Source organism: Coloeus monedula, assembly GCF_965178545.1.
Source record: "Coloeus monedula genome assembly, chromosome: 11".
In the NCBI taxonomy this organism is placed as follows: domain Eukaryota; kingdom Metazoa; phylum Chordata; class Aves; order Passeriformes; family Corvidae; genus Coloeus; species Coloeus monedula.
Window position 1 is genome coordinate 1,202,930 of NC_138791.1, and position 534,593 is coordinate 1,737,522.

Here is a 534,593-nt window from a genome sequence, read left to right on the forward strand (position 1 = left end):
GGGAGAGCCTGATGATGGTGAGATTGCCACAGGGCCAGAGAGGAGATTTCCTGGAAACAAGCCTGGCCACACAATTACGTTGCATAATGAGATGGACCAAGTAAGGGCTCATGGAAGGATTTACACAGTAGCTCAAGGCTTGTTAAACTGAGCACTTGTGGGTTGTTCATTGCAGAGCATTTAATCTGTTGTAAATGCAATAAAATTTTAAACCACTTCATTTTAGTACCCCATCTCTTACATTATTGTACCCGTTCAATAAACCTGCACTATCTGTGTTTTGAGGTGATGCTAACCCAGGACTGCACATTCCTGACAGGACCATCCTAGAAACTTCTGCCTGCCCCTGCCATAGCCCACAGAAAGACATTTCTGACTCTCACCACACAGATCACCCCATGGAGCTGAGGAACAAGAAACACTTTGGTGGGAGCAGGTTTTAAGTGCATCACTGGAAATTGTAAATCTGCTTCAACACGATGTCATTGAGTCTCCCTAATTCACAATCAAGCTGGGCTGAACCATCCCTTGCACAAACCATGAGGAAACCTGTCTGAAAGCAGTCCTGCTGGATTTCTGGCAGAGTCACTGTCAGCAGCGCTCGTCCCTGCGGGCTCCAGCCGTTGGCAGTGCTGCAGACAGCGATCCTGAGCAGAGCCCCAGGACTGCTCCGCAAGCACCTCACTGGCCACAAATTTCCCTTTGCACCCCCTTCAACACTTTTAACATGCCAAGCAGCACCCCAAGATCCTTTCTGCCTCAGGATTAGGAGATGTAGAGGCAGCAGTGATCATTACTGCTTTAGCTGTATTTATTCCAAGCCCTGACTGCACCCAGGCATGATTCTGCACTATTCTCCTTGACCTAACGAAGGCTCCTCCCAGTTATTTCCATGTTTAGTGCTACACAGAGAACTCAAGATGCATTTTATGGTAACAGAAGTACCAAAATGGCCTTTTCCTGCCACATTTCTGTACGAGGTGAGGTTGGGAAGATGTATTACATGCTGAACCTCGTACACTTCAAGGCCAGGTTGGACAGGGCTTGGAGCAACCGGGGATGGTGGAAGGTGCCTCTGCCCATGGCCGGGGTGGGGACTTTGAGGTCCTTCCAACCCAAACCAGTGTGGGATTGTGTGAGTTCAAAAACCATACAGTGTCAAACAGCTCAAAAGCAGAAACACTGATGACCTTGCCCCTCAATTCTCTGTTGAAGGAAAGTGTGGGTTTGCCCAAGACTGAGTCATATTTACAATTGGTCTGACAGTGCAGTGACCACAAACCCAATTCAGATTCTGGTAATTTTTAAAATAAATTTGACAAGCACTTCTCTTATTCTAAGCCTGTTTAAAAAGCCTTCATAAAGAGGAAAAGTGCAATCCTCTACTCAGTGACTAATGGAACCATGTCCTGTAGATAGCAGGTGGCTTTGAGACACCCAACTTAGCCCTCAGCTGCTTTGACAAAGGTTGAGAGGGAATTTATTTCCCTGATCATCATATGACTGGTTTTAAAAGAAATTTATCATTTGGTTCAAGCAGAACATTGCTATTTCCTCTATGGAAATGGAAACACTAAATCATACATTTTTCTCACATACCATATTTTGAAAGGTCTGCATTCTTTCACGTCTCAGGCTCAAACGTTCTCACAACTGAAGCTGAATATGAAAGGATTCAGTTCTTAAAGCACTCCCACCTCCAGCAACCCAAAAGACACCCCAGTTCTACTTGCAGCCTTGTTCATCCAATATAAATAACTTGGGTTGTTCACTGGAGATTTATTATCTTAATGTGCTCATTTCATTGTTGGCCTTGGCAGACACGTCCAGGTTTAGAGTGAAAGACAGCAAAATTTGACAAACCTTAAATCCCAGTGTTGCAGAACTGTATTAGGTAACAGATGGAAATGATAATTAGCTGACAACTCAACCATCACATGCTTCATTAGGAGACTCATTCCTATCAGACACATTCTCTCCCAGATTTTATCTTCAGGACAATGAAGGCTATTGTTTGCCTTGAACTGGCAAAAAGCAAGGCAAGCTCATGAAACCTGAAGAAGGAACTTGCCTGTGTTCCCTGAATTCAGTGCTCTGCTTACACATTAGGGACTTCCAGCTGTAACCTGGCCTGGGAGTGCTGGGTCCAAGGTTATTTGGTGGCAAAAAGCTCAAGAGTTTCCTTGCCAGCCTCTCTCTGCAAGGAGTTAATCCAGTCCTTGGTGGCAGGAGAAACCTGTTAAACCATCACCATGTAGTGCAGACTAAACAGATGTACACATACAGATACCAACAGCAATGGCTGTTTCTCCTTTAAGTCCCACAGAGTCAAACCCAGAGTTTCACTACTTCTGCTTATGTCTGTAAAGAAACACAGAGAATTGTGCATCTTGGTCATCTGCTGCACAGCTCTGCACTTCATAAGAACATACTCAAAGCAAATGTGAACAGACGAATGGCTTTTAACACTGAAATGGTTAGGTGAAATGTGTATCTTTTTATATAGGTCAAACCAATTTTCCTCTGGAAACCTCTGGCAAAAAAAGAAAAATATTATTTTCTAGGATTTGCAGCCTCCCTCTCCCTCCATGAGTTATTTATTGGTAGCTCAAACCCTCTCCAGCTGTCAGACTCCAAGTCCTCAGCTCCTGCCATGTCTCTCTTCTGTATAATTTTTATGACAGTCTACATGACCAGCCATACTTACAGTCCATTTATAAACAGCTCGTGATTAATAATTCCATCTTTTGGAAGCATTGTGCACTGATTTATTCATCTAACAGAGATTATTGCAGCAGAAGAACCCAATTAAAGCACAGGATACCATGTATCTGGTAAGATACAGGAGCTTTCAAAGATAGAATTCCACACAGTATTCTTCCATTTCTGTATTAAGGCACCAAGTTTTTGGAAATACGAAGGAGTGGTGTGTTTTCCAATTGTAACTTTACAATGAACACTGAAATGCAGTCAGTGCCGCTTATCAGAAATGTCACAGGTGAGTCTGAGAGCCAGCAGGCTCTGCTGCAGACATTCAGCTCTCTGAAAAGACACTGATTTATAAAAAGCCTCTAAAACTACTGCAGCCTTATCAGAAGCTCAGTTGCCAGTTTAACACCTGTAATACTAAAATACTTAGATTAGGACTTACAATGTAGGCAATGAAATAGAACTTGTAATTAGGAAGTGATTTTAACCCCTTATAACGACATCTTAAGAAGTATTCGGACACAAAAACTTGCAAGCTCTCTTTAAGGAGTCACCACTGAACTCTCAGAGAAGCTGCTGACAAACCTTGTACTACTCACCCTTGAGACTTGCTGTAGTTTCAGCCACATTTTAAGTATGAAAAATACATCTCCTTGTCTTTCAGTCAAACTTTTTGACAGCCAAGATCCATGTGAAGTGACAAGAAGTCAGTCAGCATTGTTCAATACCATTTTAATCTCCACTGAGGGGAAATTATAGAAACATGTTAACACAAACAGCAAACGTTTGGGGAAAGACCATATGGTGCTATGATGGGGGTTTAGTTCATAGAAATGTAATCTAGAATTTTATAAAAATTATATGAAAGAATAACAACATCTTTCAGTAACATCAGACAGCATAGAAAAAATAAATCTCAACATTAGTCGTACTCTAATGGTCCTTCTAGTAAGAAATTTAAAAGTGCTCTTTAATCCCAGTGTAGCAACTCAATCTTAGTGCAATAGGTCAGATCTGGTTTAAAGCAGGTATTTATAGCAATTGTGCAATTCCTACAACTGACAAACCCCATGATCTAAACATGAACACTAAATGAGGTAAGTATTATAATAAGAATTAAACATTCCTTAAGTATCTTACACAACAACTCTACTACAAGGAAAATCCTGGTGCTCCCTCACAGGACGGCTCCGACCTAAACACGATGTAAAACTTGTAGTACAAATCAGTGAATGCTTGGAAATTATAAAAGCTCTTGCAAAATACACAGTTTAGTACATTTACAACCCACTGCTACAAACAGTACCTAATGCAAAATATACCAACTTCAAGAAAGCCAAACTTCACAGGTAGTGCAACTGAATTTGCTTTGGATACACTATTGTATTCCCAAATCCTCCCAGAAGCTCCATATAAAGTTAGCACATTACTTTAATGTAGAAATGCCACTGTAATCCTCAATGAACAGTAATAATGAAGGGTTTGCTTACCAACCATGACTGCAACTGCAAAGTACCATTGCTCTCTGAGCAAGTGAAAACCACAGCACTAGTTGGGGAAAAAGAATTTAAATGTACTCCTCACTGTTTTATACATGGCAAGCTGGCAATAAGAAGACAGCCTGTATTTCTACATAATTTTTTCTGCAAGGTTGCTCAGAACTCTAAGATCAGCTTTCATTTGCCTGTAGTTTCTTTATCTGTCAGTTGCAGTGCATAGGAACTACTGCCTGTCACATGCAGAGCTCATCTGAAACACCAGACTGGTAATGGTGAGCCCTTATGGCTCACTTGCATATGGAGCCACAGGGCGTTCATATTCTTTTTCACAAGGTGCTTATGAGCAAGATTTAAGTCACTATCCACAACAGGAATAAACTGTGAGTTTACAAACATTCCTTCTAACTTTCTATGGCTTCAAAGCTGCAAACCTGCCCTGGCTTTCACAGTATTGCACTTCCCTTTAGTGTTAAGCTGACAGCTGAAGTCTGCACAGAACTCGTTTTATAACAGTATTTCAATTTAAAAAGCAATAAATAAAATGCAGTATTTAAAAAACCCCACGAAACAGTACCTTTAGTCCATATTTCTTCCACCTCACCCTGTGCTGCACCATCTGAAGCAGGGCTGGGACAGTCTTTGGATACCAACTGCATAGTTCTTCCAACATAACAGATCCCCCCATACCAATCAGAGAAGCAAATTAAGCTTTCTACAGCAATATTAGACACAAAGACAGTACCCTTGAGTGTATATCTCAATTAGCTTAAAAGGATGTGTTGCCTTAGCCCAAGATAAACTCAGGAGTTAGACACAGTTACTCTGTATTGTCTCTGGGTTATGTGACTAACATTTAGTGGCCTGTCACTGCAGTGCCAAGTTGCTGAAGTCCTTAGCAGAGTCTCTGATCATCTGATCCATGCTGGAACTGCCAACTCCGCAGGCTGCCCGCTCCTTGTCCAGAAGGCCCAGGCTGTGCAGGTTGAGGATGGAGTCGGCGATGATCCGCGCTGTCCTCTTCTGGTACCCGCCGGATGTCACCATCAGGATGGGGATCCTGCGGCTCCGGGCAGCCCTGAACACCACCTCGTCTCTCTTCACAATGCCCTGCAAGGTCACCACAGTTACACAGCAAAAGTAAGTGACAGCAGCATGATACTTCACTTCCAGCCTGTGCTTTATGGATTTAGACCACTGGATGCTTGGTAAGTGTTTAAGCGTTACAGTTTACAGTAGTAATTAAAAATTCATTTGGAAGTCCTGTTAGTTTTGGTTTCCATGCATAATCATTAAAAAAAAAAAAAAAAACAAAAAAACAACAAGCACACCACCCCTCAAAACCCCCAGAAAATCAAATATCCTTGACTTGTTTTGGAGGACAGAGCAGATAAAAGTCTTTAGTACAAATTCCTACAAGAATTCCTGCTCAAAGGCCATAAAATCTAAACTGACTGCAAATTTTACAAGTGTTCACCCTATATCCCAGGTGAGGAATTGCGACTAGGAAAGATTGTCTGAATTCCAAGTGCTTTAGTTTGTGCTCAACTTGCACAGCACCCTCTGTCAAAAGTTTAGCAACTTGATCAAAATTTCACAGTCCTACAGAAGAACCCAAAATTCAATCAAATTTTACACATTCACAATCACTAACTGAATCTTAAGTCCCAGTTTCTTTAATAAGAGCCCGTGGTTACTGTCAGAAGAATCTATGGCTGAAGGGGAAGTTGCAGAATGCAAGCAACGGTAAATCCATAAAAAGAAAATAAATTCTAAATAATTTCTTACTAGGAGAAAGGTATGAAACTAAAAAATAACGAAGACTGCTGCCCAGGAGGTGCTGTACTGCCATTGAACCCAGACAAGAGCAGAGTGTGAGTCTTCTGGGTTTGAAATAAGCACGAGGGTGAAAAATATTTCAGGAATGAGTGAGAACAGAATTAAAACCTACTTTTGTAAAAGAGAGTTCCAGATACATGTAACTCATCACAACTCCTCAAAAAAAACCCCCCAAACCCAAGAAACTAGCAACACAACTGACAACAGCTTACAATGGACAGCTCAAAGCTTAAGTAACTGCAAAGCTGGAGAAGGGAAAAGGCATCACAATGCAATCAAATACAAACAATTAAGGAAGCAGCAGCAAAAGTGCTTCAAAATGATCATGCACTGCTCTGCATGCACTGGCTAAAGGAAGAGTGGAAGCACATCAAGAAGTAACACCCTGCCATTAATCAGACCACAAACAGATGGTAAAGAATAAAATACAAATTCAGCAGAAAAAAAAGTATCTTGTAAAACCATACAAGAGTATTGTTCACTGCACAGTCTGACACAGCCCTGTGAAAGAACCAGGAATAACAAATGAACAGTAAGACAAAGGAAAATGAAGAATTCTATTAGAAACAGATCCTTAAAGGAAGCAACAGAATTACAGAAGGAGCTGTAGGGCCCTGGGGACCCATCAGGGGATGCATCACTATTATCCCACACCAGAACTGGAAGCAACCACTGCTCCCAGGAGCCTCACTGCTCCAGCAGCTCCAGGGGGAGCCTGGAGGAACTGAGGGGAAAACATGGGCTTATTCCCACATTTCTGTGGAAAACAACAGCCTGGCACAGTTCCCACTTCCAAACAAAGGGAAGAGGGACTCAGCTGATGCACCACAGGCTTTTCTGCAGCCTCAAGCACCAGGAAACCATCACTCAGAGCACTCTGAGGAGCCTAATTCTGAGCAGAACTAACACTGCAGCAGGAGCTTAAAACATAAATGACATCTACAGGAGTAGGACTGAAGACTGGACTACGGAGCTTTGAAGAGAGGGACCCTCCAGGCACGGTGCCTTTCCAGCACTGCGATTTCAAGCCTTCACAGCTCCACAGCACAGACAAGGGCCCTGCCCTCAGTGCAGACACCAAAGGCCTGAGCTCCCTCCAGCTGTGCAGAGAATGGCACCCTGTGCCTTTCACCTCTCCTCGTGGCCAGGGAAGCTCCTTCCCCTTTCTTCCTCCATCCTTACATTCTCTGTCTGCAGAGCACCCAGAAAGCTACAGCAACTCATTTGTCTTGGCAGTTAACACTGCTCCTTCTCCAAGTGCAGAAATTTGGATTCCTTTTAAAGGCAAATCTCAAAGTATCCCCCACCTATGACCAAGCTGCCACTTCCCTTGGTGGCCACTGCTCTGCAGAGGGCTCTGCTTCACCAAACCACACCTCAGGCCATCTCCTCCCCAAGGCCCCAACCAAGCAAGTCCAAGTCCCTCAGCTCTTCCTTCATGCAAGAGAACTGAACAGAATGAAAACTGAACAGATCAAGTGGTGGCTCAATGAGGGGAACCTGAGAGCTCACAGATCAAACAAGCCCTTTCCAGCATTGATCTGGGGGCCATGACAGAGACCTAAACGTGAAACAGGAGAGACACAGCACAGAGGAACTGACAGAGAAGGATTCACTAAAACCCATAAAAGAAATAAGAGGACTCTAAATTTTTGTTTATTTTAAGAAAAGCAGAAAGGTGAAGACTTCTATGAAGCTTTACATATTAAACCAAAATTTGAGTCTGGTACCAGACTGGGGAAAGTAAACAGCATCTGTAAAGGAAAGAATCAAGAAAAGGAAAATATTTGTTCATCTGCTAAGAACACACAGCCAGGCTGCACAAAATTGTTATAACTATGAGGGTAGTTTAAAACAGCTGGGAGTGCTACAGAGGAAATTAAATGTAAGAGACACACTGGGGCCAGGTGACAAAAGAAATACACTGCAAAATGGGTCATGTGAGGGGAAAAAAGAAACAAAGAAAGAATAAACCAAGCAGGGAAAATAGAAGTCAGGTGAAGTGTGAAAATATACGTATCTCTGGTTACTGTGTGGGTGTTGGAAATCAGTGGATTTTAGAGAGAAGATGAATGATATGGAACAGGCACCAGAAGAACAAAAATACTTAAGAGTCAGGGAGAAACAAGGAAAAGAAGGGTGAAAAAGCAAGGGAGATGGATCTGTGTGTGTGTCACAGGAACTGCTGTGCCTGGGGCAGTGTCCCTCCCTCCAGCCCCAGCCCACAAAAGGAGGCTGTGCTGCTCGGGGTCACACACACCTGGGGGGAAATGGCCAGGCCTCCCAAGGGATCCCCGTCCAGGATGTCAGTGCCAGCGTTATAAACAACAATGTCAGGCTTGAACTCGTTCAAGGCTCCTTCCACGTGGGTGTGCACCCTCTGCAGGTACTCAGCGTCCTCTGTGCCCCACTCCAGCTCCACTCTGCGTTTTATGGCACCTGAGGGAAAACAAACCAAGCACTGCTCAATAAACAAAGCATTGCTTTGGAAGAAAATGCACAATTTAGGTAAGCAAGCAAAAAAAGTTACATTTCTGGAAGCTCTCTCAAGACATTGCATTTTCACAGACACTTAAATTAAAGAAAATTATTCAAATACTTGTTTTCCCAGCAAATGTAAAGCACAATGACCTTGAAAAAATTCCATTGAAGAAAGAAAATCAGATGCAGGGCAAAAAAACCCAATCTGAGATGCAAATGAAAAATGTTATTGAAAAACAGCTGATCTACAAGTTCAGTTACCAATCAGGAGAGAAATCATAAAGAAAATTATTAAATTAAAAGTAACCTAAATAAAGTGTAAGGCAAAGAAAACACTGAACTGCTATTGCAGAGGAAACAGCTGGGGGGAAAAGATAACTATCACTGAGAAATTATGAAGATGTTTTATTTTTATCACAACACTCAAAACTTCACAGCAAGGGATCATGAATTTATGTGAACTGCTTTATGAATGTATAACAAGATTCAGCTTTGCCCCAAGCATTTCCAATTTAATGTTCTTACCCTGTAATCCTACCAGAAGAGAAAATATCAATTCTTAATTTAAATCAAATTACTTCTAATACTTCTAATAGAGCAATAGAAGTAGAAAATGAAGGCTGAGAAGGTAAAGAAACCCAAGGTTATGCAGCCGAGTTTTGGGTGCTTTTATGGAGGGATGTGACTCTACCCCTGAATTAACTGAACCCCTGCCAGAGCTGTTTCAAGGGATGACTTCTGCCTCCCCACACCCTCTGCCTCGAATTAAAGGATGTGCAGTCTCACACCTTAAACATGGATTCAGCCCCCACCAAGTGTGCAAGAATGCACTCAACACAGAATGACACTTAATTACTCCTGTGATTGCTGCCTTTTGCTCTGCTTTCCATCCTTGTTCAGCATCAGTGAAGCTCTTCTTTGTCATCCCATTATTTTACATTGCATCAACATTAGTTTGAAAGATTTTTGTTTCTTTACAGTATTTTCCTGAATTCTTTTCGTATTGTTACAGGAATGTTCCTGTAAGTCTGCACAGCTGTGCTGAACAGCACTGAAGCCTCCTGAGGGTAAGGAATCTGTTGGGTGGATGGAGCTGTAGAGGAGAGAACACAGTGGCTGGGGACAGACAAGGATTGCTGTGATGAAACCATGAGGAAGGTGAGAGATTGTGACTAGGATTCTGTGCCTTCACTGGCCTCTTGCCCTCACCACGCACAAGGAACTGCAGGCATCGGTCCTTACCCACAACTGGGAGCCCTGAGGGACAGAGGGATGGGGCTGGAGGGTGGAAGGAACACAGCCCTTGCACGTGCTCGTGGCCTTTGGACCCTCTCCTACTGAGCACTGACAGCACCTCTACAGCTCTGTAAAATGCCACTCAGACCAAGAGTGAGGCCTTTTAAGGCCTGAACTCAGAGTCTCAGCTTTTCCTGCTTACCCTTCAGTGAACTGGTCCTATTCCTCATCCATCCTTTCTCCTCCTAAGCTTGTGTAATTCCACACTGCTTCCCCCTAGGACTCAATATGCTTATGGTGAGCTGCTCCCTTTTTTCCCTTCCCTAATGAAGTGCATGGGGCAAAAAATGTGTAGAAAAGGCTCCTGCAATAAAATATGGAAAAAATGGGCAGGAAATCCAAGGAGACAGTGATCAGTTGGAGTTTACCCTAAGGCTTCAAACTCTAATGTTCAAGCCTCTGCCCCTCTTCAAAGGGATTCCCTCTGTGATCTCACCTCTCCCTGGTCACCTAGCAGGAAGGGTTTAAGGGATTTATCCACAAAAAGCCTTTTTAGACATTCTTATGCAAACTGCAAGAACTACACACTCACATGGCTCTGGCCCAGCCCTGTGCACCTCATCCTTCATCTGCAGAAAGGGAATGCTGGTGTTCAGGGTGGTACTGCAGCTCAGGGGTTCAGATTTGCTAGCAAGGACTGACTCTGTTTTGGTCTTAATCCATCTGTTCAAATGTTGCCATGTGAAAAATGAATAAAGGGATGCTCTTCTTGGGGGAAAAACCCCCCACATTTGCTTGCAATTTATCTGCCTCCAGACATGGTGTGCTTTAAATGGTCATTTTTTAGTTTAAAACCTTGAAACACTACAGTTGTTAGCATCTTTACTAGTCAGAAGACAGCAGTGTAATGCACTGCACCTGATTCTTGTCAAGAATCCAAATGAAGTAGGTTTTTCAGAAGGACAGCATCACTGAAGGAATCCAACAGCAGAACAACTCCCCCAGCAACCCCTGACTCAGTGAACAAATTAAGTCTGCAATAAGTGGCAGTGTAACAGAATCGAAGGCCAAATAAACTTGGGGCTTTTGCATTCCAATTTAACCATTATCAAAGCCTCACTAATTAACTGTGGCAGGTCACAACAGACAAGTCACAGGAGGAAAAACAAACCACAACCAAACCAAATCAAGCATGGGTATGACAGGGAAGGGGGAAGTCCCCATCCCTGCAGGGATTTAACAGTGTGGATTTGGGGACACTGGTCAGTGGTGGCAGTGCTGGAGGAATGGCTGGACACGACCTCAGAGGGCTTCTCCAACTTTACATTCTATGGTTCTATTCCAGGACTTCCTTTGCTTCCCACCTTGTGTCACATTCAGAGGCAGCTCGTTTCCTACAAGCTTATCAAACAAGTTCTACTGGGAAGGCAACACCCAAATATGTTATAACTTCACCGTCAAAAGAACATGAAATCTTTTTACACAGTGTCAGCTAATCCTCAGTGAGCTCTCTCATAAATGTAATGTAAGGGAAAGATGAAGTTCTAACAAGTCTCTTCAAATCACAGGATTACTCAACTCACTGCTCCAAGGCTGGCACAAGCTTTGGAATGGACTGCTAACAACATCCACTGAACACCTCCCCACCCCCTGCACTCCAGAAGGGCATTCCTGACATGAGGGACAACACTGCAGCATTAACACTGGTGTGACAGATCACAGTGAGCAGGGAAAATGATGTGACATTTAAAAATAAAAAAAAAAAAAAATAAAAAAAAAAAGAAATCTAGGTGATGTTGTTGCAAAAAAGCTTAGTAGTAAATGAAGAAGTTATGTAACAACACAGTAGGTCTGGTACATTTGGGAAGATGAATTTCAATTATACTCACGTTTAGCAAAACCATCCCCTGGATAAATATATCTATTGTATGCATCCATAATATAAACCCGAGGATCATCCATAAAGTCCCTCTCATGGCCATTTCCCTGAAGGAAATTTACAGTTAGCTATTCCTAGCATGCCAACACAGAATTAAATACACTGCAAATTCTAGAGTAATTAACACTACAAAAGTTCTAATATTCAGAACTCCTGTGTCATTCTCTTATTTAGTCCTGGAGGTTATTCTGAGGTGTGGAGTTTTGGGGGGTATGACAGTATGAGTCTGAGGACTACAGCTTTTACCACAAACAAAATCCTTGTCTCTCTGTGCAGGTAATTAGCCTAGATCTCAGTACACATGTAAGAAAATAAGGAAAAATCAGAAGCTAATTGTCCTCAAGAGCACCACCAAAGCAACTGTGACCACCAAAAAGATCTACCACCTTCCAGCTGTGCAAGAAAAAGTCACTTTCAACTGCTGCAGGGATACTGAGTATTCTTACTTAAGAATTAATGAATAAACACAGCAGACTACAGCTCTCCTGGTAACTCAAGCCTTGGTGAGATAAGTAATCCCTGGAAAAACTACAAACACTAACAATCCAACAGTTTAACACCAGAAATTCCCTACAAAAAATTGTACTGGCTGTAAAGAGGGATGCTCAAGAGTAAACTCAGATTTGGAATGGTTCCCCCTCCCCATTTCTGAACGTAAATACTATTCTTTTGGCACTCATTTAGACTTTTCTCACTAATATAAAAATCATTTTACCACAGCAATCACTAAGATAATATTGTGTCAATCAGTGTATCATACAGGACCACAGCCCCTATCCCCAGAATTTCACTAGAACTACAGAAACAGACATTTCCCTAGGTGTATCTCCTGTAATTCAGTTTTTATGCTAAAAAATGACAACTCTATTTATTTCTTCAGCATCTTTGGTCCACAAATGAACAGTTCATGCACACAAGCCTAGGAATATGAAAGCCTCTGGGGGAACCATATCCTTATGAATGGTGAAACTCACCACTGCACTAAGAATTGGAACAGTCATGAGATGAGAATATCTGCATTGTTAAACAGGATCTGCTGAGCTACTTCAGCACCTCTCATCCCCCAAAGAAAGGAAACAAGAGGTGATTTAATGTGCACACTGAGACTACCAACACATCTGAAAACCAAAATACATTCCAAGAATTTTTCAAAACCAAACCTATCCACACCCTGACAGAGAGGCTGAAGAGAACCATGAACACAAAACATCTTTCTACTGCATAATCTATGTCCTGCTATCATGGTAATTTTAGGACACAGATAAGAGAAACGAGAGAAGATGAAAAACTTGGGGCCATTAGGCTTCCTCAGTGCCATGGAGCTGTGTAAAAATGGTTTCTTTACACATTATAAATCACCTGAAAAATGCCTCAGGTTGGACATCACTTTGGTGCATTAACTGCTTTTCTAAAAATACCATTTCTGTCCTTCCAGGATTTATTTTGCAAATCCCACCAAAGCTGAGATTTGATCTCAGTACTACAGTAAATCACTTCACTAGGTTAAGAGGGATGGATCCTTTACTTCATTAGCCTGAAGCCAGGCTTAAAATTAAACCACTGAAGGTCACATCCCTCCCCTGCAGAGGCTGCTGCAGTGACCAGGCATTCTGAACTAGCTGGGATTGTCTGGAGAGATCCTTGTTTCTCATCCCTGGAGACCGCGAGTGCAACGCAGCAAGATTTTTACATGCAGCCACATGATGGAGCTGCAGCTCAGCTTAATTTTATTAAACTGGCTTAAGAGCCTTTTGGAGCATAAAATAATTGAAGAATCAACTCTTCACAGTTTTCATAATCTCTGATTAACTTTGTATTCTATGACTTGACACTTGTATTAAAAAAACATATTTATCACACACTTGAATTTCAAGCAAAACATCTGTAAGCACTGAATACAGGTAAACTACTCACCTGATGGGCATCCAGATCAATAATTGTGGCTCTAGACACTCCTGGTACTCTCTCAAATAAGAACTGGATGTATAAGCAAAGAAAAGCATGGAGAAGTTTGTGAAGTTAGGTGACAGACTGAACTGGAGGCTCGAAGATTGCACAGTACATGACTGCTATAATTTTAATGTAGGGCCCATCTATCTGTTTCAGTCACCAAATAAACTGAGACATGATTCTCATACATTTAATTACAACATCTCATTATTTGACATTAAAAGATAATTTTTGTTAAAATAAAAACCCTATGTATCCAGAGGCTGGAGTGGAACCAGTGACAGCATCCAACTGCAACAGCCTAAAATTCACTGGTTAGGAAAAGCTGCTGTAAGGACTGCATGCCTTAGAGCCACTTTTAGTGACAGAATTCATTTCCTATTCTGTCTGGGGAGAAAAAACAATGGTTTTTACTTCTTTGAGTCTTAGCTTTGCTAAGTTACTATCTTTAAAATAGATATGGTAAAACCCAAAGATTTTGTACAAACTGTCACCCACTATAATTTCTCAATCTGTATTTTAATGGTAGGTGAAAAAAGAACACTGTGGATTACTTTTCTGCAAATTACCACGTACAGAAATTAGGATGTTATGTCACATGGTGTGCTGCAGTCATTAGAGCTCTTTAATGTTTGATTATTACTGATACTTTATAAATATTCTAGTATACAAATATGCCACAGCTCATTTGATAAAAATAAGCCCTAATTGCAGAAGGCTCTTACTTCAGCCATTCAACAGCTAAATACCGAATGTATTCATTCCCATTTGGTGACTATTTTGGAGTCACTCACATTTTTATTCATGAATCTGAACCAGTCTGAGCCCTGTATGGTGCAGCTTGATTCAGAGAGGGGATTTTTGTCTCTGCATTTGTCTTGCCTGTAACCACTGAAACCAATGTGGAATTTCCAGGTTGACATGCAAGGCCAGGTGAATTATCACTGAGGATATCAGAAATCCATCTGGTTTGATTGGAGTGGTTTTTGCAAGACAACATTATCAATGCAATTATAGTGGTGCACATTTACATTGATAATTCTGACCCCTGCAGCTCTTCTCTTCTACTTTACAACACTGCATATTCCTATTCCAACCCATCTGGAGATTGCTTCATTTTCTCCAATTAGGATGTAAATTAGTTCTTAGGAATTTACGTGGATTTCTCCTCCTCCATTTGCACAAACAGCAGAAAACAGTGGTTTAAGAGTAGTTCTTACCTTGATAGCCAGTGTGATGTCAGCATAAGCACAAAATCCTCCCCCTTTGTCACTGGAGCAGTGATGAAAACCACCCCCTGAACAGGAAAATGGTGAAGGGATGAAAAGCCACATACTAAACAAAAGCCAGATACTAAAAACATTGATGGGCTTTGCAAAGAGATGTAAATGAAAATCAGATGCTTTCAACACACCATTTAAGGTATCACTGAATTTGTACTCACCCACGTTGATGGCCCAGCCTCTATCCACAGCAAGTTTTCCTGCCTTAAAAAAAAATTTACAGTTGGAATTCCATAAGTGAATGAGGCAACACTTAACAATATCTGCTTCCACTCCAAATCACTCCTGGCATTCCAACACGCCCCCAGAATTTCTGGATCTTTTGCCACTGGAGGTCATTCTGAACCAGATCCCTGAGTACAAGCCTTACAAAACTACCCTCAGCATAAGGAGCTGAAAGAATATTTGCTATGTCTTCTGTATTTCCTTGTCTGGCAGCTGGAAAAGGGAAAGTGCAGTGCTGGGAAGAGTAAAAAATGAGGAAGAAGCTCCTGATGCCTTTCCTGTTCATGTAGAAACAGAGGAATGTAAGCCCAAAATCCTGGAACACAGACACAAAAAAACCACGGTTCCAGCTGGGGAGGGAGCCAGACAAGTGCTCCACTATGAAGTGTCCTGAAACTTCTTTTATTTTTTAAATGACAGAGCATGCAGGGTATAGAATATTATTGATCTTTTCCCCTCCAGTACAGGAAAAATGTGCCTGTATCTCTCCTTGGAACTCAAATGACATTCAGGGAAGGGAAAGTATTGATGGAGAGGTGGTACACAAGGCTTAAATGATGGAATTTTAACTGAAAAACCTGATTACTTTGGCCAGGAAGAGTCAAACAACTGTTTCAGCGCAGCATTCTTTAACTGCTCTGTTAAAAATAATGAAGACATTACTAGTTAAAATTAAAAAAAAAAAAAAAAAAAAAAAAAAAAGAGAGAGAAAATATTTTAAAATTGATGGGTTTTTTGTCCATAGTCATGTAAAGAACAAATTACACATCACAGACAAAATGAAGTTTGGGCAGTTATGAAGTCTTCATAACCAATATTTACATTTGAACAGTTTTAATTCAGTACTAGGATAACTATTGGGATGGTAAACATGATCCTGCTATGATCATGCCAACTTACACAAATTAGATCTTGGGGAGAGATTGCAGTTTCTGAACTATAAAACCCATTAAGTCCCAGGGAGAACACATTATCTGCGATTTATCACATTTCCTAGGGACTCCTCACCAAAACCCAATCTTCCCACATTGCTAAAATATCATTAAAAAGTCGAGAAACTCAACAGGAATTTTTGTAATAAACAGGCCCATCAGGAATAGCAGAAAATTGCACTTCTGACTTGTACTGTACAAATTTTATTGTCTGATGAATCAAAATTGCTTTTAAAGCACATACTTATCTCCCCATGATGAAAAAGAAAAGGTACAAATAACAGCACATGGCCTCAAGAGGAATCCCAAAGTGCCCAGGAGTGGCATCCACGTTTCAGGAGCCATGAGACAAAACACACCATTTGTGGGTGCCTCCTCTACCTGACCACATTTCTAACTGGTGAATACATACCTGTGAGTTAAAGATAACACAAGCACAGTGAAAAACATCACCCAACTATAGAAAAGTATTGCCTGGCTGGAACCACGCTGGATGAAAGGTTTCACACACACTGAGCTCCTGTCAAGACATATCCAAGGTAGAGCATCAGGAAGCTCTAAACTCTTCCCAAGTACCTCTCTCTTAGACCATTCCCTTCATTCCCATGACAATCTCACAGTGACAGCATGGCTGTAATGAGAGGAAACTCTGCAGGTCCCTGCTCAGCCCGACTTGCTCTGAGTGACAACCAAATATTTTTAAGCACCTTGAACTATATGAAATTCTCCCATCTCTGCTTTTTCCAGTTCACACCTACTCAAGGAGGAAGCACTTTTGTTATCTGGCCTATCACCATAATCCAATGCATCTAAAGACTTAGCCAGAATCCAGCAGGTTCTTTCAGAATTCAAATCCTTAAACAGGCCTTAAAAAAAGTTGGTTTAACGTTTCTATTTCCCAGCCTAACTCACCTTTGATATCTAGGAGTCGCAATAAACCCTGTTCCTGTATCTGGCACGGCAGCACTGGCAAAGGCTTGCCAAGCCCCAGGACAGTGGGGCAGTAAGTGGCTTCAAAAAGGCAGAGAAAAAGCAGCACAGGCTGCAATCCCTTCCACTTGCACCCACTGTCACAGCCACCTTCAGGAAGAGGTGCTGAAAGGCAAAGATCTATTTGTGCCATAGGATTAATAATTTCAGATGAGATTATTTGTCTTCCATTTATGTAACTGTTTCAGCCCAGTGAGATGGGACTGGCCCCATCTCCTCCCAGCACCAAGCTGAAGGTTCTGAATGCCAGTAAGACAAGGATTGATAAAAACAGGGCACAAAGATCCCACTAGTTCCCAGTTTATGATTGCAAGGAAATCTTTCTCAATACATGGTTTAAACAACTCATTTTTGGCTCCAACTATTCACTGTTTTCTTTCCTCCTACTTCCTCAACATCTCTAATGGGAATGCCCAAGCAAAATTACATGTCTGGTGACCCTGACACAGCTCTTGCAAGCAGAGCCCTCCTTTTACTCAGTAGAACACAGTTCTGCTCAGATGAAAGAGGCTAAATCTCACTTGAGCTCAGCTGGGCTGCTTCTGCAGTATTTACGATAGAAAAAGTAGATCAACTAAAATCACTTAAAAGAGCAAGATGATACATTTTAAAATGTAAGCATTTACCTAGTCCCAAGAACAAGCAAACCATCCATCTCTTCCCCTACAGTTTCAAGGTCATTTGTTAATATATGCTTTTAAAAAGCTTCTAGAGTGACGATTATAAACCTCCCTGTCCTAGAATTTGCCTGTACTTCAATGTTGTTTAAAACTATCTCAGTTTCTGTATTTGCCCAAGGGCTGCCACATCTCTCCCTGCTTGCCCAGGCTCCCCCTCACCGTCTCTTCTGCAAAGTACAGACCATGAACCCAGTGATGTCCTTCCCTTGCAGCTGCCAACAGCAGCCAACTGTGCTCATGTTCAGGACTCTGCACTGCCCCACCTCCCTCTCCAGGCCTCCACAATCTGCGTTACATAAACAGTACAACTCCAGGTTTACAGTGTTTGATCAACAAATTTAAATATGACAAAAGTGGATCAAGGGCACCTTACCATTATTGTTCCTCCTGTCTGGGTTCGTAGAGGTTTCAGAACTTTTCTCTGAACAACAAAATTGGGAAGAAAGGCAACTGGTGGAATTTCTGTGATTGTAGCCACAACAAATGACCACTGTAACAGGGAAAGAGAGCTCCAATTAATGTAATCTGGCTTAATGGTGACAATTAGCTCCCTCATTAGTTGTTATTTCCTGAAAAGGTACCCACAGGTCCTTAGGAAGATTTTTAATATTTTTAAATGGAAGTGACCATACCAGTTCTTATTAGTGACCTCCAAATAGGTTCATCCTCAAGTTTTTAACTATGAGAATCATCACTTTCCAGATTTTAGTATCAAACAGTATTAAATCAGCAATTTTTCAGGAAGGTAGTATTTCAGAAAATGTAATATCCCTCAGATTAGAAGGAAGAATTGTGAAATGTCCTTCCAGCTACACTTGATATATTGTTCAAACCTAGAATATCTATTCCTGTGTGGAATCAAAAGGATATACCAAGGAGAAAACAAACACAAACAAACAGACAACTGAACTAAGAAGTTCAAACACTTAAGTGAACGCACAGCGTAAACTTTAGCATAGAGAACTGATTAAAATTTATTTAGCATATTAAACACTTCTGGAAAATGTTTCAAGGAAACATTTTGTTCAAAAGTCTTCAAGGTTAGAACACAAAATATTTGCAGTATGCAAATGCTTTTTTTGCAAACACATTGATTACTTCAAAGAACTTCCACTAACTGCTACCAGTGATAACACTGCTAAATATATTTCAAAGCCTAAGTCACAAGCAAGAATATACCTGTCCAACCAGTACTGAAACATTGGGGGACCAGGCATTACACCTTGGCACCCCGTACAAAGACTCTGAACAGATCCTGTTTTCTGCACATTAGGAACTGTAATGAGACTGAGGGCATTGGCTGCCCTATCACTGAGCTGTTCACAGCTGGCAGGATGTATGTGTGGGCAATTTGAACCACAGAATCACATCCCCATCTCAGAGTCCTTTGATGCTCAAAATAACTTCCCCATTATCAATATTTCCATTATCAGGTACTACTGGGTGGGGTGAAGGACTGGCATTGTTCATGAAGTGCCTAACTGTATTTTGCCAACAGTTCATTTCAAACTCTCACTACTTTTATGTTTGCAAGACATTATTCTGTTACAATATTATCAGCTGTCCATCACGAGGTGTTTTAATTATTTTTTAGTACAGTCAATCTCGATAAAGTCCCTTTGCAAGACATTTTAGCCTTTGAAAAAGCACATTATTAAAAACTATATTCAATGCTGTTGTTCTGAAATGGAAATGAAAAGGTCACATTTGGATAAAAACTAAATTTGACCTCAAATGTGAACGATAATCACACAGGAAATATTAATGAAATGTAAAGTAAAATTAATGTCAACAGGGAGAAGTGGGAGCAATAATGACTCAAACAAACAATTATGTAGCTGCAGGTTTTTACATGGAGTTGAGAAATCCAGGTGTGGTGGGAGTTTGGCTCTAGGGCTTGCTGGTCACAGCTGGGGCCATTCCCACTGCCACTCACTGCTCCACCCCTGGGCTGGCCTGGGGTTAGTAACTCCCAACAGATGGGGGAAGTCACCAACTGGGAGCAAAGTCTGGGGCTTCAAGAAGGCAGCTACAGATGAAGGAAAATGCTTCTCCACTTAGTAACTGAAAAATCTGTGGAATGTTTCATGCTTTTTTCTTCAGCATGGTGGTTTTGTTTTCCAGCATTTCCCACAATAAACTCCCAGACCAGCCTTATCCTCAGCATTTGCATTTCAGTGTTTGTTCACATGTGTTACCACAGAATTTCTCATAAATAAAAAGGGCCAAACACGCTCTTAAACTGGCTCTAACCTCACTGCCTACCTCCTTCCAAAAGTTCAGAATGCTGACATGCAGGAAATTCATTATTTTACATAACACTAGGAAAAGGCAGCAAGTGGAAAAGTACTGCAAGCAAAGTACCCACAGTCCAGTCATTACCTTAGAGACCTAAATTCTTCCAAGGAATAACTGAGGGGGAATCACCTCAATTCAAAGGCCAAACTTTGTTTTAAAGACTGAGCAGGGAAACGGGGAGACCCTTCCTTCCAACACAGAACTGATTTCCAGTAGCAGATGTACTTTGTGCACACCTTTTTGTTTCTCTTCACCCAATGCTCAGCTGGCCTCTTCAGCTGCAGCAAGACACAGACACCAAACACCACCTACTCTTGCAAGTGTAGGGAATTTTCCACCAAATTCATGCTCAGATTTTAAATGAACACTCAAGTGATCCATTATTTTAGGAGACCTGGGCATTCTGAGAAAGGCAAGCAGCTTTCTTGTCTTCAGGGATGATCTAATAAAACTATACCATTTATATATACTTGTCTGGATTTAAAAGAAAAATAGCACAGTAGCCTGTGGGTAAGGCAATAAAGAGTTTTCACAGGGCTTTTTCATGTCTACGACATTATTTTTCTTTTGCAACTAAGCACTTCTATCTTTGCTGCTTGGCAGCAATCTGCTGGCATGACCAATACAACATCTTCCAGTTTCTACACTTGCAGGAAATATTCTCTCAAGAAAAGGGGGAGAGGAGATATCCAGTTAATCACATCTGAATACACACAACAGTGCTAGTCTTGACCACCAAGACACAACTTATACCGACAACTCCCTGTCAAGCCATCCCATAGGTACTAAAAATATGATTATGGCATTCCAAACTGAGCTATGCACATTAAACCCTGCTTCAAAGAAGTGATTCAGGAAAAAGAGGTGGGTGGTTCTGTGGAATTAAAAGTTCAATATCAAGAATAGCTGCAATAATATCAAATCTAATGATGCATGAAATAGCATGTAACTTCATAGCACAGAATGAAGAAGGCACAAGAGAACTCAGAAAAGCAGTTAAGAATGAAAAAGTTCATGCAAATAACAGATTGCTGCTACAGAAAAATAAAACATTCCAGAAATAGCAATCCAAGGACTCTTCCACTGTGGAAGGGGATAAGTGACTCAAAATAACTTCTTTTGAATTATGAAATGGAAGATTTCTTTTCTCTTACAAATCCCTTCTCTGCCCTCCAAGCAGAGTGGCAAAGTAAAAGCAATGTCACCTGCACTCATCTACTATCCATTTCCACCCACAGATGACTGGATATATATGCAGAACCAGAGATCTCACATGTTTATGTTTTAGAGTCACACTGAAATTTAACAAATGGATGTTTCATTTCTAAATATACAAGGAATGCTCTTCATCCCCCTGCAGTCCTGTATGAGCTGGCTCTGCAAACCTTCACACACAGATAATGTGCTTGGTTATGCCCTTACACTGCTCTTTCAACTCTCTGCCTATTCCACTGATACAGGCAGTGTCTGAGTATGATGCCAGTCCTTCCTCCCCCAACAGACTGACCACAGAATCCCTGCATGGATGCTCTGTCAAGATTACATAACCACAAACCCCATAAAGCAATCCCTGAATTAGAAAACATCCAATAAAGCACCCCGTGTTAGTGGTTTCCATTGTATTTTTTATTTCAGAACTGCTTTTGCTGGAGTACATCAAAACTTACACGGCTCAACATTAAAACCCTGGCACTAACAAGAATATTACTGACATCTAAGACATTCCAATTTTCCCTATGTTTAACTTCCCTGAAATGTCGTTTCAGGACACCTATTTCACATAGTAGACCCTCTTTCCCCTCCATCTATGTTGTGAGCTGCCTAATATTAATATCTCTGTGGTTTGCTTTCAGTATTCTCAGTAACAACATTATCAGAGTATCAACAAACACCATTCTATATCTGTATAGCTGATTTATAACAACTCTACAAGATACCCACTGCCTTTGACATTTGCTCTGGACAGTTTGCTGGAAAAACACATGAAGGGGTACAGCACCTTTAATTTATTAAGGTAGCGCCTGGTGTGAACAACCAAGAGATCTTCATCAGTCGCCTCCCGTGCCTGCACAATCAAGTCATCTGCAATTAGTTTTTCTTCTGCAACAGGAGAGAAATAACAATTGGCATTGTACAGCACTGCTTAGCTCCCCCTGTCCCCCCTCCAAACACTCTGCTACGACCTCAGTGTGGTAACTTCCTCTGTCATGTTTACTTTAGGTTGCTCAGAGTTTGTAAGTTTTCCAAACACAGCCCCTCTTGTCAGACGTAAGCTGTTCAGGTAGTGGGTATTTGAGAAATACTGTGTACAGAAAGTTTTCAGAGTGTGCTAAGACCTTGAGAAGTTCTTGTCTAAACTGAAAGGGCAGACAGGTAATGACAGAGGATGAACACACACTGGAAGCACACAACTCCTCACAGTTTAGGGCTTGGTACACTGGGGAAATCTTGGTGCTTGTACCATCAAATATCCACCATTATTTTAACATTCTTTAAGCAATCCCACAGTTTGTACTAGGATTTAATCCCCTAAATCACAGAAGAATAAAGTAATAAATCAAAATTCAAAACAAAGTTAATAGCTTAGATGTTCATGGAAGCAAACAAGCTTAATTAGGATATTTCTATCACCTCCTACCTCAATGTAATTTCAAGAAAAAACAATGAGCAGCTATTAAGTCTTTCCCTTAGAGACCAAAAGATTATTTAAAAACTTAGTTTTATAAGAGCAAGTTACTCCAAGAATTCAGAAGGAGTGCATACGATCACTACAAACAATAATTATAAGGAATCCCGCTGATCTTCCCAGGCAAATTTTGATATTTAATTGCTACACAGCTGTAGCCTTCTAAGCCTGTATCTCTTCTTTAATTTTATACTTGGAGGAGAAAGAAAACAACTCGGAAACGTGAGAGATTTTGCTCTGAAGTGTTATACAAGAACAGCACCTGCAACAACATTTGTTTTGGCAAGCTTCTGTTTCTCCTGATTGAGGCTTGAGGAACATTTCATTCATGCACTCGTGTCAAACAGACCCAAACTGCTGCCAGCTCCCTTGTCCAGGAGGAAGGTGCTCTGGGAAAGATGTTCACTGCTGATTTGCTCAGTGATAAGGCACAGAGGAAGTCAGCTGTTGCCAGGAATTGCTACTGAGCCAGAGCAAACCAAGTGCTCTGGGGCATCCTGGGCCTTCTTCCTCCTTTCAAAGCAAGGACAGTAAAACAACTGGGAAAACTAATTTTCTGTGAAAGCCTGAGACACTTCAGAGTAGACACGTCACACAGAAAAAAGCTGCAGGAAAAGACTTTACATGGAAGTAAGAGAAAGGCAAAAGTTCTGATTAATTAAGAAAACTGCCAAGGAACCCAAGACTAAATTATTTAAGGTTGTTAGAAGAAAAAGCCAAAACTCAGCTACTAAGTGTGTTAGTGCTAGAATTCACCTGACCTCAGTTAAAAGAATGCAAGTCAGCCTGCAGTGGGAAGGGCAATCCTGAACTGCAAAGGATCATCAGCTGAAGGAGTCATAAGGACCACATAAAGGGAAGGGGCCTGGCTTTGGGACAACCAACAGCCTTTGGAAAGAGAAAAAGCTTTTTTTTTTTACTCTTGATGAGCAAGCTCATACTTTAAATGAAGAGATGCCAAGATCTCACAGGCCCTAATCCTGCCCCTAGTTCTTACACTTGTATCTCCTTAATGCATTTCTACCTGTATCCTCCAATTGGTTTAAACAGCAATAATTAGAAGCACCACAAAAAACTCTGCCTGTACCAGAGGGGCCTCAAAGCTCTTTCCAAACATCATCAGAGCAATAGGATGAGGCTGTTAAAGAACAGAGGAAAAGTGCTAAAGCTGCACTTCTCTCAAGCCTGAGAAGTCCTGTGTGCAGTCCAAGTTAAGTAACCAAGTTACACCTGCAGCAAACCATCATTAACACCTGGAATTTCACGAGCCACAAGAATGCCCCAGTTCCTGCTACACCAGGTGCAAAGTCAGGGAAGCACAAGGCTACAGAAAGCCACACCCTGCAATTCAGGTCTGGTAAGCCCAACATAAGTCTGCACTAACCACATAATTTTCTTTAGCTTTTGCGCAAATGTTGGTTTAAGAAGCACCTTCTGTTATTTTACCTTTCAAGAAATTGATGACTTTCCCCCATTTGCCTGCATCAAAGGGATGCAGTTTCTCAAGTCCCATGAAGGTGATGTTGTAGTCTGGGGAATACACGATGGGCCAACATCCCGACGGGAGGTCTTCGTACAGCTCCGTCCTGTGGGGCCTTGGCAAGCAAACACACACCAGTCACCACTTCAGCAACCACTTACCAGGGACAGGGTTATACACTCAAGGTCCAAACTACAACTTAAGTCCTTACTAACACTGATTTTATAATTCTTGAAGATGGTATTTCCAACAGAAAAATGGAAACATTTGGTTCTCTCCCCTTGTCTTTCCAAGTGCACCAATCAGCACCTCTACCTCCAAGGGTGCACTCAGTTTGCAGACAGCATAACCTTCAATACCTGCACGACTAGACTTCTATTTCAAACTCTGTATCAAAACACAAACCACAATGCTTCTAACAATAGAAGCTCCAAAAGATTTCTAGGATCCTTTCCTAGAAAGCAACAAACTATTCTGTGACCATCTGAGCAAACAAATGAGGCTTGGGTTTTATTTGCATAGCATAGAACAAGAGGACACACCCTTAACTCCAGGTGTCACACCTGCAACCCCTAAACAAAACTTTCCTTAGCCCCCCCTCCAAATTATTGTATTTTTCCACCACCGGGAGAGACAGCACAGCCTGCTCACAGCCCTCCTTCACAAGCCATTCACAAACCCGGTAATGCTGTGCTGTTTACAAACAAACACCAACTGTTTGTGGACACCTGTGTGCACACGTGGGTCAGCAGGCCAAGCCAAGGCTGAGAGGAGATTCTGTATCCACACTCAGCCTATTCCACCACCTGTGTGTTGCCTTCTGTGCCCCAAACTCCACGTCACTGAGTCATGCCGAGACCTCTCTTGCTCCTCGAAATTTAAAGTTTGGAAAAGGCTTTGCAACATACTGTGCAAGACACAAGAGTCTTTTGTCAGGTGAACAATACAAACAGAAAACCCCTTATTTCCAGTCTAAGCATGCTCAGAAAATACCCTTTTAAAACCCTGTTCGAAGCAAACCAAACGAAACACGAGGACAATGGAGGTTTTTCACCAGAGTCCGCAGCCAGGTGCCCACACACCACCCACAGAGCGAGCCAGGGCTCCCCGGCCCCTTCCCTCGGCGCTCCCCGAGATGCCAGGCGGGCTGTGGGGACGGTGCTGTGACACCCCCGGCCCCGGCAGAGCGGCCTGGGGCCTCGGCCCTGCGGAGGCTGCAAGACAGGGTCGTTTCTGCGGGGGCCGAGGTGCTCCCGGCGGGATACACCGCGTTCCCAGCGGGACACCCCATTCCCAGCGGGACTCCTCCCGCCGGGGCGGGGCCGGGCCGGGCCGCCGGTGTCAGGCCGGGCCCGCGGGGGCTCCGGGCGCTGCCGCAGCTCCAGCCCGGCCCTGCGGCTCCGCGGGCCCCGAGGCCGGACACTGCAGCCCGCGGCGTCCCGCCGCCCCCAGAGCCGCCGCCTGTCCCCGGTCCTGCTCCCCGTTCCCGCTCCCCGTTCCCGTCCCCGGCGCCCGTACTCACATCCCCGCCTCCGCCGGGTCGCGCAGGGAAGCGGCGGCCGCGGCTCCGCCCGGCGCGGGGCGGGCGCACGGCGGGCTCGGGCGGGGCCGGGAGCGGCACCGCGGGCACGGCGCTGCCCCACGGCCGTGCCGGAGTGTGCTAACACCAGCTTACACATGGGAATCGGCGGGACCCTCGCCACGGACGGCGTAATGCAGAAGCGTTTGTAACGCAGGCGGCGTTTGTAAAGGGAAATGAGAAGTCGCAGGACAAGCCGCTGGTGTAATGTTGGGGGAGTTAGGAAAACTCAACGTCAAGGGCCTCAAGGTGATGCCGCACTAACGGTATCTTTGGATAGGAAAATACGAGCCTCCCTCGTTATAAAAAAAAAATTAACAGTTGATACCAGTAGGTCCTAGCAGGTCTGCAGCAAAATGAGGAAAACAAAGGTGAGAGAGTGATCTTACCTAACAGCAGCAGAACTGTTGCTGACTTTGACAGGTCAGGATTCACCCCAGGGACAGCTTCACTGAATTCAAGCACACAAGAAAAATAAGCTAGTTTCAAATCAAAAGCCAATTTCTAAGCGTAGTTAACTAATCCTGCCTGAATATATACAAAAAGCGTTTCTTACACAGTTGTACAGCTAAATCAATAATACCATGAAAAACGGTCCATCAATAGGAGTAGTATCTATCAACGCTGGGTAAATGCCCAGAAGCACTATTTCTCTGGAGGAGTAATGTCTCTTTATGAGAGTCCCTGATAAATGTCTTTCTTCGTAAAATATGCTGGCTTTAGCTTGGCATTCAGTTTTGATGGATGCCTGGGCTTCACCTTGGTATTTATTTAGCAGCAGGAGACTTAGACCATGAAAAACATTCTATCCCTTTGACATTATCTTTTAATTAACATTTCTTTTGTTCTGGCCCTTTGTGTGCTCACCTCAGTATTCCTCCAGCACATCTACCTTTTCTTCCTTGTTCCTGACTAGTTAGTACTCGGAACTTGGGAGTTTGAGTGTTTGGTTAATGAGCTACAAACATAGCATGTTCTTATTTCATTTTCATTTAAATTAACTATTACTTAAATTAAAAATCAACTGCCAGACTAGTTTCTGTATTTCTTGGACGTCATAAATTGTTTTGGAATACTTCCAGGGATGGGGATTCCACCCCTGCCCTGGGCAGCCCAATGCTTGACGACTCCATTAAGAAATTCTTCCTAATATCCATCCTGGACTTTCCCCTGCACAGCCTGAGGCCGTTCCCTCTCCTCCTGTCCCTGTTCCCTGGGAGCAGAGCCCGACCCCCACCACTGTCTCCTCCTGTCAAGGACTTGTGCAGAGCCACAAGGTCCCCCCTGAGCCTCCTTTGCTCCAGCCTGAGCCCCTTTCCCAGCTCCCTCAGCCGCTCCTGGGGCTCCAGACCCTTCCACAGCTCCGTTCCCTGCCCTGGACATGCTCCAGCCCCTCAAGGTCTTGTCCTGAGGGCCCACTGTAAGAAGTTGTGAAGTTCTGTGATGGTGAAATTAGTTAAACATGATAAATGGTGAAACAGGATAAGGGATTTTCCCTATCAAGAAACAGTAAAATTATGACCTAAAGTCAGTGGTAGCAGATTCATGACACAAAGAAAGTTGGGACTGTGGATCACTGACATAACCTCTGGGTTCCCTGCCTACAGATGAAGCAGTGCGATACCAAATTAAGAGCTGATACAAACTCACAGTATTACTTTAACTTCTTTGAAAATTTCCACTTACTGCCTGGAGCTGGAATGGCACAGGAGTTGGGATAACCCCAGTAGATCTGACCAGGCCTGACATGTGCAGCTCTCCTCCACTGCACGGAGGCAGCTTAGCTCCCTCCAAAGTCTCCCTCCTCTCTTGTCATGACAGCCTGTCCTCTGTAGAGGAAAAAAGCAGTGTGTGAATCAGCTCCTTTTGGTTCGGCCATGAGATGCTAAATAGGCATCATTAAAGGGCAAGGCACCTTCAAGACTGACACAAAAGCCAGTCACTAATAGTTTGCCTTCAAACCTCTCTTAGTTGAGGCTTTTAAAACAGGTAACATCAGAAAATCTGTCGATAAAATCAGGAATTAAATACTTGTAAAGACCCATATAGAAAACAGATTTTTTTATTTACACTGGGATTTACTTTTCCTATAAAAAAATTGAATAGTAACTCATTACATGACTTTCTACAGTAGTATAATTGGTGTTTTTCAAACAGGAAATAATTTTTTGAGAGCCTGTGCTACTTTAATCTCTTTGATCCTGGGGCCTTTGATCTGCCATGAGGTGAGATGACTGAGATCAGGCATTTTCTTTGGTGATGTGTTGAAAATGTGAAATTACCGATTCCTGTAATCCATCAGAGCAGAAAAAGCTCTGTGCTTTTTATAGCTCAGAAACTGATACAGCTTTCTTCCCTTGCTCAGAGCCACTGGAAATGGAAGGCCTGAATATTCCTAAAATATAAGATTCTTTTCCTTACAGTGTTATCTTCACTCTAAGTAGCCAAAGGCTGTCTCCCTCTTGGAATTACACCTAACTGTAATCCTCACTTCTTAACAATTTGGCATGATCCACAAACCACTGCTCTATGCATTCAGTGCAGTTTTCAAGATGAGGATGTGGGCTATTGCAACAGAATTCAGATGATACAAACCCCAGCAAAGGTTTCTCCAAAACAGTCTTTAAATATCCATTTCAGATTCACTGGAGGGACTTGGCTCAGTGCCTTGAGCTGACGACCAGCGGAGGAAGCCATGAGACTCGATTTACTCTCATACACTGTAAACACCTGCAAGTCAGTATCAAACTGGAGAAAATCGTTTTTAATACAATGAGGTACTTTCTGAGGCAAAAAGGTTTTCAAACAAGTGATTCATTTGCAGTCCCTTCAGAGGTGCAGTCTGCTACTCTCTGGCTGAATATGAGCACAGGGGGGAAGCACAATTAAGTTAATTAATAACACATTGCTGCATCAGATTAATCTCCAAATTAATTTGTAACCATTCTCCCAGAGCATACTTATAAATGTAGGTATGATATATAATTTTTGCAATTTCATTACCAGTTACAGACACAACCTGAAGTCTGGTACTGTTATCTATCAAAATAAACAGGATTGTGCATAACACATACAGTTTTCAATCCTAAGAACAACCAGATTCACTGAAATTGTTTTCATCTAATAATCAGTGTGGTCAGCTGAGAACATTTAGTTGATACTTGAGCTATTCTGATTTTTAAGTGCTTTGATAATCTTAGTGATATTTAGTCTATTTATAATATGCAAGTGGTGAAGTGGGTTGGGGTCAAAGAGTTGAAGGCCTTCAGCTGAAATTCCTCACTGGTGCCATGAGGTGGTCACAGGTTTAGATAGGGATGTCTTGTGATAACCAGATGGGGCATTTTATTTCTTCTCAACTGTCACGCCACAATTTAGGCACAAATTATCAGATAACTGGCACTCAGACTGTATTAGGCATTTTGAATGAATATGAACGTTTGTTGTTGGTTTTAGCAAACAGGCAGCTGGTGCAATCCAGTTCCTTATGCCTGACATCCCTAACCCAATGCTTACTTTGCTGAAAGTGATGTGATGATGATGAGGAGACACCATGGTAAAGTGGAGTTGAATAAGGCCACACAGGGTCCCACATAATAATCCTACGCTGCATTGAGCCAAACTGTGGATATGGAAAGGAGGAATTGAACTCTTACATGAAGCATTTCAAAAGAGAAGCTGCACACCTGGAGGATGTTGGGGATATTCAGTGTTTATTTTTAAAGAGTGAAGAACAGTCCTCCCAGTCATGGTGATCAAATTCCCTAAAGAACTCCCCAACAGTATTTTTAAATCCATTTTTTAGTCACTTTAAACAACATTTTTATAATTTTGACTTTATTACTATTGATCCAGAACTGGATGTACTACTCATAGAAATTAGAAGAAAGAGACAGGATTCTGCCACAGTGCTTGCTCTGCTTTGTGCCCAGGAAACTCTTCAGGAAGCCAGGGATCTATGAAGCAAAGGTAATCCCCAGCAGCAAGAAAAGAAAGTGCCAGAGAAGAGCCTGCATTGGCTCTGAGTAGCTACAGCAGGACTCTGCTTGCAGCATAAGCAGCAGCCAAACCATTTTCTTCATAAGGGACCCCATCTCTTGATCAGTGAATTTTAAGTTTAGTTCTCTTTGCTGTGGCCAGGTGTGTGGTTTGCATGCTGGCATTACCTAAGCAGGCTGGTTTCTCTCTTTGCAGATGCCAGTTTATGTCATGGGCATCACCAGCAGTCAGACTCCTTTCTCCTTCGGCAGTGCCGTGCCGGGGTTAACGTTCCACTGGTCTGTCACCAAGAGGGACACTCTGGATGTCAGGACAAGGCACAGTGAGGTAAAGGGGGGGTGTGTGCAGTGCACTTGTGTGCGCACCTTGGGAGAAGGAAGCGGCCGCGTCAGGGCAATGCAGAGGACGTTGCTGCCTCCAGTGCCTCAAAATCCAGGCTCAGTTGTCAGCACAGGGTGTGGTACTTCCTCGGTGCCACTGTCTGGGCTTTCCGTGAGTCAAACTTTAATCCCTTTCTTCTGGCCAAGGCTGCTTTTCAGCTTCCTGCAAACTACAACTTTGCAGTGGATGTTTATGGCAGAGTAAAGGGAAGAACAGGCCTGAAAGTTGTAGTCAAGGTCCTTGATGCTGCAGCCAACCAGTTCTGCAACATGGCAAGGGAGCTGTCCGATGAAATCCAAATTCAGGTAGGATGATTTTCTTCACAGTTCATTTTTAAATATGCATTTCAAAACTGGACTAATGTCTCTATTTGAAGTCAGGAATCTGAAATGCAAAGGTGTAGCTCCAGCTTTGGTTTGTCTTTGAGCCCATACTGTTGTTTTTTTTATTCTATAGTGCTCCCCATTTGGGCTCATTCAGTTCATGGGCTCATGGGGGCAGGGTTCTTGGGGATATAACTTTTTTTGAGCATATTTCTGCCAATGTAAAGGTAATTTATTTTTAATTGATTGAGCTGAGATTTGGGGATTTTGCATTTGCTGCTGAATTTTCCCCCTGTTCACTTACTGCTTGTTCCTGAGTGTTTGCTCCCCTGAGAGGGAGAAGAGCTGCCAGGAATCTGTGTCTATTCCAAAGTCAGGTCTTATGCGAGTTGAAATGTCTTTCTGAGTTTCTCAGGTAACCAAACAGTGCCAGCTCAGACCCAAGCCCCAGTCCCTTCCCATCCAGCAGGCACTTTGGCTCCTTAGCAGGAGCAGGATCTGGTGTGTGCCAGCAACAGCAGGTTCATCACGTGCTGGTACAGGCACGAGAGGTTCTTGTTTCAAAAAATAAAACAAGCAAACCCAAGCAGCGAGTAGTGAAAGCAGCGAGCCGATGGCCTGAGGGCAGCCCGGGTTTGCTGTCCCTGAGCACCCGGGCCGGCGGCTCGGCGGCACATCCCGTGTTCCTGGAAGTGCCCGTGTTGGGCACTGCGGGATCGGCTCAGGGCAGAGGCTTCCCCTCCGGAGTTGCAGCGCTTGGGCAGGGAACGCCGTCGCCAGAAGTTTTTCCCTCGGGAATTCGAAGCGAACCCTGGCACTGAGGCGCCGGCTCGGCACGGCCGCTGCTGCTGCAGAGGGCGGGGGCTGAGCTGTCCCTCAGAGCTGCGCTGCTTCGCCTCAGCTCATGGAGCAGTCAGCGCTGCAGTTTCTAACACAGTCCGGGCTTTATCTCTGATGTGCTCCTGCACGGCTCTGTGCTCTGTCACGGAACTGTTGCGTGCTGTAAATCGCCCGTGTTCGGGCAGCGCCCTCAGAGCCGCTGAGGGGAGGCGGCCGCCAGGGCCGAGCAGTGCGGGCTGTCCAGAGCCTTCCCCCACCTCTTTCTGGCTTCTCATTTCTCATTAAAATGTCCTAGTACAGAACGGAGAAAGCCAAAAGTGTCTTACTGTGAACATTCGGGGTTTTTTTCAATCTATCAGACCCGGAGTGTGGCAAACGGGAATGAGGAGTCATTTAAAAAGTTCAGCTGTGATCAGCAATTAGTGTCCATGAGGGTTAAGAATAAAGAGGAAACTTCATATTAAAAGAAAATACTTGAAATTCTGGGCGAGTTGTGTTATTTATGTGGAGGGAGGGGATTGATCCCTGAGGGGGCAGGAGATCTCACCTCTCAAACAGGCACTGACAGGAAAAAAAACCCCAGAACCTGAGTATTATTAGGAGTTGGAGAGTGCTATTGCCATTTTTTCAGTGTCTCTCACTAACCACTAAAGTCAGCCTCAGGCCTGCTGTGTATTCTCTGAGGCAGAACTATGGAAGGACAATCTCTGCCCATCTCATGCTTTTTGGTCAAGTGGCTCAGATTTCTCTCCTGGTTCCTGTACCTGATCACAGTTACCAGGAGGACGCTCACCTGTGGCAGCAGACACAGAGTGCTGAGGAAAATGGGATCAGTTAGAACTGCACATTCCCTCATGCTTTCCCTGTGAGCTGATGCAGGGGATGAGGGGGAAAGTGCTGTCTTCCCTGAGCACCAGGAGCAGTTTTGTTGCCAGAGGCTGCAGGCAGAGCAGGGAGTGCGTCTGAGCCTCCACACACAGCGGCTGGTGCTGTGGCCAGATTTTTGAAAATTCGAGCCCTGCAGAGTTGATCTACCATTTTGGGGCAGGCCATGGGGTCACTCTGCTGTTTTGGGGCAGGCTGTGGGGTCACTCTGCCGTTTTGGGGCAGGTCCTTTGGTCAGTCTCCCAGTTTGGGGTAGGCCATGCAGTCACTCCACCATTTAGGGGCAGACCATGTGGTCACGCTCCTATTTTGGGGCAGGCAATGGGTCACTCCACCCTTTTCAGGGAGGCCATGGGTCCGTCCCCCATTTTGGCACAGGCCATGCGGTCACTTCACTGTTTTGGGGCAGGTCATGGGCTGGCCGCCACCTTTTCACTGAGGAGCAAGAGTCTGACTAAGGCTCGAGGGGTTGGAGGGTGGGGCAGTGGCCATCCCCCCTACACAGAGCTCACTCTTTCCTGCCCCACCACTTCCCACGGCGTTGTTTTGGGGCAATCAGTCGTTCCTCTGGTCCCCTACACATACACCCTTGAGTTATATGGCTACTGTGAGAGAGACAAAATCTGCCTCTTGGAATTTGGCATAGCTGCAGGAGTTTGTAACTTTACATCTATGTAAAAATTGTTCTAGTTGAGTGTGGTGAACCAAAATATGCAATCTCATTTACTCCTTCTGGACTCTCCCCATTTGAGAGTACTATCAACCTTGTCTCTTGAGAGTGAGCGTAATTAGGACCAAGGCTTTGCATCAAATTGCTCACTGATAATGTGCTGTTTAGGGGTTGCCTGAGGTTGGCACTCTGTGGTTGCCAATCCATAGGGGCTCATAGGTAAGATTAATGAAAGTAAAATTTAAGTGTTTGCATGTCAGACATCCTTGAGTGTGCCCTAAACCAGGGCACCTCGAATGAGCTGTTGTGAACTGTGCATCTCAGTTATGGTTAAACCATCCTCTCTTTTGTACAGTTGTTGTGTTTATTGTAATTTCTTCTGAAAATTGTTATTCCAATTTACAATCTTAGTATTTTTTCCTCCACTCTTGGAAGAGAGTGGCCTGAATGGCCTTACTTTCCCCACTGAGTTTTAAAATCGGCACAGGCTCCATTGTTCACTGGTGCATTTAGTTGTATTAACATCATTATTTCTACAACTATGATTACTACAATTTTTCTGGCTTTCAGAAATGTTGAGATCTGTTCACTAGTGGGGGGTCTTGGACGGGTGGATGCGACAGAAAAAGAAGTTAATTAGTCTTCAACAGACCATGGTTTGAATTACATGCAATAGATAATGTTTCAGGGCACACTCTTGAATAATGAGGAGAAAACAAACTGTCTGTGTGTTTTTTAACAGCCTGTCTTCTGGCAAGCTGTTATTGGTTTATTTGAATATTTGCACGACTGAACAGTGGCATTTGGTGAAAAAGAAAACTACCTAAATATCGTTCTGGTTTTTTTTTTTTCTTCTGAATGGATTTATAAGGAGATAAAATCCAGTATTTCCCTCTCCACAGTGCCAAATTAAGCCAAATTAGAAGCCACCTTCACTAATCCCATCTGAACACTTGCAGTATGCTTCATTCATTTAAATTGCCAAGACAACTAAGCCTTAGGGGAGGCATCTTCTTCACAGTTTCAATTGTGTTTCAGCTGAAAGCCAGAGGCATGACATCAGTCATCACTGATTACTTCTATTCCACTGTAAACGCTCCATTCATTTGGTGTGATGCCAGGGTCCTCCGGAGAGTTCCACAAAACCTCACTGCATGCTTTGGACTCGAGGTGAGCTAAGAGATACCTGAAGTTACAGATAGTGAAGAACAAACTCCCTAGCAAATACCTCACTCCAGAAATGGAGGATCGTGAGTTTTCCTGGCTGGGTTTGAAAGAAGCTGCAGGTGACATTTACAGAGATTGTTGCTGTCTCCTGGCAGTGCAATATGCTTTGGGTTTCACTGCCCTTCCTCTTTCCCTCTTCCTGGAGTGCTTGGACAGAGCTGACTGCCTGCCAGTGATGCAGTCAAGGATAGGGACTGTTTGGCCCTGGCAGCATACACTCTAATTTGACCTCTCCAGAGAATGTTCATCCTTCCTGGTGCCTGAGTAGTTCACCCTCTTGGTTAATTATTAGACAATCACATTTGTCTCCTCTTTCCATAAACCAGGACACAAGCTATAGCAGGGAGAAAGGGAAGGAGCAAAAGGGGTGAAGGACAGTTCTATGTAAACATAAGACTTCAGGAATCTCCTTGTTTTTCAGTATCAGATATATAAGCTGTTGGTTTATTGATCGAAAAGTAAAGCCTTACACTTTACAAAAAGCTACATTTCAGCAGTTTGCAAAAGTGTATCTGTTTATTTCAACTTCATCACTCCCTTTATGGAGCTTTCAGCATAATTTTTTTAGTGGAATAGAATTACAGTCCCTAAAGCTAAGCAGGTGCAACAACAGATCTGAAAGAGAACTCCAGAAAGGTCAAACAGAATGTGTTCTGTGCTCACAAAAAACTACTCCATCTTATTGCAAAGCTATAGAATGGATAGTGTAAAGTGGGGTTGGTTTTCCTTGTCTGTTTCCTTGTCTGTTTCCTTGTTTGTTTGTTTTTTAATTTGGGGTTTAAATTTAAAAAGCAGGGCTATTCATTATTTATACAGAAAAATCTCATTTGTCTTCTGCTTTTCACCAAGTGCTTTCCAATTTAGAAAGGATCATTTGATTGTAATTAAACCAAATGTTAGTGAATAATTCAGTATATTTTTTTCTTTTTCCCATCCTATTCATTAGTTAGAGCCAAAAGGCTCCAACTTTCAAATAATAACAAATCTTTAGTCAATAATTAGTAATAATTAAAGACTCAAAGCTGTTATAGCAGCTAGTTAGGAACAAAGAAGATTGTGTTTGTGAAATGAGAACTAATAAGGAAAAAATTAATTTCTCATCAACTTAAATATTTCTAAAAATGTAAGCGTTCATACAGTGTACTCCTGGGAATCTCTTTGTAATTTTATTTGATAAACACAGAGCTAAAATTGGCATGCTTGTGATTAATTTACACTATTACATAAAAATATGGGGAGAATAATTCACAGAGAGAAACTGCATGCTGCAGAGTTGCTTTAAACCTTTTTTCCTTTTTCTATGAATTATATCAGATACCTAGTTACATAAATCAGCATGGCACTTTGGCAGCTCTTACAGTCTGAAGTGCTTAAAGGATTTACAAATTTTAAGTAGAACTCAGTGATTGTAAAATTAGCCAATATTCGGCTATATGAAGAACCTTCTATTTTTATTCCTTCACAACTCTTCACAAACCTCTAACATGAGAAAAGTTAAGAAAAAAATTAACATTCTAAACTAAAAGTAATCTAAAATGAGAAAAAAAATTTACAAATTGCATGAAAACCTGTTGACAAACACTGTTCTGCAGTTTTGGGTCCGGTTTAGTACCAGAACTCTAAAGGACTGTTTGGCACTTGCGGTGGAGGAAAAGTTAAAATTGCAATTTTCTGCTGGAGCAGAGTTCATCTGACAAAAATCTTCAGTCCTGTAGGATTCCTGTGCCTCCAGGGTAACTGATCCTGGCTCCAGCCACAGCATGTGTGATGCCCTTGAAATTCCACAGGGATTCTCCTGTCTCTTATCACCTCCTTGGTAGTTCTGTGCAGAGAACTGATCTGACAGAGTGAGAACTTACTCAAAAGGACCCAAAACCAATGAGAAAGGCAGATGGGGGAGAAAGGAGAATACAAATATGTTCCCAGGATCGCCAGAGGAAACATTTCCAAATAACATAAAACCTGGTGTGGCCACGCTGTCAGCTCGTGAGGAGAAATAAAATGGCCGATGGATGCTGATGTGCTCAGGGCTATCAGACGTGAATGAAAGAAGACTGATGACATCTTGTGGGGAGCAGCTCTTCTCTGGGTGACAGGACAGAACAGTCACCCCAATATCACTGAATGCACTGAGCTCAAAAATGGAAAGCAAAGGGAGGCAAATGACCTTCACAGGTTCCACACAAGCCAGCATGAGTTCTGACAATGGGCTTCCAGCTTCCTGCCCCAGCAACAAAATACACCTGACAATCGATTCAGGAACTGCTAGAGACATCACCCTCTCCTGTGATAGGTTTCAGATGAGATGGAATGACCCTGGCTCATTGTAAAGTTCAAAGAAAAACAGGAACAAATGTTTTCCCACTGTATTTTGGGTCTTTTCTAGGCTGTTTCTTTCTGTATTCCACCACCTTATTTGTCTTTTGAGTGCTGCTGGGCATTGAGACGAGTCTATAATTGTGCTGGGTGTTCTTTTTCCCTCAGCAGTTAGTGAGAAGTTAGAATAGGGCTCTGAGTACAGGCAGTTCAGATTTGCCATTCTCCCGTGCTCTCCTCTGCATTTGTCAATGTCTGAGTTTCATCAACCATTATGCTGCCAGTTTGTCTAGGTCTGTTCCCATGAAGTTCATCACAGCCTTCTCTTAGGAAGATAAATAATTTTGTCATCTGCAAATCCTGCTGACCTCATTTTTCTGTTCTACACCTCATTTCTGCCTTACTGGATAATTAATGAGTGTATTAAATGCTAACTACAGTCCAGATCCTTGGGACATACTAATATTAACCTCCTACTGAATTGAAAGCTGACAGCCTAATGAATTAAACTGTTTGCATGAGAACAACAGTGTTGACAGTGAAAATCAGGATGACTTGTGATTTACTCCTAAACTGAAGAAGAAACCAAACCAAAACCCCTCCCAAAACTTTGCAAGTGCAAGTACCTGCAATTTTCACTGAATTTAATTATGGGTCTTATGAAAAAACAGACTACTTGAGGAAAAAGCATATCCAGTTTAAAAAGGGGGAAATGCCACTTCTGTATTCCTGTTTCCTTTGCTGTTTATGGAATCACTGAACTATAAAACAGTACCTTAAGCATTTTCCCCCCATGAAACTGCTAAAAGTGCCTTGGCTAGAATATCCTTGGAACATCAATGCTTGTTTAGGTATTTGATCCAGAGGGGACAAGGTAAGCATTTCTAGCTAATCAAGCCTGAAGTAAAAGATGAACAAGATGAACCAAACTGATGACTACTATAGCTATAATCATGCTGGCAGAACGTGCTGCCTTGTCAAAATCATTTAGATTTTTCTGGAATATCAGAAAAATTCCCATATTTCTCTGACACTTTGGTATCGTATCTGTAGTGGATATTTCTGAAAGCAAAAAATATATTTGGAACAAACATCACCAAGCCATATAAAAAAGGGCAGTCTCCTAGTGTTCTGCCACTGTTACAAAAACTAATATATTAAAACTTAGATGTGTTATAAACATCAGCAGAAAGTCTAGAGTTATTCCTGGAACTACAATACTAGAGCATCTAAAAAGTGTGTAATTTATACAGCAGCTTTAAAATACTCTAATTAGTGTCTTCCAAGTACAAATCATCTTGTTTGAACTTTGTCCCAAAGAAGAGGCAGAGGAATACAAAAAATTATAATGAATATTCACATGCTCTTGAAGTGAACCACCTTCATGCATGAACATTTTCAGAGACCAAATTTTCTTAGCACAAACCTTCACAGAAAGTGTACAGGTGTAATAATGCATTTAATTAAACATGTATTAAACTAAATCTGTGTTACTAAGCTAATAGGTGTTTCCATAGGAAAGCATAAAGTTCTTTGGGAAATCTGCCTTGTTTTACTAAGGTTTTCAATAGGTTCTATCAAAGCAGATTCCTTTATTTGAGTTAGAAGAGTTTACAAAATGCCTGACCTTTAAAATCACCATCCTGTGCCTCACTATCTGCAATGAATTTTTCTCAGTGACGTTGTATTTAACCTTTTTATTTGTTACAAATCTGCAAACTCACATCAAAGACAACTTTTTTGCTTCATAAATTAATATAATTTTTCAATATTGAATATTCCATTCCCCACAGTAACTTGATTGGTAGATGGCCTACTTGGAAAAGTGACCCTGAAAGGATTTTAGGAGACAAAATAGAAATCGGGTCACCTGAGTGCAATGTGTACACGATCTGTTATATTCTGTGGTGTATTGCAGCACCTCCTGCTTTCCCACTAACATTCTTCTGCAGGAGGTGATGCCTCCTTTGAAGGACTTACTGTAGACGTAACAGAATGTTAGGTTTCTTCAAGGTTCACAGGAGGAGTTGAATTTTTAGTACTTACATATATATTAGAATGGAAAAAAAAAATTTCTTTTGAGTGAAGAAATGTAATTTTACAGTTGAAATGCACACGTTCTAGTGTCAGTGTAGATGGAGAAGTCTTAGAACCTTGTTGTATAGGTACAGAACCCTCTAGATCACTGCCAGTGCCAAAATAAATGAGATCAGACAACTTCTACATGAAGAGAATGGGAAAAATAGAAAAGATGATGGGATTCTGTATGTTGTCCCATGTTGGTGTTTAATGCATAAAATATAGCAAACAGATTCAGAACTATTAATGTTTAAAACAGACTCAGAATTATTTTACTTGACTGCCCACTTAAGATTTGTGAGGTGTACATAGCATAATTTGCAACCAAGTAACCTTGAAAAGACCAAATTCACTTTTGTCAGTACTATTAACTAAGTCTTTGAACATATTCACATGCCTGCTCATAAATTGTATTCATTATTTTCAGGATTTAAGACTGCTGTGTTCTCCTAAATTTCCCTGATGTATTTAAAGCAGAAACAAAGGTTGGGATTTTTGTTTGTTACTTGTCTCATCTTCTGCATTCTCCTCACTCCTTCATTCATTGAGTTGTTGGGTGAATAGCTCATTAATGTGATTTCTATCTGTGTACAAAGGCACAGGGCAGAAGCACTGTTATGTAACAGCTTGAAAAGACACCTATAAATAACCTCCTTTAATAACCATAAATTTACATTAGAAAGGTAGATAAACTCTGAAGTGAAAACCATTTATTTTTATCTGATGCTGCTATTTCATAATCTGAATGTTATCAGACTCATCCTGCATAATTTAGTGGGGTCTTGGAGTTTTATACCATCTGGGAAAGTCTTGCATATCAAATGGATTTATCCAATAGGAACAGGGATCTGAAGAGCTGCATTTCTCTGTGGGGACTCAGTCGTACCTGGTACACATGGAAAACTCCCGGCAGCATTCCTGGCAGAGGAGGCTATGCAAAGAAAGGCAGGTTTGGCTCTTATTTTACCCATTTTCTAAACACAAGGGCTCTTGTTTCAGTAACCTGAAGGATATCAGCCTTGATCAATTTTAAATATTCCTTGACACCATTAACCGCCTGCCTTAATTTTGGACATTTTCTGAATTTATGCCTTCCTTTGGCCTAACACCTTGGAAGGAAAATCCTGGCAGGCATAACCAAAATGTTCATTTTTATAGTTGCTGTCAATCCATCATCACCCCTGTGGAAAGCAGTAGTAAGGCTGAGAGGATGTTCTCATAAAACCTTCAAGAGGTGTATGAAGATACAAAAGTCTAATACAGTAAATTGAACGTGATTACTGGTAGAGAAAGTGATAAAGAAATAACTGAAAAAGGACTGTTTATGTACTCTGTAAGTCTCCAATACCCATTGTGAAGTAATGCAGTGTAATACCTCCTCTTACAGTTCAATTTCTGTAAGCAGCAGGAGCAGCTGAGCAGAGACAAGAGACAAGCGGGCACAAGTGGAGCAGCAGCCTGACAGGGAGGAAGGAAGCTGACCACCTTTCCCAGTGATTTTTGCAGGACGCTGTTCTGCTCTGCAGCATAAACACAGACAGCATCAGTCAAAAAAAGAGGCCCATCAGTGTTATTCTGCTCTATAAAGTTACTATTCCCAGACCACCTTCTTTGTCAAGTCTATTGACCTGCCCTTTTCATCTCCTCCTCGGCGTGGTGTAGGCAACTCCCCATTCTTTTCCCAACCAGAGCTTCATCCCTACAGGAACAGGCTTTTCATTAAATGTGCTTGTCAGTCATTCTTTAGCCTTTAAATCAAATATTATTTTATTTGAGAAGTTCGAGAGTGTGATAATGGATAATATTTTTCATCATTCTACTGGGTAACCCCTGATTCTTTCAGCTTAATGAAACTGTTCTTACAAGTAAATTGTCCATAATGCATTCAGCTGCTGAAGCTTCACACAGCTGGCCCTGTGCTGTTAACACACAACTACAGAGATACCTGCAAGGGTCAGGATTGGAGCTTTAAGATAACCCTCTGCACCTCATTGCCTTAGCATTTTGCTGAAGTTTCACCTTCTAAGTTGCATTTATTCAGAGTTGGTTTTGTTTAGTGTTGGGGGGGTTCTTTTGTTTTGAATATGAGTGTTTTAAAATATTTTAAATTACTCAGACATTTAAAAATATGAAATGCCTGAAAATTAAGCCAGGTGTTTCTTGTTCAGATGGTCCATCACTGTGCCATTCAAATGTTTTCTTTCTTGAACAAGGATTTCAAAGTATTTCACTGCCAACAGATCACCTCATAATATATTGATACACGGTTTTTCTAGCTTTATGAAAAATGTATTTCCCCCATAAATTGATAGATTTTAAAGATTTGATCCAAGTACATGTCTCTTTGGTTCCTTGGTAGTGTTTTCAGATCTTCAGACCAGCCAAATGAGTTTGTAAAATCTTCCAGTAATTTTCTCCCTTTTATTTTCGTATTTCAGTAGAAACATTATCAGCACCTGGTGTTTTGTTATTTTACTGCATGTATTTTGATCGCCTCTAAAATCTCTTGAAATTCTTGCACAAAAGGCTCAGCTTCTTAGGGAACAACCACTTATTGTTTGCCTATCTCCCTCTTTAAACAGCTCATTAAAGTACTCCCTCTATCGCTCTGTAATCGCCTTCTTTGTGACCAAGACATTTCCATTTGTGTTCTTTATCAGACTTACTCGGGTGTACATTGATATGTCTGTCAAATTACCTCATATTTCTGGCCTGTCTATCCTGTTCCAATTCTCCAGCACACCAGGTAACCCAGAGAGGAGGTGTTTGCACTGTCGTGTCCTGTGGGGAGCGATGCGCTGACTCCACGTGGATCTCAAAGCAGCGTGGAAAAGCAAAGCAGAGCAGTGCACCAACGATGCTAAGGCAGCCCCTAATGTTTGTTAGTGACTCCTACCCCGATGTTAGGGGCACCTCACAGAGCACACAGTGCTGTCTGCCTCCCAGCTTACCCTCCTCTGGCCAAAATAAATGCTAACACGGCGCTGCAATGCATGACTGCCAATTGAAGTGAGCAGAAAATTCACTTCGTAATCTTACCATATAATGGAAACTGCAGATTTGCTCATCAGGGTCTCCTGCCTTACTCTGCTCTTAAAATTGCTCAGTATGCTTGAAAGATGTGTTGGATGTTTACTTGCATTACTTCACTGTCATGTTTCATCAATAAGCTTTAAGGTCCTAAGTGCACGTTGCTGGTCCCTTAAGAAAATAAGTCTAAGAAGCATTTGTTACTGGAAAATTATTGTTCTCACACTGAATACTCATCACCACCACTGCTGATGAGAGAAAGGAAATAAGTTCTGAGATTGCACACCCTGCTTTTAAAGCTAGGAAGAATTGGGATACAGACATTTGCTCACCTCATTCACAACACAGATGCAAGGTACTGACTGTCTACCTCAGTCCTCTTTGGTCATGGGCGATTTTATCACATTCCTCCCTAACAGCCCAGTCATCACGGAATGTATCTTCCCAACATCCCTACAAAGAAAGGTTTCAGCTTGATTGAGAGAAGACCTAAAGAATATAAACAACCCTCAGTATTTTGGGTAGCAATTCAAGGTTCGAGGGCTTGATCTGCCAGCACATTTAACACCATGCATCTTCCTAGGCCCAACTCCCACTGACTTAAATTACAGCTGCAAAGTTCAGCTCTTCTCTAAATCAGACCACACAATTTCAGGATGTGCAGTCAGAAAATGAGTAATACAGAGACAGAAGCTGCAGGGAGAAGTGAACTGTCCAGCAGCACACATTCCTCTGGGACAGAAAGTGGAATAGCATTGCTGAGGTACTGATAAATAAAACACTAACTGAATAAATAGTGCAAGAAGTGCTCCTGGGTAAAGAAAACATCCTGTATAAGTTTACTTGCTTAGAATAAATGAAAACTGGTTAACTTCTGTAATACCACCTAAATTAGATCTGGGTAAACTCTTACATGGTGTCCCTGGACAGCAGCTGATCTTCTGGGCAGGATTTAACTACCTTTACTCCAAGATGCTTGTGCTCTTCCTGAAAGCCATTCTCCTGATGCATATATGTACCATCCCTCTGTCATAGGTAAGGACAGGCAGATCCTCCACACATGGACCATCTCTCATACAAGGCTGGGACAATTGGGATTGTTCAGCCTGAAGAAGCTTTGGGGTGACCTAATTGTGGCCTTCCAGTACCTTAAGGGGCTGAGAAAAAAAGATGAGGAGAGACTATTTACAAGGTCCTGGGGTTACAGGAAAAGGGAGAATGTCTTCGAAAGTGAAAGAGAGGTGTTTGAGATTAGATGTTAAGAAGAAATTGTTCCCTGTGAGGGTGGGGAGGCCCTGGCACAGGTTCCCAGAGAAGCTGTGGCTGCCCCTGGATCCCTGGCAATGTTCAAGGCCAGGCTGGACTGGGCTTGGAGCACCCTGGGATAGTGGGAGGTGTCCCTGCCCATGGCAGGGGGTGGGAGTTGGTAATTTAAGGTCCCTTCCAATCCAAACCATTCTAAGACGCTATGATAACAAATGAACTCTGGCTTAGCATAGCTGTTAGCACCAGTGTACCCAGGAACATGAGCCCAGGTGTGCCCAGGTGGCCAGGAAGGCCAATGGCACCCGGCTTGTTCCAGCACTGATGTGGCAGCAGGACGAGGGCAGTGACCGTCCCCCTGCCCTGGGCTCGGGTGAAGCCACACTTCGAATCCTGTGTTCAGTTTTGGTACCGTCACGACAAGACAGCCACTGAGATGCTGGAGCCTGTCCGAGGAAGGGTCTGGAGCACGAGTCCTATGAGGTGCTCGGGGTTATGGCCCGGAGAAAACGTCTTTCTAAAAACCACCGCCTGGCTGTTGGCGCCACTGGAGTTCCCCCGAGGGAGGGCGGTGCGGCCCCGGGGGGCGGAGGGCGGGGGGAGGCGCGGCCTCCCGGGCCGCCCTGCCCGGCCCCGCGGCCCTGGGCGCGCAGCTCCCGCCGCCCTTTCGCGCCCCGCACGGTCCCGCCCGCGCAGCATGGCTCCCCCCGCTCCCCGGGCGCTGCCTCTCCTTCTCCTCCTCTTTCTCCTGCACTTCGCCGCCTCCTCCAAGCTCAACACCCCCAAGGTGCTGCTCCCCTTCACCCGCGGCACCCGCGTCAACTTCACGCTAGAAGCCAGCGAGGGTTGCTACCGATGGTGAGTGCAGGTGCCGCCGCCGCCCTTTGTCCCTTTCTCTCCCCTCGCCGGCACCTGCGGCGGCTCCTCGGCCCGCGGCGGGGCCTTAGGGCTCTTGAAGCAGCTGGGCCTTTCCGCATCGCTTTCACCTCCCTGCGGGTGGGTTTGGGCGGCCCAGCAGTGCGGGAGCCCAGCAGTGCGGGAGCAGACGTGGAGATAATCCCTACGGGGAAAGGTTGTTTATTTTGTGCAGTGGGGGTTAAACCCGCTGGAGGGAGGCAGTGTCTGCAGGCCGGGCCCAGAGGGGAAGGTCCCTGCTAGTGAAGGAAGCTTCCCGCCATGGCTCCGTGCCCAACATGTGCCTTACAGCCCGTGTGCACCCACCCACACACCCCACACGTCCACCTGCTTCTCCCTGTACCCCACATGCACACTCCACCTGCTCCTGCACACACACCCCATGTGCCCACCCTGCTGTCCCGCACACCCACAGTGCCACCCCACACACGCATTGCCACGGTCCCACGTGTGCGGGGACGGCACCCAGAACTCCTGCTTGTGCTGCTGGTGGGGAAATGCCCCTTCTGTTGCTGTAGTCAGTAATGAAGGTCCTGACAGCTTTGAGCTCGGGGTATGGACAGAAAGGAGTCGTAGCTAAGTCGGGAGCCTCTCACTGCTGCTGTAAGTGTAGGTAACAGCACCCTTAATACTTCACCTGGGGATAGTGAAGTCGAGTTTTAAAAGTGAAAGCTTTCCCGGTTTTCGTAGTGTTGTGCACGTGGGATGTACTCCAGGAATTTCTGGCTGGGAGCCCCCTTCCTGCCTCGCACAAGGGGGAGGACTGGGTAGTGTTGAGCACAGGGGCTGAAGGCAAATCCCACAGCGTGTGCAAATTTAGAAAGCTCACAGTAGTCTTCGTGTTAAACAAATGTTGCCAACTCCTTGTCCTTTCTGTAGCGCTCCAGAATGGTAACTTAATCAGTAACGAGCAGAAGGTACCCACCTGAAAAAGAAGTGGCAGTCGAGGTATGTTTAGGATGATACTTCAATATATGCCAGATGGATGCGTGTAGCAGTTTTCAATTGTTTTGTGTCTGGCAGTTACTGAAATACGTCTTAAAGGGCCATATTTTCATTCTCTGTCAGTTTATTTGCTTGGTTCTTACACATTTCTCATCTCTGGGCTGGGTACAAACCTTTGGTCTGTGACAATTTACATATTCTGCTTATGCAGAAGAGCAGTAATTAATTTTATCCAGAAGTTGACTGAATGAAAGTTACCAGATGAGCTGCTTGTGGTCATGTAATTTAATTCTTAATGGACTGCTTTAGTGAAAATCTCACAAGTATGGGTTTTTCCTCTTTTCTTACTCTAATTTTCGAAGGCTACTGAATCTTTAAAAGGATTTGGTTTGTGAGGTAAAATACACTGCATAAAGCTGAAACCCAAAACTCATCAAAGAACTAGTAAAATGTGGAAGTGTAGACTCTTTCCTGTTTGCCAGTGAGCTGTTAGGTGATGCCGGGCTGGCTGCAGCCATTCCTGCACATGCCAGGTGCTATCCAGCTGTCAGAAGTATGGAGATCTTTGCTAATTTCACTGAAGTGTACAGATGAAAAGATGTAGGATTGTACTCCAGAGAAATGCCAGACTTGATCCACATTCATATCTCTAATGGAGGTGATTTTTCTGCACTTCAGAGCATGTTCTGTTGGTGCTGTTTACCAGCAATGACTCATACCCTCATGCTGACGGGCTTCAACATCCTTTTCCATCCTCTCCCTCTGCCCTTCAGAGATGAATTTTGGTTGAGAATTAAGGAAACTATACCTAATTCACCTTCTCTGTGCCATCATTTTCTGTGGCAGGATTGTTAATGGGTGTTTATTCACTTCTGCTTTGCAAGGCCTGGCAGGATGTGGGTTGTAAAACTCAACGTGCGCGTAGCAAGCGCTCCGGAGGAAGCAGGAGTTCTGGGTGTGTGTGACTGAGCACAAGCAGCAGTGGCACTGGGGCTCTGTCCCTCTACATCCCCACAAGCCTGGAACTGTGGGTGGTTAGAAAGAAATGTACTGGAGGAGCAGCTCCACAGCCACTTGCTGGCAGGTTTCCTGTGCTTCCCATTGGAGCTGTCAGAAGGAGCTGCTACTGGAGAGGGGCTGTTGAACTCAACAAGTTAGGAAGTACCAAATGCAGTGACTTGAGAAGGAGTGACTCTTCCTCACATTTGCAAAATGATGGGTGTGTTTGCATGCGTGAAAGTAGGGGTTTGAATGGAACTGGTCAGATTCAGGCCCTCTGTGTCTGGAGAGGGGACTGAGGGTGTGTAATACAGGAGATTGCGAGGTTAGAGGTAACCTGTGAGAGCTGTTCGGGTTGTACAGCAGCATCTGATGCCAAATGACACCTTTTGAAGGCCTGCATTACTCATCTCAGACATTCAGAATTCATACACGAGTGTCCAATTTCCTGAAAATCAGTCTATAGCATGCTGTGACCTTATTTTCTCCCAGTTTCCCTTTGAGCCTTCAAGTTTACCTCTGAAAGTAGGAGATTTTCAAAGTGATGGTGTCTGAGAATTCCACTGATTCCGAGGGAGCAGGTCAAGTTCTGTCATCATCCCAGCAGACTGGGAGTGGTGGTAAGGTTATAAGCATGGCTGTAAAGTATTTGCTGATTTTCAAGATGCTCATGCCTTCTGGAGTTTGGGTTGCCTTTATGTTAAAATTATTTTTTGGGAAAAGCTTTGTTTTCAAAGCATACAGTGTTTCCATCTGTAAATACTATACATGATACTATCTTCAGGCATAACACACAGTCTGTGCAAATAAATTTAGCATTTATATTACATCTGTATTTATCTTTTAATTACCTTAATCTAGAAATTATGCTTGAAAGAATGAAAGCATTCCGAAGCAGAATTTTCTCCTTGAAACCTGCTGTAGCGTAATAACATTTTAAGGAGGAGGAGGGGAACACACACACACACACACAAAAAATTCTCCCCAGGATACACACCCTGGCTGGGTATTTATAGCAGAAATTATCTGCAGTGTACAAATATGTTTACGTATTTCATTATTTCATACAGTGTAGAATTAAGATACATGGTGAGAACTGATGGAAATGAAGAGGAGTTTATTGCCACCTTAATGAAAGGTTTGTGTGTGCTACTGAAGCCCTCACTGAGGAAGTTGTATCAAGGTAATTGCCATGGGAGAGGAGCTGGTAACAGAGCAGTAAAGGGAGAGATCCTGTGGCCAAGTGGTGTTGGAGGTGTGGGATGCACAGGTACTTCCAGAGAGCCCAAACCCACTGCACAATGCTGCTGTCACAGCAGTTGGCTGGCAAAGCTCATTTTCTAGCTCCTTATCTTGTCATGTTTTTGCTGTAAATTGATTTTACTGCTCCATGGGATATATGTGGTGGCTTATGTGTTTTTAAAAATGTCTATCAGTAGTGTTGTTCACTGAGATCTGTTGCTGTGCTCTAAGACCAACAGTCTCATCTCTGGTAATCTGGGAGTTGTGGTGTTTCCTGGATCACCTGTTTTACCACAGGTCTAAACAGTCCTGTCTGACTCTCACTGAAAAATGTTTCGTGTGAGATACTGTTAACTTCCACATTACAAAGTGACATCTTAAATAATGTTTGTTATCCCCTTCTCTGGTTCTCACCTGCTCTGCATTTCCCTCTTGTAAGGCATTGCAGCTGGTAACAGGATGTTCTCCCTCTCCCTGACTTGCCTGGCTGTACCTTCCCAGCAGGGCTTCAAGCTCTTTTAAGTGCCAGCACGAGCTCAGAATTGGGCTGAGGTGTCCTTGTTGGTAAAGTGAGAGGGGCTGTGCTGCTGTGGCTCAGGTGTGTGTGTGTGTTACCTGAGACTGCTGGCTCAGAACCAGAGCAGGGGGTGCGAGCCTGCCGCAGAGGTGTCCTGCCAGAGCCCAGGAGGCACAAGAAACAATGTTGTCTCTCTTAGCTCATGTCTCAACATCAGTGCAGGTTTACTCCTCAAAAAGCTTTTTCTCAGTCTGAGCATGCCCTGCCTGGAAAGGCAGACAGAAGGATTAGGGTCTTATTGATTTGGGGCAACTTTTCATTGCTGAACACCCGTAAAATAAACGTTTTAAGACTTTTGCTCATTTTTTAGTGCCAAAGAGTGACTTTATAAGGTCCCTGGTGTATTGGTCAGTCCAGTCTTCCCAAACTCTTGGAAACTTTCACTACCCAGTTTCCCTCTGACTACATATCTGCCCAAGAGCCTGATAAAATACTAAAAGATCAGATCAGCTGAGAGTCATGGTGCAGCTCCACAAAGGTGGGTTTTTGCTGACTCAGTCAGTTTAGTTTGAAGAGCTGGCAGAACAGTATAAAACACTGGAGCAATAAGAATCAACAGAGAATTGCTATTGAGAGAAAACAGTAATAGGTGCCTGATCTTTGAACCAACTGATAAATTAAGTATAATCTAGTGAGGTATTGACATGCAGTGTTTCAGAACAGTCGATTAAAGAACGCAGGCCTGGGTATGGGTAGATGTGTAGATACAATCTTGGCACATGGCTCTGTGTCTGGGGCCCTGGAGGGGGGATGGAAATCATGAATGAAACAGAAATCAGCAAGAGGACTGGCAGCCTCTTTGCCAGTGCCATTCATTCCTCAGCAAGTAGGACTTTATTCTGAGGGAAATAAGTACTGGGGACTTTGGTGAGCTGTTTTCCCCTCACCTCCTCACTACTCTTCCCAGTGCTTCCTCCCTGCCCTGCTGTTCCTTACAGGTGCTGGCATGGGATCCAGAGCTAGTGCCAGAAATGCTTCCCATTGCTGCCTTCTCAGGATCTAATTTTGCCCTCTGACAAGCCCAGCTCTCAATGTCACACGCTGCTGAAGAGCTGCTGTAGTTGGCAGAGGATATAAATTGCAGTTTCATCATTCTAAACCAAAGTTTCTTCTTGCCCATCTAGGACCCAGTAGTGATCCCAGAGTAGTACCTCTGTAATTTGCAGCCTGGTTGATTAATGCCTTCGCCTCTCTGTGCTTGGCCCTGCATCCAGGTAGCTCTAAACAGAATGTGCTTTTGATATTGCTGAATGATAGAGGGGTCATCAAATACTTCGTATGTTCTGCTGGAAAAAACACCAGTCATGCAGCTAGTTTTTAAATATAAATCCATAGGTAACCAAGCTTCAGAAAGGCCCACTTGAGTAAAATTTGTATTAAAAAAAGACGTTCAGCTGATACTCTACCTCTTAAACTACTGCTAGAAGCCGAATAGTGTATAATCTCAGGTTCTCTACTGCAGTGACAACTAAGAGTTAACTGGCTTTCAACTGTAAAAGCTTGAAAGTTCCTTTAAAATTGTGGAGTGTTTGTAAGTTTACAGTTAAAATTTAATTTTTGTTGATCTTTGTTCCTCCCTTTTTCTAGTCTGAAAAGTATCCTGTAATTAGACTCAGTTTTACAACACTATTAGTGCAAACTGCAGTGGTTTTGTATTACAATTCATGGCCAGATATTAAAAGAACAAATACAAACCCCAGTGAAACCCCTGTTGTGTTGTAAACACAATCAATTCCAGACTGCAAGAATGCAAAACCCTCAAATTAATAACAAAAAATCTAATGGCAGAGAATATTAAGCAGTGTAAAGAGCTAAATAAAAGTCAGTTTCATACATATAATACTTACTTTAAAATACCTGCATGCAGACTAACTCAAATCCACATGCTCAGCTTCAAAAGCCAACCAGCCAAGTACAGGAAAAACCTTACTGGTTGTGAATGCTAATGTTGTTTAAAGAAACGCTAAATGTTGGAAAACTGTTTCGTGGTTGCCTGAGAACAACAGAAAAATAACTAATTACTCTTAATGTCTAAAAAATATTTCAAGCTTTTAGAGTGCTAAGTGTGCTATTAATACAGAAAATCATATTATTTTATAAACAGTGTAAACCCTACTATGAAAAATGTGCACATATTTGTGTACATTGCTTAGGTTTATACAATAGATAAAACAAACAATTTTCAGGTTTAAGCTTCTAATTGCTGTTTAAATTCCCCATTGCATACTGCTGTGGGCTGTTTATTCCTTGATCAGATAAAATACTTTGAAATTCTGGGCCAGCAATTGGTAGTGTTGTTTCAAAATCCTCTAAAACTACTCCTTATGTAAGCAAAATCGTGTTGGGAGCTTAAGGTTAGGAACAGGATTTGCAATTTTATTGCAGTGGCTGCAAGCAGAGGTCTCTGCTCACCTGGGCTGCAGCTGGTAACTCTCAGATAATTGACTGTGGTGTGATGTGTTATTTTTTGAATAAATACAATTTTAGTTAAGGAGAAATTTAATTTTTCGCTCGTGTTTGTTGGATTTGTTGGTTGTGCCAGTAAGAGGAGGTAAAACGTGTAGGGGGGGATTCAGGCATATTGTTGATTCAAGACATTGTTTGTTTGGAAGTCCCGTCCCGCTCCTTGTTGGGTTAGAGAATTTTCCCTATACATCACAGGTAGGCATTTTTGTACATCCTCCAGTAAAAAAGGCTAAACCCATCCAGTTTCCCCATCTTTAGCAGGAAGGGGATCCAGTGCCCAGCTTAGATTGCATTTACCAGATAGCGCAGTGTTTTCATCAGAGCTGCTCTCACCATCCGGAGAAACAATTCCCGCACAGCTTTGTCACCCATCAGTGCTTGCTTTCATTGTTCTAATCCTTCAAAGGGCCCTTGTGCGCGGGCTGTGAGCCCGGGTCCCGAGCAGCCCGCGGGGCTGTTCCGGGCGCTGCATTCCCGAGCGGCTGCCGCTCCCCTGCCCGGCTCCGGGCTGTGCGCACGGCTGGGAGCAGCAGCTGCGGCCCGCGCCTCCGCCACGGCCCGGCCTCTGCCTGCTGGGTTATTTCGCTGCCTCTGCAGGTAGCCTTCCCATGTATATTGCTGCCACCTCAAATTTACTTTCAAGAGGCTTGGTTCTTAATAACTCTTCAACTTTTGTTGTTGTTTGACTTGACATTTTTGGCACGCTGGAAGGGAGAGCTGGACTCCACTCTTGTTATGCCCTGGCCTGTTCCGTGGGTTTAGGGCAAGGTTGTTCAATTCACTCTGGGCGCTGAGTGGGAGAAACAACAAAATTCTCAGGAGGCTGCAAACTTCTTGCAGACTTCAGAACATTAAGGTAGATTAAGGTATTTGGCAAATTTTAAAACAACATCCAGACAAAGCAAGGCACTTCCAAACTTTAATTTATCCAGACACCACACGGCATCGACTGGAATTTTTTAGTGTGGGTTACAATTTATTTTGAGAAGAAAAACGTAGGAGAAGAAAGAGAAAGGTGTGTAGCCTCCCTCCAGCGATGCAGCGTGGTCTCAGCTCCGTGCCAGCCCGGGCAGCGGGGCAGCCCCTGCGCACACGTGTCCCTGTCCTTCCCCGGCTCGGCTCCGCCGGGCCTCCCCGGGCACGGCTGTGCTTTGCTGTTCCCGGCCCCACGCGGTCACAGGCACCGATTCGGGGCTCCCAGCCCGCCACGGGTCACTCCGACATTTGCGGTCAGCCCCACTGTTGTGAGCGAGGCTGAGACTTTTGAAAGGAGAAGTCAACTCGTTTATTTATTAACTGCTGAGAGCAGGAACCCAGGGTAAGCCCAGGCTCCGTGCGACAAGCCAGAATAAAACAATACTCCAATAAGACACTGAGACCCACTGGGTGCTCCCTTGGAGCCCAAGGTCCGCAGGAGGACCCCTCCCCTGGGTGCAGGTGGCTTTTAGAGTCTCTGGTGCCACAAACTGGTGCATTTCTCAATCCTCGCGCTGATCGGTCCCTTCCCTGTCCGCTGGTCGGTCTGTACCTCCGTGCATTCCTTACCAATCATTTCCAAATAAGTCCGCTTCATTGGTTGGCTCGTTCTCCAATCCCAGTCCAGGGCATCGTCCTCATCCCTTGTACCCTACGAAGCAATGGACTAGAAAGTTCCTTCTGTTAAACCCATTGGGTCCTTGTTATATCCCCATCCAGGGTTACGTTCCAGCATTACACCCGTACAGTCTTGCAATTTCCCTTCAATTAACATGTCCATCTATTCCACCCTCAACTCCCCTCTTTTATATCTCATTTAAACAGTAATAACCAGCACCCTGAAACCAATTCATTTATTACAGCCCCACTGTGTCAGTGTGGAGCAGAGACTGAGCAAGGCTCGAGGGGCTGGGGGGCAGAGCAGTGACCGCCCCACCTATGCAGTGCTCGCCCTGTCCTCCTCCTTCCACCCGGCTGTTCCGAGCCAGTCACTCATTCCTGCAGTGTCCACCCACATCCATGGTGAGCTGCCCACAAGCCCATTCCTGGAGCAGTTGTCTGCAGAGAAGCCATGCAAGTCGGAGCAGGGAGTAACAGACTCACCAATTTTAGGTCAAAATTCCATGTAGGCTTACATTGCACCAAAGATGATTATACAACTTTGCATGTTTCACACAGTGTTGCGTATTTCAGCTAACCAGACTAAATATTTTTTTCCCCTTAAATTTCTTGATTAAGGAATGTTGTTTCTTGCTGTTCAGAGCCCCTGTCATAGCAAGTGTATATAATTGTGATGTTCTGCCATTGGGGAAGGTTCCAGTTTTTTCAGAACTGTGTTTCAAACTTGTTTTGAAAACACGGTTAACAAGTGGTGGATGGAACTTTAGTTAAACATGTTTCACCTTCATTTCAGTGTTCTGTATGTGTTTTCACTTGTTCCACACCTTAGAGGTAATCAGTAGTGAGGCCAAAGGCTTGCAGCTTTGAGGAGTAGCTGGGTACAGGGCTGGATTGCCTTCAGCAGTGACCTTGCCATGGTGGAGAGAAAGCCGTGCTTGTCTTTCCCCTTCCTCAGCCCACGCCGGAGTCCTGGGGAGCTGCTGACCATGCAGCACGTCCCAGGTGAATTGCTGGGGTGGCTTTAAGGCAGAGCTTTGATTTGTGTGCTGACACAGCCCAACCCCGCGCAGGTCGTCCACGCGGCCGGAGGTGGCGAGCATCGAGCCGCTGGGGCAGGACGGCTGCCGCTGCTCGCAGAGGGCGCTGGTCCAGGCGCGCTCCTCGCAGCCCACGCGCCTCACCACCATCATCTCTGCTGAGGACACACGTAAGTCTGAGCTTGGCTGAGCAAACCACTGCTTCTCATGGGCCTCCTGCTGTGCTCCGGAAATAGAGCAGAGATTGAGAAATGCACAGACAAATTTCTGTTCCTATGCACAGTCATTTTAGGCTTTCCGTGGGTGTGGGTTTTAACTTCTATTTGGAAACAGAGGGTGTGACTGAAATATAAAAAAACATTTAATAAAAGTTATTAATGCAAATTCATATACTTTGCATTTGAAAAAGCTGGAAGTTGCCTTTGTGTCTGTCATACAGTGTACTTGGTTAGTTTTTATAGTGACAGAGAGGCAAAACCAGATGGCCAGTTAAAGGCCTTGCAGTCACTAACTGAAGGAGTTTATGGGGGTTTATTTTCTGTGGGTAAAAGTCATTAATTTCTCTGGGACATGAGAGCACTGTAGCAACTCTGCAGAAGCAGTCAGAGACAGCCCCTGTAAGTGTCAGTGCAGATGGAAATCAGAGTTTGTACAGATCTGTTCTGCAGTTCAGTGAGGAAGGGAGCTGTTCTTGCTTTCTGAGCCACCCTTTGACCACGCGTTTCTTCATCGAGGTCATGACCAAGTTTGGGTTCTGTCAGTGTCAGTGTCTTGTGTCACTGGCTAAATTTGGGTTGCATCTTGACTTATCGTTGTTCTTGATGAGCACATGCAGTGTTGTGATTTGTTGTGCTCTTTCTGATGTCCCTTCAAGTGACTGGACAAGTGCTTCGCTGTGATGCCATCGTTGATTTAATTCATGGCATTCAAGTTGTGTCCACAACAAGAGAGCTCTACCTTGAGGATTCACCATTGGAGCTCAAAATTCATGCTTTGGATTCAGAAGGTAAGAGATTTGCTTGTAGGAGATCAAATATGTATTGAAAGTTCTAATTGTCTGATGCATGCACTAGCTTTATTTGGGACTCAGTTGATTGTTTGAAGCCAAGTGGAGAATTTTAAGGGAGTTCTCTGGACAATACATTGTGAAATTGTCTTTTTTCTTTTGAGCTGAGGTAGTCTAAAGAATTTTGCAAAAAGATGTTTTTGTGACCAGTCAGGTATCCAACAGCAAGTTCAGAGGTGATGTTTGAGACCAACCACCTATTGCTTAATCTGTTAATTACTACACAAACACTCACTTCTGGGAGGCACCATTTAGGCTCATATGAGTCAGTGCATTTGGGCTGAATGCATCATTATTTAGTAGGAGCAGAAAACTTCTGCTTTTTGTAGTCTGTAGCATCAGAAGAAGAACCATGATCTGATAAGAATTTCATGCTTTTGACAATCAAGTTTTGTGCACACATAACACACCAAGCAAGGGATTTTTAGGACAACTTCTGAAAGGAAATAATGTATCAAGCAGCTATAAAGGTTGAATTAATTGTTTTGGGTACTTTGGGAACCGAGCCATCATGTTTGTAAACCATGAATGCCCGGTGAAGTATGGTGATGTGTTAATAACGAAAAATAAATTTGTTTTTATCCTATGTGTAGTGCTGGGTTTGTGGCTTGGTGTTTGTGCAAACTCAAGGGGGCTCCATGGTTGTTCTTGTAGGGATAAACCAGAAATTTCCTTGGGAAATAAGTCATGGTTTATGTTCCAGGAAGACTCTATGCTTGTTCTCTATTTTTGCTCTAATCTGGTTGTTTGATTTGTAGGAAACACTTTTAGCACCTTGGCAGGGTTGGTGTTTGACTGGACAGTAGTGAAGGACCCAGAGGCCGATGGCTTCTCAGACTCCCACAATGCACTACGGTAAAGTCATTTCCTTTGGTCTCAAAAGCCTGTTCTGTTTGTGTAAAAACACTTCCCAACATCTAGGCAGTTCACTGAACTGATGCCTAAAATAACAATGCTTGAGGGTCAGTCGTTTCAGGTTGGGTTAAGTGTCTACCTACGTGACAGCCTGGCACTTCCACCTCTGTTCAGTTTAACTGATAGTGTTAGTGAGCAGCTCTGGGGTTGATCTTGCTGAAACATCTCTTGCAAAAGGAAGATTTATCAGTAAGATTGTTATCTCAGGATTTCAGCAGAGTTCTATTTTTAGCTTTCTTTTCGAGGAAAAAGTCCCTGTCCTTTTCAGAAAGGAGCTCTCCAAACCTGAAGAATTTCAGGTGTCAGTGGACACTTGGTTCTGGGGTTGAAATAGGATGATTGCTTGTGGTGAAACCAGTTCTCCTACAGAGCAGAACGGTTAACAGCCAACTTCCATCCTCAAACCAATATTCCAAATACACTGCAAGGGGAGTGGGGGGAGCAAGCAAGGCTTTGCTGCTGGATGAACACAGACTCTGATTTTGCAGCCCTAGAGAAGCAGCAGTAGCTGGGGAAAGCCTGTTAAGCCCATAATACACCTGAAGCTGCAGGTATGAGTGAGAGCCAGAATGAATGGCTTAGTGGGACTGGGTATCCCAAGTCCTAGTCCATGTGGAACTTCTTCTTTCAGTAAAGTATTTGCTGATGGGATTTTAACCAAACTAATATTGATATATGCTCTACTGTTAGCATAACTATGATAGCATAAAGATATTCTACAGCTGGTACAGCTTTGCAAAATAAATTATAAATTGTCATAAATACTTTAATATCCATAACTGTTCTCCATACGGCCCTACTGGTTTTGCTGTGCAAGTGCACGTGAAGCCAAGCAGATGATGTGCATACAGAAGGTGACACCCTGTAAAACACTCCCCTCTTTCCATTTCCTGTCATTTTCCCGTCCATGGCCAATTCCTTCCCTCTCTTTTGCCACTTTTCCTTGAAATTTTTAACAGTTACTGCAAGTGTTCAGCTTGTAGATGATTTTCATTGTTACTTGTTAAATACATCCTGGCTTTTTGAGAGAGGTCGAAGTTACATTCTGCGTTTGTTGAGCTGTTGCTTTTCTAAACTTAAGCTTTGGGTCTTGCACATCAGTTGCTCTACAATATAGAGAGTTTTTGCAGTCTCACCTACTGTACAAACTGGAGGGGTCACTGTAGACAACATGTGCAGTCTTCTGATAGCTCACAAGCAAGCTTCAAACAAACTTATCTGTCACAGAAATTAGCTGCAGATACCTCGAAGAATGAGTAAAATTTGGATATCTGGTTCCAGGCAAACATCTTAAATTGGCTTAAAAATGGAAATGGCTGGGAATAGATGCTGGTGGTTTCTCTGTGGGCTTACAAAGGTTGGTTAACAATTTTCTATTCACTTTTTGATTCACCTTTCAGTATACTGAAGTTCTTAGAATCCACTTACATTCCTCCTTCCTATATATTGGAGATGGAAAAAGTTGCCAAGCAAGGAGATACCATTCTGGTGTCTGGAATGAAAACAGGGAGTTCTAAATTAAAAGCAAAACTGCAGGAAAGCATCTATAAGGTAAGAAACTTGAGTTTATCCTTATCTTTTGAATATTTCATCTCGTAGCCCAGTGTTCCAGGGGTGCTGTGTGTTTGCATTGTGGATGTCAGTGCTGGGTTGACTCTGTAGCCCACATCACAAGAGATGACACCCTGGGAGGGCTGGAGCTCGGTGCAGTGACCCAGCCCAGGACAGGGCATGTGCCAGAGATAATTTCTAAACCTCTGACAGAAGGCCCTGTGGCAGAGGAATGCACTCCCAGTGCTTCCATACAGTTGAAGTTCTCCTGATATTCATACTGTACATACAACTAGAACCATTGCATTGGCCCTTTAGTCCCTTCAAAAAAGAACCAACTAGAGCAGTTCTTCTTTTCAGTCAATAGACATCTAGAAAAAGGTCTGCTCTGTTGGAAAGAACTTTATTTCCTGTTGTGCTTGAAATGAGTGTCATAGGAATAATTTCTTATATCCAGTTCTGCCTCATGAGGTTTTGGTGTCCAGGGAAGGGCTTTGTGATCTGAGTGTCAGAGCTACCAGTGTTCAGCTCCAGTGCTGGGTGGTCTTCCCAGCTGCTGTGGAGGTCTGGGATGATTCTGTCTTTGAAGCTTGGGCTCACTGAGATTTTCATTTCACTCTGCAAACAGCTGTTTCTTCTCTTAATAGAATTTACAAGCAGCCGTGAGAGTAGTATGTTTAATTTAATTTATCATTGTGCTGGTATCAGCTTAATACTGCACCTTAAAAAACTGCCTCCATAAAATTGGGGTTTTCTGAAGTTCATCTCATCTCTGCAGTCTGGTTTTGCAGATTTGTGTTACTATATTTTCTGCTTCATGTTTCTGCTCAAAGCAGAATGGCCGTGGGCTATCTGAACCTTGGCTGTAAAAAGTGTTCCACTGAAATATTATCTACATGTGTGTACTGGTACCACTGGTAAGGTGGCACAAGTAGTAGTGCATGCTGAGAATTGTATTTTTGTTACAAAATTTAGTTTAGTTCTGCCTAATTGTACTGAGTACATGGACATACTCTACATTTTATCAGTCTGACTTCTTTTGAATGCTTGTAGCTTGGTTAGCTTTCTGGTTTAATATTTATATTTCTCAATTAGTTTTGAGCTGATACTGTGAGAGAAATGGAAACAATATTGTTCTGCTTGCAATTTTTTATCTTTCTGATTAATAGTTCCTTTCAATCTTTCACTGCTGCCAGACTGCACATTTTCAGTGAACATCCCTCAAACAGCTGTAAGAGAGTTTATACAATTACCTGTTGTATTCCTGATTTAATAGACCAGTGAGTTGGATGCAGCTTTCTCAGTGAAGTTATAATGGAGATGCTGTCTGGAGGTGCCATGTTTTACAGGGGGAAGATGGATTTCTGAATGTCTGAGTGATCACTGAGCATCTGCTTCAAGTTTTTCTGTATTCTCCAAACTGATCTTCATACAGACATGATTTTTTTCTTAATTCTTGCACTGTGTGCACAGAGCAAATCTCTGTACCATTTACTGTCCCTTGCATTGCCCTGTTGTGACAAAATTCAAGATGAAAAGATAGAGCCAATTGCAGCTAGTAATGTTTTTCACTTCTAGATTCTAAGTTCCTGCTGCATGGTCTGTTTCAAACAAATGAGCTGCTTTAAATGTGGTTACTTTTTCTCTTTTTTCCCCCTACATCAACAGGATGTACACCCTGCAGAAGTCAGATTGCTTATTTTGGAAAACATCCTTTTAAATCCAATATATGACATCTATCTTCTGGTAGGAACATCAATTCAGTACAGAGTTCAGAAACTGAGGCAAGGGAAGATCACAGGTTTGTTCTGTTCTCTTTTATTTTTATTTTTTAATGCTTTGTGTGAATTTTTAACTGCTGAGAAATTTTTAATTGTGTTTAAACTACTTTGTTAATATTTAATACTGTTTTCCTAAGGCACACAATGATACAGCTATTTAGTTCTTTCAGTCAAAAAAAAAGTGACTGTTATGAATATACTCTTGTAGATTTGTCAAGGATGTAAAGACAAGGGTAACTTAGAACAGGAGCTAACACTGTCATTTTAGATGTTAACAGTCACTAAGGAGTGACTTTCTTACTTAAATCAAATTTAGATCAGTAACTTTTCTAACAGAAATTTTTTATTGGCAAATGGATTTGCTCCACCAAGTGAAGCCTTTGTAAAGGTTAGCTGGCTTTATGCCCACTTGAGAGTGCGGTGCCTTGAGTTTTCCCTCTTCTCTCGTTTTTCCCTTTTTTCCTTTTTGTCTTTTTTTTTTTTTCTTTTGAAGCTGGAAATCAGTTGGATGTTAGGTCTTAATAGTGAGATGGTATTAACTGGGAACTGCAGTTTCACAGACATTGTAGTTTGCCAAGAAGCTCATTTGTGTGTGTGTGTTGATATGACGACAGAAGTGCTATTTTTACAAGCCATTAAGAGTACTGATTTAATATGTGCACTAGGCATCAGTAAAAAATAATCAGCAATAATTAGCAGCAGCCAAACACTGCCACACCTGCTTTTACTGGTTTGTGTGTTGTGTTGTTTTGCCTGCAGAAATAGCGATGCCATCAGATCAGTACGAGCTGCAGCTCCAGAACAACATCCTCGATCCCAAGGGAGATCCCTCCTGGCCAGTTGCCAAGCTGGACCAGGCAACATCCACTGTGACTGCATTGCAGCAGGGGCAAACCAACCTCGTCCTGGTGCACAAGAGTATCCTTCCTTGGGAATGCTTTTCCAGCCACTACTCTGTGGCAGGGGACAAGCTTTCCACCCTTTGCAACACAAAAAGATCAAGTTATCCTCATTTGTACCAAGAGTGTGGAAATCAGGAGCACTGGTGGAGCCATGGAGAGCAGCACTGCTGTGAATTCAGTCTCAGCAGAGCTGTCTGATGCCTTGGAATGTTTTAACAAATTAGGTTGGCAAAAGATCACTTAAATCATGTGTATTCCCCTCAGTCACTGTAGAAATGTGATGGGGCTTTATTTAATTTTTATGTTTCAGTCATTATATTCTCCAGTGAAATCTCTCCAAAGTGCTCACTGTCTTGCACTGAAGCGGGAGTAATGTTTATTTGCAGTGTACAATTAGCTTTAAAATAGCCAAAGAGGCACAAGGAGTCCCAGGAAAATGCTGCCCTTGATTTGACTTGTGCTAAACTTGTGTGTTCCTTTACTGAGCCCTCAGGTATCCGCATGCAGGGCGTGTCCAGGCTGCCCAACAGCACTGTCTATGTGGTACCTCCTGCATATTTGGGTTGGTGTTGATGCAGTCTTCCTGATTGCTTAGTGCAATTTCTTGCCTTGTTTCTGTGATTTTCATGCTGTATCTCCACGCTTCCGTTTCTTGTGTTAGTTTTCACAAAAGAGTGATTTTATTCATAAAAGTAGCTCGATGTGAAATAGGTTTTATGTATTTTCCTGTGTCTCTGTAGTCAGCAGTTTAAAATAATGAATGTTCATCTGCAGAGTGTGGGCACCAGAAGCAAAATGCTTTTCTGCATTAGATAAAGAGGCTGTTGGTTTGTGCTGTTCAATATTTCCTGTTTTGCAGGATTTACAGTTCATCCAGGTGACAGATGGGTCCTGGAAACGGGCAGACTTTATGAAATTACGATTGACGTGTATGATAAATCAAGCAATAAGGTGTATTTATCTGATGTAAGTTGAAATGTTGGTATACTTTGCAGTGACTGTCTCCTAAATCCCTGCTTTGAAATTATTTGTGTGGTTTCTTACTTACACTGAGACAGGACAGTGCAAAGCGTGTTGTTTCTTGCCTTTTCATTTTTTCCATTTGTTTTGTTGTTACTTTTTAAAAATAAAGCACTCTGGGTGACTCATGTGAAATTATTGGAGTCTTAAGTGCTGTAGAAAAAAATGGAAGTTGGACAGTGTCCTTCAGGTTGGATGGGACTTGGAGCAACCTCAAATCATCCAGTGCCACCCCTGCCATGGCAGGGACACCTCCCACTGTGCCAGGCTGCTCCCAGCCCCAATGTCCAGCCTGGCCTTGGGCACTGCCAGGGATCCAGGGGCAGCCCCAGCTGCTCTGGGCACCCTGTGCCAGGCCCTGCCCACCCTCCCAGGGAAGAGCTTCTTCTTAAGTTCTATATACTAGGTACCAAATGTACACAGTTCTTAAAAAACTATAATGAAAAATAATTTTAAAAAGGTCATTTACAACAAGAAAAAAATGTATTAAGTTACTGCTTTTCAGAATATTGGAGGTATGGGAATGTTATTTTATTTGCCCATAATTGCTTTTTGGGATGCAGATCTGGGTTTGAGCTAGAGCTCAGCAGGGTGCTTTTAAGGCAGTTATATTCACATGTTCTTTTGTGTTTTAGAAGGAAAAAGTTAGAAAATTACTGTAAAATACGAATTATTTAGTGGTATAAATATAGGTACTTTCATGTTAAATTGCATGTTGCTGATAATTTAAAAAAAAACTTTGTGGAGTTAATGCTGTGTCTAAAGGTAAAATCTTACTGAAAGACTGAAACTTCCATAGGGAGAATTCTCATCAGTTTCAACAACGTGTCTTTGAACTATGCTATTAAACAATAGTTTGCTCATTGACTTGTTGTATGTTTGTGGCTTTCTGTCCTCTATTAATGTCAGTTACCTGTGGCAATTTCTATTTCATATTCTGGTTTCAGAACATCAGAATTACTACAGAGCTGTCCAAAGAATACTTTGAGGTGCTGCAGTCATCTCTGAATGGATCCTATCATTATGTGATGGCACTAAAGGCGGGTGTGACCGTGATTGATGCTGCCCTGACATCAGTAGTTGATCAGGTGTGTCTTTGTGAAAACTCTTCTGCTTCACTGGTAGGCCTAAAAATAATTGAGCTGTGCAGTAGTGATTTCATAGCAAAAGGCAGCCTAAGAATTACGTGGGTCTGAGCTGTCTTGCTTTGAACAGATTAAGAACCAAATTCTAAAATCCTTTCTTCATGAAAACTGTCAGTTGAGTCAACAGAGGATTTGCTTAAATAGACTGTGGGATTTTGCTCCCGAGCATGTGGCAAACTCCTGTTAAGGCAGTGGTGCACAGCACTGATTTCTTTTCTCGTGGCAGATCCTTGTCCTGAGCAAGGGGCCTCTCACAGGCTGAGGGAATTTTACACTTTATTGTGGTAGGATCATCACTCTCATACCCTGGCCTTGTTCTGCAGTCAGTTACATTGGGGAAGTTTGCTATCAATTGGTAAGTGACCTTAAACTCTGGAATGACAATCTGCCAAATGTATCAGCCTGCACATTTCTCCAGATTAATATTCATTAACTTTCTGCTGGTTGGGCAGGCTGCTGAATGTGTGGCTAACTAGGGCACGTGGTGTGGAAGTGAGTTGCTTTTGCTTGAGACTTCAACACTTCAACCCATTTGCTGTGAGATCATTTTAGTGATTCCTTGAGCAGGATTAAGTAGATCCTTGAATGTGATAAGCCATGGTCATTCTCTGTGTCAGAGATGTTCTCTTCAATGGAAAGGCATCCACTGAGAGCTGGTTTTCCTTCAGAACTGCAGTAGCAGTGTGTTGTGCCAGAGGGTTGTGGCACTGCAGTGACAGCAGAGCTGTGAAGGCCAGCATTTGCAGGGGTTGAGCAATGGGTCTTCCAGGCTGAATTTTGTACAGAGTGGGATGAGCAGAGAGTAAATGCAGGTGTCAGGCCTCCAGACTGGCTCTCCAGATGAGGTCTCAAGTAGGAGTAGTGAAAGGGTGTATTTCTTCATGGTGTTTGCCTTTTAAATGAGTGTGGGCACCTGGATCTCCATAACAGGAGCACTCATTGAGTGCCGTAGCACACCTTGCTGCCTGGAGCTGTTTGCTCACACGTAATTCTGTTTGTAAGTGATCCTAAATAGTTTTCCTTCCTCTCTGAGATGTTTTCAAGGACTTGTCATACGTAAGGACTAAACATGAACTCTGGGAAGCACTGTGGTGCCATTTATAACACTGTGCTCTTGCCCTTTGCAGGATGGAGGTGTTCATACCTTACCAGTTCCAGTGCGAAACCAGCAGGACGTGGAGGTCTATGTTCCAATATTTCTTTTACCCAGCATTCTGATGTTTCCTTGGCAGCCAAAAGCAGGAGTCTACCAGTACACCATCCAGGTATGCCAAAGAAGTACCCAGCTGCAGGGAGTGTTGCTCAGGCAGGCACAGTGAGGCCTGACACCACTGGAGTGGGGTTGACTTTGGATACTTCAGGCATGGTGGCATCCAAAATGTAATTTGGAGGAACTTCATGGGATGTTAGTTATAGGAATATAACAATAAATACATAGTTTTAAAAAAGCACCAAGAAACCAACAAACATAAAAACCCCACTGACTTTTATCTCTTGTCTTCCCTTCCTCTCTCCCTCACATGTGCACCAGGCACCTATGCATGGTTTGGAATTCTGGGAAGCATCCTTTATGCAAAGCTCCACAGCAGTCATTAGAGGCTGCCCTTTGCTGGCAAGGGTTGGAAATATGAATGGGAGTGTGAAGTGACTGCAAAAAGGGCATGACAAGATTAATTAGCAGCACTCTGCCAGCCTTGGACATCAGTATTCTTCACTCACCACAGACCTCGTGCTCCTAATATAAAGTTCCAGGGAGGCAAAGGCCACAGCTCATTTACAGAAGGGATGTTTTTCATGTTTCTTAGGTGTGTCTTTGCTCCCAAGCTGTCAGTTATTCCGTATGCTTCATGAAGCAAATGGTTTGTCTTCAGTATCCAGTATCTCCAGTCTAAGGAAAAGAAAGTTGTGCTTTCTCAGCCCAGGCTCCTACCCTAGGCCAGTGATACTGAGACCCTGCACTCGGGTGTTGGATGCACAGTTCCTACCTCTCCCTTTTAGCATAAAGTAGTGCTCAGTTTTGGATCTGTCCTAAGGAAACCGTATCCAAAGAGGCAGCAGGGCACTTGGTGGCAGGGTCTTCTCCCAGGTAACAAGGGACAGGATGAGAGGAAACAGCCTCACGTTTCGAGTGGATATTAGACAAAATTTATTCACAGAAAGGGTTGTCAAGCCCTGACACAGGCTGCCCAGGGCACTGGTGGAGTCACCATCCCTGGAAGTGCTCAAAAAACATGGGGGGTGTGGCACCTGAGGACGTGGTTCAGTGGTGGACTTGATAAACTCAGAAGTCTTTTGCAACCTTACTGGTGCAGTGATTCCATGAAGAGAATCAGTCTCATAGGAATTAAACTGCATTCTCCAGTGTAAATCTAAAGGCAACTCCATTGAGTTAACCACTGCATCTCTACTTGTCTGTTCTGTGGGATTAGTTTGGTTTACTTCATGCTATTCCTTACCACACCAGCAGTGTGGTAAAAATTCTTAGTACAAATCTGCATTTTCAGTGCTTCATCATAATTCTGCTGGAGTTTTCCCAGTAAGGGAAAGTAAATGTGGTTTTGTTTCCTACCTCTCTGGGTTCTATTCTTACCTCACCTTATCTTGCATATATAACGAAGTATCTCACCAGAGAACATTCCTTCATGATACTGCAATAATTGTGTTCGTATTCTTACTTTACTGTGATTTTTTCAATAAAAACATAGAAACTTTTTCTCCCAAGATTTAAATTTTGCTGAAACTGAGACCTTTCTTCCAGTGTCTCCATCCCACAGTACCAGTGGTTGTTGACAACACACACACAGCTCAACTGTTGTTCCTGCCTCTCCATCAGTGTTTACCTCCCACTCCATAGCTTCACTCAGCCTGTTTCAAATGGGTGAATAGACTTTTTCTGAAAATAAGTTGAAAGGGATTTTTGGATCTAGCCAAATTCTGTTTATAGCTAAAGTAACTCCCTCCAGATGGTATCAGGATGCCTGGCAGGATTTACTTTGTCAGCTGTCTGGTTTGTTGGGGGTTGCTTTGTTCATATTTGTGCTAATGAGATGGTTTCTGTTGCCTCCCTTCAGTCCATGCAGGAGAGGTGCAGTGCCAGCTGTGTGAAGTTGAGCACGTGGAGGCTCCTGGTTTCTGGGGAGGCATCACTCACAGGCAGCAGTGTGGAGCTCCCCTGACTGAACAGGCTGCAGGGGAAGCTGCTTTACCCTTCCTCTCCTCAGTGCAGACTGGCTGCTAGAGAGAGAAAATGTAGTGAGGTGTCTGGGGTTTATGGCAAGGAGATGAGACTTCATACAGTTATTAAGAATTGCGCATTTCTCTTTTATGTTTTCTGCTCATCTCCCTGTTTCAACTAAAATACCTTTACAAATGTGCTGAACTCCTGCATTCTTTAGCCTTTCTCACCACATCCCATGCATCTCCTGTCACACACCTCTACCTATTTATTTATTTGTGTCCTTCTGTAATCAGGTTGTGCATGTGCTCAGAGGAAGGAAGAAGGGAAATGACCCTCCTCTTGATTTTCTTTTCATTCTCTTTTCATGGTAAAAATTACTGGCTAAGATCCTGCATAATTTAGGTTTGTTTGTTTTCCACACTGTCCTTCTAGACAAGATTTATCACCTTGTTCGTTTTTAATTATGCAACAGGTTAAAGGAAATGCTGAGGAAGTTAAAGAAATTAAAACAATATACATTAAAAAATTGCTCCAGTGTTCACCCTTGTTTCACTCTGATGGAACTTTCGACATTTACTCTGAAGTGTGAAAGAAGCTGAAATTAAAATGAATGAAGGGTAGCAATCTTCTCATCTCTCTCCTATCTCACCTTGCTTATTTGAAAGTTCTGAGGTGTTATTTTGTTTGGATTTCCCATTCTCAGTGCATTCCTGGTTGTCATGCAAGATATCCAAAGGCAAGATATCCAAAGCTAAGAAATGTGAGAACCGTATACTTGATTAAATGTTTGAAAGATCTTCCCTCTGTATTCCAGGCTCAGGGTGGAAGTGGCAACTTCAGCTGGTCCTCTTCCAACCAGGCAGTAGCTACAGTGACAGTCAAGGGGGTAATGACAACTGGGAGTGATGCTGGGGTCAGTGTTATTCAGGCATTCGACGTTCGGAATCCGTTGCATTATGGAGAAATGAAGGTAAGAGATTTATTTTTCACTGATTGCTCTTGAATATGGCTTTTGGAAACAGTGAAGGAGCTGAGAATGCCATGGGCATTCCCCTTTCAAAACGTTCCCAGGAGGTTTCCCTGCCTGCCCTGTGGCAGGTTAAGTGATTGGTTTCAGTTTGTACTTTAGGGAATAAACTCTGTCCAGTGCATTAACTTTACTCCCATTTTTGCCCCTTCCTGATTTCTTTTTCCTTGTTGGAAGTTTTAAGTGCAAGAAGAAGATGGTAATTGACTCCTGGCTTGGCCATCTAAGCAGACAAGCCAAACTAAAAATTCATTCTGTAGGGCAATAGGTGGGTGTTCTCCCTTGATATCAAAGGGTGACAGTTGTTATCAGGATGTGCAAGGAAATTTCTGACTGGAGAAGTAACTGAAGTGAGCACAGTGCTGCAGACTGATTCCAGATACCTAAGCTGGCAAAGAAGAAGCAATGTTTTAGGAAAATCAGGAGAAAATAGCAATGAAAAACATAGCTCCCAAGAGGGATTTTGTGGTGTCTCTGCAGACCATCCCCTGTTCTTAGGTCATGGTGGTCAATGTGTGGTGTGGAGTGAGGAAAATGCAGGAACAATACATCTAGTGGCCCCAAAGGGAGGGGTGTGACATGAATTAAAATCTGTTCAGAATTTAGCTTACACACTTACTCTGCAGTAATTCTCTGAACAACCCAGGATGCTGCTTTTTAGCAGTGCAGCAGTTACCAGCAGGAGACACAGGAATGAGGATTTTTTTCAGCTAAAACTTCTTATCCTCAAACATAAGTCAAAGCCTGAAGACAGAAAGAAGCCTTCTGTCCATGTGAGCTTTCAGAGCAGTGTATTGCACAACCTGAATAGGTTATTTTTGAATGCCTTTGTTCTTGTGTTAGGAGCTGCTTTCTTTGTGGAATAGCTCTTCAGAGTTCTGTTTACTGACCTCAGTGAACAAGTTTTAGTAGCAGTAGTTTCAGGAGTAGTTAATCCACACAGATTACAGCTTTAACTCTGTACCATATGGTTTGGTATCCTGAAGCCAGTTGCAGAAGATTAAGTAGTTAAGATACTGCAAATAAAAGCTTTGATCATAGTGATTGTTACGAAGTCTGTGGTCAATCTGAGGTGGATTCCTTAATGGATGCTAAATCTGTCCCAGCTGGTGAAGGTACCTCTTGGAGATGCTACACAACTTAGTCCACACTTGGAAGTCTGCAGAGCAGAAGGAAGAATAATGGGAGTAGCAGTAAGAGGAGGGCTCCCCAAGCTGCTGTGGCCTTGGGCTGGCATGGGAGAAGAGCACTGAGACACGCCTGTCCCTGTTCCTTCCTCCATCAGGTGTACGTGAGCGAGCCCAGCGCCATGGAGTTCACTCCGTGCCAGGTGGAGGCACACGTTGGGCAGGTCCTGGAGCTGCCCCTGAGGATCAGCAGCCGGGCCAGCCTGGAGAGGGGCGAGCTGGTCCCACTGAGCGACTGCTCCCACCTGGAGCTCGTGGTGGAGGTGGAGAACCCCGGCGTGTTCAGCCCACTCGAAGGTGCTCTGACCCCCTCCCTGCTTTGGAAGTTAAAGAGGTGTTACCAAGTCACAGCTCTCCCTTAAATCACTGTTTCATGGCTCTGTCCAGCATCCCCACGGAAGTGCCAAACTTTGGGGGGGAGGGGATCCCGGTGGTTTTATTTTGAGGACGTATCTGCTTCCAGGGATGGGACAATCTGTGCCAGAGCCTCATCACCCTCACAGCCAAGAATTCCTCCCCAGTATCCCATCTAAACCTTTTCTCTTTCAGTTTGAAGCCATTCCCCCTTGCACTGTCCTTACATGTCCGTGTAAAAAGTTCTCTCCATCTTTCTGGCAGGCTCCCTTCAAACACCCATGTTGAATTTGATGAACATGCCTGAGCATTTCTTTCCAAATAAGCTCTTGTATATTTTTAATTTATCTGACAGGAAGACTTAAGCCAAGTGCTGATTTTTGCAGTGGAGTGAGAGTGAAGGCTGAAGCTCAGGGCTACACCAGGCTGGTGGTTGTGTACACCCACGGGCACGTGCGCCTCAGTGCCAGCATCACCATCGCCGCTTACCTCCCACTGAGAGTGAGTGTGTTTCCTCTGCTCCTGGAGCAATCCATCACGCAGACACCTTTACATGACAGAGAGCAGGTCATGTCAGGTCACGTAAGGTTTGAAAAACCCGGGTGGGTGGGTTTATGTTCCACCATTGGCTGACTCAGTGAAGAAAAGAAGAAAGAAGCTGAGTCCACGGTCAGTAGATGGGAATACAGAAGAGGCTGCGTTGTTTCCTTGTCTGCAGAGGCCTAGCACTGACTCTGCAGAGCTGAAGTCTGAGCGTAGCTGTCCCCCAATATGGAAAAAAATGTTAGTGCAAATCCTACAAATTTGTGGCTATAATGATAAAATATGATGTTGTGAAATGCAATCTACGAATGGTTTTTTGTGTTCTAAATGTCAGGTTAATTGCTGTGGTGATAAACAGCACAGGCTGTCCCAGGGATGCACATCAGTGCAGAATTTGTTAGAGAGGTTGGAAGTAAAACTTGTGTAGGAGAATAATTACGTACACAGAACTGTTCTGGAGAGAGCGCTGTCAAGTGAAAGTACAACTTGACATTATTTCATTCATTTAAAATACTTCCTTTAAAAGTGTAGCAGAATACTATCTCTCTGTGCTCAGAAGAATATATTAAGGGTCTCCCTTTTGCTGTAATTCTTCATGAGAGAGATGTGATTAGAATGCAGCTAAAACTTTTCTTTGGATCCATGGCTTCCTTTGAATATAATCCAGCTGGACAGAATCCTTGTGGATTTTGGTGCAGGTCTGTTTTTCACTAAATATGCTGACAAACCACTGCATGGGAGACACCACAGCCCAGTACAAGTAACCAATAGAGCTGTTCATTCATCAGGAAGTTTATTTTGCAGAGCACAACCAAACTGTGTAAAAAGATTATTAATTTTTAATTAATTGATTGATTGATTACAGGCTATCGATCCACTCTCCATCGCTTTAGTGACTTTGGGTTCCTCTAAGGATATGTTGTTTGAAGGAGGACCGAGGCCATGGGTCCAAGAACCTTCCAAGTTCTTCAGGAATGTCGCTGCTGAGGATGCAGAGAGCATTGTCCTGTCTTTAGTTGAGCCTCCCACACCTCGAAATAACAACCAGCACTGGGTTAGGGTGCTGTGCAGAAGCCTGGGAGAGCAGGTAAGTTCCAGGAGGGATCTGTGTTGCCCTGCATCAGGCACTGAGAACTGGCTCCACACAGATTCATGGTGCCATATACCTGTTATACAGCAGGATGTTTTTATAATAAGCCAGTAAAGAACTTGGGTAAGTACATTGTTTATGTGTTGTGATGCTGGTTTTAGAGCGAGCATTTCACAGCATTATGTTAAAAAGTGGTTTATGATGGGTTTATTGCAGTATAAACCCCAGCCGTGGAAACCTTATGTTGTGGGATGCATGGAACATCCTGTTGAGTGCAGGTTCAGTTTGCATGAGCAGGATCAGAGCAGAGGGTTCCTGCAGCAGCTGACTGCTGTGTCTGACCTGCTCCTCTTAACCACGTTACCTTCCAGTGTAATTCTGTTTATTCAAACAAATGGCAGCCACAGGAATTGACTGCTCTCCTGTCTATGCAGCCCTGGTGAGTGTGGCTGTGCTCATTCTCCACCTGGTTTTGTTCTTGCCAACATGCAGGAGTCATTTATCCTGCTCTATTCACCCTCCCCAGCCCATGAAGCTTTTAGCTTTGATTTAATGTTTTCCTCCTGCAATTCTGCAAGGCCTAAGCATTTTGGTGGGGCTGCTACTGATTTCCTCAGTGGACACTTTGCAAAGTGGAGCTGTTTCTGTAAGTGCAGACTCAAAAGGAGCAGGCCTTGGTGTTGATGTGCAGGTCTGTGCATGGCTGGCTGTCCCCAGCACATCACACCTGCGTGGCTGCCCAGCACCAGTGCCTGAGGGGATGAGGCAGCTGACCCAGAGCTGCCTCAGCCTTCTCTGGCTTTAGATCCACTTGGTTTTGCTGAAGGCTAAAAAAGGAATGTAAAATAAAAGATGAGATGTTTTTAAACACAGTGAAGTGACTGTAAATGTTGCCTTTGGGCTGTTCTATTCTCACTCTGCAAGAACACCTGCTGTTTCCTTTTTCAGTTACAAGAAATTTGTTGTTTGAATCAAGTTTGATAGTAATGAACATGAACACCAAGGAAGAGTTCCCAGGAACAGTACTTTCATAGTGATAAAGAATTGTTCTTGAAATATGTTCCCCCTTTTACATCTTCCTGTGTCTTAACAGTGCTGTAAATCCCCAAGAACTGTATTTTTGCTTTTTTCATTCTGATATCAGTGTAACTGAGACCTGTGGAAATACAGCATTCCTGAACTCAACTCTTTCCTCATTTGCTGTTTTCAGGTTGTTACCTTAACAGTTGGGAACAGCCCCACAGTGACCAACCCTTTCCCAGTGGTTGAACCTGCTGTGGTGAAGTTCATGTGTGCTGTCCCTTCCCGGCTGACTTTGATTCCTGTTTATGGCAGCCCTCAGCTTGATCTCTCCTGCCCTTTGCTCCAACAGAACAAGCAAGTGGTAAGCCTGGGAAGTGACAGAAAAGGAGGTGTTCTTACAGCTGAAAAATCAGTGTTGGGAGCTCCACGTGCAAAATCAAGTGTCTGAGCTGCTGCAAGAGGAGCAGGAACTGGAGCTGTGGCCATGCTGGTGCCCTTGGGAGCTCCTGCACAGGGCAGGCTTGGTCAGGGAGGGTCCTGCAGTAAATGGACAATGTATATGTGTAGATGATCAGGCAAAAAGAACTTCACTATTCTGTTTTTATTCCATATTTCATCTCTATCCTAATGAGGGCTGTCACATGTTGGCTGCTGAGTAAACCACGTTTTGTCGTGTTAATATTCCCAGGCAAATGTAAAAGTCATCCTCCTTCCCTAAAACTCTGGTGCCTGTTGAGCTGATGAATCATTTTAAATAGCTGCTATGTAATAGCAGGAGGAGGAGAAGGAGATTTTTGTGTATTATTAGCCACTTCAGAGCTCACCTGCTTCCTGGCTCCATGATGTGTCGGTTAAGCCTGCCTTGGTGCACAGCTGTTGCTAATGCACTTCACAAGAACAACACCAGAATTATGAGCTTTGACAAACAGCAGTGTTTGTCATTATTTGTTTGAATTCTAAAAACAATTTTGTTGAGCTGTGGTTCCATTTTGTTGTTGTTGGTTTGAGGGGGGAGGGGTTGGTTTGTTTGTTTGAAGATAGTTCACTGGCTAAAAAACAACCAAACCCATGCTCCAGGAAAACCCCCTTAGAGTTCACAGGTTTGCAGAATGTTCTGGGTTGGAAGGGACCCACAAGGATCATCAAGTCCCTCTCTGAATGGCCCATACAGGCATTGGACCCACTTGGTGTAACCAGCACCATGCTCTGGCCAGCTGAGAGAATCTCAGGGCTGTTGGAGTACAGCTTAATGACTTCATTTTAATGAACATTCCTTGTGTACTGATGTTATAACAAACCTCATGGAACTCAGCATATGTTTTCTTTAATGAGTAAAAAAATCCTCTTGTATCTGTTCAGTTCAAAATATTCCTTCTTTTTCAGGTTCCTGTTTCCAATTACCGCAATCCAGTGCTGGATTTGGCTGCCTATGACCAGCAAGGCAGGAAATTTGACAACTTCAGCTCTCTTAGTGTTGTGTGGGAATCAACAAAAAAGGCCATTGCTCGTATTGAGCCAGAGCTGCCGATGGAGCTGACTCTGAAGGAAGAGAGGAATGGTCAGAAGAAAATGCACGGTACGAGTGGGTTTAAATAAGCATTTCATTGTTTGAAGGTCTGTTTGGTAATGTCTGAGCCTGATTACTGTAATCTGCAGTCATACTTCAGCTTAACATCTGTGTGCATTTTTTTTTAGCGTGTGCTGTTGAAGGTAGGAGAAAAAAGGAACCAAGTCCCATGTGTAGAACCTGTCTTGAGAGAGAAAACTGTTGTCTGATGAGAATGATCCTAGAAGAGCTAAGCAGAGTATTTTTCATCTTTGTTGTATTCTAGGCTTACAAACTGTTGTAGTTGACCGTGAGTTTGGAACTGCTGCCATCTCTGCCACTGCCACTGGATTCCAGCAGCCCCACCTGAAGGCAGCCAGAGCCAAAGTACCGGTAACAGCACTCGGGGTTTCTGCCATTTCCCTGTGACTAACGCCCAGTGCTCTTGGGATGGGTTTATTTCCTCCACGCACAGCACTGTACAAGTAAGGCAGCTCCACAGTGGGATCTGGAGACAGCTTCATACAGCAGTGGTTTTGTACTGGTTCATGGCTTTTGCTGCTTTCCTCTGCACCAGGTGCTGCTATCCATATCAAATATATCCAAGTCTTTGGGAGATTTTTAACCATCTGGGCAAGGGCATTACAGAGAAGTGTTTCAGTTGTTTTGTTCCAATACAGGGTTTTTTAATGAATCGGTGAATCTCTGCTGCTTGTCCTTCACTAAAGCAGCCATGTGCTTCGTGCAGCTGTCACTGGGGAAAGCAAATGGATTATTGCCACTGCAAAGCTGGGTGGGAAAGTTCTGCATGAGCAGAGCAAAAGCTGACTGATTCCTCATATGGACCATATGTTAGTCTGGGCTCTGACTAATGCTCTCTTTTTTCCTGAGAGACTCCTCCACTGTACAGTGCCAGCCATAAGCCCAGGCTCTCGTTTTACAAGTCATTAGCCACTCTGAAATATTTAGTTTGTAGATACTCAGCCTAGGGAAGAAAAACAGCAAAAGGTAGTGATGATGAACAAAGAGGGCAGGTGGAAACAGATGGCAGTTTTCAGTTTATGTCACTTTTTTGAACTGAATATTAGGGCAGGTTTCAGCCTGTGGAATAACCTGGCATATGCAATAACTGACTCTTAAAAATTGAATTTCTGTTTAACTCTGCTAAGCAAGATTTAAGTGGGTTTGGGCTATGTGCAGTACCTTGAAAACAGAGTTGAGGCGGAGTAAAATATGCAGTGAGAGGTTACAGTATTTAACTCAAAGCAGTTACCAGATGGGCACCAGTAATGTGAAATACCCTGTGGGCCAGGTTCCTCTCAGCAGGGCCCAGGTTTGTCATCTGCTTAGTAAATTCTTTGAGTTGATCTCTTTTTCCACTTGGTTCTTGACTTTTCTGTGAGGTTTCTTAAAAAATTGAGTTGTAATATGGAGACTTGATGTTCTGCAATCATTTTGTAATTTACTGTGCTCTGCTTTGTTAGACCAATATTCAGTATTCTTTCTTTCTTTTAGAAATAATTAGAAAAGTGAATGCTCCAAACTTTGCCTTGAATTCAGAGGTGTTTATTGTTTTTCAGAGTGGGGTACATCTGTGTAAAATGGCACTGGAGTTCTCTTAAGTTCTATTCTCTGTGTTTAAGTTTGGGAGGACTCTTTGGTAGTTGTAGATGCCAATTCTGCTGCACTTTGGAGGCTCATGTGTTGTTTTTTTAAATGAGGTAACTTGGCTGCTTTTTTCAAGTACATCAGCAATGGGCTGCTCTGTTCTGCTCTCAGACCTGCCCATTCTCCTTTCTTGCAGCCAGAAATACAAACAGAAATCTAGTAGGTGGGATATTGTCTTGATCGTTGTTCCATGTTTAAGTGGAACACCCTGTTATGTCATTAGGGACATCCTTTCTACATCAAGGAAATAATTCTACTAATTAGGTGAAATGGGTACAGAGTAGTGACTTCCTCTAGAACCTTTTTCCTTTTCTGAGCTAATGTTGTTATGAGCGAGTGATTAAACCTGCATCTGGTCCAGTGTTCATGTACTTATATTTAAGGAAGAATTTCTCTTGGTGGCCTGCTAAGAAGAATCACAAAAAGATGAGTTAGAAGTAGAAGAAAACTTGGTGTGTTTGCCTTATCACTCTGTCTCAGAGTTAATACCCTGTCCGTGCTTGTCAGACATCATTCGCTGATCCTGCAGTGCCTGGGCCCTGTCCTCTGGCTTTACCAGGGTTGCAGAACAGCCCATGCCCTGAGGATGCCCTTCCCAGTGCAGGAGGTCTGAGTGAGCCATCTGGATCTTGTGGGCATCTCCTAACCTGCACTTGTGCCCTGGCTCTTTGGTCGCCTGCTTTAAGCGCCCTCCGGGCACACACGGGAGGCTTGCAGCGTTCTGCCTCTCTGCTCTGACTGCTGAAATTGTCCCTTGCAGCAGGAAGCTCTGCTCCCAGGGCCTGCCACCATTGAACTGATGCTCGTGGAAGATGTGAAAGTGAGCCCTGCTGGGCTCTCCATTTACAACCACCCTGACGTCCAGGTAAGCACTTACTCTGCTACTTTCCAGCTGCAGGGAGGAAAAGAGCACACATTATAGGAGATGTGTAAGGAGGGACCAGCTTTACTAGAAAGATACAGTCTTCATTTTGGATGCTTTTCTGGTATTGCAGGCGGATCTTCTCATCCAACAAGGTTCTGGATATTTTTTCATTAATACCAGTGTGCCAAATATTGTAAGAGTGACACATGAGGAGACTCAAGGCATTGCTTTGGTGAGTGCAGTATTCTGTGATTTTACACCTTTTTGGCAACCAGGTTATTGTTCTGCAGCTTCAGCTGCAGAAATATGAAACGAATGCAGATCTGAAATTCATTCTGCAGTGAACAACAATAAAGCTGTATGTTTGCATTGCTGCTTTCATCAGGCAACAATTGGAAATGAAACAAGTTGCTTTAAAGAGTGGTTTTTATAAATGTATAATTTACAGATTTGTCTTTTAAGAAGTAATGCTGATAAAGTTGTGAAATAATGATAATTAAGGTGGAAATTAGAATATCAAAAGAATTTGTGAAACATTTTGGTTGTCTCTAATTGTTGCAAGTGTGAGGTGGGAATATATTTTCCAACTAGGCACAGAGGTGAGGAAAAAGTAGAAGAGATGAGGGGTTTCTTTGTACATTGTACACTGTTTAAACTCTTAATAGTTTTTTAGTCAGGTTTCCCTGATGGGTTTAACTGATGTACATGAGATAAATTCAGCGCTCTCGTCTGGAACTCAGGAGTGGAGCAGTGACAGCAAGATAGGCTTTGTGAAGTGTAGAAGGAGATTTAACTGTCTGTCAGATTAAAGGAGAGAAAACTCCACTTTTCACATATTTTTAAAAAATGCAGCCCCCCCCCACAGACTTGGCGAGTTCATTAGCCCTGTGTGCTGTGTTTGGGGTAAATCCAGTGCCAGCCCTGGGTTTTCCCATGGCAGCAGCAGAGGGGCCTGGGAAGTCAGCAGGCCCCGTGTCAGGCTGCTGCCCTGGCAGGTACCAGTGCAGCCAAGGGGACAGAGATGAGTTGGCAGTGAACTCTTCTGAGAAACTAAATTCAAGTTACCTGGAGCAGTGATTCCCAGGCTTTTCCCTGGGGCTGCCAGGGATGAAATCTGTCCCTCTCCCTCTGGTTTTGACACAGCAACTTTTCTGGGTGTGGTGGTAGCAGGGGAGGAGCAAAGTGTGTTCACCAGTGCAATATCCCTGGATACTGGGAGCCACTGGACACCTGAGAGGAGGGAGAGGAGAACAGCAGAGGTGGCTGGGGCAGGGAGAGTTTTAAAAGTTGCAGTAGCCCTGCTTGCCCTTTTCCCTGTGTTCCTTTCCTTTCTCTGGGCTCCCAGCCCAGCTGAGCTCCATTCCAGCTCCCTCCCCTGGCCACATCCCCTACTCTGCTGCCCAGCCCCTGTATTAGCACCCCTGTCTGGGAACTGCTGCTGTTCTGGAAGCTGACCTTTGTTAAAACTTCACATCCCTTTCTATTTTGAGGCAGAAGTAAGAGTGGTGCCCTCAAAGAACAAAATGTCAGCTCTTCCCACTGCTCTGCTGCTGACTCCTGTAGTGCTGCCGAGCAGTGCTGAGAGTTCACTGAGCTCCTTTGCACTGGGGGGCCTGGCCAGCTCCCCTTGCTCAGAGCTGAGAGCACAGAGCAGCACACCCAGCTTCAGTGCTGTGAAGGGAAGAGAACAGCTGGGACTGTCCCTGAGCTCTGTGCCAAGGTCAGGCAGTTGCAGGAGAACTGCAGAGCTGGTTTGAGCAAGGTGTAGGTGCATGGCCTTGGGAGAGGGGACTCTGGGATGGGTGCTTAGTTCTGAGGGCTTGTGTTTGTGAGCAGAGCTCTCTTTCTTCATTGTTCTTTTTTCTGTCCCTTAAGAAGTGCTATGTCCATTAGGAAGTGTAACATTCTCTTTCTTAAAAGTTAATGGAATAATAGTTGTATTAAAGAAATACCTGATCTGTCAATTGTCCTCTTACTTGTCAGGATCTACCACCAGGTTTTGGCTGCTCATTCAGGTGAAAAGCAGTAACAGTAGAGTACAAATCTTGCAGGAAGCAATATCAATGCTTTATAGGCATAATCTTTGTTCTTGATTTTTTCTTTTTCCTTATCACTCTGTTTTTCACTGTACTAAGAAAAGTTTGGTTGCTCTAAATGATTTGTGTTTTTTCCCCTGATGGCAGGAGAGTAACAGGATGCCAGACTGTTCTGGATGAAGAGCTGTTAATTCACTTGGTGCCTGGGGGCTGTTTGCACTAGCTCAGTAGCATGATACTTTTTACATACATTTTACAGCTTGATTTTTATTCTGGTGGAAGAATTCTCTGTGTCTAAGCTTGGAGATTTCTGCATCCAACTTCTTCTGCCCTGAAAGTGATACAAATTTTACCCTGTGAACAACAGACAAAATAAGTGCTATAATGCAGTTTTCTTTTGATGTTGCAGGTGCAGCCTCAGCTCCCAGGATCAGTGACTGTAATGATTCATGACTTGTGTCTGGCTTTCCCTGCCCCAGCTGAAGCTGAAATTCATGTGTCTGATATCCAGGAACTGTATGTGCGAGTTGTTGACAAGGTCAGTGCCTTTGAAGCAGCATTAGGAGCTGATCCAGCCTGCCCTGGCTCCCTGTGCTGGTCCTGAACACAGAGGTGGGACATGGACAAGATGCTACAACAGAGAAACAGCCACGATCTCCCTGTGTCTCTGTCTCCCTCCCAAATTTACCCCTTTAGGTTATAAGTGTCCCAGAGTATCAGGTATCTGTTCATGTTCTGTGTGGCAGCAATCTCAACTTCTGCATTTACCCAGCAATGTTAATCCATAATTTATATGGACACACTCATTTACATTTCCTCCTGTTTAAAGTGCATGTGAGCAATTCTTGTAGGAGTGGGTTTTGCCCCAAGGTCATTTTCCATATGTCATATTTTAAAACTGAACAGAAAAAAGTCCAGCTCATTCCACTTGCCAGCTTGGGTGCGTCTTGAACAAAATAAGTGTTGATATTTCTGGATGTTTTAATTATGCCCTTGCCAGCTGAAGGACCTGAATTCATTCATTTCATTTGACACTAACTCTAGCTGGCAGGGATTAGTCTTTAAAATCAGTGCTAATCTAACCTTGGGGCTCTATCTCCACTTCCGTGTTACAAGTGTAATACAAAATAAAATGAAAACATTTATGCTAATAAGTAAGAGTGGTTTGAATGCAAAATGACTGGATGTGTCTGTTTCAGGTGGAGATTGGAAAAACAGTTAAGGCTTATGTCAGAGTTCTGGATGACTCAAAAAAACCTTTTCCGGCAAAATACTTCCCTGTCATGGACCTCAGTCTAAGAGCAGCATCTCAGATTGTCTCACTTGTGTAAGTGAATGGATTTTTAAATTAATCTGCGAATAAGAATTAGCAAAACATGAATAAAGGTATGAGGTTGGAGGCACGGTAGTATACAATGACTGAGGGTTTATTTATTTTATTTTTGTGAAGTCTTAATTACTTAGTGTTAAAGGTAAAAAATTATCATTTGTGAGGGAAATCAGCCTGACTGTTGCTGGCTGATGAATGAGACTGCACTCCTCCTGCATGATGTCTGGTGAAGCTTTCCTCATCTTGGAAGCAGTGACTTGGCAATAATGTCAGGTGAGGGGTGCTGTATGAAGGCACCTCTGATGTTATCAAACTCATGGTCTGTCACTTGTTTCATTTTCATTTCAGGTATTTAATGGCACAGCAAAGCACAGGTTGCAAAGAGCCATCATGTGTAGAAATGTGATGGTTCCCTTAGCTTTGCTTCACACACAGTCACTTAGCCTTGTGGTAAAGCTGCTGGGCACTAAAGTCCTTTGCTCTGTTATTTGTAATTTCCTCAGTGAATGTCTGTATTTAATGATTCCTTTGCTGCAGTCCCCTCAGGGAGGCTCTGGATGACCACACTGCTGCTTTCCTGGTGCGTGGGATGACCATTGGGCAGACGAGTCTTACGGCAACTGTGGCTGACAGAAGAGGACAGAGAATCAACTCGGCTCCACAGCAGATTGAAGTAAATAATTTCAGATAAAACGTGCATAAATAAAGTCTGTGCTACAGTGGAACAGGAATATATAAATTAAGGTTACAGTAATCAATTTGCCAGGACATTTATTCTGTCTGGAGGTTGACCTAATGCCAGTCTGTTCCAGATTTAACTGCAAATGATGAGTTAAATTTCTGCATGCTCAATTTACCATAATTAAGCACCTTAAGACTCAGTTTTATACTTGTACTGCTTTGTGACATAATGTATCTGGTTGAAGGATCCTGAACACAGGTATTCATATTTCTGTTTTAGGTCTTTCCCCCATTTAGACTATTGCCAAGGAAAGTGACCCTCATTATTGGGGCTATGATTCAGGTGAGGCATCTTCTTACATATTTTCTTTATTTTGTAATTTCTGTTGTAAAATGAATATTCATAACTGGATTTTCAGCAGTAGATACTCACCTTGACATTTAGCTGTATTCACACTGAATGGACTTGTGGGACGGGGACTCTGGGCAAGGGCCTGGAGGGACAGGACAAGCGGGAATGGCTTCCAACCTGACACAGGGCAGGGTTAGGTGGGATATTGGGAAGGAATTGTTCCCTCTCAGGGTGGGCAGGCCCTGGCACAGGCTGCCCAGAGCAGCTGGGGCTGCCCCTGGATCCCTGGCAGTGCCCAAGGCCAGGCTGGACATTGGGGCTGGGAGCAGCCTGGGACAGTGGGAGGTGTCCCTGCCCATGGAACAACATGAGCTTTAAGGTTCCTTCCAACCCAACCTATTGTGTGTTTCTGTGATGAACACTCCTCCAAACAAGAATAGTTTCATTTTTGAGCCAGCTTCCGTTTTGCTGTATTGCTGGATCAAAGGATTTGTATTTGTTTTTGTCAATGGAGTGTCAGCTTTTCGGGTGTTAAATACCAGCTCAGCATGAATAAATCTGTCAGCTCCATGAAATTAGGCGTGGTAGGCTTGTTGTACAAACCGAAACACAGAGCAGAGCTCCACACAGGCTGGTGAGGAGAAAGAGAGGTGAAGTTTTCTGAGACTTTCTGGAGTGCAGGTAGCACCAGCCTGTGACACCCTGGGAGGTGCAGGGTCCACTTCTGTGCTCAGCTCACACATCTCCCCAGCTGACATCCTGCAAGGACCAGTGTGCAGGGGGAATAGTCCTTGAGCTGCCCTGGGAAGGTGCAGGCAGTGCTGAAGTCGCTGTGGTGCTGAGCAGGGAGGGGCGTGCCCTGTAATGGTGACCAGAACTATCTGAAGGGTTCATTCATTGTTCTGTGCTGTTGTGACAGATCACTGCTGAAGGAGGCCCCCAGCCTCTCTCCAACATCATTTTCTCCATCAGCAACGAGCACATTGCATCAGTGAACAGCTCTGGGCTGGTCAGAGGAGTGGCCATTGGCAGCGGGGTGGTGACAGGAGTGCTGCAGGCTGTTGATGCAGAGACAGAGAAACTTGTGGCAGTGTCCCAGGTAATGTTTATGGTGCTCTTTGGGGCTGACAGGGGCTCTCTGCCTCATGGCTTTGGCTCTGAAAGGGGGCACATAGTCTTTCTGCATGAGCAGTGTTACCTCGTGCACTTCTCTGGTTTCCTGAAGATGAAAACTCAGTGTCCCTTCCTCCCTGGCCTGTGAACTTACACATGTGCTGGCACAGGTGGTACTTGGAACAGGCAGGTGAATCTTGCTGTGCCTTAAACCAGAGTTTCACAGATAACCAGGGAAGCTTTCATGACCAGTCTGGTATCTTCAGGATTGGTTAGTGCATCTAGAAAAGCCCATCTAAAGAAGCCTTTCTAGCACAGCAGAAGGTAGTCCTTGCCTGCATTCCCTCTTAGGTCAGCAGGGTGCAGAAGGCAGCTGTTGCCCAAAGAATCCACTTTGTCTCCTAAGCTGCAGCATTCTGTATAGAACACTGTCATCCCTCCTTGTGGTCTGAACCCACCTGGGAGGTGCAAGCAGTGAATCCCTGATACTCCATCAGAATCTGTGTTCTTAGGTTTTCCTGCAGCTGAGTGTGAGGGAGGTGAGCAGGCCTGCAAAGGAGCACAAATCCCTGGGACTTGCATGAGACTCAGAGCACCAGAACTTGGGCCAAATCTTATGACTTCTTCCTTTGAGCTCAGGGCAGCACAGCTGCTGTGAACCACAAAGCTCTGCTGCTTGAAAGGTGTCAGCACAGGCCAAGAGGACACAAAGTAATTTAAAAAAAAAAAAAATAGCAAAATCTGTGCTCTGTAATGCATGGGCAGCAGCCTGCCCTTAATGGTGTGACAGGAGGGAAAGTGAACTTGAAAGGTAAATCTGCTGCCCAGTGAGGTCCAGGTCTGACCTTTCCTCCCCAGTATATAGCAGGAATAAAATCTATCAGGAATGTCTGGCTATATGAAGAGGAGGTATCAGTGTCACACATCATCCTTTTATTCTCAGTTGTCCCATTTGGTGCTCTACAGTCCTCATTTCCTTCTAACTCTCTCCATGTCTTCCTTTACCTCCTGGGTTTCTTCATCCCTCTTCTGCTGGGGACCCTGGGATCATATCCACTCCTGTCTCTCACCTCTCAGCTCCATCGTTCATGTCATCAGTAATTTCAAGCAGAGATTTGTTTTTTCAATTTAGGGGGCATTTTTAAAGGCCTATCAATCAAAAGTTAATGCTTTTATAGTTTTTTACAGTCCTACCGAATTTGTCCATCTGTATTTTCTCTGACAAGTCATGCAAATCATGTGGCAACAGTGATAAGATAATGGCACAACAGTGTCTGGAGCCTGAAAGTGAAATCTAGTTTCTGCTTGACAAGTGCTTACAGTTTCTTCCCTTCCTCCTTGCCAGGACAAGGTGGAAGTTGAGGTGGTACAGCTGACAGCTGTCAGAATTCGAGCACCCATTACACGAATGAAAGCTGGTACTCAGGTGAGTTGGTTTGGGATTGGCTTCTGTTGCCTTTACGTGTTGGAGCTGCAGGTTGTGGCCATTCCTGTCACATCATCTGGTGACAGCACTGCAGCTCTGGGAGGAACCATTTTCTTCATAAGGGACCCCATCTCTTGATCAGTGAATTTTAAGTTTAGTTCTCTTTGCTGTGGCCAGGTGTGTGGTTTGCATGCTGGCATTACCTAAGCAGGCTGGTTTCTCTCTTTGCAGATGCCAGTTTATGTCATGGGCATCACCAGCAGTCAGACTCCTTTCTCCTTCGGCAGTGCCGTGCCGGGGTTAACGTTCCACTGGTCTGTCACCAAGAGGGACACTCTGGATGTCAGGACAAGGCACAGTGAGGTAAAGGGGGGGTGTGTGCAGTGCACTTGTGTGTGCACCTTGGGAGAAGGAAGCGGCCGCGTCAGGGCAATGCAGAGGACGTTGCTGCCTCCAGTGCCTCAAAATCCAGGCTCAGTTGTCAGCACAGGGTGTGGTACTTCCTCGGTGCCACTGTCTGGGCTTTCCGTGAGTCAAACTTTAATCCCTTTCTTCTGGCCAAGGCTGCTTTTCAGCTTCCTGCAAACTACAACTTTGCAGTGGATGTTTATGGCAGAGTAAAGGGAAGAACAGGCCTGAAAGTTGTAGTCAAGGTCCTTGATGCTGCAGCCAACCAGTTCTGCAACATGGCAAGGGAGCTGTCCGATGAAATCCAAATTCAGGTAGGATGATTTTCTTCACAGTTCATTTTTAAATATGCATTTCAAAACTGGACTAATGTCTCTATTTGAAGTCAGGAATTTGAGCCCTTACTGTTGTTTGCATAATGTTCCCCATTTGGGCTCATTCAGTTCATGGGCTCATGGGGGCAGGGGGAGTCTAAAGTAACTCAGGTGAATTTGGGGTTCCCAACACCTTTGCCCGTGAGAAATCTTCTGTTTTCATGCTGCTTCCAAGTTTAGCCACAGCCCTGGAAATAAATGCTCTTCAGAATAATTTGTAGAAGACACTGGCTCTCCCATTCTTAAATATTCAAGTTCAGTTATCTTTTTTACCATATATATTATACAAGGGAAAAAAGAAAGTTGCAGGTCTATTTGGTTTTGTTTGTTTTGAAGATTAAATAAATAGAAGTAAATTACTGTCTGCACACAACAGTAGGCCAAAATGCCTCTTATTTTCCAGGTGTTTGAAAAACTTCATCTAGTCACTCCCGAGGCAGAAGCAGAGCAGATCTTAATGTCACCAAATTCCTTTATTAAACTCCGGACCAACAGGTCAGTGCTCAGTTTTCATACTGGGATTTGTGTCACCTTTATCCAAACCGTGGGGCAGTTGTGTTTGAAGGGAGCTGTTTCAATCTTTCAGTATCACTGTACATCCATTTAATACACAACTTAATCTGCTGGTTCATAGTATCTTATCTGTTCTCTCGGGCTTTGTCAAATCTTGGATTAGATTGTAGTTGGAAAATTCATTCAATATTGGGAACTTTCAGATCCTTTTTTTAAAAGCTGCTGAGCCAGTTAAAGCAGTATCCTGCTGCCTGCTTCCTGTAGAGGTTTTGATGGGTGATTGAGGCTTTGTGCAATATACTTCTGTGTATTTCTTAAACAGAGGCTCTGGCTGGATTTTCAGATTAAAATGTCATTTCCAAATGAGAAATTCTTTTTACATAATCTGTTTTCAAAGACTGACATTTTTGACTCATATCAGGCTTGAAATGTAGTTTTCCCAGCATAATAATGGGCAGATAGAGACAGTAGGACACACACTGAGGGCAAAGCTTTAGAGGCATTTACATTTTAGGGGGAGAGAACGAAACCTTTAGTTTCAGAGAATCCCAGGATGGTTTGTGTTGGAAGACACCCTACACACAGTTTTACACATTTAAGGGGTTCCCTCCTTTCTGTTTTTCTTCAGGGACCGAGTGGCCTCCCTGAGTTACCGTGTCCTGGATGGACCAGATAAGGTCCCTGTTGTGAAAATCGATGAGAGAGGATTCCTTGTCTCCGGGTCTGTGATCGGATTGTCAACAATTGAAGTGGTTTCACAAGAGTTGTTTGGCATCAACCAGACCATTGTAGCTGCTGTTAAGGTACTGTCAGCTCTTTTCCTTTTCCTCAAGTACATCTTCACTACTGCAACGGGGATTGTTGGCTGCACTTCTTGAACTTCACTTCTGAAAAATGAGCACTGTAGGAATTAATAGTTTTGAGCTTTGAAACTTTGGACACCAGGGAATGTATGCCCATCATCTCTGTTCAAAAAATCCTTGAGCCAAGAACTTCCTGCATCTGGCAACATGAGCCTTGAGATACCCACTGCTCCCCTTCTTCCTATCCCTTTTTACTGTCAGCATCTTTCCTCTGTCCCAGCTGAAGGAGAAAGATGTACAATTGAGTGCTTTAAGTTATTTCTAAGTCTAACTCCTGTAATCACTGGGAAATGGCTTGGTGGATTTTTTAAATTTGAATTTTAGTATTTCCCATAATGTTCAGCTTTGCCTGTAGGACAGGGTGTAGGTCTGTCCTCCTGGGTGGGGGATGAAGCAAGAAATGGGGGCCCAGTGTCACTAAAGCCACTCCTGCTGCGAAGTGGTGGCAGTGAATTCTCCAGCTCTGTTACAGATGACCTTGTTTCTTCCCTTGGGCAAGGGAAAGACATCTGATGAGTTTGGGGGTGGCTCAAATGCCATTTAGTCAGCACACTGTGGGACTGGAGGCAGATCTCCCTGTGTGAGTTTGTCCTGTACACAGGATATGGCAGGATGGTGATACAAAGCTCTCTGTAGTAGGACCCATCTCAGTTCAGCATCTTGTACAGCTCATTTGTTTTCCTGTACTTATTACAGCTGTAGTGCCTTTATGGAAATTATATTTTTAACCTCATGAGGTAACACAGGGCTGCTGGTTCATTTTATGGCTGAAGAGCTGAGAGAGCTTGAGAGGTTTTGCCAAAGGTCATGTCAAAAAACTTGTGACAGAGCTGGAGATGAGGTTGAATCTATTGTGTCATTCTAAGGCAAAGCTCTCTCCTTCACACTGTCCTTCTTTCATAAGGGCTTGTGTTGTCTTTTTACAAGTGTACACAATTAAGAACCAAAGTGCTGCAGCAGCATCACTTAGCACTCAGACCTTCAACTTGGCTCAAAGAAGGACTCTTACATAAGCCAGGGAGGATGGGGGAAGGAGGAGAGGAGGAGTGACAGTGTGCTTAGTGTGGGACCAAGCTAAGCACTTGCCTGGACCAGCTGCACTCAGTACTGTGTTTTATTTTTTTTTAATTAAAAAAAATTCTTCAAAACCTGCGATGCTTTAACAGTAAATGGCTGCTTTCATCAATATTAAATTTAGCAGTTGTCCCTTGTGGGACAGTTGCTGAGATTTTAAAGTAAAACAAGCTTGATAATCTGTCAGGGAAATGGGGTTTTTGTTGGCTTGTAACCACAGCTGGCTGGGCAGAGATTTTAACTGATGGTACCAGCCCGTGGAGCAGACAGTGGGATATACTGATATTCTAGCCCCTTTTTTTTTTCTTTTTTTTGATTCACCGAAGATGTATTTTGCTTGAGGCCAAATTTGTCCTTTCCTTTTTAAGTTCTGACATGTACATTTTCAGATTGCAGAGTTTTACGTTTTAGCTGAGCCTCTTAGGTCAGAAAAAAAGGGATTTTCCTACAAGATAAGCTCGAGGCCTTCTTTTAAAATAGTTTTCTCAATATATTTGAGGAGTTTTGCTTCCTCTATCCTTCCATTATTTATTTTCCCACAGCTATAACAAAAAGAGCAGATGTAGTTATTTTTGTTGGGTAATTTTACTCGTTAACCTAGGTAAGTTAATCAAGAGTAGTAATATGCTAATTAAAAGCCAAAAGAAGAGGTTGTGAAGTCTTTGTCTTCAGAAAACCTTTCTTCATTGGAGTGTTAGTGCAGAAATGTGGGGGAGCGCACATATGGTTAATGGAGCAGACTCTCCTAAGGAATTTGGAGCAGTTCCCAACTTCTGTCTCGGCTGAGGAGAGGCACCAAGGGAACAAAGCACAGCCTGCTGACCCCTTAGGGTTTGTCAGCTGCCAGCTCTGCCTGGAACAGCTTGGCTTTCTCAACTGGTGCACAAATGGGCAACAGTGACCATTCCATCCCCTTACTCACACTTACATTGAGTTACTTTTCTAATAACTGGGCAATGAGTTGCACCTTTTATTTCAGGAATTATTAGGAGAGAGGTCTAGGGGCCACTTGTTCTCTTGCATATCCAGGGAATCTTAACAGTTTGAATTTATAGGATAGTAACATGTTTTCTGAAGTCTGTGTGTGATATATGTTTCTACACCATTATGGCTTGTTTCAGTTCCCAGTGGTACTAGGAGAAGAGGTTAAGAAATACCAGTGAGGGTACAAAGCAGACAGAGCCAGGCTTTTCTCAGCCAGGACAGGGCAAGGGGAGCACGCAGCAGTGGAACACAGGAAATGCTGTCTGACAGCAGCTTTTACTGGGGGGGCTGTTGAACACAGATTACAGGAGGTTGTGCAGTCTCCATCTGGGGAGATGCCCAAGAGCTGCTTGCACATGCTCCTGGCCAGCTGGCTCTGGGCAGCCCAGCTCGAGTGGGAGGCTGGACTGGACAGCATCCAGAGGCTCCTTTAAACCTGTGAGATGTAGATACTGATCATAACAGCTCCACGTGTTAGTCCTGGCATGTGGCTAAATGCAAATGGCTCATAAAGGAAGCTCTGGATACTTGCATAGTAAGAACCTTTTTAGATTATTTTTATAGAGGAATCATAAAAAGCAATTTAATTTTCCTTCTCACTGCTGATGTTTTTCCAGGTGTGCCCCATCTCCTACCTCAGGATCTCCATGAGGCCCGTTCTGCTCACTCAGAACAAAGAGGCACTGCTGGCTCTGCCGCTGGGTGTGACACTGACATTTACAGTCCATTTTCATGACAACTCTGGAGATACTTTCCATTCACATAATGCTGTGCTCGACTTTGCCACCAACAGGTGGGTATCTGTCACGGGTGGTTAATTACAGAGAACAAAAAAAGGCCAAACGCACATAGAACAAAGATTGTTCCAAAGATATCAAGTGAAGGTACAGCTTGGGCTGGGATTAGAAAAGCAAGGGTTTTGTTTCTGTGGCCTTCAGAGGCAGTAGCAGGAAGAAGAGTTCCAGTTAGCAATCGATATTCCCTAGCCATGGAAAGCTGCCCAGATAAGCACGATCCCAGTGGGGCCTGCAGGAGTTGTGCTGTGCTCTCAGTGACTCTGAATCATCCCCCTGCACGCAGCAGTGGCCCAGAGAAACAACTGATCCATCAGCATCTGCCTCTCCCAGTGCTGGGTTCCAGTGACTCACTGAGGGCTTATGTAAGGTGGCGAATGTTCTGGATCAGGGGCTGTCTCCTCAGATAGGCTTGTACAGCCTTCCCACAGCAGGAACAAGCCTCAAAAGGCTTTTTGGTCTCTGCCTCACAGAAGAAGTGTCGTAAACCAGCCTCCTGTGGTCTTCAGTAAAATATCACTGATGCTGTTACTGTAACATGGCTTGTTTTGTGCAGAGCACCTTGCACTTACAACACACTGATCACGATGAAAAAGGAAAAAGGGGTTGAATCCAAGATTTTCTCTTCTCTTACCTCAGTGAGGAAATTTCTGTGGCTTCCACGCACCCCTGAGCTAACCCTGCCCTGCCTTGCACTGCAAAGCTGCTCCAGCACAGAGCTCATTATGGCCCTAGAGAGGCACTGCTGGCAGCCTGGGCTGCAGCACTGTGGGGACCCAGCTGTGCTGCTGCCAGTGTCATGCAGTGTCCCTGCCTGGTGACAGTCCGTGCCGGCTGCTCCGTGTGTTGCTGTGTTTGGGAGTGCTGAATCTGGGTAAATACCAGAACTGGCAATCCAATGGCATTGTTATCTCTGGGAAGTTGCTTATTGGTGTTCCAATTTCTTGGCTTTCTAGCTCCCTTGAGACAAGGGAAAAGAGACAGATTATGTCATTCTAAAGCTCTAGAATTCTTACCGTTAAGAAGTAGTTTTCATGCATAATTATGATTTCAGTATTTCCTTGGCATAGTGGTGAACTGAGAACCGAAATTTGCCTCAGTGGCACCTAAATAATTTTTATAATTTCCTTACTTCGTTGGACTTTGTTAGATGACTGTTGCTGAAAACAAGCAGTCAGCTGTCTGAAAGGGGTGTGACACCTCTCCTGCTGGAGAGATAATGACATTACCAAGCCTGCCTTCACACAGCAGCACTTCTTTTTGCGTGCAGAGACGACTTCGTGCAGATCGCCAAGGGAGCCACCAACGACACCTTTGTGATCCGGACCGTGAACGTGGGGCTGACCCTGCTCAGGGTGTGGGATGCAGAGCACAGTGGCACTGCAGACTACATCCCACTGCCTGTCCAACATGCCATTTTCCCAGAGCTCCCAGGTGTGGTGGTGGGGGATGTCCTCTGCCTGAGGACCTCGCTGACAGCCCAGGAAGGTGAGTGGCCTCCAGCTGTGTGGGTTAGCAGCTATTCCCTGGGACAGCAGCATGACTCTGGCTCATTCTCAGCAAAACTAAATGCATAATTGATCATGTTTGTTCAGAACCAAATGTCACTGTTCTTGTTAATGATAAAAATAGGTTTGATCAACTCCTCTAATTTTAATTGCACCGTGCAATATGTCTCTTGTACTGAATTTCTGACTGCATACTTCAGACATTTCTATTCCATTAGCTGGAAAGGCTTGTTTCTGTGGGACTCCTGCAGAGTCAGGACTGCCTTCACTCACTGTGTTTCTTGGTATTAATGGGCTTTTGTCAGAATAACTGCAGGTCAGTTTGGTTTTGGGCTGCCAGCCTTCCACCACGAGCCCCTAGAGTGTGGTTTCTGTGCATCCCCTGTGCCACCTGGCAGTGGCACATGCAGACACCAGCATGATTCCTGGGCAGTGGCACTCAACAAACACCACTCTGGTGTCTGTGCACTGGGAGGTGTGTGCCCTGCCTGGCACTGGCACTCACAGGCACCACTCTGGTGTCTGTGCACTGGGAGGTGTGTGCCCTGCCTGGCACTGGCACTCACAGGCACCGGGGTGCCCAGGAAATGCTGCAGTTGGCAGCAGGGTGTTGAGCAGTGCCCCCATGCTGTCTTCCAGGCCTGCTGGGCGTGTGGAGCTCCTCCTCAAGTGCTCTTCTCATGGACTCCAAGACTGGCGTGGCCCTGGCAAGGGACTCTGGGATGGTCACTGTCTACTATGAGATCCCTGGGTTACTGAAAACCTACAGAGAGGTGAGGCACTGTTCAGTTGCTGCAGAGGTTGGTTTGTTTGGGGTGGACCCTCACCAAACTGTATTCTATGGGATTTTTCTTTTGGTACAAATACTTAGAAATGTTCTTTTAGGAATGCAAGTGGTTGGAAAGTATTTGGTATGTGTCCAAAAACATCACGGGTTTTTTTAAACATCTGGACTCAGGAGGAAAATGTAGCAAAACAGTTTTGATTTTTCACCTTTACTGTTCTTATATTGTACATTTTGATTCCTTTGTTGGCTAAGTTGTTCCCAGGTGCTAACCAATTTTTGATAATGGCTGCTTTTATGAATGAAGCTTCACTGCAGGTTGAGATGCCAGCAAGAACTTTCTGAAGTGTTGTGCCATGCATCACTGATCAGAAGTACTCCATTAAATTATTTTGTTTATCTGCAATGCAATCGTACTGTTGACACAATTCATTGCATCAGCCAGCATAAGCACTAGACATTCCTTTAAAATTAAATTTAGACATAGAGCTTTATGCATGTTAACTTCTGGGTGTTGGGTAGGAAGACAAAATGTTTTTGCTAGCTTAAATTGCTCGTAAAGGCAGTTTCTAATATTAGAGAAATGTGGGATTTCAGAGAAAAACATGACCTCGTGGAGTCTTTCACAACCAATCCAGTCTGGTTTTGCTGTAATTTTTGGTAACAGTGTGCTTCATCCTTTTTTTCAGATCATGATTAGTGCACCTCAGAGGACCACAGCAATGCATGCCAGTGGCATGCAAACAAGCTTGCAGGGAGCGGCAGCCTCCAAAGTCATAGTTTCAATTGGGGAAACAAATAAAAATTTGAAAGGTATGATAAAAAATATTTATGCTTATGGTTTATTGTGTGTTTATGGATTCACGATAGGTGGCTTTGGTTTGTGTTATGGGGTTTTTGTTGTTTAAAGGTTTGTGAAACTGGGATAACAAGATCCCCAGGAACCTCAAGCGGCTTTGCAGAGTCCCAGGAGCTCTAGAAGCCATGGGACAGAATTTGGAAGGTGTTCTGAGGCACTATTAATACTTCACAACTAATAAGATCAGTAGATTTCAATAGAAGTACCATTTTTGATCATATAAATAACAGTTAATGGGCAGTCAGCTAATTGCTTATATGTTTAATTGCAATGCCTTCTTGGAGTTGTTACATTTTCTTACTTAGTTACCATCCTTAAATCTTTCACAGAACTTATCAGTGATTAGAATCAATACAAAGATGAAGCATCATAATGTGTCCTCTATTTAATAAGCTGTATTTTGTGTGATTATAGATCATTTTAGCTTCTAGCTTAACAATTAGCACTTGTTCCAATAGTATTTTATTTTGCCATAAGTAAATTATTAGCCTACCAGAAAATCATCTTGCCAGATACTAAAATCTAAATCAAGGCTTCCAGCATCATATAAGTTATTCAAGAGACATCCGAGCTGAAAATTCTCTCCAGCTTATTCTTTCCTGTAAATAAATTATTCCTGTCAAGAAAACCCCACAACATATAAAATTTTCATTGCTGTCTCTTTGGGATTAGACCTGAGCAAGGACAGCTGTCTGTGATTTCCAATTATTTAAGATCTTCATAACCTTGTGAAACTATTTCAGAAGGTGGTAGAATAACCCAATAGTACAAGCCATGATTTTGCTTTTAATTAATTAAGATTAATTAGTTACAATTATGTTCTGTAATTAATTAGAGATTGGTTTTTTCCTTCCCCCTAGGGGAGTGTTCTCCTGCTCAGACCGAAGCCATTGCTGAGTTACAACCCCAGTCCATTATCAGTTGCCATCTCGATTTCAACAGCGATGTCTTTGACTTCCCAGCACAGGATATTTTTGTGGCAGAACCTGGATTTGATGCAGTTTCAGGTAAGATGTGACAAGCTGCCACACTGCAGACAAACACAGGCATCATAGGTTGGGTTGGAGGGACCTTCAAGCCCAGTCAGCAGGGACACCTTCCACTATCCCAGGCTGCTCCAAGCCCCTGGCCTTGGACACTTGCAGGGATCCAGGAGCAGCCACAGCTTCTCTGGGCACCCTGTGCCAGGGCCTGCCCACCCTCACAGGGAGGAATTTCTTCTTAACATCTAATCTAAACCTCCTCTTCCTTCTGAAGCCTCTGAGCCTGTGTAGGACCTCAGGCCTCAGTGAGTTGTTCACATGGGCACTTCTTGTTTCAGTAGGGTTTTCTGCCTGTGACAAAACCTTGTGTTGGTTTTCAGAGAAAGCCAGAAGTCAGTCGCAGCCCATTTCGTGTTTTTCAGAGTTTTTGTAGTAAGTCAAAGTAACAAAGGAGCACTCAGGTGACAAATATTCCAAAAGTGGGATGTACCCCCAAAACATCATGAATGGGGTCTTAAAAGGGGGGGAAATTGCCAGATACTGTGGAGGTGGAAATAAAATTGTGCAAGTCTACATAATGTGTTAATGCTTCAAAAGTATAATGTGGTTTAGAACAGAGCCAAACCACCACGGGCTGTACGTAAAGAACATTAATTATCTGTTAGATTCAACCCTGCACTCATTGTGTAAACCCTATTCTATCCTGCATGTGTGTCTGTTACTTAGGGGAAGAAAATAAGGGGAAAACATGCACATGGCAAGTTCTCCTTGTTACTGATGCTTTTTATCTTCTATTCTCAGGGAAGTTTTTACTACCTCTGCTGCTAATAACAGATTAATTGGTCCCATATGAGACTAGAAACATGGTGAATATATAACTTTTAAAGGAGCTTTTATAAATAAACTACCATCTTCACAGACTTGATGATGGTGATGGTAGCTAGCTAAAATTTTAACACTAGTTGAAAAGAATATGAAATAGGATGTTCAGTCTTGTTTTCAGTAAAGCCTTTCAATATTAGCATAAATGTTATGTTCAAAGTGGAACTGAGTGTCACTGGCATATTAAAATAAAATGTGACTGGAAGTTACCAGCTTAGTGTTTTTTTCATGATGTTCAGTTTGGGACAAGGAATAATTCTGTAGTTGTGGTGCTGGGATTGTGATGTTTGCCTATAGACTCACTGTCCCGATCATCCACCCTCTACACACTCCTCATCATGCTGCTGCTTGAGTTTTACCACTTTCTTAGCTTTTCTCTAAAGATGTCCCAGAGATCTCGCTGTGCATGGAAAAGAACCCTTAAAGGTGAGCAATTAATAGCCCAAGCTGTCTTGTTCCTGCAGGACACTACACGTGCTCCATCAGGATGCACAACCTCACTGACAAGCAGCTGAAGCACCTGAGCAGGAGCAAAGCCATGCTGAGGGTCACGGCCTCGGTGCGGGGCAGCGCCGTGCCCGGGGAGCAGCTGGGCACAGAGGTGCCCTTCAGCCGCTGGTTCTATGCTGACCAGGCTGAGATGCTGCTGAGCAACCAGGACGTGAGCTCTGTCCTGAAAATCTTTGGTGCCAGTGAAATCCTGGATAGCCTGGAGGTGAGTGCGTTGCCAGAAAGTGTCTCAGCACAGCTGAAAGCATTTTGAACTGTCACATGCAGCTTTCTAATGCAAGGCACTCCCTGCCATCTTTACCATGTCAAGATTTGTTCCTGAGATGATTTGGAAATACTCATCTTGGAATGTGTTCTTCCTCAGTGTCCACTTTTCACAGAATGGTTTGGGTTGGAAGGGACCCTAAAGCTCATCCTGTCCCAATGTGCTGCCATGGGCAGGGACGCCACTCACTCACTGGGTCAGGTTGCTCAGGGGCCCATCCAGCCTGGCCCTGGGGTTTTGGGGTAGTACAGGTGTGTCAGGCTCACCTGGGTGTGCAGCCTGGCATGTGTGAACCAGCTCATGGGTCAGGAAGCAGAAACTCACCTGACCCCTGTGGCAGGGGGAGGTTCTTGCCCAAATATGTGTGTGAGTGACTGCCCATGGTTCACACAGCTCTGTAAGGGCCCTTGGATTTTGGCTGTGTGGGGTTAGCCCAGACCTGTGGAAAGGGCAGGTAAGAGGGTTATTCACCCTTGGCAATAACCAGGGAGAAATGCTGCAGGTGGCACTGTAAAGGTACACCTGACTCCTCTTGAGGGGTGAATTGCTCGGTGTTTGTGTGAAATCACCCACTGCTGGCACCTGGCGTGGAAGGTGGAGATGTGCTGTGCTGTCCCAAGCAGTCTGGTTCAGGCTGCCTGTTCCCTCTGCAGGTGAAGTGTGAGTCTCCAGCAGTGAAGGTGTTGGAGAAGGAGAAGTCCCATGGGCTGCCCAGTTACGTGGTGTACACTGTGAGCCTGGCTGATCCCAGAGTTCCCAGCCAGGGCTCCCTGTCCACCACTCTGACTGTCTCCAGTCCCATGACGGACCAGTCCATCTCTATCCCAGTGACAGTGATCTACCTGAGTGACAGAACCACTGCACCAGTGAGATGTAAGTTTATCTCTGCACTCCATATGCCAGATGAAACCTTTAGCTTCTACTGGTGTTCACGAGGTTATAAACTTCAGTGTGGCAGCTGACATTACCAGTGACATACATGTGAGCAGCTCTCTCTGGCCAGAAGCCTGGAATACATTTACTCATTGTGACTGAAGTTGAACATATTTTTCTTGGGGTCAGCCTAAAATACTCCAAGTTGGCATAACTATACCAGTGCTGTAGTGTCTGAAAGGAATTTTTCTTGTTGTTTACTCCCAAGCATGCCGTGCTATTTTGAAAACAGGTTAGCATTTTGGGGCTGAGAAAGTAAAGAACTCACTTAAGTCATTGTAAATAGAATCACAGAATTCCAGAAGGGTCTAGGCTGAAGGAACCTTGAAGCTCATCTCTTAAACTGTGGGCAGGGACATTTGACTAGACCAGTTTGCTCCAAGCCCCATCCAGCCTGGCCTTGAAGACTTCCAGGGATGAACAGCCACAACCTCAATCAACATTTTAAGCTGTTACTGGCAAATTTTGAAGATTGCACTGGAAATAGTCCCTAGAATCAAAGTTGTGTTACCTAAGTTGATTACACTTATTTGCTATAAATTAAGGTTTTGGTTATTTCAGTTTAAGAACTGTTAACTCTTGAATCAGATTGCTTTTTTAACTCAATATTGCCTTCTCTTAATCAATTCTGCAGATGAAGCCACTCTCTTCCAGCAGTTTGTTGAGTCTTACCAGGTGATGATCTTCACACTTTTTGCACTCTTAGCAGGGACAGCTGTTATGATCATAGGTAAGAGAAGGAAAGATTGTGCAAGTATTTTTTTTCCATAGCTTCTTACAATGTGTTAGCTCTAAGTTAAAAGGGAGTAATTGCCATGTGAAATGATTTTGGTTTGGTGTTCAACTGTCTTGCAGCCTACCATGCATTTTTCTCGCCGAATGGACAGCACAATCAGCCAGTAATTCACTCAAGGACAAGTCTTCAGCACACCCCTAACAGTAAGCAGTTGTCACTGAGTTAGAAGCTAATTAATTGATTAATGTGGCCATTGCACTGGAATTGAATGTAGGAGGGTCTGTAATCAAGACTGGCAATGAAAAATAATTCACATTCTTACGGATGTGTTTAAGTTACGGTGAGCTACAGGCCTGGTTGTAAACACGTGCCTGATGCTTCAGATAAAAGAAGGCAAATCCAGGTGAATGTCACTTGCTGAGGGGAAATGTATTAAACAGTCCTGAACAGGAAGACCTACAAACTTGTAAGATACCTTTTCAAGAGGCAATAAGCTAAAGGGATGACTTCACTTTGAATGGGTCATTAGATTCACTGCCAGTGTTCCGCAGGTATCAACAGCAGTTACTCGTTTGTTTCTTCCTTCTCCCACCATTCCTGAGCCTGACTGTTGTTTTCTCCTTCCCACGTTTCAGGTTCCATTGTGTCACCTGCACATTCCTTCAGCTCCCAGTCCTCGAGCAGGCAGACGAGCCCCTCAGCCACGCTCTGGAGCACGGGTTATGCCTCTCGGTAGAGGCAGCAGGGACTGCTCATGCTGGCAAATAAAAATGAAACAACTCAGTGCCTTAGTAAATTCAACAACTTCAGCAGTTGTGATGTAATTCACGTTTGCTCTGGAATACAACTAGGTCCTTAATTTATTTATTTTTTTTAATATTTAGGGCTCTTTGAATTTATTTTTTTATGTCAGCGCTTCAGTTCTCAGAACCTTGTTTTATCTCTTGTTTTTTGCTGCCTGCACAAAAAGCAATGTTTATGCTAATTTGGCTTTCTTGCACTCTTCAAGCAACTAGAAGTTATATCTAAGTTAGAGTGATAACAGTTTTTTAATTTACTTTTTGTAAAACTTAGATTTCTTTTTAATGAACTTTTTGTAAAAGGGAAATTAGAAAAACAGGTGAAATATGAGCCAAAAATTTGAAGGATTGTATATTTCAAAGAACTAGTTTTTGTTTTGCGTTCCAAAATCTCAGGAATGTATTGCACTGATAAGTGTTCTTATGTTTAGCCTTACACTGGGATTCATCAGCACAATATGCTGGTTTAGCATGAGGAATGCTGGAACAACTGTGAATAATCTGGAGGTTTTTTACAACAACAATAATAAAAAAAAAAAAAGAAACCCAAAACTTAGTGTGGCTTCCTTTGGGTACAACTGCAGTATTCCTTGGTACTGTAAGCACTTTTTTGAACTGGTAATGTGAAAGCATGTGCCTTCTAAGTGGACCTTTCTTCTGGTAGGAATCCTTTTTTGTGAGGATACAATCCCATCCCAGTCACTTTTATTTGTGTGCAGGGTTTTGCAGCTATCTGATAAGGCTTTTGTTTACATATAACAAGGATCCCAGTTTTAACTGTGAATTCTATTCTGGCTCTCTGAACTCTCCTAAGGACCATAAGGAAAGTGAAATAACAAAATACTTCATGCAAAATACTTTGTGTGCAGAACTATGCAGGCAAATAGATGAATGGAATGCAGACCCAGTGCATGGCGTAGAGTTTTGGTTTCACACAGTGTTACAAAAAAAGGATTGTTACGTGTAATTGTATTGAGTCTTGTTGAACTTACTGCCTAGTTTTGGAGAAACTGTGCCTTAAGTGCTAGTACTATTTAAAATGGTCAGTTTGGATGTAGATAATCAGTTGAATCTGTATTAAAGCTTTTTAAGATTCCTTTATTTTGCCATTGATGAATTTTCTTGTGGTTTGGCTGTTCAGAATCTAGCACTGGACTGTATTATTTGAATCTGTATTATTTAATAAAGCTTTTTAAGATTATTTTGCTGTTGATGAATTTTCTTGTGGTTTGGCTGTTCAGAATTTAGCACTGGGCTTTTATTTGAACTTCACTTCCTACAGCCCCTCACTGTTTGCAATCATGATTTTCCAATCTTAATTTTCACTTTTGTTGACAATGTAATATTTTTAATTATTTTGACAGTTTTTCAACTAGTATTTGTTGTCAGCGATTTTTCCCAGTTTTCACTAAGCATTTTCAATTCCTGCTGAAATCAGTGATGGCTGTAGAAGCAGCTCTTAATTATCCAGGTTTGTTCAAACTTCCCATTTTGTTCATTTGGGTTTTAAAGGACAGATGTGATCGCTTTCCACTTCCATTCAGCAAGAAACCAAAGGGCTATGAATATCTCAGTGCTACTGTGATAAGCACTTCAGAAATGCTTGAAGGAGAGACTTTACTCTCCTGTTGCTTCTCTTTCCCATTCAGCAGTCTGGCACTGAATGTTCTGAAAAACAAACTGCTCCAAGTGGTGGGAGTACTTTGGCAAATGCTCGCTGTTTATTTCATTTCTTTAGGCAAGTAGTTGCAGTCTCCTGGCAAGGAAAAAAAAAAACATGAAGGAGGGAGCTGGTGTGACTCAAGAGCCAACCTCCTGCAAGCAACAACCAGGCTTTGCCTGGAGCTCGTCTGATGTGTGGGGTCATTCCTGGAGCCGGGGGGCTTTGGGGATATAAACTTTTCTGAGCAAATTGCTACCAGTGTAAATATTTTTATTTTCTTTTAATAGAATAAAGTGAGATTTGGAGATTTTGCACTTGCTGCTGAATTTTCCCCCTGTTCACTTACTGCTTGTTCCTGAGTGTTTGCTCCCCTGAGAGGGAGAAGAGCTGCCAGGAATCTGTGTCTATTCCAAAGTCAGGTCTTATGCGAGTTGAAATGTCTTTCTGAGTTTCTCAGGTAACCAAACAGTGCCAGCTCAGACCCAAGCCCCAGTCCCTTCCCATCCAGCAGGCACTTTGGCTCCTTAGCAGGAGCAGGATCTGGTGTGTGCCAGCAACAGCAGGTTCATCACGTGCTGGTACAGGCACGAGAGGTTCTTGTTTCAAAAATAAAACAAGCAAACCCAAGCAGCGAGTAGTGAAAGCAGCGAGCCGATGGCCTGAGGGCAGCCCGGGTTTGCTGTCCCTGAGCACCCGGGCCGGCGGCTCGGCGGCACATCCCGTGTTCCTGGAAGTGCCCGTGTTGGGCACTGCGGGATCGGCTCAGGGCAGAGGCTTCCCCTCCGGAGTTGCAGCGCTTGGGCAGAAAACGCCGTCGCCAGAAGTTTTTCCCTCGGGAATTCGAAGCGAACCCTGGCACTGAGGCGCCGGCTCGGCACGGCCGCTGCTGCTGCAGAGGGCGGGGGCTGAGCTGTCCCTCAGAGCTGCGCTGCTTCGCCTCAGCTCATGGAGCAGTCACCGCTGCAGTTTCTAACACAGTCCGGGCTTTATCTCTGATGTGCTCCTGCACGGCTCTGTGCTCTGTCACGGAACTGTTGCGTGCTGTAAATCGCCCGTGTTCGGGCAGCGCCCTCAGAGCCGCTGAGGGGAGGCGGCCGCCAGGGCCGAGCAGTGCGGGCTGTCCAGAGCCTTCCCCCACCTCTTTCTGGCTTCTCATTTCTTATTAAAATGTCCTAGTACAGAACGGAGAAACCCAAAAGTGTCTTACTGTGAACATTCGGGGTTTTTTTCAATCTATCAGACCCGGAGTGTGGCAAACGGGAATGAGGAGCCATTTGAAAGGCTCAGCTGTGATCAATAACGAGTGTCCCCCATGGCAGTGCCCCCGTTACAGGCACAGCTGCGGTTTGTGTTGCCTGCACCTGAGTTAGGCTGTGTCTCAGTGTCCCGGCAATGGCAGCAACGCTCCCTGATGTAGGAACTCTCCTTGGAGAAGCTCTGGAGACAGCGTTTGGTTAACAGGCAAGCTACGTGCCCAGGTACTGTGGTCACTTCTGCAGGTGGCCTACTCCAAAGCTTTGTGTATTAATGAACTATTCCCTGCAATTTATTCCTTCTTCACCCCTCAACACAGCCTCGAGTTGCTCTGCTCTGTGCACTGCCTCCCTTTCAGTGCTGGGCTCTGCTTTGCCATGATCACTAAACAGATTGGGAGCCGCAGTTGCTGTTTTCCACAGAGCAGACGTTGTGTACATGTTTTTAATTCACCCAGTCATTCATTTTTTCCCAGTTCTCACTTCTTACTTGCCATGTTATGTTTTAAAGTGCTGTTCCCATTCTGCTCAGTTCAAAGCTTTCTCCTAGGCCTTACTTTTGCATTTAGCATAAATAAATTCATTTCAAGCTGTTGTGCTTATGGGTATGTCAGGGTCTCTTTTGTGACCTTTTGTTTGTTTTTTAATTCCATTTCCCATAAGGGATTGGTTTCTTACAGAGCAAATATGAGGCCATGTGAAGCTGTAGTGACACACATTCACCTTTTGTGTCACAACTCTGCCACTTGCAGGAGTTGATCTTATTCCTGACAGCCATTTTCCAGTGCAGACAGGGAAAAAGTCCTCAAGCATGTTAACGTGACATAGTTTTATTTCTACATATAGACTGCACCAATGCAGATGTTGTAGTGGGTGTAGCAGTTGCAAGGTATCTGTATGAAACTATTAAGAACCCTTTGATAACAAAATTTGATATCAAATGAGAGAGAGGCTGGTTTACTTCTGATGGTTGTCTTTTCATGGCAAGCCTCAAGTAAGTGGCTGCTCCCTGTACACCAAATATCTTATCATCCCAAAGAAAGGCCTGGGAGTTCCGAGTTATTTCTGTTTCCATCAAGGCTGATTTTTGACCTAAGAATGGGAGAAAAAGAGAAGCTAAAAGCATTAAAACACACTGAGAGGAAATGTAATGAACAATCAAATTAAGACATTTATTCTCTATGAACATAAGAATAGGCCAGAAGGAATAAGTTAGATGGGATTAAAGAGGAAAAGGCTTTGAAACCTGGATTATGGTGGGTCTGGCAGGAAGAATAGTTCTCTGAATGTTGCTTTTGGCAGAGAGTCCATGTGAGAAAAAGCAGCGTGTGGCCTAGACCTAGAGCTCAGTGATTCATCCCTGAACTGCACCACTTCCAAAGGAATATCCCAGCATGGAAGATGCTTGGGCCAAGCAGCAGTGCATTTGCTTTCTAAAGCCCCTGATCCATGTCTGGAAGGCAGTGTAGGGTCAACTGCCAGTGCCTAAAACACACGGGCAAAGGGTCCTGCTAGAGCCCATTATTCCCCTGTACCCAGGAAGGAGCAGGATGGCTCTATCTGCATTTCTGAAGATCAGAGAGTAAAGGTGACACTGACCAGTGTTTTTTCTGCCCTCAGAAGAAATGTGTCTCCCCTAGGGAATGGTATTTGTAAGAAATATGGACAGAGGCAGAATCTAGGAACAGGAAATACCAACCTTAGTTATAAATGCTCTTTCCCAGTATTAGGGAGTCCATGTGTAGGCATCCTCTGGATCTTACCATCATGGATCTTACAGACAAGGACAAGGATGGATAAGAAACAGCTTCCAGAGAGGCTTTCTCTTGCAAATTTGACCAGTCCTAACAGCAAATAATTAACAAGGATGTCCTCCACTGACCTGCTAGGGAGGAGGGAAGGAGGCAAAGGGACACGGGCAGGGGGAAACAGTGTTTAATAAAAGGATGCTCCACTGATGATGCAGTTGGACAATAAAAGCCAGACAATACTGGGCCTCACCTGGGAGAGTAATTAGAGGAAATCATCAGGATGCAACAGCTTCTTCACACAAAGTGAGTCAGCTGGGCTTTCATGCCTGGCCCTTCAGGACTACTGCAATCACTGGGCAGAGCTGCAGTGGCAGAATGGGGAGGCACTACAGAATGGACAGGAGTACAGGAATTAGATGTTTTTCTGTGGAAGGTTCTGGTTTCATCATGGGAAAAAATTCAGGGCTAGACTGAGTCAGTGTGTGTGTGTGTGTGTGTAAAGAAGGTGGCTGGAGGGACTGTCAAAGCTCTCAGGGAACAAGCAGCTTCACAGTGTTCTCTGACCCAGGAAATATTCCCTTCCCAGCTGTGCAAGCTAATTCCCACCTCAGGACATCCTCTCACGCTTTGGATGGGAAAGCACCACATAACCTCACCAGAGTGTCAGAGCAGAAATCCCTGCAGTGGAGAACTTGAGGCTGCCTGTGCCAAGGGTATCCCTAGCAAATAATTTTAGGCCAGCATGTGCTAATGGCATACAGTGACCATCTTTAAATCAAACAAAAGAAGTATTGCTTTTTTATAAAATCTGGTGACTGAAATTCAATTTACTGATCAACAAGCTCGGAAGTTCTGGAACTAGTTTTAAACAATTGTTCTATTTCACATGTATTCATGTGTGAGAGAGACAAGAGGTGGGAGATGCTTTTGTCTTTTGTGGCATATGGTTTACTTAGAAAATAAAGTTCTGAGAATCTCTTAAGTAGTAAGAAGCTGCCCTTAGTAACAACATAGTGAAAATTGTCATATTTTACCCAAAAGGAAGGGGAAAAAATAATTTTCTAAAGCAATAGCTTGTAATTTGACAGCATGAGTCACTTGTGTTATTATGAGTGAGTCATAAATAGAAGAGGCACCAAAAGAGTTATTTTTCAAAATGTATTAAGATAACAAAGAAACTCTGTCTCCCAAAATGTTGCTAATAAGGCACCAGGCCATGGAACAGGCTAAGCTTATTTGAAATACTAACTCACTAGAAGTGCTTTTCTCGGGTGTTTTTTTTTTATTGTTGGTTTTTTTTTGTAGTTGTTGTTGGTTTTGGTTTTTTTTTTTTTTTTGGTAACAATAAAGGAAAAGACTGTTTTCAATTATCTTTTTCTATAAAAGCCAATTAGCCTGCCTTTAGTGGAAGCTGGGTCAAACCTCTCATTAGAAGAATATTAAGCCTGGAGTTTCAGTGTTATGATCCAGCCTTCACCAGCTCCTGAACTCTCCTGCCACACACAGTTTGGTCACGTCACCAAACACAGCCAAAAAAGCTGATTTGGCCTCAGTACTTTGTAATTGTTCCTATGCATGTTTATCTTTTCAAACTTTCTTTCCTCACACCTCACTAGTCCTCTTTGGATCTGAAGCTGTGGCCATGTCCTGGTGGATATTTGGGGGTTTGTTCATTTGTTAGATTAATATTTTGTTTCATGCTGGGTTAAGACTGGCCAATAGAAATAAATAGCCTTTGATTCTAGCGTAATTAAGTATCTCTTGTGAAGAAAAAAGATCTCTGTTGTCCTGAGCATCTGACCCCAGCTGGTGCATTCTCTCTGCCAGCTGGTTTTTGCATGGGAGGAAAATTAATAAAATTGACAAACAAAGAAGTATTTTCAGCAAGTACCCAAACATTGAAGGCTAAACATCCTCCTTGGAATGCCAGAAGTGGATTCCAAATAAGCAGCTGAACTGAAAGATTATTTTGATAGTGCTGTAGAAATATTGGTCTACTGAACATGTTTAAAGGTCAGCTGGAGTGTTTTGTGGGGGTTTTGTTGGTGTTACTGGGATTTTTTTGGTGCCTGACTACTTATTTCTGGGCATGCTGCTTTCGTAGACCATCACTGACACTGGGGCTCTAAGAATCTGTGTTACATAGATTATCATCACCATTGCTGTAGTTTCCATATTCCTTCCCTACTGCAAAAGATGTGACTTTTGTGTGATTCTTTTGCATCTCTGGTATGAGATTCCACCTCCCTCAGCAGGAAGGGATCGATGAATTGAGATAATTGAAGAAGTAGATAGCAGTTGCTATTAGTCTCAAATTATTTCATTAACTTATTAACAATTGGCTCAGCGCTGTCTTGGGGGTGCTGGGATAGCAGAATGTAGTTTAGGAATAAAACATGATAAGGCAATTTCATTTTAGTTGCAGCTTTACTGAATGTGCTTCTAAAAGCACAGATCACACTTCTGTCTGATTTTTAGATTTAGGGTTACAGTGACAGTGCAAAATGTCAGAATTATGAGTAAGTTAAAAAGCAGTGCTGAGTTGTAAGGCCACAGAACCCTGTTAGTGCTCACTCATGATCTTACTTAGCAAATCACAGCTTCATATTCTCAGCAGTGATGGCATAAATCACTCCCTCTGCTTCATAATATTCTCCCCTTTTATCCTGACTCTTTCAGCTGCTGTTTAGGAAAGGTCTGAAGTGCTTTGTGTCCTTGACCCAGGTGACTTACCCAGCCTGCAGGGTTGGGAGAGCTGGGTACAGGTGTAAATATACCTTCAATGCAGTGACTTATCAAGTAGTAGGATTGACATAAGAGAAACTATTGTTCCATGGAACACAGTAAAAGTAGGGTGGAAATACATCAGGTGTTTTCAAAGGAGTATTTCCCGAGGGGAATCCTGTGCTGGCAGTGAATCACAGAGGTAGGCGGTGTAGAAAGCGCTGGACAGTGAAGTTTCCCTCCTAAATGGAGGAGGGCAGGGAAAGGCAGCGTGTTTGTGCATTGGGAAATTACACTAAGCCACAGTTCTGAGTTTAACTGTGGAATGTTTTGTATTGGTGAGCTTTAGATACACGACGTAGATAAAAATGATATTCACAGAATCCCAGAATATCCTGAGTGGGAAGGGATCCACAAGGCTCTTCCATTCCAGCTCCTGGCCCTGCACAGACACCCCAGCAATCCCACCCTGGGCATCCCTGGCAGCGCTGTCCCAACGCTCCTGCAGCTCTGGCAGCCTCGGGGCCGTGCCCATTCCCTGGGGAGCCTGGGCAGTGCCCAGCACCCTCTGGGGGAAGAACCTTTCCCTGATACCCAAACTGACCCTGCCCTGGCACAGCTCCAGCCATTCCCTCAGGTCCTGTCTCTGGTCAGAGAGCAGAGATCAGTGCCTGCCCCAGTCTGTTATTTCAGAAAACCCTTAGAGTGAGCTATTTTCCTTCCAAACCGTGCAGGATTTTTGTACCTGTTATACCTGTGTCTGGCCTCCTGCCTGAACTCAGCATCTTTGTGTACACAAACACACATCCCCTGGGCATTGCTCCTAATGCACCTGCCAGCAGCACTCTTCCCTCTGCCTTAGCAGGTGAGCTGATCTAATGATATAGGAGCACCTGCTTCCCAACCCTGTAAATTCAGGGCTTTCTGGCAAATAGCACTTAATTTAGGTAATAACACTCTTACAGCCCAACAATGATGGCTTCACGTCCTTCAGACTTATTCAAATATCTCTGCAGCCTTATTCAACGACTACACCTTGTCATTCAGGCCCCAATAAAGGAGTTGAACATTTTGCCAAAGGAAGCTTTCCCTGTGCTATGGTTGATTTGTTCAGGAGGTGTAAGTGCAGCTATTTTGGTAGAGCTGGACTGTGTAGTGGGATGAACACATATTTTCATGAAATCTGTCAAATGTCATTTTAAAATGTGCTCTACAACAAAGCAGGCAGAATTACAGAGCAGAATGGCTTTTGTGAATGCTATTGTAAATGTGTCACAGCTCATTCTGGCTTTTGCATGTGGGCTTATCTTCAAATAGCATCCTGCTGTTATGATTAGTGATTGCTATCGTGAATAAAATCTCTTTGGTTTCAGCAACAAAATAAACCACTTTATATATAGAACCCACTGTTGAATAGGACCTTAAATATTTATTTTCCCATTCTTCTTGCCAAATAATCTTCAAGGTGAAGCCTTTCTTCTAATGAAACAATGTCAGCAGTAAAACCAGGTCTTGAGGCAGTCATGGTTTTAGAAAGGGGAGTCAGCAGCAGAAAGCAAGCAATTAATGTTACTTGTCTAAATGAAACATCCTTGGAATCCTGTGAGCTTGGAATCAGGCAACTGTGTCCTACTGTGACGAGCTTTGTGATGATCCCAGTGTCCACCAGCATCACCCCCTGTTCCAGGCAATTGGTGACCCCATAGGAAGTACCTTGACTCCATGTGTCACATGTGTCACCTGCTGTGTTTCCACAGAACTTTCACTACTGCCACTTTCAAAATTAGTAGTGTCAACTTTGAGATTTTTGAATCAGTAGAGCACTCACAAAAATGTTTCTTCATGTGATTTGGCAAGCCATTACGTGATACAAGCCATTATATTGTATTATATTATTATATATTATATGGCAGGGATTTGGATTAGATGACCTTTAAAGGTCCTTTCCAACCCAAACTCTTCTCTGGTTCTATGATTCTATAAAACATGAATATCTAGTTGTACAATTCACATTTTTCCAAATTAAATTCTGCAAGAGAAAGCAAAGCTTTTTGCCTCTTAGGCTCACTGTATGAAGACTTTTACGCTTGTGAAGGATTGGAATAGTTCCAGTTAAGACTAACAAGCCAAAATCTAGAAATAGTTGGAACTAACCTTTGATGAGAGAGGAAACAAAGAGTGTCCTAAAGCGAGTTTGTAGAGAACTCTAATTCAGGCAAAAGTTCATAAGAAGGCAAAAATCTCTGAAAGTAAAACAAATTCACAGCTGCTGAGAAGAAGCCCCAGAAGCACAGCACTGAAGGTGTTGGGCAATGCATAAAAACGAGATATGGAGAAGTAGAAGACAACTTTCACTACATCAGTAGGTTTGCATAACACAATGAGACTGGCAAAGGAAATAATGTCTTCATTTCCCAGTTTTATGAGAGCCTGCATGTGTGGAATAAAGCTCTGGGAGAAGACAGCACGGAGGGAGAGGAAGTTTCCTGTGAGTAATCTAACTGAAAAATTGGAAGTTGTCTTAAATTCTGCATCATCTCTCTCTCAGGTTAAATGGTGAATCTTGGTGTGAGCCAGTTTGTTTTGCTGCTGGAATCTGACCATAAAGTTCTTAGACACCAAGTCTCAAGTACTGAGTGTTCAGTTGTGCTTCAGGAGTTCTCTTATCATTATAAATGTCTCTCATTCCATCTGCGTGAACAGATAGGGCTGTGCTAAGTCTGTTATTAATTTTTTAGGTTGTTTCATTCCAGATAAATAAAATATTTAAAGTGAATATTTTTCCCAGCACCTGCAGCAGCTCAAAATCACAGCACATTATGCAGCTGAATTCAAGGAATAAAGACTAACTTAAAATATTTTCAATGCAGATGAGCTTTAGGAATGTTGTCCCTGAGAACAGGTAATTGCTAAGTCATTGTTCTTTGAATACTTCAGATACATTGGTGTACTTGCACCTCTTGTGAGTGACTAGATGATCTATTTATATGAATTTGTTTATCATCTTGATTAGCCTGTTATTCAGGCTTCTAATTGAGCAGACTATTGGTTTAATGTCTGCACTCTCAGATAAGCTGTTTGTTGTTCAGTCACTACTGTGGACAGGGCTTGGAGCAACCTGGTCTAGGGAAAGGTGGCCCTGTCCATAGAACAGAATGAGCTTTGAGGTCTCCTCCAACCCAAACCATTCTGGGATTCCAGGATTCTGTGATTCCACTTGCTAACTGAAAACTTTAGCAGCAGGAATTCAAGTGTTACACTCCCAAGCTAACACAGCCCGTGTAGAAACCTGTACTTGCTTTCCAGTGATGGGTTTATGGGAAGCTCCATCTCTAGAGCAGCTGTTGGACTTGTGGCTCCAAGAGGAGGAGAGTGCCCTCCCTCTGAGCCTGCATCCTGGAGTTTTGCGACTCTACGACTGCTCATATACAGATTCTCCTGAATAAAGATTCAGTCTTTTTTTTTATCAGCATATCTTGATTAGTGTGACTGCTCAAATCTGTGGGTACATTTGGTGACTCAGTGTCATTATATGGATTTACATGTGCAAGAAGACAAGTTTGCTGCTGGCATCGTAGTGCCTTGATTGCCTGCAGCTGTGGAATTTGTATGTGCCTTGGATCCTGGTCACTGGTAAAAATGCAGAAGCATTTATTCAAAGTTCATAAGTAGCTTCTAATTTTTACTTTAATGGAAATTTAAACATGAAACCATGAGAATTCATTTCACAAGTGTCCAAAGAGAGCTAACAGCCTTGTCTTAGGCATTAAAGCAGGTTTAGTTTGCTCCTGATAGCCTTTCACTTGGCTTACCAAGCTCGTAACACAGTTTATCTTGCAGTACTGCATTTGATTAGGTTTGCAGAAATGTATCCCCAAGAACAATTAGATTTAACTCATGATCCCTCCTGGGACTGGCTCTTTCTCCTTCCTTTTTCACTATGTTTTACTTTACAGATCATCTCCCAGCTGTTTTATACTATTATTTGCCCTCCCTATAAAGTAAACGTTAATATTTTCATATTCTATAAGTTACATGTTATGAAATATTAAAACCTATAAAACTTATCAACTGAGGACCTACTTGTTTGGATTTTTGTGTGGAGCAGAAAGTAGAAGAAAGGAGGGAAGGAGAGGTTGTTTTGGAGCCCACAGCACTATTTCAGTGCTTGATATAGAACAGTAAAGTATTTTGAACTCTATTGTTGAGAATCCACGTGTGATATAAATCAGAATTATTATCCTTATCTCATCTTTGGGAAGGTTGCAGCACACAGAGAGATGATTTGTCCAAGGCCTCTGTCAGAGCAGTGGCAGAGCTGAAAATAGAACGTGTGTTTGAGCAGGGTTCAGTGCCAGGTCTGTGACACGATCACACCGCGGAGAAGGAGTGCAAACGGAAAATGCTGCGGGAGGTGGGAGTCACACAGGGATACAGCTGGGATACAGCTCTTGTCAGCTCCCTGAGGTACACTGCCAGCTTTCCATGGAAAATAATTCACCTGCAGTGTTGAAAGGCTAAAGCCATTGAGGAAACTTGTTGCCAGTCACTGGTCAATAAACCACTTTTAAACTTTACTGTAATAACAACAATACTACTTCTGCTTTCTAGCCCATCTGAACACTTGAGTACACTTCCAGGAGTCAGGCAAAATTGCCCTTTCCTAATGATGAGTTGTGCAGGAGAAGAGCAATGCAGGGCTCAGGAAGAGGAGAAACCTGCTGAGTTGTGACCGTGTGCCCTGCCCGTGGCAGCACAGCCCTGCTGAGCCCTGGCAGATGCAGGGGTGTTTCATGCACTGCAGCTCAGCCAGGCACACCGAGCAGGGCAGCGCCAGAACTCCAATGCTGCTGCTCCTGAAAATGAACTTCTGGAGTTCCATGTGGAAGTTGGTGTTTTATCTGTTCTTATTTGTATTACAAGTGGTTTACTGTTAATACAATATAGCTCATTACCCATGGAAGTGGGAATCTGATTCCACTGGGTACACTGCAGCAGCAGCATTATGTATTTCAAGGGAATATATGTTTCTGAATCTGATGTTTGACAGCCTTTCACAATGATATTAAAGTACTGAGCCATTTAAGCATCAAAACTTGTTATCTGGGATAAACTGGTATATGTGTTTACTTTCTGCTGGCTTCTTCCCCATTTATTTGGATTTAGAAACCAAAAATGTTGTGCCTGATTCATCCAAGAACTTAAATATGTATCTAAATTTATGCCTAGTTAATTAGTTCCATTTAAAGTTTTTCTGCTCAAATGCATAAACTTTTCAGCATACTGTTGTTGCATACTAGCTCAGGGCTTTGGGAAGAGAAGGAGATCCATAAAAAATTATTTCATTGCCTAAAATTTTAGTCTGTAATTCAAAAGTCTCCTGCTATGTTTAAAGCCCAAACAACAAATCTTTTTTTTCTAATAATTAGTTGATGTGGACATATTCCTGAAGGATATTGAGATGTTTAATTCAGCAGAAAATTGCTATCTGATGGACTAGAGGGAAAAAGCAGGACAAAATTTTATTAGTACTATTATTTTTAAAAGTGTAGGCAATTATAATTAGCCAAGAATAAAGCAATATAGTTAATTAATGAGAGGAGCAGAGGTACATGAAGCTTAGTGTGTAGCTAATACTGAAGTTATCATTGAAAACAGAGTCTTTTTCCTGTTGCCAGTAAAATAATTTATTGAAATGGCAGATTTTATGAGATCTTTTATAAGGATTTATTCTTGCTGTAAGCAGTGAAAAGCGGCATTGCTTGGTTATGGGGTGGTGGGCAGGTCCTTCAGGTTGGCATTGACCTGCACAGCAGTCTGCAGGAAATTCCTGGGCAGTGGAGAAGGGATGGAACGAGATGAGCTTTAAGGCCTCTCCCAGCCCAAACCAGTGGGGATTCTGTGACTTGAGCAGTGTGAAGAACTCCCTGCCAAGGGCTGTTTCCCCAGTGGTCCTGCGGGATGGAATCCAAAAGGGGGATTGCAGTGCTGGTCCTTGGTGGGAGCGCTCCCTCCCAGGGTGCAGTTTCTGTTCACACCACTGCGCTCGGGTCTGTGAGCGCGCCTGTGCACAGGCACTGGGGCAGCAGGAGGTGCCTTCCAGATGGAGATCACTGCAGGCCACGGCACGGCCCAGAAAATCACAACAAGCACCACTTACATAACAGCTCTCTGACCTAGCATCAATTGCACTGCTGCAGTGAGGTGGGGAGGAGGAGGGGGTGGAGTTTGTGTTTTGGCTGCGCGTTTTTTTCCCCATTCGGATGAGAGGACAACACTAGAGCGGTAAAAAACCCCATAGATAAGTCCTGGAATGGTAACAGCGTACAGATTTCAGCAGCCTTGTCTGCAGAAACAAGTGTCTGCCCAGAGGGAAGAGAAAGAATTTAAAAGGATCCCCAGTGTGTGCTGGACTAGGGTTAATTATAGTAACAAATCTAATGATGATGTAGTTGGAGTGTTTTCCCCAGTTTGGTCTATCTTAAAAAGGAGATGCAGATGAACTCTCTACTGCTGGTTAGGATTTAGTGCCCAGGATTGCTGTATGTACAGCCTGTTTCACATGCTAAGGGCACAGGCTGGTGCTGGAGGTGCCCAGCTCTCCCAACAGAATGAGGATGACAGTGGCAAGGAGGAGGAGGAGGAGGAAGTTTGGCTCTGATTTTACTGCTGAGAATGACAGTGTTTCCTATCAGATAACAAACCCACATTAGCTATCCTTTGGTAAAATTCTTGTGGAGATTAATCTGACTGGGAATGCAGAGTGCTTTCCAGAACAGGGCAAACGTGTTTGCATTATTCAGGGTTGGTTACTGATGTCCCACATGAACTATCTGCCAAAAGGGAAGTGAGAGCTGCTGGCTTAGCTGTCCCTCTCAGAGACAGCAGTGTCACCGCACATCCTGCTCTCATGGATGTGATGCTGGGGTGATTCTGTGTTGGGCCATGTGAATTCCTCAGCTTGGATGCCACCTCTGGGACCTGGCTGTTGGTGGGACACCCGGATCTGACCCTATGTGACACAAAATTACATCCCTGGAACTCCTGCAATTCTTGCTGACAAATCCCCAGCAGAAATGTGTGTGTCTGATTGTGCAGACACTGTGTGGCACAGTGTGACACAGTGTGACCCAGCAGACTTCTTATCATCTTTACATATAAATCTGTGTCACACAGAGCAGTCTGCAGGCAGCAGGGGACATGGTGCAAACACATGAGCAAAACTGAGCTCTAAAGCCTGACTTTGCCCTGCAGACACTGCCAGCAGTTCGAGCCTGGGTTGTTTTTGTTAGATTGTGAGTTGTTATCTCTGCTAACCTTGGAAATAATTCCAGCAGTGGGGAGAGCTGCTGAAAAGGACCCTGACAGAAAATATTTGCTTCCCACATGGATGTTGTAAATACACATGCACAGATAAAGTAACCTTAAACGAAGGGTAAAAGTCTGGCTCATTGTAAGTTAGTGATAAAACCTCCAGGTTGTAATCTCACAAAATAAGTTTTAGAGCATTGCATAGAAATGATAATATGAAGAGAAAATAAATTTTTAAAAATGCATAAAGTTCTGGAGCAGTTGATGAAAATTGTTTCAAACTAAATGCTGTGACCTTGAGACATGAAATAGTTAAATATCCCGTTTCCAGTAATACTCTTAGAGGCCAGTGTTAGGCTGTAGGGATATAGGCCATGTCCTCTGTTCTACAAGGCATGGCATAATTGTATACTGAACTTGGCAAACTGGGAAGGTGCAAAACCAAAGAGCTGAATTCATGTGGATGTAGGAATTGCTACCCTGTCTCTGGCAGGGATGCCGAGGAAGCTGATGAGCCCATCCTGTTCCCCTCTGTGGAGAGAAGGCAGCTGGAAAGAGGGAAGAGCTGGTGTTACCCAGCTTTATTCACAGGCAGCACCTGAATGTCTGGAGAGAACTTTTGTTCAGCAGGCAGAGCCTTGTGTGATCTAGAGGAAGATGTTTCCTTGGGTGCCCCCCATCCAGTTGGGCTTAGCAGGACAGGACACAAGTGACTGCTTTGTAAACATCACCTGCAGGCTGTTGAACTCCAGTTTAACTTTGGGGGGTTTTTTTTGCTCTGCTGGCAAATGTACAAGCCCTTGGGAAAGACTTGCTTTAGCTTTCTGGTAGGAGATTTGCACTGAGGACTTCTCCCTGCGTGCCACTCAAGCCCACAGTGACAATCCCACTGTCAGGAACGTTCATTGCTGCTGTGGTGTGGCCTGTGCCAGTAAAACCTGGTGCTGTGTTAATCAGCCCTGGATATCACAGGGAAAGTATCCCCTGCCTCTTCCTGATCACTGCTCAGAGCTGCTCTGTGGCATGCAAAGAACAAGTAATCTTAATTACAAGGTATTTAGAAAGCTAGTAGGATGAATTGGTATTTGTTGTTCTTTGAACTTTAGAATTACTCTGCTAATAAGTGCATTGAATCTTTTTAAGGTTAGAGAAAGTTCAGACTGTGCAGATGCATATGGAGTGCCAATACCCAGCCCACAGAGTGCCAGCACCCTCAGTGAGACTTCATGTACTCTGCTGAATGCTTTCAGACCTGGGGAAGAGCACTGCAAAGGAACCAGGTGGTGTTTATTGCGTGAGGGCTCTATTTATATGAAAGCTTTTCATTACAGGGGAGGAAGGACTTGTGTCCTCTTCTGAATGTTAAAGCCAAAGGACGTGTCAGCACTCTCTGATCTCCACAGTGCTGCTACATCAAGTTCTTCTTTGAATGGACTTTTCTCTACTTATTTAGGATTAGTGTAATATAACCTTCATTAGTTTTCCTGTTTGATGTTTGATTTGCATTTGTCTTCCTTTTCATCCACCATGAATTTCTGCTAGGAGTTCCAGAATCATAATTTTGGTTAATCTAGGTTGGACTGTGTCTGGAGCTGGCAGTGCTGGGTTAATGGTTGGACTTGCTGATCTTAGAGAGCTCTTCCAACCTTAATGATTCTATGATTCTATAAAAATTAGGACTGTAGAGACCGCAAATGTTCATTTAGTTCTGCTTGCCATGCAGAGGAGGATAAGGTAAAGCTAGACTGCTCTTGACAGATGCTTTTATTCTTAAAAGCTGTGAACCAGGAGTGTCTTGGGTTACCCATTAGCTGGAGCACTCCCAGGCAGCAGCATGTGTGATGGAGGTCCCAGACCTCCTGGGACCTTGAAGTATCCCTGGCTCTGCTTATGCCATGGTTAGACAGGTGGAGAAGAGAGGTGGGTTTTCTGGCTTTGGAGGGGGCTGACCTAGAATCCTCCTTGCATTTTCTTCTACTATTTAAAACTGTCATGCAGAACAATCAATATTGTCTTTGCTGCAGTGCTTGGGAAACTTGACTTTCATGTTCTTTCCCCTTCTAGCATAACCCAAGCTCTTTCCTCTGGTTAAGATTCCAAGCAGTGCCTGTTTTCTGCCACAGCCAAACCCGAGATGTAGCACTCCAAGTGACGCCCTACCTCCACAGAGTAAACATGGAATAATTGCTTCCTATTTCATGTGTACAAATCTCCTCTTAACACAGTCTGCCATCAGATGCCTTACTCTGAGCTGCCAGAAACTCCAGATCTATTTTTCCCCACAGTGTTCTGTGAACACTTACTCATAATTTGGTATTTCCCATTTGCAATATTTTTTTTGTGGGGAGTTTTATTTTAGTAACATTAAAATATCTATAATGCATGAAATAAAATGTAGTTTTCTCATTAGTATCTCAGACAAAAGGGCTAGAAAGGAAAGTGATGAGGGTAGTTGACTAGAAATCAAGGTGTTTCTCAGACAGATCATATTTATTTTGGGAATCAGTGAGGGAATTCCTCAACAATGTGGAACTGCCAATCCACGAGCTTTGTTCCTCTGCTCCTGTCCTACCACTGTGCCCATACAGCTCAGGCAGAGCCTTAAAAGAGCTGGGTTTTGTTCAGTGGAGTACTCTCACTCATACAGTCACAGACTGGCTTGGGTTGGGAGGGACCTTACAGCCCATCCAGTGCCACCCCTGCCATGGGCAGGGACACCTCCCACTGTCCCAGGCTGCTCCAAGCCCTGTCCAGCCCAGCCTTGGACAGAAAACTCCCATTACATTTTAATTTCATTGTAGTTAATAGTACATCACTGACATTTCCATAAAAGCAATGTCTGGACTTGTCACATAAAAACCCAGTGGCTGTGAGAAGATCCTGGATGCCTCCTTCCTTCAGGTACAGTATGCATGAACACTGCTCATGCCCCGAAACACTTCCTATCAATTATTAACCTTTCATGGCTCTTACCTTTGTGCTCTTAGAGCAGAGTGTTTCTGAGCTTTGGAACCAAGAGCCTGGAATTTGTTTTTACAGTTGAGATTTGGAAAATGAAAGAGCCACACTCTCCTGCCCACTGTGAAGAAGTGAACAAAACAGAATAAACAGTTTTCCTGAGGTGGAAGTAGGTTTCATGTTCTCCTCTGCACCCTGATATTGATTATGTCATTCACATGCATATAATAATAATTATATATTTGTAACACATAATTCTACACGGGTCAGCACACAACATCAACCTCTTGGCCTCAGATAGCTGTAGTCCTGTTCAAAGCTGCTGGAATTCTAATTAATTTCTCACTGAAATCAATGGAAATGTTTTCATTGATTCAGATTGAACTGTTTCAAGTGAAAGCATCATCCTGTCCACGCTCATTTGCAGATGTTTATCCAGACATTTCCTTAACGTAGTTTTGTGGGGTCTTATATTTCCTATGTTTTGATTTTGGGTGTAAATGTTGTGTGCTTTGGTTTTGATTAATTTTTTGGTATGACAGAATTGTGGAGGTTTCTTCCTAACCTCACTTTCCTAATGATAAACATTGGAAGGAGATCAAACCAGCCCTGTATCTTTAGAAATGTGTGGCCTGCCTTGATAGCAGCCTATCAGAAAATGTCAAGAACATAAAAAATTACAGCACTGCTCCCCTGCACGTCAAGCAGCTTACTGGGAAATAAAGAGCCAAGAGGAATTTAAATACAATCCCTCACTGCAGCAGCTGAAACAGAGAGCGTTGGGAGGGAGGGGAATCCGTACTGACTGGGAGAATCCTCCTTAATGAAAATTGCTGATTCACATGCAGTGAGCAGACAGCTGCCAGGGTTTAAGGCACTAAATCTTCCCAGCTGTTAATCACTCCCCAGCTGGCACTTGCCTGTAGATTCACAGGAGCTGGAAAAATGCAGTGGATGCCTGGGCTGCAGATGCTCACTGCTGGCATTTCCCAGCACATCCACCACTGCTGCTGCTTGGGCTGAATATTCAGCACCCACATGAGTCTGCCTTCCAGTCTGCTGGGAGAAATCAGCACCAGCCAAAGAGCAGCAAAGAGCAGCAGGGCCTGGGAGAATCTGAAAGTTCTGCAGCAACACCAGTGAAAACCCATTTCTGGATTGTGGTCTTGTATTGGGTTTTTCAGGTATACACGGCTGCATCTAAACTGGGATGTCAGCGCCTGCAATCCAGAGACCAGTGGTGCTGTCCTGCCATCCCCATTTTAATATAGCTCTACAGCATGGGAGAGCAGAAGAGACACTTTCCAAAAACACCAACCAGGACCTTGAGGCAAAGGTCAGTTTTTTCAAATGATGGAGTCATACCAAAAGTATCCAATCCCAAAGGCATCAGTCAGTGTAGGGTCATGACAGTGACATCCAGGTGAAGCAGGATTCTTTCAAATGAAGTAGCAAAACAAAGAAAGGTGGGTCTGCCTTCAGATGGGAGTTTTGGTAGAAGTTTTAATAAGTTTACCATGAGACACTCAAGCTCTTCTTTAGGCATTGAGTCTAAAGGAGAAAATTGAAGAAAAGATTCCTGTTACAAAGGAGAATATCCAGAGGAGGCTGAATGACAGGGAAACAGGGCATACAGCCTTTCTGACCTGCTCTGCAGTCCTGTTAACATCAGAAGGGCCAGGGACACTTGGAAAAGGTGGTACAAGCTATAAATATTCCACCTGCTTCCCTGAGTCTTCTAAAATGGTAATTCCTGTCTTGGGCTGCTCATCTACTTCAGAAAATAGGAGTCAGTAGTAAACACCAGCCACTTGCCAAAATCATCTTGACTGTGGGAGGAACAAATGAGACTTAGATTTTAGCAGCTATTGTCCCTGGATTTCTGTGTCTGCCACTGTGACACTTGATTTGCAGTTTGGAAACTTTGCTGTGGTGACAAAAGTCTGCCTGTAATGAGGAGGAGTTGGGAGTTTTTAATCTGTTATTCTCTGCTGAGAGCTGGCAGCTGGTCATGCTGCTCCCTTGCTGCGCAGAGCCAAGGCAGAGCTGAAACAGTGCCAGTTCCTGGCTTTGTTTTGTGGTGCCTTTTTCCCTGCAGGTACTGTGCTGAGCTCATTTTAAGCTATCTTTTGTACTATATTAAAAATACACTGGAGTTGTGGAGATTCTTCCAAACATCACCTTCTGAGTGCCAGATTTCAATACAGTTGTGGTTTATGTAGAAAAGATCCGAAGCCAACTCAGAAGCAAACTGGGAAGTTGTTCCCAAATCCTCAATCCCATGAGCATTCAATGTGGAACTGGCTCTTCTCCCTTCCCTGGGATCCTCAGTGGGGCTGAAGTTTCTCTTTGTCCTGAATGAGAACAAACACATCTTCATGTAGGATGTGCCTGTGCCCTATGACAAAACGAATTTGTATTTAAAATGTGCCACCTTTGTGCTGCTTGGCTTGCCTCAAAGGGAGGTTTTCAGGCATGGAATGAGGCAGCACTTTCCAATTACTGTGGGCCAAGTAGAAAACTCTCAGTTTTGGAGGGTTTGCCCATGGATTTTTATTTTGCTTCTCCGAAAGTAACAGTGCTTTGCTTCCAAACAGCTGTGTGGGTGATACCAGATCAGAAGACTGAGAGGGGCCCTCAGCCCTGGGTGTCCCTGGCTGCAGGGAGGGCTCAGGGCAGGGCCTGGGCTCTGCTCCAGGGCCCGGCAGTGGCACCAGAGCCACGGGCAGGGCCTGAGCCCAGCAATTGCCCTGCACAGGAGGCAGAACTGCTGCCCTGGGCAGTGCCCAGCCCTGAGCAGAGCCCAGAGAGGGGTGGAGTGTCCTCCCTGGGGATATTCCAGAGCTGCCTGGACACACTCCTGTGCTCTGGGATGGCCCTGCTGGAGCAGGGAGGTGGCACCAGATGTCCACTGTGCTCCCTTCAGCCTGACCCAGCCTGTATTCTGTGATTTGAAGCAAATATTGATGTATTAGAGAGAAAAAGATACATTCTACAGATATAGTCTGTATTGGCCCTTTGTGGAGGTTGCGACAAGGCAGACAGAGACTTAATATTTTGAGGGTAAAACTGCAGGAATACTTTTTCAGAGTTTTATTGATGATAGAATCACAGACTGGTTTGGATTGGGAGGCACCTTAACGATCAGCTAGTTCCTATCCCCCTGCCATGGACTGGGATAATTGCTTCTCCAACAACTGCTGCCTTGAGATATTTTCAGAAGTGTTCATACTTTAGATAGAACACTCTATCAAGGGATTGGAGAAGTGGAAGGTATGAAACAGGGATTTCAAACAATGTCACCTTCTCTTCCCAGTCTGGTTTTTGCAGAGGTTACAATGCCTGTAACCTGTGTGCCTTGCACTGCTGTGATTGCTTGCTTTGATAGGGTGGTGTTAGGGGAGGATTGGTTTTTCTAAAAAAATACTGTGAATAACAACTGGAGCTAAAAATGGATCCAGGCACTGTGATACTGAGTGCTGCACTGTCAGAGTCCTCTTTGGCTCCACAAACCAAAATGCTGGCAGGTCAGTTCCTGCTGCAGGGACAGCTGTGCCTCCATCAATAGTAAGAGAAAGGCAAACAACAGGACATGGCAATGATGTCGAATCCTGCCTGTCACCAAGACTTAATGTGAGAATTTTAAGTGTCCATCAGGTTTCATAAACCTTCCCCTCAAAGAGAAAGAGGCCTGGTTATAACCCAAGAGGCAGCAGACAGACAGGGAATGGAGAGGAGAATTCCCTCTGGAGGGACCTCAGCAGGGTGACTGGTTTGGTGTTCCAGGAAGGTTCTGCTGTCCGTGCCTTGACAAGACGCCCTGACAGGGCCGATTGAACAGCTGGTGAATACCATGCAATGCTCCATTTTTACAGTCAAGTAGGCATTAGTGTTGTGCAGTACTGTCAAATTAGGATATTTCTGGGGCTGCACTGGAGGCAGAATTTTGAGCAAATGTTACTGTCAAAAGTTTGGGTGAGACCAAGTTTGAGGATATATTCCTGGAATGATGTATTTAAACTAAGCCTCAATTCTCCTTTTTTTGGTCCAGATCAAAGGCTTTTTGGTCTAGGACTAGAGTTAATTCCCAAAGCTGTGATCCCCTTGGACTTTCCCAAGGATGGGAAAAAGAGGAACCTTAAAAAGAAATTAGGGAGAGGCACCTGCATGTGCAGGAGCTGTGTAATTGCACAGACATGTGGAGCCCAAGGAAGGGAAAGATGTATAAAGAGAATACGGACAGAAACTCTGTTGTCCTTTGTTTTGACTTGTTATGGGAGAAGAAAAATGACAGGATGGAAATGAGAGACCACAAAAATCTTTATTTTAATGTGAGTATAAGAATCTGTGTTCAGGATGTATAAGCATAAATTCATTTGGTGCCAGTGATTATACAGGAAATGGAGGACCACTTAACTATTTTAAAGTTCAGGATGTTGTTAAAGAGAGGAAAAGGAAAGTTCTCTCTTCTCTTTGGAGTTTTTATTTTATGAGGTGGGAGGGCAACAGTGTAAATACAGATTTGATTGGAGACAGACTCTTTAGTCGAGTGCTTTATGTTAAACTGAATTGCATTTAGTAACTTCAGGTATATAAAGGAATATAAAATTTAATGAAACATTAATATAACAGGCTTTTGCCACCAGAGGCTTTGCACCATAAAAAGTGCGAAGGTTAATGGCATGAGAAACAAAGGGCTTCACATCCTGATTAAACCAAACCCTCTCCAGTCTGTTTCCTGTTCTCCATGGGGCACCATCACTTGTGCTGGGATCTGCCAAGGTTACGGCCTTTGTTCTTTATTACCCTTTGGGTTAAAAATATCCCACTGTTCTTGTGGATGCCATGCTCCTCGTGGAGGCTCTGGGGCTGTTGGGCACACAAGGAATGGAGAATTCAGGTTTTGGCCTTACTGCAGAGAGTGCCACTGGTATTTCTACTGGAGCAGTGGTCGCTGTGCTGCAGGATGGGTCACACGTGCTGACAGTGTCACCCATTGTCAGAGGTGTATTCAATCATTTTACATCTCAAAACATGAGGCCTTGCTCTGCTCTTCCCAGTCCCAGTGTGAGTGGGGGGATTTTTTTGCTCTGATCCAGTTTGGTGACAAACTGTAACCAGTGTAAAATAACAGCAGGTTCTGCATTACACTCTTCTCAATCCATTGCTACTCATTGATTCATCTACTTCTTCCACTCTTGCTTATTTTCAAGTCCTAATGTAGTTGTTTGCTCTATTATATTGGAATTAAAGTCCAAAATATCTGAAGCAGACTACAGAGGACTCCTAATAGAAATGGTCAAGAATCACAAATAAAAAAGAATACGATTGGTAACAGTGAACTGAGTACTCTGGGTGATTTGTTTTTAAAAATCAGGTTCTACTTGATTGCCAAAGCAGGAAGATTCACCTGTGTGGTACAACAAGGGTTTAGTTGACTACATGAATTTCTTTGGCATTTCTACATGAATAGCATTAGTCACTGGTGGTAAAAATATGTTCTGAGCCAACTTCTTTTTTGTTTTCTCCTATAATTCATTAAATAATGCTGTAGATCAGTGTGAAAAATCTGAAGGCATCTAATTTATGTTTAAAGAATGAAAAGTTTCCAAACTCTATTCAGAAAGTGGTGGAAACTAAGGGTACTTGTGTGAAGTAATAGTTAGCTTTTGTCAAGCACTTTCTGTCAAAAGATTTACAATTTCCCAGAAGAAATGGAGTCAGGGAAATGAAGTGTGCCAGATGTCTCAGCCATTGAGTGACAAAATCAAAGCCTCTCCTAGTGTGTAATACCCGAGAGTAGGGCTGCAGATGATTACAAATATATTGATATGTTGTCAAAATGATCTTTTAACTACTGCACTTGACTATTCAAGCATATTCTATTAATTCTCTATAAACCAGTAATTTAATTGATTCTTCCTTACTACTTCTTCAAGGTATTCCATGTCTTTAAAGCACCCTTGGCTTCCTGAAGTGCTTGTTGATAACCCTTTGATCTGCCCAGCAGAAATCTGAATGCTGATAAGCGTTCATGTTTTGGGAGATAGCTCCAGACACAGGGGTGTGGCTGTGCATTGAAAGCCTTTCCAGGTGAGTTTGTGTTGCAGTGAGGAATGAACATATTTGCAGTGCTCCTCTGCATGAAAACAATCAGTTGTCAGTTTTTCATGATCTTTTGTGTGAAGCACATAGAGACAGGTACAAAACACTGCATTTTGAGTCCTTCCACGAGGTGACAGTGAGGGTAAGAGAAAGGGGAGTTACTGGTGTGAAGCATCCTCAGTGTCTGCAGATACTTGGCCCCAAAAGAAGGGATTTGAGGTTACTTTCCTGCCCCCTTCCCCTCCGAGGTTTGCATACTCCTAAACTGTGGGGTTTTGATGCTTCAGTAATGTTCTCTGCCAGATTTCTTTCTGGAGGGCACCACTCTGTCTCTTCAGTTTTCTCTGAGCTTATTGCAGTTCTCCATGACAGGAGCTCTTCCTTCTGTACTGTCTGCACGCCGTGGCATCCGGTCTGCGAGGAAGATTCCCAGGCACGTGGCTCTATGGAGAGGGACAAATAACTGCAGCAAAGCTGTCTGGATTGAATAAAGATCCAGTCACTGCCCACTTGCTGGTACCTATCCCAGGGTGAGGGCTGTGGACTCCTGCTGAGCACAGAGGGGATGCGGGGCGGGAGGCACCACTCCGCAAAGGCAGGGCACGCAGCTGGGGAGGGGTCTGGGAAACGCTGCTCATAATTCAAACAGACCTTTGAAAGGTTCTTTCCAGGCTTCCAGAAGAGGAAGGAGATCCTCTGGGGGGACAGGTGGAACAGATGCTGGGTGCAGGTACAAACTGACCAGCTCCTGAAAGCTCCACCTGCACAAATCAGTTCCCACCCGACCTCTGTGTGCCTTCACCTTCTTTGCTCTGTTCCTTCACAAAAATATTATTGCATTGAAGGCAGGACAAGGCAGGGGACACAAGTACCTTGGCTCCAGCACGGAGAAGACAGATTTGCACTACAAGCTTTGTCACCTGGAGAAATTTGCAGTTTTCTTTGATAGCAAATAACACATGGAGCAACAGGAAATCTGCCAAGCGTGGCAGAGGCTGTAAGTCACCACTAACAGGGGCACTTTATCACTGACAAGGCATGAAGAGAAGGAAACACAACCACTGTGGCCCCACTGCACATGAACTCAAAGCTTGAGAGACATCTAGAACCCACACAATTCATAAAGATTGAAAGCAATGTGTTAAACCCAGCAACAACAGAAGTGATTAACTCCAGGCTTATTCTAATGCAGGGCACTGAGAGCCTGAACCAGAATGGGCCAGGTGCAAACCACTCAGGTATCGCTGCCCTGTTCTGGAGAAATACTTCCCAGTCTTCATCAAACCATTATTTTATGCCACCAGAGCTGGGCTTTCTTTGCAGAGAATGAAGAGTACTGGACAGCAGATAAAGTGTTAGTGGGAAGGAACCTTGTGAAAAGGAGGAGCAAAAGGCAATCCAGCACTGGCAAACTGTGAATTTTTTGACTCTGCCTTGCAGCCAGAAGAGTTGAGTGATTACTGGGGCTTAGACCAGCACTGAGATCAGAATGGAGTTGCTGCACTAGACCAATTTAGACAGAGTCACTAGACAGTTCTTTAAGTTGGAAAGAACTGGAAATTCATAATTACTTCGGCTTTATCCAGAAGTGTAATGTATTTAATTCTTTCCCAGTGCTGGAGCAGGCAGTCAGTAATTACATTAATAGTGTTATCTTCCTTATTAAAGAATGTCTTATCTAAGTAATAATGCTAATTTATATGCATCTGGTATAATTTGAGCTTTCAGGACTTTTTATGATCATATATATGGTTTTGTCTTTATTTTGATTCTTCCTGACTCCTTAGACATAATGTCTTTCTTGGTGGACAAAATACCATTTTAATCTCTAGGTTTAAATTGTTTTTTAGCAACAAGGGTAAGTTACAATCCTAGGCAAGAGTGTGAGTCTGACCCAAGAGTTCTGGCCCTCCCCTGATCTCTGCTAGCAAGGGTGAGGCTGCTCCAGTTGTGAAATATCCTCGTGCATCACATGGTGCTCCCAGTATTCCACTTCAGCCATGCACGCAAAGAGTGGTTTTCATAAAGGCTGTTCCAAGTTTGCTTGGAATCTCCATATTTCTAAGATTATTTTTTAAATAAAGGAACTGTTGTGACAGCTTGTACCAAGCTATTTACAAAAAGCTATTTCTCTTTCACTTGAGTTTGCACTTGAATTTTCTTGTTGTGCTGATTTGTGACACGTTTGGGTTTAATGATGATACTTACCATGAACTTGCCACCTTTTATCCAAGAGTTTTTCCTTTGTAGCTCTCCAAGCTTTTTGAGTGCATTTGCTGAACTGTGAGATTGAAATTTAAATTACTTCAATGCCTTTGATAACCCTTGTAAGTATTAATTATATTTCTTAATTATCTTTTTCAGCATTTAGGCATTTCACAGATTGGGAAATAGATTTTTCAAAAAGAAAGTCTTGCTTATACAATACAGCTTGTTGTTTCTTTCTCCATAGGAATTTAATTTTTATTGAAGTCATTAAAGCCATTAATTTTTGATTGAAAAAGCTACACTTGGACGTTTCAGAAGTGCAACCCCCCTGTCTCCCGGGAATCACAGATCACTCCTCTCATTTGCCTGTTTTCCCATGGGCACTGGCCTCCCTTTGGGTACCAGGGGACACTGGCACACCCTAATCCCAGCACCTTTTTTTTTAAGTTATTACTGTAAACAATGGTTGTATCCATTAATAATTCCTCTTAGTCTGCCTGATTCTCTACAGGAGTGAAGCTGTGTAGTCAAAATGCTGTAACACATCCCCATTCCCATGGCAGCCTGCTTGCTCTGGCTTGATTACTATTTACAGACAGCTTTTAGAGAAATGTGTTACTCCAGTGAGTATCTCCAGTTCTCAAGTGAGATCTGTCTTTTACTGTGAGAATTTAGATAAACATTCACTGTGTAATGAAATACCCACAATTTGCACTGGAGCAAAAGGACTACATTTAGTCAGAATTATGCTGTACTTTGGGCCACGTGCAAGATCCTGATTCAATTCAGAGTGCAAATTAGAGTGGAATCTTTCTGCTTTCAAAACAATTGACCCAAATTCCAGATCATTCCTTGGGAATGCCTCCATTCCCTCCCACCCCATTCACCATGAAAAATATGAAAATCAGAGCTTCATCCTGCTGAAGGGAAGAAGAAGAGAAATGTTTAGGATCAGGGGAAAAGTAATGGATTTGGAGCTCGAGTAGGGAGACATTTCCCATCAGCTCAACAGAAAATTCTGATAGAAATTGCTGAAGTAAAAAACATGAGGGACCTTTGGGACAAGCCAAGATCTGCAATCAGAGAAAGGGCAGCAAGTGCAGCACCACAGATCTGAGGGGTTTCCAGAACTTCTAATCCCGTCTTTGTCCAAGTAGTTTTAATGAAAAAGTTCCGTGTGGAGGCCCCAGGGACAGCTCTGCAGGAGCCTCATCCTTGTGCAGGAGGGAGCAGGACCCAGCCTGGCACCGCCACAGCCATGGGGACATCGTGGAGAGCTGCCCCTACCTGGGGTCTCTGCTTAGCTCCGACTTCCACGGCTCCAGTGCCCCGCTCCAGAAGGGAAATAACATTTGCTTCATTTACTCATCACTCAGGAAGCCCTGGGGATTTGACCCCAGGCACCCTGAGACTCAGAACATCCTTCCTCTGCAGATACCGTGGCTCAAACACGGTGCCAGAGATGGGGAAGAAAGCAAAATTCCATCTTCTTCTTTAAAAAACAGGAAAAGTGGGCTTCCCTGTGCAGTACCAAGTGTTTCTTGTCCTGAGGGGAGGAATTAGCTTTTCTGTGTCTGTTTAACTCTGCCTCTTCATACAGCTGGAAATCCTGGGAAGGCTGACTTACATCTACAGAGAAAGAACTCATAAAAATGTGGGTTTACTTCTAAGAGACAGCAGTAGTTTTGCTTTTCCTGGGATGCCGATAGCCTGTCAGTGGAAAATGTAGGCTTGGACAGTCTGGGTATGATTTATCTTCCTATGAAACCTGGCATGAATTTCCCAAACACTTCCAGTTCATGATAACACATCTTTTATTTCACTTCCTTCCATTGTTAGACAGAAAACATCACCTGATGAGTGGCCACAAAACGCAGCACGAAAAGTTCTCCAACCCAATTTTTACTATGCACAAGTGGAAACAACAAGAGTTTTATGAGTTGGCCCATGTTGGGAATATTCATTTTACATGTGTTCATCAAATAAATGGCTCTGAAGCCACCAACTTCAGCCATGAAATGTACCCTTCTTAGTGCTCTTCAGGATCAGCAATCACCAAATGTTTTTTCAGCTCTGACAGCTAAAAAGTTTTAAACGAGAGAATAATAAACATTGAAGAATTAATTATTCTGTTTTAATTAATTTATAACTATTTTATTTTAAAAAATACAAGAAAAACCCCAATCAAGTATCTGAATTTCCAGCATTTTAATTGCCACAGACATGATTATGATAACCCAGAAACTTTGAACTTTTGAGGTCAGAGCAGTAGGATATTCTCAAAAAGCAGTTCCTGTCTGCTGTGTGGTGGTAGTTGCTAGAGCCTGCACAAAGAAGTCCTCAAACACCAACTAACTAACCAACCAAAGAGTATAAATGAATCTGTACAAATGAAAAGAAATTCAGTGATGCCTTATCCATCCCACAGTTTTGGGTGTAACAAAAGTTTCCCCACATCTGCAGAGCTCAAACAATTTTTTCTGTTTATCTTACTGTCGTTCAGCCAAGCATAAAAGCTGGGGTGACACGAGAAAATGAAGTGTACAAGCAACATGGAAGGCAGGCACTCCCTGAACTAGCAGTGGGGAGATTCTGACTGAGGTGGGCTGCGGGACCAGGGTATTTCACTATCTTAGCAAAGGAAGGTGGTTTTGGCAGCAGCTGTTTGAGGAGGTTGATGATGATATTCTGCTCTTGAATAGAAAAAACGTACAGAACCAGCAGGTCAAATTAGCCTATTTCTGTTAAAAGGAAGGTTCTAGAAATATTCCTGTTACAGCATTTCCAGTGGCCACCTCTGCAGGGAGGGAGCAAAGCTGGTTTAGAGTGCATGGAAAGAGGAGCTGAGAAACCCAGAGCGGCTCCAGTGCCTGACTGGGATCCGTTAACAGCAATGCGAGTCCAGTCACTGAGCCCTGTCTCAGGCAAAGCTCTCCCTGCAGCCACAGACATTGGAACTTGGTAAAAATGGGGAATTGTAATGCCAGGTTTAATAGTGCTTGTTATATTATCTACTACATTAAATCCCTGACAAATATTTAATGGGATTAAATCTGTCTCCTGCTCTAGATTTATATAGCACTGCCCGGGCATAAACTTCATTAAAGCTCCCTGTAACAGATATTTGAATCCTAACTAGAAAGTCTCATTTTCCAACATCACATCAGTTTTACCTTCTCTGTTTTATCCCTATTAAATCATCCCTTCCCATTAATTTATATTTTCATTCACTTCCCTTAGCTTTAGCTACTTCTCGGGTACTTATTTCAGCAGCTCTGTACTCAGGTTCCAATCCCATGCTTTATGTACAGGACTCACTCTGTGCCTAGCAAGGAGCTGTATTTCCTCAGTAACTGTTAAAATCAATGAGACCTGACAGATTCAGTGCAAAAGGGAACTGTGTTTCTTACAGGATTGTGTTCACAGAACACAGAACTCTCTCTGTGTATGAATTTATGGGTAAGTGCAGACAGATTTTCCCGTGAAGATCAGAAATAAAAAGGAAAAGTTATCTCCACTTACTTTCTGCTTTAGTCAGCAACATCCAGCATTAATTTATGAAAAGACACGTATTTCCCTTCTCTCTATTTTGTTCTACTGAATTAATACATGCACCTATTGTGATTCTTGCCTAATTGCAGACAGACGAGGCATCTTCCCTCCCTTGGGCCACGCTGGAGCGCAGCATCCTCTGCAGGTACAGTGTGATTGTGTGGCCTTTTGCAAACAGCTGCTCCCTTCTCTGCCTGTGCCTCGAGCCAAAAAGGAACCACTGAGTTTGTGTTCAGGAGCTGGGTGTAAATATCCGACAGATGCTGCAGAGCTCCGGAGCCAAACGCGCAGTTGTGCACTATTGGAACAAACACGCCTGGTAAAATCAATGCATAATTAATTGATTTGCTCACTCAAAACTTCAGTGCTGATTGGATCAGCCCTCAGTTATGTAGACTTTTTTGCTACCAGCTGTGGCTTAAATGAAATTAATTTGGCCCATGTGAATAGATATTATTTACAGTCAGGTCAGGTGCTGTGCTGTGGATTCATCTGCAAACCACCCATTATCTGTGCATTGTTTGCACTCTGAACTGAAGGGCATGGGAATTTTTTCCTTCTTACAGTAAATTTTCCTCTTTCACTCAGCCTTCTCTCAGCTCTTTTTATCTTCCAGTTTCATCCTTACCTTTAGATAAATTTTTGCTGTTGCTGCTTCAGTGGCTGGCTCTTACCTGGAGATGTAGAAGCACGGTAGAAACTCAGTGATGACTTTGAGATGTGCCCATATAGGAACCCACTCTGTCACCACTATATAATCACTATAACTACATATATCAACATATGGCAACAGAAATATGACATTGCCATCTTTTTCCATGGTTCACAGCATCTTTTTTTTTTTTTTAATTTAAGTGCAGAGCATAAGCTTCAGACACACCAGGCTTTACAACATTTGTACTAATGCTGCCAAGCCACCCTCTAAAATATTTTATGAACCATGAGAACATCTTAATCTGTTGGCATTTCCTTAATTAAGACAGTTTTACTGCTGCCTGAAACAGAGGTGTTACATTAGCTGAGTATCTCTGCACGGTGTAAATTACGGCATCTGTCTTCTAAATAGAAGTTTGCATTATGCATTGAGGAATGAGCTGGTGTGCATTTAATTTAAATGGATGATCAGAGTTTTTTGAAAATTAATATCTACCTTTCTAGGAGATTTCCATTATGTTAAATTACATTTTTAAAAGCACATTACCTGAGTAATGTTAGTGCATATCGATTCATAACATTAGCATTTCCTGCCACAATGGAGCCCTTGAAAACAGCCACTGAAAAAACACGGATTGTTTAAGATTTACTGCTTTGTTGAAATTCTAAGAAATGCTGGTCAGGTAGAAATATTTTTTACCTTACTGTGTCAAACTACACAATACAACGAATTAATTTGCCATGATTGTATATACCAGTGGAGAGTTAGGTCAAATTATTCATACATATAAAATTTAATACTTTCAGAATCTTGCATTTTCTGCTAATAACACACACAAATATTACATATTCCCCCCCAAGACATTCACTGCTTACAGCAGATAGAGGAACTATTCTGCAGAAAGCCAAGGTGTCAAGCTTTTAAAAAGGTGTAAGAGCTCTTATATAGATGATTTTTAAAATAAGAGGTGATTTCCAATCCCTTGGAATTGCTACAGATTGCATCCCTACAGCAGATATTGTGGTGGAGGAAGGATCGGCTTTGGAACTATTTATAGCAGAACTGAGGTCTCTTAGCTGAAAGGCAGCTTATAGAGCCCAATAATTTCTAGTTTTGGCCCTGATAGAAGTGTGTGTGTGTCCTGACAGGATCAGCAGCTCTTCCCGGGATCAGCAGCTCTGGGGGCCGAAGGGCCAGGGCCCAAAACCAGCGGTTTCATCACAGCAAGGGTCAGCGTTGTTCTGTGAGGCCTTGGAGATCTTCAGATGCTGAGGACAAGCAGAGGCAGCAGAAGGGAAAGTCCCAAGCCTTTAATCAGCGCTCAGGAGGTACCAAACAGCTGGGGCTGTTAAACTCTGCATCAACAGTTCTGCTCCTGCTCAAAGTGCTCCCGGGGAGCTGCTTCAGAGGGAATTGGTGTGTCCCTTCCAGCAGCACAGAGAGCGGGGAAACAGCTGCACACGTGGGCTCTTCACTCAGTGCTGGAAGGAGAAGGGTGCTTGGCTCCCTGGTCCCAGGCATCAGGAACGGCAGATGAAGGTGGTGCAGCCAGGGAATTCTCTCTCCAGAGGACCAGTTTAATGTCTCAGTGATCTCATAGGATTGCTCCTGATTCTCACCTAGGGAAATCCTTCAAAGCCTCCAGGTTTTGGAGAAAGCCTCAGTGGTATATGCTGGAATTGCCTTGTGTTGTTCTAATCATTCTATCTTGTTCTTTTCTCTGGCATGGGGATTTCACCCCTTCCTGCTCTATCCCTCACTATTAGTGCTGGTGCTCGCTGTCCACAGGCATTCTCACCAGTGCTGTGCAAATCCTGTATTTCCTGCTTCCTGCAGCATTATGACTTTCTCTGCTTTCTCAGCTCAGAAAATCAGCACAAGATTGCACACAAATTATGGCTTTACCTCCCTATGGGAAAGGACCAAACCCATTGTATGGTTGGACTCGGTGATCCTTGTGGGTCCCTTCCAACTCAAGGTATTCTATGATTTTATGCTTCTGTGGTTATTACTAAACTAGAAAACCAAAATGTTGGAGGAATGGGAGAACTAAAAGAATTAAATGTTCGCTCCAAGTTTTAATTTTTTTTCTTTTACTCTGAATTTAATTTCATAATCTAAACTTGGGTTCATTTTGTAAAGTATTTCGCTGAATGCTCCTGATGTGGTTTTCTTTTGTTGGTATCCTCCATGGAAAACATATTAGTTACTCTGACATTTTTGCAGCTCTGCCATGAAAAGCCCTGTCAGCTTCCTGTTCCATGATGTTTTCCTCTCCCAGACTTTTCTGCTCAGGGCCATATCACAGAAATACAGATAGTGCTGGGAGCAGTGGCTCTTTCCTCATCCTACCAAAGTAATGAGTGTGTCAGTGCTTTTCCACCTTTTTAATGCTTCTCTTCCAAATCCTTGCCACTTCTCTGTGGAATCATTCTGTTCACTGGCCATCCTGGAGAGGCTCCGTGTGCCTGCTGGCTCCTGGATCCCACGTTCAGAGCTATGGCTGCACACAGCCAGTTGTACCAATCCTGCTTCCACACTCAGCCTCCAGCCCACGTGGGATCACACCTGGGAAAGTGCAGGGCTACGGGAATGATGGCATCAGGCTGGATATCAGGGAAAAACTTATTCACTGAAAGAGTGGTTAAACATCGGCACAAGCTGTGGTGGAGTCACAAACGAGTGGATATTGCACTTCATGTGTGATTTAGTGGCCTTGGAGAGACTCAGCCAAAGGCTGCACTTGATGATCTTGGAGGTCTTTTCCAACCTTACTGATTCTGTGATTCTGTGATTGGGATTTGAATGAGGGAAGCTGGAGCCAAGCACCAAGAGAGCCAAGGCTCTGTGGGTGCAGCAGCAGCAGGGCTGGGATGGATTCCAGTGCCACGTGTCACCTCCCCTCTCCCTCCCTGCCCCAGGCGTGTTTCCAGCAGCCCGATGGTGCCCTTGGAGCAGCCTGTTTGCAGCCTGGCTGTCCCCGAGGGTGTGCCCTGTTTGACTTGGTCAGGGATGGGACAGAGAGGGCTCAAGGATGTTTTCTGTACCAGGTACCCCACAAGAAGACCCTCCCCAAGCCCAGCCCCGCTGTGTGGTTGTTGACTCATGTTCTTTGCACTCAGCAGTACCTGTTGGCACTTACAGCTGTGAATGATTCAACGAAGTGTGCTCTCCTCCCTCTCACTTATCCCTGCATTGAAATTGGACATTCTGCATGTGGAAATTACAGGTTCCTGCGCTCTGAGGGTGATTCACAGAACAACACGACAGGCACTTGTTGAGGCATCGAGGGATGACTTCATCCCTTGCTGTTGTTTCAGCAACTGAAAGAGGCTTTATCTAGAATGGGTTTCTGATCCTTTTCACAGATTGTTTTTTATCCTTTACATCACACTTGTCCCTGATCATCCTTTTTTGGTTGTTTTGAATCCATAAAAGCATGAGACTAAGAAATAGTTTGTACCTTCAATTTTCCACCAAATGCTGGAGGTCACTTCTATTTCTTGGGCCAGACACGAGTGTTCTGAGCCACTTTCACTTTGCACCACGGTGCGGAAAGTTGGGAGTTAAAACCACCTAGGAATGGGGTCAGGCACACAGCTGACAGACTGGGGTACAACTGCACGTTGTCTCGAGCAGTCGGGAACAGAATCCCGGGATGGGCACGGCTGGAAGGGGTCCCGTGGTCCCCCCAGCCTGCCCAGGCAGAGGCACATGAGCAGCAGCAGTGAATTGGGGCGGGGTGGGTCTCTGTCGTGGCACTGTTGAGTCAGCACTGGGAACTCGGGTGGCTTCAGAGGACCAAGCCCGTGGCTGTCACCCCTGCGCGGGGCAGGGACAGGCACAGGGCAGGGGACACGGCTCGGTGTGACCACGGGCAGCCACTCTCCCTGAGGAAAAGCTGCTTGATGAAATATGCTGAATGGTCACTCTGCAGACCGAAATGGTTCTAGCTAGAATAGGACGTCTGCAGTTCAAAATGAGGCTATCTTCTTAATGGGGCGTTAATTAGTGACCCGAAGTGCTTTGCCGGGGTGATTTTAGGGGTGTTTGTGGATCAACGGAGCTTTTCACAGGCACTGAGGCAGCTCCTTTGGAGAGCTGTAACCCAACACCAAACACTGCTCCTTAGTCAGCAACTCTGCCTCAAGAACTGACATCCAGAGACACGGGGAGAAAGCAAATCCACCTTATTATTCAGTGCTCTCCTCCTGAAAGGATTTCGTAACAGATGAAAGGCTGCCACACAGGATCTGTCTGCCCCAGCCTGAGCAGCTCCTCCTGTGCTAAGAAAAGAACATGGAACTTGTGTCTGAGATCCATCTGAGAGGTACTGCCCCAAATTTACATCGCTGCAGGAAACTCTGTTGCCAGATATGCACAGACACAGGTCAAAATACCCCAGGAAAACATTCCCGGGAAAAAAAGTCTTAGATTTACCTTGAGAGGCTGAATCTCAAATAGTTCTCTGAGAGGATTTTTTCACCTTTTCATAAATGTAATAGTAATGATGATTCAAGCATGAAATTTATTAAAGTCTTGGCTCCAAAAGCTGAAGGTTTGGGGTATCTGTAATAAGTTGTGAGTACCAAATGAGCCTCTCCTCAGTACTGACCAGTGAAAAGCAGTCCTGGGTGTTTTCCCTTTAGTAAGGAAAAGATGTTCCTCCCTACAGAAGGCATTGAGGAGTCCATTAGCAAAAATCCCTGAACAGCTCAGGGACAGGGACAGGAAGGGAAACAATTTTAATTTTTAATATAAAATAGAAAATTATTACATTCTAATATCTGTACTGACATTTATCTTGGAATGACAGCCACGGAACAAGTTATATTTTCCCTCCAAGTTTGCAGGAATTTTTCAAGCCTAGATTGAGTTATAACAATATGTCCTTAAGAGAAGTTCAGGGTTAGATCCCTTTGCATTCTGCTGGAAATTTACCCCTGGATCATTCCCTAGCACGTTTTGTGCAGCTCCAATGTACTGCTGCCACCAGATGGCCCCTGTGGTGGCTTCTGTTGGGAAAATCAGCGCAGGAGCTCGCCAAGGCAAAGCATTAAAATCAATTTAAGGGCAGAACACTGTTTACAACGATTTTGCATAACAAGGGCCTGCTTTCTTTGCCGGCTGAATTCTGTGAGAGCTGATACGAAGCGTTTCACCAAGCAGCACATTCCCTGTCATCAGCTGAGAAGGATGCTGTGGATGTGCAGACCTTGTCAAGAATTCTTCCTAATTTTGCACCAAACAGAGCAAGATGAGGAGCAGAGTGTCTGAATTACAGTTTTGCTGACCTTGAGTTCACAAGATTCTGTAACTGCTCTGAAGTGCAATCTTGGTGAATAATGTCATCAGCACCTTTCTGATGCAAAATAAATAGGAAAATTAAAAATAAGAAAAGGGGAAGAGGAAAGGGGAGAAGGGAAAGAAGAAGAAAGGTAAGAGGGAGGGGGAGAGAGGGGAGAAGAGAAAGGAAAAAGAAAAAATAAAGGAGAAAAAAAATCTCTTGTCAGGTTACAGCTGTGGTTGCAGCAAGCAGAACAAGGGCTTTGTCTGCTTCACTTCTGAGTTTGAACATGACAGAGACACTTCCCTTTTTGTCAGGAGCTCTCTGAAATGGGAACGAACACCCAGGCAAAGGCCTGTGTGATGTCCTGAGCTCTGCTTTTGCTTTGGAGCCTGTTTGTTTTGGGTAAACACTTCATGCTTGCCCTTGTAGCAAGTGTGGCAAAGGCAGTGGCAGAAATTCTGGGAGTTTAAAGGGCAAAAAACCAACAGACAATAACAGAAGCCAAAAAGGAATGAGTTGAAACCTGCTCGCAGTCGTAGCTGCACCTTTTTGAAAGCTCTTTTTGTTCCCAAGGATGCATTTATTTCATTCTACATCAGAAATTCCTCAAGATCTATTTCAACTGTCAACTTATAGCCAGCATCAAACACAGAAATGGCACAGGGATGACTTTTTGACAGCCAGTTTTTGAGAAAATGTAGCTGCAAAGGGAATTTTTTTTGCAAAGTCAAAGAGTCTTTCCAGGCCACACATTAAAATAATGGCAGAACTAAGTTCCTCAACAGATCTGAGTAATACAAACACAATTACGAGATCTTTTCTTTACATTCCTTTTTTGGAAAATATCTTTTTTCAGGTGAAAGGCAGAGCCAAACATTAATAATGCATCTTTCCCCTGTGGTAACTCAGCAAGTAAATGCAGTGAGAGACTTTTAAATGCTGGATCACTGACAGGCAACACCAAGTTCCCCATTCCCAGCCCTGTCATAGTATTCTGAAAAGATAGGTTTCGAGATCATTCACCCCAAAGTATTTGATTAGTGCCGCTTGTGTGCTTCAGTAAAGAGCTACTCACATGAATTAATTCAAGATACAGAGGATACTTCTTGATTACATGGGGCAATGGAAGACAGAGCTCGGGACAATAAAAGGCTTTATACGGGGATCAGGATTAGCTTTTCTGTGTGGGAATGGATCAGATTTATCACATAATTTAAACTGCACCTTCTCTGCTAAGAAGGCATTTCTGAAGAGAGAAATTCACTTTGTTGTCAATACAGACAAAAGAAAATGTCCTGAACAGGTTGAGGATCAAAACTCTTATGAAGAAAACTGAGCTAATGCCCATTCCAGAAGAGTGGGGCAGAGGTTTTAAAAGCTAAGACACTTCTTCAGTCCAAGTCCTCCCTTTGGGGTTGAGCCCTGGAGTGTCACATACAGGGAGGGCCCCACACGTGAAGGGAGGGATCTACCACAGGTCAGATCCTGCAGATTTTGCTGGGTTTGGTCCTGACTAAAAGCACAGATTGATACCATTGCCTTCATTCCTGGTATCTGGGTCCTTATAAACCTTTGCTGCCCTGGATTTTGCAAACACGTTTTCATCGCTTTTGCCTGACACAGATGAAGGACAGCTCCGAGGATCCTCAGTAATACCCGGGCCCTGCATCTCTGTGCACTCCTCCCACCGTGTGTGGCCTCTCAGGGATCCTCTCCAAGGCTGCCAGAGCAGCACAAACCTCAGGGAACCCGGCAGTTCATCTTTGTGGGATTGCTGTTCCTTGGGGAAGCTCCTGGAGCGAGTTACCTCCGAGAGCTGCAGTTCAGAAGAACCCTCAGCAGTTTGTCACGAGCTGCCAGTTACCCCATTCTGTGTTTTAACAAGTCTAAAATCTCAGTTCCTGCCGAGGAACTGGGAATAAACTACATTTGTCATTTGTACTAAGGACTTGTTTGACACGGAGTTCCTCCTTGTGTTCTAAGAGCCTGCCCAAGGGGAAACCTCTGAACAGCTGATTAACACTTTGCTGCTCTCAGAGCTGGTTCAGATCATTACTCTCCTCTGGATAAACGACCCAGATTAATTTTGACAAAGTAACATGCACAAAGAGATGTAGGAAAAATGTAGCTGCTTCTTTTTGTATTACATTTCCAGAACTTACATCTCCATCTCTTCTTTGGAGCAACAGCTCTTTCCCTTTTTACTTTTCCTTTTGAGTAGAATTCTAATTCATTTTTTGCCTCCAGCTACTCATTGACAGGGTCAGTTCTGGAAGCTTCTTTGTCTTAGAAGAGCTGTTCCCTCTGCCAGTCTGTAATCTCCCCCACGTAAGTGTTCACTCAGCGCTTTGCTGCCACAGTGTTTTTGTCATTCCCTATGTAAATTTTCAGGCTGTGATAGAGCCTCCTCTTGAGAAAACCCCAAATCCTCCAAAAGCAAGTACATCTCTTTTTTTAATTTTTTTTTTTTAACACTTCAACTGGAAAAGCTTCCAGAAGTTACTGCATTTCTCTCAGGTCTCTGAAGAGAGTGGGATTAATGCTTTTAAGAGTCCTGATCCATGTGAAACCTTGACTCACCAGCACACCAAGAGCCCTGTTTGTCTGACCAGCCACCGAGAGACTGGGGCTGCACATGTTCCTGTGAGCATTTTAGTTGAGAGCTTTTAGCAGCAACAGGAAACGTGCAGTGAAAGCCACCGACTGCCTAAGGACAGCATCCCCTCGGGCTGGAGTCCCTAAGGATGGCATCCCCTCGGGCTGGAGTCCCTAAGGACGGCATCCCCTCGGGCTGGAGTCCCTAAGGAGGGCATCCCCTCAGACTGGAGTCCCTAAGGACAGCATCCCCTCGGGCTGGAGTCCCTAAGGAGGGCATCCCCTCGGGCTGGAGTCCCTAAGGACGGCATCCCCTCGTTTCGCAGCCCTTGCTCATGCAAGACCAGGAAAAGGCAATATTTGGCAATCATGAAGCAGCAAATACATTTTTTCACCTAAGCTTGGACAGAAATAAGTCTGTTACCTTTTAACCTTCCCAGAGGTGAACAGAGCTTAACTCCAGGGCTTCCCAAGGCAGCTGCAGCACGAGGGGAGGGAGGCTGGAGTTCCACACACCAGGTCAGCTGCTAAGGACTTGCTGTGGCTCCCAGGCTGAAACTGTAAATACAGACTGTTCCTAATGATGGAGCCCAGCAGCAGCAGCAGCTTTCATCCCCTCCGTGTGCTCCCCAGCAGCATGAAAGAGAAGGGATAACAAAAGGGATAAGAAAAGGTTGAGCCTGCCTGACCTCAGCATTTTCTTGTTCAGCTTTTCATTTCCTGATTTGGAATCTTTACCTAAGACACCTTGAGGTTTAGTGTGGTTTCTTTGGACAAGAAGCAATTGGAATTGATTTGTCCATGTTGTGATGTGCTTTTCTTTTTTGGAAAAGGATAGAAGAGTACCCAGTCTGAATTTGCAAATCTATTTTTAAGTCTTGCTGCAAATAAAATGAAAGAACTTAAATTTCCCTCAGCTGTTGCCAGTGATAAAGATGGGGGGTGATTCTTCCCCCTTTTGTACAAATGGAATGTTATTTCTCCTTCTCTTCACACGTGTATATTTATATTCAGTGATATATTACCAGTTTCTCTTAAGAAAAAAAGGATATGGTAGAAATCTGAACAACTGCAGACTAATGAGAGTGAACTACAGTGAGTCAGAGCAAACCTGGGCGCTTCTAATTGCACTGGTAAAAATGTACCTTAATGACCACGGCATCAGAAATATACCCCTTTAATCACAGCTGTTTGCTCATGCCCTGCTTTGGTTAATGACTGCCTGAATTAACATTGCCCTTTTCTGCCTGCTATATACATTAAAATGTGATATTTCTGCGTGCTGATCTTGTCAGTGGATAGTGCAGCTGTCCTGGGGGCTGCACAATTTGCAAAAGCAGGTGAACTGCTCCACATCACTATTAAAGCCATAGGAATATATCCATTAAAAGGTGGTCTGGATGCAGGACAGGTGGGGAACCCAAGCCTGCAGGATTTATAGGTTGCTGCAATTCATGTGAAATGAGTAAATGGGGTTTTTTCCTTCAAGTTTTGTGGATGACAAAGACATACAGGGTATGGTGTGCCCTGCTTTCAAATTGTGATTTTATCCACTGGATTCAGATGGCATGAACAGAATACATACTGGAAATATGATTAGGTACTGATTTTTCAGGAAGTTTCTCCCCCTGCCTCCCCTTTTTTTTTAAATTTAAATTTCTCTTGGAAGGCAGAATTATTTTCCTAATGTAAAAATACTACTGTGCCATCTAAGTGATTTTCTGTTCCTGGCATTCTTGGAGGCAACATGCCAGTTACAGATGTGAAAAGAGAACAAGAAATGAATGATAAAAATCCTTGGTTTTCATCAATGGAGGTGTCCAACCTGAAATGCCTGTGGCAGGGGAATTTGGACAACACTCTCAGGGATGCACAGGGTGGGATTGTTGGGGTGTCTGTGCAAAGCCAGGACTGGATGATCCTTTCCAACTCAGGATATTCTATGAAATATCCTATGATTCTATGAAAAGAAATCCGTATTTCTGAGGGCTTTGTACTTTATCACAGTTGCTTAGTCTGACCTTTCTCTAATTTCTGTTCCCATGGATGTTTAAAAAAGAACAGAATATGATCTGATTTTCATGTTTCCTCATAATCTTATTCTGAAAAGCAGCGTTTGCTGAAATTTGCCAAGATAATTCAGTCTAACCATGGATATGGTGAGCATGGAAAAACTGACTCTGACCAATTAGAGCACAGAAACATATCAGAATGGAAATGTATGGAATTAAAATGGAATAAAACGTCTTAAAATGGAAAATAGTGGGTGAATTTGACTCTGGAAGCATAGGTAATTATTCATTTAAGTGATGTTTAAAAAAAAAACCCAACAGAAGACACACAAAAACCTCCGACAGTTTTCCATGAAAGCAGGTTTGCTTGTTAAGTTTTCATCCAGAAATGACTTGATGAAAACTTTGGTTTGGGTTTTTATTTTCTACAGAAATGCTGGTATTTGGCATACTTCATTGCTTTATAAGCTCACAAAAGCAGCACATTGCAATGAAGTCATGGAATCACAAGGAATGACGATGAAACTTGGAATCAGCTCTTTTAGCATTGTTATTTCTCCTTGCTTTCAGGGAATTTCTGAAGCTCTACTTTTGTTGGTGGGGGGGGGGGTTTTGTTTACTTTCCTCTTCCAGTACCCAGCTTCCTGCCCTGATGCCAAGGTTGTGGTTTGTGTCCCTGTGTTTTTCATCTTTATGCGATGGGAACTGTTTCCTTGTGGCACTTTTCTCCTCTTGCCCCAGGTATTTGGCACTGCAGCATGAATTCTTCTTCAGTCACAGGTTATCCCACAACTTAAAATATGATGTGGTAATAAAAGGTCCTTGATTCTAACTCTGGTTTGGCTTCAATCGCAGCTTAAGCACCGAGAAAAGATTTTCTGCACCATTTATAAAATAACTTTTTAATTAAGGCCGTACTCCAAATTGCATTATATTTATTGCTAAATTAGAGTTATAAGTTCCATTTAGTCCCTCTTATAAAATTACTTCGCACTTTCACAGCAAAATTCTTTCTGTTCTTGTTTGATTTCTCTCTGGAGAGTATGAGCCATGTCCCCAGCGCCGTGTGAGCCCTGCCCTTGGTGTCACTGCCACCCTGCCACTTCCCACTCCCCAAGGACAGCTGGGAGCCAGCTCTGTGAACAGCACACTCCTTCCTTTATGACCCAGCACTGGATTTGCCTCTTTCCCCAAAGAAGCAAAGGATTCCTTGCTAATTTGTCCCTTTTGTATTAGGGATATATTGATATCGTTATTATTTATCCCTGTTAAATGATCACTTTTATGTTTGAGGTGCTTGATGCCTTCCATTAACAGTGCTTTTTATTTTACAGGACACAAGGACACAGTCCTTTCCCAAGGATTCTGCACAAGAGGACACATTTGTTTTTTGCCTGCTAACATTCCCTGATATCACTTACCAAAACAAGGGAAGCACAAATCACAGAAACCAACAAAAGCACAAAGGAAAGGTTTTATGAAAGGCTCATTAGACTGAAGGCTTGGTTAAAGTTGCATACTTAGATGGATTAGTTCTGGACCTCACTTTGCAGGCAAACCTCCAGATTCAGCTACAGAACCTGGAGGAGCCAATTTATCATTTCTCTCATAAATCAAAAGGCAATTCCTACAAACAGTAATGATTGGTCCACTCAGGATCAGAGTCAGAAAATTAAAATTGAACTTTCTGCTGCCTTGTGGAGATGCCTTAAAATACGGTCTGTACTTTTATCATGCTTAGCTTGGGGTATTTCAAATACTTCAGGAGCTGGCCAGCATAAGAACAGCCCAATTGTCCCAGTGCCATCAAATCCAGACAGGCACCATGGGGTGGAGAAAGCCAGGAGGCTCCAAGGTTGACCTGAGAGCAGGTCAGGTACTCTCCCTTTATAGAAGACGGGTAGGGCTTCAGAGATCAAGTCTAAAGACATTCCATTTAACTAAGAAAAAAGTGTAATATGATCACATTTTACAAGAGATTATCATGAAAAAGATTCGTGGTAGGAAAAGGCATGAGGAAGTTTCATGCCTTTAAGTAGAAATCAAATAAACTGTTAAGAGAAATAAGATGTCAGGTCTTAAAAGTGGGTTATGTTTAACCAGGAGAGGGAAAAAACTGAGCCAGAAACACCAGAGTTCCTAAAAGATTTCAGGTGCTTTCTCCTTTTTCTTATTTAATACCTTAGAGTCAGGTCTCATCTCACAGGCATTATTTGGCTTGTGGGGGCCATGGTCCTGGTCAGCAGTGGGATTCCTATTTCTTTCTTTCTCCCAGGAATCTCCAAAGAGTGCAGCAAATGGGCCCCCAAGGATGTTGTTCTCTGGTATTATTCAGCTGATCCTCTGGAGAGGACCAGGCACTGCTGGGTGTGTGGTGAGCACAAGGAATGAGATCAGGAACATTTGTCCTGCCTTAGGACACAAGGAGAGGGGACACACATGTTAAGTACAGAGTGGGAAAGGGACTCAGACCTAAAACTAAAAGAGGAGACATTTAGATGAGATATTAGGAAGGAATTCTTGGCTGTCAGGGTGGGCAGGCCCTGGCACAGGGTGCCCAGAGCAGCTGGGGCTGCCCCTGGATCCCTGGAGTGCCCAAGGCCAGGCTGGACATTGGGGCTGGAGCAGCCTGGGACAGTGGAAGGTGTCCCTGCCTGTGGCAGGGGATGGAATAGGATCTTTAATGTCCCTTCCAACCCAAACCATTCAGGGGTTCTGTGACCTACATATAAACTCTAGCAACAGGATAAACTCGAATAGCAGGATAAAATTCCTTAGTGTCTAAACACAGCAGCAGAACCAAGAAGTGAGGGAAAGAATTAAGGGGGCAGGAGGGAGACTAAGAGAGAAATGCAACCAAGAAAGATGTGGCTTCGAAGAGAATTTTAAAAGAGAGAGATGGAGGGCGGAGTTAAGATTGAGCACAAATCACTGCATGACTGCTGGATCCTTGTTTTTAATATTACACTGACCTAATTAATTTTACATAGAAAAATATGTATCAGAGGCTTTTTCCTGGTCTTATCTTCCTTTGAAAAAAATTATTTCAGCTGTTTGCTCACCCATGGCATTATTAGCCACACCAAACCATTTTTGAAACAGTGACATTTCATGCTCAGCTTCTGCACAGACTTATAAATTTAACTCCGACAAACCACCCAAGTTAGGCAGCAAGTGCAAGAGCCAGGTTCTCAGAACAGGACAGGCAAACACAGAACAGGAAGGGACCCTCAGGGATCATCCAGTCCAGCTCCTGGCCCTGCACAGACACCCCAACCATCCCACCCCGTGCCTCAGAGCATTGTCCAAATGCTCCTGGAGCTCTGGCAGGCACAAGGACCAGGATTGTGCCTGCTTTCTGGTGGGCATCAAACAGCACATGAGCCTGTGAGCACCAGGGATGTGTCTCTGAGTCTGGACCAGGCTCTGAACACTCAAAAAGGGTCCTCTGCAGGGTACTGATTTGCCAGAAAATACCAAAACTTGAGACTCTCTAAGGTTTTTCCAAAGGGTAATGGGGTGTCCTAGCAGGGAAGTTGGAGTAGATGACCTCCAGAGGTCCCTTCCAGCCCCAACTGCTCTGTGATTTATCTCTTGCCAATAATAAATGAGTAAGAGAATCCTACTTATGAGCAACATTCCCTTTCATATTTAAATCTTCCCTGGCACTTTCCCAGGCAAGAATTAACCATGTGCTGCGTAGCTTATGGAAAGGGACAGTCTGAGGTAGGATGTTAGCAAGTAATAAGAATGCTATTTTGATGATTTTCATATTTTAAAAGGTTAGGCTTGATGTCACTTAATTTTCTAACTGAGCAAATCTGAACAAGCTGGGTCTGCTTTTACAATCTGTTGTCTTCACAGATGCAGATTGAATATATTATTGATTCTATGAATATGCTTATCTTCTAAGTTTACCTCGCCTTGTTAATTCAAGGAGCGTGGTGGAGCATACAGGCTTTTGGAGGGGCAGAGACAATCCCTGAGACACAGAGTCCTCCTTCCTCTTTCAGTGCCGAGCAGCAGCAACACCCAGAACACACCAGGAACACGGTGCAGGCTCCAGGTGCCAACCCCAGGGCACTGCTGAGGGCTCAATGTATTTTTCAGGCTAATTCATGGTTTCCTGTGGAGAGGGTTCCCAGTAGGTTTGTTTTGCTCCATGTCCTTTGTGGGCAGGTCAGGTTCATGATCTCGTTACTGGGATCCTGTGAGAAAACCCTCCCAAATCAGGCCGAGAACCCGGAGCAGCGCGTCCCTCCTCGAGCCATCACTCCCTGGTTGCTCACCCACCGCGGCTGGAGCTGAACGAGATACAGCTTTCCCTGTGGGAATGGAGGCATTTTCCTGCAACCGGGAAAATTGTCACCCTTAACGCGCCTCCTGCCTCCCTCGGCAGTGCTCATGGGTCCCGTGAACTCGGGCATTTCTGCCTAAAAAGGGGTGTTCCAAACAGATCCTCGCTGTAGGAGCTGTGCTGCTCCACTTCCCCCCTCCTTGCTGTGAAATGCTTAATGAACTTTTATTGTCTGCACATACTTTAATGAGTTTTGAGTGTCTTACTTTGCATTTTATTTTGCATACAAGAAGCAAGTTCACTTGCTTTACTTATTGATTTAACCCCTGATAAGTACTCTGGCTGCCTACTGCCGTGCAGGTTCCCTCAGTGAGATACTGTGATAATAATTTCTTTCCACACAGAGCCGAGTCAACTGCGCTTTAGCAAATACGTTCTGAACCAATAGTTTTCGGGAAAAAAAATATTTTCAAGAATTCTAATGAAAAATACTAATCAAGTTACTGGGAAGGAGGCTTGGTCTCTTCAGAGAGCAGCTAAAGACGTGTCTGTGAAGTCAGCATCTCCACTAGGACTGGAAATTAGTCTTCCTTACCTCAGTCACCTCGACAGTCAGAGCAGCCCTTCTCTGAACTTGTGTCAGAGCAAAAGTAACAGTTTTGCCAATGACTTATTTCTACCTAAAGCCAGAATGCCCCTGGAAAGCGCCAGACGAGTCGGGCTGTGGCTGCACCCTCCCCTCACGCCCCTTTTTCTCCCTGACTGCGAGAGGCAGAGGGAGAAGGCTGGGACAGACACCTTGTGCTTGGGAGCAGCGTTCCCAAACCTGCGGGGCACAGATGGGGACAACCCGGAGCCTGCAGCCTCCCCAGGAACGGGTCCCCCTCGCCCTCGCCCTGCGGCATCGGCCGCGCTCCTGAAGCGGCGCATCCCGGCAAAGGTGAGAACGAGTTCACCACGAAGGGTCGGGGCTTCAGTGACAGCAGAACAACCCCTCAGAAAATTTTATTAGCTGTAAGCTTGAAAAGTGGAAAGGTGGAGAGAAGAGGTAGAAAAATTAGAAAAAAAAAAAATAAGGAGACATAGAGAGGAAGGGAGGAGAAAAGCACGTCCTCACCTTCCTATCTTCTTCCTGCAGTATCTCCCCGTTTCCCTTTCCTACTCCCGGTTCTCACAAGCATTCCCAACACACACTTGGGATGATACAGGACCCAAAACCTCAGCAACTTTTCTTGGCTTGATGCAGTCTTAGCGGGAAGCAGCGTTTCACCAACAGAGGTTTTAGCGCCAGGGATGCTGACGGGAGAGGCGGAGGGCTCTGCTACCTGACTTGGGGCGTGCTGCTGGGGCGCCCGGCTCGGGGGGCCACCCCCGCTGCCACCCCCGCGGTGGGATCCCGCTCCCCAGCCCTTGCAGGGACAGCTCTGGTCCCGCAGGCCGGGTCCCCGCCCGCCCCCGCGCACAGCGCGCTGCTCCCCGCGCCGCCCCGGGGCCCCGCTCCCGAGAGCGCTCCCCGCGCCTCTCCCGGGGCTCTCCCCGCCGGGAAAGGGGCCCGGAGCCGCGCGGGGATGGGGCGCGGGCATGGGATGCGGGGATGGGATGCGAAGATGGGATGCAGAGCCGGGGATGCGATGCGCAGATGGGGCGCGGGGATGGGGCGCTCGCAGAGCCCCCGCTGCCCCCCGGAGGAGCGGCCGCCGTTACTTAAGCGCATCCCGGCGGCGGCGGCCGCGGCGGGGGAGGCGGGGAGCGGCGGGCCCGGCGCAGGGACGGCCCGCGCCCCTGCCCATGCCCGGCTCCGAGCGCGGCGGGGGCGCGGGCGCTGCCAGGCGACGGGAGAGCCCGGCTGCGGCGCGGGCAGGGCGGGACGGGCGCGGGGACAGCGCCGTGCGCCAGCGCGGCGGGGCCCGGGCGGCTCCGGGCGGCTCCGGCGGCGGCTCCGGCTCCCCCGGCCGGCGGCCCTGCCCTCCTCGGCGGCGGGGGCCGAGCGGCAGCAATGGCGGCGCGGGGCCGCCGCCCGCCCGGGCAGCCGCGGCTCTAGGAGGGGACGCGCCGGGCCGCGGGGCGCCGCTTTCCGCCGGGGTATTTATTCCTCCCCTCTCGCTTAAGTTGCCAGCGGAGCGCGCTGGCCGGCGCCTGCCCCCCCCGCGCCGCGGAGGTGCGGGGCGGCCATGGAGAGCCCCGCCGAGAACCCCAGCAAGGCGGCCGAGTACCTGAAGGAGCTGAACAAGATTATCGAGACGCAGCAGGAGCTGCTGGAGAAGCAGAAGCGGAGGATAGACGAGCTGGAGCAGCAAGTGGCCAAGTTGTACCACGAAAATGCCTGCCTGCAGGACGAGCATCACCGGCACCTGGCCACATGCCGGCTCCAGCAGGGCGTCCCCCCCGCGCCCCCGGGGGTGCTGAGCGCCATCCAGGAGAACGCCAGGCACGAGAAGTAAGCGCTGCCCGCCTTTCTTTGCCCCTTTTTCGCGGACGGGGTTTCCCTAGCGGGGTTCCCCTTCCCTTTCCCCTCCTGCCTTCGGGTGCCCGAAGCCGCCCCGCGTAGCCGCGCTGGGAGCAGCGGGACTCCCTGCGGGGTGTGCCCCGGGGCGAGCCCCGGGCGGCTCGGGGGACAGCGATGGGGTGCGGAGGGGTGGCCCCAGCCTCCGTCCCCCAGCCCGTGCGGGTGCCCGTGTCTCACTCGTTCTCTGGCCGGGGTCCCGGGGGGTTTCGAGCCGCGGCGGCACACGGCTGTCCGGCGCACGGCTGTCCCTGCGGCCACCACTGCCCCGGGCCCCGCCGCCCGCGGCGCTCGGGGGATGCCCTGGGCAGAGCCGCGGTACCGGGGCGCTGGGAGCAGCGGGGCGAGCCCTGCCTTTCCGCCCGTAGCGTGTTCGCTGCCGCTGCGAGCGCCGTGGCGACCAGGGGTACCCAGCGCGGGGAGCTGCTCGCCCCCCGGGAGATGCCCCGCGGCGCTGCCGAGGAGCGGCCCTTGGCTCCGGCCGCTATCGAAAGTGACCCGGCCAGGGGTCAGTAAACATTGGCCGCTCGCCACCGGCGGGCTGGCCCGAGCCAAAGACAGCTCGCCCCGTTCGGGCCGCCTTCGCTCCCGGCCGCCGCATCTATTCCAGCCTCTCTAAGCTGTAATTAATCGTCTGCGTCTCTCCAGCGCTGGGAAAGCCGCTTAGTTGCACCGTTCCGAAGCGGTAGGGATTCGGGAATAGCAAGAGCTGAGGTCGGCGCTTTCCCGGCGTGTTTTTACTTCTGGAAAAGTATTTCAGGCTCGGCTTTCCCGGAGCGGAGTGGGAAAAGCATGCATGGGATTACGAGCCCACTCCGCTGCTTGACACAGCACAATGGGCTGTTTGTGATCCGCTGCGCTCGAATTCCTTCGGTTTATAAATACAGACGCGGAGGCTCCCGGCCGCCGCCAGCCCCCGGGATGCGGGATCGCCTGCTCCGGGCAGGCGAGGGATGCCCGGCAGGGAGGGCGAGCCCCGGGCCGTGCTCCGGCCGCGGGATGCCCGGGATGCCCGTCCCGCTGCGGGAGGCTCCGCTGGCTCGGTCCGGCCCTGCCGGGGCCCCGGGCAGCGGCTCGGGCAGCCCCCGCTGGGCTCGGCCGCATCTCCCTCCGGAGAGCGGTGTCGGGCAGGGATATCCCGGGGAGCTGTCCCGGATGCCGAGAGCTCCCGCCGGCAGGGTGGGAAGCGCTGCATCTGTGCTCGGAGTCGGGGGTGCTGGTGCTCCGAAGCAGCGTTTTCTCAGCGTGCTGCTGCTGTGGAGGGTCGCCGGTCACTCACTCAGTGTTCCCTGTGCCTGCTCCCGTTTCCAAGCCTTGCCCCTGGCCAGGGGAGCAGAGTGGGAAGGGACGGGGGCCTCTGCCTCCCCAGCGCCCTTCTTGCTGTCAATGTTAACAAGGCTGTGGCGCTGGGGTAATCACTTTAGGCTTTTTTATAAACAGAGCTGTCTCTCTGAAAGTGAATATCTCCTTTAATAATCTGGAGAGCATGCTGTCATTTATGAGTCAATCAATCCCTTACGGAGAAAGGGCTGTTTCCAGAAAACATGGATTATTTACACGAATCCTATCCTGTGTATCCATGTCCAGTACCCGAGGATTTTTGTGGCCGTGCTTGTAGTACAAGATGTCAACTCAGCTATCTTGTCCCATTTGTCTCTTGTAAATGACATTACCAAAAATTGTACAAATGGCTTGCCTTGTTTGATAATATTTCTCCTCTGCAGCCCAAGACTCCTTTGCAGAGCCCTCCTTGGGCAGGCAGCTCTGGGGACTCGGAGGCTTTTAAGTCTCTTAAGTGGATTTGATGCTGGGATCAGAATTAATCTGGGATATTTATGGCAGAGTTGTATTGCTTTGAGGCAGAGCCTGGAGGCTTAGTGGGGAAGCTGGGAGCCAGCCCTGTGCATCTGGCCAGGCCCTTGGCCCACGTGCATGCCTGGGGAGCCACAGCTTCAGGGCCACCTTCATCTGAGCAATGCTGTTGTCCCCTCTCCCCCTCTCCAAAATTGTCCTCCCTTGGGAGGGAACCCCTTCTTCTCTCCGGGTGGCCCTGCCTGGCTGGGTGGGTGGCTCACCCCCGTGGGCCTGGCACAGCAGCTGTGACAGTGGCTGCTGAGGTCCCACGCTGGCCAGGAGCAGGGACAGGAGCCACCCGTGGCAGTAGTTTATTCTCTGGCTGGATACAAAAGATGGAGGAAGTCTCCAACTTGGAAAATAGAGAAGGATACCCTTGTTTTAAAGACTTCTCCCAGTCCCACAGTTCCCTCAGCTTCCTGACAGCCCAGCCTGCAGGTTCCAGGGGTCTGTAGCTTGCCTTTCAGAAGCTCAGCCGCAGTTTCCTCAGACCTAAATGTCCCATTCACCTTGGGTATGTTTGGGTGGGGAATGGGGATCCGTTGTTTGTTGACGTTCTGTGTCAGGTGCCAGTGATGCTGAAATGGGGATCTCTGGTTTTGGGGGAGAAGGGATGTGTCCACCTTGTTCCCTCCTATCCCAGGGCACATCCTCCCCATCCTTCTCTCTCCAGAAGCAGCTTCGTGCCCTGCCACCATCAGTGACCACTGCTCCTCCTGACCCTTCAGTACTTCACAGCTAAAAAGAATGGAATCCTTTTTAAAGGAAACCAGGCTTCTCTTAGACGAATACACTGAGAAATCAGTGCTTTTAGAAGTTCTCTTGTACCTTGACTTGAACAGTCTTTCTAAACTGCTTAGACTGCAGTCCTGCAGCAGTTCCACCTGTGTGAAGTGGCTGTGGCTCCCTGGCAGGGGTTCCATATTGCCAGATGTGGTTACCTTGTATAAAAGGAAGTATGGAAATGCTATACAAGATAATATGGTTATGGTTAATAAAAGATAGTAAAAAAAACCCCCAAACCCAACAACCAAACAACAAAATCCCCACAAGTCCTAAAAGTTTTCAGTTCTTACAATGGAAAGAATATACAGGTGAAGACTGCTTAAATAATTTGGACAAGCTGGTGTAATTGTAGAAATTCTGTAGCTTGTGAGGAGGGGAACTGTTAATGAACCTTGAGACAGATTTCTGGAAGAAAAAAAACCCCAGTCCAGTAATGTATCTATATAAATATATGGTAATAATCTGGTTTATGCACTTCCAGAAAATCCCAGAGTGAAAAGAAAGTTTCTTTTGTGCCAGTTGCTGATGGAAGAAGGGAGGGAGGAGCAGAAGGCTGGATGGTTGGGTGCAGGTGTGCTTCTTATCCCGCAAGGACAGACCAAAAAAGGTTTGGGGGCGGTCCCATTAATTTTGCAATAACTAGCTGAGAGCAAATCAACGTTAAAATGCACAGATGGAATTGAGAATAGTTGGTTACAAGGCTTTGTTAGATGTGATGAATCAGCATAAGGAAGATAACAATAGGTGTTTAACTCATTAGGATAACAATAGGTGTTTAACTCATTAAGGTGTTTAACTCCGAGTTGTGTAAGGCTAATTTTCAGTGAATCCCTTTCATTTAACGTTTGAGAAGCAGCAAGAGCTTCTAGAGCACACCATTTGGTGTAATTCAGTAATGCCCTTTTTTTGGGGTGTAAAACCACATGCACTGTGTTTTCTCAACTCTATCTGAGGATAGTTTTTTGTGTCTGGGAATTCAGCACTGTCCCCTCGCAGCTTAGGGAGGGATGTTTGTGCTTATCCTAATCAAGTTAAAAACCGTGCTGCCTTTCCACGGAGAAAGTGCCTGGTGAGAGGCTGAGGAGGAGGGAGAGGAGAGTTGTCTGCTGAGACAGAACAATCTGAAGGGGCTGTTGTTCGCAGCTCGGTCTGAATTCTGCACCTGGCCTGGCTGATTTATTTTTAAATGAATCTAGGGCTGGTTTTGGTCTCTGGGCCAAGACAGCCCCGGTTTGGAGCTGTAAGACACCCTCGGTGTGTTTGGGTCTGGGTGAGGTGTGCTGGGAGCAGCGGAGTAGCTGAAGTTGTTGCTCTGGTGACAGTCACATGTGAAGGCTGCGTTGTGCCCTACATAAGCCGAGCTTGTGACTTTGCCTGTCGCTGCCGGCGCTGGGAGCTGCCCTGCACACAGCCTCAGCAGAAGCCAAAGATTGCATTAGTGTAGAGACCAGCAGGGCTTTTTCCTCCCTCCAGAGATGTCCTTTGCTAAGACAGGCTGTTCAAATGACGTAAATCCCATTTCCCTGCCTGCGCCGCGCTTGAGCAGCAGCTTATTTTTGTTTGCTGTGCTGAAGTGGAGGTACCCAGCATCTGCTAAAGTAGGCTCGTGCTTGGGCAAGCTTCTGCTTTCTCTGCCTGCTTGGCAGCAAGGATGGAGCTGAAGTGCTGCTGCTGGGTCCTGTTTCTCCATCAGCTGCGTGGGGAAGTGTGATGTGTGGCTGCGAGGCTGCAGTGCCAGTGCAGTTCTTAGCAGGAGATGCACCTCTGCTGGTTTATCTGGCCCAGCTCCCGAGGAATACATCCGTGTGGAAAGCACAGGCTGTGTCCAGGATGAACAGATTATTCCTGCAGGGCGCTGTGTGTTCTGTCAGCCCTGTAGCAGGTAGGGATGGTGCAATTCCAGCCTCGGGCAGAAACTTCTGTCTTCAAATAACTTAAAAGAACCCTGTTCCCTTCATTTTCAATGCATAACTGGAATGGTGTGACTGCTGAGCCCTGAGAGTGAGGGTTTCACACTGAAGGGAGTGCTTTTGCTTTTGCTTTTGAAGCCCTCATTTTGGAGTCATTAGTGTGATTTGGACAGCAGCACAGGGGTGAGCATCCTTTAGAACAGGCATTTGTGGTTCTGGCAGGCTGCAGGAAATCAATAGTGTGAGGATGTGTAATAACATGTGAACTTGCTAACTAAACTCAGCTAAATTATTCTGGATCTCTGAAATATTGGTAAATTCTTGTACTTAATATCTGCTAAATGTTAAGCTAAATGATAACACGTATAGACAAATTCATTTGAAAACTGATGTATACTGTATAATCAATAAAACAAGGCAGGGAGGGGGGTGCCAGGAGCAGTGATGACAGAGCAGAGTGCTGGTATCAATGAAGTTCCTGGGAAGTCAGAGGGGGGTAGGGAAAACATGGTCCAGAGAAAGGACAGCAGAAATCCATGTTGTTTTGGGAGAGGAAAACCAGTGTAGCAGAAAGTAACCCATCCTGTAACACGATAGCTTTAAAGATGGTTTCAGAACTTGAAGTAAATATGTCCCATTCAGAGCAGAGCAGTCCTGAAGGATTACCAGGACTCGCTGGATCTGGAACCCTCCTCTGATGAAGCCTTTTATTGTGCTAACACACAACACAGCTTTTGAGCTTCCCAACTTTGGAGCTTTAAGAACAAAGTACATTTTCGTGCTCCTTGGTGCTTTGATGGCCTTCCTTAGGAATTCACTGTTGAGGAAACTGAAAAGCTCTTCCAGAGATGTGTTTTTGGAAAAGATCTGGCAACGTGCGTGGATCTGGGTGAGCCAACGAGAGCTGCTGTGATTACTGTGAGCCAGGTGTGTGAATGAACATCCCCTTCCCTCTCTCCCAGCCCCTCACTCCAAGCCAGCCTGGATCTGCTGCTCTGTGCACACACACGTGGAGTTCACAGCAGGACACTGCTGAATCCCCTTCCCATCCAGGGTGGGTAAGGGAAGCCCTTACCTGGTCTGTACTGCCAGTCTTTGCTGGTTGTTGTCAGAAGCCACAGCAGCCAGAGGAACAGGATGGCCCCTGTGGAAGGAGGCTCTCCCTGCAGCAGCTCTGTCTGTCCTTGGCTTCTCAGAGGTGGGCAAGTTTGGGATGGTGCCTCAGGCAATGGCTTTGGGCTCAAGCCTAAAAGTCAGCATTGCTTCTTTAGAACTGAGCTTTCTGTGGAGAGAGGGATGCTGAGCTGTGTCCAGTGACAAACCTTTGGGAGAAGGTGGAGTACAGACATGCACACTTCTGAACCTTGCAGCCTTCTCGCCCTGGTTATTTGCTCAGGAGAACAAGGCTCCCTCAGTGCTTAGGGGAGGTGTCTTCTGGCACAAAAATAAATTGCAGCTTTTTTGAAAACCTGAAGCAAGATACAGCACACCCAAAGAAGTATCTTTAGGAAGAGCTGATTTGAGAGCAGATCACAGAAGCTCTGAAAGAAGAAGAGCAAGGCATTTCAAGGTGTTTTCCTCCAGCATACAGATGGGGGACTAAATTATTAACACTGAAATAGTAAATTCTTAAATCCTCCTTGCAAGTAGCATCTCAAAAAGCTTTGTTTTATTTTTTAGACCCAGCAGAAGCAGGTGGCTGTTCTTGTGCTGGCCAGTGGTGCTGTGCTGAGCGCAGTGTCTCGTGCCCAGAGTGTGGCCTTCAGACACAGAGTTTGTGCAGAGTGGCTGCAGACTCTGTGGGCTCCTCCAGGGCTCCCTTAAGGGCAGGAGGAGCAGCCCCTGTTTGACACTGCTCAGTTTGGTGGCCCCTGTGTGGTGCACACCCACAGAGCACTGAATTTCCCTGGAGTTCATGGCTCAGCTGGGGTTACAGTCCCCATTTGGGGAGAGCTGCCCCCAGAGCAGGCAGCCTGTACCAGGTGAGTCCAGCGTTGGTTATTTGGAGCTGTGCTCTGCCCGAGGCTCCTGCCTGCAGGTGCAGGGAGGTCATCCCGTGCCAGGCACCAAGGGGGTGTGTGGGAAGCTGCTTAGGTAAGTGGATTTTGCAGGTCAGAAGTAATTCCTGATGTGCAGCCCACATTTGCGTTATTCTAATTTGATCCCATCATTCCGACTCAGACCCTCTCTATTATGTTAATTAACCTTTTTTTTTTTTTGTGTTTTGCAGCCTGCAGATACTTTTAGGCTGTACTTGCCAGCGCTCCTGCCTTTCATCTTAGCTCAGCGAGCCCGTGAATGAGGTTGTCATAATTCCCTTCTGCCCATATCCTTGCCTAATTGCACTGTTTTTCTCAGCAGAATTGTTGAACTGGAAATGGAGACAGTGTGAGCAGGCTGTGGTACAGCAGAGCGGTGTGGCTTGAGGAGATGGATGTGGTGGTGCATTCTGCTGGCTGCTGGGTACCTGTCCCTGGGCTGCTTTTATTCCCACCTTCCTTGCTAGGGGGCTCCTCTCCAGATCCTTCTGGCATTTCCCTAAAATCCTGGAATTCTCAGCTGTTGTAGCTGCTGCACTACAGTGGGAGAGATGCTGGTTTTGCTGACCAGAAATGTGGATAGGAATTGTTGCTGTTAATGGTCGTGTCCCTGTGGCTGAGGACAGGGGCAGAAGCAGGAGCAGGAGGTGTTTCCTCAGTCCCTCCTGCTGACCTGTCCTCTGCCCTCGGAGCAGCTGAGCACTGGGACTGATGGCTGTTTTACAGCTGGGCAAGTCAGAGTTAATGATCTTGTCTTAATGGGCTGCTCAGACATTGAGGTGAGAAATGGTTGTGTTAAACAGCACACTTGAGACAAACAAGCCTTTAAATTCCTGGGTGCCTTCGTGGCTCTAAACCAACTTGTTTAATGATGTTTGTATGGTTGGTGGCAGGAAGAACTAATGTTAGGATCAGAGAATGAATCCCAGACTGGTTTGGGTTGGAAGGGACGATAAATCATCTCATTCCACTCCCTGCCATGGGCAGGGACACCTCCCACTATCCCAGGCTGTTCCAAGCCCCAATGTCCAGCCTGGCCTTGGGCACTGCCAGGGATCCAGGGGCAGCCCCAGCTGCTCTGGGCACCCTGTGCCAGGGCCTGCCCACCCTGCCAGGGAACAATTCCTTCCCAATATCCCACCCATCCCTGCCCTCTGGCAGTGGGAAGCCATTCCCTGGCTCCTGTCCCTCCATCCCTTGTCCCCAGTCCCTCTCCAGCTTTCCTGGAGCCCCTTCAGACTCTGCAAGGGGCTCTGAGCTCTCCCTGGAGCCTTTTCCAGGTGAACACCTTCAGGTCTCCCAGCCTGGCTCCAGAGCTGAGTCTGCTGCAAAGCGGCCCAAATATTTGTGGAGGGTGAAACGCTGCAGAACAGCGCAGTGCTCACACCAGCACCTGAAACCCTGACCCGCGCGTGTTTCTCGCCGCCGTCGTCCTGTCGGGGCGGAGCTGCGATCCCGGGGCAGCCCCATCCCTGCCCATCCCGGGCAGCCCCATCCCTGCCCGTCCCGGGGCAGCCCCATCCCTGCCCGTCCCGGGGCAGCCCCATCCCTGCCCATCCCTGCCCATCCCGGGGCAGCCCCATCCCTGCCCATCCCTGGCAGCCCCATCCCTGCCCATCCCTGCCCATCCCGGGCTCGGGCCGGGCTCCCTCTGCTGGCTCCGCTCTCCGCTGCTCCCGGCGCTCAGCCACAGAGCCGCATCTGGAGTGTGCAGCCTGTTCCTGATGGCAGCATCTCCGCTCCTTCTGCACCTCCTCAGACGTTAGAAAGGCTGCTGCGAATGCAGCCGAAGATTCCTCATGAGCTGAGTTTTGTCTTGAAGTGCAGAGGGAAACTTTCTTTTCAAGTGGTGCCATTTTAAAATATTCGCAGGAAAGAAATTATTCTGCTGCAAGGCATCTGTGCAGACGGAGTGAGTCTTACTGCTGTGCTAGATAAGAAAAATGCTGCTACTGAGCAGCTCTCTATAGCAACTGATTGAAATATAATATACATTATTTGCATGTTAATAAGATTTCTAGCCAGACTTCCCCGACAAACGCAAGTGGAGACAAAGACCTGTATGTAATACATCTCTAACTGCACCAGAGTAATTCAGATTTCCTAAGTGTGAATTCACTTCATTCTGTAACGAGGCAAAGAAAGCAGCAGGGGAAGGTGGGGGAGCAATCTCCTGGCCTTCTTCAGGGTTTGGGATGCAGCTGGGAGCTGATGTTTGTCAGGGTTTTCCATCTTCGCTGGATTTCTCCTGGCTGATAATGGCTGCAGGTGACTTGGGAGCTTTTAATTGCTCTTTTTGAGCACGGAACTTGGAGCTAGGGGGGAAATATAGGGAGACTGTCCTCAGCTAGGGATTATGCTGGGAAATCTGAAGCCCTGCTAGAGTTAAATCTGGCCAGAGACATCAAGGACAAGAAAAGCTTCTATAGAAACATCAGCAATAAAGGGAAGAGTTGGGAAAACGTGGGCCCTCTGCAGAAGGAAACAGACCTGGTTACCTGGGACAAGGAGGGGCTGAGGCCACAAAGCTCTTTGGTAACCAAAGGATGTCCCTGAAGTTCTGGCTGTGCCTCAATTAGCAGAGCAGCGGTTGATTATCAGGGAGTTAATAAGACACAGCTGTGGAGTGGTAACTTCTCTCAGGAGGTGTGAGTGGGACCCTGAGTGCCTGCAGGTGTTTGTCCCAGCAGGAGCTGCTGGAATCCCCGCCCATGGCCAGGTGGGACTCAGTGCTGGAGGGGAGCCCTGGGGCCCGGCAGAGTTGAGCAGCAGAGCTGGGTGAGCAGAGCTGGGTGAGCAGAGCTGGGTGAGCAGACCTCAGTGCCTCGTTGGGGCTGGTTACAGGTAAGAAAGGGGATGTTTTAACGTGAGTAAGCACTTTAATACGAGGTGGGCACAGCCTCTCTTTGCTTGAGTGGTCCAGGTTGCCTCAATTTCAGAGGTTTGCTCAGCAATGTTTTGTTTTTCATTGTTTTTCTGTGACTGTAATGGTTCTCTGCTCACGCGTGGGGATATAAAATCTTGTCTGGTTGTCTTCTGTGTGCTATTAATGGTCCTGGAAATACAGCAAAATGTCAAGGATGCATGTGAGTCATTCCAGACATATGATTGTCTTCCAGTTCAGGTCCCATCAACCTGTGGTGTTGATGTCTTGGTATGGTTTTCTGAATTTAGAAAGTTATATTTCACTAGAATTAAGAATTTTTTTTTGACAAACAAAAAAAGCAAGCAAACCCTCTTGTAATGGATTGTGGTAGACAACAATATTCTTTTAGCATGGTTTCTTGGTAGGACAGACACAGCACTGACCCTTTGGGTGCACCAGCCCTGTGGCAGTGGCTGAGTGCCAGGTCTGCTCTGGGGCTGCTCTCCTTGGCACCGTGTTGGTAACTCGTGCTGTGTGCAGGGAATTGAAGGGGAAGGTCCCTGTCCGTGCCCAGGGCAGGCTGCAGACTGGGATTCACTCCTGCAGGGCAGCTGGGATGTGCTGGGTCCGAGGGGCCTCGGGGGGTTCCGCTCACAGCATTGCAGAGCCCTGGGCCATCCTTCCTCTTCATCCTGGCTGCTCCCCTTGCTGCAGCCCCTTCGTTGTCCTTTCACCATGGAAGTCAGAGCAGGAGCTGCTTCAGAAACATTTTCTGCTTGATAGTCCTTTGTTCCCCTAATGGTTTCCTTTTCAGGCAGGCAGGTGTTCCTCTGGAAATTTAAGCATTGTTATTCAAATCCAAAGCACCTTGATATACCATTATTTTAAATTCTTGAGTTAGGTGCCAGCATCCAGTGGCACCATGGCCCCAGGGCGTGAGTGCTGTCTGTGCCCTGTGTTTTGGGCTGGCTCTCTCCAGGTTCTGCAGTGCTGTCCTCTGTGAGCACGTTGGGCTGGTTATGTGGAAGGTCCTTGTGGTGATGGTAAAGAAGGAATTCACAGCTGTAGGAATATCCTCTGGGGTTTTATTTGCTGTTGGGAGTTATGATTAATGGCTCTATGTTGTGGAGAACAGGTGTATTTTGACTTCTCCTTGCATTCCATCTTTCTATGTAGCCCCATGGCAGAAGCATTTGACCTTGGCTTCAAGCTGGAGCAGCTGTGTGCACTCCAAAGAACATCTGTGTTCTTTAGTGTGTTCACTCTGCTTGGCTTTCTGCTGGACCTAGGCAGGCCTGTGGGTGGGGATTCTTCAACCCTCAGTGTAACTCTTGGTAAAATTCACTGCTGAAACCAAACACTCTGTCCTGATCTTTTTTAGGCAAAACCAGCCTCTCTCATCTTGTGTCTTAATTCATGCACATAACTTGGGTGAGTGTACAGTGCCAGAGAGGTGAGCAGGCTCTAATTACAGGAAGGTAAAGTGGTGATGCCTGACCCTTCCTGTGGTTCCTTCCTGGAGGATTTTCCTCTCCATTTAGCACAGCCTTTCCTGGTGTTGATCTCCCTGATTGAGGCCCTGCTGTGCAGGGGGAGGGCTGGGACCTATTGCAAATGAAGCAGCTCGATTTGAATAAGGTAGAAAATCTATATTCAGCTTTCAGGCTTGGTTCTATTTTAAGCTTTCAATTGAGTCCACCACTTCTTGAGTGCTTGATGTTGTCAAGGGTTGAGAGAATGACTTTGTCTTTCAGGAAAGGAGAAAGCTGACTTTATTTCAGGTTTGCTGAGGTTGTGACACCAGTGCTAGTACAGTGTTAGTGCTGACATGGAACACTCCCCCTGCCTGGTGGGCTGTGTTTGTGCCTGTGCCAGTCAAGTGTGTGGAGATGAAAGTGCCAGGCGTGGAAGGGAGGAGAATCAGTAGTGAGGAACTTACCTGTGACCTTTTTTCCAAATGGCTTGGGAGGAAAACTTTGAAGGCAGTGATCTGAGACTGTGGATGTAATTCAATAGCTGCTCCTGGCTTGCATTGCAAGGGAATTCTGAAAGGGTGATAAAAACTGCCTCACATAAGGTAGGAGAGACCTCTTGAATCAAAGGTCAAGAGTTGCTGCTCATATTTATTTCCAGTGACATGAAGCTTGCCAGGCCCATGCCAGGCTCCTGTGACTGTGTCCTGCTGTAGAAGGAGCACACCTCAGTGCTGGTGCAATATTTAATCAGAGCCTGATGTGCAGGTGACTGGGAACTGAAGGAGGGGAGGCAGGGAAATTAATTTCTGCTCCTGCTTTCCCCAGTTGTGCCTTATAAATTACCTGGCCTTTGATGCTTAAAAAAGAGAATGGTTGGACTTGGATCTGGATTCTCTGTTGAGCAGCACAGGTTGCTTTTAATCCTAAAAAGGAGATTTGCTGAACTCTCTTCAGAGCAATGTGATTAAATGGGGTTTTGGTTGTGCACAAGTGTTCCAGCAGCGCAGTCCTGTGCAGCATTACCATGGCTGGTGGCTGCAGCCTCAGGCTGCCAGGACCCAGGGGAGCACTGCAAGCTGAGCTCTCCAGTGGAGCGTCCCTGTGTCCCCCCTTGGACCTGCACACGTTCCTGGGGCAGGGCTGTGGGAGCTGAGCCTTGGGCTGTGGAGGTGAGGGCAGGAGCAGCTCAGTGTGTGTGAGCACAAATCCCTCAGCGGGGTGTGCTGGAGCCTGGTCAGGGCTTGGGGCTGTCCAAGGGGATCAAGGACACTTCAGGATCTCCAACGGGGCTTCACGCCTTGGAGGAAGCCAACAATCCTTGGAAAAGCAGAAAAAACCTCATGGTTTGGGTGTTTTCTCCTACCCTCTCTACTCTTCTTCAGTATAGTGACAGCTTTAGGGTGGTAGAAATGTGCCTGTCTTGGAACTCATCACTGAGAACCTGGTGCTGCTGTTGGTGCTCCAGAATCGAGATCAGGCTCTCATCTCATCGGGTGATTTCCACCCATTTTTTTCACCCATCTGCCAACTTCCTACAGCGATCTTATCTCCATCCAAATGCTTCTGATCAGAGCAGCTCCTGCTCAGGGGACTGAGGGCTGTCCTCTGTCCTCTCACCTGCTCCCTCTGGAAGCAAGAAAGGAAAATTTTTTTAAACACATTGCAGAGTTATGTAACTTCTTGATGAAAGTGCTTTCCAGCACCGAGCTTTCCTTATTATGTAATGTGATACATCACCAGAACTTGCTGACATAAGCCGTGATCTTCACCTCCACTTGCTCATGAAAAACGTATTATTTCCTTGACCTCACTTGGCTCTGGGGGCTGTGGGCACTATCAGGAACTCATCTGAGTATTTTACTCTGGAGAAGGGAAAACTGCTGGTAAATCAGGTGCCAGTCTGTCCTGCCTGCTGAGGGAGTGGCGTGTGTGGTCTGAGTCTCGTGGCTTTACTCCTGTGTTGTTTTAAGTGAGTTGTTCTGTGTGAGCATCTTTAAAGAGGTGCTTCCCAGGCTTCTGAGAAAGGAGCAGCCGTGGATTGTGTGGCATGGCATGACCCCCTTTGGCTGTTTTATGAGTCATCTTGCTGCGAGTGAAGGGAATCGTGAAAGGTCTCAGAACAAGATAAGAGTCCTTTGCAGCTAACGTGATTTAATTGAGAATATACTTCCCTCATGCTAACAGTGCAGCGAACCTTGGCATCACCAGCACACCTAGCTAACTTTACAAAGGTACCTGGCAAAGGCCACCAGAGCTTTGCTTAATAATTCAGCATGTGCGGGTCTGTAACTTTGTCAGTCTTTGTGCATTATGTTGATTTATGCTCCGGTATTCTGTATGAATAGATTGTGTAGAGTGGCTGTTCAGCAGCCTGCTGTTGTAATAATAAAGGCCACGAAGCTGGTGTGATGTGCTCTGTGATTTTGGGGGTGATTCCAGCCCACAGAAGGCAGACCAATAATCACAACTGGTTCTGCTTTCCCCCAGGAACAGGGATGAACTGGAACAAGCTTAATACCCAAAGCCTTTTGAACCAAACCCTTCAAGCTTGCCTTTAAACCTCCTACAAAAGGACCTCAAAAGACCATTTAGAGACAAATAGCCAATTTGTAAGCCATCATGCTCCTTGGTAGCTGAAATGCCAACAAAATATCTCAAATCTATGTCACCTGCTCAACTGAGCACAGGATTTCCACTTTGCTGCTTGTGCTCAGCAGAGTGGTTGTTGGGACTGGTGGAGAGTTAACTGGGCAGGATTCCCACTCAGGCAGGAGCTACTGCTGGTGCTGTCAGGGAGTCTGCCTTAATAACCAATGTCCACTGTACAATATTACCTTCACCAATTAGAATATTTTCTTTAAGGCAGGGAAAGTAGCAGAAAAGACTCAAGTGTGCTGCTTGTGACTTTCTGCCAGCTGATCAGAGGGTGATTTTACTAGAATTCTTTGTCAGAATCAACAATATCTTCCTCTTCTTTAGCTTAAGAAGGATGCTTCTATTTCTGAAGAGCAATGTTGGTGTGGGGTGGCTTGATCTCCATGTGTTCGATGCCTGGGAGATGGAGAAGCTCAAATATCTAATTAGCCTTCTGTTTCAAAGAAGTCAGACTTCTAAGCTGCAATAAGTAGTGTTGTCTGGGATGTGGAAATAGCCAAAATAAACAGCAGTGCCTGGGGACTGGGAAGCTTGGGATGCTGTCAAAGCTGATAAATTCTCTTCTCTCTTGGCTAATTTTGTGTTTAATATAAAGTGTGGGGATGTGCTGGGTCTCTGCCCATGCACTTGAGAAGGTGTGAGTAAAGCAGGGTTGAATGCAGGAGCTGCTGCTCTGCAGCTCGAGACCTCCTGGGGGATAATTGTTCTTTGAATTGGAAGACTTCTTGTAAAGAATACAGGCTGGGAGAGCTGGGGGTGCTCACCTGGAGGAGAGAAGGCTCCAGGGAGAGCTCAGTGCCCCTTCCAGTGCCCAAAGGGGCTCCAGGAGAGCTGGAGAGGGACTGGGGACAAGGGATGGAGGGACAGGACACAGGGAATGGCTTCCACTGCCAGAGGGCAGGGCTGGATGGGAGATTGGGCAGGAATTGTTCCCTGGGAGGGTGGGCAGGCCCTGGCACAGGGTGCCCAGAGAACCAAGTTGTTCTGTTATTCCTCAGTGTTTGAAAAAATCCTGTCTCAAAATACCACGTCCCCAAACAGATCAGGTAGAAGACTAAATTATTTATCTGCTTAATTTATGACCTTCCCTGGCACTGCAGCATTTGGAGAGCAAGTGATTCTGTTCTTGTTGTGAATTTTTCTTTCTACTGACCCATCCCTTTCTCTGATGGAAAAGCCAAGGCTCTTGCTGCAAACCCTGGTGCCCCTGAGGCGTTTCCTCGTTTCAGAGCAGAGCCCCTTCTCCACGTTCAGTTGTAGCTGGAAGGCAGAGCTTTGGCAGCTTCCTGCCATCCTTGCTCTGCTTAGCTCCTTAAAAGCACTACAGATACCCCTCCCAAATTTAACTTAGTCTTTGCTTAGCTTTCCTAACCTCCCAGGAGTTTATATTTGGGGTCCATCTGTTAGCTTGGCCTCACATGACAGTTTTGTACGGGCTCTTCTTTTCACTTCCTTCATGGGGCTGGGAGTTCTTTACATTTATTTTCAAACTTATCACCAATGTCTAATTCTTTGGTGTCTCACTACCCACGGAGCTGCAGATATTTTTATTTATGTGTGACCAGTAATCCACTGTCGAGCATCAAAGTCCACGTTGAAGGCTTCCTGTTGGCAGGACAGGATTACAAACAGCAGAAGGCAGCTGCACAGCACCAACTCATTAATTATTAATTATGGTATTTCTGTGTAAAGTAGTTGCTTTAGGGTTTGCTGCTCTGGTAGCTCTGGGAAAAGGGCTCTTACTGAGGTGGCTGGGTTATGTTCTGCACCTCTGACAATGTGATTTTTCATGATGCAGCCTGAGCCGAAGGAATACATCACTACTGAAAAACCCTAGCCCTGCTCACTCACTTGCTTTGATAGCAAGAAAAAAAATCCTGTTTCCCTTCGTAAAAGTAGTGTGGACAAGAATTTATACTTGGGAAAATTTCCCTTCCCTTTATGTGCTGGTTTTTATTTAAAACCCCATAAACACATGAAAAAACCAACAAAACCAAACCAACCAACTAAAAGCCCCCAAGCCATAAAAAAAAAAAAAAACCAAACAATCCAAAAACCCAAATCCACCAAAAAAATCTCAGATTCTGGGGGCTTTCACAACCTGTGCTTTATTTTACCTCAATCGACCAAACATGGGAAAACAGCCACTGACATCCTTTTGTCCTTCCTCATCCAACAAAATACCCCATGGTGGTTGCACAGCTTGTGTGTGCTAAATATAGCGTGGATAGTGCTGAAGGAAGAAATAAGGTTTGTCTGCCTTGGACACCTCTCCCTGCTCCCAGTTTTCCAGGATCATTCCTTTTCCCATCTCCCCCTTGTGCAGTCACTGCTGGTGTCACCCTGTGCTGGCTGAGGAAGCTCATTGGGGCTGGGGTGGCCAACGTGAGGTTGAGAAATGAGTTTTAAGTGCTTTGGCTGCCTCTTAGCGTGAGCCTGGAAGCATCATCGCTGTAATTCTGGGTGTTTGTGTCTGTGCAGAAGGGAAAGGTGTCATTTCTCTCCTGCCTTTTCGTGCTGGGCCACGGAGCCTGCCTGGATCAGGGGCTGCAGGGGCCTGGATGCCCCAGCTGCTCTTTTTCCCCTCATGAAAATGGACTTGTAGAGCTTTGCAGACAAAAGGGATATGGCACAACTTCTGAGTGGAGGCGGTGAAAATGAGCTGCAGTGAGGTTTTTTGTTGGTATCCATGTTTTTGTTAAAAAAATACACTTTAACGTAGCATCTACAGTGTATTTGACTGAGCAGTCTGCCACACCTTGGGTTTTTCATGAAATATCCAAATACAGTTTTACCTTAGCCTTTAGCAGTGCTCCTGCACAGCGGCCACATTCTATTTATCAGCTGGATTTTCTTCTGCTTTTGGGTATTTCAGTACTTCAAGTTGAAGGTGTTTGGGTTTTTTTTCTTGGAGAACACTTTACAGCTGGTGTTAACAGTGATTTCAGGTACCCTGGCAGCTCTGTGTTCTTAGAATTGTGTTTTCTTGATGTTTCTTTTATTTTGGTAATTCATCCTTTGAAACCTGGTAAGATCCAGCAAGTGGACAGATTTCCTTGAGCTGGAGCTACCTGCAGTTGTGGGTAGCTGCTGTTCCAGTTCAGAAGTTTTTTGCTACGATATGACACTTAAAGCACACAGTGAAATTAAAGAGAATTCCCAGCTAGGTTATTCTGAGAAAAATCTTAGCCCTGCAGTAGAAAAGGGCATAATGAAAAGTTTGCTGTTGCTTGGACTTAATGGCTGAAATAAAAAACCTCCACCTCCCAACAAAGCAAAATGAATTGCTGTCTGATCTCTTGTTTATAATTAAGTAAATGGATCAACTTGAAGCACTGGGAAGTGTGGCAGGTTTACCCAGGACTCTCAGTAGCCAGTGCTGCTGACAAAGCATCAGTAGATTTATTAAATTGCTGAGTCTGTATTTCCTTTGTTGCTTGAGCTGCCAGTAGAATCCCCGAGTAGCCACGAGTGGCTTGTTTGACTTAGGGCTCTCTGTGCTGTGCATCCTCCCCACTGTTTACAGGAGTGTTGGAGCTGCAAGGACTCAGTCCTGATCCTGGGGGTGTGCCTGGGAGGGTCTGTACCACCCTTCTGAGGGAGCTCTGCCATTCACGTGTCGAGAGTGTTGCTGAAATTCGAGTTCCATGGAGTAGGCGTAGCAAACCTACTTATAGCACCAGTGCTTCTTGCTGGAACCATCTGGTGTTGGATCCGTGGCATTAATGAAAAGCTTGCTCTTTATGTAAGAAAGGGAAGAAAATCCTTCCAGAACAGTCAGCCTGGAAAACGTAGGACTTCCCTCTCTTTCCTCTCCTCCTCCCCAGAAAAGGGATTCAGAGAACCCAACTGTAAATGCCACGTGAAACACAATTAAAAGGTGTCTGTGACTAAATGTCTCATCTTGCTTAGAAAACATTCACTGGTATTTTTAATCCCAAGTCAGAAAGTGCTGCTGTGTTCCTGACATCCTGCTGGAAAGGCTGTTCCCAGGACAGGACCAGGAGCAGGCTCCGCACATTCCCAGGGTTGTGCATCTGGTTTCGTGCCCACCTCAGTGACAGATGAGGGTGTTGGAAAACGTGCTCAGTTTCTGAGAGGTGGAGTGCAGCTCTGCCTTCAGCTGAGGGCTGGCTCTGCATGTCAATAATTAACCAAGGTTGTTGCTCGTGTTTTCTTTGCCTTCCCTCAAACACTTGGAGCACACGAGCAGATGTTCTTGGTATTTCCACCTGTTAGGAAGGCATCCCCTTTCTGTGTTGAAATTTTGGGCTTGTTTTATAGACTCTCAGTTGCTGATACAAGTACTGGACCAAATAACATCTGTTTGTCCAAACAAATAAGTGAGGACACTTTTTTTTAATTCTTAATTTCTTCTGACTCTGTTAGACATGAGCTTGGCTTTCAGAGGTTTCCATCACATTCTTTGTGTCATCTTTGCTTGATCTTTGAGATTGTCATGCATTGATGCATCTTCTCAGGTTTGGCTGGGTTCTTACAGGTGTAACACATTATAAAAACCAGGGGTAGTAGATAGAGAGAGTAAATATGATATAAAATAAATAAAGTAGCTTTAATTTGTAGATGTTGACTTAGCTTTATTTGGAAGAGATTACAGTTCTCTTACCCCAGTAAATTTGAAATACAGTGTTGATATTGAACTAATGATTCTTTTCCTATCTTGTGTGTGTTCTGGTAGATTATGAGCTGCTTCTGTGTGCCTTTTTATAGACCCTCCTCCTGTTTCCAGATCATGTGTTTCAGGGCCACGAAGTGTAACCTGACGTGGTAAATCAGCTTAGCTGTGGTCTGGCTTGCACAACACGGGATGAGGATGGATTTCAAATTTAATAATGCTGAATGACATCAAGTCCTAGCAAGATCCTGACTGTCACTCCTTGCAAATGGCTTTATTGGGCTTGTAATTGATGTTTGAGGTAATTAGTGCACACTGCAGGGTGTTATCTGAATTCTCTGGGTTGATCAGCAGGCTGAGTGTCAGCAGTGTGGAAGCAGTTCTTGGTTTAGAAGCATGAAAAGGACATTATGGAGCCTGGCAATAATATGTTCTTCATACAAACCTGCATATTTTCACTTGGAATTTTAGGAGCAGTGTCATGATTTACTTTTCTGTCATAAGAGCTGCAGATGTGAAGTGGGGAGCTGTTTGTTAATAACAGAGCAGGGCTTTATCCTTGATGTAGGAGAATGTGTAGCTGTGCTGGAATCTCCCAATGGATGTTTGCAAATAACTCAACATTAACACTTACATAGGAAATGTGTTCAGGACCCCACTTTGTCTTTGAAATTGGGATGGTGTTTGAATAATTCAGTATGCTCTGAAATGGAAAGCTGAGGGCTGCTCTGCTGGAGAGGGTTTTCTGGGGAGTAAAATGCTCCAAAGATGGGGCTGACCTCACAACTCTTCTGTATTTCTTTTAAAGCTGTGAAGATAACTGCTTTGGGCTTTAAAGGAGCTGAGGCTTATGAATTGCAGGCTGTAAGTTCAAGTGTGGCTTGTCAGGAATAAATGCTCCCGTGCAGTTCCTTGAACAGTTTGATTCTAAGTGTTCAGCTTCTGTCTTGCCAAATTCACTTGAAGCTCGGCATCAGGCAGGGCTAAGCTTTGCTAATCCTTCAGAAACACTTAGACTGCACACAGGTAGTTAATGAAGTCAGTGGGACTACTGGGAGCCCTGCATTTAAGGGTTTTGCTGAATTAGGATGTGTATTTTCCGGGGATAACCAAGAAGTGCTGGTGCTGCCCCTGTTCATCTGCCTGAGGGCTCTGCACTGTTGTTTTCCTTCCCATGCAGAGCACTCAGCAGACAAGAAACATGCTGGTGCACTCTAGAACTGAAGGAGAAAAGATAATAAACCAATTGTAAAGAGCTTCAGATCTCTGCATTCTGTTCCAAATGCATCTCTCCAGCCTCTGGCTGAATCTTCTGTGGAGGGAAGCCAGGCTGTGGCCAGGAGGGAGCCAGGGCCAGCTGTCAGGAGGAGATGCTGGCAGCTGGGGAAGTGTTTTAAAATAATTGTTTGGGGAGCATGCAGGGAAAGCTCTCACGACTTCCCTATCCATAGCTGTCATTCCAGTACATCATGGAATTAATAAAGTAAGATGTACCTACAGTATAGGGATAGGAAGCTGGAGAGTTCAGCCACCTTCCAGAGCACAGGTTAAGGACTGGGAAAAAAAGAGGGAAAAGATTGTTACACAGAGGGGCTGGGAATGTTTGTCAAATCTCACAATATTTAATATTTGAACTCCCACCTACTGCAGTCACTGTTTAGAATCCCAGCTTTATTGAGAGACAATATTTTCAGGCTGTGTTTTTGGTATATTTTGCTGTGGCACACACTAGATTTTCATGCTTCTCTGGGGAAAAATGTTTGGCTTGCAGTGAAGTGCCAGAAGTGAGAGACTGGCCCGTGTTTTTATTTGTGAAGGAGAATATTTTGCTGAAGTCTTTGCCAAAACCCTGCCACGTTCAGGGCAGGAGTGTGGGGGCAGTTTAATTGATTGCTAGAGAAGCCACTGATTTCCTCACTGCAAAGCTCAGGTTTAACAGATAGGGCTCTTAAATTCCAGCACAACAGATCTGTTCTGCAGAAGCATTGGGGTTAGTGCAGTTTTTAAAAACCAGTAAATCCTCACCAGCAGCACGAGCCACAGCAGCGTTTACAGCTGAAATACAAATAACTCCTTAATGGGACAGCATTGAATTCCCGTTTTTTATTTGCTGAGATAGACTTTTATTAAGTAGTCAGCTTAATAAAGTGAGTTACTCTGTTCTGTATCAGATGGAAACGTTCAGCTTGTGGCCTCTTTTCCTCACCTCTCTTCCCTGCACACCCCTGTCCCCCACCCCAGGATATAAATCACAGGTTAGAGCTCAGCAGGCTTTGGAGCAGCCCTGGAATGCCCTGGCTCAGGTGATCTCCAAGCAGTTTATGACCTAAGCATTATCCAGGCTGTACCAGGGGATGTTTCTCAGGGCTCCCAGGGGCAGTGTCGTGATGAGCTCTCTTGTTATGTCACGGTGACCCATTTCTGTGCTCCCCCAGCTCACCAGCAATTCCCAGGGCGCCAGTGTAAAGTTATTTAAATACCGTCATTTTCAACCCATGCAAAGCTCTTAGGTGAATGCTCTGCATCAGGGGAGAATAATTAAATTGCTATAACTGTGATTCAAGTGGAACCAGGACGATTTAAATTGATTTGGTTGCTGTTAGTGAACTCTGTGTGATGCTTTGGGCGCTCCTGTTGTAATTACACTTTGAAGGGGATGTGTGTCCATCTCCAGCTGTTACTGGCCTCGTCACAGGGCTGTGTCCAAATGAGGTGTGACTGATCCCATTTGCCCAGGCTCAGTGTCTGGGGCAGCTTCCTTGGCTGCCCCAAAGAGCTCACCTGTGGCTGTACCGGTGCGTGTCCAACGTGAGGGCTGAGCCAGGGAAGGGCTTTGGATGTGCTTAAGCTGTGCCTGGATGAGCAGGAACGGAGCCTTGGAAGCGTGGGAGGGTAGGGTAGAAGCCTTCCCCGTAGCTGATCTACTGGATAACAAACTGACCTTCTTTTTCAAAAACTTAAGGGTTATATTTTATTTTAATTTTTTCTTTGGTGGTAGTGGGAGATCAAAGAAGCTGAAGAGAGGGAAACCTAAAAGCAGTCTTGGCAAACTGTCAGAAGCTTTCCTGCATTAAACCAGACTCTCATTTCTAAGCTTGTACAGGAACTTCTCAGCTGTCCTCAGGAAAACAACAGCTTTGAGTGTGTTTGTGGTTGTAGCGTGTCTGAAGTCAAAGCCGAGCTAAAGAGGATGTGGACTGTGTTCCTGGGACCTCTGCAGTGCTCTGGGGTACTCTGGATACTCCTTGCCTCTGGAGCAGAGCTGGGTGCTCAATTCCGAGAGCCAGGTGGGGCTCTGCTCGCAGGGAACAAGGGACAGGACAAGAGGAAACAGCCTCAAGCTGGGGGTTCAGGCTGGATATTGGGGAAATTGCTTCATGGAAGGGATTGTCAAGCACTGGCCCAGGCTGCCCAGGGCAGGGGTGGAGTCCCCAGCCCTGGGAGTGCTCAGAGTGTCAATGTGGTGCTGAGGGTCTTGGTTTTGTGCTGGCTTCATGGTTGGGCTCAATCATCTCAGAGGGCTTTCCCAATCTTAATGATTCTACAGTTCTTTTTCCCCCCCCCTCACATATTAAAATAAAAAAGAAAACATAACCTGAACAGTCTCTCAGCATAAAATTCTTTTTAATCTTTAAACCCATGCATAAATTGTTTTTCTTTGTAAGCAATCCCTACTAATACCAGATTAGCAGGGCTGTTTCCCTGCTTTGTTCCTCCACCTGTTCCATGGGACACACTGGTATTCCCAAGCAAAACTACTGCCCCAATACGGATCCTTAAGGTGATGCAGGGAAGAAGAAATCATTTTTGTGTTACAAGTGACTGTGTTTTTCCTGTATCCTTGTATAATTATAGCTAAAGTTATTGTATAAAGTGGGATTTGATTTTTTTAGCTGAAAATTGGATGTGTTGGGAAACAATTTAAATTTCCTTAATATAATCCAATTTTGCTAATACAGGTAGAGTTTAAATGGCGCTTGGAGTAACAGTAGGTGCAGTAACTCCTATGATTCTTTGCAGTAGGAAAAAATTACCTCACTGAGGATTTGTATATGAACAACTGGAAAAGATTTGGATCCAGAATGTGCTTTTCTATCCCTTGTTGTCGTCCTCTGTGGAGGTCCCTTAGGTCATAGGTAGGACCCCATCACCACAGGAGCAAAGTGCCTTTGGAGTATTCTTCTGGAAGGAATATTCTTCTGGAAGCAATTCTGTTTCTGCCTCAGCCTGTGGGAGAAACACTTCGACTTGTTTGTGTTTCGTTGCGTGTGAATAAATGCCTGGGAGGCAGGAGATGTGCGGAAGGGAATTGGGAAGGGTGTTTAGGATGAGAGATCAGGTCAGCTTAGAATCCACTGGTTCTGTGGCTCACTTTTATCCCTCTCCAGTGAGTTTGGTGCCTTGGCTCAGAGGGTTTGAGAACTGTCTGTGCTGGGTGAGGGCTCAGCTGCTCCGTGCAGCTCCTGCGTGGGAGCGTTTCCTGCAGAGCAGGCTGGGGATAACGGGCCTGCCACGAGGGATCCTTCCCAGGATCCTTCCCTAGCTCTGCCTCAGCAGGAAAACAGGAGTTTGACTGAACAAGTCCCACACTGGCCTGAGAGGAGGGACCACAGCTACACAAACCAAGTGGCACCAGAGTTTGGTTCACTCTCAGTAAAAGCAGGTGAAACCCTCTGCCCCATTTTGGTGCTGGGGGCTGAGGAAGCCCCAGGCTGCACCCTGAGTTGAGCTCTTGCACAGCATTTGAAGAGCATCAGCTGTTCAGAGCTGTCCCTGCTGTTCTGCATTCCGGTGCTGCTTTGAGCAGAGCTGTGGGAAGAGCAGCACTGGTGCCTCTTCAGCTGCTGGACCTGCATCTGCAGCTTCAGGTCGATTTTGAGTAATCCCTTGGATTCACAAGCAAAGACCCCAGTCGTGGATGTGTTTTGCACGCTTGAGAGTGCTCAGTTGTGCTGCCCCAGATGGGTAAGGACAGTACCCAGTGATGGAGAGTCTGGAATGAAGCAGAGTCCCACCCCTTCTCCTGCAGCAGCGTTCCATAGGCCTTTTTCTGAAGTAGGAAGTGCAATACCTGTAGGATTATGGTTATGAAACTCATGGGAAGTCATCTGTGTGTACTTGTTCAGCACACGAAAGGGGATGTAAGCACCCTGGTTAACTTTAGACATTGCTTTAGGGTTCACCTTCCCTGTCCCTCATGCCTTTCCTCTCGGGCTCCTGGGGTGAACAGAATGTAACACAGAATCATAAAATCATGGAATGGTTTGGGTTGGAAGGACCTAAAAGATGTCCAGGTACAACCCACCTTCCTCTATCCCAGGGTGCTCCCAGCCCTGTCCAGCCTGGCCTTGGGCACTGCCAGGGATCCAGGGGCAGCCACAGCTTCTCTGGGCACCCTGTGCCAGGGTCTCCCCACCCTCACAGGGAACAATTCCTTCCTAATAGCCAATCTAGACCTCCTTTTTCAGCTCAAAGCCATTCCCCTTATTCTAGCACTCCATGCCCTTGTAACACACCACTGGCCTGGCTATCTCAGACTAGCCTTTGGCTTTAAAAGCCCTTTCTGAGAATCCTGCCCTTTTACCTGGTACTTGGAGTACCTCTTGCAGTGTGTACTTTATATCTCCATTCTCCCTAAAACCAGAGGGAAAATTAACTGCTTTCACCCTGTCTTTGAGGAATCTTCACTTGCCAGCTGGTGCCAGCTTTGTGCTCTGCCGGGTCATTTAGCAATTCCCAGGGGATGAGGCATGGAACAATCCATTCCCTTCAGCAGAATCTGTTTTGCAAGGCTTGCCTGTATCTTTAGCAGTGTATGCTCTGTGCCTTGAGCTCTTCCTCACAGCTCTGCTTAGTGCTGGAATATCAGTGTCAAACTCCAGCTCAGAGCTCTTCATTGGGACAGGATTTAGGTGACAAAAATTGCCTCCCTGAACGGAAAACTCTTCCCTGGGGGAGAGCATTGCACTCCCTGCGACCAGGCACCTGTGCCTGTGAGTAGCTGGGCGGGAGCAGAGGCAATTAAGCAGAGTCACTCATTAGAAGTGTTGGTTTGGTTTCTCGTGCTGCCTGGAGAGAGTTTTCCCCGCGGCAGCGTCTGGAGTTCCTGTGTGGAGGCTGCTGGAGCAGCTCAGAGCTGGATTAACTTCAAACCTAAAAATAGCCCACAAGCCATCACAAGCAAAAATGCCTTTTCCTCCAGTGAATCATGGAGTGATGAAAATTCAGCTGTGCTGCCTCCTCGGGAGTCCTGGCAGAAAACAATGGAGCAGTGTCCAGAGCTGCTGGAGTAGGTGGGATTCCTGCAGCTGTCACTGCACAAGACACAGCAAATGGGCTTTTAATCTGATTGTACTGAAATTAAATACTACACAAAACTCTTCTGCTTCTAAATAGCTTTGTTTTTCCTCCTCGGCATTCTAAGGTTGCACTTGAGATGGTTACATTCTAATATTTTATCTTTTGGATGATTATGAATGACTTAACTTTTTGCCCCAATCCTTCTGTTCCATGTCAGCATTTGTAAAAATGCCTTTTGTGCAGCTGCTCTCTGGTATTGATCAGGTGATGTTCAGTAGCTGAGCAGGCTGTTCCAGGTCTGGTCCTACACGTAGTAGGAAGGACCTGCTCAAATGCAGCCTGTTGACTCCTTCTCTTTTTATTCTGAAGTGATAAAGCAAGACCAGCTTGGGTTTTTTTGACACTACAACAACTTTTGAGCAGTAATTCTGTTGATGAATGCCTGTGGAAATAAAAACTTGAGCTCTTTTTGAACAGTCTTACCCTTCTTGCTCTTGCCAGAGGAGCAGCAATGGTGTGTGAGTCGTTTGCACAGGTAGTCCTTACCCTAATGATGTTTGCAGTTCCTTATTAGGTTATACCATAATCCCTGAATGTGATTAACTGGCAATTTACACTTCAGAGCCCTGGCTTTTACTTATAAAAGCTACAGAGAAATGAACTAGAGAAGCAAATTGGGAGTTAACTGTGCAATCAAAGATATAAATGTGCCTCTGCAGTCTGAGTGCTGCTGCTTTGCTGGCTCGAAGGACAGAGTCTTACTCAGAGTAGAAGGGGAATTGCTGTCTAAGACAGCTTTTAGTAACATGATGAACAGCAGAGGTGCTTAAGAGCATGCAAAGCATGTTTAGCCTTTATGGGCAGCATTAGTTAATCCTGTGGGCAGAGTTAAACTGAATATTCCCATCTATGTGTAATTTATAACGTCCTGTTTTGTAAAAATGCAGTTTAGAACAGTTCATCCAGTGCCCTTCTCAGCAGTGGTGGGAAAGGCAGCCTTGGCTGCACGTTTGGAAATTAAACAAATGTTACTGGCAGTGGGCTGGAAAGTTGTGTCTGAGCTGGTTAAGAACCCAATTACTGCAGAGCAGATCCTTTTACAGCTGCTAGCAGCGAGCAAACGGGAATTGCCATCATGAAGAAGGATCTGCTCATAAACACGTTTTCAGTTCGTGGGGTTGGAGTAGGTGGTGGCTTGTAGGGAGAAGTGCTGTTGAAACACCTGGTGTCTGCTGGAAAAAAAAGGTTGCAAAAATTCTAAAAACAAAAGTCAATTTTAGGAATTGTTGCTGCAGCTTCTTTAGGCAGAGAACTCTAAGCCTTGATCAGAACTAGTGTGTGGTACCACCTCAATTTCAACTTAAAGCACTTCGAGTACTTCCACATCTCATCCTTAGCACCATTTGGTTGTCAGCACCAGTGAAATGATTCTCTCCTCTGTGCTGTCAAAAGTGATGGGATGGAAGAGGAATTCTCTTCTCTCTCAGCACAAATGGATAGATATGTTAACCCAGCAATCCTATTTTCATGGTGGATTTAATCCAATAAAACCTTCTGTTATAGTCATGGAGGTTTTCTGGTTTGTTTTTTCTAAGGGTTTACATTTCTGTCTGTTTTATGCACTTTTCCCTGCTCCCCTTTCATTTCCTTACACTGCAAACAGAAGTGGTTGCTGCTACATTTCCTGTCTGAAGCTGCAAAGCTTCATGACTTAAAGCAAAGTTCAAGGATACTTGGATTTTTCAGCCCGATTTGGTGGTTGAAATTCATCATATCAGTTTTTAATAAAAGAATGCACATCGTGCACTGGCAGTACTGTGAAGAGGCTTAAACTCTTCTTCACTTTCTCTTGGAGAGGGTATTTGACTTTCAGGAAGTGTGAGGGGGGACGGACCATCAGTTTTGAGTAAAACACAACTGATTTTAGAACCAAATATGCAACATTTGGGTACGTGTGGCTTTGAGACCTTCCTCGGAGAGGCTTTATCAGGACCACTCAGTGTTGTCTCCTTTAGGAGGATGCTGATCAGCTTGTGATGTTTTGCATCTTCCTCCTAGAGGCTTTCAAAGCCTCAGTGTTGACTATTTATAAACACAGAGAGCTCTCTCCTTTGCCTTTCAAAATTTAAACTTTGTGGAACTTAATTTGAAAGTAAATTTTTAAAAAGTAGTGAAGAAATTGCTTCTCAGAGGAAGCTGGGTATTATGTGCTTTTCTTTTGCTGATGAGCAGCAACTGTTGTTCAGTTCACCCTGCAAATCCAAACACTATTTCCTGAATAGCTGGTTTTTAACAAATGCTGTCAGCATAAGAGCAGTTGGTTTCTGCAGGAGGGACTGACTCCCTTGGAGCTGTTCTCATCCCACTCATCCATGGCCTTTTTATCCACCCTTTATCTGACCTTACACATCTTTGGGACGTGTGTCAGCAGGAGGGACATCAGTAAGTGGAGCTTGATGGCACTGCCATGTGAGGAGCAAGATAACAGCAATTAATTGTTAATATTGAACCATCTGTGGGCTCCTGGCCTGTTTGACTGCTCGGTGTGCACCTCGTGGCCAGGGTACAGTGAGAACTTGTGGGGTTTGGAGGGTTTATTCTGTCACACCTTTATGGAAGTTGCACTGTGTGCAAAATGGAGAGCACAAGAAGTTCACTCACTTGGGGCTCAGCTCTCACGTATTGCAAGTACCAGTTTTAGTTTATATGTTATAGTATTAGTTTATTTTGGATGTATAAGGGTGGGAAAAGTAATCGAGTTCTGTGGTTTACAGATCCCACACACATCTTCCACCACTGGGCTCTCAGCTGAGTGGCTGTTCCTGCTTCCTGCCCATCCCTTTCCTTGCTGGATGAGCAGAGGGGATGCAGGATATTAAAGGAGACACCCACAAGCTGTTTAGATGGTGCATCACTCCATTGAAACAGGGCAATTTTTCAGCACCTCCAGGTTTGGCACCACAGCAGAGCCGCTCCATCTTCGTGAGGAGAGCAAGGTGTGGGACTCAAGGCTTGCCAGCTTGGTTGAACTGGATAAGTTTCCATTTTGTGTCTGCTGAGCTGCTGGAATGTGCTCCCAGAGTGCCCTTCCTGGAGCATCTCTGCAGGGTGTGTCCTGTGTGTGTTTGTAGTCAATTAAAAAGTACCCAATGAAGACTGATGAACAACAGTTTGCTATAACAAAAGTGATTTTGGAGGAAGGGAAACAGGAAGGGAAGTGCAGAGCTCTTAATGGGATTATTAGAGAAGATGTGAAGTAGGAGGAAAATAGGTCAGTGTGAACCGTGATCACCAACTTTGAGCCTTCATTTAGCCCTTGGTAAAACTGGGAATGTTAAACAACAGCTTCCTGAATCACCTGTCTGGGGCAGCCACGTGGTGTCAGTGACAGGGGGATAAATACTGCTTTATAGGGTTGGTATTAATTTATACCACAGTAGAAATTATATAATTTATATCATTTTTATAATTAGTAGCAATTGGTGTAATTAATATTAATTTAATATGAAAGTAATTGGATGAAAATTAGATGCTTAATAACACAGTGATGAGAAACACTGTAAACATAATCCCACAGAATTGTCCTTTAGGATTTGGTAGAAGTTGTCTGAAGTCTGACTTTTTAAGTGCATCACAGCCATGCAAGAACTTGATATTTGAGTTTTTTTGGAAAGCCTTGTTCCTTTAGCCTCATTTGTTTATCTACCTAAGCTCCAACAGTTTGAGGTTTCTGTTTCAACTCTTGAATGAATTACTTGCTGTTGTTTTAATTGTGATGAGTAAAGAGATGTCAAATTAAAAATAAACAAACAAAAAGCCCCACTTCCACTTCAGAGGGCTGGTAAATTAATTCATGCATTTCTGTTACCAAGCTATGACAGGAGCTCTGTGCTAATTGAGCAAATATCTGTAAAATGTCTCAAACTCAGCAGAAGTTGTAGGTGTTTGATTGCAGCATCAAACTGCTAATTCTGGATGTCCTGTTTCATTTGCTCTGTGATTTGAGGCTCAATTAATAGTCTGACTGAAGAGTGTTTGTTTGAAAAGTGATTTGAGTAGCACCATGAAGAATCACAATTAAACTGTTTGTAAATTGGAGAGCAGTGGCTGTAATGGTCTTTGGCAGATTTGCAGGTGGGCAGAGTCAGGAATAGGAAAAACAAATGCAATGGTAATTCAAATTATTGTTAGACAATTTGTGAAAAAAATAAAAATAATGTAACAACAGTCTTCCCAAGATAATTTAAGAAGAACTTTGAGCTGAATGCTATATGCAAATCCTGGTTGGCACAGTAAAAGTTAAGTGAATGAATGCATCCAGAATATGTTCTTTCTTCATACCTTTTCAAAATACTTCAATAAAACAGCCTGAAGTGAGAGCTCCCTTTGTTAAGGAAAGCCAGGCTGTTCCATGAATAAATTGGGAGGGGAAGGGTCAAACAAATGGACTGGGGAATTGAGCCTTTGAAAATTACTCACAATGATGTTGATTAACAGAACCTCAGAACTATTAACATTCAATTCCCATTTCTAAATGTGAACAGCACTATCCCTTTTAAATGTGGGATTGTTTCTGTGGGAATCCCAGGATTTCCCCTGCCCCGAGGTACTGACCTCCTGCAGAAGAATGTTCCAGCAAGGAAAGTGCCCTTCTGGATTGCCAGTGAGTGAAAATACTTCAGAGAACCCCCCTGTGTGCTGTAGCAGATCAGGGATTTTGGTTTGTTCTGCCCTGATCCTTCTCCAGTTCGCAGCTAATCCTCGTGCCTGGTGCTTTCCAGGATTCCTGGCCTTTAATGGGACTGGGCTGTGCTGGCACAGGAGTTGTTCCTGGACTGGGATGGCTTTGAGGTTCCTTGGGTTCAGTGCTGGGGTGATCAGTATTTTGCTATGTAACAGTTCTGTCACTGGTATTTTTAGATGTTGAGATATTTAGTATATTTAGTAGCTGAGATCAATATTAAAGTCTGACTTGAGACCTCTGTGCCTCTTGGGGGTTTTAGGGAGCCCAGTGCTCTGCAGGAACAGCCAAATCCCAGTCTGTGTCCCAGGTTTTCAAACCAAGCCCTTGGGTGTTCAGTGCAGTCAGGCACTCCTACAACTCTGTCAAAGCACAGCTGGAATGTGCTTGAGAGACCCAAACTCTGTTTTCATAGCATGAAAACGGAGCTGTCAGAGCTTTTGGAGCTGGCTTGGGATCCTCAAAGGAGTTCACCTGATGTAGTTTGCTAGAAGGATGTGGTTTGGGGGGTTTAAGTACCAAATTACTCTGAAGCAGATTATTTGGGCTCTGTGGTGACTTCACTGGTGGCCAGATGAAGGGCCAGGTAAATCTCTTTTTAATTACACTCTGCTTTCTCATGGGACAGATTCCAGAGTGCTGACGGTGATTGTGCTGGTCGTGATCAGATTTTGTGCTGTAAATTCTACCTGGAAACATGCACTGGAGAGCTTCTGGCACTTTCATGTATGAATGTAATGCAATAGCTATAAATATATGATGCAGTGGAGTTGTAAGTGCAATAAAGATGAAAAAAAAGGGAAGAAAAAAAGGCCTGAGCAGTGTAAGAGATGAGGACATGGGAAAGTTTGTAGGTTTTGGTTTTCTGAGAAACTTCTTGTCAGAAATTCAGTGCCTGGGAGTGCTGGATAAATATAAATTTGTCTTTCAATTCAGCATTTTATGTGTAGAGTATGAGGAGTCTGTGCTGATCATCATCTTAAGTTAAACTTGGTCATGTTAACGATGAGTGCCACATGGAAATGTGGAGTGGGATTACCTGGGAAGGAAACAGCTTCTTGGCCCCACGGCTGAAATATCTCATCTTCAATACTGGGTGTGAAATGTTCTTAATCTATTCCATAACTTTTTGGTAGCAGTTGTTTTTCATCCATGTGCCATATTCTCCCAAAATAATTTCTCGACTGGGACAGATTGCTGTTAAATCCTTCCTGGAATACATTTCTCTGGCGTTTTTTCTGGGAGGAGGCGTCACATTTGGAACAGACAGATGTAAATTCAATCCCTCTCACACAGGACTCCGTCTCATGTCTGCCTTGGATGCAGCGATTTATGAGCAGCCGTTCTGGATGGTGAATTAAATCACAAAACGGCCATTCAGTGGCACTTCTGGGGTGGCAGGAGAGCAGTTTTTATTCTTGCTCTTGGTGTTAAATTGCCTCCTGGCACAGAAAGGGCCGTGTCCTTGGCCCAGGGGGATGAGGGGATTGTTCCTCCCCACATCAGACTCTGCTCTCTCCAGACAGACCCATCCAGCTCTGGTGCCCTGCTCTGCTTGCTCACAGGTCAGCTTTCCTCCTGTGTTAAAATGGAGATGAAATCATGGGCTGTGGGTTTTGAGATTCAATCTAATGGTTTTCACTGTCTGCTAGAAATTAATTTACTGCTCATTTGAAATAATATCTCTTTGTCATGTTAATTAACTGTACTGAAGGGGAAATAATAAGGGGATGTGTTTTTTTCCCTCCCTTCCTTGAGCAGTGAGGAGGACAGCTTTTTTTGTTTCCCAACCAAAACAGGTTTCTAATTAAATAACAGAATAAGTCCTTGAAACTCTGCTTTGGGAGAAATATTTGGCTTTTTCACTTGTTCCTTTTTTAAAATGGACAATAGAGACTTGCAGTAATTAAAATATATTTCTAAAAAAATCTGGGAATTCACCAGTAACTTTTGAAAGTTTTGTTTTGATGGGAAAGCAAAACACACATTATATCCAGAGACTCAATGTAAGATGCTGCTGCATCTTTCTTTCACCTCAGAAACAGAGGTTTATTCCCTTAATGACCAGCCAGCAGTCCTGCCTGACCCTGTGGGCTCCCCAGGCTGTTAAGCTGAAGGACTGGAAGCTGGATCAGCCCTTGTTCTGCACATTCTGAAAAGCCTGGGGTTATGTCTCATCTTTCATGGCATCAGGAGCTGCTCCTGTCCCTCTGATGGATCGTTGCTGTGATGTGCTGTGGGACTCTTCACTGTTTATGCCTGTTCCTGCTCAATCCAGTGTATCCCCAGCACACAGGAGGGCCCCCAGGTTTTCTGCTGGTGTGGTGATGGATTTTGCTCCTCATTAACTTTGCTGGCTCATTCTCTGCTTCTGGAGAGCTCCTGCAGCTCCAGGTGTCCCTCTGGGCTGGGCACCTGCTCCTGTTTGTCCTTCTAGTGCTGCTCCCCAAAGGCTGATGTTTGAAACCATCTCAGGATATTCTGAGCTGGAAGCAGCTCTGTATCTCTGCAGGACTCAGCAGAAGTGCTCAGCTTCAAGGATTGGAAAACTGTTTAGGGAAAAGTTGTTTCTGTTTGATTTTTCAGAGAAAAACTGCTGTGGTTTTGCTTGTGCTGTTGGGATTGTTTCACTTGTTTCTGGGGGATGCTGGATCAGAGCTGATGGATTTTTGGCAGTGTTGGGTTAACATTTGAAAGGCTTTTTCCCACCTAAATGATTCCATGATTCCCTTGCAGCCCAATCCAATATAATGAACCTCTGGTGGGACATAGGATCAGGATCTCTTTAGCAGACGAGTGAGAGAAGCTCCTGTGGGGTGCCAGCTCTGCCTCCCACTGACAGCACACCAGACCTGGCCTGGCTGAGGAGGAGACAGTTCAGATTCCCAGTTGCTTCCTTGCCTGCAGTGAATTCCCAGTGCCAGCAGACAGGGAGAGCTGCCCAAAGCCTCCCCTGGAAGATCGGGGTGGGGTGAGGCAGCTCCTGCACCTCAGGATCCTTCTCCTTCTGGGCTGTGGGGCTCTGGAGTCAGACCTGTGGTTAACTGAGAAGAAACTCGAATGCTAAATATTACAATATTTATTTATTCATTTACTTATTCCTCCTGACAATTCCTTGGGCAGGCAGCAGGTTGTTTCAAATGCCCGGGGTACCTGCCTGGTGCTTGAGTGAGGCTCCCTGAATTTGAAGCCAGTGCATCCCTTGAAGGAAGGCTCAGTCTTTCCTTTGTGCCCTGGGAATGTGCTAAAAGCCTGGCTAACAAGAGGACCAGAACTTGGGTGTCTTTCCTCTTCCTGTACAGATTTGAGGTACAATTTTTGGTGTTTCATAGAAAACATTCTGCAGCAGCAGTGTTTAGTGGTGACCCAGTCCAGCTGGGGTATAAATCAGAATATTCCTTTACAGCATCTGTACCAAGCCATACAAGGCTGTTTGCTGCCCATCAGTGTTCAATAGAAAGCTCATTTTCATAACAGGTCAGTGATTAATACCTGATCAGAGGGCAAGTGCTGCTCTTGACATCTGAATTGTGAAGACAAAATGAGAAGTCTTGATGGGGTCAATGGTTACCATAAGCCTGTGCCTTTTGTGTAATGATCATTTTCTGTGAGGGTAATTAATGAACTGTTTGAGTTATGGAGGACATTGATATTATTGACACTGATGTATGAGCTGGATTTTTAATGGAGTGGATGTGCTGACTGTGGGAATACTGTTGATAAATCAGACTTTATTTTATGCATTCAGCTTGTGCTTAGAACTATCCAGGTATTTTTAGAAACCTGGGATAATTTACATATTCATTGGAAAATGTCTTTGTCAGACTACCCCGTGGTGTTTGTGTTCACACCCTGCACTTCCAGCCCCTCCTGGCACTGCAGGTGCACAGACTGTCTGGCCCTCCAGTCACAGGGGTGTGGAATTCAGCTTGGAAAAGACCTTTAGGATCATCAAATCCAACCATGAACCCAGCACCACCACCCTGCTCACTACTAAACCGTGTCCCAGGTGCCACATCCATGTTTTTTGAACAGTCCCAGGGATGGAGACTCCACAAGTGCCCTGGGAAGGGAATGTTTAAGAGAATATGGGGGAGGTAAAAAGGCAGCCAAGCCTTGGGGATGCAGAGCTGAGAAATACCTTGGCAAAGGTGTTGAAATGTTCTCTTGTCCTTGAGCTTCTGTACAGAGCCTCTGTCAGGTGAGCAGGAGGGGCAGCATCTTTGGGTTTTTGCAGCTGTACTCTGCTGAGAAAACTTGTTTTACATTTCTCTACTGCAGCAAAAAACCCCCCAAACATGAAAAAGAGTAACAAAACCAAATTTGCTCTTCTGTCTCAAACAACAACAAAAAAAATTCCTTTTGCTATTTCAGATAAAAAAATTGTTTCAACTTTGAGTGTGAATGTAAACAGGTGTTTTATTTGAAGTGTTCCATGTGTGATAAATAACTTCTGTGCTTCTTTATTGCTGGCTTTAGTTATGGTGTTGAGATAAACCAGAACAGAAAATTAGTCTGCTGCAGACACTGAGAGAACATCACTCATCATTGTGGCAAAACTCTCCTAAGTACTTACCCAAAATAGCCACCAACCTTGAATTGTTTTGGATCTGAACCCCTGGAAGCTGAGCGAGTTATGCAGACAGGAGACACAGATTACAGGTGAAAAATCACATGCAGAGATGCTGCTGCCTTGGAAAGAATGACTCTGTGCATAGTGTTTTGGTGGGAAATGAATCAGCCTGGAGGTGCTCTATTTGATTTCCTAATTGTATCAAATGATGGAGGATTACAGGACAAAATGGCCAGTGAGACACTTTTGATATGTTACTGTTGCTTCAGTTGGCACCTTGGCTAAAGGGGGGTGAGGAGGGCATGGTGATTTTCCTGGTGCTGTCCTACACCCTGTCTGCTGGCTCTGGACAAATCCCAGCCCCTCCTTTTCCCAGGAAACCCAGCTGCAAGAGGGACAGGGGGTTAGGAAGCACTTTGAGTTAAACTTGATGAACTTTTGGTCGCATAGCTGACTAAAGATCTCCAGCAATATCATTATTGACTGGTCTGAGTATTAATTTGAGGTGGAGGATGTCTTTCAGCTGCAGTGCCTCTTGCCTTTAGCCCAGACACCAGCTCTGAGTGTGTTATAAAAGCCCAAGAGCCATTTCCAAATACAAATGGATTCAAATACCTGAAGCTATTAGCCCATCACAAAAACTAGTTCTAAGAAACACAAGTGCAATGGCATTTTCTATGAAACCACTCATAAATGCCCTCCAATAAAGCAGCTTTCCTGATGTAGAACTTACACAACACAAATGGAAAATTTGGCTCCTGTGTTTCAGTTCCTGACTCATCTTGGGGAACATCAAGACCTGTGATAAATCCTGCTGCCATAAATTGTCCTCATCAGTTTTCTCTGTGTTGGAATCACTTTAGTCTTGGCTGGGAGGTAAATTTCCATGGCTGATGGGAGGAAAACGGGTAGGATCTGATTCAGTAGTTGAGCATCTCTCTCTGCCCTCAGTCATGCAGGACATGGAGCTGGGAGGAGCCCTGGCTGGACCAGCACTGGGTCAGCTCCACGTGGAGCCCCAGAGGGGGAAATCACTCTTTGCCAAGACTGGAAGGGGGGATAACACCGTGCTCTGCTGCCCTGAGTATCAAACTGATGATTAAGGTACAGAATTACTGCGGGCAGTGAGTTTTGGTTTTTTATTTTCTGCAAGTTTGTAAAATCATGCCTTAATTCTTTCACTGAAGTGAATGTTTATGAGGAATAGAGAAATACTTGTGTGTTTGACATGCCCACGGCAAGAGGGTCAGAACTGGAGGATTTTTAAGATCCCTTCCAACCCAAACAGTCCTGGGATTCCATGAAGGGATGAAGTTCTGGCAGTGCTGTCACGTAAATTACTGCTTGAACTGTTGTGTACCCCTTTGCATCCCACAGAGCTAAGCAGAGCTCTCAGTAAGCTGTGTGAGTGTGGGGGGAGGCAGTTCTGAGGTTCAGAACCCCCCCTTTTTTTTTTGTAGGGGAGGCAATTTGTAGCAAACTTCAGTTCACCTCTCTCCTGTCTGTACCACAGTAGTGAAGCTGGATATGTGTGAGTGGGGCTGTCCTGGCCTTTGGGTGAGCACCTTCTCTGACATCTTAAGTGTGGCAAGTATTTATACAAATACTCAACACAAAACCATCTGTGCTTCTGTTGGTATTTATTGCATTTTACATCCCTGTACTTAGCAGCAGCACTGGCCTTTCCTGGCTCCAGAAGGAATGTGGGCTGGAGCAGTGGTACCTGGCATCACTTAGATATCCAGAGGTATTTCTTACTTCTTCTGGCTTCTTACTTTCCTGTGCTCTGGGCTGATGGCAGCAGTTGTTGCTCACCTGAGCCGGCGTTTTGAGCTCAGCCACCAGCACAGAGAATGTGCCACCTGGTAGCTGCTGTTAGATACCAGCTGGAAGTGCTGGATCCTGCCCTCAGCAGCCCTGGCACTGGCTGTGGTGGTGCCTTTGCCCATCAGCTCCCTGCTGTGGCACAGATGCTGCAGTGAGGGAAGACACCTGAACACGTTTCCTTGGGTTAAGCCAAGGAGACAGGAGCTGAGCACCTGAGCTTGTCCCCACGGCTTCCAAAGCTCCTCCTGCTGCAGGGGAGGACTCAGGGCTGGGGATGGAAGTGGTGCCTTGGCTCAGCACCTGCACTTGCCGTGTGTTTGGCCAGCTTTGCATAACTGATAAGCAAGGACTTATCACAGGGTGCAAGCATCCTGTGGTAGCATCTGTCATCCGTGGATCCTGCACCTGCCAACGCCAAGGTGTTCTGGCAGCTTGGACAGGAGTCTGAGAGCAGAGCCAGGGGCTGATGTGCTTTTGGGGGAGCTGTAATGACAGGAGCATAAAGGGATAGAGCTGCTTGATGGGGAAACTTCTCCATGTCCTGAATTTCTCTTGCAGCAGGGGAATGTCTAATCCTGCTCCTGCTGAGAACCAGGACTGGCTGCTCCAGGGAGCTGCTCACATGCATCCTTCGGATCAGCCTCGTAGATCAGTGGGTTCCATTAATTCCTGAGATCCCCTAATGGGGAAGCCCAAAGCCCACAGCAGGAATCCCAGTGTTGGCTGTTTGTGTCAGCTGGGGGGCACAGGACAAGGTGTTCCTCGGTGTCTCAGTGCTTTGGGCAGCAGCTGCAAAGGTAAAGGCCTGGGGCTTCCCTTTGCTGGGAGGAGGCTTTTCTGGTTTTCTCTTCAAGATCTGTTTGCCAATTCTGTTGAAGCTTCCTCTGCTGTGTTTGAGTTTTATTTTGGTGTTTTTGTTCTGAGGAATGCCCTGGTTTTTATATATATGTAAAACCTACCTTTTGCTCCAGTCCTGAACTAAATTGTCTAAAAGAGTCATAGAATATTCCTAACCCAAGTCCTAATTTTCCTTGTGTTTTCACAGGCATGCAGCCTGGTCAAAGTGCTTTTATTTCTTAATCTGATCTGCTTCTGTTGCATCTGCTCCATTAGTTCCACTGATGGAAATGAAATTAGTTACACTGCCCAGGCAGGGAGTGTTGTGGATCTCAGGTACTCTCTGTTCCACCAACAGTTTGGAAAGGACGTGGCTCAGGTTTTCTGATATTAGAATTATTTGACATGGGTAGATAATAAAAGATTGCCTTTGATGTGAATGCTCCTGAAAACCACAATAAACTCTGCCTTTTGCACCCCAATGGCCAGAACAATTATTGTTCCATTTCAGCTTAGGCTCTGCCCAAATGTCAGAGGCTGTAGAACATCCCTTTGCTGGGAATATTTGCTGTATAAATGTATAAGTGATGTATGGAACTGTTGAAGCAAAGGATACAAAAGCCCTCTTGTCACAGACAACATATAAATTTATATATCCCAGCTTGCTTGTAAGAGGATATAGGTTTGGATAGATATTAAAAATATTGTGCTGTACATTCTTTTTTCCCACTTCTTAATCTGCTTTTTGCACTGGGAATTCTTCAGTGAGAAAAATCCTTCACTGAAGGAAAATTTATCTTGCAGTTCAAGTTGCCTGAAGATTTGCTACATGAAGACTTGTTCTAGATTAGGTAATCTCCTTTACACACCTAACTTTGTACAAGTTAATTTTCTTAAAGCAACTGCCTTCTGAATATAGAGTATTTTGACTCTTACCTGCATTGTACAACTCCAGGTTATAAAGAATGATCTGTGCATCACCAGTCTCTTAAAAATTTAAGTACTGTGTGAAAAAAATGTCATGGACCTCTGGAAAATGGGATATTAATATTTGCCTTATTGTAAGTGTGGTGTGGTGGGTGATAAATGGTGTTTCTGTATATTCACTTCATATCAAGATCACTTTTATCCTTCAGTACCACCTCCTTTCCATTTAAAATTGTTTTCAAATAAGTGGTTTTAAATAATTAGAGCTTGGAGAATAACTGATGCTTTACCTTCTCATTATTTTACTGCTTCTGCTGCTTACCAAACTTTGTGTATTGGTTTGATGCCTTTGGCACTTGCCTGGGGGGGGATGAGCTGTGGGACAGAGAACATTCCTGGTCCCATGCAGTCAAGAGTAACCCACCAGCACCAGGAGTGTCCCCAGCAGTGCTGCACAAGGGCTGGGTGCTGTCCCCTTGGTGGAGCCAGCCCAGAGTGATTTGGTGGCATTGTACAAAGGTTCTTCTAAATCCTCTCAGTGCAGATTCCAGCTAGAGGTGGACTTGGAGCAAACCGAGGCTCTGACCTTTCCTGAATTTGAAAACGTGAGTTTGAGGGCTCGGTTTTGGTGCTCGTGTGGGAGTGACAGTCCAGGCTTCTCTCAGTGCAGTTACAACCAAGAATATTGCAGTATTGGAACCTTGACTGAAACCATCCCACATGAGCTGATGATCTGAGCTGTCCTCTCTGAAGCGAGCTCCTTCTCGAGGAAGCTCCTGGTAATATACTCAGATATATCCTGGGTTCTTTGTCAAGTGGTGGTTTTAGCTCCAGGTGCCCAAAAGAATAGGTTTCCTTTCCTCCTGAAGGAGCAGGCTTTCATCAGCTTCGTGCTGGCACAAGCAGTAGTCTCATGACACAGAAATCCCCTCACTGCTATTTCAGCTGGATGGTTTGCCCTGTAGAATACCTGATTAGAATCTAAAATTATTTTACTGCCATATTATTTCCTGAGCTGTTTCTGTCAAACCCTGCTGTCAGCCCAATCTAAAACCCCACTTGGGGCAGGGATGAGCAGGATGTGGTGTCTCCCAGAGCACCTCTGAAGCACACAAACACCCCGATGGTGTGCAGCACATCCAGGTGGGACTTCTTTGTGTACAGTGTTTCCACATCATAGTTCTTCACAGGATAGAAACCATGAGAGTTCCTGGCTGTGACACTTGCCATGTTTTCCTGGAGGCAGTTGCCTTGGGGCATATGTTGAGCAGGAATTTTTTGCAGCCTTTCTCAAACCTTTTGTGTCAGATTCCCAGTGAAGAGTTGGGATCGTTCCTGTCTGGTTTGCAGCCCTGGTCTGCTGCCATGTGAGCAGGTGTGGGAGCAGAAGTCCATAGGATGGAATGGCCAGGATGGTTTGGTGACAGCCAAAGATGAGCCACAGACCAGCATTTACAGAACGAGATGCAGCTGGCTGGGTTCCAAATGTGTTTCCAGGTTGCACAGAAAATTGTGGCTCCACAATGTCTGTGAGTGGGAAAAGGGAATGTGGGGAGAAAGGAGCAGAAGTGAGTTTAAAAGGTGATATTTGACACAGCGTTTGAGGCTGTCATTTCTGTAATTTGTAGAAAAATGCAGACTTTTGCTGTCCTTTGGCCTTATACACACAACTCAGCTGCTCTGTAGGTTATGTTGTACTACCTGAGAGAAAACTCTTTGCACTGAGGAATGGAGAAGAGCACTGTAACTTATGTAACTCCTGTGCATTAGATGTCGAAGGTCTTTCCCTTACTAAGTGGCAGATTTCTGTGGAAGTGTCTTTACTGATGCTTTTACCTAATGCCATCATTTGGGTTATCCCCAATATCTCAATATGCTTCAGTATCCAAGTACTGCAGTTTCTTCTTCAAGCTTTTCACTTCTGCAAATGTGCCTGCAGAAAAGCACAACTGACTGAGCTGGCTCTGGAAACATCTGGATCCAAACATCCTGGTTTTGGTACCTTTTGGAAGTGTCTCAGCTGAAAAAGTGTCCCTGAATCTTCCTGTGTTGTCCGTGCAATCTGATGGGATCCTGAGTTGGGATCCAGCTTGTCCTGGCTCTGTCCTGACAACATCCACCTTGCACGAAGTCCACAGAGAAAATACATTCAAGCTCAGTCAGTTGTTTTCAGAATAACAGAATTTGTGACTTTTTATTTAGAATTGGGAGATCAGAAAGGCAGAATTGTGACTTAACCCCTTCCATGCCCCCCTGAAGTTCTGGCAGGGCTTTGGATTTGTAGCCACAGGGAAACCTGCAGGCCCTGCTGCCTCTACAATGTTCTTTTTGTGATTTTTTCTTTTCCTCTGAACCCTCTGTAGTGGTTTTAGTGTGGCAGCTGAACAGCAGATAGCAGATAAATACCAGAAAGTGTTGACAGGGATGAAAACCACTGGCTAGGTGCTCATTTGTTCAGATTATTGTTTGCATAGATGCAAAAAATGAACCTTTAAACACTGTAAATTCAGGATCAACACTTAATAGCATATCTTGTCTCTTTCTTTAAAATGAGTTCTATAGTATTATTGACTACCTGACAAAGAGTGATGAATGCAGTCCCTTTGCTGCTTTCTCTTTGGGGAAAGGCAATTAAACACTATTATATGTTAGAATTGAGCATTGCTGCATGTGGGGATTCATTGCTGCACATTTAAATGGAAGCAGAAATGATCAACAAACATCAATGTAATGACGTGTTCTAACCTTGATAAGGAAATTATGCCTTGTCTCTAATGGTCTGTGGGAATTTCATGGAGTTATTTGCCTATGAATAATGTTACTCAGAGGATGTGAAAGCAGTGCCGTGCACTCCTCTCCTCACACATTCTCAGCCATCACCTGCAGCTCTGAATTAGCTTACGAGGCACAGACAAAAGCGTTTCAAGTCTTTTACAAGCTTAATTTTTAAGTTTAAATGTCAAGAATGAAATCATCCAACTTAATAATACTGTAGGTGTGTGTGACAAGGCATCTTTCGTAAAGAGCACGGAAAACAAGCTCTCAAACTGTTCCATTCCCATTCTGTGGAAATGACAAAAATTGTGCATCCTGCTCTTTCAGTTGTTTACAGGAACCTACCACAGCCTTTCCATTTGCTTGTAAATACTTGGAACAAGTGTTGGAAGCAGGTGAGGAAAGTCATGATGGAGATTCTTGTAACTGAGTTGGAGCTGGAATGACTTGGAATTGCTTTTGAAGTGCTAAAACTTTGTAAAGGGCGTATTAAGGGGTGGAATGTCTGTACTGAAGTCACTGGGACGTATCTGAAGATTCACCAGTGTTTTTTCATAAGCTTCTACTGAAATGCTCTAATGTTTGTACAGATCTGAAGTGGAGTCCCTAAACATAACCCAGGCTCAGTAACCACTTTCTCAAGGCTCCATCAGTCCATTTAAAAATCACAGTTTTAGTAAATACTCTTCTCCCAGAGCCTGAATTGTGGGTACCTGACCTGGAGAACAGGGCAGACTTTTCTGTAATGAGATCTTACCTTGATGTTTGTTCTGGTGAAGCTTTCTGTTGTTTTTCTTGGCTTTTCAAGTTGCTGTCATCATTTGAGGAGCAGGATAAAAATACTGCAGTGCTTCAGCACTTCTGTGATTTAATAGTGATGTTGGTGTAATGTTCCCAGCTTAGAGTTACATTTGGTGAAATAATAAAACCAACCTGTGTTAGAATGTTTGGCTGTGAGTGAAAAAGTGGAGACAAATTTTCCCACTTTGTGAACATTTTTATACCATATTACTTCATAAACTTTTCAGTGAAGTCTCCTCTTTGTCTTAGTCTGAATTATCTAAAACTGGGTATGGTTGGAGAAATGGAATGTATCTGTAATGGTGTCAGTTTATTCAATTTACAGCCGATCTTTATTCTCTTAGAACCTGAAACAGGGACTGATTACATCCAGTAACTGCCTTTTAACCTTCCACTGATTACCAAGACAGAAGATGAGCAGGGTCAGTGCTTCCACATGGAAATTTCCATGTACAATATCCCAGGCAGTAAACAACCTCTTGTAAATGATTCAAAAGGGTAGTGTCTGCCACCACTTTAAAAATGTGTGGGTTTAACTGTGTGAGTTGATTGTTGTGTGTTTTAATGGTGACATTCTTGCTCCTGATCCCTCTGTCCTGGTGAATTTGCTCTTTGTCCTAGACATGACTTAAATCTGCAGTGCTCTGTGAAAGGACAGGGCCAGTGGGCAGGGGAAACCAAACTGGCTGAGCTATTTTAGATAAATACAAGCTATGCCTGGCATGGAAAAAATAATTATGTCAAAATTAGTATCTGCCAACTAATTAAACTTCGTCAAACCTTAATTACACTTGTAAATAAAATTCATCATGTTTGAACTCTGTGTTCTTGTGGTTTAGAACATAAACACTGCTCAGCTCCTTCCTGGCTTTCTGTGTACAGTGAAATATTAAGTAATGACAGGAAAAATGTATTTGCTGTCCAAAGGTTTTGAGCTTGCTGATGTAAACTAGAACACTGATGTGAGTGGAAAGACTCCCATCTTGCTGGAAAAAACCTGCATTTACCGTGGTCTTTCCACATCAGGAAGAAAAAAGCTTGGCAAACTTCCTGTGTTGCAGTTCAGAGCTGTGGGAATTGAACTCGTTGGGGTTGGTAGGGGCTGTGCACTTGGAGGCACTAAAATAAAGCTTTTTATAGGAATTTACCTTCAGTGCTAGCTTTGGTGTTAGTGCCAAAGATTCAGCGTTCTCATTTTGAACTTTAAGCTTGATTAGAGCTCTTCTAGGAGTGTCTTTGAACAATGGTTAAAGTAAGTAGGACAGTGTTTTAGGGCCTGTCCTGTGCTGATTTCTGCATTCTGAAAACTTGCCTAGGATGGTAAAAAAGCCGAGAAATTGGTATTTCTTCCTAGAATGTGGTGGCTGAGCTAAATGGGTCTTAGAAAGCAAACAATTGGTCTGGTTCACTTAAAAATGCAATATGAAAGCACCTGTAGCAGTCCAGCTTCCCTAGAGATGTTTATTTAAGGGAAGGACTCCTAAACATTAATGCTCTACCAGTGCCCAGAGGAGTGGCATTGAGAAGGTTTTAGTCATTGCTCTCTTTTTTTGAGTGAATGAAAAGAATCAGTAGTTTTGGTGGCAACAGTGGGAGTTTGGATGATCTGAATTTACCTTGCATTGCCATCTTCTTCGGACAAGCTCAGTGCTGAATTTTCAGGTGTGTTTTTCCATCCTCTGTGAGCTCACCCTGAGGATATCAAAACCAGAGTCAGAGGCTGGATAAAAGGGCCACATGGCCAATGTGAGGAGGAAAAATAATCAGTGTAAGCTAGGAGTGAAATGAGCAGAGTGCATGGGAGGTGCAGCCCTGGAAGTTTGGTGCAAAGGGCTGAAACAGAACTAGATTCATCCTTCCCACCAGAAGGAAATGGTGTTCATGAGCTGCAAATTGGCTCTAAAGAGGGGTCAGTCTGTCCAGTGTGTACTTTTCTGTGCAAAAATAACACAGCTGAAATATCCTCTGACCCCATATTATGGGATTTATTATGCAGTTAAGTTTAATTCTATTGGGACATTTGTAGTTCTTTTGCAAAATCTTATATACATCTCTGTTTCAGGTCAAAAAACCCAAGCCACCACTAATGGGCGGGTTCCTGACTCCTCAGTACAGCTCAAATAATTGTAACAATGAGGATGCAGCAGAAAATGCTTCAGTTGCCCCAGGAAAGACCAAGTGTTTTCAGTAGAGCTGGTACATTCTGTGCTGATGTTGCCATGGGAATCACCATGTCCTTGCTGCTGTCAGGAGCAAGAGCACCAGTGAGGTTGAAGTTAAAATTGCTGGTTTTGTGTAGGAATTGCACCTCTTGATAGTGGCCTAACATTTATATCCCTGTAACGAGCAGGACAGGCTCCCAACACACAGAAATATCCTGTCCCCTGCACCTCCCCACCTCTCTGCCCCTGCCCACGAGTTTCCTGCCATTACATGGGTGGCTGCCTAAAGTTTGCTAAGCCCTGAGAAGGTGGTGCTTACCTGAGGAAGGAATTGTACTGAGGGTACTGTGTGTGAGCTGCTCTGGACCTGCAGAGGTGTCTCTGAGCAGCATTTGTGCAGCACAAACGTTGTGCAGCTTGCAAGCACAGAGATGATTGCAAGCACCGTGTGCCTGTCCTGTCAGCTCTGCTGTCCTTGGCCTCTGCTCAGCAGGGACCCAGCTGGTGCCACCTTTGCAGGGTCCAGGCTGGGGATCTGGAGTCATTATCCACAAGAGCTGCCTTCCACGAGGAGAGATTTGTTTGGGAGCTCATTGCTCCAGGTAGCAGTGATCCATCAAGATCACTTCCCAAACTAAAGTGACTGTTCAGGTGGGGACAGTTGATTTATTGTAAAAGGAAAGCAATCTTAAATTTCAGTATCTATGTAAAGAAGCCTCTGGAGTATCATCAGTGTTTGATCTTTGAGCTTGGCTATTTCCATGAGTGGAATGTTACTGCTTTTGTAATGTCAGAGTACTATAAAAATAGGCTCTTGATGGATGAGCATCCAAAAGGAAGCTCTTCCCCCAGCTCTGCACCTATTGAATATAAACTCGTGTTGGTTTACAGAGTTGAAGGTATTAAATTTCTTACACGCTCTAAGTGTTGACCCCTGAGAAGGCAAAGCCTGCTTTAGCAATTTGAGTGCCAGATAAATGTTATCATCATTTCATTTGCTTGTGCCAGTACCACTCATTGGGTGTTGCTTAAATTTCACTGGCAGCTCAAGCACAGCTAAAAATAAATTCATTTGTTTATAGACTTCTTTGACAACAGCCAAATAAACCCACATTGTGTTGTTTTGAACAGAAGGCACGAAGCCAACTGAGTGCTCCCCTTGAATGTGGCTAAAACATGCTCTTACATGGCTGAGCTTGGTTCTACACCTGCCCTTTTTCCCTCCCACCCCTGTTTTATTTCCCTTGAAACCTTTTTCATATTAATGTACTCTTACCTAAATATAGGTGTAGTTTGCAGTGTGAGCAGCAGGCCCTATTTTGTGCTAGTGGGGCAGAGTACAGAGCAAGAGGAGACTAAAAAGTGGCAACAGGGGAACTGTTAATGCTTGGGGATCCAGGGCAGAGATCCTGAGTCCTTGAGTGCATGTCCATAAACCAGAGGGACGGGGGCTGCGTGTGCTGGAGTGCAGGCCCAGGAGCTGTGCTGCAGTGAACTCAGGAAAGTTCAGCACTGTTCCAGAGGTCACCTGGGCCTTCTGGCAGGGCAGCAGTGAGAATCTTCATGTTACTTCAGCTCAAGGGCAGGAGGAGGTGAAGGAAGATAACGAGGAGGACAAATGACATCAGCTGTGATATCCCCAGTTGTGAGATACTGGGGTTTGGATGTCCTGGAGCTGCAGAGCTCTGGAATGAACAAATGCTTCTTATAAGAAGGGGAAATGCTGAGACAAAATGTCTTGGCAGTGAAAATAACTCTGGGAAGGTCACAGTGGGAATAGCCTGACTTGCTGTAGGAACTGGGCTTCTGTACCTCTCTCTCCGAGGGATGTATGGAAAAGTTCCTGCACAAACTGACAGCTGACTCTGTATTCCCTGCTCAGTCCTGCCCTCTGCTCGCTGTGCCAGGGGAACAAACAAGGATGCAAGTCACTCTCTTAGTGGGAATCATGGCTTGGGTCCTCTAAGCTGGGCTGCTGTAGCTGTGGTGCAGCAGATGGGCCAATCTGCAATGAATCAGCTTGATGAGATAATGCTTAATGAAGTCACAGAATCCCACACTGGTTTGGTTTGGGAAGGACCTTAAAGCCCATCTTGTCCCACCCCAGGGACACCTTCCACTATCCCAGGTTGCTCCAAGACCTGCCCAACCTGGCCTTGGACGCTCCCAGGGATGGGGCAGCCATCCTGGTGTCCCTGGTGTTTTGCTTTTCTCTTTTATAGGAGGGGTGTGAAAGGTTATGAGGTGGTTTTGAGCAGAAAGAGCTCACCTCCAAGGTACAGAACTGTGCATGTTTTCTTGCTAGTGGTGAATGGAGATAGACATGATCTGCTTTCCCTTGAGGTGGTTATGCTACCAAGAACCAGCACTGAAATACATTACTGTGAACAGTGATACACAATTTATTTTTGTAATGCTCTGAGGATTTAAAAAAAAAAACCAACCCCAAACAACCAAAAAACCTTCATTCAACAACAAAACTTCTGAAGACTTGTTGGTTTTGTCCAGGTCAGTGTGAGCTGCTGGAGAGTGCTTTGACCTAAAGGACAAAAACAAGACATGGCAATGTCAAGAGGCAGTTGAAAATACCAAACTGTGAATTGAGGGAAAACCAGGTAGAACTGATAGTGCAGGGATCTCTCAGGGAGTGTTCGAGTAACACTTGTGGGGGATAAAGAAGGTGTTTGAAGTAAAGCTTCTAAAAGCTGTTTGGATTAGTGGTTAAAACTCTCCCTGAAAGTTGTGATAGGACTGAAGCTTCTGTTTGGGGGCTGATTTTAAGAAAGGAAAAAAGCCACCCCAGAAACCATGTTAAACACTGCCTCTCCCCACTCAGCCCCCTAAAAAACGAATGGAAAAACCTCACTGAAACAAATCCCAAAATTCAAACAAAGCAAACAAAAAACCCCACCAAAACCTTTCCAAGGCAGTTTTCAGACGTGAAGAACTGGGCTATGTTGCTCCATTCAGTGCCAACATAATTTCAAAAACCTGTAACCTCCAGATTCTCAAAGGAAGGACATTTTATATGGGGGTGGCTGTGCCAGTAACCACTGCAGGTTGTGGGACAGATGGAAGCTGACTAATAGCAAGAAAACCATTAGCCGTAAGTACAACCATTATAATTGAAACTGAGGCCTCCAGGCACCCAGAGAGAAGCCAAGAATCCTGTCTATGGGATTGTCTCGTGGAGCTGGCTGTTTTTGTAGCTTCTGCATGCAGACTTAATAGTTACAAATTGCAGTGTTTCTACAGATTTAACTGGGAATTGAAATAAAACAAGTTGAAGACTTAAATTCCGTTCTTTATGCCGTCCGTTTGGTGATTTATAGTAGTAGAATGCACACTTGGTTTTCTCTTAATCTTCTCAGGTTTTCTAATTTGGTCTTAATTGGAGGAAAGAGTTACATCAATGGCAGCAGAACTCGTGTGGCATTTGGAATTCCCATGTGGCCGCTGAAATCAGGTTGGCTTCGGGGCAGATCAACACCTCATCAAAGAGGGATTGGACTTAAACATCCTTTAGGAAGGAATTCTTCCCTGTCAGGGTGGGGGGCCCTGGCACAGGGTGCCCAGAGCAGCTGGGGCTGCCCCTGGATCCCTGGCAGTGCCCAAGGCCAGGCTGGACATTGGGGCTGGGAGCATCCTGGGACAGTGGGAGGTGTCCCTGCCATGGCAGGGCTGGCACTGGATGGGCTTTAAGATCCTGTCCCACCTAAACCATTGTGGGATTCTGTGATGTATCAGAAATTGTCCGTGGAGTCCTGCAGCTCCTGTCCTGAGTGGTGACAGGGCTCTTCCCAGTGCAGGTCACAGCAAGTCCACTGAGGGCAGGTTTTATGACTCCGAAGGTTTCAGGTTCTGTTCACATTTGGCACCATCCCAAACACTGCCAGTGCAGGCAGTGAGGTTAATCCAGAGGCTGAGTTTGTTGAGGCTTTAATACTTTCATTACATCTTTGTGTTCAACATAGTTTGTTCTCTAGAAGCACCATCAATTTTCTCTAAAAAATAACTTTGCCATTTTACTGGCAAGTCACTCAGACATCTCCTAACCTGTGTGTGTAATTTAACGAGCAGACGCCTCTGGAAATAGGATTGGGTGTAGTTTACCCTGAAATTCTAATCCATAAAGTACCTCAGTTTAAATTGCATAGGGAGGTTTCCAGTGCTGGGTTTTGTAGTTATTGTTGGGTCAGCAGATGAATTCCTGGGGTGAAGGGTTGGTGCCAGCTGTCCCCATCAGTGTTACAGTTTGTTCTTTCTCCTTATGGAATAAACACAGATCTTGTCTTATATGAAAGATGTGGAGAGAGCTGTAATGGTCTCCAAAGCCTGAGGATTAAGGGCATAAATTTCATGTGCAGAAAATGTCTCATTCTTGTTGAAGGTTGTTGGCCTTTAACTCTCTGATCCCACGTATGTTTAAAGTACATTTTGACAACAAGCCTCTGCAGGCAGAGGACTTTATTAAGGAAAATAGGGAATACTCGATACAAATGAAAGATGAAACTTGATAATTTTCTAAATGTTTATGCCAATGATTGCATGTTGAGAGGCTAAATTGATGATAAAGTGTTCTGCTGTGTCTTCATAGTCTGAGAACCATTTAGCTGCTGTTGGAGGCAGGAAGGGTCTCTAAAAGGGACCATAATTGGGGCCATGACTGTAGAAAAGCCACACTTGCAGCTTCACTGAATGCAAGATAAAAGGATGAGCTTCTTGTTTAAACCCCAGTTTTAGAGAGATTTTTCTTTCTTCCTAAGGCCTTACCTGGAAATAGAAATCTGAAATAATCCTGTCCAGTGGCTTTCCACTTCTGATCACCCTTAATTTAAGCTAAAATAATGCCTTCTGTATTCAATATTCCACATTCAATACAGGCGATCGCCATATGCTAATGCTGCTTAACGCCACCTTGTCCTGCAGAAAAAAAAAGTGGTCACAAGGATGTTGAAACTGGAGAGAGATTTCTGATGTGCAGTTGGATATTAAAAATTTGCTGCACAGCTCTTCAGTACTTCTGGGGTTAAGCTGCAGTTCTCTTCCTCAGCTGTTGAAAACCCACTCCACACCTCAGTTAATGAACTGAGCTGGAAAGACACATTTAAAGGAATTTTGGTTGTGAAGTTGCTCGTCCCTGAGCTAGGGTAGGGACAGGCAAGGCTGCAGGTCAAAGGGGCAGAAACAACTGGATTGGAAAGTTTTGGCTGCAGGGGAAAGTAAGGAATTGACTGATTTGTGAAATGATAAATGTAATAAGAATGAGGGATTTTTCAGACAGAATGGAGGCAGCCTTTCAGGGTTCTGTAATTAGTTTTCTTAAAAGCTACTGCAGATTATAAACAATTGAAGGGGAGTGTAAGGAAAAGAGGTAGAATGGTTTTGGGAACTCATAAACCCAGGATATTTTACTCAGTTACCACTTGAGATTCAAGTCCTCATTCTGCTGCTGACTTTTAAGATCACCCCTCGCTTGTCAAAGCGAAATATTTGCTTCCCTTCCATATGGCTCTTTGGCAGTGCTCTTACTGAGATCATCAGCAGGCTGCTCCGTGCAGTCTAATGGCTTCATCTCGTGGGACAGGTGTTGGTGGGAGGCAGGGAGGCTGCAGACCCTGTTGGTGCAGGGATGTGTTATCCTGGAGGCTTTCACATCTCCACACCCTCCACGCCCCGAACTTCCCACCTGCCGCGGGAAGGGGAACAGAGAACTGTGGGGAGCAAAGCTTCCTCCTGTGAGTTCTGCTTGGCTGCATTTCCATCCCAGGGAGCATTTTCTGTGCTCCTGCAGTGCACATGAAAGGATTGTGTTTGTAACTGAGCTGGGCAGGACTGGCCAGAATCGGTGAGGCTGCTGTGACATGTGCCAGGCCCCTCGGGGGGCACGGGGCAGAGCAGCTGCTGGGCTCCTGCCCCACCTTCCACAGGTGACACCAAACACTCTGGACAGAAGCAAAATATGTCTCAGCTTGTCTGTGTGTGGAACACAGCTGCTTTGGGCTGCCACAGGGGTGTCAGTGCAATGGCACATCCCTTCCCTGCCCGGGTCACAGGGATTGCTGTGCACAGGGATAGCGGCAGTCCTCCGGTTAGGCACAAGCAGCACCACTTGAATGCTGAATTTCCCATGAGTTCAGTTGTTTGTGTTGATGTTCTGGTCTGGGAGGCAGTTCCAGGCTGCCCAGGTGGTGCTGGGATGCAGCACCTGCCGGCGTGTCCCTGCTCCCTGCTGGGGGAGGCTGCTCCCGCTCCTGCCGAGCGCACAGATGGTCCCAATAACCTTGATGGGAAGCACAGGCTGCCTGCTTTGGAGCCTGTCCATTCTCCAAACTATTTTCAGGCATCAAGAGAACCCAGGTTACTAAAAAACCCATGCTGGCTGAAGAAGGTGAGTGTGGGGAGGGCTGTGTTCCGCCTGAGTGCGAGCCAGCCCGGAGCATATGGCACAGAGCAGTGGCTGGGCAGTGGCATCAGGCTGGGCTTCTGCAAATCCCTCCTCAGAGATCACTGAGAGTTTGGAAGGGACGTTTCTTGGACAGTAGTGGCTGTAAGCAGTCCAGGAATGGTTATAACAAGCTTGTTATGGAGGCTATGTGCCAGGAGCTGCATTTCCACGGTATTTATCATAGGATCACAGGATGGTTCAAGTTGGAAGGGACCACTGGAGGTCATCCAGTCCAACCTCCCCGCTCAAGCAGGGCTCCCTAGAGCTCAGTGCTCAGGATTGTGTCCAGATGGCCAGGCTGGAGTAGAGGGTACAGGGAGTTATCTGTAGGAGATAAGTGTCTGCTGCCTCTCGTGGGCCGAGACGTGTCTGCTTGGGCTTAGCGTGACAAAGATGGAATCCATGGAAGTGGAAGTGGCTCTTTTCACTGCTCCTGTCCAGGCTCACAGTTAGAATTCGCTTTAAAGGTTAAAAAAAAAAAAAACAACTATTTTTTCACCATGGTCTGTGTGTAACAGCTTTGTAAGGACTAAAGAGCTGCTGGGAGTCACTGCCACATGAGCAGTGCATTCCCAGAGCTGCGATGGGAGGATGCTTCTGAGGCTGGAGGTGCTCTGCACAAACAGGAGTGCATGTAAACAGCACAGAGTAAATCTGTATTAAAAAAAGGGCAGCTGCAATATTAACTGTCACTTAAGATGGCTGAAAGGTCAGTTCCCTTAATTGGAGTTGGAGAAAATAAGGACAAAAAGAACGTAATTGATGATGTTCTGGGTGAAATACTGTGCTGTCTCTGTGAACGTGGTTAGTTGGTGTTTGTAGGTCTAAAATCGAGTCCATTTAGCAAACAGGTCCTTTTTAAGCAGTCAGTCTTGTGCTTTAGCACAGAGTTCACTCCACACCCTCCTCCAGAGCCCAGCAGAGCTCCTTGCCCTGTGTGGGAGCTCGTGGGGAGAGCAGCTGTACCTGGGAATTGTCTGTTTTCAGGGGAAGCACTGGGTGTCTCCCAGAGCAGCACTTCCAGCAGTACCTGGTGATTGTCCCCAGCACACAGCAGGAGCTGGGCACATGCTGGCTGGCTTTTGTTTCAAAATGGTGCCTGAAAATGCTTCTTATATAACTGACCCTGGATTTTGCAGCGGGTGATTCACAGGTTTAGCTCACATTAACTTGTCTGCATGATGCCATTCCATGTGGGAGGTGGTGTCCTTTCATGCTTGAGCTGCCACGAGATCATGGTCCAAGTAGCAGCCCAAATTTAGCTTGTATGTATTTTGCTGATATGACTTTTAAATCTTACACTGTCTGGGACTTGATTGAAACTTCTTTTTCAGCTTGGTGGTGGGAAATCACATCTAAACTCCCGCTGCTCTCTGCACTCAGAATGTATTTATGGCTTTTTTTGAGGGTGTGAGCAGTGGACTGGTGCCCAGGGAGCTGAAGTGTGTGGAACATTGAGACGAATTAAGCAGAAGGCTTTCAATGCATTCATCATGACATCAAACCCATGTTTGAAAACATGGAATATGATCTGAGATACTGCTTTCCTCTATTTTGAAGTGACCAAGAGTCCTGGGACCTTGGGACCTTAGTTGGGATTTTGTGGGAGGCTGTGGTGAGTGGGTTTAATTGTGTTGATGTAAAGGTGTTCACTCCGTTGTGCATAATGACAGAATCTTTGCTGAAGGGGCTTAATTAGTGGTGAAATTCATCATTTTTCTCATCCTGAAGCTCGCCTTGTTAAAATGCTACTGACTGGACAGGTCTTACGAGGTTTTTTACCACTTCTTTCAAGTCTTCAGCCCAGTAGAATCTTTTGACTCTGTCTAACACACCAATTTTTGGAAAGGAGAATCTCCACTGCCTGTGTCTGTAGGATGTGGGCTGGGTGAGACGGGGCTTGGAGCAACCTGATCTGGTGGGAGGTGTCCCTGCCCGTGGCAGAGGTGAAATGAGATGGGCTTTAAGGTCCCTCCCAACCCAGACCATGTTTTTACGTTGCTGGCAGTGCTCTGGTGCTGATGCAGACCCTCTAAGCACGGGGATGAGGGCAGGACAGCGAGTGTGTCTGAGCTGGGGAGGTTCTATTCCAACTCAGCTCAGTGCTGTCGTGAGGCTGCTCTTCCCAGACTCCTGAGAGGAGAGTGTTGCTTTCCTTGGCAGAGCTTTGCACATCTGCTGGGATCCACAGGGGCACAGAACATCATTCACGCCCAGCAGGCTCAACTAGAAGTCCTGGAAAGCTCTAATAGCCTTGAGATGGGGTTGGAGGTTTCCTGGCAACACGTGCCTTGTTTTGAATTGCTGCTCAGAACGTTCACCTGCAGGAACCTCACACTATTCCCTGCTCCTCATACAAGGAGCATCGTTTCTGTAGCCGTCAGTGAATCCTCCCTGAAGCTCTGTCCCTTGAAGGTAGTCTGTTCCTCTGCATTACAGATGCTGAGAGATTTAATACACTACAGAAGAACAACCTGTGCTGGTGCAGTTTGGCTTTTGAGGCACGTTCTGTGCTCAAAGCAAGGCTTAGTCAAATGCATTGATCCTTGGATTGCTGTGTACAGATTGGATTCAGCCTTTCCCTTTTGTGAAAAATGCAATTGGAATGCTCTTTAATACGTGGTTACTGTACACTCTACCTTAGAGTCTCCTACAATGACATCAGTTCTTGTGGCTTGTGAGAAGATGGAGCCTGGTTATTCAGTGGATGTTTGACATGCTGTTAGAAACCTTGGCTTTTCCCCAGTTCTTTTTATTCTGATGGAAGTGACAGCTCTAAGGAGGTGAGATCTGAGTGGGATTCCTACCACAGGGGTGGCTCTGTGAACTATTTAAAGCCCTGTCCGCTTGTGGGTTCTTACAGAAGGGTTTCAGTTCTGCTTTTGGCTGGTTTTGTACCACATTTTGCACTCCCAAACATGAATCCTAGACAAACAGAATTTTAAAAACTGTTAAAACTACTTCCTGTATAATTTTGTAAGACATTGCCATAACCCACTGCCCAAATAAAGTATCTGCTCAGCTAGGAATTGTTGCAGGGGTAGTTGTGTGTCTCAGTCTGTATCATACACCTTGATGGTCCTGCGCAGTGCTTCATTTGGAAAATGATTACCTTAACGAGCAAGAGGAAAGCTGGTCCTGAAGCTGCCTTTGGAAGCAGCTTTACCTTGTGCTGTTCCACTTCTAAGTGCAGCTTTAGGTGTGAACAACAAATCAGATGCCACCAGACTTCCAGCTTGTTTATTATGGCTCTTGGGGGTGTATTGAGAATTGAACATTTCCTGCTGGCCTCTGTGAGCCAGAGGCTTGCAAAAATCTTTGGAATGAGGAAAAGCCACTGAAGGAGCTCTGCTGCTGCTGGGATTTGAGGTCCTGCTGTCACCTCAGTGAGCAGAGACCTGGGAATGGGAAGCTCTCACATTCCCAATCTGAAGGGCTTTTCCATCTCGTGCTTTTCTTAACATTTTCTTCGAAATTGTGTTATTCCTATAAATGGCTTCCAATTTGTAGGAGCTGACACCTCCCACCAAGGATGGTTTGTTGGAAAACTGCCAACCAAGTCAGCAACTGGAAGCCAAGATAGTTGGTTTGTTGTTCTCCTGCATGGGGTATTTATAGGAAGATGGTGGTGACAAAGATAAATCATTTTGGTAGCGTGAGCGGAGCTGTTTTCTGAAATATCCATGTTTTGGATATGGACTGACAGGGGGTGATGGCAGCACTTAGTTAAACTCAAAAATAATTCCAGATTTTAATGGTCACTTTGGTTTGCAGCCTTTCAAGTACGGGGCTTTTTGTTTTTCTTTACATTTGGTTTTTGGTTTGGGGTTTGTTATGATGGTATCTGTTCCTCCTGGCCTCTGGTTGCAATGAAATTACAGTAATTACTACTGGTAGGAAAATAATTTCTGCTTCTCTTGGCTATAACCATCTCAAAAAGGATGTGTTTTATTGTATTTCCTACTGAGAATGAAATTCCTGGGGTCAGGAAGAAGACAAACTTGTACTTCAATAGGAGTGTAATAATACTGTAATATTCTACTCAAAATAAAATCTTGGAAACCATCCAGGGCTGAGAGGAGAAATCCTGGAGAACGTTGCCTGACATTTATCTCATCACTGATACAACTCAGATATCTAAATGGAATCTGTGCTGTTCCAAGTACTACAGCACAGAAGATATTCTATATATTGTGGGCTTTTTTTTCTCCTTTAAGGTCTACCTTGACATAAATAATGCAAGATACTGCCAGGAGTCTTTTCACCTTTCTCCTTGTCTCAGCAGTGCCTGTATCATTTCTTTTGTCTGGGGCAAAAGGAAAAAGAATTAACCCGGAGCCCAGCGCATGCTTCCCGTGTGAGCAGAAACATTAAATATTGATCCCCAATCCTGCCTTTTAAAGAATGCTTAAAGAAAATCGAATGCTTTATTTCAAACCACACGTAGGGGGTTCTTTCAGCGCTGTGTTCATTCAGCCCTGCTCATCAATTACTCGTTCCCTGAGCAAAATTGACCAGCCCTGAACAACTCTTTGGAATTTACTCGAGTAAATCTTTAGCCTTGAAAATGCAAATTTAGCAGAGTTGTGAAATTTCCCAGCTTTTCTGGGAATCCTGAAAATAAAGAAGAGGTGGTGGGTGGGCCCCCCTTTGTCTGTTTGCTGCTGGGCTGGGAGGTGATCAGCTGGAGATCACCCTCACCTCACCTCACTGAAAATACTTCTTGAATTCTAATAAGAGGGAAAATGTGCTGCTGGAGCAGTGGCTTGGGATGGCTGGTGCTGCTTCCAGGGACATGGGAATGCTTTGAGCACTTGGAGACGTTTTCCGTGTTGGATGAGTTTGTTATTCCAGTCCAGAGGAAAGGCAGGAAATTAAGACACTACAAAGCAGTTTTCTCCTGTGTTTGAAAACTTGAAAGCACAAGCAATTACATGGACATCTTTTCAGGTGTGTGTTCTGCCAGACAGAATTTGCTGAGATCTGAGTGTGGGAAGGAGTCACTTAATTAAGCACTGGATTCATTAATTTTTTCATTCTCTTGGGGGTGCAGGGGTGAGCTCATCTTCACAGGACTTCTGTGTTGAGAAAACCACTTGGAAGCTGCTGTGCCTGTTAAAAAACTGTATTTGGATCTGTTCTTTGGTTCCTGAAGAACTCCCCTTGTCTTTGAGGAGGCAGCTTTGGGAGTGAGGGAGGAAAGGGATTGGGCAAGTGGATGTATATTTGCTTCTGGATTTTTGTTTGGTCATGAAAATGGAATATTATGTTCCTGTTTCTCCTCAGAGATGAATCCTTTTCAGTGTGAATGATCCTGAATTAAGTTTCTTTGCTTAAAGAATATTGGGGAAAGAGGGGAGGTTTTGTTCCAAGTTTGATGAAATTATCTCACCCGAAGAAAAACTGCCCCTCAGGAGCTTGGGTAACTTATTATATATTATCCCTCTTTCTTGCACATTTATGAAATTCAGACAAGCTCGAGGTTTAAAATATTTGAAATTACCTTTATTTGCCAACCTTGGCCCTTTCTGAGTAGTGCCTGATAAGGCTGGGCATTGGATTCCAGACCTATTTGCCTGTGACCTTTTCAGCTAAAGAGTGAAGAAGAGGTGAAGAAAAAAATTAAAATGTACAAAATAATCTGCTACTAGAATAGTGCCAGTGTTGCTTTCCACTTGTAAGGATGGAACAGAAATCTCTGAGCATGTTCGAGGAAAATCTATACTGAGGGTTCAGAGGGTGTCACGTGTTTTAATATTGCAATTATTGACCTCAGCTGTTAACTGGGTTTTAGCTTCTAATAGATTTCCTCACAGCCTAAGTAGACGTGTTTCTTTTCTAAATGTTTTATTAGCAGAAAAAGTCCAACAGGCCCTGGAGACACTCACTGAAGTACAGAGGGAGAGAATGGCTTTTGAATTATAAATGCTGGAAACAGCTGTGTCCTAAGTATTTGTGTATTACTTTACAGGTCTGAAGGGGACAGCTCAAGAAGCCTGAGGTATGTGTACATCATCTGATGTCTTTGTTCTAAGAAAATTCTTTGTTTAAAAGCATTAAATAGAAATTGAGGGTTTTTTTAAATTCGGGCATTATTAGTTGTGCTTAGCATGCCATTGGTGTTTTGAGTAAAGGATCTTCTGCCTTGGATAAGTTACTGAATGATTCTATCTCCAGTGTGGTTTAAGAGTCAGGGATTACTTTGGATCATTACAAAGGATTTGTGGTTAGTTCCTGGTGCTCCCAATCAAAGTTCCTGCTCGGCAGCCCAGTGCACTGGGGAAGCTGAGAACGAGCTGCCTGCCAGTTTTGGGGCAGCATCTGTGTTGGGGGGAAGTCCATGGACTTCTTCTGGCTTTCTTAGCAGTCCTCTTTTTCACATGACAGGGAGAACCTTCATTGACTCATTATTGCAATGCTCATTATACACTGGGAAGGTTCAGCTAATGTGCAGAATTTCATGTAATTATCAGACACTTTACTTCCAGCTTACTCCGTTGGTGTTTTATACTTGCTACCTCAGGGGTGGTTTTTATTCCTACCTCTCTGCAAACTGAGTCGAACTTGTAGAGCTTGTAAAAGTGCTCTCAACAGGACTCAGATGTGAAAATTCCATCCTTGAATCCGAAAGTGTTCCATATTCATTAGAGCATTGCCATTAAGCAGATGCCTTGGTTCTCCAGCAGTGTGACTATTGATCAGTGATAATAAGGTTCATAATATTGACTGTGGCTTCACCATGATACCCTGCAGTTTGTTTTGGGGGCAGCCAGGACGTTGCATCTTAAGGCATTGTGTTTATTTACTGTAAAACCCCAAAGCAAAGGCCAGACCTTCCCTTGCAGAATTAAAATCCAGTTCTTGCCCACAGGTGTGCAGACTAGCCCCAAGAACAGGTGAGTTGCAGAACAGTCAGATATCAGAGAACCAGAAGTCTGTAGGAAGGGATTAAGGATCCTCTGAAATGCTTTTTTTCTTATGACAGAGTTCAAGATCACTCTGGTGGGGACCCAAGCTCAAGGCTGTGAGAGCAAGTTAGGAATCTGTTTAATGCACTGCAGCTGAACTGGATCAAATCCTGAGGCTGTAGTAGGATGCCTGTGGGCATCACTATGTTTATTCCTTGGGTTTTTAGCTCCCAGCAGAGGTGCCAATGTGTTGGCAAGCTGTGGAAGGACTAATGCTGGTCAGCTGTTGCAAACTGAAAATGCTGGCCCTGGCATGTGGATTTACAGCGATGTGGTCACGTTTCAGCCTCAGTGGCCACTCTTGTTTGTCCCTGAGCCCCGTGTGGGATTTGGCTGCTCCCATGGATGTGTGTGTGTGGCATCACCTGGTAAGAGTGGGGCTCTTGGAGAGCGTGTTGGGGGGGTTTAAGCAGAGCACAGGCACAGCTGAAAGCTGCTTACTCCAGCTCTGGTGTGGTGCTACCTGAAAACCAACCCCTGATGGCACCCCAGCCCTGGCTGGGTTGTGGTGGTGGGAATCAGCACCCTGTGTTCCCACAGAGACCTGTGGGCAGTCAGGGTGAGCCCTGGGGTGCTGATACCATGCTGTGGTTTGAGGCTGTTCAGTGAATTAATTCTGCTATTCAATGTGAGCTTGAGCTACTCCAGGACAGCTCCAGACTTCTCTGACAGCCTGATTTCAACCAGGCTGATGCAGCAGGAGGCAGAGCCACACTCCTGAAGTGTTTTTTCAGTGTAACTCTCCTATCCTCCCTCTTAAACTGCGTTTTCTCCGAGGTGAAATGTCACTGAGGATGTGCTTTTGTGTTTCTGCCTGCACAACATCCTGGTCAGCATTGGTCTTGTCTTGGGTAAAAGCTCCCTGAGGTCTATTGATGTTTAGGCAGCATCTTTATGTTGTGGTTAATTTGCTTCCCACTGTTTTCCTTTCTTTCTGGCAAATGAAGATGAAATGTAATTATCTCAAATGAAGTGATTGGGGCAGTCTGGGGAATAGTGCTTAATCTCTGAAGAGATGGTGGTTCCTGCTCCCTGAGATACCAGCAAAGTAGCAGCAAATCCAAATGCTGACTTGCCAAATGGTCCCATGAAATCAAGGGGAGCAAGGAGCCACGAGCAGGTGAGAAACCAGGGATAAAAGGTCCTGTCTCAGAATAACTGGACAGACACCATGTGGAGTGAAATCAGAAGGGCTTGTGTTTGTGGTCAGTAAATGAAAGTATTGGTTAGGATTGACTGACTCTCAACCACTGACACTGAAGATAAAAGGATCACTCCAAATAAAGTGAGATGCAGCCAGAGATGTTGGTCTCTCCCAGCTGGGTGAGTGTAATCAGACTCCTGACCAAGAGATTGGTTTGGAATAGCTGGTGTTTTTCATGCTGGACTGGAATATCCAGTACAAGTGATGCCCTGGATTTTTACACTCTGCTCAGTTGCAAAGGATATTGCCCCAGTGGATTTGTTTTCAGGAGCTTTATAGCTGCTTGTAATGAGGAAATTGCATCCATAAGATGTTTTATAGTGCTGTGAAATGCAGAAAACACAGAATCTGTGCAGAGACAAGGTTGACACAGCAAAGCAATATGATTCCAAATAATAGACGAAAACAATCAAAAATCAGCTTGGCTTTATTTCTTTAACTTGTCTTTTTCATGGTGACAAAAAGTCTTGAATTATCCCCTTGTACAAGCCCTTAAAATTCTTTCTGCTTAAATACAGTTGTCCTGTAATAGACTCGCTTTGGTTTCCCTTTGGTGAATGTCATTTCCAAGCTGAGGTATTTGTTACATCTGTTCACTTGGGTGGATCACTTTGAACACTTTGCATTCTGAGGTGCAATGCACACATGCAGTGTGGAGCTGTCAGTGTGATGGGCTGCTTTAATTAACTGTCTTTGTTCACATGCTTTCAGGAGAAAATGCAATTTGTTTTACAAGGCATTTTGATACTTGGTGGTATGATGTGACAGCCAAGATGAAGATGTCTGTGCAGTACATCCTATCAAAGTTTGCAAAGATTGTCTCAAGGTTTGGTAGTAGGTGTTCCTTTTCCCTCTGCAGACCTTGTGTGTTTAAAGATCACCAGACCAGAGGATTGGAGCAGTGTGTGAGGGGCAGAGGGGTTCAGGGAGCAGCTCTGATGAGCAAACCTCTGAAACCTGCCCAGAAACAACACCTTTAGGGGTTTTTGTTTCTTTCCAGTTCTTTCCTAGCTGTGTGCTTTTAAAAGAGAAACAAGGTACAAAATGAGGGAAGCTGCAACAAAACTGCATAAAAGGAGAGGCTTTCATGGTTCCTGAGCTGAGAAGTGCCAAGGCTATTGCCAAAAAGGTGTGGTGTCCTAGGAATAGCTATGAAATAGGCCCAGAAAGAGTGAAGAGGCTGAAGGTTAATTTTAAAAGAAGCAGCAAAAAAGAGGGCAGCTGAAGTACAAATTATGGGGACAACATGAACTAAAAGCAGAGTGTGATTTTTTTCCCAGTCTGTAATAGATGGAGGATGTGGCAAGTTGTGTCTGTTGAGGATCACACAGAAAGGCTGATTTCTTGTGAAGGTGCACATTAGATTAAGTGGAAAAGTAATTGTCTAATTTACTTTAGAGCAGGAGAGAATTGTAAAATATCAGCCTCACTTTGTGCTGGGTGGAGTGGGAGGGCTGGCTGTGAAACAGACCCTGACAAACTGCAGGGATGCAGCAGCAGAGAAAGTCCAGCAGGAAGCAAAGTTTTGGGACCTTTTTGTTTTCTTTTATTCCAGGAAAATCTGCTTGACCTTTGTGACTCAGCCTCCTCTTGAGAACCTGCGAAGTGCAGGGCTGGGCAATTAAACACAGAGGGACTTGTAAAACTAATTTTCAAGTTGGAATGTATTGCTGTGCCATCTAAATGACTCAGTGACTGTATGCAAAGATGGCCTTTTCTGGCTGGTTTTAATCATTCCATAATGACTCTGCTACAGTTTTATAACCAGTCCTTAAAATGTGCAAAATTGTCACTTGTTAGTAATTTTAAAACCCCCAAAATTTTCCTCCAATAGATTTTTACATAAATGTCAGGCTGACCCTCTCCAGTAGAGTGGAATCTGATGAGTCTCATGATGTTATTTTAAATTAGTTTTATTGCTGCTAACAGGAATAAAACATATGGAAACAGCTTCTGGTAGCTGAGATGGCTGTGGAGCTGCCAGTGGCTTTCAAATGGTGCAGCTTTAATCTGAATTTCAGAATGAAAGGACAGTGATACATTCATCAAATTGTCAGAACTGTTTCTATGTCATCTTTAACAGTGGCAATACATTTGTGATGTTAATACTTTCCCCCCGCCAAAATTGTATAAACATAGAGCCCACCACATTTTTAAATTTCAGTCCTAGTGTCTTCGCTGCGGGACTCAAGCTGCATTTAACTGTGTGCTTTAACAACGCTTTGGGAATGTGATTATTTTCTCCAAATCTAATGTGTAGCTGCATGTGCCAGTGAGCAGGAGGGATGAGTTTGTGGTTTAACAGCCTTCAAAAGGTGCCCATAATTCTGTGCTTCATGTGGATTTTTATTTTTCCGGATTTCTTACTGAGAATCTTCAGGCCTATCATGATGTTTCATTACTTCAGCTTCAGGTGCTGCAAATGATTCTGTCACAGCCATAACACCCGTCAGTGTTTTGTACAAAAATGTCCTGCATGAACTCAAACTGCTTTCCCCCCTTAATTGCCTTCCCTTAGACTCAATCCTCAAGGAAGCCCAGTAGCACTGTGAATAGGTGAATTAGAGGGAAAAGGGGATGGATTTTTATTTGCAGGAGTTGTGTAAACGCAGGTAGGTGTCTGTTTGCAAGCAGATGAAGTTTTTGCATCAGGCAATGCGTTACATTAATAGTTCCACTTCCGAATTGCTGCACTTCTGTTTTTTTTACTGAAAAGTAGAATCGAGTCCTGCTAAATCTTGGATGCCATCCAGGTGGGTAAAGCAGCATGTGCAAGCGTTTTGCCCAAAATTATTTCCACTGGAAATAGACAGCTGTAATTTATGGATCTGAGTGCTGATTGTGCTCCATAGAATTCTCTCGGCAGGCCGGCAGTTGTTGAATTTGCAATCTCAGAAAGACAAAGCTTTGTAAGTGGTTTCACATTAATTCAGTGCAGCTCATTTTTATACCCAGCCCTTGGAGGAGCTGCTCTGGTGCTGCTGGTTATCTGTGAGATAAGGCTGTTTAATGAGCAACATGTGTGCACAGCTCAATTCAGGGAGCCGAGGGCTTGCAGTGCCAGAGGATTGCTCTTTTGAATATATAAAGTAGTTTGAGTTTCCTTCATTATTTTGCCATTCTCTTTGGGTTCCTTTTGTCCTTTCCTATTAGAATTCACAGGAAAAGCTGGGTGTATCTTAGGAATGGAATGAGAGTATAAAGAAAGGGAAAATGTGAGGTGTTTTATACTTTGTGTGCTCTGTAATGTTCTTCAAGGGCTTTTCCCCTGGTCTGTGCTGTGGGCAAGAGAAGTGTGCATTTCTCCCCTCCTTCAGCCACCTGCAGCTGCCTGAGGGGTCCCAGTCCTGGAAAACAGAACTGAGACCCAGCGAGTCTGACAGAGCCACTTGGAATCCCAGAATATCCTGGGGTGGAAGGGACCCACAGGGATCTCATAGTCCAACTCCATTCCTACTGCAGCTGTGGCAGAGAAGGGCAGGCATGGTCTGAAGTTCTTATGGATTTAAAATAGCTATTCTATTTATTTATTTGTAATGGAGGTACAGTGTTATTCACAGAGCCCTGTGAGGACAGGAATAAAACCTGACTTCAGGAACAGAAGTAACCAGAACAATTTTCTCTGCAGAACATTGAAAATAGTCTGCACCAGCTATTGGAAATCCATGTGCAAACTGCTGGGATCGTGAGTAGAAGACAGGCACTTTTGTTGAGGAGTTGCCTCTATGCACTGGCAAAAAAAAAAAAAAAGTCACTGCTTCCTTGCAAATAATTTGTTTATTTGAAAAGAATTAATATATGAGACATTTATAGATAGGACTTGAAGCTAAAGCAATTTTCCTGTAGTACTCTGCACACTGACAACTTAAATAAAAGGCAGAAGTTCCCCAGCTTTTCTTCCTGCTCTCACTCCTTTATGTAGGTGGTCATGGTTAGATTAATTCCATCCAACAGGAAAATATGCAGCAAAAACCAGATCTGTGAAAACCATCTGATAACTTTCAAGGCCCTTGTTTATTTTTTGATTTTCTAATCTCTATCTTTGGTAGTTTTATGCCTCCATGTAACTCATGAAAAATCCTTGGATTAGGAATTAACCATGATTCAGGTATCTGGTTCCTTACCTGAGCAGTTTCAATGATGCTTTTGGAAGTGTTCCAGTAAGTGCAATTGTCTGTAAATGGAAGATGAAGTGAGCAAACTGTGTGTTGGGGAAGCTGAGAAGAGAATGTGTTCATAAAAAAGATAAAGACAAAAAGAAAAACTTCAGGTTGCCACAAATATGCATTATAAATACTTGGAGTCAAGACTAAAGCTTATTTGTGTTTGTGACTGTAGCAGCCAAACATTGTATTGATTTCAAATTATGTCGTAACTGGGTTTTTAAGTGAAGCTGTAGATTTTGCCTCTTCTCAAAGACGAACAAAGGGGCAGTAAAAGAAAGGCTTTGCTGCAGAATCCTGGCTATTAAAGCTCAGTGAAGGCTGTAAACTGTGAGTTTTTTGGTAAAACTTCCTGAGTGGAAGCTGTAACATTTAGTGCCTCCCTGCTTTGCCCACCATGAGCTGTCTTCTCTTGAGGAGAGGAGCAGAAAGTGAAGTGTTTCCCTTGTCACCTTAATGGATGCCCTCACTGCTCAAATCCCATATTGATTCTGTAGTTTCAGGAGCTGAACAGATCTTTAAATCCCTGTCAGCTTAGTCTTGCCTAACTTCTGCATCAATTTGGCCTCATTAACTTTATGTTGATTAAATCAAACACATTACTTGGGATACCCCTGTAATTTATTTATAATAATTAACTGTACAGGGGGAATAAGACTTCCTCCTTTGAATTTTAATGCAAGAAGCAGTATCTGTACACAAAAATAGAGACTGGAGCTAAAATTAATAGAGCTGCATGAAATATCATGTGCATTTACCACACAACAAGTAGGAAGTGTGTGGAAGATAAGTAGGAACTGACTTGTTCCTAGTCAAGTTTTATTTAACCTGCTCTGTGTATGGTGCAGTAATGATGGATCACGTACTCAAGAGCCATGGTTTGAAGTGTGCCAAGAGCACAGTTAGCTAATGTTCTCTGGGTATCCTCAGGCTTTCAGTTTCTTCACTTATTTTTTTTATTGTACAGTCAAAGTAGATTTGATGTTTAAAAGTTTAGAAGTGGTAAAGATTGGAGTGTACTGCTTGTTAGAATGAACCTTGAACTCAGATCAATCACATCCTTCCTTTCTGGATTCTGCAAACCCATCGTGTGCATGAATTAAGATGACTTACCATTATTCTGTTTTGGGTAAAAACTGTCCCTTTGTGCTCAAGCAAATATCAGAAATCCAGCAAGAATTCATTTCAGCCGCTGGCCCTCTCATAACCCTTCTGCTTTGATGCATAAATTGAGGGAAGTTTCCACTCTGCAATGAAGACGAGGACTGCAGCTCACCCATTGTCATTTATTATATGCTCAGAGTGCACTGAGATAAGCCTGGCTTGCCTGGGATGTCACAGCTCTTGATTTTTTGTCATTATCTATTTCTGCTGCCTTTGGTTTTGAAAGGAGGCGCTTTGAAAAGCGCTGCTGGTAAATCACCTCCTGCCCAACGTGTGCCACTGCAAAGGGGACAGCAGCCTTTCAGAGGCACAGCCTCACAGCACCCAGGCAATGACAGGAGGGTGTTTGAGCCTTGCTTTGATTTCCACTTCATCAGTTGTAAATAAGCTTTTGTCTTTCAAGACCTGTGGCTGTGGACTGCAATGCAATTTGTAATCCTGTGCCTCTAAACCGTGCTGCGCTCCCACAAATAACGATGAGTTAGTGGCACTGCTGGATTTGGGTCTCAGAACCAATCAATGCCTGGGTTACAGACCTCGGAGAAACCCAGAGGAGTATCTGGAAAAAGGTGTCATCACTGAGGGATGGGCACATTGTAGGGGAGGGAAATACTGTGTAGATTGCTTTGGGAGGCTGAAGAGGAACCAGGCAAAGAGCACTTAAATCTGATCTCCCTCTATAGTCTAAAGCAATCTCTTTTTGAGACTCACCTTTATTTGAAAGTCAAAGCAAAAGTCACTTCTCCAAATCCAGATTCGCAAGAAATAATTGACTTAACTCCTGCTGGCTTTCTTGGACTCTCTTAGGAAGGAGTTCCTTTGCTCTCTAGGGCTCAGCATGGTGAGGTTCACATGGAAGGAGCTTATTCCAACCAAAAGCAGAGCTGCTGAATGGACCAACAGCTGGGAGTCACTTGGTCTTTGGTTGTAGCTACTTATTTATTTTCCTTAATGAATAAAGAAATCTGAGGGAGCTGGACAAACCAGCTGAAGATGGCTCATGGTTGTTTGATGGAGTTTGTAAATATCCCTGAGTCACCCATGAGCCAGTTGCCAGCTTTTTCTGTTATTATTGCATTCTGTTTGGAAAAACAAGGAATGCTCTGCCCAAGTTTTTTGACTGAATGTGAAATGGACTCCAAAATTTAAGGCTGAGAGACTGAAGAGTTCTGTAATTCTGGCTTCACTACCAGCCTAAATTGCTTCATATAATAACTGTAATAACTGCCAGAGGGCAGGGGTAGGTGGGATATTGGGAAGGAATTGTTCCCTCTGAGCATGGAGAGGCCACAGAGAAACTGTGGCTGCCCCTGGATCCCTGGCAGTGCCCAAGGCCAGGCTGGACGGGGCTTTGAGCAGCCTGGGACAGTGGAAGGTGTCCCTGCCCATGGCAGGGGGTGGGGCTGGATGGGATTTAAGGTCCCTTCCAGCTCATCCCATTCTGGAATTCTCTGAAAATCCTATTTCTGTGGAGCTAGAGGAGTGTTTCTTGGATGTGTTCATGAACTGGTTGAAGCAAGGAGGTCTGGAGGGGTTAAGCTGCTGCTGTGATTTCAGAAACCACAATTTTTTATGCATTACACTGTAGAAGAAAAAAGTCGAGGGATCATTTCAAGGGTATCCAAGGTGTCCTGTGCCCTGGTTTGCCATTGAGTTACTCCTAAAACCTCAGGCCTCTGCCACTATGTCCAGATTGTGACTGGAAGGGTTTCTGAGAGTGACTCCCTGGAGCCGCTCTGTCCCTGGAGCCGCTCTGTCCCTGGAGCCGCTCTGTCCCTGGAGCCGCTCTGTCCCTGGAGCCGCTCTGTCCCTGGAGCCGCTCTGTCCCTGGAGCCGCTCTGTCCCTGGAGCCGCTCTGTCCCTGGAGCCGCTCTGTCCCTGGAGCCGCTCTGTCCCTGGAGCCGCTCTGTCCCTGGAGCCGCTCTGTCCCTGGAGCCGCTCTGTCCCTGGAGCCGCTCTGTCCCTGGAGCCGCTCTGTCCCTGGAGCCGCTCTGTCCCTGGAGCCGCTCTGTCCCTGGAGCCGCTCTGTCCCTGGAGCCGCTCTGTCCCTGGAGCCGCTCTGTCCCTGGAGCCGCTCTGTCCCTGGAGCCGCTCTGTCCCTGGAGCCGCTCTGTCCCTGGAGCCGCTCTGTCCCTGGAGCCGCTCTGTCCCTGGAGCCGCTCTGTCCCTGGAGCCGCTCTGTCCCTGGAGCCGCTCTGTCCCTGGAGCCGCTCTGTCCCTGGAGCCGCTCTGTCCCTGGAGCCCTGGCTGTTGTTCCCTGTGGGGCCATGCGGTGCCAGGGAGGGACCTGCTCTCAGCTCAGTCCATCGTGTGAAGGGCTGAGTGTTTTGGATGCAGCTCCAGCCCCACTGTGACCAGCATCCCTCTGCCTCTGCTTGCCCTTGCTGGAGAAGAGCCTCGTTTCGTGTCCCTCCGTTCTCTGTAAAGCCTGATCTGTCAGCCCCTCAGCACATGAGGCATTTCTCAGTGCTGCAGGGTAGGGAAAGGATCTGTGCTTGAGATACAGCCCCTGCAACGCCTGCCCAGGATTAATGGGAGGCCTGTGCCATCTCCGTGTGTTTGTCACTCTGCAGTCTCGTTGGGAATAATGCTGGATGCATTTTGGGAAGTCTGGGTGCTCAGAAGAAGGGGAGGTGCTGTGTTGATAGCACAAACCAGGCTGGGTGCACTCAGGATCTGCCCTCTGCCTCTGCACGGCTGCTTCATTATTTTCAAGGATTTGCATGATCATGGCTTTTGTCCTTGTTCCCTCCTAGGAAATGCTTGATAATAACTATATGTTTTCCTAAAAAAAATCCTGAGGTAAATCACAGTAGCATTCTTTTTTCCTCTGTAGAATACATGGTTTCTACTCTTTGAGGAGCAAACCCTTCATTGGTCTTGTAGGACCACATTCCAATAATGTGGATGTTCTGAGACAAAAAAATGTGCTGTGTAGGGCTGAGTGTTAAACATTCAGGATTTAAACTGATTTGAAGGAAATATCATTTGATTTTGTGTGTGTATGTATATCTGAATGCAGATTGGAACTGGTCTGCGAGAAGCAGTCCTGGTCTATGTTAGCGTTAAATATAGGTAATGACTTAAGTATTGAAAGGACTCCAAGAAGTTTGTGAGAATTCCTAAGGCATTTAAGTACGTACTGCTCCATGGATCTTAATCACACTGAAAAGAATATTCTCATTTCCTGTCTCAGCTCCCCGGCAGATGCAGACTATGTATGTGTTTTTTAGTGGAACTGTGTAGGCAAAAAGAGTGGGAGCTTAACATATTTTTCTTTCCTTTTTATTTGAATTCATTTTGTAGTAGAAGCAGTGTCAACATGTGCTGAGCAAGGCAGGCTGGACAAGCCAGAGGTAAAGCTCAAGGGTTACTCTTCACCCCACTGTGTCTGTATTTTGGAGAGGTTGTTGACAGACAGACTTACAGACCTAATGAGAGGTGCAGGATTGTCCTTGTCACCTTCAGCCTCTTGGATGGCAGTGTTTGAATGCAGAGATTTCCCAGTGGTGTTTTAACTTTAGTGCTTCTGAGCCCTGGACACTTTTCTCAGACTGTGCTCAGCGAGTCCTTCTTTACCTTGTGCCCTCCAAGAGTGACCCCACTTCTAATTTACATTAGACCATTGAAACTATACCCTGAAATAACCCCCCAAATCCCACAGCCCATCCTGTAAGGTTGGGTGGGATCAGCTTCCTCCTTTACAAAAATTAAATAGAGAAGTGGTCCCACAGGAACACGAGTGTGGCCTTTGAGTCCTTCCCATTCCCTCACCACTCACCTCAGCCACTCCCAGGCTGAGGCTCTTATGGAGGTCTTTAATGGGGTTCAGTAATGAGCTTTTTAATTATCACTTGGAGGCCAAACATCCTGGCGCTGTTTCTTAGCCAGAACAGGTCAATCCTAAAGGTGTAGATTAGATGAGAATCATAAAAGCTGATTATTTCTTAATTTTTTTTTTTTTTTTGCACTTAGCTAGGGGCAAAATTGATATCTACTCCTTGAAAGGATGTAGGAGGCTATTAGGCAGTGGATAATTAACTATGGAAGGAGGGTGGAAAGGTACAATAAGACTTTGTAAATTAATTACTGGTTCTTTATTCAGAAAGGACAATGTGATTCCTGAAGCTTGTCTGTTCTCAGTGCCAGCTACAAGTGGGCAATATTAGGGAATAAAATTATGCAAGTAGAAAATAAGTGCCCTTAAGCAGATCTGCAAAAGAGGAGTTTTAATTTCTGACTCCTACCAGATAAACCCTGAGCTCTTGCTCTGTGTCCTCCTCTCTCCTAACAGCAGTGCAGAGTGTGATGGGCAGGAAATTTCCTCCTAAATGTAAGAACTAAGCAGTGGACAGTCAGCACTGACCTCCATGGGCTATTTCCAAGTAAACTCATCCTTCTTTCTCTAAATTCCTCAAGTGATGTGGGATCTCTGGCTGGAACATCTTTGTTTTCCTGAAGCACTGAAAAAGCAAATGAACTCCTGCCTGTCTGATGGAGGTCAAACATCTGCCCAAGCCACATGAATCCCAAATAATTCTCATTAGGAAACAGAAGCTTGTCATTTATGCTCATTTTTGGGGAGCTACAAGTTTAAAAAATGGAGTTGTAGAGCTATTACTCTTCACTTGCTGTGCACACATAGCACCCTTCACATTAAAACTTAATGTGCACTTAAGTGAGTCTTAAGTGAACTGCAGGTAAAAATCCAGATGAAAATTGGGGTGTTGAGAGGTGGTGTGAATTTGCTTTTTGGAACACCAGGAAACGAAAGCAGAAGGGTTTGAATGGTTGAGCCTTTATAGAGCGGAGAGATATTTTTAGGTTTCCAGATTTAGAATATTTCTTTAAAGTGTTGTTGTACCACCTTATTCAGTAATTTCTATTGAAAACAGAATGATTTTTCTGTTGGGCTTTGTTCACTTTGTCTTGCATGCAAGCACTTGCAAATGTGAAAAGCACTGACGGTAACCATTGGCCAAACACTCAGAAATGCTCTGTTCAAGGGAACCACCCCACAGGCAGAGAGGGCTCAACACTCACACTTTTAACAGCTGTTTTCCTTGAGGGAAAGTATTGATTCTAAAAGCTGTATAAATGGAAAGAAAAAAAAAAAAACACCCCAAGAAATTGGTTTTCTGTGTCTTTATTATTGCAAAGAGCTTAAGGAAGAACTTGGGGTACCAGTAATGGAGTTGGAATTACCTGCTTGGTGTTCCAGGGACTGTAGGGTGATAGGATGGGTCTGGATTAAAAATGGCTTGTACCACCTTGAGATGAGACAACTGGAAGGGTAGAAAAGCAGCAATATTAACCCAGGGAGTCAATAGTAGCTGGAAATAGCAGTAGTTTAGTGTTATTTGGGTTTTTTTGGTCCCGTGGCTCCCTGGAGGTGTGGGAGCACTGTGTCAGGGGAAGATTCTCCCTGGAGATCTGTTAGGGCAGATTTGTGCTTCTTGTTTGGGGGGTGATTTGAGGTTGGCTTCTGGGTTTTTTAAATTGAGAAAAAAGCTTTAGCACCATAGTTGGGGTAATCTCTTGCTATCAGAACCAAGGTATCTTGAAGCTCCTTATTGCTTTGGGCACTTGGGATGAACTGGCTATGAGAGGAGAGTGGAGCTGATTTTTAGGACAGTGATTTTGAAACAATAGGTGTTTGTAGCCTTCCCTTTCCCCTTCTCCCAAGTGTAATTGCTTCAAAGCCACAGAATTGCCAATAATCTGGAAACATTTTTCCATATCCTCTAGGCTTTGGTTGGTTAGAGAAGGTGGGGTTGCTAATTTGAGGACAAAAGAGAGGTGGCAGAGCAGTGTGAAGGGCAGGGAGGGATCAGCTGCTCCACACCTCCACCAGAACAGCAACGGGGCAAGAATTGCAATATTCTTTCCAATTTATTTTCTCTCTGTCCCTGAACTCACAGCTGAATCCAAAAAGCTATTAAGGAATCACTTGAAGATTTGCTCTGCCCTGGAGTGCTGGGAATATCGTTTTGGAGGGTCCTGTGCTGCAGAATATCTGTGATTCAGCTGATTGATCAGTAATTTAACCAAGTGATTAAATTGAGGCTGTAGTAAGCAGAAAAGCTAATTGGGCGAAACAGAAAATATTTTGAATTAGGAAGGAAGGGTGAACACTGATTTTTTTTGTGTGTGTGCACACATGAAATGAACAGGATTTTAAAACTATGTCTCCAGAAGAGGAATTTTACTGGGCTAATATTTGGAAAGGAGATAACACAGAATATCAGCATTCTATTACCTTGATATCCATGATAATGAAAGATGCCTGTGCTTACAGGGATAAGTAGAGCGTGAAATAGTGCAGGGTGTCCATGGTGGGAAGATGGAAAAATGTTTAGGAAAAAGCAAATTGGCAGGAAATTATAAACTTGGCATTGATGGCTATTGATAACCAGATGACCTCAGGGAACTTCCACATCAGCTCCATCACACCGAGGACCACAGAATATGTTTAGGACAAGGAGGGGTGGCTTTAAGCGGAAAGAGGAGAGATTTAGATGGGATTTTGGGGAGGAATTGTTCCCTGTCAGGGTGGGCAGGCCCTGGCACAGGGTGCCCAGAGCAGCTGGGGCTGCCTCTGGATCTCTGGCAGTGTCCAAGGCCAGGCTGGACATTGGGGCTTGGAGCAGCCTGGGACAGTGGGAGGTGTCCCTGCCATGGAACAAAATGAGCTTTAAGGTCCCTCCCAACTCAAACCACTCTGTGATTCAAAGTTTTGGTTTTAACTAATCTTGCCTGATCTTAGCTAGGAATTTTGTTAGGAGTTTTGTCCTGGGACTCCTGAGGACACAGGGGGGCTGTGTGAGCAGCACCGGGGGCTGGGACCCAGCTCGGGGCAGGAGGTGCTGGAGGTAACCAAGCACAAGGGAAGGGGAGAGGGCAAGTGGGGTTTCAGCTCTCAGTTGTTGGGGTGAGACCTGGGGCCTCACAGAGCCCGGGTTCAGCCACAGTCCCTTTGAGTCTCTCCCCTGAAGCCGCCCAGGAGCCAATTAACTGCAAAGAGTAATTAAAAAGAAGTGAGGTGACTTCAAACAGCCTCCTAAGTGCTATTTTCTGTACAAAACAATGACAAATACCTTGAGATAAGAGAAGGCTTAGTGCGTTTTAATATCTTTATGATGAATAAATCATCTCCTTTGTAAGGTTAATGAAAGCAGATGGATGTGAACGCTGGAATGCAGTTGCTCATTAGGAATTCCCTTCCAAAGTGTGTCCCTCGACAGTCCTGACCAAACAGTCTCGGAGGAACTGTGGTGTGAAATGATGATGTTTAATGCATCAACAGCCTCACTCCCTAGGAAATGCAGCCTGTTGCCAAATATTTACTGAACTGCACTTAAATCCCATTCACATCTCACCTTTCTTCTCATTACAGGAAGCACGGGCTGCAGTGTCGCAGACACTCAAAAAGAGCACACAATTAAGAGTCTTTGCTATTAGTGAGACTTGCCACTGAAATAAGGGCAAGTATTCCTAACACAGAGCAAAATTCTGCTTTTGTAGACACTTTTGTGTGTCATGCTGACACTAAGTGGGTATTTTGATATGTCAAGTGACGAGATAAACATGGCACAGTTTTGCTATTGCTGCTTTTTATAGTTTCATAATGGATGTTCTTCACTCTTAAAAAGGCACTGTGCAGCAAGAATTCATTCACTGCCACTTCTTGTGCTTTAAACTGGCTTGGAAACAACTTCAGAAACTAAAAACCAAGCCAGAATTTATTTCTTTAAAGTGTCTTATTCTTTCTATTTTTGCTCTTCCCTATTTCTCATGAGATGTAAACATTAAGTAAAAATTAAGCATCTTCCAAATGTCTGTGGAGGCTCAGATGGTCACATGCAAGCAGCAAGCAGATCTGGGTGTCTGCAGCCAGGAGGGAGGTGGCAGTGGAAGGTGTCCCTGCCTTAAAAATGAAGGGATTTGTAGGTCCCTAAGAAAATCTCTTCAAAAACAAATCCCTGGGATCATCACATAAACACCTAGGAGTGTACAACTTTAGCTGGGTTAAATATGCTTAATATATTATGTTAAATAAGTTTTATGCTATTGGACAATAAAATAATGTCTATTTATTACTGAATTGTAATAGCATTTTATAAAATGCCTCTTCACCCTTGCTGTACCTTGGCTGGAGGCTCGTTGTCCCTTTTCAGTCCCTGTTTCTGTGATTAGTTATGAGGGATCCTTTGCATGTCCAGGCTGAAAACCTGCCCTGACTGCTCCTCTCTGTGTTTGAAATGGTCTCTGATTTTTCTGATGGTTTGTTGTTAGAAATACCCAGTACCTGTGCTCTTGTTAATCAGGTTTTGTCACGCCTCGCTTTTAGGACTCTTGTTTAAAACCACTCCTGGCTGCTCACTGTGAGTTCCCCTTGGGTGACTGTGGGTGGTTCTTGGGGAAGCAGGAGTGCTTTGGAGGTACAGCAGAATGATTAGTCAGCAGCGTTGTGCTGGGTTTTCTATTTATTTTGAGAAATAAGCTGGAGTACGATGTAAGCCTCCTCCTGCTCTGGCTTGGCTCAAGTTACTGTGGTAATACTGCTTTGAGGATTTTGGAAACCCGTCCCAGGGGTTTGTAAGAGCTGCTGGCAGATAACAGATCTTTCCTGGTCACTGCTTGACTTCTTTCTGGTCCTACTTAAGGCTGGAGGTGCAACTTTTCCATCTCTTTTTCACATCTTTTCCACGCCTTCAGCGCTGCCTCTGCTCGGGAATCAATTTCTGCTGGGTGCCTTCACTAACTGGCATCCCAAAGTGCTGTCACAAAACACACAATGGTGACTCTTCAGACTCCTGATTCGATTAAAACACCTCCAGAAATGAATGCACTCCCTTTCAGCTTGCCAGCTCACATTCTCACAGTTCTGCTTGCACAGAGGCTCAGTCCAGGCCATCGAGTGCCTGTCTTGCCCTGCTGTGAGGAAGTTGAGGCTTAAGTTTATCCAGGTGTTGAACTAATGTCCTAATTAGTGATGGGGTTCTTGGCAGGGTCCTGTGCAGGGCCAGGAGCTGGACTCAGTGATCCCTGTGGGTCCTTTCCAGGATATCCCATGATCCTACATTCCATAATTCCATCCTTTTGCTGGAGATGGGCCTTCCAGGGCCTGATGGGTTGTGGGAAGGGAGGACATCAGTGAGGGTGGTGGTGGGCACAGATGGGGCAGGGCAGGGAATCTCACCTTCTTCTTTTCCTAGGGAATTTGTTTGGATAAAGAGTTCCTTTCCCTATTAAAGTTGTGCCACATTTCTGCCACATAAGTGATTGCTCTGAGCTCTTTCTTCTTCCTTGGTGTGTTTATGACACTGGCTGCAGGCTTGTGTTGCACCTTGCCATGCGAGTGGTTTATGCAAAGGAAAAAATAGAAGCAAGTTCCCCATAAATAGAACTGAAAATATTTTTAGAAGCTTGCTGCTTGATCAAGTATCACAGCCCGTGTTCCTCAGCACCTTCTGATGAATAATGAAACAATGCTGGCTCTCTGTGCCATGGGAAGGGGTTATCCAACACTGGAACCTGTCCCTCTTTCTGCATGCTTTGTGTGATAGTTGCTAGTTAATGACAACAAATTTTGAAGCTGGCAGTCATGAGATATTGGAGGTTCAGAATGAGTATTAACCACTTACATTCAGAAATCATCAAATAAACATTTCTTGCTGAGGAACTGTTTCCTGAGTCATAGTCCCAGACTGGTTTGGGTTTGAAGTGGCCTCAAAGCTCATCACATTCCAGCCCCTGCCACAGGCAGGGACACCTTCCCTAGACCAGGTTGCTCAGGGCACAGAGGTGCATTGAAGATCTTTGTAAATTATTTTTAACAGAGAGGGCTCATTCTGATTTTCCACTGAGTGAGAAATCCTTGTTGTGAAAGTGCCTTTGCAGCCCTCACTGGGATGGGTTTGGGAAAACCTCCCTTAATGTGTGTCCTGCCAGGAGCTAGGCTGGGCTGGTTCTGGAAGCAGCTCTCAGAGCTGAGCTATCTCAGGGTAATTTTCCATTTGCACTGCTCACACTGCTTATTAAACACCAGCTCTCCAGTGTAAGTGGGTAATAATGGCTTTAGTTAACAAGGACTTGTTTGTGAATAATTAATTCTCATCTCAGAATCGCAGAGATCTGTTAAGTCAGTGAGACTGATGATGCTGCTGGTTGGTGTCCTGTTACACAACTGGGTTTGGGGAAATGTATTTGTACCTTGGTGAAGAACCTGGTTCAGTGCAACAGCTCCTGCTGGTAAAAACAGATCTGCTGCTTTGGAAAGTGCAGTCTGAAAGCATCACAACAGAGCAGTTCCCACTTTGAAATGCTGAGTAGATGGTGGAAGCCTGATGCTGGAACATGTGGAGTGGCTTTTTAGTGTCATTTTGTACACGGGCTGTACCAGCCCTTTCCCATGGCTTTGTCCTGTTTTCTGCAAAGTGGAAGGAATTGCTGTTGTAGCCATGGGAGGCGGGCTGGGATTTGGGAATGATCTCGGTGGGATGTCCTGCTATCAGAGGGTCAGATGGTTTTGGTGCTTTAGGCACAGAACTGGATGAATAACATATTTATATTTCAACTCATTAAGATTCCTAATCTGTCTCAAAAAGTTATTTTTTCTTTAATATTCATGTGGTGGGAATATTGATGGGTTGGGGGAGGGGTTTTGAGCACCATTTATTGTATTTTTCTTTCCAAGAAATCATGTTCATGATACTGAAGCTGAGCATTGTGCATGAAAAGCCCAAAAGTTGCTGTGCTTTATGTAGAAAATAGAAGTTATTAGTCATGTGGAACAGCTAGTAAACAGGAGAAAGAAAATTTAAAATCTTAATGTTATCAGTTTCATTATGAATAAAAGAATGCTAGTAATAATGCTTTAAATTATATCTAAAGGTCCTATTTTTGAAGTGAAGGAACAGCTGTAATTCCATAGGAAAAGCTGTTATGTGAAATGTGTTTACTGTACTTTCAATAAGATTAAGAAAATGAAAGTATGCCAGAAACTGTGTAAGAAAACTAATACTCAAGACTCAGATGTCTCCAATAACCTTTCAATTTTCTCTGTAGCTCTTGTTTAAATCATATTTTAAAGCAATAAAAACTGGGTAAACACCTCTAATATGATTTGCAGGAATCTTTCCATAGCGTATAACAGTAAAAAATGTGGCCAACACCTAAATCTGTGCTATATTTAAGATACAAGCTGAGAAGTCGTTTTCTTTCTGATGGAGATGCAATTTCCAGGTACGTTCACAGGCTGCTGGCTGCTGAAATTCCCTTTTCTTTCTGGGAGCACAAGAAAATCGGTGTTGCCCTCAGCGAGTGTCTCCCTTGTTTGCTGGTTTCTACCTGTCCAGGTGGGCCTGCTCTGCCTCCTGCTTTTTACAGAGCCGTTCAGATGTGCAGTGAACTTGAATTCACAGCAAAATATTCAGTACTTTGTGTAGACAAATTGTGGATTTACCCCAAGGCCTTGCAGAGGTGGCCAGAGACCACTTGGGTGGGCTTCTGTCTGGTTTGGAGGAGCTCCTGGGGTCTGGAGGAGCTGGTTTACCTGTTCCCTATCATCCCCTCCCAATCCTGGCTGGGATGAGCTCTCCTGCAAGGAGGAAGCTGTTCACTTGAGGAATCCTTGGGAGATGTGAGGCTGATGGATGATTTAATGCAGCCCTGATTACTCGAAGTGTATTTATCTCTAAAAATACTGTATCATCAGAAAAGCGAGCTCGATGAGATATCTGTGCCTGCAGTTGGACTTGTGAGGTGGAAATACGCTGAGAGATGGTGGGGAGGACTTGGTGCTCGTTTTGGAAACGAGTAGTTAATTGCTAGCGTGGCATAAACTTCACTTTCTTGCAGCCAAGCCATGAGGCAAAAAGGGTTTCGTCTTCCACTTTAATACACAAATTAATATGTGAAACACTGCGAATCCTTTTCTTTGATGGAATTTTTCAAGCACTGCTGAGAGCTTGTGCAAATGAGATGTAGGATGGGATGGTATAAAAGTGGAATTAGGCCAAGCATCCCCTCCTGCTTTACGAGACATACACTGGAGGAGGGCAGAGCTGGCGTGCTCCTGTGGGATTTGATTTCTTTCGGCTTCTGAGAAACCCAAATCCAAGAAGGTGTTGAAGTATTTGAGGGATCTAAGTGCTGATTTGCTCAAGCAGGTGTGGACTTACACTGAGATTACTCCACAGATGGGTCTGAGATGGTCCTTTTGATTGAAGTTCCAACCTCTCAGTGGTCCTTAAAAGCCAGTACCTGAGAGTCCCTGCCAGAGAAACAGGGCTGGTGTCCCCAGCAAGGAGAAGGAAAAGTGGCATAAGTGGCATTTTCTCCTTTTTGAGCCTTTAAAATACGTTATCAAAGCTGTCTGCTCTGCAGGAAGCCTGGTGTGTCGAACTGGCTGAGTCCAGGCAAATGCTGGAGTCCAAGGCAGGATCTGAGAGTGCAGGGGCAGCTCTGAGTGCCTGGGCAGTGCAGTGGGAAGGCAGAATTTTTGCTTGGCAGAAAATAGGCACTTGATGTGCCAGGAAATTGTTCTGTTCCTCTCCTTCCTCCTTCCCCTCCTTCAGATTAATACTGTAACAGGGATAAAAAAGCTCTTACCTTAGGTTTTCTTTTTGCTCTCTTTTTTTTTCTTTGTTGGTGGGTCGGTTTTGTGTGGGTTTTGGGTTGGTTGCTTGTTTTTTTGTTATGGGGTGGGGTTTTTTTGGGTTTGTTTTTTTAATTAGAAAAAACAGCAAAACCCTGATGGCTGAGGTTGAGTTTGGTGTGGTCTGGGTGGCACAAGCATCTTTGCCTTTTTGACAGATTCCCTGGAGATTCTCAGTCCTGTGCCAGCAGCATCCCTGCACTGAGCATCCCTACTCAGCTGTGCCACTGCTCCCCCGCAGAAGTCCTGCAATGTCATAAAAACCCCTTCAGTCACTTAAAACACGAAACTATAATCCTTGGAAGTAATTTTTCTGTTTGCTCTATAGAATGATTTGGTTTAATTTTTGGGTTTTTGCTGCTTTTGCTTTAAATGTGTAGCTCAGTTCACCTTGCCAGGCTCCTGCTGCCCCCAGCAGCAGCTGGGCCCTGTGGCACCATTCACCTGACATTAAGGTTTGTAGGAGATTTCTCATTGACTTGCTGGAAACTGAATGAGGTCTTAAATTATGAATGAGCAGTCTGCTGCTTGCCTGAGTGAGGGATTCTTCACCTGGTGGGTGAAGGAAGGGATGTTTTAAAGGCTGTTATTGCAGTTTGCAGCTGGGCACCACAAATTGCTCCTGTTCCTGTTCAGTTTTGTGCAATCCCACCGGGGCATCGGAGTTTGACGTGCCCATAGTTGTTTATACCAGACTCAGGGCTGGGCAGTCAGTTCCCATGGTCAGCGGGAGGGGATGCTCTGGGATGAGACCCCAATAAAGACCCCTGAGAAGGGGAAATGGTCCTTGAGCCGTGTGGTTGCTGAGTCCTGTCTCCCGAGGTCCAGCAGCCGTACTCCGGCTGTTCCGCTCAGTGTGCCTCTGGAAAGGGGCTGAGCCCCAGAAGGCAGCGCTTTGGCATCACAGTGATGCCTTTTCCTGGTCTTAAAATCAAGAGTCACACATGGTTAGAAGGGGAAAAGGGATTTTTTCTTGGTATTTATTTTAAGGATCCTTAGGTGTACACGTCCAGGTCATATGCATCGAGATGCACCCTGCCGAGTCTTTCCCTGTGTTTCTGTGTCTCTCTTCTTCTTTCTCTAAATCCCCCCCCAACATTGGGTATATCATTATAGGTTTTACTAATTAGCATATCTATCAAAGATTCCCCAAGGAGAGGCTCAAGTGAGCCCCCTTCCCCCAGGAAATTTCCCCTGGATGGTTCTGTCTCAGTTTACAGAATGTGTTCTGGAGAGGATCTTGGGGTCTGGGGCACACTGATCCCTAACTACGAAGCTTCTAAAATGTTGAGTCTCTCAGCTTGACAAACAAGTCCAAGAATGTAGGCAAAAAGCACTGGGAATACAGAAGCTGTAAAAGGTATAACAGGGCTGTAAAAGAAAAGGCAAAAATCTTCATGGCATCAACAGCACTTGGCATCACTGGAAAACTCCAGCACCCTTCCAGGGTTTGTGTCTGAGGCAGAGATATCCCACAGGATGAGAGCCAGCCTTTCCCAGTTGTTCTGGAGTGAAGGGCAGGTCAGGAGCTCTCCTCACAGGCTGCTCTGTCCCGTGCAGCAAACCTCTCTCGTTGGTGTTCTCCATCCTGCTCAGGGCTGTCTCACCTCACTCTGAAGATGCTGAATCTCTCAGAACAGGTCTCATGGCACGTTCTGAACTCCCCTGGCATTTCCCCTCTGAGGATGGTTGGAGTGGCAGCAGCCAGGGCAGCGTTCCCCAGAGGAGAGCCACGGGGTGGTGGTGGCTGCTGTGCAGCTGCAGAGCTGTGGGAGTCTCTTCTGACACCAGGCTGAGGTTCAGGAGGAGAGGTGACCACTGAAGTTGTTCATCTCCCGTGGGGACTGTGCCAAAGCCAGCTAAAGAGCAGGGCAGAGATGCAGGAACTCGGAGCTGGAGGCAGTGTCCATGGAATGGTTTGGGTTGGAAGGGACCTCAAAGCCCACCCAGTGCCACCCCTGCCATGGCAGGGACACCTCCCACTGTCCCAGGCTGCTCCAGCCCCAATGTCCAGCCTGGCCTTGGGCACTGCCAGGGATCCAGGGGCAGCCCCAGCTGCTCTGGGCACCCTGTGCCAGGACCTGCCCAACCTTGGAGTGGTGCATTCATGGCTACAAATCCTGCAATAGCAGTAGGAATAAACTACATATGGTTTGGTTTTTTTTTTCAAATGGGCAGAATGAATTAAAAACTTGCCAACTACACAAGGCTACAGAATCTCTGTGGAGGAGCAGGAGCTGATTGCAGCAATGTTTGTACCCCATGGTTTGTAACGCTGTTCCCTGCTCTGCTCAAAATGATGATTATAAAGTACAGCTCTCGAAATTACACCATTCGGTTCTGTTAGTCATCATTTTTTTGCTCTGAATATCATTCAAATGTTTGCTCTCTTCAGCTGGTACTTTCCTCTGAGAAGTTTAATTGTCTAGAAAACAACCTAAGTACATATTTAAGGAAAACAGTCTGTATTTATGCGTTAAGGTTTCAGCTGCTGCAGCACTATTTCTTACATTTACTCATGTTAGGACGAAAAATGGTCTGTATATCTAATAAAAAATCCACAGAAAATTAACTCAGTGATGCTGAATGGTGGCACCAGTGCAATTTTTTTTCTTAAATGAACCACTGTGCACTGAGATATTTCATGTACAGTGTGTGGGGTGCCTGCTTGAAAAGCTGTTTCAGACGTACTTAATGCTTCAGGCTGAGCTTGTTAGCACAGGGCTGAGGGGTGGTGGGGTGTTAATGAGTGACCTGCTGTGTGTGGAGCACAGTGTGGACATTATCATGCTCGTGGCATTAAAATGAGGCTTGACCTTTATTATAATACAGATTTCAGTAGAATAACATTGAAACTGCTCTGAGTTCCAAGGAATTCCGCAGAGAACGTGTTCTCCCTCCCTGAGACACAGCTTTAATAGGCTTCAGGACTCCAGCAAGGGAGAGACTTTGCAACCAAATTATTTCCCTGTCTCACATGCAGCCACAGGGAAGGTTGTGCAGAATGACCCAAGAGCCCTGGAAGCTGCTGTTGTACAGCTGAGAATGTAAAGGATGGGACTGGGAGAAGTTGTTTGTAAAAGCAGCAAAGGTGAAGGTTTTGTGGAGATGGCATTCTCCAGGTGCTCTGAAACTGTTGGAAGCCACAGGGATCACCTGGATGTGTTTTGGGCTCTTCTGAGTAGTATTGAAAGCAACATTGGTCATGGTGCAGGTAAAGCCCCAGATGCAGGCAGGGCAAAACCATGTGTATGGTTCAGCAGGACATGGCTTTTGTTGGTTCTCCTGTGCAAAATAGATTTCATTTCTAGGTAGCTCACTCTTAATGCATAAAATAATGTTCCTATAACTACATAAAATGGATAACAATTGGGACTGAGTGCAGAAAATATGAAAAAAACCACATTTTTCTCTCCTATATTAAATTTAACTATTCCTGGCCTTCGCAAAGGCCACGTTGTTCTTTGCAGGAGATGAGATACAAAATTCACCATTGATCTTCTGGTATTGTGCAATTCTCAACTGCCTGGATGGTTCTTAATTAAATACAGAAATTGTCTTTAATTCTCTTAAATTGTTCTGTGCTGCTACTGTCAGGTGCTGAGCAGCTCCTAAATTTCTCTTATGGTGAATAAATGGCCTGATATCCAGGAGCCAAGTGTTGTAAATCCCACTGTCATAAATCTTCCATCCATCCAGAGCAGGAGCCACCGAGCTCAGAGGTTCTGAAGGATTTTGAGAAGCTCTGGCACTGGGAATGACTAATTTTAAGATTACAGGGCCTTGGAGCTCCGGAGTCCTTCAGTGTTACTGCTTTTCTTTAGTCCTGTGCACCACTGCCCAAACTCAATACATGGAAATATTAATTTTGAGGCTGAAAAAAATGGATAGACAAAACCCCAGCAATCTAAACTCTGATGCAAAAAATAAGTAGAGTAATTTTAGGATAAAGAAAAACATTTAGATACCAAACTCCTGCAAGGTAGGAGAAGCATTTTTCACTGCTTTTGGCTGATAGCAAATATAGCAAAAATCTCTAAGGATTCTTCCTGTGGCTCTTGTCCAACAATGTGCAGCCTCATCTACCTGCTGCTTATAACTGGGATTAGCTTTGCAGTAACCTGGAATGTTACTGGGAGGAGTCTCCCTCTCTCCCTTCCTTCAACAAAGGCAAAACAAAGAAAAGAATTTAATATTTAATTTTTTCTTGCTGTTGTCACGTAAGGATTAAAAGAAAAATGACACTAAAAAATCAGTGAAATTTTCCCAAGAATGCTTTTTGTTCTATATTCACACACATTTAAAACACGAGGGAAAGTTCAAGTTTTGCTCCTGGGAAATATTCCAAGTGTTGTTGGGGAAAAACTGTGTTTCCCTGTCTGTCTTATCTTCTTGTGTTTTCTCAGAGCCACCTGAGACGTGGGTTTACAGATAGTCTATCACTGCAATAAGAAAAACATTCCTCCCTCTGGATCCAGCAGTCTGTAGTGCTGGGAAGTGGAAGCCTTGTGATGGAGAAAGCAGCCAGGATATTTTCCTCAGTGAGTGGGGATTGTTTGATTGAGTGACTGTATTAAATGAGACGATGTTCACTTGCAATTTTGCCACTGTTGGGTAGGATCAGCTTTGTGGACTTGCATGGACATTGCCACATCTATCTAAATAAGTGTTTGTGGGGCTTGAAGGGCTTTGCTGAATTAGTTCTGCTTTCATGGGAGCAGTTCCTGAGCCACAGGGAGCAGGATGTGACCACTGTGCTCAACACTGATGCTCATCTGCCTGGGTGTGATTTTGAGATTGCTGCCAAGGGAGTGAGACTCATTCAGGTGTTCTGAGACTGTTGGAAGGCACAGGGATCACGTGGATATGTTCTGGGCTCCTCTGAGTAGTGTTATACAGCTAATATTGGTCATGGTCCAGGTAAAGCCTCGAACCTTCTCCAAGGACCTTCTCCTTTTCAGCTTCAGAATTAATATTTCAATGTAGTACGTTTGGGCAATGGTGCCACAGCTTGCCTGTGGGTGAGGCAGAAGTGGAGCTGCAATTCCACGGAGCTCCTGCATTCCTGGTGTGATCTGCAAGAAAAATGCACGTGGTGCTGTGAAATCAGTGACTCCTGGGATCAGCTGACTGGGATAAGGGTTTGTGTTCAAGGACCAGCCAGCCCTGCTGGTGTCTGAACTGTTTGTGAAAGGCTGATGAGAAAAACCTTGAGGTAGGAACAAAATATTTGTCTGTCTGGGATAGAGCTGAGCCACTTGTGGGAAAGCAGAACTAACAGCAACAATCTTATTTCCAAGGAATGCTCCCTCCCTGCCGAGGGATGTGTGGAAGAGCTTGCCTGGCATCCTGCTCCCTGATGGGAGAGTTTCTGTGTGAAACTGGAGAGAAGGAGCTGGGATTGCTGCAGGGTGGAAAGGGAATTCCCTCATTAGTGTGTCAAGCTGAGTGTCTCCAGGACAGGGCAGGAGCTGCTGTGTCTCTCGTGCTTCCATGGCTCCCCTGTGCCAGGAGGATTTGAGGGTGGATGAGGGCACAGGGGGTGTCACTGTGATGGCTGAGCCTTAAAAACTGCTGACTCAGTTCAGAGAGGCTTTAAACTCTCCCCTCTCATTTTGTTACAAGAGGAGGATGCTGCTCTTGGGTTTTGCCTGGTTTAAACCTAAAAGCCACATCCCCTTTCCCAGGCTGCCTTTTGTGAGTGTCTCATGAGCACTTCCCACTGGTGACCAAACCCTCGGCTCCTGGGAATGTGCTGGGATTGGAATGGCCTTCTCCTTGTTGGCAGAGAGCTGTGTGATGCACACCTTTGCCACCTGTGTCCTCCCAATTCCTCCAAAAAGCCTTTTCCAAGAGCCCCTTCAGTGCTGCTCTCTGCTAAAGCTCCCTAAAGGAGGTGTCTCCTCACAGCCTGGTTCTGCTGGCAGCCCTCTCCAAATGGGAACAGCTTCTGGGGCAGGAAGGCCAGCTGCTTCCTTAGTGAAATCCATGAGGAATATTTAGTCTTCCTGAGAGGGAACAGGAAGGAATATTTCGTTTCTCTGGGCTGTGGATCAGCGATGCTCAGTGGGGTCTGGGGGAGCCATTCAATCAGTCTGTGTTGTTCTGATGGTTTGTGTTAACTCTGGGGTGAGTTCCACCAGTCCTGTGTCTGGTTCCTGCACTGGGATGAGCTCCTGTGGCAGAGCACGCCGTGACGGTGGCAGAGGTTCCTGTTCATTAATTTCCAGCTTTAGTAATGAAAGAGATCAACCAGACCGAGAAGAGTCATTAGACTCTAAGCACGTATTCACGGGAGGCTTAATGGATTAAGTGTGTGCAGAGGGAAGAGCTCAGTGAGCTGAATCCAGCAGGGCGATGAGAGGGATCAGCAGAGCTGCTCCCGGGCCGGGGCAGGGCTGGCAGCACCCGGAGCTGTCCAGCCTGGGACAAGGATGCTGCCTTCCCAAAGGGCTGAGTCCTGGTGTCCAGCTACAGCAGATGCTTTAATGATGCTGGCTCAGATTCTTCACCATTGATGATCCTTCACTGGACATTAAATATAAATAAATCAATCAATCTATCTATCGATCTATCTCTCAGAATATCCTGAGCTGGAAGGGACCCCCAAGGATCATCCAGTCCAACTCCTGGCCCTGCACAGGCACCCCAGTGGTCACCCTGTGCAAACACCTGAGAGTGTTGTCCAAACCCTCCTTGAGCACTGGCAGCTTTGGGGCTGTGCCCATTCTCTGGGGAGCCTGTTCCCTTTACTTGTTTACATATGTGTGTGTGTGTGTGTATTTCTTTGCTAATATGATAAAGCTCTATCTCTAGAGCTCAGAATCAGCCTAATTCACAGAAAACTTTACCTCTGGTTTATTGGTGCTGTCACGGGCAGCCTCTCTGTGTCTGTATCTGCTGATCATGAGCATTGGTATCACTGAATTCAGTTTTAAAAAACAAGTTAAAAAGGGCAAGGGCTGAAGTGGAGGATTCTGTGTTTAAATACTTACTTCATTTCAGCCCTGTAATGCATATACTGATCACTACTAGCAGCATATTTAACTCTGTGTAATTTTTTCGTGTGTAACTATTGTTCCCCGTGCAGTTTGTGGGGAAGGGTGTCTTCCAAAGCAGATACTGATGGTGTCTAATGCCCCTGGGGGTTCTCATTTGCCATTTTACTTTTGATTGGTATCACAGAAGCTGTATTACATGTTGTGTGTGCCCCTAAAGACACCTCCCTACTTGTGCAGTGCTGAATTTGTGGGATAATCCTTGTTTGAGGTGAGCTGGGGCAGCTGTGAGGACAGCAAAGAGAACAGAGGGGTTGAGGGCATAAAGAGAGGTGTGCTGGTGTTTGTATTGTGTGTTTGTAGTGCCAGTCACTCTCAGCCTGCAGGATCAGAGCCACAGCAGGTACAAACCAATGGAAATTTTATCTTGGCTTCAAAGAAGTGGGACAGCTCCACAAGGGAATTCTTGGTTCACAGCTGTGTTTTTCACATTGCAGCTGAAGCCCCTTGGCCCAGGAACTTTGTGTTTCTGCAAGGCCAATGAGCCTGATGTGATCCAGCAGGAAGGACTGGTTTGGAGTTGCTGGGATTTCAGTTTCTAGCACTGAACCCCAGGGAAAGAGAAGAGTGTTGGTGCAGTATCCTGGCATGGATTATCTTGGATTATGTGACCCTGCAGCGGGGGTCTTTGTCAGAGCTCACAAAGAAAACCCAACCTGCAGGAGAAGCAGAATCACACAGGGCTTTCCCAGCCTTCATGGTTCCAGGATTGAGTCCAACCACTCCCCCAGCACTGCCGAGGCCACCACTGACCCTTGTCCCCACATCCCCACGGCTCTGGACGCTTGCAGGGACAGTGGTTCCACCGCTGCCCTGGGCAGCTCCAACGAGGTGGTGAGTGCTGACCTGGTGCTGCCTCTGCAGCCTGCTGTCACAGCACCTGGGCTGCTGCACCCACGGCCACCCGTCCCCTGCCATCAGGGCTGCATCTCAGCCTGTGCTGCTGGGTTTTAGACATTTTTTAACAGGGTCACTCTGTTTCTTTGCTGCAGGATATGTCTGCACACATTTCTGCCTCTTTGCCAAGCAGTTTTAGCTGTAGAGGCCTGAAAATGGGTCAGCTCGCAGCTGTGCCACGAAGTATCTAAAGCCTCTGTATTACAGTATGGTCACAGTATTTATTTACTTTTCGGCAATGCTGGCAAAAATACAGATGTTTTCTGCAAAATTAGGTGCATGAAGATTTCATGCAAGCACTTAATTCCCTATGCATGTTCAAATCACCTGGGGAGCTGGGACCCTCACCCTGACTTGGTCCTGCAGTCCCAAATTCTGCAGCTCATTTCAAAAGCAGGAGGGATTCAGTACAGTGGAATGAGACATTGCCTGTCTGCATGGTCCACAGCATAAAACAGGCCTTGGAGAAGGTTCAGCAAAGACCCAAATCCACTGGGCTGAAATCGGCTGAGAATTTCCATCCAGGGGACAGTGAATATTGTTAAAAATGCTTTCTTTAAGATATTACCTTGAAATAATCCTGCGGCTCCTTTGCTACCAGCACTGTGGGACCTCTCTCTGTGCATTGTACGTGGCTTTGTAAAACCGAGGGAGGGTTTTCCTATCCTACCAGGGAGGAGGAATCTGGGGAAATGATTCTGGGATCCTTTATGGAACCCAGGGGAGCAGAGATTGGCGTCAGTTCAGGATGCCCAAGTCCCAACATAGGAAAAGAATGCTTGGCTCTGGAAGCTCTCTTGTTCCATGAGTCTTCCTTTCTAGTTTCCTTTGATAAACTCATATTTAATCTCGAAATCACAGCAATCTGCATTTTTTCCCCTCAAGACCTGTGCCAGAACATCTCCTCCAGGTAAGGATAGGGAGCACAGGTTACGCTGCAAACTGCAGTTTTGCCTAAAAGCAGCATAAATTGAAATACTTACCTCAATTTAGGCTTCTAAAGCTGTGGCCCAGCATCATCCTCACCCTTTTTTACTTCCAAAAGTAAGTTTGGGAAGAAGGGGTCTTTGAGCATATCTGGATAATTTTTGTCTGAAATAAACTGCTTTCAAATTTTCAAGCTGTTGTCCTTTTGCAGAAGGATCAGATCTCTTTTGATAGAGACAAAACCATGCCCCTGATTCATTTTATTCTCTCAGCCGTGTGTTTGTTAACCCTGGTCACCTCCATCTCTCTTATGGCATGAAGTGCTGTTATTTCTCAGAAAACACTCAGGAGGGATTGAATATTCTTCAGTTTACAAGAAGCTGCAAACACGTTCAAAGAAAATGTCTTGCCTGGTGTTCAAGAGGAAGGTTTTTATCCCATAAATAGCTAAATCAGAGAGAGGGTGATGCAGTGGTGGCAGGCTGGAGATGAAGGTTTGATTTCCACTTTAATGAGACCTGCCTGGGTAACCTCCCATAAATGCAAAGTTTAGAACAGCTCAGCATGCAGTGATTTAAAAGCATATTAATTAGAGAATTTATTGATTTGCAGATGTTTCAATTTTGACTATACTTTGGAAACAAAGACTTTTCTTTACAACACTGAAGGCAGTGTTCTCCTTATTGCTGCCAGGAGAGTGCAGCATGTGGGAATGGCACCAGAGGAACAGGCAGGGACTGATCCCAGCAATTCCCCCTCCCCAGGAGGCAGAACTGCTGCCCTGGGCAGTGCCCAGCCCTGAGCAGAGCCCAGAGAGGGGTGGAGTGTCCTCCCTGGGGATATTCCAGAGCTGCCTGGACACACTCCTGTGCTCTGGGATGGCCCTGCTGGAGCAGGGAGGTGGCACCAGATGTCCACTGTGCTCCCTTCAGCCTGACCCAGCCTGTATTCTGTGAGGTGTAGCTTGTCTCTGTGAAATTCCTTTTGCTCCAGGTGCCCTGGGGAGGAGTTAGGATACCTTTCAGCTTCCCAGGAAGATCCTCAGAGCTGGAACCAAACTTAGGAGTGTGTGCACACTGGGCATCCAATTCATGTCATCTTCTCGGGGCAGTGTGGGGTGGGAAGCTGAATTGAAGCTGAATTCCCATACCAAATCCCTCATTGCAAATCCTGTACCAGTTATCAGCAGCATTTCTTACTCCTGTCCTTGTCACATGCTGATATTTTGGGTGGAAAAGACAAAACAGAGAAAGACCTGCACGTTCACCATTTTGGGTGTCAGGCATGGCAAGTTCAACAGCTGCTCTGGAATGTGCATTGCAGAAAAGTAGGGGTTTGACGTGTCAGATATTTGGGGTTTTCATTTGCCAAAGTAGGTGAGGTAGGGGCTGAGCACAATAAATAACTGAGCTTTTCTCATGTAAATATAACAGCTCTGAGTGTTTGTTTGAAATATCATAGAGAGCTACAGAATTTATATCAGAGGGAGAGAATCCTCACTGGGATTAATCAAAATTCTGTTTACAGAGTAGTGACTTAGGTTGGAAATGTGTGTAAGTGGGACAAGTATCATGCTCTAAGTCTGTCTTAAGTGTTTAATACAATTATACTTTTACAGTGCTTTGGGTTCTCACTGTATCATCCAGATTCCTCTGTTTCTGAGGCACCAGAGAGCATCCTTCCTCTGCCCTGGAGAATCCCAGAGGGAGCAGGGGAGGCTGGGACCCCCCTGCTGTCCCCCAGGGCAGGGACACGGGGCTGTGCAGCCTTTAGATGAGCTGAGCATGACAAGTGCTCGCTGCTGTAAGTAGGCTGAGCTCCCCCACTCAGACCCAGTTATTTATTGGTTTGTATATCAAATTAGTGCAAGTCTTCTGTGCCTGGCTCTAACTGGAAGGTGCCTGAGGATATGGAAGCTGAAACCATGTCAGCTTGGTCTGACACCAGCTGTAACAATTTCCTCGGGAATAACCCCAAATTTCAGGTAGGTGCTGCCTGCCATGAAAGCAGCAGGTAATGGCTGTCATTGCAGAAGGATTCAGAGCAAGGCAGCGTTTAGGACACATAGATCTGGTACTTGAATTAAATAAAATTCTTATTTTTGGCAGCTCTCTGAAATACAATTAGATTAGAAGACATCTGAGGAATAGTTGGACAACAGCCTGCAGGCTAATTAAACAATCTCTGTGTATTACTTATGGCCAAAAGGCTCCAAAGAAGACAAGAAGGGGTGTTCAGCTATTAGAATGAAAACCTTGTCTTGGTGCAAAAGCCACGTAAGGAGCGAGTGAAGGGTTTTCAGCGAGTGTGGTTTTTTGAAGCAGAATTGCCATTTCCAGTGGCTGATCCCTTGAAGAATTTCAGCTCATTGTGATGAAACCCAGCTCGTGCTCCTTCTGCAGAGAGCCATTCCCATACCAAATGCCATTGCTAGGCTGTACTGCCTGCAGTTGCAGGAAAGGAATTGCCACTGGAATTGCCACCCCACAGGCTTTATCTAACCCTAAAGCACACAGGTAAATTTTTTTCATCTGTCAAACATCTTGAGGTTACTGACAGCTGGGGTGGAGGTACAGAAATGGTTTTAAAATGCCAAATTTTGTACTGCTGGAACATATCCCAGCTCTGGATCACAAAGCAACATGGATTTATTGGTGGTCAAAAAGAGGTGGAACTAAAATTAGAATTAATTACCATGGATGCAGTTCAATAGTGAGCTTTGGCATCAGTGCTAGAGGAGTTATGGGGAGAGAAGTGCTGGGATGAAAACTGGGCACAGACACCTCCTCAGCTCCAAAACGTGTAGAGTCCAGTCCTGTGCTGGTTGCCAAGGGAAGAAAGTGACCTGCCACATTCAGTTACAGAATCAATTTCATAAAAGTCAGGGAAATAAGTAAGAAAATAACATGTAAAAAAAATGAAAAAGAAAATTAAACCCCACTGTTCTAGTGCTGTGATAGAGCTGAAAAAAATAACACCATCCAAGAAACCTGAATAAATTTGAAACAGGCTTTCAAATCATCCAGCTCATTTCAGCCTATCTTCTTTCCTAGAAGCATTTCTCTAATGAAAACACTTTTCCTGCCATTAGACTAATTTTTGCTTTCTGCTTGGCCTGTGCCTCATCCCACTCAGAGAATAATGGGCTCCTCTATTATTTGAATTCCAGCACTGAGCTTTAGCCCTGCTCAAGACAAATCTGGTTTGGGAACCTACTCTCAGTCTGTTACTTGGCAGTAGTGAGGTGGACTTGAAGAGCAGGAGGCATAAATGGGAAGCATCTCATGTCCCCAGTATAAATCCTTCCTCAGACAGGGTCCCAGACTGGTCTGTGCTGTCCAAAGTCAGCTGAGCTCCAAGACCCTTCCTGTGGGGAGCCCTGTCCTGGCTGCCACCAGCACGGTGCACCTCAGAAAAACATTAAACATATTTAATTCTGTCACACACCTGCTACAAGCACCTGGCACATCCAGGCCTGACCATGCTCTGGGGCTGAGCCACGTATCAGAGCTGAGGCTTGGCCCCTCCTGCTGTGGGTTTGGACAGGTTACTCTCACTCCATTCATGCTTGAAAGGGTTGAAGCATGAACCATTGCACAGAATTCTGGGTTTTTTCTGATGGATCATCACTGTTTCTCCTTCCTCATGGCTCAGTTTGAGAATTGGTGCTTCACCTTGAAGGACCATCATTCCTTTGGCTCTTCCAGTTTGTCACCTCTGAGGTGGTACCTGCACTGCTGCCTGACATCCAGGGGTGTGTCCTACAGGGCACATCACACCTTGGCCTTGCAAAACCAAGTGATCAAAGCTGGTTTGGGTTTTTTTGTTTCCTTTGGTTTTCAGTATCTACCAAAGCATTGTTCCTGTGAAGTCTGATTTTCACTGGTGGCAGCCTTGGTGGGCTGACAAGGCTGGATGAGCCTCCTCCATGTGCGGTGATTCCACGGGAACGTGAGGATGGAGACAGGGATGCAGCCCTGATCCTGAGTTAAAACAGCCCTGCTGGTTGTGTCCCAGATACAATCCTGCCTGTTCCAGAGCTCTAGGTGTGCTCAGGCTGGATTTCTCCCTTGCTGGAGAAGCTGACAGGCTTCCCCACGAGTTGGGGCCATGTCAGTCTTTCATGGGGTCACTGAAGTTCCTCAGTTCTGCTACTGATGCCTTCCTAGAAAGGCCTCAGTTTAAAGTAACCTGCTACAAAGATACACAGCACATGAAAGATCTGCTCCTTTTGACACAAAATTGCTTCCCCCTCATTCATAGAAGCTTATTTTCCAGTGAATCTCTTTTATTGATCTTTTTTTCTCTTTTTCTTCTTCTTAGGGCTGCCGTATTAAGTGATTTTATTCCAAAGCTTAGATTACTTCTGAGAGTAGCTCAGTAGCACAGTGTGATTCATCACATTAGAATATGGAAAGGCTGGAAGCCTCTCCTACTGTGCATAATGTGACAAGTACAAGTTTTCGATATGAAAAGGGCCTGGTAAACTCTGAATTTTGCTTTAGTGTTATCAATGTACTGATTAAAACATGCAGGGGTTTTGCCTTCCTGTTGATGCCGTGGTGAATGTGCAGCTGCCAAAGGCAAGGGCTGTTTGTAGCTCTGGAGGAGCAACACAGAATGCTGATCCCAGGCTGCCCCACTGGTAGATAGTCCAACTGGGCAGACTGGTTTTAGTCTGCACTGCTGGAGTCAGTGTGCAGACCCTGTCTGCCACTAAACAGTGGCACAAGACTAAGGCAGCGGTGCCCAAGTGACCTGGCTTCTCTCTGAGATCTGCTCTGCCTGCCCTGGATTTGGTGAAAAGGATGAGCCAGAGCTTCCAAACCAGCTGGGTAATCCCTGCCTGGCACCAGTGAGGTATCAGTTGCATCTTGTGACTGTAATTCAGCGTGACACAGCAGTGGTGGCAGCTGATAGCTGTCCTCTGTGTCACTGTCCCAAGCAAATCCCTGCTTTCCCTAAGCACTGCTTTGCAGCATCTCATCAGGGCAAGCCTTGAGCTGTGCTGCTTTCTGGAGGAGATGCAGGTCTGGACCACTCCATCCTCCTAAAAATCCAAGGCACCAGCTGGAAATGAACAGCCAGCTGTGGTACTGGGTTTCATGTGGGGATGGGGAAGGAGGAAGACATCAAGTAGAGGAAAAGCTTATTTTAAAGAACTGATACAGTTTTGCCTTTTGGAGGCTTGAACAAATACATCTGAACATAAGAGCAAACTTCATTTTCCTGGAATACTTCAAAATCCATTTGGTGTGTATAAAAATACCATTCTTTGAAAACATCATGGTTTTTAACTTTATAAAAGGACAGGGAAAACTCACTGCAGTTTGACCTGTACCATCTCTTTAAAATTCTCTTGCATATTTCCAGACTTCTGAAGGTGTCACTCAGCCTCTGAAGCTTTCCAGGAACTCAAACTCCTGCTTTTCCCCTTTTGCTATCTCTTAGTCTAAGATGATGTGCTTCTAATTTCTTGTGCTATTGTAACGAGCAGCTCTGACTGTTTCTCCTTTCCTTGGAAATTACACTGTTCTGTTTTCCTCCCATTAAGTTGTGTGCAGTGGTTTGATCTGCCTGGGTTCTTCTCACCGTGGCTTTTCCTGGGCAGGACCTGCCTTTCCCTTTTACCTCCAGGTTGCATTCTTGTCCTTTCTGGAGATGGTGGAAGCATAAAGCATTGCTCATCACTTTGTTCTTTTCCTGCCCTTTCCCCCCCTGACTGACTCTTGCTGTTTCCCTGACTCTGCACAAGGTTAGGCAAAGATGACTCCACTTAAACCTGACTCTGGAGATCAGTGGGGCCTTAGTGTGTGTGTGTGTGAGTGCAAATCTATGAATAAATAATGGCAGATCACTGTTACTCCTATTTTTTTCTGCTTTCCTCAAGAATGCAGCTTTTTGAGCCCTGTGGTTAATGCTTTAGCTGAGTAGTAGAACTCAAGTTAATAAATAATTGGGGGCAACTGTGCACCAAATGAATGAAAAGACTGCGGTCACAGGTGTCTAAAACTTGCCAATGATCATAAATTTGCCTCTTTCTGAAAAGCAATCAACATTTGAAATTGATCTAAACTGGAAATGGGTGGCAGCTGGGGGTGAGGGGTGCCTGGGTGTTTTTACCATTAATTGCTCAACGACTCTTTAGCAGTGGGATGTGTTTTGGATTCACCTGCCTTTATACATCAGTATTGACAGGACACAGATAACAAATGATTAAACTTCCAGTGGCTTTCCATTGATTATCTCCCATCTCAAGCCTTCCTGCTACGTGCTCCTCAGCTAATTTTCAGTGTAACACCAAGATAAACACTCACGTGGTTGTTTCATCTGTGCCTGTGAAAATGGAAAGTATTATTGTACTGCTTCCAGGAATTTCTAAGGCTGTTGAAAGAGAAGCTGATGGGAAAAAAAATTGACTGGAGGAAGCTATAGATCCCTTTAATGGAGAGCTGATAGCACTGATGGAAAGGAGAGAAGGAGGCAGGAAAGACTTACGGTCTCTTTCCACAGAGAGGATGGGGCACTGAGATTCATGTTACTTTGTACACTTCAGGGAGAGTTTATTAAAGCTGAATTATTCAATTAGAACAGAGTTGATTGAGTGAACCACTTTTTAAAGTGCAAATAACACCTTTGTTTTACATGGAGTATAAAATCAACAGCATTAATATTTATAGGAACTTGTTTTGTTGGAATGAAACTGGTTTCGAGTGCCACTGGTTGACTTCTTTTAAAATAAGAAAAAATCAGCTTACCAGCATCATTTGAGGAGGAAAAAATTTAGTTATCTGTGCAAGTGAGGTACCTGGTTTAGGGCTGATGGGAACACTTCCCATGCTCCTTCTGTTTTGGGGTGTCTGTAGTGGGCCTGGGTAATATTGCCCCTTAAATCAATAAAAGCTTGTTCTTGGCACTGATCAGTTCAGGAACTGAATGTTGTAGGTGAGCACAGGAATCTGGTTTTATCACAAGTTACTGGAGTTGGGGCCATTTAGAGTGAATGCATGATAATAACAGGGAATTCTTGATCAATATCCAACAAGTCACAACCAATGAGTGGGGTTTTCTTGCTTGGGTTACAAGAGATATTTGGAGATCAGGAATATTGTTAGAACTTGAATTACCTTTGCTTGATTTTCAGTTGATTTTGTATCTATAGCAGGAATTTTAATCTATATGCCTTTATCTGTAATTAATTAATAGCAAACACGTTCAGCCAAAAGTTCTCTAAGAGTACAGTGCTTAGGGGGCTGACTCAGGAGTGTGAGCTTTGTGTCATGGTGTGGAAAACTACAGAAGGTTGTAAGTGTTTTGAGCCAGGGACCAGGGATTGTTCCTGTCCCACCCCAGAGGAATTCCTCCTGCTGGTTTCCAGCTGCCCTGGGAAGCTGCATCCTCCAGATCCTTGTTAGGCTTCTGAGTTCCCATCACTGCCAAGAGCCTGGCTGCTTTCCCTCGGAGAACAGGGAAAAAAATGCCTTCCAGTCCTGTGACTCCTGTGGCTGCTTTGAGTTTTTTTAAATGTGCTTTTTCTTTGAAAGCAGGATGTTGAATTTTGTAGAGCACCTAGGGTGTTTGCCCAGCAGTTTTGCCTTCAGTTTTGTCTTGTAGATTTTCTGATTATTCCCAGACAGAGCTGATATCATTTTGTGAAGTTTTGAAAATCTCACAGTTTTGTTGCTGTTGTGACTGTAGAATCCTGGAATGGTTTGGGTTGGAAGGACCTCAAAGCCCATTCAGCGCCACCCCTGCCATGGGCAGGGACACCTCCCACTGTCCCAGGGTTCTCCCAGCCCCATCCAACCCAGCCTTGGGCACTGCCAGGGATCCAGGGGCAGCCCCAGCTGCTCTGGGCACCCTGTGCCAGGGCCTGCCCACCCTCTCAGGGAGGAATTTCTTCCCAATATCCAATCTAACCCTACTCTCTGTCAGTGATTCCCCCTTGTCCTGTCACACCAGGCCCTTGTCCCAAGTCTCTGCCCATCTTTCTTGTTGGCTCCTTCAGGTACTGGAAGGCCACAGTGGTCTCGCCCCTAAGGAACCGAACCAGCCCCTTCCACGCCCTCAGTCATTAGTGCAAAGGTATTTATGGACTCCTGGATTTGCACACCTCTCAACACTGCCCTCTGAAAGGAATGTTCTTCCCAGGCCCATGCCTAGGCTGTGCTCTCCAGAACTGGCAGGAGGGCCATGTCCACCAAGCTCAGCTAATGAGGGTCAAATTTACATCTCATTTCCAGCAGAGCTCCCCATCCCCACCACTGCCGTGTGTTTCCCATGGATGTTTCCCTCTGCTATGTGTCAGGGGAGGATTAAGAGCTAAAGAAACCTGCTAACTACTTAGTGGGATCAGCATCTCCTAATGAGCTGGGGTGCAACAGTCCAGCACTGGTCTGTAACAAATCTGCCTGCAGATAATTTGCTCAGAGCAGATTTTTGTTTGGGTGAGCCAGATCCATGTTTCACTTGAAGTCACCTAATTAATGGCATTAACAGGGAGGGGTTTCGCTTCCAGCAGAGAAAACCCCTCAGGCACTGGCTCCTGTTCCTTGGCACAGGGCAGTGACTGCAGCCCTCCCCTGGACCAGTCTTAAAAGGGTTTGGGGCTTATCTGGAGAGACAAGCAAATAAAAGGCGGTGATGTGAAGGTGATAATTTGAACACTTTTGTTGGCACTGACTGCAGGTGGAGTGTGGGTCAACATCTTCCAGTTCTAGACCTTGATCATGCCAGTAATGCCCAAAGAACGAATCTGGAAAACGTTTCTCTCGTGTTGATTTTAAAAAATGGCTTGTCACCTTGATGCTTTAATACCAGCTCATTAATGCTACAGCAAAAACTGATGGGGGGGTCATGTCTCCCATGCCTCCAGAGGACTGATGGATTCCCAGTACACTTGGATGATGGAAACTGGGCTAAAAGAGAAGTAGGAGGCCCACATGCTGTCCAAGCATTGTGAGAGCTATTGTCCAACTAGCTCGTTACCAGCCAGTTCCAGAGAGAAGGCAGTAAAACCCCTATTTATAAGGAATATTCCTGTAGAAAGGTGTAATTTGGAGCACTACATGAGCTAATTACAGTCATTGAAAATCCAAACAATGCAGGAACACTTGGCTTAAGAAAAGGAGCATTAAGAGCTTAACACTTCCAAGCTGTCAGAGTGGTGACCCAGGGTAAGCAGGAAAGACAGTTGGGGTTGGCTCCATAGGGATAGTGAGCCACAGACCATAAAGTGGTGCTGCCTTAGCCATCTGCAGGCTGGGCGGATTTCTGGCCTGTGCTAAAACAACTGGAGAATCCACTGCAAGCACTTGTGAAGGCAGCAAAAATTAGCATATGTAAAATGGACATAATGTATGTAAAATGAACATAATGTAAATCATTAAAACATAAAATTAAATGCCCCTGATGCTTTGTTATTTCATGCCTAGTTAGGCTGAGCTTGCTATAACCTCTAAAAAACCTTTTGATTTATAATGCTAAATAGAAATTTAGGTATTTGTATAGCCATTATTTCTCAGATGGTAACATTTGTATGTAGTTCACTGCTATATAAATTGATATAAAAAGCTGATAATACAAGAGGTGAGTAATTAAAAGCTCAGATCTATATTTCTCTTACCTACAGAAATCTTTGCCAGAGGCAGCATTAGTACTTCAAGTCAATCATCTATCCCAGTAGCACGTTTGGAGAGCTGAGGATGCACTGAGCTGAGCTCTTTTATTTCTCAGTCCAGGGAGATGGCCACACTCCAAAGGAATTGGCTGGAAAACAGCAGGATAAAAGAACTTTTCCCTATTTTTAGGTGAATTTTTTCCCCCAGTGAGCCATATCCAGCATAGTTTGGGGAAAACCTTAAAATGGGAGAAAAAACCTTGTGGTATCAGCCACGCTTCTCCCAGGACTTTACAGTGTGTGATGTATGAACATGAAGGTCAGCAATCCCACACCTCTCAGATCTTTTCCAAGTAATTTGTAATCTCGTGTATAAAACATCTCTCTTTCTGGGCAGAAGCACATCTTACTGCCCAGTTCACACTGCCTTTGAAAGGCTCCGTAGGAACAGTGATCCTATCTGGCTTACATGCTGCTATCTCTTTTTCTCCCTTGTGTATCAGCTGAGGAGATGAAATTCTGAGTTCCTAGAGATGAGTAAAAGCAGCAAACCCCTGAGAGGGCTGGGAGGGGCTTTGAGGCACTGTGATGCTTTTGATAAAAGATGGTACAAAGTCATTTCTTTTTGACGGTAATTTATCTTTTGCTGTCTCATTGTGATGGATGTTGAGTTCACAAGCCCGAACTTCCCACAACTGTACCCAATGGAGTGGTGAAGATTTCTATGAAATTAAATTCTTTGTTCTTTCCCTGTACTTATTACTCCTCTAGATGTCATTCCAGGAAGCTCTACATACTTGAGGCTTGTCAAAAACCCATGTTTAAGTTATGTGCACCATAGGCCAGTTCTCGTTCAGTTTGCTCTCATTCTTTCTCTCCCTGCACAGAGAGCCCTCTAAGGAATATTCATTTGGTCTAATTTGGCATTAAAATAAACACTTCAGTTTCATTACTTTCACACAGTTCATTTAAATACTTGAAGTGACTGATGAATTCTAAATTATGCTCAGTTGCACAAAAGCTCTACTGAAATTTTATAGAACTGGAGTTTGGGTCAATGGCACTGACTAAAGCCATTTATTGGTCGAGAAACGGTATTTTATGCAAAACATGACTGTAAAAGGGAACTGATATCTTCAGGTGATCCAGCACACATATTCCCAAGGCAGATCCTGGGAGGTCCTGCTGCCAGAACATCAGTGAATGCTTGTTATAAGTTTCAGTGGATGAGTGTTTTCTGCTGGCGGGTCAGGGACTGCTGCTCACCACAGCTGCAGAGTGTCTGGGGCCAGTTCTGAGGCTGTTAATGGATGAAGGCTCCTTTTCCAAAGAAAGGAAACAAGGCATGGCTCACTCAGATTGTTTCATATCCATTAACTCAAGCTAAGGACTAAGTGTGAAGTCCCATTTCCCCGTTCCCTGCTCCTGGCTGGAGCTCACAAGGATTCCCTGTGCCAAGGCTGTCTTAGAACTTCAAACTGCCCCATTTCCATCCAGTCCTTACTTACCTTTGCCAATTCATACCTATTTCTTCTAATGAAATGATGCTTTTCCACTGCAGTAGCCTTTTCTCTGTCCTGGGAAACAAATTTTTAAGAATAACACTGATATATTTTATGCCATTGCAAATAAGTGAGTGAAGATGAAGATGGACACTTCATATATGTGTAGTTGACACATTTGAAACATGAAGTTTTGCTGCATTTTAGGACATTGTAGCTGCATTCAACAACTTATTACCTCAAGGAGTTGAAGTTCATCACTCTTTACAACACTTTTTTCAGCCTCTGAAATGCATCAAGGGCACCACAGTGGTGGTTTATTGTGCTGTGAAAAGGGATCGATTTTTATAATGCAGTTACAGCAATTGGGGTGTCTCAAGGCAGCTCTCAGCACTCTATTGCAGTCACACATTGGAGAGTTTGGGTTTCTGAGGCTTTAAAAAACAAAACAAAATAACCCAACAGCAACCCAAAAAAACCCTACAAAACAAAAAAAAAATCCTGCTCCAATGTTTTGATGTACCTGCTTTTGCCATGCTAAAAATGTTTCTGGATGTCTGAGAAGGCCCAAACTGGTCCTGGAAAATGGTGAGAGATGAATGAATGTGCTTAATTCACCTATGCCGACTTTCTGGCTCTGTCCTGCCTGACCATGAGGAGCTTATAGGATGTGTTGCTTAAAAAGATTTGGGTTTTTAAGCAGATACTGTTGCTCATTCCCTGCTGGTCTCTGACGAAGAGGAAGAATCATTTCCTTTTGTTTCTCTGGACATTGGTGAGAGCCTCAAACCACCAGAAGGTCTCAGTGGAGCGCTGGGATAGCGGCTTGGGATAACTTCCAGAAGGTTTTGTGTCAAGTTAACTAAAACTTGGGTTTGGAAACTGTTGGTAGATGATCTCTGGTCATCTGGTCAGGAGAAATGATGAGGTGCTGCCCTGCTGGGTGAATTTTGCCATTTGTCTCATGCCGTGGGACGTTCAAATGCCGTAACTGCGGCTGGCTCCGGTGCCGGCTGGAAATGAGCAGGAGGAACTGAATGAATCTCGCCCCCAGCTTCCGTTCCGAGGGATTGGTTGTGATTTTCCTAATAGCACTGCTATTTATTCCCGCTGGCACACAGCTCCCGTGGCGGAGCAGGAATCTCTTCCGAAGGCAGACATTGCCCTCTCCTGGATCCTGCGCGAACCATGGAAAATGCGATCCCCGGCACGGGGAGTGCCAGCCTCCCGAAATCCATCCCTTTGTCTGCCGTGCCTTCATCGCTTCTCAGCTTTGATGAACCACAGGAATTTAACGGAACGTGTCTGGTGAGAGAACGGCGTTCTGGGGCGACAAAATGATTTAATGCTGAGTGTCGTCTTAGCAAAACTCCTCAAACAAGGGACTCGTCTGCTGACTCACCAGCAGGGTTATTTATAATGGAGTGGTGCTTCAAGCAACATTGTTTTTAGCAGAAAACAAACTGTTCATCTGCCTCCCTTCAGCAGATGCTTCGTGTGAGAGAATACTCAACTTACAGAAAGTTTAATAGGATCCTTGGGATCGTGGAGCATATGCACACTATAAATACCCTTCAGTTAAACAGGCTGGGCTTTGAAGATTCACATTTGGATGTTTTGCTGAATATCTAGCTTTCTGTTTTAGAATGACCTTTAACTAGTGGACTAGAATATTTTCTATAGACTGCGTTAAGGTCTCTTTCTGTGGGGGGAAAAAAACCTCTGCTATAGGTAAGAGTAGTGTTTAAAAGATGATGACAATATTCCTCTGAAATATCTATTATTGAAACCTGCCAGGCTGTTCAACTTCTGAAGAACATGGGCTTGGTGAATAGCCTTCAGTGAGCAGCTGAACCAAATAACTGCTTTAACAGCAGCTCTTTGTACTGAAAGGGGGGAAATAGCACTTCAGCAGTTCCCTGAGTCTCCTGAGAAGCTGCATCTGTTTTGTTCTGGATCTCTGGTACCAGGGATAGAAGTTTCTTCTGATACAGTGGGATCTCACTGGTTTGCTCCACTCTGGTTTGAAAATATCTGATATTTTCATATTCTCTTAAGCAGTGCAAAGTGAGTACTTGTAAAAACCTCCACAGGCACTTTGGTACGGGAATTGCTTCTGTTAGAACAAAATGCTTCCACATCTGATCCTGCTCCAAGCAGCAGGAGAAGGGAGGGTGGGAGCAGAGTGGAAGAAGCAAACCCTTCATAACCAGATCTCTCATTCTGAGACCACCAAAAATAACCACACTGAGGACATGGTGAGATAGTCTTTGTACCGTGCATCTCTCAGCTATTAAAAAAACAAAACAACAAAACCAAACAAACCCCAAGCTGAACTCCAAAATCTTCTATCTTTGCATCCAGAGAGCTTTTATGTGTATTTTATTTGCTGCAAACCTCTCTCCTTGCACTATCCATCTGCAGGGACTGCACCTCCTAAAGGCAATATTTTTGGCCAGCCAGTTGCAGTATCATCATGCTGAATTTCTCTGTTTCTAGATGACTCGTTCACCCCTTAACCTAGGAGGTTTCATAGTTTTATGTATAGCAATTCTTTCCAAAATGGAGTCATAGATTTTTATTAACCTCTTGTAGCAAAGATCATCATGAATGAAGGCTCCTGCATTATATGAGCTGAGAACTCACTGAAAACTTTGAAACCTTGCCCTAAATTTGACATTTATCTAATACATTCACTGAACACTTGAGATTTAGACAGACACGTTATGCAATAATTTTTATTTAGAAGCAAATTTTTATACTGCATTTTTGCCATTTACAGGTGTTATTTCCATCTAGAAAGTGATCCCAAACAAGTTATAACACGTTCCATCTGTTTTACCATCAGCCTTTTAAATCAGTCTGGGCTGTGATATTTCAGGGTAGAAAGCACTGAAAGAAGGATGAGCTCCTGCCTAAGGATGGCTCCTTCTCATCCTTTTATGTTTGTTTAAAAATTCCCATTTTGTTCATTTTGGTTTTGCACCTTTCCTGCCTCCAAGAAGTTAGGATAGAGGTTGATCCTAAACCAGGTCTGGTGTTGTTAATAGATTGTATTCCCATAATAAAGCTTCTGGGCAATAGCTGCCTGAAGAGTAATGAGAAATAGTGAAAGCTCTTAAGCTTTATCTAAAGTCATCCAAACACATCAAAAGATGTGGCCTTGAGGAAGGAAAGCCACATCTCATTAATAAGAAGGGCTGAATAAATTCTGGATCACGTGTGCATGGATTCGGATGTGACTGTGAGATGCTCACGGTGCCGGTGGAGCACCGAGCTGGGATCCTGTGCTCGGCCTTCATAACAAATGTTTAATTTGAGCAAGGCAGCTCTCATTAGTCAGTGAGTCAGGCTGCTATAAATACCCTCAGCTCGGGCAGACTTGTGCCATATTGTATCAGTGTCTGAGCAGGGAGCGGGTGAGAACTGACTCATTTTGGTGACTCACGGCAGGCCGGGCGCTGCGCTCCGCAGGACCGATCTGCTGCGGGGTGCTGGGGAAGGCAGGGGAGCAGGGGAGGCTGTGCTTTGTCAGGAGCAGATGATGCTGTGGTTTGTCAGGAGCAGAGATCATTTCTGAGCCCATTTTTGTCCTTGCCCTGAGTTGTTCTGTGGCCATCTGGCCCTTCCTGAGGTGCTGAGCTCAGCCCTTCACCTGCTACAGGAAGAATTAGGTTTGAAATCCACCCTCCTGAGAGGAGCAACCTGGCCTTCCCTGGGCCTTGGCAGTGCCCATGGTGCCCCAGAGCTGCCCCAGGCCAGCAGTTGGGTTTTCCCCACCGAGGCAATTCCTGTTGTTACAGCAATGAGGTGATTCCTCTTTGATTGTGACAAAGCAGAGCCATTGCACTTTGAATCATTTTGCATTTTGTGCAGACCTGCTCCCTCAACACAGATGTGTATTACTGCAACGTGGCTATTCCTGGAACACACGTTGCCCTGAATTAAAATGCAGCCCTCTGTTTTTCCCACTTTTTTGTCATGGAATAACAATAGCACTTCAGGGAGTTCCAAGACTTATTATTTCACATACACTAACCTTCAGTTTAAATTAAAGACTAAAATCTGACCCACCTACGTTAATAACTTGCCACCCTTCTATTTTTATTTTTAAAGCCTCTCTTATATCCGTGCCTCTAATTATACCTTCTGGAGAAGCTCCCCAGACTGGTAATGAAGTGTTCACCAGACACTGAGAAAGTAGAGATCAGCTCAGAGCTGCTGGCAAGTCTGTTGTGTTCTGCTTACAAGGGATGACTCACTCTTGGCATTTAAGTTTCCTCGTTTGCCAAAAGCATCCTTGCCCAAACTCAAGCAGGCAGAACGTTCGGTAGCTGCCTCAGGTTTGATGGAACTGCCTTTATTGCTCCTTTTGCCTTTTTTCCCCAAACTGACCAGGTTGTACCTTCTCCCAGAGTGGATGGCTGTGCTTCAGACAGCATTCAGCTCCCCTTTTTGGTCTCACAGAGGAAAACGTGGTGTGACTTAGAGTGGATGGATGGATTGCTTGTAAATTTAGTCCCAGCCCCAGCAAGATTTCTCCCATGAAAGATAGAAAAGATCTGATCACTGGGGAAATCACAGTATCATTAAGGTTGGAAAAAACCTCAAGGATCAAGTCCAACCATTAATCCAAAATACTTACACTAAGCCAGGGTTTGAGCAGTGGGGCTTTGGCCTCTACAGCAAACACTCAGAAAAGCTTCTCTTGCCTGCAACATCTTGGGTTTGAGTCTGTAGGTTTAGATATTCAGCTGTTTGCTTAAAAAATAAAAAACATCCTTGTTGCCCATGTCTATTAAACTCCAAACTGGGCTGAGAAGTTTTTCAGCTGTAAAGCATTTATCATGCCTGTGCTGACCCCATTAGCCTTGGCTGATGAAACTTTCTTTCCATGTTTACTTTAGATTTTGTGTCCCAGTTCGTGCAGCCCCCTCAGAGGAAGGGCATGCAGTGCTGATTTAAAAGAAAAACCCCACCTCTCCTTCTTTGCCATCCCTCTCAAGGCATGACCTTCATCCCTCTCCCCTCTGCTGTAGCACTAAACAGGGCTTTTTGTAGGATTTCTCAGCTTGCTGAGCTGCCTTGGGAGCTGCCGCCTTTGTTCTGCCCATGGATTTCTCCCAGCAGCCTTAGGAAATGCTGATTTTGTCCTATATAAGCAATCCACATGTATCTTTGTAATCTTCCTCAGCACTAAAAGATTTAGGCTGTCTTGCAGACATTAAAAGTCCTCTGAGTTGAACATTCCCGTCCTAAGTGTGTCAGCTCTCAGTTTGGGCCCATCCAAAGGCAGAGCAATGTGCTTCTCTCACAAAGCCTGCAGCCTAGAAGCCCACAGCTCCACTTTATTATCTGAAATATGAGGCTAAATCTGAGGAACTCTTTTTTGTTGTTGTTTTCTCCATTAATTTTTAGGCAGCATCAGATGTAGCACAAAGAAGGACTATCTCTAAGAAATAGCTTTTTGATGAGGCTGAGGGGCCACGTGTCAGCTGGGTAGTCCATCATAACTGTAGTAGCATTGTCAGCAAGCTATTGCTGGTTGGTTTGATATATTTGTGGTTAGTTCTAGATTTTAATTTTGATTGCGTTTTAAGTTAGGCTAAAATTACTATTTTTCTGGAGCAAACATTACAAGAAATGTCTAGTTTATTATTTAGTAAATTGGAAGCCAATTAACATTTTTTCCAGCAAGAAAACTATTCTTTGAAACATCTTTGAATACATTTTTAAAAACAAAAACCCTGCCCTGCTCTGGCTGGCGGAGCTGGGATTAATAGGGATGCTTTTCTGAAGTTCAGCTGAAATCCCCCAGCCTGCACAGCTCTGCAAACAGAAGAGATTTACTGACTGCAGCTTTGGTGCTGCCTCCAGTGCCATCTGTCTCCCTCCTGACTGGTGACAGTGGCACATTGCCCTGCTCCCTGTGCCCAGAGGAGCACTGAGAACCCCCAAGGCATTTATGTCTGGAAGTTACATCCCGATAATCTGCCTGGTGCAGTTCCTGTCAGCGTTTTTATTAACAGGCCTTCAATCATCCTCCTCCTGTGAGGAAGAAGAATCTTGAACCTGCCGTGAAAAACAATTTTGTTGGGTCTTTTCAGGCAGAAGGGCAACTGTGTGGGGCAAGGCTCTCAATAGAATTGAGGATTTTGGAGAGGGAATGAGAAGCAGTCATTCACCCTCTCCTGGAATCACAGCTGCTGAGCTCAAAGTGAGGCTGCTTAAGAAAAGAGAAATATTTTTTTCTCGTAGAGCAGAATGGAACTTTGCAATGCTCTGTCCCAGAACGTGGTTGATACTGAGTGCATCCAGGTTTAAAAGACAGTCGTGGATGAAAAATGTACCCAGGCTTATTAACTTCTGAGATTCTCCTGTGGCTGAGGACTCACTGAACTGAAACTTCTTGGAAACAGGGACGTTTCAGAATATTACTAAATTGTAGAATTGTTCAGAGTAAGTGACCTGGGACAGCATCTACTCCAGCCTTCTGTTCAAAGTCAGATCAACCTGGAACTGGACCAGTTTGCTCAGGGTCTGTCCAGTGAGATTTTGAAAAAGCCCAAAGTTGATGGTTTCCTAACTGCCCTGGGGCTCTGTTCCAGTGCTTTGTCATCCTCAGAGGGAAAAAAGGACTTTTTAGTCAGGAATTCCCTGTCCCAGTTTGGCTTCTGTCCCATTCCCCATCCTCAGTCACCTCCTCTCAGGTACCCCAAAGCTGCTGCTGCCTCCAGGCCAAACACCCCCAATTTCCTTCCTTTCTGTCCCATTCCCTGGTGGGGGTCTGTGGGAGGTGGGGTCTGCTGGACAAAACTGGCCTTGCCAAGCATGGGATCTCCTCAGGAATTGCTGTTTTATCAAGACTTTTATTCTGATAGCCCATGTCAGAAACAAAGGTCAAGAACTTTGTATTTTCATTGTTTTTTCTGGAATTTTTAAAGTTCTTGCTTGGATTTTTGGTGAGGTTTTTTGTTTGTTTGGGAGTTTTTGTTTGGGTTTTTTGGTTTTGTTTTTCTGGTTGGATGTTGATTTTTTTTTTTTTTTAAATAATCTTAGATGGTGAAATTAAATGCTGTTCTGATATTTTGTGTGTGGATTTTCAAAACACCAAACTGAGGTATGTCCCCGTGGTGTGGTTCCTGCTCAGGGTGTTCTCTGGTGATCCACAACACAAATACACAACAAATTGTTTCATAACCTGCTCCTCTATTTTCGGATATTTGCATGGGAAAGAGCCTAATTGCTTTAGACAAACTGCTGTTCAAGAAGCTTATGGTTAGAATTCATTGTAATATTTCTATGGTTTCTAATCCTATAGAACTGTGCACTCTACATAAAAATTGCTTTGAAAGTTTTTTATTTTGAATTTCATGACAAGTAGAATAAACATCACAGTAATGTATTCTAATTGTGTTATTAATTGTGCCCTAAAAAAGTTCTGATGTGTACAGTGAACTCAAAATTTGGTATGTACTTTATATTTAATTCCCCAAACCACTTCTTGTAGTATGTACTGTTGATAGCTGCTGTCTGTGGAAGAGGATTGAAATGGGATAAACACACAGGATTGCTCCTGTTTTAATTATTCTGACATAGTATCAGAATTTCTGGCATTGTTTCAAGCAATTTCTGCGTATAAAATAATAAAAAAGTTCCATGGCTCGACCCTGTACCTGCACGCTTTTCAAGATGCTGCCCTTGGTTGAACTGCTCAGTATCTCAAATTTCAATTTGAAATGGGGAAGTCTGCTGCAGCTGCCCCATTTCTGGGGATTTAACAACAGAGGCTTGCTAGGAGCTGTCCTAATTGCTTGTGTCAGTCTGAAAGGTCATTTAAATTGCTTAAATATGCTTTTAATATTTATAACCAAAGGGGGCTATGCAACTATGAATAAAAAATAGAGGCAGTAGATGATGCATTAAAAAAACCACTTGTAGAGGTTTTTAGGATTGCTCTGGCAGAGCCCGACTTGAAGGCCCTGCATTCCCAAGGTCATCAGTACCCAGAGTGGCTGCTGCCCACGAGGCCTGAGCGTGGCTGGGCTCCAGCAGGCTCTGGGATGAGGGGCTGCCCATGGCTGGGCTCCAGCAGGTTCTGGGATGAGGGGCTGGGCTCCAGCAGGCTCTGGGATGAGGGGCTGGGCTCCAGCAGGCTCTGGGATGAGGGGCTGGACTCCAGCAGGCTCTGGGATGAGAGGCTGGACTCCAGCAGGCTCTGGGATGAGGGGCTGGGCTCCAGCAGGCTCTGGGATGAGAGGCTGGACTCCAGCAGGCTCTGGGATGAGGGGCTGGGCTCCAGCAGGCTCTGGGATGAGGGGCTGGACTCCAGCAGGCTCTGGGATGAGGGGCTGGCCGGTGCTCCTGGGAGCAGCTGCTCGGTCAGCCCGGAGCTGCTGCACCACGGAGCAGCTGCCATGCCAAGGCTGCTGCCAGCAGAAGGAGCTGAAAATGGCACTTGAGGGGTTCTTTGTGTCTACAAGTGTGTGCTCTGTAGGCCTTGTGAGCAAAAGAGTCTTCTGTGTGCAGACTCGAGTGCTGCTGCCTTTCACGCTCTGAGCTCCGCGTGCACAAGGGGTTTGTTTGTTTGTTGAGGCTTTTGCAGAAGGACCTTGAGAGGATGGAGACTTGATTTTTCATTTGCTCTTAATTGGCCAAAATCCTCTGCCTGGGCACACTGGGGTTGCTCAGCCTGGAGCAAAGGAGGCTCAGGGGGGACCTTGTGACCCTGCACAAGTCCCTGACAGGAGGGGGCTGTGGCAGGGGTCAGGCTCTGCTCCCAGGGAACAACAGGACAAGAGGAAATGGCCTCAGGCTGGGCCAGTGGGATTTCAAGCTGGATATGAAGAAATATTTCTTCACAGAAAGAGGAGTTAAACATTGGAACAGGATGCCCAGGGCAGTGGTGGGATCCCTGTCCCTGAAGAGCTCAAGAAATGAGTAGATGTGGCACTGGGAGATGTGGCTTAGTGGGCATGGGGTTTTTTGGTCAAAGGTTGGACTTGATCTTGGAGGTCTCTTCCTGCCATCCCGATTCTATATTAGAAGCTGCAGAGAGCCAGCACTGACATCTACGTGCTTGGTTTAGAACTAAACTTACCATAAAATTCATATTAAAATTATTATTAAACTGAAGAGTTGTGGTGGGAAAAATGAATCATGTTTCAGGTGGTGCTGGGAGTAGTGGTTTGCATGAAGACTTTATCCAAATCATAACTTGCATTATAAAAATGAACAAAAGTTGGGGAAGAGCAAGAGGGTTGGCAAAGGGAACCCTCTACCAGAGCGGGAAAACCCAGAATATCCCAACAGTTACCGCTGTCCACAGTTCTGTATGACTTGTCTCAATTTGGAGCCAAAAGGGTGTTAGTGAATTTAAATAAATATTACAAAAAAGTATCTTAGTGTGTACTGGAGAAATGCTGGTGGAAAGAACCTTTGAGACTTAAATACATTTAGATTTGGGCTCCTGTCTTTGGCTGTTGTTGTCTCGCCAGCCCCTCTGGAAGTGCAGGATGAGTTCTGTGTGTGCAGAGTGTGGGTGTGTGTTACCCAGAAGAGCTGAGTGGGGCGGGAGAGGAGGCAGCCTGGCTTGTTGGGTGCTGTGGGATGTGGGATTGGCTCTCGGGGGGAAGGTGTTTGGATGGATGTCTCAAAGCAGAGCCCTGTGGGTTTGTTGTTGCAGCTCTGAGCTGCACGTGCTGAGGCACATGTTGTTTGGATTCTCGTGTTCAGCTGACTCACCTCCAATCACTCTGGCTGCAGGAGAATTCAAGGACTGAGGACATCCATTGAATATTGGTGCTTTTGAGTGTTTCAGGCAGTACAAGTGGGTTTTTTTCACACTTCCATTATCTTAAAACTGTCAGAAAGTTCCTGTCTTAAATCTGCCATAATTCTGCAGATTCATCTGTGAAGCGTCCCCTGCTTTTCCTGCAGAGAGCAGATGAGGAGAATATTCCAGATGCTTTTCCTTGTGCAGCTGTTCCAGAGGTTTTCTTGCCCATCACACAGGTTCTGTATGCATGTCCTGTATTGACTGACAGGGCTTTTTATCCCGAGAAATCCCCTTTGGATATCCCATCGCTCTCCTTCTGTAAGTTACAACTTCAAGTGCTGGGAGCTGTTCTCTTCCTGCATTCCTCCAGTATTGAAATTCATTCCTCATTGCCCAGAGCAGCTGGGGCTGCCCCTGGATCCCTGGCAGTGTCCAAAGCCAGGCTGGACACTGGGGCTTGGAGCAGCCTGGGACAGTGGGAGGTGTCCCTGCCCGTGGTGGAACTGGATGGACTTTAAGGTTCCTTCCACCCCAAACCATCCTGTGACTCTGAGGTTATTCCACTGAAAAGTTCTTATTTGAAATTACTGGCCTGATGACCCTACATCAGCAAACAGCACCAAACTGATGTCACTCCATGTTCTAGGAGCTGCTGAATATTTAAGCTTGTAGGGAATTTAAATTCCATGCTTGCTGTTGTAAACGTGATAACTTCCTGCTCCAGTCAGCACTGCATCCATGGAATATCCAGCTAGGCTTTGGTTTATACTTACCCTGGGGAGAGAGCTGCCATTGGTGTCTCTATTAACACACTGACAGATATATTGACATCAGTTGTCTTCAGTCTTGCCTGTTTAATTAATAAAATTGATCTGCTGAGCATCTAGCTAATAATTCTGGGGCAAATATTCCAGCTAATCTTGTTACTAAAATGGAGTTTCAGCCTCTTGCTGTGGAATCTGCCATGAGTCTGGTTGCCAAAATAATTTAATGATTGTTAATTTGTAGTCTTTCCTTCATCTAAAGTGCTTAAGCTGGATTTTTATTGCAACAATTAAGGACAAAATAGTTACAATACCTTCACAGAAAATAAATGCAAAGGAATAATCATAAAATCCCAGCTTATTTTTATGTAGAAAAGATGAAACAAATAAATTTAATGTCAGTGTGTTATATAAGACCCATTGAAGAGCAGCTGCAGTCAGCGTTTAAAGCTAGGAATGAAATACATGATTAATATGCACAAAGGATGTAGGAAACACTTCTGAACTTCTTTTATCCATTTGTAGCCCAGTTGACTGCTTTTCTGGCTTAGCTAATTGTTGGGTAAATGACTTCCTAATTCTGGGTTAGGTCAGAAAAACACATTAAAGAATAAAACCATCTGCAGTGTCAGTGACTCGTGGCGTCCTGGGCTAGAGACAGGCACTTCTCTTATCTCTTCTCCAGTCATTAATGATTACACTGCCCATTAGTTTACTAATGTTTGTAGAGCATCTTCTGGTGGCAGCTACGGCTTCACTGAGAGCCCAGACGATGAGCAGGCGCTAATTACATCCTGCTCATTAGGATTTGTTCTGCTGCTGGCCCTTACTGGGCGCTGTACCTGCGCCACCTCACAGCCGAAAGGTCCGTGCACGAGGATCTGCCCTGGATTTTGCATTTTCAGCTCCATTTTTCAGAGGATGAAGGAATGAATCTCAACAAATGTTTTGGACTTTTGTGATGAATAGGGGAAGAAATATATATCAAATAAACCCTAGCAATTAAAAACCTTTCCCAGACTCGCAGAAGCAGAATTGCTTTCCAAGACATAAAGTCTTAACAGAGACATTTTTAAGGTGATCAATTTAATACAAAGCATTTTAACATTTTCAGTGGAAGTTTGTGTTAGGGCTGACTGAAGGCTGTAAAATTATTTGAATTTGGGTGGGAAAGATTTTATTTTTTTAAAGGCTTCCTTTTAAAAGCAGTTGTTCTGCATAGTGGGAGGAGGTATAAATACTTGTTTAGAGCCTTGTTTTAACAGAGTTCTTAAGTGTAGCTTAAAAGGAAGCAGTTTGTTACTTGGGGCTCAAGTCATTTAGCAGAAAACAAAGGATGTTTTAATAGTAATGTCAGGGTACAAGTTGAAAAAGGATTTATTGTGAGTGATAACACACAGATTTTTCCACAGCTCTAACTGCTGCCAGCATTGTTTAATACTTGTGAGGGACTTTTTTTTGTTTGCTTGTTTTTGGTGATGAGAGACAGTAAAATTAATTCAGCAGCTACTGAAATGATGTTCAGCTGAGGCCTCATTTTGGTCAAGAAGTAGATTTAATAACTACTTCTAACTATATTAAAGGTAAATGGAAAGTATGTAAGACATAAGATATAATAGATAAATGTATTTAGCATCTATAGAAAGCTCAGAACATACAGGGATAAAATGAGTATTGCAGAGGAAATTCAACACAAGCAAATGTGTATCAACTCATCAGTAACAACCAAGCTGAAAATTAGAAGCAGCTTCCAGTGAAAGCTTTGGGGCATCTTGCTAAAATAAACAGTAGGAAAAAATTATTCAGAGGCTTCAGACAGAACTACAAACGTTCATGAGAAATACTTCAAAATGTGATTGAAAATGAAAATACTGCACTCTGACCTGAGACATTTTTGGCAGTTCTTCTATGACTGTTTTTTTTTGCTTTGAGCTTCAATATTTTATCAGTGGATGTTCCATGGAGGGGCACACATGCCTGCAGGGAAGAGAGCACGGAGCTGGATCCTTCCCATCATATCCCAAGCATCCACATCCCTACTGCAGCCGTTGGGGTTCTCACTCTTCCTCTGAGACACATTTTGTGCATCAAAAGCACCAGTGCCCAGAGAAATAAGCAGTAGATAATTACATATATAATTATATAATTGTGGTGGTGGCCCAGCCTCCCCGAGGGGCTCAGGGGGCTGGAACCAGCCTTGATGAGGAGAGGCCACAGATGTGATTTGGATCCCTGTGCCAGCCTTGCTCCTCAGGAGCTGAATGGAGCCTCCACGGGCACAGGCCAAGCCCAGCACTTCAGACATGGAATCATGGAATGGTTTGGGCTGGAAGGGACGTTAAAACCCATGGGCAGGGGCAGCTCTCACTAGGCCAGCTTGCTCTAAGACATAGCCTAGTCTCAGGTGGGAGAGTGAATATGTGGGAGTTTTTAGCCTGCAATGGAAGTTTGTCCTCTAAAAATGGTCTCTCAGGTCACAAGTTGCTGGTATGAGCACCATGGTGGTCAGCTTTGTGTCCTGTGTGTGTCCATACACGAGGGTAACGCTCATTGAGCCACTTTTGCTTCCTAAACTCAAAATAACAAAGTCTGGGGGCTGTGTCAGGACCAGGTGGGGTAAGGTTTTATTTTGGGGTGAGTGAAGCAGGAATAGGGAGGAGGAGCTGAGCATGCATCTCGTGTTTGAGTAGATGGTCTGAGACCTCCTGGGCAGGGGCAGGGATGTGTCCTTTGTGCCCAGTGACCTCACCCAGAACTTCAACCACAAACTGGCTTTGCTCTGGTTTTCTAGAATGAATCAATAGCAAAGCTCCTGAATCCTCCAGAGACCAACATGTTAGTAACAAACAGGAGAATACAATAACTGGTAACAAATGGCTTTGCTTGATCGTCTGTCTCAAAACCTTCAAGATAAATTCAGGCCCTCATTCCAGACAACATACCATGTTTGATATTGCTCAGGTGATCTGTTTATTCCTCACAGCCATGGACAGAGCAGGAATCTCAGCAGAGAAAACTGGGTTTTGGGGACAGCTAGTGCTGTGGCTGTGCAGGTCACTGATGCTGGCAGGTTATCAGTGTTCAGAGCACTCAGTAGCACTGGCCATTTATTGTGACAGCCTGTCCATGCTGCAGCCCGTGGGAGTTCTTCCCAGGCACTTCAGTGGGATCAGAGTCCTTGTCTTTAATACTTTTAGGCTGTACAGTGGTTAGGATAATGGCTTGGGCATTTTTATGTCCAGTTCTTTGCACACAGTGACATCAATGACTGTACAAGTGTCTTGCTGAGCTGACTTTGTAGTGCTGGGGAGGACTCAGCCCCTGTGTCCTCAGTTCTGCCCTACTTACTGTATTTTTCTGATAAAGAAAAGCCTTTTTTTAAGTTAAAAGCTAGGGCTAAACAGCCTGTGCAGTTACTAACTCCTCACTTTGTAATATTCAATCAGTTGTAAATCATCGGAGTTCATTCTGCTAGGACACGGACGTGGGCAGACCTTATCCCACACTTACTCATCAGCCCCACTCCCGTTGTCCTAGGGGAGAGCTGAGGGACCCTGAACTGAAGATATGTTGGCTAAACCAGTGTTTAACTGGAATTATGCAAATGAGTCCATTATCTTGAATAAAACTGTGGAGCTTAGGTGAGTTCACAGCCAGATAGTTGTTTCCTCAGTTATTTTATCCAGACACATCCAACCAAAAAGTAGAACTGAACTGAAAGCTTGTCCCAAACACAGGCAACAATGCCATGCACTGTAAAAGCTTCCCATTATCCTGTCCTCCTTGATCTGGATTGACTATCAGCCAGATAGCACCTTTCTGAATACCTGTGTAAGTCATTCCTCACTTTTCATTCAACCTGTGCACTGTCAGACATCTGCAGAAACTGGAATTAAAGCCAGAAGAATGCACCAAGCTACCAAGCCTGTATATTCTCTTCCTCTAATGCCACTGGTGATTGAGCTGCTTGACCTTGCAATAGCTGGGAAAGCTGTTTTATGGGTTTCTTTATGGGGTGGTGTTGTTTCCTTAGCAGGCATTTATCATTTATGTGATGTATTGGTGGCTGTGATGAGCAAGTTCCAAACACACAAGCACCTCTGGAATTGTACTTTTCCAGTGCTCTGTATTTGATACCTGCTGAAAATGAGGCAGTATTTGAGTCATTATGAAGCTTCCCTGGAAGGCAAGATACCTTTAGGCTGTGCAGCAGAAAAGAACACTCCTCTAAATCTGTATTTCTCTGAATTATCTTAATTTGTGCAAAAGATAATTCAACTTCCAAAGCTGACAGATACCTGTGATCATGTCAGTGCCTTGCAGTGTTGCACATCTGTGTTCAAGGTATGGATGCCCCAATCCAGGCCTCCACGTGGCATGGGGACACTTTGCTCAGGTGCCTGACCCGTGCCATGAGCCCCTGTGGGTTGGAGTTACAGGATCTGGCTCCCAGTGAAGGTTTTGGGAACTGTATCAACAGAGATACTTGGGAATGGATTCTGTGCAGCTCACTCTGCTGGGTGGGGCAGCACCATGTCAAGTGGATATTTATTTATTTCCTAAGATGAATTTATTTCCTAAGATTTATTCATTTATTTATTTCCTAAGATGAATCCCTCTGGAGCACCTGTTGATGCTGGATCCAAGCACTACAGGCCAGTTATGTGGGGGAATGGGGAACCCCACAGGTTTCTTACTGCATTGCCATGGTACCAGCACATGGTGATGTGACTTGGGGGCTGTGGCTGCTCTGACAGTTCTACAAATTACCATCAAATTTACTTTTGTAAACCAAAGTGCACCTCTGCTAAACAGAATCATGGAATCAGGGAGTGCTTTGGGTTGGAAGGGACCTTAAAAATCACCTTGTTCCATCCCTGCCATGGGCAGGGACACCTCCCACTGTGCCAGGCTGCTCCCAGCCCCAATGTCCAGCCTGGCCTTGGGCACTGCCAGGGATCCAGGGGCAGCCCCAGCTGCTCTGGGCACCCTGTGCCAGGGCCTGCCCACCCTCGCAGCCAGGAATTCCTTCCCAATATCCCATCTAATCCTACCTTCTGTCAGTTTGAAGCCATTCCCCTCTGTCCTGTTGCTCCAGGCCCTTGTAAATAGTCTCTGTCCATCTTCATTTTTGGCTCCTTCAGGTACTGTGAGGCTGCAATTAGGTCACTCCTAATTTATTTGCAAATCAGTTTGGACCAAAGATCTCCTGCCTCTCCCTTTTTTTTTTTTTTTTTTTTAAGTTTTGCAGCATCTTTGGCAGTTCCTGCTCCCCCTGAGCCCCGGGAGCTGCATAGGTGCATCAGGAGGATTTGGCTGCCCACTGCCCCCTCTCCCTCTGGAAATGGGACAACTGGCCATAGAGTTGGTCACTTGACCATGGCACATGAGCTGCCCTCATCAGTGTGTTCTGGTGTGTATTTAACTTAATAATGTGAGCAGATGGTCATTATATTGATTCATGAAGGAAGGGAGGAAGCTTGGCTTGGGAACGTCAGGGCTGAGTGCTGAGCATCGGAGCTGGGCAGGATGCAGGGAGGGGAGGAAAAAAGCACATTGTTGTGCTCTGTGGGGTCTGCTGCTTTGGGTTTTTGTTTGGTTTTCTCTTTCACAAAGTACCACCGAATAAAATCAAGTCGAGGTGACTCATCAGGCCTGTAGAAATGATCATTTCCCTGGAGAGGAGGCTCTTAGAGCACAAGCAGGATGGTGTTGAAGTGTTTGCACCACTGGTGGTGCTAAAATGGGGGGAGATGGGGAGGCAGTAGCCTGTAGAGTTGTGAAACTTCTCACTCTGCTGTTGCTATTAAAGATGACAGCTCTTTTGCAGGGAAAAGGTAACACTGAAGTAATAATCCTTCAGTAATTTTTTTTGTTTAAATCTCTTCCCATTTAGTAGGATATAATTGGAGATTGAAGCTAGAAGCTAATTGTATAAAATATTCAGCCACTCTCCTTGTTAGCCAAACTGGGAAGTTCACAAATCCCCAACCTGCAGCAGCTCACAGGAACAGCTTGATTTGGTTCTTAATTCTGCAATTTTCACAGGACAAATGCTGCATAGAGAGGAATATTCTCCTGAGCAAGAGCTTAATCTCGTGTTTAGGTTCCTGTTTCTCTAGTTGCTGATTAGCTTTGCTGTCTTATCAGTTTATGTCATAGTATGTGACTATAAATTGACTTTGCAGGGAAGAGGGAATACGTTCGTCTTCACAGATGCTGCTGTTTCCATGGAGATAAAAGGACCAATGGCCTTTTCTTGGTTTGGACTGTACTACAGTGAGCAGGCAGAGATGGTGCATTCGAAAATGCAACATTTGGTGCTTTGATATTTCCGTCTAAATATCAAATGAGAAAGCATATTGTTTTTTCTTGGTGATGAAGTTGAACAATAAATACAGCTTTGGGACTTTTTCTGGAAGCAGAAAGCGAGCCCACCAGGAATGTGAGAACAGCGTGGCTGGTTCATGCTTGCTAAACCTCCTCTCTGGGAAAAACCTTTTGGCTTTGCAAAATATAACCCTGTAGAGCCTTTGGGTTTATCTGATGCAGTGTTTGATGCTGGTTACATCACCAGCTTACTTATCCGTGATGTTCCACCGTGGCTGAGCCTGAATGAGCGTGCAAAAGCTGTGAATGTGATTTTTTTTTTTTCCCCACTTTTTTTTCTCCTTAAGAAAGAGCTTTTCTACCTCAGATTGTGTGAAAGAAAATATAAATACCAAGCCCACCCCTCACTCAAGGATGGCTTGCAGAAGGTGTTATTTGTGAGTACCTTTTCCTTCTTCATCTGTCGTCACGTCTCTGATATCTGTGTTGAGGATTCCAGAAGTGGGAGTAGTGATCAGTTTATTGTTGGGTAGGTTTCTTTCCATGAACCATTTTTAGGGTGTTACCTTTTTTGGCAGATGAATGCTCTGTATATTAAACATGTTTAGATGGTGATGATGCTGATTGTGTTTGTGCATATGGGTATTTAAAAACACAATGTAATAAAGTGAGTAGTCTATGTTTAGCAGGGAAAAAAAAACGAGGAAACCCTTCACTTTGCATCCAAGCAGCAATGCAGGGTGCTAGGAATTCTGTCTATGATGAGTCAAGGATCTCTCTTCCATTTTGTTCGAATGCTTTGTCATATTAGAGTGCAATCTGTCTTTTCAGCACAGAAATACAGACAGAGGGACATGCAGTGCAGCCTTGAGCAGTGGGATATCGAGAAGGCAAAATGTCGCTGTGATTTTGCTGTTATGTTTATGCTGAGCAGAACCTAAAGGTGCATTAATTGGTTACTATTCCCTGGAGTTTCTGGAGGGTTGACACAGGAGTTGGTTCTCCCGTGGGCTGGAGGCTGAGCAGCCCCTGGGGGAGCTGAGCCTTGGCTCGGGGCTCAGGGCTCGGCCGCTCCGGAGGACGATGCTGAAGTTCCTGTGCTGGTGCTGCTGGGATGGATGGGGACACACAGGTGGTTTGCTCCAAAATGGGCACAAACCAGGCAGGAATGGGCCCTTGGATTTGTCCTCACCCCCAGTCCAGGGGCTTGGAATGGCTGTACCTCTGTTTGCAGTTCTGAACCCCGGTTAACCATCCACCCCCTTAAGGGTTAAATTTGAGCTTTCCAGAGGATCCTGCATGAAACACACGCAGTTGTCATCCCAAACCTTTTCCAGTTCTTTTAGCAGTGCCTCTGAGTGCCCTGATTTGAGTAAATCTGCTCCATGTTCAGTAGCACCATCCACACACAGGCAGAATGAATCCAACTATTCAAAACCAAACTCCTCAAATAGAATAACACAGGAATATTGGAATCCATCTTAAAGTTTTCTTTAGCCTTTTGTGCTGTGCTGAAGGGGTGAATGGTTAAGTTGAAATGGTTTAAAGTCAAAATAAGTGTGGAGCCTTTTGTAGGAAGTTGAAATAGAAAAAGTAAACTTAGAAAACAGGTTGCAGCCTTCCAGGTATGCATGGATCAGCTTTAACCATCCTGCTGTGTGTTTGTCCATGGGAGAACAGTTCTGTTTGTGTTGGAGTCCATTTGCATTTGGGTCCTGGGATTTGGGGATTCTGTAACTCTCAGCAGGGAATGGATTTCCTACAGTGCTTATCATGTGGGGGTAAGGGATATTTAATCCCTGCGTGTTGCTGTCTTTAACAGTGAGGTTGCAGTCTTATTTACAGACCCAGCTGGTGCAGTATTTTCCTGCTTTGCTGCTTACACCTTTGATGTCTTGTACCCACCTCAGCACGTTGCTGTAGAAAACAAGATGTGGACTCTGCCTCCTACTATAATTCTGTGTTTTATCTCCTGTGTAAGAGAGCTGATGCTGATTGTTGGCAAGAGGAAAATGCAAGCTGGGATTTTTTTTTTTTTTAAGAACTTACTCTTAAGAACACATGTGTATAGAAAATCCTCATGTTCTTAAAAACTAACAGGTTCTGAATACTGAAAATATATGTTAAACTGTTATACACCAGTTCTTCGATGCAGGAGTAAGTTTTCAGATGAAACCTTACATATAATAACTCTGTCAGTGTTCTTGTAATATATATATGCCAAAGATTTTTGCCATTAAAAGTATATTTTTTAAGATAAAAATATCTTTTTACATCTTAAAGTGTAGAAAGCCTGGTTGTTGCTGTTCTAAAAAAAGCTGACTAACAGTGTCACACTACTTGGATTAGTGAAAGCATTTTTTCAGCTGCTGCACTGAATAGAACATATGTCACTGGAGCATTGTTTCAAGTAACAGGATTTGCCTTGCTGTAAATCTCTCACGCTGAATCTGGGTAATTTCATCCTTTGTGCTTTGCTGTTTTGCCTCTTTCATCAGCTGCAAATCCAATATGTACAACTGGCACTGCTCAGCTTTGGGTTTACTGTGGTTATTGCTCTGTGAGATTAGAAATGTGGCTGTGTTTTGTAATGGCAATTGTAGTTTCTTGAGGATTTCTGGGACCTAATTTAATGATGTGGGAAACACAGGAAATATATGGTGAATATATCCATTTTCTGATTTAATCTGAAAGATATTTTCCTTCTCTCATGTCTCTTTGCTCTTAATTTCTGGGTTTGGACTGTGTGGGGTCTTTTCTACAGGTTTTGACAGCTCCCAGTAAGCACAACTGACACAAGTGCATCTTATGAGTCCTGTGAATTATTCTACATCCATAGATGGGGTTCTAGTAAGACTTAAAAGGAAACGTTTGTAATTAGAAGTGTCTACATATTAATAGTCTTAATTAAATTCACCCTAGTTCCAGCTAACCCAGGATTGGAGGCTGCCTGCAAACTGTGCAGGGATGCAGAAGGGTCCCCTCCTGCCTGTTTGTGTCGGCTGGTACTGCATTTTCATGAAACCAGAAAAAGTTTATAATAATTATTTGTAATTCTCTGTAATGCTAGTAAGTGTTGTGTTCCAGGATGGGACAAAATAATGGCTGTTCCTTGTTTAGTATGCTGGGACTGTCGTGGTTCCATTCTCCCAAGAGATGGTAATTAATTGCAGGCCCTTTGATAGAGGAGAGGTCAGTGAGAGTGTGCCTGATGATTCCATTGAAAAATCCAGCTGTGAGCACTTGAGTTGGGAATACACAAAGGGAAGCATTATTCCAAACAAGAACTCCCAGTCTGCATTTATGCTGCGCCGTGTACAAATGCTGCTATTAAATCGTTTTGATGACAACCAAATCTGATGAATTCTGGAACAAAATTCAGTGGTCTGTACTCTGGACTGTGTGTGCTGCTCGTTTGGAACTGCAGGCTTTATTGAGCATCCTTGTAGCTGGTGAAAATATCTTTCATTTCTGTGAAAAGGAAATGGCATTCTAGAATGCTTTTAACCAGGTCCTGACTATTGCATGGAAGGGGAGGCAGAGAGGGAAGGAGGGAGATGCCAACAGAGCAGCTCTGCAACATATGGCTGTGCTGTTTGTGATATGTGGGTGAGTTTTTTGACTCTCAAAGTCCATGCAGAGTAATTACACTGGTGTTTACCTGCCAGGAGCTGTCCTGCTGCCTCCCTGGGATTTGGTGTCCAAGAAGCTGTGCACAAAGAGCCATCTTGTGCACAGGGAATGAGGGAATGGAGGGAGGAGTTGTGGTCTCCTGCAGTGCGTGGTGGTCTCTGCTGTGAGCTGTAAGTTTTTACGTATGCAGCCATAAAAGCAACAGCAGCATTTAATTTTGTAGGGTTGCCATCCAAAAGAGTGTGCCAGGAAGTTCATTAATAATAACAACACTGTGAAAAAACATAATATTTTCTGTGTGCCACCACAGCCTCTCCTGGCCGTGCTTGGCTGCAGAGTGCTGGACATCCAGTGGGGTGAAATGAATAGGAAAACAGAGAAGGTTTTTCAGTGCTACTTCACGAGCCAAAATCATACTGCCCTGTGAATTTTAGGTACAGAACAGTAGGAATTTGTCCTTGGAAATGGGAATGTGTCATGTGCTAAATCACCTCGTAGTGGCCACGGCCACAGCCAGCTGCAGTCACTCCTTGGCTGGGACAGCGGGAGCTGCTGTGAACAGCTTCCTGCTGCTTTCTCTGCTTTCCAAAAAGTTGTCCTAGGGGCTGGGTCAGGGAGTTCATTCTGAAAACACTCCTAGCAGGTTAATAAACTTGTTAATTAGCAAGCATTTAGCTGGAGTTGATGTGAGTCCATATTATTATGACTTTTGTTGTTTATCACCTATCTGGATATCCTTCTGGTTATATTTCAAACGCTGTTCCTCATGAAAGACATGGTTGGATTTGTTAAACAAGAACAGGACAGACTTTACTAGTTTTTAACTACAGTCTTTTCTATCTCAGCTGTTGCCATAACTCTGGATCAACATGAGAATTTCCACTTGTAAAATAACGTTATTCTTCAACAGGATAAAACAGTGGGAAATGGAAGTGCTCCTTTCAGTAGTTCCAAACAAACAAACCATTCTCAGCTACCTGGGGTGACATGGAGTGGATGGGCTTAAACAGGGGGTGAAATTGTCTGCCTGTCCCACTGTTTCCAAGCTGATTTTAGAAGGATGGGTGCCCACAGGGGCCTGAGGCAGGACAGCAGCCCACTGTGCTGGGATTGTTTTCACCACATCCTCACTGTAACATGCACTATATGGAAAAATGTCCCAGAAGAAAGGGAAGAATCCTGGCAGATGGAGGGGAACAGACAGTTGTTTCAGACAGGAGGAGGAAAAGTGACTGAAGTCGTGGCTCTGGGAGGGTGCAGCAGCAAAGGGCAGTGAAGGTACGGAGCAGCTCCTGTCATCAGCCCCATCATTAACTCCAGAAAGCTCCTTCCAGCTGTGCTCCTGCACCCATTTCCCTCAGTCTCTGAGACCACAGTCTCAGGCTTTCTGTTTGGAAACTCTTGTAGGAAGAAGCTCTCAGACAGTGATGGTTTAATAATTCTGACTCACTCACAGGTTTGCACTTGCTGAAAATTCAACAGCAGCAGAATAAGCAAGGGGTGGGTGGATGTCCCGTGCTCACCACGGTGTCCTGTGCAGGGAGAGGGGACAAGCTGCCTCCAGGCTCCCAATCCTGCCAGGAGCACCTCCTGGCTCAGAGCACATTGAGAAAGCACAGGATAACCTGTTAGAGCAAAAGGAATTCCAGGTTAATGGCCTCGTGTTCTGTTCTCCCAGGTTGTTTAAAAACCAGTATTGAGAAAATTGTCTGCTGAGTTTGGGAGGCTTGTTGGGGATTGCAAGGGAAAATGAAAGGAAAAAAATAGTTGTGGCTTTATGCGATGACCAGGAAGCGATTTCTTTTCATTTGTACATCTGAGCAAGGCTCTAAACTGAAAGATTATAAAGAATGGTCGTTTCTGTTCGCTGGTGGACAGGGAAGTGCTGTTAAACTGAGTGGATTCTAATGGCAAAGAGGATGGGATTTATACAGGAGTGAGAGGCACAGCCACAGCTGCCTGAGGTCTGTGTGCTCCATTAGGAGCTGGGTTTCTCCTGTTCTGCTGGGGAGTGAGATGTCAAGGCTTTGGGGCACGTTTGGCTCGGGTTTTACTGGCTGGCTCATCTGCTCTCACAAGAACCTCGTGTAGGGATTCCTGTGAGCACTTGGGGAGAGCTGGGAGGAACTTGGCCTGGAAGTGGGATATGGCCAAGCTTCCATGGGCACTGGGATGTTGCAGCAATGGGTCAGGAACTGAAATTACCAGGAGCTGCTTTTGTCAGTTCAGTCATTTGTCCCATGTTGGTGCTGAAGTACCTGTGCTCTATTTATAATCCTAAATCATCCTTTGAAGAACATCAACTACAGATGTGGAAACCAATCTTCACAGGGCTGACTATCTGTGAGACTGTGAACAGGAGAAGTGATTAATTCTCCTCCAAATGATTGAAATGTATTTCTTCTGATGTCTTTAGGTGTTAAAAATTAGTAAATGAATTCTAGCTTGAATGCAAACTTGTGTTGAAGGCTGATTGCATAATCTAGCTGTGAAGTTTAAAAAATAATTAAAACTCCAACCAAACCAAACAAAAAGAAGTCATTGGAACCTTAAACATTCTCTGGTATACTGCAGAGGAGTAAATGATTGCAAGGGCTGTTTTGGCAGGTGGTTGAAGGCACCAAATGCCACATATGAATCTTAAATTGCATCAGCAGATTTACCCCATTGCTTTGGGTAAAATCAGTATTAGTCAGAGACTGTAAAGCCTGAGCCTCATCACTGTCAGGCTGACTTTAGTCAGTGGAATCTGGAGGAACCCAAACACTGAGGCAAGCTATTCCTGAATTTTAAAATTCAGAGCAGAATGCAGACCTTGTGTTTCCTCTGTCAGGGGTGGGACAAAGATCCCGTGTGAGGAGCAGCTGAAATCCAGCCTGGTGTGTTGGACAGCAGCGACGTGGTGGTACCTCAGTCCCAGCCTGCAGCTGAACCCTGCCACCTGTGCCACCTCCTGCACCCCTGTGGCAGTGTAGGGACCTCCTACAAACCTCTGGCACTTCCCATTTGCTCTCAGGGGACGGGACTGTTGCGTTTCTGCTGCATCTTGGAACAGGAACTCGGGGCAGTTGAGCTCCTGACCCCAGTCCTGTGCCATGGGTGAGTACAAACAAGACCATAGGGGGAACTTCCTTCTTTGCTGCTCAGGTTTTTTTGGAACCCGGGAAGGTCGGAGTAGGACAGATTCATGGAGCCCTGTGGGCAGAATTGTTTTGGAAGAGCCAGGAGCAAGCTCTGTTCAAAAAGCTTTTTTGAGCACATCTGAGTCCAGAGAGATTCTTTCATATTCTTTCATATTTCACTGGTTAATTCTCTGAAGAAAGAGAGATCTGGGTGGAAAAAAGAGAGTGGTGGCAACGGAATCTGGGGCACTCTCCTACTGATTTCTTCCATTTCCTTCTTTTGCTTCTACTGGAAAAAGCCAGCTGTCCCAAGGCAGGAGGCAGCAGTTCTGCCCGTGTGAGCAGCTCCCCTGCCCGGTGTCACACTCGTGCCCTGCACTCACAACCTGCTGCCCCAGCTCCGTGGATTGTGTGGAGCAACTTGTGTGGATCTCGTGTGTTTTTCCTGACAAAAAATCCAGCTTTGGCATGTTCTGGCTGCTTTGATCAGGCCCATCAATGTTTTCAGTGATGTTCTCCATCTTTCTTTTGAATTGTTCATCTTTCCAAGTGGTTTGAAGGTGCCCCATGAGCACCTGTGCCCTGTGAGGTGTTAGCAGGGTACATCCCACACTGGTGAGGTGCCTTGTGTCTGGATTGGGCTGTATTTTACAGGAGTTACCACCTTTAAACAGAAAATCCAGCTGATCCTGGCCATGCAGTTGCTGACACAGAGTTGGCAGCAGGAATCAGAACGGGCTGACCTTGTCTTTTTTCCTAAGGATTAGTAACTCGCTCCTTCCTGAACAAAGCCTGACTTCCTTTTGCTTAACCACTCTGTTTGATCTTGAAGAAAGTGACCTCACAGGATTCACTTTAAGCCTCTGGGATGCAGAAGAATCAAAATCAGTCTTCTGATATCTCTGTCAAGACACCAAGAGGAAGATGGGGGGGGTAAAAAGTGCATTTGTGTACACACAGAGACACACACACATCCTCTGCTAACTGTCAGGCTGGATGCTCACAAGTTAAATAAGGATTTTCAGTTTAATGGCCCCTTCCATAGGTGCCCACTCAAAGAGCTAGGAGATACTGATTTTTTTTTTTTTATGATTTCCTAGAAGAATGCTGTGTCCTAAGAAATTTGATTAGGTGGATTTATCATGGAGGACTTGCTGTGCTGAGCCTTGTTTAATGTTTCCTGGCACAGACACCAGGAACGCAGGGACGTGTGCTGTGTGGTGCTTAAAGATTTTCCAAGCTTTCCTTCAGGTGTGACCCCCTTGTCTGGTTTTGAGGCTCCTCTGATTTAGTGAAACAATACCAATCTAATGATCTGGGGTGCAGAATATCTTTGTGCTGTAAAGCTTTTTTTTTGTTTTCTTTCTAGCTTTGAACAAATGACAGCAATTAAACTGCTACTGCACAGTTCCAAATATTGCTTAAAACATTGGTGAAACTGGGGTTCTTTCACATTTTCAAATGGTGTATTTTGCAATATGGCTGTGATTGCTGGGCTCAAAGAAAGCTTTATGTCCATGTCCATTGCATTCTCCCTCCTCATGCAGAGCACTGTGCTTTAATTCCATGAACAGAGAACAGCCTGACTGGTGCAGAGTAAGATGCAAGCCTAAAGCTTCATTTCCATAGGGATTTTATCCCTCAGTGTTTCAGCTTTTGCCTTCGTTCCGCGTGGCAAGGCAAACCCCAAGCCTTAAATTGGCATTTGATCTTAACCTTGCAACAAACCTTTGATTCTTCATTGCGACAGCTCCTCACCGTCATTTTGATGTGTGCATTTAAAAGCTGGGACTGTTCCCCTCTATCCCCCGGGATCCAGAATTGACAGCTGTGCCTCAAATTTCAGTCACCGTTCTCGTGAGTTTCCAATATTCCTGTCAGCACCTGCCTTCCCCTAAAAAGCCCCTTTCTCAACACCTGGTGGTTTGACTTTGTGTTTTTCCTTGTGTCGTAGGTCTTTAAATACTCTGCACCAGTTTTGCTGTCCAGCTCCATTGTACCATTCCCAGCTAGCTGTCCCTGCCACACACTCAGAGTACAGGTAAGAGTAGACATGCTCCACCCACCGCTGCTTTTTGGAGAGAGATCTGATGTTGCCATTTGACATGAGACAAGCAACTAGTTGCTTAAGTTTTAAAAGGAAAAAAAAAAATATTGGAATAAACATCCAGTATTTTGGACGTCTTGTAGGGTAGCTGTGAACAGAGCCATCACTGCAGTGAGTCCTTCTGTCAGGCACTCCAGAATTACTCAGTAAAATGAGTGTCATGTGCTTTAACAGGCACATCCCCCTGGAAAGATAGGGAAAGGGAGGTGCAGGTTTAGCTCTTACATGACAAATATGCTGAAATATTTATATAATTTATGGAGGATATTGATGTTGTTCAGGGCAACACTTTTTTTTAACCCCTGCCTGTTCCATGCCAGTAGCTGAGGAATCCATCCATGTGTTTAACCCTCTGAAGGTTAAAGGCATGGACCTGCACAGGGCTCAGCACTGCCTTGGATTTGAATGAAATAAGAGGATTTTAAACACAGCCAGGCCCTTGATGCCAAGCAGAGTCTGCCCTGAATAGATCAAAAATATATGTTTTCAGCTCATAATGCTTCTTTTAACATAGATGCCTTTACTATCTATGTGTTCTCTTTGAGCCAGTGTGGAGAGCAGCAATTACATCCCATAGTACAATTCACTGTCAGTGCCAGTGTTTATTGTAACATCTTAGAGAAGCATCAAAGGGCAGCTAATCTAAGTCATTGGAAATGTGAAAACTGTTAAAAAACTGTGCATGCCATGGAGAATATTGTCTTTAATTTTTACTTCTGCTATTAGTGATCGATTTAGTGATAATTGCCAGCTCATGAATAATATTAATACCAAAATATTGGAAGCCTGGTGCTGAAAAATCAAAATCGCTTTGCACGGGTGATAAGGAAAGACAAAAGCAAACAATGAATCCTAAATCTGTAAATGCATAAACATATTTCTGGTTTGAATATTTCATCCTGTAGTTATCTGTAACCATGCACGCTTGGATTCACCCTGTTGGTTTACGTTGCAGCATCTGTTCGTGTGTTTGGTTTTTTTCTCCCATCAGAGCCCTTCGTTTATTTGGTGGTAGTGAGTCCATAGTTGGGTTGTAAGACAGCTCAATATTCCTTTGGTGAGGAGCAGGGCCTGAAAACTATTTGATTCCCTGCTTGCTTTTTAGTGAGGTTTTTAGTTTTCCTGTGTCCTTAGTTGATAGTGCTTTAATTTTAAGGATCTTCCTGTGGGGATGTTGATGGGAAAACCAGCTTGAACGTCTGGTATCTTGCTCCATGTAGGGTATTATTTTTACCAGTAATATTTCTTCTGGAATTAAAGCTTAGAGCAGCATAACTTTGTGCTTGAAAAACCCTGAACTTCTCCAGCTTTTTTTTGGGAACCTGAATTCCCTGCTTTGGATCTGCAGAGCCTGTGCAGTTTTCAGAGTGCCCAAACGTGTGCCGCGGGACCTTGAGCTGATTGTTCAGGACTGGGGGGTGGAAGGAGCTCATCAGTGGCCTTGTTTGCTCTCAGTGACATTTAGGCTCAGGGGGGACCTTGTGGCCCTCCACAAGTCCCTGACAGGAGGGGGCAGCCGGGGGGATCGGGCTCTGCTCCCAGGGAACAGGGACAGGAGAGAGGGAACGGCCTCAGGCTGGGCCAGGGCAGGCTCAGGGCGGACATCAGGGAAAAATTGTTCACTGAAAGAGTTGTCAAACCTTGGTACAGGGTGCCCAGAGAAGCTGTGGCTGCCCCTGGATCCCTGGGAGTGTCCAAGACCAGCTTGGATGGGGCTTGGAGCAGCCTGGGACAGTGGGAGGTGTCCCTGCCCATGGCTTTAAGGTCCTTCCAACCCAAACCAGTCTGGGTTCTGTGAATAGGAGCATATGGAGGAGGTGCAGCCAGTCTCCTCCAGGGACAAGAGGCAACCAAAACAAATTGCAGTAAGGAAAATTCCAGTTAGATACAAGGTGGGGAGAGAGGGAATTGCACCATGAGCATGGTCAAATGTTGAAACAGAGGCCAGGAGAGGAAGCGGGGTCTCTTCCTCAGCCAGCTGGCTGTAGCTGGCCCTGCTCTGAGCAGGGACTGGACTGGACTGTCCATACCTCCACCAGTCCCTGCTAACACAAATTATCCTTCATCCCACATCCCACTCTGTTCTTGGGAAGAATAAAAAGAGCTGCAAAATAGAATATTTTATTCTGTAGAATTTAATTTCCAACTACACAGCGATGTGAGTGCAGTCCCTGCTCACAGATGTGCTGCTGTGCTGGAGCCAGGCTCTTACAGTGGTCCTCATGGCAAAGATTGGTTTGGTTCACCCATAATTTCAATTTCTGAAGTTATTATACCCAAACTGCCATCCCCACGACTGTGATCTCTGAGTCAAGTGCAAATGATGCACCTGTTTTTTCCAGGACCTGTACATGGGGATCCCATTGCTGTGAATGAAAATGAGCTACTCAAGCTCTAACAGGATTGGGCTTTGCATTTCCACATACACTTAATGGTATTAAATTTAGCTTTTAGTCTTCCCATTTATCAGTTTATAAATAGAAATCATTAGAAACAAAACTAACAGACATGGATGCTTTGGTCTAGCTTCAGTTTTGAGGCTTTATTTAGAAAATACGCAGAGGGATTAATTTTGTAGCCCAGAATTAAAAATTAAATTTGATCTGAAAGAAGCAATTAATGAATGCACTACAGTGAAATCTGGAGCATCTCTGATTTGCTGTTAGCTAATTGCTGGATGTTTTATTCACTCCAGCAGTTTTATTTCTAGTCAAGACGATTTTTGGCATCTGTTTTGAATTGTTAATAGGGAAATAATGCATTTTTAATAACTGCAGCTATTGCAGCAATCCCTTGCTCGTTTTACAATGCTCAAAATAGGCAGAAATAATACAAGTTATCTTGCATTCTCCTATTACAAGGGAAGTCTTGGGAAGCCTGAGCATGTAGTGTATTTCCAGCTAGATACTTGTCTGGGTTCCAGTCAGCACATATGCCTCCTCTGCTTGCTCTTTTTGGGTTATTTCTGTTTGGGAATTAAAAAATAGACCAGGAAATGGCTGTAACTTGGCTTCTCTGACTCCCTTCCCCTTCCTGCCTCCCGAGTAGAGCCTTGAAAACAACGGCCTCTAGTTGGAAGCTGCAGGTTCCACGAGCTGCTCTGGATTTGTCAGAGATCATTGGGACACAGATTTTATATCTGGTGCGAAGGACAAAGCAAAGGAAACGTGGGACACCCCGGAGAGGCTTCCAAAAGTAGAAATGCAGGTAGTCCTGTACTTCAGTGGCTGAGCCTGTGGCTTGATCCAGCTGCATCATCATCTCAGAGGCCCCACAGCTGGAATCTGAGCAGAGCAAAGCCCAGACATGAAACAGAGAAAGGGAATTTAATCAACTGTATCTTGTCTGAAGAACAGTTTGTTCCCAGCATTTTCTAAACATGTTTCCTATGGCTTTAAATTGATAAAGAATAGGTTTAAAATAGGTATTAAGAAGGAATTGTTCCCTGGGAGGGTGGGCAGGCCCTGGCACAGGGTGTCCAGAGCAGCTGGGGCTGCCCCTGGATCCCTGGCAGTGCCCAAGGCCAGGCTGGACATTGGGGCTTGGAGCAGCCTGGGACAGTGGGAGGTGTCCCTGCCCATGGCAGGGGTGGAATGAGATGAGCTTTAAGGTCCCTTCCAACCCAAACCAGTCTGGGATTCTGTGACACATCTTTAGGCAAGCTTCAGTCAGAACTCAGCCCATCTGTGCAGGTGGGAGGTACCTCACACACAGCAAAATTTCATGTACAGAAGTGCCCATGCTGGGGATATCCAGTCCTATTCCTGTCTGTATTCCCTGTGTGGATATGGAATAGGCTGATGGATGCAAACTCCAACTGTGGACAGATTTGCTTACCACTAATGTCTGAGCATCTTTCCATCGGGTGTGTTTATTCATAACTGTGATCTCCTTGTTCTCATTTGCATGAGATGTTGGCTGTCACTCATTCCTGTCTCCATCTGCTCTACCTTCCATCCTTCTAATCTCAAATTAGATGCCCTTATCATGTCCAAAGAGCATTTTTTAAATGGTGAAGCTAGAGATTTTTCTTTTCTTTTCTTTTTTTTTTCCCCAGTGAGACCTGTGAAAACAAAATGATAATGCAAAGGATGTTATAGTACCAAAGAAATCCCATCATTTTCTTGCAGTCTCTGCCTGCTTAATGTTTAATCAGCACCTCTGGGAGGTAAAACCATCATTCTGAAAATACTGTACTTGTGTGAAATTTAATGTGGAATCTTTGTTTCACCAGGTAATGTTGGCTTACATGCAACAAACCACTGTGTGGACGATGATAGAAGGATTGATTGTGCTATTTCTTTCTGTCTGAGCCCCTGAGAGGCTTTGGAGCTGTTTTGCCACCATAACTGGTTAACACAGAGGCTCCCCCTGCAACCATGCCAAGCTTTCAGATGCTTCTATCATGCTTTAGAGTGGTTTGGTTTTCCTTAACTCTTCTCAAGAGCACAGTGGGAATTCTTGCATGCTAGCACAGCCAGGGAAAACTGGGAAATAGCTTATATTCCTGAAATTAAAAATATCTCTTTATAGATAAATGTACTTTGCAACTCTCAGTTTGGTTTTTTCCCTCTGCTGGGCACTGTACTCTTCCCTGAGACACAAAGTAAACACTTGATGCATCCTCCCTGCAAATATCTCTAGGGACATCCCACACCATGTAGCAGAATCCCTGGTCCTGTGGTAGCTTCCAGTCAATGCTTAGTCACAGATGAAGACATATCTGAAGGAGCTGCACTTCAGAATTCTTTTTAGTACTGCTATGACTATTCATTGACATTTTCTACCAAAAAAATGTTGAACAGGAATCTAATTTCTAACTGCAGTTGCCTCAGCATGTTTAAACACTCAAGCCTCTAGAATATGCAGAGATATAAAAGCTTGATGATATTTTAATTTTCAAACTGAGCAAAGGAGTGAGAGCAGCATGGCCCAGACCAGCAGCACGTCGCCCAGAGAGGCAGGATGCAGATGGACACAGCGAACCAGATCCAAACTGTGACCAAATCCCACCCCACGTCAGTGTGAGGTTCAGCTGATTACATAAGGCATCTGTGCTCACACCCTATGGCAAAGGAAAGCTGGCATAATTCGAGTAATACTTGTAATTTTCCACTTGATGCCTACGTGATGCAGGGAGGGCAAATGGTGGATTGTGTTCCTGCACACAGTCAGGAGAGCTGGCAGAATAGCATGAGATTTGGTTTTGGATTTTCTTGTTTTTCTTCCTCCATTGTGTTCCTTTCCATCCTCCTCCTCTAGCCTGGTCTTTACTTTAAAGGAAATGCCCCTCGTGGTTGTGTCACTGGTTCAGAAGTGGCCTCGCTGGAGCCTCCTGCTGTGCCAGCATCTCCTTCCCTGCCATAAAGCACTTTTAGCATTACAGATGTGGGTATTCCAAACTGCTCCTGCCTTGTGGCACCATTCATGATGCTGGCAACTCCTCATGGAGACAGAGCTCTTCCTTGGACCTTGGGAGGGTGGGGGGAGTGGAGAGCAGACCTGGTCATCCCCAGGATTTGTGTGTGTGAGGCACCCACAGAAGGGGAATGCGTCTGTTCAGCATTTCCAGAGGAACGTGGGCAGTGAAAACACACAGGGAAAGTTCTGAGCATGTTAAAAGTAAAGGAGCCATGGCCACATTAGGCTGGGTATGTATAGAACTACTTAATGTAATTGTTCTAATGGGAAGAACAGAAATGGACCTTTCAAAGCACTGTTCTTCTCAGAGTTTAAGTTGTCAGCGTTGGCCTTGGCTCGTGGGGCTGTTCTTCCCTGTGTGGGGAGCCCTGTCTCTGAGACAGAAATGGGTGAACTGGGGGGTGCTTACAAACATCTCACACTACTTGTGGATTTGAAAACAAAAGCAAACAAATTTCAAGCTGAATTTTCCTAATGCTGTTCCCTGTGATTCTCTTCCTCTGTCTCTCTTCTTTCTTGCCCCCCCCTTCCTCGGCAGGGAAGATAGTGTCCTGCACCAGTTCTGCTGTCCACCTTCGGGGTCTAGTAGCCCATCCTCAAGATAACAGCGAAGCTGGGGGTCGCTGGGTGCAGTCAGTGCTCCACCTGTACAGTCCATCTCTCCTCTCCTCTCTTTCTGGTGTGTATGGACTGGCACTGCACGGATGCCGTGGGATCCCCGTGCTGCCAGTTTGAGTAATGCCTCCTCTCCAGGCCTCCCCACAGCTCTCTCCTCCTGCCCAGTGCCAAGAACACACGCCAGCTGTAAACAGATTCCTCAAATGCACAGTTTATTTTGAACTAAAATAAACAGTACCATAAGTCCTGAGGTGTAGTGTGAGTTTTGTTGCTGTCTGTTCGTGGCTGTGTGCTATGGAGGGCACAGCCCCACGGGATTTCTTCTCTCCCAGGTGTGGGGTGGGAGGGAGCTGTTGTGAGAGTCTGTATTAGGCTGTTTAAGTTTGTTTCAAGGTTGGGCAAACACCAACATGTGATGTTTTATGGATGTTACTGCACAGAGATTTAACCCTTCTTCCTTTCCTTTGTGCTGGTTCTGAGGAGCCAGCACATTTCTGTTGCGGCAGCAGATCCTCTCTCCATGTCTGCTTCCATCCTAAGCTGCTTTGAGCTCTGTCCTCTCCTTTCCTTGGCCTTTGTGCAAGTCTTGGATCAACCAAAGTACCAGATCATTGCTCATGTGCTTCTATTGCCTCATCAGTGAAAATATTTCCCTCAAAGCTGTGCACAAGGCTGTGGCTGAAGGGATGAACTTGCAGCTGAACACCCCATGAGTGCAGCTGGATAAATGAGAGTGTGTCCATGAGTGTCCAAGTTCCCACTGCCCAGAAGGCTCTTTGTTGGCTACACCTTTCCAGACACATCCCGTGGCTCTAAAATAGCCAGTGAATTTCTGCTGGCTGGGTCTTCCAAACGTAACCAGTCCAAGGAGGTATACCAAGGAACAGAATTTCTCTGCAGTGGCATTTACTACCCTGAAAATAGCAAGGAAGAGTGATTGGGAGAGGAGAAAAAGACTCTTAAATCTGTAGTTGCTATCATGAGGTAAAATAATGCTCCACACTGTCTGGGGCTCATGTAGAGGCAGAGGTGGCTTGATGCAGGGTGGAAAGCAGGTATTTATTTGTGCTTGTGTGGGGCTTTGAGGATGGGATAAAAGGAAAATCACCAGGATCAAGGGGGGAGAACTGTGAAGGTAGCTTGAGGCTCACTCTCATCTTTACAATGTGCTTTTTTCCCCCAAAGGATTCTCTATAAAAGCAGAATATGGGTTATTTGCTTTTCTGTGAGGTTTGATCCGCTGTCTCTACCCTTGCTGTGTAATGTTTCCTTGTGCTCGCCTTGGCTATGACTGTGCAGTGTCCCAGGCCTGGGGAAGGATTTGCTGGCACAAGAATAATCTGCCTTCATGATTTTGCAAGTTTTTCTGCATCATTTCTGCTCACTGCTCACACTCTGTGGCTGCTGCTGTTCTTTGGTATTGAACATTCTCAGTTTCCCGTGTTTCTTAATCACTTTTCATTACAATATAGAGAAAGAACTTCCCTTCCCACTGTACAGTTTCAAAATAATGTATGTAGAAAATAGTGTAGTGGGTGAGTGCAGTTCATTATATCCCTGGAAGTGCTCTGATGTTTACTGGGCAGGGTGAAACACTGAAATGTTTGAACACTGCTCACCATTTGGGTCTTTTACTCTGTAATTAAGAGTTTCTCAGAGTTGCTTCCCGAAGATAGAAGCAGTAGGAATTTCTGATATTTTGACTTGCTTATCTCCCTCCCAGACGTAAACAGTGATTACCACTCTCTCCTCAGTGTACTGAACTCTGGAGCACTGTAATTATTCCCTTCCAAAGGGGAAAATTTGTCCAATCTTCCAGTGAGTACCTTTTATCTATTTGTGCACAGGAAAACAAAGAAGCAAGACTGATTTAAGGGTGCAAATTAAACCCCCAGCCTGAAGAGCCAGGGGGTGATTATCCTGAAAGTGGCTGCAGTTAATGATGGGTCTCAGGAGAAAAAGAAGGCAAAGCCTGACCAGCCTTATTGGCTGTCACAGGACACTGGCATGGGGTGTTTCTATCCCACAGTTTTCCAATTAAGGGGAAATAAGGTCATTAGGGGTTGCTGGGATTTGGAGCAGTTTGAGTTTGTAGCCGTAGTATCCCTGAACTGTGGCATTTTCTCTTCAGGAGCATACAGAGAGCTGACCTTCCCTGGTGCAGTGGAAGCCAGAAATGCAGGAGTAAACGTTTCCCTCTTTGAATAAATCATGGCTGGCTAAATAAAACATGCTGTGCATCTCTGGGCTTAGCAGCAGAGCCTGGTAGGGGCTCTCTTAGTTAACCAGAGTTAGGAGTAGATGACCTAAAATGCTGCATGTTATTATAAAACAGAGAAAGGTACCAGCAGAAAAATTCCCATTCCTAGGTGAATTTGTACTGTTTCTGTGAAGAGTGAAGACTGTCTTACTGTGCATTTTGGAATGGAAGGTGAAGTAGAAATGGCATTTTTCTTATTTTTTTTTTTCTTATTTTCTCTTTCCATGAACTCAGAGGGCTGAATAAAAGCTGCTGCTTTGGGGGAATTCAGATGGGGAGCTTCTGCTTCGGCACCTTTAGGCACTTGCACTGTTTTGGATCAGGCTGGTTTGGTTTTCTTCTGCAGTGTGGAGTTCTCCTTTGCAAACATATTCAAAAAAAAAAACCACCTCTTCCATGGTTTTGCCTGGAACCGGTGGGTGAGACTCCAGCTTTGCAGAGCAAGCACTGCCTTGCTGTTATTTTCTGCACTTGTATTATTTTCTCTCCATAACCAGCCGTGGGAAGTCACTAAAACAGCTCAGGGCAGCGTGTGGACACCCTGGGCTGGAATGGATGGATTTTTGTGCACCACTAGATGGAGCAAAAAAAAAAAAAAAAACAAACAAACAAACCAAACCCGTTCAACTGAGACAAATTAAGATATTCATATCCCAAAGTAGATTTGAACTAGCTGAAGGAAAATACTGTGTAATGTAGGAGAAGAAATAATCCCCTGAAAAATGCAGCAGGGTGTAGATCTATCACAGCTGCAATCAAGGTTTTAAGATGCTCCCTTAGCCAAGCCAGCAGCTCTGTCATGGAATATGGACTGCCACCACTCCAGGCAGCTCAGGATTCATGAGGAGCTGGAATTATGAAGTAATTTATGGCCGAGGGAGCTCCTTCCTTGAGCAGGTGCCCAGGGATGGAATGGAGCAGCACTGGGACAGCACTTGAGGTCACCGGCGAGAGGTGGGCACTTGGCTGCTCGGAATTCCCTGCTTGGAAAGGCTGAGCCCCCTCTGGACCCCCCTGAGCCACAGTTTTGCCAGGGGGACATTTGTGTTCTGGGATATTTCTTTGCCAGAAGAATCATTTTGACGGGCAGCACTAATTCCTTATTCACCTCAAATGCCGAAATGGAGCAGGGAGTTCTGAGAAAATACAACCCCAAAAATACATATACACAAGCATTTGTGGAGGCACTCGCTGTCTTTATGTTGTGCCAGGACTGCGTGCGGGTGGTGGTAGAATTTTTGGGGGTTTTTTTTGCAGTAATTGACTATTTCCTGGCGTGGGGGCTAGAGGGAGCTCCAATGCAGCCTTCCCAAAGCTTTCCCGGTAAATCCCTCCTGCCTGGCTTAGTCCATGGAGCTGCAGAGGACAGGAGGGAGGAAGCCAGCTCGATGTACTTCTGCATGGTGTGACCACTGGAGATGGGATATATGGATATATATATGCATATATATGCCAGGATGCCCTATAGTCAATGCTGTTTGCATATTTTATCACAGTTATCAAAAAAGTTGTCTATAAATGTTATAATTATTACCCTAAATACACCGTTGGTTTGTGCCCCACCTCTCTGCAGTGCCAGGATGTGTCCCAGGGAAGGTTTGTGTTTAACAGCACAGGAAAAGCCACAGGGGGTGTTTCACATCCCACTGTCACGGGTGGTTCTGTAGGAAGGGCTATGAGAACAAGGCAGACACACAGCAATACCTCTCCTAGGCTAGCAGGTTTTCAAATAAAGAAATTGATAATTAAAAGGTATGGAACAATATGATCCTATAGATTTTATTATGTCTAGATAGACTGATCTGCTGTCAAAGCAGCAGAAAAAAACAGGTTTATTATTCTACCTCCACTGAAGTAATTTATAATAGTTTAGTTAAGGGTATTACACCTGTATTTACAAGGAGTTTGGCATTCTGAACCTTTCCTCTCATTTTTCGTGACATGGTTTATGGCATGGGGGTGTTCAGGTGGAAGCTGGACTTGATGATCCTGGAGGTCTTTTCCAACCTCAGTGATTCTGTGGTTTCCCATTTTCATTTAACTCCCCAAACTGCAGCAGCTGAATGGGGCTGGGAGAACCCTGTCCAGGAGGGGCTGGGCTGAACAGCACCGGGGGTTTATCCCCCTTCTCCGGGTGTTTATCCCCCTTCCCCAGGGGGTTATCCCCCTTCCCCAGGTGTTTATCCCCCTTCCCCAGGTGTTTATCCCCCTTCCCTGGGTGTTTATCCCCCTTCCCCGGGGGTTTATCCCCCTTCCCCAGGTGTTTATCCCCGTTCCCCGGGGGTTTATCCCCCTTCCCCAGGTGTTTATCCCCCTTCTCCGGGTGTTTGGTTTGTCCCCATTCCCCGGGTGTTTATCCCCATTCCCCGGGTGTTTATCCCCATTCCCCGGGTGTTTATCCCCCTTCCCCGGGTGTTTATCCTTCTTCCCCGGTTGTTTATCCCCATTCCCTGGGGTTTTTTCCCCATTTCCCCGGTGTTTATCCCCTTCCCTCCCCTGCTGCCTCTCCCTCCTGGCAGAGGGAAGGGGCTCTGGGTGTTCAGGATGAGCCCAGGCTGCCGGGCAGGGAGCTGGGGGCTCCAGGGCCCAGTTCCTCACTGGGATCGGGGATCACTCCTTGTGATGAGCTGCCACAAATGGATGGATGAGGAAAGAGAACTGCACCGAGTCCGTCCACGAGGAGAAATGCCATTAATGAGTTGAGGGAGTTTTTCTGGCTGTGTCTGGATCCACTCCAGCCTCCTGCTCCCGGCTGCGAGCTGACCTTTTGTGACTCAGCCATCCGGCTCCCTCCCTGCAACCCGGAGATGTCCAGGCAGTGACCCTCCAAAGAGACCTTGGGGACCTTCTAGGGGATGGGAGGGACTCGTCAGAGCCAGTCAGTTTTGGTTTCAGCAGCAGAAGGCTACAGGGTCAGAAGGAGACATGAGCTGTGCGGCTGATGCAGAATGAAACAGAATCGCAGCGTGGGTTGGGCTGGAAGGGACCTTAAAAATCACCCAGTCCCACCCCCTGCCATGGGCAAGGAACACCTCCCCTAGACCGGGCTGCTCAGGCCCACCCAACATGTTCTGGTTCCATCATGAGTGCGAGGCAAGCATTTGGTGTTAAAACTTTTATGAAATAAAGGTGCTGATGGGGAGGTTCCACGGACCCTGACGAGCAAGAGCCTCCTCCACGTGCCCAGATAACACCTTTATGTGCCATTAATGTTTTATCCCAGTCATTTCTCTAAAATGCAGGTGTTGCTGTTTTTCCCTTTAGACCTGAGATTTGAGAAAATTTGAAAATAATTATCTGTATTTTCTAAACAAGCTGGGATGCTGGAATTTCAAACAACCAAAAGCTGTTTCTTTGATTTATGTTTATTTCCCATATTCAAGCGAAAATTTGCAAAACACTGTAATGAAAATATGTCCCTTTTTAATTTCTAGTGGTTCGAGCAAGTCCTTGCTGTTCCATACCCATTCAAGTATTTAGCTTTTTTTATGTTATTTGTGTGCTCTTTGGCCTTTGCTGAGCTATGGCTGATGCATTCCTAGAACAAATGCATAAAATCAACCCGATTTATGACCCGTTAATGTAAGCATTTTATCCTAAAGAAATTATGTCACATCTCATTCACCTCTGAATTTTTTTTTTTTTTCAAGCCAATCACTGGAGCATTGCACACCTGAAAATGGGATAGCGTTGAAATCCATCTTGCTCTCTTCAATTAAATTCATTTTTACAGAGAATTCAATTAGTTGTAATTGCTGCTTTATGACACGCTTTTGCCAGGGGCTGGGGTGGTAGGATAATTAATCTCGATCAGGAAATGTTGCTCAAATCATTTTCCTTTGTCACCCAGCGAGGGGTGTGATTAATCAGGAGCTGTCTCAGAGCGCGGGCGGCTCTGCCGGCGCCGTCCTGGCCATGGCACACGGCCCTGACAGACCAGTTTGGTTCCTGGGGTCACGGAGGGTCTGCTAAAGCCACCTCCCTGTGCCCTTTGTTAGGGGGACTCCCAGCTTCCCGGGGTGCTGCAGGTGCCTCCAGCATCCAGCCTGGGCTTGAGGTGCTCTCCACATGCCCGGAGCTCTTCAGGAGCCCACCAGGACGTGTCTTCTGCTTTGTAGCTTCAGTATTGAGTCATCTGTTAAAATTGTTCTTCTTTTTGGTTTGGGCTTTCTGGTTTGAGCTTTTTGGGAGCTTACTGGAAGTTGTGTGTTTTAATTTTATGCTGGATTCCAAGGGAGACATGGACAGGAGTAGTCCTTGGGTCGATTACTTCAGTGCTTTGAGGGAAGGAAATAGCCAGGGCTAAGGCAAGGAAGCAGCCACTGCTTTTAAAAGTAAAGCTGAAAACAACAAATAGGCGTTATCAACCCATTGGGTGTTCTTCATCACAGACTGAAGGATGATCAAAGAGCCATGAAGGGAGGCAGAGGTTTATGGGTGTAGTGGAGCAGCAGGAAACCCATGGCTTCATTCCAGATGAGGCCAAATGAATGCTGAGCTTGGCTTTCAAGTTTCATTTAAGGACCTGTCTCGACCACAACACTCAGTCCCCCTGCAGAAAGCCCACAGTTACGTTAGCCAGGAGCAGGAACAGTTGGGAGGCAGTTTTTGTTAGTGTCCATGTAAGATGCTTTATCTGTAACCTGGAGTGGGAAAATGTGGGGCTTTGGGGGCTAAAACTGGAGAAGTGGTGCCTCCTCCAGCCAGATGTGCAGGTTTCTGCCAGGTCTTTGTTCCATCTGATTCTCTGGTGTGGAAAAGTTAAATGGCAAAATGGTCTCTGAGTAAAACTGAGGAGTGGGGAAGACTCATTTAAAGCTTACTTTGACATTTTCCTTCCATGTTCTTTGTGTTTTGAGGGCTTTTCCAAAACAATTTCAGTACTGTGTGTGCAGGTGAATATACACAGAGCATTTGCCAGGTGTGGGTGGCCTCCAAACACATCCAGCTGCATCCAGAGGGCAGCCAGAACCTTTGGATGCATCTGGGACTGCATACCCTGATCTCAGGGTTTGCACTGAAGCTGCACGAGTTTTCATGGGTACCAAGGCACCCTGAACTCGGAAATACTGGAATTTAGGATGAGTGTGGGAAGCACTTGTGAGCTCTTGAATTGTGTAAATCCCATGGTCATCTTATTGTGGTTTCAATTGGCTCCTTTTAGTATGAAAATTCAGGGCAGGGAAAATTATTATTTCAGTAAATTGATAAAAATAAACTGCCAGTTAGCTGAAAAATCCTTTTTCCTTTCAGTTGAGGAGCTGCTCTGTAGTTCCCCATCCCTTTCCCAGCACACACACCACTAACGCCACGTTTTGTTGTTTGGCCACAGACCTGCTGACGTAGCTCCAGTTGGGTTTGGGTTTGGATTCTGTGCTGGTTTGCTAATTGCATGTTATCTAACTTAGGTTTGTAAGCCTTTGCTTCCAGAAAGCAATGATGCTTTTGAAAAAATCCAACCCTGTTTTCAGCCTGTAGGTTTGAGCCTACAGAGGAGTTTGATCGCTGAAACACTGACTGTGCATGTGGAGTGATAAAGAGAGTGTTTTCTCTCCTTAAAAAAAAGGAGCATCATAACCTCTGTCAGACTGATAGAGTGCACTGGAATTTAAGCCATTGAATCTGCTTATCTGAAATATCTCTGTCAATTTTCCTTTTGAGAAATGATGGGATTAAGATAATAGATGCAGCTTTACTGAATAACAGGGAAGCAGCATATTGACTGTAGGTCTGTGGATGTACTTGGCAGCGTGTGTAACTCTGTACATTTCCTGGGAAACAAAAGAGGGATGCTCACTGATCCACAGTATCTTGTAATGTGCTGCTTCTGTGAAATGCTGGGTGATCACAGGAGAACAGCACTGGCGTGCAGGGGAATATTCATTGACTGGGAGGGGATGCATTGAAACAGGTCGAGAGTCATGTGAATTCTGAAATGGCAACGCTGATGGTTCTGGAGAGCTGCAGGAACGAATGGCTTTGTCATGGTAGGTGATAAATGAGCCCTGGCAGTGCAGGCTGGGCTCCTGCTGCCTGTGGATCTGGGAGGGGGAGCAGGCTCCTCTCCAGCCCCGCTGTTCTGCTGTCCCTGTGGGAGCTCCCACAGGATGCAGAGTGCAGGGAGCTGCTCCAGCTGCAGATGTGTCCCAGCTCCCACTCTGAGCTGGGCATGTAGGGGCTGCTGATGGGAAGGTGAGAAACAAACCTTTAGCCTATAAACCAGGGGAAGCTGGAGTGGAATCTGTCCCTGAGGTGCCAGCAGGAACTGTCACAGTGTGCTCAAACACACCTGCAGCACTTGCACCCTACAGGAACAGGCTCAGTTTTGAGTGATGCTGTTGTAAGTCTGTCTTAGGACATGATGTGATGTGGCCAGTTTGGGGTGTGTTCCTTTTGTCTTCACTTTGGTGGGGTTTTTACTCTCCACTGCATCACTTGCACAGAGCTGCTGGAAGCTGTTTTGGAGGACAGTGATAGAGCTGGCAAAAGGAGATGTGAGGTTCAAAGACCAGTTGCACATCCCATCCAGTTTTACTCACCAGCCCATGTTTTCTGTTGTTTTTCGGCGGGGTGATCTCAAATGCCATGGGAGGATACTTGGAGGATCGGGATGTTTGTGCCCCCCGGGGGAACTCTGCAGGGTGTCCCTGTCTGCCGAGACTGGGCTGTTTGCTGGGATTTTGCTCACACAGAGTGGAGCAGTTTGCCTCACTCAGGTACTCTCAGTGCTCCGTTCACAGTCAACAAGGAACCTTTCACATAATGTGAAAGTGCTTTGAGATTTGTGGCTCTCACAAGCATCATTTTCTGTGCATATGATACACAAACAAAAAGGGAAAGCTGCTCCTGGCCAGGGGCACCAGTGAGGACTTCTGGTGGAGAGCAAGTCTGTCCAACCATGTTGTTGAACAAGACGTTTTCAAACACTTCAGCTCTCAGATTACATTGGCAGGCTGGACCTTGGCCTCACAGGGGATTAAACATAGATCTGGAAGCTTTAATGTCTTCAAATTGAGTTATATACAACTGGCTGCTGCTATCCCAACGCTCCTTCTCTTCCTTCTTTGGAAAACCTCAATTCCCACGTCGCATGTATGGGTTGGGTTTGTTGTCAAGGTTCTAAAGTTGAGTGGCAAATAGTAGTGCAGCTTGTTAATAAGCATGTGATCTCTGTGTAACTCTGGGAATAAGTGCAATTGAAATGATGGGCTTCACTTCTAGCAAAGCCAAAACCGCATCGCTGCAATATTGTAATAGGAAATCAGTTCCTCTGGCAAGAGAGCACCTTGAAAAACAATGCTGGGTAGGTGTTCAGCAGGTAATAAATTCTAAACTGCTTCTTGTCATTGGGGTGGGTCCCTGATAAAGATATTTTTTTCTCAGAGTTCAGGACCTGGGGACTTTGCAAAACTCAGCAGAAGGCTGGGCTGCCTGAATACCAGGCAGACACAGCAGTGAAATCCTAAACAACAGGGCCATTACCCTCCAGGTGTTATTGCTGGAGTTAATTTTTCAAGCAGCATTTTCACTGTATGGCATGTGCGTTACCACAAAACACAAATTACAGCATTTCTACTAAAAGAAACTTCTCCAGGTCCCCCCATTGTTACTCCTGCAGACAGCTCTAGGAATGCAGGTCCCAAGTTTGCAAGCACAAATGGGCTTTATTTAATGTAATTCTGTTGTCCCTGCTCAGAAATTCAATTTTGCTTTTGCAGTGTTCTGAAATTAATGAAGCCAGCTGAGCCTTGCTAGTCTGGCTATTTCCTCCTGGCTTTCAGGGTCATGTTTGGCCTTGGTGCCAGACATTGCTTTTCTTCCAGATCAAAAATCTCTTTGAGATACTGTGATTATATTTTGGTTTGGAGAGCATGTGGTAAAAATGAGTGCTCAGGCACATTTCTGTGTGAGTGTCTGGGGCAAACAAGCTGTGCTTGGAGGACAGGTGATAGGAGATTTCCAACTTGGAGCTGGTTTCCATTCCCAATGCTGGGAGCGCTCTAGGGCCAGCAAGGGTCCAGCACATTCCCAGCCTTGGGAATGCAGGTCACTCGAGCCCCAAGCAAGGAAAGCTTTTTGTTTGTAAGAGCAGCTTTAAGCACTGTTTAATTACTTTCTTGTCTAAATAGTTCATTAAAATATTTGGAACAAAATGTATGAAGCAAAAATGAGAAGCAAGAATTCCCATGGTATCCTTTAAGGCCCTTCCCTCTGAAAGCTGCCTCTCCCTAGCTGAGCAGTGCCAGTTCTTAAATGGTCTGTCCCACAGAAAGGCGGAACTTGAAGTGTATTTTCAGGTGGTGTTGCAATGACTGCTGTCAGCCGAGTGCTGCTTCCCCCTGCCCTGCCTGCCCTCGCAATCCTGCGGAATCCTCTGGAGCGGGGCTGTTCCGCTGTCAGATCTACAGTCAGACAGGTCTGCTGGATTGGATCTGCTGAATGCAGCTGCCAGAGGCATTCCAGCTTCCCTGGGAGCCTCTGCCTGCGCTGCATCCCTGCTTTGTCACTGCAGAGTGTCCCAGGGAAGGGGACGATGGTGCAGCAGGGATGGCGTGGGAACATCACTGCATCCATCCAGGCCACCGTGGCTGGCAGTGGTCCATGGCAGTGCCAAGGCCAGGGGACAGGAGGAAGGCAGGCACTGCCCTGCCTTTGGTGCCTGGCAGTGCCTGGAGTCACTCACACTGCACTAATTAATGCAGGCCACGGCTGCACATCTGATGAACGGCGCTCCAGACAGAGCCACCTCCCTGCAGGGCTCCCGGCCACACATCCATCAGATTGCTCCCAGTTCTGAGAGGAGACCAAGCTCCTCATTAGTCTCTGCTCCATGATATTCAAATGAGAATTTCCCACAGCTTGTTCCTTCAGGGCCATTTGTTTGGGAGATCAGGTGAAGGAGTGGGACAGGAGCTGAACTGCCAGGCCCTGGGTCCCTTGAGCTCAGGGCACTTTGGGGTTTTCTGGGAAAGTGTCCTCCCTGATGGCTTGGCAGATCTCTGCCAAGGGATGTGAAGGAAGGATTTTCTTGGAATGGCTGGATTATCATTTCCAGCTTTGTTTCTGAGGGGTGGGGTGTCCTGGCTGAGTACAATCCTTCTGTCACCTTCTTTTTGCCTCTTGGGATTGGATGCTTTGGGCTTTCCTTCCAAATGGAGCACTGAGACTGGGATTCATGGTGTGCCAGACCATCCCTAAGCAAGGGATTTTCATTTGGTGAAGCTGCACTTTGGCATATAAAGAAATAATTTAGTCCTCCTTGGTATGCAAACACGTGGAGAATCACAGCACCAGCCTGCAGCAAGCAGGTTTCCCTTTCTTCCGTGAGCTGCCAGCTCCTAGGAAGAAACTGTGCCAAGCAGCAGCAATTATTCACTGAGCAATACCCCAGACAGGGTCTTAAATATTTAATGTATTATTCTGCATTCCTTCCCTCAGTGTGAGAGGGATGCAGTACCACAGTGCTGCGAGCACCGGGGCTCTGACAGAGCTCAGAGCTGCCTTTTCCCCTCACACCCCCTCTGAGCTGCTGTCTGCATACAGCATATCTTTGTACTCTGATGCTCCAAGTGAATCTCCCTTCTTAGCCAAAAGATGATATATTTAAGCAGTCTTTATTTGGGATCAAGCTGGGAGTTTGCTTCAACTGCAATTATTTCTTCTGTCACCGCTGTGCGTTTCCGTGCCAGAAGAATATCTTGGCTTTTCTCAAATTGGATCTTTTTCTGGCTGCTTGCACGATGTGTGCTTGTGCTGTGTGGTTATTTGTAGCCTCTGCCAGCAGTAAGAGAGGTAGTGCTGGGGTCTCCTCTGTCCTCTGGTGAACAGCTAATGAAGCAGTTGCAGCCGTGTGCACTGATGGGAAGGGACTTTCAGCATTATCCAGGCAAATTGAGCCCCGAGGACTGGAAGCTGCCCAGGGGACCCTGAGGAGGGGAGGCAACTGGACTGAGCCATCAGTATGGGCACTCCCCCAGGATTATCCACGCAGCCCAGTAAGAACCTCCTCAGAACTTTGCCCTCCATCAAGAGAGGTAAAACCAAGGCTGATGCAGGGACAGGGGGCTGGGCTGTGGAGTGGCTGTCCCCGTCCACCTGCCTCAGCAAGAGCACAGCTCTGGGTGGCTCTGAGGCACAGGGACATCTCCCAAATGCCTCAGTGAAACACTGTCACCTCTCCACACGGAGAGGCAGGAGCTGAAGGGCTCTGTAGCAGTCCCAGATCAAAACCACTCCTCGTCTGTCGTCACAGCTGAGCAAAGCACCACTGCAGGTTGTCAGTCCTCCAGCGTTCATTGCCTACCTTCTCCGTGTCACAACATAAGGAGCTCCATCTCAGACTATTTCCAAAATAATCTTCAGTTATACTGCTTTTTGTAGTCACAAAAAAGTTTCTTTCATCACAAAAAAAGCAAAATAAACCAGAGCTTTGTATCATGGCTCAAGGTGCCAAGAGCCAGTTGTGTGTTTGCTTCAATCTGCTAAAACGTTGTGGAATAGGACCTTTCAGACACCTGATTGCTGGGAGTGCTCTCTGCTCACCACAGAGTGCCAACAGTAAGAGTCAGAGCCTGTGGCCTTGTTCTGTGCTCCAGGACAGAACTCTTGACTAGAAGTGTGCTTACAGTTTTTGTCTGTGGATACCAAAAGCCCACTGTCTGAATTTTAGACCAATGATTTCTTGGAAATATTTGTGTTTTCTCCTGCATGATGCCCTGCAGAAGTGGGCTGGTCACAGTTCCTGTACTGATGGACACAGATGGAGGCTCTAGGCAAGCTCCTCATCCAGGAGCTGTGGATATCCATACTTTGGATAATCCTTTTAGCCTTGAAAGCAGTTGTTCTTACCAACAATTACACACTTTCTTCAGGTTTCATGCTGACCACGTTAGCAGTAAATAATCCCACTGTGTGCCCAGTTTAGTTACACTCCATGCCACCATTCCTCTGCCTTTTCCCTGAAATGTCAGGAATTTGCATGATGAGGAGATGTCCTTCAGGTGAGCCACGAGTGAAACTGGGGCACATCTCCTCCAGTCCCCACCTGGAAGGACCTTGCAAACCCCACGGAAACAAACTGGAGATACAAAACAGCCCCCGGGTGGTCTGGAGCATTCCCTGATTATTCCAGGCAGTTCTGCAGTTTGTGCTCTGTCTCAGCTCAGTTTTCACTCAAAGCCTTGGGCATAGTTCTGCAGTTAATGGCACTTTGGGAATTTTTTAAAATACCTCTATTAATACCAATGGAAATTATACATATATAGACAAGTCTGTTACATTTAATAATATCTTTTTAATGGCTTCATCATTAGATAGTGTCTGTGCTTCTTTCTGGGCGACACTGAGCCAATGGCCATTAGGAATAAACAGGATTGTCAGACCTTCCTGCTCACTTTCTTTACAGCAGTACAATATTTTATTTTCCTGTCCAGTTAATTTGTTAAAAAGCAAAACAAACCCAACAAACCACATTTTGAAGTAACCTAAATGAGATATATATTTTTATTATTCCTGAAGTGACCCTGGCTGCAATGAGATATTTGGTTTGCTGCAGCTTTCATGACATTGTGTTCAGAATCTGGGTTATTTTTATGTTTTAAATTAACTTTCCATCTTTGAGCAGTTTGGAAAGAAACCAAAAGACTTAAATGGGATTTTAGCTGGAAAGAAAGAAGGGGAGTGATGATGTGATTATACTGAAGTTATTCTATAAATTCAGTAAGAATTAACCAACTTTTTGTACCCCAAATCCGGATCTTTTGGTAGAATTTAAACTTGGTTTCTCCTGGTTTTGCTGGGGATTTTTGTGGCCACTAAACGCTGGTTCTCATGTTGTCAGAACTCCTGAGGTTTTCCTCAATGCCAGGTTGAGTCTGTGGGTGGGTGGCCAGGTGGAAAGGCTGGCTGTGACAATTCTGGGGGTGTTACCCTCCTTTGTAGGGCTTGTTTTCCATCCTTCTCCCCACTGTGGTCTGTGTGGGGATCCATCTCATCCAGGGGCTTTCTCCACATCAGCTGCAGAAGCTTTTCCTGTCTTTGACACTGTTTCTACATCTGATGTTCACCTTAAAACCCCCCACATATAAGTTGCACCAGGGGAGGTCTAGGTTGAATATCAGGAAAAACTTCTTCACTGGAAGTGTTGACAAGCAGCGGCACAGGCTGCCCAGGGCAGTGCTGGGATCAGCATCCCCGGGAGTGCTCAGAAAACACCCGGATGGGTGCTGAAGGACACGGTTTGATGGACCTGGCAGTGGCAGGGGAATGGTTGGACTCACCCTGGGGATCTTTCCCAACCTTGATGAGCCTGTGATTTGTGACTCTTAAGAGGGGCATTTTTGCTGGGAGCCGTGCTTTTCCTGTGTGTATTTAGATACAGAAATACATGCGCCTCTCCTGACTGAGGGTTTGGGTGCTTGGGTGCCTGAGCTCAGGAAGGAAAACCGGGAATCCTGCTGAAGCTGTAATCCTGCTCCTTGGGATTGTGTCAGGAGTCCCCGAGGTCAGGAGTACTCAGAGCCAGTGGGCACCACAGTCAAGGGTTGGGGGCTAATCGCCGCTCATTAGCATCTCCTCTGTATGCACAGCACATCCCTGCTGCACAACCACGGCGTCGGAGAAATATTTATTTATAGCACCGAGGGCCAAAACTGCTCAGAGCAGATTTTCCTGCAAGTCTGGGTTGAAAGCGAGGCAAAAAGCCGTGCTGAGTGAGCAGGCTGGCACCTCCACAGCACACGGAGGGACGCAGGAAACTTAATTAAAGTAAATGAAACTCACCCTTTTTCGTTGTTAAACTAACACCAGCCACAAAGGCGGCATATGGGAGCCACCCCCGCAAAATTCATGGCTATTCACAAATCTTGAGCTGGTGAGGCAAACAAATTGCAGGGTGGCATAAGCTCCCCAAAGCTATTTTAAAGCTTTAGTTAAAAGCTATTTGTTCAATATGGTTTGTTTCCATTCCTGTGCAGCTAATTCCTGCTGCTTTTACGGCCTCCTCCCTTCACACCACCCTGTTTATTTTTGTAAACAAAATTAGGAATCTTGGGATTCAAAGTAAAGATTTGCCATTGATTTATGAATGCCCGTGTAAATATAATTAATGCAGTTCTAATGTGAATTTTATGGACCTCCACAGACTGTACATGTTTATGGCTATGTGAGCAAAGGCTGATCTATGGCCATTTGTGTAAGGGATGGAAATGGATAAGTGCAAGTAACCATTTAAAAATGATGGGGCCATGGCTGATGTTTTATTACAGATTGTGGGAAAACTGGCTTCTTCACCCTAAAAATGTAACTCTGTGTTATATATACATTATTGTAATAAACCTGGGGTCGTGCTCAGTGAGAGCAAGGGTAATTAGTAACACCACACTGCATGTTAAATATTGCTGCTCAAAAATCAATGTACTCAGAGAACTTCCTCAGTGCTTACAATATCTCACCTGAACTTTGTGCTGAAATCGTTCTGCAGGACACCTTCACAGCTGCCTTTTTTGGGTAGAGAGCAGAAAGCACCAGAGTGTAAAAGTCACTCACGTAGATACTTCTAGAATATTGAAAATTGATCAGGTTGTGACTAATTCAGACAAACATTTCTCTAATTCCCCTTTCTCTAATCTAGGAAAGGGCTGTTGGGTTTTTTGTTTGGGTACTTTTATTTACTCTCATGTTTAATGGCATGCTAAGTACTCTGAAATGTCAATAAGAAGGAGAAAAATGTAAAGTCGTTGATGTTTAAGGACATAACATTTTTGAATAGTTTATGCTCTTATTCTGGTTTATACTTTAATACTTATAATTTTATTCTTTTGCTGTCACCTCAGGACTTCACTGGAAACAGGAAGCAGCATCTCCACTGACCCACTCAGGTACTGTAGCAATCATAGATGGTAGTTTTAGGTTTGAACTGACAGAAATGCCCTGCTCTGTATCAGCTGCACATCACACACCTTTATCTTGCAATGCACAGCCAGCAGAGGCACTGACCCAGTAGCTGGATTTTCCTAAGAGTGGATAATTTGCTCTTTTCCAGGATTTCCAACTTGAAATTCAGTTCTAGTTCAAACCCTGTGTTTGTTCTCTGAGGAGCACAGAGGGGAGGGACAGAGGGTGTGCTTGTGCATCTCTCTCTCAGATTTTTATGACCTCGTGCTGACAATATTTGACCTGTCCCCCTGTCCTGGCAGGTCCGTGCTGCTCTGGGGAGCAGTTGTGTGGAGATGTCTCTCCCGCTTCTGCTGCTCAGCATTTTGATAAAAGCACCCACCCTTCAGAGAGCTCTGTCACAGGAGGCACTGCCAGAGCTGGGGTTTTACTTTGATCACTCCATTTAGAAAGAAATGCTTAGCCCTGTTAACACTGCATATCACATGGGTACCTTGCATCTTTTATTCTCATCCTTGCACGTTGAAAAGTGCATCAAAGGCGCAGACTTCCTTTGATAAGGCTGGGGCAGAGTCCCTCCCTCTCCCACTGGCAGCTGTTTTGGTACAAGTCTTCCTTTGGAGATGTTCTGGGTTGAGGATGTGACTTTTTCCCACATGATGTCATTTTAGCCTTGCTTGAACAAAACGGTGGGAGCTGTTCTGCTTAACCTTATTCAAATCAAGGCCCCTCTGTAATTAATCGTCTATTATTGTCCAGTGTAAAGTTTTCTGAAAGTGAAGCATTTGCCCTGTTACCATTTCCTAAGCAGCCACCCCCTCTGCTGTGATATTCCCTTTGTCCTCAGCACAGCAACACTGGGCCATGTTCAGTCCCCACTGTACTTCTGTCCCATTCCCAGTGTGATGGGAACACTGGGCCTTTGTCTGCCAGGACAATGTAGGGAACAATCCCAACTTCCCCTGGCTCTGCTCCTCTGCAAATTTATTTTAGTGAGAGCGTCGTGATGCTGCTGTGTGATTTACCAGAGCCAGGTATTGCTGCCACCTTTATTGCAGGCTGGAAATAGATTTTATTACAGTGTTTTTCCTCCCATTGAGTATTTTTTTCCATGGGAAGGTATCAGTGAGGAACATGGAAGAATTAGATGCATGCAGTAAATCCTTTTGAGTGTTGGGCTGAAATAGTATCTGGGAGTTACCAGATGAGGATGTAAAAATGCCACTCTTTAACTACAAATTGAATGATTTTGTGAAGTTTAAAAAATCTGGAGTGAAACAATCGCTGAGGAGACCCTGAAGAAAACTGTTCAGATTTTATCAGGTAAAACTGTGAATTTTTCTTAGCGTTAAACAGTTACTGAGGGAAGAGCATGTGACATCTGCTCCACTTCAGCAGCTCCAATAAGCCTGCTCTGGAGCTGTAATTAGACAGAATTAAGGCCATTATTTTTAAGTACAATGAAAGATAATAGAAGACTTCTTGTTAGTGGATGTGTTCTCATGAACCTGTTAGGCAAATTGGCCTTTGAACGACCCAGAAGATGGGATGTACCAATTAACATGGCCCCACCCTGTGTCCTGTCAAGTATTTCCTAGTCAGGGTACTCTTGTTGCATTTTGCTCACAAATTTCCTGTCCCCATCACAAGGCACATTTGCCCCCAGTGAACCACTCTTCTAAATCTCAGTGCTGGGAAGAGTAAAGGTTAACGTGAAAAATTTGCTTATGTCCATTATAAAGAGGAAAATATGTAAAAATGGGCATATTTTATGTGTGTGTGTATTGGTTGGCACAATTTCTTTCATAGCCTGCACACTCTGGATATTTTGAGTTGGCCTCTGTCAGCTTTCAGCTGGCATCTGAAAATGTTTTGTTTCCTAATGTCTAAATCTTAATGTGGCCCTTCTGGAGGGTTGAATTGCCAGACCTGTTCCAAATGAGTTGGAAATTCAAATGTTTGAGCTTTGCAGATATTTGGGGCGGGTTTGTCATCTTCTGTAGCAAATCGATCAGCCAGAGGTTGTGTGAGCTCAGGGAACAGATGTGCACAAAGGACAGTCAGGATGAAGAGAACAGCAAAGTTCTTCCTACCCTTCTCCATGGATACTTTGGCAGCTGAGTGGCTTAATCACCAAAAATAAAGGGTAGTATCAAATGATGGTTAGAATTCATCTGGGGGGGGGGGGGAGTGCATAACTCTGAGAGCTGTCTGCAGCCAATAAACTCTGTTTTGAGTTTCTGGAAGGTTTCTAGGCAGCAGAGCTGCCCTTCAAGTCAACACGGAGGAGAAAGACCTTGATTGATGTCCTGACTCTCTGGGAATCTCTGCAGAGCTCATCACCAGCACCTTGGGATGTCCCCAGGCTGTCCCTGAGCCCGAGGGCTCCATATGAGCTCTTCCACCTGCCCTGCTGGGGCAGGGATGCTCCAGGGGTGGCACCCAGGAATGCCTGCGAGGGGCAGGGAGGGACATCTGGTTTGCCAGAGCCTTGAACATCAACACTTGCCTTATTCTTTGAACAGCTTGGGAATTTTCTCCCCAGCTTTGCTGTGGAGACCCCTTACTGCACTTCAGTGTCCTCACAGCACCCAGTGCACAGAGCTGTGTGTGCTGTGGTGTCCTGGGAGCAGCAAGGCCTTCAAACCTTCCAGGAAGAAGTTCAGCATCTCTCTGCTTGCCCAAACCCATGGTTTATACACCTGCTCTGCATTCCCCCACTTTTTAATGAGGTGTGTGCAGGGTATCCTGGATGAATATGGGATCCACATTCTGTGTGTCCCATGAAATTCCTGAACTCCACAACACACGGATGGCTACCATGAAATTTTTGTGTGTGGCCAGTCGAGTATTTCACCCTGGAGTCTTGAAAGACTCGGGGAAAACAATTTAACTACTGCAGTGTCTGTGTTCCACCTAAGTTGGGGGATACACTGGTTTTCTGGGGAAGTGAAATATTTTTCAGGAATGTTCCTGGCATATCACTCTAGAAGTTTAACTCAGTAAATAACAGTAGGTCAATAGAAGTATTTTGTGAAAGGTTGTCACCAGACAAGTCAATTTTCCTGACCTGCCGAACTTTTGGAGCCAGTGCACCAGAAACTCCAGCAGGCACTAGCTTCATGCTGGGGTTATTTTATCCCTCAGTTTTCCTTCAGCCTCAGAGCTCCAGGGCTTGGCAAGAAAACCACCCCTAAAAAAGGAGGTGGTGCAGTGTTCGATTTCCACTTGGCCCTTTTTTTAGTGGCTGTTTTTGAAAGCCTTGTCAGAGGCTGAACTCTCAGTGACTGCAGAAATTCTCAGCAAACTGCTCACGGCTCCAGCGCTGGAGCTGCAGCACATCCCAAAATCCCTGCTTGTATTAGGCCTGGGAATTCTGAGTCAAAGGTTTCGGTAAATGCCTTTCTGAAAGAACCAGTTCTATATCCAGGGTGAGCGTGAGATGAAGCTTAATTTCCTTTGTTGTTTTCCTCTGGAAAGACAAGTGAAAATGAAGAACGTGTTGAGAGCGTGGGGCTTTTCATTTGCAAAAGTCCTAATTAGCATTTTCTCTGCATGCAGTGAGGGATAATGGGTGTTGGATGCTGTCAGGAAATCCATGGGTACATGGCTCCTATGCTCTGAGCCCACTGCTTAGAAATAGATAATTAAGGTGATAAATAGTTTGGGTTTTTTTCTGGAAAGGATATGATGCTGAGAAAGAAATTGCTTTGCAATGTGAACAGACAAAGGATAAGTTTCCTGAAAAGTCTCATTTCAGGATCAAGTCTTTGGCTGGCGTCTCCTGAGCTTACTTGTCTTGGGCTGGGTTTGCCCTTTTTCCTTGATCCTGGGAATAGCTGCTCTTGGTTATGGGATGTAACCAGTTTTTTCTTTCTTTTTTTTTCCTTCTTTTTTATCTCAGAATGTGAAAAAATTCAGACACAAGAATGTTACAACAGGGAAAACTCAATTTCTTTTCTTCTTTCATTTTTTTTTTCGTGTGCCATTTTTTTCGTGGAAACAAAGGAAAAATGATTTCCCGTTACCTTCTTGGCATTACCAAACCCAAGGCAGGAGGCAGTGCCAGAAGGTTGGGGCTCACCAGCAGCTACTGGGTCTCCAGGGCCTTTCCTCAGTTCCTCTTTAGATAAAACTACCCTGGAGAACAGGGGAGGGATGAAAAGCAGGGATGAAAGATTTTCGATAAGGAAATCTAAATATCCTTACCATGATGGCATCAGTGACTTGAAAATTGCCAAGATAATGAAGCCCAAGGGAATATGAGTCCAGGAAGAAAAACAGGCTTGGATTTGGGCAGCATTTCATATTGTTGGGGGGTGATGTTCCTTCTCAGAGATATCCCGTTGTGTTTGCTTGGGAGTCACCAGCTCTGGTGCTGGTCTGAAAGAAATCCCAGCAAATAAGTGCAGGCAGCACAAGGAAAGGGGTACTTGGAAGAGAATCTTCACAAGAAATTATTTTTAATAGCCCAAATCAAACACTTTTTTTCCCTGCAAGTTTCTTTTCTCATGGTCTAGTCATTCCCACCACCTGCCCTGTCCTGTACAAGGTGTTTTTAGGGAAATACCACACAAAGTGTGACCCTGGTTAAGCATAACCCACTGATTTCTTTACTTCACTAAAGCAACTGCCAATTCTTACTCAAATATATTTATAATTTCATTTAATTAAACTTGCACAAAGCAGTTTTCTAAGAAGATGCAAGGCACTTCTGTAACTGCACCGTGACAGTGAGTAAAACCAGAACCCCTAAATATAGCTTCTATAGATCCCTAAATATAGCTTATTATCCAGGCACTTGGGGAACCAGATAGGTCCACATGGGAAAGAGCCTCAGGTTGAGGCTTAGGGGTTTGGTTTTCTTTGCATATTTTAAAAACAGTGTTAAAATTCTTGTGGCTTTTTGGGGAGGGGATTGTGGGGGTGTTTTATGGTTTATTTGTTTGGTTGGGTTTTTTTGTTTGGTTGATTGTTTGCTGGTTTTGTTTTGAATGCTTGTCCAAGTGCCAGAGTGGTTTTGAAGTATTTCGTCAGCTCCTGCTTTTGGTTTTGTTGTTGTAACTGTTGAACCTTTAAGTTCCTCTATACCTGCCTGGCAGTGTTGCAAGCCATAGCCTGATGTTTCCTGGGAGTGATTTTCAGAAACGAAACAGAACGTGAAACAGCCAAATCCTAGTTCCTGGAACAGTAAACTTATGGCAAGCTGGACATAAGCATTGGTTGGTCTCCACTACGATTCCTCCCCCAGAGGGTGCTGGGCACTGCCCAGGCTCCCCAGGGAATGGGCACGGCCCCGAGGCTGCCAGAGCTCCAGGAGCGTTTGGACAGCGCTGCCAGGGATGCCCAGGGTGGGGTTGTTGGGGTGTCTGGGCAGGGCCAGGAGCTGGACTCATGGTCCTTGTGGGTTCCTTCCATCCCGGGATATGCACAGAATCCCAGACTAATTTGGGTTGGGAGGGACCTTAAAGCCCACCCAGTGCCACCCCTGCCATGGGCAGGGACACCTCCCACTGTGCCAGGCTGCTCCAAGCCCCAGTGTCCAGCCTGGCCTTGGGCACTGCCAGGGATCCAGGGGCAGCCCCAGCTGCTCTGGGCACCCTGTGCCAGGGCCTGCCCACCCTCACAGGGAGGAAATCCCACCTAATCTCTAATCTAACCCTGCCCTGTGTGTTTCCATCCCAGGATTCTCACCCTTTGCAGTTCACGGTGGGATAGAGAGGAAAGAAGAGGGAGGGGAGGGAGTTGGTAGAATTGGGCCATGGTAAAAGACAGACATTTTTAAAAATTTGTGCTCCTGTCTTCTCAGAACAAAAGCAGTCCGCCTTTATCGTGCCCAGCAGAGGTTTCGATAGCAAACGCTGCTAATTCCGCAATCCCCCAGCCCCGCAGCTCCCAGCCCTGCCTGCGGCTCGGGGATGGCTCCGGAGCGGCTGCGGCTGCCGGGATCCCCCGGGATGCTCCGCCGGGATTCCCCGGAGGGGCTTTCCGTCCCCGCCGGCAGTCTGGCTGGCTGTCCGTCTGTCCGTCTCTCTGTCCGTCTCTCCGTCCGTCCATCCGTGCCCGCGCCTCGGGGGCTGTCCCGCTGCCGCCCCGCGGTTCGGGGTTGGTTCATCCTCCCCCCCTGCGCTCCCTGGCAAAACGCGTCGGGAACAAGATAAGCACAATCTGGTGTGTGAGCGGGAGGGTCTGAGCTCCTGCCTTCTTTTTTTTCTTCTTCTTTTTTTTTTTTTTTTTTTTTCCCCCTCCTTCTCCCTTTTTCCGTTTTTTTTCCGCTCTTTTCCCCTCCCCGTCACGAGAAGCCCCCCGTTCCCGAGGTGCCGCAGACAATGGAGCCCGTGTGCTGGTACAGGAGGAGCTGATTAACAGAGGAGGCAAAAAAGGGAAAAGGGCAAACGCCGGCAGCCCCATGTGCTGAGATCACAGCTCGGCTGTGGGTACCGGGCAGCGGTGTCAGAGCCCACCGAGATAATTGCCTGCATTTTCCGAAGTCTGGGAGCTCTAAGGATGCTTTCCAAGGGTCCATCAAAGCCCGCAGCTGGAATGTATCCACGCTGTTTGTCCAGAGGGCTTTCAGAATGGCCTAAAATAGCCGAAAGGAGAAGTGGGATTTCTGTGTAACACCAGTGATCCCGGTAGGAGTGGGGACTTTGGAAGAGATAAACGGCGAGCGGGATCAAAGAGCGCCCATGAATTTGTGTCCTTTGTGCGGCTGCCTCTTTGTATGAGCGGGGGGCACTGGGGCTGCAGGTGCTGAGCCATGTGCGGGGCTGCCCGCCGGCTCCGCGCCGATCCCACAGCCCGGTGATGCAGCCACAGGGACACGAGGGTGCTGCTCTGCTTTTGAGTCATTCAGATCATAACAAAAAAGTCTTGTGTTGCTAAAAAGCCCGCTGCAGACCACAGTCGCGGCAGCAGGAGTGCTGGAAAATGCTGAAGTTGAAGGCCTTCTGCTTGGATTACTGGCAGTTTTTATGTCTCCAGCCTCTCCATGGTTTCTATAAAAGGTAAGAAAATGTTAACTCTGCAATGCTCCTCAGCACGGGGTAGCTGCACATGATGCCACCAGGGTTTTTCCTCGCTGTTCTGCTCCCTGGGAGAAGGGAGTGGTAGCTACTTAATGAGAACTTGTGACAAAGATTGTAAAGCTGCCTTTTTTTTTTTTTTTTTTTATTGTATTAATTATCAGCTGCTGTTGTCTCTGTGCATGCAGATGTGAAGGTGAGGGTGCTGTTTGGTTTTAACCTCTGCTTTAGGTCACATCACCCCAGCTAAGACTCAGTACTTTTCCTTCCCTGATACTTTATCCTCAGGCACAGGAGCTCGTGCTGTGGTGTCCACACTGTACACAGCACTGGCAGATTAATTGAAATGTCATGGAAATTTATGTAATGCAGAGAAGACCCTTTATTTCCCTGAGATATTTAGTAATATAATAGTTCATCTTTCCTCTCCCTCCCAGCACAAAGTGCACATCAGAGTCATTCAGAGCAGTGGGCACTTCACTTAGGCAGGTCTGACACCCAGCTTAAATGATTGATGGTGAATGGTGATCCTAAAGAATAGGTCTGGGTGTCAGAGGCATTGAGCTTGCCTATTTAATGGAACAGCAAAATAAGCAATTCCATTTAACGTGTCCCTGAACTTACCCTGATGCTTTTTAATCGAAACTTCGTTTTCCTTGCTCTTGATTTACGCTGCTGAGCAGAGGGAATTGGATGGGTTTGAATTTTCTGGGGGGAAAGTGGGGATCCCTTCACTGTGAACAAAACCCGTGCGATCCTCTAAAACAGGATTCCGTTCTTGTTATGTACACTTTCTGCTCTGGCTACCTATTGTCAGCCTACAGAAAGTGCTTTGTACTAAATGCTAATTGCAGTTGAATTTTTCATGCAGTGGCTGAAGGCTGGAAAAGGGAACTGTTCCAATCTTTTTCAAGGTTTCAGGGGTGCCCCGCACTTTCTGCATTGAGCAATACGGGACCCTCATCTGTGACCATTGGCTTGTGAAGTTTCAAAAGATAGCTTTATTCTCCTCTTCTTGCAGCTTTTCACAGATTCCGCTGCCAAGCCAAAAAATTTCCAACCTAGTCCCAGCCCATTGTGATGTTTCCCTTGCTGAGAAACCATATAAAATAATAGAAATGTAGCCAGGCTGTTTTGACACAAATAAATACTAAACTCGAGCTTTCTGTCTTGGATTCCTGGCGAAATCCCAGCTTTGTGGCAAATGAATTACTGGGGAGTTATTCTACATCTCCTAATGGAAGCCTCTGCAACAGGGCTGCCCATTTCTTTCCTCCCAGATAATTAATTTACTTGCCATCAAAACCTGGATGTGCTTGAGTCTTCTGTCTGCAGTGTGTTTGCATGAACAGCACTAAAACCAGGCCTTAAGCACTTCAATACCACACAGAGGCACTTTGTTCTCATCTTTTTGAGAAGAAAAGAAAATTGAAGGAAAGTTGCGACTTCCTCACGTTTGAAACAAAATAATTTCTTGGTCAAAGCACAAACAAGTGTGAAAAACAGGTGCTGCAGAATAACAAACCTTAAATGCAAGGAAGTTCATCTGAAAAAGAAGGAAAAAAACTTTCTGGAGGCTTTCAATTCCTTTTTATTAGTGATTGTAAATAGTTTAAAATGCTCTTGGAAAAGAGCCCAGGGGCAATGGGGAGGTTTTGTGTGTGCCCTGTGTATATATTTCCTATTTTTATGTATAAAATGAGGTAACAGATAACCAAAACAGGGCTTGGGTAACATTTCCATGGAGTGACTGTGCTCTTTCCTTCTGTGCACTGCCTGACCCTGGTTTTCAGCTGCAGTCAGTGCTCAGAGCAGTGGAAAGTGTTCCTGGTGGCTTTGGAAGCCATGACTTGCTGCTCCATGGTGGGATGTCCAGCTCTGTTTTCCAGCTTTTGGTACTCAGGGAATTCTTGTGGGTTTGTGTCCAGGGAAGGGAACGGAGCTGTGGAAGGGTCTGGAGCCCCAGGAGCGGCTGAGGGAGCTGGGAAAGGGGCTCAGGCTGGAGCAAAGGAGGCTCAGGGGGACCTTGTGGCTCTGCACAAGTCCTTGACAGGAGGAGACAGTGGCGGGGGTCGGGCTCTGCTCCCAGGGAACAGGGACAGGACAAGGAATGGCCTCAGGCTGTGCCAGGGGAGGGTCAGGTTGGATACTGGGAAAATTTCTTCATGGGAAGGGCTGTCAAGCACTGAAACAGGGCAGTGATGGAGTCTCCATCCCTGGGAATGTTCAGAAAACACAGGGATGTGGCACCTGGGGATATGGGTCAGGGGTGGCCTTGGCAGTGCTGGGGAAGGGTTGGACTCGATGATCTCAGGGGGCTTTTCCAGCCTTAATGATTCAGTGATTCTGGATCTGCTGCCTGGCCTGGACAATTCTGATTTTGGGGATCATTTTATCTTGCTCTGGGAGCTGCTTCCATGGAAGTGAAATCCATGGGCTTGAAGAGAATTCCATGCAGGGTGCGTTGGGTTTTGTGGTGGCCCCACTGCCCAGAGCTGTGGGGCTGGGAGAGATGGAGGACAAGGAAAATGAGCCATTCCCCCTCCCTGGCTGTGGCTGCAGTGCCAGCTGGGGCGCTGCAAGGAAGAACTGAGCCTGGGTGATGGGACAAAGGAAAACTGGGACGGGTTTTCAAGTTTATTTATGTATGCAGGGTAAAAATCCAGCTCCAAAATAGCAAGCTGGGCATGTGGCAGTCCTAAAGAAAGGCCAGGTAAGGGCAGACAGCACGTGTACAGAGAGAGCTGCTCTATGTTCTCTCAACACAGCAGGGGAAGGGGGAAATGGGGAAAAATCCACCAACCACAGTTTCAGTCCATTCCTTAAATTTGGCAGCACCTGCAATAACCAGGACTTTGCCCATCCCGTGTATATTCACAAAACAAAGTTACTGCAAGGTAATGGTGCTGATGCCTCCAGTAATGTGTTTATAGACCAGCAGCCTGATGTATCCAAGTGTCAGCAAATTGCATAAAGCAAACTGGGAGGACTGGGGTAAAAACCTGCTCCAAAAAATGTCTGGTAATTCAGTGATTCACAAAAATGAGATTTCAGTGCTCTGTTGAGTGCATTTTGGTCAGAACCCCTCACTTGAGGGCTGGTTTTGGTACCCTCCAGATACAAACACGGAGGGTGCTGAGATGTGTTTCTGTGCCAGGTTAAAGTGTAAGATGAGCAAATCACTGTCGCGTTTCTGTGGGCTTTGCAGGATGAACGTCTCATGCTTTACTCGCAGCATTATTACAAACCCATGTGACTTCAGGTTTAGCATGTGAAAGTGAAGATTTTCCCTAGCCAGGGGGGAAGCTTCGTGCTGTGCTGCTGCCAGCTGGTGTGTAATAGCCCAGGCTAGAAATTGTTGCCATTAGCATTGCATTAAAGATCAAGCAGAAGGTGAGGAGATGTGTGACTGGCACTGAGGGCAGCTGAAATCTGCAGATTTTTCCTCCCAGAATGTCTTCTCTCTTCTGGCTAAGACAAGAGAATTTCAAAAAACACAAAGTGCCGAGTTCATAAAGGCTGCTTTATTGGAATGCCTTGTTTGGCAAACAAAACCGTTTTTAAAATTATTTCTTGTCGTTTTTAATTTTTCTTTCATCAGTTTGGTCTCCCTAAAGGAGGCACGAGTCCCTTCCAGAACAATTAGGGCCATTTGTAATGAGCCACCCCAATGGAATAAGCCAAGTGAGAGGGTGCCTGGTCCTTTGAAGCCAGGGATTAGCTGGAATTGTTCCTGCCACCCTTCAGCTGGGACTCACGGTGCCAGCATCGTGCTTCAGGATAGGTTGAATCATGTATTTAAGCCCATCTCTGGGCAAAATGGGTCTGTATTTTGGTATATGATTCATTCCCATGAGGATGTTTCAGTGTTGATTAAAAATGGAAATGCTTTCATGAGTTGGCTTGTTAGGAGCAGTTTATTGCTGCCACCCTGGAATATCAGAGTCTCTGAGTGTCAGAAGCTACTTAGAGCCACTCTGAGATTGCACTCTGCAGGGCACCTGCAGCTCTGTGTTCATCCTCTTTCCCACTCTCTTATCCTAGAAAAATGTGTAGCATTTGAAGCCATGAAAGGAATTGCCAACCTTAATTTAGATGCTGTTTCAAAGACAGCACACGGGCTTGAAATGATCCGTGTCAGGGCTGTCCTTCAGGTTAACTCTTTGTTAAAAAGAATGCGTTTTGAGAGGCTTTGTTCCTCATTTCTGGTGTCAGCAGCATGGACTCTGCTCTGGGGTTGTGTGAGGTGCCTTGGGATGCCTTGGGAAACTGGCACAGAGGGAAAGGCAGCATAAAAGAAGGTGTAAAGAACTCCCTGGTCATGTGTCCCTACATAATTAAATCCATCATTTAAAAACAGGTTTAATAAAGGGGGACAAACGTGTATACAATTCTGTCATCCCGTATTCCTGGAGGTGGTGGCTGTATACTATCTACAGACCTCAGGAGCAGGGAGTAGGGGAAAAAATCCTTGAAGTTCTGGTTGCTGAGGGCTGGGAACTGCTTTTGCACAGTGCTGGACAGTGATGTCAGTGGGTTTGTGTATCTTCATGCTGTCACTTAAACTCTGAGCTCCTTCTCGGCATCTTAAACCAAACAAAAGCAAAGTGGGTGGGGAAAATTACTGGAGCTTTGCCTTGAACTTGCGTTTGGAGTTCACCATATATGTTGTTAGAAACAAATAGTTTGCTTTCACTTGACAGTGACTTCATCCAGAGCAGGGCTGAGTCATGTGCCTGTGGAGCAGCTCCCTCTCCAGAGGATCCTTTGGCGAGGCTGCTGCAGCTGCAGAGCAGCTGAGAGCTTCCCCCACCTCCCAAATCCATCCCCTCTGGAAGCACAGCCTGTAAACAGCACTCCTTGCAGTATTCCCACAGTCAGCAGAAAAATGATTAAGAGCAAACCCTCAAATAAATGCACAAAGTAGCAAAATGCCTTAAAAGCCATCAGAGGATTTCTCTGTGCTCGGGGAAGTGATTCTAATTTGGGAAATTTAAATGAAAATACACCAAATACCTGCTAATCTGGTGGTAGCCTTCCTGGTAGTGTCATTAATGGTTCTCTGTGTCTGAAGGAGACTTTGTGCAGGTTTCATTGCTCTCGTGCCTGAAATTCACGCTTCTGGTTTGCCTTCCCAGGCTGCTCTTCCTCCCTGCCTGGGGGACACACATCCCATGGGATCCCTTCGCTTCCCATGCCCTGGTTTCACCGAGTGTGCGGTGGGATTTGGGCACGGGTCTGTGGGGCTGTGATGCCTCTCCCTGTACCAGTGCTGGCACTGGGCTGAACTGGGTTCCAGACCACACAGTTCTTTCTGTGTGTCCCTGCCTTCCCCCTGCCTCTGCCCTGCATTTCCTCTGCCTTTTCCCACCTTTCCCTTGCTTTTCCGCTGCCTTTTTCCCTGACTTTCCCCTGCCTTTTCCCTCCCTGCCTTTCCCCTCTGTTTCTCCTGCTTTTTCCCACCTTTTCCCTGCCTTTCCCCACCTTTCCCCTGCCCTTCCCCTGCCTCTCTGCAGTCTTCATTTCATCAATTCTCCAAGATTCCTGAAACTTTCCTTTTCTCCACCCCCTTCCCTCTCACCCAGGAGCCATCTGTGAGCCCTCAGGTTCTCCCTTCTCCACACTTGAACAGATTTTAACCTTCCACAGACAGCTTTGAAGGCTGATGTTGGGTTCTTTCGGAACTGGGGTGCCTGTGCTGGGAGTTCCTGCCCTTTAGCTGCATCCCTGGAGCACACAGAGTTTGCCAGGCTTTTCTTTCCCCCTCCAGTCTCTCCTGTAGTTGGATGCCGCCGACGGGCAGCCCCTGGAGCAGTCACATTTTAATTGTGCCTCTGGCTCCGTGCCCTGCAGAGGGGAATTGGAAGCTTTCTGAGTTCCCTTTGATCGTGGTCCAAGACTGAGTCACAGCACAGGGAGCCTGGGAGCCCGGTGGTGGCCTGGAGACGTCCCAGGAGTCTCTCAGAAGCTGCAGCTGGGAGGGTGCTGGAGGGGCTCTGCCAAGGATCCCAAACTCTCCAGCCTTTTTGGGGTGAGGGGAGATGCCCTTTATCAAAATGCCAAGTCCAAGGCTGGCTCTGTTCCCCAGAAGGACTGGCATATGTGTGTCACTGCTGTCAGCTCCCAGGAAACGCCGCGGTTTGCATTTCCTCAGGAATGTTTGTGAAAAATCAGCGAAGGAAGTTTCAAAGGGAACGGAAGAGAATGCACTGAAGGCTGGGGAAAAAATATGGTGAAGGTATTTTATGAAAACCTCCTAAGTCAAAATGTTGGCTTGTTGAAGATTTAAAGGTGTCCCAAGCTGTCCAAAAAGCCAGAATGCTTTTCCAGCTAGAAATTTAAACTTCATCTATTTGTACGACTCCTTGCAATCCTTAATTGGTAATAGCTGTTGTGTAAGGGGAATGCTACCTAAGTTAAAAATAGGTCTGGGACTGCACTGACAACCCAAACCAGGCTGGACCCAGCAGTCACATTTTCCTTTTGTCGAATGACCTACAAATGTAATGAACATCAGAACAGAAATGCTGTCAAATCCTGGCCTGGGACCATTTCATTGTGGTGGAAACTTCAGAAAAACAGGCAAATTGTGTTCCTCACCCTTAAGGGCTGCAGCAGGTCAGATTCCCTGTGGCAGGGATGTTGAGCTGAGCTCACTTAGGCTGGGCCTGGGCACAGGGACAGCACTCAGATCTCCTCACACGCTGTGTGTGAGGGGATGCAGCCATCCAGAGCATGCAGCTTTATCCAAAACCAAATCAGATCCCATGTTCTGGGTGCTGCTTTTCTCTGGGCTCCTCTCCCTTCCTGTACCCACCAAGCACTCTGCTTATCATCCTGCAGGCTCTGCTGCCAAACAGGAATGGATCTCCAGAGGGGGGAGAGTAATGGAGTGTGAGACTCCAAATTAAGCCCTGCCTTTCTAATAATAGCATTTAAAAGTAACACACCACCTACAACTTGTAAAGGAACCTCAGCTCCAGCCTTTTTAAATACTTAGAGAGATTTATGTCCCTTGTGGTATCTTTGCCTGCAGCAGCTTTGTTTCCAGTGTGAAGATTAGAAAATAGATTAAAAGCCTCCCGTTCCTCAGAAATGGCCTCAAGCTGTGCCAGGGGAGGTTTAGGTTGGATATTAGGAGAAAATTCCTTCAGTGAAGGGGTGATCAGGCTGCCAGGGCAGTGGTGGGGTCACCATCCCTGGAGGGATTTTGAAGATGTGTGGATGTGGCACTTGGGGACACCGATGAGTGGTGGCCTTGGCAGGGCTGGGGAATGGTCGGACCTGATGATCTTCAGGGGCTTTTCCAACCTGAATGATTTCAGTGATTCTCTTCTGCCTTTCCCTCCCTCCCCACCCCCAACATTGGGGTTTTTAGGGATTACAAACTGCTCTTCATCACATAGTGTGCTGTAGCTGTTATGGGTTCCCTTAGGAATCAAAAACATTGGGAGAATCCCACTGTTTTTCCTAAAATGGGTGGCGTGTGCTTCACCGTGGCCAAGTCGAGGGCTTTGACAAACCTGGTGGGTTTTCCCCCAGCATTTCTATGATATTGATTCTTCTAATTGTGTTCCCTGCCCTGCAGCAGCTCCCTGCTCCTGTGTCCAGTCAGCAGAACCAAAGCTGTGTGTGTGCCTTGGTGTGCCCAGGCTGCCTTGGTGCAAACTCTCCTGCATCAGCGTTTGCAGGCAGTGCTCCCCAGCAGCTGAGCAGAGCCTTCCTGCTGACCCTGCAGCTCAGGGGGACCCACCTTCAGCTGCCCCCACGATGTGCTCAGCTCCCAAAAGCCACAGCAGCGTCTCTGAATTAGTGGTTGGGGCCGTTTGAACTAAAGATTTCCTCCTAGAAGAGATGCAAAATGTTTTGCAAAGTTGAGAGTTGCTTTCCCTGTTTTACAGGCAGCAAAATGCAGGTCCAAGGCATCTAGTGTGGGCACTGGTGATGCTGGGTTCGGAAAAAACAGTCCTGAAGTGGGAAGAAATTTTGGAAGGAGGCAGAACTTCTCCTTGCACCTTCCTCTTGCAGGTTGGGAGGACTCAAGAGCTTGTTTTACTTGGGGCACTGCCGTGGGTCCAGACACGCAGGGCTGCAGAGAGGGAGAGCTGCTGCAGGTGCCTGCAAGCAGGGCAGAGCTAACAAAGGTTTCCAGGAGTCAAAAAAACCCAGCAAATAAGTAAATCTGTGCGGGGAGTTGCGCTCGGGGTGGCTGGGTGGGTGCAGTGATGTGCTGCGAATGGAATCTGCTGGTTGACTGCGAGGGGGAGAGATAAGTGATGCAGTTCTCATCCACACCCAGAGGGGAGGAACAGCCCAGGCAGGCAGCTCCAGAGAGCCCTCCTGAGTGCCCACGGGCTCCCAGCCTGGGTGCGTGTGGGACGGCGTTGTCACTGCAGCGGTGACAGTCACTTGTGATGGATGAACAACACGGAAAATCCATGGCAAAGGCACCAGGTGGCCCCTGCAGTGCTGGGGCTCATCCTGGTTGTCCTAAAGGGAAAGCAAACAAGGCTTCAAAACAGTGAATCACTTGAGATGCAAATCTGTGCCTTGTTTGGGGCATGGTGATGTCACTGGGGACCAAGGGGAGGGAAGTAAACAGCCAGAGAGAAGGGCTTCACTGTCTCACTGCTCCTGGAAAAGCTCCTCTGTTCCTCAATAAGATTTTTCTGGCTACTAACAAACAGCTGATGTGTCCAGCTTCTCGTGGCCATGCCTCCTGCTACCTCCTAGGTAATGATAGGCAGGAGGAGCTGATTTTAGAGAAGGCAGCCCAACATGAGAGACAGGATCAGGTTTGATTAATCACCAGTTCTTCACAGGAATCAACAGCTATTCCCTGTTGGCACATCCAGCCAGGCCCTGACCTCCCCGGGCTCTGCAGGACACCGTGGGGTTGAACATTCCCCTCAAATATCATCCCAAGGAGCATCTCACAGCAATCCCTACTTCATATTTGCAGCAGAATAAACAGCACTTATTTACAGCGGAGATTTAATCACAGAACTGAAATATGAGTTATATTAGCTCGTTATGTCATTTGCATAGTGTGCAGCATTTTCTGGGTGTGTTTTAAGTGATATGTATTTCCTTGATAATAATAATAATAAATTATGTAATATTCCCTGCTTGCTTAGAGGAGAGCTACCTGGGTTTGTCTGGGTCTCTTAGGGAATCTGTGGACAAACTCAGCTTAGGAGCTGAAATACTCTCTATACTATTTAATAACCTGATTTTCATGGGAAATGTTGCAGCAATGGTTTAGAAACCAAAACAGATGAAAAAAAATCCCCCTGCAGCATCTCGCTTTTGCCCCATGATGTTCCCACATTATTTTAATTCTTTTGGTCACTGGTTGTGCACGAAGTTTAGAAACGTGGCAGAAGGAGGTGATGGAAACACTGCTCTCTTGTGGATCTCATCCACTGAATCTATCTTCAGAGACAGATAAAACACTACTGCTGCAGATGCTGGCGCTGTCAAAATATTGGGACTGCAGGGGAATCAAGGAGGGTGTAATCTAAATACATCAATTACACTGAGGGCTCAGGTATGAGCTCAAAGAGAGGGAGCTGACACGACTGAGGGTGCTATTTGATACCTCTGTGCTGCACAGAACAGAAACTACTACTTTTATCCTCTTTATGTAATGGGTTGATTTATGCCCAATGAAGTATTGCAAGTGTACAGGTTCCAAAAACCAGAAAATCTCTCCTGTAGGCACTTCCTCTCTGAAATTAGGGAGTGAAGGAAAGGGACAGGGTTCAGCTGGGCTGCCTGGACTTACGGAGCTTTTTCCAGCACTGAAATGTATTTCAGTGGTTATGTTAGGAACAGATGTATAAAAGTTTTCTAATGTAACTTTCCTTCATTAAGCCAGCTGATTTAAATGTACAGTGTGCTGTGGAACTTGGTGTGACTTTTCCTAACGAGCCATCAAGAGCTTGCTCCAATTATCAGAAACTTCCAAAGCAGAATGTATTTCAAATAGTGGGAACAGTCACGAGATCCTGGACAAAGTGGCCCTGGAGAGAATGGAGTTATGCAACAGCAAACAGACAGTTAATCGTGGAATGGTTCTGCTCTGTGAAGAAACAGCGTGAACTTGGTTTCTTGCTTAATTAAGTTTTATAATATAAACATGTATCTGATGTCCCTGCTCCAGAAGGGCCCCTGATAATGGTGCTGTTGACCGCTGCAGAGAAGGGAGTGTGGGCTGAGCAAAGGCTTGGGGAACTTTAATCTGTCAGAGCAACAACTCTGGCTTTCAGGGTGGTCTTGGAGATGCCAGGGCAGGATTTAAAGGGCTCGTCTCTACAACAATAATACTACTTTTCCCGAAGGTTTATGCCACGTGCATGTGTGCTGGGGCTCAAATTCTATTGAAACTTTTTGGCAATAAATGCTGTGTGTTTAAACTTACTCAGCACAGCAAAAGAATTCCATATGCATAATCTATAAGTTGGGGTGCTCTGGGGTTTTTTGGTTGGGTTTTGGTGTTCTTTTGGTTGGTTGGTTTGGGGTTTCTTTTTAGTCAGATCTTGTCATTTTATTGTTGCTGTCATTTCCGGGCTGAGTGTCACAGCTGATACTCACCGTTGAAAGCCATGACTTCTTCATATGCCTTCAAATCCAGCTTTGGAAAATGACTCATTACTTTTTTTGGCACCAAAAAGTTTATTACAGAACACGAAAAATTTTGCGAACAGCTGAGGGCTCCTCCAGCCCGAGGCATTTGATGGAGAGTGTACTGGGTGAGCATTTACAGGGCTCACAAGGGATTTTCTAGGGCAGTGTTACTGGCCTGGTGGGGTTTTTTTTGAAGTGGAATAAATGGGAATAACTTCCTGCAGGTGCTGCCTAGGTAGGGTTTTCTGACTTGGCAGCTTGGAGCAGTGAGTGTAACACGGAGCTTTCTGAACAGCCTCTAATAATCTCTTCTGGCTTGCAAATAATGTAAACACCGAATCTTATAAATCATGAAGAAAGGAGTAACCCGAGACTTCAGATGGGAAAGCTGCCTTCCCTCGGAGTTCACTTGAGTGGAGGTCGAAGGAATCACTTGGAATTCGTGAATCAGAGCTGGGCTGCTGCCTGAACCTTGGACTAACTCCGCCGTGTGCCGCTGAGCCGACTTGTCCTGGGGTTGGTTGGAATCCTTCTCCCTTTGCAAACGCCCCAGGGAAGGTCATGAAGGGGGATGGCAGTGCCATGTGGAACCTGATGTGGAAATACTGCATTTCTGTCAGGACGATCAGGTACGGGGGGGTTTATAAAACTTCATTTTGGGGCTGGGGCTGAAAGCTGCATGTGTTGGAGCTCGCCTGTCGTGCTGCTGGGCTCCTGCTCCCTGCAGAGTTAACTCTCAGCAGCCTGGGAGGCTTGTTGGGGTAGATTCTTCCTCAGCCTTATACTGAACATGCAAAGAGAAAGCGACAGGGTTATTGCAAAAAATCTTCCAGGAACGTGGAGTTTTCTGTCTCATTTGCAAGCAGGAGAAAATAGGAATATGAAAGGAACCTTATTTTAGGGAATGAAAATTCAAAAGTTCTGATTCTTCTGAATGCTTGCCTGTCATAATTTTCTGTTTGTCCTGTCCCCCAAACCCAGAGGTTGTTCTTGGCACTCTGCAAGCATCACTTGCCTCGGACAACGGGGAAGGGGGGGTGAAAAGAAGGTGGCTTTTAGGGCAGGATAAAACTCTGGACTCAGTGTCTGTTGTCTCCAGGCTGGTGCAGTGCTGTGATCCCACCTGGGAAAACACATGAAGGATGAAGGGAGAGGCTGGGCTGTGGGTGCTGAGCGTGGCTGGGCACAGCCCCGGGGTGTTGGACACTGCTTCCTGCCAAGAGCAGCTGCCAAGGATTCCAGCAGAGCTCATTCCAGGAATGGGGCCATTGGGAGAGACACTTGGTGATTGTGCGTCCTCACAGCGATTTTTTAATATGTTTTAAAATAGTTACCCAGTCGCAGGCCGTGGTTTCTTGGTGGGACACAGCTGTGTGGGTTAAATAGTACCTTTGGCCACGCCAGCTCCCCTGGAGAGGTCATGTAATCCAAATAATTACTGCATTTCACACTGCATAATTATTGTGGGCTGAGGAAATCATTTAGAGAGCCTGAATTCCTGCATGGACTTTCATTAGGACTCAGAATGAGACTGTGGATCACACTTTTTATCATCAGGGTACCAAAATAAAGCTAAGAAGTCCCTTAGTTCCCAGCAGAGTCAATATAATAGAAACTGGAAATAATCCCCTAGAGAGGATTCGATTAAGATAAAAGTAATTTCATTTATGATCTGTATTTAGAACCAGAAGGAGAGGGATAGCCTGAAAAAGCACATCAGTGCAGCCTTTGCAGCCCAGATGTTCATCCCAGCCTCGGTGCTGCTGGAACTGCCAGAGAAAAGTCCCGTGCAAACCTCTCAGCCGTGAGGGTGGATGATCCTACTAGGACTAAACTTTAAAAGTTCCTCAGAGGCCTCGGGTGTGGTGATTTTTCTGAAGTTTGACATGCAAATGGTGATGTCCTGTGAACAGCCAGTTCTTTATTTCATCAGTGACCTTACTGCAGTGTAGGGTGGGTTGAATATTAGCTGAGTTATTCACAGCAGGGCTTATTTATAGAGCTGTTGGTGGCTCTCACAGCCAGTGAAATGCAGAGTAACAAGAGGATTTTCAATGAATGTTTTTGGTTGTTTTGACAGATCCTATCTTTCTTTGGCAGCAACACCAAGAAGTTAAAGAGAATAAAAAAAACAAGTTTTCCTTTGTGGAAAAAGTTCTCTTCCACCCTAGGTTGCTTTTCTGACACAATTCAGAGACCCTAAAAGTCTCCCTGTGTTTTGGGAGACTTCAGCAACCACTGGGGCTCACATTCTTACCCATCCAGGGGGAGGCTATCCCAGTCCTTCTCCCTCTGTGCCTCTTGTCCCCTTTCTGGGAGACTCTGGAGCCTGTGCAGCCCTTGCTGGAGGTTCCAGTCAGCCTCGATGTGCTCTGTACCAGCAGAGTTTGGTGTTGCCCTGCCCTGGTGGGAGCCTCTGTGCCCACCCCGGTGCCCCCACACTGGGCACCAGTGAGTGCCTCGACTACACTGGGCCACTTGTCCTGCAGCCCTGATGAATGAGGGGGTTTGTGCCTCGCTGAGAAAACAGCCCCACTCCAAAAGGAAAATTAGGCCATAGGGTTGATCTTGTTTCCATTGGACTGCAGCAGCTTTAAAAAACCACGTTTGACTGAGTCTTTGTTGCCTGTTCTCACTGGACCGCGTGGCTCGTGGGCAGAGCCCATCCACATCCGTGTGCGTGTGCTTGGGTTTGCATGACCAGACCCCAAACCTGTGGGGTCAGCTGTCTGCAGGGGGAAATCCGTGTGCAAGAGGAGAATGCAGCAGTTTGTTTTTAGCCTAGGGGAGTGTAGGTGGTGCTGGAATAAGCTTAGGAGAGAGCAGGACCGTGTGGTGTGGAAATACACCGCACTGCCTAAAATTAATGGTGCCTTTTTTCCTGCTGGGGGCTGTTGGCCAGCTCCTAGAGCACAATTGCAAAAGTTATGAAGACGAAGGGATTTCTTCACTGTTGTCCAAAGCTGAGCTTGTTGCACTTAGCATGAAGCTTGTGTCCTTCCAGAGCTCGCTTCTCTGAGCCTGTGAAGCCTCGCTGCTGCCAGGTTATTTCCCAAAGCACAGCAGGGGAGAATCCCAGAATGGTCTGGGCTGGAAGGGACCCTTAAAACTCATCTCACTCCACCCCCTGCCATGGGCAGAGACACCTTCCACTACCCCAGGGTGCTCCAAGCCCCGTCCAACCTGGCGTTGGACACTGCCAGGGATCCAAGGGCAGCCACAGCTGCTCTGGGCAAGAGAGGCCGGGTCTGGCTGACCCCCACAGCACAGAACAGGGTAATCCCCGAGCCCTAGGACAGTGCCCACCCAGAGCTGATGGTCCCAGGTATCCAGGGGGAGAGTTGTCATTCCTGTCCCACCTGCACTGTTTGCCCCTGGTGGGACACAGGCTGACTGTCCCTTCCCTGGCTCAGCACAGGGTTTTGGCTCTCCCTGTGGCTGCAGTCCCTGCCTGCACAAAGGTGCTCAGTGTTCCTGCCCAGAGCACTGTCTCCCGCGTTTCTGGGATGGGAATGTGGTGTGTGTCAGTCCCTGAGGGAGGTGCAGGGGGTGGCAGTGGCTGTGCTGTCACCGCAGCCCTGCACGAGTCCCTCACCCTCCGCGCTGACCGGTCACTGTCCCCGTCCCTGTGCAGGGGGTGTAACTGCCCTTCTACCCCTCTGAAAGCCACCATGAGGGGCTATGGCACTAAAAAGCAGTGCTCTCCTCTGCTGGGGAGTCTCCACTTGTGATTTTTGCAGGTGGGAAACTGCCCTAAAATCAGGGAGCTGGCAAAGCCTGGAAGCAGAGCTGGGGAGAGCATCAGTCCTCATTTATTTCTGTTAGAGCTGCATTCCAGTGACCCACCGTGGCTGGGGGACAGGCAAATGCACAGTTAGGAAATTGTTTGTCAATATGTTCGGGTTGGCTGCTGTATTCAGAGGATCCTGGCAGTTTTAAAGCAGAGGAACAAGTGTTAGAGAAGGATGGGAGCAGCTCCTGCGTGGGGAATGGCTCGTCCTTGGTGATGTCCCTGGGCCAGCCCGCTCCAAGCATGGGGCTTGTGGTTGGAGACTAGAGCCATCTGAATCAGCACATCCCAGCCCACAGAGAATAAATTACAGGGTTTATAGCAGTGTAACACATAGTTTTCAGCTTGCATCTTAAGGTTCCAGTGCAAGTAATGGAGGAAAACACTCAATGGTTACTTCTTGGTGCTCCACACATCTGGAAAAAAGTAAGAATTAGTCCTCAGTCTGAGCTGCCAGGGAGTTTCTTCCCTTATTTTCCTTCTGCTACAAACATTTTCCATTTTGGTTCTGTCATACTTTATTTTTAGTTGTCTGCTTTGGCCTTTTTTTTTTTCCTGAAGGCTGACAGAACAATGCAGTGATTTCATCAAGGAAAACCAACACCCTGACCAGCGCAAGGGTCCCCTTTGGGCTTGGGTGGCATTTGGGGCAGCTACTGGAGCTGGGGTGGTCAGGATGGACCACATAAAATTTGGAAGCTTGGAGTACATAAAATTTGATGTAACTTGGGTAGGGGCTTGTTCATAAATGTTCTGAGCATCCAGACTGCTTTAAATTACACTGGGATCAGTGCAAAAGTGTGGGCTGAGAGCCAGGGCTTGGCATAGTTTGCTCTGTAGTTCATGGGCAAACATCAACAGCTAACATGTGACCAGAGATAATGGGATAGATAATCAGATATTCAATTTGTGCTTGTCACTTTTCACCTGAAATGGCAACTACAACACCCACCTCAGCTGTTCCTCCTGGCACCTGCAGGGTGAATGTTTGTGAAGCTCCTCTGGATAAGGAGAATATCTGTTATGTATTGTTACAGTGGTAAGCAGTAGAGTTGGCACCTTTCATTAAGATCAGACATTACCAATGTGATTTTCCTGTAGCTACTTTATGGCTCAAACACTAATGAGAATTACTAAAAATTCACTTCTAAGATTAGAAAAAAACCCAAACAAACAAACCCAGATATATCCATATATTTACCTCCCCAATCTGTTTATTTTTGTATTTGGTTTCTACGTGGGTTTCTTTGTCATCTGCAAAATGCTGCACTTGAGAAGCTCCGAGACAAAGCCAAATGCGAGTCATTGTCACTCATCTCAGGGCTTTAATCCTCAGACAGTGTGTGGCTTTCTGGAGGCTTTAGAGCTGTGATTACCCCAGAGCAGGCCTTCCTCTGGGTGGGAGATGTGCTCAGCGTGGCAGCGCCAGCAGCCCCACGCTGCTTGGGGAGGGGTTGATGCACTCCCAACGCCAGTGGAACAAACCATGGCAAGGGTGGCGTGAAGTTGGTGCCCTCAGAGCTCTGTGTTAGGGGGGTGTGAGTGTGTCCTGTGCATTTTGCACCCTGAAATGAGTTATTTGGGTGAGTGTCTGCCCCGCTGTGCCTGCTCTGTGCACAGGAAGCTGGAGAGGGAATCGCCGTGGCGTTAATTCCTCTGAGCTCACTCGCTCTACCTGGGGCAGCTTGTTCAAGGGGGGAATTGCATTGCTTGGTTCTGCTTGGTTATCTTTAAAAAGTCATTTAGCTGCCTTGAAATGTTGCTTGTGTTCAGCTGGGGTGGGTGGCTGCTTACACGGCTGGGTTATTTCAATCTGATTGTTCATGTAAATGAGAGGTTTGTAGTTTAAGTGCAGTGAGCTTCAACTGGTTACGGGTTACAGCCCTCTCAGAGCAGAGGGCCAGAACCTCATCAGCTCTTTCTGCCTTTTTTTTTGTTACGAGGACTCATTAAAATGCTCCCACTCAGTACTTCTGTGTGCTCTTTTTGTCTCTCACTCTGTACTATTGATAAAAGCTCAAAATGCACAGGTAGGGGCTGTCAGAGACAGCGGGTGATTGCAGGTTAATCCTTGCTTGAGGGCTGGTGGGAAGTACCAGAGTGTGCAACATTTGCAGGCATTTAAGTGTTTCTTGCCACAGAACCCTGAGGTGAGGGCGAGCACCCTGGGGTGCACAGGCACCCTCAGCACAGCCCTGCTGCTGCTGCTGGGGAGCCCTGGGAACTGCCATGTGCGGGTTTTGGGACAGGTCGGGTAACTGCAGAGGTGTTCTGGAGCAGGGAGGTTGGACAGATGATCCCCAGTGGTCCAGACCCAATCCATGACTCTGGGAATGTGGAGGTGATGCTGCAGGGTGAGGGCTGGAGGCTGCCTTTACTCCCTGCCCACAGCAGCTTCATTTCAAAGTTGTGTTGTTTCACCGAAAGGAGGACCTGAAGCCAGCTTAGCTAAGTAGCAAAAAATTAAATCAACTTCCAGCACTCTTTTGAGTTTTAATGTCTTTGCATTAAAATTACTGCACCGATGTTTCGCTCAGACTTTCAGTTTGGGCTGAGAGCAGCCCTGGGCTGGAGTCTGCCAAGGCTCTGTGCTTGCAGGGTGCAGGGTCTAATGACATGCACTGAAACCCTAGAAGTCAGAAACCTAATCCAGGGCAGTCCAGAGAAGTTAACAGCCTGTTTTATTATTTATTTACACAGACCTTCCAAAAGAGCTTGTTGCAGCAGAACCATGGCTTACTGAGCTGGTAGGGTTGTTTGTCTAGTGGTAGAGGAGTTTCATTCTATTCAAGGGAGCTTTTTGTACGTTCTATTCAAGGGAGCTCGCTGGAGGTGAGGCGCATATGGTAAAAATATATGTGGCAGCTTTTTGAGCAGAATTAGTTTGAGTTTTGTGCTCCTTCCACTGCTGCTCCTGCTGCTCCTTGTCTCCTCAGACAGAGCTAGAAATTGGCGTTCAGGCTTTGCTCTGAAAGGGTGCTGCTGCTGCTGTTGCCTTTCAGTCAAACAGTTGTTTGTATTTTTGATATTTTTTAACTCCTGAAGTAGCCTTTCAGCTTGGATCTTTTTGTTCTGAACGTACAAAGAAATAAATCATATGGGAGCATTGCCTGCTCTTCGGTTTGAACAGAATTATCTGTAAAGTGGACTGTAAAGCAAATTAGGTAGAGAGAGCATAAAGCTCTGAGCTTATCTGGTTTTAACAAGATCATGCATTTTCCAGAAGGAGTCAGATGACGTTTTAGGAATTGGTAAGTACTGATCAATGCAAAGCTTATGAATCATGTCATTAACATCTGTGCTGGGGATTGATCATAGTATGAAACGTGGGGTGTGGAATGATTTTAAGGAAACAGGCTTCTGCTTAAATGCCTGATAAGTGTTTTATTCCTTTCTTAATAGGAATTCATTTTGCCATACAAGTATAAATTCTAATTCTTGCTGTGTTTTTGCTGTCCTCGATGCGATATCTGCCTATTAATCATTTTCTTTGACAGTAATCATAAAACCAGCAGGAATTCATGCAGTAAGCAAAGTGTCACACGTTCAGTCATCTTTAGCAGAGACAATAATTCATGGATATAATTAACTGCCTGACAGGTATCGAGTGTGAGGCGTTTGAAGTGGGATTGGCTTGTTGGGGGGTTTCCTGTGCTCACCACTGCTGGGGATGGGGGATGCCAGAGCTGCTTAATGAGGCTCTCGTGACAACTGCAGGAACAGGCAAATAAATTAAAATAAAATCAAAGCTCATCACGTTCGTATTTACCAGCTGGTTAATGAAACTTAAGCAGAGCTGGAGGTGAGCAAGGCACGGCGGCCTGAGCTGCTGCACCGGTGCAGCATTTCCACGCTGGGTGTGCTGGGGTGCAGAGCTGCAAGCTGATCAATTAACAATTAAATATGCTCCCGAGTTAGTCACACCTGCCTTGGCCTTCTGGAAGAGTCTCAGCAACGTGCATGGCATGTTGCATTCAATGAATTCTCATTAGCTGGTGATACCAGAGCAAGGAATAATATTCCTTCATAGCATCAGGGGGCCACTTTCATGGTCTGATGGGGCCTGGTCTGTGCAGGGAGAACACTGTGGCTGGGAATTACACGGGGGAATTACACCCTGACATGGAGCATTCTGGTTCAGCTCTCCCGAAAGCCATTTATTTTCACACAAATTGGTTTTCTAATATGGGAGTCCTCTTGGACACTGCTTTCCCACATCATCCTGAGGACTGAATCCCAGCCACACTCGTGTCACCCCTCACCTTCCTGAGTGCCACTTCACTGTATTTGGGTGTCAAGAGAAGCCGTCGTTCTGAGGATATCTTGGAAATCAGGATTCCCTGGGATTTAAGGTTTAAGGAATTAGGATTTAAGGAATTGGAACACTGAGGCTGAGCTGAGGTGGCGTGTGGCCCTGCAGGCCCTGTGACACCCCGAGTGCTGGCTGTGGCGCCAGGGCCGGGCTGGGGGGACAGCCCGGGGTCGGCGCTCGGCAGTGCCAGCACGTTGTGCTTCCATGCCAGGGCACAGGCTGATGCTGCTCCTCCACCTGCAGCCTGAATGCCTTCTTGTGCTAGAGCAAGAGGCACATCCAGCTCTGGGCAGGCTCTGTGAGAAAGGCAGAGCACAGAGCCAGTGTGGGCTGGTGCGGGGGGAAATGCGACCTTTGTGCTGCTCAGGACCCTTTGGAATGTGCTGCAAGCCTTGTGGATAACATATTTCCCTGCTGAAAGGACAGTGTGGTTGCAGCCTGCTCTGTTGCCCACAGCCCTGGATGAGGATCTCTTTGTCTCATGTTTTCTGAGCCTTTGGCCGACCTCTGACCATTAAATGATTCCCTGGCTCTTTCTCCTCTCGGAGCTGGCGGGGCAGTGAGTGCCCAGGGTCAGTCCTGCCACAGCCAGAAGGACCAGCCTGGCCAGTGCAAGGTGTCCCTGCCCATGGCAGGGGGTGGAACAAGGTGAGATTTAAGGTCCCTTCCAACCCAAGCCATTGTGGGGCTCTGCGAAGCTGGGAAATGATTCCATGATTATCTCAGGGTCCAGCTGGGAGGCGCTCCCGCGGCCAAGGCATCCAGGCTGCTTCAGAGGGAGCTGTGGGAAGGAGGTGCTGAGCTTCTGATGCCTCTGGGAAGATAAAAGGCACGTTTGTACTTTGCCTTGGATGCTCTTATCTAAGAGCCAGCCCTGCTCGCCTTTGGGAAGAAGGGCACAGAAGCAATAGCTATTGGCAGACCCAGTTATAAAAACACCTTTATAAAAGCCATCAAGACAGCCCTCACGCTGCTATTGTGGGGTTTATTATGTTCCTGAGAAATGGAAGCTGATATAAGAGAAGTTTCACAATGAAATTAGGAGATACTATGTGTTAAATTGCATGTTTTTAGTCTTGCGTGTTCAGCTTAGGGTTAAAGCTCAATTCCAATTTGCTTGGAGCTGTTGGGTGTCCACAAAAGACCTGCAGCTGCTGCACGGGGATTCCTCACTGGTAGATGTGTTTTTATCAGCAGATGTTCGTGTGGCTTAGTTCTCTTCCATGTTTAAATCAGCAAGAGTGAACTATTCCACCAAATCACTGAGATGGGGGCAGATCAATCTATCCAGTACCTTATTATCTGTTCAAAATGATCTGATATTTCAAAATGAGTGAAAACCAGGCACACTGCTTAATGTAACTATTTGGGAGAGCTTAACCCTGCTGCTGTCGTGGGCACACGGCCCTGAATTTAAGCACTTTTCCACAAGGAGCCTTGGAGTGCTCAGCTGTGGGTTTTTTCTGGCCATGGACACAAAGACCTGATGAGAGAATTTCACTGTCTGTATATTTTCAAGTTAATGTAACAAACACTTGTGGAGGAAAGGGGCCATCGAATGCAGATAAATACTTGACTTCTTTCCAAATGTCCAGCACTAATTCCTTAAAAACAAACACTTGGAGAAGAACACAGACCTTAAAGGCAGCCTCTTGAAAAACTTGTCCCAAGTTGTTTATCCTTTTTCCAGGCTCTGGCACCACTGGTGGTTGTTCCACCTGCAACATTCTGAGTACTTGAGCAGATTTCTTGCTCAGATGATGGAGCCTTGCACAGTAGCTCAAGTCCAGGTCTAAAGGAAGACTAATCCCTTTACCACCTGTCTTGTGGGGACAGGCATGGTGTTGGTGTTCCTTGGGATCCCAGTGGGGTGAAGAGTGAAAAATGATGCTGGAAAGGGTGTAAATTACACTTTGTAAGTGCCTTTTGTGCCCCTGCTGTGCTGTCCTGTGTCCTCCCATCCCATGGTCTCCACACGCTGGTTTTGTGACTGTAACAATCTGTGGTGAGAGATAAAGAAGAGAATCCACGTAAATACAGCCTGGCAGGGCCATTTCCTCCAAAACAGGGCAACAGCAGAGCTTTTATAGAAATTGGGAGCAGACTCCATCAAATGCCTGGGCTGTGTGTGCCCCTTCAAACAAAGATGGGGATGGGTGTCCATGCAAAGATATCCAGAATTAAAATCCTACGTTTGCAGTGTTCCAGGCCAGGTTGGAGAGGGTTTGGAGCAACCTGGTCCAGTGGGAGGTGTCCCTGTCCATGACAGGGGGTTGGAATGAGATGGGCTTTAAGGTTCCTGCCCCACCCAAACCAGTCTGGGATTCTGTGGTTCCTGATTAATACAAGTCCCAGTGCTGTTCAGACAGGATTCAAGCATTAAATAGTAGCAGGCATGTGGCAATTCAGCTTCTTCTCTAAACCAAAAAACCCCAAGCAAACAAAAAGCACACACAAAAAGCCCTTTTGCAAGTTATTCCTGTATCTGATACTCCATCTTGCATCGTATGTATTCAACTGTTAAATGAGCTTTACTGGCTTACAGTGTTTTGTATCAATATTTGATCATTTCCTCAGACTTTATAGAGAAGAAAAGTGTATTTCAGGCACTTAAGAGCCTTAGGGGAAAGCTCTGAGCACCCTGGGGTAGCTGCTTGAGTGGTCAGTGTTGTGTAGCTGTTTTGAGGAGCAGAAATCCCCCTGGTTTGTATTTTGAGTACACTGAGGGGTTGGTGGTTTGGTGGTGGGGTTTGTTCATTGAGTAGTTCAGATTATCACGTTAGGAAACCCTGGAGATGAGGACTGGGAAAGCCTTTAAGACATGGAGTCTTCAAGCCTCGATACAATAATTTTATAGACATTTTCATCTGGTTGTTGGTGCCTGTCAATGATCTGAATTCGGCGTCTGAAGTAGCTCCTGGACTCTCCACAGTAATTCTGGGGCAGTGTAAAGATGAGCTTTCCCAAATGCAAACAAATAAGTTCAGCAGAGGAGAGGACAACCCTCCATGACTTTGTCACACTTTTAGGGAATGACAAAGCACTGCTAATACTCTCCCTTCCCTCCTGCCCAGCCTTCCGAGCTGGGTGAGGTGGTGACCTGCTCTCTCCTGGTGCCTGCTCAGCACCATTAACTCGCAGGGGCTCCTCTTGCTCTCATTTCTGAGTGCTCAGGTCAGTACATGCTCTTTGCCTCCTCCATGCCACTGCTTAATGATGCTATTAATAAGAGGAGCCGTGTCCCTAATTTTTCAGGGAAGACAGAGAAAGGAGCCCCCGATGTCCTTGGGGTACTGGTGTCCAGATGTGTCTGAAACGGACTGCTAAGAAAACAAGAGACCTGGAAGGAAGTCTCAGCCTTTTCCATGGCTGTCTCTAATTTTTCGTGTCTATCAAAGCACAGAAGATGAATTTCACTGTGTCTAACTCTGCTGAGAGGGAAGGGAGGGAAACATTTTGTCCGAGCAGTCGGTGTTCATTAAAAAGGGAGATGAACTTTGCTCAGTGCTTTAAAAAATGGCCTTAAAATCTGGCCCAAATCTGTGCTAGTCATACATTCTTCATAACTTTCCTTTCAAAAAGCTTTTAAAACTCCTCAGCACAGGGCTAGGAGCACTGTGGGTTGTGAAATTACCTTTGCAGACCTTGGGATTTTTTTCCAATGGTAATTTCAGAGCTCATATATCAACAAAGCAGGGTACAGAATTATCATTTCCCTCTGGACTTTTCAAATCTGTATCTCCAGGGGAAGTCTAGAGACCACATGACATCAGCTCTGAATATATTAATAAAAACGAAATGTGGCATTTGTTAAAATCCTTTTGTTGGAGAAACATCCTGTTTTTCTGATTAAGTGCTGTGTCAATGTTACATCACACTGACTGGAGATGTTGCTGGGTATCAGCTGGGCTGACAAGCTTTGAAAATACCTGGAATCCTCCTCTTGGCATTAAAATCCACCAACATTTGCTAAAGTAATTACTTCTGTTGAATGAATCTGTGGCACGTCTGGGGAATTTGCTGCTGCTGAAGCTTTTTTTTCCCCCCTCCAACCTACGTGTCACAAAGTAATTCCTTGCAGAGGCTGCAAAAGCCTTAATATGATCAATTCACATGCAAATAAATATAACTCTGCTAGTTCTTGAATGGCAGACAGACTCTGGAAAAGTCTCAAATTGAGGTATGTGGTTCTTTGGCAAATATTTTCCAAGTGTTTCCTCCTCTTCAAGCTGGAGGTCCTTCTAATTAACCAGCTAAGGCAACAAATGCTGTCCAGCTGAGGGGCAGCTCCAGGGTTCAGATCCCAGCTGGCTGATATCAGGACATGCCTTATCTACCAGAGAGTGTCAAATGTGCCCTGGGTTTTTTATTCTCCCCCTCGCCCTTCCGGTACTAAGGCAGTTTGTTATATTCCTATCAAATATGTATGTGGTTTGTCCATCGACTTTTCCTGAGGATTACTGAGCTGGGAGGGAGCTTTCCCCAGAGCATGGGTTCTGCTGCTTGGGAGCTGCTTTGTTCAGCATCCCCTTCCTAGCAGGTTCTACAGTTGGAGTTTCCAAAGGTGCCCTAAGAAAGGGCAGGAATAAAAGGCACACAATAAGGATAACGTTAATATTTACCTTTACTGTTTCTCTGGGTAGTTAAAGCCTGAATGTTTTTATAGGCTGATCAATACAAATTTCAAACAGTTTTGATGTTCAGCACTGCTGAAGCACAGCCTGGCTGTAAAATTTATCATCACTGGTAGCTATATAAAAATACAGCAATGTAGCCTCTGTCTTTGGGGTTATTTTTTATTAGATTCTACAATTAAACAGCCTGGGAATGTTCCAGGCCAGGCTGGACAAGGCTTGGAGCACTCTGGGGTAGTGGAAGGTGTCCCTGCTCATGAGAGGAGTGGAACAAGATGACTTTTAAGGTCCCTTCAACCCAAACCAGTCTGGGATCCTGTTGACTGTGATAATGGATGTGATGATGTGTTCATTTAATTGTGTATTTTAAAAATAATCTTCAATATTGTAGAGTGAGTTTCTTCATGGAGATGAGGACTTAACTTTCTAATTCCTGATGTTTAGAGCTTTCCTGAGTTTTGGAAGACTGCATGGTGGGAGCTTCTCTTGGTTCAAATTCCCCAGCAGTGTGGTTCAGGCATTTTCATATGAGCAGAAAGAGATTCTGAACTCTGGAAAGTCTGGCAAGAAGGTCTGGACAGAAGCTGGGTATTGCATTGGTGCTCTTCCCTAATCTGTTTGACATTGCATGGAGTGCAGAGGTCAAACTGATGGCATTCCCAAGCTATGGAGAATATTCAAAATACCTTCAAAACTTCAGATCAAACTCAGATTAGCAACTGAGTTAAATCTTTTGGAGAAGTGCTGGTTTAGATGTTTTGTGGGTTTGTGTTGGAAAGGTGCAGTATTCTGCTTTGGCACTAAGAAAAAATGACAACACAAAGAAAGGGGAAAAAAAGCCCAACAAAAAATCAACCAACCCCCACTTTTAAAGCTGAAATTTGCATAAACCTGCGTGGATTTCCTTGGCTTGAACGTTCATGCCAAGGCTGGAGGGCTCTGCCAGGACATCTGCAGATGCCCTGTGACATCCCGTCCACGCTGCTTGTATCTGCCCAGGGAATTAGGGGCAGGGAGGAATTTTCCTCCTGGCAGGGGCTGTGATCACTCTTCTGTTGGATCCATCTCTAAACAAATCTGTTCTTTACATGGGGTTCAAATGAATGAAAATGCAGTTTCAGGGACTGCTTTGGTGCCATTGACTGTCAGCAGGGAGACTCTCACTAACTCAGCTGGGATTTCACATTTGCCCTCAGGAGACAGCCAGTGAACCTGGAAAATGGTACCAAGTGTTCCCTCAAAATGATGGCTTCTGGAGTAATTCTGCTTCTTAGGTTTTCAGTTATCTTTATTTTCAAAATAAAGCAAAGCTTTGGAACTCTTGCTCCAGCAGCAATAATATATATTTTTATGTGAGGCTGTGAGTTTGTGATCAGGTCTGTTCTGGCTGTGCAGAACTGGGGAGGTACCACCAGAAACAAACTGGGCTGCCCAAAGCTGGAGGAATTGGTTTAACAGGATGTGTAGAAAATCCTCTTTATAGTCTGCAGGTAACAATTTCTACTCCTTTGGCCAATCTTGTGGTGTCTCTTTTCTGCAGATTTTTGCTGTGTCTCTTTTAGATTCAGACATTCCAGGTGTGGATTCGATTAAGCGTGTGCAGCAGCAGGGTGCTAACAGAGGAACATTCCTTGGGTGATAATTCCAAGGGAAAGCTTTTCCAGCTTTTCCTCTGCACCCTCTAATTGTGTCTGTGTGGCTCAGGGGCAGGAGCACAGCGAGTGCAGCAGATGAGATCCCACAGAAAGCTGCTTAAGCAATTGGATTTGGGATGTGCTGAATGCCTCAGCAAACCTCAAAGCTGGAGGCTCTAATGGAGAGAAAACCTCATTTTGGACAGTACTGCTTAGCTCCTCTAAGCAGGTTTAGGAGCAGATCCTCAGTCCCTGAAACCACCCTGCTCTGGAGATCCCAACAAACCTGGGCTGGGAGGGGGAAGGTGGCTCTGGGGAAACACCTTGGCTTGTCATAAAAACAGGGTCTTCAAAGGCACAGTAACTCCAAAGTTGGGGCAACAAAGATAATACACCTATATAAAATATATATAAATATGTATGTATTATATATCATGTATAAAAACAAATATTAATAGATATACCTATATAAGGTAGGCCACAAAAATAGATGTTTTGTGGCATGTTTAAGGAGATCTGTATGTGGGTAGGGAGCACTGGGCCATGCTCTTCCTCCCAGGTACACTCACAACTTTATAAAACCAGCACCTCGTGCAATTCCAGGTGCTGCCAGCTGAGTTCCCTCTGCATCCACAGCTCCCTGTGAGTGTGGGCTCACTCCTCTGCCTGCTCTAATGGAATGGTGCCCTGGTCGTGCACCTTGCTAAAGCCCTCAGCACAGGTGGCTGATAATCTGTTTTAATTATAGTTAACGTGCTTAATTTCAGAAGTGGTGTTTAAAGTTAGGGACAGGAGGTTCCAAAGAGCTTTCCAGCTCTGCCTCCTCAGCCTGTCTGGAGTCACACAGCGTCCAGCTCACAGACTTTTAAATTATTTACACAAAATTGGCTTTGAAGGAAGAATTAAAAATAAAAAAAGAAAGAAATTGAAGTTTGAATGTATTAAGAACTTGATAGAGGAACGGAATGGAAATAAGAGCTCTCGTAGGAGCACTTTGGCTTCTGCTGATCTGCAGGGAATAACGGGTGAGTTTTGGAAATCTTGTTGGTTTTTACTCTCCCCCTCAGTTTCTCCCTGTGCCCCATCCCTGTTCCCCCTTTCAAAAACCAAGCAACTCCACTTATTTTACATTTGCAGTGCCTTTTGCAGTGCTCAGCCCTGTTAGCAGGTGAAGAGAGAGATGTGAATTGGTAATACCCTTGCCAAAAGGGGTCCTGCTGCATGGGGTCAGCTGGCTGCTCTGCACATGATGCTGGCTGCTCTGCACATGATGCCTCCTGCTTTGGGGCTTGGTTTGTTGTCTGGGGTTTTTAATTTGGCTGCAGAAACAAAAGCCATGCATGTGTTTAACTCTCTGGTTGCTTGCAGTAGCAGAGGGGCTGACAGGCTGCCTGGGCAGCTGCTGAAGCACTCCATCATTTTAATATAAACTAGAGCCTGCTCCCCTCAGCGCCCCACACACAGCAATCTGTCTTCCAGGCGAAATTAAAACCAGTTTTAGCATCTGATTAGATGTGTAACCCAATAGTGCAGGGGGTGTGGAGAACAAAGGGAGTGGGAAGGCAGGAGGAGGATGCGTGTGCATCCCCTCATTTGGTGTTCTGCAGCTCAGGACAGTCATTTGCTGAAAATTACACCTGTTCAGTAGAAAGTGTCCCCAGCCAGGATCAATACTGAGCAGCAAAAGGTGCTAAACCTTCCCCTTTAATCTCTGGTGTTGGGCAGCATTTCAGCTCCCTCTGTGGCTCCCGTGGCTGCTCTCACTGAGTGAGGGGCTGTGAGTCGCCAGTGCCTGGAGATAACCCTGCAAGAGGTGTTGCTTTCTTGCCTTTGCTTTAATTTTCCTGCTCTTTAATATTCCTTTTTAACCCACACAGTGCCTAAATAGGCTTTCCCACAGAAAAAAATGATTCCTGATACTTTGCAACTGAGACATTGAGGTAATTGCTTTTCCCAGCCCTTGCCCTGAACTTGCACAGCTTTTATATCTGTTTGCCTCTTCAAAGTATCCCTCCTTCCTCCTCCAGTATTCCCAAGCACAGCTGGAGAGCCCAAATAACAGTTTGGAAATTCTATCAAGGCAGTATTTAAATGTCAGATCCTGTCACCACGTGGGTTTTCAGCTCCTTAGTCCCACAGCTACAGATGTTATGTGAAAACCATCACCCAAATGCACAAACTGCAGCCAGAGATCATAGGATTGCAGAGATTGTTTATACTTTAACAATAAAGCAGTGATTTTATATCTTATGTGATTTCTAGGCTATTGAATTCTTTATGTTATGGTGAGCAAGCTTTCAAAACCTTCATGTGATGAAGCTGCAGATGTTTTGGCAGCAATGGAAATTTGGGATTCTGCTACTGCCTCATCAACTACTGCTCTCTGTTGGGTTTGGGGTGGGTTTTAATGGTTTGGGGCTGAAATAAAACAAAAAGTGTATTTGATAGAGCAATAAACTGCCTGGTGGGGCAGGGAGGGAAAGTTCTGCCTCTGAACAGATCTCTGGGAATTCAGACCTGTGGCTTCTCCAGTCCTTTAGGAAGAGCTACAAGTGCTGTCAGCAGTGGGAGCACTAGCTCAGGGTGGTTGTGTGTCGTGCCAGGTCTCATCTGAGAGGTTCATGGGAGCTTTGTGTGAGACCAGAGGCCGTAAGATGTGGTGAGATATGGTCTGGCTGGGATTCTGCCCAAACCTGCCCCACTCCAGGCGTGCTCCTGAGGGAACTCAGGTGTGCCAGGTCTGGCACATGTTGGGGAGCAATGCACCTGGTTATTTACTCCACACCTTTCCCTCTCACAGCTCTTCTAAAATCTTATCTAAAATGTTTTCCGCGACATTCCCGGATGGAACAGAAGCAAATCAAGGGGCTGACTGGAAATTTGGGTGGTCACATTGTTTTGAACCGTGGGATTTAGGCCATTATTCCTCCACTGTGCTTTAACAGTGAATGGAAAAGGTGAAAAAGAAAAGAAGATCAAGTACTGGAAGAGGCAATGCCAGCTTGGAACAAGGCTCTGGAAGAAATAGGGAGCTAGAGCTGGAAGGAAAGAGGTGTTTGGGGAGAGCCCAAATCTCCTGAGGGATTGAAGGGAATCATTTAAGTCCTCAGTCTTTAATATTGAGCCAGACTACCCTCCCTGCCATAAATTGCTTTGCAAAGGGTCATCTTTCCTCTGTGCCTCATTGCAGTGGCACATAACGTGGGTATTTTGGTGGTTTGGAGTTAAATAGTGTGTTTTCAGATGGCAAAGAGCTGCATCTGTGCAACAGGAGCCACAAGCAATTACACTGCTTTACAGAGGTAAAAATTAGCAGTTGTAGGCATTCAGGCAATTACACATCTGTCTACTGGAATTTATGCTGGAGATACCAAAAAAAAAAAAAAATTTTTACAATTTAAATATTTGATACAACCTGTAGCACAGAACTTTGCCTGCCCAGGTAAGGCAGAACTGTGTTACATGTGTGTATCAATGTGTATTTACAGATAAAACAATATAAACAAGACTCCAAAGGGAAGTTTTACTGTTTCAAGGTGGGATCAAATTCATTCTGTTCAGTACTAAACTCCCCAGCAAGGCCTGTCTGTCCTGCCTGCTCTCAGGGCTGGATATTTGGTGTTTATCCTCATATATGACTTAGGCTGAAATTCCTGAGATGGAGAAAAATCTTTGGAAACTTTCAAGGCCAAAATTGACACCTAGGTGTGAACTTTGATAGGTTTGAGGAGGGCTGAGTGTTGGTTCAGGGCTGGTTTTAGTTAAAAATGCAGCGAGTGCATCAGCTGTACCATTAAAGGAAGGTGCTGTAGCATCTAAAGGGAAATTCTTTATTTAGCAGGAATATTAAGTGTGAAATGCCACAGCTGAACAGATAATTGAAGGAGACAGTCAGCACTGCTCAGTACCCCCAGTGTCCCTGGCTGGGAGAATTACTCAGGCTTTTAAACTCCCATTAAAGTGCTCTGCTGGCCTGATGGAAAATCCTCTGTTCTGAGCTCGCTCCCACTCAGGAGACCCTGAGAACCTGAAAATTTAGTGCAAAAAAAAATAGGCTTAATTCCTGCAGAAGGTTCCATTTAGTGTTGATGTACGTGTAAAATTAGAAAAGCTAAAATTGCACTGCTATATCGTGCATTCAGCAGGCCATGTGCAAAGCAAATATAATTTTTTGGAACATATAGGCAAAAAATTTGATGATAATTTGAACGGTGCAATCTGTGTCCTGTACAAGCAGTGCATGTGTTCCCAGTCTTCTAGTGAAAAACGGAACTTGTGTTCTGGTGGAAACAAAAGGGATAAAATAATAAAGATGTCAGGAGGGATGTGTCTGGGAACAGAAGTGGCTCCGTCCCAGCTGTCTGGGCAGTGGGACTGAAGGTGGTGCCATTACCCAGGAAACCCCTCCAGAACCAGGGAACAGCTGCTCTGTTCTTACCCAGGGATGAAGGTTATGATGGCCTTAAACCAGAACAGACTCCATTATTGCTTAACTTCGCTTAAAACTTAACCCGCCATTCTTTGTTTCATCTGATCTAAAATAATAATGAAATAAAATCTTGATTTATCAGGGTAAGGAGGGTTTAATTTCCTCTGCCACAAGTCAGTCCTGCAGCCCTGATGTGTCTGAATAGCCCCCAGGTGAGAGGTTTGAGGCTGCTGCAGAATGCCAGAATCCTCCGAGCTGGAGGGGACCCACACAGACCGAGTGGTTTGTGACCTGCGGTGCTGTGGTTGGGATTTAACCTGGGCTGGGGAATGGTAATTATTCATTTCTGAGCAGCAGCAGCTCTGCTGTGATCACATAAAAGCCTGTGCTGCTGGTGGGGCTGGTGTGTTATCTAAGGGGCTCAGGGTGATGCAAGCACCTATAAAAAGCTGAGTGCACACACGTGGAGGAGAGGCAGGTGACTCTGGGGAATGCATTACCCAGGAGCCGGCTCTGAATGACAAGCAAGGCACTGCAAATTCATGCCACTGCTGTTACAGGGCAATGTTTTAATTATTAAGGCAAAAAGAATTTGAGTGGCATTAATTGCAGCTGGTGAATTTGTCAGAAAAGGCAGAAAAGGGGAGTTCAGCTCATTTATTGGGCTTTGGAAGGCAGGTGAGGAAATGTTTTCATATATTACAGAGTAATATTTTCTGTTCTGCTTCCCACAAGACAAAGAGCACCTGTCTAAGCAGCACATCTGGATAAACTGAATCCAAATACTGAATCCAAATTCTTTCAGGAGAGCTGGCCAAGGAATTCTCTCCAACATGTAATTAATTGTTTTGTGGGGATGGGGAAAACAGAAGCCAGAGCAGTGCAAGTTAATGTAATTTTCATCTTGGAGGAGAAAGGAACGATTTAGACAATTGCTAATGAGTGGGAGCCTGCTACTGATTTTTGACAGAACTGTGGAACAGCCAGAATGCAACTTAATTCTGCTGGCCTGGGTCTGTTACTGATGGGGCAGTTATTGACTTGAATTGAAACAGGCTTGACTTCTGTCTCAGAGCTTGCTGGGGCTTTGTGCACGGTGCCAGGTGTTCAAGGCAGTGGCCTCCAAACCTTCTGATGTAATTCTGATAGTTCTCCAAACACGGCTGTAAATTAGGGTTAGTGCGGGGCAGCCGAGTTTAACTGTAGTCATGAGGATGTTGCACTACATAACTTTTAATATTCTGTTGTAACAATCATTGTTCAATCTGTAGGTGACACAGAGGGCCAGAGGTGACAGCTCTGGGGTAGTTTGGTCAGGAGAGTCCAAGCAAACAATGTGCATATTTTAATAGGTGAATAGGTAATAGGTGATTTGAATAGGTTATATTCATTTTAATAGGTAATAGGTGGATGTAAAGCAGAGAGTCTGTATCTGGGGTTGGAGCCCACACTCAATGGGAGTCCTGTCCCAAGGAATTGGTTCTGTAAAGCTCAGCAAGCTGGTGAGAGGCAGATGGAGCTCTGGTGGAGACAAAGTGACCTGCTCTGAGTCTCTCCAGCATTTGGGAAGACTGAAAGGGTTTTGGTGGCTTCTTCCTTTGGAAAATGTAGGATATGTTTTCAGGTATCAGGACAAATTGCTGACGAGATTCTGTTCTCTGTCCTGTCCAGTCTCATTAATAGCTCACTGCACACAGGCTGGGATGTTTTACAGGCAGCTGCAGCTCTGAGAGGCTGAGCTCAGGGCTGGGGAGCACCAACTGCTGCTGGAAACAAAGGGCTGGTGCTGCTCTCAGAACTGACACCTTCAGCTGCACAATAAGCCCTGGCTGGAGGTTTGAGGATGGTTTTTCTGTTTTCTAGTCATTTCCTCCAATGGCAAATCAAACTCTCCCTTATTATTGCCCGAGGCCAGGGTTTACCAGCTGTCAAACTGAAATTAATCTATTTCAATAAATAAAGCATTTCCAGCTGTAATGAAGATGTGTAAATGCCTTCAGAGTTCCAGCTCTTGGGGAAGGACCTCCTGACACCCCAGGGCCGTGGTCCCCTGGGCAGTGGAAGTTTGTGCTTGCCTGGGTTTCTTTACACACATCCCACTTTGCCTGGGAGGATGAGTGCTGGGCACACCCTGCAAGGATTTGACCTCTACGTGTTCTGGATATTTGTGTAAATGTTCTGCCCCACCATGACCTGACTTAGCTGGGATTTGGGCAGAGTGTGCACCTGCTTTGCAGAAGTACAAACAAATCCCATTTTGGGCTAAAACCAGCCCAGTTTGTGGGCAGGGTTCTGGTTTAGAGCCTCCCATTCCACTGCCCTGTTCCCCAGGGGATTTCCTCCAGCATTACCTCAGCTTTTGGTGCCACAGGGCTCCATCACTAAAAATGGGTGCTGTGCTTCTCACACCTCATAATTCATTCAGTAGAAAATAATTGTTTTACTTCAACACTGAGCTTAAGCACTGCTGACTGTTACTGTTTACATCACGAAATAATTATATCTCATTATAAACCTTTATCTCATTATAAAAAGAGGCGAAACCAATCCCCCTTGGAGATCCTGGGAAGTTTGGTCCCACTTGGAGAGCTGAGCACTGCTGCTGGTGGCACCAGACACTCAAAATGCACAAGGTGTGATGTGTCCTTGGTCGTGACTGCAGCTGCTCCTGCCATGACACAAGTTAAAGCTGATTGCCTCGCTCAGTGTCTCCAACAGAACAGCTCCTTCCCGGGAAAACATTTCCAAGGTGCTGCTTTTGCCAATTCATCCCCCAGTGGAAAAGCTTTCTGAGGAGCACGGAGGGAAGATGAATGCTGCTCATTTGCTGGAGATAGGGACAGGCTGCAGATTGTGCCAGCTCATCACAGAGCCGTGCTCAATAATATTTTTTAATGCAGCCATTTCCCTTTTCTCCACATCTCGCAGTGATGGTCTGGTTGTGTTTTCTGCTGCCACGCTTCACATCTTCTGTAAGAAATGAAGGAACAGGTCACAGAGAGTTAATTGGGAGCTGAGCTCTTCCCACAGGCCACGGAAAGACCATTTGGGAACAGAAATAGAAAAGCTGCCCTAATGTTCCTCCAGCCCTGGCCTTTTGGAATAGCTTTGACTCGTGTCCTTCACAGGCTGGGGATGGCACTGAAGGATCCCTCGTGGGATTTTGGATGGATGTCTGTGGCAAAGTGCAGTGAACTGACACAATGAGAGGACACCAGGCCAACCTTACCTTCATCTCCACATAAATACCCTTTTGAAAATACAGCTATTTTTAGGAACTGTGAATTAGCACGGTTCTTTCTTTATTTCCATTGTTCAACTGAGCACTTGGCATTTTAGCAGGAGGGGTTTTTAAAGCTGACCTGGTTCCTAACCAAAGGATAAATTCCTGTTTGCTGGGTATCTCGAGCATTTTTCATGATCCAGCTCTTTCCTTGATTCACCAAAGCTCTGAGCATAAAAGCAAAGGCACACCAATGAGTTGTACAGGCAAGGAAAGTTATTTCAAATATTGATAATTCCTATGGATTTCTTTAGCCATATTCCCCTCACTTTTCCTTTCTGTAAAGATGGAAAGAGGCCATCTCTTCTTTACTTAGGAGGGGGGAAAAATGGTTATTTAGAGTTATTTAAAGTGAATAAAAATTAATTATTACATCCAGATTGGAAGTCAAGGGCTCTATTTGCAGCTCTGTGGCTGGCTCTTGATTGCTCCTTGGCATGGTGGCACCCTGTGACTCACATTTGAATGGGCTCCAAAACAAGCAGCTCCTGGTCCTGGAAGAGCTGCACCAGCTGCAGGACCCCTGTGAGGGGCAGGGCCAGGGACCACGTGGGCAACTGACCCAGCTGGAACCCCCCCTCCCAAAAAAAACCCCAACCAAAAACCTAAAAAACACCCCTAAGAACCAGGAAGGTGTGGGGATGGATGAGGGGGTTGGGTTTTTTCAACCAGAAATCTGCCTGGTCCTTGTCCCTGTGCAGCAGCTGAGAGGAGTGTCAAAATCTGACCCTTACCCCATCTCATGTGTCTTATCTGCAGAAAGGGGAATAAAATATTTGAAATTATTTTCTTCAAAATATTTCTCTTTTAGATAACATGGCTCCCTTGAACTGTGCAAGACTCTGGTCCAGTCAAACAATCCAAAGAACTGTCCAGCAAAGCTAAGGCTGCCTACAAAGTTTTAATCCTGAGTCTACATAAGGTCTGCACTTCTTCACTGATCGCTGGGTGGGATTGAAGCCACCCTGTAGAGGACAAAAATGTCCTGCTTGAAATATGCCCATGATAAAACCCCAGCCCTGATAAAGGCTGTGTCAGACAGTTCATCCCAGGTGGCTGCTCTGCTCTCTTCCAAACCATGTTGAAGTGCAGCTGTTTTTGTTGTGATCTCTTGAACTTTGGCACTGCTCAAACCACTGGACCTTCTGTCAGAGAATCCCAGAATAGCTTGGGTTGGAAGGGAAATGCCAGATCATCCAGTGCCAGCCCTGCCATGGGCAGGGACACCTCCCACTGTGCCAGGCTGCTCCCAGCCCCAATGTCCAACCTGGCCTTGGGCACTGCCAGGGATCCAGGGGCAGCCCCAGCTGCTCTGGGCACCCTGTGCCAGGGCCTGCCCACCCTCCCAGGGAACAATTCCTTCCCCATATCCCACCCATCCCTGCCCTCTGGCACTGGGAAGCCATTCCCTGGGTCCTGTCCCTCCATCCCTTGTCCCCAGTCCCTCTCCAGCTCTCCTGGAGCCCCTTTAGGCCCTGCGAGGGGCTCTGAGCTCTCCCTGGAGCCTTCCCTTCTCCAGGTGAGCACCCCCAGCTCTCCCAGCCTGGCTCCAGAGCAGAGGGGCTCCAGCACTGGAGCAGCTCCGGGGTCTCCTCTGGGCTCTCTCCAGCAGCTCCAGGTCCTCCCTGTGCTGGGCCCCGGGGCTGGGGCAGCTCTGCAGGTGGGGTCTCACCTGAGCACAGTCCAGCCCCCAGTGCCTGGGTTCCAATTGTTGCTCTTTGTAAGAACATAGAAAAATTTCTGTTAAACTTCAATTTCCTTTTTATTGTAGGCCAGTATTTTCCTTGCACATTTTTTCCTTTGGGCTGTTCTGCATCTAAGCCTCCTTTTTTTCTGTAAAATTAGTTAAAAACAAAAAAAAAGCTGAAAATCTCAACAACAAAGAAAGCAAATCCCAATGATTCAGATTCAAAACCTTTTTTCAAGTCCAAGTGCTGTTGCCTGTGTGAAAGAGATGAGCTGCTTTTTTGCAAAATGGACCTTGGAAAATGAATTTTATTATGAACCTCTTTCTTTGTAATATGCTTATCTCATTTAGTCACAGTCAAGTATTAAAATTTTATTTCAATCACGACTGTATATTCATGGGCTACAGGTCCTACAGATGATTTTCTGTGACTGGCATTTTGGACTGGACCAGTTCTGAGGAGATACAAATGAACAGTCTGTGATGGGAAGCCTTAACAAACTGTAGTTAAATATGGAAAAGTCTTAAAAACTGAATCGAGATTTTGCTCTTTTGTCGCCATAAGTGTAGGAGAGAAAAAAGGCAAACGTGAAATAACTGGAAACTGGGAAAAAGGATCAAATTCACCTTGTGTTCTCGAGGGAACAGTCATGTGCCAGTGGCCTCTTTATCTAAGCAAGACATGAGAGGGTTTGCCTGGCTCAGCTGGTGTTGGAAGCACCTCATGGTGCAGCTGAAACAGAACTTCAGTAAGGAAATAAAACATAACCGTGATCAGGATATTCCAAAGGCAGTTGCCAAGTTTGGGTGGAAGGAGTGCGAAGGAAATTAGGAGCAGCAGGAGTAACTTTAATTTTGGGAAGCACTTCAGGTGCAGTATGTGAGAGGAAGGTTGCTGAGAACCTTCCCAAAGCCCTGGGGAGGAGACGTGAGGAGCCAGGAGCAAATGCAGCGTGACAGGGAAGTGTCCTGTGAGAGCCCAGGGGGAGCAGGGCTGGGAAAGGCTCGTGTGAAGTGACAGTGGAGCATCCCCCGGGGCTCTGGTGTAAATGAGCTCGGTACTGAGGGGAGACAGGGGGAGCTGGGACCTGCCAAGCATCGGGTCAGGGGCTCTGAGACATAAAACACTGTCAGAGGTGGGAAGGGCGTTCGTGGAACTGCCCAAATTCATGGAACTGCCCATCTTCAGGGGGATATGGAGTGTGGATGAGTGAGGAAGGAGGAAGGGTTTGCTGAGGGTGATCAGTCAAAAAGAAAGATCTAAGTAGAATCAACCAAATAACAGAGGTCAAACCCTTGCAAAAGACTTGGATATTTAGAAACAATTTCTTCTTGCACTAAGCCTGATGCAAGTACCGAATGCACAGAATCCTGGAATGGTTTGGGTTGGAAGGACCTTAAAGTCCATCCAGTTCCACCCCCTGCCATAGCAGGGACACCTCCCACTGTCCCAGGCTGCTCCAAGCCCCAATGTCCAACCTGGCCTTGGGCACTGCCAGGGATCCAGGGGCAGCCACAGCTGCTCTGGGCACCCTGTTCTCATGTTTTACCACCCTCACTGTAAAAAAGCTTCTTTCTTCCATTAGATCCCAGTTTACACTGCATTGAGAGTGTTATCAGGCAACTCTTTGGTGCATTTCTTTAAATATATTTGTGTCAACATCTGAATCTGCTTCAGCTTTCAAATGTTCTTTCCCCCAGCTGTGGCAGGGCTGTGTCGCTCCCGGGCCGGTTGGTTTGGTTATGAGCACTCTGATTTTGGAGTGCAGTGACTGCAGTCAGGCTCATCCTCATCATCTCCATCCCCCCTCAATGCGTGCCCTGCCAGCAATTAAACTTCCAGTTGGGAAATAAGGAGGATGTGGTTGAGGCTGCCTCACTAAAGGAATGAACATATATCAAATAAACGACAGCAGAGTGACAAAAAGAGTCCCTGCAAAGGCAGTGATGTGATGTTCCAGGAGCCTGTGACAGCCTCTGGCTGAGGGAAGCCGATGGCTTTACCTACAGACAAATGGATCTCTTCTCTGGGAAGGGAACAGCATTCCAAACGAAGGGATATGGGATGGTTCTCATTGCTGGGAAATGCCCCAAGTCACCCTCAGCACGTGCTGCAGGCAGGAAGTGTCTTTGAAATGTAGTTATTCACCTGCAGGAGGAGAGCAGGATGCAAACTCCAGCCAGCCTCAGGATTATTCACTGCCACCGTTCAGGCTGTTCAGCCTTTGAATAGATACCACTTGTTTGGGGTTTTTTAAATGAATTAATGGGGTATGCAGTGATTCTCCATTTTTAACCCAAATTCTTGCCTCTGACTTTTTTTGGCCTCAGTTTCCCCAGCTTTGAAACGCAGCCAGTGCTAAGGGTTGCTGCCCCTCCCTCAGTCAGTGCTCTGGTGGTTGGCAGCTTGTTCTCTGCAGTGTGGAATGTTTGATACCATTTCAGGTGTCACAGCAGGACCAGAGTCCTTGTCTGCAGAGCAGGTTTCACTGAGTACAGCCTCAAACCTCGGGGGGAAACCAAGGTACAAAGGGACCTCCAGCAGCACAGCTCCAAACTCTGAGTGCAGCTGCCCCACACAGCCCCGGCCACTCACTGCTGTTCTGCCACTAAAATAGCCAGGATGAAAATTAAAATATACGCAAGGAACATATTTATCTATTTCCCACGGAGCCCAGCACTGACTGAGCTCTGTTGCAGTCCCCAGCAGTTTCTTCTCTTTGCTGTCGAGCTGGAAGGTGTCAGCTACAGGATTCATCACTGTTTCCACAGACAGCAGCAATGAAATCATCTGCCTTGATGTTCTTGCATATCTCCATTGCCAGTGCTAAATTACTGCCAGCAATGTAGCTAAGGCTGCTATCTGTCCTCTAATTCCCAGCCTTGTGTGCTGGAATTTCCCACCACTTGCCTGGGCATTATTCTAAAGGTGATTGAAATGGCACAGTGGGTGACAGCACATAGATGCTACCTTCAGCTCTGTTTTGGCAGTCAGCAGTCCAGAATGAAAAAAAAATTGGTTTGAATTTATCTTAAAAATTAAATCCTGTGAGATTATGGTGAAAAAGTCATAGTGAAAATAAATTACTCTTCAAGAGTGAATTCATTTTGACCCCTATAACTCTCAGAGGCTGTACTTGTTTCACCCAGCAGGTAACATTTGCTTGACTATATCTGCTTTTATTAATATGCTTATGCTTATTTAATTAATATGCTTCCATTAATATGCTTATATATTCCTTATGGAATATATAGGGAACGTTTCCTGAATTCATGAAGGTGCCAAGACCTTTTGCAGTTGCATTTATGGGCTAGAGAAACATCCTGGTCAGGCACTGGAGCCAGGACTCCTCACCCTTCATCACCAGGATATTAAATCCATCCCAGCCCGGGTAACTTCAGGCACTGCAGTGCTAAATTTGACAGGCTAAGCTGGAGTGGTTTTGCTCTGGGTTGCAGTCAGTTGTCCTGGAGAACCAAGGCAATGTCTGACCATGGTCCAGTGTCCAAGACTGAGGTTTCCCAAGGAAACAAGTGGTGGTTGGAATGGCTTGGTCAGTGATGGTCACTGAGGCACAGCAGGTGCCTTGGCTCTCCAGCTGCTTGGAGACAGGGCAGTGCTGTCACAGAACATGTTCCTCTTGGGGAAGAGCTTGGGATTGTTTCCTTAGGCTGTTAAAATATGAAATACACAGGCTGTGTGCTCTGTCTGTGCACGGGCCTGAGGCGGGGGCAGGAGGGCTCGGGTGGGGATTTTGTTCAGTGGCTACACAGAACCAAACCGGGCCATCAGCACATTGCACACTGCTGGGAGTGGCAGGCATGCAGGAGGGGAGCTGTGCACGGGAGCTGTGGGAGCCCAGCTGCAGGAAGGAAGCACGTTTCAGACTGATGCCCTTTTAGCTGCAATTTGCAATCTGCAGCCAGTCCAGGCAAAGCTTCCCGGCACTTTTATCTTGTCTGTGGGTCTGCTTTAGGAGCAGGGTAATTCTGATAAATGCTTGTTAGTATTTCCCTGGGTTTCAGGAGGTAAATAAAAGTGAGGTCAGAATTACATGGTGTTGAGCTTTGTGTGCTTTGACTTTGACTTTGACTTTGACTTTGACTTTGACTTTGAGGGAGAACTTCCCTGAGAAGGTGCTGGACTTTCAGCTCATCTAAAAGGTGCAAATGACACCGTTTTAAAGCAAACCAGCCACTCCAGTGTCATTCCCATAGCTTTTATCAGGATTTCTACAAACACTCCCTTTCCTGGGACTACAGAGCCCTTTTGGACTCCTCATGCTCTGACTTGTTTTCCCGTGCTCCCGTGCCTCATCCCAGGTGTCTGAGCTCCACACTGGCAGGTTTTCTGCCTCTGAAGGTCAAAATCCTCGTGGTGACATCACAACTGATGTGATGTGCTTCCAAACAGGCTGAGCCCACAGAATTACTGGGAGGTTTCAAGATGAAAACATAAGGAGAAGTGAATCAGCTGTTACGAAACAATGACCTCCTCCATCTCCCCAAACAACTTCAGCAGTGCAGTAAAAATAACACAAAGGAACCAAGCTGTTCCCAGAGTGAAAAAGGGACCAGGTCTGCAGCTCGGGGGTCTGACAGAGCAGGAGGATGGATGCCCTCCTCCAGTCAGCCCCAGCCAGCTCATTGCACACCCTCACTCCAGCTCCAGCTGAAGCATGCAGCCTTGATGCTCTTGGGTTTTATTCTAATTATTGCGACAGTGATAGAAATTATTGTTACCAATGTGTATTTCGATAGCATTTAGCACTTATTCAGCATCTTTGCATTGAAAATCTCAGAAGTGCTTAAGAGAAGGCAGTAAAAATCATCTCCAGTTTTTTCTCAGGGGAAGCTGAAGCAGGCTTGTAAGGACCTCTGGTGTGGGTTGGTAGTTCTCTGCTTTTGGAGAGGCAGCACACTCAGATTTTTTAGGGGTATTTTTTGCTGTTCTTTTCCCCCCTCTTTTCTGGAAAGCCATTCCAGAGGCAGTGCAGGAGGATGCAGGAGATGCCTCAGACGCTGGGAAGATGTCTGAGATTTTGGGCCGGGTGTGTTTTGACCTTGAACCCTGGAAGGGAGAGCTCCCTGCTGCTCAGTGACAGATTCATGGTCAAGATGAAGAAGGGAACCTGTCACCGATCACATCTCTGCAGAAGTGTCTCTCTGGACACGCTGTCATCCAAAGAAACCTCACGCAGGGACACAGGAGACAGATCCTGGCTGCACTGGAGAGCTTGGGCTCGTGCCAAAGGAATACCTGAGGAGGATGGGGAGAGGAGACGGGAGCCCAGCGCGCAGGGCTGCTCCTGTATCCTCTGTGTTTCTGGATTTCCCTTCCCAGCTGGATTACCTTCCTGCTGCTTCTGTGTGGCCACATTCCCGTGTTGGAGCACAGGCTGCTCGTGGCCCCTGCAGGGAGCTCACCCAGCTGCCCAAAGCTTTGTCCCAAACAAACCTCAGCTCTCAGGCCCTTGGAGCACTGTATTTCTCCTAAAATGGGATGACATGATATTCTCCCTAAAGGGATGAAAAATACCCTGTGACTGCTAAAAACATCTGCTCCGTGTGTCCCTGCAGAGGAGAACTGAGAGCTTGGGGTGATGGGAGGGGGTGTGGGAAGGAGCAGGTCCCTAAGACAGCAAACTGGAAGGATTTCCTGTGCCTGAGGAGGGACCAGGACAAAAATTAGGGAAGGAGAGGGAACAGCCAGCCTGTGACATGGGGCTTGGTACAGGGTTTGGGACTGGCAGCCTGGTGCAGCTCCCGGTTACCAGGGACCTGGGGAGGGTTTGTCACAAGGGGAATGCCTCGTCTGTCAATCCCGAGTCCCACTTCTGCCTTGCTTCCCAGTGCTTGGAAGAGCTTCCAGTAACTCTCAGTTACTTTGAAAGTCACCATTAGTAATGCCAGCCCAGAAAACTAAGGGAGCTGAATGAAATACAGTGATTTTATCATCAGAGGAGTCTGGTGAGCAAGAACTGAAGCAGTACACAGGAACCCTTTCTCAGATTTGAGAAAAGGGCTGTAAAAGCCTTGGGCTCTTGAGTTCAGCCCAGCTGAACTCGTGGTATTTCCATCCCAGACAGGGACAGGGGCACTTCCCTACCTCTGGCTAAATGTAGTCAGTAGGATTGTGCAGTCAGATACCATCATCACATGTGCTGCACAGATGTCTGACAGGTAGGAGAAGCTGCATGTGGTACTTCAGATGCTATTTCTGTGGATTATATCAAGCTCCTGACCTGCCACCACATTCGCAAAACTCCATACAGGTGTAAGTATTTCTCCATATTCTCAGTATTTTTGTTCAAGATATTTCCTTTTCAAGGGATTCCTCTGTGAAAGAAAAAGATCTGGTAGCTGGTTGGACAGATCCTGATTTACTTTTTCCTTTACATGTGTGTAATTTGCTGCTGTATGAACCATGACAACTGGTAAGCATCATTGGAAGAGTCTGTGCTGAGACTGTGCTAAAGAGCACATGTGGAAACTTAGCTCAAGTTTGACCAGAAACAGCATAAACAGAGTCGCTTTTTTATGTAACCCACGATTTTAAAGCCTAAACTGCTTTGGGCTGCCCTACACCCAGAAACAGCAATGATCTGACCTGTGCTCTGGGGTTTAGTTCAAGCTGCCCCAGTGACACAAACACAGAACAGGCATTTCCGTGGTAAAGGAGATGGTTCTGCAGAAAAGAAGAGGTGGGGGAAAGTTGTTTCTTCTGGAGGCAGGAGAAGCCTGACCCATACATTTTTGACTCAGAGGTGCTGAGAGGTTCTCAGCATGTAAAACAGATCAGCCTTGGAGCTTGTGGGGTCTAACAGGGAGGAGGATGGGTGCCTTCCTCCACTGAGCCCCAGCCAGCCCATTGCAGAACCTCAGCCCTTCCAGTGCCATGCAAAAAGCTGTCAAAGGCCATGGGCAGGTTCAAGGAATACCGTGGGAGCTCGGAGGGGCTGATACATATTCTGTCTGCTTCAGTGGTGTTTAAGAGGATAATCCAGAGGAAAAATAATCATGAATAAAATTACAATTAGAAGACAAAATACTTTCTGCTTGAGCGTGAAAGTTACGCTACAGCATTTTGCTGCTTCTGCACCGCCGGTATTGTTCCCAATTCCGAGCTGCAAGTTGCTAATAATAATACTACTACTCCATTTTGGGCTGAGCAGTGCAGGAGGCGAATACTACCTGGGAATTAGCAGGGAAATTAGGAAGTGACTGACTTGTGGGGAGGCACGGGCAGCAGCAGCAGCAGCAGCAGCATCATCTCGGTAGCATCTCGGTAGCATCTCGGTAGCGCTCCGTCCGCTGCCGGCGCTGCAGGGCTGGCGGGGCACTGACCTTGCAGTGCGGCTGTTCCCGCACAGCTGCCGGGGGCTGTGCCCGCAGCCGGGGCTGGGGCTGCCGATGGGGCCGGCCCATCGCACCATGCTCGGCAAATGTGCTGAGCAGCACAGCAGCCCGGCCAGCCCCCAGCCCTGCGCTGCCCGGCTCCAGCCCCGGCTCCAGCCCCAGCCCCGGCCCCCGGTAGCGCCCGCCGGGGCTCTCGCCGCTCTCGCTGCGCATCCGCCGCAAAGGGAAACTGTGACAGCTCCACCTGGATGTTTGGTTTTATTTATTCACGGCCCGCGGAACAATGAAGTCAGAGGTAGGTGAATGATGCAGTGCAGAAGTTGCTGCAGCAGGAGCTTCGCTACGGAGATGATTTAATGTGCCGGGCTGGCGGTGGGGGGAAATATTAATAAATTCTGTTTGTGCATGTATTGGGCTGGGGGGAGGCAAAATCAGGCGTTCCGGGTGCAGCAGATGACATTCTCTAATTATACCGCTTTCTGTTATGCCTGAAGTGGTCATGTACGAAGGTTTTGCTTGCCTGGTAATGACAGAAAGCCTGGCTTTTCAAGGCAGAGCCACCCGTGTAACTTGCTGGAATTAACGGAATGTCGTGTTTCATCCTTATAAATGCATATCAAGTTCTCAGCAGAAAAATAAGGGTGTTAATCATCGCAGCTGATGTGCTGTGTTATGTAGATTGCTCGCATTGATTCCAGGCTGGAGGTTCAGGTTTCTTATTTGCATTTAGTCAATCAAGTCCGTGCCCACCCTGAATCCCTTCGGGTGAATTTCTGTTGATTTTGTTGCTGGATGTATTTATTCTTCTTTGTGTATCTGCCTTTAAGTAAATCATCAGAACAATAAACAATCCTACAGCAGAGGGAGCAGAATGTTTCGGTTCCATCGCTGCAATCTATGCAGTTGGGGAAGGAGGGGTTTATGCAAACCATGAGTGTGGTTCAGGTTTATAAAAATCGATCTCCTGGCTGTGTTGTCCCTGGGAAGGTGTGGATTCATGGGACAGACATGGGAATGGATTCTCATGAGTTCCCCAAGCACAGCCCTGGCACCGGCCCGTGTCCATAGGTGTTCTGTCCTTATGTAAGGGCTGGCTGGGACATCTCTGGGGAAAAGGGCTGGCATTTAGGGGGCTTAGCTGATTTTTTAATAGCTCTTAGTATATGCAATACATTTATTGGGCTTCATATATTTTTACAACAATTTTGCTAATTCCTGTCAGGGTCATTGGATTTAAGAGATATTAGGTTAGTGATAGTAGATTAATGTATTTTTATTTTAATGAGGTAATAATCGTTGCTGGGTTTGCCAAGTGCCAATTACGTGAGACCGCTTTGGGTTTGGTCTGACCGTGCTCCCTGAAAGCTGCAGAACGGTCGGAACAAGGGAAGAAGGAATCAGAGCTCAGCACCAGGGCAGGAAGTTGCAAGATTCCCATTTAGAAACCCAAGGTCTCGAGGAGCTGCCTGTCAAAAAGTCATGGAATCACAGCTGATGCTTTCAGGCTTCACACAGCAGTTTGACGGGGAGATGGTGATCTTATGGAGCCTTTAATTTCCACATGCAGCTGGAAGCAAAGGGATGAAAAATCCCCTGAAGTCATAAGCTGAGTTAAAATTAAAATTCATAGCCGGAGTGCTGTTTTATGGGAATCTTCAGGAACAGAACGAGAAATACCTCGACCTGTCATGTGCTCACTGACATAAATGCCAGCAGAGCTCCTGTGCTGTGGAACAGGGGTGGGTGTGAGCCCCGGGAGCTGGAACCCGAGTCCTGCACGTGGTGAGGGTTCACTGGGCAGCAGGTTTGGGAGTGGAGTGGGAGTGGCATCGAAATCTGGGGTGTCTTTAAGCAGACTGGGAGGTGTCAGGTGGGTTGAAGGGTGTTTGGGCTGAGGCACCTGGAGAAGGTCACAGAGACCCTCGGCTTCCCGCAGGTCCGAACTCTCCCCTTCTTCTGTGTTTTCCCAGGCCTTGGGTAGCCCGGGAATGTGGGCGCTGCTCTCCTCCTCAGCCAGGGCAGGACTTTGGGAAGTGCCTGCCAGTGTCTGTGCTGGGCTCCTGACTGATGGGTCACTCACCTCATCCGTGTGCAGCATCCAGGGGTCCAGCCAGCAAGGGAGAAACTCTGCTTCATGCTTTTTTAAGTGCTTGAGGAAGAGAAAAATACTCCTAAATACCTCTAAAAATTACCTTTTTCCCCCACTAAATTATCATTCGGTTTTAAACACAGTAGCATTTGAAAGCAATAATCTTGGGGGGGTTTTTCTATTTTTTTTAAATAAATAAGTTAAAACAGAGGGGGTTGTCAGTTAAATGGTGCTAAAAGAGACTGGTCTGCAGATTAAGAAAAAATTGATGTCTTGAATTCATAAATGCTTATAATTGGAATTGCAGTATTTGTGCTAGTAGTTATATTCAATGTGAGATGTTTGAAGACCCAGAGCCTTTCCATGCATGTTTTTGGCTTTCCTGTAACCTGGACAGTAAAGATTGTGCACGTTGAGCGTGAAGGTTCAGTATTCCATACACAAATTGAGGGGGGAAATCAGGGGCCTTCGGGTCCTTGTTGCTGAAATGATGAATTTCTGGCGGGTGGAGACACAAGGCAGGTCTCACAGCTCTCACTCCCAGTCGTGCCGTGCCCTGTGTGCCAAAGGAGCTCCGGCAAAGGGCAACGGCCCCGGTGCTGAGAGGCAGCACAGCCCCAAACCTCCCTGCACAGACACTGCTGCCAGGCTGGGCAAGGGCAGGCAGGGCAGTGCCAGCAGCTGGGGCACTCCTGCACAGCTCTGACAAGCCCAGGTGTGTTTGGTGATGGGTGTAACACCAGAGCTGCAGTCCTGGGCAGGGATGAGGCTGCTCAGCATCCTTCCTGTTCTGCTGGAACAAAGGAGGCTCTGCTGGGCAGTGCTGGGAGGAGAAGGGTGTTTCTGGCACCCAGAGCTTTGCTGGGAGGGATTCCACAGACAGGCACCGTTTTGGAAAACTCTTGCCTGTGAATGGCAATGCTGTCACAGCAGAAATGCATCCTCTGCAAGGACAGCCAGGAGTCCAGTGGCATGGGGGCAGCTGCAAGTTTAAAGAGGTAAATTGTGCCTTTGTGCTGTTGGTCTGCCAGTGTTTGGACATTGCTCCCTCCCCAGTGCTTGGTCTGCGGGGAACTGAAAAGCTTCGGAAGGAAATTCACATTTTCCAGGAGAGGATTTTTATTCGGGAAGAAAAGAATTGCAGGCAAGTTGCATGTTGTTGTGAGACTTCTCCCAGGCAGAAGCCTCTGCATGTGTTAGAGGGGGCTCCTTCAGAAGCAGGAACCTGAGATTTGTCAAAGCACAGAAGGCTGCCAGGCTGCTGTGCTGTGCCCGTTGGAAAATTAAGTCCCCTCCTGAAGCATGAGAAGGGAGATGACAGGAAAAAAAACAACTTTTAAAAAAGATATTTGCTCTTAAGCAAGGCAAAACTGCGTGTCTGTGCCTCCTGCAAGAAACAGCTTAGCTGGCTGCTTCCTCCAATAGCTGCATTCACCAAAGTGAAAAATCCTGCTGAAATTCCATTTAATCCAGGCTCCTCATTCCTTTAGGTCTCTGGAAAAAAAATTCACAGACCTTGTACGTGTGAGGACTGAGCAGCCTGGAGTTTAGGAAGTGTTTTGGCCACTCAGTTAGAAGTTTCCTAGTGTGGGCAGTGGGAACAAGTACCAAGATGATGCTGTGCAGGGGTTTGGGAGCCCTTCCCAGGAGGAAGTGCTGATGTGGGAGCTGACAGTCCCTGCTCAGTGCAGTGGCATTCAGAGGTACAGGACTGGGATGTGGTTTGGAGGAGGGGGAGGAGAGTTAAATCTGCTGCCTGTTTTCATTTTGTCTGTTGTGCTAGCTGGTAGATCTGGAGTTGCAATAAGAACTCCTTCATATTTAATATCAGGCCTGAGGTGCCTGGGCCATAACCTCAAGGAAAATTAATTCCATGGACTCTGGATCAGATCTTTGATGAATGATCCTGGGCTTGTGGGCTTTGCTGGGTTTTGTTTTGCTCTATAAAAATATAAATGAATGTATTAAATCGGAACTATGTAATTTTTCCTCCTGAAATGTTTTTTATAAACATTTGCTGATTGAAATGCACAGCACAGGCACCCAGAGCACAGATGCAAATGTCTTCATTTTCCAGATGGAAAGACTGAGGGAGAGGAAAGGAGAGAACGGTTTGTTCAGCTGCAGGGGAAAGTTGATATTAGAGGCAGAGCTGGATTTTAGAAACCTTCATTTCGGTTGTGTGCTTTCCCAGCAGCCTGGGAGCACTAGGCAGGATCAGTTTCATAGGCTTGATCAATGAGATAGAGCAATCAGTTTGTACAGGTGTGATTTTGTGTGTGGGCACGTGAGATCTGCAAAACACAGGGCCTGGCAAACATTTTTAGCTCTTTTGGGTACAACCAGCTCTGGAGGTGAGTTCCCCTCAGTGTCTCGCAGGCAGTGCTGAATTGACAGGATAACTGAAGTGGGTGTAATCACATGTTCCACATTACAGCATTGACAGCATCCTGCTCCTTCTGGGTGTTATTAAAGCTGGGGGGACACAGCTGCACTGCCCTGAGCTCGCTGTAACGAGCACAGCACTCGGGTCACGGAAACAACCAACATCTACAGCCCCACGGGGAAAGGGCTCTCAGGAAAAGGATTTTTCCCACTCCTCCCAATTTTCTCAAGCATTAGTGCAGTGCTGAAGTCCACTCTGCAGAGGCAGAAATCGTCAGCAGCACAGCTGTGGTGGGATCACACTGAAGGACAAAAACCCAGCTGCTTCAGAGGGGTCGGGTGTGAAGACCTCCTTGGGCTCGAGGCAGATAGTTTCATACTCATGTTGTGCACTCCAACAGTATTTTCCTAAAATTTAAGCCAAGACTTGGATCAATTGAGACAGTCTTCAAGGCAGCAGTCAGCAGAGAAGGCAGGGATCAAAGAGTGTGGCTGGAGAAAGTGGCCTGGTGTGCGTTTGTTATGTTATTCAGAGTGCACTAAAGGCTGTTGGTTCAGCTGTGTGCCCCTTCCTCGGGGCTTCACCCAGAGAATATTCTTGGATTCAGTTCCAAAAGGGGAGAAAATGCATTTCCTTTTAGACATTGCTCTCTTTTTCCTTGTTTGATAGCTGCTGCCAAAGAGGGGTGGCCTCAGATGTGGGTTTTTTTAGCAAAGGGCCATAGGAAAATATTTCCTGGTAACCAGACTTTACTAGTTGGACCCTATTTGTGGGACACATTGATATAACCATGGTGCTTTGTATCTCTTGATTAACATGGTGAATAGCCCAGTGGAAAAATAAAACACCATTCTGTTATCAGTAACAGAAGTGATGAGGTGGGAAATGGGAAGGGCAGAGCAACACCCTGGTTTAGGTGTCTGTGCATCGGGCATTTGTATCCCAGAGAGGAGCTTATCTGGGCCATTATGCTCTGAAATCAGTGGCATACGTGAATTTCTAAAGCACTGCTGGGGGATCAGGGATGGTAACATTAACCTGCTGGTACAGTGTGGAGGGCTGGCTGGAAAGGAAACGAGCCAAAGAAAATAATTGCGGGGTTAAATTTCACTCTGCTCTCCTTCCCTCCCTCCTTCCCTTCCTGTTTGTGTGTTGCTGTGAGTCCCGTTGTCATGGGACTCCTCTGTAGTGCCATTTGTTTGTCACTTCATCCCACCCTGGACTTTGCCTCTTCCCTGTGCTCCTGCTTGGCTGCTCCCTTAATCTCCTCTCTCCATGGTTCAGGAACCGTGCTTGTGTTGGCTCAGCACCATGCAGAGCCCAGCTCACCCTGCACAGCCCCTGAGGGCCCAGGAACGTGTCCTGTGGGGTGGCCCAGCTTCCCAGGGAGGCTTTGGAGCTCCAGTCTGGAGCCAGCGACTGCAGCGGGAGCCGCTGCTGCGGAGTGCGCAGCTCCCGGGGCAGCTGTGCAGGACCGGCCTGGCCACATCCAACATTCTCAGCAACCCCTGTCAGCACAGAGCTCACATTCCAGACATGTCTGGAGCAGACAGCGGGATGGACAGGGCACAGAAAGGCAGAGGACTTTGTTCCCTCGCAAGTGCTGGCTCAGGCGCTCCGCGGTCGGACGAGGGCTGGAATCCTGTATTCCCCCAGAAGTTAGACCCCAGAAGTCCCAGTCGTGTTCTGGCCAGCAGCAGTCCCTGACTGGATGCCTGCACCCGTCTGCCTCCAGCCTTTACAGATCCAGGAGCTTGGATTTTGCTCTTGTCCCCGTTCCTGCAGAGCACCGAACAAAAGCCCAGCTCCAGCTCTCCAGTTCAGCCTTCACACCCACTCTTTTTGTGAAAAGATAAGGAAAACCACGGAGGAGATTTATGTGCAACTTCTGTTTGGCTCCAGAGCTCAGCCATGGAAGTGGATGAGGGAGCTGCCAGCTGTAGAGAATACGAAGTGTTAGTATGCAAAGGCAGCAAAACTCGAGCAATTCACATTGCTGAGCCTTCTGCATCCCGGTCCAAGCTGTTTGTTACGGCCGTGTCAGGTCTGGGAAGGCTGAAATACAGCAAATGCCTGGTGTACAGGTTTGCATATCAATAGCACAAGTGTTTGCTGGCTTGCTTTGAGGCAGAACAGAGCAGAACTGGTTCTCGAGGTCGGGGAGCAGCACCAGGGCTGAGCCCCTGAGCCTGCAGTTGGTGTTTGCTGTGCAAGCTTTCTTCTCTGGCAAGCTCCAGCTATTTGTCTGAACGCTCCAGCTTCCCTACAGCACTCTGGGTACGGTTACATCATCCTCTTGCACGTCCTTCTGCTCACAATACCTCATCTGAATCGCTTTGCCCACTGAGAAAAGACTCCAGCACTCAGCAAAGCAGATCCCAGCTGCTTCTGCCTGGTTAAGCTGGTTCCTGGAAGCCAAACAGGACTTCTTCAAAGGAATCCAGTCTGTGCCCCAAACCAGCAAAAGAGTAGAATTGTTTTGTGTGCGTAGCCTTAGATTTTAATTGGACTGTGAACAACGAGGTTTGTCCCTTTCTCCAGCCTCCTTGGCATGCTGGTGCCAGTGTTCCTGTCATTATTAACTCCTCTGGAAGCTTGGGCAGGGAGCCTCTCACTGCCCGAAGTATAAACTGCTGCTTACAGTGCCAGTGTGACAGCGGAGATCTGTAGGAAGTTATTTTAGTTTTATTAATTTGCTTCAGTTTGAAAACTGTTTGTCTGCAAAAAGCAGCATTCAAAGCCAAGGTTAACACAATATTGAGATGCATACAGATTTCTGAAGGATATCCTCTGGTAGGATCCCTCAGGTCTCCAGTTTGGTGTTGGAGTAGGGCAGTCCATGATGAGATCATTTATTCTTTTATTCTCTGAAGGAAAACTGGAGAGCTCTGTACCTTGATTTATCATTATGGTGCTGTTCTGTCTCCCTTATCTGTTGCTCAGAATTCAACAGATAAAGCTGTTTATAATGTTTACTGCCTGGATTGACTTATTTCCTGTCTGAACCAGAGCAGATTGGCTCTCCGCTAAATCCCACTTTCAGCTGGCTGATGTTTTGGAGAGCACAAGGCAGCCGGTGGGTGCCACGCAGATGACAGTAAGAACAGGAATCCAGCTCTGGAGAAAAGAAACTGTGTCTGCTGGGAGCCAAATGTGATCTTGGGCACGGGCTGCATTCCTTTGCTCGCTTGTGATCACAGCGGAATTGTGCCATGGAAGAGATTTTATTTCCAGTTGATATTTTTGTATGAAAAAAAGTGTGGGTGTTTGAACATTCTAGGAAAAGTGAGCCACCCTCGCAGGGTATGTTTACCCAATCTTTTAAAATGTTCACTTCCTCTGACATTCTTATTTATCTTGGCACATAAATACCAAGTCAAGCTGTTTCCCCTTCCCTGAGCTCAGTGTTTTTGAAGGAAGCTGATGTTCAGCCTTGCTAAAGAATTCCAGAACCCTTGAGAGGAGGACCTGGACAAGGAGAACGATGCTGTCGTGCAAGAACATCCTCCCAGATTTTCTGCTTCTTGTAGCAAACTGAAAAAAAAAATCCCAACTCAGAAGGACCATGTGATGCCAGTGCTGCAGGTCTTATCCCATTCTGGGTAATATGATTACAGCAAGTTTAAAGGTTAACCCGTGTGCTGTAAATATATCATCTTATTATATGAATTTTCTTATCCTAAACCCGTCTAGAAGGGATGAAACAGCATTTCTTAAGCACTTCACAAGGCCTGTCATTATAGTGGAGGTTTCTCAGCAGTCTTGAAAGCATTTGAATTACTGTATAATGATATTCTGTCATCTCGTAGCAAGGCTCACACTCTAAACACTTTTACACACAATAGAAATTAAAATGGAATTGAGTAAATTCTGTCTCTCAAATTCGCAGGCTGTGTAGTGATTGTCTGGGTGCTCTGGATTAAATTGAGGCTCGTATCTAAAAGAGCTGGGTTACTTGGAGTAACAAATTGTAAAATGTGAAATAGTAGGTCAGATGTGGAAAATCAAATATTAATGCTTTCTGTACACCTTTTTTTCTAAAGTCTGTGCATTATAGGCACAGGTTTGGCTTTATTCTTTTTCCATGCATTAGAATTTTGAAAAAGGAAGGGTTTTTTTACTTTAAATACACAGTTTATCGGGTGAAAAAATACTTGCCATGTAAAGAATTTTTTCTAAAAATGTACAAATGCAGTCGATATGGTGGTGTTGGGGTCTTGGGCATGTGTGCCATTTTCCTGATCTCAGTTGAGCTCAGTTCTCCAGCAGCCCAGGAGCTTTCCCAGGAGCTGTTGGTCTGCTCTCTCCAGCGTTGCACCTGAGGAAAATTCATTGGGACCATACCAGGAAATGCAGGCAAAAGCTACCATGTGCAGTTACCCTTTGCAGGGGGCAGTGATGGTGATGAAGTTGCTGAGGCACACCAGAGAAAATCCACATTTTAATATGCATCCCCTATGCAGGACCAGTTCTCTCTGCAGTTGCCTCCATGTGGATCCCAGTGAGATGCTCTCAGATTTATTTCTATCAGTTCCTGGGTTGAAAGATGTTTTCTCCTCCCCTGGTTTGTGCTGTTACTTCACCCCCTTCATGACTTCTCTCACTTTAGACTTTCAGGATGGAGTTCAGTGTGGCCGATCCTTCCCTGAGGGTGTTTCCTGGCTGGTTTTGGTATCAAGAGTGGTCTCAAGCAACCCCAGAGGGCAGCATGAGGGAGACAAGTGGCTGATGCTGCCACTGCAGCACCCTCGTGGCTGGGTCAGTGCTCCTGCTGACCTCTCTGTTTAGAGCATCACCTCAGTGCACACTTGTTTCTCACTCAGCAGAGTTGAATTTGAGGTGTGGGAGATGCAGTTTGAGGCAGCTGAAAGCAGAACAGCAGACAAGGACGTGTATCAGAGGGGAGACACGTTCATACTTTCCAAGCACAGGAAAATACAGCAGGACTTTCTTGGGTGATCTTTGGTAGCCAGGCTGCAACCCTGATTTGTGGCTTTGTACCAGGAACTGAGCAGCAGAGTGCAAACCTCAGGCTGGTGGGTGCTGAAAGGTGCTGCCCAAAGGTTTCTGTCTGCTCAGGGTGTGCAGAGAACCTCCCCTGCTGGGACATGCCTCTGGTACCTCAGTGGGAAAAGCTGGGGAGAGGAGGAGGGACTGGGTGGGAGGTTGGTCTGGAGCTGTGGGTCCCTCTGCAAATCATGGCCAAATGATAATGAGCTAATCTAGGTCCTAAAGCCATCAGGCACAGTCTGCCAGGAAATGCAGAAGCTGCCATTCCTGAAGAAGGGGAGTTTGCACTGGCTGTGTGATACTCTGTGCTTTGTACCTCTCAATCTATTTTGTGAGCAGCCTGAATATCAACAAAACCAGCAAAATTCTGAGATGTTGTGGGCATCTCCCACACTTATCTGGAGCTCTTAAATGTGCTTGTGTGATTTTTCACAGCTTCAAATTGGTGTGTTTTAATTCCTACAGTTCCTAGAGGAAAAAATGCCTGGCTGTATTCATGCATCTGAACATTTAATGAGAGAGCTTGCCTTGCCTGATTGTACTTGTCACAGCACTGTTTCACCAACGATAGAGACACTCATTTGTGACTGTCCTGGCAGCACAGACCAGAGTCTGCCTCGTATTGTAATGTAAAGGAAATAAAGGCTTGTGGGAATGAAGTGAAATGAAAATACTTGAGACTTCATACCAAACTGTTCAGCCCTTCCTGAGCATTTTGCTGGCTGTGGTTTGGTTCTGGCAGGTACTCTGTCTGCAAGTGTTCTAGAGAATCAGAACTAATGGAAATGAATATTTTAGTTGATCCCTTCAGTTGTGCAGAAATAACTAAATGGTTTCGGTTCCCTAAATAAGAACAGAAAAATGTGTGAGCAAAGCTGGTCACACAGCAGTCGTGTTCCAAATGATTGGATCACTGCAAAGAGCCTTCTTTCTTTAAATAGCCACCCTATTAGCTGAAGAATGGTAGAACAGCTCTGGAAGGCATTTCTGTGACACTAAATTATGCCTGTGCAGGATCTAACTCCCTTCTCTGAGTCTGACCTTCATCTGCCGAATTCCGACAGCCCCAATGTGAGACACCCTTGCCGAGCCTGAGTGAACTCAGGCCTGGCCAGCTGAGATACTTTTCTATAATGGCTTGTGTGGCAGGGCCTTTGTGGTGCAGAAAGAGCAGGTTTGTGTCCCTGGACACTGGTGGGATGGGGCCTGGCATGGAGCAGCTCAGCTCAGCACTGCAGCTCTGGAATACAGGCATGGGTTTATGGCTGTGTGGCCCCAGTTGTGTGCAGAAACCACAGAGGCTGCCTGCTGTTGGACAGGGGCTTTAACTGGATGAACATTTTTGTGTTCCAAGCTGAAATAGCTCCATGGTGTTCCTGCAGAGCCCAGCAGCCCCTGTGTGAGCCAGCCCGGGGCAGCACCGACCTTGCCCACGGAGCTGGAGCTGCCCCTGGTCAGCAGGGCCTCCAGGGGATGTTCCACACCAGGGCACACCAGCTCACTTCGTTTGCAGGGCTGACTCCCACGCTGAACAATTACTTTTAAAGCAGCCTTTACCCTCCACCCCCATGGCACAGTTGCCTTGTCAGCGTGCAGGAGCCGCCCGGCAGCTTCCCTTCAGCGCGGTACCAATTTTAGCTCCTGAGGAGTGCTCTGCTACAGATTCATGCCAAGGCTCTTTCTGTAAAACAATCAAGAAGAGTTTCTTTGTGTGCAAATACCTGTTTTGTTTGGCTGCCAGAGCGCTGCACAATTATGGACCTTTAAATTTAGAGGGAGGAATTTTTGGTTGGAGTAACATATGTTTATTTCTCAACATAGAGATCTGAAGCAGGACTTCACAAAAGCAGGTTTGGTCCCTCTCAGAAAGGTTCCAGAAACATCCTTAGAGGGCTTGAAATGCATTTTTCTAATAACTGAAGCTCTCTTTCTATTCATTTTTATAACCAAAAAAAAGAGAAAATAACTGTTTACCATATGAGGAAATATATTTTCAATATTCATAAAATGCTCCAAACAACTGCTTCCTTTTATCTGCCAAAACAGGGCGGAGCAGTGAGTTTTGTGATTGAGATCACCATCACCAAGAGGGATGAGCTGTTGGCTCGGTGGTGATGTAATCCTAATTTAATGTTCATCATTTTTTAAAAATTCTATAAATTTGGGTCAAATTGGAAGAGAATCCTCAGAGTATTTTTCCCTTGCAGCCTCAGCACACAGGTCCCTCGTTACCTTGTGCAAAACATCTGCAATTAAAATTCCCTCCTGAGCGTGAACGTTTCTGGCCTGGTTGCATCTGCAAGCTCCGAACCTCTCCCAGCCATCCTGATGATGAATACAAATCATTTCATGCTTTTATTTGTCAGCACATTACAGGGCAGGAACAAGAGAGGGAGTTTAATTTGGAACATAATTGGTTCTTTTGTGGATCTGCGATAATTAAATGTGCCTACATGGACAGGCAGCCAAGACAACACCGTCCGCACTCACTGAAAATGTAACTGTTGCTTTGCTTCAGAGCAAACTGCGAGTAAAATCTGAGGCAGAGCCCTTTTTAGTGCCAGCACGGGGAGATTCTCCTCTCACAGCTCCCTTCAGCTGTGGCCTGCTGCTGACCCTGAACTGTCATTTGCAATAGGACTAAGATGCCACCTTCCATGTCTGTCCTGGAGCGAGCTGGCGCGCTGTGACAGCCGGATGGGAAGTGGCCTGATGTGATTACTGTGAGGGGTGATAGAGAGTAGACATTCTGAGTGTCTGAGGAAATGCTGCTTTCTGAAAGCTTACAGATTTGGTTGGCTTCTGGCCGCAGATTCTTCCCGTCAGCAAACCCGAGGAATGCCTTTGCCACACTCTGTCGCTTGGCCAGGATTAAGCTCCAAGTGTCCAGCTGAAGCAGACTAATCCTCAGGCTGTGCTGAATGAACTGTCTGTAGGCCTGTTGCATAACCAGTTCAGGGAGAAAGTTCTTCCAGACCCTGTGTCACAGGCAGCCCCTGGGACAGGTCAAACACAGCGAGCCACAAGCACCCATGTGTCCCCTGAGAGTGGCCCACGGAGGGCTCGGCGTGTGCTCGGGTTTGCTTGGGACACCCAGAGCATCTTCAGGCTGTGAGCCTCATGTTTGGGTCAGACATCAAGGCAGAAAGGGGTCAAATTGGTGTTCCCAATTCCTGAAATTACTGCAGGCTCTGCTGGGTGGAGAAAAAGTTGTGCTTTCTCTGTGGAGGAGCCTTGGATCACCTGGAGTTGTCCCACCTGGCCAGGCACTGTGCTGCCGTGGGGAGGGAGGTGAGGAAGTGGCCACTGTCCTTTAGAAACCTGGCGCAGGACTCACAGATTGCCACAGAGGCACAGGATATTTTGAGCTGGAAGGGACCCACGGGGACCATCGAGTCCAGCTCTTGGGGAATGGCCTGTCCATGGGGTGAACCCACAGCTGGTGTTACCAGCACCCTGCTCTGGCCAGCTGAGGGGGAGCGCTGAGCTCTCCCCTTGCCCCCTTAGGCATGCTAAACCACCAACGTGCATAGAGAAAGGAGGAGGTCCAGGAAAGGCCTTCTTCAAAACAGAGATGTGACCTTTCCTTCCCCACATCATGAATTTGCTCCCACAGAATTTATTTCGTGCAGGTAGGAGGGAGGGTCAGGGAAAAGAATAGGAGATATTTCAGTTTTACTGAAATTGGCTCTTCTGTGAACATGTGGCAATGCCCATATCCAAAATCATCTCGTCCTCACTGTGCTGGGCTGTAAAAACAGGAGTACCTCCTAGACAGAGGATCATAAAGAAAACCTAATCTCACACTGGGGACTGGGCAGTTTTATTGTTCCTTCCAGAAAGCCAGACGAGACCTTGCTCAGTTTCTATTCCAGTATATATCTGTGCTGTGTAAATAAATTTGAGATGAGGGCTTTTAAATGCACTTGTACAGCTTGTTTTGAAGGGAATGGAAGCAGATTAACAATATAAAACTGCTGCAGAAAGTGCTGCTTATTATGATAGGCTTGACCTGAAGATAAACACGACCTCAAGGAACGGCAGGCGCAGGGGCTGTGGGGAATTGATGCAGGTGAAGAGCTGGTGAGAGCTGGGAGATGCTTGTGTCTATACACATGGGGTAAAGGAGAAAATGTGAGCAGAAGAACATTTCCTAAAATAGCCAAGCAGTCCCTGCAGTGTGTGAGACACAGCACATATTGTGGAGCTTGGTTATCTATCTCGTAAATGATTTCTCTCTATTGTCATTCACAGGACAGAACTGTTTACAGTGTGCACTGCAGCATTTTGGGCACCTGCTTAAGTGAAAATTCAGAAGTAAATGTTTTTCCTTTGGAATTTATTAAAGACCTTTCTGCTGTTGTAAGGACACTGTTTCACATGCTGCTCTCAAGTCAATTGTAGCATAATTTAAAACTGCTGTTGCATCCTACCCTGCACTGCTGTCTCATCACCCTCGCCCTTGGGGTTTGAGAGCAAGTACATTCTGTAGAGATAAAAAAACCCAGGCATATTGTGTCTGTCTGCAAAATTACATGTACACACGTAAAATCAAGGGACTAAAGCACTGGGTATAAAAGCAATTTAATCAATAAAGGGTTATTTACTCTTAAAAGATTTAAGCATAACACCATGGGTAATTCAGGGCCAAGAGGACTCTGTAACTCCAGCAGTTTCTAGACCCCACTACAGCATTTTGTGCTGTGGTGAAATGACTGGAGCCAAAGAGCCAACTGGATTCTGGGCATCCATTACCTCATAAATGCAGTCCTAATAGTCTAAAACGTTTGTTAGAACACCATATTTCAATTCTTCTGTTTGTGAACAAAGAATTCTAAGCTGCCTTTTGGACCTGGAAGAAGACTGCAAGGCCTCTCGGATGGTATTTTGTAATTACCATGGTGCACCAGTATTTAATGAGGGACAGAAGACATGAGGCTTTCCCTCCCTGAAACTCTTGGCCTGCAGCAAAGCACTAAAACTGCACATTTCTGCTGAGCTGCCCCTGTTGAATGTGCTGCTGGAGACTCTCATTAGCCTCCCATCCCAGTCTGAGCAGGCAATTAAAGCCTGGGGAAGCTGGATAAAAAATCAAGCATGGAGCTGGTTGGGGAGGGATGGGTTTCCCCCACCGTGAAAGGCAATTAGCTGTAAATTGTACTTAAAGAGTTTAATAGCACAATATGCAGCTCATCTTCCCTTTGCCTGGGTGTTTATACCTGAGAAATAGGTTGTGATGTTGTTGTTTATTTACTGGTCTGGAAAATACCTTCATCAACAGATTCTCTTCAGAGATGCTATGACAGTTGGGTGATGTGTCAAATCAGCAGGTATTTACTGCTGATGGTGCAGGAGTTGGCCTAGGCAGAATGGCAGGTTGATTACATGGAAGAATTTTCTCTCTCCTTCCCATTTCATGTTGAATGCTTTGCTTTTTGTGATGCCTGCTCTGTGTCACAGCCTGTGGGGACTCTTTTCTTTTACACGTTCTTCTTTCCGTGCTGTTATTTCCTCACTTACATGTTAAGTGACAGATGCAAGGGAATAAAACCATCCCCACACCTCACACTAGTGAGAGTGAAGAAATAAATAAAATAAATAGTCCTTTTTGCAGTGATTACAAAGTCCTTCCATTATCCCTTTGCCATGCTGGAAGTATTCTTCCTAAGGAGTTTAGGTTTTAGTAGTTTATGGCATAACTTCCCATTTAGCCATTTGAAATGTTGACTTTGAGTGACCACTGACCTGACAACCTGCTGCATCCGTACCTGTCCATCACCAAAGGGATGCCTCTCCCAATCCATCATCAGGATAGTGCAGAATTCTGGTTTGTACAAGGTACAGTCAGGGAAATTCTGTTCATAACTGACAGACTCTTATTTCTCTTAAAATCCTTTATTTCTGCTGATATCTCTGGCTGGATGTTAGAACTGAAAACAGCGAAACTGCTGTGGCTCATTCTGAATGTTTATGGCCCTGTTTCCTTGTGTATTAATCTGGTATTATGTATGTGAAATGGGTGGAGACCTGGGTGCTGCATATGTAAATAAAATCAAATTTAAAAGCCTGTCTGCATTCCTTAAATGTGAGTGCCTCACTCCAGTGACTTTGGGCAGGAGGAAGAGTGCTCTGGGTGAGGCTGTGAGCTGTGTAGAAATCTGACCCCTAGGAGTTTTCTCGTTTTCTATTCATTCTTTTCCCCAATGTTGTGGTGGTCCTAGAAGTGAGGAATTAATCTAGTCAAATTATTTCCTGATCACCCTCCTCAAAAGAGACTTGTGGTCTTGGCCTTCACTGGCCTTGAAGGGACAGGAGCTCAAGCTCCTGGTTCAGGGATAGGAAAATGCAAAGTGCCACTGTAATGCTTTAGTTTAACCCCATACTCCACCCAGGGGATTCTCTGGAGGGAAACGGTTGTAAATAGGACAATGTTCTGTTTTGATGATGGAAAAAGTTCAATTATTGCAAGTATTCACTTTAAAAGAAAAGCCATGTAGACGTAGGCACCATGGCTGAGGGTTTCCCAGCACAGCCCTGTGTTGTCAGCATCAGGCACCTGTTTTCAGCTTCCAGCCCCTGTGCTATCACACTTCCAGAGTGCCTTGGAAATCCCCACCCGCAGTCCTGAACCTGGATTTTTGTCTTTTCTCAGAAGCTCTGAACTTGGTTTCTGACGTGATTGCTCTATTTTCTGGTTTTTTTAAAGGCAACCCCTTAATTTGTGGGTTTAAGGTAATTTCTGAAGGTGTTGGTGCACTGCTCGTGTACAAAGCTGTGAGTGCTGTGGCCCTTCATCAGGTGGGTTATTGGAGGAGGACCTGGACAAACTTCCATTGTCTGTTCATGACAAGGGTCTGACACGAGCAGTAATATTAATGAACACTGCCAGGAAGGGGATACTGAATTAATAAAACTAATATTATCATTTGGGCTTCCACTTTCCAGATTGCTACCAATACCAGGCAGATTTGTTAGAACTAAAAGTCATACACTAAACTGAGACTAGAAAGGGTGGAAAGCTTTTGAGTCACCTCTGATCACTACTGGCAAAGTGCTATATTAACACTTTGTATTCTTCTAATATAGCTCATGACTTGCATGAAGATGAAAATGTTATTCCTGTTCCCTCAGAATTAAACATTTACAGCTGCAAATGGTGTCTTTTGCATTTGTAAATTTTATCTTGTTAATATTTATAAATCCTTCAACAAAACAAGCTTGCACACAAGGCATTAATGTAGGTTTTATATTTCCTTACAGAGTGCCTTAATATAAGGAACACAAAATCTGAGTTAGAACATGCAGTAAAAAAAACCATTAGCTTTTACTACACACAGAAGGAACAAAATAATTACAACGTGATGTGTTTATTAATCTTCTGAAATTCACTCTTTTCTTTCTGTTGTTTGGAAAATATGAACAAAATATCACAGTGGTTCTGACTCTGATCAGCTGGGATTCCCAGCTGGTGGCTGATAACAGCCATTGCAGTTTCAATGGAACCAGGAAGGGTTTTAAAAAGTGTTGGACATCGCTGAATGCATTTACTGTGGTTTTATCTCATTCTCCAGTGTTTCTCCCTTCATTTCATTTGCTTTTGCTACAGCAGGATCATACCTGTTTCATTATTCATCTGTTTATCAAGAGCAACTCTGAAACAAACCATATTGGAAAAAACCAGCTGAATAATGGTGCTAATCATAATCTTCCTGGGGTCTTGTGCCCTAAAAATCTTGTTTATCCATATGTATATTCATACAGCCAGAAAACTCTCTCCATCTCTGGGAAAGGCAAAGTCCCTAAAGATGCTTAAACCTTTTGTTCAGGCAAGGCTTTGTGAAAGCTGCTGTGTGTTTCCCCACACTGCAGCAGGGTGATTTCAGTGCAGATTTGTCTGTGAACACGAAGGAACCTCATTTCATCATCCTGGCAGTGACTACAGTGTTCTCTTGCCAGCAGGAGGAAGTTCTAGCAAGCTGCATCTGAGAGATTTGGGGAGAAACATTTCCCAAAGCAAATATTGATAGACTTTTAATATTCTAAACCAGCACAACTTCAGCAAAATGCATGGTGTGCCACCTGATCTTCAGTTCTCCCAGATGGGAAAATGACTGCTTCATCAGAGGGCAGCACGAGACCCTTCAAAGGCCAACAGTGCCGCAAAACTGGCATCAGGAAAGATCTGCCTCTTTGTGCAGACTGACCTAAATGCTCTTTAGCAGTGTCAGGTGAAATAATAACCAGTCTGCTTGGCTGCAGGATTTTAATACAAAGTGCCAGGTTTACACGAACAGAAAGAGGCAGAGAGAGACGTGCTCCTCAAGGCCAAATTGTTTCCTCTTTCGTCAAGCAAATGTGGTTAAGTTTTCTCTCTCATATTCTTATAGGAGCTGGGTATAAGTACTGAGCTATTTCAGTTGAGTCTTTATTCCAGCACCTGTCTCAAACCTCTCAGGTTATTCTGCTTACTGTCAGCTCCGTGGTGGTTTTATCCTGCATGAGGAATGATGGCACTGTGTTGCTTGGTTCAGCCTGAAAGGTCACTTGGATTATTTATACAGCAGCCTTTCCAGGCTGCAAACCAAAACTGTACATCCATGTTGAGCCTTTTATTGGAAATCATAAGCTTTATCTATCTGAATATAATTAATTGGGAAAATCCATATTACTTTGTACCATTTAAATATAGGATCAGATGAAGTGAAGAGGTTGTTTCCCCCAGCAAACTTTCACTCATTTTTGAGATTGCTTTCTGCTTACAGTGCTTTAGATTTACCACTTTTTAGGGTCAGTTCCCAAGAGCTGCACACAGATTTGGGGCTTATACCTGATGTATGTTATGCTTTAGCCATAAATAGAACAATAATGGTAAAGATCAGCATCCTCACCCCTTCCCATGCCCGGCAGTGTGAGCTGTTGCAGCTGCTGAGCAGGCTGCTCCCTTGGAGCTGCTGTGCCTGTTGTTTGAGCCCATGGAATATTAGTATTGTTTCCAAACTGTCTGCAGTAGCTGGGCTTTGAGCACAACAAATTAAATGGATCAGGTTTATATAACTGCTGTGGTGACAGCACAGCAGAGAGAGTCTGAGTGGCTTAGTTCTAATAAACCCACTGGGGTCCCAAAAGAGAGAGTGGTGCAGAGAAACATTCCAAACATGGCTAATGTACCAACTAACAGTGTATACTTAAAAATTGCATCTTAAATCCTCTTACCAGAGCAGCCAGGAAGACTTAATTTCAGCCTCCTGCTCATTTTTGTCTGGCCTCTTGATGCGAGTACGTCTGACCACACTTCATAGAAACGAGCCAAGAGGAGAAGCTTTTTGTGCCTTTGTCTTTCACCCAGAGGGAAACGTTCTAATGGCTTTGGTAAATTGATTAAATTGTGTTTTGAATGGTGCAGACTTGGAACATTCAGTGTGTTTCCGGGTGCTTCCCTCACAGAGCCCAGCTTGCTCCAGGCGTTTGTTCCCCATCTGGGATTTTGCCAAACTCCTCTCCTCTAGCAGAGCTGTTCAGAGCTCTGGCTGTGGTTACCAGACATCCAGAAAGCCTGGTTAGCTGCTTTTAGCTCCAAATTCTGTTGCTTTTCCTCTTACGCAAAGTCAGATCTTCTCTGCTTCCTTCACAAACACAGAGGGGATTGTCACCTCTGAGGGAGATGCTGTTCTGCCAACTCCAGCTGTACACGTGAGTCAGCATGTTCTGGGAGCATAAATGCAGGGATATCTTCTCCAAAATAAAACTCCCTGAGGTTTTTGGAAAGCCTATTGCCTCCCTTTTGCTGTTCTTATCTCATACTCGTAGATGAGCTCATGAAATGCCTTCTGTGGAGTTTGAGTGTGTGAGGACATGGGCATGTGGAGCCCTCTCAGTACAGAGCCGAGTCTTCTAAGGAAAGTTGTATTCTGGATGAAGAAAATCTGGCATGCAGTTGGAATTAGTCTGAGTAAAGAATGAATCCCTGAGAATTTTGTATGGTGATTTTCTTACATGATAAAATTCATCACAGACAAGAAGTTATTTTTATTTGAAAGCTTTGCAGAAGTGGCTAGGCTTTATCAGGTTTGAAACAATGAATCCTTCATTTTTAGAAGTGAAGAGTGTGTGTGCCATCAGAATTCCCTGCAGGACCACTGGAGCAATATGCCATGGGCAGCATATGCAGGGATTTTGAGCAGATTTCTGCTCTAAAGTCTATCCTTGATTCTGCATGGAATATTGCTGCAGCAAGTGCCTGTGAGGCACGAATTCAGCGTGCTTCATTGTGAATGCCTGGGGTTCTCTTTTGCTTTACTTATATTTGTTTGCATTGTAGGGAGGGTAAATGCAGGTGTGGACAGGCAGGTTTTTGTCAGGGCTCTCGAGGTTACATTTTAGGGCAGGGGTAGGTGAAGACCAGCCTTGAATACTCTGTACAGTGTGGAAGGCATCACCTCTCCTCTGTGTTAGTGGTGCCTCTTCCTTCCAACAACCCTAAACTGGAACTTGCTCTCAACAGCCCTAACACAGAGCTGGTGCTCTGGTGTGTGTCAGTGTGAGTGCTTTCTTCAGACCTAACCAAACCCCAAATCCTGACGCTCAGCTCTGTGTCACTGAACGATGATGGCAAGAACTTTAAACTCCATTCCTCTTGGGGACGGCTCCATTGGTGCCACTGGCAGTATCCACTGTTCAAAATGTACTTGTTTCCTGGGAATTTCAAAAAGAATCTGTTCAAAATAACTCCAGCTTGGACAGTTTGTCTGTTTCATTCCTTCTGGGTTATGGGGGAGGTTTTGGGACAGTAGAAAAAAGGATGTTTTGAGTATTTCTCCATTTGTGAAAGCTAATTCAATGAATAAAAACTCCAAACCACAACAAATGCCTTCCTGCTATCAATACCTTCATCCCCAACAGCTAGAATATGCTGTAAGTAGAGATTTAATATAAAATAAATGTAAGAAAACATCCCTGAAGAGCATCAGGACAGGCTCTGCTGAAAGCAAAATGAGTGATCTCATTTATGTTGAGCACAGGCAGGTTCTTTGTCTACACTGTGTGGAAAGAGAACCACGTAAATAAAGGTGCATCTTTGCTGCCAGTTTTAAGTTACTTGTTGAAAATCACAGTGGTGGGTAACAAAAGCCTGTGGAATGATATGGGAGAGAAGCTCCTGGCATGGCTGTGGAGCAAGCAGCTGATACAGTTTGGACACACTGCACTGCTTGGGCAATTATTTTAGTAAATCTTGTGCTCATCCAACTATAAAAAACTAGAGGGTTTTGTGTTGTCAGTTGAGAGTATCAGATACAGAGTTGCAAGACTAAAAGTTCTTAATTTCTCTGATTTTGGGGTTTTTTTTGGTAGGAAGAAAAATAATGTCAAATCAAGTACACCTGAATTTCTTGAGATTAAATCTTAAACTGATTGAGCAATACTTCACATTTCAATTACTTTGCAATTCATAATTTAAACGAAAGATGGCATAATATCCAAGCTGGTGATCCAAACAAGGAAATGGAACAGGTTTCCCACACTTCTTGTTGAGCTGCAGGTGTCTCCATTTTTCTTCTGTCTCTAGCAAGTCAGAATTGTCTTCCTAGAATTAAACACCAGGGTTTTAGTTGATAACTAAGCATGTCCTCCACTGTTTCCTTTGTTGCAGTGGGGCTGCAAACCTCAGTGTGCTGGTTTTTGGTTAGAGGCTTCAGGCCCAAAGCAGTGCTCTGTTCATGGTGAATGTCATGGGGGGGTGATGCTATAAAGTATTCTGTATGTCCCTCTGGGACTGTAAATGCATTACAGGGGCCTGCTCCCTGGACATCACATTTGGGTGATGTTCTCAGACCCCGCTGGAGAATTCATGGGGGAGAATTAGAAGACTAAAATTTATCCTCGTGGTTGTTCAAGAACTCAATACCTGCACCATCTGAGAAGGGGTTTGGTGACCAGGTGTTAGATTGTGCCACCTCTTTGGTTTCCCCTGCTGTGGTCTCTTATCCAGAGAGGAGTTTGCACCTTAAGCTTAGCTTTAACTTTGGTTTGGCATAGGAGCTCAGATCCACAGTCCACAAAATGTTATTCATACTAGAAACCCTCTGAGGATTCTGAAATAGCCTATTCCATCTTCAGCTGTGCTGTCAGCCCCTGTCAGGCTCATGAGGATGGAAAGCTTTCTGCTGTGGTTTCCATAGAATAACCCTGGCTGGAACTGCATCCCTCCTCTCCATCATCCTCTGCCTGTGGTGGCTGGTACCAGGAACTGGCCGTGCTCTGCCCCCAGTCACCTCTCTGCAATCCCATCAACAAAATAAAGTGTTCCTTGTAATTCGGTTTTCTGGCTTCTCAGCAAACAGAGCTTTGAGCACACCAGGATAAATTCTACCCTAGAGAAGGAGGAAATCTCTCTGGTCAGATAACACAAAATACAAATTGATTAAATTGCCAGTGCTCTTGCAGCCCTGTGTGTGTTGAAGGGTAGGAGGAGGAGGAGGAGAGATTGGAGTCCCTTTGAGTCCAGAGTATGTTTCCTGCACGTTGATGAAGATAAGTAACATTAATATAAACTGATTCACTGAGTAATCTTTGGTGGATGCCAAAGATCATCCATTTGCAATGCATTGTCTCTTTTATGGCCTCGGGGTAGTTTTATTTGCCAAGATACAAACTGGGAGTTCGTAGCATGGGCATCTAGGCCGGGGGTGTGGGGGGAGGAAGGAACATGGGATGGCAAAGCAAATGAATTCACATTTCAAATTACTTCCCGTTCCTAATCTCCAGATTGGTTAGCAGCTTTTCCCAGGACACCCGGGGTGGTTCTAGTTGTAAATTTACTGTTTGCATTTGAAAGGATACCCACCTTTAATTGTACTGTGTAATTAATTAACATAATGGATTTTAATTTTCTTTTTGTCTAAGATTTAGATGAGACTTAATTAAATGTTTTCTGTGACAGGACGAAAGGTCAATCAAAAGTTGAGTGAATTTTCACTTTGGTGCATTTTCACTTCAGTGCTGTGGTTAATTGCAAAATAACCTTTCTGTTTTGGGTGTGAGAAACATGATTTCTTTTGCCATTTTTGCCTTTTGAAGGCAGTGATTTAAAATATGCTTTGGTTTATGTCTAGGTCCCTTACTACCCACCTGGTGGGGCAGGTGCTGTGTGGAAATACCCTTCAGAGGGCTGCTAAAAGGAGGGTGGGTTGGGACAGGCTGCCCTCCCTGGGCCATTCAGTGAAACCAAACTTAGGGCAAGAGGGATCCTTTGCTTTTCTTTTTTATCCAGATTCAAAACAAGGACTGCAATAAGTAATAATTTTGAAAGATGAAAACTCAGCACCCTGATGTCTTCCCACTATCTTTAGTTGGTGTGCAGTTGTGCTGAAATATAACCCTTGTTAAAAAATTCAGGAGGTACGCATTTCCACAAGGAAACAAAATACATCCTGTTCATCTGTGAACGAAGATCTACTGTGCATAGTCATGTGCAAATTATTTCCTCTGTTGGTATTTTGCTAATGGTGCCTTAGAGAGACGTAAGGGAAATCTGGGTGTTCCCCACAGACCTAACACTGGAGGCACACCTTCCTTCTTCCATCTACTGTATTGGTAATTAGTTATCTGCACCCAAGAGCTTGAAAGAGGAGTTTTCCTGGTCCTTTTTTCCCTTGCCACGCTGTGTAGGTCAGTGTGATAGAGAAGGCAATGGGAAGGTGTCACGTGTACATGTCTGTGCTCTGTACTGGCACACTCAGCAGGACTGGTGCCAAACAACAAACACCTGTCTCCTTAGCTTGGATTGATCACTCTGTACTAGTAAATACCTGCCTCTCAGTCCCTGGTGCCTGTAAAATGTAGTCGTGCCACTGAGATTTGGTACCTTCTGATCGCTTCTTCCCTCTGGTTTAACAGTGGGTGGAAAGATAATGCAATGTTATCCTACCCTTTTACACCTCACCTCTTTTTCCAGGTTTAGAGGGATGGACAGAAGGTGTTTTTTTCAGGTTATGGGAGCTGGCTGGAGCAGCCAGTGGCACAGTGGGCACACACTGGTGCCCTGTCTCAGCCCTGCTGTGCCCAGAGCTCAGGCAGGATGGGCAGAAATGCCCTGTCTCCCTTTGAACACAGCCCAAGCTGCCCAGCCTTTTTTCTGAGGGTTCAGCATATTCCATAGAAAGGGCACTGGAACATGCTGTGCTACCCTGCAGGCTCCAGTCAGGAAATGGGAACAAAAATACTCCTTTTCTAATGCTCTTCATTCCACGTCGGTGTGCAGTGTTTCTCCGAGGTGTGTTGTTATTGCTTCCACTCCTGTTTTTGTTTACACCACTAAAGTTTCTATTCCCTAGGAAGATTACCATGGAAAAAGTCAACATTTGTTGCATACTCCAAGCTAGGATAGAGTTTTTGTAGTTTCTGAGTGTGGTCCATGGATTCAGGTCAATGAGTGGAGGCTGAGCTCTGCTAGCACCGAGTGGTGTCACACACACGCAGCTGTTCCTGGCTTTGTGTCTGTAGAGGGTGACCTTAGCCCAGAACTCATTTTGCTACGTGATCACTGCTGGGGAATGTGGTTTGGTTTTCAATGGTGATCACCCTTTGTACCCTACAGAAAGCTTAAGCAGAAGGCCCCTGCTGAGTTTTGTGGAAAGGAACACTGCTGGTGCCACAGTCACCTGCGGGATCAGCTGAAGGACGTGCAATGCCAAAAGAGAAGTGTCTGTAAATATTCCTGCATTTCAATCAAGTCTTCTGTCTGAGGAATACACTGCATCTCAATGCTGATGGATTTGACAAAATGGGAGTGTAGATAAATATTCTTCTGGATTTAAAAGTAGTTGCATTGCACAGCCATGCACTGATACAGAAGCCATGAAAATATTTTCATGAAATGCCTTTAAATCTAACTTTATTAGGTAAATAATAAGACCTCCTTTATAGCCTTCTTCTTACCCATATGTTTAAATATGCAGTTAGTGAAAAGGTGATTTCTTCGTCTAAAAATTGGATTTTGGTAGCTTTTTAAAATTATTATTTATACATGGGAATTTCAGTGATGCTTTTCATTTTCCTAACAGTTTAAACTTGGTGGTTGCTATCAAAATAAACAACTGTAACACAATCTGAGCTTCAAGTAGAAAAATTCCTTGGTTTCGAATGGTGCTTGCAGACAGGCACTCATGGAAAATATGTCCTTTGCATGGCATGCACTGCACACGTGATCTCTCAGAGCAGCACATTATACTGAGCCAGATGTCACAAATGCTGCGGGAGAGACAGTTCTGTACAGAATATAAAGTAGCAACATTCCAGTATTTACTTTACTGCTAAATAGTAATTATCTTCCCAAGCTTTCAGCCACTGTCTGTGGCGTTTGTAATTCTTTTCACATATGTGTTCAAAGAAACACAGTTCTGTATTTTTTAGAAGTAGAAAATATTAGTAAAAAATGTTTAAATCTGTCATGTGTCTTTCTGCTTGATTTTAGTGCGCACACTGAAGCTCACTCATCTCACTAAATGTATGAATTGTTCAAACAGGAAAAAAAAAAAAAACCCAAAACATTAAATATCAAGTAAACACAACCGTGCTTTTCTTGTGGATGGAGAGCTTTTGGGATGTTGATGACATGAAGCATAACTAAGCATTGTTAATCTCAGCTGCCATTAATCCCAAAGAAATGCTCTTTGCAGAAAATACATTATTACTGCCATGAAATGAAAGCAGGAAAACAGAGGAAGCTGCAAGGAACCTTCTGGTATGGAATATTTTTAAAGGATTATTTGGGTTCAGTTGGTTTACACAGGGTGTTCAAGAGCATTAACCCAATCTATTAGCCACCTGCATTATTCGTATCTTCTCAATGTGTGTTTTCTGTCCAACTTCATTGCAAGATATTTTATTCAGTAACAATTACTTTTCCAGTCTTTTCTTATGGCTAAGTAACAGTCTGGAAGGGGGAGCCCATGGTTTCAGCTTTCCCTCTGTGAGATCTGCTGGTTTAGAGCATCAGGATATGTCCCTTACATCCTGAGTTTCTCCCTCCTGACCCCCATGGGCTCAGTGCCCACCACTCTTGCTCGGCAGTGGCACCAAACACGCAGCCACAGAAACCCAGTGACCTGGTGCTGCAAATGTTTAGGTGTGTCCTAGGCTGTGGGAGCTCTGGATTCCACAGAGAAGGTGCCACTCCACGTGAGGAGAATGAAGGAGCCACCCTTGTACATATTTCACTCGGAAGGAACAAAGGAGTTTTATTCATGTAATGGTATCAGCAGAGTTATAACTGCAGTCACCTTGTATTCCTGGTACAGAGTCCTGCCTTTATTGCCCCAGGAATGCAGATCAGAGATTTCCCTTTCCCTTTTACTCCATCTACAGTTTCTGGTGAACAGAGTGGCTTTCTTGGCTTCCAGATGAACTTCTTTCTAAGGGGGCTCTCTGGCTCCTTGTCAGCCTCTGTACTGCCTTTGGGGGATTTCTGAGCATCCACTATCCTTCTGTCCACGGATTTATAAAAAGAAAATGTTTCCTCTTGAAGAACCACTTCTCAGTGCTGACTGACCTTTCTTGCAGCTTCTGCTCCTCAGGTATCGTTTCACTGCTGGGGTGAGTGGCAGCGACACTGACAGCTCCAGAAAGGCCTCTGCTAAATTATTTTCAAAGGGAGGGATTTGGTATTTGCTCAAAAAAAAAAAAAATTGTTCCCTGTGCCTGTGGACCTGTCAAGAGAAATTTTAAGTATCTTGATAGAATTATAATGAAATGTAGTCATCTAGTAACTGATTAGTTTTGTGGAAAAGGAAAACTGTGCCTTGCTGGGAGCTGAGGCAGGGCCAGAGGATGAACACATCAGCTCAGAAGCAGCGTGAGCAGCGTTTCAGAGCTGTCTGAGAGACAAACCTAATTTGTGTTCCAAAAAGCTCTGCCCAATGTTACTTCTCCCAGCACTGTTGCCGTGGATGTAAATAGTCAGGCAGTGTTACAGTGCACCACTAATGCAGTTTACAATGGCTTCTAGCACAAGTGAGGGTTTGTAGGATCAACTACTGACTCTGAGGGACAAAACCAGGTCAGAGTAGTGACAGCAGGGAATTTTCAGTCAGGAATCCTGGCTCTGGTCGAATGGTCTGACTGCAGTCTAAGCCTCTTTAGGCACTGTTTCTCTCACAGCTGAGATTTTGTAGATGTGCTTCATAACTTGCTGTAGTTTGCAGGGTTGCCTGGTTTGCATGCTTCAACTTTGGACAAATCTGTGTATCTTAGCATTCTGAAACCTTGTTTTCATATGAAATTTCCTTTTTTGTTCCAAAATTGCTGCTCTTACTCAAACCTTCTAGCCAGGGAATGGAGAGACTTTGCTGGAGAGCACAGCCTTTCTCTGGCAAGGTTTATTTTGAGGGCCAACAACAGACAATGATCTTTTCTCCCTCTGTAGGGTGGAGCATCTTGTTTTATGGGAGGGGATAAAGAAGCAGAACATGTAGACAGATCTGTTTCCCTTTCAGTTCTCCCACTGATCTGCAAGGCAACTGGGAGAAGTTATTCTAATTTTCCTCTGCTATGGTTTATAATCTTTGTGCTTCAGTATTCCCATCACTCACACAGCAATAAACTTGATGTTTTGTAAAGGTGTGGGGCTTTGAGACAGGTGGTTGAAAAGTACCACTATGAGTCTCCAAACCCTTGCAATCAGTGAAGATTTCCTTTGCCTTAAATAGGCTTTGGATCTGTTCTTAGGAGAGAAAAAAAGACTACAAAGATTCATTGTTTTGCCTACTCCGTAGCAACTGACTACATAAAGCCTTTTCCCAGACATGTTTGTTTAAAGGCTTTATAAGTTCAGTTTAAAAAATGAACTGAAGTGGTAGTTATTGTTTTTATGCTGATTTTTGTGTACTGGCATTAAAAAATGAAATAATCTGGTCCAGAGCCACAGGAAATGCAGAAATGTGTATGAGAGAAGATAAGAAATCCACTTTGGAGGGACACAGAAGTGGGATGAGTACAGGAGCATGTTAGCTTTTGAAGAATTACCTGGCACACTTGAGAATTCCCCTGTAATTCCAGGTCACATGGGAACATTATGACACTTTATATGGTTAGAGGATCGATTACTCTTCATTGATAATTCTCACTGTGCACCAAAAGAGAATAATGTGGAAGAGGATTGTGCTGTACATCCTTGAAACTGATATATCCCAATTTTTTTTAAGGAATACTTGGTTTACATTAGGTGTACAGGTAAGCATGGGCAGAGGGAGAGCATGAGAAACAGCGAAGTCACCATGGGAGGCAGGAGGTGGAGGATCCACATGCTTTAGCATATTTTTTTCAAGGGAGGAATTGGATCAGTATCCCCCCAAATCCCACAGTGAGAGGAATAACAGGTGTTTTGGCCTGTATATGCAGTTTATTGTACAATGCTGCATGGCTGTATTTATACTCTGCAGGAAGAAAACTACTCCCTGGTAGTTTCTTCTGGGTTCTTTTGGCTGGGTAACCCTTTGCTTTTATTCAAGCAAAATGCAAGACAAATGCTTATTTTTCAGCCTTTTTAGATCTTGGAAATAATGGTGTATTAAATGTGATTAAGTTGGGAATTACCCTTTAAGTAGGGTCACAATTACTGTAGATTTAGATGGCATGTTGTACAAATTGCTGTGTGCTCATAATTACAAATTGAGTTTGTTGCACTCTGGGGGTTTATAAACTTTGTTTTAGCCATTAACACATTAAATAGCAGTGATTTATGTAAATTACTGGATAAACCAAGATTTCAGTGTTGCGCTTAATCTAAGGTTTAATTATATTTCTGTATTAGAAATAAAATAGTGTTAGCTTTAGCAGGGAGGATCGAATGGTCTGAGGGAGTCGTTCACTGCTGAGATATTGTATTAATATTAATTGAGTGCTGCTTGTTGGGCAACTGGCTGGAAACTACAGTGATGCAAAGTGAATGAAGCAGCAGCTGCAGTGAGTGAGCTGGTTGTCACAATAAGCTCTTCCTGTGGTCAGCCAGCCCACTTGCTTCACAATTATTTCCCTCAAACTTCTGGGCTGATCTGGAGAGTGTAAAATCATGCTTTGAAATCTTTGCTTACTTCCACTTACAGAGAGATTTCCTAGTTCCTTAACTTTTGCTTAAGTCAAGTTGATCTAACAGAGCAAAGATCACTTTGTGTTGTGCTATTAGTTGTGGCCCACCAAATTGCCAGGAACAAGGATAGTTGGACATGAAAAGTTACTTTTTGACCTCCTTGCACTGCACTACATATTTATACAATATCTTAGTGGCAACTCCAATGCTAGTTAGGTGTCAAAATAACAGCAGAAGGACAACAGGGATAGACATCCTACTGGTTCTGCAAAAGCTTCTTATGTAAAGTGCAGATCAGTGAAGTGCTATAGAAGGCCATGTTTGGTTCTGTGTTGGTAGAAGAGCCTCTCCTGCCCCTGTGTTCTGGGGCCTGAAACGTCAGCTCTGTATGTTCAGCACCTCTTCTGTCACCAGGATGACAAAGAAATTTAGCTACGTGACACCAAAAATTGTCCTAAGAAGTCATAGACCTAGAGGTCTGTGCTAAATCACCACCTGAGAGAGGGTGGATTGCCCAGTGTGGATTACAGTTATTGTTACCTGAGAGAAAATGGATTGTACACGATGGATTATGGATGAATGAAAATGGTTTTGGAATGTTGAAACATTCACAAAAAAATCCCTCCAAAAATAACTGCATCAGGCTGCCTCGACTCGGAAACCACAATGTTGTCTGCGTAGTGCAGCAAGAATTTGTTTTTCTGTGTTTGATTCCCCTCGTTGGAACAGATGTGAGATCTTAAATGTGTAGATGATTTGGGCATTTAATCTCTACTTTAAATTTTAACAACATATTCAAGCAAGAAGTGATCTAACAAAAACTTTGTACCAGAATGGTCGAAACTAAATTGGGAATTCTGGATGCTTGACATTGATGGGGGGAAAGCCATCTGTAACAATTATCCACGCAGTGTTTGGAATGGGATGTGTTTGTATTGCTTGGTTATTTGCTGATCTAGCGTGATTGTATCTGTAGAAGGAAGATTGTGTTTGAAGTGGCTTCAGAAAAGCACATTCTTCAGAAAATTCTGTGACTGCTTTTGAGGTCAGAGCTTCCCAGCCAACCTTTCCAATACGTCTCCTTCACAGCCCACGCTAAAACTGTCTGTATTTATATATTCCCTAAATGGAAACGGGTTTCCGAAGGAGAAGCTGACTTTTGGGAACTGCTCGTGTCTGCTTTGGATTTGTCTCTGTTTACAAGTAGAGATGAAGCTTGATGCAGGAGGCATTGAGTCAGGACCAGAAAAACGTGGGGTTGTTGTGGATCCCAGACCTTCTTGCTGGGAAGAGGCTGTCTGGATAACCATGAAATGTTGAAAGCAGGCATTGCAGTGTAAATAGTCTCTGGTTAGAGACTTGCAGTGACTTTCCTATGAAAACAGCCGGTGTAGGTGTGTCCTTCCTTAACGTGTTTGAGTTTCACTGAAAGCTAGTTATAAACCCAGGCGTATTGGAATCTACGCCTAGCGCTTCCTTAGGAAACTATGCAAAACGCACGCTCCATCCAAATCTTTAAGGAGGGGGGCTTCAACGAAAGCTGCCTCGATTCTTTTCACCACCCTGAAAGACGGGATGTATAAATACGAATTCTGTTGCATGCGCAGCTCTGCGCCGTGCTCCTTCTTGCGCCCGCTTCGCTCGAGCGGCATTTTTAGCTCCCGAATAAAACTGCCCCCAAACTACACCTATCGGCCAGCGGTGCTTTGTTGTGTCATTCCAGAGTATAGAGCTGTGGGGAGGGTGTTGCTATTTCGTTGTCGGGGGGCCGGATGCCCCTCGGGCCGGGCTCCGGCGGGCACCATTCGGTGCCCGCCGGAGCCCGGCCCGAGGGGCATCCGGCCACGGTGAGGGGTGTACGGGCTGCTGGAGTGAGGGGAGCCCTCAGAGCAGCGTTTTTCCCCGGGAATCCCGCCCTCCACGCGTGCGCTCTTGCCCGGTTCCCTGCCCCACCGCCGGCGGAGGGGAGCGGGAGCGGGCGCGGGGCGGGGCGGCCCGAGGGGCGGCTATGGTGGCACGGAGCTCCCCGCCCGACACTCCGGCCCGGCCATGTGGTGCTTGCACTGCAGCTCGGAGAGGACCCAGTCGCTGCTGGAGCTGGAGCTGGACAGCTGGTGAGCGCTGCCGAAGGCTGCGGGGGTGGCCCCCGAGCCGCCGCTGCCGCACAAAGGGCTCCGCGCCGCCAACGCTGCCCGGGCTCGCTATGGGGCGGTGCGGGAGGATGGGATGGGATGGGGGAGTCCGGCTTGCGCTGGGAGCACCCTTTTGTCCCTGGGGATTGTCGCTGGGGGTTGTCTCCGGGGGTTTTCCCCGCGATTACCCCCGTTATCCCTGGGGGTTGTCCCCGCGGTGTCTGCGGGTCGCGGCGATCGGGAGCTGTTGCCGTGTCCCGGAGCGGGGACAGGCGGAGGCTCCGGCTGCCCTGCGGGAGCCGAGGGTTGGATCGTCCCCAAGCGGCCCCGCCGCGCTGCGGTGCTGTGGGGGACGGGCAGAGCCCTAAATGGGGAGCTGTGGCAGCAGGGTGTGAGCTGACCTGGCCGCTCCTGACACCGGTGTGAAAGCACTGCTTATGGGGAGTTCGGGAGAGAGCGCGGAAATCACATGATTTGTGTGTCAAAGCGGTGTGAGTTCTGCTGCAGAGCTCTGGTACAGGCTGTTCCCGGTGTCCGGGGCCGGCCGGAGACCTGGCCTTGTCCTGGCAGGTGTGTCACACTCAGCGGGGTGTGAAGTCAGCATTTGCCACTCGTGCCCTCAGCCAGAAAAGAAGAAGAAAAAAAAAAGACAGAAAAAGTTCCCTTCGAAGGCCTTTAAAGTTCAGATACTTGAATAACTGACGCAGGAGAAACAGAGGGTGGGATTTGTCGTGTTAACACGTACAGTCCCTATTGTAATGATGTTGTTAACTACCAAAATAATGCGTGTCAAAAGTACAGCAATACATAACTCTGTCCCTGAGCTGCCTGAAAACTCCACGCACAAACGAGTTTTTGTGGTGTGATGCTGTGTGTGGATTTATGATAAACTAAAACATTTATCCTGCACATGCAGTGCACTTGCAAAATGAATTTATCTCCGATGCATCATGGAAGTTTATTCCACCAAGTAATTCAGCCAAATGCTGAGCTGTTCGACTGTTAAAGGAATATTCGGCTTAGCTAAAGATAGAAAACATCTTAAATTGGGTGTGGGCATGTGTGGAAAAATATAAAAGGAGGAAGTGACTGGATTCAGTGTAACTATGCATGAATGCAACAGTTGCTTTTCTAGAAAAGAAAGGCAAAATGTTTTTTGATAAAGAAAACTGTTTCATAGTACAGTTTAGTCATACAGTTAATGATCCTTCAGCCCATTTTTTACCCTTAAAGAAAAAAATAATGTAAGTTTCCTGTGGGGAGAAGGTAATGTTTGCATAAGTGATGTTACCTTTGCATGGCTTGCTAAAAACATAATTCATAACTATTACTTTAGTGACAGATTTGCCTATTATACAGTTACATTCTGTTATTCATCATTGTTTCAGACTTTTTCCCTCCATTTGCACATTGCTATGCACTTCCTTTCAGTTAAACTTGATTATTCTGCCTGATGTGCTAAAAGAGGAATTGCTGAGTACTCAGTTTGGATGGTTGTATTTAACTGTGTCTATTCTTGTGGCAGATATCCTTCATATAAATACAGAATTCATTACACCTATTGAGTGCTTTGGGAGAGCTAAGGCCGTGCTGAATAAAATTACTCATTTTCCATTTTACTTCTACTTTTGTACCAGATTTGGTTTTGCTGTTGAGATGTCCTGTTCTAATTCCTGAAGTATATTGAGAATACTGTTACAAAGTAGTCAGCTGGGATTTTTTTCTCTTGGTTAAATAGAAGCGCAATGTTCAGGTTTCCCATGTGAAGTCATTTATCATCCTTTATTCTTCCTATTTCTACTAATCTGAAATAATTCATTATCATCCAAGGTATTGTAATCCAAGATCTGGAGCTAACCAGTGAAAACCATAGTGCTCCGTGTACCAACAGCATTCAGTTGTTTCTTTGCCCTTTAGAAGCCCTCTGGGAATCCTGGTGCAGTTAAATGAACAATCTGCTGATCAGTTTCATTGAATAATTTGCAGCTTTCAGGTGAGGAAACCCAAGGATTCAGTTTTTCTCCTGAAAAGTGCAAATACCAACTTGAACAGTGACTCTGATTTGTTGTTCCTGTAAGTCTTGTACTGGAAGGTTGCAGAGACTGGATCCAGGGAGTGACTGCTGGGCAAAGAGACCTTCTCTGCTGGAGAAGGTGTCTTCACCAGTGGTTTCCAGGGAGAAACAGGAGTGATTGCTTAGGATTTTGTGGCCTTACATGGGTTTTCTCACCCTGTGACCATTTTGTGTTTGCAAAATGAAAAATCTTTCAAGAGAATCTATTCATATGGCTATAGGAACTGTTTCTCCAGATACTGGGTCTTCATGAGGAGAATACTCTTCCATCTCTTGGAGCCTGGGATTGCTTCATGCCTTTGAGGGCTTCAAGAGCAGTGCAAGGACTTTGGGTGGAACAATTCCTTTGAAACAACCGTTTACCTTTATATTGATAATGTTTTCTCAGAGCCTAAAGATGGCAATTCAAGGCTCACACTCTGAAGAGGCAAATCTCATAATGGTGTAGGTGATTAGCACACTTAGGTGATTGCTCTAATGATGCCTGCAAACTGTGCTTGCATGAACACCAGGGAGAAGGAGCTCAATAATAAAAGCTGGCCTAGAGGTAGTCAGTGGTCTGGTGGTGGATGCCAGGTGTCCTCCCAGCACTGGTGGATGTTACCTGTAGGTGTTTAGCAGCTGCTCACAGATTTCAGTTGTGTTCCTTGGTGTTTAACACCACCGGTGTTCAGGCTCCAGCAGAACCTTGGGACACAAGTGCTGGAAGTGAGGAGGTGCCTTCCAAGGGAAATGTGTCCTTGTGCCCAGTGTGGTGTTCCAGTGGAACACTGCATTGGCTTAACTTCATCTGTGTGACTGTGAAATGGAATTTAACCTGCTGTCAGGGCACTTGGGAAATAAAGATGGTCTGGAAATTATCCACTAGTCCTTCATGGAATTTTAGCATCCAAACTAATGAACCCTCTTTGTTGTAAACCCATGAGGCTTCCAGTTTCTGTAGCATTCTGAGAGGTGCAAAGGAGGGTTTAAGGTACTGTATTTTTAAATATTGATTTTTTTTTTTATTTTTTTTTTTTTTTAATTTTGAAGCATCACAGTCTGAGTCTGGATTGTTGTACCTTTTATTGCAAGGATTTGCCATAATTCATAAACGTCTTTCAGGATGCAAATTTTTTGCTCCTTCAGCATTTATGTGGTTGTTCTGCCAGACCTAATGGTAATCTTATCATTAATTTCAGAGTCAGGCATATTTTAATCACAGCAGCTGTCAATCAATTATTTCTTTTTATGTTTATTTAATAACAGAACTGCAGGAGACCTCAGAAATGGTAACCAAGGTGGAGCCCTGATTACTCTGTTTGTTACATTAAATACGTGAGGATGTGCCCCTAACCCAGACACTGCCTGATCCACAGAGCAACTGGAATTATAAGGAGGTGGCTCGTGGGTTAGGGAAGAAAGTGTGTTGGTGCATTGCTTTTGTTAACTGTGCTTTGTTTAGATGTCATTTGTGTTGAAACAGGGCATGGGCCACAAGCCAAACTCATATTCCTGAGTTTGCTGCTTTATTTCTGTTGCCCAGGAAGAAAGACTGTGTAGTCACAAGAGCAGAATCAGCCCAGCCTTTGGAAATTCACTTTTAGTATCTTGTATATTGCTGTTTTATGTCAAAATTATGTATTTACGTACAGGTTTTGTTTAATTCATGGGTCTTTGTTATGCAAAACCATTTACTGATCGTGGACTTTTTTAGCAAGACTTACTAATCAAAAATATTTTACTTACATAGCCCTTCTCGTGTCTTTTGGGAATCCTTTTGAATTTTATTTAGGTTCCATTTAGGGTACAGGCAGAGATGGCAACTTCACTGCACTGCTGTGATTTGACTCCAGGTTTCCAGGGAAGAACAGATGCTGCTTTAATCCACTGTAGCACAAAGCCCCAGTATTACGTTAAAGGGGAATGCAAATTTAGCTAAATAAATCCTTTTGCTTCCTTACAGTAGACAAAAGACTAGAATCATTCTCATGAAATAATTGTAGAAATGTCTTTAATAAAAATAAAGTAAAAGAAGACAAGCTTTGGTATGATAAAAAAACCCCCAAACCCTTTTGTTCCTGTGAGAGAAGCAGAAAATTAGAATGATGGCTTTGATAGCCACAGGAAATTGATGTATTATATCTGTTAATCAGATTCTTTCAGTAGTTTAGTGTCATCCCAGTTAAACTTGTGCTTATAAACAAAGGACACAATTCCCTGTTGCCTTCTGCTGTGCAAGCACAAACAAAATGCCACAGTTATGATCAGACTTGCATTTACATCAGTGGCTACACACGGGGTATGGCCACAGAAAAAGAATCCTAAGCTTGTTTTGAGGGCTACTTGCACTATTTAGTCTGAAAAATTCCAGTCACCCCTAAAATCCACCAGATTAACAAGGATGGATGTGTCGTGAACACAGAAAAAGAAAACCAACTTCCTTCTGTTTGTTAATATATCCACGACCTTTCCAGTCATCCTCACACAGGGCAGAGGCAGCAAGGATGCAAAGCTGGTGGGTTTTCTGTTGCAGGGAATGTTTGCAGCCAGCCCTGACTCTGCACTACAGGAGCATTCTTCCACAAGGTGATAAATATTAGATAATTTCAGCTGTTCTTGGATTTGTGAAAGAAAGTTCATTATCTTTGTTTATATTTTCTTTTCTTGTATTTTACTCTGTGAGTCTTGTTTAGAAGATACCATTGATGTCGAGCATTTAGTAGAAACTGGTTTCAAGAAGGAGCTGATATTAATACTCTTAGATTTGAGAGAATGGGACTTCACAGCTGATAGTTTCCTGTAAATACTAGTCATTAATGCCTTGTGAAGTGAGAGAGAACAGAGGATTACCTGGATTTAATGGGAATTGTCTAAATGATGACAACATGATGCAAAGTCAGATTCTTTTTTTTGTTATTTAGAAGTGATTAAAATGTTTTTGATTAGGTTAGCCTAGAAGAAAAATATTTCAGGTTTTCCTACCACAGTGCAGCGTGGTACACAAGACCATTTCTCACTGCCTTAGGTTGAGATTTTCAAAATCTGTCTTTGCACAATATCACATTTTCATTTCACAAAATGGTGACCCTTGTTTTCAGGAACTGGGCTTCTACCCCTGTCCTAAAAGACCATTTTCAATTGTGGAAAGAACTGTGAACTGTGTCGTGATAAAGAGCCTAGAGATGACTAAGGATTACCCAAGTTGTGTATTTTAGCCTCACGTTCTGTTGTGGTTGAGCAGCCTCATGTGCAGCCCCCAGCTCAGCCAGGCTGCATCCCTGTCACAGACACTGTCACAGAATATTCCTGAGCTGGGAGGGACCCACGGGGATCATCAAGTCCAAATGTGAGTGAAAGGCAGTGCAGAGTGTTGGTGGCTGTGGGAGCCAGCAGTGCTGGGCAGCTGTGCTACACCCAAAGGAAGCTGCAACATGCCCTGCACAGCCCAAAGACTGCTCCTCTGTGTTCAGTAAAACATTTCCAAGGCAGGAGTTGCTACCTGTGTTACTCTTTTATTGTCATCAGTGAGGTGAGTCAGAAGTTCTGTTGAAAGCCTACGCTTAATTCCTCTCTGACAGAGAAAGAGCTGTAAAATGTATGGACTCAGCATAATAGGGAGGAAATGTAAAAGGAAGGAAGTTTGTGAATGAGAAAAAGTATCTGTCAGCTCTTTAGCTGATTTAGAGGTTATGAGCAATCTTTGGAGGTCTCGTGTGTACAAGAGTGAAGGTTTATGTGTAGTATCTTGGAGTATGTGTGCAAATACCTTCTGTGTTTGAACACACTGCCTTGAATGCAAGCGTCATCTACAGCACTGTCTTTTCCACCAAACCCCACACTTCCAACAAAAAATCTCTTATTATTTGGGTTCCTTAAGCACTATGTACAGTGTGGTATAAACCTTGGGTGTGCTGCAGAGGATAAAATCTCCCTTTTACGAGGATGCCTGTGATTACAGAGAGGTGAGCAGTGCTTCTGTTCCAGAGAGTTGCAACACCTCTCTCTTGGTTTGTGCAGAGTGCTCAAGGCCAGTTCCCGTTCTCACTGGCTGGGTAACAACACCCTGAGCTTCACTGGGAGCAGGAACAAGTGCCATATTCTCATCCTTTTCTTTCCTACCTGCTGAGCGTTTCCCATGCCCATTTGCACTTAAATATTTTGAAATTACTTTGTTTTCCCATAGAGAAAACTGGTAGGGTTTCATTCTCTTTTGAGGCTGGCTTTTTTTAGACTTGGCTGGGCAAAGTTGGCAGTCAAACTCGAGGGTTTGTGCAGTGATTAAAATTGAGTGGTACTTTTTTATTATATATACTTCCAGATTCAGTTAGATCAGTGAGAGGTTTCTCTGATCAGACTTGTAACAGCCCATCCTCCTTTTGGATTGGCTTTTTAAAGTATGTTACTCTAATTTTGTGAATTTTATCTGGAACTACAGAGGGAAGTCAACCAACCACTAGAAGCTGAGCAGTCCCTTTCTTTCTGATTTTAAAAGTGGATGATTTTGGCCAACTATTTCTTAAATCCAAGAGAGACAGCTAAGTAGCTCAAAGTTCATCAGTGACATTGTTTGAAAGCACAGCTCATTAGATAATAACAATATATTATAAGTCATTGAAATGAAATCCCTTGGTTGTTCTAAATAGGTCCTTTTGTACAACATCCATTTGCTCCAGAAGTTAGTTCTCTGAGACTTTACTCAATGAAGTGTCCAGTTTTGTTGTCATTTCTGCTGCATGGACCCTCTGCACGCTCTTTGTTTATGATGATTCTTAATTTCCCTCACAGACATACTGGGAAAGGCTGGTCTGCTCAAAAGTTGTTGCTAGCTTTCCGTACTATGTCATATTTGTAAGCCTTTCAAACAGTCTAGGGGCAAAATCTTAAAATGAGTCAAATGATAGGCTTTATATTTTCAAGTCTGTTTGATCTAAGATGAGATAGTTTTGTTCTAGGTATGAAATTTCCGGGCCTGAAACGTTGACTCAGTAAACAGGATTTTGCTAAGCATCTTTAAAGTAGTTCATGTTTCTATCATATGTGGTATATAAGAGGGGAAAGAAGATTATTATCCACCAAGAGCAGACTGGGAAGAGGAAATCAGTGCTTAGTCTCTTACAGAACCTAACTGCCAGCAAGCTGATTTCTCAGCAGCAGTGCCGTTCTCTCACCCCTTCCTTGGACAGGCTTGACACAACAGCTGAAGAGGTGAAAGAGGAGGATGGCTGGCACAGGACACCAAGGATTCTTGCATTGTATCAAATGCTGCCTCAGCTGTGCGTGCAAATCAGGGCTTTTCAGCTGCAGACACTAAATCTTCCTTTTTAAAGTTAGCAGTGTCTAAAGGGCATGTCATGATAGAAACAGCAGAATGTGTGCTAAGATCTTGCTGTCTTCAGTACATGCCATATATAGTGTAGGTTTGCTAAATTAAGAGGATTCCTGCTGCTGAATGGTGTATCTAAATAAATGATAAATAGTTGAGGTCAAATTCTACTACAGCTGCATTGAGAAACTCCACAAATTTTTCCAGCTTATCACGTTGTGTAAAAGTTTACATAGCAGGGACAGGACAGAGTCTGCAGCGGGAGGCAGGTTTTGTTTAGTGATCCATCCCTCAGACACCACAGTTACGTTAAAATTGTTAGGTTTAGTCCCTGTAAGAAGCAAAGCATCCTTTTGAAGCATACAGGACATTTTCTGATGTTAATGTGTTCCATGCTGACACATCTAAAGGAAGAACTGGCCATAAAAACCTTCTAAAATTCGAAAACTTGGGCTGGTTTGAGCCACAAGCCTCAAATTATCACTCCAGATTCATCTTTCAATAATATCCATTTTTTAAAGAGTTGTTGCTGAATAAATCTATGCTGGGTGATGATTAACCCAGATTGGCAGAGAGTGATGCTGGCTGACTTTGCCTGAGATAGAAGTGAACATTTGTAAGCTGTACCCAGGTTCTGTTGGTGCTGCCAGTCCCTGTGTTACTTTTGCTCAATAGTGACAATAAAATACAGCTTTGCCTTTAGCAGGTGGGGTTCACAAGGCATGGAATGGTTCTGGGGAGGGTTGGTTGGGTTGATCCTTCTGTACATTGTTGTGTCTGATGGCCAATATGCTGCCACTGTTAGACAAAGGTGATCTGGGAGCTGGTTAAGCCTTGGAAGCTGAAGATGGTCTCAAGTAAGCTCTTCCCAAATGGATATTCTTAGTTCTTAACCCTATTGTAAGTGTTATTCCCTAAAATGGGTGGACTGTTGTTTCGCTCTATTTCCATCTCGCTGCTGCCCATCTCCATTTCAGAAGAGACAGTGCATTCATTCCTGCATTCTGCTTTGGTGGGGAGAAAATAACCTCTGCTCTTTCACTCCCTGCTTGCTGCTGCTGCTGCTGCTGGCATCTAAGACCGTGGGTCAAAATGCCCTTTTTAAAAAGCATTTTTGTTAATGCCTTTTATGGGGTTACTTAGTGAGAGTTAAAGCTTGGCAGTGTCCAGGGGATGGGCGTTGGGGTTGTTCTGTGATTTCGGAATCAGGGCTCGGAGCAGGGAGCAGCTGCAGGTTTTTGGGGCACTCAGGGGTACGTGCCTGTGGAGCTCTGCTCTCCCGTGGTGGCCCTCAGACTGTTTGACTCAGGCTGCTGTTATTGGCACTCTCACCACACAGAATATTACAGAATAAGTGAGTGCTTTGTTAAGGTTTGCTTCTGAGACACATGCAAATGGTGTCTGGATTTTTCTTGCAATGATACTTAACTTCAGTCAGATGAATTACCTGGGACATTACTTTGATGTGCATTCAAAGGTTTCATTTGTTTCTAACAGAAACAGCTGAATTGAGAGTGCATTGGAAGTGAAACACACTGGTCAATATTTCTTTCCCGGATCAAAGCTTTTGTCACTGCCTGTGAATGCTGTTGTCCATCATAATGGCTTTGAACTCTTGGCAGGGTGTATTTGAAGGTAGATTGGTTTGTTAATGTTATTGTGCTTATTGAATTTGGGGATTTGTGTAAGTTCTTAATACAATTGACTTCTGTTTACTAGACAGCACAAACCAGACATGGCAATAAGGACTGGGTTCTAGTTGCAAACTGTACTAATAATAAACTTCTGCTCAAATGCTCTGACTCCAGTGGGGAATATTGTATTGGAGGGGTGGAGAAAAATGCTAAACCATGGCTTGTGTGAAGTACATATGGCCAGTTCTGCATGTTGAGAAGTTACATGGAGAACGTTTTGTGGCAGTAATTTGAGATAATACAATGCACACGTCAGAGCTTTAATTAAGTGCACCTCCTCGTTTATGGCAGAGAGCACCACAGGTACTGAAGCACAAGGCAGCTTTGAAGCAGTGGGGTGTACCCTGTGCCAAATGAGTGCTGGTGTGAGATGAAGCTGTGTGGGGAGGCACGGTTCTGGAGAGCAGTGTTCTGGTTGCAAGTGTCACTTAAAATTACACATTCAAACCAGGGCTTCTTTGCGCCTGTAGAGGCAAAGTTCTATGGAAGAAATTAACTCTTGGAGAGGTTTGTTCCTATGTGGAATGCCCACATTTGGCCTAAATATTTTTGCTATTTGAGTGGTTTGTTTCAGCCTTCATGTTGGAAGTGCCTGACCATACCAGCTGCTGTAGCAGCTGCCATCCTGCTTCTCTCTGTTACCCACTTAGTTCCACGGGCGACTTCTGGTCTGCATTCTCTGGGCTAGGTAGAGAATTTGGATCTATTTCAAGTAGAAATCTATAATTAGGAGCTAAGATCACAGTTTGACTGGTTTTAGCCTCCACATTTTAAAAGGAGATGGTTGGTGTACAACAGATGCATAGCAATTCTTCCTCCCTGGGTATTTGGACCTGTTTATACAGAATATTTATTTTTGAGTGAGGCAGAAGTTTTACTGGAAATGGTGTTTATGAAATGAGATTTTAATGCAAAAAGCTTCACTCTGTGGTTTGCATTTAAATCCATGTCATAAATCATAAGGCAGAGTCCCAAGAAGGAATCTTGATACTTTGGCTGTAGATATGTTGGTGCTTATGGACAGAAAAGTTTCTGGGACAAAGGAAGAAGATAAGTTTGCTCAAGTGTTCTATCAGTAGATGTGACTTAAAGGGAACCAGCTTTATGTGCATTTTTCTTGAAGAGGGGAATAAATTTTATGGATTCAGGGCAAAGCAGGCAAGTTAGGGAAGGGATGGATTTGGCTGAGGAATTTTATGAAGAACCACTCATGCAAATGCCAACAAATAAAATTAAGTATTGATTCTTCATTAAGCTCAATTTGAATTCAGGCTGTGCCGACTACCTGGAGTTTTACTGCTCTACCACAGCCCTGCTTTAAAACCTCCCTGCTGCCCAAAAAACAGAGCCCTTGGATTGTCATGGCCAAGCTGAGTGGCTTTATCACCTTGTGCTGACTAGAATTTTAAGCTGGGCATGTTTTTCTTGCTGTATTTGTCATGCTCATGCTGCCTTTCCACAGTGTAGAAGAAAAGAAATTTATTTGTGTACCCTTGAACTTGTGTTCATGCTTCTAGGGATATAAAATGCTACGGAAAAGTCTTTAAAGATGTAACAGCACAAACTTATTATATTGTCATACTTTTCTTTGTGTCCAAAACAATTTTTTTACAGGACTAATATAATGCTGATTGGTTCTCATGCATGTTCTATCCAGCTGTTAGGGCCTGTTTTCAATTTCATGTCTTTATATTACACTGTTGAAAGTCCATTCTGAAAGAGTGATGAAAATAATACTGATTTCAGAGAATGCTCATTGGTAAAACAGCTTCTCAAGCTTTTGCTCTGTTCTGCTGGGAGGGTTTTTTTCTTTTTGGTTCTATTTTAAAATGTTGCATGCAGTTTGGGTTTGGCGTTTGCATTATTTAGAAACATGTTTCATTTCTTTGTTCCAAGCTAAATCTGCAACAAACTGGTTTGAACACTTGGATGATTTCTGTGAGCATATGTTCCCATTATCTTCATATTTTAGTTATAAAAATGCACAGGGACACTTGACTGCTTGTAAACTGTGGAGTTTCTGGGGTGAGAAGAAGCACTGAATCATTCCTTGCATGTGATGTTATTGTTCTATACTTCCTTTTTAAATGCACGTTGTTCTAAAGATAAGGTTCTGGGCCTCAGGAGGAAAGGGACTCTGCTTTTCTGGTTATCAAATGTCTGTATTTCGTAGTACAATTTCTCTGACAGAGTCTTGTGCCTCTGCATCCAAACCAGCAGCTCCTCTGGTCATTTTGCCATTACTCAGTGGAACAGATAAGTCTGTATTCATGGAAAAGCTTGGGGTTTGCTCCTTACTGGAATTCAGATCTTTTTTCAGATTTCCATTTTAAGCTCAAATGTTAAAGTTCTCTTGTTTTCAAAATTTTGTCTTTATAGTGCTTATTTTTAGTTTTGCTAATAGTTTGGCAAGATTTGAAGGAAAGGGAAGGTGTGAATATAAAAATGAAAAATAAAGAATAACAGTAGATAGTCAAACATCCTGAAAAATATGTTTTTGTTTTAAGATGTGGTACTGGATTTAGTGTACTGGTGCTAATTACAGCCTTTGTGATTAGAAGTAATAGTTGAAAGTGTAAAATGAGAGCCAGGGAAGAAAAGACCTGCCAGGTTTGTGCTGCTAAAATGCCTGGAGAGGAAATGTTTTGCTTTGGTCACGGCTAACCACACAGCTGTAAAGGGAGAGAGGAGACAGAGCTTCTTCTTGTTAGGTACTTCTTGAAATGAACTCATCCCCTGAATTGTGGGCAATGACTGTAAAATCAACAGCAACAGCATCTCCTCCCCTTTTTGTCAGCCGGGGTCTCTCGCTGCTCCCTTGGTGCCGAGCTGCAGCCCTGCACCATCGCTCAGCTTTGACATCTGGGCAGAGGAGCCACCAGAGCAGCTTCTGGCTACCTCGGAGTTAGCCTGGGCTCGAGCAGGGAGCTGTGCCCGGGCAGCCAAGGGCAGCAGGGTCACTCAGCCCAGGCTGGGTGCCCCTCTCTGCCGAGGCCAGCACATCCCAGCTTCTCCACATCTGTCACTCCTGGATTCCCGTTTTGAGCTGTTTGCAGGGTGTGTGGCTCAGCTCCTGCAGGAAGTCAGAGCCATTCCCAGACAAAATGGGAGAAAACACCTGAATGCAGCAGGGGAATACTGGGTTATAGTCATTACAGAAAGTCATCTGATTTTCACAAGAGTTTTACATCTCCATTGCAGTATGTTACAAGTCCTGTATATAGCATGCTTCTGTTTTTCTCTAAGCCTTTCTTCTTCCCTGTTGTTATGTTTGGGGATTTTTTTAACAGTATTACAAGCTGAGGTTTATGCAGGAAGAAATTTTCAGTTTCTGATAAAACACTGATTCAGTCAGTGCTGGCCACTGTTTCAAAAAGTAATTTAGCTGTATAAAGTTTTTCAATGCCTCTATTTTAAATTTTGTTCATTCAAAGTCATATTAGTAGTACTAATTATCTTTAAATATTTCATTTTCATTCTTTAGCTGTTCCATTCTCTGCTTCTTTGTAAAATACTTGCACGTAACCTTTCCCTTTTTCTGGCTTGGCAGATAATGAATGTCTATTTTCTGCTGAAACAGGACTGTAATAAAACAATTGGACTTCTAGGTTAATTTCAACTGTTTTCCATTCCCCTAATATTACACAATTAGAATATTCAACAGATTCCTGGGCTCACTAGTAATATGCAGTTGTACATTGCAGGGAGATGAAGCAAATTAATCCGCTAGATATTTTTTTAAAACAATGAAATTATCAGTAATTGTACCAGACATGTCTGGTAGGTAACAGATGCCTCAAATTTGAGACCTTTATTAAGGAGCTATTTCTAATTCCAGTTGGGACTTTTAATTAACATTTATTTAATACTATATATATATATACACACACAATAAAAGCATAAATAATAATAATAATTAACAGTATTACATTGTCCATTTTTGTAGTGTGCTTAATGTACTTAATTTCTCACCCATCAGAGAGAGACAGTGTGTTCAGGGTGTGGAAGTGAAGTAGTGCTAGAGGGGTGTCTCAGCTACTCCCAGGGAGACTTCTCCTGGTTCTTGCTGCAAGCCTGGAGCAGAATCCTTGACATTTTTGTGTGTTGGCAGTTTTAATAAGTGGATAGATAAAAACCACCCTTGTAACCCTGCAGTGACTGGTTCATGTTCTGAGTGTGTGTAGGAGTTACAGAATTGTGGAGTTGGAGAAGCCCTGTCAGACCACTGAGTCCAAATTCCCCCAGCCCTGCCAAGGCCACCCCTGACCCACGTCCCCAAGTGCCACATCCACATGGCTTTTAGACCCTCCAGGGATGGGGACTGCACCTCTGCCCTGGGCAGCTGTGCCAGGGCTGGGCAGCCCTTTCCAGGAAGAAGTTTTCCCAATATCCAACCTAAACTTCCCCTGCACAGCCTGAGGCCGTTCCCTCTCCTCCTGTCCCTGTTCCCTGGCAGCAGAGCCCGACCCCCGCCACTGTCTCCTCCTGTCAGGGACTTGTGCAGAGCCACAAGGTCCCCCCTGAGCCTCCTTTGCTCCAGGCTCAGCCCCTTTCCCAGCTCCCTCAGCCGCTCCTGGGGCTCCAGCCCCTTCCCAGCTCCGTTCCTTTCCCTGGACCTGCTGGGAAATGATGGAAGCTGGCTCGGTGAGCACTTCTGCCAGCTCTGTGCTGCTCCCCCTCAGTGGAGCAGTCCAACTTGTCATTCTTACAGCTTCACACAAGTCATATTTGTTGACATAGTTTTCTTCTCCAAACATATGTAAAGTGGAAGAAGTAGAAAGCAAGCTGCTTTTCTTTGCCAGTGAAGTTTCACTTTAGTGAAATAATTCATATGGAGCTTCAGCTGCTCCTGGGAGGCCAGGAAGAGCTGAATGGGGGAAAGCCTTAAAGCCCGTGCACGTGTGTTTGCTTTGAAGGGCTGTTGTTGTCCCTGATGTAAAAGGTAATTACTTCCATTCTTCAAAAGTCAGGTGGCAGGGAACAGACCCACGAGCAAAATTAGATCAAGCATTACAGTCAGTCAAGCATCACATTTATATCTGGAAAAAGTACAAAAGGCAAACTAAAAATTAAGAAGAAACCCTTAGCTTTAGTCAGAACCCTGGGCAGATGTCCTTCCAAAGTCTTCTGATTAGGGCAGTGCCCTTTTTGTTGAGGAGAAGGTTAAGTGATCCATTGAAGGCAGCGTTATTAAAATGTCAACAGGAGGTTATAATCAGCATGGAAGGGTTATTAAATGGTTCACAATGCAAGGGTGAGGAAGGCGAAAACGTCAACAGAACCTAAGAAGATAATTCCAGCCTTCCTGTTAAAAACAAATTTGCCATGCTTGTATGGAAAGTACTTACAAATAAACTCGCAGCTAGGATGTGCTCTCCAAAATAGCACAGCCTTACAGCTGGCAGAACGGAGGAAGGAATTTCAGTGTTTAAAGAGGGAACATGAAGCAGCTCAGTATCATACCATGTCTTTAATGGCTGCTTCAGAGAGAATGATCTGTTTGTTTTTAGCAGGAGGTTACACAGTTTCAGTGTCACCAGCAGAACTCGGGATAGTTTATCATTTCTAAGTTGAAAGGCAGCTGTATCACGGAGGGAAGGGGATTAGCTTCCTGTCAGCTTCCTTTTTGGAAAAAGCAGTGTGTGCACACTGCAAATATTTCCAGCTTGGGTTAAGTATGTTTGAAAATACCTTTTGGTTGGAGTCATATTTTGATGGGCAAAGAGAGTGGCCTTGCTTTCAGTTTTACATGTTTATGGAAGCATTTTAATAAATCTAAAGAGCTTTTTTTTTCCTCCTTTCCTTTGAAAAGTACGCACTGTTCAAGCTGGGAGAGTTTGGCCAGGGTTAACCCTCAGCTCTTCAGTCGGTGGAGAACATTCTTTCAGAAATTGCTCTGTCCTTTTTCAAGGGACAACTGAGAGACAATAGCAGGGCTTTAGGTACATATGAATGAAGGCGAAAAATACAGGGCATGGTGGGAATGTGGAATTTTACTTCTTTGGAGTTTGGATGTACCTTTCCTAAAACAAAAGGTAGGGCAAGTGCTGCAAATGCTTGTATTCGTGCATGTGTGAAGTGTTTACTGAGTCTTTTAAGGGATTAAAAAAATAAAATTTCATTTTTCTATCAATGCTCTGTGTACACAGGATGAGGCAGACAGTAAATACTGCTGTGAAATGTGAAAAGATGGAAGAGTGAAAGTGCAATGTGAGAGTGCCCTCTTGTACATACAACCCAAATACAAATTACTATTAGTCATCAGTACTTCAGGATACACCTAGGGCTCGGTTTTAAAATGTTTCCTATTGTGTGCAACCTTTTTAATAAAAAGGTTTTTTTCCTTTCCTTTATTCCTTAGCAATAACAGCATTCATGTGAAGACCAAGTAGTTTCTTTGCCAGATAGGTGCTATTGTGCTTTCTTCACTTGAAACCATGTTGCTTTCATTAGCTAGAAACACTGTCCCTTGGGATGCTTTACTCCAAAACCTGCCAAAAGTATCCCATGGAAGCAGTCTTTCACTAGCAGGGAAATAAATGAGATTTCTCCTGTAAGTACTTTTTCCCAACTTTAGTTTCTAGAAACATTGTAGCTCTCAAGATCCATTAAATGCCAATCTCCCTTGAGTAATCTCCACGAAAGTAATCCTTTTGTGTCAAACTGTAATACAAGGGTAAGAAACTACTGCTTTAATTTGTTAAAGCAAAGAAAGACATAAATAAGCATCTGTCAGTTCGAATGGAACAACTTGGAAATGAGCAATCTTATAAGAAATTAGAAGTTTTCATTCATTTTACAGAGTGGTTGCTGAGTGACTTACTCAGAATTTTATTAGTAATTAGTGTATAAAGTTAAATAATGCTTGAAACCTCCAGTGTCCTGCTTGACTCATGCTCTAAAGATATCACGGGCATGACAGATTGAGACTTGCAAAAACGGTGGTGTTAGCCATGAAAGCCACGTTACCTGTAACACCTGCATGCAAACAACAAAAAAAAGCGATACTAAAGCACAACTGCGCTGTTTGCTCTTGCGGACTTTGGTGTGCTGGACTCACCTGAGGCTTTTGCTGTCTCTCGTTGTGCAGCGTTGAGGGGGAGGCTCCCAGCAGCGAGACCGGCACGTCCCTGGATAGCCCCTCTGCCTACCCGCAGGGCCCTATAACGCACAGCTCCGCCCTGAGCCCCGAGCACTACGAGAACCCCTACGGGCTCTACTCCATCGCGCCGGGCCAGCAGCGAGCCCGCCGGCCCAAGCTCCAGCACTCCACCTCCATCCTGCGCAAACAGGCCGAGGAAGAAGCCATCAAAAGGTCGAGATCGCTTTCGGAGAGCTATGAACTCTCTTCAGACCTACAGGATAAGCAGGTATTTGAGCTCTGTTAGCTCGTTTGTGTCTGTCGGCTGGGAGAAGGCTTTTCTAGCAGCACTTCGGTTGGGACTTCTAACTCTGTTATTCTTTGTCCCATACACCTTCCCCACTTCCTGGAGAAAAGTGTTAAAGATACATTAATACTGTTTAAAGTAAAAGCAGTTCTAAGAACTGAGATTTTTATGTTCCAGGAGAGTACTAGAATGTAATCGTGCAAAATGTTTTTCTAAGAAAATGAGTCATTTTGAAACCTGGGTGTTTTTGTTGTGACAGAAAGGAAGAAAGAAAGAAGTTCTTGCAACTGATAATCTCTTATATCTGTGAGGTGAATTCATATGTTTTTGTATTTTATGGTGGAATTTGCAAATGCCTATTCAGTTCATTATTTGAGGTTTTACTTTCAAAACCCGTATCTATAACGTATATTAAAGTTGTTATGAGAGTTAAATGTTTTTGTGAGACCTTACCCTTGTCCTGAGCTGCATGGAGTGACGAGGGCTGCGTGTGTTCCCGTGGCAGGTGGAGATGCTAGAACGGAAGTATGGGGGCCGTCTGATCACCAGACATGCTGCGCGCACCATCCAGACCGCCTTCCGCCAGTATCAGATGAACAAGAACTTCGAGCGCCTGCGCAGTTCTATGTCTGAGAATCGCATGTCAAGGCGCATCGTCCTGTCCAATATGAGAATGCAGTTTTCCTTTGAAGGACCTGAGAAAGTCCACAGCTCCTACTTCGAAGGGAAGCAAGTTTCTGTTACAAATGATGGGTCAAAGCTGGGCTCCCTGGTGCCGTCGGAGTGCGATGAGCTCGGGGAGACGGCTACGATGAAGTCCCCGGCAGCATCCACTGATTTCACTGATGCTATAACAGAACTGGAGGATGCTTTTTCCAGGCAGGTGAAATCCCTGGCGGAATCCATCGACGACGCGCTGAACTGCCGCAGTCTGCACTCGGATGAGATCCAGAGTGCGGAGCAAGTCCGGAGCCGGGAAATGGAGAGGGAGAGCTGTGCTCCGAGCAAACCAGCGATCCACAATGTGGATCACAGGAAGCTGGACGAGATGACGGCGTCCTACAGCGATGTCACGTTGTACATCGATGAGGAGGAGTTGTCCCCACCCCTGCCGCTCTCCCAGTCCGTGGACAGACCATCCAGCACGGAGTCAGACTTGAGGCTCCGCTCTGTGAACTCTTCCCAAGAGTACTGGTCCATGACCCACAAAGATGATAAGATAGACACTGATACGAGCTGCAGGAGTACCCCATCACTGGAATGTCAGGAGCAGAGGATGAGGATGGATCACCTCCCTCTGCTCACTATCGAGCCGCCCAGTGACAGTTCCGTGGACTTGAGTGATCGCTCGGAGAGGGGCTCCTTAAAGAGACAGAATGCGTATGACCGAGGCATCACCAGCCAGCAAGGCAGCCCTAAACATATCCCTCACAGCATTCCTGCCAAGATCATCACCCGGGAGGAGCCAGAGGCCAGGCACAGGGCTAGGCCCATAGACAGTCACTTGGCCATCAATGGCACAGCAAACAGGCAAAGCAAATCAGAATCTGATTACTCTGATGGGGACAACGACAGCATCAACAGCACTTCCAACTCCAATGATACAATAAATTGCAGCTCAGAATCCTCTTCTAGAGACAGCCTAAGGGAGCAAACCTTGAGCAAACAAACCTACCACAAAGAGACTCGCAACAGCTGGGATTCCCCTGCCTTCAGTAACGATGTTATCAGGAAACGCCATTATAGGATTGGGCTGAATCTTTTTAACAAGTAAGTACAGCAGTTCCTGCCTTCCTCTCTGTGTCACTGAGAATGAACCAGGAATGTTTTTCTTGTATCAGGTAAGGTAAGACTGCTGGTACTGACCTTTCAGTGAGTAAACAAGGTGCTTGTGGTGACTGCTCATGTTCACGTTTAAGTTGATGTCTTCATAGTTGAACAGCTTCAGGAGAAAAGAAAAAATATAATTATGTGTATGGAAATGGTGGCAAATTATTAAAGATTAATCCAATTCCTTTCTTGGGGAGAAATATGGTGGTTTGATCCTGATCCATTTGTTGGTGTTATGTTATAACAAATTCAGATTTCTTCCTCCCCTGATCATGGAGGTGGTGTAAAACTCGTCGTATCATAAGCTGCGTGCTGTTTCTAATTCCCGTAAGTTTCCTGTTTAACACTGGCAGGGCCTGGAATTTGTTCAGTAGATTTCATTAAAACTTTGATGCTAAAAACCAATGCACTGAATTTTTTTTATACTAAATTAATGTTTATTATTTATCATAAAACTATCACAAAATTTGTATTTCTGCCTATGACTGATAGATTTCCCCATGGCTTGAGTGATTTCAGGCCTCCTTTTCAGGTAGCAGTGCTTTGATGTGTTTGGATTGACAGGTTGGTGATTCTCACGTATTTGTTGTAACATCGCAGACAATTAAAGCTTTTTGGTGCCATCACATGAGCTGTGCATTACAGCACCAAGTTTGGGTGTAAACACTTTCAGGTTTAGCTTTTAATCTTTGTGAAAATGCCTTTATGGATGGTTCAAACCAACTGGAATTATGCAAGTTGTAGTATCTCTGCTTGTTAAGTTGAATGGGTAGGAAAATATATCAATTAGCCCTTTTTTAGAAGATGTGAAAATAACATCCTTGGCAGGGCGGGTGGGGAGGAAGGCGTTGGTGCTGTTGGCTGACATTTAAGACTCAGTGTTTGCTTGGGTTTTGCACAGAATTAAGCCTCGAGCAGTCAATGTTCAGTGAGCCTCAGGCTTGATAAGAGTCGTTTGAGTCAGCTGCAGAAGGGTGTAGGGAAAAAGTGAATGGAAAAAGTGCTCAGGCAGCACGCAGGGATGAATGAGAGCATTGGAAGCTGTCAGGTGCTGCTAGTGACACATCAGTAGGAGGCTGAAAGTGAAAAATAAACATCAGGAACAGACAAGAATAGAGACAGTTGTTTGAAAGAGATCTAAGTGACCTTGCTGCATGGACTTGCACAGAGATAAACCCTTTTTATATGTTGTTGTGAGGTGATGTGCAGTTCCTCAGCAGTGAGTGCTGCAGGACAGGAGTGTGCAGAACTCCAGGCAGCACCTCCGTGTGGCATCTTTGGCTGTGTGTGATTTTCTTTTCCCCACTGCATTTTATCTCCAGTATTGAAAGGGAACTGAAGATTGTCTTTACTTTCTGCCGAGTCAGTGTGCTTCTATCGATTCCTCAGACAGTCCCCAAATATCCCACACATCCCACATAGCTCGGGTTTTGATTGTGGCCCTTCAAGTCCGCAGACTGTGACATTTTCATTAATGTGCAGTGTCAGGTATCGAACCATCGTAGAGTGTGATGGTGCATAAGTCTGTAAATTCTTTTGAAAAGGGAGCTGGAAAACCTTCAAAGCTTTATTCTTTTAAAAGCTCTGGAGTCTCTAGAGAGTGGATCAGGTGGGATTGCAAATTGCATCTTGAGGTGAGCGGTCAGTGCAGTGGTCAGGTCAGTGCAGCAGAGTCACTTCACTGTCTTTTCACCACATTATCTTCATAACACATTTATGACCATAAAATGAGGGAGCAGTGGGAGTGTTGGCAGCAGCTCCTAGGAGGATGTGTGCTCCACCCAGGAGGAAGCACTGAAAGCAGTGGCTTTGAACTTACCTAGCACAAGAAGGCAAGTTTTTTTCCAAATGTCTGCATCTACCAGAGGAAATTTTAGGGATGTCTTTTACAAGGAGTTCAGGTTAATTTCACCGTGTCTTTGAAATCTTCCTTGCAAATTAAGATCCCAACCCTTAATTAACAAATGTGCTTTCTTTGTGGTATGTGAAGTTTGGCTGAAATGCAAAGAATTAAGAACCTTAAAGAAGTGCATGAATTGTAGCAAATACTCCTGCTTTGTTCAGTAGAAGTACTACAAGGATGAAGTTTTTAAAAGCATGGAAAGTCACTATCATCACCGTTGAAATTTCAGTTTTTAACTTTTCTGGCTTTCCTATTTTAGTAACAATTTTCAGAAGCCAAAGTACTGTTTTCTTATCGGAGGCTCTTTGTCAGGATAGACAGTTATGGGTGGGGTAAAAGTTGAGCACAGCTGGTGGTCTAGTTCACTTAATCACTAATAGATGCAAAACAGCAGTAGCACAAAGATCCCTGGAGAATTGAGAACACAGGACACTGGAGAAAAAGTTATAGGTAATTGAAAATCACTTTCCTAGGAATTCTAGTGGAAGGTTTGGAACAGATGATCTTTAGGGTCCCTCCCAGCCCAAAGCATTCTGTGATTCCATGATTGCCACTTGATCACAGAATTTTTTTCAAACTGTAACTCGGCCTTCAGTTCGGAACCTCAGTGTTGATTAAAGTGTAGTTTTCAAAGATGATTTGTAGAAGGCACTAAGCTAGAAGGTAAAGTATCCCCCAAATGGAATGGTTTCTGCCAAGGAAACTGCAAGCTTCTCTCCATTGCCCTGGCTCTGAATGGCAGCAGTGATTCCCCCCTGGCAGTGGGCTGGCAGTGTGTGCTGTTCCCATTCATTCCTTCCCAAAGGAAGGGTTGCAGGTGCGTGCCCAGAGTGCAGCTCCCAGGGAGCCTTGGTCAGGCCAGCTGTGTTGAATTAGGCATTTTCTTCAGTGGAGTTGGAAAGGGATGTGGACTGGGAGAATTGCGCTAGATACCATTCCCCTCTCCCAGGCAGAAGGAAAACACTACCTAGAAAGGTTTATTTTGCAGGCTGCAAATCCTGCCAATGCAAATCCAGCCTTTGAGACTGGTTTGCTTATAAACAAGGCTTCAAGAGGCCTTTTGACTGCTGCTTTAAAAAGAAAAACAAGGAGAAAAAAATGAAAAAGGGCTGTGATTTCATTCTCGTGTTTGTTTTGACTGCAGGCTGGAAATACCAGGTTTACCAGTTATTGCACCCCATTCTGGTAGGATTTTCAGGTTCCATCCTGCTCCTGATGCACTGATGGTTCTAAGAGATTAACTAGGACTGAGTTTAACCTCAGCAGTGTGAGGAGACGTGTCCTGCCCCTCTGCAGTGCAGGGCTGGCATTCTGTGCACGTGGAGGGACAAGTGGATTGCCACAGAGCCTTGTGCCACCAGGAGGGTGACAACAGCTCTGGGTCCCTGCCAAGCGTTTGTGGCTGCCAGGTGTGTTTGTTGATAACACTGCCTGGGGTTACTGTGTCCCCTGCCCGCGGTGACACACCCGGCAGGGCCATGGCAGGGACAGGGCACTGCCTGCTCAGCACTCCTGGGCACAGGGCACAAACACCTTCTGTGCTAACTGAGCAGTGTCAGCAAAATGGGAACAACATCAGAGTGGTTTGAGAACTTGTTGCAGCTGTGCCTGGTATTATAAAAGATGGGAGATAAAGGCTGGCACTGCTCAGACTCAGTTTTTAATCTAGCAGAGCCTGCAGTCATGTTTAGTAGCTCCTTTGGGATATCAGCTGTTGGAAGGCACTGTAAATTGTTCTCCCATCTGGCAGGGTTCCTGTGGCATTGTGTTTCTTGCCATGGGAGCCAGTCTTGCTGGTGCTGGTTCCTGACACTGCTGGTGAGGAGAGGCTGCAAAGTGCAGCTCATGGGCTGTTTCACTGCTCTGAGCTTGATGCCAGGGCATGGTTTAGGATTTATATCCTAATCCTACATGTACATCTTGGGGATACATGAATGTGACACCACTTTACAGTGCTAGAACAGAGGCTGGGCCAGCAATAATTTTACAATAAATTTTCCCAGATGCCTTTCACCCCCCACCTCCCTTCTTTTGTCCTCTTTTCCTCTCTGGAAGGGGCAGATGGAGAACTGTTCCCCACGTGTCCTCAGTGCATTACAACGCTCTGTGCTGAAGAGTTTGCTGTAGCTTCTTTTATAACGGGCCATTATCAAGGTCCCTGCTATTCCAAAGTTCTCCCAAAGGATTTATTGACAGAGATAAAAAGGTTTGAGTATCTGTTTGCAATATGCAATAGTGTATCATCTTTAGCCCTGAAAGCCCTGCTGGCTTCCTTTATTGCACGATGGGGATGATTTTATTCCAAATTTAAAACCCACTGTTGATATGAATTGGATACTAATTTCAGGAGCAGACTTTTCCTAACATTTCTAGATTCTCTGGAATGTTAATTTAAGAAGTTTTTTATTTTACTAAGCATGTATAAGAGGAATTTGCTGAGTGCTGGTGGGATTATACCAAAGACAATATTACAAATCACAGTTTCTAGGTAAATTCTTGTTGGAAATCCGAGGCACACAATAATACTATTTGTGAGAAGGCACATTTTTCATTTTCCATGAAAGCAGCTTTAACTGTTCAACAGAGGTATAACGTTTCCATCATTTACATGTAGGTAGAGACTGAAGGTAATTTGGATCCCTATGTACTGTTACACTCAGAAAGTGCTGCAAGCTTGGTCTCTATTTGAAATCCTTAAAAGTTGCCAAATGTTACTTATTTTGTTTTTTAAAAATAGTTTGGCAAGTAGTCATTAATTTAACTTTTGTAATAAGTTTGCTAATCTGGTGTTCTCAATTTATACCCATCATACTCATAATGAATTTCAGTTAAGATGCTGAACATTCTGTATTGCTTAGAGTCAGTCTCATGACATCCATTCAGCATTCTCATATCTGGTCTCAAAACATGTGCTTTTGGACTGTCCTCCTTTCAATTTGAATTTGAAAGCTTATTGGAAACATTCCTAATGATTTTAAACTTTGTAAATGCAGATTGAGTGGGAGGGAGAAGGTGTAAATCAAACTGAGTTCGTTCTCTTTACCTTTGAACTAATTCTTTAATTTTGCCAGCTGATCCCTGATATCTTCAATGATTTTTTTGAATGGTTTGATAGAGAGAGGAGGGGGGAGAGAAGAGGCTTGGCCAGCATTTCACAACAGAGCCATTTGCTGTCCTCGTGTATGTGCTGAGGGGGACTTCACGGTTGTTGCAACATCTGGACTGCAGATTATTCAGGCACAGACGGTTCCAACAAAAATTAAAATCAAAGCACTCCATGTAACTTGTCCTTTAACATACCGAGGAGTTAGTAAGAGCAGAAGAATGTTCTTAGCATGACTCTCATTATTTCTAAAAACATTTAGCCCTAAGTGAGAACACCCAAAGAAAAAAAAGCTTTGTGTGTTTTGCTTTGTTCTGTGCGTGTTTTATCTTTTCTCCCGGAGGAGCCATTTTTCCTCCTTTTTTTTCCAAAACAAGTGCTTTGATTAGCATAAATTATATCCTGCCCGTAGAAACCAGCTGAAATGTATAACCAATAGTAAATTGAAGCGCCGGGTTCAAATATGGGCACGGGGGTTCCTTTTATTGCCATTAAAAGGCAACATAAACTTTCCCAAATGTTGGAAGCAAACGAGGCTGTGGAGAGGCTTTGCTGGAAGCAGCAATAGCCGAGTGTGAGTGTCCCTGGATCCCTGCAAGAGCCATTACCTCATCGCTGCCTCCAGCTCCGCTTAAACATTCCGGGCACACTCCTGCTCCGTGCCAGGAATGGAGCTGGGCTCTGGCAGTGCCTGCTGTGCCTCCTGGTGGGAAAGGATCCCGTGAATGGAGCAATTGCACCGCCTGAGGGGCTCCCAGACAGCGGCTGGTGGGGCTCTGGGTGCCAGGATTTAAATTCCTTCTCCTGTCCGAAAATCTCCAGTGGTCAGATTGTAAGGGTGACAAATGTGACCAGCTGCCTTTGCAGGAATCCAGGGGACACTTGGAATAGAGACTTGGGAAGGCTGTGTAGGAAAGAGTTAAGGAAAAGAGAAGGGTCCATCAGCTCCTTTTTCTTGTGTAACAATTCCCATCTACCTACTGGATTGGGGTTTTGTGGGTCGCAAATGGCAAATCAGGAGATCTTTAAACTGAAGATGTCCCTTTGACACAGAAAGTGTCCCTTTCAAAAGGAATGTGACTGTCAGAGTTTCCCGTTTGCACTCAGCAGAGTTGCAGAACTTGAAGCTGAAGTGCTTCTGTTTGGTGTAACTGCGGTGAGGGTGTGGAAAGAGGATTTAGGGCAGGGACACAAGAAGACAAAGACAGGGACGGTTCCTTGATTTAAAGGACACAGTCATCTTAAAGTGTCATTCCCGACAACAGTTGTGTAAGCATGAGGGCAATACTCAGCCCTGGCACAGAGTTCTGAGAGAGGCAGCCAGTTTTCCATATGTTTTGCCCCAAAGCGGAGAGTGTTTTGCTCTGCTGGCAGCCACAAACTCCTTTCCCTGCTCTGTGAGAAGTGCAGAGATGCAGTGGGGTCAGTGGAGGTGAGAACAACCTCACAGAGTGTTTTGGTCCGTTAATTTAACTAAAATATTTCCTTTTTATTGCCTTCTTTCTTGTGAGGAAGGAAGGAATGGGGGGGAGGGAAAAAAGCAGGCTGCCCACTGCCAAGAGAGGGAATAATGAGGAGGTAGGAAATGCTCTGGCAGGATGACTCAGGGCTGTTTTCACTAGCAAGGACATGTCCAGCCACTGCATTGCAAGTGCTTGGGGTGTGCCTCGTGTGCCTCTTCGCTGTGCTGACTGCTCTGTTCCTCAAGGATGATGCTTCTCACACAGGAAAATCCTTCTTCAGAAATAGCCTTAAACTCTATTTCCCCTCCTTCATTAGAATAAGCCAGACTTTCTGCTCGGGGCCTTCAGGTGCCTTTTATACACTTTTTAACCCTTTTATACACTTTTGACCTTTTTATAATCAGCTTCAATTCAGGCAATACTTTTCAGACCAGCCTAAACATTCAGTAGCAGTAGTCAATGTTTAATGTATTTCGTAATTTCCTAGCACCTTGTTAGGAAATGATGCCATAAGAAACTGGTTGGTCAGGCAGAAAGTAGTGGTAGAACCACGTGGGTCAGTTACCCAATTTTATGAAAATACACATCTACAGAGTTTCCTCTCTTTATTTTGCTCCCCCACCAAACAGAACTGGGCACTGAGATCACTTCCTGGTGAATTCTTTCCTTAGTGGCATGAGCAGAAATTAACTTTTTTTGTGAACAGAGGTTACTCCAGGTAATTTGATGTGGTTGCAAGTGTGTCCTGATCTTCCCATCTGTGGTGGGAAGTCTTGAATGAACCTTAGAGAATTAATATCATAATGTGGGAGAAATCATCCCCACTGCAGGCAAACTGTAATGCTCCTGCCCACATCATGGGAATATCTCCCTGTTTCCATGAGATGCAGAGAAGCTGGGAGAAATGTGCTGTTCCTTGGCTTATTTTCCCAACCCAGGGATTTTTTCTTGTAATTACCAGAAGATGCAATTTACACCCAGTTTTTCTTTCTGTTCATTAAACAGTTGTGCAATTGAGAAAAGCACAGCTCAGGCTTCCCACTCAGTTTCTCTGATTTTCCAGCTCTCAATCCCCATTTGCCTTGCTGTGGAGTGAACTCTGACAAGTTGTTTTGACACTAGTTTTGGTAGTATTTCAGGGATACTGCTTTTTTCCTTCTTAGCCAGAAGGTTTAAAATAGACATAGGGATTCTCTTGGCTTCACTGCAGCAGCAGTGGGCTCTTCAGCAAAAGCAAAGGAGGAGATACAACCACAGAAACAAACCTGAGCTGTGTGCCAGACTAAGGAGAATGTTCAACTAGCTTGTTATTGCCAGCTTGGTTATTTAAAAATATTTAACTTCTTAAATGACTCTAAGAAAAGTCTTAGATTCTTGCTTTTAAAAAAGCCATCCCTGTTTTTTAACGTTGAAGTAATGCTTATTTTTGTGAGAACTGTAAATATTTTCAAAATGAGATCACTGGTATCAAAGGAGATTTTTTTTTTTACAGAGGGCTGGCACCATGGTTGCATTAAACTCTCCACCCCTAACATGAAAAGATTTCTTTGGCAGCTGCATGTTTGTGAAGTGTTCCTGGTGCAGTGTGCTTCTAACAGCCTCTAAGAAATGTTTGTACTTCTGGTTTGCTTGTTTCTAGATTCTCTCGTTTCCCTGTAGCAGAGGCAGGGAACCAAAAAGCATAGGTGTGCCTTCAGAAATCCTCGAGTTCCAGAAGTTTCACCAAGCTTCTCACTGTCAGTCAGGCTGGCTTTGCCCCCTTGCCTCAGTCAGCTGTCAGAGGAGCGTGTTTGTGGTTATCTACACTGGGAACAAATCCCTGGTTTAATTCAGATGATACTGCTGGCATTGCTGGGTATTGGAAATCTCCCGTGCTCGTTTGTTAATTAATGCTCTCATTTTACAGCTCTCTTATTGCCTGAGCTCTAAAAGGAAATACAAAGATTTAATGTGGTTTGGGGTGTTTGTAAGCTTCACATGTTTGGCAAGTCAGGGATGGGCAAGGCTTTCTGTGCCTCTGTGCTGTGGTTTTGTGGCAGGTTTCTTTTTGAGGTGGTGCTTGTTATTCAGTCTCTCCTCTTGGCCACTGTGGACACAGGCACTTTATCCACACTGTGGCTTGGATACTACAAATGATGGTGCAGCTCTGGGGAGACCTTGACTGGATTAAAAAAAAAATAATAAAAACCAAGCCAAACCAAGCCAAGTCTAACCACCAAACCACTCCTGTCCCATCCCCGTCCCCCCCACCCCCCAAAAAAAAATCCCACCCAACCCCAAAAAACAAAACAAAAAACCCCAAACACCAAAAATAACCCAAATAATAAATAAAAACCCCCACACAAACCAGCAAAACACCTTTTTTTCCTAGTTCAGTTTGTCAGGAAGTCCCAAAGCAGCAATAGGAACGGGAGAAGAGACTGCTGCCAGTGCTGGCTCTGCCACTGGGGCGCTCACCCAGCTGAGCACTGGGATTTGCTGGGTTTCTCTTGCACCAGGACTGGCTGCACCAGTGAGCTCAGGAGATAACAGGCCATGCTAAGCCTGTGCTGATCCCTCTTACCCTCCAGAATCCAACTAAAAGCTTTTCCTCTACCAAATTCACTTTTCGGAATCACTGCAGTGTGTTTGCAAAAACAGTATTTCCTAAAAGTTTCATAATAACAGTTTGGATGTGTTTGGGAAATCAGTCAGCTTTTACCCTTCCCCTGTTCAAAAGAGGAGCTGTCTCTGACTGGCTTTCCTGCCTTCCCAAACTCTGCCAGGTCTTGAGCACTTCTGGATATGGCCAGTACTCTCTAAAAAATGAGCTTATTAAAATATACTGGCTTGATCTGTGATTTTGAAGTTTTCATTAATCCCTCCATCATTTTTTTTCCCTTAGAAGTCACTTTAAACGACCCTAAATGTCTTGTTATTAATCACTTTCTGGCAAGATGCTTAGTCCTTTAATCCACCTCTGAGAATCTTATGTAAATAATTTTGCACATCTTTTGGTGTTGATTTTTTCTTCTTTCAGTAGATACTTGTGATTCTTTTTGCTTTGGTTGTTTTGTTTTAGGTTGTTTTGTTGGGTTTTTTGAGACAGAAGACATTTTTAAGCTTTATTTTGGAAGCAACCTTGTAAATACCAAAAGTTCTCTGAATAAGTACCTCATCAGCTATGCAAGGTGCTAACGTTAGAGGGTTTATTTTGATATTAGTTAATGTATTCAAATCTGAAAATAACTGCTCTGCTTCTGCTGCTTCCTCCATTGCTATTTATAGCCTTCTCATCTTGCCTGTTATTGGTCTGTGTAATTAACAAGCCATCAGTGGGAATTTTCCTAATCACAAAAGACTCTTAGTTGTAAGTACAAAATGGTCTGTGCCCAACTCTGAGCAGACAGAAAGGAGGACAACTTATCCAGGTGTCCTGTCCCCCGTTAATCCATGACCCTTGCATGTCCCACTCCCTTCTGCATCCAGTCAGACACTTAGAAAAAGTTTGGCTTTAGTGAAAAGGAATGTTTGTTCTGTTTGAAACAGCTGTGTTTGCCAGCAGAGAATCCCTGGCTGCTGGTGTTCTTCCAACCTGCCCTCCTCAAAGCCTGGCAGACACCTGGTGTAAAAAAACACCTTGGGAAGGAGCAAATGAGTTTCTGGTGGATTGCTGGAGGTCAGCACCACAACCTCCACGTCCTCTTGGTGCATTCAGGGAGCAATTCCTTCAGACTTGGTGGTATTTGAAATTTCTGATGTTGGGGGTGACTTATATTTCCATTACCCTGTTTAGTTCTTCAATTTCTCTGGCTTTAAACAGAGGGAAAGTGCTGCTTATGTTAAAGGCAGAAAGGGAGGGCTCCCTTGTGTACATTTTTCTCTGAACCTATTGTTAGCTTCACTTTTGAAGTAAAATTTCCTTGGAAATACAGCACTTCAGAACACTCTGTAAGAGTCATTTTCGGGTAAGTACTTTTCCTGGTGAATAAGATAATGTCCCACCTGGTGGGAGGTGGGAAGGAGCTTAAACCCAATAAACCCCTAAGCCTCCCTCGCTTACCAGGTGATTGATCAAACAGGGAAAGAACAGCCTTCATTCTTACAGCTCAGGAGGTTCAGGTGTTATTTTCATATTATTGCTGCCAGGTTACAACTTTTGTAACAAACTGACTGCTTTGCAATAATCCTACACTGCCTTCAAATAATCCTAGCCTGCAAAATTCCCTGATATTTCACTCCAGTGTGAGGGGAGTATTGATGGGAAAAGAGCTCTTGGCTTCCAATGTTTTGCTAAATGGATTTTTAACTCTGTTTTGGACATTCTCCTCACCTGGCTTGAAGGGTATTTGAATCAAGTGAGTTAATATTACCAAACCAGAGGCAAAGCTTCTTATGTGAAAAAGCAGATCCTGACTTATGCAAAGTTATACAACCACAGAGAGGCTGATGAAAAATAAGTTATTTCATCTTTGTGATGATTTTAAATGTTCAGGCTTATGCAGGTGGCAGGAATTCAAGTTGTTTTTTTAGTACAGTAAGTAATGGTCCAGCATTTTCTATATGTCAGGTAAAGGTGATCTTTGCATTAAGCTGTGATTTTTTTGAGTGTTGTTTTCTGCTGTGACAGTCACTGGAGAGGAGCTCTCCTGGGTTTGTATCACTCTGAATTTACTGGACAAACCTAGCTCACCAACAAGGGGGATGGAGAAGACTATTCCTGCTTTTGTTGGATACTGTGAATTTATATTTAGAAAGATTAAGGATTCTGAAATACAGTTTAAAAGCATATGAACATAGCAATTACATTACTTACAAAAAAGGGTACTTCTTAGTATGAAGGAGATTAATTTTAGAAGATGACCGTGTGTGTAATCTTATTTCAGATGAAAAGAGCCACAAAGCCTGATGCAAGAAATTGAGATTTGAGAACTCCCTTTTGATTAAATTATATATATTTCTCTGATCTGTCTAATTCTTAATAGGGTATTAAGTATATAAAAATGGAATGTAAAAGAGTAGGAGAACTGAATGATGATGTATTTAGCAATGTTATTTGCAATTAAAACCCTGGGGAAGGGTTATGGTTGTGTGATCAACCTTGTATAAAAATAGTAGGGTCACCTTGTCCTCTCAGATTGATTTTGCTTGCCTTAAAGGAAATATCTTTTAGGTCATCCAGCAAGCTGCAAATCACCCACTCTTACAGGTGGACATTATATCATAATTCCTTACAAAGTAAAGCTGGTGATGGAATTACTGGTTCTGTAAAGATTCCCCTTTAATATTTTTAAAAGGAATTACAGTTTTCTGCTGTGTTGCACTGCTGGATGATGCAGTGCACAGTGTGTGTTGTAAGGGGGATTTTGCAGCACTTGAAAATAGAAGCAGCATTTGTCTTTCTAAGCAATATCTTTTATTGCCAGCTCTGTCCCAACCCTCCTCCCCAGCACACACTTCTTAATAAGTTAAAATGAGTGGCTTTGGTTTGCTTTGTTTTGAGATGTGAAGGTGGTTGCAGCTAAACCTGGAGCTGTATAAAGAGATGTAAAATACTGCAGAAACTCGGACGGTGCTTGGCTGGGGGAGGGAAACTGGGGGCAGTGGGTGTGTTAAAGTACAAGGAGCTAAAAATCTCAATTAGATGGGAGCTGCACCATTTTTAATTGCTTCTTTTTGCTTGACTGACTGTAGCTTTCCCCCTTACGTTTTGTACTCTCAGCTTGCAAGTGACACCACTTCAGATGTTTTTATTCATTAAGTTTAACTTTTGACAGCAGAGTGGGGGGGAGATCAGGGGAGCACTTTGTTTCTTGTTTTTCAGCAGCAGCTTTTCAGTGCAGTTTCTGGAAGGTGCCTCTCTCCCAGCAACAGGAGCTTTTAGTAGCTGGTGTTGGGCTTTGTTTCGTTGGCAAGGGAGGCTGTTTGCATCCAGAGCTTCTCCTTGGGAGGGTTCTGGAGCAGGGGAATGTGTAATAACAGCCAAAGATGTGTCTCAAAGCTGTCAGCTCTTAGCAGTGAGCAATGTATGCAACATTTATCCTGAAACGATACGGGCCCATACTGCTGGGACATTGGTTAAAAATGATTGATTACATTGACCATAATTGGCAGAACTGTTGTGGAATTTTAATCAGATGTGGTCAGGTGGAATGGAAGGAAATTCATACTTTTGCATTGTCATTTCTCCTCAGAAAACCTGAAAAAGGAGTCCAGTACCTCATTGAGCGAGGGTTTGTGCCGGACACTCCTGTTGGGGTTGCCCACTTCCTGCTGCAGAGGAAGGGGCTCAGCAGGCAGATGATCGGAGAATTCCTGGGAAATCGGCAAAAGCAGTTCAACAGGGATGTGTTAGAGTGAGTATTGTGTGGGGAAGAGGCGAGAGGGCTTTCATACTCAGACTAAATGCTTCATCAAGCTCCAGGTATTAATGATCTCTGGGTCTTGCTCTGGAGGAGGAGGAGACCACACTCCAGAGGTTGTGAAAAGATGCACGTGAGCAAATATTTATTTCTTTGCTTTCTGGTTGAGTTACTGGTTTTGTTCTCGATCCAGCAAAACACTTACAAGGATTTACATTGCCTGTGGTCATGTACATTTACTGTAAATTCATGTTTTAATTTCATTGGCCTGAGACTATGTTATTTCAAAGGGTTTTTTCTTTCCTCAGACTCTCTGATAATTTACTGAATGAAACAAAATAATACTGTATGCAACATAAGGCTTAACCAGTAACAGAACCTGAAAATAATTATTACAGCCAAATGGCTCCAGTGTTGGATAAACAAGGATTTCTGTGTGTGCAGGCACATGCTGACAAGGTCTATACAAACTCTGATTTTCCAAAAGATAAGATAAGCAGAAATTGTTTTAAAACCCAAAGAAATCCAAAGCACAAAATTTGACTTCTAGCAGCTTGGTCATAAATATCTAAACCTTATGTACAGAGTAGACCAAAAGAGAAATTGCTTCATTTTAAGAAGCTGTTAATTTAAAACACTTCTTCTTTGGGACTTTTTTTTGGTACTATCTGGCATACTGACCTGTAAACATTAATACATCTTAGTCCAGTTTTTTTCAATATATTGTATAAAATTTTAGTTAGCTGTTTAACAAAACTGCTGAGAATGAAAGCAAAAACCATTACTTTTTTTTCCCATTAAGAAAGCCTAGGAAAAAATCTCACCAGCAGTTTTTAAAATAACTGTTTTCTTTAACGATATCATGAAAGCTGTAGTGAAATCTGCTTTGGCCTAGAGGTGCAACCTTTCCTGAGGACTGAGCACCCAGCAGAGAGCAGTGGCAGCACCTCTGCTGCAGCCAGGCTGGCACTGCAGAGCCCTGGAACCCGGCTGGGTGCAGTCCCTGCTCAGCCTGAGTCTCTGGCAGCACTCACAGTGAGCATCTGGCTTTGCAGTCTTCACTCAGACCAGGGCAAGGCTTCCCAAAGAATGGGGATTTTTACTTTTTTTTTGAAGAAAACAGCACAGATTCAGGATGAGATGAATTATGATCTCAGATGGTCTTTAAGGTCCCTTCCAACCCAAACCACTCTGTGATTCTGTGATGCATTTTGTGATCCTGACAAATAATTAGCCCTCCCCATCTCAAACAGACAGAAGCAGAGTTGTGTCTCTGCTAAAGCAGGTGCTGCATCAGTGATGAGTTAAATTGGTCAGAACAAGGTCACAATCACCTACCTACAACCCCCTAGCAATCCTTTGATTGAAATTAACTTGTCCTTAACTAAGGTGTTCCAGCTACACTTTGGGGTGAGGAGCACCCTGCGGGCAGTGCAGTTCTCTTGTAGTGCTCTGAACCTTGCCTGCCTATGGGAACAAGGTATTTTTCTTTAAAAAAAACAACAGTAGGATAGTATTTCATCTTAAATATCACATTTATACATTTATAGATTGGAGGGAGATTTTACCAAACTGATAAAAACCCTAGAAAGATTTTTTCAACAACAGAAGATCCTTTTTGTGTTACAAAATTTACTTTCAAATTACTTGCTTTGATTTGTGATCAGGTTTCCTAGGTCCTGCAAATTGGGGTGTTTTAACTGCTTGAAATCTTTTCACTGGAGCTTAGAAAATATTCATGCACACAGCCTAAATTTGGGACCAAGAGCTGCATTCTGGGCCAGCTGTAGCTGCTGCCTGGTGATGGTTAACAACACTGCCCATGGTGGTAAACCTGCTGTCTCCATAGTTCATATAAATGTTGTTTAATTCCCCTCCCCACCCTGTTGTTGGCCGGCATGTTCCTAGGGGTCCTTAATTGTGCTAATTACTTCATTTTGACTCCAGCTTGTCTGCACATGTGCTTTGCACCTTGGAATGAGAAAAGGACTTTTGGAAGTGTAACAGAACTTGCAATAATGGGAAGCCTGTGAGCATTATTGCAGAACTGATAATAAAGTTTATGTGAGGATTGGAAAGGGTGTGAGAAAAGCCAGGCTCTTTGTTTCATTGTGCTTTTGCATAAAAGGAAAAATACTAAAAGCAAGAGGAATAAATTACTTGCTGTTAATCTACATTAGCTACAGTGTTACTGGAAGAAAAATATGAGCTACTGCAATTTGTCCTTGTATATCTATACATTTAAGAAAAAGCTCTTAAAAGTAGTGGTGGATAGTGCTTTCTGTGGTTTCTGCATTACAGTGCTGTTACTTGCAGTGATTCATGTCTGGTTATTTCAAAACTAAAAGCTAAGCTTAAGGGAAATTTATAAGCCTCTGATTTTAAAGCAGTCTTTAAACAAAGTATTAGAATGACATAGTTCATGCTGCTGATTATATTAAAATGGTTCCCTTTTGTTTTTTGTCAGCACTGTATTTTCAGAGCAAGAAAGTAATTATTTCTCCATAAATATTAACCGAAAGCCATGGCAAATGACGGGGAGATGAGAATTACAGTAATAATAAGGGAGTATCCAAACAAACAAGGTTATTTTTTTTCTCTGCATTTAAGAACGTTCCTAGACACAGAGCCATTTGGTACAGATTATTGTGCCTGCTGCAGGCTGTCTGAGATAGGATATTTTGAGCAGTATGAACTATTTATTATTGTTGGAGGCATTGTGATAGTTGATTGGCCTGGAAGCACAGAACTAATAATTATTCATGGCAGTGGTACATCACTTACAGTGGTCAGCCATTTGTCATTCCAGCAGCTCTTCTGTTCAAAAAACACAAGGCTCTGCTTACATGTGCACATTCTCATTGATCTGTTATTTTCAACCTTCCTCACAGCTTACCTGCAATTACTGCAATTGCTGCTGAAAGTTTGAAAAACAATTCCATGAATCTTTATCAGATGGAAAATCAAAAGGTTTTCTCTGTTTCAAAATCTTACCTTTGGTACTGAGTTGTTAGAAATGGAGAGACACGATGTGAATCTGTTTTTGTCCTAGCTGTGTGGTGGATGAGATGGACTTCTCCACAATGGAGCTGGATGAAGCACTCAGGAAATTTCAGGCCCATATCCGTGTCCAAGGAGAAGCCCAGAAAGTGGAGAGGCTCATTGAAGCTTTTAGGTATGATGTGAAATAAATCCCTCAGTCACCAGAAACCTGCTGCTTTACAGTCAGACTGCAGAACTGGGGAACTTGGGCATAGCCAAGTTACTTTCCTGATTACTTTCAGTGTCCTCACGGGCTACAAACACTTTCAAGTATGTCTTGTTTGGGGGGGTTGCTAAGTATGGAATAGGAGGTTTCATTTGCTGGCGGTGTTGATGTGTGGTATTTGTGTTAATGTAAAGAGTTTTCTCAAAGTTCTTTCTGGCATCAGTTGAAAAGATACTCAAGGATTTTTGAACAGCTCTAACAATATATTTGGATTTAGTACTTTATATGAGTGGAACTATAAGGCCATGCACTTTTTAGGGTATGTATGCTCCTAACTTTTCATTAAACACTTCAACAACAGTGGAAGAAAGAGGAGTAACTTACCAGTACTGACACAGCTGTGTGCAGGGCAGGATAAGATGAAAATCACCACATGGCAGTAAGCCAGAATCAATGCTCTATTCTTACCTGGTGTCGGGGTATTGTCACTGAAAAATATGGGATATAGAAGTTATTGTAGTAAGTGAAGTTACAGCGGAAGTAGGAACAAACTCCTTGCACGCTCAGGGATTGCTTTATGAAAACATGAGCATGGAAAGGTAAATATGTGTCTGGAAAGGGACCAGTAGCTTGCTGGGGCTGTGGAGCACAGCAGTTGGGTTATTTGGTGAATTTGAGCAGTGCCTCCCAGCCCTGACAGCCTCCCCTGGTGTTCCCAGCCAGCGTTACTGCATCTGCAACCCGGGCGTGGTGCGGCAGTTCCGCAACCCCGACACCATCTTCATCCTGGCCTTCGCCATCATCCTGCTCAACACCGACATGTACAGCCCCAACGTCAAACCCGAGCGCAAGATGAAGCTGGAGGACTTCATCAAGAACCTCAGGGGTAAGAAACCCTAAGGACAAAGCTCCTAAAAGCTTTTCCCTCTTAACTGTCCTTGGAGGGACACTCTGTGTCTTCTGGGAGCAACTTCATGCTGCTTGCACCTGACTGCCATTTGGACAGACTTGAGTGATTTCTGTAACAGCAAAACCAGAAATAATTTGGTCATATTTTGTCACTTTTATCTTGTCTTTCTTGAGTGGGTGAGTGTATTGTCAGGACCTTTCATTTTAGGACCGGTAAAACCAAAATACTTGTGGTGTTCTGGAGTTTCAGATCTTGGAAATGAAACTCCTGCTTGGTGATTTTATTCCCTGAGATTGGTATGAGGCAGCAATGAACGACCTGTGCTTAGCAGATGTTTCAGCTTAGCAAAGTTTAAGTCAGTGCTGAGATTTTATTGTAAAATCCACAAATACTCCAAAAGGCCTGATATGCATCTCTTGGCATAATGCTGCAGTTACATTTGTGGAGTTAGAACATTCTCTCTGAGCTCCAGTGTGCATGCCAGCAGTCCTTGTTATTGCAGGCATTTTGTAACAGGCTACCCTGCTGCAGCTCTAAATCACTGCATCACAAAGGGTGGGCTGTGGGAGGCTTGGCCATGTGGGACAGAGCAGACGTGGTTTTGATTGCTTCTGTCTGCAAACCAACTGTATTTTATCACTGTGTTTTTTATGGGAGCAGTTGTTCCACTGGGTGACAAAATATTCTACCTTTGCTTCTGAATGGGAGATAAGAGTTTATTGCTTTAAAAACTTGTTTAGAAAAGAGACATGCATCTCCCTGTCCCCAGAAAATCCAACTTTCAGTCACTTACTGAAATTGGACTCCTTCCACCGCTATTAAAAATTCAGGATCAAGCATTCAAGACAGGGTGGCATTTGTTAGATAAAATGCCATGCCAATGATAATCACTCAGTGCTAAACAACAATATTGGATCTGGGCTATTCTCTTGATTTGTTTTTCCAGGGTAAATTAGTTCTTTTTGAAATCTTGTAGGAAATATTGGTTAAATTAATTTTACTGGGTTTTCATAAGGTTCTCACATAGGAAATTATTTCATGAACAGCACTGAGTCATATTGAGACAGAGGCAAAATGAAATGGTTCTTCTGCTTCCTCCCAGTGGTGTATTCCTACGACAATGCCATATGGAGGTTTTATTGTCTAAAAAGGAATTTAACTCATTGTAGCTTTAATACCAAACAGAGGAAATGTGAAAGAAACAAAAATCATGTAGGAAATCAGCCTTTTTATGTCCTAGTTTTAGATTGGAGTTTTAAAACAAAACAACCCCAAACCTGTGTGATTTCCATGAGTGTCTTGGTGTATGGGCAGCGACCTTCTGGACCAAAATCAGTGCTTAAATCATGTTCACACCACTTCTTCTGCCTGGGTGAGGCGGCACAGGGACACACAGGAGGTGCTGGCTGGCATCTGGGAAAAACCAGCACAAACATCTGCAGCCAGGCAACACTGGGAGTGCAGGAAAACAGAGATTGCCCAGGGTTTTATCCTCAAGTGGTGTTTGTCAGAGCCCTGCTAACAGAAGCTTGGCCCTGCAGGGGTGGACGACGGCGAGGACATCCCGCGGGAGATGCTGATCGGGATCTACGAGCGCATCCGCAAGCGGGAGCTGAAGACCAACGAGGACCACGTGTCCCAGGTGCAGAAGGTGGAGAAGCTCATCGTGGGCAAGAAACCGGTGAGTCCCCTCTGCTCTGCCCTGGGCCACTGGCAGGACAGAGCAACTGAGCTGTGCTGCTCACCAGTACAGACTGGTCTGTAAATGGCAAAGGGCAGAAACCGTCCAAATAATTCCCTGCAAGGTTGACTTAAATTCTGGAGTATCCATGCAGATGAATTTTGTTGTTGCAGTCATGGGTGATGATGTCAGGAGTCTTAAAATTCTTTGTGTGAAGCTTTACAATTCTGAAATTACACTGAAATAAGTGCATTTTAGGCAGTTCTCTTGTTGATTTCTAAAGAATGAAAGTGCTTTGTTAATGTGATGTTATAGAGAACCATATTTCAAGACTTGTGCTGTCAGTTAGGGCTCCATAATTTACAAGAGTAACAGAGAACTTCTGTTCACATCAGCATCTTTGTCACCTCCACAGCTGCCTTCATGACCTGGGATTTGTCAGGGGTCATTTTATCTCAGGACATATCTGGAAATCAGATCCCAGGGATTCTGGTGCTGGGTTTGAGCATGCAAACATAGGATTGTTGTGGGACAAGTCCTCAAATATTTTGCTGTATAAACAAATCTTCAAAGCATCTTTGGAAAAGGAGAGAGAAAAGAAAGACCACAGCATTTTACAGTCAATTAAGGAGCACAGAGGTTTTAAGACCAGTATTTTCCATGCTAACCGTGGTATCTAATGTGGAGAGGGACCAGTGGATACCCAGCCTTCCTGAATTCAAACCTTCATCTCAGGTGTCACAAAGGCAGCCCAGAACAAAACCAAAAACCCCAAGACCTGCATGGTTTTGAAGCCATGTATCTGGTTTTTACCATCTCCAGGGAACTTTACTGCAGCAGGGTCTGATGGGCTGGGGGATTTGTTCTTGAGGAAAAGAAAAATCCCAAGATGCTCCCTGTAACTGTTAAAGAGCTTTGAATTGTAATCTCTTCTCAGACAAGCCCCAGTCAGCAGATGGGGGAAGGGAATGGGGGACCACCAAAAATCTAATTTAGGTCTGTTTCCAGTAAAGAACGTGCTGAGGAGATCTCTTTGAAGAAGAAGAGGAAAGAAAGCAAAATTTTAATAAAAGCTCGTAACTGTTTTTGAGAAGAAGGGAAATAAATACTCTGAAGTCAATATTCAGGCACTTAGGCTCTCATATGAAACTTTGTTTCTGTAATTGGGGATTCAGGTTTATATATAGGCTTCTGTGGGAGATGGTTTATTCCCATGGTTCTTTTTTTATTCAGACATGTGCCAATTCAAATCCTAAAACTAATCCTGACCTTGTAAATTAAATGGGATTAAGAAAACAATGCCCTGGGTGGAGTCCTAGCTTGAAGGATTCTTCTGGTGGGAGACTTTTTAACTGTGTGCAAGAAAATTTAGGAAACAGGCAACAGTCTTTATTGATAGCTATATTTGTTTTTACTTTATAGGCATTTAGTCATAGTCAGAGCGTGCTGTATTTACTTGCTATGATACAGTTCTGTGTTTCTCTGAAGTTTAATCAACTTGTATGTGTCTTTCTACTGTAGATTGGATCTCTGCACCATGGACTTGGTTGTGTAGGTATTTCTCTGCTACTCCTTGAAAATTTATAGTCATTGTAACTTGGCAGTATTTTCCTAAACTGGCAGTAAGGTGTTCTGCTACATTTTAGAATTTTAAATTACTGCTGTTCTTTCAGGCAAAATTTTCTAAGTGTTATTGTAAAAACTCTCCAAAGTATAAAGATTTTCTTAAAAATGTATTTCCCAGAGGCTGCTTAATTTATTGCCAAGGGTCTTCTAGACCTTTTAGTATACTTTTTATTTATTTTCTATAATATTATCATTGTAGAAATTAGCCAGTAAGGAATAAACAAATCATTAAATCACAGTTGCACCTCACCTTTCCACATGAGCTGTGGTGTGTTTATTCTTTCTGGTCCACTGGAGAATGGAATGATAGTCTGGAAAGATACTGCCAGTTAATTTTAAAGTTCTGAACAGTAGATGAACATTGAAAATATTGATGCCAGATTTAAATTACAGGCATGGTCAGTAATAAAGCTAAAACTGTTCTTATAATGCACCAGTTTATGGATTTTTTTTGTGTTGTTAATCAGATCTCACCATCTGCATTTGAAAGAAATTAAGTCTCACTCAGCAGCTTCAGAGATGCCTTCAGCAGACATTTCAAATAAAAACATGGAAACTCAGTCTTGTTTTTCTTGCTGGCTTGAGAAAACAAGACAGATTGAAAATGCATTTACTTTGTCCTGATGTCACCATCTCCCTGGTATTAGGGAATGATCAAATTGAATTAACTCAGTGGCTGACAAAAAGTAACATACAGCATCTCACAAAAATCTAAAGTTGCTTTACATCCTTCTAATGATAATAAAAATACTTGTGGAAGCAACCATCCCTTGCTTTGAGCTTCCACTCAGGTTAATCTCAAGTTCTTCCATGTTTTTATCATTTCACAAAATAAAACTCTAACCCCAGTAGAGCTTCCACTGGCATCCCTGTACAGGGCAGCAGGCTGTTAAGAGAGCATTTTAGAGAAGAACTTTGATGAAGTTTGAATGTAGTGCAAGTTTGTCACACAAACTCCTTATGTTCCTGTTGTTGGTTCTTTGGTTGAAAGGTCTAATGGGCTTAGAGGTAAAAATATTTGAAGTATTAAAAAAGATTCTGTGTATGAAAAATGCTCTTTGTTGGCTAGAAGTTGTTATATGAACCATGGGTTTTTGTATTATTGCAGGTGCTCTCCCTCCCCCACCGGAGGCTTGTTTGCTACTGTAGGCTGTTTGAAGTTCCAGATCCAAATAAACCTCAGAAGCTTGGATTGCACCAACGAGAAATATTTTTATTTAATGATCTTCTCGTGGTATGTATTTCCAGGCAGAGAGAGTGAGGTATTCAGAAATCCTATCTCCATGAAATCACTGGCAATCAAGTACATGAGCATTCCTAAAAATAAGTATCTGTTGTATCTGTTTCCCTGTACTCCAGCAATCCTGGGATGATTAAGAGATTTATATCTTAATTTTTTAAACTCTCTATAATTTGCTTTTAAACTGAAGCCTTTTATTGATGGCTACACTCTTTGTAAGAAGGTATTTGATGCAGTAGCTTTTACTATAAAGAAAAAAACCTCACCTCCAGTTCACCCCTTGCCCTAATGGATAAACAGAGACATTATTTATTCCATGAATAATGAATTCAAGGTACCTGTGGAAAACCAAAATTACATCCTACGTTGTATTCCCCAGATGTTCTATAAACCAGATCTGTTTGTGCATTGAAATAGGAATAGGATCTGTTGAAACAGATTTTACAGGTGACTTTACTTTCCAGTGTGCACTTATCCTCACAGACTTTAACTTGACCCAGTCTTTTGAAAAGCAGACATACAGAACTAAGGACAGCTTGGAATGATTTGGTTGATTTACTCTTAAAAATAGGAAAATTTGTTGCACTCCATTTGGAATGTACTTGGCTGTTACCTGAGAACTGAGACCTACACTAAATATTTCATATTTTGTTATGAAAAAGGCACACCTCACACACACAATGTATTGTGTGTAGTTTTTACTACACACAATACTGCAGACCCTTTAATCCTTTTGCTTCTGAGTGTAACCTGGGAGTTGTAAATGGGAGCCTGAGTGGAAACTGGTGGAACATTGTCACCTCTGGTTACAGGTTTTCTGCTATTTTTTATTACTTACTCAGATATCAGTAGTTTTATCAAACTGTTTGGGGAATAATATAGACAAAATTTGGCAGTGTGGTAGCACCTAAATCTGGCGGGGCTTAAGGATAATTTAAATATATTTTCATTTTTTGCTAGCACAGAAAGGATGCACGGTTATTTTTGGCTTTGGAATTTCAAGAAGTAGAGTTCTGGAGAAGAGAGAACACGAAGGCTTTGTGTCTGGATAAAATATTAACCCTTCTGCTTTAGAGAGGTGATGCTGCAGAGCTCTGGTTTCTTCAGTAGCAGGAAATTAAATACAGCAGTTGCATTTTAAAAAAAAATGTAAAAAATGACAAGTGCATATTTCCTGACAGATTTATAGCTTTCTTTTAAATAAAATTTTTTCTTTTATGCTAATTCTTCAGAACAATAATTTTCTGCAGGCACATTTGGTAGAAGGAATATTTCACTTTGTTTATTTGATACCTTTCAGGTGACCAAGATTTTTCAGAAGAAGAAGAATTCTGTTACATACAGTTTTCGACAGTCCTTTTCCCTCTATGGAATGCAAGTTCTTCTCTTTGAGAACCAGTGTAAGTATTTCCTCTCTTTTTAGAGCACCACTTTGTTCATAAGTAAAACAAAAATGCTGTAAGTGAAAGGGATGGACAGGGCTTGATTCCGAGTTTAGGAATAAAATTGCTCTGGTTTTAACTTGGTTCTAAAGTTTAAAAGAAGATGTGTCAGCATATAAAACAGCAAGGCTGTTGTTAGAGTGTTTTGGTTGTAGTCAGAACCCAAATCTCCCCAAATGTGTTTGTGATTACTTGTAAAGAATAAAATGAGTGTCAAGAAACAAACACATCTGTTGCTGAGTCAGTGGTACAGCTAGCTGGAACTGAATGTAATAAATAATGACTCTTATGATGATATGTGTAATTCAAAACACAATTTATTTTCTTGATTTATGGCTTAACTTTGCCTAGGTAAGGTATGCTGCCTCAAATTTAAATACAAAGCATAAACTTTGATTTTCTGATACCTTTTGTTTATGTCTCTTGCAATCTGCATCAGTCCAATATTCTTTTTATCTTTAATGCTTCTTAGACAAAAACCCAAATAATTTGCTAAAATCCTGCTGCTGAACCCAAAGACAGCATCAGTAGTGAGAGCAGAGCAGAGTTGTTTGTGTGGAACATGGGGAGACAGCCTGACTGAATTCATGGTCTGTGACCAAACCTTCACCCCCCTGATAAATTGGGTACAGCCCAGTGTGAGCTGCAGTAGTTCCTTTGCTTTTCTGTCATGGAAGGTTCTCAGTTTTGCCTTGTCCTTGAGAATGTGCTCCGTAAAAAGCCATTGTTGTTACTGAGTCAAAGCCTCTGGAGATTTCCAAAGGGAAGGTTTTGCAGAGCTCACAGCAGCTCTGTAGCCCACAGATTATTTCTGTGCTTACACATGCATTCTCTCTCTCTTGTGCACACATTAGAGGATATAAAATTCACTTTTGGAGGGGAAGGCCAACTAAGTCTATCCTGGATTCTACTAAAAATAGAAGGATTTATAATTCTCTGATGCCGTGTTAAATAAAATAAATATATTTTTAAAATACAAGCATGCTAAGTAGAAACACTAATCAAATAAACTTAAAAATATCTATAGGGAATCAAGAAGTAAAGGACTGGATTCCTCCCAGTGAACTGGAGACATTTCAACTGAGGCACTTCAGCAGGGCTTCTGAATTGAATTCCCTGCAGTGAACCAGTGAGCAGACTGTACTGTAGTGTTGGTGCCTCTTAGGTGGGGTGCACTCTTTTCCAGTTGGGGAAGAGATGTATTTGTCCCCTGTGATTTGTAAAATTCAATATTCTTGGTCTCTCCTGTCCCCAGCAAGCTTTGGGCTATTTTGGCCAGAGCTATGAGGAACTCTGTGTGGAGCAGCTGTCACAATCAGCTGGTTTCAAGGGAATAAAATTCACTGCTGCTAAAGCAGAAGCAACAAAAATATTGGTTTGGCTGCTGGTGAGGCTGAACAACATGGCTGGCACTGGTGATAGAAGAATGGACTTTTAATGATAGAAGTCAATTATGTTGAGGGATGGATGAGCTCCAGAAGGGAAAACAATGTCACATATCTCTAGTAAATAAATAGGCCATAAGGGAAGTATATTTTACATTCTCCATCAAAATCACTAACAAAATATAGAGGGGGAGCAGATCACTTAGGAGAGAGTGTGCTGAAACCCAGAAATACTGATGTGGGTGTTTCCTGATGCTTGATCAACACAGTGCAGAGAAGTACCTCTGGTAATTAAATATGTGTGTTTGGTATGTGGAAATTCCTTCTTGGTTCATCTGTTGGGGCAGCCCAGGTGACTTTGGGGATGCCAGCTTTCCTTATTTGGTTTCATAAGCATTTTTATTTTTCCCCTGGAGTGGTGCAGAGCTGTTTGCTGCATTCCCTGTGCCAGTGCTCCCAACATCCCACCTGAGCCTGCCCAGCACTGGGGACTTTGGCTGGTTTTCTGTGTGAGGTGTTGACAGCAGATCCCAGCAAAACCCCCAAATCCTTCCTCCCTCCTTCCCCTCTGCACCCTCTGAGCCTCAGGACAGTTGCTCTGTTTTCCCTTAGGACTGTAAATGGACTTGCTTCACTTTTAGTGGCAGCTCTGATCTGGGAGTTAAGGTACCCTAAAAAAGCCAAAGTTAAGGTATCCTAACAAAGCCAAGCACCTGCACTGGTTTCTCAATAGTTGAAGTCTTGTTGAAACCTCATGGCTTTGAGGGAGTAGAGTGCCTCACATCATCTGCTGGCTCTTGAGGGAGAGAGGTTTTAGTACATGGGAGCCCTTGAACTTGGGCTCAGATACTTAAATAAATATTTGAGAGCTTTAGCAAGCCAAGAGGGGAAGGCAGCTGAGTAAAAGAAAACATGGAGTTAAAATGCACATGTTGAGGTTTGCTGACACCCCATTGCTCCAGGACTCTGCTTCAAGCAAAGACTGATTCTGTTTTCTACAGCAGAACGTATTTTCATTCTTAGTATCTTTCTGTAAATTAACCTTCTGTCTCAATCAGGAGATATTTTTGACCAGCTGTTAAAATTTCAGAAGTACAGCTAGCAAAGAGGCAAAGACAGTTTGCTGAAAAATCTGCCTTTTATTATGAAAATATCCATCATATGGGTCAAAAGAGGGGTGAAAAATCCAAACCAGTCCTTTTACTTCTTCAGTATGTGATTTCACAGGTGATGTTAACTTTATTTAAAAGAAAAAAAAGGAAAGTGGCATGTACAGGGAAGACAACTCAATAGGAAATACTAAATCTGTACCTGCTTGTGTGTTTGTCTTCCTGCAAATGGTGAGTTAAAAGTCAAAGACAGTTTGTAGCACTTCAGATGTCTTCAAGTAGCCTTTAAACTCAGCAAAGCTTTGGGCACAAGTGGGTAAAGTAGGTCATGGGACCTGTTCCATGAAACAAAAATTATCCCCTTAGTTTCTTGCCTTTTTTTTTTTCCTGGTGTTTTTCATATATATTGTATATTGTATCTTAAGGGTAGCAGCTACATAAAGATATCTCTCAATATTTGTTCAGTATTTGACAGTTAAGCTGTTCCAATGTACCTTAGGGATTTTTATTCTAATTCTGTGCCGTCAGACTTTTATTTCTCTGACTTTGTATTCTCTGTGGTAATATCAGTAAAAAGCTTTCAGTTTTGGTGGGTATTTTTATTAAAAGAAAAGCAATTGGAATAATCAGAGCTTAGTTTGTCTTGACTTTTTCTTCCAGATTATCCCAATGGCATTCGGCTCACGTCAGCTGTTCCAGGAGCAGATATCAAAGTACTCATAAATTTCAATGCACCAAATCCTCAGGACAGGAAGAAGTTTACAGATGATTTGAGGGAGTCGATTGCAGAAGTTCAGGAAATGGAAAAGCACAGAATAGAGTGTAAGTACAAAGGTACATATAATAGAGCATTTTTCAGCTAATCAAAATAAGAAAATTCTGAATATGTGTATAACACATTAGAACTCCTTAAAAGTTCAAAATAATGTGGGTTTTTCCATGACTTTGACTCAAGAAGGAGGAAAAACCAATAATGCCTTAAGCCCCAGCTGAGTTCATTGACTCCTATTTACTGCAATGTAGCTGTAATAGAAGTTTATCCTGGACAAACTGCAAATAACAATGGACAGAGGAGAGCTGGGCCTGTGATTTGTAGCATAAATTACAGCAAGGGTTTTAGGGATAATTTGGACAGAGGACAGATGGATCTGTGATTTGTAGCATAAATTACAGCAAGACTTTTAGGGATAATTTGGACAGAAGGGAGCTGGATCTGTGATCTGTAGCATGAATTCCAGTAAGAATTTTGGGGGTAGTTTACATCACACTGAAATGCTCAGTGATGGCCCTTCCAATAAGTTGAATTCTTCTTGGTTTCCGTGTTGCTATTCCTGTAGTCCGTAAGTGTTGGAGAAGTCTGGCGACTTCAGCGGGGGGAGAAATGCAGCACAGCCAATATGGTTGATAAAAGCAAGCTCCCTTTATCAGCAATCCAGAGGCACTTATATAGTATCCCAGCTTGTTAACTCTTTATTGACTCAAACCTATCAAAGTGCATTTCTGCTTCTACATCATTAGACTACATTGGCAAGCTTCTACTAGTTATGTTAGGATTAAAGAACTCAGAGTTCACCCTCCCTTCTCCTGGCCTTATCTGCACAGCTGCACATCCTCAAAAACTCCCTTTTTTGTTCTCAGGCCTGTTTCTCACACAGGCACTTCTCATGGAGGGTTTTCCTCATGCAGGCCTTTTGCTTGCAGGCTTTTGCTTGTACAGTTATTGATTTGTTCCCTTTATCAATAATCCATGTCCCTGATCCTCTAATCATTTTTCAGCACATAAGGAAGCCATGGCACAAACTGATGTGTTTTGCTGGCAGTCCCGTGAGTGTCTAAACATGAGATTTCATCCCATTTTTCCAAAAGAGGCCCCGTTCCACATCCAGCTGTTGGCAGAGGGGTGAAGCTCCTCTCTGGCCATTGCTCCCCTGCAGACACAGGGACGTTCCCCATCGTTTCATCCCAACAAACACCAACTGCAAAATCCCTCTGTGTGTGTGTGTGTGTGTTGCAGCCGAGCTGGAGAAGCAGAAGGGGGTGGTGCGTCCCAGTATGTCCCAGTGCTCCAGCCTGAAGAAGGACTCTGGGAACGGGACCCTGCCCAGGGCGTGCCTGGACGACAGCTACGCCGGGGGCGAGGGGCTGAAGCGGAGCGCGCTGAGCTCCTCGCTGCGGGACCTGTCCGAAGCAGGTAAGCACTGCCTCTCCTCCCTGGCTCTCTGCATGCAAAGCTGCCTCCACCATGCCCACAAAGCCCAGCTCGCTCTGGGCCTCCAGAAATAGCAGTGTTGGAATCTCACACTTCCAAATAGCTCTCCCCCCCCCCCCCCCCCCCCCGCCTCAGCTGGCACAGCTCGTGGTTAATTTGTGTTTGGGGTTTTTTTATCCTCATTCTGTTAAGCGGCCGCTGTTTGAAAGCGTTTAAGCCGTTGTAGGTTGCTATAGAAACTTTTAAAGGACAGTGAAGACAGAGGAAAAATTGTAAGTTTTTAATAAAACAGAAATGATTGATTTGTGCTAGGAGTAATTCACTTTGTTTTCCTTTCTTTTTTTTCACCTCCTTTGCTTCTTCCCCCTCACAGAGTAGGCCTAGAAAGGAAAGGAAAGCTGGTCTCTGTGTAACGAGCGCTTTCTATGTAATCTGTGCTCAAGTGTACCTGTGTTACCACCTGGATGAATGAAATTGAGTGAAGCCCTACTAAATTCTGTCTAGAGCAGTGTAATTCAGTGTGTCCCTGATGCTCTTTTCTTGTTTTGTAACTCAGACATAGCTCCTAATTCTTGCAAAAGAGGTGGTTGTGAAGTACCCTTGTCAATAGAACCAAAGAAGCCCTAGTGGACAAGAATGCTGATAACCCACCAAGCCACTGATGTGTCTTAAGTTTTATTAACTGATTAAAACAGCTAAAGACTGGAAAGCAGTGGTGGTGGGATTTTTTAGCCAAAGCAAGCCAGGGGAAGTTTGGCATGGTTTTATTTCATGGTTTGCTTCACACCTGGCATAGCCATGTAATCTTTCAGTGTTCAAGATTCCTGTCGCTGACAAGAACTCTTATCTGAACACCATGTCCACTATTCAGAAAGTACTTCCAGGGATAGTAGCAACTTTATTTTTTTTAATTACTTGTTTTTTAGTTCATAGGCTGTGTTACATACTCTGCTTTGTTCTTTTAATTGCAGTGATGATGTACAGTGTAGTCATCATTTCAATATTCTGTATATCTTTGGTAGTAGACACTACTTACCTATTTCCTTTTTTTAACTAAAGAAGAGATTTTAGCTATGCTGCAATAAATAAAATTGTTGTAAACGGAAATGATAGCCTGTGTTTTGTGGGTATATGTTTGTGCATACAAATATGTAGAGAGTGAGCTCTTTCAATTCTTTTCTTCTCTGTTTAGGCTTTCATACTCATATCTCCATGTGCTTCATTAAAAAGACTTAGGCCCTTGATCCAAAATCAGGCTGAAGTGGAATATTGGTGCTTGCTTGGCTCCAGTGGATTTTAGATCAAGCCCTAGTCTTCACCACTTTTATGTCTCTGATTTGAGGATACTTCATCATCCTTTTCCATCGTTTTGGTTTTATTTCATTAGAATGAGAACTACCATATTGTTAATATGTGAGTTCAGTGGGTATCTGTACCCCTAAATGTGATTTCTGATTAATTTTTGCATTCCATCAGAATTACTCATCCCTCTCTCTCAAACACTGCCATGTATTTGAATTCATATTATGGGTTTAATTCAACAAACAAGCATTTGTAATCACAACTCCATTTCACAGGGCATGCCTACAACTGGCATGCTTATTACTGAAAATAACCTTTTTCCATGACAAAAAGTAGAAATCACTCACAGACTGCAGGGTTTATCAATGAGTTTGTTAAACCCAACTAAACTTAATTTTAACTTGAAATAGCTGAGAATTATGGAGAGTTTGTGTTTGGTCTTGTGCAGTGCAACTGACTTGAGAAATGACCTGCCTGTTATGTGCTTTGTTATTTAGTGGAGTGACTTCAGGGAGATGGTCCATGTCTTTCCTGCCTTTTCTCAGGGAAGAGCTTGCATGTGAGGCTAATTTTATTTTTAATATGGGAGAGATGCTCCATAGAAAAGCAAAGAAATCTCTTTCAGTTAGGAATATACTGCACCCCACTGATTATCCCATATTAAATTGCTTCTCTAAAATGGGACTGAGGTTGCCTCATCTTCTTTTTGTGGATGAAACACGGGATCAACAAGGAGGAGGAACAGGAGTGTGTAGGAAAGTGGATTTTTAGAGAGGCCCTTTCTACATTTAATCAGAAATAAGTCTAATAAACATGAGAAAATGGCCTGGTTGCATATTTATGCAGTAAGGCAGGTAAATGTCCAATGAACATTGCAAACCCAAATTTTTAGCTGTTTATTCAGTGAAGGGAAATGTGACTGAACAGCATTTGGCTGCACAGGTACATGACAGAACTATTTAGGAAACCAATCCATTGCTGTCCCCCAGACATCCCAGTAAATGGTGGCTGTGGAAAAATGACTTTAAATTTCTCTGAGTGATGATTCAGAAGCTTCCGAGATGTGACAAATGCTGATACCCTGACTGATTCTGCCTCCTAAGCTGGAAATGCACAGAAAGGCAGGATTTGTCCTTCAGGAATCATTTCCTGAGGGTGGCTCCATACTTTTGCCACAATAGCTCAACTCACAGCTGTGGAAAGGGTGTGCTGAGGGTCTCTTCATTTGAGAGATGCTCTTGTTCCTTGTGGATTGACAGTTCTCTCCACAGAATATAAAACAGAATGTGGCATCCAAGTGTTCCAAGATGTGAATATGTTAAAAATATTTAGTGCTTTATTTTTCTCAAAAGAGAAATGAGTCATTTTTATTGCACATTCTTGAGCTATAGTCAAGGAAGAACTTAATTTATTTGTTCCAGACTTTGAAATTCTTAATTTATATCAAAATATTAGAAGCCAGACAAATTTTAATGCATCTAAAGCTGAGTTTTATGAGTTTACAGAAAGATGGGGAAAGTGTGATGTTCCCTCCTGGCCACTATTCCACAGGAAGAATGATTTGGTCACTAAAGCAGAGCAGGAAGGATTGGACTGGTTGTGTTTCCCAGTCTGTATCTCTCCCACTTTTCAGGACTGATTTTAGGTCCTTTAATTTGAATTCCAGCCACTTTGAGTTGCTGGGGGACCCAGTGCTTTCACATTGAGTTTACAGTGGAAATCAAACTTTATTCCCACATCCCTAACCTATAAGGTGGGAATAATATTTACACCCTGAACTGGTTTAAAAATTGTGATTTTATTGTTTGCCCCACAACTGGCATAGCCAGGCAGCACTGCACAAGTGCAGGGTGGTACAGTGGTTCCTATTATTGGGAGCTGGGCTTGACTCAAAACAGCCACAGACCAATAAAGACAGCTTCAAACCCAAACCAAAACAAAAACATCAAGTATTTCCAGGATTAAAATAATTCTGTTTCAGCATGAGATCTTAAGACAATACTTGTTTCACACAGAAAACAAGATGAAAATGTGAAGGTTACAAAGAGTCTTTTCCCCCTCAAAAGTGGTCTCTCTAATGATTGGAGAGTAATTTAATTTCAAACTTCTTTCCAAACTTTTTTCCCCAAGACACACAAAGTCAGATCCTAATACAGTGTTTAGCTATCAGTTATCTCACTGGCCCAGAAGAGAGTTTCAAGAACTCCAGAGTAGCAGTGAGAAATATTTCCATGTACTGAAGTGATCTGCAGCCTGAGCTGTGAGATCACCACGCATCCTGTGATGGGTGTCCTGCACACCTCCATTCTGCAAGGTGCAATGGATTTTATTAATGAAGCTCAATTTTCTTTTGGCATGGTTAAGTTTGTAAAGATATTGTAATCACTTCATACTTCTGCTATAAATTTGAAATATTCTTGGCCCCATATAATGCATGTTCATATATGGGACATACACTTGTGTAAGTTAAAGATACTTCTTACAAGGAATATTCATATCTAACATCAATGAATTGTTGGAATGAATCAGAAAAGGTTAAATTGATTGAAATTTAATTTTATAAAATAAATTAAAGCCCACTCTAACAGCCTTAAAAAATTAAAATAAGCATAACATGTTAAGCAAAACTAATCTTCAGATTTGATAAATACCACTTTGCTTTATACCACAGCTGCTAATTAGCCTGCCAGTACATGCCTAGATGCAATTTCAGTCGAGAGTCACCATTTTCCTGAGATGCATGTGAAGGCTGGAGCTCTAGGGAGGCATTTCTGAAATGGGATGCCATCCCAAAGACCAGGGAACAGTCTGGAGTAAACACACATTGGCAGGGGGAATGCTCCAGGGGATTTACTGAATAGCCTTCCCATCACACTGCATGTCAGCACAGAATTGGGTTCAATTTGTTTTTAAGAAAGTGAACAAAGCCTCTGTACAGTGATAGTGCCTATCTGAGGGAAATTACAGGCATTTTGAGTAGGATTTTTCTGTTTGTTCCTGGCTTTGCAAGTACTACTTTGCCCTGAAGTTATTCTGAGCAAAATTCCATCTGTCGCTCTCTGTCCGTATTTACTGTGTCCATGGTTATTTGATCAGACTGTGACTCCTGCCATATGCAAAAGGCATTGGATTGTTGTGTTTTCCTTCATTTTTGGCCACGTTTAATGCCCCGTGTCAGCTCTCAGTCTTATTTGCAACCCTGACTGCTAAGTTCCGAGGTGGCTGTCGCAGTGTGTTTGCATCAGCAAGCAAGAGTGATTGGAGTGTTAATCAGTACTAATCCCATTATCAGAGCAGAAAAATATCAAAGCCTGACTAGAAGTCAAAATAAGGGATTATCAAACCCAGTTTTTCTTGGGGGGCTCATAAAATAGTACAGTTCTGGTTTGGCTGAGGCTAAAACTGCAGCAGGCGATGAAGCAGTGAGCTTTTGACAAAGAGCCCAAACAGGGGAATCGTTCCAAATCCCGATGAATTTAGCAAGTCAAACACAACACCTTGACCACAAATGCCTTCCCCTCAAGTTAATGTCACTGCAGAGGGGTTTGTACTGGGGAGCAACTCTTTGTAAGAGAGAAAAATGTTCCAGTAGCCTGGAACTGTAGCTCTTAAGAGAAATTTGTTTCAGGGCAGTGTCCTGTGACCAGCAAGGTCAAAATTACGCTTGTAAATCCAGCAGGTGGTAGTTTTTGATCATACTGATCCTTTGGGCAGTCTGTATTGTTCTGTGACCAGTTCCAGTGTTCCCTAGTTCTGATCCCAGGTGGCTTTGGGGTGTCTGTGATGAGGGTACATCGCTCATTGGTTCAGTGATGCTGAAATCCTCACATTCTCCCCCAAAACCACCTCTCCGAGTAGAAGATTCTGAAGGCAGCAATGTGCCAATGCTGGGTGGAGATTGTCTTTGCTATTTGGCCTTGCAGGAAAGCAAGCAGAGAGCATTGAGAAAGCTTCAGTTTCTAAAACCACACCGATTTTAGGGAAGCTCTGAGTACGTGAGGGCTCTTCCAAGCTCAGCTTTGTTTCTATACCCTGCCAGGAAAGTATTCTGAAACTTTGCAAAGCAATGCTCCCCAAGCTATGTTCTGAAAATCTCCATTTCCACTGCAGCCAGATGCTATTTTCTCTGCTGTGAAGTGAGAAAGAAAATCTGGGATCCTGTGTCCTGTACAGCCACTGAGGTCTTCTGGCTCTTTAGGCAGTCTGGAGTTTCACGTGTGGGTTTAGGCAAATGTCTTTGCAATTTGAGACTGTTGGAGGGCAAATCCACCATACTTAAGATAAAGCACTGCACAGCTAAACAAACAAAGTCTAGCCATAATGTCAAGACAGATTCCAGATTTACTGATCAAAAATTAAGTTTAGTTTTTTTTAAACCTCATGAAAGAAGATTGTATGAAATCCACTGAGGTTCAAAGCTGAAATTGAAAGGATAAAATTGATGAAACAATAAAACCGATGAAGTGATAAAACCGATGCCCCTCACAGTGCCCCACACTGAAGTTCAGAATATTTCAACGTTAAATTTTGCATTTAAATTAATGCCACCCCACAAGTATATCTCAATGCTTAAAGAAAAAAAAACCCTTCATAGCCAATTAGATTCGAGGAAACCAACCATATTCAAATCGTTGCTGCTCAGCATCACAACCACAGCACTAAACCCAGCCGCTAAAACACACGTACTTTAAAGAGTTGTGCAAATCTAAAAAAAATAATCACACCCCGCTCGTGCTGGTTGATTCACAACGACGACAACCCTCCAAATTACCACTCAACCCCTTAAAACCCAGCCAGGTGCAGAGAGTTGCAGTCCCTGCTGCCCCAAAGCTGTGAGGTTGTGCGGCCGGCGCGGGGCCGCAGCTCTTGGGCGCCGGTCGTGTCGCAGTCTCTAATCTCTGCTGTTGCATGTCCTGGGCAGGCAAGCGTGGGCGACGCAGCAGTGCAGGATCGCTAGACAGCAATATGGAAGTAAGTAGGAAGTTCCTGATGTCTAGCTGGATGTGATGATGTGCATTTCAAACCTTTCTTTTATATACATATATTTTTTTGCTCTTTTTTCTTCTAACATATATATATATATATATATATAACCTGCCTGCCACAAATAAAATGCATGCCTAGGCTTCTCACTCCGTATTCTTCCAGCTTACAAAGCACTGACAGCTTGTTTTAGAGCAATGCCATTTTTGGTTTGAGCTAACCTTGTTCCCTTTGTTCCTGCAAGCATGGTTAAATGGATATGATGTGTCCTTTTGCCACCATTTCAGTCTGGTCCCAGCTTAAAAGCCCACTTGCTCTTTGTTACCAAGTACACTGTTCTTGCTGTTTGATATTTAGCTATAACTATTGACTGTCATGCTCAACCATCCCCATTGCTTATTTTCGAGTTCAATTGCTAAATGTATGCAGTCATGACACCATGGAATTGCACAGATAGGGCATGGGAAGATTAAAAAACTATTAAGACAGGTGAATTCAATGTGGATTTCATGAGATTTCATTCATCTTCAAACCATTTATATATACTGTTCATGTCTCTGAATTCAGCTTGCAGATTTTTTTCTTTTTTTTTTCCTCTCCTTTATTTTTTTTGTGTTCGCTTTAGGTAGATTGCAGTTTAAATCTAGCACACTTTGCCTAAGTACTGTTGTGTCCCATAACTCTTTAAAAATACAAACCCCAAACTTCCAGCAACTAAATTCCAGGCTAAATAACAGAGAATGTTGGACCACAGGTCAGAACAATACAACCACATAGAAATCTTAGTGGCAAAAATGGTATGGTTCCATTTAACACAAAATGCAGAGGTAGGCCTGAGAAGCAGCACTGTCACACGTAGTAGTGGAAAACTACTATAAATAAAGTTTTAAATACCGTTTTAAAATATGAACTGTAACTGTAATATTTGCTGCTGTGTGTTTAACTGTTTAGGTTGAATTTAATGTAGCTTTTTTTTTTTTCTTGTGGTAAAAAAAGCAAGTATGGTATTTTTTGCAGTATTTTAAAATGTATTTTTCCTTTAAAAGCACACTCGTATGCTTCCATGACTTTTTTTTTAAATTTAAAGCCCTACGTTTTGATGTCAAAGTACTGAGAGAAAATCACTCAATGCTTAACATCCCCTGAGAAGGGCATGAGCACCCCATTGGCAACGTAGGGAAGGTGGAGATAAAATTTTTCCTTGAACCCATGACATAATCCACCCATGTGAACCCTGAAGGAGGAGTTTGTGGGTCAGTGTGAACTTCTTTTCCAACATTCCAAGATTTTTTCTTTTTAATTTTTATTTTCTATTAATTTCTTTTTAGGGGTCCATCATTAGCAGTCCTCACATGCGCCGAAGAGCTACATCAACCCGAGAGTGTCCATCTCGCCCTCACCAGACTATGCCCAACTCCTCCTCACTCCTAGGCTCCCTGTTCGGTAGCAAGCGGGCCAAGCCCCCTTCCCAAGGCCCCGCGGCCCCGCAGGCCCCGCACCACGCGGAGGGCGCGGCGGCGTCGCACCCGCACCACGCTCAGTACTGCCACGTGCAGAACCCGCCGCCCTACCACCACCACCACCACTACCACCCGCCCCCGCACGCCCCGCACCCGCACCAGTACCACCAGCACGCCCACGGCCCGCACGCCCCGTTCCTGCCGCACGGCCACGGCCACGGCCCGCACCCGCCGCACCACGGCCCGCACCCCGCCCACGGCCCGCACCACCACGGGCCGCCCCCGCCGCCCGCCGCCTCCGCCGGCACCAAGCCCAAACACAGCGGCATCAGCACCATAGTCTAGGCCTAAAGACCTAGGCCTAGTCTAGGCCTAAAGACCCTCCTCGTAACTCTAGTTTTAAAGCCAGCTACAAAGGCACTTGCAGCAGACAACAGGCCACACCGTCAGTTTTTACCTAGGCCGTTTAATGAGCTTAAAGGCTTGCTGTTACTAAATAAAATAATTCCGGTTAGCCCAGGACATAGTGGTTTTGCTTATCTACTGGATAGATGTTCACCACCATCTGGTTAGTTCTTATTTCCAAACTTGCCTTGAAAACATGCTGCTTGCTGAGTCTGAGGAAAGCTACCTTTTACACCAAATCCCTGGACAATTTTACACGCATAATGAAAAGCTAGCCTATGAAAAAAACACAGGAAAAAAAGTGAGACAGAACCAAGTGTTGCATTCTTGCTCTTTTATTCTCAATGGGCAAAAAAAATAAGTAGACCTGATATGGTTGATGAAAGTACGTAAGTAAACTTTATATAATATAAATATATACATATAAATATATATATATACTGTATAGTTAACATTTGTGCTTGGAAAGAAATTTTTTCAGTCCACAAAACTAGCAATATAGACTTTACAAGGAATTCCACTTACTTGATAGGACAGTATAATAGATGAATAGCATATGAAAGAGTAGACCAAAAACATTAAACGTTAGAAACCAATTTCAGACATTTCAGTACATTCATCACAAGTCCCCTGGACTTGTTAAGATTTCTAAGCAATCATTACTAAATGTGCCAAGTAACATAGCATTTAAATGTTGTAGTCCAATACTGCTTTGTATAAATCCTTATTTTATTAACACGATATCATACGTAATCAGTATTAGAGCTGCTCTGCTATTTCAGGTAAGCAAACTCGTTAAGATGCAGTAATTATACCGTAGCAATGTAGGGTGCCCGCTTACCAGGGGGCACCTCCAAGCATTGGTCACACAAGTTCTTAGACACTTTAAAGGCTGTGATAACTGTGAATTTACATGATCCACATTTCTTTTGTAAGCATATGGATTGAACGACCACACGGGAAGAGTTCCGCCAGGTGCATGTAAACACTGCAAAAACATTCATCTCAGACATGAAAATGGCAAACCTCCATCCTTCTCAGCTACTTTGGTTCCTGTTTACCATAATTTCTCATTTTTACCCCCAACGAAGCTGAATTCTAGTCCAGAGTGTTTCCAGTGGAAGTGCTCTAAAACTTGAAGGTTTGTTTTAGAATTTAGTATAGGGTTTTTATATATATATATATATTTAAAAAAAATTAAAAATCTGTAATTCCATGTAGCCATGTGCTAGCAACAAAGTGGCTTTACCATTTTTACTCATCACATTTGTTAGTTTGAAGCACCCAGCACTCAGCAGGCTGAGTTTATGCTCAAACCCTCACTTCCATAGTCCAGTTAGTTGCAAGACATCACATAAAAATAGGCTGTGCTGTTGTTGCTTACATGTTGTAACCAAACCATTTGCAAATTTCTATACAATTTGTATCCCGAAATCCTGTACAAAATTATCCATGGCACCTACTTTGTAGTTTCAGCACTTTGAGCCACTGCAAGGACTTAACACCTAAACAGTAGAGACAAAGGAATCACAACTGCAAAACTGTACCAGCCTAAAAGCAAACCTTGAAGAGGATGAGCAAAAAGTTCCAGTAAGAGATGGGTAAAAGTAATCACAGCTCCAACCAGGCGGGTTTCCACGTAACAGTAATAAAAGTGTCCCAAATTAGGAGGACATGAGAGCAGCAGAGTGACTTGTCACGTTGGCTGGCTCATGGCACCTCTAATGTGGGGGGGATGGGAGAGGTTCAGTCATTTTTTCCCTTTCATACCATGGGTACCACAATACCAGCAAAACTGCAAACTGAGCACTTTGTTAACCTCCACAGAGAGCAAATACAGCAATCTAGAGTTGAGCCTTTTGTTTCCAGCAGTCCACGTTTGTTTCACACATGTGCAATATGTTTTTCCCCTTCTGCTCCTTCTCCTCTGAATGATCTCCATGAAAAGAAAGCAAGTGATTATTATTTTTCTGTATCATTCTATTCTAAATTCTGCGGCTTACCTTAAGAGGGCTCACCTGGGTCCCCTGAGGCTCTGTTCCTTGCAGTTTAAAAAATATATACTGTTCTTATAAGGGAAAGTAGAACTGTCTGCATGTCATCTAATGTTATTAGTGTGAGGCTACACTCTACATATTGTATAATTGCAAAATATATCAGTGTTACTGTTGATATTAGTTGAAGTAAAGTGATAACATATTTCAATATGTAGACTTTTCTTCATACATCTGTACCAATAGTAGAGTCTAACTGTAATTTATAGGTTGTTCCAGAAAAGATAAAGAACCATTCCAGTACAAACATCTCTCAGAAACTGCATCTTTTAATTAAAACAGAGGTGAGAAAGCTCCTCTTCACTGGGTGATGGTGTCTGTACTTGTTTCAGATGCAGAGGCATAATATAAGTAAAATTCTGTGTATAGAATAAAGGCAGAATATGCAGTAGCAGTGGAGAGGAAAATCGAATTCACTGTGTTGATTAACACTGAAGATGTTAAATCTCCCAGATCTGCATTTGCTTTATGTTTAAAAAACCCTTTCATTCATTTAAATTAGAGTTACATATAAATATTCTGTACTGAAAGAGTAAGCCACAGTTTAGTGCCTGACCACTGATTTTCATGTGCAATCAATGTATTTGTGAACCAAAGTGTTCAGGAGATGTCACAAACGTGCATGCACAGAAACATTTCCACATGGTTCCATGGACACGGGGAAGGAGGCTGGGCCTGCCCTGGGGGTGCAGGAGCTGCATGTGTGAAATCACAGCTCATTTTGAGGCTGGTTAGAAACCAACACTGGTCATGTGAGAGCACACGATTTGGAAACTCTGTTCTTTCAAGCCAATGAGGAGAAACAGTGGACTTGACTTTTTTTCCCCCTAGTTTTGTTCTGTTTTGTTTCTTAGACTATGTGTTTCTATGTACTCCAACCAAACAAACGTGTCTTGGTGCCAGCACAAGTCTCCAGACCTCTGCTGCTTGTTTAGGGTTGTAGTAAAACCTCTCTGACTCCGTCCTTGATTACCAGTTGCTTAGGGCAGTGTGGGTCATGCCTAGAATAGGAAAATTCCAGCACTTAACACTGCGTGGGGTTAAGAAAATGAATTAAAATGAATTCTTCAGCCTGCAGGCAGGAGTAGAATTGAGAAGGTTTTTTCTCAGATGCCATTGCCAATTACAAAGTGGTACAGAAGTGCATAGAGTGACCGTGGTTCTCTCTTCCCAAAAACAATGTGGCAAAGCAGTAATGCTGATTTGAACAAATGAAAGAGAAACGTAAAGAATGAAGGTGTGGCAACAAAAAAACATCTTTTCTGGGACAACAATCAAATATATATTTGGGGTTTTTATTTTTTTAAGTTAAGAATGAAATGTAAAACAGTGTAAAAACAGAAAACAAAGTTCATCCTAATATAATGTGCGTCTTGTATTGCTAAAAAAAAAGTCTAACATACAGTGTAGAATGATTTTCCCATCATGTACTGCATGCAGCAGAAGCCTCTTGTTTCTTGATAAAATGAGCTGAAAGATGGTCAGCAGATATTTAAACACTGAATCTCTAGATGTTGACTTGCTGTTCCATATGAAGCTGTGTGTTTTCTGCAGTTAAGCATGCATTTTGCTGTTCCCTTGTAAAATACCATCGCACTTCTTGCCTGCAAAATGGATTCTCGTGTATATATTTAAAAGAAAAGTGGAACCAATAACAAGATTCAATTTGGAAAAGAGAAAAGGGGGTGGTGAAAATGGGACCAGTAGGGGGAATAGACAATTCTCTAAATTGTACATAGTGTGTAAATTAGCATTACTGTAAGTCTGCAGTCACTTTGAGGTTGCCTATCTCCTGCTAGGAACTTGAGTCAGCTTTGAGTTGTATTAAAATGTTAGAATTAGGTCTTGAATGCAGACTGTTAAAGACTTCAAAATCATTATGCTTACAAGAAGCTTCTGTTCTGGGGAGGCTCGAGACCCCTTTTGTAACTCTGGGGAAGAAAGGAGTGCTTTCATTTTAATATGCATTCTGTTTGTAAGTAGTAACAGACCCTATTGATGTAAAACTATAACTGTGATCATGTGGAGAAATCAAATAAATCATTTAAAACTCTTTGTTTCTCATTTCGTGCAATCCAAGAGCTTCAACTCTTCATATTTGAAATGAAGGAAATTCCTTCCAATGGTATCCTGGCCCTGCTGAGGCAATGGGATTTCTGCTGCTCACTTCAGAGGGGCCAAGAATTAAAGATCAGCTGGTGAGTGGAGTCTGTGACCCCTTCTCACTAGGCTTGGATTGGTGTGGTGGTGCTGTAATAAGTTCAGTTCTAGAATCACTAAAGAGCAATGGCTCCAGCAGCCAGGTGTGCAGGCAGACAGGGAGACAGTGACTCCAACACCCAGATGTGCAGACAGGGAGGCACTGCAGGGGCCCTGGTGGACAATTCCCAAACCCCTCAAGCCCTGGACAGTGATGACAGGTTTGAGACCACCTGCCCCGGGAGCTGTGTCTCCAGCTGACCCCGGGTGGCCTCAGGAGCTCCTGTCCAGGGCACTTCTGCCCTGCCTGGGGAGGGCCCAGTTTGTCCTTGCCAGGGCCAGTCCTGGGCTGCTCCATGGAACCCATCCCCCAGGAGCTGGCAGTGCCTCCCTCTGTGGCCTCAGACCTCCCACCCCGTCACTGAGTAAGTACTGCTCTGTTACTCCTCGTCCTCTCTGTTTGTGTGTGTCTCAGTTTACAGCCCAGAATGATCCTTTGCCACCCGTGGCCTTCCCAGTATTTGGCATCACATCCTGCAGTTGCTTTGATAACGACTGGGGGATATTCCGTTGTGTTCTGCCCTTTGTGCATTTCCAGCACTTCCAGGGGATTGCAGTGTCTGAAAAGCCTGTCCAAGCTAATGCTCAGCTGTCAGTTCCGACTAAATACTGTGTTTGCTTCTGTTTTCTATGAATTTTAGGCAATTCTTGAATTACGTTGTGGGAATAGTCGACTGTGACCTCTTTCTGAAGGGCTGTAATTTCAGGATGTGCATCTTGATCACTGATTTTTTTTGACTGGTAAGTACTCAGCATCATCCTCTGTGCCACCCTCTGAGCTGTGGGACCCCTTAGGAGGTGGCCAGTGCCTCTGTACCATGGAAACGTTCTCCAGTGGAAGTAGAAGAATTTGCAGAGCTGTTCTTCACTGATACTTCTATTCCTGGTTTAGAAATTAAGATCTGCAAAATGTTGATACATTTTGAGAAGACAAGAGGTCTGCACGTGGCAGTACACACACAGGTTGCAGGAATGAGTTCTCATGCAATAAACAACTTCTCAAGCTCTTCTATACAGCAACTTTTTAACAACGGGTTCTTTCCCAGGTATTCTTTGTATTATTTTGGTTGAAATGAAGAAATGCAAGATTAAAATGATAGAAAAACAAAATGAAGAACTTAAAATGTTTTATCTGTATCTTTCTTCAGATTTTTGTTGACTTAACAGTTAATGAATTCTACTTTGTTTTTTCCAGTTGGCCTTAATGATTGATTTTCATTCAGAGTTTCATAAAAACAGGTATGGTATTTTAGCATACATTTATTTTCTTTTAATGGTTGTGCAATGTTTTGTTCATCTACACCCTGTGCACAGGTGAGATGTGGGAGCCCCAGTTATTTCTGCATTTGTTGCAGGGAATTGGTCACACAGAGCCCAGAGTATCCCTTCCCTCCAGAGTTGTTCACCCCAAAGCATTTTAGGTGGAGCTTGAAGCATTGCCCCAGCTTCCAGGGGTTTTTTCCTACATTATTTGAACTGTCATGTCAAAAGGGATCAGAATTATGAAGGTGTGTGATTAAACCATATTTCAGCACATCTACCTAGTGACAAATGTATTTGCATAAGAGGAACAATGTACTTAGAGTAAGGTGCCATAATAAACCCTCGTTGGTGTTACAGCTGCATTAAATACACCTTTTCCAGAGGAACCTTTCTGGGTTTTTACCCTACTGAGTGATTTTTGCTGCTGTATTTTGTTGACATAAAAGAGAACATAGCACAGCTAATCTAATAGAAATATCTAAACCACACAAATATTTCATTTTAGGTGTATTTTTTTAGTAGACTTTCTTTCTGTTTCCTATTATTTCAAGAATTAAAGCCAAATCCTGTATTACTCAGCAAAACTAAATCAACTGCAGGATGAGGCTGGTCATGAGAGTTAGGAAAAGCTTAAATTAATATCTCTGCTGGAAGTACTTTAGATAAACAAGATCTAAATGAAAGTTGTGTGGGTGATGCTGACTTGAAGCCATCACTTTTTTCAAATGTTTAGATTTATCACTTTTGCCATGTGAATAAATGCATATTTTTAGGGATAAAATGAAAAAAAATCCCCTTTATTTAGCATTTTTGCAGTAACTGAGATGTGAAATTAGCAGCATGGTTCATGAGACACAGCAGCTGAAAGCAGCCACACGAGTGTACAATTCATCAGCTCTGCTGGGAAATGACACAACTGGAGCTTTCATTTCTTTTTCATACTTGGACACAGTGCTTTAGACAGGTCTGTGTAATGAGCAAAGCAAAAATAATCTGTCTTTAATAAGAGGAGCAGAGGAATCTCATTCTAAGGCAAATGAAATGTTATGCATGCATGGTGGAAAATGTCTTTTCTCTGCAGCCTCTGAGCTCTGGTACAAAACAATGCCTCATTTCTGACCAGGAAATGGGCCCTGGGTTTGTGTCCAGGGAAGTGGGAAAAGCAGGGACTGTGCAGGAGTTGTGTGACTCAGCAGTGGGATCAGAGTGAACCAGGGCTGGGAATGAATTAATCTAATCATTGCCATTCTGGTTTTGTAGTGAGGAAGCAATCTGGCTGTCGCACACGGAGCCTCGCCACCTTCGGATCCAGCAGGATGGAGCGTGCAGGATCCCTGGCAGGAACTCACCATTCCCTCACCATTCCTGGGGCTGAGCTGTGGGGCAGGACAGGGAGTGGGAGAGGACACGGAGCCTTTGGGGGGTGCAGGAAGTGGGTGCTGCCCTGGGGTGAGGGAGGAGGGAAGCAACGGAGCAGAGCTCGGCTGAATGCGGGACCCTGCAGGGAGGTACCACCCCCCTGAGCATCTTTCCTCCTCCACCAGCTCTCCGTGTGGTCTTGGCTGTTTATGCCTTCATTTTGCTGGCTGCTATTCCTTTATGTCCATCTCCAACAAGAAAGAACATTTTTATTTAATGATTCACCCTATATATTGTCCTTGCTATCTTTCTGGTAGTCTCGTGTCTCTGCTTCTGCCTCAGCCCGTACACCAGGCTCCAAAAATGCCTTTGCCATACCTAAAAATAAAATCTAACAAAACCCCACCAAAACCCAAACACCACTGCAATCACCACAGCTTGAGATACTTCTGTTGTCCTTCAACCCCTGAGTTTGGAAGAGCAGCAACATTTTCCAGCCCAATGACAAATATGTGCTGAATGTTCCAATTCAGACTTTAAGCATCCCAGGTGTTTACAGCCCTGAATTTTCACAGCATTTCAGCAGGTTTTAAAAATGTCTTTGATTATGTGCTAACTCCTCTGCTATGCCAGTCTGTAAATTTTCAAAATTGTCTGTATGTGTATTTTATACCCAAAGGTGGAGGAAATTTTGTTTCTACTCTTTCTAATTTTTTTCTGTTAGTGCAGCATGCACCTTTCTGGGCTGTTGCAATAGTCAGTGACCCTGCTCATATTTGCAGACTGACTGCATAGCTTCATGCAAAAAAATATATATACCTGTCTGTACATTAGCAGTGAACCACAGAGGACGTGGCCTGAGCAATTCCTTTGACTGCAGGAACTTGAAATGACTTGGAAAAAAAGCTGGTGAAAAAGCACTGGCATTTTGGGTCATCTGTTTCTCTTCCCAGATACGAAAAGGGGGAAACAGATGCCTCATTTGGGATGGAGCACGTTATTGGACTGATACATTATTAATGAAGTGTTCCTGAGCTCATGGAGCTCCTTCCTTCTCTCCAACATTAGAGTGTGATAAAGTTTATTTTGGCAAAGAGGTTCTTGACACATTTCCCTTCTGTGTTCATTAATAGTGCCAAGATGTGCTTTATCCAGTTACTGCAAGGCCTTTTTATAGCCACCCTTGTCCTGTCTCTCATGGGTGTCACCTGCGTGTGACATAAAGGCAGCAGGCTGGCCTGCTGCTCCTTGGGTGCAATCCCACAGTAAAGCTTCTCTGCTGCACTGAGTTCAGGTTATCTCCCTTCACTGAGCAAGAAACTTCATTTCAATACAGTGCTTGGCCTATTTTCCCTTGCTTGAAAAATTAAATCTTACTTGGCTGTTTTAAAAAAAAAAGAGTGTAATTTGAAATAAAATATACTTCAAAACATGAGGCCATTTAGTGCTTCCTTTTAATCTAACATGGCAGAGCTGATGGACAATTTGCCTGTAAGTTCCACCTCAAGTTGTGAGGAATCCCTTTCACTAACAGAATGTATCTTTATTTTTCAGGTGGTTTCTGAGATGGCCACAGGACAGTCAGTGTGGATGGACAACGCTGGATAAATGTATTTATGTATTTATAGAGTTTGTTTATGTATTTATGTATTTATACAGTGACCGTGTTAACATCTGTGTTTCAAACACATCACATCACTTCCACAGCACGTAACCAGGAGCAAAAGTGGAAATACCAGTTCCTGCCCTCACCTTTCCCAGGATTTCATTTGTGAGCCAGCTTTTTAAAAAAATATTCCGAGACAGGAGTGATGCAATGAGCACATCATCACATACCTGTGGGAAAGACAATTATCAGTGTCAAGTGCAAAACTTTCGTACCATCTCTCAGGTTGAAAAGGAGCAAACAGTGATTGCATAAAGAGAGGAGGAATTTTATGTATTTTCCTGGAAATGCTGCAAAGCCTGGTGGATATTTTTATAAAGTTATTTAGTGACGCTTTTTCAGTAAATAAAATATCTATGTCTCAAAGAGCTAAATGTTACCAGGTCATTATATTACTGAATACCAATTTTTAAGCAGCTGCTGGAAAAATACAGAAGAAAAAAAAGGAAAACTGAAGGGTAATTTTATGGTAGTCATTTACTGATCTCTACCCCTCTTGCATGAATTCCTTCTCAGGGAGGAATTCTTCCACTTGTGTGTGGAATGGGCTGAAATGGAATCACTGTGGGAGTTGTGGTTGGTCACAAAATGTGAGTTATGGGGAGCTGTAACAGCTGAGGGATTAGCTGGCCCAGGAAGGGAATCTGAAATGATGGGAACACGTGGATGAATACCTCAGTGGCAGAGACAGAAGAGAGGAGTCATAAATAAAAGTGGGGAAAGGAAAAGGCTGGGCATGTTCCTGAAGCAGAAGGCAAAAAATACCGATTTTTCTTTTTTTTCCAGTAGACTGTGCAGTTCTGTGCAAGGCAGTTTGAAGATGTATCAGGTCAGGATGGTGGGATTCTGCAGAGAACTGCAGCTGCCAGGAGCGTGATTTCAGCTGAGATTACACACAGTGCTGGAAGAGTTGCATGGATGGGACAAAATCTGTGGTGTGGCACCATTTGTGCCAGCACAGGAGCAGAGGATTCTCTGTGCCAGTGATGGTCTGCCTGCAGTTTCATGCTGTGGTTGTGATTTCACCCCCTGTGATTGGAAAAACTCCCGGGTGTTTATGTAGGATATGCTCACAATGCCATCCTCATGCTTGGTGAATGAACACACAGGGTGGGGTGTGCTGGCTGCTGCCTCAGTTCTTTTGAATTTCCTGATGAGGAATCTTTTCCCTGAGTTTCCCAACTGCCCAGCCTTGTTTTCACCGTTTGGATCATTTTCTTCAAGCAGTTTTTACCAAGCTCTGTTTACCCTTTCTTTCAAGCTGCCACATCACCCCTTTGCACAGACCAGAACCTGCCTGACTTGTCTCAGGCCAGGGTGGCCTCAATTTAGCCCTTTCATCTGTGGCATACTCAGTCTGGGAGGTGCTGTGGGACCCACACCTCTCCTGACCCCCAGGACACCACTGCCCAGAGCCGGGATGTGGCACTGGTGTGGCATCCCCTCTTCAGCACTGCAGTGCCAGCCAGGCCCCCTCTCAGTGACAGTCGAGAGGCAACCAACATGGCAATTTATTTGGGCTGCAAGATGAAAGGATTTACGTTTTATGAGTCGTAAGTAAAGTAAGCAAAATAAATGAGTTCGTTAAGCCTGTGTTTACCTTTAGCACTTGTTCTTTGTGTAAAAGCCATTTTTTACACTCTGCAGTTCCACACAGAACAAGCAAAATGAGGGCAGATGGACATGGAGATGCTTAAAATGAGAGAGTAGCAGCAGCCTTTATTTTTAACTTATTTAAGTTGAAAGAAATATTTCAAATAAATTAATTCTAGCCTTGAGTAAATGAAGTTTAGAATTCAGAAAGCCCTTCTGTGTCCCTGAGGAGTCCCAGCCACCTGCAGAGGAGAGCAGCAGCTGTGGGGTGCTGATGCTCCAAACCTGACCGTGACCTCTTGTACCGAAGGGGAGCAGTGAGCGCTTCTCAACCAGATTTCTGTGTCGGGTAACCAGCTCAGTACTTCACGCGGGTTTGGCACTTAGGTTTGTAAAAAAGACACCACCTGCTGCCAAAGGGATGGCAGGGGAAAGCGAAGGAGGAAAGGGAATGCCCGGTGTAGGGCAGCGCTCACCGCGCGGCACAGTGCTCTGTCTTTGGCACTTCTTTACGTCTGGAAAGGGCTGCAGGAGTGCGGGGCCGCTCAGGGCAGGGCTGGAGCTGCCGACACCATCCTGCTCCGGCTCCTGACGCACGGGGCACGGGGGTGAGCTTCGATGGATGTTTTGGGGCGATTTCCATGCGCTCGGCGTGCAGCTCAGCACATCCACCAGACCCACGCGGGGATGCAGCGATCCCTGTCTGTGGTCCTGTTCCCCGGCTGGCCCGCACCGCTGCTTTCGCTCCAGGATGGCGATTCAAAGACACCCTGTATGCAGCGAGAGCCGCTCTCCGGTGGGCCGTGCGGCTCATGCAGGAGCTGCCGGCGCGGGGAGGGCACCGCGGGCCTCGCCTGTGGCGCTCCGGGCTCCGCCGCGCCGCAAACCGGACGCGGGGCCGGGGCAGTGAACCCTGAGCGGCTCTATCCCCATCCCCGCGTCCCTGCGAGCGAAGCGCCGCCCGGTGCGGGCCCTGAGCCGTGCCCCGCCCCGGGGCCGGGCCGGGCGCGCCGCGGTGCCGTCAGCGGAGCGCCGAGCGCGGCCGTGAGCTCGGCCATGAGCGCGGCGCTGCTGCAGCTGCTGCGGGCCCTGCGCGCTCCCCGGCCCTGGCCCCGGCCCTGGCCCGGCCCCGCCGCCCGCGGCCTGCGCACGGCCGCGCCCCGCCGCGCCTTCGCCAAGGAGCTGTTCCTCGGCACCCTGCGCAAGGTGGGTCCGCGGGGACGGGGCTGCCCGTGGGGGTCCCGGCGGCGACCGTGTCCGGGGGTCGCTGCCCTTGCACCGGGGGACAGCGAGGAGGGCGCGGCGGGGCCGGCGCTGCCCTGGGGCTGGGGTCACGCCGGGGCTGGCACAAAGCGGCGGCATCGCCCACCTGGGCTCGTGTCCAGCGCTGCCACCAGCGCTCGCAGGGCGTTTTCCAGCCGCTCATCCCCAGCCTGGGGCTGCAGGGGCTGATGTGAGCCCAGGGCAGGACCCGGCCCGTGGCCTGGCTGTCCCTCAGCCCCTGGGTCCAGCCTGGCGCGATGCCCCTGCAGAGCTCCCCGCCCTGACGCGGAGTGGACAAGAGGCGTCTCTGTGTGTCCAGTGCCCCGCAGCTGGAGCCGGGTTAACTGAGTGACCCCTCTGCAGCCCCGCACACAAAACACGCGATGCAGAATGACCCGAACAGCCGGCCCCGAGGAGCTGCGCTGAGCCACAGCCCCCGTACCTGCCCGGCCCGCGGATTCCCCTGGAAACACGAGTGTCTGTGTGCGCCGGGCTCCGCAGAGCTTGTATCGCTTTGTTCTCTGCTTTTGCTTCAAGGATCGAGGCTTTATGCAAACTTCCGCCTGCAGTTTTTGACAGGAAAGACTGAAATTCTTGTCGTGCCTTGAGACGGCACTGGACAAAGAAGTTAAAATCTGAGACAGAACGCTGTATTAGCCAGAGTTTGTTAATGCAAGGCTTAGAGTGTGCTGCATGTACCAGAGATTGCAGGGTGAAGTAGACTGAAAGAAGGAATAACTCAAATCCGCTGAAATGAGTTGAGCAATAAAGCCTCCTGCCACAGACCTTGTCAGGTAAAGTGCTTCAGCAGGCAGCACTCAGGCTGCGTTCAGATACGTCTGGGGGTTTTGTCTCTCAGATTTCAATACAACAGCTTTCTGAAAACCTCCAGCATTTCCCAGGTCCTGAAATTTTGGCGCTGATATTGTTGCTGGGAGTATCCCGAACAGATCTGTGCAGACAGGAGGAGATAAACTCCTCTGTTTAAAAGGCGAAAGGCAGTAAACATTAAAAGTGTGCTTCTCACGTTGTCTCCCACTTCTTGGGTTCCTTGCTGGGGTTTTTTGTCAATTCAAACCTGTCAGGTCGTGCTGCTCCCAGTTTATGACCGGAACACCCTGGTTGTGATAAGGAGTGGTGGGACTCACTCACCTTTGTCCTCGAGGCATTAACAGGTGAGATTTGTTCATGGGCTGAGCTTTGGAAACATTATAACAGTTTGTTGATTTGGATATAAATTAAACTCCTTTTTATAAATGCGTAATAGAGTTACATTGACGAAGCTCGTGGGTGATGAAGGATTTTTGCATCCTTGTAGTTCTTAAAAATCTCTTGATTTCTCCCTTATGTTTCTGTTGTTCAATAACACCTTCTGGTCTGGTTTTGGTGTGTAATAAAGTTGGGTCCTGTGGATCTCTGTTTCTGTTTCAGAACATTTTCCACAATTCTTAATTTGCAGTGTTTTGGAGTCGTTGCAAGGCATGTGTCCTTGAATTTTTATTTAAATTGCATGATTCATGTAGTAAAAATTATTAAATAATTCTCCTGTTTTAGGAAGAAGTTTTCCCATACCCAGAAATTAGCAATGAAGAATTGGCAGAGATCAACCAGTTTGTGGGACCTGTTGAAAAATTCTTCAATGAAGAAGGTATGTTATTATGTTTCTATTAATGCCAGTGATTTAGTGATTACAAAATGATTTAGCTATAGCAGTTGAATAAGATTATTGTAATGAAAACATTTAATTTATGCATTTATTACTACTCATATAGTGATGCTGACTCTACAGCATGTCCATTTATGGCTTTTTATGGTGAGTATTTGGATGTTGATCAGAAGACATAAATTCCAAACCAGAAAAAAAGAGGAACTAAAAACATTCTGGGATAGAGATAGGATTTGAAATTGGTTTCAGCTCAGTTGAATTGTGCTTTCTACCACTTCATATGTTGTGGGTTTTTTTCCTAGAACTTTGTAACTGTCCTGCTCTGCTAAAACTGATTGTAGCAGAATGCAGCAGAGAAACTCAGAAATGCTGGCTCACTGAGGAGTTATGAAAAATCAAAAACATTTATGTTTTTTCAGCATTAGAGTATTAATTCTATTTGGGAAAGGTCTTATTCCCCATCTGCATTCCAGAGAGCATTGCAGGGTGTTCCTTCTGTTAGTGCTGCCATGGATAAGCCAATTCCAGAACAATTGCAGGATATTGGGTTTCACAGACAGCAATTTCTGAGGCAGTTAAGCACTACTGTCTCAGACTTCCCGCAGGCAGAGATACCAGCCCTGCTCTTCCACTGTAGGAGTTTGGAGAAGCCAGTGACTGTCACACATCACCATTTGTGAGATCCAGGTGATTTAAACTGTAAAACTGTAGTGTTGCTCACTGACAGTAAATAAAGAATTTATTCAGATTACAGTTTTTAATTCTTTGCTCTGTTGGGGAGCATAATTCATGGAGTAAACAACGTGATGTTTAGGAGAGGAATAAGAAGGTCAAACTATGGAGTCTTAACTGCAGGTGGAAATTGCTCATCTGTGAATTCCCAGCTATTTCTGTTTAGTTGTTCAGGGTGACTGAGGGGTGTGGTAAAAATAGGTCAGTAGGGCAGCCTTAAACAGCAGCTTGGTGTGATTGGCACTGGGAAGGAAACCCCTCTCAGCAGAGTCAGCTGGGGCTGCCCAGTGACTGGACACCAGGGTGGCTCTGTGTGGGCATCATGGAGCAAGAGGGAGGAACCACCTCCCCCCCTGGAGCAGCTGAGGCCACACCCCAGAAATGGGGCTGGGGCTGTGGGGCTGAAAGGTTAGCACAGGGAACAAAAAGTCTTTTTCAAAATGAGGGTTTTTTTCTCCCAGAAGAACATCAGAGCATCTGGGTGCCTCTCTGTTGTGTTCCCACAGAGGTTCCAGTGCTCTTTCACTGGGGTGACTGGGAGGAGCCCCCAGGATGCTCCATTGCTTTTGCAGAGGCACCTCTTGGGTACTTTTTGGAAGGATGGCTCTGTTCCCTCTGCTGCAGCTTACAGCTTGCCTGAGCTGCTTAATTCCTGTTTGCTTTCACTGCCATGGTACAAAGCAGCTCTTTTAATCCCCCAAGAATTTGAAAAACTCCTGAGAACAAGATTTTCTGATTACCTCATTTATGTACTTTTTTTTTCTTGCATTCACGACCTAGACTTGGTTCAGATAGAAAATCCTGGAAATACCTTGCTTATTCCAGTCTTGGAATCTGCTGACATGCACAACCTGTACACACAGAGGTGTTTGAGAAAACGAAATAAACTCTGGACTTTTCCCACTTCCAAGTTCTTTTCCTGAATATGTCATGAGAACAAACAGGACAGTCAGGCTGAACCTAGAAAGGAATAATTCTTGTGAAGCTGGAGGTGAGAAGTGTGTCTCTCTCTGGTGCCATGAGCTCATGGCTTCTCTAAAGCTGGTTCAGAAGACTGGAGGAAAATTCCAGCAGGGAATTCAGTTCCCCAGGTCTGGGCCCTCAAAAAGTTAGAGATCCCACTGCTGCTGGCTCAGGGCACTCAGTGACCTTGGCCCTGCTGAGGGAACCCTGCAGTGTCACAGCTGCTCTGGGCACTGAGAAGCACAGTGTTAAATGTTAAAACTGTCTGTGTTTGTAGTGGACTCGAAGAAAATCGATCAAGATGCAAAAATCCCACCTGAAACCTTACAAGGGCTGAAGGACTTGGGTCTCTTTGGCATGCAGATTCCAGAGGAGTATGGTGAGTAAATGTCACAGAGGAATAACCCAGTGTATTCAGGGGTGCATTTTGGGGTCTGGCGAAATGTGTCTGGACTGTTCCGTGAGTGGGCGTTTGGCCAGCTGAGGCTTTGTCCTTGGTTACTGAAGGGACACAGCAGCAGGAGTGTGGCTGTGGAGGAGCTCTGCCTGCTTAAGCAAGCTCTTCTAGTCTGCACCATAATTAATATACTTCTAATGAGGTTATTCCCCCTTTTCTGGGCTTTTGGTGGTGCTTGTCGTGTTTTAAAGCCATACCTGATCAGTGCTTCATGCACTGCAGGGTGCTTTTCACTGAGGTTTGTAGTAGTGGCCTCTTTGATTGAAGTGCACAACTTTAGTGGGGACAGTGGAGCTCATGCAGATCATGGAATATTGGCTCTGACACGGGCACCACTGGAATTCCTGTGCCCAGGCTGGATCCTGACCCAGCATGGCTGGGAAAGGGGAAAAGAAGGAAGAGTTTGGAAAGGAGGAGTGTGAGTTTGAATCCACGTGCTCTGAAGAGGAAGGGTGTGTGAGGCCCTGGTGTGAGTTAGTGGTGTCAGGGGAGACGACTCTTGTATTTATTCAGTGTACACACAATAGTGGGACTGTTGAGACATCTGCAGAATGAGGTGTGGGTTATCCTGGCTTGCACCACTGTCCCCAGGAGAAAATTATTAACCTGGACAAAAGATTATCTTGATTAGATTAAATTTTTTAGTCACCAGTATTACATAAAACAGTCTTAAATTACATGGAGCAGGACTTCTGGTCCTGATAGCATAAAATTCTTGAACATTAGTCTCATACTTAGCTTTGATTTATCCTACTTCCTCCAGAAAGCATGTGCTGGTGCCAAGTTTGTTTCTTGGTATATTCTTTTTTTTTTTTTATTAAGGACCTTTTGGAAGGGTTGTGTTTTATCCTTCTCTAGCACCAGTTTGGAAGCCTGCTTGGGAGCTGTTTTGTGTCACTTTTGTAGCTCTCCAGTTAAAAGTGTTACATTCCTGCATTTCTGTACTTGAAATGGGTTTTTTTGGGGGAAGGGGCATGTTCTATGTACTAAAATAAAACCTGGTGCCTGTTCCAGGTGGGCTGGGTCTGTCAAACACCATGTATGCTCGTCTGGGAGAAATCACATCCCTGGATGGCTCCATTGCAGTGACCCTGGCAGCTCATCAGGCCATTGGGCTGAAGGTAATGCTGCTGCTTTAGGTCCAGTGGTTCTGCACGGATTGCATGGAAAAGGTGAAGTGAAAAATGTGAGCCCTGGGTGGAACAAATCAGATTTACTGGAGAAGCATAAATCAGGTTGTTGGTGTCCCCAGCAGCCCCTGCCACTGGTTCAGTGTAAGACTCTTCATGCAGCAGAAAGGCTGGATATGAAGGAGACAAGAAAGTTACTATTAAGATAATTATTCTTAGAAAAACTACTTTAAATGATCCCAAGTTCTTTTTTTTTTTTTAATTGACCAGACTTGTTTAAAGTAGCTAGAATAAATAGAATAGAAAGGAATAAAATATCAGGGGGGTTCAGGTGACAAGGAGGGAGAAAAATCAGAAGAGAGCAACTTTGGCTGGCTGGATGAGGCTGTGTGTTTGGGAGCTTAGAGCAGAAAACTCATCCAAAAGCAAGTGTGTGAATTTTGAACTTTAATACAACCATAGGTATTTACCTTTTAGTGGTGGATGGATGGTAGAATGAAGCTTGAAACCACAGTAGGTTCATTATAGCAAGAGGAAATTCCTCTTGGAATTTAGCAGACAATGCTAATGACAAATATTTTAATGTCTGAAAAATAATGCAGTCTGTTGTTTATTAAACTGTCTCTTGCCGTGCCATAAAATTTGCCAGCGAAGCTTTCTGAACATGGCAGGGCTTGTCAGCCCCATTTCTTTTTCCACAGGGTGATTGATGCTGCAAAGTTCTCTGTTGCTTGTTTCTGCAGGGGATCCTCATTGCTGGCACCGAGGAGCAGAAGGCCAAGTACCTGCCCCGGCTGGCGTCGGGGGAGCACATCGCTGCCTTCTGCCTCACCGAGCCTGGCAGGTGCTGCTGCTGCCCCACAGCTCCAGAATGGGCTTCCTGCTTTATCTGCATTGCTTAACAGCTTCCATCTTCATTATATGGGGCCTGTGGCTTCAGTATATCCATCAAGGCTTTATTTTTTAAAGGACCACTCCAGACTGTGTAATTACTCTTTCCCCAATGTGCTGCTTTTGGCAGTTTCCATGAAATCCCTGACTCTTGTTGTTCCCATCCCAGGAATTCATTTACTTAATTTCTTCAATGAATTGAAAGGATGCTTTGTGCTACGCCAGAAATAATGTGCTGTGACTGTTTAGGATGCTTTCAGTTCTTACTCAGAATACAAAGCCCTATATTGAAGGAGCTACCAAAAATAAAAGGAATAATATTGGTGTTTAGAAGAGGCACCTTTGTAGCAGCAACTTCAGTTCAAAGATAGGTTTGTTTATTTATTAGTTACTAATTGACTGGTACTAATGCTGCAAGCTGTTAAGTGCAGAAGAGGGACAGTTTGCTGCAAAGCACACAGGAGATGGTTTGCTGTATGTCTGTGGAGGGAACTGAGACCAGCTGAGTGTTTGAGTCTTGCTTGTCCATGCAGAAAAGAGTTTCAGATTGCAGTCTGAACTTGTGTCTGCTCAAGTGGCTTGCAGTCAGCCTTTGATTTACTTGATTTTCGTGTTGCTGTGGGGTAGGTATCTCTCAGACATCAGTGATGGTTTTTTCCAAGGTCCTAAGCTGGGCTTGGACCCTCTCAAAGCTGTCCCAGTTGCAGGTGAAAGTTAAACCAGCACAGAGATTTTAACCAGGTGACCATTGAAGGGACTCGGGAGTAGCACACAGGAAAAAAACAAGGGCTGAGCATGTTCTGAAATTCCTCTTACATCTGTCTTACCCCAGGGATTTTTAAAAAGGTTGCTGGTCTTAGTAACTTCACCTTCAGTCTTCTGAGAGACTGCAGTTCTAGAGCACAGAAGTAATCATCTTTAGAATTGCTAAGTTTTAGCAATCTGATCCTATTAAAATACCAGCTGAGATCTGGCTGTTCTGAGAGCTTAGCACTGACCGCAGCTGAAGAGCCCCAGCGAGTCCCTGGGTATCCGAATTTGTGGGGGAGGAAGCTTCTTTCAGGGGGGAGGTTGAGCTGCTGGTTACAGTATGGAGCAAGGTGGTGACTGAAGCAGGGTGTGAACCTTCAATCACAGGATGGAAACTTGTGATTGTGGTGGTGTCATTCACTCCTGATTTTCTCCTTGATGTACCCAAGTGCTCATTGATGGAGGCTGTCACATGGTTATTTTTCATTCCTGTTGAGCCTCTTTTTACCTGGGATGTAGAACAGGGTGTGAATTTTTGAGGAATGGCTTAGACATTTTAAACTTTACGTGTTTTAGAGTGACAGGCTCATTTTGTGTTCACATAGCTCAAAGTGTAGCTCCAAAAAGTTGCTTTTGTGTCATTCTGCACATTCTGGTCAGGTCATAACATGGTAATGAGCAGAAATGTCCCCTCAGGTACCTTTTAGAGCTGTTCAATCTAGTGACCTTCCTTGTTAGTTAAAAGCTAAAGTTGATATACTGCTATCTAATAAACCCTCCTTTTTAAAGGATGGGAAGAGGGCAAACATGCAGGTTTGGGTTTTTAAAGCGTTTTTCTTTAAACATTAATAACTTGTTTGTTTTCTAGTGGGAGTGATGCTGCATCCATCCAGACAAGAGCAACCCTGAGTGAAGATGGGAAATACTTCCTGTTAAATGGCTCCAAGGTACCCACCCGCAGACTGGGAATGGGAAATTTGTTACAAGTGTGTGGGAAGTGTCCTTGTCTTTTGCATCAGTCTGGAACTGGGAGGTTTCCAAGCTAGAGGAGAGTGACCCTTGTTGGGTTAGGCACAAAGAGAACAGAAAATCACTGTTAGGGAATTACTGCATTAAGCTCGTGTAAGAAAAATAGAAAACCAGCCCGGGTTCCTTCTCCATCACCCATTTACGGGTTCAGCTTCAGGGAGGGTTGGGTAATTAGTTAATCAGCCCCCTCTATGACAGCTTAGGTAAAAAGAAACCTAAATCTGTATTTTGCCATCTCTTCCTTCTTCAGGCTAGATTTTAGGAGAAAACTTGATATTTCATTAGAAATAGAGCCGCTTGCAAGCTTTCTGCTGAAAGAAGCAGTGGCAAAAGCCAGTCTTGAAGAGATGTAGAGATGTCCTGGATCAGCAGTATTTCATGCATTGGAGACTTTTCTGTAGTTGTTGATCCATTTGTAGTGTGAAGAGTCCCACCCTGGGGGAGAGGCTGATCAGAGACTTTCTCAGGAGGGTTAAATAATTTTTGGGCACAGGGTTTGTCCAGTCTGCACTGCTCTTGTATCCCTCATGTGCCATCAGCTGTGGGATGTACCAGCTTTTGTGGAAATGCACTGTGGATTTTAATTTCACTCATGTTGGTATTACAACCTGGATTTAGAGTTGCTCTGACCTTACCATGTGTGGTCAGCTCCCCTCAGAGATGTGCTCACACTGAAGCAGGCACTCATTAGGATTGAAGGAAGGAGCAGCAATTTTTCAGCACTCTGTTCTTTGCCCAGTCTCTTACAAAACCCTTGGGAACTGTGCTCCCAAAATCAGCATAGTTACATTTCTTACACATCTTCTCTCTCTCAAAACAGGTCTGGATCTCCAATGGTGGCCTTGCAAGTATTTTCACAGTGTTTGCCAGGACAGAGGTTGTGGATAAAGATGGGCAGGTGAAGGATAAAATCACTGCTTTCATCGTGGAGCGGGACTTTGGGGGCGTCACCAACGGGAAGCCCGAGGATAAATTAGGCATTCGAGGCTCCAACAGTAAGAACCACTTAAAACTGTTAGCAGAAATTGTTTTAGAAGTTTAATGTTTTATTTTGGTTAGGTCCATCTGCATTCAGAGGCAAATCAATATGTGTTCCATGTTACAGTGTAAGTTTCATGTTTCTGTAGGTGGCTTTTCCTAAGAGTCCTTCCTGACACAGGGTCTGAAATAAGAAATCTGTACTGGGGAGTTCATTCACTGTGCAGGGAAAGAAATCACTCAGGAGATCCAGTGGCCAATAGGTTTAATTTAGAAGTCCACTTTCATCAGCTCTTAAGCTTATTAGTGATTGCAGCTTTTCACCATCTGTCTTTTGGACTTGACTGCTCAATCAGTTCCTTAGAACTAAAACAAGATAAAGACAAAACTGTGCTTCTCGGTTTGCACAATGTACATTCATTACATTTTTAATACTTTACATCAGTAATTGATGTCAGCTACAGCCTTTTGCCAAATTCTCACTTCCTTGGCAAAGCATGGGTAATTCTGTCATAAACAATGCATTGGGAAGATTTCATTTCTTGCTACAAATAGTGACTTATGTTCCTGAGTGTCTTTTAAATATTTCTACGTCATACTTGAGCAAGTGTTAATTCTGTTTCAGCCTGTGAAGTACATTTTGAAAACACCAAAGTGCCTATAGAGAATGTAATTGGAGAAGTTGGAGGGGGATTTAAGGTAAGCAGTGGAGAATAACTACTGGTGGTTTTTAAAAGCCTGAAGGAGGGTGTGTTCCCCCCTGTACTGAAGTTTCCTCGTGGGTGGTGTGAACACTACCACACTAAAGGATACTGGAGGACAGACTCCTCCACTGCTGTGTAAATTGGTGTCACTGGACAGTGCACAGTGTGCCATAACTGCAGATTTCTGTGGGTTTCTTCTCAGTGCAGTCACAGAGCTGGTTCTGCTCTTTGCTGGGCTCTGGATTGTTTTTTGTGGTGTCCCTTCAGAAAAGGGAGTGACTTCAGCTGCCCTTCTGACCTGAATGGGCGACGTGTCCTCTGCTGGTTCCTCCAGCAGAGTGTGGAAAGGGACAGAGAGGAATGAGTGTCACAAGGAATGGTTGGAGGCAAGCCCAGGTCCAAGGTGCCCTGGCTGTCAGGTGGTTCTCCAGGGCTGGATAGCTGCACAAGGAAATGCTGGCAGGACACCAGGAAAGATACCACAGATACCACTTGACACAGGTGGTGTAACCCTTCTCTGAGAGTGACCTGGGGGTTTGCAAAACTGCTCTTACTCCTCTGTTTATTACTCCTGCTGGAGCAGGCAAATGCAGGCCTAAGTGCTAAATTAAATAATCTTCTTTAATATAGTAGAGATTAAAAGAAGATTTTTATGGTGTCTTCCTGAGATAGTTACCATGAGTTAAAATGTAGGACAGTGACTTCTTTCTTAACAGGCTTTGACCTGAGTCACCCATGCTGAGAAACAGCACCACCAGATTCCAGAATCTATTTTTGTACATTGTTGAGTTGTGTTTCATTTCTACACCTTCATTCACGTTCCCTTCTGTGGTATGTTGCTGAAAGGAATCTGAGGCAGAGAGCAGCCATCACAGGTCAGCTGCAGGAAGAAATGTTGTGTCTTTCTTCTTCATCTCATTAACTGGAGCAGTGCTGTCTAGCTGAAATGTTGTTTACCAGTGCAGATAAATACATTTTTATCTACATTTTACCTTCATGTAGTTAGAATAGAGATTATTTCCAAGTCAGTGGATCATCTATTTCAGATATAAAATTGGAGGTAGTGGGTGACAGGAAAAGCCCAGTTTTGAAGCATTTTCCTTGGGATGCTGAGTGCTGTGGTGGCTGATGTGAGGGCACGTGTCCCAGGACTGGGAGTGGGCCCCAGTGAGGAGTGAAATCCAGGGAAGCACTGAGGCAGGAGGCAGTGACCAGTGTGGCTATAAGGAGAACATGGCCTAAACCCCATCCATTTCTTCACAGGTTGCCATGAATATCCTCAACAGTGGAAGATTTAGCATGGGCAGTGCATCTGCTGGAATGATTAAAAAATTGATAGGTGGGTGAACTGGGTGCTCTGGATTGCTGGGTGCCACAGAAACTGCTCTGCCTGAGGCAGACAATGCAGGACATTCAAATGGGAACATGAGCCTTGATCTTGTCCCAACATACTCTGACATCTTTAAAATACATTTTTGTAAAATAGTTACTAAAAGTCTGTTTGCAGAGGATTTGAAATAAAGATTTTTTCCTTTCATAAAGTGTAGGTTCAGTTCATAGAGTGGGAGGTTATTGCCTCTGTTGATTTCCCTGAGGTAAAGTGTTCTTCCCAATAAAAAAAACCTCTGTACTATTGTTTTTAGAAGTTGTAGTCTCCCCTAGAACCTCCCACCTGAGTAACTGGCTCAGAGCTACACACAGTAATTAGGAATAAAAGTGTTTAGCCAAAACAGTAACAGAGATCCCTCTAATCAATTAGCACCAAAATTGATTACCTCTCTAAGAGTACAGGTCACACCTCTGGTTCCAAATCCCTTGACAGGCTGGTCCCAGACTTGATCAACACCATCATTGTGAGGGTGTTTTTCACAAAGTGCTGCTTCTGGAGCAGCCAGGGGGTTCCTGGGCATAGACTGGAGCATCACCATCCAGAGAAAGACACCAGCAGCAGGAATGGTCTGTCACAGCCCTTCTGAGATGGATTTGTTTTTCTTTCTTTAAAGAAATGACATCAGAGTATGCTTGTACCAGGAAACAATTCAATAAGAAACTCAGCCAGTTTGGATTAATTCAGGTAACAAAAAATGAAACACCTAAATCTCTGTGCTGAGTGCCAGATTGCACTGGGGGTATTTTGGCTGTACTGGTTTAAAGGATTTGCTAGGAATTTGTGTGAACTTGGTGCTGACTTCTGTACACTGATCTTTTAAATGATAAGTGATAGAATGATAAATGTATAAAAATATCTTTTATTTCATGATTGTTTTGAAGTGGTACTTTTTATTGATTGATTTGGTGATGTTAAACATATGAAAACTGCAGTTGTTTTTAAGTTTGAGGGTTGACTGTGGGCTTTTGCACCTGAACTTCTGTATGATTCCTCACGTTGCCATCTGCCAGGAGAAGTTCTGTTTGATGGCTGTGAAAGCCTACGTGATGGAGAGCATGGCTTACCTGACTGCAGGGATGATGGACAAGCCAGGCTTCCCAGACTGCTCCGTGGAGGCTGCCATGGTCAAGGTAAGCAGAGCTGGGGAAGGGCTCTGTGTTCAGTCTGCACTGCTGAGGGCTCAGGGGCTACATTTGGACAGGTGATAGAAGCCCTTCAGCCAGATGAAATAATGGATATTGCTCTGTCTGTATCCCACCGCCTCCAACTCACAATTTTGTCACCATGAGAAATAAAACCTGCAGGTTGAGAATATCAGAGCTCTCCTGAGCTGGGGTCTCAGGAGGCCTCACATGAGCACGGGGACACTCAGCCACAGCTCCAGCTGCCAGCCTGGCCAAGCTGCTGCTGTCCCAGCTTTCCCAGGGAGCTGTTGGCAGAGCAAACCCTGGGAATATCCAGGCTGTGGCTGCCAGGGTGTCCTGCACGGTGTGGTCACTGCAGAAAACTCCTGCTCTGGGCTCCAAACAAGCAGCTACACCTGCTGTGCCAGTGTGGGGCTGCCCCTTTCCCTGGAATGTGCCCTTTTGGAGACTGCCTTGTGCATTGCAAGGGCACTGGTTGAGTTTGACCAAACACCCTGGGCCACAGGGACACTGTTCAGGCAAGTTAAGGGGACTGCTGTAACACAGTAGAAAATCCTGCAGCAGTGCCCTGTAGATACCCTGCTCTGGGGTTGTATCCTGTGTTTATTGGTGTTTTATTATCTACTCTCTGGTGATTAAACCCTGTGCTGTGGCAGGTGTTCAGCTCTGAAGGTGCCTGGGCGTGTGTGAGTGAGGCACTGCAGATCCTTGGAGGCCTTGGCTACATGAAGGACTATCCCTACGAACGCTACCTCAGGGACACCAGGATACTGCTCATTTTTGAGGCAAGTACCAGGATTTTTACTGCAAACTGCACAGTCTGTAAAGGTGAGCACAAACCTGAGGGTTTGGTTGACCAAGGCTTCATTCCTTCAGCTGCAAAGTCTGTGACAGAGTAAGACTGGAGAACTGACCTTGTTTTCTTTGGAGGTACCAATAGTAGTTCCCTATAGTGAAACAAGCTATGATGGCTTTTATAGTGTGACCACAGTGTGACTTACAGCAGTAAGCTTTCCTCTTGTGTGCTTCTCACAAGTGAAGTAGGGAAACTCATAAAAGATCAGCTTAGAAGGTTAATTAACTTATTGATGGGCATTTATATTAAAAAAAAGGTTGGTTCCGAAGTTTGTTTTCTCTCCAAGCTGGAGTGACCATTGTGTGCACATCAGAGCCACTACCAGACTTGATTTTAACTCAGCTCATTTTGAGCAGTTTTACAGCTATTTAAGTGTTCCTTCACTGGAACAATGCAGAACTTTTTTCACTCAAAATGCATTTAGTCTGGTTTCTTTTTCATTGGGATACATTTGTGTGTTTAATAATGAGGAGCCCAACTTCTGCACAGCCACATGAAATCAGAATTAAAACTGAGATAAAGCACATAGCAGCAATTTATGGGTGGGAAGAGTCATCCCGGGATACTGGAACTGTGGGAAGGGCACAGGGGCCCAACAGACCTGCTTGGAAAACACTATTGCAAATTTTGTAGTTACCCAGCTGTCTCACTTTCTCTTCTGTTTTCTCCAGGGAACCAATGAAATCCTGAGAATGTACATTGCACTGACAGGGCTGCAGCATGCAGGCAAGATCTTAACTGACAAAATTAAGTATGTTCTTATTTTTTGTTAATAGTTTCTTAATAAATTAAACAAAATGTGGTCACTTTGTAGATAAGAGGGGAAACTGTAGGAAAAATGCAGAATTTTCAGTGTATTGCCTGTAAATGTTCAGTGTTACAGGGTCTCTTTGTCTTTTTAATGGGATGGTTCATAGCTTTAGGAGTCGTGGCATTTAATGCATTTTGTCTTAGACTTTTACACAAGCTGTAATTACTTCCTACAAGACCAGTAATGAATATTTTGTATCTGAATGGAGTTGTATTGGCACAACAGCTGCATTGTGCATATTGAGAGCTGGTCTCTGGAATTCCTTGTGGGTGTCTTGGAGAGGAGCTGATGGCTTGGTAATTCATGGGCAAACTGCAGGTGTTTTGCTAAAGCATTTGGAATTTCAGCTGGTTATGTCTGAACCTCGTGGAATTTCCTTAACAGCTGTTCTTTCCCCAACATTTCAGAGCAATCAAGAAAGGAAACGTGGGAGTGGCCCTGGGGGAGTTCCTGACCAGGTTACAGGACACCCTGGGCAGGAAGGTGGATTTGGGGCTTGTAGGTGACCGTGGGGTGGTGCATCCCAGCCTCCAGGTAAGGGCCTCAGTGCTGAGCTTTCGTGTTTGTTCCTTTTACTGCTTGTCACAGCTGGATCTCCTGGTTTTGCAAAACACAGTGTGTGCTTAGGAACAGTGAGATTTTCCAGTGTAAGCTGATGTTGACACCATGTCAGGGTAAGAAGTTACAGTTACTGTACTGGTATCAAGGGAGAATGAAGGCTGGATTAAATCTGTATTTATGCCAAATCCAGGTTTAGATCCATCTGGGTCATTTGCATAAATTGAGCCTTCATCATATTAAAGTCTCTGTAATGGTCTGTGGCTGCCCTTTGTGGTAAGGTCAGTCACAAAACACAGGGGCTTTTCCTGTTTAATTGTAACAGAGTTTCAGGTAGGAATTTCTGTGAATTTCACATACCCATACTTGCTTAATCACTTAGGAAATGGTTTTTATGACCAAAAATTAATGTTCTGTTAGTAGCAAAAAGATAAGGTATATTTTTCATGGGATGTTCTGTTAGTTACTTCTGTCAGCATAAGCCTATAATTAAAGTTATCAAGAGTAAACCAGAAAATTTTAATGCAGGTTTTAGAGAAAGAAAAGTGCCTGTCTGGCTTTCAGCAGCAAAGTGGATGAATGTTAAAAAAAGACTGGTGCTTACCAAGAGAAAATCCAGTGTCCTGTTTAAAGGGGGTGAGGATGTGCTGCTTCTTCTGTTATAAAACTACTCAAATTGTTGTATTTCCTGTTCTGTTTCATAGGAGAGTGCCAAGAAACTTGAAGAAAACATTTATTATTTTGGAACTACAGTCAGGGGCCTGCTAAGTAGGTTTGGCAAGGTAACGATTTATTTTGTCTGCTGTCTTTGTTACTGAATAGTTTATCCTCGGGGCCCCACTGGAACCTGCAGGGGACTGTGTGTGGCAGGAGCCAGCACTTCCTTCACACCTTCTCACTGAGTGTGAGAAAACACAGATATTCTGTACTCAAGAGTAATGAACAAGTTACATTTTTAAAACCAAAACCGAAACACCAGCACCCTCAGTGAATTAGTTGTTTTCTTCTCCTTGTGTAAGCACAAATCCTGCTGCTGCAGGCATTTAGCAAAGTGGTTGAAGGCACACAGCAATTTTACAATTTTACGTGAAGATTGTTAAAAGGTGCAGCTCAGTTAATCCAAAACTAACAATGATAATTTCTGACCCAGGGTAGAACCTGTTTGTGCGAAATAAAGCTGGACCTAAACACAAAGTATGAACGCTGGTATTTGGTAAAAGTTTTAAACTGACAGACTACAAGCTAATAGTGCTTTTTACTCTCCCAGACAATAGTGGAGGAGCAGCTGGTGCTGAAGAGAGTGGCAGATGTGGTGATTAATTTGTATGCGATGACTGCAGCCATCTCCCGGGCGAGCCGCTCCATCAGCATCGGGCTCAGGAACCACGACCACGAGGTGAGTGTCCTCCAGCAGCAGCCATTCCCACTCCATCTGTGCTCCTGGGAGCAGGCAGGCTGTGTTTGTGGGGAATTTACAGCAAACTCTCCCACAGAAGTGCAGCAGAACGTGGCTAAGCCTGCCAGAGTGCAGGAGCCTCTCAGGGGCTCTGCTCACTGAGTTGCTGAGCTGCTCTCAACGTGTTTGAAATACTTCATTGACACAGAAACAGTGAGAGCCTGGTCACAGCTCTGCACGTTCTCTCAAATCTGGTAACACCATGCAGTTCTTCCCAAGCTCCTTTCATTATAGCTCTATTCATTATAACACATAAACACCACAGCATTTGGGCAGTACAGTTTAGGACAGGAAAGTGGTTATTTAGTACCTCATGTGAAGTTTCCTGGTAACAATTATGTTACAGGATGAGCAAATTTGCTAACAATCCAGTGTTAAAACAAATCCAACCTGATGAAGCTTTGGCTTTGGCCTTGAGGCTTTGCTCTGTGTGTGTGAGCCCCTTCCTGCATTGATTCCCAATCAGTCTTGGAGCCAGTTTTGGGTGAAGGCTCACCCCAGCCCTGACCCTTGGCAGCTCTGGGCTCAGAGGGACAGCTGAGGCTGCACTGCACATGACTGGGGTGCAGGGCTCTGTTATCAAAGGGCTTTGAGAAGTTTAAATTACTGTATTTTTACTACACGGTTTTCTTCATGGAATTCATTCATTAGTTTTTTAACTCAGTTTTACACTCCTTTTCCAGGTGCTTCTTACAAATATCTTCTGCACAGAAGCCTATTTCAAGAATAATTATGCCATGACTCAATTAGAAAAATGTAAGTACTATAAAATGAAATAATTTTTACACTCTTCTGTCTTTCACAGACTGTGTTCAACAGTAGGTGGGTTTGATGTGACCAACAGAACAGTTCTGGTCTGCTTTTAATTCAAACAAGGAGCAGAGCTGGAACCTGTTGAAAAGAGACTCTTCATAGCTAAAGCAAACTGCCAGGGTTCTTTTTTTAAGGAACATAAAATCTCTCAGTAGCAAATACCCCTGATAAGTAACTGATTGAAATTAGGGATTTGGACTCTTGGGGAAGTACTGACCAGTTGGGCATTGGCTCTCTGAAACTCAGTCTGTAGTGATCAGTCTTTTTCAGAAGAGAATGTTCTGTTTCTTCCTGGCACTCACGTACTTGCATTTGTATTTGAAAACACTTTTTGGAAGAAATTTAGATCAGCTCTTTATGGTACCTTAGTTGACTTTTCTCTGTTCCTCCACAGATGCCGATGAAAACCTGGATGATTCTATTAAAAAAGCTGCAAAGCAGATCCTGGAGAAGAGGGCATACATCTGCTCCCACCCCCTGGACAGGACCTTCTGATCCCTCCCTGACTGCAGGTACTGATGAACGGAAATCAGAGAGGGATTTGCTGCAGTTCAAGGATTTGACACCTTAAAAAGATCTGTTATTTAATGACTTTACTAAATGTAACTGTATAAAATAAAACTTCTTTCTAACCACAACTTCACAGAAAAAGGGTAAATAAAGAGATTTTATTTAAAGCTCTAGTAACTTTATTAGATGTATATATGTCTGTTCCCCTTGGAGCTGGATAAAGACAGGTGCGGTTTGGATGGAGAGATGTCTTCCCAGGGAAGGGATTGTGTGGTGTCTTCCCAGGGAAGGGATTGTGTGGTTTCTCAGCATCTTTGCACTTCCATCAGCTGCTTATTCACTGAGTAAGTGCTGAAAGACTTGGGGAATCAGAACAGTTCATTTTGGGCGGCACTGCCAGCTCTCATCCAGCAGCACCGTCAGGACATTGAGTTCCCAGTGTGCAGGGATGGTTTTGCTGTCACTGATGTCCATCGGGACTCTGAGCCATTGACCACAACCCTCTGGATGTGAGCCAATTCCTCGGCCTCCAAACTGTGACTCCATCAGATCATAGCTCCAGACGAGGGAGAAGGATGCTGGGTGGGGAACTGTGTCCAGGGCACTGCAGAAGGCTGGAGTGGTGGCAGCCGTAGCTCTTCCCTTGTCCACTGATACAGTCATTCCATCATGGAAGGCCTCTGGGTTGGTCAGGCAGCACAGACCCACTGTGTGCTCCTCAAGGTTTCCTTTTGCATATGAAAGCATTTAAGAGCTTGGGTGGTTTTTTCCCTGTTTTATTAACTGACTCTGTTCTTTGAGGACCACAAAAGAAAGCAGTCCCTTAAATTGCACATGAAGAGCAAACGGTAAAGGAAAGGCTTCACCTTTCCCATGAAAGAGAAGGGCTGCGTTAGCCATGGCCCCCCAAGGTGCCAAACTGGGCTCCAGCTGGGAAGCTGCCGACAGGAGGGAATCTTGCACTTGTCTCCAGCCAGAGCTCACTCACTCCTCAGCCTCGTGGGCTGTGGCTGAAAGTGCCTGAGGAGCTCAGAAGTCCTTGGTTGTGATCTCCCATTGTTCTGAGGGCATGTGAGCTGTCTCTGCCCCTGTCCCAGTGCCCAGAACACAGGGTAGACCTCTGAGCTTGAGTTGGGGGGGCTGTCTTAGCCCTTGGACTGAGCTGCCGTGCAGGATGAGCTCCCTCCCCAAAAAGGAAAATTCCAGCCTTGAGGTCCATCCACACCCATGAGGTCACAGCAGGCTCTGAAGTCACAGCAGGCTCTGAGGTCAGAGCAGGCTCTGAGGTCACAGAGGTCCCAGAGCCCTGCGCTTGCACAGCACCACAGCGACCGAGCAGTCCGTCGGTCACCACAACTGTTGCGGCAGCAGCGGCGGCGGCAGCAGCGGTGCTGACCTTGGCACAGCAGTGTCAGGACTGTGGTGGCAGCGAGAGCTGCGGGACTGGCTGAGGGCAAGGCACCATGGCCCTTGCTCTGCGCCTCTTGCTCCTGCTCCTGCTGGCAGTGGCCCTGCCTGCCAGGGCTGCCCAGGCTGCTCCGATGGGAGCGCGGGGAGCAGGTGAGCCGGCGGCCGGGCTCCCCCTTCCCGGGACAGCGCTCCCTTCTCCCCGGGAAGCGTGGGGGAGGGTTTTCCCCAGGCCTGTAGGGAGGGCTTCTGTGGTGGGAGTGGGAGAGCCCTGAGGGGCCCTGGGCTGCTCCAGCCGCCCCTCCTGGGATGTTGCCCAGGGCCTGCAAAGAGGGACGAGAGGGACCAGGAGCCAGCCCAGAGCTCCCCAGGCCCCTCTGCAGCTTTGGCCATGTCCATTGGCATCTGGCTCCCAGGGCCTTGCCCAACCCCCTTGCAGTGTCCGGTTCCCTAAGGCAGAAGGGGATCCCAGCACACCGTGGAATGGTTCTGATCTCTGCTCCCTTCTAGACTGGGATCAGGACATGGATTATCTGGAAGTGCTGGCAAATGATGGTGTGAAGATCTTGGAGAATGCTGGAGGCAAGTTCTCAATGTCCCTTTTTAGTGACACAATGATCAGTGTCACTGTGGCAAGACCTCACTCAGGTGCCACTCTCGTTAACATCACCTCAAGGCCGAAGGATTCTGGAAACCTTGCCCTGCTCCCTTCTCGAGCCCTGAGTGATCCCCCAGGGTCGCTGTCGGGGGAGGAAGGAGCATTTAGCTGTCAGTCTTCTTGCCGTGTGCAATGCCAGTTGCTCCTTGCGTGTGCTCTGTGCAGCCCCGGAGAAGAGCAGAGAGGGAAGGGGCCGGGCCCAGGGCTGTGGCCCGGGGCGCTGTGCCCGGCGCGGCTCCTCTGCCGGCCCCAGGGAGCCTGAGGATGTCAAACAGTGCCAGGGGAGCTGTTCTGTCCTTACTTTCTTTGCAGCTGAACCTGTTGGTGAAGCAGCTTCCCAGCCCATGTCCACGACTGAGCCTCAGGGAGAAGATGAGGGTAGGTCAGGGCCTTTCCCCTGGGAGAGCTGCCAGCTCAGAGCCCAAAGGTGGCCAGCGGGGCATCGCTGCAAGGTGCCAGGACACAGCTGTGCCCGTGTGTGCCCTCGCCCTGCGGGATCCCCTCCCCGCTCCTGCAGCTCAGTGCTGCCCATGCAGAGCAGCAGAGATGACAGAAGCTTCTCTGGCTGTTGAGTTACAGGTGTGTCTGCAGGGAGGACTTCTCCAGCTCCTTTGCTGGTTTCTGCACCCAAGCCTGGCTCCCATCGCAGGGGTGAGTAGTGAGTCCCTGCTGACCCCACAGGCTGAGCACTGGTTTTGTGGGATTCATTCATCTGAAATGGAACAACTTTCTGTTAAGGTCCTCCAAAAGGAAAGACCCAAGCTAAAGGAGAATATAAAGATCTGAAGCCTTCCGAACTTCTGGACCAGATGCTGAGTGATCTGGAGAGACGGCGTGGTGGGTGCATTTCCCTCAGCCTTCTCCTGAGCCTCAGCAGCCGGGGGCTGTCGCTGCACATCTGCACACGCCGTGCCCGGCACAGGGGAAGGGATCCATGGCAGCCTCGCGGCCCCGCTGCTGCTTTCACGCCCTGCAGGGCTGTTTCCCAGCCTGGCCTGGCTGCAGCTCCTCCCCAGCCTCTGCAGGAAGGCATTTGGCATCAGCTGACAGGGTGCCCAAGCTGCACCACGGGCCATGCACACCCTGAGATCCCCTGCAATTTCCTGGTCTCTGGGTAGATCAGGAGTGGAGGCTCTTTGGAGGAGGGAGGACCCTGACCCAGCCCCAAGAGCCTGGGCATTTTCCTGATCCTGATCCATGTCTCTGACAAGTATTGCCCCCTGAAGATGCCACTCCCCATGGGGAACAGTCCCATCTGACCCAGCTGTCCCTCTTCCTTTCTCCAGAGATGAACCAAAAGACTGTGCTGAAGGCATCATTTCCTGGAGGAAGCAGTGGCTCATTGGCAGCCTCTGCTGCAGGAAGGGAGGCCATGCCAGGCACAGGCACAGGAGGTAATTGCTGAGCCTCTGCACCTGAGCCCTGCTGAGGCTTGAGCTGCCATCTCTGCTGCTGGGCAGTGCTTCCCCTCCTGGGATGTTGCCCAGGGCCTACAAAGAGGGACGAGAGGGACCAGGAGCCAGCCCAGAGCTCCCCAGGCCCCTCTGCAGCTTTGGCCATGTCCATTGGCATCTGGCTCCCAGGGCCTTGCCCAACCCCCTTGCAGTGCCCGGTTCCCTAAGGCAGAAGGGGATCCCAGCACACCAGGGAATGGTTCTGATCTCTGCTCCCTTCTAGATGAGGGTGCTGGGAAGGCTTCTCCCACAGCTTCAACGGAAGGTGGTTTGGAACCCTTGGGAGTCTCTGCAGGTAAGTTCTCAACTGCCCCTTGGAGAATAATCATTGACAACCTGGCAGGAACCAGGAGACAGAAGCTTCTCTGGCTGTTGAGTTACAGGTGTGTCTGCAGGGAGGACTTCTCCAGCTCCTTTGCTGGTTTCTGCACCCAAGCCCGGCTCCCATCACAGGGGTGAGTAGTGAGTCCCTGCTGACCCCACAGGCTGAGCACTGGTTTTGTGGGATCCACGCATCTGAAATGGAGCTACTTTCTGTTAAGGTCCTCTGAGAGGGAGGAACAAACCTACAGGAGTCAAGAAGTCCCTGGAGAATTCCAGACAAGTGGACCAAACCCTGCCTGATCTGGAGAGACGGCGTGGTGGGTGCACTTCCCTCAGCCTTCTCCTGAGCCTCAGCAGCCGGGGGCTGTCGCTGCACATCTGCACACGCCGTGCCCGGCACAGGGGAAGGGATCCATGGCAGCCTCGCGGCCCCGCTGCTGCTTTCACGCCCTGCAGGGCTGTTTCCCAGCCTGGCCTGGCTGCAGCTCCTCCCCAGCCTCTGCAGGAAGGCATTTGGCATCAGCTGACAGGTGCCCAAACTGCACCACGGGCCATGCACACCCTGAGATCCCCTGCAATTTCCCACTCTCCGGGTAGATCAGGAGTGGAGGCTCTTTGGAGGAGGGAGGGCCCTGGCCTATCCCAAAAGTTTATATGATTACGTGATCCTAATCCATGGTTTTGGCAAGTATTGCTTCCTGAAGAAGCCAATACACAAATGGGGAACAGTTCCACCTGACCCAGCTGTCCCTCTTCCTTTCTCCAGAGATGGAAGCAGAGGCTCTGCTGAAGGCGGCGTTTCCCGGAGGAAGCAGTGGCTCTTTGGCAGCCTCTGCTGCAGGAAGGGAGGCCATGCCAGGCACAGGCACAGGAGGTAATTGCTGAGCCTCTGTGCCTGAGCCCTGCTGAGGCTTGAGCTGCCATCTCTGCTGCTGGGCAGTGCGGGCACAGCCCGGGCAAGAGCGGCACAGCACAGAGGAATTCTCCCGAGCAGGCTCAGGGCAGCGGGTACTGAGCAGTCCTGCTGGGCTCCCTCCGTGGGAGACACGTCCCGAAACCTGGGAGCGGCTGCAAGGGCTGCCCATGGTGGGGAAAGGGCAGAGCAGGGCTGCTGTGTGTCCTGACAGGGCCTGGCTCTGTCCCCCTGGGCTGTGGGAGCTGTCCCAGCACAGGGAGGGAGGGGCAGTTGTGGCCCTGCCTGCTGCACATTTCCCAGGGCTCTAGGGAGGGTTTCCACCGTGGCAGTGCTCCGGAGAGCCCTGAGGGGCCCTGGGCTGCTCCAGCCGCCCCTCCTGGGATGTTGCCCAGGGCCTGCAAAGAGGGACGAGAGGGACCAGGAGCCAGCCCAGAGCTCCCCAGGCCCCTCTGCAGCTTTGGCCATGTCCATTGGCACCTGGCTCCCAGGGCCTTGCCCAACCCCCTTGCAGTGCCCGGTTCCCTAAGGCAGAAGGGGATCCCAGCACACCAGGGAATAGTTCTGATCTCTGCTCCCTTCTAGACTGGGATCAGGATATGGATTATCTGGAAGTGCTGGCGAATGATGGTGTGAAGATCTTGGAGAATGCTGGAGGCAAGTTCTCAATGTCCCTTTTTAGTGACACAATGATCAGTGTCACTGTGGCAAGACCTCACTCAGGTGCCACTCTCCTTAACATCATCTCAAGGCCGAAGGGTTCTGGAAACCTTGCCCTGCTCCCTTCTCGAGCCCTGAGTGATCCCCCAGGGTCGCTGTCGGGGGAGGAAGGAGCATTTAGCTGTCAGTCTTCTTGCCGTGTGCAATGCCAGTTGCTCCTTGCGTGTGCTCTGTGCAGCCCCGGAGAAGAGCAGAGAGGGAAGGGGCCGGGCCCAGGGCTGTGGCCCGGGGCGCTGTGCCCGGCGCGGCTCCTCTGCCGGCCCCAGGGAGCCTGAGGATGTCAAACAGTGCCAGGGGAGCTGTTCTGTCCTGACTTTCTTTGCAGCTGAACCTGTTGGTGAAGCAGCTTCCCAGCCCATGTCCACGACTGAGCCTCAGGGAGAAGATGAGGGTAGGTCAAGGCCTTTCCCCTGGGAGAGCTGCCAGCTCAGAGCCCAAAGGTGGCCAGCGGGGCATCGCTGCAGGTGCCAGGACACAGCTGTGCCCGTGTGTGCCCTCGCCCTGCGGGATCCCCTCCCCGCTCCTGCAGCTCAGTGCTGCCCATGCAGAGCAGCAGAGATGACAGAAGCTTCTCTGGCTGTTGAGTTACAGGTGTGTCTGCAGGGAGGACTTCTCCAGCTCCTTTGCTGGTTCCTGCACCCAAGCCTGGCTCCCATCGCAGGGGTGAGTAGTGAGTCCCTGCTGACCCCACAGGCTGAGCACTGGTTTTGTGGGATTCATTCATCTGAAATGGAACAACTTTCTGTTAAGGTCCTCCAAAAGGAAAGACCCAAGCTAAAGGAGAATATAAAGATCTGAAGCCTTCCGAACTTCTGGACCAGATGCTGAGTGATCTGGAGAGACGGCGTGGTGGGTGCACTTCCCTCAGCCTTCTCCTGAGCCTCAGCAGCCGGGGGCTGTCGCTGCACATCTGCACACGCCGTGCCCGGCACAGGGGAAGGGATCCATGGCAGCCTCGCGGCCCCGCTGCTGCTTTCACGCCCTGCAGGGCTGTTTCCCAGCCTGGCCTGGCTGCAGCTCCTCCCCAGCCTCTGCAGGAAGGCATTTGGCATCAGCTGACAGGGTGCCCAAGCTGCACCACGGGCCATGCACACCCTGAGATCCCCTGCAATTTCCTGGTCTCTGGGTAGATCAGGAGTGGAGGCTCTTTGGAGGAGGGAGGACCCTGACCCAGCCCCAAGAGCCTGGGCATTTTCCTGATCCTGATCCATGTCTCTGACAAGTATTGCCCCCTGAAGATGCCACTCCCCATGGGGAACAGTCCCATCTGACCCAGCTGTCCCTCTTCCTTTCTCCAGAGATGAACCAAAAGACTGTGCTGAAGGCATCATTTCCTGGAGGAAGCAGTGGCTCATTGGCAGCCTCTGCTGCAGGAAGGGAGGCCATGCCAGGCACAGGCACAGGAGGTAATTGCTGAGCCTCTGCACCTGAGCCCTGCTGAGGCTTGAGCTGCCATCTCTGCTGCTGGGCAGTGCTTCCCCTCCTGGGATGTTGCCCAGGGCCTACAAAGAGGGACGAGAGGGACCAGGAGCCAGCCCAGAGCTCCCCAGGCCCCTCTGCAGCTTTGGCCATGTCCATTGGCATCTGGCTCCCAGGGCCTTGCCCAACCCCCTTGCAGTGCCCGGTTCCCTAAGGCAGAAGGGGATCCCAGCACACCAGGGAATGGTTCTGATCTCTGCTCCCTTCTAGATGAGGGTGCTGGGAAGGCTTCTCCCACAGCTTCAACGGAAGGTGGTTTGGAACCCTTGGGAGTCTCTGCAGGTAAGTTCTCAACTGCCCCTTGGAGAATAATCATTGACAACCTGGCAGGAACCAGGAGACAGAAGCTTCTCTGGCTGTTGAGTTACAGGTGTGTCTGCAGGGAGGACTTCTCCAGCTCCTTTGCTGGTTTCTGCACCCAAGCCTGGCTCCCATCGCAGGGGTGAGTAGTGAGTCCCTGCTGACCCCACAGGCTGAGCACTGGTTTTGTGGGATCCACGCATCTGAAATGGAGCTACTTTCTGTTAAGGTCCTCCGAGAGGGAGGAACAAACCTACAGGAGTCAAGAAGTCCCTGGAGAATTCCAGACAAGTGGACCAAACCCTGCCTGATCTGGAGAGACGGCGTGGTGGGTGCACTTCCCTCAGCCTTCTCCTGAGCCTCAGCAGCCGGGGGCTGTCGCTGCACATCTGCACACGCCGTGCCCGGCACAGGGGAAGGGATCCATGGCAGCCTCGCGGCCCCGCTGCTGCTTTCACGCCCTGCAGGGCTGTTTCCCAGCCTGGCCTGGCTGCAGCTCCTCCCCAGCCTCTGCAGGAAGGCATTTGGCATCAGCTGACAGGGTGCCCAAACTGCACCACGGGCCATGCACACCCTGAGATCCCCTGCAATTTCCCACTCTCCGGGTAGATCAGGAGTGGAGGCTCTTTGGAGGAGGGAGGGCCCTGGCCTATCCCAAAAGTTTATATGATTACGTGATCCTAATCCATGGTTTTGGCAAGTATTGCTTCCTGAAGAAGCCAATACACAAATGGGGAACAGTTCCACCTGACCCAGCTGTCCCTCTTCCTTTCTCCAGAGATGGAAGCAGAGGCTCTGCTGAAGGCGGCGTTTCCCGGAGGAAGCAGTGGCTCTTTGGCAGCCTCTGCTGCAGGAAGGGAGGCCATGCCAGGCACAAGCACAGGAGGTAATTGCTGAGCCTCTGTGCCTGAGCCCTGCTGAGGCTTGAGCTGCCATCTCTGCTGCTGGGCAGTGCGGGCACAGCCCGGGCAAGAGCGGCACAGCACAGAGGAATTCTCCCGAGCAGGCTCAGGGCAGCGGGTACTGAGCAGTCCTGCTGGGCTCCCTCCGTGGGAGACACGTCCCGAAACCTGGGAGCAGCTGCAAGGGCTGCCCATGGTGGGGAAAGGGCAGAGCAGGGCTGCTGTGTGTCCTGACAGGGCCTGGCTCTGTCCCCCTGGGCTGTGGGAGCTGTCCCAGCACAGGGAGGGAGGGGCAGTTGTGGCCCTGCCTGCTGCACATTTCCCAGGGCTCTAGGGAGGGTTTCCACCGTGGCAGTGCTCCGGAGAGCCCTGAGGGGCCCTGGGCTGCTCCAGCCGCCCCTCCTGGGATGTTGCCCAGGGCCTGCAAAGAGGGACGAGAGGGACCAGGAGCCAGCCCAGAGCTCCCCAGGCCCCTCTGCAGCTTTGGCCATGTCCATTGGCACCTGGCTCCCAGGGCCTTGCCCAACCCCCTTGCAGTGCCCGGTTCCCTAAGGAAGAAGGGGATCCCAGCACACCAGGGAATGGTTCTGATCTCTGCTCCCTTCTAGACTGGGATCAGGATATGGATTATCTGGAAGTGCTGGCGAATGATGGTGTGAAGATCTTGGAGAATGCTGGAGGCAAGTTCTCAATGTCCCTTTTTAGTGACACAATGATCAGTGTCACTGTGGCAAGACCTCACTCAGGTGCCACTCTCGTTAACGTCACCTCAAGGCCGAAGGGTTCTGGAAACCTTGCCCTGCTCCCTTCTCGAGCCCTGAGTGATCCCCCAGGGTCGCTGTCGGGGGAGGAAGGAGCATTTAGCTGTCAGTCTTCTTGCCGTGTGCAATGCCAGTTGCTCCTTGCGTGTGCTCTGTGCAGCCCCGGAGAAGAGCAGAGAGGGAAGGGGCCGGGCCCAGGGCTGTGGCCCGGGGCGCTGTGCCCGGCGCGGCTCCTCTGCCGGCCCCAGGGAGCCTGAGGATGTCAAACAGTGCCAGGGGAGCTGTTCTGTCCTGACTTTCTTTGCAGCTGAACCTGTTGGTGAAGCAGCTTCCCAGCCCATGTCCACGACTGAGCCTCAGGGAGAAGATGAGGGTAGGTCAAGGCCTTTCCCCTGGGAGAGCTGCCAGCTCAGAGCCCAAAGGTGGCCAGTGGGGCATCGCTGCAGGTGCCAGGACACAGCTGTGCCCGTGTGTGCCCTCGCCCTGCGGGATCCCCTCCCCGCTCCTGCAGCTCAGTGCTGCCCATGCAGAGCAGCAGAGATGACAGAAGCTTCTCTGGCTGTTGAGTTACAGGTGTGTCTGCAGGGAGGACTTCTCCAGCTCCTTTGCTGGTTTCTGCACCCAAGCCCGGCTCCCATCACAGGGGTGAGTAGTGAGTCCCTGCTGACCCCACAGGCTGAGCACTGGTTTTGTGGGATCCACGCATCTGAAATGGAGCTACTTTCTGTTAAGGTCCTCTGAGAGGGAGGAACAAACCTACAGGAGTCAAGAAGTCCCTGGAGAATTCCAGACAAGTGGACCAAACCCTGCCTGATCTGGAGAGACGGCGTGGTGGGTGCACTTCCCTCAGCCTTCTCCCGAGCCTCAGCAGCCGGGGGCTGTCGCTGCACATCTGCGCACGCCGTGCCCGGCACAGGGGAAGGGATCCATGGCAGCCTCGCGGCCCCGCTGCTGCTTTCACGCCCTGCAGGGCTGTTTCCCAGCCTGGCCTGGCTGCAGCTCCTCCCCAGCCTCTGCAGGAAGGCATTTGGCATCAGCTGACAGGGTGCCCAAACTGCACCAGGGGCCATGCACACCCTGAGATCCCCTGCAATTTCCTGGTCTCTGGGTAGATCAGGAGGGGCAGCACTTTGGAGGAGGGAGGACCCTGACCCAGCCCCAAGAGCCTGGGCATTTTCCTGATCCTGATCCATGTCTCTGACAAGTATTGCTTCCTGAAGATGCCACGTCCCCATGGGGAACAGTTCCACCTGACCCAGCTGTCCCACTTCCTTTCTCAAGGGATGGACCAAATGGCCACGGAGGAGACGGTGCTTCCCGGAGAAAGCAGGGGCTCAGTGGCAGCCCCTGCTGCAGGAAAGGAGGAGCTGCCAGCCACGGGCACAAGCCCAGGAGGTAATTGCTGTGCCGGGCTCAGCCCTCGGCGGGGCTGTGTGGCAGCAGCTCTTCCCCCAGGGCCGCCCTTGCAGGGCCCGGCAGCAGCCAAAGCTGGAGGTGCCTTGGCTTCGAGGCCTCTGGAGCTCGTTCCGCAGCCCCTGGCAAACGGGACTCGTGCACCAACGTCCCTCCCGCTGCAGCCGCCTCCCGGAGCCGGCCCCGAGTGCCCAGAGGCCCCAGGCACAGGAGCAGCCCCGAGCGGGAGCCCTGCCGCCAGCCCAGGGCCAGAGGCAGCCCTGGCTCCCACACTGGGCAGGGCTGCTGTGTGTCCTGACAGGGCCTGGCTCTGTCCCCTGCGCTGCGGGAGCTGTCGCGGGGCAGGGAGGGTCGCGGGGCAGCTGCTGCTGCAGGGATGCCTTTGGCCCGTGTCCCTCGAAGGAGCCCCTGCCCCAGCAGCTGCGCTGCCCCCGGGCTCTCCTCCCGGCCCTCTGGGCTTTGTTGGTGGCACAGCCTGTGCCCAGGGGCGGCAAGGTGCCTGCAGGCCCCAGCTCTGGGGAAGCAGAGAACGTCCTGGCCGTGTGCAACGTGCTGCCAGCTCAGCAGTGCTGCACAGCACGGGCTCACGCTCCCCATTACTCTGCAGAATTCATCAGTGATACAGGAATATATATCTGGGATCCAATGCGCCTCCCAAGAATTGCCTGCCCCCAGGATGTGCGCAAGTCCTGCATGGTAGGCACGGTAGTGACGCTGATCACTGTGCCACTTGTCCTGTTATGTTGCTATGTCGGGATCAAGAAGCTGTATGAGAAACGCAAGTAAGTTGTTGATTTTTCTCCACAGTTTTCTTAAACTCTGCTCATAGCTCGTACTCATGCTGCTGTGGTGCTGTGGCGAGTCCGTGGTTGTCCAAACAGCTCTGCTGAGGGTTCTGCTGCTGTCCAGTGCTTTAATTGGCCTCTTAATTGCTGGACCTTGTCCTGGGGAGCCCGCTCAGGCTGCAGCCAGTGCTGGCTCCCACAGAGGCTGCCTGGCCAAGAGCAGCCCCAGGAGCACCGGGCAGGGGCAAAGCAAGGTCACCACAGCATTTGGGCAGTACAGTTTAGGACAGGAAAGTGGTTATTTAGTACCTCATGTAAAGTTTCCTGGTAACAATTATGTTACAGGATGAGCAAATTTGCTAACAATCCAGTGTTAAAACAAATCCAACCTGATGAAGCTCTGGCTTTGGCCTTGAGGCTTTGCTCTGTGTGTGTGAGCCCCTTCCTGCATTGATTCCCAATCAGTCTTGGAGCCAGTTTTGGGTGAAGGCTCACCCCAGCCCTGACCCTTGGCAGCTCTGGGCTCAGAGGGACAGCTGAGGCTGCACTGCACATGACTGGGGTGCAGGGCTCTGTTATCAAAGGGCTTTGAGAAGTTTAAATTATTGTGTTTTTACTACACGGTTTTCTTCATGGAATTCATTCATCAGTTTTTTAACTCAGTTTTACTTCTTCCAGGTATTTGATGTAGTGCATTATGGCATAATCATCCCATAGCTGAATTAGGAAAATGTAAGTACTATAAAAGGAAATAATTTTTACACTCTTCTGTCTTTCACAGACTGTGTTCAACAGTAGGTGGGTTTGATGTGACCAACAGAACAGTTCTGGTCTGCTTTTAATTCAAACAAGAAGCAGAGCTGGAACCTGTTGAAAAGAGACTCTTCATAGCTAAAGCAAACTGTCAGGGTTCTTTTTTTCCAGCCCTGGGCAGGAATATAAAGTCTCTCAGTAGCAAATTATCCCTGACAAGTAACTGATTGAAATTAGGGACTTGGTCAGTTTGTTCACCATCCCCTGAGTTCCTCAGAGCTGTAGCTCCCTGTTCTCTTTGCAGACAGAGGCTGCCTATGGATGACAGTCATGTGTCTGGCCTGGTAACACATGAGCCAAGGGATCATCCTTGCACGCTCCATTCTGGAAGGACCGAGTTCATTGATGAATGTGACACAGTTTTATAGCATGGCAGTAAATAAGGAAAAATAAAGGCTTGGATTTGTACCAGTTCAACCACTTTACATTTTTCTGTGTGTAATGGAGATAGTAACTTCAAGTTTCCTATTCATGCACAATTTGCTGTCTGAGAGCACTCAGTGATCAAAGTCACAGGGGCTTGCAGGTCTGAGATGACTTTAACCTTTACGTGAAACATCTGTGCTTCAAAACCTTTACAATACAAATCACAAGCTGATCCTCCTGTTAAGTGAAAAAAACCACCTAAATAACAAAAACCAAACTGCTACCCAACAAAACAGGCAAACAAAACAACAACCAAGAAAAAAAACCAACACAAGAAACACCACAAACCCAGAAAAAATGTCAAAATCAGGTGAAGGAGGCAGGGATCCAAAAAAGACAAATGGGCAGAGGCACAACAGCATAAGAAAGGACAGATAAAAAGTGGCTGTGGCACCAAACTAGCTAGGGGATCTAAGATACTGCTCTCACCTTTCTGAAAATAATCTGACATAAACAGAAAATAAGTCATGTTGATTGTGATAACGGGACTCTGCATCTTTAGCTTTAACACATCCATTGTGCGTAAGTTCTGTATTCCTCATTAAAACACATCATCTGGCAAGGGTGTTTTCTGTCCAAAGGAAAACACTGCAGTGGAAAAGGAGGCCAGCTTGGAAAATATTAAAAGCAAGAGCTAAAAATACAGTACTTAAAAAAAAAAAAAAAAGTTGTTTGCTTGGTTTGCTGTTTGTTTACAGGCTTTTTGTCTTTGAAAGCAGTCCCTTGGATGTTAATGCATGCAACAAGTCCTTTGTAAAGGGCTGTCTTTGCAAAAAACCTGCCAATTTTGTGATGCAAGACAGGAACAGCTTCCCCTAGGTTACAGCTGGAAGGCTTGAAAATGTGTTCCAGAAACTTGTGATATGACAGAGTCTGATTAACACCATTTAATTTCATGGAATGCAAGATGTAAGCTATCCAATGAAATAAAGAAAGTATTTATATGCCAAGCAACAGAAAAGGGCTGTGCATTTGGAGTGGCAGGAAATAGGCAGAGTGCATGATGCACAAGTTTCCCAGTCAAACCAAAGCCGAAGCACTGGGAGCACAAAGGGACACACGGAGGAGGCCCAGCAGCTTGTTGCTGAGGGCCCATTCCATGCAAGGGCTGGCACTCAGAATATTAAATAAATTAAAAATAAAAGGGTAAGGGGAGGCGGCAGTGAGGTGGCCCCAAAGGTTCAGCTCTGCTTTTGTCGCCAACATTCTCGTAGTTCCTGTGTTTGTTTTCCTAGAGAATTTGTAGTCAACAGAGCTTCAGTTCCTTTGATCAAATCAGTCTTAAGAGCAGCTCGGGGCTGGGTCAGTCATTTAGATTCGAGCACTGACTGAGGGAGTCCAGCCAACAAAAGAACATTAGGTGCAGGCCACCCATACAGCTTTTCATATTCATGAGCACAAAGCCTTTAGTTTTGCAAACGGAGGGATGTTGGGGGGGGGGGGGGGGGGGGTGTTGCACCATCAGGCCGAGGTACAAGGCTCTGGATATATACAGCACTGGGTAAGGAGGGGAACACCTGTGAGGACAATTCAGGCTGTAGCAGTGCCCCCACCCCCTCATTAGGGACGTCACAATTGCTTCTAGGGCTCCTAAACCAGCTGGTGAAAAACTGTTCTTCTTTTCTCACCCCCTGCACACTGACAGGCAAGTTGAATAGAAAATCTGCCCCTTCCTCCATTATCTCTGAGCACCAAAGCAAAGAACTAAAAAAAAAAAATTAAAGAATCATATTGTGTCCAGGCTGATTGCTTTTAAGAGCTTTTTAAGATTGACTCAGCCATTCTATCAACACCAATTGTAACAAATATTTTTACTTCCAAAAGTATCATGCTGAATTAAGTCTCACATGTTATGTGCCTTCCACAAGGTTACGTGTGGGGCGGCTGCTGCCATGTTAGGTTTGGAGCAGGGTCATACCCCTTACTTCAGAAATAGCCCTGCCTTCCTGAGGAACAGAAATTCAGAATCCCTTGGAGCTTTTGGAGCTGCTCTTGGCCCACCTGTGGATAACTGGCCTGCTGTGGAGCACCAGAGAACTTTCAGCTGCACACGGGAGCTGCAGAATCTAAGCAGCATCTTCATGGGGACAGCAACAGACTGGAAAGGAAAAACCAGCATTAGAAACCTGTGAGATGGAAAAGTTTTGGCTGTTTGAGCTAAAAAATGTGGACTAAAAATCTCTACAGTGAAGAACAACCCTTCTCGCAAGGATTCCAGTAGAATAAATGACTCAGGTGTTGAAATAACAGCCAGTGCCCACTGCAAAGACAATTTCCTGACTGTGGGCTCCATAAACCACACGTGAACATGGCACTCATCCTGACACTTCCCAAGGCACTTCTCTGCAAGGACCACTGGAGAAGTGCATGGGGCAAGAGCTCTGCAAGCGCCAGGTTATTGTGCAGCAGAAAACTTGTAAAATATGAAAGATTCTAGCAACCACAATAAATCCATTATTTACAGCTTGTGAGCAATGAAACAACTCTTAGTAAAAATTAAAATAATTTATTAAAAGTGGAAAAATTGAAAAATCACAAAAATTAGCAAAACATAAAAATTTGGTGTCCTAGTGGCTCGGGAGGTATGCCCCAGGAGTGCAGGGATTAGAGATCTTCAGGCTTAGACAGCACTGGACCTCTGGTGCAAGAACTTGCAGTGCTGGGCTGAATTTTAGCTAATCCAAAAGTCAAAAAAAAAATTACTAAAGGCTCCTTAATAGGAATAAGGCCTAAGTACCCAGCACTGGCACCCACCACAACCAATCTGCAGTGGTCTGCACGGCCCCGAGGCTTGCATCGTTGTTTTATAGTGCCCTTGCTCCGCCCCAGCCCGCCCACAGCCCGCCCCTTTGGTCCCAAGTGATTGGTGCTTCCCTTTGACAGATCATCTCTGTCTGCCAATAGCTCGTCGTTGTCAGGGGCTAGTAGCAGCTGAAGCAAGGGTGCCAACATGCCCTCATTAAGATTCAGGTTGCCATGGGGCTTGCGTGCACAATAACGGCTATGGGGCTAAAAATAGCTGTTGGCTGTTAGAAACTGGGGTTTTGGAGTTGGTCCTGAGACTAAAGTGCAAAGTAAAACCCTTAAAAAAAAATTAAAATACATCTAATACACCTTAAAACATTTGTAAAAGTAGACAATGAACATGGGAGAAACAACTCTTATAGTGTACAAGTGGTTTAAAGTTTGAAAAGGGATTTTTAAGTGGGGAATTTTTAACTGGGGGATTTTAACTGGGACTGGTGCAAATAAACTGCTTTGAACAAGTGAAAACACTAATAATAGAACTTGATTTTTGTACCTGGGCTGATGGGTTAACTTTAACATTCAATCAAAAAATTGTTTAACTCAAAATTAACTAATTAAAGCACTTAACATGCAAAGACCAAGCTAATTAGGGATTTCATGTATGACACGGCTTGTAAACATCCCAGTGAATCTCAGTTACTTCTGGGCAAAAACACACAGGGCAAACTTTCCAAAGTATGGTTTAATAACGAAATTCCAGTTTGTCTGTTCTGTTTGTGGGAGAACACCAAGTTACAGGCTGCCCAGCTCAAGAAGCCAAGGAGGATCTACACCTCCTGGACAAAGGAATTAGGGCCAAGAATTTGAGTAAATGGAGGGGTAAAACCGAGTATGGATGATATCTTACATCCTAAGACACTTCATTTGCTAGAGTACAAACAGTTTTGCTGTGCATGGATCTCCTTGCTAAACCTCTTAAACCTCTTTGTTTTCAAACTCCCTTCCTCCATGGCAGAACTGAACAAGCTCCGTATGTCAGAGCTTCAAGTGAAGAGCACCGTGATGAGTTAATTTTAATGGATCAATTACCAGTCCATGGGGCTGCTGTCATGAGGAGCTCAGGTGGCTTCTTGTTAAGATCAAAATCAATGTGCCATTTGTCCCAGCTCCATCTGTCCTGTGACAGCACTGGCTCCACAGGAGCACACAGAGTGTTCTCATGCCATTTCCAAATGAAAATTGAACCTCCTGAAGAAGCCAGGCCAAAATCACCAGAGAGCAGTCACAAAAAATAATTTAGCCAGTTTGCTGGGTATTGATCTAACAGCTACCGTCTTCCCAAAGTCCAGGCTACACTAAACAAGGCTCTTCCTCTGTAAGCAGCCTTTCAATTTGCTGTGTTTGATACACATGCAGAAGAACAAAAAGCCACTTCCACTGCAGAAACCTGAACTGCATCTATCCAGCAAGTTGTCCTCAGTAGCTGACGTGCTGATTTAGTTTCGAGGGGGTTTTAGACAGGAGATACTACAATAAAATTGCACAAGAAAAGAGTATCTAAAATATGCAGTACTGTGTTATTTTCTACCTCCAATATTGCCAGCATATAGCTTAAGGAAGAAAGGTATTTACCATCCATCATAGAAGAAAAAAATTAAAAGAAAAAAAGACTTTTAGAGGTATCACAGTGATGGCCACCAGTCATTTTCCAGCTTTGCAGGATTTTTCAAAGTCAATCTAAACAAGCCAGCATATATCTAGCAAGAAAGCAAGAAATCACAGTTCATCTCTGCTCCTCAACCCAAGCTGCTTGTATCAAAGACGGATGGCATCATTTTCCATCTATCAAAAGATGGATCATAATTTACAAATAAACAAACAAAATATCATGCTTAGAATTTTTTTCATAGATTAGTAAAATGGATAGATAGATAGATAGATAGATAGATAGATAGATAGATAGATAAATAAGATAGACAAGGCAGATGGAGAGATATGGATGCACTTGCCTGTATGACTTTGTATAGAAAGGAATAGGGAAGTGAGAGGTTATTCTTTTCCACATGTGGAAAACAATCTTTTTTCCAGAAGAATCAGCTTCCTTCTTCAATGACCACCAGGGTGCCTGAAGACCCCACCAAGAAGGCCCCGTGACCCCAATGGCCTGTGCATCCAGCACTTCAAGAAAGTAATGCCTGCCTCTAAATACTATAGTGGTGTTAAAGAGGTTTATTCTCAATTTTCAGTGACAAGATGAATGAACTGAAGCCAGTTACTGTAAAATGCCTGCACAAATCACATCCAAAAGAAGGATGGAGCCAAGGTGTCACACAGCCATGGCCCAAGCAGCCAGAGATCCTCCTTCAACTTTGGCTGCATTGCAGCCCCACTGAGTGCCAAGAGGAAAAGGGCCCTACTGAGAGTAAGCAAACTTAACTCTCTGCCAGGATACAAATTCAGAGGGCAAAAAATTAAAAAACCCCACACCACCAGCCACGCTTCCCAGAAAGAACTGTTGGAACTTTCTGCCCCTCAACACTTCCCCAGCATGTTCACAAAGGTAACCGGGATCTAAGCTGTGCCTCCGAACGAACAGAGCCAGCCTGCCTTCAGTGTGGGAAGCCACGGCCTCAGCTGTACTCCTGGGTGCCTCCTGTGCCCCAGCGAGCGGCCTGGGCTGTAAATGTGCCTTTGGCTGCAGCACAGGGCCATGGTGGAGCTCAGCAGCCCCATCAGACCCCACAGCCGGAGCCCTTCCCTGCCAGGACCCTCACCCAGCCCGGCCCGTGCAGCCCGGCCTGGCCCCCAAGGGATGGGCCCAAGGGTTTGCAGGATGCTTTCTCCCAACTTTGCACAACCTCGACCAAGAGTGTCCCCTTTGCTGTGCTGAGAAGAGTAAAAAAGCCCCTCAAATTCAACCCCACTGCACACCTCACAAGGGATCCCCGCACACCTTAGAAGAGAACCTAAAATAGCCCTGTGTGCCTCACGGGGTCCAGGCCCCGATGATCCCGCTGAAAGAAACGTGCCCGCAGCCCAGGGACCCTCAGCATGGGCTCCCCCAGCCCCTCAGGGCCTCGCCGCTGGTCACAGCAGTGCCGTGCCTGGCTCCTGCCCGCCTGCACCGTGGGCATCCACGGCTGCTCCCGGACATGGAGCTCAGCCAGCGCTGGTGCCGTGTGGGCTTTGCTGGTGGTACCACCTGGACACTGCTGTGCCAACTCCGTCTCTTTATTGGAACATAAGAGCTGATTTTGGAAGCTCTCAGTCAAGGTTCAGTTGAGCACTTCCAAATCCTTTCCTGAGAGTTTCACCTTCAGCTCTGGATGAAGGGCTGGGCCTGTGGCCTCAGAGCAGTGCAGAGCATGGAGGTGCAAATGAAAACTGGTCAGACGCAGAGCTGCTGCTGTAGCTCTTCTGGCTGTAGAGGTCTGGGGACCAGCCGCCAGCTTTCAGCTTTTCTTCAAGGATGTACCTGTGGAGAGAGGAGGTGTCTGAGGCCCCCAGCTGCACCTGGCACACAGGGACCCTCCTCCCCAGCAGGGCCCAGAGCTGGCAAGGCTCCCCGGCACGGCTGCAGCTGCTGGCACACCTTGGCCCAGGTGGACAGCTGCCCCTCGAGGCCCCAGCCAGCAGGGGATGGCTCTGGGCAGGGTCCCTGGCCAGGAGCGGGCCCCAGAGCGCGTCTGCCTTTCAAGGGCAATCTCGGCCCCGCTCTTTCTCCTCCCCACCTTGCTTTGCCCCTGCCCGGTGCTCCTGGGGCTGCTCTTGGCCAGGCAGCCTCTGTGGGAGCCAGCACTGGCTGCAGCCTGAGCGGGCTCCCCAGGACAAGGTCCAGCAATTAAGAGGCCAATTAAAGCACTGGACAGCAGCAGAACCCTCAGCAGAGTTGTTTGGACAACCACAGACTCGCCACAGCTCCACAGCAGCCTCACGGGGAATGTTTCCTGTCTACAAGCAGCCTTTAAAGGAAGCTGTTTGAGGGAGAGATCAGCAAGACACTGACCATTTTCTCTTCCAGCAATACCAGATTCCAGCACAGCACATCACCAAGAAAAGTGCCCCACCAGCCATGATGGCCATTATCTTAATCAAACAATTTGTTCCCCAGCAGAAAACTCTTCTGATCCTTTTGCGAATATGGCGAGCACGTGTTGTGGTGCCGGCTGAATCTGTGGGAGCAATGGGGAGCGTGAGCCCGTGCTGTGCAGCACTGCTGAGCTGGCAGCACGTTGCACACAGCCAGGACGTTCTCTGCTTCCCCAGAGCTGGGGCCTGCAGGCACCTTGCCGCCCCTGGGCACAGGCTGTGCCACCAAGAAAGCCCAGAGGGCCGGGAGGAGAGCCCGGGGGCAGCGCAGCTGCTGGGGCAGGGGCTCCTTCGAGGGACACGGGCCAAAGCCATCCCTGCAGCAGCAGCTGCCCCGCGACCCTCCCTGCCCCGCGACAGCTCCCGCAGCGCAGGGGGACAGACTCTTGTCAGAAAGTCTACAGCCAGGAAGGAGATTGTCCCAGTAATTGTGTGCTGCTTTTCTGCTCTGCAGCTGGTCCCAGAAACATCTGTCAGACTGCTGTAAAGGCCCCAGTATGGTCTGATAGCCCCTCTGCTTTTCCAGTCTGCAATCAGAAAGCTTGCAACAAATCCACCAATAAATTCCATGTTACCTCTGTGAATTGCACACTACAGTTTCCTCCATTTATTCGCAATACCTGGAGGTTCCTGTATATAGTAATGGTCTTGAGGATCTCTAATTCTTTTCAGTGATTTTTTTTTTTATATTGAGACAAATGAAATAGCCCTATTGTTTTTAGTTTTAGCAGGTCTAGTTTTTTCCTTAGCGTGAGGGTTTACTTAAAAATCCACAGGTAAACTTATTTTTATTTAGCTTTTTTTGTTTCCAAAGCAATTATTTTGTCAATCTGCTATTTAGTTAATGTTCCATAAATGAACAATTTTGACTTGTTTTTATAGGAATATAGAGATCTCAGAAAGCTGTATTTTTAATTTTGATGACATTCTGCCTCCCCACTCCCAGCTTTTACTATGATCCTTTTTGAAACATCCCTGAGGATAGGTAATTTGGGAAATGGTTGGCTTAACCTGAGTAATGGATTATTATTTTTAGCGCTATAAACGTACATTGCTTCAAGCTTCACAGCCACAGTCCTGATTTGTTGCTCATTGCATGGATGCCTGTCTGAATTAAAACAATGTTTTTGAGGCAGCTGAAGAGCTTAGACCTCAGAGATTAAAGTTCCTGGGAGGAGGAGGAAGAAAGGATAAAATCCTGTTTCAAAGGCTGTTTTTTCATTTCTAGTATGCCGGAAGTATGGTATACTACACCTGCCTTCAAATATCATTTAATTACAGAAAAACTCTCTACAGTGCCAGACACCAGGACATATTACTCAACACTTTGCCTCACAGTGTATCAGCCTTAATTACAGTGAGAGGTAGGTCTTAATTACAGTCCGATTAGAGCCAATCAGCATTGTATGAATGGCAAGGAGAATTTGCACGTGAACAGATGAATATGTCCCACTCAATAATGAACAAAATTTGCCTTTACTTCGAAGGAAGTAGACATGGAGCAGTGCAGTATCTGGGTTTTATCCAGCAATAAACAGGGCGAGAAGCTTCAACAACTTACCTGTTTTACAGAGCACAAGTACTGATACAGCCCATAGTGCACCCACATGAAGGAATCTTCAGGACATTCCTTTATTTCTTAGCAAGGAATGGGCAGCAAAATGCTGGCATTTTCCCATTTGTCTGAACTGAAAGCCGTGTTCCTCTCCTGTTTCTCCTTGAGCACACTGTCTGTTACTTGCAGGCTTCACTCAGTCCTCTCTCAGCCCATCACTAAATGGCACAGCTGCCAAAAACCAGGTGCCAGCATCATTACCCAGCATTAATCCAGCACTGCTTTGATGCTGCACAGGAGCACACAATGGCTTGGGTTGGAAGGGACATTTAAAGGCCGTCTAGTCCAATGTCCTGCAGTGAGCAGGGACACCTTTAACTAGATCAGGTTGCTCAGAGTGTGAGCTTGAAAGTTTCCAGGGATGGATTCCCACCTCTCTGGGCAACCTGTCTCAGGATTTCAACATCCACAGTGTAAAAAATGTCTTTCTTATGTCTAGTCTGAATCTACCGTCTTTTAGATTAAAACCATTCCCCCTTGGTCTTGTCACAACAGGCCCACCTAAAAATTCTGTCACATCTTTTTTACAAGCCCCCTTAAGGTACTGAAAGGCAGCAATCTGGTCCCCCTGGAGCCTTCTTTTCTCCAGGCTGAACACTCTCAGCTGTCACAGCTTGTCTCCAAAGCAGAGGGGCTCCAGTCCTCAGAGCATTTTGTCCCTCCTCCGGACTTGCTCCAACAGCTCCATGTCCTTCCTGTTTTGGGGATCCAGAGCTGGATGCAGTACTCCCGGTGGGGTCTCACCAGAGCAGAGGAGTGGAATCATCTCCTTCAACCTGCTGGGCACACTCCTTTGGGTGCAGCCCAGGATAAGGTTGGCAGTGCACACGGCCAGCTCACATCCAGCCTCTCATCCAACAGCACCCCCAAGTCCTGCTCGGCAGGGCTGCTCTCCATCTCTTCATCCCCCAGCCTGTGAGATCAGCTGGGCTGGGACTGTGTCACACCCCTTGGACTGAGCAGCTGTACAGGATGGGCTCCCGCCCCAAGAAGGAAAATTCCTGAGGTCAATCCCCACACAACTCCACCCTGGCTGTGAGGTCACAGCAGGCTCTGAGGTCAGAGCAGGCTCTGAGGTCACAGAGGTCCCAGAGCCCTGCGCTTGCACAGCACCACAGCGACCGAGCAGTCCGTCGCTGACCACAACTGTTGCGGCAGCAGCGGCGGCGGCAGCAGCGGTGCTGACCTTGGCACAGCAGTGTCAGGACTGTGGTGGCAGCGAGAGCTGCGGGACTGGCTGAGGGCAAGGCACCATGGCCCTTGCTCTGCGCCTCTTGCTCCTGCTCCTGCTGGCAGTGGCCCTGCCTGCCAGGGCTGCCCAGGCTGCGCCGATGCGAGCGCGGGGAGCAGGTGAGCCGGCGGCCGGGCTCCCCTTCCCGGGACAGCGCTCCCTTCTCCCCGGGAAGCGTGGGGGAGGGTTTTCCCCAGGCCTGTAGGGAGGGCTTCTGTGGTGGGAGTGGGAGAGCCCTGAGGGGCGCTGGGCTGCTCCAGCCGCCCCTCCTGGGATGTTGCCCAGGGCCTGCAAAGAGGGACGAGAGGGACCAGGAGCCAGCCCAGAGCTCGCCAGGCCCCTCTGCAGCTTTGGCCATGTCCATTGGCATCTGGCTCCCAGGGCCTTGCCCAACCCCCTTGCAGTGCCCGGTTCCCTAAGGCAGAAGGGGATCCCAGCACACGATGGAATGGTTCTGATCTCTGCTCCCTTCTAGATGAGGGTGCTGGGAATGCTATTCCAGCAATTTGGATGGATGACAATTTTGATCACTTGGGACTTACTGGAGGCAAGTTCTCAGCATCCCTTTCCTGACAGAAAAGTTATTGTCAGTGTGGCAAGACCTCACTCAGGTGCCACTCTCCTTAATGTCACTTCAAGGCTGAAGGGTTCTGGAAACCTTGCCCTGCTCCCTTCTCGAGCCCTGAGTGATCCCCCAGGGTCGCTGTCGGGGGAGGAAGGAGCATTTAGCTGTCAGTCTTCTTGCCGTGTGCAATGCCAGTTGCTCCTTGCGTGTGCTCTGTGCAGCCCCGGAGAAGAGCAGAGAGGGAAGGGGCCGGGCCCAGGGCTGTGGCCCGGGGCGCTGTGCCCGGCGCGGCTCCTCTGCCGGCCCCAGGGAGCCGGAGCTGCTGCCGCTGCCGCTGCCAAGCCCTGGCCCCGGCTGAGTTTAGAGCTGCCGGTAGCTCCAGGGAGTGCTTTCTCCCCTGACTGCCCTGCAAGGGGCTCCTTCCATCCCAGCGTGCGGCCACTGCAGGCACGGGCTCCCTCTGCCCGTGCTCCTGAGTGGAAGACACAGAGGAGGGAGTGCCGTGGAGGGCACCGATCACCCGGGTGCACCCACTGCCACTCCGGCCTGAAAGAGAAATTGAATTAATCTCCATGAAGATCCTCCGAGAGGGAAGAACATGGACATCCCTGGAGAAGACAAGAAATCCCTGGAGGCATCCGAACTTCTGGACCAGATGCTGAGTGATCTGGAGAGACGGCGTGGTGGGTGCATTTCCCTCAGCCTTCTCCCGAGCCTCAGCAGCCGGGGGCTGTCGCTGCACATCTGCACACGCCGTGCCCGGCACAGGGGAAGGGATCCATGGCAGCCTCGCGGCCCCGCTGCTGCTTTCATGCCCTGCAGGGCTGTTTCCCAGCCTGGCCTGGCTGCAGCTCCTCCCCGGCCTCTGCAGGAAGGCATTTGGCATCAGCTGACAGGGTGCCCAAACTGCACCACGGGCCATGCACACCCTGAGATCCCCTGCAATTTCCTGGTCTCTGGGTAGATCAGGAGGGGCAGCACTTTGGAGGAGGGAGGGCCCTGGCCCAGCCCCAAGAGCCTGGGCATTTTCCTGATCCTGATCCATGTCTCTGACAAGTATTGCCTCCTGAAGATGCCACTCCCCATGGGGAACAGTTCCACCTGACCCAGCTGTCCCACTTCCTTTCTCCAGGGATGAACCGAAAGATGGTGGCACATCCCACAGGAAACAATGGCTCTGTGCAATCCCCTGCTGCAGGAAAGGAGGAGCTGCCAGCCACGGGCACAAGCCCAGGAGGTAATTGCTGTGCCGGGCTCAGCCGGGCTCAGCCCTCGGCGGGGCTGTGTGGCAGCAGCTCTTCCCCCAGGGCCGCCCTTGCAGGGCCCGGCAGCAGCCAAAGCTGGAGGCGCCTTGGCTTCGAGGCCTCTGGAGCTCGTTCCGCAGCCCCTGGCAAACGGGACTCGTGCACCAACGTCCCTCCCGCTGCAGCCGCCTCCCGGAGCCGGCCCCGAGTGCCCAGAGGCCCCAGGCACAGGAGCAGCCCCGAGCGGGAGCCCTGCCGCCAGCCCAGGGCCAGAGGCAGCCCTGGCTCCCACACTGGGCAGGGCTGCTGTGTGTCCTGACAGGGCCTGGCTCTGTCCCCTGCGCTGCGGGAGCTGTCGCGGGGCAGGGAGGGTCGCGGGGCAGCTGCTGCTGCAGGGATGCCTTTGGCCCGTGTCCCTCGAAGGAGCCCCTGCCCCAGCAGCTGCGCTGCCCCCGGGCTCTCCTCCCGGCCCTCTGGGCTTTGTTGGTGGCACAGCCTGTGCCCAGGGGCGGCAAGGTGCCTGCAGGCCCCAGCTCTGGGGAAGCAGAGAACGTCCTGGCCGTGTGCAACGTGCTGCCAGCTCAGCAGTGCTGCACAGCACGGGCTCACGCTCCCCATTGCTCCCACAGGCGTGCTTGGCAAGTCAGACAAAAATGCCCAGGAAGCACCGAGCAGCCCGAGAGTTTTCTGCCCCCAGGATGTGCGCAAGTCCTGCATGGTAGGCACAGTAGTGACGCTGATCACTGTGCCACTTTCCATGGTCCTGTGCTATGTCGGGTTCCGGTGGTGGAAGGGCAAAAAACAGTAAGTTGTTGATCTCCATCCCCCAGCTTCCTTTAAAGGCTGTTTGTAGACAGGAAACATTCCCCGTGAGGCTGCTGTGGAGTTGTGGCGAGTCCGTGGTTGTCCAAACAGCTCTGCTGAGGGTTCTGCTGCTGTCCAGTGCTTTAATTGGCCTCTTAATTGCTGGGCCTTGTCCTGGGGAGCCCGCTCGGGCTGCAGCCAGTGCTGGCTCCCACAGAGGCTGCCTGGCCAAGAGCAGCCCCAGGAGCACCGGGCAGGGGCAAAGCAAGGTGGGGAGGAGAAAGAGCAGGGCCGAGATTGCCCTTGAAAGGCAGACGCGCTCTGGGGCCCGCTCCTGGCCAGGGACCCTGCCCAGAGCCATCCCCTGCTGGCTGGGGCCTCGAGGGGCAGCTGTCCACCTGGGCCAAGGTGTGCCAGCAGCTGCAGCCGTGCCGGGGAGCCTTGCCAGCTCTGGGCCTGCTGGGGAGGAGGGTCCCTGTGTGCCAGGTGCAGCTGGGCGCCTCAGACACCTCCTCTCTCCACAGTCGCCCTGCTCCAGCTCCAGCGTCCCAGCCAGGAAGGCCCGACTCTCCCTCGCGTCCAGGGAGCCCAAGGACAGCCCGTTTTGACAGCTCTCAGACATGGCCTCAGCAGCAGCCGCAGTCATCCAGAAAAGCAGAGCGCCAGCACTCTCTGCCTCCTCCACTCCCCCCCAGCCCAGCTGTGAAGCAGAAGCCCTCCGAGATCCCCCCACCTCCTCCCCTCCCGAGCCAGCCGCCCTGGTCCTCCAGCTAGGACTGAAACTGGACCAGCCAGAACAGGGCTTGGGCCACCAACAGCTTGGGGCATCTGTTCTTCTCTACAAATACTATGTGTTACCTGTGGGTACCAGCCAGAGTAAGTTTTCATACTGTTGTACCTACAACAGGAAGGGCTGAAGACTCTTCCCATGCCTTGTCTCATCCTTTGCTGCTTTGATTTTCATGCAGCTGAGTGCTGGCTAAATCTCATCAAAGAACTTTTTTGCAATAGCATTGCATGTTTTACCCCACCTGTAAGCAGAAAAAAAATAAAAAAATTCTTCAGTTTAGACTTCATTTTTTAGTGTGGTTGGGCCACTCAAATTTTGAGCAATTAATTTTCGATGGCAGCTCTTCCCTTTTCCTTACTATCTAAAAAAAGTTCATCTGTACACGAAAATCACCAGAATTACTGAGATTTACCTCAAAGCCCAGAGGACAATCTAGCACAGAATATTCTTCCTGTGTACTGCACAACAAGAAATATTCTGAGGAAATACTGTGGCAGCTGAGGCTATGGAACTCCCAGAATACTGAGCCTGCAGAGGAGGCAGAGAGCCCTGGCAGTGGCTGAGAGGACTTCTCCTCTGCAGGCTCCTCTGAAAGTGTGTCACTTCAGGAAAGTTTTTAAACCTTTCCCTTACCTTCCTCCTGTGCTAAAATGTACGGCTCATCCTGAGAAAATACTAAGCTACAAACAAGTCTCCATTCCTCAACAATAGCTACGCAGGTGCTCAAATTATCTTAAAGAGCAAAACCGACTGTGATCAGATGAATCATCAAAGCCTATTTGCAGAGAAACCCCACCACATGTGAGCAAACATTTATTAGCGTCAGTTCACTCAAAAGAAACCCCACCCTGTATTAACTAGTGTTTCAAATGAACTTGAATTCTCTTTCCTCACGTATCAGCTGGATTGGTTTTCTCCTTTTTTTGTCCTAGAGAGAATCTTAGAATGATTTACTCTAGACAGGACTCCTTGGATGGTCCCCAGACCTGGCTCATGCCTTGCCTGGGCTGTTAATGCAGCCTCTTAGCACCACATGACTTTGCCACCCTGTTCAGACCTTGGGCACGACTGGTGCCACGGTCCCCTCTGGTGCCACCGTCCTCTCTGGCTCGTGGAGTGTCCCTGCTGCTGGAGGAGCCCTGCTCGTGCTGCTCCCTGCGTTCAACAACGCCGGTCCTACTCCCCAGCCAAAGAGAGACTAAAATCACTGCTTTGGGCAGCTCAGCATTTGAACAGGTTTAGCACTTACTCATCTCTATCACAGACAATTTAAAACCCACATACCTACACCATAAAGTCACCTCATCTACAGAGGTAAGGAAGCCTGAGCGAACAGAAGGTCGACTTTCAGGCACATTGGGTTTTTAATTTAGTGGAAGCACTCACTTGTTCACAAACCTTACTTGTCAAACTGGATTGTGCGATGCTATTGTCTTGCTGCTGTTAAAGAGGAAGCAGGGAGAAATTACTTAAGAAATCAGAAACAAACTTGGGGCGCAGGCTTGGCAGACAAACCAAGCAGGGTGGCACCTGCCCGCTTTGCCTGAATCCCTTTTCCTGACGGACAAAGGGGATCGCGACTCCGCTGCGGGACGAGCCGGGCGCTCCGTGAGCAGCGCTGGAGCAGCGCCGGGGCAGCGGCGGCCCCGCCCCGCCCCGCCCGTCCCGCCCATCCCATCCCGCCCCGCCGCGGGCCGGGGCCGGGGCCGAGCGCTGGGGCGGGCGGGCGCTCGGGATGGTCGGGCAGCGCCGCGGGACGGGCGGGCGCGATGGAGCCGCCTGAGGGCTGGGACCCCTACGGGCGGCCGGCCCGGCGCACGCAGTGGCTGGTCAGCGCCCTCGCCTACCACTACGGGCTGGACCGCGGCGTGGAGAACGAGATCGTCGTGCTGGCCACCGGCCTGGACCAGTACCTGCAGGAGATCTTCCACCACCTGGACTGCGCCGGGGCGGGCCGCATCCCCGGCGAGGACTTCCGCACGCTGTGCCAGGTGCTGGGGCTGGAGGAGGCGGCGGACCCCGAGGAGTGCGCGGGGCTGTGGGACGGGCTCTCGGCCGAGCTCACCTTCCGCCAGTTCCACGCGCGGCTCTGCGGCCACTTCAGCACCCGCGCGGGGCCGCGGCTGCCGCTGGGCCGGGAGAGCGAGCACATCGAGACCCAGATCCGCCTGCGCAGCCCCCGCCGCCGCCGCCGCGCCGACCCCGCCGGCCGCGGAGCCGCGGGCAGCGCCGAGCGGCGGCCGCCGGGGCCCTGCTCCCGAGAGTGCTACGAGGAGATCGTGGCGCTGGAGCAGGCCGAGGACCGCATCGCCAAGCTGGAGGAGGAGAACGGCAGCCTGCGGGAGCTGGTGGAGGACATGCGGGCCGCCCTGCAGAGCAGCGACGCGCGCTGCCTGGCGCTGCAGGTGAGTCCGGGGCGGCTTCTGCACCGGCCTCCCGGAGGCGGCTCGGGTGGCCCCGAGTGCTTCAGGAAAGATGCTGCTCTCGGAAAGTCAGTGTTAAAAACCCCTCCACCTCCAGACTGAGACCGAAGTTGCTCGTTCATCCTCGGCATTAACTTTTTAGCAAAGTTTAGTTACAGGGAGGCTTTAAGGAGAAATGTATCTTCACCAGTGTGCCATTGTATGTAGCTATGGGACAGGCTGATGAGCACTCTGTTAAAAGTGTAGGGGAGTTCAGCTTAACAAACCCAAGTGTACAATGCTGCTGCTTCTATTGCACTTTCAGCCAGGATGTGCTGATACCATATACTGGATATGCACCACTGCAGGGTTTTTCCTGAAGTGGGAAAGAACTTCTGGAGTCTTACCTGTACAAGCATGTACAGTGCCTCAGTCATAAGTGCCTCAGAAACCTTAGAAGTACATTTTCTTCCGAGCATGGTCACAAGATTTCAGAGTGGGAGCCAGTTCTGTGAGCAGGCTGATGAACAGTCTTGGGCTTCTCTGCAGAGCCCCATTAATTCTGGGGCTGGTTTCTGCTGGTTCTGCTGTACTGGCTCGAGTGAAACACATACACATTTAACAGCAGTTAAATTACTCTGGCATGAAATAGCATGGAACAGGCAGAGCAGTGAAGGGCAGCATGGACCAGTTGTTCTGGCAGGTCTGATCAGGTCTGATTTGATACTAACACAGGACTCACAGAACTGCTCCGTGTGTGACACTGCCACTTGCGTTAGCTGGCTGCTCCTCTTCACAACGTCCATCATGGCAGGTCAAAGCCACTTTTACCATTTTCATCTGAAAAGGGAAAGGAAATCTGAAGCAAACATGAAGCCACGAGTCTGAGGCCCCAGGAAGAATCAAAAGGACAAAGAGGAGAGCTCCAGAACACCCCCCAGCTGTTCCCTGCTCTCTTCTTCTGAACACAACTTGATGGGAAATATCTTTTTCAGCACACTACTTGACTTCTGAGTGCAGACCATAGTAATGACATTAAAGCTATGCAGAAACTTGTGCAATAACATAATAGCGAGTAGTTTGAAACCTAAATGTATAGCTAGGTATTAAAAACTACTTTCCAGAGATTTTTTTCCTTGTCTCTGTGTTTGGCAAAGGTCAAGTAGCTTTAGCTGCTGATCAACTGTATGTGATTAAAAAAATCCCCAACAAAGCACAATCCAGCCATTTTCAGTCTTTATTAAAATGTCAGTTGCTTTAAAACCCATCAATTTCTCCCTGCTTTCTGCTCCTGGTCATTACAGGTGGGACTGCGGAAGAGCCATGCCAGCCATAAAGAGGAGGGAACCTGTTTCGTAGGGAGTAAGAGACCATTAACACAGAACCACTCCCAGACCAAGTGCCTCCAAAGTGTCCTGAAGGAAATGGAGCTCATCCGGAGCTCCAGGGATGGGCAGATTGAAGAAGCAATCAAGTTCAATCAGGAGCTGGAGAGGGAGCTGAAGAGCTCTCAGGAAGCTCTGGTCAGCCTGGAAGACTGCAACCGTAACCTGAAGAGGGAGCAGGCGGAGATGAGGAGGAAGGTGGAAGAGGCCAGACACGCCGTCCTCAACAGTCTTGGCAAAGTGAAGGAGCTGGAAGAGAAAGCTAACGAGGTGCCACATCTGCAAATATACATTCAGCAGCTGGAATCACAACTGCAGCACTACAGGTAGGTTGGAGTCCGTCAAAAAGCGCCTATAAAGTCACAGTGTTGGGACACAAGTCAGTTTGAGAATCTCTGGTTGTGGCTTATTAAACGTCTCCAAATACATCTTGTAAAATCTAGCCAGAGGGAAATTAGAAGCTGCTTGTCCATTTTATTGGGTTTCCTCTTATGGATCCCTATCCCTAAGAGAACTGGGAGCATTCAGTGGAAGGTAGGCCAAGTAAGGGTGGTGATCTACAGAGAGCTGAAGTTACTCCTCAAACACACAGCAACAGAACTCAACATGGCAATGCTTCCAGAAAGCCCCAAAACAAATTCCTGACAGTCCTTCAGAAACCATTTCCAACACACTTATTTTTTTCACTGCATTTCCTGGTCATTAGGTCCCATCCCAAGCCAGCTGCAATCAGATGGCTGACACTCCATTTCATAAAAAAGCTCTTCAACATGTCCTAGGAACTGGGGAAAAGCACACAAGGACAACTTCTGGCCAGTGGTTTTAAACTCTGCTGTGACTTCATTGCTTCCTCACTGGCAGAATAGGTAATACTGAAAAGAGAGAAGCTGAAGTGTTCCTAAACCCACAAAATAATATAGTGGGAATCTCAAACAAAGAATACATCACTCAACTAAACCCTGCTTTTGTAACAGCATAAACAAATCTTTCCAGAAGCCAGAAAGTTGGTCATGAATTTAATAGTTCACTGCCTTTGTTGCTTTTTATCTCAAATGAAACTTGGACTCATAGATGGTTATTAAGTGTTAGGCATTTCTGCCCAAGTTTAAGACTGACCTGTGGGATAAAATCTAGTTTATATTCTCACTGACCCAAAGCAAAACCAGTATTTATAGATATATTTTTACTTACACTACTAAATCTAGTATTTTAATAAATTGCCTCTTCTGAACTCCTTGTCTCTTCCTAAACTTACACTTCCTCTGTTTGCTTATAAGAAGAATTCATAGTGAGTTATTTGTGGCATCATAGCTATTGTACTGTTTTATGAAGTGAGGAAATTCTAAAAATAACCATTTTATCCAGTGTCTTTCTGTGAGCATTGTGTATGTTAATACTTGCATGGTTGCAGAAGATCAAAGAAGATAAAAGCATTTATTTAAACATCTATAGGATTTAAAAAGCACCGTGAGGGCACGTAATGTTTGAGATGACTGTCAGGGGTCTCTGGATGAATGATACAACTCCTGGTGCTAAAAGGGATCCCACAACTGGTCAGGTCTATCATGTCCTCCTTGGCACGAGCACCAGAGACTTACTATGAGCTCTTGTCCTGTGGAATTGCTTTTCCAAAATATGATGAAGGATAAAAAAGATCACCTGGAAACAGGTAGAGGTGAATGAGTTAAAGGCAGTAAGGAATGTCCACTGGCCTCGCAGAGCAGGAACTTTACGGGTTACATCAAAACAAAGTGTGAGTTCAAAATGTAAATTACATGTTCCTTGTGAGATAACCTTCATGTGTAATACTTATTTTTAAATTGCATGCTAATTTAAAGTGACTGTCAAGCTCAGGAATGGTGCTGAACTGACCATTTGGGAACTACACCCCTTTTTTAGCCCCCCGGCACATTTAGCAGAAGCCCAGGCTTTGAGATTCCCTGTTGGCCATAAAGCACCTCCCACTCCCTATCCACGTAAAACAGCTCTTGGTGTAAACAGTTTAACTTAGAGATGCATAATGGTAACAGTGACTTGCATGCCTGTGGTCATATTCCACAGCATATGGAATGCCATCATTCCACACATTCCCCGGGGTGGCACCAAGGTGCCCAAACTGGCAGAAAATAGTGAATCAGCAGTGCAGAGCTGTGTGTTAGGGTGGGGAAAGGGTTCAGCAGCAGCATGGCTGGCTCTGCCCCACACAGCCTGGGCTGTCCCAGCTTGTCCTGCTCCTTTGCTTGCTCACACTGGTGCTAAGGCAGCACAAACTCCTCCTGCTCAGGGAAATTCACCTTCTCCTGATGTGCAGGAGTCCACATCCATGGCTGTAGCTCGGGTGAGGTGCTGGGAGTGCTTGGTGACGGGAAGAGATGGGTTGGCTGAGGTGTGGAGAGGGAGGGACAGCTGGGAACCCAGCGGGTTCTGGCTGTCACTTGGTAAGGGTGTCACTTGTCCTGTTAGTTCAAGGCAGTCTGTGTTTCAGTCACTACTCCAGTGAGCAGTTTTCTCCTTTGCCAGGTGCCACACAGAGTTTGTGAGCAGGATCTGGGTTTGGCAAGAGCTGCTGCTGCAAGGTAGTGGTGGAGAGAAATGGGGGATTGGGGTGTTCTGCAGAAAGCATTAACAACTGCAGATGTGTCTCCCAAGAATTCACCTTAAGTGGCATGGTGAGCCCCAGGTTTCCTCCAGCTGAAGTCAAATTTCTTCCAGAGAGGATCATCTTCAAGAGTGAGTCTGATCTATGAGCTTTACACACTGCTCCTGTTTATAGTTTCATATTTATAAAGGAAATTATTTCTTCTTTTAGGTTCAGACTTTAAAAGCTCTTTCAGCATCTAAATCCCTCTTCTAGACCTCCATCTGATACCTGCTTGCTCTCATTTAGATCTGGAATTACAACCATGACCTTAAGTTATAATCCCTAATTCAGGAAACAACACAGTTTGCATTTATTCAGGAAAGTGTTTAAGTACCTGCAAGTGATTAAATGTTGTCCTAAATTGGAGTGTGTAATTATAATCACCTATTCCTGATTTCATCTTCCAGATTCATATTCCTGTGAATCTGTATGACTTAAACATGAAATTCTTCTGAGTGCACAGGTTCCTGTGCCAGGGTTTGAAATGTCCCTGTCACATCGTTAGGTTCCTAACCCAGCCTAGTTGACCAAACAGTTCATAGTTCTTGTCTTCAGGTGCACATCCAAATCTTCCTGCTCTAATGAGTGTGTCAGGTTTCTGTCCCCTTTCCTCCCCATGAGACATCTGGACTATATTTCAGCTTTTATTTTTTAATCCCTGTCAAGTTAGTGAGTCAGCTGAACTTTAAAGGTAAATTTCAATAAATTCCTTACTGAAAAGCTTGAGTTCAGAGGAAAAAGACATCACAAGAAATTATGTCTTTATCACTGGTATTATATAAAGAGTGTCTCATTCCCAGTGCCTGATTACAGGAGAGTTTAGGAAGTCGAGCAAGTCCCATTTTTCTGCAGTGCTGCCCAGGGAGTTATTCCCAGAGGACAAAACATTAACCACTATTCCCTAAACTCCCTTTTTTTTCCCCACTAAGTTTTGCTCCAGCACAAGGTGACACCATCCATGTATTCTAATATCGTCCTATGATTTCTAAGTATTGTTTGTAAAAATACCACACATTAAAATGTTACTACAGTAAAAATGTCACATCTACTGCTTCTTTTTATCCATTGAGCCATTTGCCCTGTCAGAAAAGGAGACTAGATTGGTTTGACATGAATTGTTCTTGCCAAATATAAGTTGGCTCTGTTTTCTGTACTACACTGGAGGTGGCTTAGAAATTGATTACTTAATAATATTCTTTTTCTCTTAGCATTGGAGGGAACAGAACAATTTAACAATGATTTTTTCTTTTTGATCCCAGTGTAACAAATAAAAAGAAAGGTCATCTAGAATCGAAATAAACTTCGTAATAGAGAATGTTCACAGAGGGTTTATGTTGCTGCATTAATCAGCAGCACAGTAATTACATAGGTCAGTGAAGGGGGTCATAAAATACCAAAAATGCTTCCCATATGCATGGTCTGTCTCCCAAATTACTTAATTATCCATCAGCATGTATATGTGTTAATGAGTAGGAATCCTTCTGGCATGGAATGCAGAGATGCTTGTTTCAGCCCCTCGTATTCTCCTGTAAATATGAAGATTGAGGCCTCTAGCATCATTTTCTCCATTTATTTATTTCATCAGTGTCAGTTTGTCTAAGAAGTTATGCTTTAGGTTATCCTATACTGGAAGCAGTTCAGTTTTTCTTCTCTTTCAGGAGACAGTGCCCTGATCTTTTCAATAATTCCTCAGGTTATCATTCACTTTGTAAAATACAACAAGATGGACCAAACAGGTCCAAATCAATAATCCAAGAACAGGAAGGAAATATTGAAATACTCCAAACGAGTACAGGATCAGCTCCATTAAGTGAAGAATAAAAAACCCTAGGAAGGAAACACTAATGCACAAAAGAAGGTGTCTGTAGTAGGTTATTTCCAGTCAGAATGGTAATGTTTTATATTTCGGCACCCTAGAACTGTTCTTCTACTTTAAAAATTAGACAATAAAGAAAATCTGGACAATTTCTGCTTGACTACTGTCATCAATACCAACTCCTTGCTGTTCTGAGGTGAGGGACATCTTGGCAATTTGTTCCAGATGGCACAAAATTTGAGTGGGAGCTGTGGGTGTGTGTGTGCTGGACCACACCGAAGGCTGGACAGACCTGCAGGTGGTAAAGACAGGGAGCAGGGACTGATGTCAATCAGTAGGAATGATGGCACTCAGGGAACTGAGCTTACAGAGAGTGAAATGAAATATTAATTGCAGAGGCTCATCTGCAAAAGCACTCAGATTCTTCTGGATGAACTGATGTCATCACATTTTATTTTCTAACTTTGCTGTAACTGATACTGTTTTCTGCTAAAGAGTGTGAGAAGTTTTTTATTACAAAGAACTCTGCCAAAAACCACAGAGCCTCATGTTTTTGAAGAAGTTAGCAGTAGCAGGTGAATATATTCCCATCATATGAAGTTTAAACTACTTGTGGGTCTTTAGCCATAGAAGAACCGTAAGCTAAGCAAGCAAATCAGATTACTCTCATTGGGAACACTTTAAAGGAGCATTTTGATTTCACAAGAAGGGATAGTGGAGGGTATTGTTATTTATGGTTGAGAGAACTGTACAGAGCAATTTAAATACATTAATTTGGCATTGTAGAAAATGTATAGCGCCTCTTTCTGTGGAAGAGCTACTTTTATTTCAAACACAAGAGTCTTTCAAAACTTCCCATGATAATAGCAAAACCTTCACTTCAAATCCGTTCACATAATTGCAAGTTCATTTATCCCCAAGGAACCTGTGTGCTTTGACAATGGAAGTGTAGCCACTTCCCTGGCCTTTTTCCTGGGCTTTTACTTACACAGTGTTTATTCTTGGGAGGCTTTCCATGGCTTCTCACTAAATCCCCCTTTCATCTGGCTGCCCGTGTTTGCTGTGCCACACACAGGGACAGCCCCGTCCTGCTCTGTTTGCTGGCCCTGCTGGAGCTGTCCCTCAGCAGCCCCCAGCACATCCTCTCCTGGGGATGGAGGATGAGAGTGCCCTGCAAGCCCTGCAAGCCCTGCAAGCCCTGCAAGCCCTGCTGCAGCACTGACAAAGCCACAGCCCAGGGCTGAGGAGTCGGTTCTGTCCTCCCATACCCAGAGAGCAGCTGCCTTTCACAGCTGCCTCCTCCGCCCTCCTGTGCACGATTTGAATCATGCTAACCCCTCCTACACCAGAGGGATTCGTTTTTTTTCCCAAAAGGATGTGCAGTCAGGGTTTCTGCAGCTTTTCTTCCCTGAATTAGTGCCTGGAAATTCAGGCAGCAGCTTGGTGACAGCTGTGCACCTCCCTCCTTCATCCGCCTGCTCTGACTTTCCCAGTACTAGACTCTCTTACTGCACAATCTTATTACCTGGCTTATCTTATGACCCCCAAGCAGAAAGACTGATTTCATACACAAACATAACTTTAAAGAAAAAAATTCCTCCCCTACCCCTTTCAAACCCAAAGACTGGAGTCCCCATCAGAGGCTGTGACCCTCAGCCAGCAGAGCTCCCATTCCAGAGTCACTGGTTTGTGGTTACTGCAAGAACCAGCACCAGACGTGGTCCTGGATCATAACCAGCCCTCAGCTACATCCCTCTGGCTTTCTGGGCTGCAGCACCTGTCCCTATCCAGCACTGGCTGTGTGGCCCTTGCATCCCAGGCACCTTGTGCCCAATGGGCACAGCTTGCCCCTGACAGGACCTGGCTGCCCCGTGCCAGTTGACCAAACCTCCCCTAACAGATGCTTTGAAGAGCCAGCAGGATTTTTGAAATTCACCTTTTCTTCAGGTCAGTTTTATCAGACAAATTAATAATATATAACCTCAAAGTGTAACCTGTGGCTGGAACTTGGGGCTTCTATACTCCCTGGATGTCTAAGACTGGCAAAAATCTGAATTAAAACTACCAGGGGCAAGATTCTGAGAGGACCAGGGTACTGACAAGTTCTTCAGTCAGGCACTTGCACACAAATTTTGTATGAAGTACTTAATTACTCCACTGAGCCCCTCCAGAGATGAAATTAAAACCAATCAACCACCCGTATCTCGAGTGGGTTTAGTGTATGTTATTTTTGTGTCAATTCACATGAGTTACTTTGAAAATCTAACAGTGCTGATCACCTACACTTAGGCACAAGCAGCGGATTCTCCGTTCTTTTAAGCTTTTTATTCTGCTGAAGGAATAAAAGGGAAGAGGTTTTATGCGTTATTTTCTTCATAAAACTTGAAAATTACTTCATGAAAAGGAGGAGAGGAGAAATTCTACTAAAGCAGTAAGAAGGGATTAATTACTCTTTGCTCCTATCTCACTTTCCTTCAGAATACAAAACAGACAAGGTAATTTGTAATATGGATGCTGAAAACCCAGATTTTCAAAGAGATTAAACTAATTTGTTTTGCTAAAATAGCCTGATCTCAGAATACAGAAGGATTAGTGATCTGCAGGGGAGGAGGCTTTATCTCTTGAAAACATCCCAAAACAGACAATGATGTAACAAGATGAGTGAAGTCACCCTAGAAATGTTTGAGGGAAACTTGTAGATGTTATGCTTAAAAAAACCCAAACCAAACCCGAAATTCAACAAAACACCCTTTAAATTGATGTGCAGGGAAAAAAGCATGGAATCATGAAGGACCTGTCCACTCAAACTTGTCATTTGATTTGAAAGTGAGGTGTTCTCCTTCAGCATCCTGCTTCAACCAGGTGTTAACAGAGTCGTCCACCCTGAGAAAGAGGTGATAGATGCACATGCAACCATTCCACTTCATCCTTCACTTCAACTCTCAAAAAGCTCCTCTGTGTTACAGTAACAGAGTTACCTGGAAACCTGGGAAAATATCTGCAAAGTAAATTAATTAACTCCATGGCTTCCCTGGGAACTTGCAGACCCACAAGCTGAGTTCTTAAACCCCATCCTCAGGACAGCCCAGCCAAGATGGAAAGATTGTAAATACCCTCGTGTTCCTCAGGACACTGCCAGGGCTGAGGCACCCAGCCTCTAAACCTGCCTGGGCTCTGAGGAGGCTGGGGCTGAGCTGATAAATGTCACTGATGGGAGGAAATACAGTACAGGCAACTCCTGTACTTCCAGTGACACGAGACAGTTACTCAGCAGCCCTGCAAATATTTGTTCTGTTTGGGACTCCTGCTGAATCTCTGCCCATGTTTGCTGTGCTGTTCCCTTCCCTTCATTCTCCTGGGCGTCCTTTCAACTTTATCAGTGTCTCATCTGCCTGATTAGCAGCATGATTAAAATCCACACTGATATTTGCCTGTCTCATGCCTGGCTGGGGGTGTCCTTTTTGTGATACTCAGCACGATTCCCTGGATTTGCCTGGGAATCTGAACCTCAGCTATTCTGAACTGCAGCCCCTGAAAAAACTAAGGGAAACTGCAGTCACATCCCAAGGAAAGTGATGTCCTCAAACCAGAGAAGAAAGCTAGAAAAGGATGTCCTGCACTATAAGTAAAGCTTGGATTACATGGATCTGGTCTTACAGATTTGTGTCCTGAGGTAATCCCAAACTGGAAATTCAAAACAGACTGAGGCTGTGGGGGGAAGGAGGGCGGGAGGAGGAGCTGGTCAATGTATCTGCTTCAGTTCTTTATTACAGAAAAGAGATACCCAGGGATACCCAGTTCCACCTCCCCTGTGGCAGGGGATCTTTAAGACCATCTAAAGATTAACTTTAAGGTCCTTCCAACCCAAACCACACTCTAATTCTATGGTATTTTCACAGTTCCAGATGTGAAACCTATCAAGTCAAGCAACCTGAAAGTTGTAGAATGCATCAAGAGACTGGCTTTAGTTCAGAGACCATTCCTCACCTTTGAAAAAAAAAAAAAGGAATTTGTATACATTTTTGTAGCTTTTCATAACACCCATCTGAAAATTTGGCAAATTCTGATAAAAATGAATAGGTATGTGTGGCCTTAAGGGATCACAAAGCTGCAGCTCAACTTCAGAGATTGAAAACATAAAGCATGGACTGAAGCTTAACCATTATTGCAGGTATCTGTATCCCAGCATCTGCCTGTGTTCTGCTCACCATTCCACATAGGAATGTACTTTATTAAAAAAGAAATCTTCCAATAAATGCCAACTGTAAGCTTTGAGCAACGAGGCATCATTAGGAAGTTACTTCTGTGGAACAAAGAATTTCAGCCTCCACAGCATTGTTCTTAAACCACTTGAAAAATGAGGTGTGGAGGCTGTGATTGACTGTGGGTTGCAGTCCCTCCTTGTTTGAGGAGAAAAATATTCTCTGAAGGCTGCCTGAGCTTGGAGTGCTAATTGCCATCAGGCCACACATCATCCCTTTCAAGAACAGAGGTGCCGAGTGTTGGGAGTCAGATTTCAGAGGAAAGACCCCAAACCTTTCAATAAATCTCCAGAATAAAAATCAGGCCCTGTGCTTTGTTTTGTGCAGAGCCTCTGCTCACAGCAGAGTGTTTCAGGGAGGGTTCATGGTGTCCCATTAATCATAACACTGAAATATCTGCGATTCACTGCACATCTGCTCTGCTTTTGCTCTCTGTACTTGACCCCATCACACGTCCTTGGCATGAGATCGCACAACAGAAAAGTATCTGGGGCTGCCCAGGGTGAGGGCAGCCAAGTTTGAAGCACAGCACTGTCAGGTTGAAGCCAAGCTCTGAGTACAGTATTTTCACTCTCCTGGAGCTGGTAGGTCTAAGGGGCACTGCTTGGCACAAAATTACACGAGGCAGAAATAGGAGCAATTAGAGCAAAGCTAATGCTTGTGAAAATTGCAGAAGAGGAGGTTTTGCTACCCATTTCTGTGCTTGGAAGGGTGGCAAACAGGCAAGGGTGGCATTTCCAGCAAGGGTACACCTGAGTTTTGTGGGGCATCACTCTGTTGTCACCCATGAGCCCCCCTGTCACTACTGAATGACATTAATAAATCAAATCTCAAACTACCATTTTAAGATACAAAAAGGAAATAAATACTTCACTTGGCTTTCATGTTGAAGAGGCAGTTTCCTTAGTTGCAAATTATTCTTTGCTCAGATTTCTAATTCAACCAAACAAAAAAAAAAAAAAAAAGGAAAATATTCAAACTGTTATAAGCAAAAGTTAGGAGAGAAGCTGGTCCTTAGTGTGAAAGGTCTCTGTTTCCATTAATGAATGTACATGGCTTGGCTCTGCTTAATTTCCAATGTTGTCTCTGTCAGCAGAGAAGAAAAGAATAAGAAAATCAAGAAAAAGAACGTTCTTAGTTTATTTTGTCAGTAAAACTGTGTCTCTGCTGCCAGAGCCCTGGCTGGGATGTGACAGGTTTTTCAGAAGTCTTCCAGCTGTGAAATATTCCCACCACTGGCAGGATATTCCTGGGTAAATGCACTGACTTTGAACAATAGACCTTTCAGTGCAGCCAGGGATTGGTATCTCTCAGAAAAGCTGTGATTAATCTCTCTGCAGCAGAATTATACACCAGGTTTGTTCCTGTGCTGTCAATCTCACACTCACTGCTTTCCTCCCTCTCCCCTTGTTTCCTGCCTGCTTTGCTCTCTTTGGTTTGGGGATCTTTGTTCATCGTGATTTACAGTTTCCAAAGGATGCTTCAAATGCATTTAAACATAGGAAACTTGAAAATTAAATAAGTATAAAGCTTTTAAAGTAAATACTATGTGGGATATGAATGATCTAAGCTTTGATTTCACATCAAAAACCCATCATTAAGGATCTAAGATCCTGAGAGTTTAGACCTGTACTGTTTAGAAATTTGAGGAACTGTCAGTCCCTAAGGCTTGGCACTTGCTTTGAAGTATTAAAAGTAATTTATGTTTAAATTGCAGTTCTCCAGCCTTACCAGTTAAGGCCCTGCTTCTGCAAGCAGCAATGTCTTGCATCAAACAAGTATTTTCTCCTAGGTAGGGTGCACCTTGCTTATAATCCAAATTACCTCTATATCAAAATGATGTTGTTTTTAGAACAGAAAATTATTAATGCTGGAAAGGCAGCAATTATTTCTTCCCCTTCCAAGCAGAGGGAGCTTTCTTGTGGCAGGTTCCCATGGACCAGCTAAATTGATGGATCTGTGTTTCCTGAGCGAACATGACGCACGGAGCAGCAATCACCGGGAAGTAATGGACGGTTTGCTGTCTCATGTGCTCAAGCCAAACCTTTAATTCTATTACTCCACATTTACCTGTCATCATATGCAGGAAACAAACAGCAAATAACCCCTAAACAAAGCAATGACTCCACGGGCAGAGCCCACAAAGACACCCCGAGCCCTCCCGCTTATCTGGTCAGTGCCTGGAAGGCTGAGCTGAATTCTTCCCTTCTCTAAAGAAAGAAAAGGCCGTGGAGAGCAGAGGGGGGAGAAGGAGCGGTTCTGCTCGTTACCATGAAAAAGGAGCTGTCAAAGCATCACCTTCTTTCATCCTTCCTGCCTCGCCAGCCTTTTTCTGACCCGGGGAACGGGAGCTCAAATCGAAGCGGGCGGGCGAGCGCTGGAGCTGCGCAAAAGCGGGGACGGGACGGGGCCGGGTCGGCACAGCTCAGCTCGGCTTCCCTCCCTTGTGTGTGCTGCTGCACACACAACCCCTCCTGCTTGCAGCCCCGATCCTGCCGGGGAGGCTCCGGCGTGGAGAACACGAGCAGCCAGGTGCGGATGCCGCCTGCGCTCCGGGCCAGCAGCAGCAGCAGCAGCAGCACGGCGTGTCCTTGTCCTGGGCACCCCAATCTCCTCGGGCAGCTGCAGAAAGGCTCAAAGCAAAGTTTAAATGCTGGCACAGGAATGGCGAATTTTAACCGGGTCCTGTGTTGTAACAGCTCACAATGGGCAAGGTGAATGCGAGCTGGGAGAGCTGCTGAGGTACGGAAGGAAAATCAGGAACTGCGGTGTTTTTAAAGGCAGGTTCATGAACCATCCATCAGCTCAACGTGCAGAGACCCGAGTTCACTCCAGGGGTTTATTATTTTTGGTGAAGTTAAGCAAACCAATGCTTTTGAATTTTGGTTTGCCTTTTAACCAAGCTTAGAATGAAGCAACTCTTCAGTGACAAAAGTCCTCCCAGGACCCTGGGAACACATGCTGCCTTGCCAAGCTTTACAAAAATGCTTTATTTTTTCCATTACTTTATAAGTGAAACTGTAAAGCCGTGATCTGGCCCAGAATATAATAACAAAAAAGTGCCAGGTCATAGGTGAGTGCTATAAAACAGGTGTAAAAAAGCTTAGATTGTGCATCCTTAAATTTAAAGGGCTTCCCCTCCCTCCTCGATTAAACAAATGCATACTGCACACACTGGTAATGTACTTAGTGGATGAAATGCATTGTAAATGAATTACAGGTTTTATGCTTTAAAAGATTAGTTTGTGCTTAAAAAGCTGTACCCTGTCTGATGTTAAACCCCAGGACATATCAGATTGTTTCTCTCTCATTAAACACTGCAGAAGAGACCATCGTTCAGAGGTGAGTCTGAACTAATCTCTGGAGCTAAACTCAGTGAAGTTCCAGCTCGGTAAATTGATTCATGTCTCCACTAAAAGTGCATTTGAATCACAAAGCTTGGTTTCGGATCAGAAAAGCCATCGAGGGGGAGCTGGGTATGGAACTTTGACTTTACCCTAATTTCAACCATGACTGGTAGTCTGGAAACATGTTTTGTTTGGGCTGTGTTTTAGTTGGAGAAATCTGCTTTATATCACATGGTAAGGAAGACTACAATATTGTGATTACAATTTTATTTTTAGGTGAAATAATACTGGAAATAAAGATTTTTAAATTGCTCAATTAGTCAAGATGTGAAAAACCAGGATCAGCTGTGAAGAACTGCAGAATGATCTTAGGACACTGAGTGATGGGATGGTGGCAGGTACCACATAAATGAAATCAGATTCATTTGGGGGGCAAAAATACCAAAACCAACCCCAAACAACACTTTCAGCTTCAGTGCAACAGATACAGTGATAAACTCAGAGCTTATTACAACTGCTGAAGAATTATATCTTTGAGCTTTATAACTCTAGGAAATGTGTCTGCTCAGTTATTAAGTTGCAGGGAGCAAAGCAAATAAAATATTCAAAGGTATTACAAAGGGAATAGAGAACAATACAAAGAAAATAATTATGCACCTTCACAGAACACCTGTATCAGAACAAAGACATTCATGATCCTTTCACCTAAACCAATTAAACTGGAAGAGGCCTAGAAAAGGCAAGGAGTGTGAAAAAAAAAAGGCGTGGAAATGATTTTAGCCACTTGCAGATGTGGAAGAGAGAGAGCTGAGGAGAGGTGTGAAATGGGTCTGTAAAATTTTCATCCAGAAGATGAATAGGGAAGAATTGTTCAGTCTCTCAGCACAGGAACTGTGAGCCAGGGCATGAAAGCAGGAGGCAGGTTCAAAGCACACAGAAACCAAAGTGACTCTCACCCAGTGGGTCCCACTAGCTTGGAGCACCTTCCAGCACAGTGCTGAGCTTGAGGAAAGGTCACACAGATTAAACAAGCAACTAAAATATCAATTAAAAAACCCACTTAGCAGGTATTAAATAGAAAGATGACATCTCCACCTGAGCCACCATGGAAATTACTGCAGTACTGCAGTAAAAGGCCAGGGGAGGACTAACGATGCACCAGACACATGAAGAGCAGGGGAAATGGATCTATAGGTATTGCCTTTGAGCCTTTAAAATACATAAAATGACAAATAAGAGTTTGAGTGTCTAACATCACCTTGGCTTCATCTGCAGGAATCCAAGGTCACAGCTCTGAGAATCAGGCTGACCTCACACCTGTAATCTCAGAGGACCCCTGCTCTGAGCTGAGCCCTGACTCACTTCAGACCTCAGCTTTGGATGTTGTCCCTTCACATCAATTTCCCCTTCTGAAAAGCTATTTTAATGACCCCAGAAGAAGGCAGCTATTCCCCACATCAGTTACTGCTCCTACAATCACCTTGAAGATGACCTACAAGCTTAGAGATGCTGTTCAGTTCTTTTGTAACCACCCCCTCCCATTTAGATGTACAAATACCACTGATACCTGCAGATTAGCAGGATTTAAAATGGATTAACTGTTCCTCTGGTAAGGAGAATTTCTGAGCTACAGTGGTAAATATTATCTCAAATTTGGGGAAATCTCTGACTCTCAGCTTGAGCCCAAACTTCCCCTCACAGCAACCTCTCACAGGATTTCTTGCACACCCCTCACAAGCTTCTCCTTGTGGGACATAATGAGTAGGATACAGGATTAGGTGGCTGAAGAGTCCAGCCCAAATCTGGTGTGACAAAACCCTGCACAAGTCCCTGCCTTTAGGTCAGGCTTTCCCTTTCTGGCCGTGTCCTGGCAGATGCCTATTGTCCAGTCTCCAATCACTTATTTAATTTCCATTCAGAGCCCAGGAGCTCCCTGCTGGGCTGGGAACCAGCAGAGGCCATTCAATGGAGATGTCAGCCTTTGTGTGAGAGACAGCCACACCAATATTGCAGGGAGCCTTTTCAGCCCTTCGTGCCTACAGCAAAATTTAATCTGAAAAGCTAGGCTTAGTGTTTCTGACATGCTGGCACAGCAAATATTTCCCCACATAATTGAAAAAGATCATTTGTAAGAGTGTTGGCCCAGAGGTTCTCGACACAGACAGATCTGGGGGCAAGCAGAGCATTTTCAGAACACTGTGTGTTTATCAGAAATAGAATATGTGCTTTAATATTTCCATTCATTTGGGCCTCATGCTGTTTGCAGCTGGCTGGCACAGACAGCACTGGTATTTCTCTGTGCACGTTTGGTCACTTCATTCTAAGCTGCTTGATATGTGCATAAATATCCAATATTAAAGATTCTGCTCAATAATCTGTGTGATATCATTCACCAGGTGTGAGGCATAGCCAAGTGCCTCACCTCTCTCTGCACATAAAGGCAAGTTTAACTTGGTTTCTCACACCCTATTGGGACTGTCAGGGACAGAAAATGGTGTTGAATAACCCTGGAAAGAGGGATTTTTCTCATTTCTAGTCCAGATAGTCCTGAGGTAAAAATACAATATTATATCTCATTGAAAAAAGGAATGAAGTATTAATGGGGAATCCTCTTTTCCTTTAAAACCCCTCCAAGGATATAAGAATAGCCTGACTCCACAAGTGGGGAAGAACCAGACAGGAGAGCTGTGCTGTAAAACACAAAGCTTAAGCAGATGACACCAAAGGAGTTATTGACCACAGAGCACACTCAGCATCATCCACTTCAACAGGAGCAGAGCACTCATTGCAACCTTCCCCCACCAGCACTGCTTGGGAGAACAAGGAGCTGGAATTGCAGCAGTGCCACTGCTGCCACAGCAGTGCCTTTTATTGGTACATATTCTGCAACCACTCAAACTGTACTGTCAGACTTATTTCAGTCATTGTAACCACCCATGTCACCAGAACAACCACAATGCTTTACATGGCAAAATGAGGAAGGAGCTTTGTGTAATGGGTCATCTTACTTTGTGCTGTCCAACCCTGGCTGGGGACTTGGGGATATTTTGAACCTGACATTCAAGTTTGTGATTTCAGAAATCTATTTTTACAGAGGTTACAGTGTCCTTGCCAGAACCAAAGATATAAAACACAGGCTGTATCCTGAATATTTTAGTCCTAGATAAATGTCTGTATGATAAAGGAGCATGATGAAATTATCTGGTTAGATTATTCAGAAAAATCTCATTTAAAATCTCTTCACATCAATGCATGTCTTGCATTGTGCTATGAAGTCTGGAGAACTCCATCATGAATATCAAATACAGACAACTTAAAAAGCAAACACTGATTTAGAAGAGTTACACTTGGACTAGTTGATGGCTGTCTGTCCCTTCAAACCAAACTATTCTATTCTACAAGAAGAACTCATCAAGTTTGTAAACTTGGCATTGTAGTTTTCCTCTTCAGGAAATTCAGTTTTTAAAAATAAACCACATTCTATCAGATTTCAAAGTTGCAGATCTAATCCCCACCAGGGGACAGGAGAAATTTTCCTTTGTGGGCTGTTTTGAGCTTTTAACTGAAGGAACTTGTTCCCATTGTTACTGATGCTATGCTGGCAAATAAGTACAAATACATAACTGCACGTGCTGCTCTACTAAGGCTTATGTGTGGTTTTGGTAGGTTTTATGTATGATGCTAAAATCAATCCTTAGAGCACTTCCCAAGTGGGCACAGGCCCACAGGGAATGAAAAAGAATTTGATTAAAGCAACCTAAATGTGAATTCCAGAGTGACTGCTCAGGAAATGACCCCCTGCACAAGCTGAGATGGGTCTGAAGGCAGCCTGGGGTCTGCACTGGAGGATTGTAAGGTTTGGTTTGGGTTTTATACATCTTGTAGAAGAGAAGGCAAATGTATTGCCTCGAAATGATGTTACTCTGATTTCAGCAGCTTTTATAGAGAATCTCTTGGGGAACATCAGGGATAGTTTGGAGAGGTGCCAATCACCCCCAGGTGCTGCTGGCACCCGCAGCCCTTGGGCAGTAGAAGAGCAAGGAGGTCTCACATCTCCATCAGCCCCGGGAAGTGAGGAAACCCAAAGGCTCCATGAAAGATGCACCTGCCAGAGGCAATACAATCACTGTAATTATTATTTAAAACTAAACCGGCAAAACCTAAAACCTGAGGAGAGTTGCAGGCACTGAATCCCTTGTAATGATTGCACAGTAAATATCTTTCAGGCTGGCATCTCGTGGATGTTGAGATGTTTCTACATTTTCTTCTGCAATAATGTAGTGACATGAGAAGTCAACGAGAGCAGCAGCAGCACTGTGGACTCTCTGGCCTGGTTTTGGGAACAAATAGAGTTCTTGCAGAAGTAACAGACCCCAGAATTTGAGATGTGATGGCTCTGCTGGGTTACCGAGGAAGGGCAGACTCAGGGAACCATCCCAAACATCGCTGATACACTCTGGGGTAACCTTTGATCCTGCATGGCCTTTCTAGGGGCTGAAGTGAACAGTGGGTTTAGGGGATATTGGGAACTTGGACATTGTGTCTCCTACACTGCTATGGACCAAGGGGCTAAATTCCCATGGCTGATTCGTGTGTTTGAAGGACAATTCTTGCAGCAGGTGCCAGCACTCTCATCACAAGGTGCTCTCTGCCATCTCTGCTGCTCACACCTGGAGGCTGCCTGAGGCACTGGGGCATGACGTGGTTGAAAAGTCATCTGAAACAGATCTGCACGTGGAATATCCTTTCTTTCTGTTCCCAATGATGTGTTTGGGTTTTAACTGGAGATCTGGGACGATCTGGCATTTTAAACAAATGCTTCCCCTAGAAAATCAAATTTATGCAGCAGTTGGGGTTTTTTTGCTGGCTTTGACCCTTTGTCACATCTGGAGCCCGTCACTTCTCAAACCAGCTTTAACAGTGGCCCTCACATCTGAAACTAAGGTCCCTTCTGTTCCTGGCAGGATGAGAGCCCTGAAAGTAAGCAGTATTTAGTCTGACTCCCTCAGTTCTGGGCAGGATCAATGCAGCTCAATGAGCCTTTGCTAATGCAAAGCAGACTCGTGCATGCTCGTGGGATGCTGTCATTAATCCTTGGAGGACATAAACCTACAGCTGGCTCAGTTTACTGCCAGCAGCTTTTCTTAATGACCCTCCAGATATATGATGCTTAATGTACTCCTGCCCTGTTCCGAGGAATTTACAATCCAAAAGGCAGGCAGAGCATGTTAAGTGCTACCTTTAGCTGTTCATGCCAGGCTGATCACTGCAGGGTGTGAAAATGCTCTCTCAGGGCACTGTTAGGGCCTCACTCAGTTACTGAACCCCTGGCACATCACTGGGCAGCAAACATTCCTGCAGCAAAAGACTGCACTGATTCCTTGGACTCACAACAATCAGGAGCATTTGAAAGGACCATAAATGATGGTTTGGAGGGAGAAGGGGGCTCTGCTGATAAATCTCAGGCTTAACACTGCAACAACATTGCACTTTGCACAGACTGTATTGATTTTTTTCCCCCATTTAGCTGTTTAAAGTATCTAAAGAAAACAAAACCAAGAAATATCTACATTCACTCCAAAGCCCTGCTGCTGTTTTTTCAGTCTCAGATGAAACAGTCTCTTGACAAACACCAATGCTTCCAACAGTTTTAGCTGGAGCAGCAAACCAAACCCATCAGGCTTTCTTGTGGGGCTGAGCTGAAAGGAGCCCAGAACTGCAGCACATCACTCCTGTTTGTGCTCTGACCTCAAAGGGACTCGCTCAGATCTCCAAAGCCTTCTGCACTCGCTCTGATGGAGACTTCAAAAAGTAAAATATGAAGTGTTTCCACGAAATTCTGGGCTGCTGCTGGTATGGCTTTAAAAATCAAACCAGCAGCATTGCCAGCTGAGTAGAGTGGATAAAAGAGATTTCGTTTCAGATGCTTTTGCATTGTGAGGATTTTGAACTTTTATTTCATATGTCTCTAGAAACACAATGTGTCTAATTACTAAAGCCTAGCAGTGGAACTCAGACACATCCTCTGCTTTCATTTTTTACCATTTTCTGTATTATAGAAATAAGCACAGAATATATTATCCCTAAGTTCTCAAGTGCAAACAACATACTGTAAAGGCCAAATCCATCTTCTTCTTTCTGATGTTTGGCTTTATGAAATGTAGAAAGTGACAGTAAAAGTAACATCAAATTTCCTTTGAAGGATTTACAAATTTAAAAGCTTCTCCCCCAAAACTGTCATTCCAGATGCTGTATCCCCACTTTTGATGGGCCTGTGTCACCTACCTAACACTCCACAGCCTAAGAAGCTTCCCAGTGCAGCAGATATGAACTGGAACATTTTCCTAGTGTGACTGTACCTGCCTTTAAGGTGGAGAGTTACAAATTCCCCCTCCCTTTTCAGTGCCCACAGTAAAATCCAGAACAACTCCATAATATTTGGAACTTTGTGGGAGTTTGAAGATGGATCAGAAAGGATCAGTGCAAAACCTCTAGAAGGTTTTGATTAACAAATATTTCTGCGTGTCAGATTTTGTCAGGTTTTATCTTGACCTGTCTTCCCTTTTAAGGCATAAATCTCAGGATTTGAGACTGCATTATAGAACGTCAAAAAGCCAAGGGAAAAGATTAAGTCTTATATTGGGGCCAAGAGGAATGGGATCAGCATTAGAAAGTTTGGGATTCCATCCAAGACTGAGACAGCTGGGAAGTTTTCCAAAGTGTTGCCCAGGGCAGTAGAGTGAAAATAGAAAATATGGTGTAAAAACCTGGTTACATAAGTTTCAGTATTGGTCACCTACTGTCAACTACAATGAAAAACCAAATATATTTTATAAGCACCTGAGGTTTTTAATTCTCCTGCAGCCCTGTGATGTTAAATTTAATCACTGTTTTTACATAAGATGACACAACTGGTATCACCTACTGCTTCAAACAACCACACTTATTTTAAGTCTTCCTCCTAGTGCTGGTTACAGAAAGCTTCTGAGAACTGTTTCCTGTTTTTCATACAGATTTCCCTCTTTTCCTGTGGAAATCTATTGAGGAAGCTCTCTGAAAACAAGAGGAAGTATCTGGTTCTAAATACCTGTGAGAGTGCCCAGAGGAAGGGTCTTTGCCCCCTGTGGGGCTCCTGGGGAGGGCAGGGGCTGCTTGTGATGGGGAGCACGATGGGTCCCCCCAAAAAAGCTGCACCCCTTCACACACAGCTGGGATACTGCATGGAGAGGCTCCAGTAATGAGGGAAAAACTGCAATTAAGCATTGGCTTAAAAAAAAAAAAAAAAAAAAAAAAAAAAAAAAAAAAAAAAGAGCGCTAGAGGGAGAAGCAAAGAGCCAAAGCCTTTTGTTAAAATAATATTGACTGGGAAAACAGGAATCCTGCTTACCCACCTTCCCCATGAGCAATCTTCCTAGCAACTATGTCCACCTCTCTCATTTATTAGCTCTGTGATTCCCAGCCTGTGACGGCCACATAACCCCAGCCAGTGCTCAGGGGGTAAAACAGGAGCACTGAGCCATGTAGGATTAAAGATCTCACCTACAGAAGGTTCCTTTTTAATCCCCCACTGTTCGTGCGTTCTGTCATCCCTTAAATATACAGCTGCCGAAACAGAATCACTCTCAGAACGGGGTTTTGCATCTCTTAATTACCTTTAAGGTCATTCTGATGTGCTTTGGACACGAAGATTCTACACCGTGGAGGTAGAAAATCCAAAACAAAAGTAGAAAGCTCATTTAACAAAATCCGACATAATTTAGTGTCTGTTTCTGGTTTCTGACAGAAGCTGGGTGGTATTTCCTCCCCAAGTACTGCAGTTCTGCTCCATGGCCAAGCCTTTCAAAGAGAAACTGAGCCTCGGGCAGTGTTAAAGGGTGGAAGGTGCTTTTGTTCCAATTTTTCATCCCCCTGTTAAATAATCTATATGCAATTTCCAGGGCAGCACCTACTTGCTCAATCAGGGTTTTCTTGCTTGTTCAGTTAAAATGCAGCTGAAAAGAGCAGAGGTGAGTGTGGGGAAGGGGGGAGAAATGAGAGTTATTTTAATAAAATCTACCTGCTGCTTTGTCCTGCTAAAGTCCTATTACCACTTGGAGTTGTTTGCAAGGGCTCCTGTCAGGGTTTCATTTACCTTGTGCTAATTACCAGGATCACACCTCGCCCTGGGTGGCTCGGAGGGGTCACTGTGCAACCCCTTCCAGAACGGGCTCGGTGCTGGGTGAATGACACCGCTCAGGAACGTTTGGCTCCTCACACAGGGACCATGACTGATCTTGGTTTTATCCCAGTGATACCCTCTGGTGTCAAAGGGGTTTGGTCACGAGTCCCTTGTGCTGACACACACAGCAGCTGATGCTGCTACGTCACCATTATTATCCTATCCTCTACTGGTTATTGATTTATTTTATCAATATTTTAATTAGTCTGTATTTTTCCATCTTTTTATTATCTTTTTCCCAGCTAGGGACCTTCCAACACACCTATCTCGAGTCTTTGTTAGCTCCTTTATCTTCTGCTTTCTGCAAAATGTCCTTGGGTTCAGAAGTTGTGCACTTTTGGTATCCAATTTCAACAATACATCTCTCTCTCCCTCCCAGGCCTTGTTCACTGAAGCACATCAAGGTTAGCATGGCAAAACTTCAAGTTTCAGGGATTTTCCCAAGCTGTATTCCCACACTTGCTGCTTATGAGAAACTTTGCTGACTAAAAGTGATTGAAGACTAACACACTGCTTAAAAATACTGGTTATTATTCATTAAAAATTAGAAAAGCCATATCATTTCCAATACAAAAACATTTAAAAAATGGAGAAACCATCAAGATCTGAGCAATATTTCACTAATATTGGCCACACTGTCCAGCTAATGGTGATATGAGCAGGATTGCATTTTTAGTCTGTCTTTGCTGGCCTGCTGTGTGCCCAATCTGCACTTCTTAAATGTAATTTATTGCGTGCTTATTCCCACCGTCAAGTTGCTTAACCATTTTAGTTTAGAGTGCCTTGGAATACTGTATTTGGTCTCCTGGAAATCATCCAGAAACCTGGAGTTACACACATTCAGACAGTAACCTCTCTTCATGGCATCTGTTTTTTCAGAGACACAAACATGTTACTCCTACCCATTTTTTCCTCCGCTAAAAATCTGTATTAATTTATGATGACTTTCTGCAAACATTCAGTGATGTTGCTCATGGCCACCCTGCAGAGTCCAGGGGATCCTGCCTGATAGAAGAGAGGGGAGAACTTCCAAGAGAAGCACTGAAGTTTGCCTAAGCCCCACACAAATCATGATTTTATGCTATTAAATCATCATGGGAATGAATGCAGTATAAACATATTACAGAAACTGAAAAATGGCCTGTAAAGCACAATCTTGAGTAAAGCTGTAAATGAACTTGTGTAAGCCATAACCTGAACTTGGGTGAACTATTTGAAAAGGGTAATACTGAAATCTTTACTTAGTAAAGTGTTTAAGGAGTGTAACCTTATTTATGTAAGGATTGCAACCAAGACAATGGAGCTAAACTTGAATTAAACTGGGGTCATGCCAATAAAATGCCATAATTGGCTGAAATTATGCACCTGCTTAGGTGTTCTGCTGCAGTAGAAAAGGGTCTATGTAAATTTAAACTTGGATAAATTTAAATGAATTTGGTGATGAATACAATGCAAACCTGCTTGGACTGGGGATCATCAAAGAAATGGGAGGAGCTGCTGAGACAAGCAGAGGTCCAGCCATGGAGAAGGGAGATGAGCAGAGTGCTGAACACAGTGGTAGAAATCAGTTCTTGCACACAGGGAGCAGCTGTGAATGGTCACACCACACTCCTGTCACCGGCTTTTTGACCTCCAGTAACATTTCTTATTCAACTTTGTATGTTTGGTGTTTGTATCACCAACAAAAGACAAAATAGAAGTTGCTCTATTGACTGCCAAAGCACAGGTAGGATCCTAATAAGTGCAGAATCACTAGGCAGCATCTTCTGGTCTCTAGGAACTGGCAAGTGGCTTGTAATTATCTGCAAAGGGAAATAATTGGCCCTGAGATGGGCTCGGTTGGTCAGAGCATGGTGTTAATAATGCAAAGTTCTGGGTTTGATCCAGCTCTGGGTCGTTCACTTAGGATTGATCCTTGTGACTTCCTGTCAACTCAGAGTATTCTGAGAAATTCTGTGAATGAGTTTGGGAGTTACTTTTCACAGTCACCAACCAGAACAATACTTCAAGAAGGCAAAGGACAGGCTGCTGTCAGGAAACTTAAAACTATTTCGAAAGGCATCCAAACAGCAGGCATGGAGCTTGGATTGAAGGAGCACACAGAATTACAGAGTCTCTGGTAGAGAACAGCACTCTCTGAAGCTCTGAGGATGTTTTTACAAACCAAACACAACGGGGTGAGGTAATTGTTGCTTCCTGATACAGGATCTGAGGGGTGGAAGCTGCACCTTCCCCACGTTCCCAGCAGGCAGCTGCTGGCTCTGGCACCTCAGCTCAGGTGTCCCAGCACCTCCTGTTCCTCTGCTCTGCGACACCCCCAGCACAGCTCTCCTGGGGGAGCACTGGCAACCTGCAGGCACCAAAAAGCCCTTGCACACCTCCTAAGAAATACCCAACTTAGATGCAAAACTGGTGCTTGCAGCCTCTCCCCTCACACATCCCTGCTGGATTTTCCCAAATGCTTGGGAAGACCCGGTCAGAAATAACTCACAGCCAGCTGAAGGCATGCTGTTTGCTGAGCCATCTTTCTCTTCTGTCAGTCCAAATCCACGAGGCTCTAAATCTGTGGGGCACTGAAATAAATCCCGAAGGAATTTACATGCCAGTGAGTAGGTGCTTTCAGAGTCTGTAGCACACTCAGGGATAGCTGCAGTTTTGCAGACATCAAACAGAGCTTTGGCACATTTTTTAAGCTTTCAGAGTGGAATTCAGTAGGATCTTCACCCAGCTGTTAAGTACACCCTGACTCTGTTAGGAAGAACACTTCTGGAGGACGTTAAAAGGCTCCCAGGGCATTTGATTTTTACTGGCATACACTGCAGCACACGGGAGATAAGGGAAGGATTCCTGGGGATTAAACAGCACACGTCTACGTGAAGGAACACACGAGGGGTGAGGGTTGTTACACAAGCAGTGGCTGAGGAAATGATCCCCAGGAGCACAGCTCTGCTTTCTCTGGCTTCCATGCTTTATGTCAAGTGCCCTGGTTAGAGCTATCAGTGCTCAGAACGCCACAGTATTTTAGTTATTAGTTGTTGATTGTGGGCTTTCAAGCATCTTTCTGTAAAATCCAAGTCACGACACCAGGAGAGACAGGATCCTAAAAATCGGAGTTTGAAAAGCAGGAAGGACAACCAGGCTGTATCCAGGCAATTCTGGCATGGGCGTGTGGGGGTGTGGCTGTGTTTGCTTCCACATGCCTCTGTTGCCATTCCTTATGGACTGCACCAAAGGCAGATCTCCAAAAATCTCCCGAGAGAGGTTTTTCACCAACGGGACTGTCCCCCTGACTGGAAATCACAGAATACCAGGGTAAAAGGGACATCAAGGAGCACCTGGCCCCACCTTTCTCAGCATAAGCATGGTCTTGAGTGAGAATTTATTCTCACAGGAGCATCAGCAGGGCTGCCAAAGGGGTGTTTGCTCTCTGGGCTGAGAGGATTGGCAGGGATGTGTTCTTATTTAACCAGCAGTCGGTCAGGGGGTCAGGACAATACTGAATAAAGCCCCTCTGGTCCCTCAGCTGTCCCTGACAGTGCTGCTCAGCACTTTGGGGGTCTAGCAGCCAGGTTTGTGCTGTCTCCAAAGTGCTTGAAGTCACCACAGAAGGGCAGCAAGGCACAGTTCTGCACCATTCCAGCATTTGCCTGCTTGTATCCAACAGGCAGGGAGATGGAAGGGTTTGCAAGAGAACACATGGCCATCACTTAAAGGATTTTTTTCCAGAAGATGGTGATTTTGGCAAGAAAATGAGAATCATCAGCCAGCAACAGGAAAAACTCCCAGAACTGTAACCACGATAGTTGTAGTTATAACTATACTTTATAACTATCCATATAAAGCCAGGGTATTTGGTGATCTTTATTACAGCCACTAAAAATTCATGCTTTTAAACACTTATCTTTAATGCCTGACAGAGCAAGCTGTTTAAAAGCTGAGATTAAGCATCTGGATTGATCACAGAAAGTTCATTCATAGGATTTCTGTTGGAGAGGAGCTCACAGCACCAGCCAGAGACAGATGTATTCAGAAAACCCACACAGACACTCAGCTCCAGTGTGAAAACATACTTAATCTCTACAGTAAATGGAAAGTCATAAATAATTCAAAAATGTGCACACCTAAAGTCTCTAACTCCTGCAGGGGATAAGCAAATCTGAAACCACTCTGAATTCCCTGAACTCTGACAGTTTAGGTAACACAGTACAAAAATAAAAGTCACACCTCATTTTGGTTAAAAACCACAAGTCCTACACTTTGAAAATAAAATATAGCTCTGAGTCTGACTGCACTCAGGGCAATGTACACACACAGCTGTTTGATCTGCTCCGAGTACATTTCTAAAAGAGCTGAGTTAAAGGTCTGTGAATGCAAAGTTAATAATTCCTCAGAGTTCTTTTCTGATCAGGCAGGAATTATTTCAGTCCCAGATCTGCTCAGCACCAGAAGCAGGTGGGTTTTCCTGCAGCTCGATGTTTCCATAACAATACGGCAGAGCCAATTAAAAGCCAATTAGTCATGGACATTACTTTAAGGTCCAGTACTTTGCAAACTCTCCCCTGTTCAGTGTTCCTGCGCTGGGGCTGCCCATTATGCTGGGGACAAAGGCTCTGGGATGAATGGGGGCTCTTTCCCTGTCTCCATGGAAGCCTTGCCACGCTCGCTCTACACAAACCTTCCCAGGCACCTCCAGCGCCGCTTCCCCCTCTGATCTTTGCCCCAAACAAATGTGCTGTTTATTCACTCTTCTTCTCGTTTATGGAGACCCATTTGATGCTGTATGAATACCAATGAGGAAAGAATTAAACCTGTGTTTGAGAATCAGTGAGGACTCCTGCTGCCAGCTCTTCCTCAAATCCCCTTAACTCACACCTGCTGGAAAAGATTTTCATGATACTTGAACACTCTCCATGTTTTATAGGTTAAAATCTTAACCAACTCCCCTACTGCAATAAATATTCACTGTCAGCATCTCTGTGTTATGTGAACTCACTCTAGGATCTGAAACGCAAACAATCTAAATTATACTGCAGCTCAGACCAAAAGAACAATCTGCTCACACACCAGCTACAGTGCTCAAGAAATTCTAAAAGATTCCTAGTGAGTAGCAGAAAATCAGCACATTGCAGGGAAGTAAAATGCAATATCCCTGTGAAAGGAATATCCCCAGTAGCTGTCCCGACCTCTGCAGCTCTGTGACACTTCCCAGAGCCCCTGCTCTGGATGTCCAGGCTTAGCAGTGCATTTGATTTGTGCACTACTCTGTGATTATTTCTTCCAGCACTGATGGCTGTCCAGGCTCCTTTCTGGGGACTGCTATTTCCCTGGACTTTACAGGAAATCCAGTTGTTGCTAAGCTAAATAATGCCACGAATTGTGCATGGAATAAGTCATTTGTTTTTAATGCAGCCAGCCCTACTCGAGGGGCTGAAGTAAGTGCTGGCTTCTCAGCGAGGTTCAGCTCAGCTTCTTCCCTGCAGATGTTTTCCAACAGCGCCTTTCATTGCTGTTAAATTCATGATCTTGTTTACTCCTCGACTTTCGCAGGCAATAAGGGAACTACCTCTGGTGTGGCTCCTCAGGAGCTGGGAGCAGCTGTGTTAAACAAAAGGCTCTGCAGTTCTGGTGTCCAGAGTGGTCTCAGCTGCTCTGTCCCTGCAGCCAAAGTCCCCTTCCAGCTGCAGCTGGATTTACAGGCAGGAAGCACTGACAAGGTTTGGACAGCAAGGTCACGTTACACAACTTGTGTCAGCAGGACCCGTCTGCTAAGTGGTTTAGCTCTCAATTTTTGCTATTTAATGTGTTAAATAAAGGAAATATTCAATATTCACCAGCCCAAAACTAATCTATGGGAGAATTTGGAGGGAACTTAATTTACTATAAAAGTCTTGAATGTGGTTTGTTTTCTCTTCGTGTGGATTCTTTGTGAGCAACACAACAGCTCCTATGAGTTTCTTACTATGAGTCTTTTAAAATTCTTTATAGTTCTCATTTCAGTAACACTTTATGAAAATAATTTGCATATTATGTATGTTGTGTGAAAAAACCCAAGATTCTTAAAATAAGTTCAGTATCATGTGACACCTTTCAATTCCATAGACCTTTTTTACTATTTTACATGTAAACAGGAGTCACAGAATTAATTTTCTCTGTCAGCTAGATAGTATAATTCCATTTTAATTCCTCTAAAATAGCAATACTGCCTTTTAGCACATCCCTAGGTAGGAGCAAAACTGAATCAAACCAAACACTCCAATCAAAAGACACCAGCAGCTCCAATGGAGTCATCATGCCTGTCGTTTCACATTCTATTCTTCTTACCAAAATCAATCTTTTATTGAATTATTAGAAAAGAAATCTATGTTATTAGGTTTGTTAGATTTTATTTCGTCTGCAGTAAGAGATTCCAATACACTCAGTGGTTTGTACTGTCTTACATGGTTGGGTAGAACATTTTCAACTCAACTACACAAATACATTGTGAGGTTTTCCCCTAGCACATGCTACTCCCTTTCTCTGAAGGCGCTCCCCCAGTGCTGTCCACTTGGGTAATTACAAATTCCTCAGTCAGCACCACCTTTGTCCTTCACAATTAAATTACTGTTTTCAAAATATATTTTGTTGGCACCTTTGAGGAGTCCAATTCCTCAGTTGCATTATTTGATCTGTGTCCCATCCCTCGAAAGCCATTCCTTTAAAACACATGGATGTGACATCCTCTCACTGACCTCAGACAGAGACAGTTCCAAATGAGGCTGTCAGCAGTGCTGACACCCATTCTGAGATGCTTCTCACCTGCAAGTCCCCGGTTTCCAGGTGTGCCACCATTTCTGGATCATCTTTTTGACTGCTCAGCTCTGCTTCATCCCAGTACTCACTAGACATGGATCAAGCTCCCTGTCATTTCTGAGCCCCAGGCACTGGGTGCAGCTACCTGTGGCCAGAGTAGACTATCCCATATACAGTTTCTAGAGGTCTTTGAGCTGACCTAAAAGTTACAGGTACTGCTGAGCTCTTCTCATCCAAAGAACAGCTAAAATCCACCTTCCTTTGGTTGCTGGGGAAGCCACCTCAGGCAGCCCTTGGGGTCGATGGCCCCGTTCCTCAGCAAGTCCCACCAGCTGCATCCCACCCAAGCTGTTCGTGTGCCGTGCTGGGCACGTCTCCACGTGCCAAACTTCCTGCAAGTCAGCTTTGCTTTGGCCTCTTTCCCAGGTCGGAAAGGGAGCGATCCCAGGTTCCGTGCCGGGGCAGCGTGGAGCAGCAGGAGGGAGCAGCCGTGCCGGGGGGCACACGCAGCGCGTCCGTGGCACCGCGGGACCAGCGCTCGCCCAGCGGCATCGCCGACCACGGTACCCAACCCCAACCCCAAACCCTGCCTCGCCTCACTCATCTGTAGGACCAGCAGCAGCCAAACTAACAGAGACATTAAACCACCACACCACAAACCAGGCCTAATGAGTCTTGAAATCCTAGACCTACATAAAACCTTGTGCCCCAGATTTCCACTCCTCACTTCCTGCGTAATTTTATGTTTAATAAAAGACTGAACTTATCACTCAGAGCTATGATTTAAAACTGCTTTTTTCCACATGAGTCATCCCACCAAAACTTTTTTCCTGGCTTAAAAAGCATAAAGATTTCATTTCTCTGTAAATAGAAATGCAGAACCTCAGCGGAAATAATTTCCGAGGAAACAATTTGCAGTTAATATTCTGTACAGCCACACTCCTTGGAAACCTCCTGGCTGCTCCAGTGACTCTGGACAGGCCCAAACTGTTTAGCACGTGTAGCATCAACAACTGCCATAACCTTGCACACTTTGGCTTCCCTGCAGTGATTTATTATTTTGGGCACATTCAGTTCAAAGATGACAAAAGCACTTATCTGACAATAACTCTGAGTTATAAGGCACCTTTACTGCAGACTGGAGAGCTGTTTGTAGTGAGAAAAAATTGGATTTTAGGTGTGGGGATTTAGGTGTGTGGCGAGCAGCTGCTTGGGAATGTTAAAAGTAGTGACAGGTAAATACAATTAACACTGTTGCATGTTCTTCATCTGGTTAGACTTAGAAAGTAAACCTGCTTTTACAACTGTTTTTATCAAACCACACACTTGGCCAGCTCAAAGTTTCCACATGAAATTACACTACCCGTACTTCAAGTACAAACAGCTTTTTAGTATATATAAACTTTCACTTTATGTATAATGTTTATATATATAAACATATATATAAACTTTTCATGCAAATAGCTGGTGGGGTTATAGATTTTAAAATGGGGGGAAATGTTCCATCAAGTAAAATAGGATTAGTTAGGCAGAAAAACTCACTCAGAGAGATGAATGAGTAAAAAAATTGTGTACTTGAACAGTAAGTGCCCCCCCAACAGCTGATCCTTCACACTTATCCTTGCCTTAGAGCAACTCAAGGAAGGGAGTTGAGGTGAAACAGCTCCAAGTTACCCACAAGAAAGCACCAAAAGATTCAAGACTCTTAAAATAAGGATCTTTGCTGCAGCTGCCTCAGCCCCTTCCCAGGGATGCTGGGGGACCTTGCCTGGTGTTTCTCTGGGGGTTGAAGCTCTCACTTCTTTCTGGCTCAGGGTTTAACTGGGGGTTCTGGGGGTGCTGCTGAGGGGTCCCTGTTTCCCAGCAGAGGATCAGCTCTTCCGCTCCGTGGAGGGCCAGGCTGCCTCTGACGAGGAGGAGGAGAAGTGGGCAGGTGACCGGGCTCCCCAACTGGACCACGTGAAGAAGATCCTGGCCAAGCTCCCTTGCTGTGGCAGTGGGTAAGTTTAATTCACTAATTACTGCTGTTTGAGCCCCTTACAAAGGTAATTTCATGACCTGAAGGTCCTGTGGCTGCAGTCAGAAGCCTTTTGCCCATCCTTTGTGGTGTGTGGGGAACAGCCTGCTGGATATTCCCACCAAGCCCTAATTAGCGTCAGCTAATTTGTGATGATCACTCATTTGTGATCCGTGCTGCCAGGAGTTCTGCAGGAAAACTGGCTTTTACAAACACAGACCTTCACCATGAGGGTTCACTAACTCTTCCCTTTTGATGATATGTGTAGGTGTGATGAAAAGACGTGGAGAAAGCTGCTGTCTTACCTGGAGGCCACCACCCCTGAGGGCTCTGGGATGGCCCCTGCAGAGCCCACGGGGAAAACCTCCCCCCTCACAGAACAGCTGGAGCTCCAGGGGCACCCAGAGAAAAAACTGGAAACAAATATGGAAGAGGTAACAGGTGCCAAGCAGAGTGTGGAAGAGTTCTTTATGCATCTTTAGGGAGCTGCATCTACATGTATTTATATTTCCTTCTGGCCATTCTGCTCTCTGTTGCTGATGTCTCCCATTGTGCTGTAGCTTGTCAGCTCAAACACCTGGTGCTTTCGTCTAACACCTGCATTTCTACTCTGGTTCCTACCCAAATCTGCCCTTGGAGGATGAGATGTACCCCAGGCCCATCAAATGCTGTCCTTGACTCACTGAGGTTCCTCAGCTATGGATGAAATACTCCCCACATCCTAAGCACCTCTGGGAGCACAGTAACTTTTCAATAAATCCCTCAGGCTGACTGAGGCTCCCTGTTTTGGAGTAAATTATCCCATTTACTGTGTCTTTTTCTTGGGCTTACACTGATATATTTATATCATCAATATAATATATCAATATAATATAATAAAGTATATCAATAATATCATAAAATATTACTAAAATCAGTTCTCAGGTTGGCAGCATGTCCAGCTCTCCTTGAGCAGAGGTCATAACCACATTATTTAAAGGCCCAGTGCTGTATCCCAGCAGTCCTGTGGGATATCACTATTTAAATACTGCAGACTTCAGCCACTGATGGGCACAGATTGAAGTGCCAGCAATCTTTCTATGACATAAAAATAGTGCATTGCCCTGATCTGCTTTCTCCCAAGCTTGTTCAGTATTTTATACCCCATCTTTAAACAAAGCAGGAAGCTTTCAGTAGTTCTGGAAGGATTCTATGAATCAGTGAAATATTTAAAGTAAGGGTAAAGTATTCAACTTCTTTATGTGTTGCCATCCCTTGTGTTTCAGCAGTATTTCATATACTTTTCTCCCTTGACTAAATCAAATGAAAGAGTTTACTTGTTAGGGAAAAAAACTAAAACCAGAATAAAATCCTGCTTCTGCCTTACACAATGTAATTCAATGACAATTTATCCTTGCAATGTTCTGTAGAGAGACACAAAGGTTCCTTCTCTGCTGATTAACATCAGTCCACAGAAGAAAACTACCTGCAGGTAGTGCCAGTTTTCTTCTCCTTTTTTCCCATTCTGAGGTGCTCATCTTCTTCTGCAGCATCATACTGCCCTCTTTTTTTAATCTCTGCTGATGGATATTAGTTCTGTGCAGCTTGTCTGGAAGAGCAGCTTTATTAACAGATGAGTACAAAATTCCAGAAGAAAAATGGAATCTGCTGCTCTTGATTTAGAGGCAAGCAGGGAGGTGAAGAAGACAAAGTTCCAGCTCACTGTGACATGAATTAAATATCTGTAGGATGAATAATTTTGAGCCTGTTAGGAAATTTATTCTTAAGCCCTTTTATATTACCCAGCAGTCATAGGGGAGGAGTTTGCTGCTACACAGCAGACAAGTAATAAGAAATTCCTGTCAAAAAGGTGACTCTTGTAATCAACAGAAAGCAAATAGGAAGACTGAGGAATGCTCTGTCTCAAGCACCTTGCAAATAAATATATTGGCTTAATAAAGGAACCACCACCACTTTCTCTGAACCTGACAGAAGTACCTTATACATTGCTCTAGATGCTTCTGTTTGTACCTGCTCGGTGTGGAAAATCAGACAAATAACAACAAGGCTAACAAGCAACAGGCTCAGCAGGCAAGTGAAGGGCAGCACTCTCAAACACTGATAATTGCTTCAGCATGAGGCTTGTAAAACCAGGGGATAACAGAGTTCTGAGATTTGTCATGGCTAGAAAGTTCTACTTTCCAACAACCAAACACTTAAAAATAGCTTCTCCTGAAGACAGGGTGGTGACCTGGGGATAATAGAGGAGGAGAGCATGAGTGAAGTCTGAAAACAGAGCGTTATGCTGCGAGTGTAGTGTTGCAAAGAAATGCCAATTATTTTCTATACGAGCTTGCATGCAAGCTGCCAGCTTAATTAGAAAGGCAATTAGTTTATGAACTGCCATACAGGGTCAAGTGAGAAGTTCATCCCAGTATCTGGAGAAAAGCAAGGAGAAACAGTGGAGAGGGTGTCCCCTGCAAGTTCCTCACCTGCTGTCCAGTGCAGCAGGGACAGACACATCCTCTTGTCTCACTGAATGCACAGTGATTGCTGTGGAGGAGCTGCAAGACAAAGATATGACTGTGGTGAGGGCACACAAATTAGTTATGCTTTATAGAGGACAACAGGAATGCAAAAGGGGAGAAAGCTGAAATAGCAATGGTAGTATTTAAATAAAAAAAATATAATAAATTTAGTATTTCAAATTCCTGACTGACCTGCTTGCATCCAGCGAGGAACGAACTCCCATTGTGCACGAGAGCAAAGCACAGATTTCCTAACAACTCCTGATATTTCACTTTATGCAGCACATTAAAGAAATATACTTCCCTTCAGGAGAATCTTCAGGAGTGACCCCCATTTACCACAAAAGGGGGAAAACTCAGCTTTTGGGCAAGAAAAGGAAAGGTCCAGTGCCTTTAATTTGCTGTGTTTTGTGCAGATGAAAGGCCCCTTGCTTGGGGAGCTGCAGCAGAAGGTGGAGGAGACGGAACTGCTGAAGATGGAGCTGCAGATGTTGGAGACGGAGAGGGTTCGGCTGTCCCTGGTGGAGGAGAAGCTCATGGATGTTCTGCAGCTTCTTCAACAGCTCCGAGACTTGGTATGGTGAGAAAGCAGTCTTGGGACTGAAAAGTGGGTTTTGTAGTGTCCTTTCCAAACTAAAAATTATATTAATCCCTTCTTAAGTACAAAATCCTTTACACCAGGACAGACTTTTACATGTGTTTGCCCTGGGAACTGCCTGGTGGTTGCAGAAAGCTTTTAGACTCCTTTGACTGGCTTTCTAAAAGCCTAGAGATCTCCTTGGAGCTGAATCTTCAAGCTCATTACCCTCTAACCCAAAATTTAGGGAAAATGAAGAAAACAAAGAAGTGAGTAATCAGGAAGACCCCAGAATATGTATTTTTCCTTCTAGAACAGGACCTTTGTTTAACTGCATCCTAATGTAACTCTGAGTCAGCATCAAAGGGATAAAACTCCCAGGAGACTTTAGCAAGAATCCCCTAAATCCCTGGTGGGATATACCTGAGACAAAAGGAACCTTATCCATCAGAACTGATGGGTTTAGGTGTCACTTCTCCAGCATATTCACCTTCATGTCTGAAATATCCCAGGCACCTCATTTGCAACAGAACCTCCCGCCAAGCAGTGACCGTCCAAAGGCACATACACATCCTGTCAGGACCAATAAAACCTCACACTGTGCTGCTGAGGCCATGTGAAATCCTCAAACTGCTTCCCACTCTGCCCAGTCCCCACTGGGGCAGCCAAGCAGGTGGAAGAGGTCCAGAGTTAGGGAGCAAGGCCAGCTCTGCCTGGAGGGAACAGCATCTTCCTCCCAGAACTGCTTCCTTCCATTTCCACTTCTTGAAGTTTTAGCAAGAACAACCTGTGCCTGCAGATACAGGCTCTCTAAGTGCTAATTAAACTGATTGCAAGACCATCTCCCAGAAAGCACACCAGTGCCTTGACAGCAAATTAGGAGAGTTTGCTCTTCCAGGCTCATTATGTAATGTCCCACCAGATTCCTTATGTAAAACCACCACTGAGAGAGCCCATCCAAAGGCTGAGTAGTTTTTACAGGGCTCTCACTTTGGCTAGTGTTTATTACATCTCCAGATCCAGCAGTGGCCCTGCCACAGGACATTTGCACTGTCCTTCAGCTGGGTCTGAGAAGATCCTTTCTAAAATAACACCCCGAGGTCCAGTTCACCTTCCCCACAGACCTGGCAGAGGACTCAAAAAGCTTTTGCTCTGCTTACCCTCCTTGCCACCTACAGCTGTTTGGGCACACACTCTGCAAAATTCTGTATTTTCCACAGCCAAATTAAGGAATTACAACCCTCTATAAACTGCTGTTTGAGCAAGGTCTAAGATAAAATGCTTGAGAATAAAGCAAATATCGAGGCTTGGGTTAATCAGGATTCAGTGCCATTTTGGTTCAGCTTTCAAATGTAAATACCCTGCACATAGCTTTCTGTTGCATGTCTGTGAACTGGTGAAGGACATGTTTGTGCCATCATGTTATTTTGTTTTTTAAAGAACATATCAAAGCGAGCCCTGGGGAAAATCCTGCTGAGCACTTTGGAATCCTGCCGTGACCCCCAACCTGGTAAGAAAATATATCATGTGTAAAGACCAACAAGCAGGAAAAGTGTCCTTTTGGGGAAAACACTGGATAATACACAGATGGGTAGGAAAAGGATATTTCAAATCCTGGGGTACAGGTTAGGGAGAAGGAAGTAGTTTGCAAGAAGATTACCTATAGAAAGTGATGCTTTCTAGTCTGTGACACACCAAAACCACATCTAGGGTGCTTTTCTAGCCAAATTTTAATTAAAATGTGGCCTTTGGGGGGTAATTCAGTGTCCTACAAATGTTTGTAGAGTTTCATGGATACGAGAAAGTGGAAAAATGGCTGAGTGTGTAATGCAGCTATTTCTCAGCTTTGCTACCCCAGTGTGTTGTGTTCCTCTGCGGCAACACAAGATTTACACACCAGAACAGTTCTGTACAGAAAGCACATCAAACCTGCACTCCTCTAATGACAGCATTTCATGTTCCTTGTGTGAAAACTAAACCTGCAGACTCCTGTCCCTTACAATGGTCTGGAGCTGCCTTTGCAGGAGCCGTGCAGGGATCACAGCCCCAGGGCTTTGGTTTGATTACTTTGTTCTATTAGCAGAACATTTGTACTTACCTCCAAGAAATGAACACCCTGTCCCAGGAACATGGCTTGGAGGTGCTTTTAACAGGCAGGCAGTAGTCAAAGACAAGATTAGAAAAGACCAGATGTGGCCTGGGGGCTCAGTTTTGGAGATTATTTACAGGGATTTAGGGAGAGTAGCATGGAACCCTTCTGGGGTTTGCAGTTTCAAAGCCTGTTTTTCCTTGTGCCCAGCAATCCAGGGCACAGGCAGCCCAGAGCCAAGCTCTGCTCTTCAGCTGCAGAGGGAGCAGAGAAAAGAGGGCAAGGACAGACCTCTGTAGGCTCCAGGACACCAGTACAGAGAGAAACTACAGCTGAGCTGTAGGTTTGATGTTCTCCTGGGAGAACAGGAGACTGTTTGTATCCTCAGCACAGTGCCCAAAAGGTACAGCCAATTATCCTGCACAGGAACAGGGGCTCCAAGGGATGCTGCCCAAAGAAAATTCCTCCCTTTGGAACAGCTCAGCTCCCTAAAACTCCAGCAGGTGTGGCTCTGTCCATTCTGCATCACCACTGCCACGAACAGCTCCCCTTCCCTGCTTCCCACTGTCTGGCTGTGCACTGCGTGAGAGTTAAGCAGCTTTCCTAAGTCTCTGTAATCAAACAAGCCAAAATGGATGGTTGGGTGGGCAGTTGTGATATGAAAGTCTTTGTTCACACAAGTATGTGAGACCTCAGTGGACAGGGAATGAAGCCAGAGAACTGACAGAGAAGACAGCTGAACCCAGTTCTGCTCACGTTTTTTATGGACAGGAATTCACTGTTTGGTCACAAAATTTAGACATTTTATGATAACCACTTGAAATGGCACCTGTGAAGAAAAGAGCTTGTTCATGATTGTGAAACTGCAACTTCCTTACTTTGTTCAAGTGCTAACGTTTGCCATTTTCCTTCCCAAGGCAAAGCCCAGCTGTTCGAAGTGCTGGACACCCTTCAGCACGAGCTGGCAGCCTGTGAACTGTTGCACAGGCAGCCCATGGAGCAGGCTCAGAGCCCACGGTCCCTGTCCAACCCTCTGGTGATCTCCTGCTGAGCCCAACCAGCCTCTGGGCAGCTGGAAGGAGGAATGAAGGGCATTTGTCCAGCTCAGCCACGCCTGGACTGGCCAGGAGCAAGGATCGACCCAAAGGAAGAGCACCAGCCCCTTGGCTGAGCACAGCCCTGCCTTACCTGGATTGCAAATCCCAGCTCTGGGGGTGCCCCTGGGACTGGACTGGTACCAAACTGTGCCCACCACCCTCCCCTGAGCCACACAGATTTCCAGCCCTGGCTGTGCAGGGGCTGGGCACAGGTTGCAGCCTTTGTGGCAGCCCCACTCCAAAGCCAAGGCAGCCTGTGTTATCCCTGGATTTGTTATCCAACAAGTGACAAACTGAATGATAAACATACCCAGGAGTGTGTGCCAGCAGTGCAGGTTTTGAGGGCTCTGTATTTCTCACTCAATTATTCACCTTATTTAACTCTGAAGCTAGATTTTTTTATTGCTCTGCTGAGTTTTATATTTGCAATTATAGAGATGCCTTAGGAATATGCAGCAGCCTTTCCTGACAACAGTCAGATTTCACATAAAAAGTTAAATTTAAATGCTTGAAGAAGGTCCAAAGCAATCTTGTTCCCAGGCTCTCAGGGAAGGAAGGGCTGAAGAATTCACTTTGCTGCCGTTTTGTGTTAGCAAACAACTCGTGCAGTGCACAAGTGAGTTCTCAAGTTTAATTTCCCTCAATGCAACTGCAGAGACACAAAGTTAGGCCCCACATGCAGGCCAGTTAATGTAAAAAGCTGGGCCTAATCATGGTGCCATGGAACGTTTTAGTCAACAACAAAATAATTCCCAGGGCAAAAGTAAAAAAAGAGGTTCCTTCCCTTCCAAGGTGCTTTTGCTGTGTCATTCACCTGTCAAACACAGAAGCTAAAGAGGCAGAGCTCCTAAAAGAGCCAGCTGGATTTATGTGACTGAGAAGGTGCACTGTGGATCTTTTAAGAATGTGAAATGATTTGCCTGAGATAATGCCAGCGATGAAATAAGACCATTCAACTGTGCACATATGAATTTTTCCCAGGGAAATGGTTTTCTTCCAGGAATAAGGTCCACAATGCAAGATGGGGAATAAGATTTCCATTCCTTTCCATTCAGAACATGCTGTGTAGCTCACACACACCCCATTAAAAATTGTGGCACAATTGAGCCACATTGGTAACAAAAATTTGTATTATTTTCATTTTAAAGGTGAGAAAAAAAGGTGTTATGCAAACAATGAAACAAACTCTGTTCAGTGGTGTTTTACCTCGTTGGTTTTTTTGTGTTTTGGGGTTTTTTGTGGTTTAGCAGAAGAAGATTTTAAGAATAGCTATATATTGTTAATGTACATTTTTCTTACCGATACATTAGACAGGACATATATACATAGAGCAATATTCACCCTCTGAGAAAGAAAACTGTCTATAAATGCTAAATATATTACTAACAAAATACCAGAGCATAATATACTATTACTTACTATATACTGAGGCATATGCTAACATTATATCCATCAGAAACCAGCCTCTAAATGTGCCACAGGTAAAAGCTGAAATGAGCTGAAGTTGGATCCCTGCTTGGGTTCATTTTCTAAAAACCCCGTGAAGCATCAGCTCTTGTTTTGTGCAGCTCTCTCAGACTTTCCCAGGAATATTTTAGGGGTCTAAGGAGGGAAAATGCCAGGAAATTATGAAATAAGCCTGATCTGTGTGCACAGCTGGCAGGTGAGACACTCAGGAGCAGGGTTAAATGCAGGGACACACCTGGTTGTGGATCCTCATTTACTGCAGGATTCTTGGAGCATTTGGATTTGTAACCATTTGGACCCTTTTTCCTGTTCCCATGTCCCCCAAACCCAGCAGTCTGTTTCTCACAGACTTTGCATTTCCTCAGATCCCCACAAACTCACTTGCTGGGTTCATTAGTTTTCTGTTAAACCCACAAGCTGGCCCTAAAAGGAAGCTTGGATATTTTCTCCCCTGACCTGCACCACGTTTCCACAAAACAACCTTTCTGATTTGACTTCATCCTCAATGTCCCTTCCCCTTGGCATATTCCCCTTGGCATATAATTCCCCTTCCCATTTGGCGTATTTCTCCCTGGGGTAACCTCTGAGGGGCTCACACTTCCAGCACAAGTTACATTTTTTGAGGAGAGGTTTCCTCCTCCCATTCTTTTTTACTTTATAGGAGGTATTAACCATTAGTAAATTAAAGTCCACCTGATCTGTAAAGTTATTTAACAATTGTCCCATTTGTTTCCACTGAAGCTCTCTCTGGAGTATTTGGCAGTGAGGACTCATCACAGATGTTACACTGAGTCACAGAATTTTTGCAGCAAATCAAAGTGTGGCCTTCTCCAGCCAGGGCTGCTCCAAGGGGTTCAGTGCATCTGTGCACCCTTTGGAAGAAAAAAACCCTTGGCACCAGCATTTGCTGGAATTAAAACTCCTCCCTTTCATGCTGCTGTCCTTTAATCTATTACATGGTGCACTGCAGCGATGAAAGGAGCTGGGATTAGGAAGAAAGGAACCTTTTAAACAGTGCTGCATAAAATGGAATTGCTCGGTGTGAGAGTGACACTGAACCTTCCCAGCGTGGGTGTGACACGTTGCAGTACCAGCCACGGGGTCTCTCTCACATTTATCATTTCATGGAGTTTCAGACACTGAATCCTTTAGTATTTATGCTGTCTCGTTTTCTTAATAATTTTATGTATAGTTCCCCAAAACACAAAAGCTATAGAGTGTTTCTTAGGGTGAAATTAAATTACAATCACCCTTGTGTCCTTAACTACACATTAGTTTCAGAAGACTGGGATTTTCAGAGGTCTTGGGTTTCTATCTACTTTTCTGTCTCTTCTTTTTGCCTCAGCATGCCAAAATAGCTCAACTTCATTTTTCCCCCTCAACTTTTTTCAAATTACCTTGAGGCTGAAAGCATCAGACCCCACACCTGGTCTGAGGTACCCATAGAAGAGCTGAGCTTAGCAAAGCAAAACCTCCTTGTTTTATGCAGCTCACTCACTTCTTCACTTAGAAGGGGTGTCTGCATTACAGCAAACTTCCCTGAAGTGAGACTCGCTTCTTAAATGACATTATTTCCTAAAATGCTCATATTCTTCTGAACTGTAACCATTTCAGATTCTCTGTCTGGAGAATTGCCTGCCCCTAGACTTGATCCCCCACCCGTTTCCAGACTGTAGAACAAAGGAAGAGAAGGAAAAAGCTCAGAGGAATTCTAGAATTCCTAACTGGAGTTTTAGACCCAGTCACCAGCTGGACAGCAAATTCAATTCATGGCCATTTTTCCTCCTGCCAATACAACTGCATTTTTGTCTAATGAAACTCCCAAAAGGATAACAGAGTGTCAGAATCAGTAGGAAAAGGTCTCCTTGAATTCCTACCACTGCCAAACCCTGCAGCACAGAATACAGACAGCTGTTTGTTTTTAACTTCAGTGATAGCCTAGGAATAAACCAGAATTAACTCTGCATGAAGAGAAGACTTTGGGGAGACCTTAGAGCCCCTTCCAGTGCCTAAAGGGGGCTCACACAGAGGCTGGAGAGGGCTTTTCATGAAGGTGTGGGGGGATAGGGCAAGGGGGGATGGCTTTAAGCTGAGAGTAGGGTTAGATGGGAAAATGGGAAGAAATCCTTTACTGTAAGGGTGGAGAGGCACTGGAATAGATTGTCCAGAGAGGTTGTGGATTCCCCTGGGAATGTTCCAGGCTGCGTTGGAGGGGGCTTGGAGCAACCTGGGATAGTGGAAGGTGTTCCTGCCATGGCAGGGGGTAGGACTGGATGGCCTTTAAGGTCCTTCCAACCCCAACCATCCTGCAATTCCATGAATATTCCTAGTCCTGCAATGCTCCTACTCAGGGTGTAACTGCAGCTCATGCTCACTGCAGGGATGAGCAGCACCAGCTCTGCACTCCAGGCAGCTTTACCTGGGTCACAGTGGGCAGGACTCAAACCCCACAGGGTTCCCTGGCGTGCACAAACCAAATTACATTATAAATTACTGGTTTATGGTTCTGCCTCAAAGAGCTGTGAGATAACTTATCTCTGTCAAGGAGTAAACAAGGATTGTAGGATGACATTGAAAAATTATCAGTATTCAAGTGGTTTCACCCACGTGCACCCTGCAAAGCAGAAAGGTCATAAGAGCTGAGGGTTTGAGTATTATAGTTCGAGATAATTTCTGTACTTCAAGGTTTTATTGTTTGATAGCCTTGGTTTTGCTGATTGCTTCTCATTGATCTTTTTTTTCACAATTACAAGTGGAAAAATGGTGTCTAACAAAGGCAAAGTCCAGCCTTTTGTGAGGAATTTTCTACCTCTTAAGGTTGCCAAAAACAGATAAAGAAAAAAAAGAGAGACAATATGTGGAGGCTGATACAATTTGACTTAAAATACCATTTAGATAAAAAATGTTATTTTTAAATAAAGAACATGCCATACCCATGGGAGGATTTTTTTTGTTTTTAAACTGATTGTGGAGGTCAAATCCATTGCATGGGCAGTGCTAGCCCAGCACTCAGCAGGACAAGTTGCTTTCCTGTCAGCCTCTGCAGCTCCACCAGCAGAGATCAGCTCTGGGGACAGCAGAAGTCAGAACAGCATCTAATTGCTTATGAGCCAACATCTGTCATGCCCAGGGCTGAGACACACCACTGACTCATCTACCAAAGGATTGATAGTCACCCAAAAATGTCACCAGCTTTTCGGAGTCATTTGAAAGTCGCTCAGGAATGGGCTCAGCTTTTCAGCATCATTTTCTGCTGGGGCTTGCTCCGAGCCCTGCCATGGCCAGCGTGGAGCTGCCATGGAAACCATTTCTGGGTCACCTTCACACAGCAGAGCAGGGAAAGCAGCCCCTCACCAGCCCCTCACCAGCCCCACCACTAGAGCACACTCCTTGTGATGAGGGTTGCAGCAGCAGCTTCCCATTTCTGACATGAATGTGCCACAAACAAACAGACACCATCTCCCCATGGGCATGGGGAGGAGCAGCCCATGCAGGCTCAAACTCTGCTGTTCCCCTTGGAGTCACTGAGGAGGGAAGCAAAATGATTGCCTGCTCCTCTGCATCCATTTGTAATGGAAATGTAAGAGCTTGGGTCACACTGACTGTGTGGGGAACATCAGCAGCTCTGGAGAGAAGATACCAAGAGGGACCATGCAGCTGGAGCTGCCTTCCCACATCTGACTGGAGCTACATATAAATAAAACTGAGAGAAGCAAGATTCAAGTCACTAAATCAGATTTAAGGAGCTATTGAACTGAACAGCAATATATTGAGGGGAGAGAGGAAAGAGACAGGAGGAATTTCAAATCCTGAAACACAGAAATATTTCAGGACATAAGTGGTAAATAACTACAAGGATGATTCTTCTCTGTTCGGAAAACACCAAGGAATAACTGATGCAGGAAGAAGAAACTTAATTTTCACAGCAGCTGTTAGTGAACACTAACCTTAACTATGAAATCAGGATGTCCAGATCTGCAAAGGAAGTGTCCTTTCTGGAAAGGGAACCTAGGAAGAAAGATAAATTTTTCATATTAAATTGATAAACCTGGAAATTTTCATACTGTGGTGATAATTTTAACCACAATGAGTTGCTCTCAAGAGCTAAAATCTGAATTTATACTGCAGCTCTTCTAGTTTATGTGCAGGGCACAGTCCTCCATCCCAACAGCCACAAGTGTCATTTTTTATAGCTATCATTTGTTTCCATTTTTTGCAACTCTACAGTTTGTTGTGTGCCTTCTCCCCAATCAAGAATAAATCCTGCATCCAGCAAACACCATTTCACAAAAGGAAATTGTTTCAAGTCACAGTAGACTGACCTCAGCCTACACCATTATTTCATTCCCTGCACAAGTCATTCCCAAACTCCCGAGAGCCAGGCATGGCCAAGATCACAAACAATCGAAAAGTACAGGAAGAGAGGAAAAAAAATAGGGCTGAGACTCAAAAATAAATCATATTTGACACTTTGGAGTCTGCAGAAAAGGAGATTCTACTGACAAGAACTGTAAGAGGAAAAACTCTCTGGAATAAGTAGGAGAAGTCTGCATCCCTGCATTGCCAGGAAGTCATTCTTTGACAAAACAAATCTTTGAGTTCACTTAAACTGTTCCACTGCATCCCATTGTGTGATGGAAAAAACCCCAATATCGTGAGAATTGAACCTGGTTTATAACGCACAGGCCTTTAAAACCTTGGTTGTCTTTATTCTTTTGCTCATGCAAGAAAACAGCAACTCCAAGCTTGGTAATCTGTTCCTATTTTTTAAGGAAAAAGGGAGCTTAGAACTAAAAAGCAGGAAGGCTTTTCAGATCTTACAGGACATTTGACATTGCCTTATAATCAGAAACAGACTTAATTACAAAAATCAGCACACAGGTCCATAAACTACTGCTACTAAAAATGGGAAGGACTAATTCCAGGAATTTGTATGAAATCTCTGGAAATTCCTCGTTACAGATTCACTTTGCTCCTGCACAGATGAATAAACACCACACATAGTTTGAAAGCTGCATCTGCTGTTGAATGATAACGTTATGGAGACCTGGTCATAACTTCTGCTGAAAATAAACAGTTGGAGATGTCTGAAGGACAGTGAGATTGTAGTTGAGGCTAAGACTGGCTCATAAATTGTCACACAAGCAAATAGCAAATATAAGTCACATTTTTCTTTCTTTCTTCTCTATCACTCCTGGTCCAGCCACTGCCACATAAAAATTTCCATACAAATTGCAGCAGGTATGGACACAGAAATGCTGATAAGTCACCTCACAGCCCTACTACAACCATGTTACAGTGCAAGAGTGCTAAACAGACCCCAAAAAACTCTTGGAAGTACTTCACACAATTATGAGAAGAGAAACTACCTTGGTGCAGAGGGATCAATCCCTGCCCACCTCAAAGCAGTGAGGTTGTGAGTGCACAAGTGTGTGCAGGGGCTTTGGGGGCATCCCAAACCAGGGCCACCCTAAAAGTTGCCTCAGCTTGTGTGAAAAAAGATATGATTTGTTTGCAATAATAATTTAAAAAATCTGTCTTGAATAATAAGGAGGGAAAATTTTATTTCTGTTCAGAAAGTTTAAAAAAAAAAATCAAGAGGAAAAAAATCAAAGTTACCAGACAACAGAGGAGAAAATGATGTCACCACTTCAACAGAGTTGACACTACAAAGAATCCAGTCTGGCAAGTGAGTGTGCCCTTCCCAAAGTGTGAAATTAATCCTGCCCACGGCAACGATTGCTAAGCACATCATTATGGAAATTGGGAGCTCACAGCAGGAGCTGGGAGTCTCAGAAAGGTGGAAAATCAATGCAGTGCACGCTGGGCGAAGAATGGCTCCAGCAGAGTGACCTTAGAAGGCGTGGAGAGGTGGGGACAGGCGGAAGGGGAGCACAGGGGAGGCTCCAGGGGACACGGTGAGTGCAGGACAGCAGAGCCAGGCTGTCCCCTTGCTCTGAGGCTCCCCAGAACTTCAGCCTGGCTGTGGTTCTGAGGAATAAAAGTAAGAATTATTGACCTGTGCTTAATGGGTAGCTATTTAACAGTAGTGCTACGTGTTGATTTGAGAGGAGAAGCAGAGGCCATGGAAACCACCCAGCAGGACAGAAAAGAATTCCATGATGGATCTGTCAGGAGCCTGGGCTGTGGCTCTGCCCTGCAGAGAGTGACAAGGACCCAGCAGGTGAAGTCCTGGAGGGGCAGGGGAGGAGGAGGTGATCTATCAGTCCTTTCACACAGCTGGAGGAAGGACAAACTTGGCAAGCAGAACAGGAATTTTCCAGTGAAATACTTTGGCCAGAGAAAGTGCATTTCATCCAACTGAACTTTATTTTGTTGGTAGAAATTGCTCCAAGAGCTCTGCAGGATAACCAGCACTCCAGGGGCATGGTTCTCACCCAGGAGGGGCAAGATGGAATATGACTGAGGAGGGACTTAACTCTGGCCTCCCACATCATCATGAATTCCCTGCCCACTGCACTGCTGACCTGCTGGGTTCTCTTTAATCGTCCCTGCTGGAGCTGCTCCACTTTGCATAAATTACTGCATTTTATGCAGAGCAAGGAATTAAACCCAGTGCTGCCATATCCTGAATGAAAGCCCTGACCAATGGGGCATCCACCTCAACTTTACATCCACCAGTTTAAATCTGCTTTTGAATAAAGTATAAGTTATCTAAATCAGATCAAACAACTCCAATCTGAAATAATTAGATTGCTAAAATTATCTTCTTACTGTTTCAAATATTTTAAAATACTTCTATGTCTCACTCAATGCCAGTCTGGTTTAGATTTCCTCTTACCTGTGGTTTACATGGGGGGGCTTTAGGGTTAAAGCACAGTAAACATCCTTTAAAATATTTATCTGTATAGAAATGCAACTTATTTAGACAGATTTTTCCTTCTCATCAAGAACTACATACCTATAGAATTATGATAAATGCTACAACCATTTTAAAAAGCTTCTAATTTTCAGTATTTCCCTTTTGCAACTCAAAACTTTAAATTCAGACTCCCAGCAAGAACACTGACCTTCACCTCATCTAATAAATGTAAATCTCCAGCACTTCTGATCAAAGAAAGTTGTATAGATTTACATGCTAAAATGCAGTAAAAAAAAAAAAAAAAAAAGGACAAAGAAAGTAGCAGACAAGCTGTAATTTAAAATCAACCTAAGAAATTTTTCACAGGGTTAATGAAAGAGCCAAAATCTTTGGCTTGCCTTTCTAACCAAGGGAAACACAATCAGTGTTATTAAAAAAAAAAAAAAAAAAAAAAAAGTAAAGCCAACAGCTTTTCTGTAGTCATGAACCCTGAGCACTGTCCTTCAGCTGGAGCAGCTGAGGGGGCACAAACAGCCAAGGAAGAGGCAATCACTGAGCGATTTCAGAGCTGTGCATAGGGAGAGCTGCTGAGTAGAGAGGACAGAGAAATTTCCTCTCATTCCAGGCTCTGGTTTCCCCACTAGAGACAGAGCTTCTATGGCTGTGCTGTGCCTGTCAGCGTGGAGAGAATGCCACCACGAGTGGCACTGAAGGACAACATCAAACCACCAGGATTTATCAAAACTGAGGAGGAAATAAATTGTAAATGACCTCCAACCAGCTCCATTGAATGTAGGAAGTTTCCCTGAACACAGGCATCAACACTGGGCTAGAGATGCCAAATGAGGGCAAAGAGATCATTAGATAATGCAGGAAGAGGCTTGCAGCATCTTTTAATGAATGTGCAATTCTCCTCAGAGGAACTGCTGCTTATTTATACCCTGCTGTAAGTGACCATGTGATTAATTCAGCTGCCAGCTTGATAAAACTGACTCTCCAAACTGTTTGTATATCAGCATGCAGTGATAGGAAATAATAGGATTAGCACAGCAGCATTTTCAGCTCTTGAGATTTTATCGCGGGTCCCACTATATAAAGGATTTCCTTCAGAACCCAAGGCACATGATCAGCTTTCATTAGCAATCTGTAGCCTTAAGGACCAGGAGCAGAACTTGGCAAAATGTGAACTTTAATGGCTCAAAGTATCAAGCCCATCAAAAGAAAAAAGAAAAAAATTAACTATCCTAGATTGCTTTGAAATGCCAATACCATGGTTTTGAGGATGCAGTGCAAGAACTGCACACTGGGGTTGGCAATAATGTTATCTCACATCCTGCAGCAAACTCTGTGTGGTTGCAGAGTTGCAGATGGCTCAGGACTGTCCTCCCAGCCCCACGACATCTCTGCACTCTGACATCTCCTCATGGGGCAGCTGGGCTGGGCATTCCCGACAGTCTGGCTTCTGGGCAGCAGGAATTCAGCAGAACAGGATTCGACCTGTCTGCATTCTGGGGCTCTCTGTGTGTGATCAGGGGTCTGGGCAAACTCTCCTGCAGTTCACTGTGCACAACAAACAGCTGGGCACATCTGCAAGGGTGTAAATACAGCTTCAGTGGGGCAGGAGCAATGGGGCTGGAGCTGCTCTCACTGGGGAAAGTGAATTCACCACTGGATATACATCCAGAGTCAACTGGTTTATTTCAAAACCCATGAAGCCACAGCTTTGTAAAGGACACTATAAAAATAACCATTTTGTCAGTTATAGACAGTGAGGGGAATTCTACAGCGAGTTCCCATGGTAAACTCATCTCCTGGGCTTTCCTAATGTGGTCCTTTACATCAGGCACTAATTAATGTCTAATTGATCTTTCCAAGAAGAACTGATCAGTGTGGCCATAAAGTTCAACGCCCTGCCTTCTACATTTCCAGCTCTTCAAGCAGAAAATAGCAGAGCTTTAGCTAAAGGGGTTGAAGGCTGATTTTTTTTGTCACCACACTCCTTAAACAAGGACGACACCACAACACTCAGTGCTGAATAATTTCATGCATTTCACAATCCTACTACAGCTGCTATGCAATAAATTGGTAAAGATGCTTAAACATCTTTTGCAGGCTTGCCTGAATAGCTGGCAGAGCGTTGGAACAAGGTACGTTCATGGATAGCTCTTTGTCACACTGGGAATTCAACAAATAATGGCCCAAACAGCCAGATGAGAGCAGCGAAACAATCAGGGACTGAGGATACCACATCCAACCATTCATACCAGGAGAGGAGGGGCTGTTCTGGACTGTCTTTAGTCTGGTCCAAGCACTGAACCTCCATTAGCACCATTCACAGGTGTTTCCAAAGTGAATATTGCAATTTAATTTAATATAAAAAGCACTCATGGAAAATAGAGAGCAGGAGATTTGCTCTGAAAGCTCAATCCCAATCCTAAATAAAACATTCCCATGAATGCAGTGTTGTGTTGTGTCTGACTGCAGCACTGTATTGTATCTTTAATGACAGTGACTGTGCATAAAGAGCTAGAAAAAGAGCTGCTTTTCCTTAGAGCAAAGCAAGCAAGGCAGAGAGGGGCACAGAGCCTCCAGTTTGCCCAGCCCAGGACAGTGTGAATCCAAATTGACCATGAATATTTTCATTACCAGGCTCAAAACCCTCCGAGTTCCATAAAACACGAACAGGTGCTTTTAGCCATCTGATTTAGAACAAATCACTTAATACACACATTGTGTACCTCAGATATATTTGTATCTTGGAGACAATGGAAAATAATATCTGAAAAAGAACACAACATTTCGTTCTTTCAGGCAATTCTTTTGAACTGAGAAATTATAGCTTAAGGGGTGATTCAGTGGTGCTCAGCATTTAAGAACAAAATAACTTGGATGACACCTAGTGGGGAAAATAAGCAATCACTGGGTGCAGCTCTGAATGGGGAAAACGGCAGAGGAGGAAGTTCTCCATGAGAACAGGCGGGAGGAGAGAGAATTTCTTGAATAAATGGGTGGAGTACAATTTAGGAGAAGAATTTCCTAAATGACAAGACTTTATCTGCCTGTGGAATAATTTGAGGAAATGGGATTTTTGATTTGACAGAGGCAAAGCTACATTAGGCAAAACCATGATAAATGTGCGGCAGGAAAGAATATGGACAGGAGGAAACTCTGAGTCCTCCTGGATATAAATACTCAGAAGGCTTTGGCCAGTTCTGCAGAGTGAAGTAGGTAAAAGGAACATTTCGGCCCTTGGGCAACACTAACCCCTGGTTTGAGAGAAACCACAGTTTTTCTTTAATTCCTCTCTGCCAGCAATATTCCTTGACGTGAGAATGAATTTCATGATTGATCTTTTTTTATCCCTCTTCTCGCTTATTTGTATAATTCATTAATTACCAGTGACTCACATCCAATTACAAAGATCTATTTTGGTTAGTCTGCTCTCACCAGCCTCTTTGAAAGTACAAAAGAACAGACTGAATCAAGGTGAGAGATTTTAAATGAGGAGCACTTCTACTGCCCATTGACAGTGTGAGTGGCCAGTTTTTTCTGCACTGGAAATGGAAACAGTGCTTGAGAAGACTTCTGCCTTTCTAGGTCAAGAACAGGTCATTGACAGCAATAAATGACTGTAACTTCTAAAAAGTGACTAGAAAAGATAATGGCATCTTCTGCCTGAATTTGCTCTCAGCAGGTCACGCGTTTGATCTGCACATTTATCTCCAGCTTGCAGCTTTTATTCTTAACCACAAGGAAAGCAGTAATCTCCCCTCAGCCCTTTTCCTCCCTGAATGAGCAGGCACGGCCCCCATGGAACTCACTGGAAAAGTCAAGGCCTCCAAAGAAAGCCAATCCAGAGAAAGGAGCTTTCAGGGGGTGAGGTGAGGAGAGAGGGGCTGTTTGGGAAACAGAGTGTCCAGAAATCCCTCTCCACTGAGAGGAGGCAGAGCCTCTCCCATTCACAAAAACTTCAAATGGATTCTCTCTGTGGAAAAAATACTTTCATACCCTAACAAGATTATAGCAGATTATAACTTCTTTTTTTTTTTCAAATTGGGTCTTAATAAATCCTCTTAAATGAAGAATCCTCATTTGGCCTACAAAAAGCTATAGTCCTAAAATCATGAAGGCAAATGCCTGGTGCTTCTGCCAGATATTCCCTGCACATCCTCCCCTCCACAGGGAGCTGGAGCACTGGCCAGGGCCCCATCATGTGGGACAGGTCTGGGGACTCAGCATGAGCAGCCACCTCTGCCACCAGCGGGGACACCTGGAGGAACGTGGGACCAACTTTGTGAGGATAGCACAGAGTCTGAGTGGGTTCTGGGGGATTCCAAATGTCCAGCACCTGTTCCAACGCAAAAGGACACAGCATTTGATCTCATTCCGTAACAGGAAGGTTTTGATTCTGTGTGGCAGCCGTTCCTCAAGACACAGATCGGGTGGGCACAGGGGCAGACAGACATTCATGAAATCCATGGCCTCGGGATGTACTTTCCAAAAGCAGTGAAACAATCCCAAAGATAGAAGGACCTCCCTGTTATCAGCAGTCCACTCACAGGTCCAGCCATTCAACATCTGACAGGCAGATGAGCCACTCACTCCAACAAGGGTGGAATCGCTCTCCTCAACTCATAGAAAAGATCAAAATTCCAACGGGGTTTGAAGTATTTTTGTCTTTTCCCCTGGCACTGTCTGAATTGCCTTTTCAAATGCTAAAGAGCAGAGATACACACTGAGGCATTTTCTTAAGGAAGCTCCTGGTAACTCATTAGACCCAATGAAGAAAAGCTCTTTAAAAATAAGTAAGAATTAGACAACAAGAGCTGCTATCAGAACAATTTATACATCAGAAACTTCCTGTCCTCCCAGGAACAGCATGTTACAAAGAAAGGACAGCTCAGAAACACAGCTCTGCTGCACATCTGCAACATCAAAACCTCACCTGGGCTTTGTTTCCAAAAGCAGAACAGAGCTCCAAGCCTGTCCCCAAAACAACACTACACAGAACTGGCCTGAACAGATTTTATTTAAGCAGTGAGAAGTCAGATATCAAACAAACCTGGCTGACTAATACAGAAAAACTCAATTTCACAGGCTAACTTCATCTCCCTCATCCGCTGACGCTTGTGTTTGTCAGCACCTCAGGCCCAAACTAACTTTTATACCTGGAGATTTTTACAACTGAGTTAAAAAAACCCACTTAATTTCAGATGAGTTTTTCCAGATACTGTCAGATGCAATAGGAAAAAATACATTAGGAATAAAACAAAAATCCCAAAGCATTTCCTCTTGTCTGCAGCAAACACAAGGCCCTCCCCGAGCACTGTCTGCCACGGCACAACCATAAACAGCAGCTTCCTCTGGGATGCTGTCCTATCCTGCACAGGAAAAAGCTCATCTTCTCTGCCACACTTCCTTGGTGACTCTTTGAGCAGCCAGCCTGCACTGCCATCCACGCTCCAGCACTTCACCAAGCACAGGGAAAGGGATCAAGACGGATCAAACAGGGTAAGTGTCAGCCAGTCACCTCCCCAACCCTCCCTTCTGCATTTTTGCCACAGTTTGTGTTTCTGTTTGAGTTTGGGTTTCTTGCTGTTTCTATATTAAATCAGAAGAGATCATCTTTTCCATAAATATCACTTAACTTTTTTTAGCCAGATGACATAGTCTGTCCTTTTAAGATGTTTACTTTGGAAAAAAAGCCCCAGTAGTTTTCTTGAAAAATCACAGATGAGTATCTGGATTCAGAGCAAAGATACTCAGAATAACTCACTGACAAAGACATAGGAGGTGGTTAAGATGAGTATTTCAGCTTCAAAAAGGAAGAATATTTTCAGACATTTACAATTATTCAATCCCTTAAGCTTCATTTTGAAAGCTGATTTCAACACACAGTTTTAACACTCGATCTATGAAGACATGGAAACGGAAGAAAAGCCTTTGCCTGAAACTAACGTGGTTTTTCCTGTCATCTCCTGGTGACATTCCGTCCCAGAATTTTGATAATTAATATTTCTGTTACAATTATCAAGGCAAAGCAATGAACCAGAGAGGGAGGGGAAGACCTGTGCTCTGTCTTCGGCGTTTGTGCTGAAGTCGGGGAGAGTGGTTCTGTGGGGCGCACAGAAAACGACAGGTTTTATTCCAAAAACCTCAACCTGGGGAAGCAATAACTGCTGTGGTTCTCTGAGGGTACCGACCCCCACTTAGGTGTCATTTTGTGTTGGAATTGTAAAGGGACGAGAGCCCAGGGATCCCGGCGGAGGGAGGAATGCAGTCCAAAGCCAATGTGGTTGATAAGCACAAAACTCCGTTTATTAGCAATCCAAAGGCACTTATACAGCATACCAGCTTGTTAACTCCTGAGTGGCTTAAAGCTTATCAAAGCACATTTCTACTTCTACATAATTGGACTTATATTGGCAAGCTTCCTGGTCAGTACATCTTACCTGCACAGCTGCACATCCTTCAAACCCCCTTTTTCTTCTCAGGCTTGTTTCTCACACCAGTGCTTTCTCATGCAGGCAGTTTCTCACACAAACCTTTGCTTGCAGGCCTTTTGCTTGTACAGTTCTTTTATAGATCCCACAGTTCTATCAATGATCCATGCCCCGGATCCTTTAATAATTGCAACAATTTTGTTGTCTGTGCAGCCGGCGATGGAGCTGCTGGCCGTGCTGGGCTGTGCCCTGTGGGTGCTGCTGCCGGGGGTCCTGCCTGAGGAGTGTCCATCCCCCTGTGGCTGCACGTCCCTGGGGGAGGCACGGGGGACACGCGTGGACTGCGGCTCACGGGGGCTGCGCTCGCTGCCCGCCCTGCCCCGCCTCGCCCGCAGCCTGCACCTGCACAACAACAGCCTGGCCTCCATCCCCGCCGGGGCCCTGGACAGCCTGGGCCGCCTGCAGGAGCTGGAGCTCTGGGACAACCCCTGGCACTGCGACTGCCACATCCTGTACCTCAAGCTGTGGCTGGAGGATTTCTCCGCGCCCGCGCTCGCCCGGCTCAGGTGCGCCAGCCCCGCTCACCTGAGGATGAAGCCCCTGGGGCAGCTGACGGGGAATGAGCTGGGGGGTTGTATGACTCTTCTGCCAACCAAATGTCTTCAGTTCTTCTGGCGAGACCTCGTTTTAATTGCTGGAGTGATAATTACCCTTATTTTAGTAGCATTGGCTCTGAAATTCTCCAAGAAGCTGGTCTGCCAGCTCACCCTCGGGGGCTGGCGGCTGAGGAGGCACATCTCCAAAACGCACAAGACACAGTGAGCTGTTCCCTGCCACCAGCCTGACAGGAACATCAAACTCCTCTGCAATGAAAAAGCAACTGCACTGGTAACACTGGTTTGAATAATCAACGCTGCAAAGGCTCAAAGTCCAGGTCTCAAAGCAAAATTGTGTCTCCACATCTGTGTGGTCATTTGGATCCCCTGAGCAGGAGTACTCCTCATTTCTCTAGCTTTATTCTACATTAATAACCTCTGAAGGAGAAAATTTCAAATTAACAGGTAGGAATGTAGTGGTGTAAACATGGAGATAATTTTAGAGTATTTCCTCTGCACTGAGCTTTTCAATTTTTTAAAGGACAACCACCGTTCTGTATGAATGCAGAATATTGCAGAAGAAATGCACCCTGCCATCTCTCATGGAATTTCCTAAATGATATTTCTTGTTTCCCCAAAATGAAATAAATCATTAACACTAAAAGCTTATCACTCTCTTCTGTGCCTACAAACTAGATATGCATAGAACAGTAACCTGCTTTAGTGCATGGCTTCAATGGTACAGATATTTTTAAAATGAGCAATCAGCAAACATTTCTGCTTACACCAACCAGCACATTAAATAAGATGCACAGAATACAGGAAAAAATATTGAGAGAATGTGCTTTTCTGTCCTTATAAGGGGAAAGAGGAGGGAATCTCTTCCAAGGCAGTAGTTCACATTTTACTAAAACAGCATTGTATTTATCACTTTTCATCCATTTGGGCTTTATTTAAAAAAAAAACCCTCTGCAAAGGTGTCAGCTGGAACTGCTAAGTGAGGGCTCAAAAGCAACACTCAGCGTTTATCTGGCAGGGCCACTGTGTCATGCTTAAGCCACACACTCCATCAAATGGCATAAATAACAGCACTGTTGCTAACAACGTGCAAAGGCAGGAAACACACGTCAGCTATCGAAATGAAACATGCAGGCAGCATTGCCAGAATGGGTTTGGAGCATCCCAGAAACTGATACTGCATCCTGCCTGCAAGGGGCAAACTGTGACTGCATCTGCTTTCATGGGCTGGGAGCACAGGGGAGACTGCTGGGATGGAGTGCAAACAAAAAGTTGTGAGGTTTGCTTCCACACTGGGCAAGAAAAGTCATCAGAGTCAGCATTACTGACCAAAGCCTCACTGCAGCACACGGGGAGATTTGTGCTAACAGCAATTCTGTGTGAACTGCAACTCAGTTAGTGGGAAGAATATTTGCAGGTTTCATTTATTAAATAGCACTGTACCTCAATCACCTTTTTGCCTTTAAACTCTCTGTATTTTGTGAACACTGTAGCTAACAGCATTGCTCAAGCTGATTGACTTCTGCTCAGCTTCCCGCCTGCTTTCTGCCAGGGTTTGGTTAGAGTTTATTCCAGGCCTGCTCTTTGAGCTCATGCACCAGAGCAGTTCATCATCACACAGTGCTGATCTCCTCTGTGCTAAAGGGCCACCATCCCAACAGAATGTGATTATTGTGACCAGTGTGCTAACAGTCAGCTCTGGAGCTCTGTGAAACACAAGGCAGCTCATTCCCTAAGGATCACCCTGCCTCAGCTCGGAGCAGGCTGAATAAAACAGCTCAGCTCTGCCCAGTAAAAGTGGCTCTGCCTTGTGGAGTCGAACTGTTTGGCTCTGCAGCACTGATGTCATTCCTCTGGGTGCAGCCACTCTGGGGCTGACTGCTGAGGTCAGCTACAAACACTGTTTGCTGCACCAGAACTAGACAGAATTAAAGCACTTCTGCTCATTTACAAGACAGAAGAATTCTCAAATCCAGAAAGAAAACAACAGCACACTTGCTCTCGGGCAGCTGAGGTCACTGGAAGCCGGGGAGGAGCTGCCCAAGGGATGCCAAGGGTGGAGCTAAGCAGGGAAAAACAATGGCATTGCCATGGACACCTGATATGCCTGCTTTTTTAAAAGATTTTTATTTTTAATGTAAAATACCTGCCTGCCACGCACAGGGCAGTGGCAACTGCCAGCAGCTGCAATCCAAGTGCTGCTGCCAGGGAGGGCTGGGCACCTGGATGGTGTAGGAAGTGACATGGCTTGGGGAATGGAGCCAGCTCGAGCCCTCCTGCCTTGGCAGCAGCATCTGCTTGCAAACAAGAAGCACAAATGCATGTCTGGGATTTAAGTTATTTTAGAGGAGATGCTTAGTCTGAGTAAAACTGCAATATTTTCACTAAAAAATACCTACCACTGGTGTGGATTCACTGAATTTGCTTGATTTCCACCCCGCCCCAGGTTCTAAGGATGTTGGTATTTAAAGAACATACATTTCTCACGTGTTTCAAATCCCACATCCTGCAGGTGAAGGTTAAATGATGAATGAGATCTAAATGTACTCGACAGTTTTTTTCCCCCCCCTCCAAAGCAAAGAGGAAGCAATCAGAAACCAGCATTTTGTTTCACCCTGGAGTCTCTCACACGCTTTGAGAAGCAGCCCAGCCCTTCCCAGGAGCTCTGGGCAGCTCCAGGAGGTGGATGCATGGCATTTTCCTGTTCTGACAGTCCTCTTTTATGTGTAAGTGTAGGAAGTAGTTCTGAATTTACACATCTCCATGAGCTCACATTCATATCTAACCTGGCAGGATTTTGACTGTAAACCTGTCCTAAGGTGTGCTCAGCAACCTATTTAAATTAATTCACACTAAATTCGTACTAGAGACTAAGCACAGCTTTGCTCTCAGGAACAAAATACATTGCAAAGGTAACGAGCTTGTTCTGTATTCATCATTTGGCTAAGCAGCTGTGCATTTAAGGATTCAGATTTAGTGCTCCCTTTCAAAGTATTTAACTACGCAGAAAATGACTAATTCAAAGTAAAATATTTCTTTCTGTTCAGTTAAACCTCAGCTACGTCATCAGACATGTGTCACATAATGACAGTCATTTTCCATTTTAGCTGCACACCTTCTGCTTGCACTGCCCAGTGCTGGGAACTGCAGCTAAACTGCAGTTGGAACTGCATTAATAGCTACCAGAGTGACTCATCCAATAAAAAAGAGAAAAACTCACCCAAGACAAAGTTTCAAACAGCAGAAGACCAAGGATATTCCTAGCCTAATAGGACTAGAAAAAAAATAGGGATTCCCTCAGATGAACAGGAAGTTTCTTCCATTTTTGAACTAGTAAACATAAACTGTAAGAACTAAACACTAATTCAATGTACAAAATACATGCAGAACACAGTGAAATAGGCTGGTCTGAGCTGCCACTCTTGTATTCTAAATCAATTAGCCAATACACATCCATTCTCATGCTGGCTTATGTTTAAGTGCACTCTTTGGGGAATTATTAAAATAGAATTTGAGGCTTTCACAGGCTGTTGTTCCTGGATTCTTAAGGTCCACACACCTGCATGTCATGATTTATACCTGAATTACATGGTTTTACTTTCACTGCCAACAGGTGAAACGCCTGCACTGAAATATTAACAATTCCTACCTAATGGCTCCTTTGATGGTGCTAAGTTTCCTGTAGTGCTTAGTAAAGCTAAGTTTATCTCAGCAATGCAGTTTATCTCAATGCCTTTTCTCTCCAGAGCACAAAGCAATTTCCCACAGTGCTGTGGCTCTGTTGCTAGAACCCATGTAAATATTTTGCCATTACATTGACTCCAATGAAATTTAGATTACACTCAATAAACGGGGGGTGACAACAAATTGCTCCAGTTGCATAATGGCCACATGGCTGCTATTTATACTGAGCTCCTGCCCAGGGGCAACTTGCTCCTGACTCTGAGTGCCTTCCCCAGAGCACTTCCCAATGTTTATCCCACTGATGTCACTGCAGCAGGTGCACAGCTACTGGCTGAGCTGGCATCTTCATTTTGGGTGAAAGAAATGGGATGTGCCTGACAGGAGTTTGTTCAGATTTCATTTGGCTTGGCTTGTTCGACCAGCGAGCATCGAGCTCTCTAACAATCTACAGTTATTAAAACTGAATGGTGCTGCTTTGCATCAAGACATTCCCTGGGAAAAGGGAATTGAAATCTCTTCCCTCAGAATAATATCAAGGAATAGGGCTACAGAAATACAGAACATTCATCTTAGTCCAAGGGGAAAAAATTCAAATGAAGGCCTTTCTTAAATGACCTTGATCTCTAGGGAAGGGAATGCCAGCAGGGATGGATTGCAGCCTCCCTTTTCTCCCTGAGTCATTTCTCTTGTCTCCTCTTCAGGGGTCAAAAGAGTTTTACCTCTTAACTAATAATTTATTTCATGACAAGGATTCATAGATTGCCTCTTATGGCCACGGAGAAGGACTATGGAACCTGAGACATCCAAATAAGTTCGACCTTGGCAACCCTCTCCCATCAGCGCAAAGCAGAGGAATGCCGTGGCAATGGCCACACCACCAAAGGTTGCCCTTGAGACAGCAGAGCACTTGGAAGTGAGGGTATTTTTGACTTCCCTGAGTTTGCAAGGACACTGCAAAACCCACTAATTTAATTTTCAGATGCACTTATCAACAGCTGAATTATGGAAAGGCTAAAACTAAACCAGCAGCAGTTACAGCCTGAAGGAAAGGGGCAGCCTCAGTCCGTGCAAGGACACAAACTGTGCTCAGCAAAAACTCCGAGCCCCGAAGGGATTCCTTTGCCTCCAGTCACTGCTTTGTCCGACTGCTCTCAAACTGGACCAACATTGGCACCTAGTGGCTGCTAAAACCCAACAGGGACAGAAGTTCCCTGAATTTGTCACCCTTTCCAAGAGCTCAGTAACGGGCTGTGGTAGAGCGATTTTCCAGACAAGCTGCCAAATACTGCCAGCTCCTTCCAGAGTCTCCGTACAGGTTTTCCGTCCTGAAGTGTCAGAAGGTGCAAGACATAAATTGCTTTCTATTGACAGAAACCTGGGGTTATTATAATTCTGGACACTGGGCAATATAACATTCATTTGCTTTCTTCACTGGGATTAATCATTTTTAGACATGCCTGGAATTTTCTGCTACTACAACTCCCGAAGTCACAGTTCAATATTTATTTTGAAACTTGACAGAAGTTTTATTTTTTCTGTTCTCCTAAAGTGATGATGAACTTCCATGTAAATTCAAATTAGACTAACAACTGTGTACTATGGCTGCATCCTATCAAAGTGCAATAAAATAAAATAAAATAAAAATATATATATTAAGTAAAACAAAATAATGAAACCAAATCCACTTATTCCCTGCCCCTGCACTCGTGAAGGTGCAGCTCCAACCAAGGTGATGCAGGTCACCAAGGAGCTCGGGGAACTGCAGAGATACCCAAAACAAGGGGATTGGCTGTGAGGATTGGCCATTGGGTTTAGTTTCATCAGCCACTCTTCAGTGTTTGAGACTGATTATCAGCTGTGTTTAAGAAATCAGTTCTGTAACTGGCATGGCTCTGAAGTGGTGTGTGTGTCCTCACAGTCTGTGAGATAAAACCCGTGCAACGACTGCCTTTCACCCTCTACAGAGCACAGACAAGGAAAAAGGATGGGTGACTAAGATTGATAAAAGCCCTTAGAAGCCAAGCAGAGGAGGATTTGCATTGCATTCATTCAGAAGATGATTAAGCTCTGTATATGAATATAGTATTTCAAATGACAAAGAGGCCACTCTCCACAACTGAGTAATCTGAAAGGAGCTGCAAAGAGCTTATGGCTTCTAACACTCAAAATGCGCAACTTGGAAAACGTCATGAATACAATTACAACTTTTATTTTATTCCCAGCTTGTTCTGAAACTTGGCTGATAACAAACCCGACACCCGCGCAGGGTAAGGAGCATGTCACACATGACAAAGTCACACACTTTGCTGAACAACTGCAGAACAGAAGCTGTTTCATTGCTAGGGGTCACCACGAGGGACACATTTTCAATTTTCCCACAGCAAGGGTAGACTCTGCTGGCTTACAAGGAGAAGTACTCAGCATAAATCCTCGGCTGGAGAAGTTATGGACTCTGATCTTTTCCCCATTTATTTGTCAGCAATTTCCTTGTAACTTGACAGTTCTGCTGCCTCTTGTGCTACTACAGCAACAGAACACCAGGCAGAGGTAACATTTCTGCTAGAGTAGGTCCAAGTGGCACCACTTTCTGAGATTCCAGGGGTCTTCCAAGTGCTGGGACCACTGCAGCTCTGAAGGACAAAGGGTTGAGTGGAAAGGAGCACACAAGGCTCTCCAGGAAAAACCTATTGTTCCCATTTGAACACAATTCTCACCATTACCTCAAAGAGCATCTCCATCCACGTGCTGCCCCCCAGTTCCTGCTCACACAGAACACAGACATGGGAAAGAGAGGCTGCCAGCAGGAGTTGCTGTGTTCCTGTACAGCAGGAACATCTGTTCACTGGTGACGGGCTTCAGAGCACCCATCCATTTGTGTCAGCCTTTGTGAGTTAAAAGGTCCACGCCCCATCCACAGAGAGGACAAAATGTTGTCTCTCTTAACCAAAACCTACCCAGGGAAAGGCTGTACCACATAAAGAGCATTACCACATCAAATAACATGCCTGCATTGTAAATACAGGGACAAAATGTTGAAATTTGCTGGGAAATTTTATCTTGGAACACAGTACAAACAATGTGCAAGCCAGGCCATAACTCAAGTCATCTTGGTTTTCATGAACAGTTTTGGTGATTGTTCTACATTCCCACTGGAAGTTACTGGGAACGAATGCTTGCTGCTGCAGAGGATTCAATAAATGTACTGTGTCCTCAGAGAGTTACAGAACTGACTTAGAACGCCTGCCCTCGGCTCCTTCAAACGGTGCTGCAGCAGAGCGGGGAAGAGATTTTAGGATCTTCCTTGTGTTTTGTCCCTTTCATATGAGACCACTGCAGAAACTTATTTAGAAAGTCAGAACTTAATTAATTTCCTTTTTAACATCAAGTCTTCAGCAGCTGCTTTGAAACACAATCCAGTCCCACCCGCCCCAAAATCCAGTGTGGAAATTGCCAACAACCTGCACCCAGGGCTCTGCAGCCCAACCCATTTGGTGCAGTTGAAATTTCACTTCCCCCATTGAACTGAGAGGAAAGGAAACTGTGACTAAGGCCCGTTTAGGGGGTTTTCTACCAGGTTTTAGTGCTGTTTTCTAGGTACTACTAGAGCAGTACTAAAAGAGAGACTACTCCAGAGTGCTTCTAGCACTCTCTACTCTTCTCTGATGAATCAAGCCAAACTCTCACATACAGACAGATACAAACTGGAATTCACTCAAACCCATTTTGTTTTTCCTGATCTTTGCATGAAACAGGTGTTAACCCTGGTGGAGCCTGGGGATTAATCAAAGAAAACCAAGTATTTCAACACTCAAACCACTACTTAGAGCTTTCACGACGTGAGAGAACTCATCACAGATCCCTCACAGAAGCCTAACAGTATAATGTGAAAATTTGCGGGTTTTGTTTGGGGAATTCTTTATTTTGAAAGCAGTTAAAGGCTCATGATGAAAAGCAGCAACAACAATAGCTCATAGAAAAATGTTTGCAATGATTTCTAGCAAGAATAATGAAATACCTGATTTATAATTATCTTCATAGAAGTAGCACCTTTAGTTTTCCATTAAAATGAGGTGTTGCAATGAATTATAAATATTAAAGGCTGACATCTCTAGCACTGCTTCCTCCTAACTAACCTAAATTTCCTGAAGTGTTTTTCTCAGCTCTGAAAATATAATTAGCATGAAAGCATACAGACAGTGATGTCTTATTTCCTCTTTAACAGCTTTTCTTTCCTGGCTGATCAATATCTGAGGATTCAGTGGCTTAATTCAGAGTTGCAGGCTACCAGGAACAGAAAGCCTTTGGTCCAGCCTGATGGACTACTTAAACCTCTGCCCTTGGCTGGAAGGTTACCATGGATGACCAAAAAAATATATTCAGACTTGAAAAGGAATAATCATGGAGCCACCCAAAAATAGATTGATTTCAGAGGCAATTCAAGCCAAGCTGACCTAGTTGGCTGTGCTGGCTCAAAGATAATCAGGTTGCTCTCCTCCTGCACAACTACCTACGGGACAATTTAACTCTCACTCTTTGCCATAAAACAGTTTCATTTCACAGTTTTATAACCTGAAACGATGAGGATGGAATTTAGCAAAATTTACCAAATCTTTGGTAAAAATAACAGAGTAACAAAATGTGCTCTGACAACATATTTAATTAGTAAAGCTTATTTTTATTAGCATCTTGATTTACCATGTAACCTAAGGGAGAGTACCTGTTAAAGAGCACTTCGCTTTGTGAATAGCAGTTAAAACACAAATAATTCTGGACTCTTGAGACACCCTTAACACATAGAACCAGTCTGTGGTGTAACCCAGCCACACACATACACGTGCATATGTCAGACACGTAGCAGGATGTTAACAGCTCTAAAGCCGTCTCTCAGCAGCACAGG

The 534,593-nt window shown here is 45.2% G+C and overlaps 6 protein-coding genes across 11 annotated transcripts; 5 read left to right on the forward strand and 1 right to left on the reverse strand.

The window, feature by feature from the left end:
- Positions 1-3,660: 3,660 nt before the first annotated feature.
- HDAC11 (histone deacetylase 11) lies at positions 3,661-25,061 on the reverse strand. Its single transcript, XM_082288700.1, has 10 exons — positions 24,953-25,061; positions 24,191-24,339; positions 22,058-22,158; positions 18,134-18,250; positions 15,095-15,137; positions 14,871-14,947; positions 13,615-13,677; positions 11,651-11,747; positions 8,305-8,483; positions 3,661-5,315 (listed from the first exon to the last, which is right to left on the reverse strand). The coding sequence occupies exons 2-10, from the start codon at positions 24,255-24,257 to the stop codon at positions 5,073-5,075; spliced, it is 987 nt and encodes a 328-aa protein (XP_082144826.1). The 5' UTR covers positions 24,258-24,339; positions 24,953-25,061; the 3' UTR covers positions 3,661-5,072.
- Positions 25,062-43,513: 18,452 nt separating this feature from the next.
- NUP210 (nucleoporin 210) lies at positions 43,514-93,598 on the forward strand (the record flags this gene model as incomplete). Its single annotated transcript, XM_082288542.1, has 40 exons — positions 43,514-43,674; positions 52,627-52,763; positions 53,468-53,599; positions 54,418-54,514; positions 55,975-56,125; positions 57,794-57,926; positions 58,666-58,824; positions 59,302-59,370; positions 59,668-59,774; positions 60,776-60,916; positions 62,101-62,238; positions 64,966-65,121; positions 66,464-66,662; positions 67,075-67,220; positions 68,128-68,349; positions 69,563-69,736; positions 70,759-70,951; positions 71,208-71,314; positions 73,350-73,454; positions 73,585-73,686; positions 75,900-76,028; positions 76,690-76,817; positions 77,358-77,493; positions 77,782-77,844; positions 78,773-78,952; positions 80,312-80,392; positions 80,624-80,755; positions 80,956-81,114; positions 81,578-81,669; positions 82,316-82,490; positions 85,226-85,401; positions 86,673-86,890; positions 87,550-87,683; positions 88,384-88,507; positions 89,414-89,560; positions 90,883-91,133; positions 91,847-92,066; positions 92,761-92,856; positions 92,982-93,065; positions 93,498-93,598. 40 exons carry the CDS (start codon positions 43,514-43,516, stop codon positions 93,596-93,598), a joined length of 5,655 nt encoding a protein of 1,884 aa, XP_082144668.1.
- A 46,438-nt stretch (positions 93,599-140,036) lies between these two features.
- IQSEC1 (IQ motif and Sec7 domain ArfGEF 1) lies at positions 140,037-421,880 on the forward strand. Of its 6 annotated transcripts, XM_082288714.1 has the most exons (17): positions 140,037-140,473; positions 196,123-196,152; positions 261,896-261,982; positions 284,180-284,224; positions 379,884-380,163; positions 380,687-381,951; positions 394,654-394,815; positions 397,874-397,996; positions 398,749-398,915; positions 400,481-400,620; positions 402,142-402,171; positions 403,355-403,480; positions 404,787-404,886; positions 408,083-408,244; positions 409,437-409,613; positions 415,855-415,904; positions 417,245-421,880. In XM_082288714.1, exons 1-17 carry the CDS (start codon positions 140,208-140,210, stop codon positions 417,719-417,721), a joined length of 3,687 nt encoding a protein of 1,228 aa, XP_082144840.1. In that variant the 5' UTR covers positions 140,037-140,207; the 3' UTR covers positions 417,722-421,880. The 6 variants fall into 6 exon arrangements, with proteins under 6 accessions (XP_082144840.1, XP_082144842.1, XP_082144841.1 ...); XM_082288716.1 differs by lacking the exon at positions 261,896-261,982; XM_082288715.1 differs by lacking the exon at positions 196,123-196,152.
- Positions 421,881-428,994: 7,114 nt separating this feature from the next.
- ACAD9 (acyl-CoA dehydrogenase family member 9) lies at positions 428,995-446,250 on the forward strand. Its single transcript, XM_082288465.1, has 18 exons — positions 428,995-429,181; positions 430,793-430,886; positions 432,877-432,978; positions 434,071-434,177; positions 434,930-435,030; positions 436,696-436,774; positions 437,677-437,851; positions 438,460-438,533; positions 439,802-439,877; positions 440,542-440,612; positions 440,939-441,058; positions 441,730-441,858; positions 442,601-442,680; positions 443,148-443,274; positions 444,003-444,080; positions 444,566-444,694; positions 445,438-445,510; positions 445,962-446,250. The coding sequence occupies exons 1-18, from the start codon at positions 429,032-429,034 to the stop codon at positions 446,060-446,062; spliced, it is 1,866 nt and encodes a 621-aa protein (XP_082144591.1). The 5' UTR covers positions 428,995-429,031; the 3' UTR covers positions 446,063-446,250.
- Positions 446,251-473,287: 27,037 nt separating this feature from the next.
- Positions 473,288-510,712, forward strand: EFCC1 (EF-hand and coiled-coil domain containing 1; the record flags this gene model as incomplete). Its single annotated transcript, XM_082288776.1, has 8 exons — positions 473,288-473,923; positions 475,225-475,631; positions 502,805-502,941; positions 504,246-504,378; positions 504,664-504,829; positions 507,319-507,477; positions 508,920-508,989; positions 510,486-510,712. 8 exons carry the CDS (start codon positions 473,288-473,290, stop codon positions 510,617-510,619), a joined length of 1,842 nt encoding a protein of 613 aa, XP_082144902.1. The 3' UTR covers positions 510,620-510,712.
- A 14,905-nt stretch (positions 510,713-525,617) lies between these two features.
- GP9 (glycoprotein IX platelet) lies at positions 525,618-526,220 on the forward strand (the record flags this gene model as incomplete). Its single annotated transcript, XM_082288508.1, has 1 exon — positions 525,618-526,220. The coding sequence occupies one exon, from the start codon at positions 525,618-525,620 to the stop codon at positions 526,218-526,220; it is 603 nt and encodes a 200-aa protein (XP_082144634.1).
- Between the last annotated feature and the right edge of the window lie 8,373 nt (positions 526,221-534,593).

Excerpts from the sequence above, each read along its gene's own strand:
- HDAC11 (XM_082288700.1), bottom strand. The coding sequence starts at position 24,257 with ATGGGACTTGAGAAACTGCATCCCTTTGATGCAGGCAAATGGGGGAAA. Across the intron at positions 18,251-22,057 it reads GCTACCTTAATAAATTAAAG|TGGTCATTTGTTGTGGCTAC; the intron begins GTGCTGTACCCC and ends TCCCTGTTACAG. Across the intron at positions 14,948-15,094 it reads AGGCTGGGCCATCAACGTGG|GGGGTGGTTTTCATCACTGC; the intron begins GTGAGTACAAAT and ends TTTCCTGTTCAG.
- IQSEC1 (XM_082288714.1), top strand. The coding sequence starts at position 140,208 with ATGGAGAGCCCCGCCGAGAACCCCAGCAAGGCGGCCGAGTACCTGAAG. Across the intron at positions 284,225-379,883 it reads ATCTCCACTGACCCACTCAG|CGTTGAGGGGGAGGCTCCCA; the intron begins GTACTGTAGCAA and ends CTCGTTGTGCAG. Across the intron at positions 415,905-417,244 it reads CGCTAGACAGCAATATGGAA|GGGTCCATCATTAGCAGTCC; the intron begins GTAAGTAGGAAG and ends ATTTCTTTTTAG.
- ACAD9 (XM_082288465.1), top strand. The coding sequence starts at position 429,032 with ATGAGCGCGGCGCTGCTGCAGCTGCTGCGGGCCCTGCGCGCTCCCCGG. Across the intron at positions 436,775-437,676 it reads TCCTGTTAAATGGCTCCAAG|GTCTGGATCTCCAATGGTGG; the intron begins GTACCCACCCGC and ends CTCTCAAAACAG. Across the intron at positions 444,695-445,437 it reads TCAGGAACCACGACCACGAG|GTGCTTCTTACAAATATCTT; the intron begins GTGAGTGTCCTC and ends CTCCTTTTCCAG.